The sequence below is a fragment of the Bos indicus genome, chromosome 14 (genome assembly GCF_029378745.1).
Source record: "Bos indicus isolate NIAB-ARS_2022 breed Sahiwal x Tharparkar chromosome 14, NIAB-ARS_B.indTharparkar_mat_pri_1.0, whole genome shotgun sequence".
In the NCBI taxonomy this organism is placed as follows: domain Eukaryota; kingdom Metazoa; phylum Chordata; class Mammalia; order Artiodactyla; family Bovidae; genus Bos; species Bos indicus.
The window spans coordinates 12,462,201-13,038,916 of NC_091773.1; the positions used below are offsets into that span (position 1 = coordinate 12,462,201).

At 46.4% G+C, this 576,716-nt stretch overlaps 1 protein-coding gene, 1 long non-coding RNA gene and 1 other non-coding gene across 54 annotated transcripts; 1 reads left to right on the forward strand and 2 right to left on the reverse strand.

Moving 5' to 3' along the window:
* Nucleotides 1–1,550: 1,550 nt before the first annotated feature.
* Nucleotides 1,551–253,676, reverse strand: LOC109568581 (uncharacterized). Of its 50 annotated transcripts, none has more exons than XR_011570528.1 (25): nt 253,436–253,676; nt 245,055–245,130; nt 240,046–244,396; nt 235,848–235,965; nt 228,770–228,863; nt 202,176–202,424; nt 200,839–200,954; nt 186,539–187,000; nt 110,742–110,873; nt 85,521–91,607; nt 83,353–83,435; nt 64,583–79,615; nt 61,981–62,091; nt 60,839–61,297; nt 55,613–55,760; nt 44,546–44,963; nt 33,777–33,958; nt 26,522–31,580; nt 26,100–26,246; nt 17,322–17,385; nt 15,096–15,193; nt 14,947–15,007; nt 14,310–14,433; nt 13,064–13,215; nt 1,552–10,436 (listed from the first exon to the last, which is right to left on the reverse strand). It is a non-coding gene; the product is annotated as an uncharacterized protein (transcript). The 50 variants fall into 50 exon arrangements; XR_011570512.1 differs by lacking the exons at nt 228,770–228,863; nt 240,046–244,396 and adding exons at nt 144,555–144,681; nt 147,896–148,023 and having other exon boundaries at nt 1,553–10,436; nt 202,176–206,641; XR_011570529.1 differs by lacking the exons at nt 228,770–228,863; nt 240,046–244,396 and adding an exon at nt 194,906–195,074 and having other exon boundaries at nt 1,553–10,436; nt 186,539–186,775; nt 186,902–187,000; nt 202,176–206,641.
* Nucleotides 253,677–304,812: 51,136 nt separating this feature from the next.
* Nucleotides 304,813–310,489, reverse strand: MYC (MYC proto-oncogene, bHLH transcription factor). 3 transcript variants are annotated; one of them, XM_019973985.2, is made up of 3 exons: nt 310,225–310,489; nt 307,101–307,867; nt 304,813–305,840 (listed from the first exon to the last, which is right to left on the reverse strand). In XM_019973985.2, the coding sequence occupies exons 2-3, from the start codon at nt 307,855–307,857 to the stop codon at nt 305,278–305,280; spliced, it is 1,320 nt and encodes a 439-aa protein (XP_019829544.1). In that variant the 5' UTR covers nt 307,858–307,867; nt 310,225–310,489; the 3' UTR covers nt 304,813–305,277. The 3 variants fall into 3 exon arrangements, with proteins under 3 accessions (XP_019829544.1, XP_019829543.1, XP_019829545.1); XM_019973984.2 differs by lacking the exon at nt 310,225–310,489 and adding an exon at nt 309,601–310,135; XM_019973986.2 differs by lacking the exon at nt 310,225–310,489 and adding an exon at nt 308,083–308,230.
* Nucleotides 310,490–314,228: 3,739 nt separating this feature from the next.
* On the forward strand, nt 314,229–325,672 carry LOC139186800 (uncharacterized). Its single transcript, XR_011570409.1, has 2 exons — nt 314,229–314,488; nt 325,217–325,672. It is a non-coding gene; the product is annotated as an uncharacterized lncRNA (long non-coding RNA).
* The last annotated feature ends 251,044 nt before the right edge of the window (nt 325,673–576,716 follow it).

Consider the following 576,716-nt stretch of genomic DNA (forward strand, 5'->3'; position numbering starts at 1 on the left):
TCTGAGTCCTGATTTTACGAGTGGGGACAGTGAGGCTGGAAAAGAGATGTAGCTAGCCTGATGTCCCAGAGTCAGAAATCACAGTCCCAGGAGCAGATGACTTCCAGCCAGTGTTTGCCAGGTCTGCAGAGTGTTCTGAGCTCATACCAAGGGTCCTGGGTTCATAAACCCGACATTCAAAACTGCTCCCAAGAGGCTAGTGCTTGATAACCACTGACACAGCGAAATTCTGGTAGAATAAAGCCCCTTGCTACTAAATAGGCAATTTCTAGTTAGGGTTGCTTTGATCAATTGTAAAATTTAGCTTAAAAACCCTCCACAACTTTTGAAGTCAGACAGACTAGATTTGAAAAGGGCTCTACCACTTGGTGGCTGTGTGACCTTAGGCAAATTCCTTAACCTCTCTCAGCTTCAGTGCTCACATCAGTAATATGTCTCTGAAAGGAGATCATTTTGTAGTGAACATGAATTTCTGGAGCAGATTCGATGGAAAAAACACCTACCGAGTGTGAACCTGCCTAGTGTGAAAGCTGGCACATGTTAGGTACTCAATAAAGGCCATCCCAAATCCATCAGAGGCCAAAGGTACATACCACGTGACAGACAAGTCTCAGGGGAGATGTCATTTCTAAAAGGACTAGAGAGTCTATGGGCGCCATTTTTTTTCCAACAGCATTTGCTCACTTCTTGTCTCTGTGTCACATTTTGGTATTCATAATTCTTGCAATATTTCAAACTTCATTATTATTGTATTTGTTATGGTGACCTGTGATCAATGATCTTTGATGCTTTTATTGTAGTCGTTTGGGCATTTCATTTTTTGGCAGTGAGGTTTTTTTTAAGATTTATTTACATATGTATGTATTTATTGGCTCTGATGGGTCTTCGTTATGACAAGCGGGTTTTTTCTAGTCACGGCCAGCAGGGCTACTCTTCACTGCGGTGGCCTCTCTTGTGGGGCACGGGCTCTAGGCACACAGGCTTCAGGAGCTGCGGCCCAAGGGCTCTCGAGCACTGGCTCAGTAGTTGTGGCACATGGGCTTAGATGCTCCGCAGCATGTGGGATCATCCCAGACCAGGGATCAAACCCATTTCCCCTGCATTGGCAGGAGGATTCTTAACCACTAGACCACCAGTGAAGCCCAGTGAGATGTTTTTGAATTAAGATCTGTGCATTTTGGTGGCAAAAGACACTTTTGCACACTTGGTAGACTACAATATACTGTGAGAAAAACTTTTATAAGCCCTGGGGGGAAATGAATGAATAAATAAAAGGACTTAAAAGCATCTACCAGACAGCTCCATCTGCACACCCCAGGAGGGAAAACAGCAGAATTTGGAGAAATCCACCATTCATCATGACCCAGGAGCCAAGCCTGGGAGGTCCTGGTGGATAGTAAGTGGGGAGGGGAAGTTTGAGTGGGGAGGGCAGTGCGAGAGAACCAACAGTTTTGGAGTTTCTTTTCTATTTAAGGTTTTGCTAACCCTTTGGTAAAACTCATTTCTGATTCATGCTCTTAGCAGGAAAATATATTCAGGCTAAACAGTAAGAATGGACCCTGGTTTGGAAAGTTCTCAAGGTTCTCACATCTCTCTTGTGTCTTCTGCAACTGAGGGATGACATGGGTTGAGTGACTCGATTTGAATAATTGTACACTGAGGATTTCCAGGGGAAACACTCAAGGCAACTTTCTGACTGGGGATCTTATGACACAGATGAATTTAAATAAAGATAATTTGTATCTGTAAGTGAGGAAGACTCTCCCTGGATGCAAAGACTGGGAACAGGCAGTGAACAACAGGGATGCCCCAGAGCATAGACATTATCAGAGGGAGCATCTGAAAGAGAATGGCACAGGGTCACAAGCACCAGGGAGAGAAAAAGTAAAATGCATTGCAAGTATGTAACTAGAGCTGGGGCTGGGAGTTCAGGCAAAGTCTTCCAAAAGGTAACATTTAAGGCAAGAAGCAAAGGATGAAAGGGCTGTGGGTGAGCTTCCCAGAGCTGTTGTCACAAAGTATCACACACTGAGTGGCTTAAAACAACAGAAATATACTCTCTCACAGTTTGGGAGGTGCGAAGTCTAAAATTAAGGGCACAGCAGGCCACACTCCCTCTAAAATCTGTAGGGTAAGATCCTTCCTAGGACTTCCCTGGTGGCTCAGTGGTAAAGGATCCACCTGTAATGCAGGAGACGCAGGTTTGATCCCTGGGTCAGGAAGATCCCCTGGGGGAGGAAATGGCAACCCACTGCAGTATTCTTGCCTGGAGAATTCCATGGACAGAGGAGCCTGGCGGGCTACAGTCCACGGGGTAGCAAAGAGTCGGACACGACTTAAGGACTAAACAACAGCAAGATCCTTCCTTGCCTCTTCCAGCCTCTGGTGGTCCTGCTGGCAATCCTTGGCATTCCGTGGCTTGTAGCAGCGTCACTCCAATCTCCACCTCCCTCTGCACGTGGCCTTCTCCCCTCTGTGTCTGTGCCTTTCTTATAAGGACTCCCGGTCATTGGTTAGGGGCCACCCCAATCCCTGTCCAACCTCATCTGAACCGGATCACATCTGCAAAGACTGTTTCCAAATAAGGTTGCATTTACAGGTGCTGCAGGCTAGGACCTGAACCTGCCATGTGTGTGTGTGTGTGTGTATGGAGAGGGGAGACCCATTCTGTGGAGTACAGGGAGCAACACAGCTGCATGAGCAGCTGCCCAAACCCTGAGCTAGAGCTGGAAGGGTGGGGGGTGGCACCTCTGGGGATGTGAAGAGGTCAGCATGCCTAGGGCACAGTGATGGGAGGGAAAGCGGACGGAGCCAGATTCCATGGTCTGGGGGACAGGGAGGATCTAGAGGCGGATTCGGCACTCTCTGAGAAAGGCACGCCTTTTCCAGCTCACGCCAAAGTAGGCCTGAAAGAGGCTGATGCACGGCAGGCGGGGAGGCACAGCCACTGGTGTTTTCATAGTCGGATGCACCGCACCTGCGCCCGGCCTGCTGCTCTGGAGAAGTGTATGTGAGGCAGAAGCCTCCTGGCAGGGGTGTGTTCTCTGCTCTGGAAAACCAGAGGCTAAAATTGTCCCCTTTACTGCACAGTTGCTGCCTGAGTGCATCCTGACAGGCAGCCGGGGAAACCAGAAAGTGTCTTCCTTTGCAAAAATTATGGTCCCTTAGCTATATATAACAAATATATTTTGGTCTTTCAGATATATATAAAATGTATATCTTGATAGATATGCTATATATATAGCACAATATTGAAAGTTTCAAGCATACATTAATATATAAAACACATATATCTTATCACTTTATATATATATCATGTAGACGAAAAGGTTTATGCTTGAAATAAAAGTTTATGTTCTGTGCAGGCTGTCTTTGGTATTTATTCCAAAAGTATTTACTGAGCATCTGCCACATCATAGATGCTGTTGCAGGCAGGGGCTAAGATGAAAACTCCCTGCCCTCTTGGAGCTGACTTTCTAGTGGGATTGGGAAAACTAATGGATCACCCAAAACAATAGTAAAGTACATTAAAAGGCACCAAGGGCCACAAAGGAACATCCAGCCAGGAAAGGAAAGAATGGGCAGCCTGGAGTGTGGTTGAGTTTGGGTGTTAAATACAGTGGCCATGCTGGCCTTGCTGATGGAGATGTCACAGCAAAGATGTGGAGGAGGTGAGGGACCGGGCAGTGAGGGCCAGGAGGAGACCACGGGTGTAGAATCCCAAGGCAGAGCTCCCAGGGAGTGTGCGGGATAACCGGGCAGGAGGGCAGGGTGGGATGTGTTCATTGGAAAGAACTAAAACATGATGGGGGCAGCAGAGCTGGATCTCATGGACTTTGCAGACCATTGTAAGGCTGCTCTGAACCTGTGGGGGTTGGGGGTTGAAGCAGAGAGGTTTGATGCTCTGGCTTCCATTTCAAAGAGTCACCCAGGCTGTTTTGAGGAGAGATTGTAGAGGGGCAAGGGCAGAGGCAGGAAGGACGTAAAGAGCAGTCATAATAATGCAGGCAAGAAATACAATGCGGGCCCCAAGGCAGGGGCGGTGGGGAGTGGGAGGAGGCAGTAGTCCGGGTATACCTTACTGACCACCTGGATGCGATGGGCGAGCGAGAGGAATCCAAGGTTGACCGACACCAAGGCTGCACATGGCCTGAGCAGCTGAAAGATGGCATTGCCATTATTGACGATGGAGAGGACCACACATGAGGAGCTGGGAGGAAGATAGGAAGTTTGCGATGATGGTTAGACACCCGGGTTGGGCAGGCAGCTGAAGGCCCCCAGGCTGGAGGGGGACGGAGCATTTGGAAGATGACTGAGTAGGGAGGACAAGATATCCCTGAGACCAACGGAGCTCTCCAAGGACTTGTGCATAGATACTGGTTGGCCAAAAATTTGTTTGGATTTTTCCATAGGACGTTATGGAATAGAAAGTAGAATATATTTTAGAAAACAGAGATAAAGTAGAAAAAAAGGCAACTAAGAATCAAGGCCTCAAGGCAACAGTTGTGATTCTCTAAGATGTAGGTTCGGGAAAAGAAGGAAAAATAAGCAAAGGGACCTGAGTGGAGCAGCTGGGGGAGGAGGCAATTCAGGAAGTCAAATTGGGGAGCTGTTTCAAGGAGGGTTTACTAACTGCATCGAAGACAGTTGATGATCGAGTCAAAACAAGGCTGGGCACAAACACTGGAGAGTACACTTAGATTCTGGAAATGGGGACAAGAGGTCTCCTGACGCACGGATTTTCTGTTCTTACTTCTTGCTCCAGACACAATAATAACGAGGTTATCTTAAGTCTGCGTGCAATCTTAGTTTCTGTCAATCCTTCCCACCCGAAGTCCATACACTCCCAGTGTTATAACACTCCTGGTGTTACAGGCTGCGCTGCTCCTTCGGGTTCACGTGCTAAGTCCTCACTTTCAGTATCTCTGAATATGACTTTATTTGGAAGTTGTATGTGCTCAGTCCCTAAGCCATATCCAACTCTTTGCGACCTCATGGACTGCAGCCTGCCAGGCTCCTCTGTCCATGGGATTTCCCAGGCAAGAATATTGAAAAATTGGAATATTGAATATTTCCTTCTCCAGGGGATCTTCCAGACCCAGGGATCGAACCCAAGTCTCCTGCATTGGCAGGCAGGTTCTTTACCACCGAGTCACCAGGGAAGCCCCTTTCTTTGGAAACAAGATATTTAAAGAGGTGAGTAAGTCAAAATGAAGCCACTTAGGGTGAGACCATAATCCATAAGAGAGACACTGGAGATTCACACAGAGCAAAGGCCATGTGAGGACACAAGAGTGTCTGCCTGCCAGCCAAGGAGAGAGGCCTCAGAAGAAACCAAGTCCTCTGACACCTGTCTTGGACTTCTAGGCTCCAGAACTGTGAGAAAATAAATTTCTTTTTAAGCCTCTTAATCTGGAGCCTTTTTTTTACGGCATCCTTAGCAAACTAATCCAACTAAAAAATAAGAAATTATTTTTTATCTTTGCATCTCTTACACCTAACACAAATCATGGCTCCCATGATCATAAAACAAATGATTATTGAATAATAAGGCAAGAGGGCTTTTGATTCCCAACATACAGCTATGTGATTGGCTGTATTCCTTAAAACAAGGTTTGACTATGAAACAAGATGGAATGTATTTTCTGTTCATATACATGAAGTCAAGAGGGAGGGAGTTCAGGACTAAGAAAGGACTTCCTAGTTTTGGAGATTCTTTAATACTGTTATATTACATTCTTCCTCATGGTTCAATATAGCTGCTTAAGTGCCAACAATCACTTCTACATTCTAACTAGCTGGAAAAAAAGAAGGGGTGCTCCCTCCTTCCTTCTCATTAGGAAATCTTCAAAATACACCTTCAGGATACTTGTGTTTCTATCCTGTTGATGAGAAACTAGTTATGTGACCACACTTAGCAGCAAGGGAGGCTGGGAAGTTTAGCTTTTATCCTGGGCAACCAAGTGCACAGCTAAAAGATGAGATTCTATTATTCATATGAAAGGAAAGTGTAACCCTTCTGGGTACTCTTCCATGAGTTCTCCTAGTAGAATTCTGCAACTGTGCCAGTGGTCTCTGGCACAGCAGCCCAGCCAACCTTTCCAGGGGCCTCTCTGCATAGCATCCTAGGGAACAGTCTGGAAACCACTAGTCTAGATCAACAGAGTGAGAATTTCCTCTGCAAAGGGGATGTAACACCTCCAGAGGTCCCCACTGGGATCCAGTGGCAGGAAAGAGGAAATGGCAGAATAAAAATGGTGTGATCAAGACTTAGAGAATGAACTTACGGTTGTCAGGGAGACAGAAGGATGGGGGATGGAACAGTTAGGGACTTTGGGAAGGTCATGTACACGCTGCTATATTTAAAATGGATAACCAACAAAGGCCTATTGTATAGCACATGGAACTCTGCTCAATGTTATGTGCCAGCCTGCATGGGAAGGGGTTCGTGGAAAAATGGATACATGTATAAGTATGACTGAATTCCTTTGCTGTTCACCTGAAACTATCATAACATTGTTAATCGTCCATATCCCAATACAAAATAAAAAGTTAGAAGAATGGTCAGTGCAGACTCCCTGAGGGGCTATTTGGGGCAGGAGGAACAAAAGAGTGTGTGGTGGGGGGTAAGGGGACATGGATAACCAGCCTCTCCTGTCCCAGAGATGAGATGTGATGGGACCTGTCCTGGGGTCGATGAGCCACGTCACCAGCCTGGATGCAGAAGCAGGACGAGATGATGAGAGAGGCGGAGGGAAGCCCCTCCAGTTCTGGACATCTCCCCTGGGAGATCTGCCTGCCTCCTTAAGCGCGTCTAGGTGCCAACCATCAGAAGGCTGCGCTGCTGGATCTCTGCAGGCCCAATGAGGGGTCGGCTGGAGCATCAGCCGTGGAGGGCCTGGAAGTCATGCCTCCTCGAGCTTGAACAGGAGGCTGTCGGGGCCACCGTGGAATCACTATGAAAGCACTCCTGGGGCAGCTGACAACCCCTCGCAAAAACGACAGAGCACACTCTTGACAGATGAGGTTAAACACAGCATCCTACTAGGAGATCCCAGGGTGGGAACAGGCTGGAAGGAAGACGCAAGGAGCTCTGACCTTGGGGGGCTGCCTTGTTTCATGTTCTGGCTGCCACTTGCCAGCGAGGTGACCTTGGGCAGGCCACCTCCCTTTGTTGAGGCTCAGTCTCTAAAGCTAAAAGTGAACAACACCGGATCAAATCATGTCTGGGCTTCCAGTCCACTCTGGAACTTTAACTTCGGCTCTGTGTGATTCTGCATTACAACCATGGCAATTGTTGTTCAGTTGCTAAATTGTGTCCAACTCTTTGCGACCCCATTGACTGCAGCACGCCAGGCTCCTCTGTCCTCCACAGAAGGTGGGAACAAGAGGGACACATGTGTGAGTTCTTCCTGGAATCCCCAGCCCTCCATATTATTTTTCTCTGCCCCATTTTCCAGGGTCCTTGGCTTGTAGCTCCTTCAATGCTCAAAAATAAGTTTGTCTTCTTGTATTTCCCAAGTCCCAGAGGCTTCATTTGTTCCTTCCCCGATCAAAGATCAATTTCCACACAGCAGCTAGAGTGACCTTAACATGCAAATTACCCACAGAAAATCCCTTGCTGATGGCCCACTGCTCTTAGTGTAAAGCCAGTCTCCATACTGGGACCTACAAGCCCAGCGTCGCTTGGCTCCTGCTCACCCCCCAGCCTCCCCATGGGCATCTTGCTCCCTCCTTGTTACCTGAGGCCACACAGTCTTCTTCAGTTTCTCAACAGTGCCCAAGTGTTTCCCATCTCAGGACCTTTGTCTGAACGTCTTCCCCATTCCCTATAGCTGGTCCTTCAGGTCTTGGCTTCATGCTCACCTTTACAGAGAGGGCTTCACTGGGCCCCCACCTCATCTCAAGTATGTCCCCTTTTTCAGCTTTCTCAGCCTGGTGTTTACTCCTGGTGTATTTCAACTGCTTTAGTGATCTATTTCCTTTTCCTTTATTGATTTAATTTGGGTCAGCACACTCCAGGGGAGCAGGGATCTGGTCTATAAATATGTATAATACTATATCTTAAGGGCTAAGTGCTGGAGGCAGTCACAAGATATTAAAATAAATGTGTGTTTGCATAAATATCTAAAACATTTAACAGTGCACATGTTAAAGAAAGGACAGAGAGAGGAAGAGAGGATGGGAACGAAGGGGAAAGAGAGGAAGGAAGGAAGCAAAATCTGAAGATTTTGCAGAACTGAAATGCAGGTCTGTCTACCTCAAATCCCATTTATTTCCCATGCCCTGCTTTGCCATCAGTCAATGAACAAACCATCCTGAGGCTGGCACCAAGCTGGGGAATATGGATAATTAAGAAGCTTACAATGTAATTGAGGAAGCAAAACTAGCACACATATAACAGAGCAGTGGATGCAAAAAACATGAAGAAGCCATTAGCAAAGTTTTTTGTAGAAGCATATTAATTATAGAGAATGATACTTATGACACATTTTCAACTAAAAGCAAATTAGAAAGCAGCAGTTTTCTTTGTGTGTATATATATACACATATAGACAAAAAAATGCACTGGGTGATTATACATTGAAATGTCAGCTGATTATATTCAAATGAGGTGATTACTCGTATTAATTTGGTTATTGCTGTTGATTTAAATTTTACGTAGTGATTATCTTTTTTTTTTTTTTGGAACAAGAAAAATGTAGTCAGAGTTACTTTTTTATAAAACAAGTTACTTTTAAACACACATGTAAGTCAATAGGAAGCTGCAAAGGTCCACCGTGATCCCCATAGGAAGGGTAGGCCAATGGTCAGGTGTGGCTTCTAGAAGGAGGGGGAGGAATGAACTGAAGTGGTTCAGGCAGGAAGGGAGGACATTTCCTGCTGTCATTTGCTCACAGTGACCCTGGGCAGTGGCGCCTGACCCCTCCCCAGTGCCCTGCCTCTTCAGGCCTTAAAGCAGAAGTGCGGCATGTTGGCTGGGCCCTTGAGAGGCCTCTCTATTCCAACCTTGACCTAGAGCCCTCCTACACACCCTCAAATCCAGTGTCTTGGTAACAACCTTTCCTGGAAAAGCTCATGATTTTGTATCACCCGGGAAGCAGGAGCGAGCGAACCGGGTGGCGCCCTTCACAATGACGTGGAGAGAGGGAGCTGACTGACGTGGCCTTGGTGGGTGACCAGCTTCCCTCCGATCAGCAGGCTGACCCTGGGCAAGTCACTTAATCTCAGAGCTTCTGGTACCTCATCTGTAAAATGGAACAATGGCTCTCTCACGGGACTCTTACAGGGACAAAGTGGGATATGTTTTGTGAAATGAATGAGAAAAGGGTAGAAACAGTTGCTTTCTAGGCAATAACTGTCCACGCGTGCTAGCAAGTAATTATCCTATGGAAATTCACCAGGAGGTGCAGCAGCACACTCCTGTCGGATAACCAAGAAGGAAGGTACATCAGAGTCCCTGCCCATTCTGACCTCTGACCTCTGGAGATCGAGAGGTGTGGGCAGATGGCCATAGGGGGAATACCCATAAGGATGCGCCCAAGAAGAAATTAGGTGCTGCCAGCTTGCTGGTCTGAAAGGAAACCTCTCCAGAGAAGGGGTTGGTGGATGAAGAGGAGCCTTGCAGAAAACATTTTCATACTGAGCACCTACTGTGCACCAGGAACCGGATCCTCTCTAACATAAGACCCTACCAGGGGCTGGCTTCCCAGGTGGTGCTAGTGGAGAAGAATCTGCCTGCCAATGCCGGAGACATAAGAGATACAGGTTCAATCCTTAGGTCAGGAAGATCCTCTGGAGGAGGGTATGGCAACCCACTCCAGTATTCTTGCCTGGAGAATCCCATGGACAGAGGAGTCTGGCAGGCTACAGTCCAAGGGTTGCAAAGAGTTGGACACGACTGAAGTGACTTAGTATGCACCAGGTAATCATTACCACTATTTGAAAAAAAGAGGAAAGCCAGGTGCAGAGTGTGCAGATCACACAGCCAGAAAATGGGCTTTCTGCTCTCACTCTGCTCACAGTGATCAGTCCCCAACTGGAGTGGAGGGGCCACCACCAGAAGGGCAGGTTTTGTCGAAACACTGATGGTGCAGTAAAGAGGGGATGGGGTGATTTGAGAAGCTCTCTGTTTCCCTCAGCAGCTGTTTTTCCATTCTCACCTGTGCCCTGCATCGACCCTGTTGATTGCAGAGGCACCATCCCACCATCAGCTTTGAAAGTGCACAGTTCCCCCGGTTTTCGAAGCTTCCTGCGTTCTTCTTCGTGAGGTTCTAAGCCCTGGGGCTTCTCTCTCTCTCCCCAGGATGGGAGGGTCTCAGCCACAGCTCTGGGGCTACAGAGGGGTCAAGGCTCAGGACCAGGAGTCAGTCACACCTCGCCATCTTCACCCTTGTCCTTTCTTTGGGGTTAGGAGTGTCTGTTGTCCTGACCTTCTGGAGGAAAAAGGAAGAAAAAGATCTGCTGAGTATGAAATGGTAGCAAAACAAGGGCACAGCCTGCATCGCTCAGCTGGCACAATGGGCAGGAATCCTTTCAAGTAAAGACTGCAGAGTGCTCAGTAAATGCCACGCAATCTAGAAAGATCCCCATCACCACATCACAAAATCAAGGTCCTGAGAGGTTTCTAACTATGGGTCTTGATTCTCAAGAGGAAAGACAGCATATAACACAGGTCTTTGACGATCTCTCTCTCTCCCAAACCTGCAAATACACGACTTACTGTGTTATAAAAATAGCTAGCTAGTTACAATGTTTCGGGCAACTGATACACTAGCTGATTTAATATCCACAGCCACCCAACTTGGTAAGTATCACTGTTGCCACTTTACAAATCGGAATATTGAGGCTAAGGGAGGCTAACTACAGTGCCCTAGGTCATTCCAGTTGTAACAATGGGAGAGTGAATCAGAAACCTAGGCACTTTGTGCCCTGGACAGAGTGGATCCCTCCTGCTCCCTGCCAACATCCTATCCATGGGTACCATGTAGTCAGCTGTATCTAGTGGGTCATCCCTTTTTACCTTGACTCCTCCTGTGTGGTTCCCTAAGCATGGACTTGGTGTGGGACACAAGACCAATCCCTAATGAATCTGCCAGCAACTCACAAGTGGCTTGAGTTTCTTTTTACACAGAAATGAAAGTAACAGCATCTTAAATAGGAGAGCAGGAAGGCACAGAAAAGTCAGCTCTGCCCAGGCCAGAATAATGTGGTAGAAATAGGGCGTCAAAGGAAAAATTAAGTGTCTTAGAGAGGGCATTGAGAATACATGCTAACTGCTTGTTTTCAGCTGGTAACTGCCCACACACCTGCAATCAGGGGAAAATGAAATCTGTGGTCACCTACAGACAGGGTGCCCTTGACATTCAGAGCAGGAGCCACAAAGATTTGCTATTAAGAGTCTGATAGCATTGGAGAAGGAAATGGCAACCCACTCCAGTATTCTTGCCTGGAGAATCCAAGGGACGGTGGAGCCTAGTGAGCTGCTGCCTATGGGTTTGCACAGTGTCAGACATGACTGAAATGACTTAGCAGCAGCACAGCAGCAGTATATATTTGAGGCTTTGCAGGTCATACGTTTCTCTCACAACTACTCAACTCCATCCCTGTGGCAGAAAAGCAGCCCCAGACAATATATAAAAGAATGGGCAAAGCTGTGTTCCGATAAAACTTTATTAACAAAATCAAGCAATGGGCCGTTCTTGGTGTGTGGGCCATAGTTTGCTGATTCCTGGCTTAGAACAGACACAACGGTAAGACTATTTAATGAGAATTGGTAGTATGGTAGGCAGTCCACATATTTTAAAGGTGCACTTTAAAGATATTGTGGGGGTTCAGTGCCAGACCACTGCAAAATGGCAAATATCACAATAAAGTGAGTCACGTGAAGTCTTTGTTTTTCCAGTGCACACAAAAGTTGCATTTGCCCTATGCTGTAGTGTATTAATTGTTCAATAGCTGTATGTTTAAAAAACAAAGCACAGGACTTCCCTGGGAGCAAAATGGATAAGAATCCACCTGCTAATGCAGGGGACCACGTTCGATTCCTGGTCCAGGAAGACTCCACCTGCCTCGGAACAACTGAGTCAGTGAACTGCCACTGCTGAAGCCTGTGCACCTGGAGCCTGTGAGAAGCCACCGTGGTGAGAAGCCCGCGCACCTCAACCAAGAGGAGCCCTGCTCTCTGTAACTAGAGAAAGCTCACACAGTAATGCAGATCCAGTACAGCCAAAAATAGAGAAATAAAATTATATTTAAAAATGTAGGTGACTTGATTGAAACACGCTTTACTGCTATGGATGATGAGAGTTGTACAAAAATGTGACTGTACTTAGTACTCTGAACTGCACATTTAAATATGGCTAAAATAGCAGGTTTTATATTATGTGACTTTTATCACAATTAAAAAAAAAATTAAAACTGTAGTGCTAAAAAATTGCCAAACCTGAAAATGCAAAGTTGCCACAAATCTTCAATTTGTAAAAAAACGCAGTATCTGCAAACCATAATAAAACCAGGCATGCCTGTATCGCCTTCCACTAATAGGCATTTGTTGTGTGCTTACCACAGGCCAGGCACTGTTCTAGACACAGGACTTCAGTGCGGTAAAAGACAAAACCCAGCTCCCCAAGCTTACCTGACAGGGAACCCTGTCTCCACCCCTCCCCAGGAGAAACCATCACCCTCCACTTTTCAGACACAGAAAAGAGGTTCAGAGAGGAAACATCCCAGAGCCCGTGAGGAGCAGAGCTAGGATGCCAAGCTAGACCCCATATCTCAGTTCTTGGTACCTCTTCATTACATTCCTCATGTTAGAATCAAGGCCCTCGATTCACCCTCCATGCCAGCCCAGGGTCTCACTCTTCCAAGCTGTCACCCTGCGCTGAGTTAAACTGCAGTTGCAGGAAACTTGAGTGCAGAGTAAGCCTCCCTTTCAAAACCTAAGGCACGAAAGGATGCAGGGGAAACCACCGCCCTCTAAGAAATCCAGAGCCGCAGCCTCATCTATGTCTGGGATGCAGACATTCCCACCCCACCAGCCTCTCCCACGGGTCCCACAGACCTTGGCCTCGGGGAGGGCCCGGAGCAGGAGGAGGCGGTAAGAAACACAGCCCTGCTGTCTGAAGGCCTCTGTGCCGGGCCCTGTGCCCCAGTGGGCCGGCCATCCTCTTCTTCTGGTTTTGTGTGGCTTAGATCTCCAAATAAAAGAGCTCTCTGTGGAAGGGAATTAAGACAGGAAGGGAAAGAGAGTGGAAGAATGGACTTTTCTTGAGCTTCCACTTGATGCTCATTCTTTAAGAGACATTCCATCCCCAGACAAGGGGCTGGGTACACACTGCTGCTCTCATTTCATAGCCCAGGGATCGGTAGACTTTCTTTAGAAAGGGCCAGGTAGTAAGTATTTTTGGTTTTGTGAGCTGCGCAGCCTCTCTCACAGCTACTCAACTGTGCCATTATCGTGTGAAAGCTCTTCACACATTGTCTGGTACTGTGTGGACAGTACATACATGAAGAAACATGAAGAATCAATAAAACTTTATTTATAGACACCAAAGTCTGAATTTCCTCCAATTTCCACGTGTTATGAAATAGTTTTCTTTTGATTTTTTTAATTCAAAAGATGTAGAGATGTTTACATTTCCATTTAACCTAATTTCCTTTTAAAATGTACATTCAGAGACATAACATTTTAAAGGCAAAAATCGTTTAAAATGCAGAGCCCATTCTTAGTTTGTGGGCTTCATACAAAAGTGTAATGGGTTGGATGTTGTCCAGAGGTCATAGTTCGCTGACCTCCATCCTAGATGATGTCACTGCTCTGCAGGAATGTTTGGCTCATGCCTTAATCACAGGGGTATAAGCGTCTAACCCAGAACCTAAGCCTGCAAGTTGTTGTTTTTGTTCAGTCTCTAAATTGTTCTGACTCTTTTGTGACCCCATGGACTGTAGCCTGCCAGGCTGCTCTGTCCATGTGATTTCCCAAGAAGAAGACTGGAGTGGGTTGCCATTTCCTTCTCCAGGGCATCTTCCTGACCCAGGGATGGAACCCAAGTCTCCTGCCTGGCAGATGATTCTTTACCACTGAGTCACCAGGTAAGCCCTAAGTTTGCAGGTTACTGGTGCAGAATTCCTAGGGTTTTAGCAAAAGCTTATCTTTCTTTGACAATCAGAGGTAAAACAGTAAAGGCTTTCACTCGTTCATTCATTCATTGATCCTTTAAAATGTGCAGATCCAAGAGGTGGAAAGTATTCATGTCAAGAGCCCCTTTGAAGCCTTAAAACAATCCTTAAGACAGTTGGTTATTTACCATGTTTATCTCCATTTTCCAGATGAGAGCACAGAGGTATAGAGAGAAGCCGTGTTCTTTCCATTTTCTCAGCTGCTTAGTCATTGTGGGGGTGAGATGTTTTCCTTAAGGTGCTAAAGCATAACTGAAATACGCAAAATCAGAAGAACAAAAAAGAGAGAGATTTGAAAGTTTAAAAATACATATACTGTTCCAGCTGGAGCCAATGGGAAAAGCTCAGTGGAGGACGGATTTGGACTGAGCGGCATTTCAACCATCAGAGATGAAGTGTCCTGGGCAACAAGGAGCAGAAAAAACAAGGTCCCAGAGAGGGTATGGAAGTTTGTATGGAGAGCAAGGGATAGGCTGTGCAAAAGTTACAAAAGACCCTGGGGAGGTGGGCCGTGCTAGCCAGAGGAAAACCTGAGACTCCTGCCTGGGGGAGCGGATGAGCTTCAGGGAGCTGGAAATTCTTGGGGGCCAAGTGCCTTAGTTTAAGAGTATGACTGGTTTCAGAAGGTGCTAGAAGGGGGTGTTGAAAGGGGGTAGGGGAGAAAATTCCACACAGGAGAGGGGCTGACCACCAGCTGGACATTCTCAGCCAGAGAGTTTGCAGCCCCCATGGTGCTGGGAGGGTTTGCTGAGCCCAAATTCCTACCTTAACAGGTGAAGGGGTGAAAATGGAGGTAGATGGTTCTTCCAGGTTTAAGCTCAGGCACCTGGTGCACAGAGAGGAACAGAGCTCTGTCCAATTCTTGACCCTGGGAAGGCCCAGCTTCTTCACCCCTTTTATATCCTGATACTCACACCAGGGTGGCCATGAGCAGTCCTGCTTGAGGTTGTGAAACTGAGACCCTGAGGTCACAAAGTCTTGATTGAAGATACATCCCAAGTTTTCTCTATGACTGTGAATAATGGTCACATTTGGAGATCAAACCACAAGGAAATCAGCCCTGAATATTCACCAGAAAGACTGATGCTGAAGCTCCAATACTTTGGCCACCTGATACAAAGAGCCGACTAATTGGAAAAGACCCTGATGCTGGGAAAGATTGAAGGCAACAGGAGAAGGGGGCTACAGAGGATGAGATGGCCGGATGGCATCACCGACTCAATATATATGAGTTTGAGCAAACTCCGGAGATAGTTAAGGACAGGGAAGCCTGGTGGGCTGCCATTCATGGGGTCACAAAGAATCACACAAGAGTGACCGAACAACGAATAACAAATAATGGTTAGCATTGAGTGCTGGCAATATGTTTTCACAGGCTATCCTATTTAACTATTTAATCTTTATAACCTGATGAGAAGTTATTATATATATATATATATATATATATATATGTGTGTGTAATATTACACAATATGCCACAAAAAAATCTCAAGTATAAGCAGTCGCTCTGTGCCGTGCTGAGTCCACAGCTAGGATTAGACCCAGGCTGTTGGATGCTACAACCTTTGTTCTTCAAAACCTTTTCACATCTTTATGATACTCCTCTAGTGTATGAGACACACCCCAGGGGACATTCAGTAGAAGAGAAAAAGAGATGAAGGAAGAATCTGAGTCTGGGGGACACTGGAGTCCCTGTTATCTCCCTGGATGGGAAGAAGGCCACATGCGTGCGTGCAGGGGAGGAGCGGGTGAACGAGCCTGCTGGGTGACGTGGGGGTTGGAAGGCGATTCTGAGCAAAGGTCAAGCTTTCCAGAGTGAGCGAGCAGGCTCTGAAAGGTAGTGGCTCTATCCAAGCGGCACTGGCTTAGCAGGCTGCCAAGGCTAGTGCTGAACTTGGCCTGGCACGTAGAGTTGTATAATCATCTCAGCCCTGCCGGGTCACTCCAGAACACCAGGGCAACCTTCGTACCAAAAAAACAAGTTCACGAACGCCTGCCAGTTAGGACAGTCAGAGGAGTAAACAGAGGACGAGTCACACACCAGGGGCCCGCTAACAGCTTCCCTGTCCTGCTGGGCTGGTAATAATCACATGCCAGCATTTATGGAACATGTGCATGACAGACTTGGGAGGTCTCAGAAGCTGTACATGCACTATCTCTTAGATCATCAAGAGAAGTCCTTGGGACTTCCCTGGCAGTCTAGTGGTTAGGACTCTGCACTTCTACAGCAGGGGGGCAGGGGTTCAACCTTTGGTCAGGGAATTAAAACCCCATATGCAGCTCAGCATGGCAAAAAAAAAAAAAAAAAAAGTATAAAAAGAAAAGTCCATAAAGAAAGTACTAAAATCATCCCATTTTACAGATGAGGGTCAAGAGTTTGCCATGGATCCTTGAGCTATTCCACAGTGGAGCTGGAATTTGACCCCAGGCAACCTGATCCCAGGAGGTACACCCATGGCCTCTGTGCTAAAGAGGGGCAGCTGGGCACGGGGTCATGGAAACAAAGATCTCAGATTCTGGGACTGTGTGGAATCTGATCTTAGCTCTACCGCTTCTCGCTGGAGCTGGTTGACCTTGGATTAAGTATGTTCAGTGTCTGTTAATTAATGCAGATTCCTGGGTTCTAGAGTAGTGGTGGGAATGAGGGATATAAGCAAAATGGCTGCCAATAGTTCCTTCCTAACTGGCATCTGGTTCTCATGAGGCACACAGCCTCTGCCACCTACCCGACTACAGCATGGGTCTTCTCTGAACCTCAGGCTTCTCTTCAGCTCCCATCAGGAGTCACCGCCCCCCCCCCCCCTCCAAAATGAAATAAAATAAATAATAAAGAGTCACTCCACTCTCCTGGGCTACACTCTCTTTTTAGTGCACACCCACCTAGAGTTGCATCAGGTGACAACAAAGTCTACCCCAAAAACATATTCTCTGATCACCCAGCCCCAGGCCTTCCTCCATCCCAGCACAGTCAGCCTTCAACCTCACCCATTCATTCTCTTGCCAGTTCATTACCCTCCCTCCATTCAGGGAACAACCAAGGAAATGTAATAGGTAGAAAACTCAGCTGAGGCAATCTGGCTTATTTCTAGAAGTTAAGACACTCAGTCTGGAGTGCAAAGAAATAGAAACATTGAACTCACCAAAGGCAGGTGAAGACAGTCTTCTGTAAGGCCTCCCTGATAGCTCAGTCAGCAAAGAATCCACCTGCAATGCAAGAAACCCTGGTTCGATTCCTGGGTCGGGAAGATCCACTAGAGAAGGGATAGGCTACCCACTCCAGTATTCTTGGACTTCCCTGGTGGCTCTGCCTGGAATGCAGGAGACCTGGGTTCGATCCCTGAGTTGGGAAGATCCCCTGGAGAAGGGAACAGCTACCCACTCCAGTATTCCCCAAACCTATTTGAAAGCAAAACCTCCCATCCTGCCTGCCTCAGAGGTAATCAGTTCCATAAACATAGAGTTACCAACCTGGGGAGGCACTATGTTTCTTGTCAACCAAGAATCCTGCCACCCTTTCCTAAAAGCTGGGCCCCCTCTCCCGGGGAGGGACACGGAGGTCCACGCATAGAACTGTGTTTCAACGTAATTGCTTTCCTTTGTAATCCTGAGTGTTCTATAATATGCATTTTAATATGCATTTTGAAAGCATTATTCTGAAAAGTCAAAAGGGTCCTGCTGCTGCCGCTGCTAAGTCACTTCAGTCGTGTCCGACTCTGTGGGACCCCATAGATGGCAGCCCACCAGGCTCCCCCGTCCCTGGGATTCTCCAGGCAAGAACACTGGAGTGGGTTGCCATTTCCTTCTCCAACGCGTGCAAGTGAAAAGTGAAAGTGAAGTCACTCAGTCATGTCTGACTCTTATCGACCCCATGGACTGCAGCCTACCAGGCTCTTCTGTCCATGGGATTTTCCAGGCAAGAGTACTGGAGTGGGATGCCATTGCCTTCTCCCAAAAGGGTCCAAGGCACCAAAAAAAAAAAAGAAAAGAAAAAATTCCAAAACTCTCTGAACCTGGAAGGACCAGTCCTTAGGAATGCATGAGTCCCTTGTGCTTCAAGACATAATTCCCTGAAGGTTTCTCATAGGTTTCCAGATAGCAGTATGTTGCCCCACCTTTCAGCTTCCTGATGGAAACCCTCCTGCTTTGCCTGTGGATGTGCGTAACTAAGAGGAGAGACAAACAAAGCAAGAATGACTCTATTCTGATATGTACAGCCTTTTCCCATGATGCCCCTTGCCCTGCTAGGCATCACTGCACTGCAACTAGGAAGAGCAAGTCTCTGATAAGTGTTTGCTGAATGCACAAGAGAGCAGGCAGGAAGAGCAAGCTCTCCTCAAGTCCACGGGGATATTTCCCTTCCCTCCAGCAAATCTCTAAGATCTTTTCTCTTGGCCTCAGAGGTCTATTTAGAATCATGGCCTTTTTTTCTCACTTGGGCTATGTGGATGACGAGTTGGCATAAGGTCTGCCTCCTGGGGTCAGGGGCTGGCCATGTTCTCTCACCCACATGGACAGTCGGTCCCTCATTCCCCTCCCCTGAGAGCACGCAGTGTGATGACATTTGTCCATCAGTCAGACAACCGGACCTTGCACAAGAGCCGGGAACACAGGATGTTCCCTACCATCCAGGGAACACCCCCACCCCAAACCCGGAGGGTATGCCTTCAAGTGCATGGGCAACATTCCTTCAGGTCAACCATATGCTGAGCCATAAAATAAGTCTCGATACATTTTGAAGGACTAAAATCATACAGAACATCTCTGAGGACAATGGGAAAAAAATAAAAGTTAGCAAGAGTAGATGTGGAGAAAACACCCAATTGTTTGGGAGAAGTCTCTTAGTGTTCTTAGTGGACAGAGCAGGTCCTCAAGCATTTCCGCCCCAGTGTCTTTCTCCATCATGGCTATGATCCTTCTGTGGCTGTTGCAGTGAAGGTCGACTGCCAGCCAAGGACACAGCTGCACCCATCACGCCACTCATTGCCCCGTCTGTGCAGTGAGCTGGGGCACTGTGCTTATTTGGGGCCCCCTCTGAGCCCCTCAACTTTCACCAGATCCACAATGAGACAGGATACCACTATGCTGCCAAAATGGGGTCCCTCCCCACTCTCCACTCTTAGGAACCCCAAGCTTCTCAAGGGGCTAGCCAGGTATGAGGCAAGAGCTTGACCTGTCAATGGCTTCTACTCTATTTACTCAGAATGTTCTCTGGCAAATAGAATCTAATTCATTTTGTTGAGGGAGTTTAATTAACATTTCTTGAGGAAGAAGGATGCATGCAGGTTAAGAGACATATGCAGGAAGAAGTATGTAGGTCTGAGAAATCTGTTTGCAGGTCAAGAAGCAACAGTTAGAATTGGACATGGAAAAATAGACTGGTTCCAAATCAGGGAAGGAGTACGTCAAAGGTTGTATATTGTCACCCTGCTTATTTAATTTATACGCAGAATATGTCATGAGAAATGCTGGGCTGGATGAAGCACAAGCTGGAATCAAGATTGCCGGGAGAAATATCAATAACCTCAGATACGTAGATGATACCAGTCTTATGGCAGAAAGCGAAGAACTAAAGATCCTCTTGATAAAAGTGAAAGAGGAGAATGAAAAAGTTGGCTTAAAACACAACATTCAGAAAACTAAGATCATGGCATCTGGTCCCATCATTCACGGCAAATAGATGGGGAACAGTGTAAGCAGTGACAGACTTTATTTTGGGGGCTCCAAAATCACTGTAGATGGTGACTGCGGCCATGAAATTAAAAGACACTTGCTCCTTGGAACAAAAGTTATGACAAACCTAGACAGCGTATTAAAAAGCAGAGACATTACTTTGACAACAAAAGTCCGTCTAGTCAAAGCTACGGTTTTTCCAGTAGCCATGTATGAATGTGAGAGTTGGACTATAAAGAAAGCTGAGTGCAGAAGAATTGATGTTTTAGAACTGTGGTGTTGGAGAAAACTCTTTAGAATCCCTTGGACTGCAAGGGGATCCAACCAGTCCATCCTAAAGGAGATCAGTCCTGAATATTCATTAGAAGGACTGATGCTGAAGCTGAAACTCCAATACTTTGGCCACCTGATGCAAAGAGCTGACTCATTTGAAAAGACCCTGATGCTAGGAAAGATTGAGGGCAGGAGGAGAAGGGGATGACAGAGGATGAGATGATTGGATAGCATCACCGACTGGATAGACATGAGTTTGAGTATGCTCCAGGAGTTGGTGATGAACAGGGAGGCCTGGCATGCTACAGTCCATGGGGCCACAGAGTTGGTCATGACCAAACAACTGAACTAAATTGAACTGCTGAGGTTGGTACATGATAAAACCTCCTCAGAATTCATTCCATGGAAGATTTCCAGCGAGATTCCATTGAGAGAGGAGTTCAAAAAGATAAGAATAAAGTTCTGTCTTATTCTAGCTGTGAGGCTGTGAGCAAATTACTTCACCCCAGTTTCCTGTAAAACGGGGCTGGTGGTAAAAGCACCTGCTAGGCTGGTTGTGAGAACTAAGTGAGTGGGTCCATAAGGATACTTTCCCAGTTTCTCTATATAATAACAAGCAATACCAAGCCCTTACCATGCGACCTAACCAAACACACTTCATTTTCAAGACAGTCCTGAAAAGTGGATACTCAGGCTATTCCCATTTCAAAGATTTAGCAACACTAAAGCCCAGGAAGGCTAAGAAACATGCCCAAAGACACACATCATAAATCACAGAGGTAGGATTCTAATTCAGTCTAATCCCAGAGCCTCAAGAAACTTCCAGTCTAATAAAAGCCACCGACACCAGGAGGGCTGCCAAACTTGTCCCAGGGACAATGAACCCGGATCCAAGTGCAGCCAGGAATCTCCCTGCAGGAACAAGGGTTCAGTTGCCCCATTAGAGCTGGGCCTTGAAAGATGCTTTGATTTTCATAGGAAGAGGAGGAGACAAGAAAAGCCTCATAGGTGGAAATGAATTCCCTGTTTAGGTAAGGCTGTAAAGACCGCTGTGCCCACAGACCTGGGCTTCCTGGAGTCTCCTTTGAATTTATTTCCATGTCTCTGCAAACATTCTGACCAGCACAGCACTGTGGGTAAGAGCACAGGCTCTGTGTCTGATGGACTAAGTGGATGTAATGAAGCTGTGTGACTCAGAGCAAGAGACTTAACCTCTCTTGTCCTGAAGGAGGCTCACCTTTCAAATGAGGGCCAACACACTAACTCTGGGAGCTGTACTGACTCCCTCTCGGTGCCTGCTAGCACTCTGATGCTTCTTTGCATTTCTTCTCTGGTTGACATGGCTTGAGTCTCCTCCGTCTTTCTGCTCAGACCCCTTCTGCTCCTTGGCTGACAGGTCTTAAGAAATAACTACATCAAGTTCTAAAAAAGAAGAGACTCCCAAATCAAAGAGAAATGGGACTTGGTCTATTACCATTACTAGAGAAGAGTTTCCACTGAAAAGAACTTGCCTACTCACAGCCAGATTTGGGGATCTGCCTTCATCCCTCTTGCAAAATACACTTCTGCTAAATAACTGTGATGCAATGTTACCTGAATTGAAACCATTAGACAGCTGCCCAAGGAAGGCGCTTTCTGCCTGGACCGCAGGTTGTCTCCGTTAATCTTTGTTTATAGTGTACAGAATGGCATGGCTAATTAGAGACTTTCATACAAAGGTGCATTTTCTTTAAGATCTCCTCTTGGTCCTCAAAACCTCAAATTTGGCTGAGTGGGTCTTGTTCTGTGTCCAGGCTTAACTAGGTGTTTATGTTATTCACTCTTTAAATCAAAGGTCCTAATATATACATCTTTTCAAATTTCAGCATCTCCAAAAATGGTATGTGTCCTACAATCAATGGCACTTAGAAGTCTATTTGGGCTTCCCTGGTGGCTGAGTGGTAAAAAAAATCCACCTGCCGATGCAGTAGATGCAGATTCAATCCCTGGGTTAGGTAGATCCCCTGGAGAAGGAAATGGCAGCACACGCCAGTGTTCTTGCCTGGGAAAGGACCAGAGGATCCTGGTGGGCTATAGTCCACGGGGTCACAAAGAGTCAGACATGACTGAGCATGCACACACATCTCTTCTAGCACACAAATTAGTCATGAGTTGTATAACTGATAGCATCTTAGGTTTGAGGCAATAAACTATGTGCTGGGAAGCATGTGAAGTTTAAAACAAACCTTGCTTTTCCTCTAAGCAACCACCACATAAACATATTGTCACTCCTCACTTACGTATGAGCTCTGATGCCCAGAATATTTAGGAAACACTTACGACTGCCTCGTATGAGGGAGAAGAGCGTGGACTTCTAGTTCCTATCGCTGAGTGCAAACAACTACAAAGCTTAGCCTTGTAAAACGACAATCACTTTACGTTACTCATGCCTGTTTGATGGGGATCTGGGAAGGGCTAGGCTGGGTGGTTCTCACTGGGGTTTCCCATGCCCTTGTAGTCAGATATCAGGCTGTGGTCATTTGAAAGTACAGATGATCTAAACATCCAAAATGACAGCTTGCATGGCTATCAGCCAAGCCTGGGGAGCTGGCTGGGAGCTCAGCTGAGACCACAGACCAGAGCACCTCCATGCAGCTTCTTCAGCAAGGCAGTCTCTGTGAGTCCCCAGACTGAGTGTCTAAGGAAACCTGAAGACGCTGCATGACCATCGCCGCTTGAACAATCACCGAGACTCAAGTAAATGATATAAATCCCATCTTTCATGGGGAGAATGTCAAGGAATGGGGTTGTTTTGTTTTTAAACCACCACAGATGAGAATCCTGGTCTGAGTGATGCAAAGACACCATGTGTGGGACTGTTTGTCTGGTACCCAGGTTCAAAGGAAGGGAGAAAAAGAACTAAATGTGATGTGCTGCTGCTGCTGCTAAGTCGCTTCAGTCGTGTCTGACTCTGTGTGACCCCATAGATGGAAGCCAACCAGGCTCCGCCGTCCCTGGGATTCTCCAGGCAAGAACACTGGAGTGGGTTGCCACCTCCTTCTCCAATGCATTAAAGTGAAAAGTGAAAGTGAAGTCGCTCAGTCGTGTCCGACTCTTAGCGACCTTAGGTTTGAGGCAATAAAGTATGTGCTGGGAACCATGGAGTTTCCATGGAACTCCTAAGTTCCTAAGTGGAGTGGGGTGCCACTGCTTTCTGTAGATGATTTGAAAACAAATGCAGGAGGAAGCATTCAGGCACCTATATGTTCACTTTCAAAGTATTCTCTTTGGATTTTTTAAAACACTGGTCCAGTGTTGCTTTTGTTGTTCAGAATGTATCCCGAGTTTTCTGGGAAGTAGAATCAGGGCCAACTTATCAGGATCACAAGAGACATCAGGCTTAGAACTTTGTCAGACACCATTTATCGCTAACCAGACACACATTGTGTTATCTAACTTAGTATTTACTGAGCATCAGTTACACAATGTTCTGGGTTCTGTGGACACCTGAATGGACAAAACAATGCCTCTTTCCTTTCCGGGCTGATATTCTGATGGTGATGTAAAAAGTCACCAAGGGACTTCCCCAGTGGTCCAGTGGTTAAGATTTTGTTCTTCCATTTCAAGAGTGCTGGGTTCGATCCCTGTTCAGGGAACTAAGATTTTGCATGCCACTTGGAATGGCAAAAAATAAATAGTTAATTAAAAATAAATAAATAAAAAGTCACCAAATCTGTAATAATATCAGTGAGTCCTAAGAATTATGGTTAATAACAGAAAATGAGAAGTGAAGGAAGATAAGTTCCAGGGGATGGTCAGAGAAGGCCTCTGTGAGAGTTGACATCTGAGCAGACACCTGCATGAAATGAGGAAATGAGCCAGGCAGGAAATACAAGGAACAGAGTCCCAGAGAAGGGAACCATAACGTGCAAAGGCCCTGAGGCCAACCTGCACTCAGGTATGTTTGGCCTGTGGCAAGAAGGCCAGTGTGGAGAGTAAGGTCAGCAATGGGGAAAGTGGCAGAGAGGGTGTTGTGAGTCATACTAACAACCTCAGATTTCATTCTAAGTGAGATGGGATTCCATTGGAAAGTTTGAGCAGATGAGTGCCATGATTTGGTTTACCCTTTTATTATTTTTTTTTCCCTGAATGTCTGCGGCATGTGGGATCTTAGTTCCTCCAGGGAACTAGGGATCGAAACCACGGCCGCTGGAAGGTGAAGTCTTAACCATTGGACCACCGGGGAAATCTGTTTTACCCTTTTAAAAGAGTCCCCCTGACTGCTGAGGGCAAAGGCGGGGTAGGTAGAGTAGAAACAGAAAGGCCAGGTAGGACACAGGCTTCTGCAGGAATCCAAGCAGAAGCTAGTGGTGGCTTGGTCTGGACTGTCATTGGTAGAAAGTAGAGGCCTGGGATGAGTATGTAGTCTGAAGGCAGATTCCACAGGATTTGATAATGGACACACCTTCCGATTGATTCTTAGCCCTCATGAACACGCTAGGTTTCCAAAAGCACTCAGTCATTGCCCAAATTCAAATCTAATCTCTACGGAGGGTCACTATGTGGGTTGTAGAAAGTGGAAAAGACCCAGGTGAAACCTGCTCCATTCCATGCTGGCCAGGGGGCTCATCCTTCCTGGCACGGAAGGGCCTGGACCGCTGGCATCACCCTCCCTCCACATCCTTACCCTCCCAACCACTGGCAAGAAAGATGCGAGGAGATGCAAAAAAATAAGCCACTGGCTGGAAAGACCCTTTCAAAAACAAGTTCAAAAATGTCTAGAATCTTCTAAAAGGGCCGCCAGGGGAGACCCACACCCATTTGCATGGGCAAGTCTGGGTATTTTGGTCTTTCACTTCATGACACGACTTGATAGTCACAGCCCCTCCTTCTTTACCAGTCAGTGTTCTCCGAGGAGCATTTTCTGTCAAAAAGAAACCACTACTGTTGCTGGTTTGAGGCTGACTTTAGGGGCATTTTCATGCTCCATGGGTTTCAGTGGCAACATGGTCAATATTCTTCTTAAATAGCACAAGAGGCCTGATGGTCAGATCAAGACTTTGATAGTGGTTAATTTTTCTCTCAATTTTTCTTTTCTTGACAAACAAGTGTATAGCCACTTACTATGTGTCAGGCAATGTTCTAACCATTTTATAAAACATTTAGTCATTTAATGCTCCTAATAACAGTACAAGGCATGCACTGGTATTGTCCTTTATACAAAACTCACATACTTTTAGTGAGGATTTTATAGACAAGGACATCAAGTCACAGAGAAGCTGGGTGACTTGCCGGGTCATGCAGCTTGTTAGTGGCAGAGCTTAGATCAAAACTCAGAAACTCTGGCTCTGGTATTTGGGTTTTTGAGCACCACATGAAACTCCCTAACCCTGTGCTCTGGTGGAAGTCTATATATCCATTAGAAATGCTTTCAGCTGCAAATAAAAGACAACTCTGCTTAGAGTGGCGTGTGTGTGTGTGTGCCCATGCGACGTGTGCTTAGTCGCTCAGTTGTGTCTAACTCTTTGCAAGCCCCTAGACTGTAGCTTGCCAGGCTCCTTTGTTCGTGTGATTCTCCAGGCAAGAGTACTGGGATAGGTAGCCATTCCTTTCTCCAGGGGATTTTCTTGACCTAGGGACAGAACGCAGGTCTCCTGCATTGCAGGAGGATTCTTCACTGTCTGAGCCACCAGAGAAGCCCTTAGAGTGGCATAAACCAGTAAGAATCATTTTAATATGTCTGAATGTAGTCTTCTGTCTTAGGCTGGTGGAACCACTTAACTAGGCAATAAAAGATCCAGACTCTTTCTTTTCTGCTCCCCCGTTTGTCTGTTGGCTTGTCACCTCATGGTTGCAAGATGGCTGCTGCACCTCCAGCTATTATGTCCAAGATCCACTCAGAAAAAAAGATAAGAATGACCCCTCCCAGTTGGGGGGAGGTATGTGTGTGCTTCATCTCCTTAGCATGCTTCCCCTAACAAAACTAGATAACATACCTGCTGTTACCATATATATCTGGTTTAAACCAATCTTGATTCATCTCATGAGGCTGGGATTGGGGCTTTTCTTCCTTGAGATCTGGAGCCTCCTTCTGAGGAGACCTGAGCCTATAAAGTTTCTGTGCAGTGCAGAGGCAATGGTTACTGAGGAGAAAGCAGAAAGCATTTGCCACAGGTAATTATTAATATTCCCATTTTACAGATGGAGATTCATTGCAGTTAGAAATCACAAGGTCAAGGGCACATAGCTGGCAAAATGATTAGCCCCAGAATACTAATCCAGTTCCATCTGACTCTACATCTCATGTTCTCAAGTTGCGGCTCAGTGGACTCAAGACTGGATGGACATTTGGCTTTCCACTAAGAGTTGTGGAGCCTTGAGCAAGCTATTCAACCTCCTTGAGGCTCAATTTTCTTACCTCTAAATTGTTGTTCGTTAAGGAACTCCCCAGTGGCTCAGCAGAAAGAATCCACCTGCAGTGCAAGAGCTTCAGGAGATGTGGGTTTGATCCTTGGGTTGGGAAGATCTCCTGGAGGAGGGCATGGCAACCCACTGTAGTGGTTTATTAATCACATTTCAATAGTTCACTTCAGTTCAGTCACTTAGTCGTGTCTGACTCTGCAACCCCATGGACTACAGCATTCCAATAAATTGTCACTAATTTAATTGTGTCTAACCAGAGAGTAGCTGTGATGCTGAAATGAAATAATACATGTAAACAGCCTGAAAACATGTAAGCAATCAAGAATTCTTGACTTTTTTTTTATTGTTGTCATTATTATTACTGTTATTGCTACCTTTGCTTGCTATGAGACTTTGTAGGCACAAAGTACTCTATCTACTTGAACACATCACTTCAGGTGTCTCTGGGAGACATGGTAGTGGGTGGGATTGCAAGTGAGGAGATGGTGTTTATTACGACCGTAAGTATGGATGTCTGAGTCCTGAAGCTCGATTTGCTTGAATTTAGTGATCCAGAGGGGCTTCCCAGGTGGCGCTAGTGGTAAAGAACCTGCCTGCCAATTCAGGAGACTTTAGAGATGAGGGTTCGATCCTAGGTCAGGAAGATCCCCTGGAGGAGGGCATGGCAACCCATTCCAGTATTCTTGTCTGGAGAATCCCATGGACAGAGGAACCTGGTGGGCTACAGTCCATAGTGTCGCAAGGAGTTGGACACGACTGAAGCAACTTAGCACACACAATGATCGAGAGTCTGGTCACTCAGAATGTTGGTCCAAAAATTGACAAAGCATGAGTTAACTCTTAGCATAGTTTCTGCCGTGAGTAAAATGATGTTTGGCCAGAAGCACTTTGCTTTCCTTTTTTGGATCTCCATGTTTTTATTTGCGCCGTGAGGTGGTTTTGTGATGTGTAATGAACATTAATTGAACACCTATTGCATACACTATGCCATGGAGGCCTTGGAGGTGACACCAGAGGCAGATTTTGCTCTCAGGAAGCTAAGAGGTTTAAAGACCTTCAAAACTCTTTTCAGTAATAAATCCTGATAACATTAATCAGAAGGTGAAACTAATAACTTCCAACCCAGAGGTTATTTTGATGATTAACTGTGTTAGTGGTATTATAACTAAAATCGCTTAATAAACGTTCAAAATATAAAGCTTTGACAATTTCTTACAAAGCAAAAATAGCCTTACCATGTGATCCAGCAATCTTGCTTCACGAGATTTACCCAAATGAGTTAAAAATGTATGTCCACTCAAAAACGTGCACACAAATGTTTATACTAGCTTTATTTAAAATTGTCCAAACTTGGAAACAACGAAGATGTCCTTCAGTAGGAGAACTGATAATTAAACTACACTACAGCCATACAATAGGAATTATTCAGTACTAAAAAGAAATGAGCTATCAAGCCACGAAAAGACACGAAGGAGTTTCAAACCCATATTACTAAGTGAAAGAAGTCAAACAAAAGAGGCTGCATGCTGTATAATTCTAACTAAGTGATGTTCTGGATAAAGCAAAACTATGAAGAAAGTAAAAGATCAGTGGTAGCCATGGGTTTGGGAGGATGGGGAGAGAGATTAATAGGTGAAGTACAGGGCATTTTTAGAGGAGTGAAAATATTCTATGTGAAACTGTAATGGCAGATACATAAAATTATGCATTTGTCAAAAACGCAGAACTGTGCAATATAAAGAGTGAACCCTATACGTAAACCATAGTCTTTAGTCCATCGTCATATATCAATATTGGTTCATAAATTACAACAAATGTGCCATACTAATACAAAATGTTAAGAATATGCGGAATTGCGGGAGGGCTAGTAAATGGGAGCTCTCTGTAGCTTCTTGTAAACCTAAAATTTCTCTCTAACAGTCTATGTTTTTTTAATATAGATAAAGATAGATTTTGACAACATTTGTATCTTTTGATTCAGTGATTTTACTTCTGAGAGTCTCTTGAAATGTAGGGCCTAGCAGAAGGAAAACTTCACTCACAGAGGGGAAAATGGAAGCCATCTATAGTTACCAATAACCAAGTGGACAAACGCAAATTAGAAAGTCGTAGCAGAAAAGATTCTGAAATAACATGAACAATGCTTGCAGCAAAAGGCAAGTGGAAAAAAAAAAAAAAAAGGAATGCTCCTAAAGATTACCACTATGGAAAAACTTGGCGTAAAACACCACCGATGCCTTTTAGTACACTGATAATGATAATTGCTACTGTGCTGCCAAAGATCATGATGGCACAGTTAGCTTTTCTAGTCTGTGCCCAATTTCTTAAGAGATTTTGATATCACCTTCTTTAAAAAAAGGTCTATGAATCTTTTAACTAGGAAAAGCTAAGACAAAAACAGGTGGCAATGCCAGACACCTATTAACAATAGCACCGTCTCCACCTCCATTGCCATTTCTTAGGCCTTTACTGCCTCTGGAAGCCACTGTTCTCGGTGCTCTGATACGCTGTAACTCATCTGGAGAACTCACTGAAAGTCACAGAGCTGCAAGGGCAGGTTGTGTACATGGAACCAAATCAACTGCCATCTGAAGCTCAGGCTTAGTCAAAAGACACAATTGAGAACAAGAATCAGTAGTTAGCCTAGGCATACAAAGATAGATGGGAAACAGAAATTCAGAGACCAAGAGAGGCGGTGAAGAATTTACTCACTCACCCAACTCAGCAAGCCTTTATTTACTGGGGATGTACTTATGAATAAAATGAAACCTCTGACCTTTGAGAACTCCTCATCTAGTCACCACAGAATCCTATATTCTGGGGAGTAGAAAAACAGGTTATCTGGGCAAAAAAAGGCAGGACAAGGAGGCATAAATTGGAACTCATTCTAGCAGTCCTGGGCCTGTGGTCACCTTGAGTTTCCCCGCTGTCCAACGAATTGCAGATCTTGGAAGGCAGAAAGAATCCCCACAAACCACAAGATAATAACTGCCCCCCCACTACACCCCCATGCGACTTCACTGAAGCTGAATTTGAGGGTCAGGAAATTCATTTCTGGTTCTATACCTCCCACCCAGACCCCACACAACATCAAGCATTTCAGATTGAGGATATTTGAATCATATGTCAGGCTGACTCATGTCTTCAAGTTTCCAGGTTGTGAATTTATAACACTATCGATAGATTAAAGGAGGATCAAATTAGGGAGAGACACTATAACTTGCTCTGAGTTTCTCTGCAACAAAGTAGATTCGCTCCTATTTCATCAAAACAGGGTGGTGGGGTGTGGAGGCAGTTTGGGAGTACGGCGTGGTGGGCAGCTGTTGAAAAATTTGCAGTGTGCTTTGGTAAATGGAAATAATCCATAATTCTTTTCTTCTTCTTTTTTTTTAAACTGATTTTAAGTTATGTACCAAGTTAATGATTTTCTTTCCATTCACTGTGCTCTTCCTTTTATTTTGGTTCATGTGGAAAATGTTTATAGTAGGCTTTTGGAAGCTTGGTGACAAATTCAGAGTCTATAAAGTCCACGCTCTTCCATTTAAAAAAGGGAAAAGGGAAGGAAGGTAGTGAGGGTTGAGCACCTGAGTCAAGTCTTCTCAGAGAAAACCCAGCAGGGCAGGAAGCAAAGGTGTGCAGGTAGGAGAAGAGCATCAGACTGGACTCTCTCCCGACAGACCTGCTCAATCAGGGAGTGCTTGGCCCAAGGGGTGTTCAGAAACAGAAAGCTCACAGAAGGGGTGCAAAACTATGCTGGGAACAAGAAAACCAACCTACCAGAGACCTTGTGGGCTCAGCTCCCACGCAGCTTTCACACCCATTCACCCGACCTTTCACCTGCAGAAGCCCTGTTCTCTCCAGACCAACGTGTAATGCCAACACAAGCGGCCAGAGCTCTGGCCCACGTGAGAAACCTTACTGGGACCCCCAGGGTAGCATGGCTGAGGGTGATTCAGCCCCTGTGACTGCTGTGGCATCTCCAAGTAGGGGAATACACACTATCAACCTAGCCTCAGGGCTCGGGAGGGGAAACTACTGATGAATCATGGCAGCTCAGAAGCTTCTCGGGGCCTCCCTGGGAACCCACTGAAAGATGGTGTGTGTTACCAGAGGCCTGGGCAGCTGCACGATTCTCATGTGAAATGAGACCACTGCATGAGTTTTGGTGGTCTCTTAGGATGTCTCATCAGTTCGCGAGATGATCTATCCGCAGGTGACAGGGCTCAGAAATGTCAGGTGAAACCACACATCAAGGTGTGGTTTTCGGCTTTTTGTCAAGTGGATACCTGGCTAACTGGAACTCATACTCTAAACAGATGGAAACTCAGAAAGGTGAGGGACTTGTCCAAGGACACACAGCTGTAACTCAGACAAACCTGGAGGTGGAACTCAGGGGTCCAGAGTCCCCTTCCCCAGCACCACCCTGCCTTGTTCAGAAGGAAAAGACCGCACAAAGCAAAGGGAACAAATACATACATTTTAATTGGATAATAAAGTAAAAAGAAAGAAGAGGAAGACCCAAAGGAGATACATGCCTGGACAATCATAGACTGTGACATTTAAGAGCTCTGGGACAAATCTCTATTTTAAAATTGTATAATATCTTTAAATTAAAATAAAATATATTTAGTTAATTAAAACAGACATTTAAGTATAGTTTTAAATATCCCCTTTCCTACTCTGACACAAAACAGCATGTAAGCTAATATATTCTTTATGTCAATCTGGTGGTACTATCTAAACCCTGTTATTCAGACTCTAAGAGCTGAAGGACGCTCACTGAACCCACTATACAGATGAGAAAAGTAAGGTACAGCGAGAGGAAATGACCTGCCCAAGGAAACTCAAGCAGCTCCAGGCAGAGGTGACACGGGCTCTAACATCGCCCCCTATCCAGTCCTGTGGAACTCTGAGGGCCAAATGCACTTCCCCAGCTTCTTACGGACACAGATGTTCAGTTTCCTCTGGCACTCCTTAGCATCTCACGTGATTCTGTCCAAAGGTCTGGCGTAATCTCGGAGGCAGGTGGCTGATTCTCTTGAAATGTATTGTAGCTACCAAGAGACAGGAGTGAACATGGTTAGTCCGTCAATGTGTACAGGAGAAGGGACCCTCAACAGCAATGAGCATGAAAGCAGATAATGAGTGTATTCTCTTGGTCCAAATAAAAGGTAGTATATCCACACAAATGTAATAAAACTACAGAGCAAGTGCCAAGAATAAGGTAGCTGACATGGACAGCACTCCTTGATACATGGCTGCATAGGAGAAAGCAAGCTGAGAAAAAAATCTATTTATTAAAAACAGGACTCTGTGTGTTTGTGTGTGTGTGTGTGTGTGTGTGTGTGTGTGTGCATGCGTGTGTAAATGCACTGGAAAGCTCTGCAAGGATGTGTGCCAAACTGATAACCTAAGCAGAAAGGACGCAGAAACAAGAATTGGGGGCTGTGATCAAGAAAAAACATTAGCCTTATCTGGACAGCCTTTTTTCCCCAAGCTAAAAAACATTCAGTTACTATTTATGTAATAAGTGATTGATTGGGGGAAAAAAGAGAGAGAGAGAAAAATGGAAATAGATTAGTATTCATTCATCTGTCATCTGTTCGGGCTTCCCCAGTGGCTCAGCAGTAAAGAATCTGCCTGCCAGTGTAGAAGCTGCAGGAAACCTGGGTTCCATCCCTGGATTAGTAAGATCCCCTGGAGGAGGGCATGGCAACCCACTCCAGTATTCTTGCCTGGAGAATGCCATGGACAGGGGATCCTGGCAGACTACAGTCCACAGGGTCAAAGAGTTGGACGCAACTGAAGGGAATCAGCACATCATCTGTTCACTCAGTTCTCTCAACGGCAACTTTGTGCCAGGAACAGAACAAAATGAAAAACACAGCCCCTGCCCCCGAGGCGCTTCTACTGTAACGGGTAAAGGGGGAGGTCTGCCTGTGTGGCATACATGTTCAGGAATGTTCTATGTGCTCTGGTGAAAGAAGGAAAGAGAGCAGAGTGGGAAAATAAAGTGATTTCCATGTTTCAAGGCAGATCCAGCGGCTGAAGCGAAGTCCTCAAGTGAATTTTGCCAAGACCTGCCATCTTAAAGCTAAACAATCAGGACAACACGTTGCAAATGGACAAAGTTTTGGTAATTTTAAAAGAATCTCAGCTGTCTTTTTCACTTTTTGGCCACACCCCATGGGATGTGGGATCTTAGTCCCTAACCAGGGACCGAACCTTCATCCGCTGCACTGGAAGGCAGAGTCCTAATCACTGGATCACTGGGGAAGTCCCTCAACTGAATTCACAAAGGAATATGACAGCACCAAGGAGAGTTTGCAGTTACCCCCTAATTTAACCTTCATGGAGGAAGATGGCTTGGAAGCCTTTTACAGGCACTGAGTCTTTGGCTGTCTTTATCAGTACATATGGTTTACTCTGCTCGGGTAGAGCATTGCTTCGCTCTCCCATTCGCCAGAATTGCTGTTTTGATTTGAAACTCCAAAAATAACTCATGAGAAGCCTGCTGTGTGAGAGGAAGATGGTGGCACATAGCTCCAGGGAGGAAAAGAGAAAGCGTTTGATCTGAATCACCTAAGAGCTGAAATTGAGTGCAAATATCTCCCGTAGCAACTGCTATATAATTAGTCACCCTTATCCTTTCAAAACCAAGGCGGTTCAACAAGGAAGTTTAATTGGAAAGAAAATTTCTGGACCAACTATTCTGTCCAAACTGCATTAAATGAGGATAGTTCAGCAGTGACCATGGGCTTCCCAAGTGGTTCAGATGATAAAGAATCCATCTGCCAATGCAGGAGACAGGGGTTCAATCGCTGGGTCGGGAAGATCCCCTGGAGAAGGAAATGGCAATTCACTCCAGTATTCTTGCCTGGAGAATCCCATGGACTGAGCTTTGTGGGCTATAGTCCATGGGGTCACAAAGAGTCAGACACAACTGAGTGACTAAGCAGGCATGCACAGCAAGGACCACATGACCAGTAAAAGCTATTGGGTGTTTTGGAAGAGAGGATGAGAGGGAAGGTGTCCTCTCCAATGTGAGTTAAATGTGGTAATATTCTAGGTTCCTTTTTCCAGTTTCATGTGTCTTCTAGCCACCAGGCAAAAGGACTCACTTCTCTCTGGGTCAGTGTTACTGTGGGGACCACCCACCACATGAAATGTCTGCTAGTCTCCTGGAAAGAAGCAGCCAGAATCAAAATCTCGGAGATAAAGAAGGGGAGAGAAAAGAAACTGACACTCACCATCCGAATCTGTTCATTAAGTGCAGAGTGTCCCATTCTAGGAGGACCACATTCATCTATGGGCTCATGGGGGGCTGCAATGACTGGGAACGACCTTCACCCTTGAACTTTTGTCTTTGTCACTTACTAGCTGTGTGACCTCTGCCAAGTTGTTTAACATCTCTGAGGAGCAGTTTTCTCATCTAAAAAGTTAAAAAAAGAAAAAGAAAGCAAAAAAGGATTATGCTGGTGCACCTCACTGGATGGTGAGGAAGACAGACTGTTGTCAATGTACATTAAACTGCTGACGGGTGATGGAGCCGGAATCCGTGTGTAAGTGACCTAGCGCTCCATAGATGGGGAGTGTGTGTCGAGGAGAAAGGCGAGAAGGAGCATCGGGTGTTTCCTCGCTACTCAGAATGGGTCAGCCGTGGTCCAGTAGCATCACCATCACTTGGGAGTTCATCATTGGTGCAGAATATCAGCTCCACTTGGCTTAAGTGACACAGCATCTGCATTTAACAAGGGCTCCTAGAAGTTTATGCATGGCTCACATTCGAGAAACAATAGCCCCAGCCACCTCTCAGGTGTGTGATTCTGCACTCGGTGCCCTGAGTCAAGACAAAGTGTCCTTTAAGGGGGAGAAGTGGGCTCCCCAGAGGACCACCTGTGGTGGGAACCACTTCTGGATCCTGTCCTGGATTGCCGTCCAGTCTTCCTGCTTCCTGTCAGCAGGGGGGAAATCGGGGCAGATCCCAGGCCCTCCTGAAACCAGGGCATTCTCCATCAGCCTGGCTGGGCCACTCCGGGGTCCAGAGCCATGTCATCACAAATGTCCCTGAGTCATCACACACGCCTGGAAATAGACCTTGAGCATGGAAAAGAAGATGAAAACAGCTGGTAACAAGCAAATGGGAGTGGAGGCCTTGGGAGGGTGGAATGAACCACAGATCACGGGGCCTCTGCTGTAAGACACGGCCACATCCAGTCAAGAAAGAAACACTATACATACTCGGATCGTGCTTGTATGTGCACAAACCATCTCCAGAATGACAAACGGGAATCTTCTGAGAGTGACTGCCTTCCGGGAGGAAGATTTGTTACCTGGAGAAGTGGAACCTGCGGTGGACACTTTACTTTTACTGCATGTCCTTCTGGACCATCTGAATTTTCATTGGTGTGAATGTATTCCAAGGAGGGGAGGGAAGGGAAGAGAGAAGGGAAAAAAAGGAAAGGAAAGGGAGGAAGGGACATTCAATTTAAAAGAAAATAACTGAAAATAATAGATAACTGAGTCACTTGTTGTGTAGGGTTAAGTTTAAAAGTCCTCTCAGGTTGTTTTTTTTGCTTAAAGTCACATCACTTAGCCTGTAATCCTTCGTTGAGGCTGAGCACTTGGTCCCAGCATACCTGTGTCTGAAAATGCTCAGAAATCTGGAGAAATTCAAGCAGGGAATGTCCCACGTGGCAGAGCACTACCTTGTTTATTTGTCCCCAAGCTCACAGATACACCCTCCTCTCTAGAGACACCCTCTTCTCTAAAAATGCCAGAGGGTCCTGACTCCAGCCCACTTGGCTCAGTGAGGCAAGGTAAGATCTCTCCCAGAAGATGTGTAAGTCCTGGTTTCCAGAGATCTCCAGGGACTCAAGTGGAGTCCGGGGATACAGCGCTTATACTTTGTGTGAATGTGTGAGTGTGAACTGAGCTAAGAAACAAAATGTAAGGTAACGTGGAACATCCTAATTGCAGAATAAGCAGTACTGGCCGTGCTCAGCTTAAAAGGTGCTTCGTAAATCCTTACTGGGAGGAACAATAGAAACCTGAAGCTAAAGATGAGGACTGAGGCCCAGTGAGGTCAGTGGCGAGATCGGGAATTAAATGCTGTACTTTTGCTGTCCCCGGGCACACCCTTTCTTCCATGTTCCAGTGTCCCAGCCACCTTCACAAAAGACCCACACATTGCCTGGTGCTGGACACATGACACTCTGTCTTTATGGTTGGTGGCTGGAAGTAATTTCTTCATAAAAAGTATCACTGAGTCTTCAGCTGAGCACTTATTCTGTTGATAAGAACAGCAAGGATGGCGTTGCTCCTTGAGGCACGTGGCTACTACTGATGATGTCTAGCTGATTGGATGAGAGGCCAGCTCTCACATCACGAACTCTTGGGTTGCGTCCCTGGTACTTGCAGCTGTCAACGTTTGGTAAGTGGATCTCTTGAGCCTCTGGTTTCTTCATTTTTTAAAAACGGCAACAACAACAACTATTTATCAAGTGTGAACGATGTGCGTACTCTGAGCCAGCGTTATTCTAAGCACTTTACCAGCTCACTGAGTGCTCGTAACCGTCCATTATTGTTCTTGGCGTACACAGGAGAAAGCTGAGGCCCAGAAAGGTTAAGTCATCTGCCCAAGCTCACACAGCTATTAAGCGTCAGTCCTGGAGTTCCATGGGCGGTCTGATGGGAGCCTGTGCTTCAACCGTCACACGCAAATGCTCTCACGAGGTTGTCAGAGGTTGTGTTATGAGATCATAAAAAATAACATGCTTACTGGGCTGCCTGGCCCAGAGTAAGGGCTCAGTAGGTTACAGAAGTTAATGATTAGAAGTTAATGTCTTTGGTTAGGCAAAAACACAGGATTACTACAGCAGGCACATGGTTGATGGCGGCGGGGGGTGGGAAGGGGAAGCTGCTGCCTGCTGTGGTACTATTCCTGGACAGGTGTCCTCCCCACCTGTCCCCAGCTGGCATTCTGCCTTGGAGTCTAGGCACAGGCAGGAACAGGGGCGCCGTGCCCGTGAATCTCTGTGCTGAACTCTCTCGTGGGGAGCTCACATGGAAATCTACGTAGGGGCAGCCTCAGGACGGTGGGGAGGGGACCGGGTCTGCGATTCACCTGGTGGGAAGAACCATCAGATTCCAGAACCAACAGTTCTAACCCCCAAGGCAACAGACATGTGCTTCTGAGATTCTCCACAAATGGTTCATCACACAGATTTGGGGGGGGCGGGGAAGATCCCTCAAACGGAAGAGGCAAAGTGATCTCAAAAAACTGGTGCAATTAGAGCCCTGGCGTGGCAACCTCTATGGACAGCGGGGTGATTGTCCGCTGCTCTCTCCATCCTCGGGCGGACACGCTCCGTTCTGTTCGGGTCCTGGGCAGGCAGCAACACCCACGGAAAGGGCCATCCTCTAATCTCTGTCAGAGGCTGGCTTAGGAGGACAAACTGGCCCCAGCTGGCCAATAAGACACAAGGGGAAGTAGACTAGGGATTTCTGGGGAATTCTTCTTCCTAACAGAAAACAGATAGTTTGCCCTAAGAAGACCCCCCTCATCCTGCCTGCCATGCTTCCTGCTCTGGATGCTGTCATGACCAGGTGCCGACTGCAGCAGAAAAGGGCGGCTCAGAGAAGCGAACCCAGTACCCTGATGAGCTGAGCTATCAAATGCCTCTTTTTGACACACCTGACCACACACCAGGTGCTGGGGCAGGCGGGAGCGGGAGTCAGGGGGATGAGGGAAACATGGGGAAACAGAAACCCCTGAGCACCAGCAGTGGAAGCACAAACAGGTAGTCATTCTGGAAAACAATCTGGCGGTGCTTGTGAAATGAAATGAGCAGCACAGTGACTCACCCCCACCCCACCCGCCCCCAGCCCTGGGTCCGTATCAGAGAGATTCTCCCACAGGCCATGCGGGCACAGAACTTGGCTGGGCTTCTCCCTGAAGTGTGTCAGCAGGGATGAAGGAAGTAAATAAGGCAGGGCCTGCAGTCAGGGGAGGGTGGACACTGCCCCTCACATGAGCTCAGCACGCACAGGCCAGCAGGAGTGGAGCTAAAAAAAGAAGACGGCTCTGAGTAAAAAGGAAAACAGAGGGAGACCTATAACAGAATCCTGTTTGTCAAAATGAGAAACAGATACCTGATCAGAACAGAACACGGCAAACACACTGGCAGGAGTGGGAGTCTGAGAATCTCCTAGAGAAGAGCTGCTCTATCTATATAACTTCCCCAATCACAGGAAAGACACGATGCTGTATGTGACTGCCACATCTCAGACTGCCGTTGCTGCCCTTAAGGTGGTCCCCTCTTCTCCACCGTGATCCCTCAGACTTCTGGGAAAGATCTGGTGGCCCAGAAATACCATGTATACCCCCCCAGCACCATTTTGTTTCCAGTTTTGCCCCTAAGTGTGTCTGGCTGTACAAAATCCCTTCCTGCACACCACCGCCTTCTCTCCTCCTGGAACATGTCTTTGAAATACATTCCCCAAACTGGGACACAAGGTCGAAGTGATGCTTTGATAACTCCTGGCAACTGGTTTTCCCCAAAGAACAATATAAGCTGCCACAAACCACGGAAGCACATGCCAGTTTCCCCCAAAATTCTTAGAATAAATTTCAAATCCTGTTAGTCTAACTCTTGGTGACTTGCTTTTGAACTGTGGTGTTGGAGAAGACTCTTGAGAGTCCCTTGGACTGCAAGGAGATCCAACCAGCCAATCCTAAAGGAAATCAGTCCTGAATATTCATTAGAAGGACTGATGCTGAAGCTGAAACTCCAATACTTTGGCCACTTGGTGCGAAGAACTAACTCATTTGAAAAGACCCTGATGCTGGGAAAGATTGAAGGCGGGAGGAGAAGGGGATGACAGAGGATGAGATGGCTGGATGGCATCACTGACTCAATGGACATGAGTTTGAGTAAGCTCCAGGAGTTGGTGATGGACAGGGAAGCCTGGCATGCTGCAGTCCATGGGGTCACAAAGAGTCGGACACAACTGAGCAACTGAACTAACTGACTGACTGGTGACTTACAGGTGGTGGGTCGCCACAGTCACACTGTTCTGGTGAGCCTTACTTTCCCTCCCAGCTTCACTGATGCTCTGTATTTCCTTTTATGAGATCTGTCTGCCTTAGGAGATCTGTCTCCACATAAAGGGACCGCCCTCACTCAGGTGGGTTGAGGGGATGGTGTGAAAGTTGGGGCAGAGGAGCGGCAGCCCAAGGTCACCCAGGAAAGAAGGAAAAACAGAGGGATACAAATGGAAACATTTGCATGAAAAACTGCACTTTAAAAAGCCCTACATCTGGGATTTCCATGGCAGTCCAGTGGCTGAGACTTCACCCTCCAAGGCATGGGAGGGTGTGTGGGTCACTTAACTCCCTGGTCAGGGAGTTAAGATCCCACATGCATCCTGGCTAAAAAACCACCCTCCCCAAAAAAATAAGCAATACTGTGGCAAATTCAACAAAGATTTTAAAAATGGTCCACATTTTAAAAAATCTTAAAAAGTAAAAGTCCTACAACCACTGAGAATGTGACTCCATCATAAAATGTCTGCACACACTGGAGGGGTGGAGGGAACTTGAGGAGTGACCGTAAGAGCTGGAGTGCTATGCACTCTGGCTCTGGGGTTCTGGGCATTCTTTAGAATTTTTTTAGCCTCCCTGGTGGCTCCTGCTCACCCCTGACTCCATCTCCCCAGCACGCAGGCTTCTTTGCAGACTGGGAAGTCCGTGGAGCACTCCTCTGCCCTCGAATCAGGCTAATTCCCACACTTCCTTCCTGGCCCAGCTTCATCATCAGTTCCCCTGGGAAGAATCCCCTTGCCTCTGAGAGCTGATTCGATGCCTGTTCCCACCCTGCCCAGACAGCCTGTGCTTCTCTGGTCCCAGGGTCTGTAACAGAGATGGCTTGAGCTGGACTGCTTCAACAATGACCTTTCGGTTAGAAGCTCAGCATTTCAGGGAGTGGACAGAAACATTTGGACTGTGCCAGCCACGGCAGGAGAGTCTGGTCTGGGAGAGGGGAGAGCGAGGACAGAGGGAGAGGTCCTTAGATGGTCTTGCTCTGGCTTCTCCCCTTCTACTCCCGACCCCTGCACCACCAATCCAATTCTTCAAGCACTTATTTCTCAAGTGCTTGTTACTGCCAAGACACTGGGGTGAGGAACTGCAACACCAAGGCCATTCTTTGACTGTTGAACGTAGGTAGGGAGTCAAAGCTTTGACATGAGGAATTTCAGATAACCATGGGGGAAGGGAGTGAGAGATAATAAGACAAGACAGTGGAAGATGGATGGTGTGTGGGTACCATATGGTTTGGGTGCAAGAAAGCAGGTCCCTGTGGGCTGCAAAGGGAAGTCCTCTGAGAACCCAGATGGGAAGGAGGGTCACAGGGTAGGGGAGTGGGGGAGGAGCTGGATGGGGGAGGGGCGCTGCATATTAGGGGTCGGTGAAGAGCCAGTGGAGGCTGGAACAGAAAGAAAAGGTCAGGGAGTCCTGGGAGGGTGTGTTGGGGCCAGAATTTTGAGGACCTTGAAAGCCAGGCAGAGGAACCAGTTCTGGGAAAGAGCGGGTGAGGACCATGGATCGCCGTGTAGCTGATGAGAAAAGTTTTGGGGGGACGGGCCTGGGGTAGCCCTCAGGGAGGACAAGGGAAAGAACCCAGTTATTTAGAGTAACCCCCACAGAAGTCACAGCAGGGACTGAGACACAGGGGACCCGACCTTCCCTTCCCATCTGCCAGCATGGCCGCCGTCACCCTCCCGCACACTGTCGCTGTGACCCCAGGTGGGACCACAGAATTTTCTGCCGATTGAGGCTCCTGGCAGCCCCCTACCGATCCATCCAGGGCGACAGGAGCTGCCAGGCAGAGATCTGACCTGTCACCCCCTTCTCATTAGCTTCTTTTATTATCTTCCTAAAAGAAAATGTCTTGCTGAAATGTTTGGCGCATATGTGGATCCGTCACCTTGCTAACTGCCTGTCTCTCCAACTAGGATCGAAGCCCCACATCTGCCTTGTTCAGAGTGCCGGCACCGGGCAGGGTGCTCAGCAGGTTATCTGGGGAATGAATGGATGAAAGAATGAATAGAAGTCCCCCGAGGGCTGGGGCTGAGTCAGGTTTATACAGCTGCTCCCGCTGCATAGGATACCCAGCATAGAGTCGCTCATGGGGGTTAAGGGAAGTCTGCCAGCTCTTCCTCATGCCTCAGCTTCAGGGAGTGATGAAGCCCTTCTTCCTCTGTGGGGATTATGCTGAAGACTGGCCTTACCATGTGTAATGTCTCTTGTTAGCAGTTTCAGCCTTGAGACTCTCGCTCCCTTCCTCCCCTCCCTTCAGGGCTCGGGACTGGGCATCAGACTGGCCTGAGGACAAGAACGAAGGGAAGAGAGGCCACAGTGAAAGAGACAGGAGGAAGAGACCCCCAGGAGATGTCACAAGTTCATGCACACTTGTACACACGCATGTGAGTTGTGAAGGCTGGCTCTGGTTTGGATAATTCAAGAAACTTGCTATGTGACCATGGCTGCGTCATTCTTCTCCTAGGCTTCAGTCTCCCTGGTGATAAAACCTGACCAGTGAAGACGAACATTTCTAAGGGTCCTTCAAGAATAAAAATGCTAGGAATAAGAAATCACCTAGGGTTACACTTTGGAGAGCGATGTCGATGGGGCTGGAGCTTTTTCATGGCTTTTGAGGGCCTAGCATACATTTTGTCAAATATATTAAACCTACCCAGATCCCCCCGAAAAAAAAATTCCCATATAACTGCAAAAGCTGAGTAGAACTCGATAAGTTGCTATAAAGTTACATATTAACACGTAATGTTATTTCAGTTTTGCAGTTTCGTTTTCATATTTTGAGACTAGTCATTGTACCAACATATAAGTTTTCTAACTTGCTTGTGGGGCCCCAGAATTCTGAGAGGTCCCAGGCACTCTGCTGGTAGAGCCTTCCTAGTCAAAAGGACTTATCTTAGGTGTTTGGTGAAAATGCCCGTTTCCGGGCATTAACTCCCTCCTCCCCTTACCAGCCACTGAATCAGAAAATTGGGTGGAGGAGCCTAGGAATCTGTATTTTAGCAAGATTCTCAGGTGATCATTTGCAAACTAAAGTTTGAAAACCACTGCCATAAAAAGCAGCTGAGAAAAGAACCTAGGGTAGCCAATTCTGGAGGACGAAGCAGGGTTATAAAGGGCCCAAAGAAGGAGAGGTGAAACAGAGATGACAGCTCAGTGGCTCCTGCTTTGCATGTGTGCACACTGCTTCTGCCCACGTGCATTCTGCGTGTAAACACGCTTTGCAAAACCCTGACTCACCCAGTGCCAAGCCCCTTCCTGAGGGGGATACTCACACTCACATGGCCTGGGTCTACATCCGCTTTCGTTTGCGGGAAGAGAACGTTTCAAACATATGGAGTGTGAGACTTGAAGACCGAAACCACCGCTACCGGGGACTGATACTACAAAAGGACATATATATAGTGCTGGCACCCAGATGTTTGCTGCAATTGGTGCTGCCTTTGATTGGTGACAGATACGAGCTCCAGCAGCGAGCGGTCTTAGCTCATCCATGGAGAGGGAGGTTTTGTTTAATGCCAAGCCATATGTACCAGTTTTTATATACATGCTTGCATGTGAGCATGAACATGTGGTTGTTGTTCAGTTGATAAGTCATGTCTGACTCTTTTGTGACCCCGTGGACTATGTAGCCCACCAGGCTCCTCTGACCATGGGATTTTCCAGGCAAGAATACTAGAATGAGTGCCATGTCCTTCTCCAGGGTCGATCTTTCCAACCCAAGGATCGAACTCCTGTATCCTGCATTGGCAGGTGGATTCTCTACCACTGAACCACCAGGGAAGCCCATGCATGAACATATACACACCCCAGATGTTATTTGCAGGTGTCTGCAAGTTCCTGCAGTAATTAGAGATGTAGCCCAGTTGTCAGAGGTCATCTGGATTATAATGCGGAATGCTAGTTTCCAAGGCATCAGGAAGATGCTAGGCTATCAAGGGTTGGCAAAGGAGTGAGCAGATAGGAAGGACCAAGTACTATGTTGGGATTTTCCCATGTATGTTTCACATCAATTGACCGGGGAGAGTACTATCAGTTCCATTCTCGTGATGAAGAAAACCAAGACACAGAAAAGATGTGTGACTTAGCCACCATCCTGTAAGACTGAACTCCGACCTGGCTAACCCCAGAGTTCATGTTCAATACTTTATGCAGTGCTGCCTTAAAAATCTTAAGCTGTAAGCATGGCGGAGAGGGAAAAAGAGGATCTATTTTAGAGAGAGGAAACTGATCTCTCTAGTCAGTGAGAAAACTAAAAGTAATTCCTTAACAATTTAATTCACAAATAATATGTGGTCATTGGGAAAAAATAATTAACAGATAAGCAGTACAAAAAAAAAAAAAGCAAGTAATCACATCTCTCCCCCCAAATAACGGTGGTGTTTGTTTATACTTCTAGTTTTTTCTTTCCATCAAATACATATTTTTTTCTAGCCTACAAATAAAATGATATGATTTTTGCAATTTTATCAACAATGTTACAATGCTGATTTTTTCCATGGGTAATTAGTAATGCCTATCCAATCCTAATCTTCTGTGCATTTAGGTCAATCCATATTTCTTTGCAGATTCTAAGAGGGAGAGATAAAGCCTTTCATTTCTCTGTTGCTTGCTTCCTATTGTCTGTTCATCAGCCACAAATGCATTTAGGAAGGATTAAAGAGTGTTCTGTCTAAATCCTTTGTTTTGCTGAATGATGCAGCCTTAGAGAACATACCAAAAAGAAACAAACAAACAAACAAACAAAAAAAAAACCCAGCAAATCAGTTTGGTTTCTTCCTCCCTGTGGATGGAAATGGAGCATAGGTTTTTGCAGCAACCAAGAAAATGATCCAAAAAATTAAAAGTATTTTAACGCCAGGGAATTGCAGCTGTCTTATGCAAAAGAGCTTGAGTCGGGCTCTCTGGCTGCCCCGTTCACCTACCGCAGGGAACAGCTCTCCAAACGCCACTCCCCCCCTCACTTCTTGCCATCCCCTAGTTGGGAGAGTGAAAAATAACCTCTCATCACCCCTCACCCCACCTCCCCACCCCCACCTGCTGATGTTAACGAGGCTCCCTATTGAGACATAGTTAATCACATCCATTAAGAGTCCTTTACACTTGGCCTTGCCTGCTAGGCACAGGCCCTCTGTCCAGGAGAAGGTGGGTAAGGTAAGTCAGGTCATGAGATAATTTGTGTATTTTTTTCTTTTTCCCCCTCCATCTAGTTGGTTTTTTCCCCCATTTTTACTTTAGGTTTTTTTTCAATTTAGGCATAATTAACACTCAGTGAAATGTCCAGATCTGAAAGGAACAGTTTGATGAGTTCTGACAAATGCACATACCAAACACACTAAACCACCAAGACACAAAACATCTCCCTCACCCAGAAAACACCCTCTGCCCTGTTCCCAGAGGCAACCATGGCACTGATTTCTAGCACCACCAATTAACTCTGTGTGCTCCAAAAATTCATATAAAAGAAATCATACGACGTTTAAAGTTGAGCATGAATGATGAGCAAGAAGAGGCAGGTCTGGTGGGAACGAAAAACTGTTGCATACAGGTGCTTCGGAAAACAATCTGGCAGTTCCTCAAAAGGTTACCCAGAGAGACACGGTATGACCCAGAAACTCCCCGCTTAGGTATACAAACTCAAGAAAGATGAACACCTACATCCACCAGAACCTTGTACATCAGAGCAGCATTATTCATAATAACTCAAAAATGGACAGACTCAGTGTCCATCAACTGACCAATGAGCAAAATGTTTATATATATATCCACACAATGGAACACTGGGCATCACAAGGAATTACGTACAGATAGAAGAGAAGAGATGACGTGGATGAACCTTGAGACCATCAGGCCAAGTGAAAGAACCGCTCACAAAAGACCCAATACTAAGCTACACGCCGTGTCTCATTTAAACCTCACCATCTTTGCGCAAGGTGGGTCACGCGGTAACTCAGCTGAGATTGAAGATTTTGCTGAGCAAAACAGCAGGGTCACAGTAAAACCTGGTCCTTCCGACTCGAGCCTTTGCTTCTGACCATAATAAAACATCGTGCCGGCTGCCAGGACACAACAGGGAACCAGATCCACGCAGGCTCGGCTCCAAATGCCACAAATCATGATTTCATTGGTTGGAGATGTGTGCTGCAGAAACCACGGGCTGGAGGGAGGAAGAGCATGGCGCAATCCACTGGGAGGGAGGGCCTCTGAGAAAGGGGCACGTGGGCTGAGCCAGGTGACTGGTGCTGTGCCAAGTGCCGAGAGAAGAAGGTCCTGCTGTGGATGGCTCAGGACACGGTGGTCTCACACATGGTGGCCGAAGAATAAACATCCAAATGCCCTGAAGGAGAATGTGACAAGTTAAACAACCTCAAGAGTCCTTGTTTCAGTCATTGTATTTTATGGGAATGCATCTTAATAAAATGGGAAACTGCAGTTGCAAAGATTTAGCGATGAGAATATTCACTGAAGCACTGATGTGTGTGTGTGCTAAGTCACATCAGTCATGTCCGACTCTGTGACCCTATGGACTATAGCTGGCCAGGCTCTTCCGTCCATGAGATTCTCCAGGCAAGAATACTGGAGTGGGTTGCCATGCCCTCCTCCAGGGGATCTTCCCAACCCAGGGATCGAACTCACGTCTCCTGTGGTTCCTGCATTGCAGGTGGATTCTTTACCCCTGAGCCTCCGGGGAAGCCCGAAGCCCTGTTCATAGCAGTGCAAAAGTTGAATTCACGTGTCTGCCCCAGATGCTTAAGAAACACTGGAGGGGCTTTGCCACTTATGTCTGAACAACAGTGAAGCTGGGTGTCCCAAGAGTCAAACGGTGATGAAGCAGAAGTGCACGTGTGGGAAGATATTTATCATGTGTTTAGTACAATAGCTATTTACGAGCTGATGTGTAGACTGCTGTACTATTACAAGTATACACACACACACACACACACACATGCATATGCTTTAGTTCATTTAATAGTCACCTTTGAGTGATAAGTATTCTTAGCTTCTCCCCTTTGTTTGTCTGCGTTTGTGTATTTTTCTGGAGAAGATATCTTGTGCTTTGTAATGAGAAATGAAGGACAGCTGGTGCCCAGACAGGAGTGCAATTCTCCCAAAGTGGTTTGATTGGTAGGAATCACTCTTCATGTAATTTATCTGGTGCATCCTTAGGAAGAGTCCACCATGAGCCTGGGTTACCCACTGGGAGATGGAGGGGGATGAAGCAGACAGAGCTCCTGTTTCATGAGGAAGCTAGTTAGGTAAACACATCAGTGCAGTCAGTGGTCATATGTTCTATGATATTTGCAGAGAGGCCTCCAGCTTATGAAAACAGGAATGATCTTTTCCCATACTTTGAATGCAGACTCAATTACACCTCACAAACTCAGCCCTAAAGATCTAGAAAACCGAAAGAGTCCCAATAGCTGTGATAAGACTAGCATTTGGACTTAAAACTAGCCTGATGTCTCTACCATGAGGGCCTCTGTTTTCCTCATCTGCAAAGTGGGTGACCTCTCCAGGTGGCCACAAAGATCAGCTAAGGGCTCCATAATAACATAGCTTTGTACACATGATGGAGGGGGCTTAATGCCAAGATCTGAACCCCTCCCTATGAGGACTGACAACCTAGAATTTAAATCGTGATGGATGCCAGTGTGTGGGGAAGAAAACAAGTTTACGACTGAAAGACTGAACAGAGCAAGGCAGTGAGCAGCCTGATTCCAAGTCAGCGGCCCCAGCCAGCTCACGCCTAGTGTGCCTTCCAACTTGGGCAGCGTCTGACTTTTGGAATGTGTTTGGAATCCTAAGGACAGTCTGTGAATGTTAAATTAGGGGAAAAAAATTATCTGCGAGGTTTTGTTCACATGTTAAAGGGAAATATTTAGGACCTATTGCCTTGAAAATAAATCTTCTGTAACTCACCTCTGGGATAGTGAAAAAAAAGGCCTTTCCAGATAGATGAACAGGGTTTTGAACATGGGCTCTGTGCCCTTTTGTAGATTATTTATTATCTCCTAGCTTCAGGATAATAATATCTTTCCCGCAGGGTAATTATTTAGAGCAATGCATTTAGATAGCATAGATGCTCAATAAATGGCAGTTGTTTTTTAATTTGGGGGGAGACTCAGAAAGCAATGGGGTCTTATCACCCAGAAGCTGAATCTTGAAGAAAATCAGCTCATCATGAAAGGGAAGGAGGCCCGGGGTGGTCTGGCCACCCAGAGCTAAGGCTGACCTCAGCTCAGCCTGGGAAAGGTGAGACCAGGATAGCGTGTCTCTGTCAGTGATGTGGGAAAACTAAATTAGACTGCAAATCCAAATTTGAGGCTGGCCCTGTGCTCTGCGTCCCTCTGAGAGCCCGGTTGTACATGAGCAGAGTGCACTAGGCTTTTCTTGGGGAAGAAGAAGGGACACGTCTTCACTGGAGAGTGAAGATGGCTCCATCGGAGGTGGCACGGGGCAGCTGGGAGTCCAGCCAGGAGCAGAGTGCACACGGTGGGTTTCCATCAAAGTCACCAAGGGCGACTGGTTAAATATTCCCAGTCTGGGTCTACTTCTTGGTCTCTGGAGGCCTGGGGTGGAGTCTGTGAATAATCCGTATTTTACCAGGCCTCATGGATACTTCTGACACTTTCCAAGGACAGGCTTGGGAATCGCTCCCGCAGTACAGAAGAGCCAGGCGTTGGCCTCAGAAGGCCTCGGTTCAAGACCCAGCTGGGCACCAGCTCTCAGGACCAGTTTTACAATTCTGGGACTGGACCCAGGGCAAGGCAGGCCGGGACACCTCTGCAGGCTACAAACATAAACAGGGAAATAGTCATTTGAACTCTGCACTGTTATATATATATGTGTGTGTGTGTGTGTGTGTATATATATATATGTACATGTGTATATATATGTATATGTGTATATATGGTTATACATAACCAAGAGTCTGAGGCATGGAGGCAATGTCTCCCGCCTGTGTGTACACACACACACACACACACATAACCATATATACACATACACCTACACACGATATGTTTTCATATCTACATATACATGTTGCTAAGTTGCTGTTGCTAAGTCGCTTCAGTTGTGTCCGACTCTGTGCGACCCCATAGATGGCAGCCCACCAGGCTGCCCCGTCCCTGGGATTCTCCAGGCAAGAACACTGGAGTAGGTTGCCATTTCCTTCTCCAGTGCATGAAAATGAAAAGCAAAGTCGCTCAGTCATGTCCGACTCTTCACGACCCCATGGACTGCAGCCTACCAGGCTCCTCCGCCCATGGGATTTTCCAGGCAAGAGTACTGGAGTGGGGTGCCATTGTCTTCTCCGACATATACATGTATACATGCATAAAATCACGTGATCTGTGTACATATACATGTATATGAGTTTCCCAGATGGCGCTGGTGGTAAAGAACCTTCCTGCCAATGCAGGAGACATAAGAGTTGTGACTTTAATCCCTAGGTCGGGAAGATCCACTGGAGGAGGGCATGGCAACCCATTCCAGTATTCTTGCCTAGAGAATCCCATGGACAGAGGAGGCTGGTGGGCTACAGTCCTGAAGCAACTTAGCACAGTACAGGCATGTATACATGCATAAAACCACATACGTGTGTACATATATATGTATAAAGTCATGTGTATATACACATGCATGCACACATACAAACCTGTATACACATATTCACACTTACATACATGTGCAAGTGGATACACACGTGTATACATATGCATGCATACACAGGTATAGGTACACACACATTATGTGTTTGAGGATTACTATTTCAGTTGATCCTCAAACATCTCTACTCTAGCACTAATAGCCCATTTTCCTGAGGAAGAGTCTGAGGCATGGAGAGAATATGAAACTTGCCTAAGATTACAAGACCAGTCCATGGTACAGGCAGGATTTGAAACAAGGCAGACTGATTGCAGAGTCCCTGTGCACCCTCGCTACCGTGGGACCGATAACTAAGAGGCTAAGCGGAGGAGAGGCTGAAGCGGGCGCCTTGCTCCCGGGTGGAGACTGTGACCACTGGCATCTGCCCCGAATTCCTCTCATTTCTGTACTTCTATGCTGTTTCTCCATTGAGAGCTGGAGTCAATGTCTCCCGCCTGTGTGTACACACACACACACACACACACACACACACACACACACACACGCACACTCCATAGCCTAGCCAAGCTGATACAGAAAAGTAACGCTCAAATTGCATTTTCCCCACTCTGGATCAGTTTGCCCTGCAAACCTGAACCCAACTTTCCTGGCCCACAGTCATGATTTACCATCATGAATCTCACAGTCAGCAAAAAGAACGACACTGGCAGTCAGAGCCCTTCAGAGTGAACCATGCGGTGCCTAAAGCAAGAAGGTACCAGCCCCCGCAAAGCCACTGGCTGGCAAATAAGACTAGAGTGTAAGGTCAGCAGGCATGGCTGAAATGGACCATCTGCTTCAGTCAACAGGTAAGAGGAACAAGGTGGCAGCATGAATGTCCACTTAAAAGGAGGGAGGAAACCATGGCTGGTTCCAGCGCCTGGCTGTACTCGCTACTGACTGTGTGATCTCAGACCACTCTTCACCTCTCTGGCCTCATTTCCCCAGGTAAGCTTGGTGATGTCCAAAGAACTATCAAGCTCTTCTCATGCTTCTCTTTAGCTTCGTCTTAAGCACTGGTCATTGCCATAGCATTTACTTTTGACTTGGAGGGATAAAGCCAGAGAACTCTGCTTCACCACCATAAGCAAACGAGGGACAGAGGGTGTCGGTGACCTCATAGTAACACAGAAAGTCACTGATGAAACCTCCAAACCCCAGGAACTCCCAAACCCAGGCTCTTTCCCTCCTACTGGTAATACCACTCTGCTCCCATGCTGGATTCTAACTCACCTTTGTAGGAATTCACACCCCCCCGCCCCACACTACTGGACGTGTCTTACAGTCACTCAGCAGTTCCTCAATTAATGCAGGCTGGTGAGAAGTTATCAATGTCACTGGATTTTGTTTCCTTGCCCCCACCAAAGGCAGCTGCTTCCTTCACATTGGTATCAATCGGGCCAGGAAGTTTCTTTTTGCCTGCAATCTATTGTATGCAGCAAGATCAGAGGGATCTGTCAAATGAAGGACGGAACCAGCTGGTCATGTGGAGATACTGGCTGGCCCCTCTGGATTGGCCCATCCCAGCCCTGCTGGACGGTTGGTCAGTCCCCTGTGCTAGGGGGTTCCTCTGTCTGATAGTGAGAACAAAGGAGCGTCGTTACGATAATTAATCAGAAGCACTGTCATCATGCTAAAGAATCTTTGGTCTGTTCCAAAGCCAGCTAGGAAACTGACCTCACCCCCTTCCTCACAGCCTCCGGTCCATCCAAGACTGAGGGATGAAATGTGTCTCCTGGAGGCAATGTGTCCAGGAAAACAAAGATTTTCTGAGGATCTGTGCGGACATCAGATGGGACGTCTACTCATCTCATAGCTGAGGAAGCTAAGGTTGATCAATACCAACGTGTATACAAGTATATAGTGCATGCAAGACTCTATTCTCAGACATGCTCTGATAGGCAGAATAGTGGTCCTCCAAAGATGCCCATGCCTGAATCCCTGAAGTTTGTGACTATATTGGGTTACATGGCAAAGGGGAATTCAGGATGCAGATGGAAATAAATGGCTAAAGTGCTCACCTTAAGACAGTGAGATCACCCTGGATTGTTTCTGTGAGCCCAATATAATTTGCAGTGTCCTTAAAAATGGAAGAGGGAGCCAGAAGAGAAAGATGTGAGAAAGGAAGAAAGGCATGGAAAGAGGACATGCAGCTGGCTTCATAGATGGAGGAAGGGGCCACAAGCCTAGGGATGCAGGCAGCCTTTAGAAGCTGGAGAAGCCCACAGAAGGAACCAGCACTGTGTTCCCTGGTGGTAGAACCCACCTTGGATTCTAACCTATAGAGCTGTAAGATAATTAAATCTGTTTTGTTCTAAGACACTCAATTAAAAGGCAGAGCCATCATTTTGTTCACAAAGGGCTGTAGAGTCAACACTACGGTTTTCCAGTAGTTGTGTATGGATATGAGAGTGGGACCATAAAGAACTGTGGTGTTGGAGAAGAATCTTGAGGAAATGAACCCTGAATATTCATTGGAAGGATTGATGCTGAAGCTGAAGCTCCAAAACTTTGGCCACCTGATGCGAAAAGCTGACTCATTGGAAAAGACTTTGATGCTAGGAAAGACTGAGGGCAGGAGGAGAAGGGGATGACAGAGGATGAGATGGTTGGATGGCATTATTGACTCAATGGATATGAATGTGAGCAAACTCTGTGACATAGTGAAGGACAGGGAAGCCTAGCATGCTCCAAGTTCATGGGGTCACAAAGAGTCAGACTCAACTGAGCAACTGAACAATACCACCACACCATATACCAACAATACCATATACCAGTCGAATTACATTCAAAGAGAGAACAGATGACCCTCTTCCATTCCCTTGGTGTCAAATTCTCAATCATTAAATCAATGATTCCCGTGGCCAAGCCAAACCATAACCACCAGTCAATGCCCTAAAGGAGTCCACATCATGCCAGTAAGTCAGACATGGGCAGAAAAAGAAGAGGTCTGTTCCTGCTCTCCAGACAGGAGGAGGTCAGAGACCTTCCAACAGAGGAAGATGACTCCTGGGTGGAAGAGCCCAGAGAGAAGGCTAAAGATGGGATGGAACTTGGGTTCAGGTGCATTAGGATAGAGTGGGACAGGCCGTCAGAGAGCGGGACAGGCCATCAGAGAGCGGGGAGTCCCCACTTACTGAGGACCTGCCATGAGCCAGACCCCAGCAGACACCTTCAGACAGGTTCTTCTCACGAGAGCCCTGGCACAGGAATGAGATGCCCATGTCACAGCTGAGGATGCTGAGGCTCAGGGTGGTGAAGTGACTTGCTCACAGCCCCAGAGCCAGCCACTGGTAAACCTGGGGTTGAACCTAGCCCTTCGCTGACCGGAGCCCACAAACCCCTCAGGCTTCCAAAGAAGAAAGACTGCAAACAAGTCATAAAAGTCAAAGAAAGACATTGGTAAGCTCGAAAGACAAGGATGAGACCTTGCTTACCGTGACTGATGCCCCACACAAGGGTGACCGTGATCAAAGCACAGGGGTTGGGTGACAATCAGGTGGGCTTTAAACATCACGCTGAGAGGTCAGGCTATTTTTACAAGTGGAGAGGGATGGGGTCGGAGCTGTGCTTTCAGAATTTGGACTTGGCCATGGGGAGGAGCATGGAAAACAGCACAGCTGACATGAGACCTGGGGCGGGAGGCAGGGCAGCGGTGCAGGGCGATGGAAGGAAACAGGAAGTGGCGCCAACAGGAAGGAAGCAGAGGCAGGACTGCTGGCCAGAGAGGGGTCCAGGGAGAGGGAGAAACCACTTCTCCTTCCCTTTCTGATGAGGATAAGATTATGCCTTGAGAACAGGGCTTCCCCCCGCCCCTCAAAAAAAACAGGAGAGGAAGAACCCTGGGCACGTGTCCCGTACAGAGGCTGCAGTACCCAAATCATGTGGTCGTTCGAACCGCCTTGGTCTACACTGGAGCTCCATCCATTGGGCGTTCTGGCCTCAGGCCCTGGGTGACCCAGCGGTGCCCCTGCCCCTGGTATCTCAGGGCCAAACCCAGGCACAGAGATCAATGGAACCCGAAGGCAAGTGATGAGAGATGGCAAGAAAAATGGATGAAGAGACCGAGGTGCAGCAAGGTAAACAACTCGCCCAATATACAGCGAATGCATCCCAGAATCAAGATGCTAACGCAGGCCCTTACGTATAGACCCTGCCTGTACCACTCAGGGACCCAGCAGGGGAGAAGCGAAGGAATAAACACTCTGATCTCGCTCCCTTCCTACCATCGGGCCTGCCAGTGTCTCCACAACCGAAGCCTGAGGGCACAGGAGCCTGTGCAGCACCACGCCTATTGCATCCACACCGGTAGGCCTTCAAGTGGGGTCACGGAGGTTACCCAGGACCCCATCACTCCCACAGCCAAGACTCTGCAGCAGGAGGCCGCCTGCCTCTCTGTACAAGGGCAGGACGCCACACATGCCTCCACCCCAAGCTGGTCCAGCAGCAGCATCCCTCTCCTCCTTCCTCATTCCCACTTCAGGGCCCCGCCCTGCTTCTATCACATGCAGAAACCTCATGTGGCCTTCTTTAGTCAAGGCAGGCCATTGAGAGCAGCTGTCTCAAGAAAGCAGGGCCAGCTGATGCCATTGCCAGCCAAGCTGCCCACTCCGGGCCCTGGCCTGCCCTGGGACCCTCCCTGCCAGCCCTGCACACGAAGGCCTGGCTGCCAGTAAAAAGAAAGGGCTCCTATCTCTGATTCCACAGGGCCCCTGATAAGAAATGTCATCCCTTGCTGTGTAATATTACCCGGCCGGATAAGAATCTCTATCAAGCTCAAACACATGGCTGGCCACAGAACACAGAGCCCGCTGGAGCAGGATCATTTATTTGCTTAAGCTGAAAGCCCTGGGCAGCCGGGAGAAGCACACTGAATAAGAGACTAAGAGCCAAATTAGAATCTATCTGACTGGGGGAGTCGGGATTTTCTTCCTCCGGAAGGATGAGGCCCCAGAGGACACCAGCAGGCCCGCCTCACTTCTCTCCTGACTCAGTAGGCGCCTTCATCGTCTTCTTTCCTCAAAGGGCACTTTCACTTATGTGATCACATTTAATCCTCATGACAACCTCAAGGGAAGCATTTTTAGCCTCCATTTACAGGTCAGGAAACTGAGATTCAGCAAGGTTAAGCAACATAGTCAAGGTTACAGAGGCAGCCACGCCAGCTCATGGAATAAGACCCGTCCAGTCTGGCTCACCAGCCTGCTGTCAGATCAGCTGCTGGGTCGCTCGGCTGTTACAACTAAATTAATCAATTAAGTCACATCAGCCCGATGGACAGTATCAGCTACACAATATCATCTGGAAGGTCCGTTTCAAGCTGCTCTCCCATCTCCTTCGAGTCTCTGTAACCTGGGGAATAAAGAAGCCTGGCAGAGCATAGAAACTTGAGGCAGGGGAGAGGAGGCCAGGGATGGTACCCAGGAGAAGGAGGAGGGACACCCAGCATTTCCACTCCTGCTGCTGTATTTGAGGAGTAGGAGGCAGAGAGCACTGTGGAAAGAAAACTCCCCCTGTGTTCATCATTCAGGTATTCACAGATACTAAGGGAAAGGCTACTGTGTGCCTGGATCTGGGCTTGGTCCAGGCAATAATTTAATTACCATTGCAAATGAACAGATCCTGCCCTCAAGGAGGGGTCTGTCTTGTGGGACTCAGATCAGCAGAGTTGGGAACCACAGGTTGTGAATGCAGACGCAGGAAGTCCAGGCAGCTGATTTGGGAGTGCTGGATGTGCGCTACCGGGGCCATCAGCACAGCCTGCACGCTGTGCCATGCCCTCTTTTTTCATTTTTTAAGGTCAACTTTGTTAACTGGATGTGAGGGGAGCTTGGGGCAGAGAGAATGATGCATATATATGTGTGGCTGAGCCTGCTTTGCTGTGCACCACAAACTAACACAACATTGTTAACTGGCTGTACTCCAACATAAAAACAAAAGAGTTAAAAACAAGATAAAAAGTAAATTAAAAAAAATCAACGTTGTTAAGGCCAACAGCAGTTAATACAACTTCAAGACTGTTCCATATCATGACATAAAGCCACCCCTTCCCTTTAACAGCGGTAAGAAAGCGAAAGTGAAGTTGCTCAGTCCCGGCCGACTCTGCGCCAGGCTCCTCCATCCGTGGGATTTCCCAGGCAAGAATACTGGAGCAGTATTCCACTGTATGGAAGTATTGTGATGCAATCAAGCGATACCCAACTAAGGAGCAGGTAAATTGTGTCTCATTGTGGGAGCTGAATAGGTGAAGCACAGGGGACTCTTAGGGAAGTGAAAACATGCCATATGACACTACCATGGTGGGTACATGGCCTTACACAGTTGTTAAAAAATGTTCAACCCCAAGACTGAATGCTAATACAAGCTATGAACTTGGCTGATAATGATGTTAGTGAGTGTAGATTTGTCAACGGTAACAAATATACCATTCTGGTGCAGGATGTTGCTGGTAAGGAGGCTGTATGTGGGGACAGAGGATATACGGGAACTCTATACTTTCACTCAACTTTTCTGTGAACCTAATAATAATAACAACAACAACAATAATAAAATCAATTGATCAGGCAAGCGTAAATTTAGCTCAAAAGTCTCAGTTCCATCTGCTTTCTACTGACAATTTTTTTCCCCCTAAATTTGGGTCATAGTCTTCTGTTTCTTCACATAGACAGTAATCTGATTAAAAACCAGGCATTGAAGACAGGGTTAGGAGACTAAGAGGTATAAACTACTAAGTATAAAATAATCGACAAGCCTACACGGAACATAGATAACATTTTATAATTACTATAAACGGAGTATAATCTATAAAAACTTTGAATCACTATGTTGCAAACCTGTCACTAATAGTGTTATAATCAACTATGCATTGATTTTAAAAATAAAATAAAAGCTAGGCATTGTATGCCAATAAATATAGAGAAATAAGTAAATAAAAACAGCCTCACTGTTTGCTATTTCAAGCAATGTTGAGATGAAGACGCTGTTCACGTCACCTGCACCTATGCGTGTGTTTGTGCAGAATGAGTTCTAAGAATTCAGCCAGCATCTTTAAGCCTGACTTTCCCTGCCCCCTTCACAGTAGGCATAAGAAAGTCTCGCTCTTCACCCTGACAGCGGATGGCCCCTGGTGTACCTGCCCTGTTCAGAGACTGGCAGGGACTCCCTTAACAGTGTCTTTGTACTCCGTGTTGAGCAAGTGCCATCATTCTCACAACAGCATATGAGCAAGCAAATGTGTCTCTTGGGTCGCCAAGACACCATTTCTTCTGGCTCTGCCTTAACTGGCTCGTGGGAGTCGAGTTCAGGAATCAAGCGGAACACAAAACAAGACACTACCTCTCTTCATCCAAACTGCTCCCAGAACTGGTAGGCTTTCTTCTTTTTCTTCTGGACCCTGAGATGCTCGAGAATGCAGAGAACCCAAGGCTGGAGAGAGGCAGATCTTCCACGGGACCTCAGAACACTTCTGAAATCACTGCTCAGCCTAAGAAAATACAGTAAATCAGTGTCAAGTTATGCAACGTGGAACCCGAGGTACCCTGAAAGAAAGCACCCATTACAAACAGAAAAATCTTCTAATATCCAGAGGCAAAGAGAATACGTCTTCACGGCTGAAATAAAGTGGAAGCTAAGGTAAAGGAGGTCATCTTTCATGTGGGAGGCTGGCCATTCACTGGTAGATGTTGAGGAAAGAACAACCATGAGTAAGACCAAGCCGCATCCCTCTGGGAGCTCTGAGGGCACTGAGGGAAATGCCGTGGGCCACGTGGGCCAGGAGGGAGGGACCAGGAGCTCTGGGAGCAGAGAAAGGCATCACTGACTCGTCCTGCATAGATGAGAGAAGAGGATATTTGAGCTAGGTACTGAAGAGCAGAAATTCACCAGGCAGGGAAAAGTGGGGAAACTTTCAAATGGTATTAACAGCACATGTGACGTGTAGTCTGAAAGAACTGTCTGCCAGCACTCAGGCTGTAAAGGGGATCCCTCACAGGCTGTGCTAAGAGTTTGCTGCCGCCCGCCGCCAGCCACCTCCCTCCCCACCCCTCTGCCAGATGACCAGATGCTATGGAGACTCACAGAGGCTCCTGAGCAACAGAGTGACAGATCAGATCTAGGTCTCAGCATCACCATGAAGGATCAGCTGGTGAGTACAAATTCTCAGCCACGTGGGAACCAGTAATCCAGCCTGCAGAACAACAGACAAAGTGGCTACAACAGTGGCCTCCGGAGCCAGCTCTCTGTCTTCAAATCTCAGCTCTGTCCCTGCCAGCTTGAGCAATTTGCTTATCTAGTCCATATACAGTCTTCTCATCTGTGAAATGAGGTAACACCAGCAGTGCCCTCTTAGTGCTAGCACCTGGATTGTGAGTTAGATGAGCTCATATACATAAGGTGCTTATCACAGGGCTCAGGACACAATAAGGGCACAAGACATGGCAGCTTTGGGACCACTCCATCTCCTGTGTTCCCCTACAATCCTCTTTCAGCACTGACAGTTCGTCTGAAACACAGTGGTGATGAATCTGAGCGAAACAAGCATGGTTTGCTTTAGGAGGGCTGGAACCCCAGTCTGAAATAGAGTTTGGGAATTTGCCAGCATCCTGTCAGATTTCCCTACATCGCTGTAAGAGGATGACCTGAGACAGTGGTTCTCGATGCTGCTGCACCATAGAATCACAGGGGAGATGTTAGAATGCTGATTCCCCAGGCTCTGTGCCTAAGTCAGGATCTTTGGGGGTTGGGTCCTGGCAACAAGATTTTTAAATTTCTCAGTTAATTCCAAGGGAAACCCTGTTCGAGAACAACTGACCTATGAGCTTCCCTCAAGGCTCAAACAATAAAGAATCAGTCTGCGATCCAGGAGACCCAGGTTCAATCCCTGGTTTGGGAAGATCCCCTGGAGAAAGGAACCGCAACCCACTCCAGTATTCTTTCTTGCCTGGAGAAACCCATGGATAGAGGAGCCTGGAGGGCTACAGTCCATGGAGTTGCAAAGAGTCGAACACCACTGAGTGACTAACACACACCCATGACCTGAGTCAAATTCAGCAGGAAAGGGAAACCTGACGGAAGGGAAAGTGCCACGCTTGGAGCTGTGTCACCTCCAGAAGGCACTCAGCCCTCTGGGCTTCTCCCCCAAAGGGCAGGTGTGACGATGCCTGGACCCCATATACCTCACAGGGTGGTGGGAGGCGACCTGGGGCTAACAGATTGAGAGAGCCTGGGTCCCTAACACTGTGACATACCCCTCAAAGCTCTTCTGGGAACAGAGGAGGGTACCTGATGAAACCAGGGAGGGAACCAGTGGTGAAAGCACTGTGAGATGCAGAGAGCTAGTAATGGTCTTAAGTCCTCTCACTAACCAGCTGTGTTACTAGCAGTCCCAACTTTTTGAAGCTCCGTTTCTTCAATTGTTGACTAGGGATAACCAGATAACTAGACTGACCTGATCTACCATTCAGACGAGGGGAGAGTGGGGTGCAAGACAGGAAGGTGCAGGTTGAGCCATGAAGAATCAGGCTCATGCAGAGCATTTTTAAAAATGTTTGACACTCTCACCGCACTAGGTCTTTGTCACAGCATGTGGCTCTTTGTTGAGGTGTTCAGACTTTAGTTGCAGCATGGGGGATGTGGGATCTTAGTTTTCCAACCAGGGATCGAACCTGCATTCCCCTGCATTGGAAGGCAGACTCTCAACCACTGGGCCACCAGAGAAGTTCCCGTGCAGAACATCTTGACTGAGCATTTTCCAGATCTTCCCTGGAATGTGAAAGGTTCTGGAGGAAGAAATGGCCCCTTTGACAACAGTCGTGACTGAGGGGCTGCAAGCATTTCAGGGAAGTTTTCATCTGGGCAGGCTGGGAGGGAGCCTGCCGGGGTCCAAGTGGGGTGGGTGATAGGCCAGCAGGGAAGGGTGTGGTCCAGGGCTGCCCCAGCCGAGACGTTAAGATAGGAAGTGCTATCTAGGAACAATGGAACCACAACACCGTTGTCCTAGCCTGAATCTGACAAGAGGGGATAAGACTCCAGGAAACAGTCCTCCAACAGCTGGCCAGAGCGGCTTTGACAACCCGCGGGCTGCCTTATTTGTTCATTCATCCATTTGCTCAGGTGCCCTGCAACAGTGCCCATCAACCGCATACCAAGGATCTGTGTTAGATGCTGGGGATGCCGAAGTGAATAAGGTTCGGTCTGCACACTTAGGAACCACAAAGATAAATAAGGCAGAGAAAAGAAGCAACAGCTAAGTATAACACTATGTGCTAAAACACAGCAACGATAATAATATCAATGGCCGACTTGACACCAGGAGACATGCTTGACATTTTATATTTCACATCTCAAATCCTCAGTGTCCTTTCCAAGCAAGAGTCCATGTTCCATTTTACAAATACAGAAACTGAGGCTCCGAGAGGCTGATGACTCGACACAGATCACACAGCAACTTGGAGGCTGGGCTCATATCTGAATTCAGGGCAGCGGTGCTCCGACACTTGAGCTTCTTCCCCATGGCTCACTGCTGTAATTCAGAGAGTCACATGAGAATAAGACAGAGGACCCTCCCCCCTGAACCTCCTACAAGTACTGTCCCCCTCACTTCAACAAAACAGTTTAAAAACCATAACAAGCAAACAATAGAGAAAAAAAAAATGAGGCTTGGCGCCCAGCCTGGGCTCATCACTCAATACGTGCTGACAAACCAGCATCCAACTCTCACAGCGTCTGAGCCGTGGAGCAGAGGTGGGAGGGATTTGGGAAGTAGCAGGCTTGGGGTTGAATCCCGGCTTCAGTATTTATACCTTCCTGAACCTCAGTTTCCTCATCCTAAAAATGGGAGCAATAAAACCCACCTGAGAAAACTGGGACAAGATCCAGGACACAGAGACAATTTCTTGACCTTTAAAATCCCTGCAAAACGCTCCCCAACAGATCTTGGGGGAAAGAAAACAGCAAATGGAAGTACACCCAGGGGAGACACTGGCGCGTTTTAAGAGCTCCCGCGTGGAAACAGACACCACACGGGAAGCGTGGTGTCTCCACAGAGCGCCGGTTCCCTCCCTCGGATAGGCAGCCCTTCGAGAAGGGCAAGAGCTTGCTTCAACCCTGCTGCCATACCTGCCCACCTACCTGGGCACCAGCCCCTTAACCCTCTCAGGATGGCAGCCACCGCTGCCCAAGTTCTGCTCAGAAAGCCGGGGTACAACCAAACAGGGGTGTCCTGGGGCAGCTGCTGCAGGAACGATGACCACTATTACCTTCAGTTAATGTTTACTGAATCCTGACTTTGTTGCAGTCACTATGCTTAGTTTTTCTTTTTTGTTTACCAGCAGGAAGGCAGTCATGGTTTAAATCAGAATTTAAAGCATTAGACTTGAATGTCTCCAGATTCCCCCACTTGCTCAACCTTGAGCTAGTCACTTTACTCTCTGTGCCTGAGTCCGGGCTGCAGGTCATCCCTAAAATACACACTCCTGGGGGACTTCCTTGGTGGTCCAGTGGGTAAGACTCTACTACAGGGGGCACAGGTGTGACCCCAGGTCAAGGAACTAAGATCGTGCATATTGCACAATGCAGCCAAAAATTTAAAAATAAAATTGACACTCTTCCATTTAGCCTGTATTTACTACTATTTAAATAGTAGGGACTAAAACATTAAATACAACTAAAAGGGACTTCCCTGGGGGTCCAGGGGCTAAGGCTTCCTTCGCCTTCCAATGCAGGGGGTGCAGGTTTAATCCCTGATCAGGGGACTAAGATCCCATACGTCTCACGGCCAAAAAACCAGAACATAAAAATGGAAGCAATAATGTAACAAGTTCAATAAAGACTTTTAAAAAATAAATTATAAAAAGAATTAAATACAAGTAACAGAGATCTCAGCATTTGCAGGGAGTGAGAGGGGGTAGGGTTAGGGAAGATAGTCAAGTAAGTAACTACACAGAGGGTCAGATTAAGAGAGATCAACAGAGGAAGGAAGGCAGAGAGAGATGGGGGTGAGGTGGGTACTGTTTATACAAGAGCGGCCAGAAACATCTCTCAGGTAAGGAGACGTTTGTGCACGTGTGTGTGTGTACATGTGCACGTATGTGATATTTACTGAGCATTTACCATACTCCAGGTAGCCATCCCAGGCTTCGGTTAGGTGTTTCATGCACAATAACTCATGTGCCTTGCTGACATCCCTAGAAAGAACAGTGATAGTTTCTCCACTTTACACAGGACAAAACTGAGACACAGATTGCTTAAATGACTTGCTCAGATGACCGAGGTGATGAAAAGCAGAGTAGGCTGTGGGCCTCTGAACCGCACACATTAATTCTTCCATTCCTAGAACCCCTTTTGCCAGAGAGTGAGGCGCTGTGGATCGTTACTGTGATCACTGTCAAGAGGCTCGTAAGAAAAGAAGGGAAAAGGGCAGAGGATGAAAGGAGAGGGAAGCACAGAACGACTCACGGCACAAAACACACATTTGAAACCCATTTGGAAAATACAGGGGCGGAGACTAGGCTCTTGGCCCTCTCTGTCTCTGAGATGCTCCACCTTCGCTCCCTTTTTATTCACCTTAATTTCCTCTGAAGGAAGAAGACCTGATGTTCCGCCTCTATTTCAGGCTGACTTCTGATTTGCAACTTTGTTCAAGGTCCTCTTGGCTCCCACACCAAAGGAAAAAGCCCAGGACAGCTCGTGCCCTTCTCAGGGCCATCGTTTCAGAGCCAGCACTGGCTCTTTTCTGCTAAAACTGCAGCCTCTGGCACAGGAGGAAGGGAAGGCTGGGCAGCCCGTGATGGTCCTGCGAGGTCCCAGGAAGCAGACGAGGTAACACAGTAGGCTTGAAAGTTGACTCCTCCTTTGAAAAACAGGCACCTGCCTCAGAGATGCATACTCCAAAAGGCTCCTTTGTAAAGACTGTCGGAGAACTTGCTTCCAGGAAGTCTCCACAGTGTGCTTTGTCTCTGATTTCCCAGTGGACTGGAGCTCCTGGAGGCAAGGCTTCAGGGTTCTGCCCTGCACATCTCGCATCTGTAGGGAGAGTGTGCCTGACCAGTGGATCCAGAGGTGGATGGATGCAAGGCAAGAAGAAAAGGGAAAGGGAGAGAGGAAAGGAAGGAAGGTGTGCAGGAGGGTGAGGAAAAAAAAAAACAACCTATGACCTGACATCAGCAGAGGAAGGAATAAAAGCAGAAAACAGATAAAAGCAAAGTATTACCATTAATATGTGTTCCTACTAAGTTGCTTCAGCTGTGTCTGACTCTGTGACCCTATGGACTGTAGCCTGCCAGGCTCCTCTGTCCATGGGATTCTCCAGGCAAGAATAGTGGAGTGGGTTGCCATTTCCTCCTCCAGGGGATCTTCCTGATCGAACCTGCATCTCTGGTGTCTCCTGAGTTGGCAAGTGGGTTCTTTACCACTAGTGCCATCCGGGAAGCCCATCCATTATTATGGAAGAGTTGGGGGGCGGGGAGGGGAGGGCTGGGAAACAAGGAATACTACACAGCAGTTAAAAACGAATAAGGTGTGTACACACACAGGGAAGAGCTACAAGATATACTGCTGAGTGAATACTGAAAACACTGAAATATTTGATCTCCTCCAACTCTGAATGCCACAGAGTCCATGGAATCAGGGACAAGGCTGGTGGCTGGACCTGGGATTAAGTCCTAAGGAGATCAGCTGACCGAGTTCACTGCCTTGCAAATACTCACACCCACAAGAAAAGGAAGGTCGCGCTTCCCTCTAGGCCTCCAGGCAGTATCCATCTTATGACCCGGTTTCCAGTCTGACTTTGTTTCCACAGTACCTTGAAAATACTTGTACTGGTTTCAAGACCAAAAAAAAAAAAAAAAATCAAATGAGCATTCCTCAGTTTCCAGCCCCCAGCCTATGATAACCCAGGAAGAACACTGCATGTATACAGAGTTACAAACTGAAGAACTATGGGCTCTTTCTGGCTACAAATTTCACCCATAGGATGTTTAAAATACTTCTGAATTCACTGCTTACATCTAAAAATCCAGGAAATTTCCTTACAAAGTCCAAAAATGTATTTGGCAGCAATGGTCCCACACAATGCAACACCCGGCAGGATGCTGAGGGCGGGGTGGTCCTTTATTTAAGGTATGTACCCTCCCAGAGGATAAGATGGTTAGATAGCATCACAGACTCAATGGACATGTATTTGAGCAAACTCTGGTAGATAGTGGAGGACAGAGAAGACTGGTGGACTGCAGTCTCTGGGGTCGCAAAGAGTTGGACACAACTCAAGTGACTGAACAACAGGCCTCCCAGGGGTGGTTGGAGTCCTATCCCTCAGAGACAACCAAGCCCAAACTCAACACAGAGGAAGACATCACTGCTCAGAGAGGTGAGAAAACTTGCCCGAGGTCACAGAGCAAACTAGTGGCAGGATGGGAAGCAGGACTCGGCATTCCTTACATCAAGGCCTGTGTCCCTTCTACCTGCCAGGCTGCACTTCCTCTTGTTCAGAACCAGGCACAGCCTTAGAAAGTAGATGATCCACGTGACGGCTGACTAGAACAAGGCTTCTGGGATCACCCTGAGTCCAGAGCAAAATGCAACTCAGGCAGAAGTGACGCCTCAGACGACACAGGGGCGCAAGCACACAGCACCATAATTAGCCCAGACCTGGTCATAGGAGCACCTCTTGTGCAATGTTATTCTTTGCTTCATGGTTTCCACATCCAGAAGACCAATACTTCCCTAAAAATCAATTGTCCCCAGCAACCCACCTACACAGTTCTTGGAAAATATGGGTTAAGCATTCTGCCTCACACACACTAAAAAAAAAAAAAAAAAGGAAGAACAAAGAGGGCAGGAAAAATTCATCACCACAGTCCTGTGTACTTTTCATTATTTGTTTTTTGAGTCACCAAGTTCAAATGACCCTGTTCCTTGGAGTTGCAGAACTATTTTTACCAACACTTGCTAGAAAGGAGGTTTCACAGGTTTTAATAAATGCTATTACTGGCTGTCAAGAGACACTACATGGCTTCAAGAGGCTGGAGGTTTAGGGAACGGAAGGTGGCCTGGCAGGAAGATGAGGCTGAGATAATCTGTTCCTGATGCAGGGAACGAACAGCTGATTCCATTCTGTTGCCCAGAGGAGGTGAGACACAGGAATTGCAAAACATCAGTCAGATAAATAAGTGGCTCCATTGGGATCATTTCCCAACCTTCCAGAACAAACAAGGAGATAGATGGGTCTGGCTTTAAGAAGAGGCAGCGTCCAGTGATGGGGAATGCCCAGTGCATGGTAAGGGCTCCATAAATCTCTCTCTCTCTCTCTCACACACACACACATACACGGTTTCTGAATCTCTTAACTTCAGATGGAGAGCGCAGTAGACCAATTCTCTCTGTCCGTATGTGCCCTCTTGGTGTTCATGCCCAGTCTCAAGGCTTAAATAACATGACTCCTAAATAGGCACCCAAATATATATCCCTTTACTCCATGTCCTACCCCATGTTCTCAGGGTTCTCCAGATAAACAGGCAAAGAAATAACGGGAGAGAATTGACAGATTTCAGTTCAGTCACTTGATCGTGTCCGACTCTTTGTGACTCCATGAACCATAGCATGCCAGGCCTCCCTGTCCATCACCAACCCCCAGAGCTTACTCAAACTCATGTCCATTGAGTTAGTGATGCCATCCAACCATTTCTCCCTCTGTTGTCCCCTTCTCCTCCTGCCTTCAATCTTTCCCAGCATCAGTGCCTCTTCAAATGAGTCAGTTCTTCATATCAGGTGGCCAAAGTATTAGAGTTTCAGCTTCAGCATCAGTCCTTCCAGTGAATACTCAGGACTGATCTCCTTTAGGATGGACTGGTTGGATCTCCTTTAGACATTTTAAGGAATTGGCTTAAACATTCATTGTGGAGGCTGGCAAATCCAAAATCTGCAGGGTGGGCAAGCAGGATGGAGACCCAGGGAAGAGGACATGCTGCAGCTCAAGTCTAAAGGCTGTCTGGAGGCCGAATCCCCACTTCTTTGGAGGTTTTCGGTCTTTTTCCCTTGGGGCCGTCACTGATTAGATGTGGCCTACCCACATCAGGGAGGGTAATCTGCTTCCCTCAGAGTCTATTGATATAGATGTTAATGCCATCCAAAAGACACCTTCACAGTGATATCTAAACTGATCAAACGGCTGGATACCTAGTTAAGCTGATGTGAAATTAACCTTCACACTGCAGATTCATACACCCAGCTGCTCCCTGAATATCTCCACCTTTATGTCTAATGTCCGACTAATATCTCAAGCATGAATCCATCCCTACCCACCACACTCACCCACTGATCCTCCTTATGAATAAATGGAAACTTCATTCTCTACTTGTTCAAGGGAAAATCTTGCGATCACCCTTTATCTGATACCCTGCATCCAATCCACCGGCAAATTCCATCTTCATGATACAGTCATAACTGATCCCTTCTCACAGCATCCTCTGTGACCACAGTCACCATCATCCCGCCCCTGGATTTCTGCAGTAGCCTCTTAACTGGTTCATCTGCTTCTGTCTTTGTCATTTTCAGTCCATTGCCAGCACAGAAACTAGAAGGATTTAGTTAAAACACAAGTCAGATCTGCTCTGAAGCCTCCAACGGCCCTATCTTGATAGAGCAAAAGCCAACATCCGTTCTATGACCTCCTCAGAACTATTTCATCTTTGAGTCTTTCCTGATCTTTGTGGCTGGACCACATTTCTCCCCAGGGCGGGGGTGGGGGCCTGCCCAGCTCTCGGTATCCTGCTAGGTCATTTCCTGAAGCCCAGCCAGCACCCACCAGGGCCTCAGAAGCCAAGTAATGACCATTAGGGCATTATCTTGAGGACCATACTGGGAGGCTGCCCGGGGAGCCGAAGGATATTAACTAAAATAGAGGAGGGTGCAAGCTGGGGTGTGCATCTTTGAAAGGCCTCCTAAGGCAGCTGGCGTGGATTATTCTCTGAATCATGTTGTAAAAGAAGAATTAGGTGGCATCCAGGTAAGAGGTGGGGGTGGTGGTGCCGGGTGAGAACTCATGCAGGTGCGCGGCATCTTCTAAGAGCACGCTGCCAAGGGCTACTGTTTCACACATCTGCAGCCATGGCCGGAGAAAGCCAAAGAACAAAGACAGAAAGAAGATGTGGTATCTGACCGTGGCCAGGAGGAAGAAAGCCTCCCGATGGGCCAGAGCGGGGGCGGGGCATGGTGCCAAGTGGGCGGCGGGGCCAAGGAACTCATTCTCCCTCCCCACCATCCTGAGTCCCTCTCCCTCTGAGCCCTTGTCTGAAGACTCTGGGGGAGGGACAGAGCAACTGCCATCCTTCGTCCTCTAGAACTTGGGCAGACTTCCGAGGGCCTGCCTAGATACTGCAGGTGTTTCATCAGCTAGGCCAGGTTCCAGGTCCTTGTGGGGCCTTCCGCCACTGCACCCAGGGAGACTCTCAGTGAGTGGGACATGGCCTGCTCCAGAGCTTGTTCTTCTAAACAATAAAGGAGTTTGCCCCCGACAAGGCAACTGATGGGAACTGTTCATGAATACATGGAAATGATCCTGAAAGGGGCTGAACTAGGACTGAGCAGGAAGGCAGAGCTGATGAGAGGGTGTCTTGATTACTAACAGGGTCCTGTAATTCCAGAGACTACCACCCTCGAGCCCATGAATTGGGCTGCAGCCCCTCTTAGCAGGTACCACCACTGGTAATTCTCTGATTTCTTTCCCAGGCTCCAGTTTATCACCAGCATATTCCCCATGATCACAGGCCCTCCTTGTAGCATCTTCATGCCCAGGGGAGCACAAGGTGTGTGGAAAGTGCTGAATAAGTAAGTGTTGAGCAATAATGCTGCTCAAGTCTGCATGGGGAGAAGACAGGAAGGAGACTCCTGGAGAGCCCTGGAGCTCAAAGGAAACTTCTTCCATGGTGCGTGCTATGTCATGTCTGACTCTTTGCAACCCCCTGGACTGTAGCCTGCCAGGCTTCTCTGTCCATGGGATCCTCCAGGCAAGAATACTGGAGTGGGTTGCCATGCCCTCCTCCAGGGGATCTTCCCGGCCCAGGGATCAAATCCACGTTTCCTGCGTCTCCTGCATTGGCAGATGGATTCTTTATATACCCCTGAGCTACCTGGAAAACCCCCATCAGAGATTCTAGTGCCAGAGTCTGGGTGCGTTCAGCAGTCACCGAAAGTTAATGAATATGCAATCAGTATGGAGTAAGCACTCAGTAAACACCACTGGATGACTGATGGACCCATCAATTAGCAGGATGACTGAGCACAGTGAAAACACTCCAAGTTATATAGCTGTCACCTTCCCGTTTATGGTCAACAGGGATTTTCAGACGGACACCGAAGAACCCTGACCACACTGTGCACCTCTGGGCAGCCTCTCACTCCTCCATCCAGAGGGCATGGGGGCAGTGGCAGGGTTCCTCTGAGTGCCAGGGGCTGAGATGTCATGGTGGAGGAGGATGGGGAGAAGCTACCTTGGGAACAGAGTACAGGGTGCTCTCCCCTCCATGAGCCATCCTTATTTCATCTAATTAGAAAAAGACAGAGGGCCAGGTACCATGATCACCTGTTCAGCTTGAAGGAACTAAGCTCGGAGATATTCAGGGATTGCTCAGTGTCCTGTAGTGGGTAAAGGAGAGTGTCAGCTTCAAAACCAAGTCTTCCTACTCCATGTGGATGAACCTCTTCTCCTTGACTGCACCAAGCACACGGGATGCAGGACAGCGGGTACCTCCCTGATGACAGAGAGGGCAGGACCGCCACATGGAGGTAAATAAAGCAGGAGGAACAAATCTCACCTGCCTGTCCCAACGTGCAGGCAGAAACACATGAAATTCCCAGTGCTGCCTTCTGGAAGTCATCTGTATGCACCCGCATTTTCATTTTCACATCGTGCACATACGAGATGATGTGCTTTGCTTGCATCACTCAGCATGTTATTTCAAGGATCTAAAAATGCTCAGGTGGCATCTAGTCAACCAATTTTATTTTGCATCTGATATGAACCAGGCACCCTGCCGGGCAGTCAAGAAAAAAGTGGTGAGCAAAATGGGCACTGTCCCCATGAAATGAGTTGGGGAAACAGACATTAATTTGATAATCAGGTAATTAAATGATTACAAAGCATGGCAAGTCATATAAAGGGAAAGTGTAGAGTCCTAAGACAGCCTGTAATGGGAACTTCAAGAATGATCATTTTAAAGATCTCATAATATTATGCTAGGTAGATAATCATAGTGGATTTAACCATTCTCAATTTAATCATTTGGTTTCCACTTTTTATTGCCCTAAACTGAAGTTACCTGAGGTATATGGAAGTGAGATATCATGATGTCTATAATTTATTTTAAAATATATTAGAAAAAGATGAAGTAAATAAAACAAATGTTTATAATTGTTAAATAGGTAAATGGGTGTTCATTATACTATTCTCTCTACTTTCCTGGATGTCTGAAATTTTCTATAATCCAAAGTAAAAAAAAAAAAAAAAATCATGGTTTAATGGACATTTTCACAAATGAGTGCTTTTTTTTTTTTCTTTCTTTGGATTATCCCCTTAGGATAAAACTGAGAAAAGAGGTAATAGAACGAAAATACACAGACACCGTCAAGGCCATTTGTGCACACTGCTAAGGAAACCCACTCCTGCGTTCTGCCAACTGCCACAGCAGCATAAATGTGTACCTGCTCTCCTCTGGCCTCATCACAGCAAAGGATGCTGATGTTTAAATTGTTTCCTCATTTAATTAGTGTAAATAGGCAAGGTCCCCTGTACTTCACATTCTTTGTGTTTTCCTCTAAGCATCTGAACTGCCTCTTATAGCCCCAGCAAGCTGCTCCCAGGAGGCGGCAGAGTACAGAAAGGGAGAGGATGGGGACGGGGGACCCCACTGGAATGCTGGCCCCACAGCTGTTCAGCTGGGTAAATGTTTGGACAAACGCTTCATGTTCTAGACTCTTACAGCTCTGAAGGTCAGAAATCCAGACGTCTTCAAGTGCTAGTTGAAAGTGATGTTTGCTCAGTTGTGTCCAGCTCTTTGCGACGCCATGGACTATACAGTCCATAGAATTCTTCAGGTCAGAATACTGGAGGTGGGTAGCCTTTCCCTTCTCCAGGGGATCTTCCTGACCCAGGAATCGAACCCAGGTCTCCCACATTGCAGCCGGATTCTTTTCCAGCTGAGCCACAAGGGAAGCTCAAGAATACTGGAGTGGGTAGCCTATCCCTTCTCCAGCGGATCTTCCCAACCCAGGAATCAAACCAGGGTCTCCTGCATTGCAGGCAGATTCTTTACCAACTGAGCTCCTGGAGACCCCAGGAGGCAAAACACGTTCCCTACCTCTTCCACGACTAGAGGCTGTGGGCATTCCTCAGCTCCTGGCAGAATCACTCCAATACCTGCTTCCACGATCACAATACCTTGTCCTTTTGTGTTGTCAAATCTCTCTCTCACAAAGACATTTGTGATAACAATGGGTTCACCCAGGCAATCCAAGATAGTCTTTCCATCTCAAGATCCTTCACCACACTGCCAAGTCCCCTTGGCCATGGAAAGTGACAATCATCTGGGAGGGGGCTCTAGGATGCGGATATCTTTGGGGGGCTGTTACTGAACCAACCACATGCGTGGACTTGTCTTTCTCCTGCAGCATGTGTCACGCATCATCATGTTCCCAGCACACCGCATGGTGCCTGCCATACAGTGAGTGCCCAGGAAATGCAGATGGAGGGAAGGCTGGGAAGAAAAAGGGAGGGTCCAGGGAAGGAACACAATCCTACTGACCCCACATCATCCCTGAGTCCCAAGTGCAAGCAGGATAAAGTTCCACTAGGAGATCCGCATCTATGAGGAACAGCATCTTCAAGGAACAAAGTGTAAGGTGTTGGCATCTTACTGGAAGAAGGAAGTCCCTGATGGGTAACATTTGTTCCCCTGTCTCCATGTGTTCCCACAGCAGGCCAGCAAGCAACAGGTGTCTCTTATCCTGCCCACTTCCTGGGAACCCAGGCAGGGCTGGAGTAGCCAGCAGACTTACTGCTGTATGCTCATGAAGGCACTTTTCCCACAAGAAACAAACTCAGGGGATGCGTGCATGCTCAGTCATGTCCAGCTCTTTGCGACACTATGGACTGTAGCCCACCAGGCTCCTCTGTCCATGGGATTCTCCAGGCAAGAATACTGGAGTGTGTTGTCCTGCCCTTCGCCAGGGGATCTGTCTGATCCAGGGATCAAACCTGCATTTCTTCTATCTCCTGCACTGGCAGGTGGGTTCTTTACCCCAAAACCAACCCAGAGAAGCCTCAAATATTGTCTCCTTGCCACAAATGCTTTTGTTGTCCCTCCGCTCACCCCCAAGAGATACTAAGAATGGCTCCTTTTCAGAGAAAAGACGACCACAATGATAGTTACTGCTAACACCAGGGCAATGCAAACATCATCTCTATTCTATTCAACAAATCAGGCAAAATAAACATTCCTACGTCCATCTTACAGGTGGAGAAACAGAGGCACGGGGCAGAAGTAACTTACTCCAAATCACCAGCTGAGATAAGCAGAAAGAAGAAGTCTATCAAGTTCTAAGGCTGGGCTCTTTCCACTCCGACACAAATCTGCCAAGAATGAGGGTCAAACTGCAAGCACGGAGTCACAGGCGTTGTCTGTAGATGGTGCTGGGTGTGACAGTCAGTCATTCCAGCCTCCACTCCAGAGTTGAGTGAGCTGAAGCCCCAGCCCTGGCTGAACCAGGTGAGGGCGTCCCCACTCACACAGTCCCACTTCAAACACACAAGTCTACTCCACGTGTGCTTGGCGCTGTGGCACTGGGGATGCTGAGTTAAATAAAGGAGTTGCCATTGCTCCTTTCAAAGGGCCAGGTGGACATGCACAAAGATAAACCAGAACAGTGTAGGAAGTACCACCTGGGCTAAAACAGAGCCCTAGAGGCCTGGTGGACCTAAGCAGAGAGGCAGCAACTCTAGCCAGAGGACAGGAAAGCCTCGTGGAGAAGGGGGCTCTGCAGCCGGGTATGGTAGGATAAATAGGAGTTTTTCTGGGAGGAAGAGAAGGCTCGTTCTGGCAGGGGAAAGAGCATCCTCTTTATAAACCTCTAGTTCACTTGAAAAAGTAAATAAATACCTGGGTTGATGTTTGGCACAGAGTAAGTGCAGAGAGGAGGCAGGGAGGGGAGAGAGGGGGTGTCTCTGGTTTCTATCTCCCCCATTCAAGGCTCCGCACTTTGCTTTTATCAGGCCAAAGTTGGGGCAAAAGAGGTGCAGACTCACAGCTCAGCAGAGGCACAGAGGTGGGCCTGCAAAGCAGATGGCTGCCCAGCCTTCCAAATCCAGCCACCCAGCCATCACCCTCAGCCGTGTCTTTGGCCTGGGACAGCAGCGTGGACGGGGGCCCAAGGAGAGTGAGCAGAAAACAGTGTTCTTAAGAACCAGCCTCCAGGTTGGAGGTCAGAGACTGAATTTGGCATTTTTTTATTCCTTGGGGCTCTGCCCTGGGTGAAGCAGGGCAAGGCAGGAGGAGAAAGAGCTCCAAACCTATAAGGAGGATCCACTTGCTTAGAGGCCATTTTTGAAGTCAGAGCCCCGACTGAGTTTCCATCCTCCAGGCTGGAGATATATCTGGCAAGGCCCCAGTCTGCATGCTGTGGTCAATCAATGGCTGAAGGGCCTCATTCCCCCAAGACAGGGACATTTCAGAAGCTCCTTTTCCAAAGGTCCCCAGAGTTACAAGAGGAATCTTCTGTTATGTTCTATCCTAGATATGGGGGGAGGCTGGCCTAGAGGGAAATTTGAGGGATACTGGTGTCTCTCTGCACCCCTGGGAAGAAGAGGGCTCTGCTTTTCTGCCCTGCAGCTTCTTTCCTCCCAGCCTCTAATCCTCACAAGAACACAGAGTTTGGTCTTATTAAACCCCTCTGACACATGAGAGAGCCGTAGCACAGAGCAGGGGAGGGGTCGCTAGCTTTGAGGTTAACGCCGCATCGCGCCTGTGCAAGGTGCAGGCCAGAATCGCTCCCCTGGCCTCCCCACTCCAACAACAAAACCCAGGAAACAGGTTGATAAGCTCCCTGGCAGTCTCTGAGTCATTTTAAAGTTATTTGTGCTGCTTTTTTTTGCAGCTTTTGTCTTCCACAAATGCACTCGGCCGGGCAGGCGGCCCTGGAGGGCATCAAAGGCCCCGCTGGCCGCAGACACAAGAGTACAGCGCTGCCAAGGCATCTCCCCTGCCAGCTACCCACCACCCGCCATGCAGCCTGGGAGAGTCACAAAGAGGAGGTGCCCGGTCTTACAACCGTTCCAGGTGTGACTTCACCCTCAGCCGTGAGCTCTGTTCCAAACCGGTCCAGGTCTGCCAAGCCCAGGTGGGGTGGGCAGGGGCTGAAGTCCAAGCTGCGTCTGGACCAGTGATGGTAGGAAGATCGCTGGCAACTCGATAGGCCTGGGGAACTGGACCGCTGCCCGTGATGAAAGAGGGCAAAATAGGTTAGTGGCGAGGGCACTGCCACAAATCCACAGCGAAGAGACCCTTGCTACTGCAACCCAGTGTTCATTTACTGAACACCTGCTCCAGGCCTGGCCTTGGAGCTGGGCAGAGGGAAATGTCCACTTGTTGACATTCCCCTGGAATGAATGACACGGCCCTGGCCTGAGGAGTAGACAAGCTGAGGGCGGCCACGTGGAAAGCCCTTAAACGTGAGAAATGGGACCACAGAGGAAGCGGGGTTTGTTCATTCACTCAGTGACCGCCAACAGAGGCCCACCTTGCAGCAGGTGCCGGGAGATGCTTTCAAATTTACAAAGAGCAGAGGACCCCTGATTGTCCCCTGGGTGTTTAACAGGAATAATAGGGGCGGGAGCCTGGGAGTGCAAGGGGTAGGCCGCGCTGGACTCGCCCACAGTCTCCTGCTCTTCCTGGGCTCCGACACTTGCATCCTCCCCAGTGACCATCACCACCGAGTCACAACGTGCCCCAGCAACTAGCAGGCACACCTCCACGACGGGCTAACGACAGGACGGCTTTCCTCCTCCCTGGACATCTGTGAACTAGGATGTTCTGTTCTTCCGCCTTAGAGAGGAGACTAAGGCACAAGGCAGGTGAGTCCCACGGCTGGGGACGGCAGAGAGAGGCACTCAACGCAGGTCCGGAGCCAAGGCCTGTGGTCCGCTCCCCGCCCCCGTCCTGCCTTTCCTTAGAGAGCTCGGAACCCGGCCAGGCTGCTCCTGTTCCTCTGTGGGGCCCAGGGGGCCCGGGATGGGGTTGAGAGTCTCACTACGGAGGAGGCCTGGGAACTGGACCCAGAGCCCATCCGGCCGCCCCGGATGAAGGCGCGAACATCCGGGCATTTCCTGTTCCCGAGCGCGGGGGCCTGGGCCCGGCCAGCTCCAGGGAGCCAGCTAGGCGGGAAGGGGCTGCCAGGGCCCTGGCACCAGCCCCGGGCCGTGTGCACTCGGCCAGCTCCGTTGGCTGCCCATCAAGGTTTCAAAGGGGTGGGTGAAGCGAGCCGGGGGGCCGGGCTGGCCGGGTCTGCCTGAAACCGAGACTGGAGAACAAAAGGAGGCCGTTGTGGGCTGGTTGGGCGGGAGCCCTGGCGGGAAGGAGGGCGGGAACCGGGAGGCCCCAAGGTGCGGGCGGCCGGGGCGGTAGGCAGGATCCAGTCATGGCTTCTGCGCACAGGAATCCGGGCCCAGGAAAGGCACCTTGGCAGGTGGCGGCGGCCAGCTTCAAGGCCACATGCTGCATCTGTCAGGGATCTGTAGGACTTGGGGGCTGTGCCTTGCAGAGAATTCATCCGTCTGTCCCCTAGGCCAATGTGCCCACCCAGCCACCAGGAGCCAGACACTTGTGTCGCTGAACGCCAGCCATGAGCCAGAACAACAGGAGCCCTGCTTTGGCTGGTTTGTGCAGGTGCAATCCCAGGGTCTCTCCAAGATGAGAGGGCAGAAGCCACAGAAGTCTGGGACCTGACAGACACCTGGACGCCCCTCTTGACTACATCACCAGCTGTGATCTTGGACAAGTGACTGACCCCCAAGCCTTAGTACTGGGCACACAATAAGTGCTCAATAAACGTCCCAGGGTGGGAGTACATCAGCACATTGGAAGGTGGGAGTAAGCCCTCAATGCAGGACTCCTCTCCCCAACAAAACGCTCTTCTAACTGCATTTTGCCAGCTCCCAGGAAACCACCACCATGGGGGCCTAGACAGCCTGGCACATTCTAAGAACCCAGTCATGGGAAGCTGCAGTCCTTGTTGCAGGAGAATACAATGGGGGGTGGGGGGTTGCAGTCACTACAGAGACAACAGGCAGCTTGTCCTCAGGCACACAGGCCAAGCAGGAACCTCCGACTCACAGTCCCAGTGTTTAGCCAGTTCCAAAGATACAGCCACACCTGGCCCCCACCTCTGAGGTCCTGATGTTCTTCCTGGAGCTGATGATCAAGCATAAATGGAACTGGGGGTACCACACACATCAGCGTGTGGTTAAGGGTCCCAACAGGTGACCTTCAGGAGAGCATGAGGGATCAGAGGAAGCATAGATAGAGAGACCAGGAGGAGGCAGGAGGGGAAAGGAGCTCAGAGCACACACAGGCCCAGGAGGCAGAAGGGTCTCAGATTCCATCCCAAGCTCTGCCATCCCTTCCATGGGATGTGGGCAGTCCCATCCCCCCTTCCCCCAGAGTGTCTTCTTGATTGGTAAGTGAAGGGCCTGGAGCAGGGGACCTACAAGGTCCTTCCACATCACAGATTCATGAGGCTGGACCAGAGGGCGGCAGGGATGCTATAAAGAGGAGGCTGGTGCCAGAGCTTTTCCTGCGGAAGGACCAGCAGAGCATCTGCAGCTCTGGGTGCAGACCCAGCCCCGGCAGGAGGTACACCAGTGTTCTCACCCCACTGGCCGGCCCTGGCACATCAGTCTCAGCAGACAGGCATGTGGCACGTGGAGAGGAAGGGGCAGGCACTGGAGGCTGAGACCTGCCCGATTTCTGCCCCCATGTCCACAGTAATCGGCACTTGGGGAAAGACATATCACCTCTGGGGGCCCTGGCTTCTCGGGGGTAACATGAGGGTAAATACCTGCCTCCAGAGACTATATGGGACAACACAAATTGTTGTTGAGTCGCTCAGTTGTATCTGACTCTTGCAACCCTGTGGACCATAACCAAACAGGCTTCTCGGTCTATGGGATTTTCCTGGCAAGAATACTGGAGGGGGTTGCCATTTCCTCCTCCAGGGGATCTTCCCGACCCAGGGATTGAACCTGCATCTCTGTGTCTCCGGCATTGCAGGCAGATTGTTTACTGCTGAGCCACTGGGGAAACCCTGACACCACATGTGGTAGAGCCTAAACAAAAAGCAACTCAGGGAAACGTTCATTCCTTTTCTCTCTACTTGACTTTACTGGGGTGCAACGCCCCTGGATAGAAAACCCATGTCTTCCTTAATGTCTCCTAATGCTAAACAGTGAATTAGAAGGCTGCTTTTTTAGGGCAAGACCTGGCTCCCAGTTTCTGCTGCGGTGTTGTTTTGTCTACCTGTAAGGCACTGCGTAAGTTACCTAAGCTCTTTTGGCCTCAGGTACCTCACCTGTAAAATGGGGCTATTAACAATCCTTCATTCACAGGGTGTAGAAGATTCATGGCGAGGTCAAGTATGAGAAAGTACTTATCAAGGCAGAAGCCCTCTTGTCAGAAGAAGTGGCCTCGGAACCAACCTCACTCGTGGTTCTAGAAGGAAGGAAGTCATACTGAGACTCTGGATGAACTGAAATCGCTCCTGATGTCTAATCCAAGGCCGGCAGTGTGTCAGTGCAGGTTCTTGCCAGAACTGCAGCAAACACTCGCTGACGTGGCACAAAACAGGCTGGGAATGGCACGAAGTGGGCCACTTGGAGGGGCCTGGAGTGCTGCCCTGCCAGAGGGGGACCTCTCTTCCTCTGGGGCTGAACGGGCCTAATGCCGAGCTCTCGGGCACCCTGCCAGTGCTCCTTCTGTGCACGCTACCCAGGTCTCCTGCCATCTCCCCAGGGTGACGTTAGGTGCTGGTCAGATTATCACCTGCTTGTCAGGTAGTTGAGAGAGGGAGGTACAGAGAGGGCTAGAGACAGCTCTTCAGAGAAGGTGCCAGCCCCAGCAGCTGGCCCCCGGGGCCCGGAACGCCCAGGGCCCAACGGCAAGCATCCTGCTTCCTCTCCCGACCCGCTGAGCAAACACACAAGGATGGCAGGTGCCTGGGGCAGCTGGCCAAGCAGGGCCTATGCCCGCTGTTCCCTCCGCCTCCCGCCCAGCCAGCGCCAGCCTGAGCCAAGGCCCGTGACCTCCCTGGCGCCTGCCCCGCTCTCACTCTCCGAGCTGGCAGGCAGGAGGATGGGCGAGCCAATGCCTAGATGGGGGGCTCCTCGGGGCAGCCCCTAGGTGGGGTGGAAACAGCACACAAACAGCGTTCTATACTGTTCTATGTGCTATGCTTGGGTGCTCAGTTGTGTGCAACTCTTGGTGACCCCACAGACTGTAGCCCACTAGGCTTCTCTGTCCATGGGATTCTCCAGGCAGGAATACTGGAGTGGGTTGCCATGCCCTCCTCCAGGGGATCTTTCCAACCCAGGGATCAAACCCTGCACTACAGGAGGATCCTTTACCATATGAGGCACCAGGGAAGCCCATACTGTTCTATACTATACATTTAAAGGTGCTGATGTGAAGCGCAGAAAAATGACAATGCCTTCATGGGAAACTTACCAAGGCACTTCCATGATACCCGCTGACCAATGAGATCTCAACCCTGAGGGCCCTAGAAGGGGTGTCAGGTAACCTGATCAGAATGTAGCACCTTGGGCAAGCCACGCCCCTTCTCCAGGTGAGGTTTCCTGTTCCAAGTGATGAAGGGACTGGCCTGGATGACAGCTAAGGTCCCTGCAGAGTGCGATGGCATTTAAAAGAGGCTGTCGTGAAGTCAGGCAGCCCTTGTTCAATCGCTCAATGTGTCCGACTCTGCAGACCCCATGGACTGTAGCACGCCAGGCTTGCCTGTCCTTCACTATCTCCCTGGACTTTGGTAAAAGCTCACTCTGCCACCTTCTTAGCTGTGTGCCCCTGGTCATTCATTTGATGTCTCTGAGTTTCTTCATCTTAAAATAGGAAAGGCAATTCCTCCCTGCAGAGTCTTGTGAAAAATCAAACCAGAATGGTTAAAAAGGGCCTGCTGGGAAGCAAGTGCCCAAAATATGGGGACAGCCACTTCTCTAACTCATCCATGGTAGGTTCTTAAACTAATATCTGTGTCAAATCATGTTCCCCCTGAGGAATAAAACAGGAATTCCCCGGGGTCTGGGGCCCAAAGAACCCAGCAGATCAGCTGAGGCTTACCCTTTAGCTTTTGCAAACTAAGACCATGGCTACCCTATTTCCCAACACACACACACACACACACACACACACACACACACACACACACACACACCCCCTCTTTCTCTCTCCCCTTACTCTATGCATATCCACTAATGGCACCTCTGCTCCTATAGGAAACCAAGTGAATAGGGAAATGGCAGTGATCCCAGTCTATTAGAGATGCTCTGTGTAGAGGGAACAGCAAGTGCTTGTCATGTTCACAGAGAGGATACCTGATTTATCCTCATCAGATCAGTCAATCAGTCAATCATACATCAGATGTATCAGTTAATGCATATGGTACTGGACAACCCCTGCCCTTACAGAATTCAGCTCATCTAACAGTCATTAAAGACTTCCCATTCTATCTATCACCGAAGATTACCACATAGCAATATAGCCTCAGTGGCATAAGCACTAAGTGTCCATGCTCCTGGGTGGTCAGGGCAGCAGCTCTGACGATCTTGGCTGGGCTCACTCAGGGGGTTGGGAGCTGACTGGTTGTCAGCTGGTCTAAGCTGGTCTTAATTAGGATGATGAAAGCACCTTGGTTACGTTCTATATGTGTCTCTCATCCTTCTCCTGGAACCAGAAGGCCAGTCTGGAAATGTCCTTCCCGTGGTGATGACAGAGTCCAGTAGCACAAATGGAAATGCTTTTCAAAGCTCTCCTTGCAGTGTACCTGTTAACACTTCACTGGACAAAACCAGTCACATGATGGAGTCCAGCATCAGAAATACAGGGAACGGGTTATGAGTTGGACCACTCATGAAGTCAGTTCACTGCACTGCTTATTAGAGAGAGAAGGCAGGGTGCATATAGTTAAATAAAGCTACTAAGCTAAGGGGGAGTCCCTGGTGGCTCAGTGGTAAAGAATCCACCTACCAATGTAGGAGACGTGGGTTCCATCCCTGAGTCGAGAAGATATCCTGGAGGACGAAAATAGCAACCCACTCCAGTATTCTTGCCTGGAGGATCCCATGGACAGAGGAGCCTGGCAGGCTATAGTCCATAGGGTTGCAAAAAGAGTCAGACATGACGTAGCAAGTAAACAACAGCTGAGCTAAGCAATCCGGTCAGGATTGGAACCCAGTGCTAAGTCCTACGCCACTGCCACTAGAGCACAGGCAAAGAGGAGAGGTAGTGACAGCTGGGAGCGCTGCCCAAGAAGGGACCTGCAGGCTGAGAACACACACAGGTTCTGGTCACTGAATGTTCTCCTTCCCCCAATACCTGATGAGCGCAAATAGCTGTGAGTCAAACAGTTGGAATCAACCAGCAGCCCTACTTGAGCACGTGGGTAAGAAGGAAGCAGTTCCAGAGAAAGGAATGCAGTCTTCCCTGCATTTCCAAGCTCCATAAATCTAGGCTCAAGGGCAAGCAAAGGCTCCATGTTCCTTGATCCACCTCCTCCCATCTCCACCCCACCACGCCCTGGTTTTACTGGAGATGAGAAGAGGGGCAGCGAACCCCACTTTGCAAGGGGTCTGTGGCTCTCCTGCCTCTGCTGGGTTGAGACTAGAAAGAAAAGGGCAGATGGGGATCCCAGCTGATGCCCAGCACCTGATCCGGTGGTGCTGGGTTGGGGCCCAGGAGATAGCATTTTCCATCAACTCCAGCACAGGGATTCTTCAGCTCACATTTTGACCCCCTTCTCCCCAAGACGGGTGAAGAAATGCAGCTGTCCAATCACTCCACATCTCACTGAGATGTTATGTGCTCCAAGCCCTAAAGCATTCACATTCTAGTGAGAAACAGACATAAATAAACCCATGTGCAAGCGTGTACGCAAACACACACCCTCCCAGGCGTACAAAGAAAGAGGGAAAGCTGTGATGACGGTGCTCGCAAGCACACACATTTCATACGGCAGGTGGCATTTTAAACCTGGGCTCACATTATCACATCTAAGCCTCGCGGTAACTGTGAGGTGGGGCTATTTTTAGCGCCATTTTTCAGGTGAGAAAAATAAAGACACAGAGAAGTTCAAGCGTCCAAAGGCCCCGAGCTGGTAAACGTGGAGTCAGCAGGGCCAGCCCAGGTCTGACCCCAGGGCTGCAGAGGCGGGGAAGCATTAACTCTGCCTGGTGGTGCTGCCTGCCACCAGAAACTCCAGCCTGTCCTTCAACGCCATTAAACACAGGAGAATAAAGTTCTTGAACTTGGCGTGTAGCCCCAGCGCCTTAGAGCAAAACTGTGGTCATGAACTACTTCTGTAATACTTTTTCAGTGGGAAACGGCTTCATCACATTATGTGTCATGTTCTGCCCACCTCCTCGCACCAGCTTCCTCCACCCTTTCTGGGAAGTCATCATCCAAAGAGGGGGTGCCATGAGGAAGGTGATTACACCTGGGCCCGCTGTGTGTGCACCCAGGCGAGGAACACAGCTTTATCAATAGACGTGCTGGGACCAAAATCTCCCCTCTGGCAAACACGGAACTGAAGGCGCCTCAGAGAGGCCTCAGAGAGCCAGACCAAGGCCTAGCCCCGTATTTGAACTTTAGTCTCATCTGCTCTAGATCCAGAGCTCTCGGCTGTTCTAAAATGTGATTCACGTGCTCGTGTCGAGGGGCTGGGAGATTTGATGAAAACATCCAGACGTACGCTGAAAAGTGTGATGACCATGGTTTCCTGGAGGGAGAGAAACTTCCTGCGTGGTTATTAAAAGCAATGAAGAGGGAGGGGCAGGACTGGGAATAGGAAGTCTTCAGCTTCTCAGCAGAGCGGGCGTTCTGGAGCCAAGAAGATGCTGTGCTCTGGAGGGCACATTCCAAGACAGGGTCGGGCTGCCTGTAGCTGTCGATGCGTAGGGCCCCGTGGAGTTCCCCGGGGCCAGGCGCTGGCTAAAGCTCCAGGAGCGGACGCGGCTTCTGAGGACGGGGACGGGCTTCAAGCCAGCCTCTGGCAGGACGGGCTCTTTGGCGGGCTTCCCTAGGATGGAATAGGGAAAGATATTTCGCCTCCTTACTTCGTGTTTCCTCACCTTGGGAAAAAAGGGAAGAAAGAAAAAAAATATGGACCTCCCTATCCCAACAGAGGATAAGAACTCACAAATGGAAAATCCACAGACCAGAAATGAAATTCTAAAGAGAACATCATTGTTTCCCATTCAGGCTGGTGCGGATACTTGTCGTGGGCGCTACTATGGTCGGCCTGGTGTGGGAACGGTAGTGTTTAGGAGCGGGGCCGGGTCAGGGGTTGTCCCTGTGGAAGAAGAGATTCCAGCCTGGGGGCAAGGAGTCCTGGGGCATAAGTCCTTGGTACCCAGTGGGGTTCAGTGGGATTGCGACCCTGGACTTGAGCATTTCACGTGGGACACATCTGTGAAGTGGGAATCATTTTGCTGCTTGCACCAGCCTCACATCCCTGTGAAGGGCTAAAGATAGCAACAACCAGCCAACTACAGGAGCAATGTTAATGATGTTGACCCAAGGGACACAGAATCATTTCTCCCTCTGAGTGTGTGTGTTAGTTGCTCAGTCGTGTCCGACTCTTTGCGACCCCCTGGACTGTAGCCCACGAGGCTCCTCTGTCCATGGAATTACAGGCAAGAATACTGGAATGGCCACCCCTTTCTGATGAGTGGGACAAAATGGTGGCTGTAAAGGGAGGTACACAGCAGGATGCGGCTGCAAAGTTCTCAAGACAAACTACCTAGGCGGGAAATTGTGCTCTACTGCTGTGTGACCTCGGGCAGGTCACTCAATCTCTCTGTGCCCTAGTTTCGTCATCCATAAAATGGAGATACTAATAGTCCAACCTCAGTGCACTGTGTAAAGATTTAATGACCTGAGGATTAATGATGATCGATACGTGGTCAATATGTGTCAGTGATTATTATAAAATTGATGACAGTCATACATAGTAAAATATTACTCATCAATGTTCAGGTCATCTTTGAACTCAGTAGCAGCTGCTCCTACAAGCAGAGTAGTTGTTGCCAGGAGGGGGAGATACAAATACTTCATGTTTCAAGATCTTAGAGGCATCCATTTTAAGATGATACAAAAGGAATCCATGGAATACTCATTTAAGGGGTATTTTAATGAGCAACTGCAGACCTGACAGGAGAGACAGACCTTCAGGGTTCTGTTGCTTTCCTCTGTCATTCTGGAACCCCATTGACCAGGTAGTAAGCAAGGGTGGCGGGTGTCATTATGTCTCCAGCAGTGCAGGAGGTGCTGGGGGAGGACAGGGGAGAAAGGTCCTTCGAAAGCACGTACCATCCAAGGGGGAGATGCACCTGGTGCCTCATGCATCTCAGTGGGGGTTCCTCAAGGGGAGCAAGGCTGAGAGGGCACGGGAGCAGGGCCCAGAGGGCTGGTGGATCCATGGGACGTGGGGCTGGGAATGCTTGGGCTTGCTAGGGGATAAGAGCAGGCTGCAAATGCACAGAGCAGGACCTGGGAGGCCAGGCTGCAGAGGCACGCTTCTGTCCTAAGGACTTGAATTGTAGACCTCAGGGTCAGCGAGAACAGGAAAACCACACATGCCTTCACTGGGAAGGGACAGATGCAAGCCAAGCTGGGCTTCTGGGAGATGCCATGGGCAGTGCGGAGGGTGGGTGGGAAGACAGCGGCTGGGAGGAGGCAAGGCCTGGAGTTGGGGGCTACTGCAGCCTCTCAGTGACATCAGGACCTGACCCCCATGTTGTGATGATAAAATCCACTGAGGGGTGACAAGTGGACGGTAGCGGAGACAAACTGCACATCACTTGATTCAGGAGAGCTGGAAGCTGGGCTGGGACTGGGCGCAAGGGGCACACTAGGACCTGAGGGTCTGCTGACGAGGAGCAAACATTCTGGAAGCCAGAAAAGAGCCTAAAACGTGTGTTCCCAACACTGTGACTCTGTATTAGTTTTCTACAGCTGCCTGTGTGAATCAGAACAAATCTAGCAGTTTAAAATAAGATTTGGGAGCAACCTAAGTGTCCATCAACAGATGAATGGATAAAGATGTGATACACACACACACACACACACACACACACACACACACACAGGAATATTACTCAGCCGTGAAAAAGAATGAAATTTAGCCATGTGCAACATGAACCCAGAAGGCATTATGCTTAGTGAAAGAGATCAGAAAAGAGAAATACAAATACTGTATGTTTTCACTTACGTGTGGAACCCGAAAAAATAATATAACAAAACAGAAACAGACTCACAGAAACAGAGAACAAACTACTGTTTATCAATGGGGAAACGACTGGGGGAGGAGCAAGACAGGGGAAGAAGTTTAAGAGGCACAAACTACTAGGAATAAAAAACTAAGATAGAGGATCTGATGTACAGCACAGGGAATGTAGTTTTTATTTCACAACAACTTTATATGGTGTATGATCTATAAAATACTGAATCACCATATCATGCGCCTGACACTAATATTGTACTGTAAGTCCACTATACTTCCCCAAAATAAAGTTTTTGGTCAAATTCAGTTTGTAGGGCTAAGGCCCCATTACTTTGCTGGAAGTTGACTGGAGGCCACTCCTAGCAACTAGAGGCCACCACTCTCTTTGCAGGCGGGTCCCTACTTCCAGTGCTTTCCAGGTGCCGCTAGTGGTAAAGAACACGCCTGCCAGTGCAGGACACGTAAAAGATGCAGGTTCCATCAGTGGGTTGGATAGATTCCCTGGAGCAGGAAATGGCAACCCACTCCAGTACTCTTGCCTGGAGAATCCCACTGACAGAGGAACCTGGGAGGCTACAGTCCATGGGGGTCACAAAGAGTCAGACACAACTGAAGTGACTTGGCATACATGTACCCCACTTGTAAGTCAGCAGCAGTACAGCAAAGCCTTCTCACACTTGGAGTCTCTCTGACTCTTCTTTGGACGTATCTCTGTGATTCCATTCAGAGATAGTTCTCTGCACAATACAGGATAGCCCCGCTGTACTGGCCCATTGATTACTAACATTAATTACATGTGCAAAGTCACTTGTGCCATGTGAAGTACCACACTCACAGGCATAACACCCAGGGTTAGAATAGGGAGCTCTTCTGCCTACCAGGCTTCTTTGCTTCTCAATAGGAAACTGGTAAGCATCATACAATAAACTATAAGGTATGGTAAGCATGATCACAGATGATAGTCCTCGGTTCTGAGGAATCCTGGAGAGGAGGCACTTTGCCACCTTGATGATCAGGAAGTAGGGGAATATCAGGGCATGCTGGGCTTCTCCAGTGGCTCAGTGGTAAAGAATCTACCTGCCAATGCAGGAGACTCGAGCTCGATCTCTGGTTCAGGAAGAGTTCCTGGAGAAGAAAATGGCAACCCACTCCAGTATTCCTGCCTGGGAAATCCCATGGACAGAGCAGCCTGGTGGGCTACAGTCCATGGGGTCACAAAAGAGTCAGGTGTGACTGAGCAACTAAACAACAGGAAAGGATTCCCGGAAGAAAAATGAGATTACCTAATGGAATCTATAGATGAACAGGAGCAAAGGGAAGTGTCACCCCCAGACTTAATTAGCCTGTGGATTATTAGAATACCATATTTACAAGAGGCCAGAAGCTAAACTGCAAGGAAACACCCTGGGTCGGAGATGTGGACAGTGTCGCAGGAGCCAGCCCCTCTGCAGGTTAAGAGATGCTGTCCCTCTCCCCACTCCTGGTCAGGAGACTCTGCCTTTCTAAGAACCATCCAGAAGTAACACAGTTACCTTCATGGAAACTCCACTCCATGAAGGAAAGGATTTAAGTAAGTCTGCACTGCAGGTGCTGCTCTGGACAGAGGTCTGTGATACTGGAAATACAAATGATATGCAGATCAGTGTGCAGGACAAATTTCCAATTTCCCAAAGGAAAGAAGAAAGTGATCACTTGTGAGAATGCAGGGCCTTGGGGAAGTCAATCGTCAACTATTCAAAATTTTTGCAAAATGGTTTTTAAACCTTTGGTAGCCTGAAAATGGCCATGGCAGGATTTCCCCACAGAAATCAACAAACCTACAATTCACGGCTTTTATTCCTTCCTGAGCGGTCAAACGGTGCACCACTGGGTTTGAATAAATCCCCAAACTGATAACAGGGATTATCTCAGGAAGAGGTGGGATAGGTTTCATGGTGGTGTTGGTTACTTTCCCTTCCTTATATTATTACTTTTAAAAAGTAGTGCAATTAAAGCGATTATTAATTTTTTAAATTACTTTCCCAGATATTAAAAATAATGAATGCAAAACAAACTGCAGTGTGCTAGAACCCCCTTTTCAAGGCTCTCTGCCTGGGATGCGGCTTCAGCATCCTGAACACCATATCTGCTTCCAGCTGGTCCAGGCAGATGGGAAGCACCACCCATCAATAATGGGGTGCTCCTCGCCACCAACCACACTGCTGGGAGTTGGGCAGCCCAGAAGGCTGGGGTCCTCCCCAGGTCCTCTGGGGAGGCTGGGCATGCGTCCCTGGAAAAAGTCTTCACCAACTGCAATCTCAGCCCCAGGCCTCATGCCTCATCTGCTACAATCATCGTGAATCAGACTCGGATAATCAATGAACAAGAAAGCTTCTCCAGGGCCCTCCAGCTCTGCTCCCAGATCAGCCCCTCCCCTGTGCTGCCAGATCCAGAGAATTTGAAGGCGGTGGTGAGGTCCCTGAGCCACAGAGAGCAGACCCGTCAACCCCTACAACCAGCCCAGTGGATGTGAAGCTTTCTCATTTATCACAGTCTCTCTCAGCAACACACTCACCGGAACCCCCGGATCTTGGATAGGAGAAGGCAGGCTCCTGCCTGGGGAGCTGAATGGAGACCCAGCTGAAGACTAACAGGCTCCTCCAGGCAGACACTCCCTGGTTTACCCCGATTTCATGGCTGTTGCCACCTGGACCAGAGACTTTTCCCCCAGGAACATTTCAGAGGAATCTTCCCCCTGGCATCTCTCTGATGACTTATTTCCTCTGTGACTTCTCAGTGCAGTGAGCACACAGAGTGCCATCACATGCAGTGGTGAACACACCATGACACGCAGCCACGATGGCAGCTCAGAGCCACACTGCCAGGGCCAGCCGAGTGGGGGAAACCAAGGCACAGGCAAATGGCTGCCCATTTCCTGGAGAACTTCCGCAGACCCCCCAGCCCGGATGCTTGGCACACTGCACTTGATTATGACATGACTGCTGAGCAGAGGGTGATCTTCTCTGACCTCTCACAGCATCTTTGTCTTCCCTTATCATATCACCGTGCATGGGAGCAACTTACAGCCTGTCTTTCTTCTCCATCACGGAGCCATTATTAACCATCATCATCGTGTCTAAGTGGGCCAATAATGAAATCTCTGCACATGCCACAGTTCCCTCAACCACTCCCATATTCCATGACACTGAGCGCTTATTCTCATTTTTCACGGTTACAAATACGGCTACAGCCAACATCTTTGTGCACAAGCACAACCGAATGCTGAAAAGTTACTCTGAAACAAAACTACCAATTTTTGATTGCTGCCAACTCCCAGAATACCGGCAGCTCAGTGCATGTCATGTCGAAGTTGACCCTGGGAAATGAGGGCACCAGAGACCAAGCTCCTATCTACAGGTGACAGGCGACTGGCTGAGGATGGCCGCCAATGTAAATAGGGTGTGGGTGCCCGGGAGGAGGCAGCTGACACACTTCGTACTGATCATGAACGGGACAGCAGGAGTTTTGGGGTGTCACGCACCTACCCGTTGTCAGCTATCCTATCACTGCTCTGGAACACCCTGCAGGGTCCCTTGGACATGGTCCAGGAGAGGTCCATACGCAGCGTTCAGAAGAACAGCACTCAGGGAGCATGATACAAGGTCAGGAAGCCCAACTCACCTGGACACCTGGATTTGAGGCCAGCTGGGTTTGCACTCACCTTTCTTAAGTCCTTCAACCTCTCTGAATCTCTGTCTTTCCATCTCTAGGTGGACGGTTCTGAGATGACATCTGAGATCCTTTATCTGATGCTCTATGAGCCTCTGCAACCCAAGAAAAGGCAGCTGCTGGCCCCAGAAAGGCAGGAGCCAGTGTCCTCACTTAGACCAGGATCGTGTGCACTCGCAACCTCCACAGTGCTGGAGCTCTGATTTGGAGAACCACCACTGTCTGTGCAGGGTAACTACCCCGTGTCACCTGAGTGGCTTGTGGAATTTTAAGTGTCCTGAGGGCCGAATATGTGTGTGACTCACCTCTGCCTCCCTTATGATCCTAGCTGAGTGGTCAGTGTGTATGAGAATTCATGCTGTGTATCCTTTGTAATAGCAAATTTAAAAAATAATCTAAAAGACACCAGCAAAGAACGAGTTAACATAAATCATGATCGAGCTACGGAAGAGGACAGTGAGCTATCACCCTTATGATGGAGATCTAGCCTTACTAACACAGAAAGATGCCCACAACATATTCTCTGGGCATAAATTCATTACAGGCCCAGAGGAATGGTCCTGCTCAACATGGGTGCCATGTGTGGAAATCCCTGGGTCTTGGGATTTTAGGTGAATTTTTAAACTTTATCCTTTGTCCTGTTCTGAATTATTTCACTTTTTTCATAGTTAGTAAGTTTCCCTTTCTAGCAGTGTCTAAGGCAGGAGCTGGCAAACTTTGGCCTTCAGGCCAAATCTGGCTACCACCTGTTTTTTTTTAGCCAAGAGTGGTTTTTACATTTTTAAGTGACTGGGGTTAAAAATCAGAAGAATAGAGTTTTGTGACATGAAAATTATGTGAAATTCATTTCAGTGTGCAAAAATAAAGGTTTACTTAGCACGTCCATGCCCATTTGTTCTATACTGTCCACAGTTGCTTGTGTTACACCAATGACACAGAGATGGTGTGGCCTGCCCATCCTAAAATACTTACTCCTTTACCCTCTGCACAGAAACTCTTCCACCCCTGGCTTTCTGGAAATCTTTCCAGAAAACAATTCTTGAAACCTACTCCAGAATTCCGGCTCACGGGGGTCCTAAGTCTCACATTTGATGATGATACATTTAGTCAGTCCTCGCTATTTGTAGATTCTGTATTCGTGAATTTGTGCTCAGGCACTCATTTGTGGCCAGTTTTCTGTGACCCTTTGAACTGTAGCCCCCCAGGCTCCTCTGTCCATGGGATGATCCTGGCAAGAATCCTGGAGTGGGTTGCCGTTCATCCACTCGCTAAAATTTATCTGTAGCCCCAAAGTCTCAGCACTTTTACAGCCATTCATCAACATTCCTGAGAGGCACAGAAAAAAAAAACAAAAAAAAACTAAGTCGCCTATCACCGAGGTCCCAGCTGAGGTCCGCCAAGGAGACGGCTTCTTGCAAAAAGAGTGGCCAGGTGCCACTTTCAGGACACGGTGTCTAGGCCCCTCTACCTTACCTTTTCACCTCTGCCAGCCTGGTGGATATCAGAGTCCTTGAAGGATGGCGGCCCAACAACCTGGAAGAGACCTGAATCTTCTAATCAGTGTCTGAAGAAACACCACCCACTGATGAGGAACGTCCTCCTTGGGCTATGTTTAGAGTGAGAAATAGGCATCTTTTGTGCTGAGCTACTAAGATGTTAAGGCTTATTTGCTACAGCATCTAGAGTTACTCAAACGAAACGTTTTCATCTTTTTTTTTTTCCCTTGGATGAGGAAACTGAGACTCAAAGCAGTAAATTAAACTTGACAAGATTACACAGATGGAAAAGTGTTGATTTTCTTGAGTTCCATGGAAAGCTTATAAAGATAACGCTTTTTTAATTTTTTTTTTCCTTGGCAGTACCTTGCCGCATGCAGGATCTTAGTTCCTTGACAGATCAGGGATTGAACCTATGCCCCCAGCGGTGAAAATGCAGAGTCTTAACCACTGGACCACCAGGGAAACCCCAATGTTCTTTCTGTAACACCCAGCTACTGACATGCTAAGAGCTATTTAAGTGCTCTGAGTGTCTGGATGAAAAAGAGTTCAGGGGGGAAAATACTCTAAAAAGTACAAGGCACTCTAGAAATAACCAAGTCGCATTTATCATCAGCTCTCCTGTCCACCTTCTCTTTTTTTGGTCAAGTTTACCCCATCCAAAATTTCATTTTCAATGGAAACAGAGAAAGCGAATGTGGTAGCAGGCATCACCAGCCATTCTCAAAGCCTTTTTGTTACTTTGAAATGGGCTAAAAAAGCCATATTCTCCACCTACAGGGGCCCTACCTCCCCAACCCACCCCAGCCTGTCCTCGTGAAGAGTTCACTGTGAGCACCGCCCACAGCCAGGCACGACCAGGCGGCTTCACAGAAGCCAAAGAAGTTATCAGAAATGAGGGCTGGATCTGACAGCGAGGCCAGCTGTGCAGACAGGGGCATTTCAAGGCCCTCACTTCCCCGCTCATAATTAGTCAGCTTCTAGCAATGACTAGAATCTGAGAGTGTTTCCTAGTAGTGACCTCCTCGGTCACTCCAGTGAGGAAAGATCACTTCAGCCTCCACCACAGGACCCTCAAATGTGAACGCTGATGGAGAGCTTCACAACATTAACTGACCTTCAGTTTAGAGATGAGGACGAACTCCCAGAGAAAAGATATTTAGTCTGTCCAGCGACTCTCCGTGCAGTTGATGTACACCTGGTATGTACATGTCAGGCTGCGAGCAAAACCCACGGGAGGCACGATTCCTCACCTTGAAAACCCAGGGCGCAAGGAGAGACACAGGTCCACATATTTTCAAGGACGCACTCCTTTTGGGTCCCCACTCTTCACTGGACCAACAGCAATCATAGCAGCCGCGATGGTCCAAACCTATGTCTGCTTACACGTCTGTCTTCCCCAGAAGATTAAGAGGATTTCTGTGAAGTTCTTTTCATCTGTGTGACCCCAGCATTTAACACAGATCCTCACAGTGTGTGGTGTGGGCTGAACTGAGTCGAATGAATGAATGAGTGAAACACACTGGGAGTACAAAAATGAACAAAACACATTTCTGAAGCCCAAGGTAATGAGAATAGATTAATACTGAGGATGCATAGGTAAATAATCACAGTAAACCCAAGAACATAAGACACGTAAAGAAACACGGCAGGAGAAGTTGTTAGTTCTGGACGGAGGAGTCACACCATGGAGTGTGTGTGCCACGCGCTCAGTCGCATCCAACTTTTTGCGACCCCATGGACCGTAGCCCGCCAGGCTTCTCTGTCCAAGGGATTCTCCAGGCAAGAATACTGGAGTGGGTCCCCACTTCCTACCCCGTGGGATCTTCCTGACCCAGGGACTGAACCCAGTCTCCTGTGCCTCTTATATTGCAGGTGGATTTCCTACCTGCTGAGCCTTCAGAGAAACCCCTCCCCATGGGAACTAGGCACAAGTTAGGACCATTGGTTAGCAGTTCCATGGCTTCCTGACCTGCCCCCACAGAGCACCCACTTTGCTGTTGTTCAGTGGCTAAGTCGTGTCTGACCCTTTGTGACCCCGTGGACTGCGGCACACCAGGCTTCCCTGTCCTGCACTATTTCCCAGAGTTTGCTCAAATTCATGTCCATTGAGTCGGTGATGCCATGCGACCATCTCATTCTCTGCCACCCTCTCCTCCTTTGGCCTTCAGTCTTTCCTAGCATCAGGTCAGTATTCACTGCATACTGTTAAAACCTCTTGCTCATTATCTGTCCCCTTCAAAGACAAAATTCCCATAGGAGCAGAGACAGCTCCTCTCCTGTCCATTCCCCAGCACTCAGCAGTGCTCATGAACATTTTTGGAATGGATATTCCAAGTTAGACACACAAAGGCACATTCCAATTCTATAATGGATATAAATATCTGTCTATCTACTGACAGTGTTGATATGCTTACACACGAGAAGCAGCAGCTGACTCTGCCATGAAGGAAACATAAAGGATATATAAACATACATAACATGTGGTTACCGCAATGACAACCACAACCCATCCTTATGGAGCCCTAGCTGTTCACTGGGTGTGGTCCCCGAGGTAAAGCTCACAACAGCCTCAGGAGGAAATCGGCAGTATTATTCTCATGTTTCAGAGGAGGAGATGGAGGCAGAAGCACAGAGAAGTGAAGCTGGCTTCCCAAGGTCACACAGCTAGCAAGGACAAGAGTTACAGTGTGACTTCATGGTATCCTGTGAAAGCATGACCTCAAGTCAAGAGAACTGGAGAGAAGGAGAAATGAAATCACTTGTGCACAGCAGAAAGCATCCAGCACAGAGCTAGACAGACGCTGGGAACAAAGCAGACTATGGCCTTCACACCTCATCACAACAACTTGCATGCACAGATCTGCCCACAAATACCAATTTGCTGAATCTCAACCATCTGAAGAGATTTTTTTTACAAACCCTGAGGCCCAGATTCCTCCATAGGCCAATTAAACCCCAGGTCGTGCAGTGCCAGGGCTTCCCTGGTAGCTCAGTAGGTAAAGAATCTGCCTGCAGTGCAGGAGACACAGGTTTGATCCCTGGATTGGGAAGATCCCCTGGAGAAGGGAATGGCAAACCACTCCAGTATCCTTGCCTGGAAAATCCCACGGGCAGAGGAGTGCAGTGGTAAAGAATCCGCCCGCCAATGCAGGAGATACAACAGACCCAGGTTTGATCCCTGGGTCAGGAAGATCTCTTGTAGCAGGAAATGGCAACCTGCTCCATTATTCTTGTCTGGGAACTCCCATGGAGGAGCCCAGCAGGCTACAGTCCCTTGGGGTCGCAAAGAGTCAGACATGACTGAGCATGTAACATGCATGTGCTAGGAGAGCTGGCGAAAGGAATCAGGTCCTGATGTTCTCTGCAAGCTCCCAGGTGACTATGGCATGCACCCAGGGCTGAGAAACTCCACTGCCTTCCCAGGAGCACGGAGCAGGGCTCTGGAGGAACTGCAGACAGATCGCTGAGAATCAGGCATGAGTACAACAAGAAAAAAATGACTTCAGTGCTGGACTACTGTTTCCCTAGACTAGCTACTCAATTCACCTACAGCTATAACCTGAAACAGGCCCTGCATCATCTCGGCCTGTGGCCAAGAACTCTGTGCATGCCCACCAGTGCCAAGATGATGGGCTCGCATTTGCTTGGAGACAATGCCCACAGCCCCCAAACCGAAGGCTCTGCCCCATAGGAGCTGGAGACCTGGCAAAAGTCCCCTTACTCTGTGAGCATCAATTTTCTCTTATGCAAAGTAAGAATAATTATATCTGTTTCCGAGGGCTACTAAGAGGGTTGAAGGTGATATAGATGCTGAAGAATTTACTAAGATGAAAAACAAAACCAGAAAAGTACCACTCTGAGAGAAGGTGTTATCATCGCCAACTTGGAAGAAGTTGAGGAGAGATTGGGGCTCAAGCCAGACTTAGCCTTTACTTTTGAGTCAAAAAATCACTCTGCCTCTTCTGTCATCCACAGTAAAGCAGTGGACCCCCTACTCATCCTCCCACTCAGCAAACTTGGACTGGGCATCAACCATCATGTTGTTCTATGAATCAAATTAGATAGAACATATGAACTGTTTTGAAGTTGCAACCTGTTCTACAAATGAGAGGAGATGGTTCTTGCTTGTAATGATTAATTATGGGTTCATGGAACCTTAGGGCCAATGGGGACCTTACAGAATCATATACAATGTGATGTTGGATCCCTCTCAGTCTCAGCTCTTTCCCATCTTAGTTCTGATCTTCAGGGCCGTAAAAGACAAGTCTGACCTACTGCCTTTCTCTCAGCCTTTCATTATTTGGAGACAACCATCATGGAAGTCCACTTCCATCACTCAACGTCCCTCCAGTCTTGTCTATGTGATGCTAAGTCGGCCCTAGACCCTGTATCTCAGTTGGCTTAGGCTACCATAAAAAAATATCATAGACTGGGTGGCTTAAGCAGAAATTCTTTCTCAGAAGTGTGGAAACTGCAGTCCAAGGTCAAGGTGTAGGCAGGTCCGTAGGCAGGTCCAGTATCTTCCAAGGCCTCTCTCTTTGGGATGCACCATGGCCACTTTCTCACTGTGTCCACATATACTGGGGAAAGAGAGAGAAATAAAGCTCTCTCCATTTCTTATTATTCAGGGCACTAATTCCAACACAGGAGCACCACTCTCATCACCTCACCTAACCCTAATCAGCCCCAAAGGCCCCATCTCCAAACTCTATCCCCTTGTGGGGCAGCACTTCCATGAATGAATTTGGGGGGAACTCGATTCAGCCCATAGCACATCCCCCCAGAAGGTTCTCTTGCTAAGCAAAAGCAAATCTTACTCAGACACTGACCAGGTGTACACAACGGCTACTAAGCACTGGTTGTATATGCCAAGGAAACAGATAAGTGTTACCTGCCCTTAAGACACAAAGAGGTTCACTGTTGACACGTAAGAGGTCTCTGGATCCTAAGACTGGGCCACAAATGGGGAGAGGAAGTTCACAAAGAAGTCGAAGAGGTGACAGCAGGAAGGAAGCACAGCCCTGCTCTTTGATTAGCTTTTATTATAGAGGTGATGACCACTGAGCTGAAATCAGGAAATCCTTATCCATCCATTATGGACAGAGCGCCGTCTGCACCAGACCCCAGGCTCTAAGCTACAGGCATACCTTTTGGGGGTTAGTTTTGGGTGTTCTTTGGAAGGAATGATGCTAAAGCTGAAACTCCAGTACTTTGGCCACCTCATGCGAAGAGTTGACTCATTGGAAAAGACTCTGATGCTGGGAGGGATTGGGGGCAAGAGGAGAAGGGGACGACATAGGATGAGATGGCTGGATGGCATCACTGACTCGATGGACATGAGTTTGAGTGAACTCTGGGAGTTGGTGATGGACAGGGAGGCCTGGCGTGCTGCGATTCATGGGGTCGCAAAGAGTGGGACACGACTGAGCAACTGAACTGAACTTGTCACTGATTAATTCAAAGGATGTTACCTAGTACAGTTCTCCCTTGGTATCCACGGGGGAATGGTTCCAGGCCCTCCACATATACTAGTAAGTGAAGATGCTCAAGTTCCTGGCATCAAATGGTATAGTGGCTACCACTTAACCCTGCTGATCCAGCGGTTAAGATTCTATGCTTCCACTGCAGAGGGTATGGGTTCAATCCCTGGTGGGGAACTAAGATTTCACATGCTGCACAGCATGTCCCTTCCCCTAAAAAAGGAAAAAAAATGGAAAAATCTTTTGCAGACCACCCAGTCCAGCCTCCTACTGATTGGTTCATCTAAAATACACAAAAAGGGCTCATTTCAGAATGAGTCATTCTTATTTTTTTAAAATGGTGTAGCATTTGCATGTAACCTACACACACCCCCTGTATACTTTAAATCACCTTTGGATTGCATATAATACCTGATATGATGGAAATTCTATGTAAATAGTTGCCAGCATGCAGCAAATTTAAGTTTTGCTTTTTGGAACTTTCTGGAATTTTTTTGCAAATATTTGCAATCTGTGGTTGGTTGATTCCACAGATGCAGAGCCCAGGAATACAGAGGTTGGACTGTAGAGAGGAGGTTATATCAGTCAACATTGGTAAAAGCTCACAACACATAGTAGGCTCTCAAGACATGTTATTTTTGTCATTGCTTCTCCTTTCTTGAATCAAGGAGCATCTGCTCTGAGATGGGAAAACAAACCTATCAGTTCAGTTCAGTTCAGTTCAGTCGCTCATTTGTGTCTGACTCTTTGCAACCCCATGAATCATAGCATGCCAGGCCTCCCTGTCCATCACCAACTCCCAGAGTTCACTCAGACTCAACTTCCATCGAGTCAGTGATGCCATCCAGCCATCTCATCCTCTGTTGTCCCCTTCTCCTCCTGCCCCCAATCCCTCCCAGCATCAGAGTCTTTTCCAATGAGTCAACTCTTCGCATGAGCTGGCCAAAGTACTGGAGCTTCAGCTTTAGCATCATTTCTTACAAAGAAATCCCAGGGCTGATCTCCTTCAGAACGGACTGGTTGGATCTCCTTGCAGTCCAAGGGACTCTCAAGAGTCTTTTCCAATACCACAGTTCAAAAGCATCAATTCTTGGGCGCTCAGCCTTCTTCACAGTCCAACTCTCACATCCATACATGACTACTGGAAAAACCATAGCCTTGACTAGACGGACCTTTGTTGGCAAAGTAATGTCTCTGCTTTTGAATATGCTATCTAGGTTGGACGTCTTTTAATTTCATGGCTGCAGTCACCATCTGCAGTGATTTTGGAGCCCCCAAAAATAAAGTCTGACACTGTTTCCACTGTTTCCCCATCTATTTCCCATGAAGTGATGGGACCGGATGCCATGATCTTTGTTTTCTGAATGTTGAGCTTTAAGCCAACTTTTTCAGTCTCCACTTTCACTTTCATCAAGAGGATTTTTAGTTCCTCTTCACTTTCTGCCATAAGGGTGGTATCATCTGCATATCTGAGGTTATTGATATTTCTCCCTGAAATCTTGATTCCAGCTTGTGTTTCTTCCAGTCCAGCGTTTCTCATGATGTACTCTGCATATAAGTTAAATAAGCAGGGTGACAATATACAGCCTTGACGGACTCCTTTTCCTATTTGGAACCAGTCTGTTGTTCTATGTCCAGTTCTAACTGTTGCTTCCTGACCTGCATACAGATTTCTCAAGAGGCAGGTCAGGTGGTCTGGTATTCCCATCTCTTTCAGAATTTCCCACAGTTTATTGTGATCCACACAGTCAAAGGCTTTGGCATAGTCAATAAAGCAGAAATAGATGTTTTTCTGGAACTCTCTTGCTTTTTCCATGATCCAGCGGATGTTGGCAATTTGATCTCTGGTTCCTCTGCCTTTTCTAAAACCAGCTTGAACATCAGGAACTATACATACAAATAAATCTAAGTGAAATTTTACATGAACTATAAAAGCCTAGTGATCATTAAAAATTCCTGGGAGAAACTGATGTGGTATACTAATTAATCAGCTTTATAGATATCCAGCATCACTTAACGAATCCTTGCTCCTTAGAAGAGCAAATATTAGGACTGTCACTTGGCAGATTTCTAATTTATATGCCTCTGGGGAGACCGGAAGGATATTCACTTAGGAATAAAGTTCTCTCTAAAGTGTTCCAGAGTGAACAGTTGCCAGCTCCATAGGATAAAGATGAGTTAGCTGTCATTACTATCAAGCAGCATGGTCTGCAGCCTCCCTTTGTTTCCACAACCAACAGGCTTTGCTGAGGATCAGATGTGAGAAAGCAGATCATGAGGCAAAACACGGGTGAGTATCCTTGAGCTAAGACTTGTTGCAGGGCGTTCACAGTGTGTGGAAGAAAATACAATAGAAATTGAGTTGGATGGAAGACATCAAACAAGCATTCACGTGCAAAAGCGCACCCCACTCCCCACAAACCACATGCTTATCACTTTCCCATTAGAGTATTAAAGTATGCTCTTTGCTTTTAAAAAAATTCACAAAGTAAAATTTCCCAGTTTCTCACACCTTCCAATTACATTTCCCGGAAATGTCTGTCAACAGGAAACTCATACCCTTCTCAGAATTTCTCTCATGTGCAAACATGCATGTGTACTATTTTGCTCTGTCTTGTTTTGACAAAGGTGGGCTAATTTTACACCAAAAAGACTACAGCTTTTCTTATTCAAATAACTGATTATGAATACCTTTCCATACTAGTATATATAAATGCATCTATTTAAATTGTTTTTACTTTCACTTTGAAATAATTTCACAGTGACAAGAGTTTAAAAACAGAATGAACGTCCACAGCCTTTCAGATCTTCATATTGATATCTTGTATAACCACATTATAATGATCAAGTTGTACCAGGAAATTAACACTTAACTACTCCTATCATTTAACCCAGAGACATGACTCAAATTTTACCAATAATGTCTTTTTCCGACCCAGAAGCCAACCCAGGGTCACACGCTGCCTTTAGTCATCACGCCCCTTAGTTTTCTTAAATCTGGCATCATTCCTACTGGCCAGTGATTTGCAGAATGTCCCTCAATTTGTGTTTGTCTGGTATTTCCTCATGATTAAATCCAGAGATCTATGCACTTCTGGCGAGAACAGCACAAAAGCAATGACGGACTCCAGGGCTGGGACAGAGAGAGCACAGCATCAGCCTGGAACATCTCCTGGCACTAGAAAATAAAGCAGAGCTCAAAAAATGATCCAGAGATGTCAAAAGGACATAGAACCCAACTTGAAGGGCATCCCAGTGGTCAAATCTGGGAAAACTTGAGGGAAAAAAAATGTAATCATACATTGTAACCAATTAAGAATTTATGAGTTCATGCATCTTGCATGCGTGTGTTCTCAGTCATATCCAACTCTTCGCAACCCCATGGACTGTAGCCTGCCAGGCCCCTTGGTCCATGGGATTTTCCAGGCAAGAATACAGGAGTAGGTTGCCATTTCCTCCTCCAAGGAATCTTCCCAATCCAGGAGTCAAACTCAAGTTTCTGTGGTCTCCTGCATTGCAGGCGGATTCTTTACAACACAATATTTGTAAAGAAAGGAAAATTCTTCCTTACATTAGAACTCCAACTGATAATGTGGAAGTGATGATGGAAACAGATGCTGTTTGGCAATACCAGTAATAATAGTTTCAGGCAAGAATTATCAATGGAGGCTAAGATTAGTTAAGTAAAAATATACTGAGAAACATGATATTTATATACTTATCAAAGTATCTCTTGATAAGATACTTACTGATTACAAAGGGATTAACAGTAACTTGATGGTGGAAAAGTCTACAGACATCACTTTCATCAAGAGATCAAGGCAAACATCATCAGTCCTGGGACAAGCCAGCACCAAGGACCTCCGGATCTACTCTAGAGAAGGTCACAAGACCTCATTCTTCTCTGTGACTAAGGAGTATGACACTGTTACTCAGTGAAGCTATCCTCCAGCCTCTGCTGCTTTGTCAATGCTCTGACACAAACATGTCTTGAAATGCACTTTCCTATCTCTAGAGGACAGATTCATTGGCAAGGGTGGGGGGCTTTGAGGTCAAAGGGAGCACACACTGTAAACTGTGAGTTGTTGCTGCTGTTGCTCAGTTGCTAAGTCGTGTCCGACTCTTTTCGACCCCCAGGGAAGCATGCCAGGCTTCCCTGTCCTTCACTATCTCCCAGAGTTTGCTCAAATTCACATCCATTGAGTTGGTGATGCTATCAAACCATTTCATCCTCTGCCACCCACTTCTCCTTTTGCCGTCAGCCTTTCCCAGCATCAGGGTCTTTTCCAGTGAGTCAGCTCCTCACCTTAGGTGGCCAAAGTATTGGAGCTTCAGCAACAATCCTTCCAATGAATACTCAGGGTTGATTTCCGTTAGGATTGACTGTTTTGATCTTGCAGTCCAAGGGACTCTCAAGAGTCTTCTCCAACATCACAATTTGAAAGCATCAATTTTTTGGCACCCAGCCTGCTTTAGTGTCCAACTCTCACATCTATACATGACTACTGGAAAAACCACAGCTTTGATTAAATAGACCTTTGTTGGCAAATTGATATCTCTGCTTTATAATTAAAAACAACAACTTTGAGAGGTTCTGCCAAATCCCCCTTCAGTGAGGCTGGTCCAACTCATCACCACCCACCAGTGCCTAAGAAGACCCAGTTTCCTTTGCCAACAACATTCATCACTACAAGCTGGCAGAATGCCTAACGTGGGAGCAAAGGAGGCCAGTCAGGTCTGTGTTAGCCCCTGGGCAGGTGCAGCGGGAATGGCAGGAGTCAGGAGAACTCAGAGCAGCCTCCTTTATGGAGGTGATTGAGGTTAAACCAGGTCATAAGAATGGAGCCCTTATCCACACAATTAGTGTACTTATAAGAAGAGACACCAGAAAGCTAGTGCCTCCCCTCCCCCACCCACTTCTGTGAAGATACAGCAGGAAAGTAGCTGTCTGCAAACCAGGAAGAGAGCTCTCACCAGAATCTGCTGCACCTTGATCTTGGACTTCCCAGCTTCCGGAACTGTGAGAAAATAAATTTTCTGTTGTTGAAGCCACCCAATTTACGGTTTTGTGTTATGGCAACTCAGGTTGACAAAGAGCCGAGCCCTCAATGAACCAGACCAGTGGCCTGATTGGTTTGTTTTTAAACTATGTCCTCATCACTCACTGAGCATCGCCCCCAGCATCTGTATGTGTGTGTGTGTGTGTGTGTGTGCTCAGTCATGTCCAACTTTTTGCAACCCCATGGGCTGTAGCCTGCCAGCTCCTCTGTCCATGGGATTCTCCAGGCAAGAATATTGGAGTGGATTGCCAAGCCCTCCTCCAGGGGATCTTCCCAACCCAAGAATCGAACCTACATCTCTTACATCTCCTGCATTGGCAGGTGGATTCTTTACCATTAGCACCATCTGGAAAGCCCAATATCTGCAGAAGTGTTTATAACTTACACACGAAATTGGCTCTATTATTATAAAATGTATAACATTTTATAGGAAAGAGACAAAAATACTTGTAATATTTTCTTCACATCCTGGATGCAGGGTGAACTGTGTCCACACCTCCGTCCCCAAAGTTAGGCTGACGTTCTAAGTTCCAGACTGGTAAGTGTGACCTAATTTGGAAACAGGATCTTGGCAAAAGTCATCAAGTTAAGATGAGGTCAGATTAGGGTGGACCTAACTCAGAAGAAAAGGGTGATCCAGGTCAGATGCATGGGAGAGGAATCCAGGTAAGGATGGAAGCAGAAACTGCAGTTGACGCACCACCATCTAAGGAAAGTCAAGGACTGCCAACCACCACCAGGCAAAGACTGAAGGCAGGAAGAGAAGGGGGTGACAGAGGATGAGATGGTTGGGTGGCATCACCAACTCAGTGGACATGAGTTTGAACAAACTCCAGGAGACAGCCAAGGACAGGGAAGCCTGGTGTGCTACAGTCCACGGGGTTGCAAAGAGTTGGACACAACTTGGCAACCAAACAATAAGGAGAGAAGAAAGGAAAGATTCTTCCTTAGAACCTTTGGATGGGAGGCAGTCCTGCTACGCCGTGATGTCAGGCTTTGAGCCTGGAAAACCAGGAGAGTATATATTTCTGTTGTTTTGGGCCAGCTAACGCATGCTGTTTTGTTACAGCAGCCCAAGCAAACTAATACACACCCCAGTAAGTCCTCCCAAGCTCTCAAAGGCCAACACTGGATACAGTTGAGCATCACAGTGATCGTGATCAACTGGGAGCTTGTGAGGACTAGCATGATTTATAACCAGTCACATCGTGCCCTGAAAAACATAAAGTTTCAGCATCAGGGCGACAAAAGGGCTGTCAACGTGTCAGGTCAGGATGGCGAGTTCAGAGCCCAGGGGAAGATTGTGCAGAAAAGCTGGTTTGAAGGCACACTGTTGAGTGAATGGCTCTAACGTGGGGAGGGAGCAAGGGATTTTCGGGTCTGACAGGGCCATGGGGGAGTCAGGGGTCCAGCAGGCATGGCAGAGGCAGCCTTGCACAGGGCACTGGCAGGGAGGAAAACCCCCAAGAATCACCCAGCCCACGTTTTCTCCTCAGGCCAGCCTCACTTCCCCCTGTCAGCACAGCCCAGGCTTATTTTGACAAGGCTGTTTCCATTGAGCATGTGTAGACACAGAGAAGACAAGCACACCCTGGGGACCGGTCGGTGCTCATCATGGAAAACCCAAAGCATCACCTCCAGACGCAGCAGGCTGTGGAAAGGGGGCGCCGGCAAGCCCCCCGGGAGTGGCCGTGGTTGTGGGCAAGCAGCGAGCATCAGACATAGGGCTTCCGGGCATGGGGCTGCAGGTGGGCGGTGGGCGGGGGCTGGGGGTGGTGGTGGCAGTCTGGGCCTCAAAGGGACAGGCTCGGAAATACAGAAATACTCCTTGCGTATTCATCAAGGCTCAACAAGGGAAGAGGAAACATACCTGCTGAATTTCAGGTAAAGGATGGACCATTTACTGAAAAGACAAGAGGGAGACTCCGAGGTATCTGAGAAGTAGGGGCTGCAGAGAGAGCAAGCACACCTTTTTAGGGATGGGGCATAGGGTAGACTTATCAGAACTGAGAAGCCTGGGGAGCCCGGGGGAGCCCCAGCTGGGGGTGTCATCTCTGGAGCAGTCAATGAGGCTGGTTCAGGGAGTGGGGGCCAAAAAAAAAAAAAAAAATCCCTGTAAACTGGAAACAACTATTGCTATTGGGACCGAGTGCCGCTGCCAGGGGAAGAAGTGTTGCTACCGTGAAAATCAGGAACGAACAGAAGTGAACAGAACGGGGCAAGACCCTCCCACCTGCCCCGCTTCCAGTCTCCCTGGAATAGTGAGATCTAGCCACACTGGGCCAGCGGTTGTCCAGGACCATGATCAGCAACCATGGACTAGGCACTGACCCCTTTACACTGGGCAGGCATAGGGATGATGGTCAAAAACCTTAGGAACAATTGGTCAGGCACAGACCTCAGCCCACCAGGCAGGATGATGAACTAAGGTGGGTGGCCAGGCCAGAGTGTCACAATATACATCCTGGCTCTTCATCAGCCATGCACGCCTTCCAGTTGCCCACCAATCCCTGTTGACTGCCCACCAGGCCCATATCATTATTTATATCGCCTGCCCGGCCCCTGTAGACAGCTGTTTGAGACCCTGACCCCAGCCAAAAAGTAAACGAGACAGGGGATTCTGTATTATATGAGGATTTCTTCATTCCCATTTGTGTCTATCAAGGCCACACGACTTTGGCCACCTAATGTGAACAGCAAATCACTGGAAAAGACTCTGATGCTGGGAAAGACTGAGGGCAGGAGGAGAAGGGGGCAACAGAGGATCCGATGGTTAGATAGCATCATCAACTCAATGGACATGAATTGGAGCAAACTCCGGGAGATGGAGGACAGAAGAGCCTAGCATGCAGCAGTCCATGGGGTCACAGGGAGTCGGACATGACTTAGGGACTCAACAACAACAACAACAACACTTTCCACAAGGCAAGGATGTGTGTCTCGCCCACTGCTTTGTTTGCCCCAACCAACTTCAAAACTGAACTCTGCTTTGGTTTGGGGGGATTGTGCAAGGGAATGCCTGGGGGACATGGTGCTCCCCTCAAGGATGCGGTCTACTTGGGAGGAGTGGACAGGCAGAGAGTTTTATAAAGTGGGTCCTTTTCTGATGGGGTAAGCCCAGGCTACTCTAGGCGTGTGTGGGGATGAACATATGTAGTGGGGGAAATATGGGAAGGGAGGGAGAACAGTGAAGGCTTCCCAGAAGGACAGAAAGCCCAGAGACCAGGAAGGGCACATAGCAGCCTGGTGTGTGAGCATTCTAGGCAGGAGGCGTTTCTGAGACTCTGTGAGGGTCCAACTCCAACTCTTGACTTCTGTTCACGAGACCACGCTGCCCCAAAAGGAAAAGTCCAGTGTTCTCAGGGCACCGCCCTGTGCCCGGGTGGACTTGCAGAATTCACTCTTCAGTACTGCCTCTTGCCAGCCAATGCAGGCAAAAATAAGTTTGTCCAAAAGTGTATGGAGTAGTTACGGATTCGAGTTGGAACATCAGGATGAATTCATGGTTAGCTTAACATGGATACGATGGGTATCTATGGAAATATTTACACATGTGTATACGTATACACATGGGTTAGGACATTCACACATATCTCATTGCTCTGTCGGCTACCAGGGCCTAGAAGCAGTGACACCCCAGCAGCAATGAGCACATCTCAAACCCATTTGTTGATTTCTAATACCATGCTCCAATAAAGCAAACCAGGCTGTCATTCAGTTACCCAGTCGTGTGACTCTTTGCAAAGAGTCGGACACGACTGGGCAACTGAACAACAACAATACCATGTTCCAATAACGCAAACCAGGGCTCCTTAGGGAAATGGCGGCTCCTAGGCCTGGGGCAGGAAATATACAAGATGACCCTGGAGCACCTTGTAGTGCCAGAAAGTAAGGAAATGCACACAGACAATCAGAAAGCCAAAACCAAATCCCCTTACAATGATGGGGGTATAGCAGAAGGACCAGGAGCTAGCTGAAGAAATTACCAAAGGCCAAAGCTAATAAACATTGAGCAACAACATAACGTCATATTGAATTAGAATCCAAAATCTATTAAAACAAACAAACAAACCACCAGTCCATATGGATATAAATAAACAGGGGAGAAGAGAAAAATCTCCCACGGAGAATTCCAGACAATTTTTGTAAATACTCCACCTCTGAGGTGAAGCAAAACGTCCCATTCCAAAGATGTGACATACTTCTGAGCATGATGAGGAATTGGGGCGGGGGTGCGTAATTTTACGGTGGATAAATCTAACAAACAGTACCATAGCCAGGTGATCAAGGTGACTTTACCCTTGTGGTCTTCCTCCCCAAACCCATCATCTCAGACTAATAATGAGAAAAACATCAGACAGATCCTAAGAGAGACAATCTATAAAATACCTGACCTGCACTCCCCAAAACTATCAAGGTCATCAAAAACAAGAAAAGTTTGAAAAAACCTTTTCAAAGGAGGAGCCCAAGGAACCATAATGGGTGTGTGCATGTTAAGTCGCTTCAGTCGTGTTTGACTCCGTGTGACCCTACAGATTGTAACCTGCCGGGCTCCTCTGTCCATGTGATTCTCCAAGCAAGAATACTGGAGTGGGATGCCATGCCCTCCTCCAGGGGCTCTTCCCGACCCAGGGATCGAACCTGCATGTCACGTCTCCTGCATTGGCAAGGCGGGTTCTTTACCACTTTCCCAGCACCACCTGGGAAGCCCAAGGAAACAATAACTAAATGTAATATAGGATCCTGGATGGCATGCTGGAACAGAAAAAGGACTTCAGGTAAAAATTAATGGAACCTAAACAAAGGTATGGTCTGTATAGACTGCCAGTTCAGTTCAGTTCAGTTGCTCAGTCGTGTCTGACTCTTTGCGACCCCATGGACTGTAGCATGCCAGGCCTCCCTGACCATCACCAACTCCCGGAGTTTACTCAAACTCATGTATAGACTGTAGTTAAAAATAAATTTATCAGCCTGAAAAGGGAATTGGCATGAAAATGAAATGTGTAAGCTGGGAGGGACCGACTGACCGGGGCAACCGTCCAGTCCTCTGCTTTCAATTAATGGTAAGGAGAATGAAGTTTAAAGACACAAAGCAAACAGCCAATAAATTCCTCAGCACAGTGCCTGTGGGTGGAGCATCTTCAGTGACTTAGACGAGTCACAGACGATCATGTCATTTGGTCCTCAGAACAGGGAACTGAGGCTCAGAAGCGCCTAAAGCCTTCATCCCAGCCCAGGGCTGGCAAGTGGCAAAGCAGAACCCCAGGCTCCGATCTCCTTTACTGTTTTCTGTGCAGTGTCCCTCCCCCACCTCCATGACCCACCCCCACCCCATCCCCACCATGGCCAGTCACTTTCCCAAGTCCCTCCCGCTCCAGCAGGGGTAGGGCTGATACTCAGCGAAGAAGCCAGCTCAGAGAGGGTGACGCTCAGATTGGTTTTCCTCTTTTTCCTCTTACTTCTATTTTCATGAAACTTTTCCTTAACCCAACATTTTTTTGTAAGTCCCCTTTCTGATTTCCCGGGCTTCCCTGGTGGCTCAGATGGTAAAGAATCCGCCTGCAATGTGGAAGACCTGGGTTCATTCCCTGGAGGAGGGCATGGCAACCCACTCCAGTATTCCTGCCTGGAGAATCCCATGGACAGAGGAGCCTGGTGGCCAACAGTCCATGGGGTCGCAGAGTCAGACACGACTGAGCAACTAAGCACTTTTCATTTCCCACAGGAATGAAGCCAAGTTGTCTCTGCTTTTCAACAGCAGGAAAATGCCCCTCTGAGTCCTTGCGGCCAAACACTGTACGATGCTGGGACAGGTGGATCCCTTAGTCTTATGGTTGCCACCTTTGGAGGGCAAAAAAAATATCCACTGGATGCCTTGCATCCAACAATGGTACCCACTTCATAAAGGTACCCATTACAACTAGCTGCAGAAGAGAGATAAGACTGGGGAGAAAACGGCTAGGGGCCAAAGAATGTGAATTTTCAGCAGACCAGGCAATAATACCCAGAGAAACAACAAGGGCCCAAGGCTTGGCAGTTCAGGGTTTCTGAAAGCCACCTTGCACCCCAGAACCAGTTAGGGAGCTAGAGAGTTGTGTACCTTGTGGGGTTCTGTCATTCACTCCATTACAGACCAAGGATAAAACCTGCTGGACCTCAGACTCTGTTCAGTTCCACCAGGTATCCCTAGGTCCCATGGGAGCACAAAATGATGGGTGAGTCCTGGAGAAAACCTGGAGCCCAAGCTGGGAGGTCCCATGAGGGAGCAGGTGGTGTGTGGGGACATGGTCAGAGGCACGAAGAGACATACCGTGATGGAGTTACTGGTGATGTGTGGCACTTACATCAGTTTAGCTGACAGTCTTCTCATTAGTAAAAGATTCTAAACATTAGCCTCAAGTTTAGAAAGGAAAAGAGCTTGAGACTGTGCAAAAGCACAAAGCATGAATATGCTGGTGTGTGCTTCGTATCCATTCCATGGGGAGATGCTCTCATTTGCTGTCTTCGGCATGTTAGTTAATCCCTATTTCCCTGTATGCTCTGAAGAGCAGATGAGATGATACATGTAAAGTGCTGGGAACACTGTGGATAACACATCTGAGCTATTATTATTTTTACTGTTATCACTGGTAGTATTAGTAGCAGTACCTTCATCATTCCACACACACTACTCGCACTCCTTATTGGTGGGCCTTATTGGTGGTGCCTAATAGGAGCTGTTAGAATAACTACTACTTAGCACTTCAGAGGCAAACTGATTGACCAGTAGAATATACAAACGACTAACGAAATGAACAGGTACCCTCTTCTATAATATGGGGAGAGCATCTTAAAAGGGAGGCAGCCCACTGGATCACAAAAAGCAAGACCAGGCGTCCAGAGCTGCCTCTGCTTCCAGGAACCTGGTGCTATGACCACAGGAGAGTTCAGTATATATACCTGATTCAGATCAGATCAGTTGCTCAGTCGTGTCCAACTCTTTGCAACCCCATGAATCGCAGCACACCAGGCCTCCCTGTCCATCACCAACTCCCGGAGTTCACTGAGACTCACGTCCATTGAGTCAGTGATGCCATCCAGCCATCTCATCCTCTGTCGCCCCCTTCTCCTCTTGCCCCCAATCCCTCCCAGCATATACCTGATTATGTCTTAGCAAGGAAGAAGGGAGAAAACAAAGAATTCAGCCTAGCTCAGGGAAACCTTGAACATCAGGATACAGACAGAGCAGGATGAGAACTCGGTTTGGGCTCCTAGTTTTAAACACTAGGAGCTGGGAAGGTTCAATGGCAACAGCCTCATCTCAACCCCAGAGACTGTGGAGTCAAGGCAATCAAACCAGCCTGCAGCCTGTGACCTGAGGCGTGTATCCACCATGTGGCTTGGTCAGCCCAGACTGCCGTAACAAAACACCAGAGGCTTTGTGGTTCACACAACAGTTCTGGAGAAGTCCAAGATCAAGGGTCCGGCTGATTTGGTGTCTTGTAGCACTCTCACTCTGGCATGCAAACAGTGGCCTTCCTACCCTGTCCTCCCATGACAAAGACGGAGAGGAGGTCTTTGGTGTCTCTTTTTATAAAGACACTAATCCTATCAGAACAGGGCCCCACCCTGATGACCTTATTTAACCTTAATTAGTCCCTCAATTCCAGTACAGCTGCACTCAAGGTTAGGGCTTCAGTCTATGAATCTGGGGTTTGGAGGGTACCTAAACATCCCATCCACAAGGCTGTGCAAACAGGGGTTTGAATACAGTGTTTCTCCCCAGGACATTTTTTACCTACTCTGCTGTCTCCCATAGATGAGCGCAAAGCCTGGCTCACATCAGGAAAGTGGAGGAGGGCAGAAGGACACGTGGAGGGCAGGAGGGCGGGATATATCGTGCCAGTCACCACAGTAGGTGCTGGGGAGGTGGATTCACCAAGACAGACACCACCCCAGGCAGAGCAGGAACACAGCCCCCTTATCATCAGGTCCCTTTCACCAAAAAAAAAGTAATATTTAGAGAAAGATCCTCTTCTTCAAAAGGAAAAGAGCTGGAAAAAGGGAAAAGGGAGACAGCAGAGAAAAGGAGGGGACGGGAAGAGAGGAAAGAGGATGGAAAGACAGATGGAGCAGTGAGAAGCAGCAAAGAGAAAACCCAGACATGAATGCAGATCAGCGCGGGTGGGGTAGTGGGTGGTGGGAGACGGTGGTGGGAGGGAAGCAGGTTCAGGGGCCTGGATTCAGAAGATCCATGCGCTTCTGTGAGACCCACCGTCAGCTAGCAGGGCGCTCACAGGAGCACAACTGCTCTGAGTCTCCAATTCACTCATCTGTGAAATACAGGTGGCTCGTCTGCTCAGGCTGCTATACCAAGACATCACAGTCGGGGTGGCTGAAAACAATGGAAATTGATTCCTCACAGTTCTGGAGGCTGGAAGTCCAAGACCAAGATGCAGCCCGCTCAGTTCCTGGTGCGGAAGACTGTCTTCTGGCTATGTCCGCCTAGCTCAGAGAGCAGAGAGAGACAGGACTCTCCCTTGTCCTGCCTCTTCTTATAAGAGCATTAATCTCATTGTAAGGGCTCCACCCTTAGGACCCAGCCACCTCCCCAAAGCCCCACCTCCTGACACCATCACACTGGGGATTAGAGTTTGACATCTGAATTGGACGGGATGGACATGAATGCACGGTCGAGAACAACGGGAATCCATAAAGACAGCCTCTGTCTCCAGATTTCCTTCAGAGCAAGAATGGTGATTTTCGTCCTTTATTGTGAGCACTCTGCAGGGTAGCGCACTGCAGGTTCTCAGAGAACAGTTATGGGATCGAAGAAAGAAAGAACTTCTATCAACTGTAAAGTCTTAAGCAAGCGGACCTTTGTTTCCTCTCAGATCCCAGAGCAGACTGGGGAGCCCCTGAAGGAAGAGCACTCTCTGCCTGATATCTGACATTCTAACCCCAACTCGGTGTCCAAAAACGCAGGCAATCTAAGAGGACATTCCCCAAGCATGTCACGATGCCAAAAGCTGCGGACAAAGAGGGAGCAAGACCCGGAGTTTGTTCTCAAAACACTTATGATCCAGGGAGACAAGCTGATATTCAAGGAAGTTGGATGCTGCTTCTGGAGACAGAAGGAAACCAAACCCATGGGGGAGATGATAAGACCTCCCTGACAGTCTTGGGGTTAAGACCCCATCTTCTAATGCAGGGGGTGAGGGTTTGATTACTGGTTGGGAAGCTAAGTGGGCTTCCCTGGTGGCTCAGACGGTAAAGAATCTGCCTGTAACGTGGGAGACCCAGGTTCGACCCCTTGGCTGCGAAGATCTCCTGGAGAAAGGCATGGCAACCCACTCTGGTAGTCTTGCCTGGAGAATTCCATGAACAGAGGAGCCTGGTGGGCTACAGACCACGGGGTCACAAAGAGCAACTGAGCAACTAACACTTTTTTGGTGTTAGTTGAGCTAAGATCTCACATGCCAAAAAACCCAAAATAGAAAACAGAAGCAACACTGTATAACAAATTCGATAAAGACTTTAAAAGTGGTCCACATTAAAAAAAAAAAAAAAAGTTTTCTCATAAAAAAAGAACTGAAGGTTCCAAAGGCTGGCCTTTACTCATTAATTATAATAATTATCACTCGTAATGATAACTGTGGTCAGTATTCAGCTCTGTGGCCAGCTGCTGGATAAACCGGAGTGAAAGAGACCCAGAAACGCTTTCGTTTTCGGGGGTGGCTTGGATCGCTGCCTCTGCAAAGCCCATCATAGGCAGTGCCGAGGAAGCTCAGCGTCTGCTGGTGTGACAGATGTTATCAGAAGAAACAAAATTAGGCACATTTTCCCCTAGACTTACGAATCCCTCCTCTGCATTTGCCCTCACGTTTTGACATTAATTGAACTCTGTCTTCACGACTAAAAATAAACACCAGGTCAAATGCAATGAGCCAAAAACCTCACTATGAAACCACAAGAAACAGCAATAGTAAAACAGGCCAGCAGCAGAGATGTTTTGAGAATGTTTCTGTTTCAAGGGGAGAGTTCCGAGTGGGTCAGAAGTTCTTTTGATACCGTGGACACTGAATAAAGGAAGCAATCTTGATACACGTACCCTACGGCTAAAGCCCAGGGCTGGCTGGAGTCCAAGGACAGGCAGGAAGGTGCCCTCGAATGCCCTCTCACCCATGGCCAGAGAGGGCTGGTTTGGGAGGATCCATCAGGAGCCAAGAGATGTTTCCAGAGGGAGGCGGGGGTGGGAGAGGAGTCCAAAAACGCACGGTCAGAGGGAAGAAGGCAACCCCGTGCACAGGCGCGAGGAGGGCCTGGGAGGAGACAGAATAACATGTCTGGGAGCCAAACAGGTTAGGGAGGTGGGGGAGAAGCAAACAGCAAGGACACCTAACTGACCGTTTCCTCCGGCCAGATTCAGCAGCTGAGGCAAAAGAGCATGGACAGCTGCAAAGGACTCGCCCTGGGTCACAGCGGGGCTGGAAAGCGGAACTGGGGTAGAACCCAGGTTATTGGTACTTCTCTTCCATGGCAAGAACAGTGCAAAGAGCCCCACAGATGTGGATGCCCTCGCTGGCGTGCAGCCCAGGTGAGCGGACTTCTAGGCAGGGAGGCAGGCAGACTGGCTCCCTGGAGGAGAGCAGCATCTTCAGAACACCTAGGACTGCAGGCACAAGCACAAAGCTTGGGCTCTTCTCGGAACCCTGAGAACAGAGCAGCCCTGCCTGGGGACGCCTTCAGGACCTTGCGTCTCAGATTCTCAGCAACCATTCCTGCTCTGTCTGCTCCCAGTGGCTGAATTCTAGGGAAATTCCTCTCCCATTACCCCCAGACAGACCTGCCAAGCCTTTCCTCCGTCAATAGAACAGTTCTTCCAGCTTTCAGATCATCCACCCTAGTGCCTGAACTCCCATCGGCCGGTTCCCTGGACGCGGGAACAGCGCACCCTGGCCCTGCAGGTGCTACATGGAGCGGGGAGGATGCTGGGCGAGGTGGCTGTGTGTCTGCTGACACTCCTGCTCCCTGAGCTGACGGCCTGGACCGGGAGCGTGGGCTTCTGAAACAAAGCTTTCAGGACTGGTTGTGTGCTCAAGGGCCCAGAAGAGGTGTGCAGCACTTTCACAGGAAGGCCTGTGAGCTGCACCTTCCTCAGCGGCCTTCTGACACCAGAATGAGCAATTAGATCTTGAAATAAAAGTGAACTGGGGGAGGGCATCCCTGGCAGTCCAGTGGCTAAGACTCTATGCTCCCAAACACAGGGGCCCTGGGTTCGAGCCCTGGTCAGGGAACTAGTAATAGATCCCACACGCTGCAACAGAGATCCCATGTGCCACAACCAAGACTCAGCGCACCCAAATACAGTTTTAAAAACGCGAATGGGGGAGGTGAGTGCGCCGGGCTGCGGAGCGCCTGAAGGGGGAAAGGCTCCTCTAGCGCTCAGCAGCTCAGCTCCAGGTAGCTCTTACTCACACGCACCATCCGAGAGTCTCAAGAGGCAGCAAGCCTCTGGAATGAACAAGGGCCCCTCCCCAGGCCTCCCAGACATCTGTGAATCTGCAGCGCCTGCATGCTCAGTGGCTCAATCGGGTCCAACTCTTTGAGACCCCATAGACTGTAGCCCGTCAGGCTCTTCTGTCCATGGGATTTTCCAGGCAGGAATACTGGAGTGGGTTGTGCCATTTCCTCCTCCAGGGGATCTTTCCAACCCAGGGATCGAACCCACATCTCTTGTTTCTCCTACACTGGCAGGTGGGTTCTTACCACTGAGCCAGGGCAGTGCCTTTGTTTGTCAGGGCTCCCACCTTAACCGAAGGGCAGAGCCTCGTGTTTATCCCTACTGAGGGTCACAGGCTCCTCAACACCACAGAAGGTCAGAGTTCCAAACGCACTTTGAAGAGATGTGAGACACAGGAGGCAAGATAACGAGGGGAGTCCCTCAGCGCGACCCTAACAGGTTCCTCCCCAGTCCACTCTGTCACCCAACTCTCCACCCTTGCAGAGGTTCGCCATGTGTGGTGAGACTCACTTTTCCTTTTTCTGTCATGCTATTTATTCCTTACAGCACCTCGTTGAAGAAAAAAATGACAACGGACCTCACTCTTCGCTCTAAATCTTTAAAAGCTTTCTCCTTCTGGTTCCCACGCCGGCTTTTCCTCTCTAAACCCTCCTCCTCGATAATTCATTCATTTGTTCTGTCAGCGTCCACCATGGGAGGCCCAAGCCTGGGGCGTCAGGATGTGTAAGGCAGTTCAAGCTCGCCAGTGACCACAGGGACTCCCAGGGGGACGGGGAAGGGTGGGGAAATCACATGGCATCCTAAAGGCATGCCTTCAACGGCCGGCTCCAGTCCAGTGGAGGGAGAAATCGACTTTGCTCGGGGCAAGGGGCTATGCACGCGCGACCAGCCCTTTCCCAGGCAGACTTGGTGGCAGGTGAAAGGCAGAGAGAGCCGCAGACCAAGGACTTGGAAACAGCCTGCTGCCTGGCAGGGCCTTGAAATGGTGTCATTAATGAATTGAAAACAAACCCAAGAAAGAACCTTCTTCCGTTTTGGAGCATTTCCTCCTCCATGAAAGGCAGGAGGGTAAACTTTATCTCCCCAAATCACTCAGCACCTACATCCTCCCGGGGCACTAATAGGATGCTGATTTTATAAATGAGGAAATCAAGGCTTGGGGAGGCTGAGTGAGGTGAGGAGCAAAACCAGGAAAACGAGGTTTGCCTGAAGGCATCAGTTTTAACCTCTTACCCTCGCCCCACAGGCAGCCTGAGACTTGGAAGCTGGCACAGGCAATTCAAGAAGGCAGGGAGAGAGGAAGAGATTACATCTGGATACCCACGAAGATCTGCTGACCTGATCACATAACCCCACCAAACGTATCCAGTCTCTCCCTGGTGCCGGCTCCATACACCTCAGCAGGGTGGCCTGAGCTTCTTCACCTTTCGCCAGAAGGAAAAGTGTGGGGTATCCACCAGGAGACTGTGAACCCCTTTCCCAGCTGGGGACAGAGGGATTGCCCCCAGGCAATAGGTCCAGGTGAACAAACCCTGAGAACTGGGTTTTGTGTACCAGGGTGGGCTTACAGTAAGTGGTCAGAAACGACACCCCAAGTTGTGTTGCAAGAGATCACCAATTCCAGTGGCCATCATTGGTTCCAAAAGGCTCGGGAGGAGAAAAATTTCTTACCTTGATTCTTTAAATCCCATGATACTCTAGCTTTAGTTCAGAGAAGAAGAGTTTCAAGTCCTTTTGGATTACTGAATGGATATGTACTTTTTCTCAGATTAAAGGCACCAAAATCCCAGGTGTAACAAGATTCTAGAATAAACAAGAAAAGGGAACTATCAGTGTCAGTGCTCACACAAATGAATTTGGTAATGAGATATTTCATTCACTAAAAGAAGTAAGAAGTGCATCTTTACTATGTGCTAAATGAGAAGCATCAGAAGAGCAGGCATTTACTGAGTAGCTACTACGTGCCAAGGTGTCCCTCGTGGCTCAGTGGCAAAGAATCTGCCTGCCAATGAAGGAGATGCAGTTCAGTCCCTGGGTCGGGAAGATCCCCTGGAGGAGGAAATGGCAACCCACTCCAGTATTCTTGCCTGGAGAATCTCGTGGACAGAGGAGTCTGGCAAGCTACCTGGGGTCGCAAAGAGTCAGACACCACTTAGTGAATAAAACAACAGCAATTATGTGCCAAGCACTGTGTTGGACATTTGGATGCCTTAAGCCATTTGATCCTATGAGATTGGTCTTGGTAGTGGCAGTTTCAGAAGTCACATAAACACCCAGGTCACAGTCAGGTTAGGTTTTCCTGACTCCCAAGCCTCCATCTGCCGATCGCAGTCCCATTCCTTCCCTACTTAAGCTTTTTCATTCATCTGATTCCAGGAATTCTGGGCAAAAGGGAAGGAGAAACATAACCAACAATTTCATTCTGAGAACGGCCAGTCCCTGGAAGCCCAACCCATTCCACGGATGGTGGGGAGTTTGTGAACCACGGAGCTATATCAGATTAACTTGGCTGCAGCTTTATCCGCACCCAACACTGTCATGTAGTAACATGTAATCAGTGGACATTGTGCATCACTCAGGGAACCAAAACTGCAGCCTGGCCAGAGATTCTTATCCTAACTGCTGATGGAGGTGGCTTACAAGAAGAGGCCAAAAGTGTGGGGCAGGGTGAGGGACAACTCACAATCAGGGGCTGCCCCTAGTTCACCAGCTCTGAGAGGACCTCCTAAGTTCCTTGGAATCAGGGCTGAACGCCCAGCTAGGGGGAGGCGGGCACAGACATGGACCCTGTCCTCTCCTTCAAAGGTGCGGCACCCACCATCACATTGACAACGGGGTGATCCTTTCCCCTTCCAGACCTCCTTCCTGTCCTGCCCCTGTAAAAACTCCCAACACCCTGGCAGCCAGATTATCAAGGAGATGGGGCTCAGCGAGCCCACACTCAGGAGAAAGAAGGCTGACAAATCCCGAAGGGGAATTCGCCCTGGAGTCTGGAAAGCCAGAGCAGCTCAGGACACTGCTGTCCCAGCCGAGAGAGGAGGCCAGGTGGCTTGGATGCCCCACCATCAAGTCCCTCTCTCTCCTCCATGAAACCTTGGACCCAGGTTGCCTCTCTGAGGCCCACCAGTTGTCACACACCTCCTCCGGATGTGTTAGCATCACAGACCAACATACAACAGCTCTGCAAGCCCCAGAGAGTTCCTGTCTCCCCCCATCAGGTGCCAGTTTAATCCATCTGAGTCCCAGTTCCCAGCAGGAGAGGGCTAATCGCCCCCTCCCTCAGAGAGGCTCCCTTGACTAGCCATGCACCCAGAAAGATGCCCTCCTCAGCACATCCACGCTGAGCCGTGGGCAGCCTCCCACGCTGCTCCAGCATTTTGACCAGGAAAGCACTTTTTGCCTCATTGTCAAAATGCATTCACTTCATTACCCACAAAAGGCAGCAGCCCGGCTTCCTGGTTGACTGTGGGCTCTTGTCAGCGTGCCTGGGTTGACACCCCACTTCTACGCCTGAAAAAATCCTGTGAGGAGCCTGAGCGAGTGACCAGTTCTCTGAGCCTCAGTTTCTCATCCTCGAGGTTTGTTCTTCGTGTTAGTGAGAATCTTTGCAGAACTCAGCACCTGGCCTGGCATGGTATGCACATTAGGAACCTCAGAAATGTCAGTTATCGTTAGTACTGAACTTAAGCCAATGCCTGGGCCCTAACTTCTCAGTCTCCTCCCAATAAGAGGGGAAAATAAGGTCTCCTCTCTTCCTAGCTCACCACCGTGACTTGCTCAGTGTGGGGGCTCAGGGAATAAGTGAAGCCAAGGCAAACAATGAGAAAAGCTGAGGTTTGAGTCAAAGCCACTCATCTCCAGACCTGGCTGTGACTCTCGGGTCTCAGTTTCTTCATCTGTGAAATGGAATGGATTATGACACTTATCCTATCTCCCCATTATGCTGCCAGGATTAAACAAGAGTTCATGCAAAGGGGCTCTGGAAAACCCCAATATTAAGGATGTAGTTCATGTAATTCATCATAATGGTGCCGTTTACAAGCACACTTGGTAAGGGACCCTTTGCTAAGGAATATTCCCCCAGACCTCACTGAGCACTTATCAGGACCCCAGGAGGTCTGGCCACAGGTACAACCATCATCCCCACTTTACAGATGTGGAAACTAAAGCTCAGCTAAGGAGGCTGCCTGACACCACAGCAAATCTGCGGCTGAAGTGTCATTTCTGCGTGCTCCCCCAACCCCATCCTCGAAAGGAACCTGCGGGAACAAGAATATCAGCTCCTGCAGAAAAAGAACCTCATTCTGAGGCAGCCAGACTGATTAATGTTTTTAATTAATGTTTTAAACCACACACATGGAGCAATGTTCTGTGGAAATGAAGGCACTAAAGTTTCTAACTTTCTCCCCAAGAGTCAGACCAGCCAGAGCATGGTGGGGCGGCGGCCTGGGTGGCCAGGGGCCAGAGTGGGCGGGTCACAGCCTCAGCACCCAGAGCCAGCAGGCAGGGCTGTCACAGAGAGACAAGCCGTGGGGAGAGGAGACAGGCCTGGCCTGGGGTGACAGCGCATGCAGGGCCACTTCTCCCAGGGATCCAGCAAGCTCAGCAGAAGAGGGGGTGGGGTGGGGGTGGGGGAGAGGCCAGGAGCCGGGGTCTGAAGGGTGAGGGGGCTGCTGCTCTCAGACCCTCCTGCCTGACACTCTGTCCGGACGACAGACATTCACTTGCACTGTGGCTCTTGGAGATGCTCTGTGCTTGAACCTGAGCCAGGGGACCACGGGCTTCCGTGGGGATGCCGACAATACTTCCCTGATGTCACTTGGGATGGAGGAACATCACTGCTGGGCCCAGTGCTAGGCCCTGATGAATGGGGAGCCTGAGTGCCCGTGCCAGGCAGACCCACTACCCCCCAAGGTCCCGAGGAAGTGAGAGACAGATGGGAGCCCAGACCCCAGCTCCTCAAGGGGGACCGCCCTTGCTCTGCATCACACCTCCAGAGTGTCTACTCCTATCCACCGCCTGAAAAAAGGAACCATACGATCATCCCTTCTCCAACGAGAAGGCAAGGGGCACAGAGTGTGACATACAGCGCTGGATAATTAATCACTAGCTCCGCTGTGAGCAAGGCCACCTTGTCACCGGGCAGCCGGCCCCAGCCACCTGGAAGCTGCCTGGGCAGCAAGGTCACCTGGGCACACTGATGGCAGTCAGGACCAGCCCACCCCACAGGCAGAGCCCTGGGCTTCTTGGCAGGAGACAGGAAGCCGGCCATGAAGTGAGCAACTGTGTGGGGACTCCTGACCTGGAAATCATCCTTGTAATTTTTCCTATCGTTCTGAAATCACACTCAAGTAAAAGATGACCAAGAGCTGAGGAACAAGAAGGTGGGAACAGGCCTAAAGGTCTAGTACAGACCATTCGTGCAGGCCCAAAACACAAGGTTTTTTCACCAAAACCAGACATAAAAGTGTTACAATTCACTGTATGGTGGTTTAGTTGCTCAGTCGTGTCCAATTCCTTGTGATCCCATGGGCTATAGCCTAGCAGGTTCATCTGTCCATGAGATTCTCCAGGCAAGAACACTGGAGTGGGTTGCCATTCTCTTCTCCAGGGGGTCTTCCCCACCCAAGGATCGGACCCACATCTCCTGCATTGCAGGCAGGCTCTTTACCATCTGAGCCACCAGAGTACTACAAAGGAACCACCACCACTCCCGCCAAGAAAAAGAAAGACAGATGGGTGGCTACTTTTACTGCCATGCCCCAGGACCAGGCTTGGAGGACCCACATCCTTGCCACCCAGCAGCGAGCTGGGCTGGGGCGGCGGAGGGGGAGGGTGAGGAAGAAGGCAGAGGCAGCAGGGACCAGTGCGGCCAAGGCTGACTTTTGCTATATGTCAGGCAGCGTTGCGAGAGTTGTCTGCACCTTGAGTCATCTGATCCCCATAAGAACCCTTTGGGCAAATTCTACTGTTATTCCCTTCCAGGAGTCATGTATGGATGTGAGAACTGGACCATAAAGAAAGCTGAGTGCCGAAGAAGCGATGCTTTCCAACTGTGGTGCTGGGGAAGAATCTTGAAAGTCCCCTGGACAGCACGGAGATCAAATCAGTCAATCCTAAAGAAAATCAGTCCTGAATACTCATTGGAAGGACTGATGCTGAAGCTCCAATATTGTGGCCACCTGATGTGAAGAGCCGACTCATTGGAAAAGACCCTGATACTGGGAAAGACTGAGGACAGGAGGAGAAGGGGGCAAAAAAGGATGAGACGGTTGGATGGCATTGTTGACTCAATGGACATGAGTTTGAGCAAACCCTAGGAGATAGTGAAGGACTGGGAAGCCTGGCATGCTGCCGTCCATGGGGTCGCAAAGAGTTGGACACGAGTGAGAGAGAGACTTGAACAACAACATTCTCCTTCCTCACTGTGGGAAAATGAGGCTGGAGGGAGGCTCCTGTCTGGGTTTTAATCTGGAGCATGAGTGAGCTGGGATGAGCCCAGGTTGCATCCACGGGATTTCCACAGGCAGGAGGGAGGCTGGCACTCCAGGCCAAGGAGCAGCCAGCACCGAGCCCATCTTGCCCCTGAAGCTGAGGTGCAGCCCCCCACACCATGAGGTTGCGGTCCCAATGCAGCTACAAGGGGCCTGAGATCAGGCTCCCTGCCCTATGTTCTCCCGCCAGGGCCACTCTACACTACATACACTTGATGCCCAACCCCTGTTTGGAGATGTGGTCACAGACACACCTTCCTTTTCAAGCAGCTTCAGCAACATCCAGATGATCTCTGGGGGACCCAGGCAACTGGGGACATCAGTGTCGTCAATGAGGAGAAAAAAGGGTCTGGGGACAGGATGGGTAGGGGTCCTGATTGAAAACACTTTTATCCCTTCTGTGTTTGGTCCTGTGACTGGCTTATCTCTTCAAAAAGGTTTGCTTGATGTTGTTTTTAATATACAGGGAGAAAAAGAAATCGACCCAGTTCCGGTGAGAGTCTGCTCTGAGGATCAACCTTTCTGTGATTGCTTGACAATGCCATGGCCCCATACACAGCTGTCACTCACCACACATCCTCCTGTTTTCAGAGGTGCAGGGACCAGAATGATTAAAGACCCAGAAGGAGCAGCAGCATCCATTATATTTGAGGATGCTGAGATCTGGTCGCCAAGAGACCAGCCCATAGGTCCCTGGAACTGCAGAGCTGCTGTGAGAGCAAGGTGGGAACATCACCTGAACTAATCCCATCCGGGTTCTCTAACTCCAGCGCCAGGAACTGGGCAGAGCCCTCAGCCAGGAGGTCTCTTAGGTTGCCCATTTTACAGCTCAAGAAACAAAGGAACAGGGTGCTTGAAAACCATGCTCAAGACCTCTGCAAGGGGAGAGGCTGGTAGGGAGCATAGACACAGCTCCTAAGCCCTACACTTCCCCCAGGAAGGAGAGTGAGGACCCACCCTGTCCCAGGAAGAAAGGAACTGCAGTCAGAGATGCCTGGATTTCCAGGCAAGCTCCCCCAAAATGGTGCAAAAGTGTGGGGACAGACGGAATTGGAAAGCACCACCCCGTGTGTTGATGAAAGCAGGTATCTGTGAAAATGCTTTGTAAACTGTAAAGTACCGTGCAAATCCTCCCATCAAAACAGAGGATGTGGTGGCAGCCAGGGGAGGAAGAGCCTTCTGGAGGGTTACCCTTTACTGGGCTGCTTTCCCTGGAGCCTGACAGTGTTTTACTTCCTAACCCTCCACCCCAAACTCGCTTTTTCATAGCTGCACTTGCATTCAACTTTCTCTCACCACCCCAAAGATGTAAAATTATTAAATCAACCCCAAGGTAAATAGTTTTCGATTCTCCAAACCCCTAAAACCTCCCTTCCTGCCACGGTACTTGGGTCTTGTCACCCAGAACATCAAAGCTATCGCTTTCGGTAACAGCCTCTCAGATCATTTGGTGACGACGCGTGCAGATAAAAACAACCTGCCGTGGGCCAGGCTGCAGAGTGTATCTTGGTGCCCGTGGGGCAGAGAGTGGACTGTGAAGAAACCGCCAAATGCACCAGCCAGTGCTTTACAGGGAGTCAAATGCCTTGCCCCTCTCTCCGAGTCCACTAGGTGACCCTGTAAGTGCCTTCTCCACTTGGGGCCTCTTGCAAAGGAAGGGGTTGGACCGCACAACCTCTAGGCCGCTTTCAGATCTAAAATTCACTGATCCCATCTCACCCTCCTTGCTCAGAGTCTCAACTTCCTGAACTATAATGACAGCTGAAGCTGATTTACATACAGGGAAAAAAAAAAAAAGCAACTACCCAGGGCTGTAGTTTTTGGTGACTTCACAAAAGAGGAAATACATGTTTCCACTCGGCTTACACGAGTGGTCCCTCCACTCTCCAATTACTCAAAAGTCACTGGGCCAATGGGACCCCTGGGGAAGTTCCAGGCTACTGGGAGTTCAAAGGACAGTGGACGCGAGCTGAGCAGGGAATTTCCCATGGCGGACAGGTGCCCCGACAGGTGGGCTGGATGGAGAGTCCCCTCTCTCCCTGAGAAAAACATCCCTTACCCATTTACTCTCCATCTCAAAAAGTCATCTCCTAGGGAGCCAAGGAAACACTGGGTCCAACACTGGGCCAGGGCCCACCTTCCAGGAAGTCACACCCCTAGACTGAATGTTACCTCTTCCAGGAAGCCTAGTTGAACCACCACCCACCCCAAACCCCCTAGATTATGAACTCCAAAAGCACGATAATAGTGCCTGGTATATAAGAGATGCTCAAAAATTATTGCTAAAATAGTCAATACTTGCTGGACGACTTAATCATGCTTTATATAAAGTTTGAGCAATTCCAGCCCCCAAAATACTGGTTGCCAGCTGTGTGCTGGGTTGTTGCTGTTGTTGTTGTTCTGTCCATTAGTCGTGTCTGACTGTGACCCCATGAACTGCAGCGCGCCAGCTCCCCTGTTACTATCTCCCGGAGTTCGCTCAAATTCATATCTATTGAGTCGGTGATGCTATCTAACCATCTCATCCTCTGCCATCCTCTTCTCCTTGGGCCTTCAACCTTTTCCAGCATCAGGGTCTTTTCTAATAAGTTGGCTCTTCACACCAAGTTGCCAAAGTATTGGAGCTTCAGCTTTAGCCTCAGTTGTCCTAATGAATATTCAGGACTGATCTCCTTTAGATCAGTCCTAGACTGGTTGGATCTCCCTGCAGTCCAAGGGACTCTCAAGAGTCTTCTCCAGCACCACAGTTCAAAAGCATCAGTTCTTCAGTTCTCAGCCTTCTTTATGGCCCAACTCTCACATCCATACATGACTACTGAAAAAACTATAGCTTTGATTATACGGACCTGCATCAGCAAAGTGATGTCTTTACTTTTTAATATGCTGTCTAGGTTTGTTATAGCTTTCTTTCCAAGGAGCAAGCGTCTTTTAGTTTCATGGCTGCAGTCACCATCCACAGTGATTTTGGAGCCCAGGAAAACAAATTCGGTCACTGCTGGGTACCAGGAATAAAATGGTGAACAAAGCAGACATCGATCCATCCAGCCATCACCAAAGCAACTGCTGAACATGCTGGCAGAAGATGGCCTCATTTCTTGGTCCTCTTTGGAGACCGTCTTGGCTGAAGACATTGCCTTGCTCAGGGTGGCACCCCCTCCCAAGGGAGCCCTCAAACAATGACTGACCAATCCTCATCTCGATTCTGGACAATTCTGAAAGGCCATTCTAGCACCAGGGCTCCTAGGGAGGTGGCCTGGGGTCTTGGTTAGTCATTCTACCTGCTCAGCTTCTCCCTCTGCTCCATCTTGATTTCTTCTCCATCAGTTTCATAGTTGTTGATCCCAAAGGCACCCCGTAATAAACATCCCATCTCAGAGGATGAGATGGTTAGATTGCATCACCAACTCAATGAACATGAATCTTAGCAAACTCTGGGAGATAGTGAAGGACAGGGAAGCCTGGCGTGCCGCAGTCCATGGGGTTGCAAAGAGTCAGACATGATCTAGCGAATGAACAACAATAAGAACAACATTAGCATCCGCTTCCCAGGAAACCCAACTACAGCAAGATGGTTCTCATGAATGATGATTAGGCCCTGTGCCACCAGGATGAAGGCGTCAGGACCAGGCAAGTGAACAGACCATCCCTGGTGGGGAACAGCTTCCTTAGAGTGCTTATTGACAAGGATGCCAAGGCCAAGCTCAGGGCTTCGACTGACAAAGGAAAGCTGTGAATTAGCAAACATCTGTAGTTGTTTTAATGTGTGATGAGTCCCAGATCCTTAAGGAACAGACATACTCCTCATCTATGTTCTTTAGCACCTAAAACAGGAAAAGAGCTCCACTGACTGATTCAATGATGGCGGAATGGATCAATGGATATATAAACAGATATATTGGGTTGAACAAGACAGTCACACTTAAGCAACTAGACAACAAATGAAAGATAATGACTTGGAATAAGTTAAATTATGTAATCTGTGTAAGCATTTACCATGGTCCTTGAGAAACATTCACACAACGAAAATGACAAGTAAGCCACTCACAGAGAACTCCCTAGAGAAGGTGACCTGTGATCAACACCTTTAAAGAAGTGAGAAATTTAAGAAGGCATATGAAACAAGAGAAATGAGGTGCTAACATCAGCCAGTTGGGATCTGACTGCTCATCAGATACCCAGTACATAACCATTCTCTCACCAGACTGCTGGGACAGTCCAGGACATAAGGCAGGGGAAGGCTTCCATAACCATAGCATCCACCAGCATGAATCTGAACTGTGACTTCCCTGTACCAGGGGGAGTAACACTGATGGAAGGTCCTGCACACTGCAGTTTGGAGACTTAATCCTACAGCCATAGGAAGCCATCAAGGTCATGAAACCGAGGTGTTTGCAACCAAAGCTTCAGAACTGATGCTAGATCTGTTAAGTCATCCATCGTTCAGGTTGTAGGCAGTTGCCCGGGATACCTAGTAGATGGGGATCTGGGAGAGGCTCCATTCTGAGAAAACAGCCTCTGGAGAAGAATCAACATGGGAGAACCCCAGATGCCAGACTCAGTCCTCCTAGGAAATATACAGATCTCGGGGGTCACCTTCACCCAGGCACCCGCCTCACCCAGCGAGAGTCCTCCTCTCTGAGGATGATGCTTGGGGAAACAGATCGCAGTGCCAAGGGAAATGGAATAAATGGGAGCCTGGTGTTTGTGCGAACAAGAGTAAGTGATGAAGACAATGTGGAAGGGATAAAGTTTATTTGGGAAAATTACGAAATGAGTGATGTCTCAGAAGCTATCTGTTATGCAGTACAGTATATTCTAGAAAACACAGATGACTTTGGCCCATGACTCACCCCTGAACTGGGAGCTCAAGGCTGGGGCCATCACAGGTGGAAGGCAGAGGAGACACACCTCCAGGGGAATGCTGAGTGTCAGAGTGAAGGCACAGGTCACAGGGAGGCGGTAAAGCTCAAGTTCAGGCAGACGGCCCATCCTGTTCAGTGATCTGGGGTCTCTCACTTTCTTCTTGCACAACCTGGGCTAAGAAAAACCCACTTCCCAGGTGGGAGTCCTGCTCCAGAGGAGGACAGGAGGTTTCTTTTCACCCTAGCATGCTCTAAGTCTAAACTGAAATTCAATTCCCATACAATTATTCCCCCTAAGTTGAATGCAGGCTCTCCTACCAATGTAAGCCTTGCTCTTCATTAGGGACAACAAGGCTCTTTAATAGCCATCCTGGCATCTCCCAACTGGCCTTAGCCATCCCAGGGAGGAAGGTTCCAGCTGGGGAGCCAGGCGAGGACGCCAGGCACCAATGACAGACAGGCAGAGTTAAACAGGGCTTGGAGGAGCCTCCCAGCCCCACAGGATGTGGCGAGGTGAAGAAGTAAGAAAATCAGAGAAAGCTATCTAGAAACGCAAACAGCACCACAAATAAAGCGACTTAACAGGAAACAGAGAGACTTTTCTTCATTTTTTTTTTTTTAAAGCTAGGAAGCCCAAAAATAGTTGAAAGACTATGTTGCAAAGCTTTCCGAAGACAAATCTTGCCTTGTTCCGAAGACAAATCTAGGGGAACAAGTCTGACGTCTGAAGTCATGAAGACTACAGGGGCAAGTGCAGATTGCAAGCAGAACTCCACGACACACAGGAGGAGCTGGGGGTTTCAGCCCCAGTGTCCAAACCCAGAAGCCCGTGTGCTGATCAGCAGTTCACACAAAGGCTCGATTTTGAAGCTCACTCATTTTCAGTAAAGACTGAGTTGCAACTGGCTCAGCTTGAAGGCGTTCACATGGAAAGTCATGAATTTGGCTGCAGGAGGAGCCAACATCAGCACTCCCCAAGAGAGTTGGTAAACAAGCAGATGAAAAAATAATTGGCCTCATTAAGGATAAAAAAGTATAAATGTAATGAGAGAACTGTTCTGCACCGATTGAATTATAATTTTTTTCAGCTAATAATACCCGGTGTTGATGAGGCTGTGGTGAATCGGGCAGGTCCACATATTGATGGGAAGAGCATCAAAAAACCTTATTTGAGAGTAATTTGGCAGTGTTCATCAAACTCATAAAACTGTGCCTTTTGACTCGTAATCCTTCTGCTGAGAATGTGTCCAAAGGATTTTCCAAGAAGAGAAGAGTTATACACACAAAGCATCTCAGAGCACCCTTAAGTATTACAGCAAACTCCTAGGAACCTTCATTTGTAACAACACAGCACTGGTTTAGAACATGATGATCTTTTTTTAAAAGTGATCATTAGTAAGGTGCTTGAACAAAATGCTTAGGATATAATGTCAGATTACAGAGTAGTCCCTACACCTTTGTCTATATCAAGGCACTATATAGGCACCTATCCTTATATCCCAGGTGGCTCATGGTAAAGAATCCACCTGCAATGCAGGAGATGTGGGTTCGATCCCTGGGTTGGGAAGATCCCCTGAAGAAGGAAATGGCAACCTCAGTATTCTTGCCTGGAAAATCCCATGAACAGAAGAGCCTGGCAGGCTGCAGTCCATGGGGTCCTGAAAGAGTCGGACATGACTTAGTGACCAAACAACAAGAGATTGTTAATATATGGACAGACATATCAGATGTCTGAAAACAATCTGATTGGTTAAGGGGAGAGTGGTTAGTGATTTCCTTTTCTATTTCATTTCTGTTCTTTGCAATCACAACATTATCTGTGCAACAAATGACCACAATAATGATGATTTTCACTGGTATAACTTCACTAATGTATGGAAAAGCAGTGAGCAGAACTCCAGGGCATTAGAAACAGCACTCAAGGTATGAGAAATGATCAAACCCAGATGCATCTGAAGATCAACACAAAGAAACTGTGATCTCTAAGCAGAGCATGGAAAATACAGGCAGCCATGGGGCCACGTATCAGCAACGTCACCTTCCAGTCCCCAGAGAGCATCCGGCAGTATCTGATCATCTGAGCTTTCTGAGAGTCAGTCTTCCTCCTCTCCGCCATGCCCACGGCACTCAAACAGGAATAGAAACCCCTGGATCTGTGTATATATAAATATCCACCCTCCTAAAACATAAAACGCTGCTCAGAAACCTAGACATCATTTAAATACTGAATTTCCTCAATGAGATTTCTCAAAAAGGCAACCTCGACCAATGGTGTTGGAGAAGACTCTTGAGAGTCCCTTGGACTGCAAGGAGATCCAACCAGTCCGTTCTGAAGGAGATCAGCCCTGGGATTTCTTTGTAAGAAATGATGCTAAAGCTGAAGCTCCAGTACTTTGGCCAGCTCATGCGAAGAGTTGACTCATTGGAAAAGACTCTGATGCTGGGAGGGATTGGGGGCAGGAGGAGAAGGGGACGACAGAGGATGAGACGGCTGGATGGCATCACTGACTCGATGGACGTGAGTTTGAGTGAACTCTGGGAGTTGGTGATGGACAGGGAGGCCTGGCGTGCTGCGATTCATGGGGTCGCAAAGAGTCGGACACGACTGAGCGACTGAACTGAAGTGAACTGAAGACCAGTTTCTACATGTGGTGCTCGAGGTCACATGGACCTTTCATTTTCTATAGGGTCAGATCCAGATAGGATTTCCAGAGCGCACAGCCATCTCAGTGAACAGCTGTCCCCACCGCTCCCAGTACAGGCAGGGGCAGTCAAGTCAGCACTGTGAAGCCACAGTTGGACAAGCGCAACTCCAACCCTACCAGCCCTGTACCTGTATGTATTTCACCCTTGTGACCTCAGTTTCTGCATCCATAAAATGGGGATTTTCCAGAGCCTTCTTCAGACAGGCATGATGAAGACAGAGAGCAGTACACACACTCAGCACAGTGCCTGGCGGCTGCGGGCGCTCACTCACTCCTTGCTTCCATCATCAGTGTTATTCTGGAGTCTCCTGTCTAGCAGATTTGTGGGAGGTCTTCACGAACCACATGTGCCTATGTGGTGAGGGAGGGCACACTTTTAAGTGACCCCATGCAGCTCAACCTGGGCTGACATTCAAATCACCTGGTTGCTTCAAACAGCACAGATGCCCCAGTTCCTTCCAGCACAATTATATCCGATTCCCTGTGGGCAGGGACCTTGGCACAGCTGTTTTGTAAAGCTGAATCTACCATGCCACTGGCCTGGGGCACATCTAATTTGGGTGGGAGTGACCAGTAATTTCCCCTCCAGAGCCCTGAGCCTGAGGGAGCAGGAGGCAGGAGTCTTTCTTCATTGATTCAGGCCATAGTTCAGCAGCTCCTTTCAGAGAATCAAGTACTTTCTGAGTGATGGGCAGATGGCAAAGGGTTCCCCTGCTTTTTCTGCCCTCCTGCTCAACCTGGTGATTTCCTGCAAGGCAGTGGAGTGGACCAGCTGAGTGCCCTGCCCTTCAGTGACTACTAGGAAGCACCTGACCATTGCAGACAGCGACAACGATGGGCCGGGAGTGGTTACAAATCCCCCAGCCACCCACAGCCTCTTTCCCCACGTCGGCAGACTCGCTGAGCGTCCCTGCCACAGAGACAGCAGACAAGCCTCCAGGAGGGGCACTGACTTCAGAGGGTGTGAGCCCAGCATCTCTGGAGGAGGCAGGTATCTTATGCAGGGGGACCACACCAGACCCTCATCTGAGAAATGGGCACAGCTTTCCTCGCAGAGGGCCTGTGAGAGTGCTCCGGGCCAGGCTCTTGATTAATGTGGCAGGAGCTGCGGGTGGCGTGAAATGCCACTGAAGGGAGATACGGCGACCTTTCTTCCTGTGTGAAACATGAACGTTCCTCCCCCAGCATGCAGGCTTCCAGGCCTTGCAGCCTCCACCTCGGCCCCAGCGGCGCAGTAAGAGATGCCGATGAGTCTGCAGGACGGCCCCGGGACCAGAACGCCCTCCCTTACCAGGGCGCTGGGCCTGGCCGTGCCTGAAAAAAAAGAGACATTTGTAGACCGTGTACCACACTCTGACCTGCCCAGAGGTCTCACTGCTTGGCTGTTCAAAGGCCAGGAAGCTGCTCTTCTGTCTCCATTCCTAAAGCAGCCTCAACAGACGCTGCCCGAGCTTCCATCACACTGATGACTGGCTAAGAGCCTCCTCTGCACTTTACCCCAGTAAAGCCCGGAACCCTCAGAGCAGACTTTGGGGGCTGATGCTATTCTTATCCCCATTTTACAGATGAGGAAGGTGAGGCACGAGGGGGCAGATACTCTGCCCAAGGTCATGTGACAGAGCCAGATCTTGGAGTCTCAGGGGTTCCAGGAGCCAGGCTCTGTTGTGCGACACCACAGCGCCCTGGATCCACGGCCGCTCCTTCTCTAAGTCTTCCCTTTGGTTGCCTGCATCACTGGGCTCCTGCTCTTGCATCACTGGGCTCCTGCTCTTTGCCAGCCCAGGGCAGAGGGCCAGAGACTCTCCACGAGTAAAGATACAATCCACCCCCTCAAGAGCTCACTTAATCAGATATTCCTAAATCCGTCATAAACAACCCTAGACAGATAAAGTATCCATGAAAACCTCTCTAAGCCGTGAGGACCGGGGCCACCTCCTGCAGGGGCTGGGCACAGGTTGAGGGCCATAGGAATGGGCTTCAGGGAGCAGCCTGTGGGGTCCAGACCTGGGTATGAAAGCCATCTGCTGGAATACTTGCTATGACCCGGGCTGACCCTTCTCGGGCCCTCCTCTGCAGGGCAGGGCTGATAACAGGACCCCCCTTCCAGAGCTGCCGTGAGGGGTCAATGAGAAAGCGTCTGCAGTGTGCTCACTGTCAGGCAGGAGACACGTATGCAAGACCGATGCCAGGCTGAGGACCAGAGCCACAGGTAGTCCAACTCAGAGGCCTGCTGGGCTTCAGAACGGGGGTGGGGAGCCCTTGAGAGGTCTCAGAAGGTATCTTGGGAGGGGCCTGCCCCTGAGATGGATGCGGAGGTTTCAGGTAAGTCAGGGAAGCCAAGGAGGAAGGCATGAATCAGAAGAGAGCCATAGGATGGGGCCACCACCTGGTTGAAGCAAACGATAGGCTGAGATTTGGAGAGTAGGACAAGGAAGAAGAGCTTTCAGCAGATTTCAAGACAGATCCCGTGACACTCAAACTGCCCAACGATAATGAGTGAATGAGTGAGGGAATGCCAAATCTAACAGCAGAGGCACGTAGGAAAGTGCACTTCCAAACTTAGAACTGCAGGCTCCAAATGGGGCCTGGGAAAGCCCTTGCCTGGGGACATGATGGGATTCCCTTCGGTGCTAGGCTCCTAGAGCTTCCTTAAAAAGTGACCACAAACCAGGTGGCTTAAAACAACAAACTCACTTCTCTCACGGTTCCGGAGGGCGGAAGCCCAAAATCAAGGTGTCAGCAGGGCCATGCTCTCTCAGCAGATGCTAGAGCAGCATCCTTGCCGGCCTCTTCCAGCTTCTGGTTTGCTGGCAATTCTTGGCGCTCCTTGGCTGATAGACACGAGGTCTAATATGCTTCCATCCTCACGTGGCCTTTGTCCCTCTGTGTGTGTGTGTGTGTGTGTGTGTGTCCTTTCTCTTCAAAAGCACCGTGGATTGGACTTAGGGCTCACCCTACTCCAATACCTCATTTTAACTCAGTGACATCTGCAAAGACTCTAATTCCGAATAAGGTTACATTCACAGATACTGAGGGTTAGGGTTTGAAAACGTCTTTATGGGGTACAAATCCCACCCACTTTACCCCTTTACCACTTCCTCCCCTGGTCTGCTTTCACTAAAACCATCGTCCGGGTTAGCTGTGACCTCCCAGTGTCTTCAGTTAATGGGGACACGCGGAGTCCCTAACACAGAATGAATTCTGATGAAGCAAAGGTGCACAGTATGTTTGTAAGACCACAGGGGTCGCATGTGCCGGCCTGGCGCCCAGCTCCGGAACTCTGAACTGCTGTATTCACAGCAACACACAAACGTTTCTGAAGAGCTAAGTCACTCACAAGACAAAACACAGAAGAGGGTAAGAGTCTTCAGTGAAGACCACTACTCATTCTGTGCCCAGACCCATTTTCCTCTTTTTGAAAGGGGGCCACCCCCACCCCACTCTACAGTGGGTCCAGAGTTCTGTGCTCAAGAGACACCCAGATCCAGGACCACAGAGATCCCCAGATCTCTGTACCTGTTGGAAGGAACAGCTGAGCATGGAGCCTGTTGCCCCAGAGGCCAGGCAGGCAGATATCCCTGGAAAGGTGTATGTGCTCCTGGGTGTCTGTAGGAGGCTCCGCCTGGCTCTGAAAGACCCCCAGCTTCTCCCCAGCTGCCATCTGGAGAACCGTGAAATCCACTGGTCCAATTGGCCAGGCAGTTCTTCCACAAACGCTTCTCAAGCCCCACTCTCCTGTGTGACTGCTGGCTGGGCAGACATGTGAACAAAGCAGAACACGGAGAAGGACTGGGCTCCAAGGCTGAGGGATGGCAGGCCTGCGAAGCCCCCCTCAAGGAAGCGCCCGAGCAGAACCACAGGGTCAGTAACTGTGAGCTGTGGTAAACTGAGCACACAGACTTTTCTAGTCCATAAACGAGGGCTGCGTGTGCTCACGCAGACCTCCCATCTACCCTGCTGAGCGAGTTCAGGACCCCCGTGTGTGGGCCCCTCTCCTCGCCCACATGTGTGAGCCTGAGATTGAGAGGGGCATGCTTCCTTTTTGTCATTATGGAAGGGGTGGTAGTGACCGCAGAAGCTGTCTCTTCCTTGGGAGACGTCTCAGTGGAGGCAGGGAAAAGCCAGTGTGAACCTTCCCCGAAGTGGCCTTGTTATTGGACCATGGAGCACACTCTGGACCCATCCAGATCCAGCCGCCTGGTGGGGGCTGGGCAGGGCCACATGCAGACCCTGCAGACCTGGGAGATGGGGGGAGAGGGGAGGAGAGAGAGACCTAGGCTTCATGGACTAATGCCTGGGTCCTCTCCTCCCTTAACCCCTCCTCCAAGCCCACCAGATATTAAGCACCCTGCCTCCCGATTCATGCCCAGTTCATTCCTGATCTCCCACTGGAGGCCTCAGATCTGGTTTTCCATTGGAGGAAAGGCCCTGCCCTCCTTGTGACCTCTCCCTCCGTCACGGTGGGTGGATACCCATCCTGAAAAGCACACAACCTACAATCATCCGGGGTGATGTCCCAGGAGCCTCCAGAAACAAACTCATTACCCAGGAACTGTCAGGTGGTCCACCTCCAATTAGCCTTCCAGGGCAGCATCAGCCTACTGATGGGGGGTGGGGGTGGGGGTTCCCTTCTAGGGGGTTAGGGGGTCTGGGACTCGGTTGGCTCAGGTGACTACACACCTGCCATGGCTCAGGGAACCACGTGGTGGAGGGAAAGGAGTCTGAGCACATCTGAGGGACAGGAACATCACTCTGATGTCCCCACGTGCAGGGTTCACCTGCTATGAAGGTAGAAGAAACAAGGTCAAATCCAACAGACAGGGGGTTTCCATGGAAGTCCTTCCTACACCCCACGATGGCCTAAACTTGACTTTCACATCCCACCAGAACCAGAACCCAGAGCTCAGAAAGGAGCGATGAGCAGGTACTGCCCAAGGTCCACCTGCAAGCGCTCAGAATTGCCAGCCAGCCCTTAACCAGCTGGAAGATAGAGCAGAGTGGAGTGATGATACAGCCACAGCCAAGGAATGCCTGCAGCCACTGGAAGAGACAGAGATGCTTCCCCAGAGCCTTTGGGGAGTGCACGACCTTGCCAACACCTTGATTTCAAAGTTTTGACCTCCAGAACTATGAGAATACATTTCTATGCTTTTAGACCATTGAGTTTATAGTCATTTGGGCAGCCACAGAAAATTGATATGGGATCTTTTGCCTCCAACATAGGAAGGAAGCAGGAATGACTCGGGACGGAGGTCTGAAGCCTAAAGGGGTTGAGAGCATGCTGAGAACCTCCGTCATCTAATTCCAGACCCGTCAGTGCCTTGGGTGGTCGGCGGCTGTACCCAGAGCTGAGAATGAGGCAGAAGAGGTATGAGCAGTCCTGGATGAACTAACTGCTGCCCTCTGCTCTGACCTCGAGAAGCAGGCCCACAGTGGGGACGAGGCCCCCGAGTCTGGAAGGATAACTGGAGAAAAGGGCTCCTGGCAGGAGCTGCTGTCATTGGACCTGGTGCAGGCACACCTTTCTCTGGCCCCTTCCCCACCCTGACTGCAGTCCTGTAGCCCAGCTGGTCCCGCCCCCCTGCCCCCTACACTTGTGCTCTCCCTCCCTGACTCTGACCGGGTTTCCCCTCCACTGGCCAAGAGCTCCCTGATGGTGGAGATGCCTCCACTCCCCACTGTCCCCAGCCCTCGATGAGCGTTTCTGGGTGAATCAATAATTCCAGAACTGGAAAAGACCCTGAAGATATATTTAACCACTCACTTCACATACATGCAAACCAAGGACCCGAGAAGTGGAGGGATTGGGCAGAACGGGGTCCCAGGACACCCAGACTCCAGGCCTTGCTGCCACTGCTTCTGGCCAACTGGACTTCTTACAGCATCAGCCTCCTGCTCAACAGATCACTCCCTGAAGTGTCCCGGGTACTAAGAAGGTCTGGATCATAGTAGGTGCATGGAATGTATCTGTTGAACGAGCATTCGTTAAATGAACCCAGAACTGGGCAGAAGTGGGGAAAGGGTATGAAAAACTGGTCTTAATATTAGAAATGCTGCTCAAAAACGGGGACAGATTTCTGAGTGGGAAAATAAAAATAAAAACTAAAGGCACTAATTCCCTCTGGGTTCGTACTTCTGGGAACTGCTGTGCCATGCTTTCCTCCGAGAAGGCAGGAAAGGGTGAGCGGAGGACTGAATGCTGTCCAATAACAACTAATGAAAATCACTGCTTTCGCTTATTCACCACGCAGGCGCCGTGTCTCACTGGGGCCTGAGATCGCTTATTCACCACGCAGGCACCGTGTCTCACTAGGGCCTGAGACCACTTATTCACCACGCAGGCACCGTGTCTCACTAGGGCCTGAGATCGCTTATTCACCACGCAGGCACCGTGTCTCACTGGGGCCTGAGACCAACAGAGACCCGAGGGGCCTGAAGACTGCAGATGCCCAGCTGCTGGCACAGAACGCACAGCTGAAGGAAAGAGCAGACAGTTACCAAAGGGACAGTGAATGATGGAGGGGAGTCCCGGACCCCAGAACAACAGAGAGGGGGCAGCCTGAGGCAGGGGGAGGAGAAAGCTGCCTGGGGGTGGTATCAGATATCAGAACCTGAAAGACACCTCCATGAAGAAGATGGAGCTTCTGGGCCAGGTGAGATCCCGATTTTGAAAGAGACAGAAAGGAGCTTGGACCTGGGTCAGACCTAGATTCCATAGGGTGAAGGTCCACACTCTCCCCTGACTCCCCCAGTGGGGATCTGATGCCAGTCACCCGGCTGCAAGTCTCAGCCCATTCCTCTGCAGAAGCGGGACACTAAAATAGAAAAGAACTCCCAGAACACAGGGGAAAAAAAGCCAACTGGAACAGAGGAGACGCAGGTCTGAGCCCCTGGGCTTCCCTGGTGGCTTGGTGGTAAAGAATCCGCCTGCGATGCAGGAGAAACAGTTTCTATCCCTGAGTTGGGAAGATCCCTTGGAGAAGGAAATGTCAACCCGCTCCAGTATTCTTGCCTGGGAAATACATTGGATAGAGGAGCCTGGCAGGCTACCGCCCATGGGGTTATTCAGGTTACCGCCAAGAGTTATTCAGGACTGAGGAGACTGAGCACGCATGCACAATTCCAAGCCCCTAAGAGAGGCTTTGATCCTCAGTCGTCATAGTGACAAAGAAAGGTCAGAGCAGAACTGGATGAGCTTCAGTGATGCAGCGGAAGTTTGAAAAAAAAAAATTAAAAATCAGTGAGTTACAGACACCTATCTCAAAGCACTGGGTTAAGGATGAAGAAGGAAAGTAAGTGTTAAAAGTCCATCAAGCTGGAAAGCCATGTATTGCGGTGTATGTGGGGAGGGACAACCTCCTAAAGGCATGGCAGGTGCTACACTTGGAGTCCCCCGGCCGTACAACCAAACCGTAAGACACAGAGCTACTATGATCATACCCATTTCACAGACTGGAACTGAGGTCATACTGCTGTTGCTGCTGCTAAATTGCTTCAGTCGTGTCTGACTCTGTGTGACCCCATAGACGGTAGCCCACCAGGCTCCCCCATCCCTGGGATTCTCCTGGCAAGAACACTGGAGTGGGTTATACTTCTAGTCACCACCAAAGCCAGGAGTCAGGCCCAGGCAGGGGCACCCTGGAGCCCCATCGCTCCCTCCTACAAAGACTAGACAAGAAAACTAAAGAGAAACATGACAGGCAAAGGGAAGGGGTTTTGCTTTTCTGTTTTGCAAAACACCCCTTCATGCTATTCAATGGTTGGGGGAAGAGAAATGTATGCTGGGGGAGGGGCCCAAGGCTCCCCCAAGGTGGCACTGACAAGGTGGCAGGTCTTGTCTCAGGAGCTTTCAACACAACTGCTGGGAAGAACCTAGCCTAGGCTGGTGCCCTGGGCCCTGGGCAGGGGTCTCACCAGCCCTCAGCAGCTCACCCACCACTGCATTAGGGGGCCCCCCAGATCCACCAGCTCATCTCACACCCCCTCCCCAACACACACACACCAGCATGTCCCAACTCAGTGTGTGGCATCAAATTTGTGCAGGTGCTTAAGCCAGACAGGTGACACTTAATTCTGTCTCCCGTAAACCCCCAAGCTCATCACGTACCACCTTCAGGGGATTTTGTCTCTCTTGGGCCTTTCCCATCCGTCTCAACTGATGCCCCCATCAGCACTCACTGCCAGTTTCAGCCCCTGCTCTGATCCCGTCTTACTGATCAGGCAGGGTAATGAGCTTTCTGAAATGCCAGCTTCATCCTCTTAAACCTCAGGTAGCCGTCTCCTCTCCACTGCCCTCGGCACAAAGGCAAAATGAACTTTCCTTTCCAGGATCGGGTCTCTGCTTGCCAAATCCCTCTTTTCTCCCCTCTCACCTGAAGAACTCCTGCCCGTCTCCCCTCTGGGCCCCCTTCTTCCTTTCCTGACCACTCCGAGTCCACACTGTGAGACACTCTGTGTGCTTAGGGCAACCAATATCCCCAGCATTGCCCTCGAACCTTCTGCTGTGATTATCTGATTTCTTAACTAAAGCCACCCTGCCAGGTTTAGATGAGAGTGGATACAGGTTTAGATGAGTATGGCTAAGCACCTTAGCTGTTTGCCTGAAACAACCACGAAGCTGTTAATCGGCTATATCCCAATATAAAATAAACAGTTTAAATAAATAAACAAAACTCCCCTGCCAGGAGAACCAAAGTTCCCTAGAGGAAAAGAGAGGGTCCTATATATTTCCATATTCTGAGAAGGCAGCACACCCAGGGCCTGTAGTATACGCTCAATTAAACTGTTGCCTAAAGAGAAGCATTGAACATTCTGAGGAGTCCCAGGATTTGAAACAATGACATCTCCATCAGGATTTAAAAAAAAAAAAAAACACAATAAAACAGAGAAGTATTATCTATGCCTCAGTTTTTGCATTTGCAAAGTGGAGACAGATTCCAGAAGCCGGTGGGCAGGAAGGAAGTACCTCAAAGCAAACCCTGCAGACGCCTCCCTTGATAAGTGTTCTCTCTGCCTATCGTGAGCTTGCTGATTTCCCTATCAGGGTGCATCCATCCACAAGGCTCACGGGTGACAGGCTCTGCCACACAGATCCCACCTCCTGCCAACCGAACTTCAAAAGTATCCTTATCTGGAGGACCGACCTCAAGGAAGGTCCATTCCTAACTTCTCTCGGTAATCCTTTTATTCTGGGCCTGCCAGGCACACCCACTCCGCCTTATCTGCCAAGTCCCCAAACTGTTGTCCTTCCAGGAAGGGTGTCTCTTATCTACAGACCTCCAGGAGGCGAGAGACCAGGGAGGCAAATGGTAGGGAGCCGAGGCCTGATCCTGGGTCCTGCTGCAGGCTGCCTCTCCAGCTGTGTGCCCTGGATCAGCCCATCTCTCGGGGGCTCATGATTGCCTGTTTTCTCCTTTGGATAAGGAAAGGGGTGCGACCAAGGTCCCTCCTACTTGGCAACTGCAATAATAATCATCACTTCAGGGGGCCAAGCTGGACAGGTGGAACTGACATCATGACTGCCTCTGTCAGTTCCTCCCTGCAGAAGAGAACTGTTTGGCAGAAAGAAATCAGGGATTTTTCCAGGAATTCTGTTATCCTGGGTTGCTGCAGATGACCGCATCCCTGTGTGCAGAAATGTCCAAACAAGAATCATCTGCTGCATCTGGGAAAGACCAGGGCAAGTTCGGACGCGCCAGAGAAAGCCTCCATTTAGGGACAATTACATGAATACCAACTCCCAGAACCTGAGTTCAACCCAGTAAGAATTCCACCGGGGCTTCTATATCTTCTTGGGGCAGCGAGGAAGGGCTGGTAGAGAAGCAGGAACACAGGCTCGTGAGGGGCCCGCTGACCCAGGTCCTAACCCTCTCCTGCCATTTCCCACCTGACTTGTTCTCAGATGCTGAGCAATACAAGGGAGAATGTCTGTAATGTCCTAAAGCAGCACCCGGCATAGAACCCATGTCGGCTTCCTGCCTCCTCTCCTTAAGGAGGAAGAGCTCCTTTGAGTGCAGAAACTGAGTCTTATACCTTCTGCAGCTTCAGAATCTAGCAATACTTGGAAGACTGCAGTCGCTTAATGTGTATGTGTGTGTTCAGTCCTGTCTGACTCTTTGCAGCCACATGACGGTAGCCCGCCAGGCTCCTCTGTCCATGGGATTTTCTAGGCAAGAATACTGGAGTGGGTGACCATTTCCTACTCCAGGGATCGAATCCGCATCTCCAGCATCTCCTCCACTGGCGGGTGGATTCTTTTTACCACTGCGCCACCCGTTGCTTAGTACATGCTCAGTAAAAGCATGAATAAGATGAAAACATAGACAGGAAGCCACCTGAGGATGGTGTCAAATGCACACTGGCTGAGCGCTCAGCAGACATCCCCACCCCTTCCTGCCCTTCCTTTTGTACAGACTCGGAGGTGCTGCTCTCAAGACACGGCCTTCAGAGACACTGCAGGGCGGCGGCAAGAGCTTAAGGACCCAAGCCAATGGCTGGGCTCCGTTCTTGGTACAGCCGATGACAAGCTGTGTGACCAGGGACAACTTTCTGAGCCTCAATGTCCCCATTTCGATAGGGCCAGCTTCATAGAAGGTTATGAGGGCCCTATGAGTCCATACATGTAAGGTGCTCAGAACTGGGTCTGGCACACATGGTATCCATGCCAGTGGCTACATAATTATGATGCTTACTGCTGTTATTCAGTGAGGAGGTGGGCAGTCATAGTTTAAGAGTCGCTGAGCGATAGAAGGCACACATCTCCTAAATCTAGATCTCAGAGGTCAAGACACACTTCAACTTTGTACTTGGATCCTAAATCCTTGGTTCAAATCCTGCCTTTCCCCCTAAAGCCTCTGGGATATTATTTTCCCCTTCTGGACCTCAGTTTCCTCACCTGGAAAGCAGATCTATAAACCTTCTCTGTCTTCCCCAAAAGGAGGATCAAATAAAACAGAAAGCATAAAGCTTTTAAGGTGGGTACCGAAGGTGTTAAGTAGCTATATTTACTTAAATGAATGAATTACAACCTCACCCACGCTTAGATCACTCGGCCAACCAACCACTCTGTCCGTTTCTGTTTGATTCCTTGCCCACCACCCCCCCCCCTTAGCCCAAGTCATCCCCATTTGTCCCCGCACCCTCTCTTTCAGGTGCAGTCTGCTTTGATCACTCAGTTGGGCTTTTGGTGCCAGAGAACTAGAAACCACAGCCAAGATGTGAGAACAGGCTGAGCCCACAGATCTCAACGCTGCTCCCACCACCCAGGCTTACCCGACGGGACAGCGAGCCACAGGGAACCTGGGAACCTCACCCCGTACCCTCTGTCCCCATCCTGCTGGAAACACTGTCTGCCTGTGAACCACGCTGGTCATCACAGCAGATCAGCTGCACAACACACGCCGCCACCCCTGGAACCAGATGAGCTCTGGCCCAACTGCAGGCTGCAGCACCAGCAATGAAGGCAGGCCGCCTGGGGCTGATTCCTCCCGCTGCTGCGTAAACGCTGTGTGGCCTTGAACAAATGCATCGGCCTCTCTGGGCCTCTGTCTCCTTTAGCTATAAAATGGGGATGCTAAATAGCACCTTTCTCCAAGGTCTATGGTGAAAACTGGCCCATTTCTGGACAGGGCTGGCATGCAGGAAGGTGGCCGCCCTGTGGCCATGGTTGATGAGCTACACAAACACTTAGAGGAACAGCTGGTAAAATGTGTAAGACAAAGAGCATCGGGGTTTGCTCTCCTTGGGGCATCCTCGTCCAGACTCTGAAAGGGGAGCTGTGCTGGGTTCTGGAGAGAAGCCGCTGAGACACTGGGCAGAGCAGAAGGGAGGAAGGAGGCCTGGAAGAGAATGTGGATTGCCAGGCATGCGCTGTAGGCACCGTTACCCCCGCTGTATAAATGCGACAGCACATGGTTATCCCTGTCTTATAGACGCAGCTCAGGGAGGCTGGACACCTGGCCCGAAGCACCCAGAAGACTGGGGATGGGAACTGAGCATGAGGCATGCTCTCTCCTGACAGGTCAGGAGGGGAAAGGCTGCAAATGCTCTTTGAAGAGCATTGGTGGGGAGGGAGGTGGGGAGCAGGGATTGGTTCAGGATGGAGGAGACATATATATACCTGTGGCTGACTCATTCTGATATATGGCGAAAACAACCACAATACATAAAGCAGTTATCCTTCAATTAAAATAAATAAACTAAAAAAAAACCACCATGCAAGAGAATTGCCTGGCAGTCTACATGCGCTTTCCCTGCCAGGGCCTGGGTTCAATCCCTAGTCAGGGAACTAAGATCACACAAGCCTCAAGGTGCGACCAGAAAAAAAAAAAATAAATAAAAGATACAAGCAACCAGGCCGGCATTGCTGGCTAATTTCTACAGAAAGGAAAAAAAAATAATAATGACAGTGATGATGATAACAACAGTGTCCATCATAAAAGTGAAGTCTATGAAATAAAAGTTCTTTTCTTTTAAGAAAGTCAAAACTATTTTTTTCATTGAAGTATAGTTGATTTACAAGTTGTTTTGTTCATTACAAGATTCAGCAAAGTGATTCAGTTATATACGTATATATGGGTATATATATTTCAGAGTCTTTTCCATTCTAGATTATTACAAGATGTTGAATATAGTTCCTTGTCTCTACAATAAATTCTGTTGCTTATCTATTTTATATATACGGTAGTATGGAACAGTTAATCCTAAGCTCTGTATCTTTCCCTTTCCCTGAACCTTTTCCTCTTTGATAACCATAAGTTTGTTTTCCTTGTCTGTGGGTCTGTTTCTCTCATAAATAAATTCACTTGTATTACTTTTTTAGATTCCATATATAAGTGATATCATATAATATTTATCTTTCTCTGCCAGTCTTAGTATGATAATTTCTAGGTCCATCCTTGAAGCTGCAAATGGCAATATTTCATTCCTTTTTATAGCTGAGTAGTATTTCATTGCATATATATATCACATCTTCTTAAAGTAATCATCATGGGCATTTGGACTGTTTCCATGTCTTGGCTGTTATAAACAGTGCTGCTATGAACACTGGAAGGCAAGTATCTTTTTGGATTAGAAGTCAAATGACTATTCTTTTAAAAAACCAACCAGATACACAAGGAGGAGCCTCTACAGAAAGAGGTGGGTTCTAGCTTAGGTTCAAAGCAGACTCTGTCTTCATTCTTTTGCAGAGACACATAGGACTTAATGAAAACAAATCTAAACTGAAGGGCTGTGTCTTCCCTCTCACAGAGAAGATGGCAAAGATGTGGCTGGGCTTTCCCCTGCCATAGCTCCCTGCCTGTCCCCACACAGTCTGGAAAGACAGAGCAGGCTCTGTCCAGAGCAAACGCAGTGAGCTGCTGCTCCGGCCACACCAGCCAAGAAACAGCCTTTGATGGCACTAGACAGGGGAGCAGTGGCTCATTTGCGGCCAGGCTCCCACCCCGGTCCCACCAGCCTGGCTCAGCACGGTCCTCCCTGGGGCACACGTCCTAGGGCTCAGTCTGGAGCAGCAGCTGAGTGCTGGGGCCAAAGCCGGGGCTCTCCCCACTTGAACATGAGTCCCAGACACCCTTCTCATATTCCATTTTAACTATACCGCAATTGCTGACTCACTTGTCTACACTGGAAGCTCCTCTAAGCCACTGTCCCAGGCAATCTCTGTCAAGAGGTGGTCGAGTGCTGTGTGTAAATTCACAGCTCTGGAGCCCAGCTACCTAGGTTCAAATCCAGCTCTCATATTAACTAAGGCGATGCCTTGGGCAAGTTATTAAGCCTCTGCAAGCTTGGACCTTCATCTGCAAAACAGTAATTATGACTAATACAGCCTCGTGCACAATTCCCAGATCTAAGACGCTCTCAAGATCCACATTCAATTGTTTAAGTTTTGAACACTGAACTAACATGAGGCAATTTACAGATTTTTTTTTCACTTAATATGAAAATGAATATGTTTAACTATAGCACACTTAACTTGGTTGATGGCATGGCCCCAGATACACAGTATATCAGATACCATAGACTGCGGGGACGGTGCGTTTCACAATAGAAATTAACTTCTTCATAGTCCTGGAGGTCTGAAGTCCAAGATCAAGGTGTAGGCAGGGCTGGATTCTCCCAAGGTCTCTCTCCTCGGCTTTTAGACGGCCACCTCCTCACTGCATCCTCCCACAGTCTTTCCTCTGTGTGCACGCCCTTGGTGTCTCTTTGCATGTCCACATTTTCTCATAAAGACACAGACAGATTGGATCAGGGCCTCATTTTAACTTTGCTGTTGCTATTCAGTCACTAAGTCATGTCTAACTCTTTGCGATCCCCTGGACTGCAGCACACCAGGCTCCCCTGTGCTCCACTATCTCCTATTGAGTCAGGGATACTATCTAACCATCTTAGCCCCTAATTACTTCTTTAAATTCCCTAACTTCAAATACAGTCACATTCTGGGTTATTGGGGTATAGGGCTTCAACAGATAATGGTGGTGGGACACAGTTCAGCCCACAGAACATGGTATGATACACACCCTGTGGTGCTCTTCTCAAATCTCAGACCATCACAAACTAAGACATACCGTCCATCCTGCACGATGTGAATGAGAAATGGAGAACTCTGAGAACTCCATCTGAGGGGTTGTGCTGCTGGAGGTACTCTGGCCCAGGCCATGCATGCCACACTGCCCCCTGGGGAGGGCTCTGCAGGGCCTGAGGACACAACACGCGTACAAGTGGCTGCACGCCGAGTCTAAGTCACAACGGACACACCACCACAGCTAGGTACGAGCTCATCAAAAAAGCATCTCTACAGGCACTACCAGGCCTCTCTTGCCTCTAATAGTGATTCTGAGGCCAAAAGGAAGGCTAAGAGTGACAAAAGGTCAGCCTGACCTCCCTGGCAAGCCTTCTCTTGGGTCCTTGCCAAAGTAAGGACAAAAGCCCATGATTCTGCTTCCAGATTTGCACACATTTGTGGTCTCTATGCCAGTAACTAAGAGTTATTCAAGATCATTACTCTTTGAAATTTGGTGGGTGTTTTCTCCAAAGCCCGGAAGCCAGCTCCTTTAGCCAAGTTTTGTCGTTATCTATGCATCTTCTGTAGATAAAATTCCACCAGGAAGGAGAAAGAGTGTGCCAGAAGGCTGCTGACCACCTATCTGGGCTAGTCCAAAAACAGAGAGGAAGGTAGGGAGAGAGAGAGTTCCAGCTGTCTAGGAAATCCACACAGAAAGGGTCTCACAATGTGACACTCAGGGAACGTTTCAACCCTGAAGTCAGGCAATCTTCATTTCAGCCCCAATTTTGCAGCGCTGAGCTCTGGCCTCAGCTTCCTTATCTGTAAAATGAGAGCAAATGACCTGCTAAACCTATGGTAAGATGGGAAGGGTGTGACCAGGGCTGTTCCTGGCAAACCAAACACGAGGACAGCATCTAGAAGCCTGGTTGTCTTATAGTGAACACTCGACCAACATTAGTTATTGTTAACTATTCCTCCTCTCATCTCCACAGCCAACCTCTGATAAAGATATTACAAATAGCTTGATTTTTGCCTTTGGAGACAGCAGTGGTGGGGCCAGATCAGGTTCTCAGGACAAGTCACAGTCTGGTGTCTCCAACCTCAGGTCTACCTGTCTGTCCATCTCATGCAGAGAGTCAAGCAAAGGCGTTCCTGCACCAGGGTGTGCGGGGAGGGGTGTGCAGTGGGGTGACCTCTTAACAAATCAGGGCCAAGAGTCTCTAGAACAAAAAGGACAGACATGGTCCAGCCCACCCTTAGCAGCAAAAATGACTCCCATACTGTAAGCATCATCTCAGGGCCCAATTCCAGGAGGGTCCTTCTCTCCTCCAGTTAAGGAAAGCAGCACAGGCATGACTTTGGCAAGGCAGGAGCCGGAAAATACATAACCTGGAAGGGGACCCTGTCTGTCTTTCTAGGCTGTGGGACTTTTTGACCTCCCCAGTTTGAACCTCGTTTGCCTCACCTGAAAAATGGGAATACACAGAGATTCGTAGAATGGCTGTAAGGGTCAAAGGAGTCAATGAATAAAAAAAGGTTCAGCACGAAATTAGCACCCACAATATGCTTCTAGTACAGCAGGTGAACCTGGAAATTGGCAGGTCTTCAAGATGCAAAGGAAGCATCAAAGAAAACGCATAAGGAAGCAAAGGGGCTGGAAGGAGGGAATGGGCTTTGCAGCCTGGGGACATTTTTGCTGAGTAAGCAATAAAAGCAGCGTGCGTTAATACAGCCTCTGAGCTCAAGGGCTCAAAGGGCTTTAACAGACATGATCTCACTGGGATTTTTTTTTTTTATTAGCTTCTAAGGCAGGTTAACAGGTTCTTCCATCTGCTGAAACAGTGAAACTGCCGGCTCCCCAGCCTCCCCTGACACAGGAGGGACTCGGGGGGGCGGGGTGCCTTTCTGAGCCTGTCTGAGTGGCAAAGACCCACGACCTGCCTTCTGATCTACGATCTGTCACGAGCCAGGCATCAGAGAAGGAAATTAATTTCTTAAAAACTGAATTTACTAGAATGACATGAAAGAAATTCTGTTTTTGTTTTTCTAAAGAGCAGAGCAGGGAGGGAAGAAGGGAGGTTTGGGGCCAGCCCCCTGAGGTTAATCCTGGAAGCGATTCCCAGTCTCAAAATGGGGCAAATAGCCCTCCCCTTGCGGGGGGCTGTTCAGAGGACCCTCGCAGCAAGGGAAGTCTGGGCACGTGGACCCCAGGGATGGCGCTGTTGCTATCACACGGCTCTGTTCCACGCCCCTTCATTTCTCCTTCTGGAAGTCTTCGTTCAGCTCTAGTTTCAAGACCACTCCGTGGCCTCCGGAGGTTCCTGAGACATCAGCCCCATATGGTGAGGCGATCTTCCTTCTGCTCATACTAAGACTGCATCAACTCCACCCAATGGCCTTGCCTGGGCTTCCTGCTCCACAGGCCACTGCTGGGGCTCGGGTAGAATGATGACCACAGCCCTGAACAGTGCAGTGCATAGTCATACAATCATGTCTGACTCTTTGAGACCCCATGGACTGTAGCCCGCCAGGTTCCTCTGTCCATGGGATTCTCCAGGCAAGAACACTGGAGTGGGTTGCCATTTCCTCCTCCAGATCTTCCTGACCCAGGGATTGATTCTGTGTCTCTCGCGTCTGCTGCATTGGCAGGTGGGTTCTTTACCCCTGCACCAACCAGGGACGCCTGTGCGGGGAACCCCTTGCTTTGGGATGACTGAGCAGCACCATGGGGTGGAAAAAGCAGGACTCTCTCTGCAGAAGCCGCGGGGCCCCCTTTGGTAGACGGGGGCTTGAATCCCCACGTGACTGCTGAATGGGATGAGATCACATCTATGAAACGCTTCATAAACTGGAAAAGTGCTGAGCAGGCGAGGGCTATGTCAGCCATCCTCCCACCCCACCTCCCCGCGGGAGGATGCTCCTCTTGGTCACCAGAGAAGTGAGATGGGAGGGAGAGAGTATGGGCTCCAAGGAATCCACGGACCAGACCTGGTCCCACAGCTGCAGCCCGAAGCTGGGCTGGATGCAAAAAGGACAGGAAGCGGGGGGCCCAGGCCCCTTTGAATGGAAGGTCAGTCCTCCCCTGGTCAATCTGTAGTAGTCTCTCCCCTCAGAGGCTCCCTGCCACATCCTCAACCTCTGGCCTGCTCTTCTCCCAAGAGTTCCTTGAGCAAATCCTGCTGAGTATGCTGGGCAACCACACAGCCCTCTCTCTGATGCCCATCTGGGAAAGTGGGAAACTCCGCCCAGCCCTGGGTCTATCCCCTGGAGGCAGCATGGAGCAGTAGGGAGAGTCCAAGCTCTGGAGTCAGGGTACCAGCCAGGCCTGCTCACTTGGGAAACTCTGTCTGCATCTCATTACAGCACAGCCCTGTAGCTGAGCGATCAACAGGCAGACTGCACATACGAGCCAGGGGACCCAGACACCCCCGGGTCTCAGTGTCTCTGTCTGTGAAATGGGCATAATATTAATAGCAACAGCATGCCTTTGCAGGGTTCCTGGGAGTTAAGCCAGGTATCTGGCATACAGTAGCACCTAATAAAGGTGTGACACTTTCTATTGTTAGTATTCACCTGGCTGAGCAGGTATTCCCATCAGTGAAAAGGAGATTAAAAGCACACCTGCCATGGGAGATTATTAAGAGGATTAAATGAGCAGATGCTCATAAAGGGCTTAGCAGTCTCTGACACTTAATAAGTGTTCAACAAATGAGAGCTCTGATGATTCAAGTAGGAGGAGAGGTCCACATCCCACGGACGAAGTTTTTCCAGGAACCCGGGCTGTGGGAGGAGGGGCTGTACTCAGCCTGAACAGGGAGAGTCTCTCCAGCCAGTGACTAAGGCTCGGGGGCAGGATCCAGCTGCTCGGCAGGCGGGGCGGAGTTGGGCCGATGCCTCGGCTGGCCCACGTTCAGGGTGATGCGTTTTTACCGTAAGGCCCGGGGAACTCCAGAGCCAGCGCCGGCCTCCGGGTCCCTGGGGCCTGACACTCAGCGGCCAGCAATGAGCGATGCTTCGTAAAAGAGGCTGAAACTCCACAGCCCTCAACACTGCAAACGGTGAGAAAGATGAGGATGGAGCTGGCGAGGAGAGCACAGACTCGCGGGTGTCTGTCCATTCAGACTGGCATTCAATAAATGCCACCCTCTGTTTGTTTAACCATCTGAGGTGCTACGATAGCACGGCAGGTCTGGGTGCCAGGCTGAGGTCTGGGACGGGAGCCAAAGTCAATTAAGACCAGTGATGGGGGCGGGGGAGGGCAGAATAAATAGGGAGAGGAGGTTGATGGGGGGTAACAGTGAGGGAGGAACTGGGACCCAAAAAGGGAGGGGAGAAAAGAGAGAAAGATACACACACACACACATACACACACGGCTCCAGCCCTCTCTGCACCTAAACAGTAGAGAAAACTGCTTAGCAGCGGGTCCAAAACAGAAGCTTGCTGGCAACAAAACTGAACTGGGAAGGGAGCCGTTTCAGATAAGCAATGAATAAGCCCCGCCCATCTTCCTGGGGGTCGGGGGGGGGGGTGGGCAGGTGGGCTAGAAGGATGCAGGCTGCCTTTGGAGCCCTTCCCCACAGGGTCAGTGCACAAGGACAGGCAGTCCGCCTCCTGGTCGTCCAGGAAACAACCAGAAACTGTGGCTCACGGATGAGACTGGCACAATGGCAAAAACCTCACACAGCAAAGGTGGGTGACAAAGTAGGGAAAACAGGGCTCTGGGGCACGGCGGGCGGGAATGTAAATTGGAGGGGCTGTTCTCGAAAGCAATTTGGTACCATCTGGAACACAGGGAATGCCCCAGAGGCAGCAGTGTCAGCTCTGGGTACAAACCCTAGGTGCGCTCACATGTGCCCCAGGGAACTCAAGGAGGGTCCCGGCACACACAGTGGGGGGGGAAAGAAAAGGTGTCACGTACAGCATCCCACAGCAGGAGGACAGCCAGTGCTTGAGGAGCACTCCTCAACTAGTCAGCCTTCATCCTCTTCACCCCCGACCCCCTACCTGCTCACTGGCCCACTCCAGGTTCATTTTTATCAGCCCACTGCCCTGCCCTCCAGGGGAAAGCAGAATTCACATGTGAAAACAGAGCGCCAGACTCCCCGGAAAGCTTTTCAGTGTCCTTTCCCCAGGAGACGTTCCCATTACAATGGGGCTTGGACCTCAGCCACGAGCCCAGAGAGGGGGAAAAGCCGATTTCATTCCACTTAACCCAATTTGCAGGGCCCAGAAGACAGCTAATGAGCCCGTGCCCTGAAGTCACTGATACCCTTTTCCAAATCAAGTTACCAAATTGGTCTTAAAATTGCTTCAAAGGGGCCGGGCTGACTGCTCCCAAACAGGCACCCTGCCGGCCATATGGCCACAATTCCCGTGGCTGGCATCTTCCTCCTGGGCACTGGCACTGCAGCAGACAAGTTAGCTGCCTTTGTCTCCATTTGGGGGACATGCTTCCTCCAGAAGCCTGATCCACCAGAATGGAACTCGCTCGGGTCCCCATAAAAACCACAGGACAGCTGTGGCAGAGACACCCATCAAGGAGGATGCATACGTTTCTCCGCCTCCCCCAGGAACTCAAGGTTCCCCCCTCAACACTGGCATTTGGATGTGCTTGAACCAGGAATGACAGGCATAGGTGAGAACCAGGCCTTCTGTGTGGCTCCAGGTCACTGGGACTCGGTATGACCTCAGAGCAGCCCTGGACACTCTCAGGGACCCGGTTCCACCTGCAGAATTGGGGAGCACACCCCCATGGGGGCTGTGATGGGCTGAGAAGGTGGTGTCACCAGCTTCGGGGCACAGAGCCGGAGTTCAGGCACGTTCCCTCCACTGGCCGGGGGGTCACACGTGGAAGAGGAAGCATTAACGAGAGGCAGCTACAGGAGAGTGAAAAAGAACCGCATCTGAATCCTCTCCTTGGTCACAGGCAGATAATCTGGGTGGAGACGCTGGCTTGACCCCTCTAGGCAAGTGGCACAAATTCTCAGAGATCCACTGAATCTGTAACAGGCGAGACCTCGCGACCAGTACGAACTGTCAGGTGCCAGGGTCCACCCTCAATACGTCCATGAGCCACACACAGGGCATTACAGAACTGGGGATACATATCCACACTCCCAGGCAGCCAAAAGTTTGTGGGGATGGGTGCCTGGGACTCAGGCGGCCCGTGCAAAGACAGTCACAGTGTTACTGATCCCTGAACGTGGGCCCATAACAGTGGCAGCTCCAGGCCCGGTTCAGAAAGCCAAAGGCCCAGAGGAAGGGAAGGGGTTCAGTCCCTAGAAGAACAAGAGGATGAACCTCCCACAGGAGCAGGGTCCTGGCCCATGTCCACACTCCAGAGCCAAGCCAGTGCTGGACAAGGGGCCAGGCAAGAAAAAGAGGATTCTTCCAGGTCAGCAGAAGCGGGTGCAGGGCTGTGAGCTGTGCATGGGGTGGGGAAGAAGGATGGCAAAGAGGAAACAGGCACTCCCCAGATGAGCTGTCCCTAATTTGTGAAAGACATGATAATGGAGATGTGTCAGGATGCTCACATCGACATTACCGTACCAAAATAACAACAACTCACTTGAGAAAGGAATGCATGACCATAGGAAACCAGAGCAGCAGCAAACTGGTTAAATAAAGCATGACATTTCCACCACTAGAATAATGACAGATATAATTAGATTGACTTCTTGTAGCGAGCAGTTGAATTGAAGCAATTTCATAGCATTTAACCTAATACTTTAAGCACTTTTCATGTATCAATTAACTTAATTCTCACAGCAAGTTTTATGAAGTATGGTGGGCAGAATAATAGCCCCTGCCTTCTAAAACCAGAGAGGTACACATTGTCAGGGCTGAGGACAGTGACTGCAGCCATGAAACTAAAAGACACTTGCTCCTTGGAAGAAAAGCTATGACAATGGCCTACCGTGGTTTGAAGGTTCACAGTCATCTGGATGTTAAGGCTCTGTTGGAAGAGTCTCACTGCCAGGGCTCCACTATTCCTGCCTCCTGGAATGGCGTAAACAATGATTCACACCACGGTAGGCTATTGACTGGAATTAAAAAGCAGAGGCATCACTTTGCTGACAAAGATCCATACAGTCAAAGCTATGGTTTTCCCAGTAGTCATAGCACAGATGTGAGAGTTGGACCATAAAGAAGGCTGAGTGCCGAAGAATTGATGCTTTCAAATTGTGCTGCTGGAGAAGACTCTCGAGAGTCCCTTGGACAGCAAGGAGATCAAACCTGTCAATCCAAAAGGAAATCAACCCTGAATACTCATTGGAAGGACTGATGCTGAAGCTGAAGCTCCAGTACTTTGGCCACCTGATGTGAAGAGCTGACTCACTGGAAAAGACCCTGATGCTGGCAAAGACTGAAGGCAAAAGGAGAAGGGAGCAGCAGCAGATGAGATGGTTAGATAGCATCACTGATTCAACAGACATGAATCTGATCAAACTTCAGGAGATAGTGAAGGACGGGGAATCCTAGAACAGGGAAGCCTGGAGTGCTGCAGTCCATGAGGTCCCAAAGAGTCAGACATGACTTATCAACTGAACAATAACAAAATACGGATGTTCAGTTCAGTTCAGTTCACTCAGTCATGTCCAACTCTTTGCGACCCCATAAATCGCAGCACACCAGGCCTCCCTGTCCATCACCAACTCCTGGAGTTCACTCAGACTCAGGTCCATCGAGTCAGTGATGCCATCCGCCATCTCATCTTCTGTCGTCCCCTTCTCCTCCTGCCCCCAATCCCTCCCAGCATCAGAGTCTTTTCCAGTGAGTCAACTCTTTGCATGGGGTGGCCAAAGTACTGGAGTTTCAGCTTTAGCATCATTCCTTCCAAAGAAATCCCAGGGCTAAATATGGATATTACCTCTATGATAAAGGGAACTTTACAGATGTGATTCAGGTTAAGTGCCTTGTGCCTTGAGGTAGGGATTATTCCAGATTATTAGGAGGACAGGGAGCTAATCTAATCATCAAAGATCAAAGAAACTTTCCCTGCTGGGATCAGAGAGATGAGAAAGAAGAAGAGGAATAGATTGGAAGCGGGAAAGCGACTGGACCCACCACTGCCAGATCTCATCACGGGGAAGGAAGTCACCAGCAAAGGGGCGTGGGCAGCTTCTAAAAACAGTGCTTTTTAGATGCGCTAGTGCAGCTGACAGCCAGCAAGAATACAGGGCATCTCAGTCCTGCAACCACAAGGACTGAATTCTGCCACAGTCAGCAAGAGTAAGGAAATGCATCCTCTACAGCCTCCAGAAAGGAGCACAACCTGCACACACCTTAATCTCAGCCCAGTGAGACCTGCATCAGACTTCTGAGCTATACTGAATGCATGACAATAAATCTGTGTTGCATTTGTTACGGCAGCCATAGAAAACTAATAAAATGCATTCACAGCCATGAATGCAGATGAGCAGATGAATCACGGTGCCTCAGGCCACACAGACAGCAAGTGGAGAGCCAGGACCCGAGGGTGGCAGACAGGCTCCAGAGACCTCTGGCCTCCTCGACCCTACTCTACAGTCTCATGGGAGAATGATTCCAAATCAAGTTCCCAGAGAGCAATGCATTTTGGACTTACTCTTATCTAAATTTTTTTTTTAATATATATAGTTATTATTTTAAAAGACTGAAATTGAGAAAAAGAATACTGATACAAAGCAGCACAATTGCAACTTGCCTCAGGAAAATGAAGGGGGAGATTCTGTCTTGCCTCTGCCTGGAAGATGGTAATAAAACGTGCCCAGGGAGACCAGGCCCAGTGTCCTTCAGAAAATCACCCACCGTGCAGTCAAGTTAAAATAACAGAGAAGTGTTCACAGCAGTGGATAAAAAGCAGCTTCCCAAGAGGACACCTCTTGTTCCAGCAGCTGGACCTGCCTCCTGGGCCATGTCCCCCTGCCCCTGCATGCGTGCTCAGTCGCTCAGTGCGTCTGACTCTTTGCAACCTCATGGACTATAGCCCGCCAGGCTCCTCTGTCCATAGAAATTTCCAGGCAAGAATAACGGAATGGGTTGCCACTTCCTCCTCCAGGGGATCTTTCTGGACCAGGGATTGAACTTGCATCTCCTGTATCTCCTGCATTGGCAGACAGATTCTTTACCACTGAACCACCTGGGAAGCCTCCCCACCACCCTTAGACCTCCACAAAGTGCAGGGTTCAGGCCTGGCACAGCTGGGACAGTCCTGGACCCTGGCACTGTGCATCCTGATTGCAAAGACCTGAATATTTTGAACATCACCCCCAGAGAGACTGAGAGAAAGGTAAAAAACACTGGTTCTTGCACAGAGGTGGCCTCCTTCCTGAAAGGAAGGAAAAGCTTCCGGTCTTCAGGGCCTCAGAGGGTCTGAAAAGTATAAGGAAAACCCACAGACCCTTTGATTTGGCCCTGAGCCTGACTTTGTCATCGCCTATAAGCATGTGGCCTTGGGGATGCCGTTTCACTTCTCCAAATCTCAGTGTCCCCTGTGGCAAAATGCAGACCCCAAGGAGGCTGCCTACTGTGCAGTTCAAAGTGGAGATCCTGTGGATTCAATCCCTACATGACAAGAACCACCGTGATGGATGGTATGTGCCAAGGACACACGGGCACCTCAGGACATGGCTTTGGGAAGTGGGGTAATTGCAAAAACAAAAGCAAACCAAAGGCAAGCTTCACAAAGCAGCACACCCAGAGACTCAGGGCTTTAGAAGACACCCCCCTCCCCTTACTTGGCTCAGCTGCAAGCATCCTTGTCCACCTGTGTCCCTTCTTCCATCTCCTGTCCATGAACTATGGTTCATCTCCATTCCCAACTCAGAATTCAGAGTTACAGAGCTGGAGGGCAGGGCTCCAGCCCAGCCTCTGCAGTGGGGGACTCCTAACACATGTTGGTTAAAGAGAAGGAAGGTGGGAGGGCACCTGGAACACATCCAGCTCTTTCCTTTTCAATAACCACAAAGCTCTGGCACAGACAAAGATGAAACAAGAAGACCCCCTGATCCCTAGATCCCAATCTAACCTCACCAGGAGAGGAATCACACACCAGAAAAGAGAAGGAAGGGGCTTCTAAGATATCACACAGCCCCAGATCACTCAATCCCACCTGGCCTCAGTTTGCTCATCTATCAAATGGGCACGATGTCTGCCCTGTGCACCTCACCAGCAGGGAAGGGCTGCTCCAGAGAGATTCATCTGGGAATAACGTTTGTGAACTGTCAAGTGTGTCCTGCCACTTGATGACAGCACCCCCTAACAGAGACCACATACCTGCAGAATGCAGACCCCAAGACAAAGTCACAAAAGTGCAATCAACCCAAGGTGTTGCCATTTGCACAAACAGCCTGCAATTTTCATCCGTTCCCAGGGAGGCTTCCATCTTTCTCAGTTTTGCAGCCCTGAGAACAAATGGGTTTTGGTTTTTAAAGGTGTCATTTTTTTCTTTAAACACATTTTAAGAAATATCAGGTCCCCAAAAGAATCATACATTTAACCTCTGTGTAATCTGTATCGCTGGGAGCTTTCAAATATATACTTTTTTGGAGTCACAGGATGGAACCGCAGGGTAAAACCTTTCCTTCCCATCACAAGTCTCTCAAAACTCTAGGGGCATCTCTCGTTTTCATCTTGAACAGCTGCCCTTGAGGAGCAGGCAAGGGATATGGATGTTTGAAATGAAGAAGGCTCATCTCTGGCCAAGAAGAAATATAATGCGATTCAGGCTTCTTCTCTCCAGGATGGGAACTCCTCAGGCGGGGCGGGGCTTGAAGCCACGCACAGTCACTTTTTTTCCCCCCTGGAAAGCACCAAGGTTTTCAACTTGGCTCACATCTGATCACCACCCTCTCCTCTCAGCGGCAGCTGGTAAATCAAGGCTGCTACAGTTTCTACAGTGATGTGACGACATCACTCCAAAACACCGAAGAGAACACCACCACCCCCCACCAGCCCTGTGCAGGGGCACACTCCTCCTCTGATTGGCTCTGCTCTGGTCAATGTCCCAGTGAGGTTTCTTGAGTTGGCTACAAAGCCATGGATTTCCAGGGACCTCAGCCTAGAGTGAAAGAGTGGAAGATGCAGGACAAGAACCAAGAATGGAAGAGTCAAGAGAGACTGGGGTTCTTTATCATCCATCTCCAAATGGGCTACAAACCAGACAGAACGAGGGAAAGGTCATGGTTTGGGGTGACAGAAACGCCTGGGTTCAAACCCCAGCTCCATCACTTTCCCAATGGGTAATACCAGAAGTGTCTTCTCTGGCCTTCAAGGTTGCAGCCCTAGTTAACAACAACAGCCTGGTCTGACGTTCAGAAAGATTACATGAGATGATGTGGCTGAGCGTCTCAAGACCTGCACTTGAGACGTGTCAGCTGCCTTGTCCCTGCTGTCACTGCGCTCACAGTGTCCTTGGAGAAGACAAGTGGGTGTCTGTAACAAAGCGACTGAACCGGGTACCTGAAGATTACCACCTGGCCAGTGATGCCGACGCCAGGCCCATGAGGTTCAGCGACTTCAGTCTGGACTTGAAGGCGGGGATGGGGAGGAGGACAATAGTGGTCATCTCCTGATTTTTTTGTGTGTGCAAAACCTGCCCAAGGGGCATGCATGAATGTACACAGGGCAAGGCTTAGCTGGCCCTGCTTGTCTGGATCATCCAAGCAAAGGTAACCAAGGTATTTAAGGAGGAAGAGGCTCTTTGGTGGGGCAGGTGGCCTGCAGGGGTGGGAGCTAAGCCAGGTCACAAAGAAGGGTATGTTCCCAGGCAAGGCTGTGGTGCAAAGACCCGCTCCGGCTCCCTTCAGGGTGAGGTCCTCTTGGAAAGGCGTCAAGTCACCCAGTCACCCAGAAGCTGGAGAGGAGGCAACCTTGCCCTGCAGACCGCAGGCAAGCAAACAGCGCTCACCTCACTCCCTTGTGTGGTTTTGAGGATGGATACCCATGGAGGAGGGCAGTAATGCCACCAGGACCACAGCCAGGGGACCTGGCCTGTGCCAAAGGCTGGGATGAGCCACTGAAGCAACAGCGCGCCAAATTCAGAGCGCGGCCAGCATTAGGGCAGCATAGGAAGTCAGAGGCCACACCCAGCGGCCCAGCCTTCCTCCTTTCTGAGAAAGACCATCAAAGCAGAACGAAAGCCGCTGGCAGGGTGGGGAGCTCGGAGCCACAGAGGAGAGCTCTCGCCTGGGCCAGGCAGGGCTTCGGTCCTGCTGGAGAGGGCCGTGTCCTCCCCGTGCTTATTCCAAGACTCCTCCCTCAGACCTGTACCCCTCTGCCTTCCCTTAGCCATCTGGCCTCCCCTGATAAAACCCTGCTTCCTGGGTCCAATGTTCCCACTGACACCTTTCAGAATCATCTGGTCCCAGGCAGTGGTCACAGCTCTTGTCAAATTCACCTGAACCAGCATGATCGCAAGAGCTGAGATTGTCGGAGCACGCACCGCCTGCTGGGCACTGTCCGGCGCTCCCTGTGGGCAACCTGACCTCAGTGAATGCTCACAGTGACTCTTTGGGGCAAGTACTATGCTCTCCCACTTGACAGGGAAGAACACTGAGGTTCTCTGAGGTTCAGAAACCTGCTCTGGCCATGCACCCAAAGTGCACATCACTGGGCTGTGCCCACGTGACCTTCCCCTGCTCTGAGCACCAGACCCCTCGGTTAAGGGAGACCCCGACGCCACGAGACCTCAGACAAGACCCTCCACCTCTCTCTGAAGCAGCCCTTCCTCCTCCGAAACAGGAGACCATCACAGCACCTGCGCCGCACCCTGGCTGCCTCAGTGCTGATGAATGAAGACACCCACAGCACCCAGCAGATGCTAAAAATGGCGCATCTTCAGTGAGCGTGCAGGAGAGGGGAGAGAGAGACAGACATACACACAGACAGACAGACGGACAGGCAAGCAGACTGAGCTGACCTCTCGAAAAAGGCAAACGAGTTAAACTTCAGAAAGGAATCGTGCATGCATGCTCAGTCGTGTCCGACTCTTTGCAACCCCATGGTGTGTAGCCCACCAAGCTCCTCTGGTCATGGAATTTCCCAGACAAGACTACTAGAGTCGGCTGCCATTTCTTACTCTAGGGGATCTTCCCAACCATCTATCTCCAGCATCGGCAGGCAGATGGATTCATTACCACTGCACCAGCTGAGAGGCCCCTCAGAAAGGAATAGCAGCCCACAGACACCCGAAGACACCCAACGCCTGGGGAACCAGTTGGCACGCTGATTATGCAGTTTCCTTCCTTCCCAAGAGAAGAGAGGCCAAAAAAGAAGAGAAAATTCAGGAAGACGTGGTTGGATTGCATATTCGAGCATCTGGGTGCATCAATGAAGATAAAACAAAACCCAAAACTATCCAATGTTATTTTTACCCAACCCCACCCAAAGCCAAGGCAACCAGGGTGCAGAATGCCTAAACAGTGAAAAATCCCATCCCAGAGCCAGGTTTTCTGATAAACTGCTGACAAGGAAACATCTGGAAGGAGCCTCTCAACCTCCCCGGGACCTTGAGGTGGATCTATATACTCTGAAGAATGAAGTCCTAGCCCTGTTTGAAAGCTGTGGAGGGGACCTGCAAACACACTGCAGAGATAAGGGAGGCGGGGCTGCATGAAGGAGGCAGTCAGGACCCACCCAGAGTCCAGACCTTCCTGGAGAGGAGGAAGCACACAGGCGAGGGGCCGAGTGGCCCGGGGCACCCCCATCCCGTGCCCCCACCAACCTGGTGGCTTCATGCAGATGAAGATGGAGCTGTCTTATTTACTGCCCTTTGCCAAGACGGGTCCCTGGGAAAACCATGTCTCCAATAAATTTCTGTTAAATAAATGAATAAACAAGATCCTGGCCCCTAACAACTACCCAGTTGGTAAAGAATCTGCCTGTCATGCAGGAAACCTAGGTTTGATCCCTGGGTGGAGAAGAACTCTTGAAGAAAGGAATGGCAACCCACTCTCGTACTCTTGCCTGGAGAATTCCATGGACAGAGGAACCTGGCAGGCGACGGTCCATGAGGTCACAAAGAGTTGGACAGACCAAGCAACTCACTTTCGTATTCTTCACTGCCACCCAGGAAAATGCCCCATGAGATGAAGGCTGCTCCATCCCTCGGCAAATATGAAGGACACAGTCTCCGTTGCATTCAGCAGACAGCCAAAACTGAGCAAAGGAGACCCGCTAAAATGCCATGAAATGCATGTCACGCCCCGTTGCGGAGCAATCTGAGTCTGGCGACTTCAAATGCTGACTTGAGGAAAACAAGCAGCTCCAGGGCACTGTGGCCAACAGAGCTCGAGCCTGGCCCAGACTTAGAGAGACCAGGCGAGGGTGGCTGAGTCACTCGTCTGGAGAGCGGAGGAGGCAACATTTGCTCCCGGCCCTGCCTGTCTCTTACTCGGCTCTAGGAAGCACGGTCAGATCCAGAGGAAGCAGAAAGCAAGTGAAAACAGAGCCCCAGCAGGCTCAAGGTGACCACACGCTGGGCAGGAGTCACAGGGTCTGCCGCCCGCCAAGCCCAGAAAGACCTCTTAGCCTGACAGCATCAGCTCCTCATTTGCCTCCCATGCCCCACTCACCCCCACACATAGAGCCTCCGGCCCTACTGGAGAGCTATCTGCACGAGACTGTGGTCACAGGGCTGGTGTCTCTCTTAGGAAAGCAGGGGGCTTTCCTGCTTTCCTGGGCACTCCTACGAGTGCCCAGCACACAAAAGGCACTTAAGAAAAATCAGTGACACTGAGTCACAGGATGGATCAAGTCCCATCTGTCACATGGGAAGAACAAGTATCACCTCCAAGGCTGATGAAAAGGTAAAATAATCCAGGAAAAGAACTTTTAACTGGGGTCCTGGTTGGTATCATAAATACATCCTTAATTCCTGACAACGTTTATGGTTGGTCAACACAAAGAAAAATTCAATTCAGTTTAGCTCAGTTCAGTCACTCAGTCGTGTCCAACTCTTTGTGACCCCATGGACTGCAGCACGTCAAGCCTCCCTGTCCATCACCAACTCCCGGAGCTTACTCAAACTCATGTCCATCGAGTCGGTGATGCCATCCAACCATCTCATCGTCTGTCATCCCCTTCTTCTCCTGGCTTCAATCTTGCCTAGCATCAGGATCTTTTCAGATGAGTCAGTTCTTTGCATCAGGTGGCCAAAGTACTGGAGTTTCAGCTTCAGCATCAGTCCTTCCAATGAATATTCAGGACTGATTTCCTCTAGGATGGACAAGGGACTCTCAAGAGTCTTCTCCGACACCACAGTAAAATCAAGTATGGAGATAACTTAGCACAATACCCTCGCATGCATGAGGGGTAAACAAACATATATACATGCGTTTGTGTGCACACGTGCATGTGGTATACATGTGCATGTATGCACATTCTTATCAAGACACAATTGTGTGTATGTGGTTGTTTTTAACTGATAATGGGAGAAGTGCCTAAGATGCAGCTAGCGAAGCCATACTCCGTACTCACCAGGGAAACTGACCCCAAACATCGCATCTGCACAGAGTTAATAGGAATCCACTGATCTGCCTGCAGAAGGCTAGGACTCCACCACTTCTGTGGGAGTTTGATGAAGCTGCTGCTAGGAGAGAAGTGAACAGGGCTGACTGCCTTCAGGACTCACCTTTGAAGTCGTGCAAACAGGATGGAAAGAAAACTCACACAACAAAAGTGTTTTTACCTGCCCTACACTGTTCGTGAAAGAAAGACAGAGCTAAGTCATGTCCAACTCTTGCAACCCCATGGACTCACCAGGCTCCTCTGTCCATGGGATTCTTCAGGCAAGCATACTGGAGTGGGTTGCCATTTCCTTCTCCAGGAGATCTTCCCAACCCAGGAATCAAAGCCAGGTCTCCCGCAGTGCAGGCAGATTCTTTACTGACTGAGCTACGCAGGAAGCCCCACTGTTTCATGACCACCTGAGAAAATCCATCTTGAACTGCTCCTCTGTCTTTCCTTCATGCTTTCATCCATCCCTTGGCCAGAAGAGGGGCAGAGAAGGAGGGGGATACTCAATTCAGTGCACACCTGTCAGGGATGGGAGGAGCTGACACCTGGCCTGAGCTGCTCACCTGAACCCCCACACTGCAGCCTGAAGTCTCTGCACCCGAGTGGCTGGACCCCCAATTGCTGCCAACGTTGGAATTTCGGGAGGCGGGCTGTGAGTACACATCGACCCCAGCAATAATGCAGGCTCTGCTCCTCACGCCCCCTCCCATCCACAGCGCAGGCCTTCTGTGGGGGTGTTCTCGGGAATCTGGGGCCCATTCAACAGAGGAAGCCCTGGGATGTGGCAGGAGGAGGAAATGGGGCACAGTGGCCCTGCCAAGGTTTCCAGAGGAAATGAGTAACCCGTTGTTAGGCAGTTACACATCGCCAAGCGAGGAAGTGGCATTGTCTGGGGACCAGCTGAGGGCCTTACATAACAGGCAAACCTCCCCCCTCCCTTGCATTCTGGCCATGGCCGTATTTGGGGATTGGCAAAAGCATTTGATGAGCACCTCTACCCTGTGTAAACACTGGCTTTATTAGGGTGGTGGAGAGAGGTCTGGACCGGAGTCCTGCTTGGCTCCGTGCTAGGAGTGAAACTGACTCAGTCTCAACAGCCTCGTTCCGACAGCTCACATCCGCCGAGCGCCCATGCAGACCCGGTGGGTAAGTCTGGGCTCGGGGGCCCAGGCTGCCAGACTCCTCCTCCACCAGCTACCAGTGATGTGATTTGGACAAGTTGCTCAACTGCTCTGTGTGTGCCTCACTCGCCTGGAGCAGGGAAATCCTTGCACCTGAATCCCAGGACTGCTAAGGTTGAACTGGGATCAAACGCACTCAGTGCTCAGAATGATGCATCACACAAAACAAGCTTTAGATATTGGTCCAGGGGTCCTGGGGATAAAGGTCATGCAACCCCCACCTCTGAGGACATATAATAAAATACAAAGTAAAATGAAGGGTCTTAGGGTCTGTGGCAGACTGGACAGGGTCTAGTGGTTGCACATGGAGAAAGAGAAGGGTCACTTCCCTTGGGCACCTTGGAAAAGAAATGGTCAAGGACCTTTATGAAGCAGCCAGCAGAGGAGGGAGGCAGAGAAATAAACTTTAAGTTCTTGCTGGAGACATCGCAAGACGAGAGGCGCATTTAACAAAATCTCAAAATTCACTCCAATTCAACTGGCAGTTGGTCATGATCATGATGCCATGATTGAGGTGGACAGAAAATGCCCAAAGGGAGTCAGTTATCCAGGGACTCTGTAAATCCACCCACTTCTTGGTATGTACACGATACATGTCCTGGAGAATGGAGAGACCCACGATGCCATTTGGGCACATTCACTGTGCTGTTTCCTACTCACCACCACCCCTTCAGGGAGATCCCATCTCACATACATACACAAATACACGAGCATGCACACACACACACACACACCCCCTTTACTTTGAAAGATGAGGAAATCGAGGCACATGGAGTTTAAGTTAAGCTTAAAGGTTCAGAATTCAAATCCAGGTTTGTTTTATTCTCCACTAAAGGGATTTTTTTTTTCCTCCTCTGCTGGTTGGTTAAATTATTATTATTATCGCTATTCTGTTTAGAGTTCCTTTTTTAGTGAGACATAAATGACATATATTAGTTAAAGTTATATCAGCTTCAAATAATGATTTGCTAAGTACAAATATTGTTAAATGATCAGAGTACGTCTAGTCAGAATCCGCTGGCACACATAATAACTAGTATTCTTACAAATAGTCGCAGGACTTCCCTGGTGGTCCAGTGGTGAAGAATCCATCTGCCAAGGCAGGGGACATGGGCTCAATCCCTGGTTCGGGAAGATTCCACATGCAGCAGGGCAACTAAGCCTGTGTGCCACAAACACTGAGCCTACGTGCCCAAACTGCTGAAGCCCGCGTGCCTAGAGCCCACGCTCTGAAACAAGAGAAGGCGCCGCAACGAGGAGCCTGTGCACTGCAACGAGGGTAGACCCGGCTTGCCACAGCTACAGAAAGCATGTCTGCAGCAACAAAGAACCAGCGCGGCCAAAATAAATAACCACAAACGTAGAGAAAGGTTGGGAGGAGAGTGCAGATCCTTTTTCTTTACACAGGGAGCAAGTGACTGTCTGACACCCCATCACCCCAGAACATTTCAGTGTATATTTATTTCCTGAAGCCAGGACATTCTCCCCAGAACCATGTTCCCCCAGCAAAATCGGGAAGCTGACACTGATACGTAACTAACATCCAGTTCTCATACCCGATTCAAATGTCACCAACTGTCTCCAATCAAGTGTTACATCTAGTTGTCACATCTCTTCAGTCTCCTTCAATCTGGAACTCTTCCTCTGTCTTTCCCTAACTCGCACAACCTTGATACTTGACACATAAGGCATGTCTTTAGTTTGAAGCACATCCCCCACATGCATGGCATCACCGACTCAACGGACATGAGTTTGAGCAAAGTCCAGGAGATGGTGAAGGTCAGGGAAGCCTGGCGTGCTGCAGTCCATGGGGTCGCAAAGAGTTGGACACATCTGAGCGACTGAACAACAATGTCCCTCTACTTAGGTTTATCAGATGTTTCCCCTGATTATATTCATGATCTGTATCTTCTTTTTTTTTTTTTTGCATAATTGCAAAGTAAGAGTTGGAAGGAAGATTTCCTGGATGAAAGTAAATCCTCTAAGTTGACTATGATCCTGATGACAACCTTCATCCCATCATTTTTCACTGGTTGGGGGGAAAAAAGTGGAGAGTAGTCTAAGACTCAGGAAGGAATGGATGGTCTGCAGTCTGGAGAGGGACGATGGTTTCCATACAGCCGAGGAGATGCTGGCATCATTCACTCATGCCAGCTTTGCTTACAAATAAAAAAGAAAGAAAGAAAAAAAGAGAGAGAAACTTCAGAGTTCGGCTTAAAAAGATCTTTCAGACGGTGCCAGGTTGCTCCCTTTCCGAGCCCCCGCCTCTGTTGCAAAGTACAATACGTATGTTTATCTTGCTTCTAAGAAGGGGGATATTAAAATACTTGAGGATTTTCCCCTCCTCGCCCTGGCATGCTGACTCCCAGCGGCTGCACGGCCACATATAATGAAGTGTAAGAGCAACAGTCAATTATGGCCTTCGCAAACACAGGGACCTTTCCTGAGGTTGGAAGTCGCATCACTTGAAAGGCTGACTTTCTTCAAACTTCCAGGAACTGAGTGGCCCAGAGCCCGTCTATTTAAAGGTCAACCCAGCCCTGCTGTATTTGGAGGGCTGCCGCCAACACGAGCTTATTCTCGGCCCCTCTCCGCAGCCACCGCAGCGGGCCGTGAGCAGCACTGGGTTCCTTTCGAAGGGAGGCGAGGGGCGCCCAAGACAGAGGTCAGAGAGAAGGGGGAGGTGAGAAGTGACTCGTCGCCCTCCTGTTTCATGGGGGCAACCTTGGGGGCTGGTGCTTAAGACGGTGAACTCCTCCATGGCCTACCTTTGAAAACAATGACCACATCTCAGAATCAAGCCTCGTTTCCAATTTCCAGGGACAAGGTGATCCCTTTTGTCCCCCTCTTAGCTCAGCTCTCTGGGCCTGAGTGTTGGAGCAGCAAGCGGAGCGCAGGCGGCAGGAGACAACCCCCTAAGATAAGGCAACCAGAGAGACCACCTCACCCACCAGTGACTCACAGAACCTTTAGAAAATGTTTAACCCTTAGCTTGGTGTTAAACTCACACAACACTGCATTTACTTAATCCCACTCCTTGCTAACTAAGGTGGTAAAGAATACATCTGCAATGCAGGAAACTTGGGTTCAATCCCTGGGTCTGGAAGATCCCCAGGAGAAGGGAATGGCAACCCACTGCAGTATTCTTGCCTGGAGAATCCCATGGACAAAGGAGCCTGGCTGACTACGGTCCACAGCATTGCAAAGAGTCGGACATGACTGGACGACTAACACACTGCTTGCCTGTTGTTTACTCGTCCCACTAACTGCGAGCGGACTCGGAGGTGACAGGTGTGGAGAAATCACTGCTGACACCGCATCTATAATGTGCACAGGGTCTGAGTGGGTGGTGGGGACAGCTGACCAGCCCAAAGTCACCCAGCTAGTGAGAGACAGGGTCAGAATTCCAACGCCTACCTGTCTGACTCCAGGACACACTCTCCTATTTCGTCATTACCCTCCACACACACCCCTTGTTCAGGAAGTGAAGTAGCGCTTTGCTGGAAAGTATTGATCCCACATGCCAGGTACCTGAGGGCTTCAGGGAGGAAGTGGCATTTGAACATTGCCTTCAGTGGGGCTCAGAGAAAAAAGGAAGAGGGGCCCAGGAAGAAAGTACAATGCGAACTAAAGCCTGAATAGACAGATAATAACTGGTTGCCAAGGGTGAAGCCCGGAGTATCCAGGGTATCCAGTATTAGGACATCCAACAGTCCTTTGGGACGCTTTCCTAGTCCTGCGTGCTGAACTTAGACTCTGCCAGTCACTGCACTGTGCCACCCCTCTGGGTCATCCTGATCCTCGTGACAATGCTGAGAAGTAGAGATTACCAAGGATTAGAGGAGTCTCCACTACAGACTCCCTGGTTACAGGGAGGCAGGGCTTACACCAGACCCAGGGCCATTGGGTACTAAGGCTAGTGAGCTATCCACCTGCCTTCTCAAGTTTTTTTTTTTCTTTTTCCTTTCTGCTGAGGTCATTGTGGACACAGGAGAGGATGCTCATGGGGAATGAAAGGAGGAAGAGAAAGAAAGGAAACACAGAGGGAGGGGAGGAAGGAGGGAAAACATGCCAGAACTGTGATTCAGTGCAGACCTTTCCGAGGGTCCGATTAGCCTGAAAAGACTTTGAAACCCGAACCAACAAAACCAAACACTCAGGGAGCCAAGCCAGAAAGCTCAGGCAGAGAATCTCCAAGACCAGACGTCATCAGAAGGGACTCTGGAAGGGACTTTGCTCAGAGGTCAGGTATCAGGCTGCACACTCCAGAAACAGAGATGAAGATCCCTGTGTGAGAGCTCACAGGGGAATGTGCTCAGGAGAAAGGGAGCGAGGGATGCAGGACCCACAGGCTGGGCGTGACTTGGACTCCAGCCTCAGCCTGAGCTCACCAGCAGCTCTGGTAGTTAAATGGGACCACAGGGCTTACTCCCACTTCGAAGCAGGGGGTCTGGCCTTTTGTACCCCTGAGTCAGCAGAGACTGGGGGTGGTGGGGGGTGAGCAACTTCCTGGATGAGGCAGCAGATCTCCAGAGAAGCGGACGCCAGACCGTGAACTTGAACAGCTGGGGGGTGAGTGTGCCGGTCCGGTAAAGGGGGTCCGGGTGGGACATCAACAGCATTTATTACAATTAGTCATAATTTAATGACTGGGAGATGACCAGGAAGGACAACAGGCCCCGTTTTTTTAACATTTCCTGCAGAGTCGGGCTGCCTAAGCCAGAGCCTGGGTCAGGGCTGAATCTGCCTTCCAAGTGAGTGTGGAAACATCTGGGAAGTGACAGACACCGAGGGTGAGCACAGCCCCAGGGGAAGACGGCCGGACGGAGACGCGCGTCTGCGGGGCGTGAGACACGAAGGCCGATTGAAGGTCATCTCTCTTCTCTGCTCCTCCCTCCCAGAGAGGGCCAGCATATGAAGTCAAAGGAAACAGGCCGAGAACACGGACTTAACTCTCCCACCTAAAAAAACCCAGCAGGATTGGTCTATGATAAGCGTGTAGATCTCTGCAAGAGATTATATGATCAGATATTTCCAATGAATTACCAATGGGTTTATGCCTGGCATGCAGCTAGAGCTAAATAAAAGCTGAGTGGCTTGTCAGCTGTACAGATTGTAACCTCCGCCTCGGGCTTAACGACGACCTCCTAAACTTTTCCCAGAGAGGTGGTGGAAATGAGGTGGAGAGCCTCATTCGTGCGTGAGTTTTGCCGCCGTTGGATGGTTCTCAGTCGGCCACATCCTGATTTTTTTTTTCTGTTGTCTCCACACATCCAGCAACAGATGAGAATAAACAAAAGGAGCCCTCTCCACACAATGGAATATTATTCAGCCGTGAAAAAGAATTAAGAATTGATATATGCTAGAACTTCCAGGGATGAATCTTGGAAAAGCTGTGCTAAGGGAAACAAGTTAGTATGTGTCCATGTGTATGAGGTGGCCAGAAGAGACAAATCCACAGAGCCAGAAGGCAGACAGGTGGTTCCCTAGGGTGGGGGCGGGGTGACTGCTAATGAAGACAATCTTTGAGGGTGATAAAATATTCTACAACGGACTGCAGGGATAGTAGCACAGTTCCCCTAGCATGCTGAAACCTCTTACTGTACACTTTAAATGGGTGACTTGTAGGGTATGTCATTAAAGCTGTTACTTTAAAAAAAACAAAAAAGTTCTGCTGTCATAGGAAGGAATGACAGTAACACCACCAATGATGGGTTCCATTCACTGTACAGAAATGTTAGTTGGGGGACTTCTCTGCTGGTCCAGTGGCTAAGGCTTTGTGCACCCAATGCAGGGGGCCGGGGTTCAATCCCTGGTCAGGGAACTAGATCCCACATGCAGCAAGTAAGGCCACAATTAAGAGCTGGCACAGCTGAATAAATAAATATATATTAAAAAGGAAAGAAATGTTAGCTGGTGGCCTCTGGAATACAGCGTGCTAGGCCTGAACAAGTCCCCAGACCACACCCTCCCACCCAAAACAGAGAGAAGACACCACCATTGGAAAGCCTTTGGACAAAAGGCTTTCAGAATACAGCTGCCCTTCAACCTCCAAAACACCCTGATCTTCACAATCCAAAGCCACTAAAGAGGGGCCACGCAGCAGCCCGCCAGGAACTCTTATTTTGTCTCCTGCCTCAAGCAATTCCTAAACAGTGGGAGTTAAATATTTATAAAGCAGTCACTGTTTGTTTAATGTTCGATCTGTACTTGTGAAGCACGGTGCAGGGAAATGCTGAAGTGACAGCTGATTATACAACACAGGGAAGCCCTGTGCCAGGGAGCCTGACACTTACCAGGAGTCCAGCCTCACCTTCCAGCCCAGCCCGGCCACCCTCGCCTCCTCCTCAAAGTGTGCCCGCAGGTTGGGGGTGGGGTGGGGGGGTCTCCAGTGTTTAGTCTCCTCTTTCCCAGCGCCCGTAGAATAAGACAAAATAGTCCTTTCCTCCAAAAGCCACAGGGCACGTGGCTCTTACTGGGATAAAGCAGTTTCAGTGAAAGTGGGGTGCCGCAGGGTCAAGGTCTGCCTTCCATAGACCCCACCACACACAAAGGGTGGGGGGCTCCAGGCCAGAACAGCAAGATGCATATGGAGACCAGGAACGCCTTCTGAGGCCTCCCCAAGGTCATCCCCTTCGTGCTTGTTCAGGCAGCCCCAACCTGAACACCAGACAACAAAACTGAATGTTCGCAAGCAACTCCCGGGCCTCACATTCCTTTCAACCTGATGCATCTCAGTTATCCCCACTGCAAAAGATGCCGGAAAGCCCCACCTGCTTCCCAGAGTTACTCCTGAGCTTTAATAAGATGATCCTTTATGGCAGGGGTCCCCAACTTTTGGGATCTAATGCCTGATGATCTGAGATAAAACTAATGTACTAATAACAGAAATAAAGTGCACAATAAATGTAATGCATTTGAATCATCCCCAAACCATCCCTCCCACCCTCCGCCCCAGGCCATGGAAAAAACTGTCTTCCGTGAAACCGGTCCCTGGTGCCAAAAAGGTTGGGAACTGCTGCTTTAAGGCATCATTGCTGTGCTGAGCAGGGCGACCACCACCGCCTGCTTCCGATTCCTGGCCCAGCCCTCACCTGGCTGTGACCCCTGGCGATTCCGGTCACTGTCCCTGTCTTCTGCAATGGCTAATCAGCATATAAGCACACACCAGACAGAGGGAGGAAATGTTCCTTGTGGAGTACCAAACACTGCCCAAAACACACGTCAGGCACTCTCAGAGTTGCCGGGAAATTGCAGGGTGGGAAGGCAGCCACGAACGTTCCCCAGCTCCGGGACCCCTCAGCCCTCTGGGGCCTAGACATTCGGGACAGCAGCTGATATGCGGAGATCACATTGCCTGTTACACCGGGGAACGGCTCCACCAGAGCCTTTAACCCGCCTTGGCCATTCATTCTGGGGATCCCCACCCATCCTGTTTTCCCCAGGTCTGTCCGGCCGTCAAGGCAGAGGGAGGGCCAGCCTGCCACCCTGTCCCTCTGGTGGCAGTGCTGAGCTGGGGGGACACGGGCATACAGGGCTTCTCCCCTGCACGTGAGCCAACTCACTGGGGGATCTCTGATGAAGACAGTGACGGGGGAGGAAGGAAGCTGAGAGGTGCTGATCGAGCAGGGAAGTGGGTACAGTGGAAGCAAAGACCTGGGGAGCTGAGACTTTGTGGAGAAGAGGGCCCAGAAAAAAGCCACTTGAAGTGAAGCCACTGAAAATAAGGGCCAGATATTTATAGGGCCTGTGTGGGGAGGAACTTTATCTTGAAAATGCAAACTGCCACCATCTGCTTCGGATTCCCATCTCTACCGCTGACTGCGATCCTGAGCCACTCCTGTTACTTGGCTTACAGTCTGTTTAGGAGGCTATCTTGAAAAAGGAAACAGTTATAAATACAACATATTCTATATTCATAAATTAATCATATATTTTTTACACATTGTAAGTGTATACTATATCACTATACTATATCACTGATAACTAATTCTAAATATAAATGAGTCTAATTCTCATTTAACTAATTCTAAATTTAACTAATTCTAAATATAAAATGAGTCTTATGCTTAAACCTGAAGCTGTCACTTAAAAGTTTGCTCTGAGTGTTGTCCCCCAAAACAATGAATCAAATCGCCTATACTTCCCTTTAAAAAAAAAAAAAAAGAATGAATGAATCTTACACTGAGCCCGTTGTAGCAAGTTTTCTCACAAAACATAAACTTCTTCACTCCTCATAATTAAAAGAATCATTTGCAAAAGACCTTTCGAGACTTCACTCATGTTCCTAAGACCTCTTTAAGTTTTTGGATTTTTAAGTCACTTTCTTGTAATTTACCTAGAGGGTCACCATCATTTTTTAATCTCCTTTTCATGGTAGCTGGCCTGATTCTGCCCGGGTCCCCGAGAACTTCCCCAGAGCAGGACTCAAGTCTCTTCCTGCTTCTCTTCCCCTGAGAGCAGGAGTCTGCAACCTATTTGGCACCAAGGATGGGTTTCGTGGAAGACAATTTTCTGCAGAAAAACTGGGGAGGTGGGGAGGGGGGACGTTCTGGGGATGATTCAAGTGCATTACCTTTACTGTGCCTTTATTTCTATTATTCTCACCTTAGCTCCGCTTCAGATCATCAGGCATCAGATCCCGGCGGCTGGGAACCCCTGGTGTAGAGCAAGCAGCTGGAGCAAGTGCCACATATTTGCCCTTTACTTCTGTCTACAGCCCCCCACCCCCACACACCGTGAGGTCCCAGGAGGGCAGGGACTTGTGTCCACTTTCTTGGCCACTCCCCATGGTCACCTGTGGTATTATCAGACTCTGGATCAGTGCCTGGTTCAGAGGAGGCTCGTGGCAAATGCAGCTAACTCAAGAAATCTGCCCACAGCACCTTTGTCTGCAGTCTGGGCAAGACGTGCAGTTACTGGTCGTGGCCCCCCTCCCTTGGACAGAACTAGTCCTGTCCCCCGTCTCTCCCAGTTCCATGTCACCGAGCAAGTGGGCAACGTAAAGGACCGACACGTAGGTATTCACTATAGCTGCACATTAATGAGCCAGTCAAGAAACAGCGTCTTTCTTTGGCCCATGGACCAGAGATGCAGATGGTCTTTCTTGCGAAACACATCCTCCTGATTGTACAGTTTCTGATTTCCCTTTCTTTAAAGCAGTGCAAAAGTTGAGTCATCAGCCAAACATATGGAATACAGCTTCCTTCGAGTTTTACTATTTTTTATTCCTTTTTTTTTTTTTACAGCTGTTCTGCCTCTCAATGATTTGGTGACAAGTTTTTAGCAAATCAACGTTATCCATGCCTTCCAAAGTGCTCAACCTCGTTTTTCATGAAACAGCTCCGTTCTCATCGGTTTATATAATACATAATTACCGACACAACTCGCTTTGGGCCAGTACATGAGTCAAGGGGTAGTAAAAAGCTGTGAGGACACACCAGTATCAATAGCTAACATTTAACGGGTGTTTACCCTGTGCCAAGAAACACTGTTCTAAGCCTTTACACGTATTAACTCACTTAATGCCATAGTCACTCTGGCAGGCAGGAACTAGCGTTACTCTGATTTTACAGATAAAGCATACCAGCACAGAGAGGTTATTTAACTTGCCCAGGGTCACACAGCTGGTGGGGCAGGGCAAAACTCTGAATTGGGAAAATTGGGCTTGTGAGCCTTCAGTGGGCCTGGGGCCTCACTCGGTTTGCAGTGCAGAGGGAATGGGCAGCGAGGAAGCCAAACGGAGGTCACTTAAGGGTTTCTTCTAACCTTGCCCTGGACTGACAGATGTTTACAACGTCTGGCAATCAGTAAATGACTGATTATCTTCAGATGTGGGTGGGCTGGACATGAGCAGGGAGTTTATGAGTGCATAGTTTTGTGTTATGATGACTTCTGCTTCCCAGTATAATCTGTCTGCAGGAACACAGATAGGGGGACCCCCTCAATTTCAGTGTGGCTGGAGCAGGAACTGCTAGTGGGAGGAGGGGGGCAAGAGAGGAGGCTGGGTTCAGAGTTAAGGGCAGATGTGGCAGGCCAAGGGGTTTGGATCCAACCCTGTCTAGAGAGACTGGCCAGAGAGTGCTCCCAGCCGGCGGAAGCGCCTAGTAGATGGGCTGAGAATCAGAGACGCCCCCTAACTGAGGGCATGCAGGCGGTACAGGAGGAAAGAGGCAAGAAACCTGAAAACGGGGTGGGGAGCTTACAGGTGAGGCCTTGGGGGCTTTCTCTCCACTTTCTGACCTTCTCAGGCACCCCCCCAGGGCACCCACACTGCTGGGCTCGGAAAGGCCGACCCTCCACACCTTAAACAGGTAAGGCCTTTTAGAGAATGAAAACCCTGCACAGAGACTCTTCCAGGTGGAGCAGAGACAAGGCGCCCAATCCCCAGTCTCTCATTTTCATGCCCTTTCCACTGCCCTGGGCCACAGTCCCCAACTGAGCCTGAGTGGTCAGTGGAAGGCCCCCCGCAGCAAGGTCACAAAAGGAAGGAGGAACGCTCAGTCTCCAAGGGCCACCTCCTGAAACCCAGACAGACTGACTTACTGTCACTAAATAAGTCACTTTCCAGGCCAGAGAGTTAAGAAGGGGAAGAGACTTTGCCACCTGATTCCCTTCCGTGTGGTAGAAGAAGTCACCTCTCTCTGTATTTCTTGAAATCATCCGCATCAAAGAGCAACTCAGGGACCTTCAGCTCCTCGGCCGGCTGAACAGATGTCCCCAGTACATCCTGTGAGCTGGATGTGGGTGATGTGTCACTTAGCTTTGGCCTTAAATAGTGCTCAAGGGCTGGGGAACCAGAGACACAAGGTCAAGGGGCATAAGCCACACCACATGAGCCATGCCACCCAGCTAAGTAGGCGGTCAACCCAATGGAGAAGACCTAGAAAGGACATGGCATCTGCCTTCATCAACTTGAAAGTTCTCTGTGAGAGGGGGCCTGTTGCAGTGGAGGACCCCAAGGATCAGAACCCAGAGAGCTAGGGCAGTGCATGCAAGCCTTGGGAAGGAGGACCAGTAGAACTGTCAACATCATCTTTCAGGGGCAGTGATCACCCCATCAGGGGAGGTATTCAAGGGCTGATGGGACAGGCCAGAAGCCAGGCTGCTACAACCGGGATTCAACTTATCTCAGAGGTGGTTAGATGGGCGTGCAGCAGGGGTTCTATGAATGCATCATCTTAAGCATTTGCTCCCTACATCAGGAATACACATGGTGAAGGTCATACAACCTAGCATGTTTCAGAGACTCGAGAAACACAGCCTAACTCTTGGTTGGTTCACACACACACACATACACACACACACAGACACACACTCCCTCTTTCTCTCTCTCCCTCCTTCTTTCCCCGCTCCACACCCTGCAAAGCCAGAACAGCTGTATGGGTGGCATAGCAAAGACTCCTTTCTTCATGGAGCATCTGCCATTCACTCACAGAGGCCTGACTACGTGTTAAGCAGTGTATGGACAAGGCAGTGAATAATACGAGTCCCAGATCCAGTCCTCTAATGCCTACAGCATGTGTCAAGCTTATCAATTAGGGTGGAAGCTAATGAACATTTCTGAGAGTCTCCTGGGCTTCAGATGGTACATAGGATGAGCTGTGAAGACCACTAGAGTCGGTGATCATATTATTCCTCCTGACACAGATCAGAGAGAGTAAACTTCCTACCTTCACTCTGAGAGTAAGTGGAGAATCCAGCATTCAAATCCAGCCAGCCCTACCCAACTCCAAAAGGCACGCTCTTTTTAAAGGGCCCCACCGGGGACAGTCATACACAACCTGCTCCAGAGGGGGAAATCCCCCACCTCCAACCAGGAGAGTCCGAACTTGCCCCGAGGCCACCACTAAACCATCCATCGCAAGGGTCACTTTACTATTTCCTTTATATTTTACCATTCAGTTCAGTTCAGTTCAATTCAGTCGCTCAGTCGTGTCTGACTCTTCCAACCCCATGGACTGCAGCATGCCAGGCCTCCCTGTCCATCACCAACTCCCGGAGTTTACTCTCCATTGAGTCAGTGATGCCATCCAACCATCTCATCCTCTGTCATCCCCTTCTCCTCCTACCCTCAATCTTTCCCAGCATCAGGGTCTTTTCAAATGAGTCAGCTCTTTGCATCAGAGGGCCAAAGTATTGGAGCTTCAGCTTCAGCTTCAGCATCAGTCCTTCCAGTGAACACTCAGGACTGATCTCTTTTAGGATGGGCTGGTTGGATCTCCTTGCAGTTCAAGGGACTCTCAAAAGTCTTCTCCAACACCACACTTTAAAAGCATCAATTCTCTGGCATTCAGCTTTCTTTATAGTCCACCTCTCACATCCATACATGATCACTGGAAAAACCATAGCCTTGACTAGATGGACCTTTGTTGGCAAAGTAATGTCTCTGCCCAACTCAATTCCGGTGGCACTGCCCGCCCCGGATGCAGGCCAATATGAGCTGGGCTTTGATAGCAGAGATGAAAGGCAAGGGCTGCAGCGTGCAGAGGTCCGAACAAATGTCAGCTGCTTTCATCAGGAAAACCCCAAATTACCCACTCTCACACACAGTCTTTCATCTCCTACCGGGCAAGCAGAGGCTGCTTATTAGAAAAGCTGTCTTGTCCACAACCTCCCTTGTGGGGGGTGGGGTTGAGGGGCAAATGCCAGCGTCACCCTCAGAATCGCTGCATCCTGAGCATCACTCTGCCGGGCGGCCGGGCTGTTGGAAACTCAGGCTCCACTCTGCCCTCGACCACAAGGTGCTGACACAGGGCCTAGAAAGGAGGTCTGTCTGGGCCAGTTATCACCGCTGCGTGGGGAGGGCCCTGTCCCCGGAGACAGACAGCCGTCCCCGGAGACAGACGGCCGTCCCCGGGGCCAGCCAAGCCACCACGCCTCCCACACACACAGCCTGCAGCCCCAGGAAACAGAGGTCTGGTCCCACGAACAGAAATGTGCAGGAGGGCCGGCCGGCCCCTCTTTCTCCCTTCTTTCTTTCTCTCCCTCTTCTCCAGCAAAGGCAGCAACTGAGCATTCCACATCAAAGATTCCTGTGGCCGAAAGGGGCCACTTGAGGTCATCGCCGACACCGAGCCTCCCCATCAAGACAAGCCCATCCAGGAGCTGCCGCAGGAGCAGGCCCGAGTCTCCATTCGAGGATCTTAAGGAGTGGCTGCCAGCCTCCTTTGTGGCTACCAGTCTCCCCTTTCTGGACAACAGCACTCACTCCATTTGACAGTCCTCTTTTCTTCAGACAACTCTGGCCCACTCGTGACTGTGAGCATGTCAGGCCAGGGAGCTTGTTTGAATCTCTGTATCTTCAGGACTTGGCATAAGGCCAGGTCCAGAGGGGCTGCTGGGTAAAAAGGGGTGGGTGGGAGGATAAGCAGAGGGAAGGATGGGAGTACAGGCAGCAAAGGACAAGACAGAGCAGAGGGCCATGGGACGCGCCCACTGAGGCCTGAGAGCATCACCAACTCTGGGGCCAAAAAGGACCTGAGAGATGTTCCGAGCCTCACGCCCACTCCTCATTTGGCAGACGTGAAAACTAAGACTCCGACAACACGTGTGACCTTGCCAAGGTCATGTGGCCGAGGGTGAACGAATCCACAGGAACACCCAGGGCCCCTGGGCAGCCTCGGTCAGCAAGGAGAGATGGCCAGCCATCCTGCTGGCGGAGCCAGGATGACACTCACGCTCCCCTGAGTTGTGCTTGGGGAGACACCGCCACTGCCTCCACAGAGTCAAGCTCCTGCTCCTAAAAGCCTGATAGAATCTGGGTAGAAGAAATGCAGGTCTCCCGCCGTTACAAGGTCAGCCTGAGGTGACGGGCTGACAATGGCCCACCAGGAATGCCAGTCCTGCTTCTGCCCTCTTTGGGGTGAGAGGGGATGGGAGCAGAGTCCTCCATCTTCCTCCATCCCGTCTCCCTGCAATAATTCCCGCTAAGAAAGGAAAAGCGGCTCAGATCCAGGGACCGGGAGGGAACTGTCCACCTCCAGCACATCTCAGAGATATTGCAGATTCGGTTCTAGATCACAGAAATAAAGCGGCATGGCAACAAAGCAGGTCACGTGAATTTTTTTGGTTTCTCAGTGCACATAAAAGTTACACTGTGTATTAATGCATATTTATGGGACCTAGACAAACGGCACTGATGCACCTATCTACAGGGCGGCAACAGAGATACAGATGTAGAGACTGAACTAGTGGACAGCGGTGGGGAGGAGAGGGTGGGACAAACTCGAGATCAGGATTGACATATATACAGCACCCTGTGTAAAACAGATGGGTGCTGGGAATCCGCGGTAAGGTGCGGGGAGCTCAGCTCAGTGCGCTGTGATGACCTAGAAGGTGGGATCGGGGGTGAGAGCGAGACTCAAGAGGAAGGGGATACATATACTTAGAGCTGATTCTCGTCACTGAATAGCAGAAACTAATACAACCTTGTAAAGCAATCATCCTCTAATTAAAAAATAAATTTAAAGAATTCTTTTTAAAAAGTTACGTTTACACCGTGGTATATGTAGCCTATTAAGCATGCAACCGCATTATTTCTAATATACATACCTTAATTAAAAAAAATAAAACCAAACAATTACAACAGTAACCATCAAAGATCACAGATCATCGTAACGAATACAACAGCAATGAAAAAGTCTGAAATATCTCAGGAACTGCCAAGATGTGACACAAAGACACGAAGTGAGAAAATGCTATGGAAAAACGGCACCAACAGACCTGCTAGACGCAGGCTGCCTCAAACTTTCTATTTGTAAAAGAAACAGCACCTACGAAGCGCAATGGAACGAGGCACGCCTGTGCAGACAGACCCGTTGACAACTACTTCCTGACGACCTTCGGTGTTTTCCGTCCCCGGCAGCCCACAAAGGACAAGTCACAAGTCTAACTCCTGGACCAAGCCCACAGTTGAGATCCCTGACTGCCTATGCTGCTCATTCATCGAATTGTTCGTGCAACAAACCACTGCTGAGCGCCAGCCATGCTACAGCCAACTGTGCTACAGTTTGGAGTTTAGGTCTGTTCTCTGCTGAATATGCAAGAAGCTTGAACTTGACTCAAAGTGATCATTCCCATCACTCGAGTCCATATGATGTTTTCCATGCTCAGAGCTCTTACCCTGCACGGATGACCCAGGAAGGATGAGGTGGGTGTTCTTATGATCTCCCATCGCATGTTCAAGGAAACTGAGGCCTGAGAGTTTGAGAGACACAACCATGATCACACAGCAGAACCATGACTCAAACCCCCATCTTCTGTCTCCTCCGGCTACAAATCTTTGCCTCCCTGTAAGGCATGTGAGGAGTCCATGTGAGAAAAAGACCGCTGTAGATGAGTGGCCAGAGTGGGCTGGACCTCAAAGGACCAGTGGGAAGAAAAGAGCAGGCATCTCACAAATGGACCTAGAACTGATTTCCTCAGGGTCAGCGCAGCTCATCCACAGAGCTTAGTATCTAAAACAAACAACATGAAACAAAAGTCTCTGTGTTGCAGGGAAGGTGCATAGAAGAGTGATCAGAGGCAGGTCAGAGTCAGACAAGCTCTGGTTCGCTTGTGTCTGGGCCACTATAAACGGAGTGCCCTAGACGGGCCTCTACTTTCTTATCTGGAAAACGGGAATACAAGGGCCCATCCCTTCGCTATAGAACTCAGTGAATCAGATATCAGGCACACCTGATCTGGCATGAATCGAGTGTCCCACGCCTCCTCTTTTTACTGCCTAAGAGGACCTTCAATGCTACCACGTTTGTGTGTCTGAACTGAGATGAAACCCACATAAAGTAAAACTCATTGTTTTAAAGTATATAATTCAGGAGTGTTTAGTACATTTTACAATCTCGTACAATCATCACCTTTAGTTCCAAAACATTTTCATTGCCCTAAAATATAACTTCACACCCACTAAGTCACTCCCCATTGCCTCCTACCCCCAGTCATCACCATCTGCATTCTGTCTTTATGGATTTACCTATTCTGGGTATTTCATATAAGTGGAATCACACAATATATGACCCTCTGTGTCTGGCTTCTTTTACCTAGCATTGTGTTTTCCAAGTTCATCCATGTTGCAGCACGTTAGTACCTCACTCCTGAGGTAGTACCTCACTACCTCACGGCTGAATTAGATTTAATTGTGTGTAGGTATGCATGTGTATAGATAGGTAATGGACTACATATTCCACTATATATATATATATACACATATACACATACATATATGTATTCTGTTGTGTGTGTGCATGTTTATGTATAATATGTATGTTCCATTGTGTGGACCTGTATATACAGATATATGCACACACATGATCACACTCTGTTTACACACTCATTTCATCCACTGATGGACATTTGGGTTGTTTCCACCTTCTACTGTGAACAGTGATGCTATAAACATTCGGGTGCAGTTTTTCGCGTGGGCACGTGTTCTCAACTCCCCGGGGTAATACCTAAGAATAGACTTGCTGGGCCATATGGTAATTCTATGTTTCACTTAACGGTCTTCTACAACGGCTGCACCATTTTACATCCACACCAGCAACACACAAGGGTTCCAATTTCTCCATATCCTCGCCAACACTTGTTTGTTGCTCTTGTTTATCAAAGCCATCCTAGGAGGTATTAAGAAGGCTTTGGTTTGCATTTCTCCCATTTCCTGTGCTTGCTGCTGCTGCTGCTGCTGCTAAGTCACTTCAGTCGTGTCCAACTCTGTGCGACCCCATAGACGGCAGCCCACCAGGCTCCCCCGTGCCTGGGATTCTCTAGGCAAGAACACTGGAGTGGGTTGCCATTTCCTTCTCCAATGCATGGAAGTGAAAAGTGAAAGTGAAGTTGCTCAGCCGTGTCCAACTCTTAGCAACCCCATGGACTGCAGCCTACCAGGGTCCTCCGTCCATGGGATTTTCCAGGTGAGAGTACTGGAGTGGGGTGCTCCGGAGAACTACCTATTCAAGTCCTTTGCTCATTTTTAACTTGGGTTGTTTTCTTTGTGGTTGAGTCTTCTGTTGTCTTTGCGCAAAGGAGCAGCCAACTCCAAAGCTGCCCCAGGACTAGAGATCTGGTGGGGATGGGCCCCCCAGAAAGGCAGGGGCCGGGGAAGGACACAGCTGCTGGAGGCTCTGGAGAAGGCCCCAGGAGAGCAGAGACATGGCTAAAATGGCTTGGGGAGCAGGACCTGGGAGAAAGTATTAGAGAAGGACAAGAGAAGGAAGTCTGGGAGTGGCTTATGCTGTTTCGGGGCTTATTCTACTTGGAGAGGCTGAGGAGGTGATTTCAAGGAATCGTGGCCAGCTGGTTCCCATTTCCACAGCAGAGAAGGAAATGTGCACAGCGGGGAGCGGGTTAGGCTGAGCAGAAGGGAAATGCTTCCGGGCTGCAGAGCTTTTCAAGGCCCCTAAACGGGCAGAATCTGCTAACACCTGGCACAGAGCAAAGACCACCCATGGGGGAGACAGGACCCACTCAAGCAGCAGAGCCCTGACACAGTCTCTCAAGCTACTAGGCCCTGTGGAAACAGTCACCAAAGAGGTGGAAGCAGCCACGGTCACACAGGACCCGGCATTCATCTCAACACTGTGTGGCTTCTAGGTACCAAAGCGCACACACTGCGCCCAGCTGAGTGGACCACGTTTTCTGATCACCCTATGTGCGGAGGGAGCCCTGGCTTGCCTGTGAGGTGCTGGGGGAGCAGAAGCAAAGCAGACACTGTGCTTGACCCCAAGGGACAGACATGGAGGCCACTGGGGAAACCCCCTGCTCCAAACCAGCAAAGAACAGGCACCTCACAGAAGGGCCAGCAGGACAAAGTGACATGAGATGAGCCTCCAAGTTAGCAAGAAAGGGAGGAAGCGATGTAAGAGGGACCCAAGGGATTTCCCTGGTGGTCCAGTGGATAAGACTCTGCACTCCCAATCCAGGGGGCCCAGGTTCGATCCCCAGTCAGGGAACTAGATCCCACATGCTGCAACTAAGAGGTCACATGCCACAGCTAAAGACCCGGCATGCCACAACTAACAAATAAATCCCACATGCTGCAACAAAGGTCGAAGATCCCGCTAGCTCCAACTAAGATCAAATAAATTAATTAATTAAAATTTAAAAAAAAAGAGTACCTCTATATTTGGAGTCAGTAGACCTGGGTTCAATCTTAATACTGCTATTTACAACCTGTTGAATACTGGCACATTCCTTAACTACTCGGAGCCATCTTTTTACTCATCTCTCAAAATGGGGATAAACCAGCTTCTCCAGTAATGTGAGGCAAAGGCAGCTCCAAACGGCTGGACCCTCTTGGAATGCAGTTCTATAAAACCAGGAGAGTGTTGCCTGCATGACTCTGCAGCCTCTCCCTGGGTTCAAATCCCCACTCGGCCGCTTCCTAGCTGAGGGATCTCTGGAGCAGGTTATCTAACTCTCCCGAGCCTTGGTGTTTTCATCTGTAAAATGGGAATGGTGATAATAAAGTCAGTCTTGCAGAGCAGTTCATTGTGGTGGGTTTCATGAATTGACATAGCCTTCAGTGAGACAGACAATCCTTCTTCCTAAACTGCCTATGAAAGTACAGATTTCTGAACAGCAAGCTGAGTCCCAGCTCCAAATGCTCCAACTGCAGAATCATAGAATTGAAAAATGGACTCTCCCTTAAAGGCAGTAAAGAGATGGCCCAGGGCCCAAGGCTCACCCAACCGGGGGCGCTCAAATCCAAGTCTCTGCCAAAGGCCGGTCGCACCCCTGCCCACCCCCCTTGGCCAACATCCCACACTGAGCCGCACCCATTCCTTATCCATCCTGAAACCAGCACCGCCCAGGACCTGCGGTGAGGTTCAGTTAAAACAGTTTATAAGAAGGAAAGCCGCACTTTCTGTCTTCGCCTGAGATAAGAGGAATCTGAGACCTGGAAGGAGCCAGGACGTCCCCTGCAGCCCTGACCCCCCTGTCACACCAGACACACTCGATTTCCCAGACCAGGACGAGCAGGACGAGCCACAGATACAGCTGGGCTGGCCTCGGCTCTGGGGCTATACCTTTGGGCAATTTCCTTAACCTCCCTGGGTGGGCCTCAGTCTCTTGTCTGTGAAACAGAATATGTAGGGAGTCCCAGGCAGTGCCCTGATATATATTCTTACATATTGTATTTACTTATATATACAATACTTTGGCCACCTGATGCGAAGAGCTGACTCACTGGGAAAAGACCCTGATGCTGGGAAAGACTGAGGGCAAGAGGAGAAGGGGGCAACAGAGGATGAGATGGTTGGGTGGCATCACCGACTCAATGGACATGAGCTTGAGCAAGCTCTGAGAGTTGGTGATGGACAGGGAAGACTGGTATGCTGCAGTCCCTGGGGTCGCAAAGAGTTGGACACGACTGAGCGACTGATCAATAGCAACAACAAAGTACTGCCCGGCTCACCCGATGCTGCACCCAAGTAACCATGTTCATGGTCCATGGCCCCAGGGCTGGGCTCTCCACGTTCAGGATCCATGGCCCCAGGGCTGGCCTCCGTGGAGCTGCTGCGAGGCCAGTGGGCTAGACCTGGGAGCCGGGAGCATGGCCACAGTACTCTGCTGTGGGGGTCCGGGGCCCTCCGGTAGGAGGCAGCATTCCTGGGAGAGGGGGGTGTCCCCAGTTACAGGTGCACTTGGATCCACTCAACTAACACAGATCTGAAAAAACCATGTCCAGAACAAAGGACCCCAGCTGTCAACCAGAAGACGTTCCTGAGAGGGGTTGGGCAGAAGTGGAGACCAGGGAGGGAGGTCAGGTGGTTCCAGCCTCCTCTGCGTCCCCCGTGAAGAGCAGATGCAGAAGCGGGTGGGTCCATAGGCCCAGCCTCCCCAGACTCTCCCAGCAAAGGTCCTGGGACTAACTACCGGGTAAAGCCCACATCCCCAGCCCTTGAGAACCATCTTCTGTGGTGTATTTGTCAGAGATTCTGCAAGCAAGCCTGGCCCACTAACATCTTAACACAGGAATGCCTCACAATGATGTCTAAGGCCCTCCACCACACACACACACGCACACCCCGACAGAGTTTCTCCCTCCTCCTGGCAGGCTAGTACAGTGGTTACCAGCACAAGCTCTGGAACCAGACTGCTGCGGCTGGGATACCAATGCAGCCACTTTTTAGCTGTGTGGCTTCAGACACTGTACTCAACCTCTCTGAGCCTCAGTTTTACTCATCTGTGAAGTGGGGGCCAATTATGGCACTATAATCCTAGGATGACGGCAGGAATTAAATCATATAACAGATGAGGTCTGTTTCACATTGCCCAGGACTTCATAAACACTAGATGAACATCAGCTCTGATCAGGAAGGCATTCAGTTTTGCTGATCTGACTGGTATGGGCTTCAGGGAGTGTCAGGCGACAGAGAAGAGTGAAGAAAAGAGGGAGGGATCAGCTGGTTACCTACATTCCATTCCATTTCAGGTCAGGATTTCCCACTTAGCCGTAAAACGGAGGTCCCTACCCTCAGTCTGCAGATCACGACACCAAAGCTCAGAGGGGCCCAGGCAACAGAGCAAGAATTGTGCTAAGAAACAGACCAGCTTTCCAAAGCGTCACCCTGCCAAGCACGTCCTCATCACTCCATGCCCACCCCCTGCCGGCCCCCACCACCCCAATCCTTCTCCCCCTGCCCTTGACACCCCTCCATACAGCCAGGATACCCACACCTGTTCCTCCGACCCTAATGGAGCAGAGCTGACCTGAAGCTGGACACAATGTGTGTGGAGCCCTTGGGGCTGAGCCCCCTGCACCTCCCCACCTCCCCTCAATGAGAAAGACTCCCCCCTCTTCTTGTACTGCAGAGCACAGTGAATCCCACCCGCGGGGATCACCATGGCCCCTGCAGGTCTGATGTGCCAGCAATCCTACAAGAAAGAGTGTGGAGGGCCCTGCTTCTGTCTGCTTCCAAAATCCTCTGGCCAAACAGCTCCTCAGAATCCTCCTCTCCACATGCCTGGTCACTGTGTCTCTGCAGGGGCTGCCCACTGCCTGGCTCTGCAACATGCAGGCCTCCCCACTCCTAGGCCCCTATACCTACCCGGCACGCCAGGCCCCCTAGCAGAGCCCTGGTGGTTCTGAAAGGTCCATCCCACCCGCTGAGCTCATATATGAAAAAAGTGTCCACGGGTCACTCCCCAGAGAGCTCCTTCCTTGTACTAAACATGCACGTGCCAGCTCAGGAAGCCATCCTTCAAGGGTGTGTGTGTGTTGGGGGGCAGCGGGCGGCGGGGCGCGGTTGGAGGGGAGTAGCTCTAGCACTGCTCCCATTTTGCAGGTGGGGAAACTGAGGCTCAGAGAAATGCTCAGTCGAGGGTCACCTACTCATAAGTAACAACGCAGGCCTCCTCACTCTAAGTCACATCATTTTATTAAACACCTTTTATACTATTTTCAAGGGGCTTCCCAGGTGGCTCAAGTGGTAAAGAATCTCCCTGCCAATGCAGAAGACACAGAGACCCAGGTTCTATCCCTGGATCAGGAAGATCCCCTGGAGTAGGATATGGCAACCCACTCAGGTATTCTTGCCTGGAAAATCCCACGGACAGAGGACCCTGGCAGGCTACAGTTCATGGGGTCGCAAAGAGTCAAACACAAATGAGTGTGTGCACACACACACACACACACACACACTCAGCTTTCCTGTTGTTTCCTCTGATTTAGTGAAGGTGAGGCATGTCTTTCTAGGATTGACCCTGAGAACACAGCAGATACCCACTTCTAACCAGTGATTATCTGCCCGAGGCACAGAGGGAAATGCGGCCTGCAGGATCCCATCCCCTTTAATTTGAAAAGGTCACAGCTAGGTCTGGAGAGGTCAACATTCATCAGCAAACATGGACTGGCCCGCGTGGAGGGCTTTGAATATAAGGTGAGCCAAAGCCTCGTCCTCCCACCAGGAATGCTCCTGGGCTCCCAGCAGAGAGGGACCCACGTGGCAGAAGCACCAGAGAACAGAGCACAGAGCCTCGGACCACAGAGGATGAAGCCCCCTGGCTCTGCCGGGAAAGCCAGGAGGCCTTGCAGACCCCCCGGCCGGGTGAAGAGCCAAGACCAGCGGGGGCGGGGAGAGGTGCCGACCGTCTTCAACACAAGAAGCCCAGGTCACCCGAAAGCAACTGTGTGTGGAAGACGGAAATCTGGTGGGGCTTTGTGGAATCATAGCCCACATAACCTCAGCGTATTACCCAGAAAAAGAAAGCAAAGAGGCAAATGCCAAAAAGATGAGGCAGACACAAAGCTACGATAGAGAATGGCCTAGGGACGCAGGGCCCGCGGGATAAGTGGAATGGCATTTCCTCCTTAGTCACTAGAAGGCATGGGCTCAACTCCAGGCCAGTGAGGCCACTGGAGCCACGTGAATTGGCCCCTTGTTCCTGGGAGAGAAACCGAATCCGGAAGGAGCTGGATGGGGAATGTGGCCATTCCGGCCCCATCCTCCTCTTCCCCTTCCCCCTCCCCCACTCTGCCCCATCCTCTCCATAAACCCCTGCCTTAGAAAACCCCACAGCCAGGATTCCCAGGGTGATAACGCAGAAAACAAAATCCTTTAAAAGGGCAAGAACTCCCGGAAAAAATCCACAAAGATTTCACATTATCTTTCTGCAGCCCAGGCTTCCTGAGCCCAGTCTGGTCATTGAGTCATCTCACAACAATCCAGGGGTCTGTCCACTGCACGACCTAAATTGTTTGCTTGCTGTAGGTTTTTTGTGTTGTTTTTTTTTCCCCTCCCCACCCATCCTGCCCACTCCACCCCCCTCCCTTGTGGCAGCTGGGCTGACAGGCACCCGCAGGCAGGCCAGCAGAGCTGGGTACAGCTTCCTGTGCTGTCCTCCCCAAGTGCTGGCCAGCGGGTCATGACTTCCGGAGACACGGTGGCGGGGAGAACCAGGGACTGCAAACAGAGCAGGCAAGTGTCACTTCATCAGGCACGGAGAGCCAGGCCCCCCGCAGGGCCCCCTCTGTCCACCTGGGACTCCTTCTCCCTCGATGCAATCTGACATTTCTGGGGCAGGGAGCAGGCAGCCTAGGGAACAAGATCCCAGGAAAGCTCAGAATCCCAGCTGCAGCCTTACTCGCTGGGTGTCTGAACACGAGCCTCTGCGTTCGCACCTGTAACATGAGACTCAGAAAGCATTTCTACCTGCTGGGTGGCTGGGAGGATTATTTCGATCTTGGCACATGGTAACCAAAAAGCGTAACAAACATGCAGGCACTGTTCCATCAGTGTCTACACACGGACACCCTCTATGCCCACCAAGCCAGACCTGACCACTTGACAGAATCGTTTGGGAACAAGACCCACACTCTGAACCACAGGGGCATCAGGAAAACTTCTCCAGGCAGCAAGAGAAGAGTCCTCCCCTTCATGCCTCTCTCTTCCGGACACCTGGGAGCACAGAATGCCAGACCCAGTCGTGTCCATAATCCTCTCTCACCCCCTCATCATACCAAAGTCTGAGCCTGAATCTCCCCTAATTTTCTTTTTCACCATTACTGTATTTTTTCTATCGAAGTACACGTCATATTAAAAAGCAGAGACATTCCTTTGCCAATAAAGGTCCGTCTAGTCAAGGCTATGGTTTTTCCAGTAGTCATGTATGGATGTGAGAGTTGGACTGTGAAGAAAGCTGAGCGCTGAAGAATTGATGGTTTTGAACTGTGGTGTTGGAGAAGACTCTTGAGAGTCCCTTGGACTGCAAGGAGATCCAACCAGTCCATTCTGAAGGAGATCAGCCCTGGGATTTCTTTGGAAGGAATGATGCTAAAGCTGAAACTCCAGTACTTTGGCCACCTCATGCGAAGAGTTGACTCATTGGAAAAGACCCTGATGCTGGGAGGGATTGGGGGCAGGAGGAGAAGAGGACGACAGAGGATGAGATGGCTGGATGGCATCACTGACTCGATGGACGTGAGTCTGAGTGAACGCCGGGAGTTGGTGATGGACAGGGAGGCCTGGCGTGCTGCGATTCATGGGGTCGCAAAGAGTCGGACACGACTGAGCGACTGGACTGAACTGAACTGATGTGTCACCCTCAGGAGGATGCAAAACGCCAGGGCTATCTGAGTTCAAATGCAGTGTCAACTTGAAACCTCAAAGCCATGTGGACTCAGTGCTAGGGAGCAAAGGAAGACTCAGGGGTGGCTCCATGAACCCCACAAGCATCAGCTGGGCATTCTTTTTTTTGTCTTCCTCCAGCTCTCAAGGCTCTTGCGGGAACAGCGTAACCTACCATAGAGATACAGGACATCACACAAACCGCCCCCCCGCCAAGGGGGTGCACAGGCTCCCAGGGAGACACCAGGCAAACAGTTCCGACAAAAGCAGCGTGGCAACCTCTGGCAAGACTGAAAGTGTCCCTTTGCTGTGCCCTATCCTCCTGGGGACCCCCATATGTGCACCCAGAGATGTGTGCAAGGAAGCTCACCCCAGGGCTGCCCCCTGATCCTGCAAACAACCCAAAATCCATCATGGGGGGCAGGAAGGAACATACACAGCAATGGCATCACCAACATAACACAGGGAGTGGGGTGAAGCAAACTGCAGCCATCACACCCCTACTTTTACGCCACTTCCACGAGAATTTCAAATATACAAAGCATGCCTCCAAATGCCCTCCAAATAGATTTGTAATCCAAGTATAAGAAGGTGATGGAAGCGGGCATGGCAACCCACTCCAGTATTCTTGCCTGAAGAAGCCCACAGACAGAGGAGCCTGGTGGGCCACAGTCCATGGGGTCCCAAAGCGTCAGAATCAACTAAGGCGACTGAGCATGCACACATGCATAAGAAGGTGACCTATTATAGCCCAAGTTCAGAAGAGCAGTACTTCTATGAAGGGAAGGAAACAGAATGGAAGAAGAGTCCCCACCAACATTCACTTTATCTCTAGTTTTCTCCTAATATATACAAAAGCAAGGACTCAAACCAAACATGCCTCCTCATTTACCACTGGTTAATCCTGGGGGTGGGAACAGGGCCGCGGTGGAGCGGTCCTTTGTGGCTTCTCATTCTGTGTTTCAGACCTGGATAATACACGTGACACAAAGAAACCCCCAAACTCAGCAGATTCTGAGGTCCAGCAAGTCACTGAGAAGGACGGAGGACAGCAAGAGCTGGGGACACCCACAGGACCCCCAGGGCTCCGCTACTTTAAAGGGAGGCGGGGCTGCCTGTGTCCCGAGCACGCGGTGGTCCACAGCTGCCTGGCCTTAGCCCTAAGGAATGTGCTGGACAGAGTGGCCTCCGCCCCCACCACACTCCCTCCCGGGGGGAACCGGCGTGAAAAGCACAGCCAGACACGGCCAGGCTGCCCAGCTCTCGGGCACCTTCCCAGAGGTGACTCATAGGTCCTCCCAACAAGCACGTGAGGGGCACGAGGCAAGGAACACCCCCTCATTAAAAGATGAGGAGCTGGAACCTCAGAGAAGTCCCAAGAGTGGCATGGAAAACAGGGCAGTCTCAAAAGCAATCTGCCTCTCAAAGCTGTCGTATGTCCAGGATTTTCTCTGTGTTGGGATCTGAGGTTGGGGGGTGACTAACCTCCAGCCAGATTTTACAACTCAGCTCATCTCATTTTCATGATAACCAGCTTCCCAGAGGAGGCAAGGAAGGCCCAGAGAGGCCAAGCATCCTACCCAAGGCCACACAGCCAGCAAACACCAGGCTCTCAAACATGCCCCCATCATCCTCCTGCAGCATGTCCCCATCAGGGCCATTCTCACAGTCCCTGAACGTGCAACAAGGAGCTTCCAGGGCCCCTGGCTGAACAGAGGGCTGGAAGCTTGTCCTGGCTAATGTTTATTTGTTTATGTCCTCAACTACCTGCTAAACCCAGTCTTGAAACTCAGAGTGACTCAGAGACCTCACCGAGAGCAGCTGCTCTGGGCTGGAGCCAGATAAGCCTCCACAGGGGCAGGAGGGGAGGGTCAGGGCCATTCCTGGTAATTAGGTGGAGCCGAGCCCTCTCCTTAGAAACCCCGAGCCGGTGCGGAGTCACAGAGAGTAGCAGACAGGTAGACGGGAGGGAAAGACCCATTGCCAGCAACTGCCCTACACAACCAGATATTAGTGGCTGACACTTTTACAAGAAGGGGGACCAAGTTTTCCCCTGCCACCAGAGTGCCAGCAAGGCGGCGGGCGGGAAGCGAGCTGGGGAGGACGGGAAAACAAGCGCACAGCTAAGACCCTGAAGCTCCTCATGGGCCCACCACAGTCACCCAAGTCCTCGGGCTGCAGACGCAGGCAGAGTGGGACTCTGGCCTCCGACACCTAAGCTATGGCACATCACTGCCCAGCTCTGGCCTCTGAAGCCTTTTCTCAGAAAGTTCTCAAAAGCAGAAATAGAGAACAGCTCCTAAAACTGCAACCACCCACAGAAACCTGTTCTTTTCCTCATGGGGAAGGGATAGTTGGGGGTGGGGGGTGGCGGGGGTTGGGGGAGAATGGATACATGTATATGTATGGCTGGGGCCCTTTGCTGTCCTCTTGAAACTATCACAACATTGTTAATTATACTCCAATATAAATGTTTTTTAGTAATTTTTTTTATTAAAAAAAAAAAAAAAAACAACAACCCTGTTCTCTTTATCCTACCCCAGTAGTCCTAAGTGAATAGATTGTATGGGTTCTAATGTCAGAATAATGAAAAAAAAAAAAAAAGCTCCATTTTTTATTTTAACGCCCTCCTTTGGAGAAATTGAATATCATTCCCCAACTTTTTCAAATCTGCCCCTCTTTCCCCTCACCATGGCCTTCCTTGCCCTGTTGGGTTACTCCCAAAGCCTTTCTCATTAACCAGGTTAACCAGGTTAACACGCCCTGACCCTGGCTTCCAGGGGCCATGGCCACGGTCCTGCCCCACTGCGTGAGAGTTCTTTGTGCAGCGGCTATAAACCTTCCATTGCCTCTGAATGCGCTCAGGGATTAACAGGGTGTTGGAGAAAGGGTGAGAGGTCAAACAGAACTCTCCTGGAATCTGCCCCCTTCATTAACTTCGGAATTCCGCAGGCCAGTGTTTCCTCAAGCCTTTTTACACTAAAGGCTCACCCAGGAGGAGGACACGGCCATTCTCACACCCCACGCTCCAGCTGAAAAAGCCAGGACCGGGTTTCCTGGGAGGAGAGAGGGGTAAGGCCAGCAGCCTCTGTCCTCCCACGAGGAGGAACTGACAGTGGAAGAGCAAAAACCCTGGTAAGAAGTTAAGATTCTGAGGCATGATGCTCTGACTTTGCGGATGATGAAAGAGGCTCAGGGAGGTTTAGGAACCACAGCAAGGTCACAAAGCTGTGAAACAGCAAAGCTTCACAACCTGGCTGTGTCTTGCTCCAAAACCATAGTCTCCCAAAAACTGCAGTGCTTTGCCAAAAGAGGGCAAGAATGTCCCAGCTGATCCCCACCACCCTAAGAGGCAGGATCCTGGGGTCCGGGCCTGCCACTGTAATTAGCATGGAGGCCTGTGTGGAATTCCAGGATTGGACAAGGCATCCAACACTGAACACACTCCTCTGAAATGACACCCTATTTATGATACTTGACTTTTGTACAATTTTGATGTTTTCCAGAATAAAACATTAAGGAGCTCACGAAAAACAATACCCTAAAGAGCCAGCAAGATGGCCCCTTGCTAACACAGCACTCCCTGCCAAAATGCACATGTCTGTGGGTTTTATTATGGGTCAGCCTCAGAGGCTGGGACACAGTAAGCCCTCAACAAACGTCTGCTATCCACACAGGAAGAGAACCCAGAGTGTGAATGAGAACCCTATCATCCATATGCTGCTTAACAAGCCTCATACAAAAGACTACATCTTGTAACAAGGTTTCCTCAGTGTTTATGATCCAGGAGGAGTCTCTCCTTTTCAAAAACAAACAGGTTTCTTTCATTGAGACCAAGGGGCAAACTATAGCCTGTAGGTGCATTGCTAGTTCTTATAAATAAAGTTTTATGGGAACACAGCCATGCCCCTTCATTTACATACTATGGCTGCTTTCCAGACACAAAGGCAGAACTGACTAGTAATGACAGAACCGTACGGCCCACAAAGCCTAAACTATTTACTACCCAGCCCTTGGAACAAAAGATTTGCCAAACCTTGATTCAGACTCAGTATGTTGCGCTAACCAGGAAGTCAGAACTAAATTTAATGTTCAATGTTAGTAACTCATGAATCCTCAATGGTCTTTATTTCCGTAGGTCTGTATGTTTTGATCTTCTAACTAAGAATCTCTGAGTGAGGATCATACGTCAGGCACTGAGTAATCCCTTCAATACAGTCTCTTATTTAATTCTCACAATAAACCCACAGGGTAGGTAATACTATCCCCTATTTACTGAGGAGAAATGAATGGGGGAAAAAAAAAGTGAATGAGTCGACTGATTTGCATGTAGCAATATTTACTATTTCATAATCCAATCCCAGAGAGTAATACAGGAGCTGATCTGAAAACTTTGGTGCTCAATAAATAGAATACAGTTGGCAGAGCCGAGATCAGCAGTCACTGTCGATTCAAGCAGAATTACAGGATTCTACAGCACTATCATTCACTATTCCTTTCGTTTTCAGTCTAGCTTCAGACTGAGCTGTGCAATCACTTCATCATGAATCTTCTGGATTTAGGGAGGATCACGGTGGACTGAACATCACAACTGGCATGAGGTGGGACACAGAGCCACTCGGTCAGTCTGGGGGACCCCTTATCTCCCGTGATGTGGCCGGAGCCACACAGCCCAAGTGCCAGCAGTGGAAGCAAGGATGTGCGCTCTAAACTGAGCTCCCTGCAGGAGGGCTGCGTCCAGGTGTTGCCACCTTAACTTTTTTGCCAAACTGACCTCTTCCCAACTTCCGTAACTATTAATACGTCTTAAGCAGTAATATCTGTAAAATCACAGGCATGCTCTTTCTCTAATTCAAATGAAAATAAACATAAAATGTTTTTTTTTAAAGTCCGCTCCCCGTGTAAGCTAGAGGCATCTTGTACACTTCACTGCATGCGTGAGAACCACCAGCCAAGCAGAAGCAGGGAGGCTAAAAGTGACTTATTGGCAGGTACATACCAGCTTCTCCACTCTCCTGAGACAAGTTTGGCAGTTCTCTGGATCTCTCTGAACCTCAGTTTCTTCACGTGTAGAGGTGGGGTGCCACCCACTTCCCTGGGTTGGAAGACTGATTAGGCATTGATAAACACTAAGCAACCCCTTGGCTATTCACTGGGATCAGTCTAGACTCAGCCTGGGTAGACCCCAGGGGCCCAGGCCAGCCCCGCTATGGAGGAAAGGTCCAGGTCACTAAGCCATGTACAGGAATGCCGGCTGGGGTGTCTGTGGATGTAGGGGGCAGCACTGACCCCAGACCCTCTCCCTCGACTCCAATCCTCACAGGGGCCTATCAGTTAATTAAATTTGAAAAAAAAATAAAAAAGAAGGTCAGGCCTGCTCTAGCAGCAGCCTAGGATAAGAGGGCTCAAAGAGAAACGGGTTCTTCCAAGAAGCTAAAGACAGACTTGTGCGATGAGGAGGCTGTGTATGCACAAGCTAAGTCGCTTCAGTCATGTCCGACTCTTTGCAACCCTATGGACCGTAGCCCGCCAGGCTTCTCTGTCCATGGGATTCTCCAGGCAAGAATACTGGAGTGGATTGCCATGCCCTCCTCTAGGGGATCTTGATCAGGCCAAGCAGAAATGCGAAGTGGCCACTCGATTGCAAAGGAAAAACTGGAGGAGCCGATGTGGGCCAGGAAATGGCAGCTCTGGCGGCAGCATCGGCACCACCACCGCTGGCGGGCCCGGCAGCACCTCCACCGAGCGCCTGACGGTCCAGGGCCCCACGGGAGCAGCCTCGTGGCTGACACCTGTCATCCCAGACTAAGTGCTGCTGCCTCTGCACTCAGGCTAGAAATCAGACATTTCCCTACCCACGAGGGCAGCAAGGCCCAGAGAAGAGAGGGGAACTGCCCGAGCTCACATGGTCGCCAGCGGGGGCGGGGAGCAAGAAGGGAGCAGGAGCTGTGTTGCTCAGTCCCAGGCAGACGGCCCCGAGGCTCTGCAATCAGTGACAACTGTGTTCCGGTCCCGCTTGTGGAGCCTGGGGAGACCTGCTTCGCCAGTCCGGGCCCCCAGCTACTTGGGCACCAAAAACGATCACTGCGGTGCCGACCCCGTGGGTCTGGTCTGGGGCTGGAACGGAGTAAGGTCTGCCACGTGCCTTGCACAGGACATGGCTTAACAAATGGCGATTTCTTGGACATCCGTGCCCACAGCGTGCAGCAACCCTGCAGACACGGGGCATCTGCTCAGAGCAGCCAGAGGGGAGGGGGAGCGGACACCTCACTTCTCGCTGCGACCGTTCTGTGCCTTCGGGTACCCGAGCCCCTCCACCCCCTCCTGGGAGGAGCCTGAGATAACCCCAGACCACCACAATGGGGTTGTTCTAGGGAGTCGCTGATAAAAGGAGAAAAAGGCAGGGCTGCAGGCTGTGTGATAAGCGAGGGCGCCGATCTGCAGTGAGAGGGTGGGGGGAGATGGCAGGAGAGACGAGAGGGGGTGTGATGGTGAAACCGGAAGGGCCAGGGCTGTGCCTGGGTGTCCACACTCGCCTGGCATCCCCAAGGCAGCTCTGATGGCCACTGCAAAACCAGCCAAACCTCCCAAGCCTCCAAGTCCCCCCAGGCCCTCAAGAGCCCCCTCCCAGGGTGACTCCTCCCCCTGCCCTGCTTGGCCATGGGCAGCAGTGAACAGAGCACCTGTCAGGCTGTGTTGTCAATTCCTCCCAGCAGACCTCCAGGGCTGCACTGAGTTCCCATCACACCTAGTCCCAGAGGACCAGGAGCCTCCTCCCTGGGGGGGCACAGAGTTCATACTAATAGTCTGTCTCTCCAGATGACAAAAAGGACCTAGGGACCCTAAGAGTATTCCATCGCAGCAATGCCACACACACACACACACACCCTCCTCCTCTGCCTTCTCTTGGATATATAACTTTGGGCAAAGTTCTCAGCTGTGAACTGGGCACACCACTGCCCACCCAGTGGAACTACTGGGCTGGTTAAGTTCTACAGATGCTCAAAAACCGTGCCTCCCTTCCGTCTGTCCTTTTCACAGAAGCTGAAAGAAAAGCTTCTGATCTGATCTGATCTGATCAACTCCGATGCAGTGAATAAGGGGCCCGCTGCATGTTTAGCTGTGAGCAAGGCACACATGTCTCTCGACCTCGGACGACTTCCTAGGATGGGAGGATGACAAGAAATCGAACACCTTGCATAGATGGATATAATATTTCGACACAGGGAGGAGCTGTGGGCTGGGACAGTGGGCAGTAACCAGAGGGATGTCATTTCCACGAGAAGGTCAGGGAAAGCTGAGAAGTGCCACGGGGCGTGAGCAGAACCGGGAACCCAACCAAAACGGAACCCCAGGACCCACCCCACATGCCTTCTCTGCAGGCAAGTGCCAGGCAACCCCAGGTGACCTGAGCGCACGGGACACTGGCTATTAGAGCTGCCACTCTCCTCTGGGCAGTCCAACACTAAGGCAACATCCCTCAGTCATCAGCGTCACAGCTGCCGGGTCTGGACAGCCTGTCAGCTGCAGAACCACCAGAACCCTCTGTCTCCTGGTCCGCCTCCCTCACACGGACACAAGGCTCCCTTCCCTTGCCTGCTGCCAGCCAGGCACTCAGCCCTCCCACAGGCTTTGGGACCTGGGACCTTTGATCAACTGTCCACGCCAGCCAGCAGGGCCTAGTTCAAAGGCCAGCACAGCTCCCTGCCACCAGCTCTTTTCAGAAAGATTTCCAAGGCCCAAGCAACAACCTCCCTCCAACCAGGAGTAACACTCCCATCACAGGCTGGGCGTCAGCTGTGTGCCGGGTACCATGCTGGCTGGCCGCTCGCACACAAGTGTTCTGGGATCCTCAACACCGATCCTACGAAGGATGATGACACGTCACCCCCACCGAGGAGAGGGAAGCAAGGAACCCAGCAGTCATTTTGTCCTCAAGTCACTGGGTGGATGTGGGTTACAGATTCCAGCCCAGAATCCTCTGGCTCCAAGGCACCCAGCTGACACCTGGTTCTTGGTTCCCAGCTATGAGAATAGAGCCATTTGCACGATGGTGACCTCTCCCACCAGCCAGGGTAGAAGCACCGGAAGCCCAGGTGTGTGCTAGACCGAACACGCGGGAGATACCTGCTCAAGGAGGATGTGGGTCTTACGTTTCAGAGGCAGCCCCCAGGGGAGCTGGCAGAGCTCCAACTGAACATTCCCGTCAGTGAGAAAGGCAGGAAGCGTCGGTCCTCTGTCTCCTGTCTTCATCCAGGCTGCAGGAATCCACGAGGTGCTCAGCCAGGGCCCTCCTAAAACCACCATGAGCATCCAGAAATGTGGCCGGTGTGTGTCCCTGAGAGCCTGCTTCCACCAGCATCAGTCCCCACGCAGGCGGCTGAGTATCGCTGTAAATCCACAAGACTCAGTTCAGTTCAGTTCAGTCGCTCAGTCGCATCCTACTCTTTGCGACCCCCATGGACTGCAGCACACCAGACCTCCCTGTCCATCACCAACTCCTGGAGTTTACCCACAAGACTCAGAAGATCCTTAAAGGAAGCTCCTTGCAGCTGACAGGTGCAGCCATCATGCGGGACCTTCTTTTTAATTCCTTTCTGGTCAAAAGATCAGGCCTGGGGATGAGAAGGAGAAAAACTAATCTCGTTACAATCATGGACCCAGAGCAGCAATTGTTCTTCCTTCCTTATGTTTGACCTAATGGACTGAGAGGAGGGGCTTCCTTGGTGGCTCAGACAGTAAGAATCTGCCTGCAGGGTTCAATCCTTGAGTTGGGAAGATCCCCTGGCGAAGGGAATGGCAATCCACTGTGATATTCTTGCCTGGAGAATCCCATGGACAGAGGAGCCTGACGAGCTACAGCCCACTGGGTCACAAAGAGTCAGACACGACGGAGCAACTAACACACACACATGGACAAAGAGGGAAACTCACTAAAAATAATGCCCTGCAGCTCTGACACGTAAATACAGGTGAGGCCGGGGAGTGTCACCACCCACCAGCACCAAAGCCCTCTTGCAAAGGGAACGGAGTTTCACTGCTTAGGGTTCCTCCTTAGGAATTACCCAAGGGCAGCAGGGGGGCTGAAGTACGCCCATTATAAAGAGGAGGACAGTGAGTACCAGAAGGGTTAGGTAGCCGGCTTGGGGACTTACCAGCACAGGCAGGCCTGGCACACAGCCCTGGGCTCCCCTGCAGGGCCCAGAGGTCCCAGCTGAGGGGGTGTGGGGTCAGCTGGTAGGAAGTAGTTCTCTGCTTTGTTTCTTTTTAAAGATAACCACGAAGCCCTGGCATCCTTCCAGGGCTTCTCCTGCACTGTGAGCCTCTTCAGGGCAGAGCTTGGGGCCTCTTCCTTTTTCATTCACTCATTCAACAACTACTGAGCGTCTACCAGGTACCCAGTACTGTTCTAGCTATAAGGGGGGACCAAGAGGACTTCAACCCAGCATATTCGAATTACTCTAAAGGTAACTGATAAGCAGACGGATCCACAATGCTTAGGGTTTGGGGCCAGAAAGCCAGCAGCCCACCGATGATAACAATAACTGCCCTTGTGGAAGAGCAGTTATTCACCTTGCTTCAAGCTCTGGCCCCCATCTAATACATCCCCAACCTCCCTGGGACTCCTGCCTTCATTTTCCAGATGAGGAAACAGGGTCATAAACACCTAGTAAGAGTAAAACCTGACTCTGAGGCCAGACAATCTGTCTTCCTAGTCTGCACCCTGATCCATGGGTAAAACCTATTTCCAGGCAATTCACATGCACTGCTGTTGCTCTCATTGAGTCACTAAGTCATGCCAACTCTTTTGCATCCCCACGGATTGGAGTCCGGCAGGCTCCTCTGTCTGTGGAATTCTCCAGGCAAGAATACTGGAGTGGGTTGCTATTTCCTTCTCCAGGGGATCTTGCTGACCCAGGGATCCGCCCACATCTCCTGCACTGGCAGGCAGTTCTCCACCACTGAGCCACAAGGGAAGCCCTTCACATGCATAGAATCCCCATTTAATCCTCACCTCAACAACATGTGCTATAGAACACTCTTATCTGACTTTAAAGATGAAAATGCTGAGGCCCAGACAGCTTAAGCCACTTGCCCAAGGTCACACAGCTAGAAAAATCACAGAACAAGGATCTGAAGTCAGGCAGCCTGACTCCAAAGCCCATGAGCTTGACCATTACACCAATTATAATCAACAGCAACCACTGCTGTAATGACAGACTTTCCAATACTTAGTGGTGTGAAACAACACAGCATGAGCCAGCAGCTCTGGAGGCCAGAAGCCCAACACAGGTCTCACTGAGATAAAAATGGTGTTGGCAGCCTATGTTCCTTTCTGAAGGTTCTGAGAAGAATCCATTTCCTTGTCTTCTCCAGCTTCTACAGGACACCCACATTCCTCAGCCAGTGGCCCCTTCCTCCATCTGCCTCCATCACAGCATCTCTCGGACCCTGTTTCCATCATCCCATCTCCTCTGACTCTTATGCCTCCCTCCTCTACTTTTAAGGAGATTACACTAGGCCCTTTCAGATGATCCAAGATAATCTGTCTCAGGGCCCTGAGCCTTAATCTTATCTGCAAAGTCCCTTGTGACATGTAAGTAACATTGTCACAAGTTCTGGAGACGAGGACATGGGCATCTTTGAGGGTCATTTTTCCATCTGTTGTCACGACCATGACAAAGGGCATCCATCCTCAGCCCTTAAGTAGTCCTGAGTGACCAGGGGTCACAGAGTGAGCTCCTCTTGTTCCATGTAAACCTACCTGACACAGCATTTAGACCCAAGAGAAAGATGGGTTCAAAAGGAAGCTTACATGTCTAAATATCAGCCCCTATGACAAAGCGTATGTGGCTTTCCAGGTGGCTCAGCGGTCAAGAATCCATCTGCCAATGCAAGAGATGTGGGTTCAATCCCTGGGTCAGGAAGATCCCCTGGGGGAGGAAACGGTAAGCTGCTACAGGATCCTTGCCTGGGAAATCCACGGACAGAGGAGCCTGGTGGGCTGCAGTTCACGGGGTCACACACGACTCAGCAGCTGAGCACACGCACAGCACACGACAAAAGCACAGGAGAGCGGGTTAAACATTAGAGTTTGAGGTCAAGTTGCCAAACTTACTGGCTGGGTTTCTCTGGGGACATATTTTTAACCTTTGGTTTCCTCATCTGTAAAATGGGAATTAACCACAACTACTCACTTCATGAGAATTTTGTGATGCTGACATGAAAGAATCAACACAAATCACCATGTTTGTGGGCACACACGAAGAGCTCAAGGTCAGCCCTTATATCACGCATCAAAGGGAGGTGGCCGCCGTCAAGCTGAGGCCAGTCTGTCGCAGGGCCCCTCCCACTCACCCATCTTTCCTGCTCGGTTTCCACAGCGAAACTACCAAGAGCTGCCAGCCCAGGAGGGGCATGGCACCAGAAAGTCAGGATCGGAGTCGTGTCAGCTAAGGGGCTGCTTACGGCAGGAAGGGAAGCAGGGATTCACGGCACCAGCCCCAGTGAACGGCAGGGAAGGAAAGGAGGGGACACAGTCTGCTAAATATTTACTGAGGCCCACGGGCAAATCTGAAGCCAAGTTTGTTTTGTTGGGGTCCGGTGCATTAGAGCTCTGTCACCTGGGGAAGAGTTATTCATGGTCTGTTGGGTATTACTGCACCCGAGCGGTGGTCCCTGACACGGCGCAGGGGCAGCGCTGCTGTTCTCGCGAGAAGACAGCCCCACCGCGGTCTCCAGCGGCAGGAAGGCAGGATGCGGGGCGCTGCACACCCCGGCTTCTAGAACCATCACACACAGCCGCCCTCCTCTCCCGGGGGGCATTTGCATTTCCTCTGCCAGGTGAGTCCTTTCAGGTCATTTCCTCTTTCTGTAACAGACTGGCCAAAATAAAAGAGACAGGCAATACCCAGGATTGGCCTTAATGGGGAAGTGGAATTTTCATACAAGCTGGTGCACAGACGTTCTGAAGAAAGAGAGACAACCACTTTGGGAAGCTGTCTTGCATAATCCACTAGAGCTGAGTATATGCTTTACATATTCCACGCTTAGGCATAAACTCACAGAAATGTGTACGCGTTTACCGAAAGATAAGCTGTCAGATGTTCGTGGCAGTACCGCTCGTAACAGCCACGCACACTGGGAACTACGCAAATGCCTGCCACTGGGTGAATGGATTCTAAACACACACGCACGTACACGTAACACACAAGCACACATACACACACGTGTGTGCACACACAGAGGAATATACAGAGCCATGAAAATGACCTACAACCGCACACAGCCTGTGAATCCATCTCACAAATGTAATTTTGAGTGAAAGAATCCAGACATAAGGGAATGCATTGTGATGTTATTTATATTAAAAACATAAACATGTCAACCTAATCGACGCTGCTAGAAGTCAGGACAAGGTTTATCTGAGTGAGGGGGGAAGGGACCGACAGTGACGGGAAGTGGTCAGGAGGGGGCTTCTCAGTAGTGCCCACTAGACGCTACACTGCATGTCTTCTCAAGCTGTTTTATATACTTATGATACGTGTGCTTCTTAATGCACGCAGCCTCAATAAAAGTTTACTAGCCGACTTCCCTGATGGTCCAATGGCTAAGACTCTGAACTCCCGATGCAAGGGGCCCAGGTCCCATTCCTGGTCAGGGACCTAGACCCCACATGCCACACCTAAGACCTAGCACAGCCAAATAAATACATTTTTAAAAAGTTAACTAACACCTTTGTTAATGCTTCCTGTGAAAGCACGTTTGCTCGAATACTGAAGACGTGGAACCAGCCCCTCAGGCCTGGGAACGGACCCTTCCAGGTTTCCCTGCCGTGTCTTTTCACGCCTTGCTGCCTTATAGCTGACCCTGCCCTGGGAAGGGCGCTCAGGGGAACACTTCACAAGTAAGCACCCCGGGCTGGTGACATGGAATTTGACGGGGAATTGCCCCCACAAGAAAACACAGCCCCCAGGCCAATTCTCTTGCCGCCTGAGTCTCTCTCCTCTCAGCCTCTGCCTCCATCAGGCCCAAATAGGTCATCTGGTTCTTGACAACCCCTCCCCACTAGGTATTTCCAAGAGCCAACCCCTCCCCACTAGGTATTTCCAACAGCCGACCCACCTGGCAGTGAACATGCTAAAGAAAACTGAGAAACAGCCTGCCTCTGTGTCCTGCTGCTGCTGCTGCTGCTAAGTTGCATCAGTCGTGTCCGACTCTGTGCGACCCCATAGACGGCAGCCCACCAGGCTCCCCTGTCCCTGGAATTCTCCAGGCAAGAACACTGGAGTGGGTTGCCATTTTCTTCTCCAATGCATGCAAGTGAAACGTGAAAGTGAAGTAGCTCAGTCGTGCCCGACTCGTTGTGACCCCATGGACTGTAGCCTACTAGGCTCCTCTGTCCATGGGATTTGCCAGGCAAGAGTAGTGGAGTAGGTTGCCACCTCTGTGTCCTACCCAACACCAAGAGAGCATCTTTCTAAACACTAGCCTCACATGGAACTCTGCTGAATGTTACAGGGCAGCCTGGATGGGAGGGGAGTTGGAGGAGAATGGATACAAGCATATCCCTTTGCTGTTCACCTGAAACTATCACAGCATGATTAATCGGCTAACCCCCAATATAAAAACAGGCTTCCCTGGTGGCTCAGATGGTGAAGAATCTGGCCTGCAGTGCGGGAGACCTGGGTTCAATCCCTGGGTCAGGAAGGTCCCCTGGAGAAGGGAATGGCAACCCACTCCAGTATTCTTGTCTGGAGAATCCCACGGACAGAGGAGCCTGGTGGGCAACAGCCCATGGGGTTGCAAAGAGTCAGGCATGACTGAGCAACTAACACTTTCACTTTTCATAAAAATAATTTCAAAAACATAAAAAGTTTTTAAAAATAATAATAATCAGTAAAATAAAAAAACTAAAAAAGCCATCATCCCCGAAATATGGGGTGTGCAGAGGGGTGCTCTGGGAACAGGAAGACTTCAGGGATCAGGGTTGGCAGACACAGGGATGTGCAAAGCTGGGTCAGGCAGCCCCTGGCACTAGCAACCAGAGAGAAGCATAGTCCATGGTGGGAGCCAGAGCATCTCCTGGTGCGTGTCTGGCTGGGTGTCATGCCGTCTCTCTGCTTCTGCACCTCTGTGTGTGTGGTCTCTCTCTGTCTTCCCCTCTCTTGCAGCAGCGATCAGTCACAGGCTTGATTTTAGTACTCTCCACCAACAGTCAGTGGAGGCCGAGGGGGCAGCTGTGGGGAGGAGGGACCAGGTCCCCAGGGGAGGAGCCAGTCAGTGAAGCTCCCACCCTCTTAGCTGGCCTCCAGCCCTCTCCCTCAGCGTTCCTCAACACTGATGCTACCAAGCAGGTGTCTGCCTCGTCTTTCTCTGAGGAAGGGAGAGGTGGCAATTTCTCTAGCCGTGTCCGTGTCATTTCTCAGTGATATCCCAAGAGCTGGAGCCTGCCCAAGCCTGGGCAGATAAATCAAGGAGATTTGTTCCCAGGGCAAGCGGCAGCTGTCCCACTGCTGACAGACTCTACCTTTGCTTCATTTCGGTTTCTCTCCAGTGTGTGCTGGGGTAACACAGATCAGCTGCCTTGGAATTCCCAAGCCTTCTAGCACGTGACCCCCTGCCTCCTCCACCCCCTGGCATTCATTCACCTGATTCCTCATTCAGGGGATGGGGGCTTGGGGGCCCAGATAAACCAGGGTGTGAGTCCCAGTGCGGTCAGCTGTTGGACAGCCACGGGCACAGCCCTTAGGCTCTTTGGAAGTGCTTCCTCATCTGCTGAATGAAAACGAGGAATTGAAACGCATGTCCTCTGGGCTTCATACATGGAGGAGAAACTGTATATAATATGCTTAGTGGCCAGACCTGCCTACGGAGGCTCTCTACTCAGCAGAAGGCCAGCATCATCCTCAACAGCCCTGATCAGCTAGTACGGTTGCTTGGGAGGAGCAGATCGCACCCCAACCCACTCAATACAGTGAGGGAGGGTCTTACATTTTCTGCATCACACTTTCTAAGGCCAAGTGTTAATACTTTTGGGGCTTCCCAGGTGGCACTAGTGGTAAAGAACCCGCCTGCCAAAAGAATCCACCTGCCCATACAGGAGACATAAGAGATGCAGGCTCGATCCCTGAGTTGGGAAGATCCCCTGGAGAAGGGAGTGGCAACTCACTCCAGTGTTTCTGCCTGGAGAATCCCATGGACAGAGGAGCCTGGCAGGCTACAGTCCATAGGGTCACAAAGAGTTGGACACGACTGAAGCAACTTAGCACGCATACACTAATACTTCCACCTATGTTGATTACAGGCATTCTTTAAAAATTCTGATGCTGGGTTCAGCCAGGTTTGCAGAGACCTGCACAGCCCTGGAGTACTCAGCGTTTACTGAAACATTGGCTGGAATAGTAAGTGATTAATTATAACTGTACACTGAATGCTCATGATGTCAGGCATGGCGCTAGGAGCTGGAAATCACATCAACCAAGAAAGACAGAATTCCTGCCTTCAAGGAGCTTCCAGGCTACACACCAAGGGATCCAGAGATGCGAACAGGCAGAGGCAGTGCATGGCCATAATTGGGTACGTGGGTGACGTCCAAGTTCCCTTGGGGTCTTAGTGGGTGCTAGGCAGAGAAGGAGAGGCTGAACCAGTGAATGGGAGAGGTTCCAGTATGTCAGAGCACATGAAACCTCAGGAATAATCTGGTTCCTCACTGAACAGCTGAGAACCAAGGCCCAGAGAGGTCAAGTGACTTGCCCAAGGTGCCCAGCTAAGACCTGTGGGATGCAGAGTAAGAAGCAAATCTCAACTGAAAGGGGGGTGCTGGGCACAGGAGGAGCTGCTCCTGAAGTTACCAGGTGCGAGGCCACAGTCAGAGGGCTGCGTGACTGGAGGCCCAAGGGGCAGGTAATAACCTGATCTCCTGCGTGCTCACTCCAAGGATGCTGGTTGTGTTATGTTGGGTAAAGTCAACAGTGCCGTGAGGGAGGAACTCATTTCCAAACGAGGATGCTGGCACATGGCAAGTCACTCACCCAAAGTCACGCGTGGAGTCAGAGACCCTGAGATGGGAGCCTAGGCACTCAGCCCCCACGGCCTTTTTGCCTAACCACAAGGCTGCCCTGCTGTAGAAGGCTTATATGGTGGGAAAGACTGGGGGCAGGGTGACAGGTTCTGGAAGACAAAGTAGCAGAGGGTGGGAGTTTGATCACTAGAAAAGGCAATGGAGACTTCGGAGGCATCAATATCCATTGACCAGAACGCCCCCGCCCAATGCCATGTCAGTGGGTCTCGCTCTTTTCCCGAGGTACGTGTCTCTTGTGTCATCCACAAGACGATTCTCCAGGCGGCTCCTCATCAGAGCTGGATGTCTGTCCATCACGTTGTTCCCACCAGGCTCAGGGATGACAGGGTGGGAATGGGGAGGTGGGTCTCCCCCAAAACCACTGATGCCTGACTGCTTCTCCCCACCTGCAGGTGAGAAGACAGATGATCCCAGAGAAATCGGGGGCAGCACTCACCCAGGTGGAATGTGGACACTGGTCACAGGCTGTCCTACGACACAGCCACCAGCTTTGGGGCACAGGTGTCCTGATTACACATCTCCAGGATTACTTCACAACAGCCTTCTTTTTCACTAACTAGACCAGATCAGGGGCTTCCCTGGTGGCCCAGTGGTGAAGAATCCACCTGCCAATATAGGAGACTTGGGTTCGATCCAAATTATGAAAGATCCCCTGGAGGAAGAAATGGCAACCCACTCCAGTATTCTTGCTGGGAAATGCCATGGACAGAGGAGCCTGGTGGGCTCCAGTGATTACCAAACAGCTGTGAAACCTCGAACTTCAGTTCTTTGAATCCACATGCCTCCCTGCAAAACGGGTCCTGCCTTGCACAATTAGGGGAAGAATTAGAATTAATCTACTCAAGCCCTTACACGTAATAGGTTTTCTTTCGATAAAAGAAAACCTTTCACTTAATCAGCTCACCTCCATGCTCCTTCACAGCCTGAAGGTGGTTAAAATACTGAAATGAGCTGAGAAAGTCAGGAACACTTTCCTTGTACAAATGACAAACCTTCAAAGTTCTTTTAAAAGTTCCTTTTGTTTGCTTTTGCCCACAAAGAACCTCAAGGAAAGGTCAGCAAGGACCCAACTGTTAATCAAATCCCATGAACAAAGGGGGCAAAGTGTCATGGAACCGAACCCCCAATAGTGACTAGAGAGAGAGTCTCTACCGGACAGTGGGATCCACCCTTAAAAACTACAAAGAGAAGATCTAGGGAGCATGTGTTCTCCAAGAGAGTAACTTTGAAGGAGACTCAAGATCTCACGTGGGACCGTGTCTGCAAAGAGCTTCAAATCTCATTAAAGCAACGGGGCTATGAGAAATAGTCAACGAAAGGATGGAGTCCACAAGCTGCAGGCTCCAGGACCTTGGGGAGCTCCATGCCAGACTGGAGCTGTTTTCATGGATGGATCACATGCAGCCTGAGAGGTGAGTGAGTTGGGAAGAAGCAAAAAAGATATTCAGGGTAGGGGGAGGAGTGACGCTCCAATTAAGGAGGAAGACGAGATTGGCATTTATTGATCGCCTTTCTAATTCTCCCATTTAATCCCCGCTAATGTTCACATCCCCAGAGACAGGTCTCAAATCCCCAAATTACAGAAACATCAGCATGGTATCACTGACTCAACGGACATGAACTTGGGCAAACTCCTGGAGGTGGGGAGGGACAGGGAAGCCTGGTGCACTGCAGCCCACGGGGTGGCGAAGAGTAGGACACAACTTGGCGACTGAACAACAAACAGGTAGGCGTCTCGCCTGATGTTACGCAGCTGTCGAGAAGTGGAACTGAACTCAAACCACTGCACTACAAGCCTCCTCCAGATCCATCGTCACAGCAAAACCTGGCCTCACTTTAGGACTTGGGTCCTGGCCTCTCAGGGCTGGGGACTCCCTTCCTCAAGACACAGCTTTCAACCCAGCAGCCCTGCTGCACCTGCCCTCCCCACATCCTATCATACACATCCCTCAGTCATCACCTTTGTTCCAATTCCTCTTAATACTTGGATTAGCTGGGCTTCCGGAGAGGTCACGCTTGTGACTCCGGAATGCACTTCTGACTTTCACAGAAAAGGTCTTTCCTTCAAGTCACAGGGGCACATGTCACGAAGTAAACCCAGGCAGCGAGCTGCCTGCCCAGAGGGCACTGGGAAAGTCCAAAGTGGAGGCGGTGGGGCAGGAGGAAGAGATGACAGAACAAGAATCCAGACAAGGAGGGAGGCGTGGGAAGTGATCCCCTGAATCATCAGTGCTCTGCGGAGGAGGGGAGGGGTTTACAGCATCCACAAGTGATCCGGACAGGCAGAGCAGCTTAGAGCCCTCCTCCCCTTCCCCCGAACGCTGCAGGCAAACCCCACTTACACCCCAGCATCCGGGGTCAGGAGACAGAATGCATGGGGAACATGAACGTGATTGAGGAGAAGGAAAGGAAGGCAGGCAGAAAAGGAGGGAAAATAAGCAGTAGAAATTCAAAGGTGTTAAAAACACATCAGGATCACAGTCCAGATAAAAACCCTGACTTGGGGAACTTCAGTGTCCAGAGCTCCGTGCAAACTGAATGGTATCACAGCATTCATGGCAAGCCAAGTACAACATCACACACATACTACACACACAATCACATACATACCCCACACATCACACACACACCCCACACATCACACACAACACACACATCACACACACACCACACATCACACATCACACATACCACACACACACATCACAGACAACACACACATCACACACACAATACACACACATCACACACACAATACACACATCACACATATACAACACACACATCACACACACACAATACACACATCACACATATACAACACACATACATCACACACAACACACGCATCACACACACAACACACACAATACACACACAACACGTACACATCACACACAACACACGCATCACATACCACACATCACACACACAATACACACACATCACACACAGAATACACACACAACACACACACAACACACACATCACACACAGAACAGATATACATCACACACAACACATACAACACACACATCATACACACACAACACACATCACACAGACTACACACACAACACACACAACACATACACATCATACACATCACACACACAGAACAGATACACATCACACACAACACACACATCACACAGCATCACACAACACAACATACATGTCACACACACAACACACACAACACATACACATCATACACAGCACAACACACACACACTGCTGTTGGGGATGGTGTATGTGAATCTCTCCACATTTACCAAATGCCTTCACTGTGTAAATTTCAGTACTAGGCTCACAAAAGATTTCTCTGGACCAGTGGGTCTGACACCTGAGTGGGCCTAAGAATCACCTAGGGTCTTATCACCACAATACAGACCTCCAAGGTCCACCACAGGCTGGAGTGGGGTCTACTCTACAGGTCCCTCGGGTGGCAGACATGCAAGGTGATGGTGAGGTGGGGTCATGGTGATGCAGAGTCATGCAATGATGCAGGGCTGTGGTGATAAAGGATGAGATGCAGAGTGATGCAGAGATGCAGAGTGATGCTGCGTGATGCAGAGATACAGGGTTACTGCATCTCAGTGATGCAGGGTGATGCAATGATGTGGGGCCAGGGTGATGCCAGGATGCCACAGGACTCACTGGAAAAGCCCTGTTCCTAGGGGCTGACTGCTCTCTCTTCAGTATGAGGCCTTTGAGATAAAGTGATGAGAGTATGAGTGGTTGCTGCTGGGAAGGGAGTGAGGGGGCTGCCCTTACCAAGCACCCTTCTGGGCCAGCCCCAAGCTGAGCTCCTAATGCTCAGGGTCTTGCTTCCTGCCTGCCCACCCCTCGGAAGCAGCATGGCGGCACAAGCCTTGAGGAGGGCAAGGACCTTCCTTTGGAGGATGAACAGGGTCACATGACATTTCTCATCACTTCTCGGTCTCAAATCTGCAGGATTACAGTTCACTGCTTCACAGTCAGGCTGAAGAGAATGCCCATGGCTAATATTTATGGACTGTCTTCTAGGTCAGAGGCAGCACACACCTCAGATTGGTATATTGACAAAACCACAAAATCCGTAACACAGGTAATAATAAGCTGAACTGGGATTGACGTCCCAGGGTCCAAGCTCTTAAACTTGCAGCTTCAGCTACAGCCACCCTGTGTCTGGGCACATTGGACAGGTCACTCACTGACTCACTCTGGGGCCTCTGCTCCTGCCATCCCTCCAACTGCTCAGTCTTCTCAGTGAACTTCTATTCATCCTGCAAAGCCTTTTCGGTTGCTGTGCAGCCTTTTCCAATCTTCTCATCATCCCCCTGTGACTCACAGCTAAATCCGCTGCTGCCCCCTCCCCAGTGCTCTCACAGCATAAACGCAGACACCTTTTTTGATTCAAATCCCAGGCCTGTCATCTGTGGCCCGCTCGTTCTTGGCACAGTGACCCAACATGGAGATCTGGGATGCTCTAAAAGCACACAGGCCTTATTCTCACCAAGGCCCGAGTCCCGCCTGGAGCATCTGTCACTTGTACCTGGGCTTTCTCCACGACAAAGCTGTGAGTGAGCAGCTTGAGGAAAACAACTATGTTATCCCTAAATTCCTCGTTTTCCAGAACCCATCCCCACTGCGGCCTGGCAGCTAGTAGATGCTCAGTTAACATCTACCCTGGATACTCATCCACTGGACATTTACTGTAAACCTACTGTGTTAGGCACTGTGCTCGGCCAGAATGATGGAAACTGCTTCTAGTGGAGAGAAGGCTGAAAGACTCCAAAGGAAAAGTGAACGACACTGAATCACTGATTCACAGAAGGAGTGGAGCAGAGAGATGCACAGAGATTCTGGAAGGGAATCCCCCTTGGAGACCCAGGCTCTGGAATCACACCAGCCCTCCCATATCGTGCCTCCTTGCTCACTATGTGCATCAGGCAGCACCTTTAGCAATTTGAAGCTTCCCCTTCAGAAATTAACACCTGCCCTTACTTAATAAAGCCCTGGTGGCTCAGCTAGTAAAGAATCTACCTGCAAGCAAAAGACCCAGGTTCGATCCCTGGATCAGAAAATCCCCTGAAGAGGAGAAAGGCAACCCACTCCAGTATTACTGCCTGAAGAATTCCATAGACAGAGGAGCCTGGTGGGCTACAGTCCATGGGGTCCCAAAGAGTTGGACACGACTGAGTGACTAACACTTTCTTTCTTCACTTACTTAATAAGGCTGCTGGGAGGATAAAATGTGATGATCCAAGCAAAGCCCATGGCAGGTCCCTCACGCACAGAAAGCACCCAATAAATATTAGCTATTACTACCACCCCCAGCATCTCAGTAACTGAAAGTTAACCAAAATGATTTCTTAGCAGCCAAGAACACCTGAATGACGGACATGTTGCTCACACTTTCAGAAATTCAAAGGGACTTCCCTTCCATTCATTTTCCAAATTAGCTAAGGATGAGAAAGTGTTGTCCTTCAGGTAATTCAAGGTGTACCAAGCACACACAGGTCATGGGACCCTTCGAGAGGAGTGTGCATTTGATCTGAATCTGCCTGGACCCCCTCTTAAACCTCAGGAGGACATGCCTGGAGGCAGGCCCAGGTCTTGTGCTTTGCCTAACTGGAGTGGGAAAGCCAGAGATGGCCAACCCAGCAAGCAAGCAGGCAGAGCTGGAGAGGACAGCAGATCAGGGAATGGATGCTCTCAGGTGTCTGGGTTCCTAAAAGATCAAAAGCAAGGGGCAGGGGTGGGGACAAAGAACATGCATCGAACCCACAAAGGACGAAAGACAGACTTGGACAGAATTTCATCAAACATCTCCTGTAACGCTCATGAAGGCCCTAGAGGGTGGTAGGACTTTTCCCTCACATGAGACCTTTAAAAACTGAAATGGTCATGGCAGGATTCCAAGCCAAGAATTTTTGATTCCTTACATAAACATCCTCTGCCAAAGGACAGGGGTGACATTACACGGAAAGGTCACTTCCTCTTTGTTACATCTCTGTAGTCTGTGGAGGTCATTTTTCAACAAGTGTATATTGACACAAACAGTTTTAAAAAATTATGTTTTGTTGGTTTTGTTTTGAATCCGTATCTGGCATTAGAATCTACAGATATTCTTGGGGAACCAGAACAGTTCCTGGCTGTGTAGGTCCAGGGCATCAAAGAAGTGCATCCATTTCTTTGCATGACAGATGTCCCACCCACGCTGAGAGGCAGTCACACTCCTCACCTGATCTGAGGGACTCCGCCTCAGGACAAAGAAAGCCTGGGGTCCCAGGCACCAGGAGTCTAGCACATCCTGCCCCCCTCCCAGCAACAAGGCTGAAATCAGAGTCCGCAATCAGCTTGGCAGACATCACACAAACCTACCGTGTGAAGCAGCAGGCAGCCAGGGCAGGGCTCATCTGAATCTGCAGGGCCAGGCCATCAGCTCCCTGACCTCATGAGCCAGGACTGGGAGCTCCTCCGCAGCTCTGGGAAAAGGCCTGGAAACCAAAATAATCTGAGACCACATTTCCTAATCCAGAAGACAGGATTGTTGCAAGGAATGGCAGGAGGTAACATTTCAGTACTTCCCTAAAACTCTTCCACCCCAAGGACGTGTGATGAGACACGGGGTGGGAGAATTTCCCTCTGCTCCTTAATGTTTATTTGATTATGAACATTTTCATATCCACTGCTCCCCACCCCCCTCCAGTTTAGCCCGAGGTCGCAGCCACCTGGGAGCAACTCCCGGGATCCAGGCATCAGCAGGACAGCTGCCTTTGATGACGCGGGTCACGGAGCATCTGCTGTGCACTGTCCATTTCCAACCCCCCACTTCCCTCGGGTGGGCCTGAAGGAGCCCCCGCATCTAGCAATAACCATTCCTCTTCACTGCTTACTTCTGCTCTGCTTTTTTTCTTTTTTTTTCCCTTGTGAAGGACATAGACAGGACATGGCTACTCAGGTGACGTGGAAGACAGTCTAAGAGAAGAGAAACTGTCACCCTGGGGGCTTCCTGACTTCCCTTGTCCCTGGACAGAGGAGGAAGGTGGGGGAGGTGGAGGAACAGGAGGAGAAAGTCAGGAAGCAGATGTGACTCTGGTGGTTTCAGGTTTACCAGGGAAAAACGGGCATACACAGCGACACTGCTCATTTCTTTGCCAATAATGGTAATAAATGCTAACGCTCTCAGGGTAATAACCATGCCCTCAGGCTCTACAAGCATCATCACAAATAATTATCACCATGACCCAGGACACTTTCATACATTTTACTAGTAAGGTCACCAAGATCTGAGGATGCTAAGCCACTTTTTCAAGATTCCCACAGCTACTAAGTGGGAGGATGACGTTCCTTTAGCTATCCAAAAAGAGGATACTTGTCTGGAAGGTTCAAGAGCCCCCAGAGCCATGGCCAGGGCATGAAGAATGAAATCACCAGCTTCACCGAATTCTCAGTCTTTCTTTCATTCAGCAAACATTAACTGAGTGCCTATACCTAAGAGGGGCTTCTCAAGTGGCCCAGTGGTAACGAACCCACCTGCCAAGTAGGACACACAGGCGATCCCTGGGTTCGGGAAGATGCCCTGTAGGAGGAAATGGCAACCCACTCCAGTACTCCTGCCTGGGAAATCCCATGGACAGAGGAGCCTGGCGGGCTACAGCCCATGGGATTACAAAGAATCAGACACGACTGAGCGACTGAGCACGCCGCACACTTACCTAAGAGAGGAAGAGCTGTTAGTCCTCCCAGCCATCTGTCCTTTGCGAAGGGAGGTTGGTTCTGTGTTGGTGGAGTCGTAGGAATCCTCCCTTGCCTCTTCGTTGCTTCCAGAAGCTCCATGTAACGTTGGGTCTCCCAGGGCCTGTAGCCGCCCCTCTCGCATCTCTGCCTCAGCTGTCACAAGGCCTTTCCCCGTGTCTCTCCAGAGCGTTCTGTTCCGTGTCGCTCCATCTTAGTCCTCTCCCCTCCTCCAAGGACACCAATCACTGGATTTAGGACCCATCTAATTCTGTAAGATCTCATCTGAGCTAATGACCTCTGCAAAGACCCTACACAGCAACAACACCATTCTGAGGTTCTGACAGATATAACCTGGGGAGAACGTTACTCAACTCCAGTATGGCTGTCTACGCTGACCTTCCATTAGAAACTAAAATCTGACAAACATTCCCGAAGTTTCGGGTAATGGAGTTACAAGGTAAGGTAAGATAAAACCAGGCCCTCAAGCTCTCAGGAAACCAAGAGGGAGAAAATCCTCTAATGGAAAACAGCGGCCATTGCCTCACACCGGCTTTGTTCCTCGGACTTTCCATGTTAGTCAAACACTACAAAGCGTAATACTCAGTAATGAGACTTAAATAATTAATACTTAATAGCCTTAGCAACATCCTGTTATTTAATAATAAAGAATAATAATGTCAGCTTCATGATTTACTAATGACTGCTTAAATAATTAATTACAAGATGTAATATGCAACCTGCAAGTTTATTAACTTAATCACTGGACTTCCTGGCCCGTAGACCTCTGGTCACTCTCATCGTGGCCGCCATCACTGCCCAAAGCTGCCAACCTCTGTCCACCAGAAGCAACTCCCTAATAGTGGAGGATACGCTGAGGACACTGCCTCGAGGAGTGCCTGTGGGCGTGTTTGGGGGAATTGTAAGCTATTCTTGGACTTTCCTGGTGGCTCAGATGGTAAAGCGTCTGTCTACAACGCGGGAGACCCGGGTTCAATCCCTGGGTTGGGAAGATCCCCTGGAGAAGGAAACGGCAATCCACCCCAGTACTATTGCCTGGAAAATCCCATGGACAGAGGAGCCTGGTAGGCTACAGTCCATGGGGTTGCAAAGAGTCGGACATGACTAAGCAACTTCACTTTCACTTTAGGCTATTCTTAAGGTCTAGTAAACTTTTCAAAAGTAAAGAGACGGCACTAAAACAAAAGTGAAGAAGAAAGACCAGGATACATGAATATATATGCAAGAACTAGTTTTTTAAGTGACAGATTCAAATTATAGGAAATAAATCCTCCCCAGTGGCTCAACTGTTCAAGAACCCACTTGCCAATGCAGGAGACACAAAAGACGAGGGTTTGATCCCCAGGTGGGGAAGATCCCCTGGAGAAGCAAAAGGCAACCCGTTCCAGTATTTTTGCCTGGGAAATCCAATGGACAGGGGAGTCTGGTGGGCAGCAGTCCAAGGGGTTGCAAAGAGTCAGACATGCAATATGGTTAAATAAACCAGGGTACAGCTATACTATGCCCCTAATTCTGGAAGTACTCAGAGCATTTATTTCTGGCTGGCAGAAGTAACATTTTTAGTTTTCTGCATTTCAGAGAGAAGGCCACAGACCCTGGGGCAGCATCCTGGTCTTCCCCCAGCAGCGGCCGTGCGCCCTCAGCAGCATCACGTAACCTCCGTTTCTTGCCCAGCACCACCTCCCAGGGCTGCCGTGGGGTTAAATTAAATGAGTTATATTGATATTTGCCAAGGGCTTAGAAAGGTTGCCTAGTTCATAAGAAGTGCTACACAATTCTTTGTCAAACAAAACAAAGAATTATTTTATAATAAGGAAAACACATTATCATTTTAAAAGTCAAGGAAAAAACCATTGGTTGGTGAAGACAGCATCACAGAAGCCCAAATATAATGCTGCCTGGTCTCTGTTGTTGCTCTTTGCTTATATTTTCTTTTCATGAGGGTTTCCGGGGGACTTCCCACCTCGGTGAAGGCACAGGCACAGTTCAGATCCACCGCAAAGCAGCACAAGGTCATTTTATCAGAGGGCGGAGGGTGGGTGACCTGGGACACCAACATCAAAAGGGATGCCCCCCGAGGGGTGACAGCTGGGACCATCTCAGGACCTCCCGGGCCCTGCCTGTCTGCACTCTCCCCGTGTGCCCCAATCCTCCTTCCACCCCGACACATCTGCATAAACAAATGAGACTGCACAGCCTCAAGGACGGATCTCCAGGCTCATCTCTCACCTGGAGCCAAGGCCATCACCATCCCGATGGCCTGGCCTATGTCAGAGAAGGAGAGGCGCCCCAGCTGGAGAGGCAAAGATGTGAATGCTGGCTCAGCAGAGCCCTCCTCAAGGAGCATCCTCCAGGACGGCTCTTTGTCATTCCAGCCAGGTGTCTGCCCGTCATCCGCCAACCCCAGGATGCGGGATGCAGCAGAGGAAGGTAACGCCAAGATCAGAGATAATACCCCCCATGAAATTCCTCACCTCCCACCCCCTAACTGGGGGAGGAGAGGATGGGAGCCGTCAGGGCAGAGGAGCTGATGGATCGGTTTTGCATATAAAAGAGCTGCCAGCCAGCAGTCTTGGCCCCTTCTTCTCCCTCTCCGCAAGGGAGCTTCTCCTGCTTCATCTTGCCTGACATCTTGACTTTCAGTTCAGTTCAGTTCAGTCTCTCAGTCGTGTCCAACTCTTTGTGACCCCATGGACTGCAGCACACCAGACCTCCCTGTCCATCACCAACTCTAGGAGTTTACTCAAATTCATGTCCATTGAGTCGGTGAGGCCATCCAACTGTCTCATCCTCTGTCACCCCCTTCTCCTCCCACCTTCAATCTTTCCCAGCATCAGGGTCTTTTCCAATGAGTCAGTTCTTTGCATCAGGTGGCCAAAGTACTGGAGCTTCAGCTACAGCATCAGTCCTTCCAATGAATATTCATGACTGATTTCCTTAAGGAGGGACTGGTTGGATCTCCTTGCAGTCCAAGGGCTGGATCTCCTTGCAGTCCAAGGGACTCTCAATTTGACTTTGGTGGGGGCCAAACTCAAGCCTGGTAGCATCCCCAGCCTTTCCTCCTGTTCCGGGTGGCTGAGCCCCAGGAAGCTGCAGGCAGCTCTGGAGCAGGACGAGGGCACCTAAGAGCAGCTGAGCCGGCCCTGGATGAAAGCCACTCACTTAGGAGAGCAGCCCACACTCTGCCCTGATACCTGCCAGCTTCAGGTGATGATGGCAGGGCGCTGTCCTGGTTTGGCTTTAAGGAGGCATTTAAATGTCATCCTATGTTGTTGTTCAGTGGCTAAATGGTGTTTGACTCTGCAACCCTATGGGCTATAGCCCTCCAGGCTCCTTGTCCATGGGATTTTCCAGGTAAGGATACTGGAGTGGATTGCTATTCCCTACTTCAGGGCATGTTCCCGACCCAGGGATCAAACCTGTGTCTTCTGCATCAGCAGACAGATTCTTTACTGTCAGATCCACCAGGGAAGTCCATGTCATCCTATACATGGAACCGTGACACACACACACACACACACACACACACACACACACACACACACACAGTATTAGTGCAAAAGCCCTCGCAGATATAGCATGCCTTCTTCTAAAACGACCACACTGAGACAAGGACCCAGGCCTGCATTCCAAGACTGGGACAGCGAGGTCGAGGTCACCTCCATCCAGCCCCCACTGCTGCCTGACAACCCATTCCTGCAGTAAAGTGGACAGGGGATGGGGGTAGGGGGCGGGTGCTGGCCTCCCACCCAGCACAGCAGCTCAGGAGGGCCTGTCAGTAAAGACTGAGAAAGTGCTGGGCCCTGAGGCCAGGAGCAGCCAGTGTGCAGGACAGACAGGCCATCACTTGAGGCTCGTGTGCACCTGCCAACCACTCCCAAGATGTTTGAAGAAATACCTCCAACAGACCGACAATTGAAACAGTAGGGCAAGACAGGAAGGGTGCCTCCCAGCACCTGACGCACCATTACACTGTTTTCCCCAGGCTGCCGGAGCTGAAGGCTGGGCTATCCGAGAGGTGATGGGCATGCGGCATTTACACAAGGCCTTTATCACAGGATATCAGCATACCTGCTTACCCGAGCCGCCCCCACCAGGTCACCAGGCAGGCCTCTGTGGACCCAGTCACCGAGGATCACACCCAAATACAGGGCTGTGGGCCAGTTGCTGTTTAGTCGCTCAGTCGTGTCCAACTCTGCGACCCCATGGACTGCAGCACACCTGCTTCTCAGTCCTTCACTGTCTCCCAGTCTGCTCAAACTCATGTCCATTGAGTTGGTGATGCCATCCAAGCATCTCATCTTCTGTGGCCAGTGCCAATCCCCAAAGGACATTCCCCTTTGCCGATCTCCAGCCCCCAGCCTTCACGGTGCTGGAAACGAAGTGTGGCCCTCAAATGCTTCATCCATTGCATTAGACTCCAGGGCTGTCGGAACAAAAAACCACCAGCTCTGGGCCTTAAATGCACACAAATTAACTGAAAACAGTTCCGGGGATGAAAAGTCCAAAAGGGGTCTCACGAGGTTGTCTAAAGGATTGTCAGCGGGGCAACATTCCTTTCTGGAGGCTCCAAGAGGGATTCCCCACCTGACAGCTCGTCCAGCATCTTCAAAGCAGTGATGTAACTTCTCACATCACATCACTCTGACCTCCTCTTATGCCTCCCTCTTCCATTTCTAAGGACCCTTGTGATGATACGGGACCCACGGGAAAATCCCAGATAATCTCCCTTTGTTAAGGTCATCCTTCCTTCCACCTGCAATCTTAATACCCCATTGGCCACATGGAATATTCATGGGTTCCAGGGACTAGGGTATGAACATATTGGGGGAGTAGAGGTCATTACTGAAATCTCCTGCCAACTACATCCATATCTATGCCAGGCCTAGAGCTGCTGTGTGTCTGCAAGGCCTCCAGAAGAGCTGCTCAGAAAGAAGCCCCTCAGTTTGCTGCCTACCACCCCCTCCATGAAAAAGCCTGGCCAGCCCTGATCCCAGCATCTCCCAGATGGCTTCAACCACCTCCCCATCCTGAGGGTTTCCCTCCAACAAGTGGTGCAGGGACCCTCCTCTGCCCACTTCACGATGAGGAAAGAGTAACAAGACACCCACCCAGGGTCACTCGGCTTCAAGTAGAAGGCCTGGGGTTGGAACATGGGGTTCCAGCCTGCCCGCTCTCTGCCACCCCGCACCAACCCCAAGGACTCAAACTGGTGCCAGCCTTGCGAGTTCAGCCTCCTGGCGGGGTCCCTCCCAGCACCGGGGCAGCCTCATTGGGTGCTCTGATGGCCCGGGGACCTGCAATGTGAGTTCTCACTGACTCCGCTGACAATTCCCCAAGGTGAGCAATTTTCTGCCAAAGTCAATGTGTGTCCGTTATGGAGGTGGGTGGGCAGAGCACGTGTAAAGGCAGCATCCACCAGGTGCTTGCGAACTGCCAGGAAGGCGCACCCGGTCGCTGCATCTGCCCACAAGCCTGGTTAGTTTCATTCTCCTGAGGGGAGGCTGGGGCTGCCAGGGGTGGGTACCACGCCCACAGGGGGTTGGCAGCACCAGGATTCCAGTTGGGCAGGTGCTCTCTGCGCTCCATCAGGCCTCCTCCAGCTCTGACCACCAGGAAACCCAGCATTCCAGCCCTCGAGGAAGTTACCAGACCACCCCGAAGATTTCTTCTCCCTCCTTCTGCCCCTCCCCCAGTGCCAATCCGCACCCCACCCCAGGCTCCTCCCGCCAGCAGGACAGGTCCTGAGTGGTGGAACCGGAGTTCTCAGCTGGTTTCAAGCCTCGGCTTGTGACAGAGAAGCTTCTTTCTCCTTCCACGGCAGGCCCGCAGGAGCCTCGCCAAGTGCAGGGCTTGAGTGCAGTCAAGCAGAGGGCACGGCTGGCTGTCACTGGGCACTCTCCGGGAGGCCAGTCCCAACCTTTCCCCTGGATCTCGCTCTGGCCTCACTGAGCCAAAGTAACCCGGAGTGACCAATACCAGTGGGGCACAGGGACAAAGCCCTGCCATGCCAGCAGACCTTTGCTCCGCTCACCCAGACACCAAAGCCAAGCTCTGGCTGGCCGCCGAGGCAAAGGGTTCCGGGGGACCCAGCTCAAAGGTGGGCTCACATGCCCGGTCAAGTTCTGGGTCAGCCGCATCCACGCAAGGCACTTTACTACTCTGGGCATCCACTCCAAGCCCCGCAGGAGGGGCTGAGGGAACACATACGATGCAGTAAGAGACAAGGTCCATGCCTGGAGTCTACAGAAGCAGACGTTCAGCAAATGCTCCTACAAAACAATGTAGTGAAGGAGTTGCCAGCCCAACTTCCCCACCCCCAGCAGTTAATCTGGGGGTTCCAGGTGGAGGTCTCTAAAGAGCTGACATTTACAATGATACCTGAAAGTTGGCAGGATTTTTTATTTTGCTTATGAGGAAAGGAAGGAAGAAAAAAGGGAGAAGCTCCCGGCAAATACCACTTAGGGAGGAATATTTAAAATTGACAAGAGCTCAGGTTAAGAAGACAGGCGCCCCTGCATTCATTTGTAAAGCATGATTTCGCTCCCACAATCAGATGCAGATTCCATACCCCCAGAAATGGAGGAGGTGTCATTTCCTGGAACCTCATGCCTAACAAAGAGTCCAGTGGGACTCCCCTAGGTCCCCCATCTGTAAAATCCACAAGTTGGTCCAGACAGACCCTACCTATTCATGGGCCGGGGGGTGGGGAAAATCTGCTAAACATGGCAAAGGAAATGACCAGTTGAGAACACACAAGTAGGCAAGACACATGAAAAGCTGGTCAATTACAGCAGTCGTCAAAGAAAAGCAACAGGAACACGGCTTTGTTTTGGGTGTTGGCTTTGTTTTGGGTGTTTGCGGATCACAGAGCTCCATGCCCGCTAAGGAGTTTGCTGCCTGAATTAAGATGCTCACACATCAGGAGTTGCCCCAGTAACCGCTAGCACCAGGTGCGGAGGGGTGACTGGTGAACTATATACCTGGAGAGTTAGGACAGATGCTATCCAGACCTTTTTGGGGGCTCTGCCAGGAAAGCCACCAGGGATATGGGGAAAGGTCTACGCGTTATAGCAGACAAAGCAGAAGAAGATCTGAATGCCCGGATGTGCTAACCTGGCAGCTGACCAGGACGGCAATCCTGGCAGCACGAGCTCTGTGCCATGCGAGGTGGGGCACCCGGACGGACCTTCCTCACCTCTCTCTCACATCAGCCCCATGGGGAGAGGGGCTATGATTCTCCTCGTTTTCACAGCAGAAGAAAAAGTGTGTGATGAAACATGGGAAAGGTGCTTAAAACAAGCTTTTAAAACTGAATGACACTGGCAAATGGTCAGGCTGTAATGCTAAGTGAGCAGAGTAGAGATACAAACCTATGGTAAGCAGGACAAGAGGGCCGGAAGGGAAGTGTAGCTATTCCAGAGGGTTAGGATTATAAAACATCTATATTGTCCATTTCTACAAGTAAGCAAGCTTCAGTTCAGTTCAGTCGCTCAGTCATGTCCAACTCTTTGAGATCCCATGGACTGCAGCACACCAGGCTTCCCTGCCTGTTACCAACTCCAGGAGCTTGCTCAAACTCATGTCCATCGAGTCAGTGATGCCATCCAAACATCTCATCCTCTGTCGGCCCCTTCTCCTCCTGCCCTCAATCTTTCCCAGCATCAGCATCTTTTCCAATAAGTCAGTTCGTCGCATCAGGTGGCCAAACTATTGGCCACTAAGCAAGTTTGGTGGGGGCAATAAAAAAAGAAAAAAGATTTGCTTGCCTGTGCATGCCCCCACCCCATCCCTGATTCTGTGAGTGGGGCTTAAGTGAGGGTGGGCTTGAAGGGGGAGATTCAGGGCTATTCCACCAGGACATGGCCCACCTCAGCCCACTAGGGCATGTACTTCTCACAGCAGCTGCTAACTCACCAGTCCAGCAACTAGACAAGGGCATGTATGCGAAAGGAGCTCACTTCTGGAAAGGACCACAAGGAGGTTCTTAGCAAAGGAAGTAACAAATGGCTACCAAGACCATACTGTGTATTGGGCAACAAAGATCGAACCAACATTTACAGGTGGGCCTCTGGACCGAGTCCATCCATGCCTTCAAGCAAGGTCATGTCTGACTCTTGCGACCTTATGGACTGTAGCTGGCCAGGCTCCTTTATCCATGGGATTTCCCAGGCAAGAATACTGGAGTGGGTTGCTATTTCCATCTCCAGGGAAACTTCCCAACCCAGGGATCAAATCTGGGTCGCCTGCACTGCCAGCAGATTCTTTACCATCTGAGCCACCAAGGAGGGTTGGAAGGAAAAAAGTGATGGAAGGTCAGAAGGAAGCACAGAAGAAAAGAGAGAGGGAAGTGAAACCATCAGAAAGAGATGAAGACGTTGCCATGACGCCAGCAGACAGAGGCAGCAAGGACACAGATCTCCAGGGGCATCCCAGAGTTCATGTCCTGCCTGTGATTGTCACCAGCCATCGACATGTTTCAATGGGAAGGGCGCTCTGCAAGAAACTCGCCTGCTCTTGGGAAGGTCACATAGCAGGAGAGAGAGGCACCATCACACAGCCAAGCGATGAACTCAGCAGGAGAGTAAGAACTCACGCGCTAGTACAGGGAGGTTATCAACTCCTCTTCTTTCTAAGACCACACAGCAGGCGACCAACCCAGTGAGCCTTCCCAGGTACGCCCTTTCCCACTCCTAAGCCTTCAGAAATCTGTTCCCTAAACACCCGCAGCAGGGATGCCCAGCCCTCCCTGTGCCTCCCAAAGGTGCCTTTGTGGAGCAGCCGGTTCCCGGTCGGATACCGCACCCCAGTGCCTACAGCTGGAAATCCACTGTGCCAGGAGGAGCCTGCGTCCTGCAGCACAACATCCACTGCCAAACCCTAAGCCTCCTCTCTCCATCCAGCAGCCCTGCCCAGATCCCCACACACCGATCCCCGCAGCCCCCGGGGCCCCGCTAGTTCCCGTCACCGCTGGCAGCTGCCAGCCAGTCACGGGGCCCCACGGGAAAGGAGGTGCTCCCGGGTTTTATGTCACTGATCGGCTGGCAGGGCGGCTTCAGTCCCAGGACTCACCACACCCAGATAATACAAGCTTAAGGAGAGGGAGATGACACATTGAAGGAGGGGAGAGAAAGTCCCTCAGGCACCTGTGAGTCAGATGCGTTACTTGCAGGGATGAAGAAGTGATGGCTGAGGGCCTCCCACGTACCAGATGCTTCATCCCAGAGAGGCTCATCCTAACCACCTTGACCTAGGTGCTATCACATCCACTGCACAGATAAGGAAACTGAGGCTAAGGCAGGTTCAATAAATACCAGACCCAAAGGGACTTCCCTGGTGGTCCAGTGGCTAAGACTAAGCTCCCAATACAAGGGGCGATCAAGGTTCAACCTTTGGGCAGGGAACTTGGTCATCCCACATGGAACTAAAGATCTGCAACCAAGCACTGTAACTAAGACCTCGCACAGCCAAATGAATAAGTATTAAAAAAGAAAAAAAAAAAGGCCCAAGATCAACCTCAGATGACACTCCAGCCTGGATCTGACTTTGCACCAGTGCCTCCAAGTTCAGCATCACGTGTCTAACTCCATCCGGAGAGAAAGCACAAAGATACCGAACAAGACCCAGTGAGGAATCAGAACCGTGCACAGGTGAGCTATGGACATTTCTGTCCCAGCCTCGGGGCTTCGTATGTACCACGGTCCATGCTAGATTGGCCACTTAGTTACTTAGGAGAAGAACTAGTCCAGGGTAGTGGGAAGAAAGCAAGCTCAAGAGACAGAGATGCTCAGATTTTGGCTCTGAGTCTGCCTGTCCGTGACCAACCTGTTCAACCTACAAGTCACCTCAGTAAATAACCTATATCACCATGTGTGCATGGCTTGGCCATCCAGGAAATGTTTCTTATTTCTCCTTCCACTTCCTAATAAGGTAAGAGCCCACACTTAGTTATTCTGTATTTGCTAAGAAGGCAAGAATACAGTTAAGTGGTTGGACAGCCAAGCCATCACCTGAAACTGTGCAAAATAAGACACTCAACTGCCAACAAGCATGATAACACTGGGAGGAAATAAATACTCAGTTTTCCTCTCATTTAAAAGTGCCATTAAAAACGAGTCTTCAGGTGTAGCAAGAGGAGAAAGAGGTAGGAGTGGGTTGGGGAAAGGCGTGGCGGCCCAAGTTCACAGACGTACTCTACATCAGATTTCACTCAAATTCATACATTGGCCACCTCGTACGGGCCAGCCACAGTTCTAGAAGCTCATTATCACTACCATTCCCTTACAGAAGATGGCCCTGGGGTACTTCCCTGGTAGTCTTGTGGCTAACCAATGCAGGGGACTTCAGTTTGAACCCTGATCAAGGAACTAGATCTCACATGTCACAACAATAGATTTCACAAATCACAAGGAAGATAGAAGATCCATGTGCTGCAACTAAGACCCAGCCCAGCCAAAAAAAGAAATGTTTAAAAAAAAAAAAAGACCGCCCTGACACTTTGAATCAAGACCAGAAGCCCCACGTCAACATCTGGCCTTTCTTCCAGCAGCATCTACTTCAACACGGCTCCCCATCTCACTCACACCTGCTGCAGGCGAGGACCTCAGCTTCACAGAGACCTGACAGCCACCTTGCTGGCCTGAGTCTCCTGGTGTTTTACCCTCTGAGGATAACATCTGAATTCAGAATCCCCAGGCCTGAACAGGCAGCTCCAGCAGGGGTGACCCTGGGAACACAGGACCCCACCCATCCACCCCAAGTAAAGCCAGAAATCCCAGTTTTTATATGAAATAGATGGACTGTTGTAGTGAGAGATTTCAAACACAGACTCGACAACACCCTCTCTGTGTAGCCGGTCAGCCCTGAGCATCCTTGCTGGCTGAGACCACCAAGGACAGGAAGACAGGGAGGTCCTACCTGCATCTCAGGGGCTGTCCCGAAGAGGGTTCCCTCACCTGGGAGCTTGTTACAAATGCAGATTCCAATCCCCTCACCCTCTTGCAGATGCCCCACTTTCCTTCCCGCCCCGCCCCGCCCCCAGGGTAAAAGGGGGGGGGATGCTTTAGACCCCCTCATCTAGCCCAGCTTCCTCTGTGCAAAAGATAACTGAGAACAGCAGAAAGAAAACAACCCTCCCAAAGCCTCCTGACAAACAGGGGGTACATCTAGTACCTGAACCCCAGGGGGCTTCCCCAGCCTCAACACAGAATTCCCCTCAGAGTCAAGGAGCTACCCCCATCTCCTTGCACTGGGTCGCGCCCCCTCCCCACCTCGCAGACAGACCCCTGGGGATTCTCACAGTCAAGGAGCTACCCCCATCTCCTTGCACTGAGCCACGACCCCTCCCCACCTCCCAGACACAGACCCCTGGGGGTCCTCACAGTCAAGGAGCTACCCCCATCTCCTTGCACTGAGCCACAACCCCTCCCCACCTCCCAGACACAGCCCCCTGGGGGTCCTCACTGTCAAGGCCTCTGGCTTCTCTCTCCATCCCAGTGGATGGAGTCAATGCCCAGTTTGCTCCCAGGGCTCAGCCTGCAGGCTGAACCCACACTGACAACAGGACTCCAAACACCACTTTGGTTTCTCCTTAACAGTGGCTTCCCCTTAACACAGCTGACAGCTGCCTTCCGTGGGAAGGACTCCAGCAGCCAAGTGGCAAAGGAGAGAAGAAGAAAAAGGGAAAGGAGAGGATGAAATGAGCACATCCAATGAACTTGACTCGGGGAGTCTAATTACAGAACCGAGGTCTGGGCTCAGACTCCAGACACGCCACTTTCTAGCTTGTGGACCCCAAGCAAGTGTCTTCTACTAAAGCCTCCATTCCTGCCACCAGGAAATGGGTATAAGGACAGAGACTGACGTCTTTGGACAGGACTTAGCTGCCCACAGCCCTCTTGGTTCTGATGTTACTGATGCAGTGCTCCCTCCCAGGGTGGGTTTTCAAGGTCATTTCAAGATACTCACAAAATACACAAGACACAGGCAGTTTGTGAGCTCTTCCTGTGACTCTGCCGGGACAGACGCCCCGGCGCTCCCCATCTCCAGATCCTGCCTGGTTGGCTCCCGCCCTGACTTGCTAACTTGCCCACGCTTCTTTCCCGTAACTCAGCTGCCGGCTAGAGTCAAACTCATGGGCTCTGGATCTCAAAAGGGCATAACTGAGCCTACCAGGCGGACGTGGGAAGGGCCTGTAAGGTGATGGGGGGATGGGGGGGTGGTGAGAGGGTGGGCAAGAGACCTCGGGAGGGTGGCCAGCAGCACAGAGGGTCATGTGCCCCCTCGGGCCCTGGAGACTCCCACAAAGGACTCTCACAAAGTCTGTGTAGGACAGGACATGGCCGCGCTGCAGGCCATGACTCAGCACACCAGTGCAAAGCTGGGCCGCCCCAGTGCCCTAGAGCTGCCTCCAGAAGCAGGGGGTCCCCTGCCAGGCGGGCTGGGACAGTCAGCCCCAAGGAATGCCCCCTCGTTCACCAACCCCCCCCCCCGACCTGCCCGCCTGTGCCCACAGCCGGCAACTCATGCGGCTGGCATGCCAGGGGCCCCCACGTGACCCGATTGTCCTGTCGCTGCGCCAGGGTAAACAGGCCATGGAGTGAGGTCATGCCTGCACAGGGCGACTGGAATCAGAGGAGGGTGGGCGGCCCATGGGACTGGAAATGGCCAGGATGCCCGCTCACTGGCTTCTGGGGCCTGGGAGTGAGGAGCCAGGGAGAGAAAGGACAGGCTTGCAGGACAGAGGAGGGAGGGCACGCAGCAGGCCCCAGGGGACAGTGGCCACCAGCGATGTGAGCTACTCTGTACGTGGTTCAGAGACATAACTAGCACACTGCCCCTCACTCCTTCCCTCCCTGAATCCCTCTCTTTCGCCCCCTCCCTGCCCTGGTTGTTCTCCCCCTCCTCCCCACCTCTCATCCCTTTTCAGATAGTCTGGTCACAAGCATTTCCCCTATGGAAAGCCTCTGCTGCTCACGCTGGGGCATCATCCCCTGCAGCCTATTTGTAAACCTGAGCCTCTACCAGCAGAAGCCCCCACTCTCCATTTCCCCCCGACTCAAAATCCTAGGTCAATCCCAGGTCACCTCTTCCAGGCAGCCTGCCAGAGATCCAGCCCTTCCCTTTCCTTTCCTGGCCTCCCACTGGGACGACTCACCTACCGGCTCTCACTCATGCTCTGCATTTCCACGGCTGCTAGTTCTTTAGGCGATTCCATCTGCCCTCCTCTCCTGGAGCCCAGGTTCCCCCCAAGACCCACTCTCCTCCCACTGTGTGCTTCCAGGCTCTGGCAACACAGGCTCTTGCCCACGGCGGATGCTCAATAACCATACACCCCCAACACTTTCCAAATGGAAATCGGATGGCCACTAGACCACCAGGGAAGTCCTTCTGCTTCTTTTTAAATAATCTTAAATTTTTTAGAATAGTTCTCGATTTTATAGAAAAATCTGAAAATCTGAATATAGTACAGAGAGTTCACACACGCCACAGAAAATTATATTATCATATATCTCCATCCCTGCTAACATCTTAATATTACTGTGAGTGTTAGTCGCTCAGTCGTGTCTGATCTTTTGCAACCCCATGGACTGCAGCCCACCAGGATCCTCTGCCCATGGGATTCTCCAGGCAAGAATACTGGAGTGGGTTGCCATTCCCTTCTCCAGGGGATCTTGCGGACCCAGGGATCAGACCCAGGGATCTCTTTATGTCTCCTGCATTGGCAGGTAGGTTCTTTAACACCAAGGCACCTGGGGACCCCACTCCTATCACATACTGTGAATAATCGTGTGCATTGTTCATTTTGCACAAACATCTTCAGGTATATCTCTGGGGAAAACATCCCCACAGGCGGTTGCTGGGTCAAAGGGCACCCGCACATGCAGTTTGGTTAGGAACAGCCACAGTGCCCGCCCCGTGGTTCTGTGGAATGCAATTCCCCTACACACACCCCAGCAATGGATGCTCACAGAGTTGCTTCTCAGAAGCTCTGTCAACCATCCAGGACACGACCACCTTATCCAAGACACGACCACCTTGTGCTCTGTGCGAGCTTCACAGGAAAAGGAGGCATTTTTCATTGCCATTTCCCTTTTTAGGACTGGGTAGATGATCTTACGTTTAGGTGCCAATGGAGATGCCCTTCTATGAACTGTCTTCAGATCCAGGGCGGCCCTGCGGCCACAGGCCAGGCTCCGTGGGTGTTATATGTCACGCGGGCTCAGCTATGCACACAGCCTGAGGAAGCAAGCGGCGAGACTGCAGGGCTAAGAATCAGGACCATTCTGGAAAGGAAAAGCTCAGCTGTGGCTAGAGTCTCGAGGGAAGGTTTTACATCTAGAGGGCCACCGCATCCAGGTTTCTTTCCTGGGAGAGACAGGCAGACAGGAAAGGACCTCGCTAGGATAAAGGTTCCAGGGAGATCTGAAGACACAGCAGACTCTGGGGTCTGTTTATTCTATTGGTTTTTAAATTATTTTTATTGGGGTCTAGTTGCTTTACAATGTTGTGTTAGTCTTTGCTGTACAGCAAAGTGAATCGGTTGTATGTATATGTATATATATCCCGTCTTTATTGGATTTCCTTTTCATTTAGGTAACCACAGAGCACTGAGTCCTCTGTGCTATGCAGCAGGTTCTCATCAGTTATCTATTTTATACGAAGTATCAATAGTGTGTACACGTCAACCCCAACCTCCCAATTCATCCCACCCCCATTTTCCCCCCTTGGTATCTACACATCTGTTCTCTACGTCTGCGTCTCCACTTTTTAAAATTAATTTTTATTGGACTCATTGGAAAAGACCCTGATGCTGGGACGGATTGAAGGTGGGAGGAGAAGGGGACAACAGAGGATGAGATGGTTGGATGACATCACCGACTCGATGGACATGAGTTTGAGCAAACTGAAGGAGACAGTGAAGGACAGGGAAGCTTGGCATGCTGCAGTCCATGGGGTCGCAAAGAGTCGGACATGACTTAGCGACTGAATAATGATAGTTGCTTTACAATGTTTTATTACATTTCTGGGGTCTGTTCTGAGAGAGAGAAAGACCAAAGGCAGCACAGACGCCGGCCAAGGCCTCGAAGTTACACCAATCAAGCCACAGAACTGGGTCTCATGGTGCAAGTGGAGAGGAATGCAAACATCCTTTCTTCACATTCTATCGCTGCTTTGAGGGCAGTGATTGTATTCACTTTTATGACTGGTTAGTTCAGTGGCTTTCAAAGCTTCAATTACCCAAAGGCCTTTAAAAGCGCATCTTCCAGTCCTCAGTGGGGTCTGGGGTGCATACTTTGCAAAGGCTCTCAGGTGGGTGGACACCTCTGATAAAGGACCACCTCTGGCCCCAAGGTTGACAAGCACCAGGACAGCCCGACACGGGTTCCCAGGGACAGCAGGATTTTTCAGAAGCACAAGGTACACAGGAAGGTGAAGGTCTGACAAACAGTAATGACCTTTCCTCAAGCTCTGTTCAGGAGAGACAGTCGCTGGTGCGGAGGAGATGTCCATGTCGGAAATCTCTCTCACACGCAGGAATAGGGGCCATGCCTTGAGGCTGTGGACGGGAAACAGAACATTCAGTTTCACAAATATCTCAGGTCTACTAAGAATTCTCCCCAGACCAGAGACACCCTGGGCTGTTCATCTGCATATCGGATGTATTATTTATGCTCCTGCCAGCTCCCAGCATGCGCAGGGTCGTGTCACTTTCATAACCTCCTCCTGCAGACGGAGGAATGGCAAGGTTGAGTCAGCTAGATGCGTGCTCAGGGTCAAGGGTGAGCGCTCTTCAATTTCCAGACTCAAATAATATCTCTGTCCCCTTATTCCTTCTCCCTCCTGGGACACTGGGTTGTCAAGTGCATCTAGACGGCTTCTCCTGCTTTATCTTCGCCTGCTCCTCCTCTCGGTGAGACTCAAGACCACACTCTTCACTCAGGCTGTTAATGCATCAGTAAGCCAGCCTTTTACTCTCTCCAAGCTCATCCCCACCAGCCCTACTCAGACCACAAGCTGCAGAGAGAGGAGTCATCTCAGCACCCACAAGGGAGCCTCTGCTTCTGTCCTCCAGCGTCACACCCCCTCCCCACTCCCCCTCTCCGCACTCTTTAGACCCAGGGTCCCCAACCTCTGGGTGTGGACGGTGCCTCCTGTCAGAACAGCGGCAGCGTTAGAGTAGAAATAAAGTATACAGTAAATGTAACGCACTTGAATCATCCCCAAACCATTCCTCCCTCCCAGTCCGTGAAAAAACTGTTCTACAAAACTGGTCCCTGGTGCCAAAAAGGTTGGAGACCAATGCTTAAGACCATAGTGAAAGTCGCTCAGTCGTGTGTGACTCTCTGCGACCCCATGGACTATACAGTCCATGGAATTCTCCAGGCCAGAATACTGGAGTGGGTAGCCATTCCCTTCTCCAGGGGATCTTTCCAACCCTGGGATCAAACCCAGGTCTTCCACATTGTAAATGGATTCTTTACCAGCTGAGCCAGAAGGGATGCCCAAGAATACTGGAGTGGGTAGCCTATCCCTTCTCCAGTGGATCTTCCCAACCCAGAAATCAAACTGGGGTCTCCTGCATTGCAGTGGATTCTTTACCAGCTGTGCTACGAGGGAATAATCTGCCTGCAACACAGAAGACCCAGGTTCGATCCCTAGTTCGGGAAGATCCCCTGGAGAAAGGAATGGCTACCCACTCCAGTATTCCATGGGGTCGCAAAGAGTCGGACATGACTAAGTGAATAGCATACAGCCAAATAAAATAAAGTTCACGTCTCAATTCAGCTTAAGACTATAGGAAGGGCTCAAATCCAATCCTACCTTCTTGAAGGAATCTTTCCCCACCACTGCAGTCAACACCCCATGAAGAGCGCCTACGAGGTGTCAGGTACCACTTTCAGGCAATGAGATGTACATAAAACACAGGCTCATTCCCACGAAATTCAGTCTAGAATATGAAAAACATCCTGATACAAGGGGATGAGACGGTCTCTGTTCCCAGTTTATGCAGGTAGCTATCTTAAGTCTATCCTAAGGAAGGGAGAACTTCCTAGGGGAGGTGGCATCTGAGTTGCACTTTTAAGAAGCTAAGAGGACTGCAGGTTGCAGGAGGGTTGTGTGGCTTACAGAAGCATAGAAGAGTGGAGTTCCAAGGCCCAGTGGATAAGGGAAAGGACAGAAACAAGCTGTGTATACAGCTGGAGTGGGAACACTAAAGATCCCAGACTGGTCCACACTTCCTCAGACCAGTCATGAGGCTGCAATCAGGACTGGCCTCCCCAGGCAGCTTTCTTATTCACAGGGGCTCCGAATTCAGCTAAGAAATGCAAATAGCGCCTTTTAATAATGTAGACATGCATCAATAATTCAGAAGCCCGGAGGCTTCCCCAAAGGAACCACGAAGAATATCAAGAATCCCCTGCCCGGGATTTAGCAGCTTCAGAAAGCATGGCCCTTGAGGCTGCACTCTGGAAAGAAAGAGCTTCTCTCAAGGAATTCATCCTGGGTTCCACCTGAGGACCTCTAAGTCTGCCCAAGAAGATAATTCCAACCTTGTACACAAAAGTGAGCATCCTTTACGAAGCATGTGATTGATGGACTCCTGGCCCATTATAAACCTCTTCCAACCACATCACCTGTTTCCACCCTCACAGCCACCTGAGCAGTAGCAGGGTCCTGCCTCTGGCCTGTGCAGACCAGGAAGCTGGCGCTCTCACCTGAGGACTCGCTGGATGATATGACAGAAAGTTCCAGAGACAGGACTCTGACCTGTCCCTTGAGCATTACTTGCTGTCCACTGGTGAATCCTAGGATGTCTGGAGCTGGGCAGATCCCTGGAAAGCCACTTAGTCCAACTCCCCTTGGTACCCGGCAAAGGACTGGTGACCAAGCTGGGTCAAGATGCTGATGCTGTAAGGTTGATTAATTATCTGGGGGGTGAACCAGGTCTTTTCTGAAGCACATCAGTTATGAGGGGCCCCATTGGGCCCTCTCAGGAAGGAAGAGACAGATGACCTTTCAAGGAGCTGGGTCTGGGAGCAGAACAATGTGACACAGAGACATGGCTTTTTCAAGAAGAGTCTGGAATTGCCGCCCGGAACTGGGGCATGAACAAATTCAGCGTGAAGTCCATCAAAGGACAAAACAGTTTTCCAGATTTTATCTTAAAAATCCAAAATGGATAAATGGTAATATAGGAGAGACATAAAATTCCAATGATGTAAACATAAACCATACAACTTAAAAAATAATTTAAAAATGAATAAATAGTAGGAGATAACAAAATAAATTATTTTCAGACAACACAAAAATGCATCAAATTGCCTTCGCAAATAAAAATGCAGGTGTACATCTCCTTGGTCAGATGACAGGATTACAAAAATATTGCTGTGATGAGGAGCACACAGGCTCTCAGGTCAAACCTGGATTCTACATGGATCTCACTTCAGACAGGGTACCCAGCCTCTTGCCTTCTCATCTGACTGCCTATAAAAAGGGGCCAGCAGTACCTTCTGCCCCTTCCTCCTGGCCTTTGAGAGACAAAGATCTGATTCTCATTTGAAAGGAAATTCACAGAGCACAAGTTTGTACTAGACACCTTGCCTCCCTCCCAACATCCCTAGAGCTATATCATCCCTGTTTTACAGGGGTATAGACTAAGACTCCAGACAAGGCGATGGCACCCCACTCCAGTACTCTTGCCTGGAAAACCCCATGGACGGAGGAGCCTGATGGGCTGCAGTCCATGGGGTTGGGAAGAGTCGGACACGACTGAACAACTTCACTTTCACTTTTCACTTTTCATGCACTGGAGAAGGAAATGGCAACCCACTCCAGTGTTCTTGCCTGGAGAATCCCAGGGACGGGGGAGCCTGGTGGGCTGCCGTCTATGGGCTCGCACAGAGTCGGACACGACTGAAGCGACTTAGCAGCAGCAGCAGCAGACCAAGACTTAAGGACCTTGAAGCACTTGGTCCCAAACCATCTGTCCCCAGGGCAAGCTATAGGGGATAAAGAAAGATTACAGTCAGCAAAAGGTTTCTGGTGTTCCTGGCCACAGAAGTAGAACCGGAAGTTGTTTCAATCCCAGCCCGCCCTCCTCACTTGGAATCCCACTTGCAATGGACCTGAAACCCACAAGTGTGCCCTCCCGCCCCCAGGTATCCCGTCAGAACTAGCTGACCAAGAGCTGCCATTTGGCCTGAGAAGACGCCAGGCAACGCTTAGTGCCTGGTCGGGCTGGACCCACCTCCCACGTGGGCAAGGCCGCTTTGGGGAACTTGACCAGACAAGAAAGCCTCCATGCGCCCAGCTCTGGGGGCGGGAGTAGCCGGGGCTGTCCCACCCAGGTGTGGCCAGCACAGTGAGTCCATGACCTCTCCCCTTCGGAGTCTGTCTACCAGCATCTGGTACTATTTTAAGACCTTCTGAGATCCAAACAGGATTCTGAGCTCGCCGGGGACAGTCTGTAAAAGTTTTCCACTGGCACAAAGATATTCAGCGCTGTAACTCAAAGCATGACTTTACAATGGGACTTGATTATCAAGAGTTCCAGAATATCCTCTCTCGAGCCGCTCTGCTCCTTTCTCTTTCCTGTCCTTTATGGGCTGGCGGGCAAATAGCACGTAGACCGGGCAAATGCCTCACGCAGGGGTTTGCTGGAGGACCTTTTTCTCTGGAGTCCCAGCCTTCATGCTAGGGGGCTTCTGTCCATGCCCCCCACAGAGACGTTACCCTGAGAGTCGTGTTGATATTTAAGCACATCTGCTCCAATCCACTGGCTTCGCACATCCCCCCTAAGAAAGCCCAAAGGCTGCCAATGGCACGGACCCCCATCCTCCCTGATTGCCCCCTAATCCCTCCCTCACCAGCTCAGCCTCTCTCCCACGTGAACCTTCCTCACTCTCTGGCTTATTTTCCTGTTGCCCCCTCCCCCCAACTCCAACCCAGGGCTTACTCTTCTCCATCCCACTCTGCACCTGGCAAGCCAAGGGCTCCGTGTGCCACCCCGGATGCACCGGCTGTCAGCTGAGTTCAGCCAGTGGGAAGCACCATCAGGAGGCTCGAGGGCAGGAGGAGGAAACATTCAGGGTAGAAATCCCAGGCCCCCTTCCACACGGCAGAGCCTGGGTCCCCCACACTACAGCCCTGCCGAGTGATCCCTCCTCCTCCCCTCTTGCCAGGATTGGGCCTGAATGGTGCCCCATGTTGGTTCCTAACTCTGCCCTGCTTCTGTCCACCGCCCTTCATTAAACCCTCCTCCGCTGAGCCCACTGGGACCCTGACTCATCCAAGCTCCTCGTGCCTGGTCTGGGGGTCTCCTGTGCCCTCTGCAGCCACCATCTGGAAGCCCTCCACCTGCCGCAGTGGAGAGAAAAAGCGTTAGGAGACTCTCAAAGCCTCCATCAGGAAGGCACACCTTTCTGTACACATCTGATTGGCCAGAGCATGTCACATGACCAAGCCTCACTTCTAGGAGGAGGGATGTATCCCCACCCATCTAAAGGGGAGCAGTGATACAGTGACTCTGAACCGGGAAAGTGTCTAAGCCAGGAATCTTTACTTATGTCTCTTTCTAACCTGGCTCACCTAGCACAGTGCCTGACAACCTGTCAAGCCACTCAGAAAAGTCCCTTCAACAAATGAACAAAAGCTTCTTTGTGCTTAACCTTCAGAGCGTGTTCATGAGACCCATAAGAAAGGCAGGCCCATCACTGGAATATTAACCCAGCAGTTAACCTCTCAGTCTCTGGTGCCTCCCAGCCTGCGGTGCCTGGGTTCAAATCCTAGTTCCGCCTTTTATTACCTGTTGGACCAACTTAATCAACCTCTCTGTGCCTCAGCTTCTTCATATGTAAGATGGGGGTGGTGATAACGGTACTTAGAACATAGGACTGTTACGAGGCTGAAATGAGTTACCTGATAGAAAGCACTTAGAATTGCAACTGATAGAACTTCCAGGGCAGTCCACTGGTTAAGACTTTGCCTTCCAGTGCAGGGGGATGTGGGTTTGACCCCTGGTCAGGGCTCTAAGATCCCACATGCCTGGCAGCCAAAAACCCAAAAGGTAAAACAGAAGCAATATTGTAACAAATTAAATAAAGACTTTACAAATGGTCCACATCAAAAAAGTATTTTTAACAAAAGGAGTTTGCACCTGACATGTGGTAAACATGCTATAAATAAAAGCTATTATTAGAACTATTATCATTGGAATCAGATCTTGTTTTGATCCCACATGGTTTGGACTGAGTCACTTGCTCTAATTTCTCAACAGTCCTCCAAATGACAAACCTTCAAACTACATGTTCCCAATACTTTCTGAGTATAGACCCACTGTTGACATCTGCCTATAGCCCCTCAAGACAACTGCTTTGAAAACGCTTTTGGTTTCCATGCAAACTGTGATGCAGTAAGTAATTGTACACACATGATATGCGCATTTTGTTCTTCAGTCACTCAGTCGTGTCCGACTCTTTGCAACCCCATGGACTGCAGCATGCCAGGCTCCCCTGTCCTTCACCACCTCGTGGAGTTTGCTCAAACTCATGTCCATTGAGTTGGTGATGCCATCTCATCCTCTGTCACCCCCTTCTCCTCCTCCCCTCTATCTTTCCTAGCATCAGGATCTTTTCCAATGAGTTGGCTCTTTGCATTGGTGGTAAAAGTTTTGGGGCTTCAGTTTCAAAATCCAGTCTTGTTAATATATTACATAGGGACAGATATGATACATATACATATATTATTTTATCTGATATCCACAATCCCACCGAAAACAAAGTCAAGAGAGCAATACATGAACTTATCACCGCTGGCAACCCCACACTTACAAAAGCTGGGACCCAGTGTGAATCCTGGGTATGAGCAAGGCCCTCCCCACGGGGGTCACCCTCATCTGTAAAGCAGGGATACTCATTTCTCTGCCTCCCAGGATAACTCTGCAAAAGGCAAAACCAAAGTGAAAGGACCATTGTGCCCAGCACACAAGATGGGTTCAATCAATCTTAGTTCTCTATCCCTCATAAAACTAAATATTTGACATGGAAAGCTCAGGAAATTTTTCAGGAATAATATAAAGTTATCCACAGCCTCCTAAAAGCCATCAAGGGAATTTTTCAAAAGTCCATCTTCCAAGAGCAATGGTTCATGAACTTCAGAATGTAGTTTCTAAATTTCCTCTTAATTTCTGGTATTCAGAAAAATATGTGCTTAAGTGATAAGATGTCAGCAGCAGCAGCTGAGGGGTCCACCCTCAACTCTTTTATTCTTTCCAGGTTAAAAGTATTGCTGGAAGCCCACAGTCCTTCGCCAGCAAGTCCTGGACCACATGGAAGGCGAGTCCGCAGCCTCTTCTCCCCAACCTGGTGGCCCCGGCCAGACACCATCTCCTTAGTCAGGTCATCCATGGCTTGCCTGAGGGCACCGGGTAGTAATTCCAGCTGCCCTGGGGAAGGGGGCATTTGTCAGTCATGAAATAGAACAAGACTCCAAAGAGCTCTGGCATTTGCCAGGTAAATAATAACTCAGCCTTGGGAGCCCTGGCTTCTGGTCCCATGAACGGGAGTCCATGTTCTCCAGCAAGACACAGGCTAGTGAAAGGCAATTGTAACCAGAACCAGCCATGTCCACCTGCCCTCCACCTAGAGGACTTCACTGCATCACCTGTCATGGAAGCTTTGTAAAAAGAGAGCAAGTGAGAGGACCATCTCCTCTCTCTTCACTTCCTCATCACAGCCTCCTTAACTGTGGTATGTCACCCTGCAGCCGTGGTGCTCGGATTTGAAGCTAGGCTCCCCTGCTTACTGTGTGGGAAACAAGTTTCTTAATGGAAACTTAATACACAAAAAGCGTGCCTGACACAGTGCAAGCACTCAGTTGTTGCTGTTTAGTCGCTCAGTTGTGTCCAATTCTTTTGCGACCCCATAGATTGCAGCCTGCCAGGCTCCTCTGTCCATACATAGGATTCCCAAGCAAGAATACTTGAGTAGGTTGTCATTTTCTTCTCCAGGGGATCTTCCTGACCCACGGATAGAACTTGCCTCTCTTGCATTGCAGGCAAATTCCTTCCCACTGAGCCACCAGAGAAGCCCTCAAGCACCAAATTCTTATTTTATGATTAGCAATTAGCGTTTTCCTACCACACCTAGCCTCTGGAACTGTCTAGTCCTGGTCATCTCTCCACTGGGGCATCCCATTTCCTTCCACAATGAAAAGCTTTCACTGCAGTCCCTTGAAAGTCAGACAACATGGTTTAGCCTCCACCTGATTCTCTACAGTCTGCGTTCATTCATTTTTCATTCATTCATTGAAGAATATTTATTAACCTCTTACTAAGCACTGAATGTGGAGAACAAGAAGGACCCAGTCACGGCTTCTACCCTCTCGTGGAGGAGACATATCAAAAACAAGGTTTTTTTTTGAAGCAAAATAAATCAATGAAGATTGTTTGAAGACGGTGACTGGTGTTGCGAGGAATATCAAGAGCACCTGGTAATTCAGAATAACAGAGGTTTGGGGAAGGGGTCTTTGAGACCGAGTGGTCTGAGCAGGGAGAATGGTCTAGACTCTGCTACTCAAAACGGGAGATGAGATCCTTAATTCTGGCACCACCTGTGAGCTTGCCAGAATTCTGATGTTCCGGCCTCACCCTAGAGCCCTAGGTGTGGTATCCTGCCACCTGGGTTGTAACAAGCCCTCCAGGTGGTTCTAACGTCCACTCAAGTGCTTGAGAAGCACTGGACAGGAAGACCGGTCCTGTTTGGAATGTCCCCAGCGGGGAATATTCCTTGCCCTTAGGACCAGACAAACTCCAAGCCCCAGCACCAAGATATCAAGATCCTCGAGGCTGGTTTCTGGAAAATAACTGTCCGTGGGGTCGATGTGTACCTGCCCCAGCTGGGGCCAGCTGGAGGAAGTGGGAGGGACAGGGCCAAGCAAGCAGAACCAGCAGGACCTGATCAGCGGCAGCAGAGCAGAGGGCAGGTGGACCAGGAAAGGTTCCAACTGCCCTGGAGCCACCGTTACGGTGGCCACATTCCAGTGCCCTGAGAAGAATGCGGACAATGTCTCAGAGTCCTGGGGAGCACCGTCCTGGTAGGATGCCTGCTGGTTGACCAGAAGAGGCCTATGGAATCTGGCCGAACCCCTCGGCACCCCTTGTAGCCCTTGCCCACTTCCTCCCCTTGACCACCTGCTCCCTGGGGTTTGGCAGGGCCCAGGGGACAATGAGCAACTAGCAGGTAACAGAGCCAGGACCCGGGCTCAGAGGCCATAAAAAGCAATTCCCTTCAAGGGCCCTTGGGGTCAGACTTGCTCTCATAGACTTTAAAGCATTCCATGCTCATCATCCAAGATAACACAGCAAGGCAGATTCCAGGGCCCAGAGTGGCCAAGAGAACCAATGGGGGAATCACGGAATCCAGAATGCACTATCTTCTCTATTTGCTTGGCCACCAGCCTGACCAGGCCACCATCGCTCTCACCTGGAATGAAGCAAATCTGGTTTCCCCAGCTCCAGGGCCACCCCGTCCATGGACCCAGCCAGCTGCTTCATGCCATCCTGTCTCCTCTCCAACCACCAATCCAACCTCCCTCCCTTCATCAGCCTTGCCGTCTGGCAGTCCTTCTGTTCCCCAAATAGCCAGGCTGGCTCCCATCTTATTTAAGAAATATTTATCCAAACCTCTGGGCTTCCCAGTGACTCAGCAGTAAAGAATTCGCCTGCAATGCAGGAGCCACAGAAGACACGGGTTCGATCCCTGGGTTGGGAAGATGCCCTGGAACAGGAAATGGAAACCCACTCCAGCATTCTTGCCTAGAGAAGCCCATGGACAGAAGAGCCTGGCAGGCTACAGTCCTTAGGGTTGCAAAGAGTCGGACATGACTGAAGCGACTTAGCACACACGTATCCAGATCTCTGATAAGGAATAATCCTAGGAATACCCAATGCTGTCATGTGGCAAGTTATCTGCCATAATGAGCAAGCCATTCTCTACCAGGTTGAATAATGTCCCCCTCAAAATGCATGTGTCCCCAGAACCTCAGAGGGTGACCTTATTTGGAAAGGGACTTTGCAGAGTAATTTGTTAATGTGAAGTCATATTGAATTAGTGCTTGTGTACTTGCTAAGTCACTAAGTCGTGTCCATCTCTTTGCGACCCTTATGGTCTGCAACCCACCAGGCTCCTCTGTCCATGGGATTCTCCTGGCAAGAATACTGGAGTGGGTTGCATGCCCTCCTCCAGCAGATCTTCCTGACCCAGGGATTGAACCCATGTCTCCTGCATCGGCAGGTGGGTTCTTTACCACTAGTGCCATCTGGGAAGCCCATATTGGATTAGGGTGGCCCCTAATGGTGTCCGTATAAGCAAAGGACACAGAGACACACACCGGGACAAGGCCCTATGAAGATTGGGGTGGCGGTTGGAATGATGCAGTTACAAACCAAGGAATTCCAAGCATCTCCAGCAGTCACTGGAAGCTACAAGAGGCAGGGAAGATTCTCCCCTAGAACTATCGGAGAGAGCACAGCCCTGCTCATTCCTTGATTTGGGGCCTCTGGCCTCCAGAACTGACAGAGAATAAATATCTGTTGATGTAAACCACCTAGTTTGTGGTCCAGCATTAAGGCAGCCCTGGGAAACCAATGGAACACCTTATAAATACTCTCTCCAGTCCCTGCCCTAACCCTGCACAGGCAGGGATCTCACTCTCCAGATGGGAAGCAGAGGACCTTTGGTTCAAGTTCACACAGCCAATGAGAGGCAGAGCTGAGATCCAACTGAAGTCTGACTCCAGAAAACCAGTGCTTGACACTGGACAGAGCAGGTACCCTCTTTTTTAGAGAATAAGTGCAGAAAAAAAAAAAAAAAAAAAGAGGCCTGTGAAGCAACTCCTGAAAGAATGCCTTGCTTCCTTAAAGGCCTTGTGCAGCTCTTCTGTCAGAAAGGGTTTCTGGGAACATGGAGTGAGGAACTGCTTCTGAGAACCGAGGGGGCTTCCTGGTGGCTCAGTGGTAAAGAATCCACCTGCTAATACAGGAGACACGGATGCGATGTCCAGTTTGGGAAGATCCCACATAAAATTGCACCAGGACAACTAAGCCCATGTCCCAAAACTACTGAGCCTGTGCTCTAGAGCCTGGGAGCAGTCCATGCTCTGCAGCAAGAAAAGCCACTGCAACGAGAAGCCCATGCAGCGCAACTAGAGAAAAGCCGCACAGCAGTGAAGATCCACTACAACCCAACAGAAAAAAACAGTAACAAACATTAACACAAACCAAGGCAGACAGAGGTTTAATTCTGATGTTATAACATACATCTCTCACTGGGGCCACCCCATCTTGTGTGTGTATGTGTGTGTGTGTGTGTGTGTGTGTGTGTGTGTGTGTATATATATATATATGATATGGGTATGCGTGTGTACACACATATTTAAAAGGTTTCATGATATGCAATATGCAATAATTATTTTTCTGCTCATCCCAGAGTCCTCTGTAACCCCTAATCCGAATCATTATTATTTCACTTGGCTCAGATGCTAACAAGCTTACCTTCTGAACAGGCCTTCTGGGCAAAAGATCCAAAAATCTTTAACTGGTTGAGGCACAGAACTTGGAACGGCATCTGGCGTGTAATTATTTTTAACTGGAAAAAAAATAGCCCATCCTGTCAGCCTTCCATTTCGAGTGGAGACAAACTGGCCACAAGCACATACATGAAAGGGTGGGCTGGGTGGGCTGCGCGCATCGTCCCTGTGCTAACGCTCTGAGCTTCATCCAGATGAATGCGGTCATTCACGCTCTCCATGGACCGGCTGTCCTCAATGTCCCTCTTGCCCCACGTTTCAAGGGAAACTTGGCCTATTGGCCTATCTGGGCTCCCCAAACCATGGTGAGAGGCTTCATGCGAGTTTTCTGAAGCTTCTATGAAAACAGGGCTTGTTTGTTTTATCATTTAAATTGCAAAGTACATCCCTGGCTGAGGAGAAACACAAACACCACAAGGCTTGGGCTGCCACACACAAGGGAGGAGAAGCCAGAGCCTTCACTGTCCCAGCTGAAAAGTACAAGCCTTGCGCTCTGCAGAGGCTCCTGCTACTCCTCAGTGTTATTATTGTTGTTGTTACCGGGCTTCCCAGGTGGCTCAGTGGTAAAGAACCCGCCTGCCAGTGCAGGAAGCCTGGGTTTGATCCCTGGGTCAGGGAAATGGCAACCCACTCCAATATTCTTGCCTGGAAAATCCCATGGACAAAGGAGCCTGGCGGGCTACAGTCCACGGGTGCGAAAAGGAGTCGGACATGACTGAGCGACTGAGCACACATGTTGTTGTTATCAATAATAATAATGTTTTACCGGGAATCTTACAAGAGTCTCTCCCTCGGGAATGCCACATCCACTCTGGACCTCAGTGTCCCTCATCTGCCCAGCAAGGAATTAGACCAACAGTCAGAAGCCCGTGGCCTGAAATCTACTCTGAGAAGGAAGAGCGGGAAAGGCTGGCCCCGCCCACGCTGCTGAAAAGTGTCCAGGTATGAATGGCCGATGAGCACTGGCCCTTCTTAATAAGGGTCTTCCCTTCCAGGAAGTGGATAATCCAAGTAGTGAGAAGATACACCACTGGCCTGATCCTGGATCTAACAGAGTAATTTTCAACATAGATGGAAAAACAAAAAGGGAGCCCATAAATGCCTTCATGTTTCCTGAATTGGTCATCGGGTAGGAAAAACTGGCTCACCATTAAACTAGATGACCTCCAAAGACAGTAAGGAGGCTAGTGACTCAGTTCAACAGATGTGAAAACAAGGCTGGGGGAATGAGGGAGGGGGCTTCGGGCCCAGGCCGGCGGGGGGATGGGGGGCGGTGATCAAAGGCTTTTCGGAGGGAGGAAGATAGGGGTTTTCAGCTTTCTTCCCCTGCCCCACTGATGCGGCAGAACAAGATGCTCCTTTGGGATTCAACTCAAATAACCCCTAGGATGCACGGTCCAGGGCAGGGCGGGGAATCCACTTTGTGTGCCAGAAAGAAAAGGGAAAGGAAACTTTCCCAGGGAGCTGCCAGCTCCATGCACGGGGCCTGAGGGAGCAGCTCGACCCTGCTGTGCAGCCAGAGCGGCCCCAAATTCTTGGAACAAGGCTCAGTTCAAAGGAGGCAAAGGAGGGTAGGGAACAGGCTGCACAGACTCCTTCTTCCGCCCTGGGAGGCCCGGGGGCCAGGATGGGGCTGGGAGAGGGAAGCCACGGCCTCCAACCTCAGGCCGGCTCGGTCAGGCCTGGGGCTGCCCACATAGGCCACCCCAGAGGGTGGGACAGAGGGGTGGTCAGCTGCTTGGGGGCCGAGGGTATCTAGGACTCAGGTTGGCAGATCCTGGAAAGGAGAAAGGGAGGCCAGCCAGGGGGTGGGAGACAGTCTGTGTGAGTGGAGAAAAGCCCCCTGGTCTGGGGTTCAGGGAATGTGGGTTTAGATGGACAGCTGTAAAACAGAGATTTTCAAAAACAGATTTTTTTTTTCTTAAGTGGCTCAATGGTAAAAGAAGCTGCCTGCCAATAAGGGAGACGTGGGGGACTCGAGTTCCATCCCTAGGTCGGGAAGATCCCCTGTTGGAGGAAATGGCAACCCACTCCAGTATTCTTGCCTGGAAAATCCCATGGACAGAGGAGCCTGGCGGGCTATAGTCCATGGGGTCACAAAGAGTGGGACACGACCGAGGGACTGAGCACACACACACACACAGGGCTTCTTATTAATGCATTAGCAAGCAGGATGGCATTCAAAGATCTTTCACTACCCGGTGGACTTTTTAGAACTTGTTTCTTATGGACTGAAGAACTAACATGTGCACCTGGTAAAAACTTGCAACAAGATGAGAAGAATCACAGGACCAGTGCTAAGCTTCCCTCCTGCCCGGTAAGCCTTCTGAGAAGCAGCCTCTAGTACCATTTCCAGCTGCATCCTTTCTGACCTAGTCCTTGCGTGTGTGAGAGAGAGGAGAGCTCTCCCTCTTACACATAAACGGTAACAGGGAGGAAACTCCAAGAACAACTCACCATCTAGAGCCTGAGCCTGTCACCCATCGAATGACAAATGTGGATGGTTCCCTCCTGACTTGGAAGAGTCCAAACTATGAACCCACCTGCCGTGAGTCATGGGGCACCAGCTGGAGAAGCTAACCAGCAGGCTGGTTTGACTCAAATTCTTGGGAACTTTCAGGTCTGCTGAAGTACACTAGTAACTAACTAACTAGTAAACTAACCTTTACTGAGCATTCCCCAGGGCCAGGTGCTGGGCCAAGCAAGTCACAGGCACCATCTCATCCAACCTTCACAAACACCTCAGGAGGAAAGGACTGGCATTATTATCCCCATGTTAAAGGGTTAAAAAAAAAAAAAAAAACTAAGGTCCAAGAAGCAAAGCAACTTGTCCAAAGTCACACAGCTGGTAAATGGTAGGTAGTTGTTGTTTACTCATTAGCTCGTGTCTGACTCTTTTGCAACCCTAAGGAGGGTAGGCCAGCAGGCTCCTCTAATACTGGAGTGTGTTGCCATTTCCTTCTCCAAGGGATCTTTCTGACCCAGGGATGGAACCCCAGTCTCATGTGTCTCCTGCATCAGCAGGCAGATTCTCTACCACTGAGCCACGAGGGAAGCCCAAATGGTAGGTAAGTAGGATGCAAACGCCCTTCTCTCCTTTTCATCATTTGAGGGGACACGTACGCTGGGGGGAGAGGAAGAGAGCAGGCCACGTGACATAGGTATGTATCTTCAGCAAGGCTGGCTGACTGCAAGGAACACGCAACCAGCCAAACGTGTAAAAGGCAGGACCTAAACCCTTTGGCTTTGCATCCAAGCCCCAAGCTTTTGAGCATCGCTAAAGCAGCCTGAAAACAGAATATGGTAGTGCCCTTCTCAGCAGTCAGATTTACATTAGCTAGTTTTACCCTCCAGCAAGCTTTTAATGTAGGTGTCATCATCTATCCTTTACTGATGAGAAATCAAGGCTGATGGAAGCTGAGGGACCTTCCTAAGTTCTCTTAGGTGAGACTGACAATGATTGGTCATCAGGCTCAGGCCAGAAGTCTTTCACCCAACCACAGTAAACCTCAGGGCATAACCTTCATGGCAGGCCTACAAAAGCTGCTCCCATCTTTCAAGCAACAAAGGGTGGTATTTAAGGAAAATCCAAAATTGGAATGAGAAGCAATGACCAGCACTAAAGAACCATTCCCCACCCCCACCCCTACCAAGACCCACATCTGGCTCAGAAACCCAACGAAATGAGAAAGCAACTCCTTCAAAGGGCAACCGTCTGACATCGTTTCAAAGCTGCAATTTGACATCATCTCGTAGCTGCAATTTGGCAAAACCAAATGGGAAAGCAACTTAGATTACCATCAAGAGCCTTAAAAACGCCTAGAACCTTTGACTTCATCATTCAACTTGCATAAATCTATCCTAAAGAAATCCGAAAGATGGAACTAGCTTCACTCGCACAGGTGCACACCGACATACACATACACAAACATGCATCTCAGCACTAGTTGTGAGGGAAAATTACAGGAAATATTCTTAATCCTCAAAATTACAGGTAAAATTGGGAAAATGACAAAATATCCTTGCAATGGAAATGTTACAACATTATGTTGCCTGCAAAGTGATACTTAAAAGCCTGCTTTTAACACCATGTGGAAATACTTCTATTACATTAAAGAAAAACCCAATGAAAGTGTCAACATGAAGAGCTCTCACATTTAAAAGAAAAACACACAGAAAAAAGAAAGGAAGTGCAGCTAAATGTGTTAACATTGTTTTCTTCTTTATACTCTTAATATTTCCCCAGTTTTCTTTAAGACCTAGCATTCCTATAAAAATAAGCGTTATTTAAGAAAAGAGAAAAGCATTATTTGAAAAAAAAGATGGCCCACGCTCCTGGATACAACAAACAACAGGTGTAATTTAAGATGGAGAGAAGAACTTGTTTTCCTTTTCAGAGTATGCTCCTAACGAAGGACAAGATCCTGCAAAATAAGAGAGCCAACACAGAGACTGATGGGGAAGTCCAGTCAAAGGTGTCTCAAGCCCAGAAGAGCCGTGGAGAACAGAGAAGGGTGGTCCAGAAACTGTCTACCTCAAGGCAGGGCCACAGTAACCAGAACCCTGGGGTGCAGAGGGCTGGGAAGGGCCCAAGGGAGCGGCTGGGGTGGGGGTGCGAGGAAGCCCACTGAGAGTTCAAAACACAGCTACTCTCAGGATAAAGCCAAGTGGTTCAAGAAGGAGAAGCAATCTGAAATCCCAAAACAGACAGTGGTCCAGACAGAACACATGGTCATCCACCACTTGGATGTGCAAGGAAGGCCATTTAGAGGCGTGATCGCACACTGTTTACCAGCATTGCGACTTTTAGAATGAATCCTGCAGATAAAGCACAGAAGGCTGAACTCTGGGTGTATATACAGCAGCCTGCTGTCCGTGTCATAGTTTAGTTCAGTGCTGTCCAATAGAAACGATGCAACACATGTAGGTAATTTAAAATTTTATAGTAGCCACGAATAATAAATAAATAAATCACGGAAAGAAAGAAATGAAATTACTTTTAATCAGGTATTTTTACTTAACCTCGCTGGTAAGGAATCCGCCTGCAAAACAGGAGATCCCAGTTTGATTCCTGGGTCAGGAAAATCCACTGAAGAAGGGATAGGACGCCTACTCCAGAATTCTTGGGCTTCCCTGACGCCTCAGCTGGTAAAGAATCCCCCTGCCATGCAGGAGACCTGGGTTCGATCCCTGGGTTGGGAAGATCCCCTGGAGAAGGGAACAGCAACCCACTTCAGTATTCTAGCCTGGAGAATTCCATGGACTATTCCATGGGCTCACAAAGAGTCAGACACGACTAAGCGACTTTCACACACAATATATCTAAATCCTATCATTTCAACATGTCATCAAAAGGAACACTTATGAAAGATATTGTATATTCTCTGTGTTGTACTAAGACTTAGAAATCTGGTGCACATTTGACCCTCTCAGTACATTTCAGTGCAGACTTCTCCATCTTTCAAGTGCTCAGCAACCACACACTGGCTATCATACTGGCTAGCACAGGTCTAGCCATAACTTGAACAAGCCCAAACTCTCTGGCCACTCTAGTCCTACGTTAAAAACAAGGATGGAGTTAATCTGTTTTCTTTCATCGTCAAATGCAGTTCAACAACCTTTCATTGACTGTAAGAGTTAACATATACACAGCCCCTTTCGGATGGTACCAGACAACAATGCTTCCTTTAGTTCCTAAAACATGCTTCAGAAACCAGATGCTCAGAGTGGTTGTCCGCTCAGCTAAAAAAAGTCACACAGCCAGCGTGACCCAGGAGGCAGGCCTCCTGCCTACAAATTCAGTTCACTTTATCTTCACTTACTATTACCACACTAGCAAATGGGTCCCTTCTTCCTTCCCTCCTTTGGGGAATCACAGGCAACTTGTTGAAATTTAATGAGCCATTCTGTGCAGCAACATCTTATTAATTTTTATCAGAGTATAGTTGCTTTACAATGCTGTGTTAGTTTCCACTGTAGAGCAACGTGAATCGGCTGTACATATACATATATCCCCTCTTTGTTGTATTTCCTTCCATTTAGGTCACCACAGAGCACTGAGTTCCCTGTGCTCTACAGTAGGTTCTCATTAGTTCTCTATTTTACACATAGTATCAGTGGTGTACACACGTCAATCCCAATCTCCCAATTCGTCCCCTCCCTTCCCCCGACTTCCGGCAAGGAGATCAAACCAGTCAATACTAAAGGAAATTAACTCTGATTATTCATTGAATGGTCTGTTGCTAAAGCTGAAGCTCCAACACACTGGTCACCTGATGCGAAGAGCCGACTCATTGGAAAAAACCCTGATGCTGGGCAAGATTAAGGGCAGGAGAAGTGGGCAGCAGAGGATGGGATGGTTAGATAGCATCACTGACTCAACAGAATAAATTTACGCAAACTTCAGGAGATAGTGGAGGACAGAGGAGGCTGGTGTGCTACAATCCATGAAGTCAAACACAACTCAGCAACTTAACAACAACTCCTTCCCCACTCCACCCTCATTATCCATACATTTGTTCTCTACATCTGTGTCTCTATTTCTGCTTTGCAAATAAGTTCATCTGTATCATGTTTCTAGATCCCACATATAAACGATACTACACGACACTTGTTTTTCTCTTTCTGATCTACTTCACTCTGTATGACAGTTTCTAGGTCCATCCATGTCTCTGTGTGACAGCTGTTAGAGACCCGATCATGCACCCTTCTCTGCTTCCTCGGCAGAGGAATATCTAAAAATCTAAAACAAGTAACAACTGGAGGATGCATTCATCCTTGAGAAGCATAATTCATGACCCCAGCAATGAAAACCACTATCTGCTGGGTGGGGTGTGACTTTATAGCTATCTGCTGTAAAGGCTGTAAAGGCTGTAAAGGCTGTGAGGCAGAGTGTTTGCCTGGGTCGCCTGACCTACTACAGTAAATGGAATGAGCCTGCCAGTAATCCTCTCGTGCTGATTAAGTCCCAAGCACAGAGCAAAGACAGAAGATGACCTAAGGGCCATCTGTCATCTGCTCCCATCTCTGCCACTTCAGCTTACCTTGGGGGGCTTCCCTCCACTGCTCTGTGATCCTGAGGGCCAGGCAGTAGGATCCATTAGTAAACTTCTCTCAGTGCACCCAAGCTCTTCCTCATTTCACAATCAATGTCCTGGAGCCCTGAGGGAGAGACGAATTCAACAGGCAGGAGAGCAAACCAGTTAGACCCCTCAGATCCTGAAAGCAGGTTGCCTGGCTTCAAATCCTGGTTCTGGTCCTGCAACTTAGTGGCTGTTCCCTTGGAGAGCCACATCCCTTTCTGCCTCAGTTTTCCCATCTGTAAAATGGGGAGATTAATACTGACAGCATACACTGTTGTAAGGATTAAATACACAGATTAGATATAGAGGCAGAATACTCTCTGAGGCCAGCCCATGGGCAGAGCTATTCACTTGAGAGCCAACAAGAGTGTGCAGATCAGAGAATGAAGGAAGGAAGTGATGATTGTCATGGACTAGACTCCAAAGCTGGAAATTTAAGAAGCAAAGCAACACATATCAGTGGGCTTTTCAAACTGGAAAGTATGCAACATCTTCCATCACTCAGCCCACATTTCATGAACCAACCCCTGGAGGCCAGAGACCCAGTACTCCTGTGCCTATTCGGGGCTCACAGGCCAACTGGATACTGATAATCAGATCTTCAGTTCAGTTCAGTTCAGTCGCTCAGTTGTTTCCGACTCTTTGCAACCCCATGAACCGCAGCACACCAGGCCTCCCTGTCCACCACCAACTGCCGGCATCTACCCAAACCCATGTCCATTGAGTCGGTGATGCCATCCAACCATCTCATCCTCTGCCCTTCTCCTCCCGCCCTCAATCTTTCCCAGCATCAGGGTCTTTTCAAATGAGTCAGCTCTTCACATCAGGTGGCCAAAGTACTGGAGCTTCAGCTTCAACATCAGTCCTTCCAATGAATACCCAGGACTTATCTCCTTTAGGATGGACTGGTTGGATCTCCTTGCAGTCCAAGGGACTCTCAAGAGTCTTTTCCAACACCACAGTTCAAAAGCATCAATTCCTGGGCGCTCAGCTTTCTTTATAGTCCAACTCTCACATCCATACATGACTACTGGAAAAACCATAGCCTTGACGAGACAGACCTTTGTTGACAAAGTAGTGTCTCTGCTTTTTAATATGCTGTCTAAAAAAAAAAAAGAGAGAGAGAGAGACATTACTTTGTCAACAATCAGATCTTACCAAGCACCTAATATACACGGTGCTGGAGCAAGCCGCTAATATACAAAATCTTGTTCAATGCTCACAATAAAGTATCTAGTTGGTAGTACTAACTGCTTCATTTTACAGATGAGGAACCTAAGACTCAAGATGGGGAGATCTGAGACTTCTGAAAGCAGACATATCTCAGGCCGCTGCTCTACAAAAGAGAATACTGTGCTCTTATCCATTAAGCTGTTTTTCTATGCTTCTCAGGCAGGTGAGTGATTATTTGTGGCTTTGGGTGGCCTCTGCTACGGAGTATCAGAATGATTCAAAATGCCAGGCAGAGGGCCCCAGGTGTAAAAAAGCTCAGGCTCCGGGTCTCAGCCATAAATGAATGAATAAATCTTGCTGATGAAGCGAGTCCCTCTCCTGGAAGAGGGACTTGCCCGCCCTGCTCCCATGATTTAGGCTGGGCAAGGTAGGCAGCAGCGGAGGGATGAAGTATAGTATTTTCCTCCTGGGGGCTTCCAAGCCAGGAGAAGCCTCTCCGGGGAGCCTATTCTCTTCCGCTGCTGTTGGTTTATCTGTCAGTTTATCTGTTTTGGAAAGGATTATCCTGGCTGGGTGTATCTAAACTGAGGGCTATTGTAAACACTGGAGGAGGTGCCTTACATTCCTACATTCCACGCACAAGAGCTTGGTAAGTATGGATGGAAAAGAGGGGGAAATCCCACCTGGGGAGGTCAAGATCACCTGAGGGAGAGCAGGGACCCAGCTGGACCTGGAACTTGCCTGGAGTCCTGGGTCCACCTGGATGGGACCAAGAGTTGTTTCAGGACCCTTCTGGGCAGCAGTTTCTACCCCAGCATCAGCCTGGGGCAGGTATAAGAGATCCTGAACCACCCACAAGCAACAATGCTAACAGCAGGGGGGGCTTATTCAGTGTTTGTTATCACTCCAGCCCAGATGAGTTCATCAAGTTTTGTGTACCATCTCATTTAAACTTTAAACTACTGTGGATCTTTTCAACTCAGTTCCCAGCTGAGCAATCAGGCAGAGGGAAGTTAAGTTCTCTGCACGATGAACTCAGTAACACAATGAGGCCAAGGGGAGAGTGAAGCTGCAGCCACTCCATTCCAGGAACCACGTTCCTCACCATCACACCAATAGCATTTCTTTTTAGATCATGATGAGGGTCAATAGTCCGTGGCCAAAGGCATCTCTTCCGATTTTGAAAGTCTATGATCCCAGGAAAATCCAAAAGCAACTGTCTGCACCTCACATCAAAAGCACAAGCAACAAAAGAAAAACTAAATAAACCAGAGTTCACCGAAATTTAAACCCCTCTGCATCAAAGGACATCTTCAAAAGAGTGAAAAAACAACCCATTGAACAAGAGGAAATATTTGCAAATCATCTAAAAACAGATTCATATCCAGAAAATGGGAAGAGCTCAACAACAACCAAAAAAATACATTTCTCCAAAGAAGATAATACAACAGGCCAATAAGCATATAAAGAGGCTCAACGTCACTAGTCACTAAGGAAATGCCAATCACTACCACTAGGAAATACTACTTACATACTTTCAGGATGGTTATTATAAATTTTTTTAAAAGAACGTAACAAGTCTTATCAAGGATGTGGAGATTTGGGAACCCTTGCTCACGGCTGGTGGAGATATAAAAGGATGCAGCTACTACAGAAACGGTATTCAGTTTCCTATCTATCTAACATAGCTCATAATCCCCAATTCACAGGTCAGCTGTCAGACTAAAATGCAAAGATCATTTGTATTCATTCACTCAGCCAATGATCCGTGGGCTGGACATTGGGGAAAATGGAAGACAATAAAGTGAACAAAAATCTCTTGAGGCTTATTTTCTACTGGGGGCTACGGAAAGCAGGCAAGACAGATAACTCAGACTGGACTTTACACCGTGGCAGGTAGTAAACAGGGAAACGAAACAGCTCAAAGGACCGCGCCGTGTTGGCTGGATGAGTGACAGTGAAGGTGGAGAAGCCACAGGGAAAGTGACATGGATGGTGGGGGTGGGAGGGGCAGACTGTTGTAGGTCCCAGAGCTGGACCAGGTCACAGTGCAGGCATGGGCTCATCTGAAGGGAGCCCAAGGCTTAGCGGAGGGCTCTGAACAGGACTTACATGATCTGACCTAAGTTTCACCAAGACAATTCTGCTGCGGGAAGAACTTAGGGAACCACGGAGAGCCACACCAATGATCATTTATAATGACATGATCTCCCCAGGAAAGCACAGATTGACACTGCAAGGTAAAAAAAAAAAAACAAAAAACTGGGCAAACTCAGGGGCTTTCTGTGTATTCACTCATTTAATCCTCTTAACCATCCCAGAACAGCAAGGCGGTTATTCCCATTTGACAGACAAAGAAACTGAGGCACAGAGACGTGAAGTCTATGCAGCTCTCTAGTGACTAAGCTAAGATTCCAACCAGACAGTCTGCAGTCAGAGTTTGAGAAGACAGAATCACCCATGCTGTCTGAAGCTTACATTATGATAATGAGCAGAGCAAGAGAAGAGAGTGCTGGTCTGGGTACCTAATAGTTTTCCTTCCCATCGGAGCTTCTCTGTCAATCTATTCACCCCATCCTCCCACCCCTACTCTTGCTCAACACCACCAATTTCTAGGTATAATTAAAATGGGTGTACGGCACAGAAAAAATAAAACCTGGAACCCCTTTTACTGTAACTCACATCACCTAGGACAACTGCTAGTTTCACTTTCCCCTTTTCTCTCTGAATCTCTATCCAGAGATCATCTAATGTTGCACCAGCGATGAGGAGTTATCATAGCTAAAATTTGCAGTCAAAACTGCCTACCCTGTTGAGGTATGAAGAACAGGGAATGGGAAAGTGGGGCTGGAAATAAAGACAAACTTCCTCTAGGGAAAAGAATTCATATTTATACTTCCTGGGTATAGAGTTAATAGATAAAGAGATTGGTTAATGGATTAGTTCCAAATCCAGGCTTTGCATGCTGACCTGGGTTCCAACCTACCTTTTAACAGCTGTGTGAACCTGGGCAAGTCAATTGATGTCTCTGAGCCTCAGTTTGTCCCATCTGAAAAATGGGGTTGATGATGGTTCCTATTCCATAAGGAGTTGCTGAGCATACATGGAATAATGGAAGGAAAGCCCTCAGCGTTATACCCATCACACAGTAGGCTTTCAGGATGCCAGCTGTTGTTATCAACCATATTATTATTTTTACTACCAATCTTCACAACCCACCAGAGGCAGGAGATAGTGTTCCCACTCAGAAATAAGAAACAGAGACTGCAGCCCTTCTACAATAGGCATACCCATCTCCTCCTGCCATTCACCAATCCCATTGCTGGGCTCACCTCCTCTAGAAGAGGCCTCCCAGACCAGCCGGACCTCAGTCATCCTGTCCTTGTGGGCCTATTTAAGGCATCTGCCATCTGAAGCCAAACCTGTTCCTCAGCTACTTCAACCCCCGAGCACCAGCATCACTCTGTCCACTTCTGAGAACCAGACTTCGCCCTGGTGTTGTCGCCATGCACAAAAAGCATATGTCTGTTTTCCTGCACTGGACTGGGAGGTGGGGGTTCTTAGAGGGATCCCCAAATGCAGCTGCAAGTTCAGCACAGTGCCAGCGAGTCACACGCAGTAAATCCCAGGTGACTGAATGGCCCTGTTCCACTGGGAGTTTTCTGTGTAATTAGTTCAGAGTTATTACATGGATTAACGTGGACAAGTTCTTAACAACAGCATAGAGTCAGGGCTTAATAACTCTATGAAGTCATTTTACTGCAGCTCCTAATAATGCTGAATAAGGACTGTGATGCTACACCATAACTGCACTAACACAGAATCGTCACCATTGGTGGCTTTGTTCTCGCCCTCTGCATCTCTAGAGGCAAGGATGCATCTACCCAACTATCAAAGCCATGGTTCTTTTTTATTCCCCAAGAGCCTTGGCCAGTTCCAGGTTCATATTCAGCTCCTAGAGTTTCCAGATGTGTGTGCTCAGTCACTCAGTAATGTCTGACTCTCTTAAACCCTTTGAACTGTAGCCCAGCAGGCTCCTCTGTCCATGAGATATTTCAGGCAAGAATACCGGCATGGGTTATCATTTCCTCCTCCAGGGGATCTTCCCGACTCAGGGATCGAACCTGCGTCTCCTGCATCTCCTGCACTGACAGACGGATTCTTTACTGCTGAACCACCGGGGAAGCTTAGAGCTCCCAGTCATATCCTTAATGAATTTTGCCTCCATAATGTGAAGAAAGATGACAAGACGGAAACACTGCACAAGATGGGGAGAGGGCTTTGCTTTCTTCTGGATCAGTTTGTTTCTTTAAGTAACTTGGCTGTGATGGCTCACCTAAAGGAAGAGAAATCTGAAAAGCATGTATTTTCCCCTGATGGAAATCAGCAAAGGCTCACCAACTTCGAGGGCAAACATCAGTGAGCTGGCCGGAAACCACCACTGCCTAATAGCAGCCGACCAACACTTTGGAGCCCAGCAGGATACAAAAGGTCTGGCTTCCTCCACAAAAAAAAAAAAAAAAAAAAAGGCCAACATGTGTTGAGGGGGCGGAGAGGAAAGGGAAAAAGGAAAAGAGCAGTCAACATCTAGGAAATTATTACTTTTCCAGGACATGCAGCCTATCACAAAAGCAATCAAGGGACTGAAGAAGCAACCCAGAACAGCATCGTGTGCAAACAGCTCTAAGGGGAAGAAAGTGAATCACATGTTCGCAGGAGGCGCTCTGCTGCAGTACATAAGTCAATAAGGGTTTAAGCCCACCAAGCCGAGCCTGCAGCCTGCGAGGCACTGAGGGCACAGCAAAGACCCTGTCGGGTGTGGTGGAACCTGTGCAACGGGACGGGGAGAGCCACAAACAGGGGTTGCAAACTGCTGGCTTGGGGGCCACAGCTGGCCCTCACGTGATTAGTCTGACCTGTGAGGGGTCTTCAAAAATCTAAATTGAAACATTTGAAAATTAGAACTTTCCTTAAAAAAAAAAAAATCCCTGGCTTCTCTTTCACAAGTAGAAGGTCTGGCAACACTGAATCTTCTCTGTGGCCTGGGGGAAACAGGGAGCTGGGAAGAAGGAGCTGACTCAAAAAGTAGCTGCTGGGTTTGGAGAGGGGACCAGTTGTGGGCTAGTCCGCACAGGTCCCCCTGTGCTCCTTGGAGTCCACACAGTACATTTATATCATTTGATCATCTTCCTAAGCAGCTGAGTCTGCAAGCCCTGATGGGAACCCATGGCCGCAACCCAAAACAACGGGATGTGAGCTGTCATAACTCAGGGTGCAGGGAGGGGATGGAGGCGTGCTTCCTGGAGGAGGTGACCCCTAAGCCCAGTCAGAAATTATCAGTAGGATTTTGTTTGGAGACGAAGTGGGGAAAGGAACCGAAACCTGTCCCGTTTCCCCAGCTGGATGAAACACAGATGTCAGAACTGAATCCGCACGCCCCCATCCTCTAAACGAATCACATCATTCCAAACCTTCCTCAGGCAGACCCCGCATTCCCCAGCTGCCTCTGATCAGACAAGCCTTCCTTCTGCTTCGAGCAGAGGCAACCATCTGGCAGGAAGCACTCAGCCTGAAGGGCTGGCGAGAGCGGGGTCCTTAGCCCAGATCCATGGATCTATATCCCTCAGCAATTCAATCTATAGAGGGTCTATTATACAGCAGGTACTCGAACTCATAATGGGAAGCTATTAAAAGCTTTTAAGTCGCTGAGTCTCAGGGTCTAGTCTGCCCTTTTGAAAGCCAGGAGGAAGGCAGGCAGGGAAGCAGGGAGACAGCTGGGGCTGGTGGCGGATGCTTTGGGGGTGGGGGTGAGCAGTGCATTCTGGAGCCAGTGATGTCAGATCGGGCTGCTGGACCAAAGTGGAAAGAGTGCATAGTCACAGATCAAAGGTGTCCACACCTGCTCAGGTATAGAACGCAAAGATCATAGGGTGCTGTCTAAGGCGTGGCTGCCAAGACCACCTCCACACGTTGCCAGGACTGATACAGTGATCGCCCCCGTCCTTTGGCATCCCTCAGTATGTGGGGAATGTTTGCAATCCAGAAAGCATGTATGGATTGTCCAGGCAAATGACAGGGAAGAGATACTGCCTGGGGCCACCCTTGAGGCATAGGGAGAAGACAACGGAGGCTCAAGCAAAGGCCAAGGGGAGCCCTCCTACTTCGAGAGCCCCTTCTGGGAGACCATCTCTCTCTACTGACCTCCCCATACTCCCCCGCCCCCCGTGCTCTGAGGGGAGGGCGGCCCTGCAAGGCTGATGAGCAGGACGCCATCCCCACCAGAGGTGTCCTCTGAGTGCCAACCCGGCCGGGTCAGTGTGGCCTTCACCTCACAGGCTTGTTTCTTGGACCAAATGCAATCAATTGTCTGTTTTGTAAGAAGCAACACATGACAAGGACAGGAGTGATCTCTCCTCGAAACCTCTGAGATGATTGGCTGAATGATCCCAAGGCTGCCCTAGCCCCCAATGAATGAATTATGACTTAAGTGGACTATGGGGTAATATCTAGCCCTAATGGCTCACTAGGTAAAGAAGAGCCTGCAATGCAGGACACAGAGGAGACAGGGGTTCGAACCCTGGGTGAGGAAGATCCCCTGGAGGAGGAAATGGCAACCCACTCCAGTATTCTTGCCTAGAGAATTCCATGGATAGAGGAGCCTGACAGGCTGCAGTCCATGGGGTCTCTAGAGTCGGACATGACTTAGTGACTGGACAACAAAGAAGCCTGAATTTACAACCATGAACACACGGCCATGGATGCACCCAGGCTGCTTTCCTTACTATATAGTTTCAAAATGCATACGTGATACATGTGTCTATAGTCTTCCCCTACAAAGCACACCACCCGCCTCATCCTCTTCTCCCTCCCAGGAGGATGAGAGTGATCCTTTGATCTAGATCCTTCCATTTCTTTTAGACATTCACACCCACCTCTAAGTATCCTTCAATAACACAGAACATGAGCTGTGAATTCTCAAATGTACCAAGGCATGGGGCTGCACGTGTGTTTTCGATTTCACTGCAAGCTGCCAGTTGGTCTTTCAAGTGACCTCACATTCACTAGCTGAGTCAGGGGACCCCAGGCCACACACAGCCTTCCCAAGACTCGAGTCAGACCTCCTATTTCAGGCACATTTTGAAACACGGGGAGAAATGTGCCCCAGAAACAACTCCAGTGCCCTCCCGGTGGAAGATGGGTAAAGAAACAGTGGGATATCCAGAGAACAGGACACTCATCTGCAATCTAATCCACCGAACGACTGACACAGACAACATGGAAGAGCTCACGTGCATGAGAGAAACCAGACTCAAAAACTGCATTCTGGATGACCCCGCCTATAAGCAAAAGACAAAACTGTGAGGTCAGGAAGCAAATTCGTGGTTGTTAGAAGCTAGGGACCAGGGAGGAGACTGACTACAAAGAAGCAGGAGGGATGTTTGGGGGGTGATGGAGATGTTCCTGAGGTTGATGGTGATGATTCCAAGATGATGTTACAGAGCTGTGTGCCTCTATTGAACTGCCTACCACTACCTACTAAAAAAAAGTAGATTCTACTATCAACAGATCAGACCTCAACACACGCAACTATATTAGGGAGATTCAGAATCTTTTCACATATATTGTCCATTCTGCTTTTTTCTTTTGAGAACTGTTTATTCATATCTTTTACTCACTTTGCTATGAGGCTGTTTGGTTTGTTATTGACTTTGGGGAACTCTTCTTTATCATGAAAGCTTTTTTTTTTTAACTTAGATATTCCTTTTTTCTTTACTATTTTCATCTTTATCCACCTTTACCTTTGTGCTTTTCTCCTTCTTTGGTTAACTTCCCCAAAATCCTCATACTTCACTCAAATGTAGCATTTCAGTGTGAATCCCTTCATCTCAAACTCTCATCCATATTATTCTATTTCATATTCTTTCATATTCCTTACACTTTGGTGTATGTTTGCTTGTCTCCCCGCTAAGTAATAAGCTCCTTTAGAACTGGTACCGTATCTGTTGTGATCACTGCTGAAGATCCAAAATCTTGAGCAATGTCTGGTACACAACGGCCATCCCACGGATATCTGTTAAATAAATGGAAGTTAAAAAAGCTAATATAGATGCATATGACGTATACGGACATATACACACAATGCACACCATACGTAATTGCTCATGACACAGCGCATCATGGACAGCAATAGACACCACATGTCTCAACAGATAAGAGCGAGTTTGGCTTTGGTACAAATCTCATGAGTTGCAATATTCACCTCAAAGTTTTAAAATACTGAGATGCTATGGTGCAATGTGCTTCCCTGGTGGCTCAGATGGTGAAGAACCTACCTGCAATGCAAGAGACTGGCTTTGATCCCTGGATCTCAAAGATCCCCTGGAGAAGGGAATGGCAACTCACTCCAGTATTCTTGCCTGGAGAATTCCACGGACAGAAAAGCCTAGTGAGCTTTGGTCCATGGAGTCACAAAGGGTCAGACAAGAGGACTAACACTATACTACACTATGATGCAATAGTCCTAGGACTGGGGATTTATCCCAAAAAATTAAATGAAAAATATAAATATATATATTTATAAAGATTTATATTATATTTTATAATTTATTTTATACTATTTTATCACACAATATATTGGGGTTTTCTTATAATATATTATATAAAAATGCCATGGACAAGGACTTCCCCAGCAGTCCAGTGGTTAGGACTCGGAGCTTCCACTGCAGGAGGCATAGGTCCTGTCCCTGGTCAGGGAACTAAGATCCTGAATCCCACATGCCTCATGACACCTTCATACCCCTCCCAAAAATCACATGGACAAAAGCATATGTAATAATGTTCAAGAATGCTTACAACTTAAAAGTTCAAACATAAACATACATACCATAATTATAACTGTTTTTTTAAAAAACCACGGTAAAGACAAAACAGTGATTGCATTTAACTCAAGAAATAACACTTATCTTTATAGACTTGTCCCCTCAGATGTTTAGAGATAGGCCTTTTTTTTTTTAATCTGTACAAAAGATAATTCCAATTTCCCTAATTACAGTTCTGTCCACCCAGGGCCATTTCAGGCACCTCCTTTCTAAGATCCACCCTCTATAGAATTTGTTATCTTTCTAAATGTAAATTTGGGAAGTTGGTCCTCAGCTACAATCCCAGGGTTAGCAGGACCCATTCAGATCACTTCTGCCTGGTCATTAAAGCTGCTCCCCACAAGCACTGAGAAGCCTTTGCATCACCTAGAGAAAGGAGCCCTGGCGCAGCAATGAAGACCCAACACAGCCAAAATTATTATTTTTTTTTTTAAAAGAAAAAGCTAAATCAGCCCAAATCATCTTTCTGTTTAAAACCCTTCCGTGTCTCCCCATTTTACGGTGTACAAGACAGCATCTTTTAGAAAGGCCTAGAGCCATTACAAGTAGCACCATCGAAGAGAGGTTTCCCCTCCTACCTCTGTCCGCCTCACTCACACCACTCCAATTCATTCTTCAGCTTGCTCCCCCATCTCACAGTCCAGCCCTACCCTCAGCCTCTCACCTGGCTCTTCCTTGGGCTCAAACACCATCCTCTAAGACGAACCCTTCACCTCCTTCAAGGTTGCTCCAACATCAGCTTCTCAGCGGAGCCTGCCCTGAAGCCACCTTAACACTCCAGACCCTGACCCTGCACCACTTGTTCCCACAGCACACATTCCCCTCGAATACACCGTTAATATCCTCAGTTTATTGTGTCTGCTGCTCCGATGTCTATTCTAGCTATAATGCAAGCACCGTTCATGCAACCTCTTTTTCGCTCCTTCCTGCATTCCCAACACTGAGAACTCTGCTTGGCACAGAGCAGGTATGCAATGTATTGAATTAATGAAAATGAATAGGGCCATCCCTGGCTTCAACCTTCCCGGTCCAATGGTTAAGACTCCGAGTTTTCAACGCAAGAGTCACAGGTTTGATCACTATTTGGGGAACTAAGACCCTACATGCCACGTAATACAGAGGAATTTTTTAAGAAATGAATAAATGAAGCCATGAGCCCTACCAAGTTGACAATTTCTGGAGAGAAGACAGATATACAGTATACCAGGTAATGATCAGTGCCGTCCCAGTTTGCTCAGGCTGCCATTACAAAATACTACAGACGAGGTAGCTTAATGATTGAAACGTATTTCTCACAGTTCTGGAGGCTAAGAAGTTCAAGACCAAGGTTGTGGCCAATCTGATTTTGATGAGAGCTCTCTTTCTGGGTTGTAAACAGCTATTTTCTTTTATTTTTTTTTAATTTAAATTTATTTATTTTAATTAGAGGCTAATTACTTTACAATATTGTATTGGTTTTGCCATACATCAACATGAATGCGCCACAGGTGTACATGTGTTCCCAATCCTGAACCCCCCTCCCACCTCCCTCCCCATACCATCCCTCTGGGTCATCCCAGTGCACCAGCCCCAAGCTTCCTGTATCCTCCATAGAACCTGGACTGGCAATTCATTTCTTATATGATATTATACACTGAAACATGTATAATATCATAAACAGCTACTTTCTTGCTGGGTCTTCACAGAGCCAGAGAGAGGACGAAAGCTCTTTGGTATTCTTCTGATAATGGCACTAATCACCACATAAAGACCCCACCCTAATGACCTCATCTATCCATAATCCATAAAAAGAGGAGAAGGGGACAACAGAGGACTGAGATGGTTGGATGGCATCACCGAATTGACGGACATGAGTTTGAGCAAGCTCCGGGAGTTGGTGATGGACAGGGAAGCCTGACATGCTACAGTCCATGGGGTTGCCAAGAGTCGAACACAACTGAGTGACTGAACTGAACTGATCCATAATTACCTCCCAAAGCCTCCACCTCCAAATACTATCACACTGAGAGTTCGTATTTCAACATATGTAGTTTGCAGAAAGACATTCAGTCCACAATAAGTACCACAGACAATAGTAAGACTCAGGCATGGAAATAGGAGGAGGGGAGGTTGCTATTTTATGAGGCAGCCGCCAGAGAAAAACAATAACAAATATAGCAACCGCCACTTACACAGTCTCTACCACATGTAGCTCTGTGCTAAGCACCTCACATCTATTAATACAGTGGTGTCAGGAGTTGCCGTAATATTTGCCTGTATTGCATCCATCTGTTCTCCACCGCCTTGTGGGGACCACCCTGTCCCTACTGTGTGACTTGGATAAAATGAAAACACAAGGAGAGCTCTCTGCTTCTCTGCCGGACCTCCAGGATCTAGAAGAGTGCCCGCTACACAGCAAGTGCCCAGTAAGTGAACAGTTCGGTCAGTCCACCTTAAACAGAGTAGCAAATATTAAGGCCAATGTACCAGTGCAAGGAGGACTTCCCTGGTGCTCAGGGGTAAAAGAATCTGCCTGCCAATGTAAGGAGACACAGGCCGAATCCCTGAATCAGGAAGATCCCCTGGAGAAGGAAAAGGCAAATCTACTCCAGTATTCTTGCCTGGTAAATCCCATGAACAGAGGAGCCCGGAGGGCTACTAGCAAGCAATATAGTACACGGGGTGGCAAAGAGTCAGAGATGACTTAGCAACTAAACAACAACAGCCAGGGAAAGACAGCCCTAAAGAATAACCAGTAAAAACAATCCTTTTTCTGTCTTCCTCAAGAGCTTACTTCCTCTGTGCTAAGTGCAAATTTTTTTTTCTTGCATCATGCCTAAGAGGGAGACACTATTCTCCTCCCTGCGTAGCAGCTGAGAGCTGAAATAACCTGCAAAAACAGGCTGCCAGCCAAGGGGTACCTTCTGATTTCTGTCCTTTCTGAGATGTCTCCTGATTTCTTATCTTTCTTCTATTAGCCGGTGTTGTGTTCAGAGGCTTGCAAAGAACACTAGTAAAGTCACAGGGTCACTTCATGATCTATGTAACCAGAATGTTACTTTTACACATTAAAATGTATTCAGAAACCACCAGCTCCAAGCAGCCACAGGAAGTAATAAAACCCAATAATTGTCACAGTAATAATATCAGCTACCTTTTGCTGAGGGCTAAGAAGGAGCCCAGGCACCCTGCTGAATGCCTGCCTGCTGGGCATCCTCTATCTCCTCCTCTCAGCCAGGGCAGAGGTGGTGCTTTATCGTGCCCATCTTACAGGTGAGGAGACAGGCTCCCAGAGGTGACGTGACCTGCCCCACAGTAACCCAGGTCTGCACTACCCCTCAGTGGTCCCAGCTGCCTTCCACTGCTTTCCGGCTTCCTTCCTTTCTTCAGAATCTCCTCCCTCGGGGGGCAAACCCTCCACCTCCCATCCTGATGGGCTGCTCCACATCTAAAGAAGACAATGACTTGAAGGACGGGCACAGCTTGTTTACTTAAAAATAAAGTAGTTCTTCGATAGCCACCTGCGAGCCAGTCTCAGGGCTGTGTGAACCACCGGATGAGACAGCAACCACCCCCCCAGGCCCATCCCTGCTCCTTTGTTGCTCCCAAGAAGTTCGTGGTCCAAGAGGGAAAAGAAACAGATATAACAGGGGCTCTGATTACCCACCGGGCACCAACTAAACACCACCACCCCTACTCCTTGCCTCCCCCTTCAAAAAAGAAGAGAGAAAAAAAGAGGAAGAGAAAATAAAAGAAAATTCAGAACTCTGAAATTAAACAAATAAGCGAGACTATTTGGGCCTCGTGACTGTGAATCTTGTGTTTATAGGCTGGCATTGTTTTTGTTTTTCAGGACGAGGTTGGGACAATACAATCTTTGTATTGTTAGGGTGGTTACAGGACCAAAACACACCTAGGAGAGAGGAAGGTACTCGGGATTGTGGAGGCGGGGGCAGGTCGTGGAGGTGGAGGGTCTGTGATCATTTGCAGAAACAGCTCTGTCTCCCATCTGCTGTGAATGTTGTTAGTAATAAATGCTGGTCACAGAGCCAGGCGGGACACCTGGATACAGCTTTCTGCAAAAGCCCATAGATTCTGCACCAAGACAGAGGCTGGCCCCGGGCCCTAGAGGTGCCCAGACTCTCCAGTTTAGAATTTCCTAAGCACTGAAGCCCCACTCTCGTGGCTTCTTGACCCCACCCAGGCCAGCAGTCTGGGCAGATGGTGTCTTCACATGAGGTGTGGGATTTGTGCCTGGGCAAGGAGGGACGACTGGAGAATGAGCTTGACCCTCCTGCTCCAGGCGGAGCAGCATCTTTGTCTGTCTTTAGTTTCACGGTCCTCTGACTTCTACGAGTGGGCCTGGGGAGGCAGATGGCCAGGGCAAATCCGGGTGTCTCTGACACTCCGTGGCTGTGTGACCTGAGGGTGGGGGGTGGGGGGATCCTTAATCTGACCCGTGGGCTCCCCATCTGCAAAACCGTGATGATAACAATAATTCTATCTTCCCAGGTAGCTTGCCAGGTGGCCAATGCCAGAGACCCAGGTTCAATCCCTAGGTTAGGAAGGTCCCCTGAAGAAGGAAATGGCAACCCACTCCAGTATTCTTGCCTTTGAAATCCATGGGCAGAGGAGCCTGGCAGGCTAGAGTCCACGGGATCGCAAAGAGTCAGACACGACTTGGCAATTAAACAACAACACAATAGCTGGGAGATTATATGAATAACAAATATAAAGCATTTCAAGGCCGGCCCACAATAAGAACTCCATTACTGCCGGACACTTTATTGTAACTGCCTTGGTGAGGCTATAGGAAGCATAAAATGGGAAGAACAAGCTCGGCCTCATATAAGATTTCAGTGTTATTACAAAAACTACTACTGTTATTGGGAATTCCCTGGCAGTACAGTGGTTCAGACTCCATGCTTCCACTGCAAGGGGCAAGGGTTCCATCCCTGGTGGAGGAACTAAGATCCTGCATGCCACGTGGCATGGCAAAAAAAAAAACAGGGTGGGGAGGGGAAGAAAGAAACTACACACTACCATTATGATCATTTACTATTATTGTTATTAGAGTCTTAGATTAGTTGGGACCAGAAAAATAGAAGAGACAGAGGCAGAGTCTATCAAAGGATCCATCTTGGCAGTGCCTCCTGTAAGGCTTCAAACTCCTGAAGTTTTTTAGGGAAAGGGTAGAAATAACCATCAACGGGGTTCATCCACAGGCAAAATTATTCCATTTTGGGTCAGGAGTCCCCCCCATTGACCCGGGGTAGGTGCAGGAACAATCCTGGTTTCTTAAAAAGATCACAAACCTGCATCCAGAGTTTTCTTGTTTTTTTTTTAAAGGGGGTGGGTGGGGAGAACACCATGTCCACAGCCAACAAGGACAGGAAATACAAAAGAAAAAGCTTGAGCATCCAGAGGCCATCTGACACCTAAAACACACAGAGAAGCGCAGCCATTAGCAGGCCCAAGGCTACCTCACCGAGGAACGTGGGCCAGCAACCATCCAAGGTCCTTGCTCCCACAGGAAGGCTCAACCACCTGCCATCAGTATCACCACTTTCAGGGAAACTCACACAGAGAGGAATAAATATCATCCGGGAGGCTCTTTAGTTGAGCTGAGAAAAAAATGTCCCTCCCAGGCAGGCAGAAAGCCCTGGGACACAGGCTCTGAAACCCAGCCTGCCTGCTTTCCTGCCATTCAGGAGGAAAAGAAAAAACTAAAGCACAAGAGCTCAGCTGAATGTGGCTAGTGAGAATTTATCCAGTTTTTAGATCAGTAAACTCACAAATCCGTTTCGGGGGATTAGGGTCTGTCTGATATTTCAGAATCGAGAAGAACTCCCTCTTTCCAGCCCAGAAAAGCTCTAGCCCCAGACAGAAAGGGCAAGCCCAGACAGCATGCGCCGGGGGTGGGAGGGAATCAATCAGAAAAAGAAACTGATTTCTTCTCCTTTTCAAGAGAAGCCTGGATGATGCAAAATCCTGCACTCAGAGCAGTAAAGCAACAACAACAATAAAAAGTCACCCTTCACCAGGCAAAACAAAAATGACCACAGAACAAATTCCTCCAGCCCCTTCCTCGGGAATTCACTGGGGACAGCATTATGATCCGCCCCGGACCCTCTCAGCCTCGCCATCACCAGACCTATCCATAGAATCCCAGTCGCCCGGTACCAAGGCCTCAGACCACGAGGTACTCCTCACCTCCAGGATGTAACTGCTCCCAAACAGTGGCGATCAGGCCAGGAGGCTCCTGCCCAGCCCAGCCACTCTGGGCTTGCTCTGCTGCTGCTTCCAGGAAGGTTTTTCTCCTAATAAATCTTTCAGGAAGTCCCACTGAGTGTTCAGAGGATCCATCCAACACCCTTCTCCATTGGTTCAGACAGATTCGTTGTGACCACAGGACTGTGTCAGATGAACAAGCCTGAACTTGTCACTGCCAGTATGCAAAAGAGGACTGCAACATCCTATAACAAACAGCGCAGCAGACACAGTCCCTACCTCCTCAGAGCCTCCGCCCACCCACCACACACAAACACACGTTTCTTCCCGCTTTGCTCCAACAACTAAGCAGCTCCAGGAGCCAGGACGCAAAGTGGTGGGGGAGGGGGGATGCGAGAGGGGCCGCCAGCCTCTCTTTGGAAAATAGAAGACGGAAAAGAAACACCCAGACCTCACCCTCTTCTCCCCCAAACCCCTCACTTAGGGATTTCCTCTCTTCTCTCATCTTACAGACGGGCCTGAAGTCAGGGGCTCGAGTGAACAGAATATTCCTTGCCTGCCAACTCTCGGGAAAATATCTGCACTCCGAACACATGCACCCTCCTGGTTGCCCTTCCCGAAAGTCTAGGCTTGGACCACAAACGCTGGCATAAATAAAAGCACATTAGCCTTGGGAGGGTAAACCTAAATAAACCAACAATCCATCCAAATAGAATTACCAGGATGAGGGTGTGGGGGCACCCGGAAAACCAGTAAATGCAACGCACAAGAAGAGAAAGTTTCCAAAACCAGAGTTGCTGAGTTTTCGGAAATCACCTTGTTGGGGAGTTGGGGGTTGGGAGGGTGGGGAGATGGGCAAAGGATGGAGGGTGGGGGTTGGGAGGGTGGGGAGATGGGCAAAGGATGGAGGGTGTATCATATGGTTCGCAGGCTTCTCAGTTAGCAAAAGGGGCCTCCCGACCTTGTCTGCGAATCCCAATCAGTACTGATCGGAGGGGGTCTATATTTGGAGGTTAAATGATAAATACTTTTCATCAAGACCACAAATCCGGAATTATCTCTCTGCAATGGCTATTTGATGTCACCCTCTTCCCCTCCCCCCGCCGCCCCAAAACGCCCCAAACTCGCTGCCAGCCTAGAGTCTGAAGATGAGGAAAGTGCACGGTTGACAAACACGTTGAGATCTGAAAGCTCTTTCCGTCGGTCCAGCTGCCCACCGCGCATCCCTCCCCGCAAGGCCAAGGCTGCCGACTCTCCAGAAAGGCGGAGGACAAAATTGTAACTTACTGAAAGGTGGCTCCAACCGTGTCTCCGCAGGTCACCGGGACCGCCAACATCCTTTCCGCGTGGAAATCCACTCGAGGGGGTCCGGGGCGGGGGCGTGCCGGGACTCATCCTCGCTCGCGGCCCCTCGCCGTTCCCCCGGGCCCCGCCGCCCCGAGTCCGCCCGGGCCGCGGGCCCATGTGCTCGGCGGCCGCACGCGCTCTGCCCGCTGGAGCGCGGGGCAGGCGGGCGGCCCCTGACGTCACGGCGGCTCGCGCTCCGGGCCGCGGGGGAGGGGAAAGCGCGCGCCTCCCGGCTGGCCGCGTGCGTCCTCTGCCCGGGCTCGGCCGGCGCCCGCCGCCCTGCCCGCCGCCCCGCGAGCCCCTCCGCCCGCGGCCGGACCAGCTCAGGGCATCCAGCCGCGGAGGGCCGCACGCGGAGGCTGGGAGGGCCTGGGCCGCCAGGGGCCCCGATGGCGCGGGGGAAGGCGCGCTCCGCACCGCGCTGGGGGTTCCTGGCTGCGTTCGCACCGCGGCCGGGGGAGAGTCAGCTCGAACTCGGCGATGGTGCTCATTCACTTGTGCGCGGCGCTTTCAGCTTCCCTCCTCCCCCCACTTCCACACACACACACCAACCCCCCTACCCTGGCGTTCTGGAGTCTTCCCACTTGCCACATGTGGAAGGCGAGTTTAGGGAAATAAGATGGACCGAGATGCTCTGAGATGGGAGCTCTCCGCGCAGCAGACCCTGGCTTAGCTCTATCTCTAGAGATCCGAGCGCCTTCTTGGGTACCACCAGCATCCGCAGGCCTGGTAAGAGGGGCGCACACACTTTCTCACCTCCTTCGACGTCTCCAGCTGCCCCCGAGGGCTGAGGCTGGCACATCCGTGCAGAGAGCGGCTGTCTACACAAGTGCCTCCCCTCGGGTGTATTAACCTACCACCTCCCCCCCGCCCCCCGCGAATGTCCAGTTCCCCGCCCCCTCCCCGCCCGAAGGAAAGAGAGAACACTGGCCTCCTGCAGGGAAAGCATTAATCTTGCTTTCTCTACAAAAGCCCGGGACTGGACCGAAGCGAGGAGCTGCCTCCATTCACTCTATCATCTCATGAGCCCTTACGGGAACCAGGCACCCTGCTAGGCGATTGGGAGGAGCGACTGAAAGACAAGATGGATACAAACCGTAGAAGGAGGTCACAGTCCGGTGAAAAGATGGACACGCAAGTGGGTGATTTCAGAATTCTGGAAGCAAAGACTGTCCCTCTCTGCGCGACCCAGTGTGCTACCCTTCCTCTCATTCCGGCACACCCAGCAGCCTTCGGCCCATCCTTCCCGCTCTATTCTATTCCGTTTCTCCTATTCCAAGGGCTTCTTCCTGACTTGACTGGTTCCCCTCTCTTGAAAAAAAAAAAAAAAAAAGGCAAAACTTCAGGTGATGCTCCCTGTACCATCTGAAACACAGATTCATTTATAACCACTAAACGCTTGTTTTGTGCCTGGCTTCCTGTCATGGGCTGGACAGGTCTCGGAGTTCTGATGGGCAAACCTCAGCATCTGCATAAGGCACTGTAGGAGCTGTGAGAACAGCCGGCTAGCTGCTTACAAGTTCTCCCTGGAAGCGACCTCTGTCATCCCGGGGAAGCTGGAGTACTCCTGCTGGGCGTCTGCAGGCCAGGTGAGGCCGGGTGTCCAAGGACAATTCCATTCTCTGAGACCCTAGCTTGGCTACTGTATCCTTCCTGTGGGCCTCTCTGGGCTGAAAAGACACCTTGACCCAGGACTCACTACACGTTGACCTTGACTTTGCTTGCTCTCTTTGGATCCCTCCCTGAAATATTCATCTGAAATTCACATTTTTCCATTTTTTTTAATTCCTCTTTAAAAAAATTTTTTTTCCAGAAGAATTGCAAAGAAAATATCTTACTATTCCTACCATCCAAAATTAACTAAAATGACATTTTGGTATACCTGCTTCCATTGTGTTTTTAAAATTGTTCTCTTCTTGCATAAGGGATACCGTATGAGTACATTGTAAAAAATTAAAACTGCGCAAGAAAGTATAGAAAATAAAAAGAAATAAAACTTTTATCAGCCAGAAATACCTTCCATAAATATTCTATAAATCCAAGACATCTTTTTAGGCATACTTATTTATGTATCCAGGTAGATGGATAGCTAGATGAAGGATTGACAGGAAAAATATATTGATTTTGAAATCTTAATACTGTGTAGTTGCTATTTTTAAATGTAAGGCATTTCATTTTCTTTGAGTAGAAGACAAGGAAGCCAACATGAAGCTGAAGGAATCGTTAAACTTTAAGTCTTTCCTTACCATGTGAGAGATATCACTTCCTAAATAATTTGGCAAGTGGTCAGATGAACAAAAGGAGAGTGAAGTCATGGTGTTTTCTTTGTAGGTCTCTCCATCTAATTATTTATGAGTAGTTATTTCTCCAAAGATGACATACAAATAGCCAACAGACATATTAAAAGATGTTGATTATAAATTTCTCTTAGAGAGCAGGCAATTCCTTGCGTCCACCTGCCCTTACTTCACCACTTTTATCTCTTCATTTTCTTAATGTTTTTAAATCGCCACCCTCCATTCCATAACTGAAATTCCCATGGTCATTTAATACTGGGTCTATAATCACATAATTTCATGCTCATGATCAATCTTTCCCTTGTCCTCCTTTCTATAAAATTTATTTATTTACTTATTGTTTTTTTGGCCACATTTCTCGGCATTCAGGATCTTAGGTTTCCCAACCAGGGATTGAACCAGAGCCCCCAGCATTAGAGGGATGCAATCGTAACCACTGGACTGCCAGGAAAGTCCCAATCCTTCCCTTTACTACATCTGCTTCCTTATCTGCAAAATCCACCCATTCACTTATCACATATTTTGAGCCCCCATTGAGTACCAGGCACGAATTAATACCCTAGACTCTGTGGCAATAAGACAGACAAGAACCCTTTTCTTGAGCACCTTTCATTCTAGTGAGAAAGGCCAGACAAATAAGCCAACAGGCAAGGGAATTTCAACAGCAATAAATGCTATCAAGATGGGTAAATCTGGGTGAAGAGCTGAGAGGTTGGGGGCAGGCGAGGAACTGACTCCAGACAGTCTCAGCAAGAAGGAGCCAGTTGTGCAGACTGACGGGAGGGTGTTCCAGGCCGAGGGAACCACAAGGGTCAAGCCCGGAGGCACATGAAAACAAGATCATCAATCATACCACAAAGGCATATGAAGTCAGACAGGCAAACAGTTGCAGACATCATTTTCTACTGGGGCAGGAATCACATGTCTTCAGCTCCCCAATTCACCCCCCGCACCAATGTGCTGAATACATGTAGAACCAATGAGTGAATGATTGAAGGACACCCTGGATCCTGTCGCAGCAGAATGAGAGTGGAAAAGTGCCAGGTGCAATAGAAACACAAAAGAGAGGCATCTGTTTGGCACAGGCTGAGAAGAATCCCCAGGGGAAGTAAAGACTGCAACTTGAAAAATAGCTTGGACAGAGAGGAGAGTAGGGGTGTTTGAGCAAAAGGAACGTGCATCCTTGTGGAGTCTGACAAACTCTGAGTGGTCTGGTATCGCTGGAGTATGAAATCACTGTTGGAAAAGTGAAGAAAGGGTAATCGGGTCAGAGGAAGGTAGTTCAGATTGTGAGAGACCTTGAACTTTAAGTAATCTCGCCTTTGACTTAAAGGAAGATGCCGCTTAGGACCTGGGTGAGAAACAGTGAGTGCTTGGACCAGAATAAGGCTGCCTTAGGAAGGAAGAGAAAGAGGTAAATGCTTAGGAAAACACATTCACCAAGTAAATCTGGGGGAGAGCAGGGGAAGACTCAAGGGTAAGTGCCAGATTGGGGATTTCAGAAATGGGGGGGGTGTGTCACTGTTTGGGTGGGAACTCACTGGAAGATGCAGGCCTGGGTCGGGGAAGGGATGCCTCCATTGTGGACTGGGAGGGTTTCACAAACCTTTGGTCCTTCCAGATGATGCCCCGGAGGCAGGTGGCTCCCAGTGTTCCATATCCTGGATGGTGGATACCCTGAGCAAGACTGAGCCCAGGCAGGAAGTGTATGTTAAGGGAGAGGCCAAGGGTCAAACTCAGAGGAACAAACATTTATGGGGCAGAAAGAGGAGGTGCTGGTGCTCAGTTGCTCTGTCGTGTATGACTCGTTGCTATGGACTGTAGCTCTCCAGGCTCCTCTGTCCATAGGATTTTCCAGGCAAGAATATGGGAGAGGGTTGCCATTTCCTTCTCTAGGGGATCTTCCCAACCCAGGGTTTGAATCTTAGTTTCCTGGCCTTTTGCCTTTGCAGGCAGATTCTTTACCATAGAGTCACCTGGGAAGCCCCAGAAAAAGAAGGAAGCTGCTTGCTTTCAGAATGTTCTCTGTAAACCTATGGTCCTCTGCTTTCTGCCTGAACTCACAGGCCTGAATAGCAATGAGAAGAGGCCCCATCACTTGCTGGGGTACGGAACCTCCATCTTCTCCTCTTCCCAAGGTTTATCAGGTGATTACAGCCTATAGGTTCACCCACCCATCTTTCCTGATGCTCACAGTCATGGATAGAGAAGAGGCTTCTATCTCTCCCTCCTGGATTCTGCAACCTACCTGGTCCCTCTGCCTTGCGGTTGCTCCACTCTGATAGCCTCTAAGTAGTCTCTCCAGGGAATACCGTGGCAGTCCAGTGATCAGGGCTTTATATTCTTATTGCTGAGAGCCTGGGTTCAATCCTTGGCCAAGGAACTAAGATCCTGCAAGCCTCGAGGGGCAGCCAAAAAAAAAAAGTAGTTTCTGCAGATTTACCTTAAGAAGAAGCAAGTTTCTCCTCTCCACTGTCCCCAACCTGCTCCCCCAACCTGTTACCTGTTCTGTGTCTCATCTCCTTCGCTTTGTCTTTCTCCTAGAATATCTTTCGTGAGGGGTCACCTGTGCTTTTTCGTGGATTGGTCCCAGCATCTCTTCTTCCATGAGCAATTCAGAGAATACCCTAAGGCTACACCTTCTTCTTCTGGTTGGACTCACGGTCACATTCTCACCAGTCTTGCTTGGCAGTCTCTAGGAGTTACTGAGTCAACCTCGCCTCCCTCTTCAGCCTCTGAATAGCCCCTGGGCAGAGACTTTGCCACAGCTCTCATTCATCGAGTCGGTCAGGCAAGCTGAGACCCAGAGAGCTCACTGCTCTTGACCAAGGTCAGATCACGAGCTTGTGGCTGAGCCAGGACCGGACACCAAGTCCACTGGCCTAGGTGGCCAACAGCTCATCTGCCTCCAGGTGAAATTAAACCAGGTCAGGGTATATTTGGGGTGCAAAGAAAAGAGAAAGTGGGCTCTCAATGCATGGACATTTCTGAACCAGACGGATCTGCCTGTCAACATACCACTGGGGGCACTGGAAAAACATTGATGTCAAGAAGATCTGAATTTGAATCCAAAAGCTATCAAATGACTCTTAGTGAGTTACTTCATCAAAGTCTCAGATTTGAAAAGATTGATTATTTTAATTGTGGTAAAGTAAACATAACATGCCTGCAATGCAGTAGATGGGGTTTGATCCCTGGGTTGGAAAGATCCCCTGGAGAAGGAAAAGGCAACCTACTGTAATATTCTTTCCTGGGAAATGCCGTGGACAGAGGAGCCTGGCAGGTTACAGTCCATGGGGTCTCAAGAGTCGGACAGGACTTCGTGACTAAATCACCACCAAACATGACATTAAAGTATCCTTTTACCCATTTTAAAAATGTACAAATTACATTGTTGTGACACCCTCACCAACTCTAGAATTCTTTTCCTCTTGAGAAGCTGGAACTCTGTAGCCATTAAACAATGACTTCCTGGTCCCCCACCCCCAGTTCTATCCCCTGGCAACCACCATTCTACTTTTTGTCTCTATAAATTTGACTATACTGAGCATCTCAAATAAGTGGAATCGCGCAGTATTTTGGGCTTCCCTGATAGCTCAGCTGGTCAAGAATCTGCCTGCAATGCAGGAGACCCCAGTTCAATTCCTGGGTTGGAAAGATCCCCTGGAGAAGGAATAGGCTACCCACTCCAGTATTCTTGGGCTTCCCTTGTGGCTCAGCTGGTAGAGAATCAGCCTGCAATGTGGGAGACCTGGGTTTGATCCCTGGGATGGGAAGATCCCCTGGAGAAGGGAAAGGCTACCCGCTCCAATATTCTGACCTGGAGAACCCCATGGACTGCATAGTCCATTGGGTTACAAAGAATCGGACTGAGTGACTTTCACTTATGCAGTATTTATCCCTTTGTGACTGGTTTATTTCATCTTAGCATAATGTCCCCAAGGTTCACCTATGTTGCAGCATGTTTCGGAATGTCCTTCCTTTCTTAGGCTGAATTATATTCTATTCTCTGTATATGCCGCATTTTGTCAAACCATTCATTAGTCTATGGACACTTGGCTTGCTTATATCATCTGATGATTGTGGATAGTGCTGCTATGAACATGAGTGTATAAATAGTTCTTCAAGATCCTTCCTTCAATTATTTTGGGGATATACCCAGAAGTGGATTGCTAGATCATATTGCAACTCCAGTTTTAAATGTTTTAGGACTCACCAGATGGTTCAGATGGTTTTTGTTTTTGTTTTTTGTTGTTGTTTTCAATTATTTATTTGGCTGCCCCAGGTCTTAGTTGTGGCACGCAGGCTCTTTGATCTTCGTTGCCCCGTGTGGGGTCTTTAGTTGTGGCATGAGAACTCGTAGCTGCAGCGTGTGGGATCTAGTTGCCTGACCAAGGGTTGGGCCTGGGCCCCCTGCATTGGGAGTGCTGAGTCTTTGCCTCTAGACAATCAGGGAAGTTCCTGGTTCAGATGTTTTAAATAAGCTTTTTATTTTGGAATACCTTTAGATTTTCAGAGAAGTTGAAAGATAGTATAGAACTTTCTCTTACATCTGTCACCCAAGTCTCATCTTTATTTGGCCACATTTAGTTCCCTGTCCTTGGCAGTGAAAGCACAGAGCCCTAACCACCGGACTGCCAGGGAATTCCCAAGCCCCATTATTATTAACATATCGCAGCCACGAAATTAAAAGATGCTTACTCCTTGGAGGGAAAGTTACGATCAACCTAGATAGCATATTCAAAAGCAGAGACATTACTTTGCCAACAAAGGTCCATCTAGTCAAGGCTGTGGTTTTTCCAGTGGTCATGTATGGATGTGAGAGGTGGACTGTGAAGAAAGCTGAGCGCCAAAGAATTGATGCTTTTGCACTGTGGTGTTGGAGGGACTCTTGAGAGTCCCTTGGACTGCAAGGACATCCAACCAGTCCATCCTAAAGGAGATCAGTCCTGGGTGTTCATTGGAAGGACTGATGCTGAAGCTGAAACTCCAATACTTTGGCCACCTCATGAGAAGAGTTGACTCATTGGAAAAGACCCTAATGCTTGGAGGGATTGGGGGCAGGAGGAGAAGGGGACGACAGAGGATGAGATGGCTGGATGGCATCACTGACTCTATGGATATGAGTTTGAGTGAACTTCGGGAGTTGGTGATGGACAGGGAGGCCTGGCGTGCTGCGATTCATGGGGTCACAAAGAGTCGGACATGAACTGAACTGAACTGAACATTACTATGGTACACTTGTCAAAACTAAGAAACCAACATTGGAATATTACTAAAAACTAAATGCCGGGCTTTATGTGGGTTTCACCAGTTTTTCCATTAATATCCTTTTCTCATTCAAGGATCCCATCTACAATACAACATTATATTTAGTCAGTATGTCTCCATAGTCTTTTCTGGTCTGATTCTTAGACTTTCCTTGTTATTCATGAATTTGCCAGTTTTGATTATTTGTCAGATATTGTATTCTTACCTGGGAAACATCACAGATAGAAGAGACTGACGGGGCTGTAGTCCAAGGGGTCACAAAAGAGTCAGACACAGCTTATTGCCTAAACATCAACAATATTATATGAAATATGCTTCATATGGAGTTTGTCTGATGTTTTTCTAATGCTTAAGTCTTAGCATTAATACTTTCATCAGTAAAAAAAGGGACATAACTATTTCACAGGTTATATGTAATTAAATGAGCTATTGTAGTTTAAGATTATGTCTCTCCAACATTGATTCCTGGATTGCCTGGTATGCTAAGTCCAGCTACTTTTTGAGAATATTATGAACTTTGATCAAAACTGATCATTTAGTTGCATTTAAGTCAGTAGTTTAAAACCCTTCTTATCAGGGAAATGCAAATCAAAATCACAATGAGCTATCACCTCACACTTGTCAGAATGGCTATCATAAAAAATATAAGGGAAAAAAAGTGATAACAAATGCTGGGAAGGATGTGGAGAAAACGAAACCCTTATGCACTGTAATGCTAAGACTTAATTAAGCAAGCTCCAGGAGTCGGTGATAGACAGGGAAGCCTGGCACACTGCAGTCCATGGGGTTGCAAAGAACTAGACATGACTGAGCAACTAAATTCAACTGAACGCACTGTTATCGAAAATATAAATTAGTTTGGCTATTATGAAAAATAGTATAGAGTTTCCTCCAAAAAAAATTAAAAATGGAAATTCTGTATAATCCAAAAATCCCACTTCTGAGTATACATCCAAAGGAAATGAAAACAGGATGTTGAAAAGATATCTACACTCTCATGTTCATAGCAGCATTGTTCACAATAGCCAAAATATGGAAACAACTTGTGTCCATATACCCACTGGAATATTATTCAGTCATGAGAAAGAAGGAAACTCTGCTATTTGCAACAACGTGCATGGACCCTAGAGGTATTATGCTAAGTGAGGTGAGTCAGATAGAGAAAGGCAACTGTTGTTGCATTCATAGAATCTAAAAATATGAACTTATGGAATCTGACGGTCGAATGGTACTAGGGGCTGAGAGATGGGGGAATTGGGAAGATTTTGTCAAGGGATAAACCTCAGCATTTAAAAGATGAATTAGTTCTGGAGATCTACGCACAGTATGGTAACTATAGTTAACAATACTGTATTGTGTGTTTGGAAGTTGCTAAGAGATAGCTCTTAAATATTCTAACCACGAAAAAGAGATGATAATAATGTGATGTGATACAGGTGTTAGCCAGCACTAGGGGGTAAGCATATCACAGGTTGTCACAAATCAGCGTGCTGTGCACCTTGAACTTAGAAAACATTCTGTATCAATTATATCTCAATATTTTTAAAAAGTGACTCTAGGAGAAAGAAAAAACTCTTCCTCTTTACTAAATTTTCACAGAGGACTTGTTTATATCACAACTGAATAGCTCAAAGCCCAGAAGATTCTTGACCTGTGTCATGAAATAATAGCTAATCAAGAAAGGTAAGGAGCAAAAAAAATGTGTACTTATTACTTTCCTTCTAGAGAAGCAGTGTCTTTCTAAGTTGGTTCAGAATATGGACTCTGGGGACTTCCTGGTGGTTCAGTGGCTAAGACTCTGTGCTCCCAATGCAGGGGGCCTGAGTTTGATCCCTGGTCAGGGAACTAGATCCCACGTGCTGCAACAAAGGTTGAAGATTCCATGTGCTGCAACTAAGACATTGAACAGCCAAATAAATAAATAAATATTTATTAAAAAAAAAAAAAAAAAAACAGCAGAATATGGGCTCTGAAAACAGGCAAACCTAAGCTTGAGTCCATTTGCTGAGTGACTTTGAGCAAATCTCTTCAGCTATTTGTGCCTCGATTTCCTTATCTATAAAATCGGTTCCCAGTTCCTGGCATTTTATAGGTACCTAGAAGATATTAGTGCTTATGAATTTCAACAAGGCTTGTCACATAAGGCTCATTGGATATCTTTATAGCCTTTTTGGACTTTTTTCTGGTTAGTAATGTATAGAGGAATGTTTCTTATGCAAAATTTGAGAGTACAGAATGTGAAGAACACCAGAATTCTTTATAACCTCCCTCCCTGAGATACCTATCATTAACATTTGACTCATACTATTTCCATCTTTCTTAAAGGTATACTGAATAGGAGCATATGAATATAATTTTATGTCTTTTTGAAATTAGTATATCAAACACTTCTTTATAACTTGCTTGGCTTTAGCTCATCTTCATATCCTGAAACATCTGCATTTCAATATGCTTTCAAACACTTGCTTAATAATATAGCATATGCATCCAGAATAAGAGATTTAGCCCTTTCTCTCACTGAACAAATTAGACTATTTCTGATCAGTCATTCTTTATGATATAGAAAACTGGCATGGAAATTCTGGGCATGAGCCTTACTGGGAAACTTTAATCCCTTCCATAGACTCCATGTTGTGAAATGGACTTGTGGGGTCCCTGTGAATGAAGATTTTTGAAACCTTGTCTGTTGACAAATTGTTCATAGAAAACTTTTACCTGTGAGTTTGCATGTTTCATTCCATCCCAGCCATGGCATTCTCTTTTCTTGTGGGAGAAACACTCCAGTTCAAAGGGCAGGAAAGAAAGGAAAAAAAGGAAGGGAGGAAAAGAAAAAATTGCATGTCAGTTTCATTTTCTTTGCATGTTGGATTATTACCAAAAATGAAAACTCCCATATGTGTTTTTTTGGCTCATTGTAATTTTTTCATGAACATATTTTGCTTCAGACCCACTGCCCATTTTTCTGTGGGGGTGTTCTTGTACTTCTTGGTATTTGTTCCCCAAATTAAATTCCTTTTTATCCCCTTTTATTCTTTAAAAAGAGAGAGAGAGAGAAGCATCTCATTATAAAAACAAATCAACAAATGTATCACCCACCAGAAACAGCTATTGTTAGCTTTGGGGTATATATCCTAGATACTATGTACACACAGACACCCTTACTTCTTTCCTCAGGAAAATAGAATCACAGATACACATAATCTGTACTCTATTTTTGTCACTTAATAATACATTGCAATGGTCTTTCCATGGCTGTACATATATTTCTACAGCATTACTTTTTAATAGTCCTAAAGCATTCCATTGTAAGTTTGTATCATATTTTACTTAACTGGTACCTTATTGCTAGAAGTTCATCTCACTTGCAAATTTTCATTATTAAACACAGTGCTGCTACAAACATCCTTGTGACTAAATCTTTGCATATGTCCTTAATGATTTCCTTAGGGTAAATTCTCATAAGTGATTCATGAGGTATTAACACTTCATTTGCCGTATAAATTGCAAGTATTTCTCCCTGGTCTCTCGTTTGCTTTTTCTTTTTGTTTGTAATGGGTCACTTACGAAGGCTCTTTAATTTCGATAAGCTCACGTCTACCAGTCTTTGAATGTGCCTTGTGTTCCTGTTGTTATTATGTTCAGAAAGTCCCTACCTAACCCGTGATCACATTTACCCACTTTCGAGCATGTTTGGCTGATGCCTAAATAAATGTCTATTCCACTCAACAATCAGTGTAAATCTAGAATGTCATTCTGTCTCCCTGGGTAGTGATCAGTTCAAGCATGGACTGGCTGATCCAATTCTAGGCAACAGCATGTAAAAGAAAGCTACTAGGGAATCGCTGTGAAAACTTAAGCCTAGGGAAGAGATGAAAGAAGGTATCATTTCCCTTCTTAGATTAAAAAAAATATATATATATACATTTCTTTGTTGCTTAAGACAATGGTCACCCTTAGGAGTGCTTTTGGCTGCAGGGAACAGAAAGGAGTTTAAACAAATAAGGATTTGCATTTTGCGCTAACCAGTAGTCTGGAGCCTACTTGGTATTAGTACAGTGGCTCATTTGTAGCTATCAGGTGGCTGTAGCAGCCTTGGGCATCACGTTTGTGGTTAAAGAAGAACAAAGTGAAATGAGCAGCATCAGCCAAGTCTGACCCTTTTACCAGAAAAAAGCAAGTCTTCCCAGCAGCTGTTGGTAGACATCCAGTCTCATTGGCGGGAACTGTCACATGGCCTCTGCTAGTTGCAAGTGAAGATACAATAGCAAGTACTTGGTTTTTCCAAGCTCTGCAGCAAAAAGAGCCATGTGGGAAGGGATTAAGAATAGGGTATGGAGTTTCCCTGGTGGTCCAGAGGGTAAGAATCCACCTTGCAATGCAAGGGACACTGGTACAATGCCCAGTCCAGGAAGATCCCACATGCCTCAGGGCAACTGAGCCCAGGTGCCAACAGCTAATGAAGCTGCACTCTGGAGACCAGGAGCTGCAACTGCTGAAACCCACATACCCCAGAGTTTGTGCTCTGAAACAAGAGGAGCCAGCACAATGAGAGGCCCTCACACCGCAACTGGAGTAGCCCCCACCAGCCACTTGCAGCAGCAAAGACCCACCACGGCCAAAAATTAAAATAATAAAAACAAATGAATATTTTTTAAAAAAAAAAAAAAGGACAGGGTGTCTGCCTCACCGGTTTCAGTTGAGGTTTCTGTTGTTTGGCGAGAATCTTAAGTAAGAAGACCTGAATTTTTTTTTTTCCTTCTGGTTGCTTTAATAGTTTTCTACTTAACTTCTTAACTTTTGAATCTGTCTTAAATTGATCTTTCTTAGGATATAGAATTCTGAAACTTTTTCCTTGCAGGAGAGAATAGGAACCCCACTAGTAACTTGAAATATAACATTGCACATTGTCACAGAGAATCCTGCAAAACAGTCTGAATGCTGAAGTTCAGAGGTCTTTGAAAAAGCCATGTCTTCCATCTTACCTGCAAGGTCAGGACAATGGGGAGAGCTGTTGTTGAATTTCATCCTGGACTGGGTGATTTAGCATCCTAGATTACAGTCAATGCTCCTGAGTCTTACTTAAGTTGTAGGGTCCATTCCCTAGCTTCCAAGTTAGTAATTCCAAGCACAGAGAAATTTTGTTTCTTTTTTTCTTTTTCTTTGTGGTAGCCTCTACCCACAGAGAGTGTCAGGAGCCTTCCATATTGAGTGAGATCTTTTTTTTTTTTTTTTGGTTTGGTTTCACCATATTTATTGATGTACAATTAATATACAAAACAGCTCATGTTTAAGATATACAGTCTCATAAGCTTTGACATGTGTGAGATCTTTAAAAGAGACATTGGGTTTGAGACATTGAAAATGATTCCAGTAGACAAGAACTGCAAGGGAAAAAAATCAGCTACCATTTACCAAACATCCAATCTGAATCAGCTATGACATGCACCAATGTGTATATATTGGTGTACATATTTTCATTTTTTAAAAAAACTCAATACAAGATACAGTGAAGCAAGGCATGATATTTATTTATTTTTATTTATTTGACTGCATCAGGTCTTAGGTGCAGCACTAGGGATCTTCAATCTTCATTGTAGCATATGGGATCGGCATGTGAACTCTTGCTTGATACATGTGGGATCTAGTTCCCCAATCAGGGATTGAACCCGGGTCCCCTGCCTTGGGAGAGTGGGGTCCTAGCCACTGGACCACCAGGGAAGTCTCAAGGCATGGTCTTTGGACCAGAGAGGATTTGCAATGGGATCTGCAGTGAACTTTGACCAACTATCTAAGCAGGGCCCAACTTACAAGCTTGCTAGTGTAGACCTGCGTGATTTAAATAAATGACTTTCTCTCTCTGTGCTTCTGTTCTATTCCTTTATCCGTATAGTGAAAGGGCCCAAGGAGGCAATCAATTCTAGCTCTTCTGCAGGGTACAATTTTGTGATTCTGAATGAGTTGCAGCCTCTCTATATAAGAGCACACACAAGGAGAGATCTTCCTGGTGCTCCAGTGGTTAAGACTCCACGTTCTCATTGGAGAGGACACGGGTTCAATCCCTGGTCAGGGAACTAAGATCCCTTGGGCCACGTTGTGCAGCCAACATAAATAAATACAAGAAAGACCACACATTTTATCTTACTTGTCCTGCCAGGGGAGAGAGAATGGATCTGTGCTCCCATGGAACCTGGCCTAGATGAGCAACTGCCAACGACCAGACTGGCCTGCCTTCAAGAGACCTTGGAAAGTTCCCAACCCAATCTCCTGTGTGTGCTTGAGCTCTGAGAACTGAAACTGCCCTGCCCACAGTCACAGAGCATGTTACAGGCCAACACAGGATTATAGCTAAGTGTCTCTCAACACCCCTTTCCTCTGCTGTATATGTCTTTGGGGGCACTATTTCACTGGTTGTACCTCTGCCTTTCATCTGTCCACTGGGTTTTAACCCATTTGAATGCAGAAGTATTATTTCTCTGTTTTGGGAGGAATTAGGGCCACTCCAATCCACACAAGGGAAGTCAGATGAATGAACAGTCTCCAAACCATCTGAATGTGTAGATACCATTTCTGTTTGGGGAGAAATTAGGGATACTCCAATGTACATAGTTAAAGGAAGTTAGATGAATATTCTCATGTGACACTTATGGCTTGATTCATAATTAAACATTTGGTTGTTATTCAGTCACTCAGTTGTGTTTGACTCTTTGCCATCCCATGGACTGCAGCATGCCAGGCTTCCTTGTCCTTCACTATCTCCTGGAGCTTGCTCAAACTCATGTCCATGGGGTCAATGATGCCATCCAAGCATCTCATCCTCTGTCAAACCCCTTCTCCTCCTGCCCTCCATTTAGCCAGTCCATTGTAGGCAAGTGTTGTCCCTTCCCACCATGTTCCTGTGGATACTGGTTCAGTCCTGATTCTTCAGTCGCTACCTTTCTGTCATTCTTAACTTCTCTACACTTATATCCAATATCCAGACTCAGTGGTCTTTCAGGTTCAAGGGTCCCTGAAGAAGTAGAATCTTTTCCTTTCAACATCCTAGGTCTTTGTACTTGGGTCTCAGGTCAGAATGGGTTACCTGACATCTACATGTCTTTCCACACTTGTAGAACGCAAGAAATCAATGCTGTGTGTGGTCATGATACTGAATTTGGAGCCAAAATGACCTGATTCCAGTCTGCTCCTGCCAGTCTCCAGACACATGATAAAAAATGTCATTGACCACACAGATATTCCACCTGTATGTGTATTATGTGTGTTTATATCTATATATTGAATAATAACATGTGTTTCAGAGACTCACACGATGGGGCTAAAAGAGACTTTGTGGGAATAGGTTGTGGTACAGCATTTGGCACCTAGTAAACTCTTAACAAATGTTGTTAAGAATTATCAGTACTTAAACCCTTGACCTGTACCTATGTGCGTCAGTATCTCTTGGGTTTCACTTTAAATGAATGGAACAAACTCAGCAGAGAAAATAGCAAAGATTTTGTCCTTGACTAAACTCTAGCCAGGCTGAACTGAGCTCTCTTCTCTACTAGACCTTAACCTTGGACTGCAAAGGCTTAACAAAACACAAGCATAGTCTCTACAAGCTCAACATGGCACTGCTAGAAAGACCCTAACCCTGTGAAAATATCAGTCTGAGAAAATTCAAGGCTGCCAAAGAACAGACTGCTTGTTTCAGACAATACCTGAAGATACATCCCTGTTTCCCAGCCTCTGCTGGGAGAGCAGGACCCCAATTTCAATAAGCGCCAGTTAGCAAACCCAGATGGGTTTCACATGGACTACCAACCCTTCCACTTCTTGATTTTTGTAATTTTTCATTTTCCTGGTTCTACTGAGCCCCCACTCACTTCTCTACTGCCTCCTTCTCCCTTTAAAATACTCCATCACCTGCGTATGAGTGAGAATGGAGCTCAGTTCTTCCCCTCCTGTCAGCATTTACTGAATAATACCTGTTTTCACTGCTTTAACTAACGTCTGCCTGTGTCTATCTTTGACAGCAATTGGTGTTTAGTCATGAAGTTGTGTACAGCTCTTTTGTGACTGCATGGACTTTAGCCTGCCAGGCTCCTCTGTCCATGGGGTTTCCCAGGCAAGAATATTGTAGTGGGTTGCCATTCCCTTCTCCAGGGGATCTCCCAGACCCAGGGATCAAACCTGCATCTCCTGCATTGGCAGACAGGTTCCTTACCACTGAGCCACTAGGGAAGCCCTTGATAGTAATAGTCCGCAACAGACGGCCAGGTGGAGAGGCAGCATTGCCAGGCAGTCACTGGGGCTCTAGGCTGATAATAACTCTGCATCTTTAATATGCAACTTCCAAGTTGTCCTGGGGGTCGCCATTCTGGTTTTCCTGAGGCAGGAGTGAGCCTGGGCCAGACCACAAGTGGTTCCCATCACATCCATCCACATTCCTTTTACCAGAACTCAGTGACATACTGTGTGCCCCCCAAAAGAGATGGATTTGTCTTGGAACACACTCCAATCAATTGCAGCAAACCCCCATTTCTTCAATATTTCTTCAAACAGCTCACGTGTTAGAGCCTCAATATCCTTATGCAGTTCACCGCAAGTTCTCTGTTTTGTTTTTGGTAAGCAAAAAGGGGGAGAGACTAGTTATTGAGCAGAAATTATGTGTCAGTATACTAGTCAGCTTTTGCTTAGCAACAAATATACCCCAAGTTTCAGTGGTTGACAATTCACTTTCTTGTTGATGTGCAGTTCTGTGTTCAACTTGGTTCAGGGTTGCCTACTTGATCCTGGATCTGAACTGATGGACGAGCTTATACATGGGACAAATTGTTCTCAAATCAGAGTGTAAGAGCAGGGTGAAAGTGAAGTGAAAGAGTTAGTCGCTCAGTCATGTCTGACTTTGCGACCCCATGGACTGTAGCCTGCTAGGCTCCTCTGTCCCTGGAATTCTCCAGGGAAGTGTACTGAACTGGGTAGCCATTCGCTTACTTAGGGGATCGAACCTGAGTCTCCCGCATTGCAGGTAGATTCTTTACCATCTGAGCCATCAGGAAAGCCCTTTCCAACTTGCCCCTCTCTTAACAAAGTCAGATTGCAAAAAGACCTATTCACTGTGTTGTGAGTTTGCTTTTTTTTCCAGAAACCAGAGCAAACATACGTTTGAGCATTATTACATTCTCTCTCTCATTTCTCCTACCTTCCCATGTGTGTCTCGGGTTCTTCATTTCTCAAAAAAGGCACCAATATGCCATCATGTGCTTAAGATGATGGCCTCCTACATGAAGCCAGACCAGGTACCTGAAAGGAGACTTTGGTCCTCTGGGTTCCTTTCTGTGTCATGCGGATAGCAGTTCCCATATTGCATTAGGATTGTGCATTAAGTTTTTCTGTTTTCTTTTACAAACAATGAAGATTCTTAACCAGTTTTTAAAATTCTATTTTGAAGGTTGTCATGCATCCCTTTGAGCAATAATGAAGATTATGAGTCCTCAACCTCGGAGTCATAAACCTGTGCCCCCAGTTTCATGGGTCTGTGGATTCTCAATGAATAATATCTGCCATGGGCTGCAGGCTGCAGAGGCGTAGGATCATTTTTTTGCACTTTTGTTTCCTCAGTGCCCAGAACAGAGCTTAGAACCCAAAACAGGCCCTTCATGTATGTTAATACATGGTTGAATAAATGTATGGGTGAGCCAAGGGACAAGCTATAGCAAAACTTATGTAGAGCTTACTAGGTGCCAGACACTATTCTCAGTGATTTTTGTGGGTTATCACACTGAAGTCTTACAACAACCTATGCTGTGTTGTTCTGTGCTTAGTCGCTTGGTACTGTCCAACACTTTGCGACTCCAGGGCAGTCTGCCAGGCTCCTCTGTTCATGGGGATTCTCTAGGCAAGAATATTGGAATGGGTTGCCATATCCTCATCCAGGGGATCTTCCCAACCCAGGGATTGAACCCAGGTCTCCCGCATTGCAGACAGATTCTTTACCATCTGAGCTACCAGGGAAGCCCATGACTACTGGAATGAGTAGCCTATCCCTTCTCCAAGGGATCTTCTTAACCCAAGGATCGAACCAGGGTCTCCTGCATTGCAGGTGGATTCTTTACCAACTGAGCTACCAGGGAAGCCCCAACAACCTATGAGGTCAGAAGTATTAACATTATTATTCCCATCTTATAGAAGAGGAAACCAAGGCACCCAAAGCTTCAGTGGGTTTGTTCAAGATTATTCAGCTGCATCTAGGGTCCATAATTATAAACACTAGATTTTGAAGAAAGAGGCAAAAACATTTTAGAACATTTTACTTGCTTTTTTTTTTTTTTTAATTTAGATTCAGCTAATATCTTTGGAGGGCCTACTTAGTGCCAGGCATTATGCCAGGTGTTCCACCTCTGAAACTGATGTTTCCTTTCCTCCAACATCCCAGGTAATACAAGCCAGGTAGAAGATCTTGTGAGTTTTTGCCCTACTGTGAGGTCCTGATTGAGCAATTCTTTGTCCAGAACCAGAAGCACAGGTTCTCTTAAACAGAAGCATTTCCTTATAAATGTCCCAGATTAATGGTGTTGGCTTATCACCGCTTGTAATGGATTGACATCATCCCCAAGTATCGTAGGCTGGTTGGACTGGCCCGGCAGGTGTGCTGTCTTTGATGTTTTGATCATCCCAGTTTATCTAGGGCAAACAGAACCATGTGCCCATCTGTCATTGGTCAAACACAAAGAAGCTGATTGCTTTTAAATTGTCATCAAGGAATTTCCTGGCTACTGGGAAAATTACATATAACAAAGACAGTGGTCGTGGTTAAAAGGCCAGGAAAGAGAACATTCTGCTCCTATTAATGTTATTGGATTAGACACTTGCTACCTCTGGGTCTCAGATTCTCATCAGTAACATGGAAGTACTATACAGGATGATCACTAGGGATCTTTAAAGCTTTAATAGCCTGTGAGCATTTGGATTTATTTAGCATTGAGCCTCAGCAATGTGTCAAAAACTGTAAAGAGAGAGATGAGAAATTGACTCTTCTTTCTTTCTTTGTATTCATTCAGCAGATACATATTTTTTTAACTTTTTATTTTATAATGAATTATAGTTGATTAACAATGTTTCGATAGTTTCAGGTGTACAGCAAAGTAATTCAGTTATACATATACATGTAGCCTTTTTCAAATTCTTTTTCTAGGTTGTTAGATAACAATGAGTGGCATTTTCTGTGTTACACATTATGTCCTTGTTGGTTATCCATTTGAAATATAGCAGTGTTTACATGTCAATCCCATACTCTTTAACTATCCCTTCTCCTCCTCAACCGCCTCCCTGGTAACCACAGATTCATTCTCTAAGTCTGTGAGTCTGTTTCTTTTTTGTAAATAAGTTCATTTGTATATTTCATTTTAGGTTCTGTATATTAGCCATATCATACAATACTTTTCTTTCTCTGACATTTCACTCAGTATGACAATCTCTAGGTTCAGCCATGTTGCTGCAAATGGCCTTATTTTATGATTTTCAATGGCTAAGTAATATTCCACTGTATACATATACACCACATCTTTTTATCCATTCCTCTGTTGACGGACATTTAGTCTGTTTCCAAGTCTTGGCTATTGTAAACAGTGCTGCAATGAACATTGGGGTGCATGTATCCTTTCGGACCATGTTTTTTTTCTGGATATAAGCCCAGAAATGGGATTGCAGCCTCATACAGTAGCGCTCTTTGTAGTTTTTAAGGAACCACCATCCTGCTCTCCACAGTGTCTGTACCAATTTACATTGCCACCAACAGTAGGGATGGTTCTCTCCACATCCTCTCCAGCATGTGTTGTTTGTGAGCTTTTTTTCCATGATGAACATTTTGACTGGTGTGAGGTGATATCTCATTGTTATGAGGAGTGACTATGACTTAGCTTTTAAAAGGATACCTCTGCCTGCTACATGAATGGCTGTCTGAAGTCAAAGGTGGAAGCAGTAACACAAACATCTTAGCTTGGACCAGGGAAGATGCAGGGGGAGATGATAATAAGTAGTCAGATTAAGGAGAGAAACCAATACACACAAATACTCAGGAAAATATATGCCCTTATTTTACTCTCTGATCTGCAACCTATCTATTTGCACTAAATATACACACACACACACATATATATAACACTCAGCAATATATCTTGAAAAGCCATCCATAGTAGGCATCTATTAATAAATCAACCTCATTCTTCCCTCTCCCCAGTCCCTTCCCCAATTCCAGTCAAATAAAGATGGTCTGTGCTTTCTGTTGTACTGCACAAAACTGACATTCGTAATAGTAAAAATACTAGCCACTTCAGATGGTTCAACCCCAAACCTCTTCCAGAGAAAATGGGAATGCTAAATGGCTCAAAGTGGAACTCTTACCATCTCAGTGGAATGCAAGCTTAAAATGCAAAGTATATTTTAGAAAAATAAAAGTTTCATTTCTTGCCTGGTGGGTTGTTATTGGACTGAGACCTGCATTTCCACTCTGCAGGGTCTCATCTGTAGTGCTCGGCATCATTGTGGCGGCTGCCCTTTGTTGCTGATGACCAGCTTGAGAATGAGAGTCAGTGAGTCATGAAAACTGGTGTCCCAGGAGGAGGGAAACCCCTGACAGTTGTTACAAGAGCAGAATATTTTTGCTTCTGTGAGCAGATTCAGGTTTGTGTCTTGCTCTTGGTAACTGTTGCATGGTATTCTGCATCATGTAGAATGTCACAGTTTATTGCTTAGGGAGGTTGCTTCTGATTTTTTCATATTATGCATAATGTTGCAGTGAATATCTTTGTGCCTATATGTGAGGGTTTTTTTTTTCCATAAACGTTTCCATTTTTGGCTTTTCCTTTTACCTTTGCACATACTTATTTTCCCAACACTATAAGTCAGACAAAGTTTCTAATATGCAGAAAAATAAAAAAGAGTAGAATAGCTCTATCATGTTGATTCATCAATGATTAACATTTTGACATATTTCCCTACTTTTAATGGTTGATCCATTTCAGTGTTACAGATATAACTTATTTCACTCCTAAATATTTCAGCAAGCATCTCCCCCAAACAAGGGCATTCTCTTAATCACAATACCACATCCAACTAAAAATTAGACAATAATTGAATATTCAAACTTCCCCTATTTTTCCTCAAATATCTTTCATAGCACTGTGTATGTCTTTAACCAGATCTAATCAAGGACAAGATAATGAGTCTTTTTATATCTTTAATAGTCATCTTCACCTCATTTCTTTCATGACGTTGACATTTTGAAGCAATCAGGGCAATTATTTCATAGAATGTCCTATATTGCCTTTTGGGGAGGGAGGGGGAATTTCTTTCCCCAGCAAGTTTTACTAGTTCACGAAGATTTGTTCAAAAGCCCTGAATTTAGTCTTTGTAAATCTACTTGGCATCTATGGAAATGGCATTTTACTTGGCTAGGTTTACAGGTAACCAGAAGACCCGCATTCTAGTCCAGTAGTTCATTACTGGGGACAGTAGTGTCCCCAGGAGACATTCGGTAAAGTGTAGAGGCATTTCTGGTTGTCACAAATGAGGGGGGAGGAATACATCTGATAGGTGGAAGCCAAGGATGCTTCTAAACATCCTACAAATCACAGAACAGCCCCTCATAACAAAGAATCATCTAGTTTGAAATATCAATAGTACTGAGCCTGAGAAACCCTGCTCTCATCAGTGACTCTGACATCAACTTGCTCTATGACTTTGGGCAAATGTCATCTTGTCTCCAGACCCCTTTCAATGGTTCTTTCCAGCCCCACTCAACCCAAGTGGACAAAAGAAAGTTGTGCTTGACAACTGGCATCTCTGCTGCTGAGACCAAGTAACTCAGGAACAGTCCAAGCCAAAACCTCCTGTCTGACTGACAGCAGGTCAGGTCCACATCCTGTGTTATCACTAACATCCTCTTTCACACATTGTAGACAAACTATTTTAAGGTCAAGCCATACAGGACAGTTTGGAAAGACCCAACCACGACACAAATAGGCCACACTGTTGCCTATTTCTAGTGATTTTCACGACTGACCAATAAAGCTAGTTATGAACGTGTAAATGAAAACATTTGAGTAAGCAAAACATCAGGACAGACAAGCTCTTCATTATTCTTGTGAGATGAAGAAAGGTGATCCTCATAACGGCAACATAGATAATCTACAAATCTCTCAACCCTGAAGGCCTATTGGAGCTCCACCCTGAGTCTCTGCTACCCTTGGTTCCCTGTTTACATGTCGACTATCCCCCATGAGTTGAGGGCCTGCTATGAACCAGGTACTCTTCTAGGCATTTAAACACTTATTATTCACTTAATTTAAAAAATTATGTATTTGGCTGCACCAGGTCTTAGTTGCGACGTGTAGGATCTAGTTCCAGGACCAGGGATCCAACCTGGACCCCTTGCATTAGAAGTGCAAAGTCTTAGTCACTGGACCACCAGGAAAGTCCTCATTTAATTTTTAAATCCCTGAACTTACTTTCCAAAAATAACCTCAGCAAACTATCCCATCCCATCAGCTCTCTTCTTATAGTACAGTTTGGCTTCCCTTCCATCAGGAGGTGTGGTCAGCATTCTCTCTGTTTGAATCTAGATGGGCTTGTGATTATAATGGAAGTGACATGATGTGACTTCTGAAGTATAGTCATAAAAAGGCCAGATTTTTAAGACCTGAGCTCCTGGAAGACTCACTCTTGGAAATGAGCCACTATATTGAGAGAAAATACAAGAGATCTATGATAAAACCCCTATGGAGGAGAACCAAGAACCCCAGACCACAGCCTCCATTGAGTTCTCAGCTAATAGACTGGCACCAGTCTCCTTGGCAGTCATGGGCCATCTTGAAAGGGGATCCCTCAAGCTGCCTCAACTCACACTGCATTGGGGAGAGATGAGATGTCCCTGCTGCTGGGTGCTGGCCAGTTGCAGATACAGGAACCAAGTAAATGAGGCTGCTTTAAGGCATTTGACTTTGGGTGTTTTGTAATGCACCAATACATAATGGGTACTAATACCAATGTGTAGGTATCTTTAGTTTACAACAGGGAATGCTGACTTTTGGTGAGTGGCAAAGCCAGTCTCCAGATTCTGTCTGGTTCTGAATCTTGTGGCCCTGCACACCACACGTTACTGCCCTTTGGAAATGAGATACAGATGTTCCTTCTCAAACCCTTATCAAGCGTAGTATAAAAGCTTTCATATACATAAATAATATGTATAATATAAATCTTAGAAAACCTCTTAACTTTTGCCTAACTCAAAAGTTTATGGCATTTTCACTCTACTTGTTTGATTTCGTATGAATGGAATGCTAGATTTCTACTTAAAAAAAGATAAATATGCAACAAGCAACAAAGATTTACTGTATAACACAGGGAACTATAGTCAACACCTTGTAATAACCTACAATGGAAAGTAATCTCAAAAATAATATATGTGTATTTGTATAACTGACTCGTCTTGCTGTGTACCTGAAACATTGTAAGTCATCTGTACTTCAATAAAATCTATATATTGCGTATGTGCAAAGTCGCTTCAGTTGTATCCAACTCTTTGCGACCCTATGAGCTATAACCCGCCAGGCTCCTCTGTCCATGGGATTCTGAAGGCAAGAATAATGGAGTGGGTTGCCATGACCTCCTCAATATGTGTATTAGGACCAAAAAAAAAAAAAAGGCGGGGGCGGCTTCTGGAGTAGAAGGACATGTGCTCATCTCCTCCTCTAAGAGCACCAAAATTGCAACTAGCTGTTGAACAACCATCGACAGGAAGACACTGGAATCCACCAAGTAAAGATACTCTATGTCCAAAGACAAAGAAGAAGCTGCAGCAAGATGGTAGGAGGGTCACAATCATGATAAAACCAAATTTCATACCTGCCGAGTGGGTGACCCACAAACTGGAGAACACTAATACTAAAGAAAATGAGATATAACCCCTGCTGTTGAGGGGCATAAATCCCACTTGGGGAAATGACACTTAAACTTTATACATTAATAAGTTCAAACTCAGCTTGCCTTATAGACAGAAAATATCAAAGCTGGGCAGTTATCCTATGGGGAAAAAAAAAAGATTCCAAGAGGACATTTCATAGGTAACAACAAAAATTTTGAAAGACTTTAAAAGTCTCATAACTGGAAATGATTGATGAAATTTTACACAGTAAAAAATATAACTGTGAACATCAGGTGACAACTTATAAAAATGATTGCAAAATCATATTTAGTGACACAAGTCAACCCAAAATGAAATGTGCACATTGTTAGTTCATGACAACATAAAAAGCAAGAGGGAAATCATATGTATTTAACTTCCCCTAAGTTCCTGGCACTCTATGTACTTTTCTTCAATTCCAGCTTAAAAATCACTCTTTGTGCAAGTATTATCTGTGTTTTACAGATCAGGGAATTGAGGCTTAGAGACATTAAGAAACTTGCACAAAATCAAATAGCTAATGGGTAACTGGACCAGGAATCAGACCAAGGAGATGAAGATGGGGAATTAAGGGCAGATGAGCAATAGATGGAGGCAAGATGGAAGGAAGATCAGAGAACACGAGAGCAGGCAGAACACTGGAGATGAGATTTGATGAGGTCAAACGATCATTTTGCCATCAGTCGCATTTACTTTTTTGCAGACTTGCCTTTCAGACTATGGATTCCTTATGTTGCTTTAAATCTGCAAGCAACTATTTAGCAGCTGCTGAGACAGTGGTGCACCAAACCCTTGGTGTACAGAGTAATATTAATACAACTCTGAGCTCCTAAAGGAGCTCTCTCTTTTTAAAAGAAATATCCTGAGCCCAAAACGCTCAGCTAAGCTGACCCTAAAATTTGTCCCACAAACACTTGTAGATCATGAGTGTTTATTATTGTTTAAGTTGCTAAGTTTGTGGGTAATCTGTTATACAGCAATATAGTAATATAATTACTTTAAGCTTCCTATAAGTAAAAGGGTTTAGAGCTAGTAGGTGGCTTTTGCTTTTCTAAAACAGAAAGTATTTCATTGTTTTGTTTTATTTCATTATTGTAGATTATGACTGCTTATCGCAAAGAATTTTGGAAAATCCTTTTGGAAAAATCTTTTGGAAAAGAAAAGCATACTTAAGGGGAAAAATATTCCATGTGATCTACAATGCAAGACAACCAGTAATGCACGTGTCTCTATGAGTTTTCATATACAGGCAAACTACATTAAAATTCTTAAATACTTTAATTAATTAAGCAGTTATCAGGCAGATCATGCACAAGGTATAAACTTCAAAAAATATCAAAAGATAGCCAGTGAAAGAATGTTCTCTTACAAATCCCAAGTTCTACTCTTTGAATTAACCAATATATTCAGGCTTTTGAATAGTCTACCAGGGTTGGGTTTTTTTTTTTTTTTTTTTTATACAGTTTTTAAAGATTACACACCATTTACACTTATTACAAAATATTGACTGTCTTCCCCATGTTGTACAATAAATATTTATAGCCTATCTTACACCCACTAGTTCGTACTTCTCACTCTCCCACCCTATATAACCCCAGAAGTAATCTTTGCACATATAATAGTATCACCTATAAATTCTTAATTCAGCCAATAGAGAACTACCACATCATTTTAAATGCCCACATGTGTTGCAACATATGGATATATCATAATTACTTAACACATTCCATATGGACAGGCATCAGATTGCTTAAAATCTTTCAATATTGTAAAGCGTGTCCCAGAAACATCTCTGTACATGTATCATTTTGTGTACTTGCCAGAATATTTCCTTTTTATACATTTCTATAAGTGGAATTGTTGGGCCAAAATATATACAATTTAAAATTCCTTCATCCACATTACGTTGGAGAAGGAAACAGCCACCCACTCCAGTATTCTTGCCTGGGGAAGCCCATGGACAGGGGTGACTGGCAGACTATAGTCCACGGGGTCGCAAGAGTTGGACACAGGGGAAGTGGGAGGGGGTTCAGGATGGGGAACACATGTACACCCGTGGCAGATTCATGTCAGTGTATGGCAAAACCAATGCAATATTGTAAAGTAATTAGCCTCCAATTAAAATAAATAAGTTTATATTAAAAAAAAAAGAGTCAGACACAACTTAGCAACTAAACCACCACCACCACCACAATATGTGGATCTTGTATATTAATATCTTCATTTTAAGGACCAGAAAATTGAGAACTAGAGACAGTAAGTGATTTCCCCTAGATCACGCTGTTGGTACAGGGCAGAGCTGGTCCTCCAATCCACATTTAGGACTTGGGGTCTCATTGCTTCCTCTGTTCTAGCAGAAGTCTGGGCAGGATTCAGGTTACCCACAAGAAGAGCAAATAATCCCCCCTTCCTCAAGCCAGACTCTTGCATCCTTGCTCCCTCCTCTGAGAGTGGGCAGGGAGGGACCTGGCATTTTCTCTTGTAACTTGAAAGTCAAAGAGTAGGAGCAGACAGAGCTATTAGAGTCTCAAGAATGAGAGAACAGTGTGGAATCCAGGGATTACTGAAAATGTTGGGAATGACCAGAGTTACAACACCGAAGAGCAGTGAAAAATGTCTTCTGAAATCATTCACTACCCAGATTACTATTCTTTTGGATTTCTCCATGACCATGGATTATAAGCAGCCTAACTGATTGCCCACTGCCTCTCTGGACCTGAACAAGTAGAGCAAAAGAGGACATTCAATACCAGTGAGGTAGGGCATTGGGTCTGGACTAATAACGCATAAGTCATGGGACTGTGTTGTGTGCTTTTTTTAATCCTCAAGAAAAAGAAATGACCTCTCCTCTTCTCTTCTATCACTTTTTCACCCCCTTTGAGAGATAATGTGGTTTCATGACAAGAATATGAGTTTTAAAGTCCTGGGTGGCAATCTTAAAGTGGTGCTAGAGCTGGGAGTATCACCAAAACCCTGAGTTTTTGTTTTCTCATCTGTAAAATGGGTTCTTGTGAAAGTTCCTGAAATCATGTTCATGGAAGAGCCTGACACGTGGCAGGTAAATGCTCAGGAAAGGAGATTTTCTTTCCTTCTCCTTTCCATTCCAGAAAGTTAAAGTGAAAGTTGCTCAGTTGTGTCCGACTCTTTGCAACCCCATGGACTGTACAGTCCATGGAATTCTCCAGGCCAGAACACTGGAGTGAGCAGCCATTCTCTTCTCAGGGGATCTTCCCAACCCAGGGATCGAACTCAGGTCTCCCACTTTACAGGTGGATTCTTTACCAGCTGAGCCACCAGGGAAGCCCAATAATACGGGAGAGGGTAGCCTATCCTTTCCCCAGGGGATCTTCCTGACCCAGGAATTGAACCAGAGTCTCCTGCATTGCAGACGGGTTCTTTACCAGGGAAGCCTCCATTCCAGAAGGAGATCTTAATAATCAGGTTATAATTTATATGACCTGAGAAAAGCTCATTTCTAACAGTTCTTGGATTACCAACTTTTTCCAGGCTTACAAGAGAAAAGGTAAGTATAGTCATCATTCCTTTTCATATTCCTGTATGTGCAAATCTTGAGAGAGGGCACGTGTGTGTTCATGAACACCCACTCACAGCACACACAAAGTAGTCACTGGCCCCATTACCACTCAGCCCTAAATTTAGATGGACTTGAGCAAATGACTTAGGTAACCACAACTGGAAGGAAAACACAACGGGTACATCCTAATTAAAGTTATCCCTTCAGATAACCTGCAAATTTTAGTTTTACCAAAGACCGGATCAGAGGGTGTTTATCCACAGCTCACACTGGGGGCTGATAACCAATTGTCGTGTTCTCCAGGCTCAGGGTCCAGGAAGACTTGACTAGACTCTGAATGAGCCTGGTTAAGTAGGAACTCAGTCCACTTTCCTCCTGCAGCTCCCAGGCTCGGATCCAGAGCTCCACACACTGCAGCTTTGTTCGGTTCTTGCTGAGGGTGTCTCGAGCTTTCCGCCAAGCAGCACTTTGCAGAACCTGTGTCTAGCTCCCCCAGTCCTGCGGTGTTTCTCAAAATCAACATCGAATTTGGAAGAACACACTCACCCGGACTCTGTTCTCTTCTGGGAAAGGGACTGGCTGAACATGTGTGGTGTGGTGGCTGGAGGTCGTGTTGATGACCCCGTGGGACCAGTGTGTGGACCAAGAGACAAACCTTGCAGACAATGGTGACCCAGGATGTGTATCTCCATGGACAGATGGGCTGGGCAGTCACATGGGGCCCTGTATGCCGAGGGGCCCACATTTGTTCTGAGGCTCTGTTACTATTGCTATGAAAGTCATAATAACATTTGAAAAGGGGGTCCTGCACTTTCATTTTGCACTGACTCTAACTCTAACCTTAGCCCGACAAATAATGCAGCCCAGCTTGTTGATTTCTCCATGCCTCTGCATACACTGTTCCTTGCCTGGAATGCTTTTCCCACCTCCTGTGCCCCAAGGAGTCCCAAGTTATTCTCTCCTTTTTTCTTTTCTTCCCTTCCTTCCTCCTTCATTTCCTTCCTTTCTACTGCTCTTCCTCTGTAAATAGTTGCCGAGTCCCTGTTTTGGGCTCTACCTTGTGCCAGGGGCCAGGATATCTCGAGTAGACAAGATGGAAGATCCTTATTTTCATGGAATTTATAGTCTGGGGAAGGAGGTAAACAAACGAAATCGCAAAGAAACAAAAAAATGTCAGTTACAAATTATAGTCATTGCCATGAAAGAAACATACGGAGTACTGAAAGAAAGTATCGCAAAGGTGGAAGGAGGCCAGTTAGGCGAAGGGGGTCAGTGGTTCCAGGGCAAGACCCCATTCTCAGGAAAGCTTACTCTCCACCCTCCAAAGCGCTGTAACTTTGAGCCTAGTGTGTACTGCATTCCCAGTTTATTGCTCTGCTGATGTGCTGGCCTGACTTAATGGCGATTATATGCCTGCTTGTCCACCTCCCCAACCAAGCGCGAGTTCCAAGTTGCCTGAGGACTGAAACCACATTGTAAGCATTCTTGTCTCCCCAGATGCTTCACTTAGTAGATGCTGAAGGATGTTAGATACTTTGTTACTTGACATGGGTGGCTCTCAGAGAAGTCAAGGGAGCAATTTTGTCTTCCCCCACCCCCCATCCAACCAAGGGATGTTTGGCCATCTCTAGGGGCATTTTTCAGAGAAGGCAATGGCACCCCACTCCAGTACTCTTGCCTGGAAAATCCCATGGACGGAGCAGCCTGGTGGGCTGCAGTCCATGGTGTCGAGAAGAGTCAGACACGACTGAGCGACTTCACTTTCACTTTTCACTTTCGTGCATTGGAGAAGGAAATGGCAACCCACTCCAGTGTTCTTGTGTGGAGAATCCCAAGGACGGGGGAGCCTGGTGGGCTGCCGTCTATGGGGTCGCACAGAGTCGGACACAACTGAAGTGACTTAGCATAGCATAGCATAGGGGCATTTTTGGAACTTCCCTGGTGGCTCAGATGGTAAAGTGTCTGCCTGCAATGCAGGAGACCTGGGTTCAATCCCTGGGTCGGGATGATCCCCTGGAGAAGGAAATGGCAACCCACTCCAGTACTCTTGCCCGGAAAATTTCATGGATGGAGGAGCCTGGTAGGCTACAGTCCATGGGGTCGACTGAGTGACTTCACTCAGGGGCATTTTTAATTGTCATGACTCGGGGTGAGGGAGACTTCTAGTGGGTAGAAGCCAGAGATCCTGTAAGCACTCTACAATACTCAGGACAGCCCCCCGCCCCTGAAACAGAGAATCATTCAAACCCAAAGTGTCAATAGGGCTCTATACTCTGTCATACAAAATTGCACATATGGAGAATATTTTTTATCTTTTTATTGGAGCATAATTGCTTTACAATATTGTGCTAGTTTCTGTTAAAAAATATTATATATTAACACATATATGTGGAATCTGGAAAAAGGTTATAGATGAACCTATTTCCAGAGCAGGAATGAGACACAGATGAAGAGAAAGGACATGTGGATCCAGTAGGAAGGTACAGTAGGGGAAGGGGAGAGGGGGACTAATTGGGAGATTAGGAGCAGAAAATATGTTTTAAATATTCACTGATATAACCATCCCCTGTTCTCCAACAGGGCCACACTAAAGAGGTTCTTTTTCAGGAAGCCCCTTAGAGGCAGCCCCTTAGCTGTTCTTAGGACACACTGCAGTGTCTCCCAGCTGTGAATTTCTGCTCTCTCTTTCCCACTGTGATCCTGTGAGCTCGTATATGTTAAATTCCTTAGCAAGCACTGTACAGCTGTAATTTCCTCTCAATCCAGCCCTTTCTCCCCACTTCCTTCTGACTTAAGGTTCTCCTGATGCAGCTAAAATCCATTTCCTCAGCAACGGATATTTCTGAGCTCACCAGGTCACCCAGGAACATGATTGAGCAAGTCCAAGAGCAAATAGCTGTTCAAGGGGTTTTGAGTCGAGGAAGGAAGGAACTAAAATTTGGTAAGAGCACTTATTAAGGGCCAGGCACTTTCCCCAACATAATCCTCAACACAAAGATTCAAGGGAGATATTATTAGCATTTCCTCTACCCTAGGCTTTTCTGAAAAAGAAGAAACTCAGGCACAATAATTCTTATAAGTCCATACAGCTACTAACGTGGTCAAACTGGGATGGAAACTCTGATTGTTTTTTTTTTCTAATGTCAATGTATAAGCTTGTTCTGTCACTGATGTTCCCAAGTGATGCTCTTTCTATTTTTACTTTTTCCTTCATTTCAAAATGGATGATATACCTTATGGATATATATTATACCAAGGGAAGGACTAAGTAGAGAAATTAGTGTAAGGAAAACAACGATAAGAAAAATAAAGCCAAGAACAAGGTTAATACTGAAAACAAATGCCTTAAAGTATCATATGCTTGCTACAGATGGACACTGATTTGACTCTGAGCTTCTCAGCAACCAAGGCGAAGCAGGAAATAGCATCCATCATTTTTTCCCTAATGCCTCTGGAGTTTAAAATAAAGTAAACACATGAAAAATCAATTGTAATCTCTGTCTCCAAAAAGAAGAGCTATCTTGGCCCTGAGACAGACAAGAGGTTTTACATATGGATTCAGATAAATGTGACTATAGTGACTGTATCAATCCTTACTGACATGCCTACTTTGTGATAGCGTGTGATCACAGGTAAATTTTGATTTAGATGAAAATATTGTTAACAATTCAGGTAAGCAAGCCAATAATACGGTTTGTTGATGAACTGAAGGTTGAGTTAAGTTTTAATTCTCAAGGTGATAAAGTGGTCAAAGTAGGCTAGGTAATGCCACAGTGACAAATAACTCCAAAATCTCAGAGGTCTGCCACAACAAGGGCTTTTCCTTACTCTCAGGACTTACTCCTGGGGTACTGGGTGGTTCTGCTCTGTCATCCTCAGCAGGAGACCAGATGGGGAGATCCTATCACCATATTTCTAGTACTGCCACACAGGAAAAAAGCAAGATAGTGACTTGCATGTATTGTTTCATAAAAAATTTGTCCAGAGATGGCGTGTGTCACTTCCACTCACAATTTGTTGGTCAAAGCAGATCATTTGGCCACACTCAACTCAAAGGATAGGAAAAGTAATCCTGTAACCTTCCCAGAAGGAGGAAGAACTATTTGCTGAACAGAATTAATGACTATTCTTATGGAGTAATTGTTTTTAATAGGTGTATTAGTCATCTACTTCTGTGTAACAGATGACCCCCAAAATCAATGAATGAAAACATTCATCTCATAGTTTCACAGGGGCAGGAATCCAGGCTCAGTTGGTGACTTTTGTTCAAGGTTTCTCTTGAGGCTGCTTTCAAGGGACTAGTCAGAGTTGCAGTCACTTCAAGGCTGGTCTGGGAATGAATTCCCTTCCATGGTTGCTCTTGTGGCTTTTGAAAGACCTTAGGTCCTTCTTGGTGACTGGAGATATTAGCTCCTTACCAAGTAAGCCCCTCCATCATGCAGGCTCATGGTATGGCAGCTGGCTCTCCCCAGAGTGAGTCGTCTAAAGAAGAACAACCAAGAACATAAGATGGGGCCACAGTCCCTTATGACCTAACCTCAGAAGTGACATCCCATCACCTCTACCATAGTATGTCTGTTATAGGTGAGTCACTAGGTTCAGCCCACACCTGGGGAGAGGAACTAGGCAAGGATAAGAATACCAGGAGGTGAGGAACGGGGGCCCGTTTAGAGGCTGCTTTCCACAATGGGATTGCTGGCAAATCCCAGTTCTACCATCCACTGACTGGGTGACCTTGTGCAGACAACTCAACCCATATAAGCTTTCTCATGTACAAGAAGGCACTTGTAATACGATGTACCTCCCTGGGAGATATAGTTTAATATTCTTTTATACATATGAACGCTTCCCTGGTGGCTCAATGGTAAAGAATCCACCTGCCAGTGCAGGAGATACAGGAGACATGGGTTTGATCCCAGGTCGGGAAGATCCCCTGGAGGAGGAAATGGCAACCCACTCCAGTTTTCTTACCTGAAAAATCCCATGGACAGAGGAGCCTGGCAGGCTACAGTCCATGGGGTGGCAAGAGAGTTGGACATGACTTAGCAACTAAACAACAACACATATGAACACATCTGGCTGCCGCGCCATTTTGCCGGGGTTTGAATGTGAGGCGTGGAGTGGCGGTAGGAGTGGAGAGTGCCGGCTACGGTCCGTGACTGGGCTTCCCTTCTCCGTTCCCATTAAAAAAAAAAAAAAAAAGAACACATCTGGCCTGGTGACTGTAAACACTCTCTAAGTTTGCTTGTTCTCTCTCTTTTCCTTTCCCTTCCTCTGACCCTGTGTAGGCTCTTTGATATATTAGAAGATGACGACTCTCTTTGTTGATGCAAAGGAATTCACAAGTTTTTGGGTACATGCTATTGCAGGCGCTTGTCATTCTATCAAGAATCTCAGGGTTGGAAAGAATTTAACACATCATCTAATCTTTCTGCTGATCTGATGTGTGTCCATCAGCCTTCTTTTTCTTGTTTCCCATTGGCCTGGTTTTTGCTCCATCCAATCAGGATATTATTTACAATTGTGTATTCCCTACAAAGATGGGACCCTTAATGCTTTCTTAACTCCTGTGTCTTCATGCCCTCCTCACTACTCAACTCCTGGCAGCTTCTGCCTTTATCTTTCTTTTGTGCTCTGGCCTTGGCTGCTGTGTACCAAGGAAAGTTTAATTACCATTGACTTCCTGCCTGCCTGGCTCCCTGTCATTAGCTTATGATACTCTCCTTGGCATCTTGTCCCAAGCAGAACCAATATTCTGAGTAATGAGCTGGAGCACATGAGGTCTGGTGAGGTCACTGCACCAACCCCAGAATCTGACAGTCAGGAAAATGGAGTTCAGGTACCTCGTGGGGCTTCAGATGAGGCTGGACACAGAATCTTCTCCTTGACAATCTCCAGTATCCCCCAATTTTATATTATTATTCTTCCAGCTTCTGTAAAATGTTCTTCTCAGACAACTTCAGGTCATCCTTTCCAACCCAACTGCCTCCCACAAAAGTATTTTACATGGAAATATTAGAGCCAGGAGACTGTGAAAATAGGGAAGTAAGTGGGAAGATATGTTATGCTTTTCTTGTGAGAACGTATTTAACAATTTCTCCTTTATTTATTCATCCAACCCACAATTTTTAAATTCACTTATCTTTTTAAAAAGTTGTTTATTTAGGCTGCACTGGGTCTTCATTGCAGCTTTCAGGATCTTTACTGTGGCATGCAGGCTTCTTAGTTGTGGCACATGACTCTTGGTTGCAGCATGCATGGGGTTCTAGTTCTCTGATTAGGAATCAAACCCTGGGCCCCCTGGACTGGGGGCATGGAGTCTTATCCACTGGACAACCAGGGCAGTCCGTACAGTTTTTATTGTCTTCTATCTACCAGGCACTAAGTAGGTTCTGAAGATACAATGCGGAGCAACAAGAAGGACACAATCTTTATCTACAAGGACTCTACAGACTGAGAAAGGCCACAAGCTCGAAGAAGACAGGCTCTGGGGCACCAAGGGTCAGCCAGAGCAGAGTTCACACCTCCTTATTGCAACAGATCAAATGAGGGGTTCCTTTCTTTGTTGAATCCGCCTGCAATGTGGGAGTCCTGGGTTCGATCCTTGGGTTGGGAAGATCCCCTGGAGAAGGGAAAGGCTACCCACTCCAGTATTCTGGCCTGGAGGATTCCATGGACTATACAGTCCATGGGGTGGCAAATAGTCGAACACAACTGAGCGACTTCACTTTCACTTTAGATGGTACACACTGTTTAAGTAGCAATAATTGTATATGTCAATGTGCCTCGAGTATGAATGAGAAAATGTATATATCCAACGTCTCAATCTCATGCTAAATGTTTTTGTTTTTTTGAATTTACTCATTCGTTGAACAAATATACAGGGTTGGTTACTCTGTACCTGGTCGCTATTCTAGCTACTGAGGGTCCAGAAGTGAACAAACTGCTGAAAATCTTGGCCTTCATGGATTTCACATTAAATTCAAATAACTTACTTAAATTAAAAACATGAGATGACTTAAAGAAAGAAATCCACAGATAAGCCAGTTCTGCCACTTACTCCTCGGGTAAACTCAGACCAGTTTCTCAATCTTTTCATGCCTCAGTTTCCACCAATATTCTTGCCTGGGAAATCTCATGGACAGAGGACAGGCGGGCTACAGTCTATGGGGTCATAAAAAGTAGGACATGACTGAGCACACACACATCATCATTCCTCATTTGAAAAATAGGGCTAATGGGTGTGTTCCTCACTGGGTTATTCTGGCTTTTGTGAGAATGGATCGTGTGAAATGCACACAGTCCCTGGAACACAGAGAGCCCAGTGTGAGTGTCTATTAATTTCTTTTTTTAAGTAAGGACAAAAATTTTGAACGACTATGGGAAGCTGGAGGTTCAGCCTAGGACATCTTCCCAAGAGCCTGGAAAACTAGTTAAGATACACTCTTTCCAGACTTTATCTTAGAGTCTGAAATCCCCTCCCGGCTACTACCCTGAGACCGACCCACCCGGGGGCTGCGTTGGGGTTCAGATGAGAATTCCTTAAGGTGCACTGTGTGTGTGCCAGACTCATGCTCATCCGTGTCTGACTTTTTGCAACCTCCTGGACTATAACCCACTATAACCCACCAGGCTCCTCTGTCCATGGGGTTTTCCAGGCAAGGATACTGGAGTGTTGCCATTTCCTATTCCAGGGTTAAGTTGCAGTATGGTGGGGAAATGCTTTCCTTGGTGCTGTGGTGCCTTGAAGGGCAAACTCCCCAGCAGGTTGTATTCAGTGGGAGGCGTTCAGCAGAGGGACCAACAGGTACGAACAAACAGGAGTAAACTGATTTGTTTGTGAAACTGCAAGAAATTTGCCAGGGTTGAGGTGTTGGGTATGTGAGGCTGAGTGACTCTGATTTGAGGAGACACTGGCTGGTTGTCCCCAGCATGCAGAACATGCTGAATCAAGTTCAGTGGAAACCTGCCAACAAGCTTTTTGAAAGTGTGAGAAGTTTGCATTTTAGGGCTTAAGTTATTGCAGCCAGAAGCCCAAAGTAGCTGCTCTGAGAAAAATGGATTCTAAGAGAACCTTTGATAAAGATCTGCAGGCTGTCACTTTGTCTGCAGGGTTCCCTTTTAATAGCATTTTATAGCAACTCCACCCCACAATGATTACAGAGGAGATGGCAAATGGAAAGAGTCTGTCCAACCCTTTAAAGAAAGCAACAGATCACACTCAACCGTCTCATATGTTTTCCAGAAGCTTTACTGGCAAGCAATGTGAAGGAAGACAATTTCCAAGAATTCCTTTCATAACCCCAGGGTGGGGAAGAGAAAGTGCTGGGGAATCTGATGGATGTAGGTTCAAATTCTGACTCTACCTTGAGCTCACTGCCTGACCCGGGGTGAACTACACAGTTGCTTAAGACCTCATCTCATCTGTCTGATGGCAATCATGTCAAGAATAAACGATGCTTGGGATGGGAGAAGAAGAGGTACGTGCTCTTATGTATAAAATCAGCTCCAAAGACTTACTGTATGACCTGAGAAATACAACAAATATTTTATAATAACTATGAGTGAAGCCTAACCTTTAAAAATTGTGAATCACTATTTTGTTCACCTGAAACTTATATAATGTAACATTAAACATTAACTATACTTCAATAAAATAAATAAGCTTCAAGGATATATTGCATAATACAGAGAATATAGCCAATATTTTATAAAAACTACAAGTGGACTATCACCTTTAAAAATTGTGACTCACTATGCTGTATTATACATCTGAAACATATAATATTGTATCAATATATCAGGGAATTCTCTGGTGGTCCAGTGATCAGGACTCTTCACTTTCATTGCTAAGGTCCAAGGTTCAACCTCTGATTGGGGAACTAAGATCCCGCAAACCACAAGGTGTGGACAAAAAAATAAAAAGCAATTGTACATCAACTTTATCTCTATAAAAAAATAATAAAGAAAAAAATCAACATAGGAAAACAAAACAACAGAGTGCGTGACCTAACGAGTGTGATATGTGTGGCACAGATTGGCACAGGCTAAAAGTTCACATGAGTGACAACATGTTATTCATTTTTTTTGTTATGTTATTCATTTTTAATCAGAAAAAGTGACCTGGTGTCCAGAAACCAGAGAAAGAGGAAGACACAGGCAGCACTCCCCATGAGGGAACTTTTCATTTGGGGCTTTTAGAGAAAAAAAATTTCGGAAGGGTATGTGGCTGAGAGAGGCCATCTGACTAAGGGCTGAGAATTCAGCTGGAGTTTCTGCAGGGGCAGGAATGGCCTTGTCCCCTCAGAGCGCAGAGCAAAGAAATGCTTGGATTGGTGAGGGAACTCGAATTGCCGAGGACAGAGGCACCAAACAGAGGGAGTTCTCCTCTCGCCAGCACACATACACACACAGGCACACACAGGCACACACACACACATCCCCCTGTGGGTTCAGCCACTCGTGGGGAGCCACAAGGAGGAAGGAGGCAAGGCAGGGTAGGAGGCAGAAAGAGAAAGCCACATCGAAAAAGGAAGGAAAGGGACGTGGGAGCGGTTTGCTGTGCAGAGCGTTGGTGTGGAGAGAAAGCTGGCCTCCAGTGAACTGAGCTCCTGGCTGCCCTCCCTAAGTTCTGCCCTCATCAATGGGCCCCACCAGGCTCCTGAAGGGCCTGTGACGTGCTCCCCACTTTGGGCACTGAGACTGGAGTTCATCGATGCCACAAATCCAGCCCTGGAGGGCTGACCCACCTGCACTGGGTTAAACTGTGTCTGTCCTCTCCCCCCGCCCCAGAGTTCATGTCTACCAGGAATCTCAGAATGTTTGGAAAATAGCATCTCTGCATATGTAATTAGTTAAGATGAGCTCATACTGGGCTAGAGTGGGCCCCCATCTAATGACTGGTGTCCTTATAATAAGGCGAGGGGAGATGGAGAGATAAGCACAGGTACAGGGGAGAGGCCGTGTGACAACAGAGGCAGAGACTAGAGTGATGCCGCTGAGAGCCAAGGCATGGCAAGGATTGCTGGAATCCACCAGAAGCTAGGAAGAGGTCGGAAAACGTTCTCCCCTGGAGCCTTCAGAGACCTCCCTGGTGCTCAGCAGTAAAAAAGCCGCCTGCAATGCAGAAGACTTAGGTTCCATCCCTGGGTTGGGAAGAGCCCCCCGGAGGAGGAAATGGTGACCCACTCTAACATTCTGGCCTGGAGAATCCCATGGACAGAGGAGCCTGGCGGGCTACAGTCCATGGGGTCGCAAAGAGTCTGACACAACTGCGTAACTAAACAAAGAGAGCACGGCCTCGCTGACACCTGTGAGAGTACATTTCTGTTCTGTGAGCCATCCATTTTGGGGTGATTTGCTACGGCAGCCCCCCAAATCTGATATACTGCTGTAAGAGAAAAACAGAACGCTGACACCCCTCACTTTGCAAGGTACTGTATTAACCGAAACACGAGCAAATCAGAACTGCGACGGCACCTTGCGGGCCCTGCGGTAACTGAGCCCCAGTCTCAGTTACAGTGGAACCGTACCAAGCGCGCCTGGACACACCCCCTCCCGGCATCCCCGGGGAAAGCACAGACAGCTCATAATCAAGAGAGAATTAATGAAAAGCAGGACAAGGTAAGTTATTAAAAAAAATCAACTATGTTGAATCAGGAAGGGCTTTCTGCTATAGTGAAAGTGTGTGTGTGAAAGTTGCTCAGCCGTGTCCGCCTCTTTGTGACCCCATAGACTATACAGTCCATGGAATTCTCCAGGACAGAATACTGGGGTGGGTAGCCATTCCCTTCTCCGGGGGATCTTCCTGACCCGGGAATCAAACTGGGGTCTCCTGCATTGCAGACGGATTCTTTACCAACTGTGCTATCAGGGAAGCCCCTTTCCTCTATAAGCGAGTTTTAAAAGATTAGCAGAGGCTCTCAGAAAAGTCATCCAGGGGAATGTAGGGGGCCTCCTCTACTTCTTTCAGGGTTCAGCTCTGACCCAATCACTTCTTTGCTGTGAGATCCTTCTCTACCTGAGGCTGTTTCCTCACCTGTGAAATGGTGATCACAAATCGAGGTATTCCTGGGGGAACCCAGACCTGATTGTTCACAGCAGCCCCTTTCACTCTCAGTGGTGCCCTGGTTTATATTAAAAATCAGTCAAGCCAGAAAAAAAGTGGGGGAGGGGACTACTCTGGTGGTCCAGTGGTTGAAACTGTGCTCCCAATGCGAGGGGCCCAGGTTCGATCCCTCATGCTGCAACTGAGAGTTTGCATGACTCAACTGAAGTTCCTGCATGCTGCAACTGAGACCTGAAGCAGCCAAATAAATAAAACAAAATAAATAAATATCTAGGACTTCCTTGGCAGTCTAGTGGTTTAACACTCCACTGTATGGAACATGGGTTCAACCCCTGGTCTGGGAACTAAGATCCCATTTACCATGTGGATCAGCCAGATAAATAATTAAGTAAAATAAAAAAATAAGCAAAATTTTAGGATTGCTTTGATTTTCTACTTTTCAAATATGAAATTATAATATCATATGTTTTTCAAACAACAATTTCCCAGAAAGTTCTGGTATTCAGGTTTCCTACCTCAAGGGGGTTTCCTGACTGAGAACCACTTGAATGAACTGTCTCTGATCAGTTTGCAGACAATTCAGCTTTCGGGCTTCAGAGCAAAGCCTCCAGAATTGGACTAAACTGAGTTGACATCTAAGGTCTACCACCTATTCACTTTGTGATCTTGGCAATTCATTTATTATCCCTATCCCCAATCTTGGAGTTTTTTTCTTTCATGCAATGGAGCTAATCACAGTACGTAATTCATAGAATTGTTGAGATGATTAAATGATATATGTAAAATCCTTAGTGCAATACCTGTCACAAAACAATTATTTCTTACATGGGACATGAGAAAAAGGATTGCATTTAAGCTGTGCAGGGTTCATTTGGGTTTGCATGAAGGAAGAACTCCTGGACAGGCGGAGTGGAGACACTACAGCATCCAGACGGCCTGCTGTTGTTGTATCTGTTGGCCTGGATGGCCGTGCAAACTATCCCTAATTGTAGATAAGCAGAGAACAAAATATGCAGCTAACGAGATGCGACTCAAAGGATATTAGGGCTCAGGATTTCATTGTACTTACACCTTGTTATGGCTTTCAGTCCTCTGTCACTCTTTGCCTTTTTTTTTTTTTTTTTTTTTGTGAACATTATTGTTGTCTTGTCCCCAGAACAAGAGAAGGCAATGGCACCCCACTCCAGTACTCTTGCCTGGAAAATCCCATGGACGGAGGAGCCTGGTGGGCTGCCGTCTGTGGGGTCGCACAGAGTCGGACACAACTGAAGCGACTTAGCAGCAGCAGCCCTCAGAACAAGGCAGTATCCTATTGTGGGGGCAAATTTGAAGCAAGCTTCACGTCATACTGGGCTTGTTAGCTATAAGAAATAGAAATTCCTACTGAGTCATTGAGTCCTAAATATAATTTTCTAGAAGGATGTTGGGGAGTTCCCAGAACTGATGGAGACCTGGGAAGCAATGCCAAGCACCTCCAGAGCCAGACAACTTGGTCTCCCTGGGGACAGTGAGTGACCAGAAAGAACACACTCAGACCTCTCTCTCCTGTTCTTGGTTCACTCCAGTCAAGACTCAAAGTACTGGGAGAAAAAAAAAAAATCTGCCTAGTCTCCCCTGGGCATCTACATGGCTGGAAGAGGCCAGGGCTCCCTTGAACCTGCCCAGACCACCTATACTGGGTAAAAGGACATTCCAAAAGGGGACAGGGGTACTTTATCCGAAGAGGACAGAGGATGCCTGCAGCCCCAGCACCCCGAGGGCTCCTGAAAGTGGGCGTAGGAAACTCGAGAGTTACTCTCCCAGGGTGCCCCTGAAAGTCTGAATACTCTAGACACAGCCCTTCCCCTGCCTCACTGCAACTTTTTCATCTGCAAAAAATGGTCAGTTCACCAGATATTAGGGGCTTCCCATGCAGAATGTTTCTACACCCCCTGGCCGCTTCTACTGCTCTGATCTCCTATTTCATTATGTTTAATCGGTCCACCCCCAGCTCACAGTACTGACTTCCTTTCTGATGAGCCCATTAACAGTGAGTGCCCTGCTGGCGAAATCCCCCAGGCCAGCCAGGGAGGCATTCCATGATAAGTTTCCAAATGTATTGTGGAAAAGGCAGCAGTCTCAGTGCCTGCGAGGGAGATTTGTGAGGTGAGGGAAACGACAGCTTAGTTTGATAAGAAGAGGAGAGGGGCATGCCAGCCTCCTGGAAATAACGGGCCCAGGATGCCTGTCTGGTCTGGATTCATCTGGTGGTGGTTGGGACTCCAGATTCTTCACACTGTGGGGTTGTCTGCCTTGGCTCCCAGGCCTCATGGAATGCTTCTGTAGCGTTCCATCTAGGATCTTCCAGCATCACACGGGGTACTTTGTCAAAACTTCAAAGAACCCGAAATGGCCTTAAACATGGTTGTGCACCTGTTCAGTCGCATCTGACTCTCTGTGACCCCACGGGCTGTAGCCCACCAGGCTCCTCTGTCCATGGGATTCTCCAAGCAAGAATACTGGAGTGGGATGCCTACTCCAGGGGATCTTGCTGACCCAGGGATGGAGCCCACATCTCCTGCAGCTCCTGCACTGGCAGGCAGGTTCTTTACCACTGTGCCACCTGGGAAGCCCTTGTGGTTAGACTGGCACAAATCATCTTGGTGCTTGAGGCTGCAAGTCTTTCTAAAGGATGACAACTGTATGATGTGGCTGGTAAGAAAGTCAGACAGGGAAATGGAGCAGGCCTGGGCCCGAATCCTGTCTCTTCTATTTCGTTAAAGGACTTTGTGCCATTCTCTTAAGTTTTCTTTATATCTTTCTTCTCATCTGTAAAATGGACATAATCACAGTCCTTTATTTGTGTGCTTATTGTGAAGATTCATGGAGAAAATGCATGTGACGTGCTTTGCACAGTACTAGCCCCTTAGAAAACACTTGATTTATGTTAATGTTGCTATTATTATTAGGATTTTTATTGCTATGTCCCAGTTGGAAAGAATATCATACTTATGATTACCTGGTCCGGGCTTACTGATCCTCATTACAGACAAAGGTACAGAATACAACTTGTTCGCACAACAGCCGTTTGGAAAATCTCATGTCCCAGTACTCAGCACCATGACTTTCAACTTGACCATAACCCAAGGCCCCAGGGATGGTGCCAGCATGACCAAAGGATTCAGAGAAATGTAGTGGGAATGATGTGACCTTCCCCACTGCAGAGTCTGTCCTTAGACAAAGTCCAAACCCCTTCACGTGGCCCCTGGATGATCCGGCTTGGAGCCCACACCTTAAACCCAACCCAGGGATGTTTTTTTTCTTGTGTTGTCCGTTCCTTCCAATTTTGTGGTTCCTCTAGGTTCTTCCTCTCTTCCATAGCAGAGTCTTGGAAATATTTGACTTGACAACCCATACCCATCTTCCATGTTTTAGCTGAATACCTTCCCTGGACCTCTAGGCTGTCAGGCACCCCCATAACACTCTGTTCTTCCTCACCTTACTACACTGGGTTCTTGAATTTATTTAATTACTTGTGTAAATATTTATTTAATATCCTGTGTCTTCACTAGATTGTTTAAGCTATTTCTTCCACACTGGTACCTACTTTGTATGTAGTGGTAATACAATAAATATTTGTTGATGGGGGCGGTTTGGGGGTGGGGATCAGACCTGGCATGGCCTTGGCACTGAGCCAGTTTGGAAGATCCATCCCAGTGGTAAGATGTCCCTGCTGCTAAGTTGCATCAGTCGTGTCCAACTCTGTGTGACCCCATAGACGGCAGCCCACCAGGCTCCCCCGTCCCTGGGATTCTCCAGGCAAGAACACTGGAGTGGGTTGCCATTTCCTTCTCCAATGCATGAAAGTGAAAAGTGAAAGTGAAGTTGCTCAGTCGTGTCCAACTCTTAGCAACCCCATGGACTGCAGCCTACCAGGCTTCCCCGTCCATGAGATTTTCCAGGCAAGAGTACTGGAGTGAGGTGCCCTTGCCTTCTCCAGATGTCCTTAGTTTAGAAGATTATCCTGGATTCAGATAAGGCAAGGAAACAAAGCCTTTATTTTGAAAGACTTGAACCAAATCAGCCAAAAATGAGTAGAAGGCTCTGGGAAGATTATGTCTTCTCTGGTGGGTTCTTCTAGAAAGCCAAGGCTAAGATTACATTACCTCCAGCTCTATGTCATGTGTCCCTCAAAGAGCACTGCAAGAACAAATTCCTTTAAGCATCAACCTATTGCCTTTTTCTGGCCATGAAGCTCATCGGTTGCATTTGTTTTGCAACATTAACTGAGTACCTTCTATGTGCCCAGTCAGTGCCTAGCACTGGAGATATCAAGGCACATCAGCAAGCAGCTCCAACTCCATTGAGGAGGCCAGAGGAGCACCTGGGCGATTTGAGGGGGGTCTCTTCGATAGGAAACAGCAGGAAGTAGGGAAGCCTAGTGATGCGGGATCAGGGGACCTAGGCTGAACCGCTCCTTTGACACTGCCTAGCTCTACGACCCTGAGAAAGCCATCCAATGACTCGAAACTCAGGACCCTGAAGTGTGTGATGAGGAAGTAAGTGTTTTCATCTCATGAGGATGTTGAGCCATAAGACAGGCAAACGACCTGCGGAATGAGAAGGGTGTCATGGTGCTTAGCTCTTATTAGTTGCAAAGGTGTAGAAAAGAGAACTGAGGAAGCAGCAATCTGAGGGGCTTCCCTGAAGAGGTGACATTCAAAATGAGACACGGAAGTGTGTGAGGAGCACCAGGCAGGTCAAGGAACTGAGATCCAGAGGAGGGAATGTGCCTGGCAGTTCAGAAAAAGAAAAATGTAAATTGCCTCAATAAAGTTGTAAGGGGTGATACGGCAGCAGGCTGGACAGGTAAGCTGGGGCAGGTTAGGAAGAGGTACAAAGATATTTATACTTTTATAGCCAGAGTAAGGAGGACTCCTGAATTCTCATCTGTCAGGGAGGGATCTGGTCAGTCGTCTTCTTTAAATTAATAATTTCGCTGTGTTGGGTCTTTGTTTCGGGATCTTTCCTTAGGGCACATGGGCTCTCTAGTTGTGACGCTCTAGCTCAGCAGCTGAGGCACATTGGCTGGGTTGCTCTGCGGCAAGTGAAATCTTAGCTCCCTGACCAGGGAGGGAACCCACTTCCCTTGCGTTACAAGACGAATTCTTTAACCCCAATGACCAGGGAAGTCCCAGATCGGTCACCTTTTGAAGAAGACCACTCCTGTTGCTTTGAGGAGACCATGTTAGAGTCAGGGAGCCGCTACTGTGGAGACAGGCACAAGGTGGTGGGCAGAAAGATGGGGTGGCTGTCATCAGTGAAACGTGGGATCAGAGCCGAGCGGAGGTAAGGAGGGAGCGTCTGAAGGACTTGCTAATGTGTTAGAAATGGAGGGGGAGAGGGGGCGAAGTGGGAGAGGGAACGCTCCTTTACTGAGCCCTGCTGGGCCGTTTCCCATATACAATCCCATTTAATTCTCTTGACCGTCCTGGCAGAGAGGTATGGTTCCCACATACCCCCAGCCTCCTCTTTACTTTCTTCTCCCTTCAAATTGGGAAAGGCAGACTCAGAGTAGTGATGTCCTCTGCCCTGGATCACACGGCCAGCTGGTGATACAACTGGACTGAAACTGAAGTCTGTGGGATTCCTGCCGCCAGATGCCTTTGTTCATGATGGCTGTTAGTTCTCAAACTCGTTTCTTCATCCCCATCACTTGTGGAACTTTAAAAAAAAGAAAAAATGGGGTTCCTGTCTCCACCCTCTGGACAAGGTTTAGTAGCTCTGAGGCGGACCTTTTATAAAAAGATCCTCAGATGATTTTGAGATTGAGTCAGGTTTTTAAAACATCTGGCCTCTTCCAAGCAATTCTGAGGGGCTTAGCATCACTGTTACCCAGTGAGTCAATCTTGGGAATGGCTCTTCTTTCTGTGTGTCCATCTTTGTGCTTCAGGAATTAATTGTATTTCCCTTGCTGGACGGGAGGCTGTTAGTCACACTCAGGGCCCCAACTGTACCCAAGGAGGAGGGTTGGGAGCCAAACCTCAGGGTGGGCAAGTGACCCCAGAAGAACAATCAGGGAAAGAGGGACATGCTTTCTTTGATGAGCCTATGTTAGCTTATAGTTGCTGGTACCCATTTGCCCCAGGAGGGCAGATCCTGACTGAGATGGAAGTATGGAAAGAATCCTGAGGCCACTGTCTGTTTGAGCCCCTAGATTCAGTCAGCCTTGGCCTTTTTCAGTTACAAAAACTAATTATATACATTCCCCCCACTGTCCATGTCTACAAGCTAAAGTTGAGTTTCTGTTGCTTGCAACCTAGATTCTGACTGAGACTCAGAGAAGCTGTTGCTGAGGCTTCTGCTCTTTGGAATGAATTAGGTAGACATTATAGCAGGGAATAGGTTCGGCAGGAACTGAGCACAGAGCATTGGATTGAATGGGGTAAAAAAGATGGGCAACTCCAGGGTTTAGAAACTGAAAGTATATGCAAATAGGTTCATTCATTCATTCATTTGTCGACACACTCATTCATTCCATCAGCACAATCTTATATGCTAGATACTACGTCTGCCCTATGGGATACAGTGATGGAAAAAGTCATGTATGTGTCCACAAGGAGTTTAGAGTCTAGCAAGGGACAAAGAGAATTAAACAGGTTATTTCTATATGGATGAACATGTCCTGTGAGCCTAGAAGAAGAGACTTGGCCTGGTCTTTGACGTCATGACTGGGAAGAGTCACACTGAAGGGGTGTGACTTGTGGGTGTTGTTCAAGAAGGCATGCCCCTCTCACCTAGTCCACCTAATCCTTATCTTCCCCTTTAGGGTTCCAGGCAACATGCTTGGCACCAGGCGACAAAGATGGAAGCTGCCCTCAAGATGCTTACATTTAGATACATTACCCCTTTTCTCCTGTATCTTCACTTCTGCCCTTCATCCCATCAGCCTACAAACTAATAATCTCTTTATCTTTAATAAGGAAGTTTGGTGGCTCAGATGGTAAAGCATCTGCCTACAATGCAGGAGACCCAGGTTCGATCCCTAGGTTGGAAAGATCCCCTGGAGAAGGAAATGCAACCCACTCCAGTACTCTTGCCTGGAAAACCCCATGGATGGAGAAGCCTGGTAGGCTACAGTCCATGGGGTCACAAAGAGTCGGACATGACTGAGCGACTTCACTTATCTTTAATAAGATAAAATTGAGATCCAATCAAGCAAATCAATTCAGTTCAGTCACTCAGTTGTGTCCGACTCTTTGTGACCCCATGAACCGCAGCACTCCAGGCCTCCCTTTCCGTCACCAACTCCTGGAGTCCACCCAAATCCGTGTCCATTGAGGCGGTGATACCATCCAACCATCTCATCCTCTGTCACCCCCTTCTCATCCTGCCCTCAATCTTTCCCAGCATCAGGGTCTTTTCAAATGAGTCAGCTCTTTGCATCAGGTGGCCAAAGTACTGGAGTTTCAGCTTCAACATCAGTCCTTCCAGTGAACACCCAGGACAGATCTCCTTTAGGATGGAAAATCAACCAAATGCAAATTCATCTCTTCCCTTATCTTCAGAGCTAGCTTCTTGAAAAAGTTGTGGTATTTTGTACTCTGTACTTTGCTTTCTACTCACTGTCAAAGCCCACACCACCAGGAAAATGGCACCGCATTCAGCCATTCACCGAGGAATTGTTGAGTCATTGTTCAGTGTCAGGCATTTATGTTGTCACTGATGAAGATTCACTGCTGAACAGGACTGATGTGATTCCATTCCTCAAGGCAAGACAAGAGATTTTATGAAGAGTGGAGAGTGTTTGGGCAGACAATCCTGGTCTCCTAGGGAACCTTGTCTCATGGCCTTAGAGCATTAGGAGGTAAGCCATGAAAGATGAATAAGAGCGTGCCGGGCTTGTGGGTGTTGTGTTGATGGACAGATAGAATATGGGTCAAAAGTTTTTAAGCAGAGGGGACAAAATATCTGAAAAAGCTCATAGGATATTGGAAAACCAGAGTGATGAGATTTTTGAGTCAGTGGAAGCCAGCACGTGGAGGACCTTGGACTTCATATGTGGAAGGCAAGGGAAGGGCATAATTACATTTGTGATTTAGACAGATCCTGGGAGTGGCAGTGATGGAGAAAACAGTGAGTGGTTCTCAACTTTTTCAAGCCCTGCAGCAGCTTATTAAAACCCAAGCTTGGGAGCCATTTCCTGAAATTCCAATTCAGGGGACAATGTGTTCGAATTTGTCACAAATTCACAGGCTATGTTAGTATTGATGGTCCAGGAATCAAACTTGGAGAATTCTTGGAGAAGGTATTATGGGAAGCCAGGATGCTGGAAAGATTGGAAGGCAGGAGGAGAAGGGGACAACAGAGGATAAGATGGTTGGATGGCATCACCGACTTGATGGACATGAGTTTGAGCAAGCTCTGGGAGTTGGTGATGGACACGGAAGCCTGGCATGCTGCAGTCCATGGGGTCACAAAGAGTCGGACTCAACTGAGTGAACTGAACTGAACTGAGGATGCTGGAAGAATGATTAGGCTGCTGTTTTAAGTGAAGGATTGAATGAAAGGAATGAAGAAGAGAACGGATCTTGGGTGGATGAGGTGTGGTCAAGAAGATGCCTCCATGTTGCTAAATTCCATGGAACCATTCTCTGTACATCCTGCTTCCCCTCTTGCTGTCTCTGATACTTCTGATAGAAGGCCCTCCACCTAGAGCCTTCTCCCTCCTAAGTAATAAGTGTTTTCTCCTTTGTTTCCCTTACAGCATTTCCTGGGTTCTTTCCCAGATTCCATTTACCCTGGGGGCCTGGGATGGTCTTCAGCAGCTCCCAGAGCTTGAACCCCTTCCTGCCACATAGCACACTTTGGAAGTGTGAAATAACTTAGAGTCAAATTGTCTTCAGTTCCTTCGTTCTCCACTAGTCCATAGGTGACTCAGGGCTAGGACCTAATCTGTCTCATTTATCTCAGCATCTCTTCACACCCCCAGCACACTGTGGGCCCCTAGTAGGTGCTCAGTAAATATTTATGGACAAACAACAATTCATCTTGCTCTCACCATTTTGCCAGCTCTGTGAATGCAGGCAAATTACTTAATCTCTAGAAGTTTTCAATCTCTTTATATGTAAATTAGGGATTAGCAATTTAATTTATCTTCTACGCATTGCTTGGGGGGTGGTGAACTAAGAAAACTGTATATAAAATTCACAGTAGACTGACTACTGTTGTGGTTGTTTTCTTTTTATTGTTGGCTGCTTATGTGACTTTGGGAGAACTTGTCTAAACTGCAGTGTCATCGCATTAAAAAATTACTCTCTAGGTGGGCTGCTGGGAGGGGCCGAGAGATAGAAGTAGATAGGAGGTGTGTAAAGAAGGTTAATCCTCTCTCCCTGAGTTCTCCCATTCCCTAGTCCGGAGACACCCCTGACTGCACTGGCCTGTTTTATCCCAGGATGGGCTGATGGGCTGACAAAGGAAGAAAGTGTTGGGGATTGCTGTTGAGCTGCTCCCAGGCATTGTGTAAAAACAAAGCACATTCCTTTAGCCTCAGAAGGTCTACACACCATTAACATCCCCTCCACTGTGTCTTCCTAAAGAATTTAGTGTAGACTAATATTGAAAGAAACAAGATTTAAAACAAAATGAGAAATCAACTCAGAGTCATTTTGAGTCACTTCAAACCAGTTTGGCAAAATGAGCATTCTTAGGTATTTCTTTTACATTTGGAATTAATCTCTAGAGTGATGAAAATAAAAATAAATAAATAGAATTAGTCTAGTTTCACCCTGGAAGGATCTAGACTAGAGAAACATTATTGCTACAGCTTTTGTGGTGGGTGGTAGAGTCTTTGTAGTTTTTCTTTTTTTCCAAACAGGTACCTGTTCTCATTCTGTTAGCTGTGTCTACCTCCTTCTTTGAAACTGGCATGTAATATATATTCACTGGAAGGACTGATGCTGAATAGGAAGCTCCAATACTTTGGCCACCTGATTCGAAGAGACGATTCATTGAAAAAGACCCTGATGCTGGAAAAGATTGAAGGCAGAAGGAGAAGGAGAAGGAGAAGGGGGCAACAGAGAATAAGACGGTGGGATGGCATCACCGACTCAATGGACATAAGTTGGAGCAAGCTCTGGGAGATAGTAAAGGACAGGGGAGCCTGGTGTGCTGCAGTCCGTGGGGTCACAAAGAGTTGGACATGACTGAACAACTAAAGGACAACAACAAAAGGTTTATATCTTAAAAGAGGATCCTTTTGTAAAGCTACAAATGCATTTATAGTCTCAGGGGACACCTTTCAGCCTCTTCTAACCTAAAGTTTATGCATTGTTGGGAAGAAATGTTTCAGAGGCCCTCAGCGTGTACACTAACAAATTCTCATGGGCTATTGCAACCAAGCCACACCAAACACAAAAAACAAAACAAAACAAAACAAAACCCTAACATGATTATTTTGTTCTCTTTCCCAAACTTTGTCTTAAAGACCAGCAGAGAACTCTACTTACACATCCTAGCTGTAAGTACCCAGTTCTGAGGCTGAGATTGTGAAAACTGTGCATTTAAAAGCTTGATTGATTGTTTTTATAATGTGGATCTCTATCCAAATGGCAGCATAAAATAACACTTTGTTCCTCTTTATACATTCCATCCCTAAGCAAAACCACTCCAGGAATCCCCTGGGGAAGGCATTAATTCCTGGACAGCATCCTGGGTTAAAGGTATAGTTAATATTAACTTATTCCTTCTTGTATATTCCTGACCGAATCATAAGGTCCATCCCTCCTTCTCCAGTTCTTGATCATTGTTACCTACAAAATAAGATTACACAACAGCATAAACCCTGGGGATGCTCTGGATTGGCTAGGAGGACCAATTTATTGAGGGTCAGGGTCAGCCTGATTTTCTGGAAAGAAGTTGGCATCTAGTCTGTTTTCAGAATGTTCCCTGGCTTCACAAGCCTAAGGAGGTGGGGGAGCCTGATATGTATTTGGAATGGTTCCCTTTCTTCTCCACAGCCAAGGTCTGCATCCCAAAAGTTGTTTCCTGATCATTTGGAACGGGGAGTTGTTTTTCTAGTGAGAAACACTCTCTCCTATTCCACAGGCTTGTCCAGACTCAGTGATTTAAACTAACACCTTCCGTGTTCCCCAGTGACTCACTCCAGGGCTGTACTCCAGCCACAAAGGGGCAGAGAGTGAATGCTGTAAGTTTGCCTCTGCTTCTCTAACACTTTGAACTACTCCACCTCTGTGGATAGTATCTTCCTTTGAATTTAGGATGTAGGCTGTGACAGCTTGAAGCTATTAGGGTAGGACTTAAGATCCAGAATAAAGCCTCAAGGAAAAAGACATTAAGGACTTGAACAAATTATTTTAGAGGTCAAAGCCAAAGACAGTAATTATTTGTCGATTTATGGGTCATGGTAGATTTAAATTCCCAAGTAAGTACAGGGATCTGAAGATCTACTCTGATGCTGAGACAATGATATAATTATAACAGTGATAGTAACTTCCATTCACCTATGTCGTCAATGTTCTAGTTTCTGGTTTGGACTGTGGGGTTTTCAAAGGTTCATAATTAATAACGTGTGTATATATATGTTAGTCAGTAATTGGGGCTTGCCAGGCTCCTCTGTCCGTGGAATTCTCCAGGCAAGAATATTGGAGTGGGTTGCCATTCCCTCCTCCAGGGGATCTTCCCAACTCAGGGATCGAACTCAGGTCTCTTTCATCACAGATTCTTTACCCCTACCATTCTGAGCCACTAGGGAAGCCTAAAATCTACATTCAAAAATGCCTTTCACGTTCTAGTGATGAGCATGTATCATGCGTGTCCCTGTGTGAAAGGGGTTGAAAGGAAGGGGAGTTTGTCATTTCCAAAATAATAATGACTCACATGATGAAGACCAAGTATGTTTTATGATCTGGACAGTAGCATTTCCATACTGGCTGCTTTCCAGGAGCAACTGGTGAGACTCATTTAACAAATGACTAAGGTAGGAGTGAATGGATGGCATCACTGGCTCAATGAACATGACTTTGAGCAAACTCCAGGAGATGGAGAAGGACAGGGAAGCCTGGCCTGCTGCAGTTTATAGAGTCACAAAGAGTCAGACAGGACTTAGTGACTGAACAACAACAGGCGTGAATGAGCTGTGAGTTTCTTTTTGTGAAAGGAAAAACTAAGCAAGGAACAACAAAATACAAACAAATACAAAATAAAAGGAGAAAAGAAGAACTGAGGTTCCATCAGGTCTAAGTGCTGAAACCTCAGGTCCTTGAGACCGGCCAGTTTAATGCTATTGGCTTGTTTGAGAGGTGGATTAGCACAGGTTAAGCCTGCCTTGGAATCCTGCTTCTGTTCTTCATTTATCAGTGCACCTTAGGCACATGGATGAGTTTCCTTATCATGGAGAAATCAACAGTACCTTCTTCATACAGCTGCTGGGGGTAGTTACGAGAAGGAGAATGCTTAGAAAAATGCCTGAAACCTAAATATGGTTATTTCTTGTGTCAGCCCATCAGGCCCCAACCCCAAAGCATCCTTGATCTCAGTACTGCCAACACAGGAAGAACTCAAGCATGATAGCCAAGTGTGGAGTGCTTTTCAATAAATACGGGACTTGGACTCAGCCTTTTACTGTGTAGCTGTGGAGAAGTTCTATAACCACTCTGAGCTTCTATATTCCCCTTTTTGTAAAATAGGGTTAATAACTTGTCTCCCAGAGTGCCTGCTACTGCAGGTTAGCAGCAAAAGTCAGTTCCTACTCTTTTGCCATTGACTGTTTCAATGGGCAGAACCCCAGGTTCCAATGGAGCTGGGGAATGGCATGGAACCTCCAAACTGAGTTTTTCCTTCATCTTCTTCCAAATCCCCAGTCCTCACCTTCCTTTGTATTCATAACTGTTATCTTTAACTTCTAGCATCCCTTTTACCTACCTCTAACCTTCTCAATAGCCTATTGCCCTTTCATTCTTTGAAGTATCAACTCTGGCCCTTATCACAGATCTCCAGGAAGCATCTTATAACCCTGAGAACTTAAAGACCTTAAGTCCCCAGACCCATCAGAACAAAGAAAAGCCCTCACCCTTTCTTAAATGACTTCTTTTCCTATCCTTGTAAGCTCATTTCCCTTAAGGGCCAAATACTGTTAATTTGCAATTGATGAAAAGGGAATGAGGGGGGAAAAAAGAGAAAGAAACAAAACACAACTTAAGATTTGGCTCAATTATATATTTGAAGATATTTTATTTTTTCTAAAAACAATAGAAAAAAAATCAACTTTAAAAAGGAAAATGTACTTAAATAAAAAAATTATACCTATATTATAGTAGGAATACCTACTATAAATTTTATTAAAGTTATTTACATTTAATGGCTATATTTACAAAGGAAAATTGGGTGAAATTCAGGAGTTTTTAAAAACAATTCTTAAATACAAATCTGTTAAAGGAAAAAAAAAATGGTAAGCATAAAAAAAAAAGTTCTTTTATGCCCAAAGTTGAGGCAGTTTATAGTATGGCTAAATCTTTCAGTCTTAAAGATCCAGCCAAGGTTGTGAGGTTGTTCATGCATATGAAAGACGTTCCTATGTAAAGAGTTGACAGAGGGAACCTTTTTCCTCACTTTCCCTTAGTAACAAATGAGAATTTCCTGAGGGAGTCCAGTTCCTCCCTCCAATAGGTCAATTTAGGCGCAAGAGTTCCGTATCTGTTCAAGTTTGAGTTTCAACTGTTCTCGCCTCTTCTGCAACACGTCTATTTCTGACTTGAGCTTTTGCTGCTCTGCTTGGACCGACAGGATGTACGCTGTGGCTTTTTTAAGGATAACTACCTTGGGGGCTTTTTCATTGTTCTCCAACTCTGGGATCTGGTCACGAAGAGCAAAAAAGCTGCGTTTCAGCTCGTTTCTCCTCTGGCGCTCCAAAACGTTGTGTGTCCGCCTCTTGTCATTCTCCTCCGTGTCCGAAGACCTCGGGCTGGCACATTTGCGGTTGTTGCTGATCTGTTTCAGGACCCTGCCACTGTCCAACTTAGCCCTCTTGGCGGCGGGATAGTCCTTCCTAGTGGAGGGGGGCGCTGCGTAATTGTGCTGATGGGTAGACACGTGGCATCTCTTTAGGACTAACGGGCTGTGAGGAGGTTTGCTGTGGCTGCCGGCAGAGGGTGACCCCGATTCTGACCTTTTGGCAGGGGGCTGCCTCTTTTCCACAGAAACAACATCAATTTCTTCCTCATCCTCTTGTTCTTCCTCTTTAAGAAAGAAAGAAAAAATCACCCAGTTAACAACGGTTTCCTTAAAGCAATCAGTGACCAGATGAAATTAATGCTATGCCAATACAAAGGATTATTAGGTAAGAGAGGACCCGGAGGACGTCCCTGCCAGTCCAGTGGTTAAGACTCCATGCTTCCAACACAGGGGGCAAGTTTTGATCCCTGGTTGGGGAACTAAGCATCCCACATGCCATTGGGTGTGGCTAAAAAAATAAAAAGGACCCTGGCACAAAGTTATTCCCAGACAGGTAGCCAATCATCTCTGCTTTTCTTCTCAAGAAGACAGAGTCTCAGGGAGGAAAATGACAGCTGGGTTTATGGCACAGACAAGAAAATTACAATTTACCAGGATACAGCATTGATGCCAATTCTTACCTAAGACTTAATGAGGCCCTGGACACACCCAGACAAAGCACATTCCCAAGCACCTCCTATTTGCAAGGGACTTTATCTTTACCAAGAACCCTTCAGGTGTTGCAAATGATAGCTGCGAATCTTTGGTATAACTTTAGCAACCCCCTATCTTACTGGAAGTGCAAAAAGAAAAAAAAAAAAAAAGTCTTGCAGCTTTGCCAAAAGTCCTAGAAGGTGGGGGAAGGAAAAAACGAAGTCCAATTTTGGAAAGGTCTGGCTTTTAAGTGTTCAAAAGAGGTGCAAAGATCCCAACTCAGTCCATACACTTTTAAGGCACTTTTCACTAGCTCCCGGCGCTCAGGAGGGAGGCTGCCCGGTCTCTGTACACTGACTCTCTTCATTTTTGTTGATCTGTAGTCCATTAGATCCCAACAACTCTGAAGGGAGGAGGGAGGTAATTCATTCACTTTCGGAGAGATCAATCCTCTCTTAACTCCACGACGACGACTCGCCCCGCCCCCTTCCAGGGCAATTAAAATGCTTAAGAGGGGTAAGAGGGAGCGGATTGAGTTGCTAGATAAGCTAGAAGATTTAAAAACCCAAAAGAAATTCCTAAGGGGAGGGAAGGGAAAGGAGAGGACTGGCCACTAGGGCTATCTTAGGGGAAGGAGTGGGAAGAACACTAAGGCTCAGTGTTTCAGGGATGGTGAGCTCCCAGATCCTTCCAGACTTTCCATTTCTTTTCCAAATATAAGGGGGAAAAGGCTGGGGGCGGGGGGCGGGGAATGGGGGCAACTGAAGTGTGGCCCCTTGAGTTGGCAGCCAATGAGAATAGGAAAGACAGCCAGCCGACCCCTCTGACGCGCCTGGAGGGTCCCAGCTTACCAGAGTCGCTACTGGTCGTGGGTGGGGTCTCCTCATGGAGCGCCAGGGGCTCGGGACTGGCCCGCGGGGAGGACTCAGCAGAGGAGAGCAGAGAGTCAGAGGACGGAGAAAAGGCGGTGGAGTCCGGGGAAGCGCAGGGCTTGGGCGAGCTGCTGTCGTTGAGCGGGTAGGGGAAGACCACCGAGGGGTCGATGCATTCGGAGGCGGCGGCGCTCAGGTCCTGCAGGTACAAGCTGGAGGTGGAGCAGCCGCCGTGCCCGCGGGCGGGGCTCGGGCTGCCGCCGTCTTTGCGCGCAGCCTGGTAAGAGGCCAGCTTCTCCGAGACGAGCTTGGCGGCGGCCGAGAAGCCGCTCCACATACAGTCCTGGATGATGATGTTTTTGATGAGGGTCTCATCGTCGGGGTCGCAGATGAAGCTCTGGTTCACCATGTCGCCTCCTAGCAGCTCGGTCACCATCTCCAACTGGTCCGCTGAGGAGAAGCTGCCGCCGCCGCCGTCGTCGTCTCCCCTGGGCGAGAAGGAGGCGACCGCGACGTACGACGGCGAGCAGAGCCCGGAGCGGCGGCTAGGGGACAGGGGCGGGGTGGGCAGCAGCTCGAATTTCTTCCAGATATCCTCGCTGGGCGCCGGCGGCTGCAGTTCGCTCTGCTGCTGCTGGTGGTAGAAGTTCTCCTCCTCGTCGCAGTAGAAATAAGGCTGCACCGAATCGTAGTCGAGGTCATAGTTCTTGTTGGCGAAGCTGACGTTGAGGGGCATCGCTGCAAGCCTGCCGGAGGGGGCACACAAAGACGGGGCAAGTCTTGAGTTAAAGGGGTCTTGGATGGTGCTGAAACCCCACGCAGCGCGCACCGCGCGCCACAATCCAGAACCACTCCCCTTCCAGCGCTATCCCTAAATGGGGCTGATGGGAGGTGGGGAACGGACAAAAAAGGCACCCTTTTAGCCCGCTCTTAGTGACCCTCTACTATCTCAGACACACACTTGGCGAACCAGCTCCTCAGCGCCGCGGGGCTTTTCTGCTCCCCGGCGGGGAGCCTGGAGCGCGAAGCCCGGGAGTCTGCCCCGCCACCGCCGAGCAATCGAAATCAGCTTTGGCCTCCGTCACAGGCCGGGGGAGGCGGCGGCGGCGGTGGCAGCGGCGGCGGTGGAGAATAGGATCTGCCAAACGCCGAGGCGCAAAGTTTTGCGCCACCTGAAGGAGGCGGCGAGAGGCGCCATGGCTGGAGCGGTTGCGCTCAGCCCCCTCCCGCTCCCGGGTCCCTAGCGCCGCGCCCGTTCCCACTCGCGCGCCCTCGTCTCGCTGCTTCCCCTGCCGGCGCCGCCGCCCCTCCCAGCCTCCCTTCTCCGCCTCCCGCATCCCTACCCCCAGCGCGCCCCCCTTCCTTCCTTTGCGGGCTTTCCTTCTCTCTCCGGCTGGGGTGGCTAGCTCAGCTTTGAGCCTTAGCCCTTCTCCAACCAGCCCCCCCCCCCCCCCATAAATAAAAGGAGAGTGTTAAATAATAACAGAGACGTCTCCCTTCAACACTCAATACGGCGACCCAACTGCGCCAGAAACCCTGCTACGATTCTGCGCCCGGAGCCTGGCGTCTTCCCCCTCACCCGCCGAGGGTAGCAGCTGTTCTCGAAAAGCCCGGAGCCCCGCTCCTGGCCGTCCTCCGCATCTCAGGGGGCGCAGGGACACCCGCGCGGGGACCCCGGAGGCGGCCGGGGAGCCAAGGCTGGGTGCAGAGATTTTGCCCTCATTCCCTCCGACCCCGAGTCAATAATTCCAGGAGACTCGGACACATCTTTGCCCCACCTTCCTTTTCCCCGTCCCCGCGCCTTCCCAACACCGAATCCTAACCTCTCTGTAGACCAAAATCTTTAATTTTATTATCCTTAAAAAAAAAAAAAAAAAAAAAAAGCCAAAGGCCAACTTCTAAAAGGAGCCGGGAGCGTTGAAGACGCCGAGGGGATCGGCGGTGGGACGCGCCGCAGTGTCTGTCTCCGGCTGTCAGAAATGCAGTAAGCCGAAATTTAAATGCCCTTTTCCAGACAGGGAAAAGTCAGCGGCTGCGGAGCTTTCTTCGCTCACATATGCAATGTGTAATTCTTACTCCAAGGAGTTCAGGATGTAAAGGGTTTTCTGCCAACCGCGAAGCATACCCTTCTTCTTCCCGACAAAAGGCAAAAAAGCAATTAATGCAATAAAGCATGAATGTCCACCCGGCCGGGGTCAGCGTCCATCTAAGGCGAGGAAAAACCTCTAAAGGCTACTTTCAGAAAACGCACCCCCGGTTTCCCTCTGCCTTCCTCTCTCTTCCCATCTTGACAAGTCACTGTACCCCGACCCAGTTCTGGTTCCTCTCCACTCCAACCCGACCAGCCACAACTACTCTGAGAAAAGTGTCAATAGCGCAGGAATGGGAGAAAAGACACTCGATTCGGGCGTTCTGCTCATCGCGGCGTTAAGGAGGTAGCAAAAATAAATGAAAAAGGCCAATAGGTCCGGGTGCTCACCCGTATTTCCACTATCCGAAGGAAATCTAGCGTCCAAAAAACGGCGAGGAGCGCCTTTCAGAGGCGCGGGTCGTGGGCAGCGGCGGGGGAAAGTGTCTCCCCAAAAAGGCAGAAGAGCTTCTCTGCGTCCGGGGAGGCTTGGTGTCGCTCGGATGTTGTAAGTTCCAGTGGGCAAAGTTTCGCGAATGCGGCGCGGGTGGCGGACCGCTAGCAGGGGTCCGCGGGGTGGGTGGGGTGGGGGCCGGCCGGGCTGAAGGCGCAGAAGCCCCCCTTTGACTCCGGATCTCCCTTCCCCGGGCGCCCGGAGCGCGACTCCGCTCGCTAGGCTAGCTCGGCTCTTCCACCCTGGAGGGCCCGCCCGCACGCTCCCTCTGCCTCTCGCTGGAATTACTACAGCGAGTCAGATAAAGCCCAGAAAACTGGCTTTTATACCGAGAAGGTACGGCCCCTCCCCTCTGTTCTTTTTCCCGCCAAGCCTCAGAGTAGCCCTGCCCTTCCAGGCAGTGGTGGAGCCAGGCGGCGGCCGCGGCGAGCCAGCCGCAGCGGTAGCCGCGAGATGCGCAGCCGGGGGGTCCTCCGCAGCGGAGACCCTCGCCTATAAAGGGCTGGTGGGCGGGGACTCACCAGAGAGGATCTTTTTTCTGTCTCCCCCGCTCTCTGCTTTAGGAACCCGGGAGGGGCGCTGGTGAGGAGGGGAGGAGATTCAGCTCTTTGAGCCTGGCACTCCATTGCGTCGAGCTCTCGGGTGTAAACACGGTCAGAGCGCCGCATGAATTAACTGCGCTCGCCTACCATTTTCTTTTGCTCCCGCTCAAACCGTCTCTCTGCGCTGCTTGGTTCCTCTGGAGCAGCGCTGTGTTGGACAAACCGCATACTTGTCCTGTGTTCTTAAATCATCTGGGGCAGAACCGCTGATCCCTCGACGCTGAGAATACACCGTGTACCCACGGCTGCGCCATGCACGTCCGGGTGGAAGGGCGCCTCCCTAAGGCCGGGGAAGGGGCAGCCTTTGGAAAATAACTCCTGCGAAGCGAGGAGGAAAGAAGGGGTATTGATGGGCGCGCGCTCTGAGTGTGTGTTTGCCGGGGAGTTTTTTAAGTGTCGATGGGATACCTGATCAGAGGTATACGGAAGAAAAATGGTGCCTGGAATTACTAAAATAATTCAGCAACGCGCTGCCACGTATACTTGGAGAGCGCGTTGTGAATAAACACCCATTGCATTTGTTGGGGGTGTTATGCATTCTGGGTGTGCGCAGCTTTCTCGACTGGGCACCTTCCACCCACAATGAATCCCCCGATTGCTGCCAAAGTCTCAGAGGGCCCCCACTCCTGGCCCTGCCCGCGCAGACCTACACGTATCTCCGCGGGGGCCAGCGTTCCTCTCCCCCAGCCTCCCCGCGGTACGCGCTAATCCCTGAGATCTTTCTGCGGGTTCCGGAGCTGGAGTAAGGGAGGAGCGCGCCCGCGGGTGCGCGCCGCGGGGGACCACCCCCGTCCGTCTACACCCCCATCCCACCCCCGCGCCTCTCTCTCGGAGTTCCCAATTCCGCAGCCAGGTTTCAGAAAAGAGACGAATCCTCTTTGCGCCCCGTGGCGCCGGTTTGCACCACTCTTGGGCTCCCAGGTTTGGGGAAAAATGAAAGGCGCTAGACGGGAGGATACAGCCCGGGGGAGGGGGGCGCGAGCCGCGGGACCAGACTCCCCAGAAGAGGGAAGGGGGCGAGCCGGCGGATCCTGCCTGGGGAGTCGGCAGAGTCCCCGGTAAGGAAAACCGTTAACTCTTTCCTGCTTGGACAAACCGGACGTTGACTTCCTTTCTGGGTCTGCTTTTCTCTTTATCATTGGACTCGAAATCACACACACACACACACACACACACACACACACACACACAATGCATCGATTCTCATCTAAGGAGAGGAGCCAAGTATTACTTCCGTTTCTTGGGGTGGAGGGGGACTGGCAGTGTCTTGAGCCAATTAAAAATTGGCCGAATTTCAGGCATTGATTTCCTAGCTCACTGACTCTTAAATTTTTTTCTGAATACCATAGTAAGTGTGTATGTATAATAGAATCCACGTACATCTGTATACCTTTCATGTTCACGTCGACCTAGAATTTTGCCCAACACGACACATGATTTGTTCACTCCCTCAATGAATCTATATTTAACATATAATGCATATCCCCTAGGGATTTACTATTCTGCATTATACAGAGGCTCTATCCCAGCCCCGGTCCCTCATCCAAGGGCGTTATAAGTAAACTTTTCCACGTCTCTTCCCCCTCCTTCCAAAAGTGAAAAAAAAATTCGGGACAGGGAGGGCTCGCCTATGTCATGCTTGTGTTTGAGATAAATTATTACCCGTTGAGTTTGCTGCTCGGCGTTCGATTGTTAAAAGAGTAGTAACTTCCTCCAAATCAGGCACAAGGCACAAGTCGGTTTTAAGGACTGCAAATTCCTCCAGCCTCCAGGTCTTTGCCGAAAACGCAAGTGACCAATCCCTAGCCAGGGTTTTGCTGCAAAGCGTCTTTCCCTGCCCCCTCCCAGAGCTGCACCCGCGCCCCAGGTTTGCGAAAGTTAAAGTAAGTGTGCCCTCTACTGGCAGCCTAGGTCGCTGCGTCCGGATGCCAGCTGAGGGCTGGCGGGTCGGGTGGGGGCAGGGGCGTCCCGGAGCACCGGGCTGAGGAAGGGGCGGTTCCTTAAATTGAGTTTCCAGCCGCCGTTTTATGATTCCTTCAGGCCAACTGCAGAGAGGTGGAAAGAAGAGGAATCACTGGAGAGAAGAGTGGTTCAGAGGCGGCTGTCCAACTGCGTAAGAGGTGGTGAAAATTAACCCATAGCTACACGGTCAGGCTTCCTAGGTGGCTAAGTGGTGAATCTGCTTTCCAATGCGGGAGACGCAGGAGATGCAGGTTCGATCCCTGAGTCGAGAAGATCCCCTGAAGGCGGCAATGGCAATCCATTCCAGTATTCTTGCCTGAAGAAATCCCGTGGACAGAGGAGCCTGGCAGGTTATCATCCATGGGGTCGCAGAGTCGGACATGACTGAGCAACTGAGCACGCAGGCACTTACAGACAACGAACATCACCCTATAGAGAGCTGATTCCATTTATGGGAAACGGTGAAATAATTAACAAGTATACACATGAAAAATATTCCAGCAAAATTCTAAAGCAGCAAAACACGCATTAGACTACACACCGTGGAAACCAATCATCTAGCCACCAAGTTTTAGAGAAAGACGTTAGATTTATTGGGGAAGTGGAGTCAAAGGGAAAGGTGAGGAGTTAGTTTTGCTTACTGCTTTATTTAAATGAAAAAAAAAATTGGTGAAGAGCCAGATGTTTTCATAACGATGAAGGGGGGGCATTTGGGATTCCACTGGGAAAAAAGTGTAAAGGATCATTTTAATAAAAAGCTTTCATATCAAAACAACTGAGCGATAAAGGTGGAAGTAAATGAGCAGGAAATTTACATAGCATGTTTAATGAGTGTGAATATTTCAGATAGGTCTCTGTGACCAGAAGGATGCTTGACAGTGTCTTATCACCTGATAGATCCTCAGGAAACGTGACAGCAGGAACTCCTTCCTGGAAGAGGTCTCTTGGGTTGTTTTCCTAGGAATCTGAATGACTGAATGGAGCCTGAATGACTGCTCTCTACTGTGGCAAGAAACACACACACACACACACACACAAATTCAAAACCAATAAATCAAGCAACAACAATAAAAGTAGGTCTAGTTTGACCTCAGATGGTAGTTTCTGAAAGTTGCTAAAGATGGCTGTTATACCTGTCTTAAGGTCTGACTACCAAACCATGCCAGCCATGTGTAGGTGATGTGAACCCCAAGCAGAGATGCTGTTGGTGGGTTCAGGACTCAGCCTTCTCTCCCAGGCTAGTAGTATCAACTGTGGTGTTATTTTCAAGTAGCAGCCTGGAGTTTTGTGCTTCCAAATAAGGTAGGGGCCATCCCATTTCACAGCCGAAGAAATGGAAAGCCATGTCTCAGCAAGGCTTGTCTTAAGGGACCTCTCTATCTTTCTTTTAGTAATTTTAAAGAGCCATTTGACCTAGAAGAGACATTTTCTGGGTTGAGAAATGGCAAGGGAATTTAAAACTAATAATATCTTTCGAGATGACCCAAGAGATGCACGTTACTGTAAAATAAAAGTTATAAATAGAAAAATAACAGAACTTAGAATAAAACATAAAGAGTTTCTGATCCTGATCACCCGGAAATAGCTGATGAAGTTTGTCTTTTAAGAAAGGTTTTTAAGGGACAGCCTCGGTCTTTCTACTTCCTTTTGGAAGTCGGTGCAAGGTGTCTATTAAATGAACATTTCTGGTTTGCTGGTCTAAGGACGCTCCCAAGCTGAGCATCTCCTTCCTTTCTGGGGTGCTGCTGGGTTTCTAAGAAGAGACAGATCGCCCAAACGGCAGCTCTGTTTTCACCCACAGGGTAGGGACTCCAGGTCCAGTATGATTGCCTCATGGAAGAGAACATTGTGTTACTGCAGGAAACATGTTTTTGTTTTTTTTTCCTTCAGGATGGTATAACTGGAAGTGATTCGATCTCTGCATATTCTTACAATGACAGTCATGTATCAGTTTTATAGGAAAAATGAAGTACAGAAAGAATGAGCAATTTGACCACTCTTTCTCCTTTCTTTGCAGGCACAGGATGGTGAGATTCAGAATGTGTGACTTGTATAAGGTAACACCAGTCTCCTCCCCTTCTTTGAATATCTCTCCCCCTCCAGCCCACCCTGAGAAACTTTCCTATGGATCTTCGATAGACAAGAGCAGTGGAAAGAAACTGGATGTGGCTGATCAAAAAGCTAGCTGCAACCTGGAGATGAGACAGAAAGCCCCTCAAAGGTGATTGGGATGCTATTTCAAAACCCTTTTAGGGACTTCCCTGGCAGTCCAGTGGTTAGGACTCTGTGTGTCCATTGCAGGGGGCCTGGGTTCAGTGCCTGGTTTGGGGAACTAAGATCCCACATGCTTTGTGGCCAAAATCAATAAGTAACTGACTTTAAAAAAGAAAGAAAGAAAAACCCTTCAAGTCATTGAGGACTGTCAAGGAAAGGGTCGGGGGAGAATGATAAATACATACATAGCTCCAGCAGAAAGATCATTTGGAAAGGACTGTTAGATTAAAACCAAGCTAGCCAGGGAATGTTAAAAGAAGGGAAAGTCTGACGAGCATTTTAATGCCAACCTTTTTCCCAGTGAGAGAAGTACAGGAAAGCTCTCCAACAGACAAGCAAATAAAATCCAGCATCATTAATTCATAGGAATGATATCAAAAAAAGCAGTGAAGAAAAGCTTTGTGCCTTTTTAAAAATGCATGTTTTTGAATGTTGTTTCTCTCCCCCCACTCTTGCTTCTAGCATACTGCATACATTAAAGAAGCTGAGGAAGAAAAAAAAAATTAGCAAGTGTTTTTAACATAAAGCTCTAGAGCCTGTGTTTTCTCTGTCGCGTTAAGTATGTTCAGTTGCCTGTCTTACCCACGGACCTTAGATCCTGGCAGAGGGTCTGAGTTGGACTCGGTAAACCCTGGTCTCCTCTCCAGCTTGGCATTCTTCTTTTGCTCCTTAGTCCTTCGCTGTAATCTTGCCTCGCTTTGTAGCTGCTAGAATAGACAAATGGTTCCTTTGTTTAGCCTCTTCAAAGGCTCCGTTTATTGTTCCGTAAGTGCCAAACCCAAGCCAATCTCAGAAGTTTCCACACTTTCGCTCACTTGGCCTGTCTTCGCCATGGTCCTTTTGGGCAACATCTGTCTCCAGGATGGACCCTAGCTGGGTTGGAGGTGGGGAGATGACTGAAATGGAGACTCACTGGGTAGAAACTTCTACTTTTCAATCTTTGACCTTCATTTGGAAGCCAGGGGCATGGGAGACTACTCCTTGGACAGGCTTGTGGCAATCCCAAACCAAGGCTTTTGGACTTTGTGCGAATAGCTCACCCTTGGTTGCTCATATTTTTAAATTCTGTTCCTTCTGTTACTACTTTTAAATGGATTTTGTGACAGAAGGGAATTTCTTGAAAGTACCTGGTGCCCTTGGATCACCTCGGCCCTTTCCCATTTTCTTAACTTTGCTGCTGCCAGGGAAACTGATGGCTTTAGAAGATGACTGCTTCTTTGGTAATCAGTGGTTTTTGACTGAAGGTGATTTTGCCCTCAGGGGACATTTGAAAATGCCTAGAGACGTTCAGGCTCCTCCATGGGGTCGCTAGAGTCGGACACGACTGGGCAACTTCACTTTCACTTTTCACTTTCATGCAATGGAGAAGGAAATGGCAACCCACTCCAGTGTTCTTGCCTGGAGAATCCCAGGGACGGGGGAGCCTGGTGGACTGCCGTCTATGGGGTTGCACAGAGTCAGACACGACTGAAGTGACTTAGCAGCAGCAGCAGCAGCAGAGACGTTCAGGGGTTGTTACCAAGGAGTGTTCCTACTAGCATACACTGGGTAGAGGTCAGGGATGCTGCTAAATGTCCAACAGTACCCAGGACAGCCCCCCAACAGAACAGTGTCAGCCCTGATATGTCAGAGTGAGAATCCCAGTGTGACTCCTTCTCCTGACATTAACATATCCAGCTGCTTCTTCCATTTCCACCATTGACTCTTCTTTATCCTCTACCCACTACAGGTCGCTCCTAGACTTGGCTTGCAGTGGATTCCAAATGGTTCTGAGGGTCCCCTTCCATTTAACCTTGTGCACTGATTCATTCATTGCTAAATCTGGCAAATCCCATGACTTCTCGGAATCTCACTACTTTTCTCATCTGTAAAGCAGGACTACTGTCCTCATAGTGTCTCTCTCTCTCTTTTTAATTGGAGGATAATTGCTTTGCAATATTGTGGTGGTCTCTGCTGTACATCAATGAGAATTAGTCATAATTGTATATATACCCCCTCCCTCTCGAGCCTCCTCCTCCCCATTCCACCCCTCTAGATGTCACAGAGGGCCAGGCTGGCCTCCCTGTGCCATGCAGCAACTTCCCAATAGTTATCTGTGTTACACATGGTAACGTATGTATGTCAATGCTACTTTCTCAATTTGTTCTAACCTCTCCTTCCCCTGCTGTGTCCACAAGTCAGTTCTGTATGTCTGTGTCTCCATTTCTTCTCTGTAAATAAGTTCATCAGCTATTTTTTTTTAGATTCCATATATATGCATTAGTATACAGTATTTGTTTTTCTCTTTCTGACTTCAGTCTGTAACAAGCTCTCAGTTCATCCACCTCACTACAGTTGACTCACATTCATTCCTTTTAATGGCTAAGTAATATTCCATTGTATATATGTACCATGACTTATTTATCCATTCATCTGTCGATGGATATCTAGGCTGCTTCCATGTCCTGGCTATTGTACATAGGATAGCATCTTTCTTATTGAGGACATTATAAAGATTAAATGAGATAATGCATTTGATACAGAACCTGGTACTTGGACTGGAGTAGGAAATGGCAACCCACTCTAATATCTTTTCCTGGAAATTTCTATGGACAGAGGGACCTGGCAGGCTATAGTCCATGGGGTCACAAAGAGTCAGACTCTATTGAACACACACACACATGCACACTAATTCTTGGCCTATGGTCAGTAAATGCTTGCAATTGTTAGAATTTTCAGAGAAAATTATGGATTGAGTTATTTTAAGTTTAATGTATTAGTATGTCATAGTGCTTCCCAGAGAGTTCCATGACATTTCTCGCCTCTATCACCTCATCAAGCCTGAAAAATTGTGGATGAGTACACATGTGACATTGGACAGATGAGACCTGGAGGGGGTGTCTCTTCTCCCAGAGAGATTACATAATGTTTGATGACTAATTCCTAACCCACCCCTCGCCTGTCTCCATCTGCTGTAAGACTGACTGACTATTCCAACTCTAAGCTATTTCATAGATCCCTTCATCCAGAAACAGCAAAATTCTGGAAGATCTGCAAGGTCGAATTATGCATTGTTCTTAATTAATACAAATTCAGGCATTCTGTTAGAATTACCCTCCTTTGACTGAATTCACATACTGTCTAGTAACTGACCATCAGTGTGGGCCTGCCAACCCCTGAGTGAATTCCTGGCTGAACAAAGCTTCTGCTGAAATCTACATCTATTTTCTTGCCCTGGTGAACTGACAGGGACATTGGAAAAACTATTCCTTTAGAGCATAGACTGACACCCTGATTGAAAGCTCTTTCCAACTTCGAATACACATTTCCTTCATCATGTTTTAGATCAAGGGGTGCAAACTAGAATGCTTCCAGGGCCCCAACAGGGAATGTAGATGAGGAAGCCTGAAGGGAGTGGTGAGGACTGCGACAGACGGGAGAACATTTGTCTGTATGCAGCTGGCAGTTGCTACTCGGCATCTGTGGGTTGTTGTCCTTCAATATGGGCCCATTGGTGCCAACACTTCCAATTTTTCAGGGAAGGTGGAATTTCAGGGAAGGTGGAATACCAAATGCTGGCAACTCAGTTGAAAAATTATGCTGTGCTGTGCTTAGTTGCTCCATCGCATCCGACTCTTTGCGACCCCATGGACTGTAGCCCGCCAGGCTCCTCTGTCCATGGGGATTCTCCAGGCAAGAATACTGGAGTGGGTTGTCATGCCCTTCTCTAGGGCTTCCTCCCGACACGGGAATCGAATTGGGGTCTTCTGCCTTGCAGGCAGAGTCTTTACCAGCTGAGCCACCAGGGAAGATTATATATGGAAGCGAAACCCGTTTGTGAGATAGATTCAGCACTCAGTCTGCCTGTCTGAGATCTCTGCTTTTACATGTTAATAAGCCACCTAAAGAATGTTCCTCTTCTGATAATATTTCCCCTCCCACTGAAAGTCTTTTTATTTTATTTATTTATTTTTTGGTTATGCTGGGTCTTTGTTGCGCCATAGGCTTTTCTCTAGTTGCATGGGACACTCTCTAGTTGTGGTGTGTGGGCTCCTTGGCATGTGAGATCCTCCCGGACCAGGGATCGAACTCATGTCTCCTGCATTGGCAGGCAGATTCTTTATCACTGAGCCACCAAGGAAGTTCCCCTTGAGAGTCTTAACTGTCCATGCTTTTATGGTAAGAAATCTAACAGTTTACTGCTTTTATGGATTTTTGTGATTCCAGGCCCAGAAATTTCTGGGGTTAGGAGGGACTAACCCACCAAGAAAGCCTCCGCGTTGCCATTTGCAGAGTCTGTGGTCTCCAGGGCCTAGCACACTGCCTGGTGCATTTTTTTTTTTGGCTGTTACTCATAGTGCTGTTATGAACACTCATGTACAAGTTATTGTTTTTATTTTTCTGTTTGCCTGAACCAGGTCTTAGCTGAAGCATATGGGATCTAGTTCCTCAGCCAGTAATTGAACCTGGGCCCCTTGCATTTGGGAGCATGGAGTTTTAAGCCCTGGACCATCAGGGAAGTCCTGTAAATGTTTATTGAATGAGTGCTATCAGAGGGAGCTCCCAAGAGGAAGACATATGCAGCCCAGCCCAGTTTTAATCCAAAGAGAGCCATCTGAGAATTCTTCCTTGCTTCAGTTCCACCGATGGGTGGGTCTTGTTCACATTCCTTGAGGATAGTTGAAGCCTGGAGATGGTTGAGGAGGAGGATGAAGACAGAAGCCATCCAGATAAGCAGAACTGGACTCGGTGACCAACAGACAAAAAGGGTAAAATAAAAACGAAACCAGAATTCACAATCGCTTAAAACAGCGCCCCCTGCAGGTCCTTTTCCTCACAAGTCTATAATCAAACCCAAAGGAAATTCTTACCAGAATCCAGCAGAAGAAAGGAGGTGTGCGAACACGGTTATTGGTGCTGGGCAGGGAGAAGCTTATTGTGTCTGGCTTTTCACAGGGAAAAGTTAAGATCCTTCACTGGGTATGAAGTCAACTTAACTGGTAGTAGTGTGGTAGTTCACAAAAGTGGACTAGCATAGAAAGTATCCAAGCTATCAAAGAATATTACCAAGTATGGTTTTATGAATCTCCCCTTCTCTCTGTACGAACTTGGTTATGATATGAAATGCACTGCATCTCTTTTGTTGTTGTTCAGTCACTAACGTGTCTGATGCTCTGCAACCCCATGGACTCCAGTGCGCCAGGTTCCCCTGTCCTTCACTATCTCCTGGAGCTTACTCAGATTTATGTTCATTGAGTTGGTGACGCTATCTAACTATCTCATCTTCTGCCGCCCCCTTATCCTTTTGCCTTCAATATTTCCCAGCATCAAGGTCTTTTCTAATGAGTTGGGTCTTCACATCAGATTGCAAAGTATTTGAGCTTCAGCTTCAGCATCAGTCCTTCTAATGAATATTCAGGGTTGATTTCCTTTAGGATTGACTGGTTTGATCTTCTAGCAGTCCAAGGGACTCTGAAGAGTCTTTCCAGCACCACAATTTGGAAGCATCAATTCTTTGGCACTCAGCCTTCTTTATGGTCCAACTCTCAAATCCATACATGACTACTGGAAAAACCATAGATTTGATTATATAGATGTTTGTCGGCAAAGTGATGTCTCTGCCTTTTAATACGCTGTCTAGGTATGCCATAGCTTTCCTTCCAGGGATCAAGTGTCTTTTAATTTCATGACTGCTGACTCCATCCACATCTCTAACTATGTATTAAAAATGTTAGAAAGTCACTGCATTATCCCATTATGTCTCCACAGTAATCCTATGAGGTGCAGATTAATATTCCATTTTACGGATGGGGAAAATTAACGCCTCGGAGGGACTTATTCAAACTCACACAGTGAGTGGTAGAGGTGGCGTTCAGCATCCAAACCCTTTTGATGCTACAGTCTTGGCTTCATCTGTTCCACCACAAGCCTCAGTCAGCCCTGATGCCCAGTGCTTGCCATGTCTCTGCTGCTGCTGGCCAGGGCCAGTTTTCTCTGGGAAATGCTAGTGGGATCAAATTGAGCACTTGGCTTCTCATGGCTACCCTTACATATGTACACCCTTTTATATATACCCATTATATCCTGGTGTATAATTGCCAAGGAGGCAAGAAGAGCATGAGTGTCAAGACAGTGGACACAGAGAAATGGACAATCTTTGCCCTCCAAGAGGCTTAGTTTTCTCTCTGCTGAAAAATGTCGGGAGACAGCTAATATGTATGTTTGGGAAGTAGATTTTTCTGTTGGTGAGGGGGTGAGGGCGGTGGTGGTATACAGAGGAGAGACTACACTGTGGCTGTCCTGGGAATCCCTGTAAGTCCGGGTTCAAACATCACGCTGACTGTGGGTTTGGAGGCTTTGAGAAATGACTTCAATGAACAGAGCCTCAGTGCCCCCATCTGTAGGAAATCGTAACAAGCGTAACCCCCCCCAGAGTTGTCCTGAAGGTTGGCTGAGAATACCATCTGTCTTAAAAAACCATAGGTGTTTTGGGTATCATTACTGTCTTGGGGATTTTGTTTTCATTTTAGTATTCTGGAATTAAGAACTGTTTTTTTTTTTTTTTTTTGCGTTTAATTACATGGATTAAAAGTCTTGTTCTCTTCAGAAAAATATAAGAATTAAAAAAATATATCGTTGAAAAGGTAGAGATGATTTTTATAACTCTGTACAAGCTAAAAAAAAAGGAAGACGAAAAATGCAGCTATATAGTCTTTAAAAAAAGGTGTCTTGTTATTAGGATTAGCAGAATTCTTTATCTCACAGCTTTCGGTTTCTTCATTTTTTTTTTTTTCTCCACAATGAAGTGCTCTTGCTTGCCTTGGGGGCTGATGCAAGGGTTCTATGAGGGCATGCATAGTAATTTCCAAGCTATGTTGCCTGAGCTGGCATTTTGGTGGGTGTCTATATGTAGTAGGTCTTATTATTATTATTATTGCCATGCTGCACGGCTTGGGGGATCTCGCTTTCCTGACCAGGGATTGAACCTGGGTCACAGCAGAGAAAGCACTGAATTGTAACCACTAGACCACCAGGGAATGTAGTCTCATTATTGAGGGTGAAGCAGAGGCTGGGCAACCCTGCTCGTCACTTTCTGCTTGCACGTCCAGGCAGTCACTGCACCCTGCCTCCAGCCTGCAAATTAAAGTGGACTCCTCCCTGTGACCTCAACATCAATGCCCTCAGAAACTCTTGCGGCCCACCTGCGGCCATCTTGGAATTCTCACCCTCGCTGCGTCTCTACCGGGAGGGATGTGGGGGAGGCAGTTGACGTTGGACACTGGCCAGGGGACTTCACAGGCCCAACAAAGAATTTTTTAAAGGGGTGGAATTGGTAATAGGCAGAGGGGAATTCCGCGGATAAATAATAATTTATGCAAGGAATGCCATCTGCTCCTCTGTCAAAGCATTAGTGCATAATTGCTGGCTCAATTCCCTTCCTCTTCCTTGCCCTTTACCTTTCAACTCCTTAAATAATTATATTGACACCTCCCTGGGCTGACTGGGTGGGAGGAGAGGCAGAAGGCATCCTGCTTGGATGCTTGTTGCCTCCACTGTGCCATAAAACTGAAATAATTAACTGTAATGCTCTAAAGGATTGAACACTAAATAAGACCATATTGAAGTTCTGGCCAGTATATCTGAATGTTGTGCTGGAAATTAATGCAAACCGGCTTCACTGCAGATGCAAGTGTTAGTGGCTCAGTCGTGTCCGACTCTGCGGTCCCATGGACTGTAGCCCACCAGGCTCCTCTGTCCATGGGATTTTCCAGGCAAGAATACCTGAGTGGGTTTCCTGCTCCAGGGGATGGATCTTCCCGACCCAGGGATCAAACCCTGGTCTCCTGCATTGCAGGAAGACTCTTTACCATCTGAGCCACCAGGGAAGCCCTACTGGAGATATAGGATTGTACATTAAATTTGGTCTTTGAATAAAAACTCTGTTGTAGGATTCTCTAATTGGATTAGGAATCAAAAGCTGTGTGCCCCCAATCCCTCTCCACGCTACTGTACTCTAACTTTGGCATCTACCAGGATGTTTAGAAACTATTTATGTATGAATTCTGTCTCTTTAGCCTGGATAGGTTTTGGCAGAGGAAGTGAGGAATAAACCAGAGTTTAGGAGGAGGGAAGTGGACAGGGGACAATTTTGGGAATCATGCTAAAGTACTGTCAGCAGAGACAACAAAGCAACTTGAAGACTGAAATTTTCCTGCTGCTATGTCGGCTCAAGTTTAAGTTTTGACCTTCTCAGTGTTTATAACATTTTAAGGTAGGTGCCGATACTTGGGCTTCCCAAGTGGCTCAGTGGTAAAGAATCCACCTGCCAATGCAGGAGTAGAAGGAGATGTGGGCTTGATCCCTGGGTGGAGAAGATCTCCTGGAAGAGGAAATGGCAACCCACTCCAGAATTCTTGCTTGGGAAATCCCATGGACAGAGCAGCCTGTGGGCTACAGGCCATGGGGTCATAAAGAGTTGCACATAACTGAGCACGCAGGTATGCATGCCAGTACTTAGAAGTCAATAGGTTTCACATAAAAATCTGAAAGTCTGCCTTCCCTTGAAAAGTCAGCTCTGGTAATTTTGGGCCTAGATTCCCATGTGGATGGAGGTGAGAAGCAATCAGCTTTCCATTTTGACTCAGTCTCCACCGCTCCTTTATGCTGGGCACCTTCACTTTATGACCTTTTTCTGTCTTCTGCATGTTTTTTGTAAGCCTTTGAATTTATGACCCCGATTCAGAAAATTTCCTGGTTGATTCACAGTTGTCATTATAAGGAAAAGTTTCATCCAGAGAAAAGAGATATTTATTGAATAGTGATGATATTAGCCAACATTAAGCACACACTATGTGCCCATTGGTCTGACCCTATTTTTTATAACAACTTTATTGAGATAAAAATCACATATCATACAATTCATCTGTTTAAAGTGCATGGTTCAAGGAATTCGCTGGTGGTCCAGTGGTTAAAGCCCATTCACTGCTGATGGTGCAAGTTCAGTCCCTGGTCAGGGAACTAAGATCCTGCAAGCTGTGAGATAGCAGCCAAAAAAAAAAAAAAAAAAAGCATGGTTCAGTGTTTTTTTCCTATATTCAGAGTTATGCAGCTATCACCACAGTCAACTCTAGAACATTTTTATCACCCTCAAAAGCAACCCTATACCTGTTGGCAATTACTCTCCATTTCCCATCAACACTCCAGTCTTGAGCATCAAGTACTCTTTCTATCTCCATGAGTTTGTATATTTTTGCCATTTCATGTTCATCGTATCAGACTACATGTGGTCCTCTGTGACAGCCTCTTTCATTTAGCATAATATTTTCAAGATTCATGTCGTGGCATTTATTGATATTACATTTCTATTTAATTAATTTATTTTTATTAATGAATACTATTCCATGGTATGGATATATCACATCTCTGTTATCTCTTCATCCATTGGGTTGTTGATGGACATTTGCGTTGTTTCCACTTCTTCCTATTGTGAGTAATGTTGCCATGAACATTCCTCTGCACATTTTTGTGTAGATGTAGGTTTTCATTTCTCTTGGGGGTGGGAATGCTGGATTATATGGTAACTCTATGTTTAACCATTTGAGGAAATTGCAAATTGTTTTCCCAAGTGGCTGCACCATTTTTTATTCCTACTGGCAGTGTGCTGAGCTGCAGTGGTTCAGTCAGTAAAGAATCTGCCTGCAATGCAGGAGACCAGGGTCTAATCCCTGGGTCAGGATATGGCAACCCACTCCAATATTCTTGCCTGGGAAATCCCATGGACAGAGGAGCCTGGTAGGCTACAGTCCATGAGGTCACAAAGAGTAGGACACAACTTGCCCTGCCCCCGCCCCTAGTGCCCCCACCAGCAGTGTATGAGGGTTCTGATTTCTCCATATTCTCACCAACCCTTGTTGTTATCTGTCTTTTTTTATTATAGTCATGTTAGTTGGTGTGAAATGGTGTCTCACTGTGGTTTTGATTTGCATTTCCCTGATGGCGAGTAATATTGAGCATCTTTTCATGTGCTTGTTGGCCATTTGCCAGCCCTATTTTAAGGGCTTAAGTGCAGGAATCCTCAGCCCCATGACAACTGCAGGTGACAAGTGCTGTTACTGCTCCTTTCCCCATGACATGCCAAGCTAAGACTGAGTTGCCAGTGTCTTTTCAGCAGATGGGCTTCCTGATTGCTCAGCTGGTAAAGAATCCTCCTGCAATGAGGGAGACCTGGGTTGGGAAGATCCCCTGGAGAAGGGAAAGGCTACCCACTCCAGTATTCTGGCCTGGAGAATTCCATGGACTATACAGTCCATAGGGTTGCAAAGAGTCAGACACGACTGAGTGATTTTCACTTTCAGCAGATGATATTAATCCTTATTACATACAAAGAAATTTTAGCTCCTGGTTCTGGACAGGACAGCAAATCTAAAACAAAGACTTTGATATGTTGTTAGCACCCAGTAGCCAGCGCCTCAAAAACGTTTATTTGTTATGTTTTTCCTGACTCAGAACCTCTGCACGTGCTGTTTCCTCTTCTTTGAGTAGTCCTTTTCCCTGGCTAACTTCTAGATTCTCTGAGAGGCTTCCCTGATCCTCCAGTCTAAATCTGAACACTTATCCACTCTCACAGCACTCTGAACCATTACTGTGACAGCATTCATTCATTAGTGTCTTTATATTTTCTCATCTTTCTTTTAAGCAAAAGATCACACCAGTCAATCCTAAAGGAAATCAATCCTGAATATTCATTGGAAGGACTGATGATGAAGCTGAAGCTCCAATACTTTGGCTACCTGATGCGAAGAACTGACTCATTGGAAAAGACCCTGATACTGGGAAAGATTGAAGGCAGGAGGAGAAGGGGATGACAGAAGATGAGATGGCTGGATGACATCACAGATTCAATGGACATGAGTTTGAGCAAGCTCTGGGAGATGGTGAAGGACAGGGACGCTTCCTGTGCTGCAGTCCATGGTGTCACAAAGAGTTGGACACAACTGAGCAACTGAAAAACAACAATATATGTACATTTGTATTCTGCCTTTCCCCCCATTTCATGTGATATTACAAAAATTGTCAACTTAATTGAAAGTATCATTTTAAATGGCTACAAAGTATTCTATGAGGTCATTATAAAGTAGCTCATTTAACCATTTCCTTTTTTTTTTTTTTTTTAAGTCTTTATATGGTTTCATTGCTTTTGCTATGGTAAATAACACTGACATGAACATCTTGGGGCACAAAGATTTTTTTCTGTGTTTAGGATTATTTCCTTAGCATAGAGTCTCAGAAGTGAAATTATTGAGTCAGAGGCATTGAAGGCCCTTGATGTCTATTGCTAAAGTACTAGCCCGGAGAAGATACTGCAGTGATTTAGACTGCCCTCAATATATATAACAGTGTCAGCACTGGGTGTATTATGATTCTAAGAAAAGCTTTGCCTGAATCTGCATTTCTTTGATTAACAGTGGGGACAAATCTAATAATTATACAAACAATGGTAGCATGTCTTAATTGATATGCCAATTAAAAAAAAGCAGATATTACATTATTGGTGCATTTTCCTGCAGGAGCCCAAGAAAGACAGAGTGAGGGCATTTTCTGGTGAGGATAGGATAATCAGGTGTCCTGAACAGCCTCAATAAAACAGCTGATAAGGGGATTTGCAGATAAGGCAGAAGGACATATGGCTGGACTATTACTCTGTAGCTCATATTCTACGCCTTATCAGAATAGAGAGGCCTACTCCCCTGTGAATGATGGCTACATTGGACAGTGCAAGGAAAAAATCCACACACTGCAGGTGACAGAGCTGCTGGAGGCATGTGTGATGGCACTTAAGATGGAAAATGCTGTGATTGGAGAAGCCTTAGTGAACTCTGGGAGGTTAAGAGTCTTCAAATGTTTTGTTTTAGTTTGATTTACCTGGGGAATATTTGGGGGCTTCCTAGGTGGTGCTAGTGGTAGAGAACCCACTTGCCAATGCAGGAGACAGGAGATGTGGGTTTGATCCCTGGTTCAGGAAGATCCCCTAGAGAAGGACATGGCAACCAACTCCAGTATTGTTGCATGGAGAATCCCATGGACAGGGAGAAGCCTGGTTGGCTACAGTCCATAGAATTGCAGAGTTGCACACAACTGAAGCAACTTAGCATGCACACATGGGGAATATTTTATTTCTCTGTGATATCTCAACAGGGAACCTAAGCTGGGGAGTGGGAGGAGGAAGCAGGAGGCCCATTTGGTCCACTCCCTCATTCACAAAGAGTATTTGGCCCTTGTCTCCAGATGAGGTTATAAATGCAATTCCAGAGACACACTGAAAGGGTGGAGAGCATATTTCCATCTTTAGACTTTCTTCCAAGTACTGACATGTACTCAGCACTTAGACCTCACAGCAACCCCACCAGAGGCATATCATCATTCTTGTTTCCACCTTGCAGAAGAGGTGACTGCAGCATGAGGAGGTTCAATCATCAGCCTAGGATCAAACAGTTAGTAAGCAATGAAGCAGGGATTCAAACTCAGGCAGTGTGAAGAGGGCAGAATGGAGACTTTCAAATTGGAGAGCAAAAGAGACTTCTCTGGGGATCCAGTGGCTAAGACTCTCTGTACAAGGGGACTGGGTTCCATCCCTGGTCAGGGAACTAGATCCCATAGGCTGCAACTAAGTGTTTGCATTCTGTAACTAAAGACTCTGCACACAGCAGTGAAGATCCCACATGGTGCAACAATGCAACCAGATAAATAAATACAATATACATTATAAAAAAAACTGGAGAGCAAAAATCATGATTAAGTCACTGGGAAAATGTGGTCTATTTTTTTTTCTTCTGAATTTTTTTCTTCTTTTATTTTGTATTGGGTTATAGCCAATTAACAATACTGTAATAGTTTCAGGTGAACAGCAAAGGGTCTCAGCGATACCTATATGTGTATCCATTCTTTTGTGGTAGATTTCCTGCCAAAAAAAAAAAGGCTGAATTTTCATTGAAAACAGATGAGCCAACCTTGGCTTCCTGAAAGATATCAATTAAATCAGTTGAAATAGGATAAGTAAAGTAATGCTCAAAATTCTCCAAGCCAGGCTTCAGCAATACGTGAACCGTGAACTTCCACATGTTCAAGCTGGTTTTAGACCAAATTGCCAACATCTGCTGGATCATGGAAAAAGCAAGAGAGTTCCAGAAAAACGTCTATTTCTGCTTTATTGACTATGCCAAAGCCTTTGACTGTGTGGATCACAAGAAACTGTGGAAAATTCTGAAAGGGATGGGAATACCAGACCACCTGACCTGCTTCTTGAGAAATTTGCATGCAGGTCAGAAAGCAATAGTTAGAACTGGACATGGAACAACAGACTGGTTCCAAATAGGAAAAGGAATACATCAAGGCTGTATATTGTCACCCTGATTATTTAACTTATATGCAGAGTACATCATGAGAAACGCTGGACTAGAAGAAGCACAAGCTGGAATCAAGATTTCTGGGAGAAATATCAATAACCTCAGATATGCAGATGACACCACCCTTATGGCAGAAAGTGAAGAGGAACTCAAAGCCTCTGGATGAAAGTGAAAGAGGAGAGTGAAAAAGTTGGCTTAAAGCTCAACATTCAGAAAACGAAGATCATGACATCTGGTCCCTTCACTTCATAGGAAATAGATGGGGAAACAGTGGAAACAGTGTCAGACTTTCTTGTTTGGGGCTCCAAAATCATTGCAGATGGTGACTGCAGCCATGAAATTAAAAGACGCTTATTCCTTGGAAGAAAAGTTATGACCAACCTAGATAACATATTCAAAAGCAGAGACATTACTTTGCCAACAAAGGTCCGTCTAGTCAAGGCTATGGTTTTTCCAGTGGTCATGTATGGATGTGAGAGTTGGACTGTGAAGAGAGCTGAGCACTGAAGAATTGATGCTTTTGAACTGTGGTGTTGGAGAAGACTCTTGAGAGTCCCTTGGACTGCAAGGAGATCCAACCAGTCCATTCTGAAGGAGATCAGCCCTGGATTTCTTTGGAAGGAATGATGCTAAAGCTGAAACTCCAGTACTTTGGCCACCTCATGCGAAGAGTTGACTCATTGGAAAAGACTCTTATGCTGGGAGGGATTGAGGGCAGGAGGAGAAGGGAACGCCAGAGGATGAGATGGCTGGATGGCATCACTGACTCGATGGACATTGAGTCTGAGTGAACTCCAGAAATTGGTGATGGACAGGGAGGCCTGGTGTGCTGCGATTCATGGGGTCGCAAGGAGTCGGACACGACTGAGCAACTGAACTGAACTGAACTGAAATAGGATATCAGGGAAGATCAACAGACCCACACATAGGCTTCTGAGGGCCAAGGTCTGAAGAAAGAATTGGGACATTCCTATCAATTATCCATTTCCTTGTATATTCTCATATTCATAACCCATGAAGTGGGCAGAGAGTGGTTCTAACCATGAGTGGTTAGAGAAAAGAAGCCCCTGGGTTCAAATCCTGCTGTCCCTGCTCTGTAAATCTGAACTAAAAATTTCTGAGCCTCAGCTCTCTTGTCTTTAAAATGGGGATTGTATCAGTACTTACCTTATAGTATTCTTAGAAGAAATAAGTCAGATTCTGCGTATAATGTGCTTCTACTGCCTAGCACATCATAAATACTCAATAAATGTTAGCTGTTAATATTTAGTCACTCTTTCTTTCAACAAATATTTGCTTAGCCTCACCTGTACTCTATGGGATTGGTAGAAATGTCTTGGATGACCCAGGAAGGGGATAAGATAAAATTCTGAGGTCAAAGGTTTTAACTACAAAGCCTCTTGCTGTGAAATGTGTTGACTGGTGAGAATTTTTGAGAGATAGGACTGCAGAACTTATCTAACGTGTAGAGATAGATCAGGAGAAAGGGGGACCCAGGGTCCACTGGGAACAGGCTAGGATGCACCCAGACGTAAGGCCTTTCAGCATGGATTGTGAATTGTGTTCCTGTAGGCCGTCTAAGATCAACAAAATAAAACAAGACAAGACAAAACAAAATCTAGTGCTTTTCTGCTGCTCAGGATCAAAGTAGGGATCTCTGTCTCAGAGAGCAGTGTTTAGACTTTGTCCCTGGGGAACTGGCTAGAGCTGAGTTGAATGAGATGGAAAGAGTTTGGACCATAAAACAAGGTGCCTGAGTTAGCAGATTAGCTTCTGTGAATAAATCATCTGGATATTACATCAGAGCTCAAACAAACGTTCAGTGTCTTGAAACTGACACTTTAAATTACCCTGGAAAAAGAAAGAGGAAAAGAATTGAATGGAGACCAGGGAGCCCATCAAAACCTTTTTAAAACTCCAGATAAGGCAAAATATTTTAAAATTTTATTTTTGTTGAAGTATAATTGGTTTGCAATGTTGTGTTAGTTTCAAATATAAAGCAAAGTGATTCAGTTTTACATATATCTATTTAGTGTTTTTCAGCTTTTTTCCCCCTTATAGGTTAATTACAAAATATTGAGTATGGTTCTCAGTGCAATACAATAGGTCCTTGTTGGTTATCTATTTTATATATAATAGTGCATATATGTTAATTCCCAACTCCTAATTTATCCTCCACACCCCTCCCCCCTTTGGTAACCATAAGTTTGTTTTCTGTGTCTTTGGATATGTTTCTGTTTCGTATATAAGTTTATTTATATTGCTCTCTCTCTCTTTTTTTTTTTAATTCCCCATGAAAGTGATATCATATGATATTTGTCTTTCTTCACTTAGTACGATAACCTCTAGGTCCATCCATCTTGCTGCAAATGGCATTATTTCATTCTTTTTATGGCATTCATTCATTCTTTTATGACTGAGTCATATTCCATTACTCAGTAATACTTTGTAAAAATTTGGGGTTTGGAACTAAAATGATCATATAACCAGCTGTCACTCATGTAGCATGCGTCACCTGCTACATTCTGCATCAAGAGCTCAATGCACCATTATTTCATTTTATTATTATTTTTTAATTACAGAGAGTTTTTAGAGCAGTTTTAGGCTCCCTGCCTAATTGTAAGGAAGATGCCTGCAGTTTCCGTATACTCCCTGCCCCCACTCAGACGTGGCCTCCCTCATTATCAACAACACTCCCCAGAATAGTACATCTCTACCAAGGATTAACCTACACTGATGCATACCACACTGGTGCATACATACCCAAAGTCTGTACTTTACCTTGGGACTCACTCTTGGTGTCGTGCTTTCTATGGTTTGGATGGATGTGTAATGACATATATCCATCATTGTGGTATCATGCAGAATATTTTCACAGCTCTAAAAATTCTCTGTATTCCATCTATTCATCCTCCCCCTCCCAACCCCTTACCCCACAACTCTGATATTTTTGCTATCTTCATTGTTTTGCTTGATCCAGAATGTCACATAGTTGGAGTCCTACAGTATGTAGCCCTTTCGGGTTAGTTTTCTCCACTTAGTAATAGGCATTTAAGTTTCTGCTGTATCTTTTCATGGTTTCTTAGCCCATTTCTCTTTAGTACTGAATAATACCCATTATCTGGAGGTCCCACACTCTATTTATCCATCCACCTACATAATGACATCTTGGTTGCTTCCATGTTTATACGATTATGAACAAAGCTGCTATAAACATCTGTGTGTAGGTTTCCGTGTGCACATAAGTTTTCAGCTGCTTTGAGTAAATATCAGGGAGCACCATCGCCATTCTTTTATTTATTACTTATGCCTGTGCTGGCTCTTTGTTGCTGTGAATGAGCTTTGTCTAGCTGTGGCAAGTGGGAGCTACTCTCTAGTTGCGGTGCCCCAGCTTCTCACTGTGGTGGCTTCTCCTGTTGCCAAGCACGGTCTCTAGGACTTCAGTATTTGTGCACACAGGTTTAGTTGCCTTGCAGCATGAGGAATCTTCTAGGGCCAATGATCAAACCCGTGTCCCCTGCATTGATAGGTAGATTTAACCACTGGACCACCAGGGAAGTCCCTATTCTTTCATTTTAATTCCTTCAGTGGCTCTGTGGTATGATCATATTTATCCCTGTTTCACAGATGAGAAAACTAAGGTTCAGAGAAGTCCTGATTTACCTAAAGACAAGTTACAAGTCGAAGTCAAGACAAGACATGGTCTTGTCTATTTGATGGATCAGGAGTCAGATGACAATACACAGCCTTGACGGACTCCTTTTCCAGTCCAGTCTGGTGTTCCATGTCCAGTTCTAACTGTTGCTTCCTGACCTGCATTCAGGTTTCTCAAGAGGCAGGTCAGGTGGTCTGGTATTCCCATCTCTTGCAGAATTTTCCACAGTTTCTTGTGATCCACACAGTCAAAGGCTTTGGCATAGTCAATAAAGCAGAAATAGATGTTTTTTGGGAACTCTTGCTTTTTTGATGATCCAGTGGATGTTGGCAATTTGATCTCTGGTTCCTCTGCCTTTTCTAAAACCAGCTTGAACATCTGGAAGTTCACAGTTCACATATTGCTGAAGCCTGGCTTGGAGAATTTTGAGCATTACTTTACTAGAATGTGAGATGAGTGCAATTGTGTGGTAGTTTGAGCATTATTTGGCATTGCCTTTCTTTGGGATTGGAATGAAAACTGACCTTTTCCAGTCCTGTGGCCACTGCTGAGTTTTCCAAATTTGCTGGCATATTGAGTGCAGCACTTTCACAGCATCATCTTTCAGGATTTGAAATAGCTCAACTGGAACGCCGTCACCTCCACTAGCTTTGTTCGTAGTGATGCTTTCTAAGGCCTACTTGACTTCACATTCCAGGATGTCTGGCTCTAGGTGAGTGATTACACCATTGTGATTATCTGGGTCATAAAGATCTTTTTTGTACAGTTCTTCTCTGTATTCTTGCCACCTCTTCTTAATATCTTCTGCTTCTATTAGGTCCATTCCATTTCTGTCCTTTATTGAGCCCATCTTTGCATGAAATGTTCCCTTGGTATCTCTCATTTTCTTGAAGAGATCTCTAGTCTTTCCCATTCTGTTGTTTTCCTCTATTTCTTTGCATTGATTGCTGAAGAATCACTCTTCTTGCTATTCTTTGAAACTCTGCATTCAGATGCTTATATCTTTCCTTTTCTCCTTTGCTTTTCACTTCTCTTTTTTTCACAGCTATTTGTAAGGCCTCCCCAGACAGCCATTTTGCTTTTTTGCATTTCTTTTCCATGGGGATGGTCTTGATCCCTCCTGTACAATGTCACAAACCTCCTTCCATAGTTCACTAGGCACTCTATCAGATCTAGTCCCTTAAATCTATTTCTCACTTCCACTGTATAATCATAAGGGATTTGATTTAGGTCATACTTTCTTCAATTTAAGTCTGAATTTGGCAATAAGGAGTTCATGATCTGAGCCACAGTCAGCTCCCAGTCTTGTTTTTGCTGACTGTGTAGAGCTTCTTCATCTTTGGCTGCAAAGAATATAATCAATCTCATTTCGGTGTTGACCATCTGGTGATGTCCATGTATAGAGTCTGGAATCAAGATTGCCAGGAGAAATATCAATAACCTCAGATATGCAGATGACACCACCCTTATGGCAGAAAGTGAAGAGGAACTCAAAAGCCTCTTGATGAAAGTGAAAGAGGAGAGTGAAAAAGTTGGCTTAAAGGTCAACATTCAGAAAACTAAGATCATGGCATCTGGTCCCATCACTTCATGGGAAATAGATGGGGAAACAGTGGAAACAGTGTCAGACTTTATTTTTTTGGGCTCCAAAATCATTGCGGATGGTGATTGCAGCCATGAAATTAAAAGACGTTTTCTCCTTGGAAGGAAAGTTATGACCAATCTAGATAGCATATTCAAAAGCAGAGACATTACTTTGCCAACAAAGGTCCGTCTAGTCAAGGCTATGGTTTTTCCAGTGGTCATGTATGGATGTGCGAGTTGGACTGTGAAGAAAGCTGAGCACTGAAGAATTGATGCTTTTGAACTGTGGTGTTCCAACCAGTCCATTCCGAAGGAGATCAGCCCTGGGATTTCTTTGGAAGGAATGATGCTAAAGCTGAAATTCTAGTACTTTGGCCACCTCATGCAAAGAGTTGACTCATTGGAAAAGACTCTGATGCTGGGAGGGATTGGGGGCAGGAGGAGAAGGGAATGACAGAGGATGAGATGGCTGGATGGCATTACCGACCCGATGGATGTGAGTTTGAGTGAACTCTGGGAGATGGTGATGGACAGAGAGGCCTGGTGTGCTGTGATTCATGGGGTCGCAAAGAGTTGGACACGACTGAGAGACTGAACTGAACTGAACTGAACTAAGTCAGATGAATCTATTTAATGCATCAGCAGTCTTATTCCCAGCTCTGCCCAGATCCTCTGCAAGCTCTTGATCTGCCAACCCAGCCTCTCTTTTGCAAAATAACACTTTGTGTCTTATTGCCTCATAATGTCCTTGTCACAGGCAATCCTGGGCAGAGAAACACTTTGGATTTCTCATGTTTCCAGTTAGCCTTGTGGACAAGTCCCTTGGTCTCCCTCGGCTTACTTTTTTGCATCTGTGCAATAAAAGCATTGGGCTAGCCACGCAGTGGACTAGCTCCTTTCTCAGCTCTGCAAGTGTAGGGTTTTGCATCTTTACACCTCTCCTGGTTCCTCAGTGGTGACAGAGAGACACTGACATCAGTGGGGGTGGATGGGAAGCTGCAAATGCTTCCATTTGAGCTTTGGGGTTGAATCATGTTGGTAATTTCAAAGTCTCATTATCTTACTCCCTAGTGTTTGCTTCTAAATAAATGTAGTTCTTCGGGGAAGGGGTGTTGGAATAACAGTGTTGGTAATAATTCCACTGGGGAAAGTGAAGAGTATTTGGAGTTTTTAATGTAGAACCTTGAAGTGACCAAATGCTGCTCAGAGTTTGTCCCTGGGGCACCCCAGTCTTCATCAAGGACTCTACTATGTTTGGAACAGAGCCGGTAGTTAGGTGGGGGCTGGGTGATGAAGGATCATATAGCTGGGGTGGAGACAATAACTGTAGTTGCCAGCTTGGGCTTGGGGTCCAACAGCCTGATTCTAAGCCTCCATAGCCTTCTCTCACTTCATAGCAATATGACAAGCTCTGCATTCCTCATTCTCCATAAAGCAAGAATGGTAGCACCTCTCAAATGGGTGTCTTAACCTGAGGTCTGGTGTCTAGTTAACTATTGTTCAATTCAAACTCCACAGAGGATGATCTGGTTTTTCAAGAGACCCGGCAGAACCAGAAGCTGCTCTGAGTTGCCGTTTCTGGCAGAGCTGTGATGTGTCTGTGCTTGAAAATTCTTCAATGAGAACTGCATCTGATGTTTTCCTCACCTACAGTCAAGCCCATGCTGAAAAGAGGGATGTAGGTGGGGCCAGACCCTGCATTATATAAAGTTTATCCTTATAACAACACTTTACCATTGTTACTCTTATCCCTATATTTTAAAGGAGGACACTGAGTTGCAGAGAGGTAAAATTTGGCAAAGATGACAGAGTCATAGGTGGAAGAGCTGGGATTCAGATTTATGTCTGCAATGTCTGTGTTCTTCTGCTTATGCCAGGAGTCCTAATGGGAATTGCTAAAGCTGGATCTCCCCACTCCGAGACTCTATTTACCAATGGCTGCAAACAAATGACAAGAAACTGTTTCGCTGAACTTTTCTTGACCATACATAAGTGCTTTAAGGATCAAGAAGAATGAGGTAAAATGACACCACATGTAAGACGGGTTGTAGAAATGACAGGAATTAATGCGTTTGCACTACGCTGGTGCAGCTCCTAGTCAAGAGATAATGTATATTTCTTCTCATATGGATCTAGGCTGGCCCTATTACCTGCTTTAGCCATTAAAACAAGGTGGAGTTGATGGCATGCCACTTTCATCTCTAGGTCTCAGGAAGTTTTGTTTATTCTGTCTTGGACACCTGCCAAGATGCCATGAAGACAAACTCAGGCTAACTCAGGCTATGGTGCTGGAGAATAGGAGATTAGATGGAACAGAACCAAGATGCCTCGGCCCAAAGCGAGAGAAGCCCTAGAGGCAGAGCTGCCTTCTTTAGCTACAGTGGACTGTATGCATGACTGAATCCAGCCAATACTAGAAGAACCACTAAGCTGAGCCCAGCCTAAACGGCCTACCCATGCAATTGTGCACTAAATGAATGGCTGTTGTTTGAACACATTACATTTTTGAAATAGCCTTTTTATTCTGGAACAATTACAAATTTTTGAAAGAGTTGAAAAGGTAATATGCCTGTCACCTAGCTTCAATTTCCCCTAATATTACCATCTTATATATTATTGTGGTACATTTGTGAAAACTGACACCAACATTGGCATATCACTATGAACAGAACTGTTGATATCATGTAGATCTTGCAAGTTTTTCCACTAATCTCCTTTTTCTACTCTAGGGTTCAAAACAAGACTCCAAAATTCGTTGTGTTAATGTATTTCCTTAGTCGCCTCCAATCTGTGACAGTTTCTCAGTCTTCCTAGTTTTCATGACTTGAGATTTAGAGGGGGTACTAGTTGGGAGTTTTGTAGATGGTATGTCAATTTGGATTTGTCTGATTTTTTTTTTCACGATTAGACTGGGGCTATGGATTTTTTAAAATACTGCAGAAGTGAGTTGTTCTTATCATGAGATCCGCTTGACAACACTGATGATGTTAACCTTGACACTTGGTTAAAGGAGTGTTTGCCAGGTTTCTCCACCATAAAGTTACTCTTTTTTTTCCTAAGGCACTATATTTTTGTCTGGTTTGTATTCAGCAGTAGGTAGCTGTTATATATTACTGCCTTGTCCCACTCATGGCTCTCTAAATCTGACTCTTCCAATCTATGTCCTGGACTGTTTTCCAACTTTAGTCCTTTGGTCAATAATCCATTGTAATATTGCTCACACATGGTGAGTGCTAAAACAAATTTTTTGTTTCACTTTTGAAATTCTAAGACTCACTCTTTCTCAATTCTTGTCAAATGCTCCTGCCTTTGTAAACCTTCCCTGGTTTGCTCTGTAAAGTCTTAGTGTATTCATCCACTCATTTGTTCATTTTATTGAGCACCATCTATGTGCCAGATACTCTTCTGGGTTTTGGGCCACAGCCATGAACCAGTAAAAAACCCCTACTCTCAGGAAACTTGCCGGGAGGGAAGTTTCTGTGCTTGGGTTTAGTTGTTTCACAGCTTGTGGGATTTTAGTTCCCCAACCAGGGATCAAGCATTTAAAGAGATAATTTTTGATCAAATAATTTAAAGTGAAGTATGTAACTGTGGTCTTCTCTGATATCCACGTCCTCATGCTGCAGGTATTAGGTTGTTACCTTGCCACGCACCTCAGTAATCAGTCAGTCAAGAACTAATTCAGTAAATAGTTATTGTGTATGTGCTGTCTACAGTAGAATCTCTCACATTGCTCTTGGAGCCACAGAACATCTTGTCCAGTTCATTCAGTTGTTAAACTGTGAAAGAGGGACATTGGAGGGATGGCTTATCAGAGCAGAGCTGGGATTACAATGCAGATCCATGAGTTTCTAGCTTGAGGTTCTTTCCACTATGTCCCATTGCTCTCTTGGCTAATAAGAAGGAATGACTGGGGGCTTCCCTGGTGGTCCAGTGGTTAAGAATCCACCTTGCAGTGGAGGGGACTCAGGTTTGATCCCTGGTTGGGGAACTAAAATCCCACATGCCGGGCAGCAACTAAACCCAAGTACCCCAACTACTGAGTCTGCATACTGCAGTGAAAGATCCTGCATGATGCAGCTAAGACCTGATGCTGCCACATAAATAAATGATTTTTTTATTTAAAAAATGAAAGGGATTGGGCTTATTGCAAGGTTCCACCGCTTATTGCTTATATAACATTCAGCAAGCTACTCATCTCTTTTTTAAACATTTTATTGTATTTTTAATTGGAGGATAGTTACTTTACAGTATTGTGATGGCTTCTGCCATATATGCTTCCCACATAGCTCAGTCGGCAAAGCATCTGCCTGCAATGTGGGAGACCTGGGTTCAATTCCTGGCTCGGGAAGATCCCCTGGAGAGAGAAATGGCAACCCACTCCAGTATTCTTGCTTGGAGAATCCCATGGACAGAGGAGCCTGGCGGGCTCCAGTTCATGGGATTGCAAGAGTCAGACACAACTTAGCACCATCTTTCTTTCTTTCTTTTCTGCCATATATCAACATGAATCAGTCACAGGTACACACATGTCCCCCCCCCACCTTTTAACAGTCCCTTCCACTACTCATCTTTCTGAACCTCAATTTCTGCAGCTGGGCATGTGCATGCTAAGTTGCTTCAGTCGTGTCCGACTGTTTGTAACCCCATGGACGGTAGCCCTCCAGGGTCCTCTGTCCATGAGATTCTCCAGGCAGGAATACTGGAGCGGGTTGCCATTCTCTCCTCCAGGGGATCCTCCCCACCCAGGGATCAAACCATGTCTTTTAAGTCTTCTGCATTAGTAGCCAAGTTCTTTGTTTTTTTTTTTTTTTAATTTTATTTTATTTTTAAACTTTACAATATTGTATTAGTTTTGCCAAATATCGAAATGAATCCGCCACAGGTATACATGTGTTCCCCATCCTGAACCCTCCTCCCTCCTCCCTCCCCATACCATCCCTCTGGGTCGTCCCAGGGCACCAGCCCCAAGCATCCAGTATCGTGCATTGAACCTGGACTGGCGACTCATTTCATACATGATATTATACATGTTTCAATGCCATTCTCCCAAATCTTCCCACCCTTTCCCTCTCCCACAGAGTCCATAAGACTGATCTATAAAAAGATGGTAACAATAACCCTGTGTACGAAACAGCAAAAGAGACACTGATGTATAGCAGCCAAGTTCTTTACCATTAGCACCACCTGGGAAGCCCCTGACCTCTTATAGGCACTTCATCTACTTTATTCTCTCTCTTTCTCAGCTGTTGAGAATGCCTAGTTTTTCCTATCTCTCTCTGCTTTATTAATTTCTTTTGTTTTTCTCCATTCCCAATTCATACTCAGATATAGAATATTGCTTCCTTTTTGAGAAAACAGAGCCTTTTGTGGTTGGTTTGATGTCAGTGGTAGATAATAAACTTTCCAAAATAACCCGGAGCAAATGTGTGTGTGTGTGTGTGTGTGCGTGTGTGTTCAAAGTATCTATACCCTAGTTAAGGATTGGAATGGCTGCTGGAAGTGGAGGGCAAAGTTGAGTCCACATCTGAAGAACACACTGCAACACGCTGATAAAGACTGGAGGACCTAATCATTTGTCTTGAAGAAACTGAAACAGTTGTACTGATAAATGGACCAATTGAGAACAATTAAAAATCTCAACCACTCATCTGAATCCAAACAAGACCTTCTGTGAGTTTGAAGGTAAGAAGTCATTTATGCAGAAACTCAGAAAGCAGGATTACTTGAGAAATTACATTTATAGCAAAGTTTCACCTCTACACACCCTTATGTACAGAAATGGGGACAAAGCAGAGTTTTGCGTGAGGGGTCCTCTGACTCTCTGCCAGGTATGGGCTGGGGAAGGTGTGGGGGTGGCTATAATGACACAAAACAACCCCAGATAATGACAAATTGGGTTTACATCCAGCACAGATTCTTTCTTTTCTTTCTTTTTTCACTACTTCTGCTTGAACTTTGTGGTTTTTCTTGGAGAGATTGGTGCCCCAGAAGGAAGGGTAGAAAGAACCAATTGACTGTTCTCAAAACAAAACAAAACTCAACAAAGGTCCTTTCTTCCTCAAGGACTATTCCCATGGAAAGTAAAAAGTGAGCCCACTTGGAATTACCTGACTGCAAAACAATGCCACTTTTATTAAAGAGAGTTAGTTTTTCACTCACCCAATTTAAACATGGCTCCACAGAAATTGCCGAAGTCTTCAAACGGATATGGTCCTCAGACTAGAGACCGAGACAGAGAAACTTAAGGCTGAAAGAATTTTTTTTTTTTCTTTTTTGAGTGAACCAAAAATAGGGGTTTAGACAGGAGCCACTCTTCTCAAATTATGTTCATAGTAAGATACGTTGTTCAGATATTCACTGGCCAGCAAGGAGACTTTGTGTAACAATCTTTCCCCCAGTGCTTTTGGAAGAGAGTAGTTGCTTTGGTTCTCAGAATATTTTAAACCAGCCCAGCATTTTTTTTTCTTTTTTTTAGCACACTTACATTTGGTTTGGGGTTCTGTTTAGTGTTTATTTAATAATACACATTTGTGTTGGGATGGGCACATTGGCCAACTTTCTCTCTGAAAATGGCACATCACCTTTGAACTCATAAGGAGTATAAGGAGGAAAAAATGTGACACCATGGAAGAGAATTCCCTCCCATCTGAGTGAGGGGAGCAAGGGATTTGCTTTTTCTGCAATTAAAGTTGAGTAGAAGGTAGTTGTTATAACTCATCCTTAGTTCTTTCATTCCGTATTTCAGGAATCTTCCAGAACATGATCACCCAAGAGGGGCATTGAAAGTGTATCTCATAGAGCTGTGGGAAAATACAAGATCTGAGCAGGAAACCAGAAAGCAAGGGTTAACAGTCCTCTGAGGATCCATATCATGTCTGGTTTTCACTCCAACATGTCTTTTTCACAACATCATTGTGTGATAGTTCTTGGTGTGGGTTTTGACTTAAGTGTGCAGTAAATTGTATCTTTTTTTTTTTTTTTTGGTAAACCAAAGACCAAACTAGGATTTGAAGAAATCTTGTTCATCAGTAAAAAGATTCAAATAGACAAGGGTCTCTTGGGGACAAAGGCTTTGTCTTGATTATCATTTTATCTTCTGTACTAAGAAGAATAGGGTTCACTTAATGTCTGTTGAGGGAATGGAGGTCAAATACCATTGGTCAGCACACAAACCTAAATGCTGGAGGGACAGATTCACTCAACATGATGAGCAATGCAGACTGTGGGACAGATTTTTCTTCTCTGTTGCCTCAAGACCAACAAAAAGGATATTTTTATTTCAAAAGAATTTTTGCCACTCATTCCTATGAAGAAATGGCCAGGAGAAATAAATAACCAACATGGATGTTGACACAAGTTTTGAGAAATTTTGCAGCCAAAAGATTTCTGCATTTTGTATTCGGATTCCCTTACTCAGACTGTTCTTCCCACCTGGTTTCATACATTTTAGAGGCCAAATTACTCTAGAGCCCCAGACTAAGCAACACCTATTTATTTGTTTCCTGCCTTGAATGTTGCCTCATATACTCTACCAGTGCTAATCTGTAATTTTCCCATTTAAGCAGAAAATATGTATGAGTTCCTTGCATGTATAGGAAGCAAAATTCTTGCCAGTGGTGGCACAGGGATATGTGAGACATGGTTTTTAACGCTCAAGATACTCACAGACTAAAAGAGAGAAAGATAGGTGTAGAAATTATTACAACAGGAAATGGTAAGTGCTCTGAAGGGGTGTTAGTGTGGCCTGAAGGTGCTGGCAACCAACCTGGCTCTTGGAGATTCTTTTCTGCTTGTGGTGTTTTTGTCATAGGTGGAGGGACCTTATAAAAAATCATTGGTGAGAAGATGCTGTGGAGAATGGTATTGAACACATGGACATTGTGCATCCTCTTTAGGAGAACTCTGGGAGAGCAATTGACCAACTGGCCTCAGCATCAAGAACACATCTCTTTCCTGAGAAATGATTCCGTTTTGCCTTGATTGGGATGAGATTGGATGCCCCTTTACAGATCAGTTGTTGATGAAATTTGAGCCAAAGTTTTGGCTCACCCCACTGCACCTGTCAGTAACTGAAGGCGTACATAGAGCTACAGAAGTTCATTCTAGATTCTGTTGTAATTTCCTATCTTTTCTTAAGCTGCTATCTTTCTTTCTCATTACCTTTTATGTCATTTCTGTCCTTGTTTTAAGATTTCCTGGGATATTTTTGCTCTAGGCAGAAAGAGATGATATAACAAAAACAAAAATAACAATACACGTTCCCTCCTCACCATCAGAAAGAGACCCTTGAGCTGACACATGTTAGAAAGGAGGTGAATAGGATGGTGGAGGAGAGGTTTTAGGCAGAATAAGAGCCTATGGAAAAACAGGAAGCTTTGAAAGGGACACGGGTTCTGGTTTCCACTTCAGTGGTATAAAGGAGATTTTTATAACAACACATTTCCCCTGTTAACTTCATTTTCTTGCTCTGCCCAAGTACCATCAGTACAAATATATTTTGAATATATTCTGTTAGGTTGAGCAAGCATGACTTGTTGTGGGTGATCACAAAGGAGCTTTACTCGGCCTGCCTTCCATTCTTTTAAGTCCACTCTGGGAGCCTGCTAACCCTTCTGGTCCTAGGAGAAAACTCAGGCCCCAGGATTACCCTGGTGTCTCTTCACTTTATCATCAAACAGCATTTTGAAGGCAGAATTACAATGTCTCACCCAGTATGACTTTTTTCTGTTGCTGTTGTTTTTTTCTTTTTACTTTTTTTCTTTTGAGCCTTTTATTTTGTTTTGGAGTATAGCCGATTAACGGTGTTGTGATAGCAGGTGGACAGTGAAGAGACTCAGCCATACATACACATGTATCCATTCTCTCCCAAACTCCCCTCCCATCCAGGCTGCTACATAACACTGGGTGGAGTATCCTGTGCTATACAGCAGGTCTTTGTCTGGTTATCCATTTAAAATATATCAGTGTGTACCTCACCATCCCAAACTCCCTAACTCTCTCATTCCCCTGGCAACCATAAGGTTTTTTTTTTTCCTAAGTCTGTGAGTCTCTTTCTGTTTTGTAAGTAAGTTCATTTGTATCATTTCTTTTTAGACTTCACATGTAAGGGATGTCATATGGTACTTCCCCTTCTCTGACTGACTTCACTCAGTATGACACTCTCTAGGTCCATCCATATTGCTGCAAGTGGCATTATTTCATTCTTTTTAATGGTTGAGTAATATTTCATTGTATATGTATATACCACATCTTCTGTATCCATTCCTCTGACAATGGACATTTAGGTTGCTTCCACGTTTTGGTTATTGTAAACAGTGCTGCAATGACTGTTGGGGTGAATGTATCCTTTGGATCATGTTTTCTCTGGGTATATGCCCAGGAGTGAGATTGTAGTCACATGTTAGCCCTACTTTTAGTTTGGAATACCAGACCACCTGATCTGCCTCTTGAGAAATTTGTATGCAGGTCAGGAAGCAACAGTTAGAACTGGACATGGAACAACAGACTGGTTCCAAATAGGAAAAGGAGTTCGTCAAGGCTGTATATTGTCACCCTGTTTATTTAACTTATATGCAGAGTACATCATGAGAAACGCTGGACTGGAAGAAACACAAACTGGAATCAAGATTGCCGGGAGAAATATCAATAACCTCAGATATGCAGATGACACCACCCGTATGGCAGAAAGTGAAGAGGAACTCAAAAGCCTCTTGATGAAAGTGAAAGACGAGAGTGAAAAAGTTGGCTTAAAGCTCAACATTCAGAAAACGAAGATCATGGCATCTGGTCCCATCACTTCATGGCAAATAGATGGGGAAACAGTGGAAACAGTGTCAGACTTTCTTGTTTGGGGCTCCAAAATCACTACAGATGGTGACTGCAGCCATGAAATTAAAAGATGCTTACTCCTTGGAAGGAAAGTTATGACCAACCTAGATAGCATATTCAAAAGCAGAGACATTACTTTGCCAACAAAGGTTCATCTAGTCAAGGCTATGGTTTTTCCTGTGGTCATGTATGGATGTGAGAGTTGGACTGTGAAGAAGGCTGAGCACCGAAGAATTGATGCTTTTGAACGGTGGTGTTGGAGAAGACTTTTGAGAGTCCCTTGGAGTGCAAGGAGATCCAACCAGTCCATTCTGAAGGAGATCAGCCCTGGGATTTCTTTGGAAGGAATGATGCTAAAGCTGAAACTCCAGTACTTTGGCCACCTCCTGTGAAGAGTTGACTCATTGGAAAAGACTCTGATGCTGGGAGGGATTGGGGGCAGGAGCAGAAGGGGATGACAGAGGATGAGATGGCTGGATGGCATCACTGACTCAATGGACGTGAGTCTCAGTGAACTCCGGGAGTTGGTGATGGACAGGGAGGCCTGGCGTGCTGAGATTCATGGGGTCGCAAAGAGTTGGACACGACTGAGCAACTGATCTGATCTGATCTGAAGGAACCTCTATATTGTTCTCCATAGTGGCTGCACCAATTTACATTTCCACCAACAGTGTAGGAGTCACCCAATATAATTCTAAGATGATGAGAGTTGAGACTTTACTTTTCCTCCAGCTCAAGAGGGAAGCCTGAAGTTGGGGAAGGGGTAGAGAATTGGCTTCTCCAATCCTTTGCTGGTCCTTGTCTTCCTGTCAAGGCTTCTGCGCCTTCCAGCTTTGGAATTCAGGAAGGGGTAGGAAGGTTTTCACTCTACTGACGCTGCATGGAGACCAATGAGCTGCCATGTGAACCGCTCAGCCTCACAGTTTACTCCATCTTTTGCTTCAAGAACCAGTGGCAAGTAGGAGCAACTTGGAAACACAAGCTTATTATTTGCTTCTGGTCCCAGAGTTTCTTTGCTGTTACTGTCCACGATGCCGAAGGAATCCTCTCAGCCTTTCTAATGTACGCATGAGGGATGAGAACCCAGTGGGGCAACCCTTGATGAGTGGGGGTGGCTCCTGATGGACTAGTGCTCTCCTTTCCCACGTCTCAGAAGGTTGATCCAAGGGGCACCCTACAAACCTCCGGGACGGTTCCTAGGGAGACAAAGCCCTGGTTGCCTAGAGAAGTGAGCCCAGTGAAACAACCATGGACCATAATTTCCTCCTCCCCACGCTGCGCTCCTTCTGAACTCCCAAACCTGTATTTAGTGGTCATTTCCTCAAATGGACTACCTGCCTGCAAGCCCTTGTCTTAAGCTATTCTTTTTGGAGGTGTTCAGGCTAAAACTCAATGGACATGCATTTGAGCAAATTCCAGGAGAGAGTGAAGGACAAGGAAGCCTGGCGTGCTGCAGTCCATGGGGTTGCAAAGAGTCGAACATGACTTAGTGACTGAATAACATCAGTGGGCTAAAACAGAAATCTATCCATTAGATACCTTTTCAGATTTCTCAACAGTTTAAGACTGACTCTTTTGGAGGTGCTTTCACGGGTTCTTCAGGGAACCCCATCACTGGGGATCGCTCACCTGTACTTCCTGGCCAGAGCAATGGCATCTTTATGTCCATGGATGGTTATCTTCTTCCTTAGCCTCTACCCAGGACTAGCTACATAATTTGTGGGGCCTGGTGCAAAATGAAAGCATCAGGCTGTTTGTTAAAAAAAGTATTCAGAATCTCAAAATGACAGTAGCTGAGCATTAAACCCAAGTGTGGGGCCCTTCTGAGAGTCCTGCATGAAGCCTCTCCTGACGAATATAACCCCGTTATATTTCATCACGTTTCTAATCTGACTCCTCAGCAGGGCTCTTTCGCAGAGAGGTCCACATCTGGTCCATGGGAAACCCACATCCTCTACCCCACACTTGCTGACTCTACTGCTTCATCAGCCTTTTCCCTTTTAGATTTCTCAGCAAAAGTCATGCGCCGTGTGCTGAGTGCTGGCTGCCTTCAAGATGGTGCTCAAGGATACCAGCTTCTTGTTTTTCACATTCTCTGGTGCAGAACTAGGACTGACTTGTATGACCAAGAAAACACTGTGGAAGCCATGGGTGTGGCATCCAAGGGCAGGTCTTTGGTCCCTTGGTTTTCTTTCTCCAGGGGAAGCCAGCTACCATGCTGTCGGGACACTCAAGATGCCCTATGGTGATGACATTGCAGAAAAGACCTGGCCGGAAGTTAGCACCAACTTGCCAGCCATGTGAGTGAGCACCTTGGAGTGGATCCTTTGGCCCCAGTAGAGTGGAGACTTTGGATGGTGCAGCCCTGGGTGACGTTTGACTGCAACCACAGGAGATCCCAAACCAGAGCTGACTTAAATCCTCACGTACAAAACCATGAGGGATCACCAACCATTATGGTGATTTTGAGCCCTCAGCTGTGGGATGGTATAACCTATAACAAAGGATTGCTAAGACAGCCAATCAAACTTCCCATTGGGTGGGGGAATAGCTCTCTTGAAAGAAATCTCCCGGGATCCTCTGTCAGTCTCTATACTTTCTATGGACCAGGGAGAGATTATCTGTGGGGTCATTTTAGGGCCTGAGTGACCTGGAGGGACCAGCTCATCCTGGAAGAGAAAAGCCATCATTTTCTGGGTGGTGGGCTTCCCTGGTAGCTCAGCTGGTCAAGGATCCACCTGCAGTGTGGGAGACCTGGGTCTGATCCCAGGGTTGGGAAGATCCCCTGGGGAAGGGATAGGCTACCCACTCCAGTATTCTTGGGCTTTTCGGCTTCCCTGGTAGCTCAGCTGGTCAAGAATCTGCCTGCAATGCAGGAGACCCCAGTTTGATCTGCTGGGGAAGGGATAGGCTACCCACTCCAGTATTCTTGGACTTCCCTGGTGGCTCAAATTGTGGTATTGATCCTTTTTGTACACTCAATTTTATACCAGAGATTTAAACAAGCTACTTACAGATTTTTTGCCACTTATTTTGATTATCTTTTGCATCTCGTTTAAAGACTTCATTTTAAAATATTCTGACTTCCATTTTTTTACCTCCATATATTTTCTATGTCCAATTCGAAAATCAATGTGACCAATGCCTTGGTTAGGACATCCCCTCCTCCTCCATATTCTCAATGATAGCATCTCCATGAATTCATTCTGGAAAACATTCTGCATTACAGAACTTCATGGATTTAGTGTATCGGTGTCCCTACCACAGCCAGATTGGGTAGCCATGACCTTGGAAAACCAAGGAGTCCAAAACAGTGGGCATATTCACTAGAAAACAGAAGTCTGGAAACCAGCCCATGTGCTGGGAAAGATCTTTTAGCCAAAGAACTCAAATCCGTGTTCAGATTTGCATGAGTAAAATTCCAAAGGGGGGGAGGAGAGTGAGCCCCACTTCTGCAATTCTGGACTAATTCTGCTAATCATGGATTTATTACTAAGGACTGATAATTTATGTAGCATCTAATCAATGACTTATTTCCAACCCACAGGGACCTGGGATTTGCTGGGGGTATTCGGGGAACTGAAGTACTCTTATTCTTCTTCTCACAAGCTGTGTGACCTAATGTCATGTTCATGCCTTCTCTGTGCCTCAATGGCTTCCTCTGTGTGAGGCTGAGAATACCTGACAACCGGAGATTAAAGATCACAGGGCTTTGAAGTGCTGTCAGTGCTTCACCTATTTGAGGTTTCATTATTATTTTGCCTTTTATATTTAGAATCGTTTTCTGGAAGAGGGGAGAAAAATGGCTTATCTGACATTATAAACACATTAAAAGTCAAATTAAAAAAACAAGCCCTTGCTGATGACTGTTAAGCCAGTTTCTGTTAATTGAATCATATTTCCCCATTGATTTGCATAAAGAACGATGATTGGTTTCCATGGGGGCAGGGGGCTTGCAACAATGTGAAATCACACTCAGAAGTGTAGAAAATCTTTAAGCAGTTATTTTAAATACCAAAAAAAAAAAAAAAAAGGCCAGAAATATGAGTGTAACATGCCAGTGAACATACTGGATTCTTGGAAGAACATTCCATGTGTGCGGTGGGGCTGCATGCTTTTGGAGGGAGTGGGGGGGTCCCCTTAGGTAATTAGGATAGCCTCCCAATTCTGAAGGAAGTGAAATCCTTCCACTCATCATGGGAAGATTTTTCTGAGGGAGGGAAATGTTGGATTGGCCAGAAATTTGTTCTTTTTTTCCCATACCATCTTACGGAAAGATCTGAACGAACTTATTGGCCAACCCAAGAGCTGTGAATAAATCAGGGTTTGGTTGGGAGAACAAGAGCTACTCTGTAGATTCTAGGGAAAAGGGGTTTTACTAAAAGGAATTAGGGGCAAGTAAGACTGTTGGAACAGCTAGAGGAGGAGAACTACCATGGCTAGTCTTAGCCTGAAGCAGCCAAAAGGTTCTCATGAGCACTCATTCCCAAGTGTGTCTGGGAAGCGACAACCCGAAGCTCCTGGGCTCCAGCAGGAAAGCGGGTGTTCTCAGGAGCCCTCTGGGAAGCTGCTGCGAATCTCACAGCCTGGCTGCTACTCCCTCCTCTGAAGCCAACAGTCCCTCCTCCCCTGTGCTTTCCAGGATCGGGTCTCTCACTGGCCAGCTCTCCCCAGGAACCACACAAGGAAAGGCAATCCAGGAAACGAGCCCGGCTCCCTTTATGCAGCCAGGAGGTGAACTTTGCAGGGAGAGAAATGATGCTGAATCTTTCAAGACATCTCCACACAAGGGAGAAAGCCAAGGCTCCCTGTGTTCCTATTGCCCATGTCATCTCCATGGAGCCACCAGCAAGGTTAGGAAGCAGGTCACATTCGTATTTTAACCTTTAAAAAAAATGATAAAAACAAAGCTCAGAAAAGTTAAATAGCCAGCCCAGGGCTATGCAACTGGTATGTAGCCATCAGGATTCAAACCTAGATCTACATAAGGGGAAACCCCATGCTCTTCTGGTATTTTTTTTTTTACAGGTTGGCTGGTGGTTCAAACATTTGCTGTATCAGAGTCACCTGGAGGAATCACCCCACCCCCAGAGTTTCTGAGTCAGAAGGTCTAGGGTGGGACCTGAGATTTGAGTTTCTATTAAGTTCCCAGTTGATGCAGCTGCTGTTGATCTTGTGACCACACTTGGAAGACTCCAGAGCAGAGAGGCAACCCTGTTGTTCTCCATCTCAATCTGCTGGTGCTCAGGTCAGGCAGATCCCATAAAATACCACATTGGCTTGAATACTTTTCACTGCCCTTGCCTATGGCTCCCATCAAGTGGCCTAGATGCTATGCTTGGTTATGTGTGTGTGTTTTAGCTGTACAGCCTTAGCCTGTAATCACACAGCTGAATGAAAATGAATGGGCTCATATTTCTGAGTGCTACCTTATTTGGAAGCCAATGAGGATCCTGGGTACTATGCATATGTTCCTGATTGAACCAGAATACCAAATGAAACTTTCAAGCTGATTATTTATTATTTCATTGTGAGTTTTTTTTTTTTTTTTTTTTTAAGAAATCAGCATTTGATAAGTAAATGGCCCAAATCTTGCTTTGGCATTCACAGAAGTCACATTAGTCTTGATGAATTATTTGCTTACTCATTGAATATGTAATTTAATTCAATAGAAATTGCATGGCAATTTAGCACACATTAATGAACAGATACTATCTCACAGCTTAATGAACCTGTCATCCTTTTAAGGTAGGGAAAATATTTAAGGAATTAACGATCAACTAGGAAGAAGGCTGTTCAGATATTCAATGGGTTTAACCAACTTTTATGAACTCTTTCAGGTAGAGATACACAGATTTCAAACACCCAGGTCAATACCAGTGGGTAGCTGCTAGCTGTCTTTGGAGAAAGTCAGGAAGACCCAAGTGTGGACCCAAGCAATGCCTCTGACTAGCTAGAGGATACTACCTTGTCACATAGTCTCTGGGGTCCTCACCTGTCAAATGGGGTTTCTAATTCTTATCTTCCAGGATCACTGTGAAGATTAAATGAGATAAAAAATGGATGTAAAGGTTCTGAAATGTTGATTCTCAACACATGACTATTATTATAATGTTACTGCTTATCTGAGCAATGATGTTCCCCTTCTTTTCTTTCTTTCCTTCCTTCCTTTGTTCCTCTTGTCCTCTCTCCCTTCTTTCCTCCATTCATGTGTTAAACCAACGTTTCTTTTTCTTTTGCATTTACTGGTTTATTATAAAAGATACAACTCAGCAAGAACCAAATGAAGAGACATACGGATGAGGAAGCTTGAGAGAAGAGCTCAAATTTGATCCCAGGTAAGCCAGCTCTCAGAGAAGGCAATGACACCCCACTCCAGTACTCTTGCCTGGAAAATCCCATGGACGGGGGAGCCTGGTAGGCTGCCGTCTATGGGGTCGCACAGAGTCGGACATGACTGAGGTGACTTAGCAGCAGCAGCAGCAAGCCAGCTCTAGGGCCCACACAGGTAACCATTCTGTCATACTACAAGGCCCAGGATGGATAAACATGGTTTGACCTTATGAATTTGCTGTTTATTAACCACATGGCCTTGGGCGAGCTACTTTGCCTCACCAGTTCTCAGTGCATCCATCTGTACCCTGGGACAACACACAAAATTGAGTGAGTGGTCATGGGATCAAATGAAATAGCAACACGGGATAGCGCTTTGTCAGCTGGAAGTTGCCAGAAGTCAGACTGGCTGTGATTCCTTCAGTGCCACTGGGACTCTGAGTTCCAACAGGTGTCAAGACAGAGAAGCTGGGATGATTACCTGACAGTCAACTTCCAGAAGACGAGCTGAGGTGGTAGGACTGAGATACTATTTTTAGGCTGATCCTTGCAGCACAGCTCACATTGTCCGTTATCTCAGCTTCCTGTTCCTGTGGGGATGAGCTGTGTTGGGTGAGATTCTTTGCTTTTCTGTTCTACTCGGCATGAATAACACAGTAGACAAGGGAAACTGAAAGAAAGATGGATGTTGGCTCCAGACAGAAGATCTGCTCTGTTACTGGGAAGAGATGGACCTTGGCGCTGACTCAGGTGGGCTTTTTCATTGGATCTAGAAGCAGTACAATCAGCTGCTTCTCTTAGGGACATCAGAAACACCTCTGTTACTCTTTGTTCATAACAGACAGGTCTCAAGTCAGCCCTGGACAGAGCTGGGTGTTGGCACAGCTTACGAGTATCTCTGAGTCCAGAGCCCTCAGATGGTGGGTTTTCCAGGACAAATCAGAGTGAATGAATGAGGAGCTTTAGGCTTGTGTGGCCAGGAGGTTCCTCAGCAGCCAGGGCTAAAGTGATTCTGTTTGGTGCTGTCTCTGTAAACTGGGTCAGTGGGTCAACCGGGCCTTTATATGCCAACCAGGTTGCCAATATTTATGTTTAGGGTCAGATCTGGGACAGTAAAAAAGATCTCGACAAAAGAAATCCTTTCAGAACCTTTCTGCGCTGATATTGGCTACACAAAGGGGCTGGTGATCATTCAGAGGTCACACCATGGTGTTTTGCACAATAACCTTCTTTGGCATGTAAGTAAGCAAAGGATAAGAGAGGAAAACAAAAATTCATTGATTTTCGCCCCCTCCTTTAAATGAAAGGTAGATAAAGTGATTTTGTATTTGAGGATGCCTCGCTGGCGTATTGGAGATTCCCAGGTGGTCCTAGTGGTAAAGAGTTTGCCTGCCAATATAGGAGACGCAGGAGACGTGTGTTCAATCCCTGGTTCGCAAAGATCCGCTGGAGAAGGAAATGGCAACCAACTCCAGTTTTCTTGCCTGGGGAATCTCATGGACAGAAGAGCCTGGTGGGCTGCAGTCTCTGGGGTCACAGAGAGTTGGACACAACTGAAGTGACTTAGCACACACGCACAGCTGGCATGTTAACCAGTCAGCAGGAGTTAGAATAGATTTAATCCTCTAATCCATACTAATGTGGCCATTAAAAACCTTGTTTGTTTACTAAATCTATCTTTTTGATGTTTTTAATACAGTCTTTCACATGCTGTGTCAGTGCTGAATAAAGATGATTTTTGGCATTTATTAAAGGCTTCCTTTAATTGCGCCAGGCATGGTGCTAAAGGAAACACATGATCACATGATCTCATTCAGTCCTCACCTCAAATGTGTGAGAAGGCACCTGTTTCAATTCCCATTTCACAGATGAGAAAGTCGAGGTACAGAGAGGCTCAATAATTTGCTGAAGTTCCTTTAGATCATCAGGAGGGGAGTCAGGGATTGACCCCCAGTCATCCTCGGTGAGTTCGCGCACTTGAACATCGCACTGTAGGACTGATGGGGATTCCTGCAGCTGGGTGGAGGGTCACCCCTGTTCAGGTGGTGACAGGTGACAGAAAGGAGCCTAGCCTGGGCGGATGCCCCCTGCATGCTGAGCACAGAGCTAGGTTTCTGATCCATGACCTCATTTTGTGTCCTGAACAAATGCTTATGCGTTGATCCACCTCTGAGCATCGCCAGAACGTTCTCTGGAAACTGAAGTAGAATCTTGAATTTTCTTCATCTCTGATTTAAAATAGCATGGCAGATTTTCTGACCTCTAGACTTGGGGGTAACCAGTAAATTGGTTCATCTACTTGTTCACATCAATGATAATTTTTTGAGCATCTACAGTGTTATGGGTGATAGAGCTTTATCAGGAAATAAGAGAGACAAAGACTTCTTTCCTCAGCGAGCTTATAGTTACTATTTACCAGCACAGGGAATATCAGGCTCAAAGAGAATCCTTTAATAAGTCATAGTTTTTGGGAGAGAGCTCTATAAGGCAATAATACACTTTAATACTACATGAAAAGTGCCGGGATAGAGGTAGAAAGCCAATTGGATCTCAGTGTGGTACCCAGTCTCCATGACAACCCCAAGAGCTCCTCATATCTGATACCCTTATGTAGCTGGTCCCCTCTCCTGTGAAAAGGCTGACCTGAGAGGCATAAATGATACTGTAGGGACTTCTCTGGTGGTCCAGTGGTTAAAACTCTACTCTTCCATTGCAGTGAGTGCAGCTTCACTCCCTGCTCAGGGAACTAAGATACCGCATGCTACATGGTACAACCCCCACACACAAAAAAACCATGATATTGTAGAAATGATGGCGCATGACTTCCAAGGCAAGATCAGAAAAAAAACTCTGTGGTTTTGCCCTGTTTTTGGAATCACTCTCTCTAGTAAAAACCAGCTGCCACGTCATGGTCATGAGGACACGTAAATAGTCCTATAGATAGTTCACACGGTGAGGAATCGACTTCTCCAATAAACAGCCAGTACCAATTTGCCTAACATGAATGAGTCATCTGAAAAGCAAGCCTTGTTCCAGTCAAGCCTTCAGATGATTACAGCCTGGTTCTGATCCAGAATCATCTAGTCAAGCTGCTCCCAAATTCCTGACCCGTTAAAACTGGGAGATAGTAAGTGTTTATTGTTGTTTCAAGGCATTAGTTACACAGCAGTAGATAACAGAAACACTCAGGAACCCAGGCAGGGAAGAGTGGAGGTGGCCATCAGGAAAGGCTTCCTGGAGGAGGTGATCAATGAGTTTGTCTTGAAGGGTGAGTAGGACTCCTAAGTAGGAGTCAGGGTGGCTGAGAAAGAGTGTTAGGGTGGTAAGGGCCTTCCAGGCAGAAGCAACAGTATGTTCTAAGTCTCAGATACTGTTCAGTTAGGCATAGAAAACAAATGCCTGCCAAGCCTAGGCAAGAAATATACATGATCTGGTGGTTTCTGTGCGCCATCTACAGAATTGCCTCACAGAGTCCTGGGTGCCTTCTTGGGGTAAAGGCCGTGCAGGATGCAGTTGGGGAGGTTTCGACTCCCAGCATCCCAGAGTCTCACATCCTCCTGAATTTTGCTTCTCTGCACCAAAATAGCAGGGTTATCACTTTGCCATCTTTTGGTCTTGCTGCTTGGGTGGGTGGAAGGGAGAAGACGGGGAACTTCTGAGGCTTGTGGCCCAGTGTGATGATTACTAGGGGCCTGAAATGCAACTAATCCGATGCTCTGTAAGTGTTCATTGCATGTGCTGTGTGTGCTAAGTCACTTCAGTCATGTCCGACTCTTTGCCACCCTATGGACTATAGCCTGCTAGTCTTATCTGTCCGTGGGATTCTCCAGGCAAGAACATTGGAGCGGGTTGCTGTGTCCTCCTCCAGGGGATCTTTCTTACCCAGGGATTGAACCCACATCTCTTATGTCTCCTGCATTGGCAGGCAGGTTCTTTAGCACTGGCTCAGCCCCATACACTGCATTGCATACCAGGCTTAAAAGACTTTGCATGACAAGAAGAATGCAAAACCAAAAACAAACAAACAAACAAACAAGAAATACACATGAGTGAGGCAGACGGCTTCCATTGCGGTGTCCTCTACCTGAGGTTGGAGCAGGGAGAAGTAGATAGCCGAGGTTCCTTAGCCCCCAATGAATGCTGCCATGCCAGAATATAGACCCACATTTTCCAGATATTCCCAACCTGTCAAGAGAAGCCAGAAATTGAATTTTCATTGTAAAATCTAATTTTCAAAAGGCGACCAACCCAAACTTCTTAGTGGCCACATGCCCCTCACTAGCAGCCTCTTGTTCAAGAGCTCTTTATGAATCTGGGGAAAACTTAGCTTCTCTTGCATGCTGGCCACAAAACTTTGTCCTCTGCCTCCTGGACAGCCTGTGTCCCAGGTGACTGGTGCAATGATTAACTGTCTCAATGGTTTTCTAAAAGATGGCAAGTAACACCTGAACTCCACTGAGCTCCAGTGAGAGGAAGAGAAGTCAGAATGAATCTACGTGCAGAATTCCACAGCACCTAGGCAAAGCTGTCTGTGGCCTAATACTCTTAGGGCAGAAGTGTCAGAGCAAAGTTGTACGATGCAAGGTAGTTGGACACTTTGGACAGGAAGACCTGTGTGCATTTTTGAGGACAACACCTGTAGTCAGACTCAAGGCCTGGCTCCTTTATATGACTTTTTGAGATACTTGATGTGTGGCCATGGGAGGGTGCTAAGCTCCATAATTGTGCCCATTTGACAGATGAGGAAACTGAGTCCCAAGGAATTTTACTAATCTGCCCAAGATCTTGCAGTCAGTAAGAGACAAGGCTGCTGCTGCTAAGTCACTTCAGTTGTGTCCGACTCTGTGCAACCCCATAGACAGCAGCCCACCAGGCTCCTCAGTCCATGGATTTTCCAGGCAAGAGTACTGGAGTGGGGTGCCATTGCCTTCTCTGAGAGACAAGGCAGGAATCTCTTATTGGTCTGTTCAAAGCCCACATCACTACCTACACCCCTGTATTTTCTTTCTGGCATCAAAAATGAGAGAGCATGAAGTCTCTGGAGTTTTCATTTGACAGGAACTCAGCAGTGTCAATCTGATTGGAAGCAGCATAGTCCAGCGGGATTGTGAAATGGAGCATGTAGAGTGAGCAGTTTTTTTTTTTCTTAGAATGAGGTACTTCGCTTTCCTCTGTCTCCAACCTCAAGTCACTCCCTTGGTGACATGATGGGGAGGGACCTAGATAATTATGAAAGGAATGGCAAGGACAGTCCATGTGTGAGATTTAGCCACCTGGTTTGTACTGAGCTTGCAAATTATAATTAGGTGAGCCAGAATTCATTCCCTGTTGGACCATGTACTTTAATTTGTAGTAGGAGGTGGCATAAAGTAAAAGAAATGCTATGGGATTTGGAGCCTGGGAAATGTGAGTTTCAATCCTGGTTTAGTCACTAACTCACTGTGTGATCTTGGATGGATTGTATAACCTATCTGAGCCTCAGTCTCCACTTCTGTTGTATGGGGACAGTATTCTTTAACAGGGTTCCCAGTGCCATAGTAGGCACTCAATGAAACCTTGTTGAATGAATGACTGGTTAGGGGGGATGGCAGAGCAGATGGGAATGAAGTGTTCCTGGAGAGCTGCAATATGTGCAGGGAAGGGAGGGGACTGAGGACAGGAACTGGTGGCAAGAACACCAGGTTTAGGAAATAGTGAAAAGCCCAGTACAGCTTCTTAAGGAGAAAAGTGTAGCCCAAGAGATGCCTGCACTGTGGTCCCTCACCCCAATTATATTTCCCGGGAGACCAAGTGCTCCTAGGTGCTGACGCTAACAGTTTCTTAAAAAGATCCTTTCATCTCCAATCTCAAAGTGCTTTGCAAGCGTTAATTAAATCTCCAAACTCCTAGTGGGGTTGCTGCTACTGCTAAGTCACTTCAGTCGTGTCCGACTCTGTGCAACCCCATAGACGGCAGCCCACCAGGCTCCCCAGTCCCTGGGATTCTCCAGGCAAGAACACTGGAGTGGGTTGCCATTTCCTTCTCCAAAGCTTGAAAGTGGAAAGTGAAAGTGAAGTCACTCAGTCGTATCTGACTCTTAGTGACCCCACGGACTGCAACCTACCAGGCTCCTCCGTCCATGGGATTTTCCAGGCAAGAGTACTGGAGTGGGGTGCCATTGTCTTACCCCACATACTTACCCCTAGTGGGATAAGTATTACTTATCCACCTTTTGTAGGTGTGGAAATCAGACACAAGAGAAATGATTTGCCCAGGGTGGTGCCTGGGTGACTACCTTCCCATCCTGCTTCTGGACTTTCAAGCCAGAGTCAGAACACAGTCTTAGGAGAAAGCAGGAAAACAAAACCGGATCCCTTTGCTTTCCCCCTCCTGCACCCTCATATGGATAAGAAACAAAAGTAGGACAGAAAAGTAAGACTCATCATCATAAAATATTATTTCTTAGAGTTTTTTTTTAATGTATTCTCAAATGTATGTGTCTCTTCATAGTTTTTAAGAACTTGTGGGCAATGTGGTAGAGAAAATTGTTCTGCTAAGAGTTTCTCTGATATGTCAGATATAAGAACTCTGTATCATATTTCTTATCTATAAAATAAAAATCTTTCCTCAGTGTGTTGTCTTATATATGTGTGTGTGTGTGTGTGTGTGTGTGTGTGTGTTGGGAGGATTAAATGAGTGTGTGTGTGTGTATATTTATATGGTGCTGGTGGTTTAGTCACTAAGTTGTGTCTGACTCTTGTGACCTCCTGGACTTTAGTCCATCAGGCTCCTCTGTCCATGGATTCCCCAGGCAAGAATACTGGAGTGGATTGCCATTTCCTTCTCCAGAAGATCTTCCGGACCCAGGGATCCAACCTACATTTCCTGCATTGAAGGTGGACTCTTTACCACTGAGCCATCAGTGATGGCCCCGTGTAATTGAATGTGCGTGTACTAAGTCACTTCAGTCATGGACGACTCTGTCCGACCCTATGTACTGTAGCCTACCAGGTTCCTCTGTCCATGGGATTTTCCAGGCAAGAATACTGGAGTGGGTTGCCAGGGGATTGCTCCTCTTCCAGGGGATTTTCCTGACCCAGGGATTAAACCCATGTCAGGATTGGACCCACGTTTCCTATACTGCAGGTGGAGTCTTCACTGCTGAGCCATGGGGGGAAGCCCTGATGTAACTGAGTAGTTCAGCCTTAATAATGATATCTAACTAATGATAACTAATAACACCTTTTGCTGGTTTAGCACTACAAGCTTTAGAAAATATATGCATGAACTCACTGGATAGTCACAACAGCTCTGCAAGGAGATGGGACAGCTACTATAGCGTCACTCACGTTTTGAAGATCACAAACTTGAAGCTCAAGAAAAGTAAATAAGTGAACGATTTGCTTTTTGTGAGACATAATGCCCATTGTTGATGATACATTATTAGACCTCACTCTTGGGTCCATCCATTTAGAATTTGCTTCTTGTGGGTTGTTTTTACCCAAGTCTCCATCCTTCTTAGAGTTTTTCAAAGTTCCCTGCTGGAGATTAGATTGTGGCGCGCACCCCAGTCCCTCGGCACAAGCCACCACTGGCCAACCTGTCTTTGCAGCTCACCTGTAGTAGGTAATGTTTATTTGCACCCACAGTTACTATCAAAAAAGAACAAAGCTGCATTTCTTTGCAAAGCATACTTTAAACTGGGTGACCATCTACTCGGTCATGTAACCTGGGACCCTTTTGAGAGTGAAAAGGGTGTGATTCATAATGACATTAGGATGACAGGTATGTGCTGGGACTGTCCCTGGCCGACTGGGATGTGTAGTCATCCTACCCACAAGCCATCCTTTTCCCTAATTGGATTCAGACTCTTTGTCTGTCCTCACTTTCTTCTGAATCATGTACTTATTCAGTTATTGGTCAGTCATGCACCGGACACCTCTGTTCCCAAGTGCTGGGCTGCTGGAGCCGAAGCATCCTGGCTCCTTTCCGGAAGCACTAGGTGAGTATTGACTAACTCCCCTGGATAAGCGGACATGAACCTCCTGATGGCTTTCATTGACCATCTTCATATTGGTTAATGAGTAATCAAAGGCTATGTTCCTGGAGGCAGAGGCCTTATCTCCTCTGCCTTCCACAACACGTGGATCACACGGGGGTGTTTTGTCCACATACACCACCAGGCAAGCCTTTTAAAATGATGGAAACCAGTCCCTCCCAGAACTTAGAAGCTTTTGGCTAATGATTCCCTGCCGGCTCTCCACTTTCAAATGCCTTTCCCCCTCCACTCTCCCTTTGTGTCTGGTGTCTTGCAACGCTCAAGACATAGTTGTTAACTATTTGGGAACCCTGGTTTAATGCTTGTTGGGCCAGAAATTGGGGGCTGGCCCTCAGTGTCTAGCAGAGGCCCTGGCTGGTGGGAATCTTCACTGCACACTTGCTGGCTGGCTGATTGGCTTGAGGTTCAAGGAAATGGACAGCCTCTGATGAGAACCTGGGCTTCCTGGGTGAGTAGTGGGGTGCAGGCAGAGGCTGGAGAGGGGCTCACAGATTTGGGGCTAGATGGAGAGAAGGTGCTTGAATGGGACATCCACCCGGAAGGTCTGGCTCAGGGGAAGAAATGAAATGCCACTTCTCCCAGGAGCTCCCCAGGTAGGTGTGGTGGCTGTGCCCTGGCTCCACCCTCCATCCCTCTGCCATACCCAGAGGCAGGTCTGCAACAGCTAAGTAGAGATACCAAATAAGGAATAGGAGTTTCTGTCTGGACTGAGTGTGCTCAGTCGCTAAGTCACGTCCAGCTCTTTGTGACCCAATGGACTGTAGCCTAACAAGCTCAGAGGATTCTCCTGGCAAGACACTGGAGTGGGTTGCCATGCCCTCCTCCGGGGGATCTTCCTGACCCAGGGATCAAACCTGTGTCTCTTGCATCTCCTGCATCGGAGGCAGATTCGTTACCCCTGAGCTGCCTGGGAGCCCTGGACTGAGCAGAGGCCGCATTCCCAGGATTCCAGCTGTCACAATGAAAAGTGCCGGAGCTGCCAGCGACCAGGTGTGCAGAGCTCAACCCAGCCAGCACAAAGGGTGTTCCCGCCACACTCACTTATCTGGCAACCCCAAGCTGGCTCTTTCCTCACTTCTTCCACTCTGGATGGGTTTGCTAAATTTGCTGCAGGGCTATACATGCTGAGCGGTTGGCTCTGGATGGGGCTTGTTTCAGGGAGACCTGTGATTAGGGCTCTTGACTCTGTCCCTGGAGGAGGAGGTGGCAACAGGAAGGGCTGGGTCCCCAGGAGCCAGAGAAAGAAGGAGCTAGAGTTGCAGTGAGGGGCTGCCACCCTCTCTGGGGGGTCTTGAGCAGCTTATTTCACAGGCTGTTGTGTCTTATGACGGTCAACCTGAATGGTACCCGTAGTCCAAATGCTTGGGTTCAAATCCCATCTCTGTCTCCTGCTGGCTGTGTAGTGATGGTAAATTATTCTTTCTTTCTCAGTTTCCTCATCTGCAAAACGAGGATGGTAACTGAAATCAGCTCACCAGTTTTCTGAGAGGGGGAAGTGGCTTAATACAGGTAAAGACCTTAGGCAAGTTTCTGGCACAACATGTCTGTTCAAAGTAAAACACAAAAATCTGCCTGGGGCCTTTCCCCACATGTCCTGCGTGTCTGTAAACCTTTATTCTTATCGCAGTTCTGACCTGCCATGACTCTACCTCTTCTTCTTTGCTGTTGTTTTTCAGTCGATAAGTTGCATCCGACTCTTTGTGACCCCATGGACTGTAGCTCTCCAAGCTCCTTTGTCCATGGTATTCTCCAGGCAAGAATAGTGGACTGAGTTGCCATTTCCCTCTCCAGAGGATCTTCCTGGACCAGGGATAGAACCCATGTCTCCTGCATTGGCAGGAAGACTCTTTACCACTGAACCACAAGGGAAGCCCTTCTGGCAAGCAGCAGATACCCAATAAGTTTTGCTGAATAAATGAATGAAGAAATAATTCAATGAGAGAGGTGATTAGGCTATGTCTGGAAGGAGAGATAGGGCTTCCCTGACGGCTCAGCGGTAAAGACTCCACCTGCCAATGCAGGAGACACAGATTTGATCCCTGGTCTGGGAAGATCCCCTGGAGAAGGAAATGGCAACCCATTCCAATATTCTTGTCTGTAGAACCCCATGGACAGAGGAACCTGGTGGGCTATAGTCCATCATGCGTCACAAAGAGTCAGATATGACTTAGTGATTGAAAAACATTTGCCAAAAACTGGTCAGAGTATATTGTAACAAATCAACAAAGTCTCTGCCCTCAAGAAGCCCACAGTCCTAAGAGCAGGATTTCTTGAACCATCCCCCTGAATCACTGTGTAAGTGCAGATGCCTCTAAAGCTAATGAAGTATTTTATTTTCAGGATTCTGATAAGCTTTGGAAAGAAATTGTCTTGAATAATGAAGATTGACTTTTTCCTTGCCTATTTTTTCACTGCAAATATTTATATACTACTGCCCAGATGTTGGGGGAATATATTTTTTTAAAATGTGATATCATTAATCTGCCTTTACTATGTTGCATGAGTGAAAACTTAGAAAATCAAAAACAATTATCTTAAAAAAAAAAGAAGCCCATAGTCCTGTGGGGTGGATAAAGCAGAAAGATAAAAATTTAAGTCAAATAAAAAGTCTTACATTCTCTTAGAGAGGGGTGGAGATTGACAGAAGGAATTAAAACTTTTAACAGGAGAAGGTTTGGAAGGCTGCCTGTAAGAGGTGCCATTTAAGCTGGCTTGGAAAAGATGGGTCAGATAACAATAATATAATGATAATAGCTCCTGTGTTTGAACATTTGCTCTGTGTCCTGTACTATATACTGTTCATGGATCATTTCTGTGAACATACCTCAGGAGACAGTCCTGTCATTATCCCTCCCTTTATGGATGAAGAAGCAGAAAACTAGCTCATCCAAGGTCTCAGAGCTGGTAGGTGAGGAATCAAGATGTGACCCTAGGCAGTCTGGTGCTTGTGGACAACTGAGCTTCACTGAGAAAGTGCTGGCCTCTTCATGCTGGGACTTTCTCCTGCGAAGATCCTGAGACTCCTCATCCCAGAACTGCTGCATCCCAGAAACGTGCGTGGCATTGTGCTTTGTATGGATCGTGTGCACAGCAGTCATCCCAACCCTAGCTGGTCCTCAATAGATGTTTGTAAATGGAATAGCAATGAGCGATGCCTGTGGAGTGCTTTCCAGATGGTAGGCCCTCATTTAAGAGCTTACCATGCATTAACTCATTTATTCCTCACACCCTATGAGGGAGTATGATTATTTTTTTTAGGTTTTATTTTTTTATTTACTGCTGTCTGTGCTGGGTCTTCATTGCTATGTGGGCTTTTCTCTAGTTGCGGAGAGCAGGAGCCAGTCTTTGTTGCAGAGCTTGGGCTTCTCATTGCCATGGCTTCTCTTGTTTTGTAGCACAGGCTCTAGGGGGTATGAGCTCAGTAGCTGTGGCTCCTGGGCTCCAGAGCACAGGCTCAATAGTGTGTGGCACATGGGCTCAATTGCTCCACTGCGTGTGGGATCTTCCTGATCAGGGATTGAACTCATGTCTCCTGAGGGAAACAGAAAGGGTTAGTTGCTCAGTCATGTCCGACTTTATGACCGCACGGACTGTAGCCCCCCAGACTCCTCTGTCCATCGGATTCTCCAGGTAAGAATACTGGAGTGGATTGTCATGGCCTCCTCCAGGGGATCTTCCCAACACAGGGACTGAACATAGGTCTCCAGCATTGCAGGCAGATTCTTTAGCATCTGAGCCACCAGGGAAGCCTGAGACAACCTTGAAGCAGTAGTTATTGCATCTTCAGGGTGGGAGTGGAGACCTGGATACCCTCTCCTGGGTTTGGAAAATACTGGACTGACTTGTCCTTGAAACGATTCAGGAAGCATCTGTATTTCGCTGCTGCTGACTCAGGGAATTAGGCTGGCTGACATTGGGGACTTTCTAAGCTTGCTTGTATCTATGTGTATCTATGGGAACAAATCCAGCAAAGCCTGTCAACAGAAGACCTCAGGTTCACAGAAGACGGGAGTAGAAATTGCCCCTTTCATTCCCTGTTGGCATGTTTCTGTTTCCCCTTCACTAGATTAGAAGCTGCTCTGAAGGCAGGGACCAGGTCTTACTCATCTTAATGGGCTTCCATCCCATCCAAGCACCCGCCATGGCACTCAGTATATAGGAGGTGCTGTAAACACATTAATAAAGTGAAAAGTGATGAACATCATGTGACTCTCATGTACATTCCCTTGTGGTTCATGGGCGGGATGCTCCGCGTTTTTGTTGGGAGGATGCCACTATTCAGTCTGCCTCTCTGGGCCTCAATTCCTACTGTTACGAGGATTAAGTGAGGTCATACAGAATTTAGAAGCGTACTTGGCACTTGGTAAGTCTTCTGCTAGTGTTAACTATCCTTAATATTATTAAGTTAGTATCTTCAAATCATTTGCTGCATATATTAGGAGTCAAGGAGGCCCTGATTTGAGTCCTAGCTCTTCTGCTGTGTCTTGGGTGATTTACTGCATCTCTGTAAGCCTTGATTTCTACATCTGTACAGTGGGGATAAAGTTTCTACTCCATGGGATGCTGAAGATATGCCTGTAAGGCCCTTAGTTTTGGGCAGACACATAGAAGTGCTCGGGGAACACCCTTGGTCTTGACGAGGCCCATGGGGATGATGATTAAGCTGTGAGTGTGTGGCCCAGTCCCAGTTTCATATGTGATTAAACAGGGACCAAAGAAGCCTGAGGTTAGTTTTAGGGCTACTGTCCTCTGGCTATAGTCTAATTGTACTGAGGAGCTTGACACTAAATGGTGAATAGCCCTGTGGGCTTCCCAGGTGGCACTGGTGGAAAGAACCTGCCTATCAGTGCAGGAGACATAAGAGATATGAGTTCGATCCCTGGGTCAGGAAGATCCCCTGGAGGTGGGCATGGCGACTCACTCCAGTGTTCTTGCCTGGAGAATCCCATGGACAGAGGAGCCTGGCAGGCTACAGTCCATGGGGTTGAAAAGAGTCAGACACAACTGAAGTGACTTAGCATGCATGCAGGCACAAAGACCCTGTATCAGGGTATCCACCTTGCCCTCCCAAGCTTTCCTACCTGGAACCTTCTTGGCCCGGAGGAAAAGGTGTTTCTTGTCCGCTTCCAGGTTTCCGGGCATTTGAACATTTTGATTCTACAAATGCAGTGCTCTCTGAATTGTCAAGTAGTACCTTTCTTTATCCTTTGTTGGAACTTGCAAGCTGCACCAGGCCACCGTTAGCCAGCCAGTCATTTCAGGACTGGCCTCTCTTGTACTATGGAGGGTTCCCTAGGACTCTCCCTTTTGGGAGACAAACCCGAGAGGAGGGGCAGAGCCCAGAATGGTTTCATTTTAATTCTAGCGGCAGCATTGCCTGCTGCAATAACACTCAGGCTAAGGGGATGAAAAATGCCTTCTATGCCTTCTCCGCCTTTCCCCCCATCCTTCCCCAAGCCATTGGAGCCGCATAGCCCAGCTCTGGGCCATTTGCGGGCCCAGCCGTGGTGCTTTATGAGGGTGACTGCCCTGCGCAGGGTGGAGTGGCCGGCCCTCCCCGGGTTTGAATAAAAAACCACAAGCCATAATACACATAAAACCCTAATGTGCCTTCAAAATTACCTCATCTTTTATTTAGAGGTTATTCCGCCCTTGTCTTCCTTTATCGCTCTTTATGTGACTGAAGTGGGCGAGCGGCACGGAATGAGGCCATCTTGGTGGCTGAGGGAAGGGAGGTTTACGGGTAACTCTGCGAGGCTGCCAGGCCCCCGGGGGCCCTTCATCTCAGCCGCCCCTCCCCTCCCTGCAGCCAGCTGCTGCCTCCCTCCCAGGTCCGTTTTTGTACACTGTCCTTCCAACTGCGGATTTTATTGTCTTTCTCAGGGAGAGGAAGGCGCCTTTGGAGAAGCTGTGACTCTGGAGTGGGCCCTGGCTGAGCCCGAGGCCTGGCCCTCCCAGACCAGGGCTTTGGTTTGGCCTTTTTGAGTCCTTGTTCTCTGAGCTCAGGATCCTTGACATTTAAAGGCCAAGAAGAGCCGTGATTTATTCTCCAGCTCGGTTCGGAGAAGAGGGGCGGGGAGGATGGAGAGGTTTGATTTTCCTCGGCAAACGTGGCAGTGCTCAGACTCTAGTGTGTGTAAGATCCTCTGGAGGGCTCACTGGAACAGCGAGACCAGAGCGCCTGACTCTGTAGGTCTGACATTCCACGCATCCAGTGAATTCCCAGATGATGCTGTTGCTATGGGTCCACGGACTATACTTTGAGAATTACTGGGCTACAGAGATTAGTGCAGTAAGGTGAGGGAGAGATAAGCATATAGGTGTGTCTGTGAGAGAGACAGAGACAGAGGGAAAGACAGACCAGACAGAGACTTTATTTCCTGAAGAAAATTTTCCCATCTAGGGTAATTGTTTATTTGCTAAGTCATGTCTGACTCTTTTGTGACCCCATGGACTGCAGCCTGCCAGGCTCTTCTGCTCATGGCATTTTCCAGGCAGGAACAATGGAGTGGGTAGCCACGTCCTCCTCCAGGGGATCTTTCTGACCCAGGGATCGAGCCCACATCTCTTGTGTCTCCTGCATTGGCAGGTGGATTCTTTACCACTGAGCCACCTGGGAAGCCCGAAAGATGGGCTTAAATGATAGCAAATTTTATTCCCTATTTTCAAACTGAGAGGTCCAGGAATATATAGTTAATGCAGCTGAAAGATCTCCACAGAGATTTCAGAGGGTTAGCGATTCTCAGACTTGGGAAATGCCTTTAGCCTGGTCCTGCATCCTCTCTACTTCACAAATCTTTGATATTAAAGAGAGCTCCAAGGACACACTGGTCATGCTCTTCAAGCAATGTGGCATCATGGTTGGGAGCCCAGAGTCCAGGGTCAGACCAATGGGAGGTGATCTTGGGTGAGCTAGGAAACCACTCTGAGCCTCAGTTTCTTCAGCTGTCAAGTGGAACAGCATCAGTACCAACCTCAGTGGGTGTTGTAAGGATTAAATGAACTCCTGCAGGTGAAATCTCCCACCATTGTGCCTGGGACATTGTCAGTCTCAACAAAATGTGACTGTTATTATTGTCAGCAGGTTATCTATTCTGAGCATCTCTTAGTGTTTCCTGAGATTTGATGAGCTCCTATTGAATACTATCTGCCAAACTTCTTTCTACTTGTTATTTTATGTAACCACCTAAATTTGTTGAAATAGCCCTACCATCTTCTTTTTACTGATGAAAAAACACTCAGAAACGTTAAGAAATTTGCACTGGTTATTTAGAAGTCAGAAAGCTTACAAGTAGTACGCTGAAGATTACGCCTAACCTGACTGGTTTCCTCCCCTCTCGGCTCTGCTGCTGGGGAGCTGCGTGATGTTAGATACTATGCTCCCCGTCTCTGGCCCTCATCATATAAGAAGAAAAAGGACTGGGTTATTTATGATGAAGTGAGAGGTTCCTTACCGGGGCTCTGATACTAATAGCTAGGGGCCTGCGGTATTTCCTGCAGGAAAATGAGGATTTTCACTTGACCTAAGCAGGTTACCAGTGTGTCATCATGAATTCAACAGTTTAACAAATATCTCTTGAGCATCTAGCATGTGTCCGGCACTATTTTTGTTACTGGAGATGATACAGTGAACAACACAAAGGAAGTCACTCCCCTCCTTGGGTTTTGGTTCTACTTGGAAGGTTGGTAGCCATAAACACATGCTCTCTCAAATGTACACAGTAAGCTCAGTCAAAACCCACCTTTTAAAAAATTTAATTGTAAGATAATTATTTTAAAATATTGTGATGGTTTTTGCATACATTAGCATGAAACAGGCTGTAGGTATACATATGTTCCCTCCCTCTTTTATCCCTCTCCCACCTCCCTGCCCTTCCCACCCCTCTAGATGGTCACAGAACACCAGCTTTGGATCCCTGCATCATTTGGCAAACTCCCACTGGCAATCTCTTTTACATATGGTAATGTGTATGTTTCAATGCTGTTCTCTCAAATCATCCCACCCTCTCCTTTCCCTAACATGTCCAAAAGTTTGTTTTTTATGTCTGTGTTTCCTTTGCCGCCCCACATTTAGAATCATCAGTACCGTCTTTCTAGATTCTATATATATGCACTGATATACGATACTTGGCTTTTTCTGACTGACTAACTTAACTCTGTATAATAGGCTCTAGGTTCATTCACCTGGTTAGAATTGACTCAAATGCATTACTTTTTATAGCTGAGTAATATTCTATTGTGTATATGTACCACAACTTCCTTATCCATTCATCTGTTGATGGATATCTAGGTTGCTTCCATGACCTAGCTATTGTAAGCAGTGCTGCAATGGACATTGGGGTACATGTGTCTTCTTCAATTATGAAAACCCACACTTTCTTAAAGTGTCAGTGGCTGTGTCCACCATAGCGTTGGGTGGATTCTCACTTAATTTCTTTCCATCTTCTTATGAGCTTAAAGTTACAGCCCTGCATCCAACACTAACTATATTCAAGCAGTATGTAAATTAGCTCATCTGTGCTTTGACTCCAGGAAAGTCTGTTAGCCTTCCTTCCATCAAAAGGTTCTGACAATGAGACTCCAGCAACATGGCTAAAGATGATAGAAGCTGAAGAATATTTTTAAAAAATGTCTTGAACTTTAAAAGCAGCCAATTTTTGGTTATCCAGGTAATAAGTATAGGGACCAGTTATAATGCAGTAGTTATTTGTGAATGTGTTTGGCTTAAGCAGTTATACAATAAATGCCTGTTGAACTAAATTGAATCTGCTTATAAAAAACCCACAGCATTTCAGTCTTTAGCTGTGGGGCAGTCGCCAATGATGCCTACGGTTGTTTTGTTTGTTTGTTTTCTGGTTGTGCTGGGTCTTTGCTGCGGTGCCAGGGCTCGTTAGCTGTGGTGCATGGACTTAGTTGCCTGGTGGCATGTGGAGTCTCAGTTCCCCGACCAGGAATTGAACCCATGTACCTGCATTGGGAGGCAGATGCGTTACCACTCCACCACCAGCGAAGTCCCAGTGAAGCCTACTTTGGTTGCACTGTATTTGTTTGCTTGATCTTGTTCTCCTGGAGCTCCAGGAAGGCACCCAGGACAGCATTTGTGCCTGGTCGGGGCACACTCGGAGGAGGTGTCAGCACACTTCATGGAGGTGGTCTTTGGGCTGAGGCTTGAAAGATGAATGGGTCATATTCACTAAAGACAGAGGAAAGGGTGATCCAGGCAGTGGGACCAGCTTAAGCCGAGGTGTGGAGGCTTGAGAGAGCTTGGAACCTCAGGGAACCATAGTTCTTAGGAGAACTGGAGTAAACAGCATGGAGGAGTGAATGTCAGAACTGGGGAGAGTTGCTGAGTGTGCGGACAGCTGGGCGTGGAAAGTCAGGAGCCATATCTGGAAAGTCTTGTCAGCTCCAGGAAGCCCCAGAAAGAAGCAAAGGCGGGGGTTCTTTGGGGCTGTCAAGCAGAGGAAGATGGTGACCAGATTCTGGCCCTGGCTGCCGTGTAGACACTGGTGAATCTGTGTAGTCCTTACCTTTCAAGTTGCCCCATATTCTGCCAGGAAATGGTTTGAGGAGTGTGATTTTGTGAAAGCCGGATGGTATCTGGGTTACACTCCCCCTTCCCGAGCGGGCCCGCGGGGTGAGAGAGGGCTAGCGGCAAGCTGCAGGTGGCCTCCTCCAGCCTTTCTGCTGCTCCATGATCGTGGCTTCAGAACAGGGAAGAAGGAAAGGTGGTCTCACCCACCTCAGATCCCCTAGTGTCTGCCCCCAGGGGGAGGCACTGAGGGCGTCCAGTGATTGGATGTAGCAGAGTATTGCTGCAGGAATAACCTGGGGCAAACCTCAGGCCTCCAACGGCATGGAGTGTGGGCAACAGCCAAGAGCAAGTCAATGAGCACATACAGCAAGGCTGGTGCTAGCGATGAGGATGAGATGCACTAGAAACACAGTAGTGAAGCAGAGGACAGGGTGGTGGGATGATGGAGACACGCATCATCTGATGGGATGATTCAGATACAAAGCCAGGGAAGCCCGCTGAGAACTGGGGAAAGGAAATAGCGGGGTGTGAGGGTGTCAAAGGAAATGTATCTGGGCAGTGGAGATGGCAGGGCAAAGGCAGGCAGGTGGGGCAGGTTTGGGGGGTTTCAGAAGCAGGTCAGGGTGGCTGCCACAAGGTACAGGAAGTGGGGGCAACATGAGGGGAGGTACCTGAATAACCCGGGGCCCTGTTCACATGGGGTCTTGCGGACAGTGGTGGTGACTGGGGTAAGACTAAGTGTGGGGGAGTTTGAACTGGGAACCATGTGATGGGATTTATGCTGCAAGGGGTCGAACTGGCCTCTGTATGGGGAATCTGTAGGGATCAAGACCGGAAGCAGAGACACCAGGAGGTGGTGGCTGAGGAGGTCCAGGGGGCCTTGGACACTAGCAGAAGGGGTGGAGGAAGGTAATCCGGAAGGCTACAAGATGGTGCTCTGTCAACCCACCAGTATTTTTTGGGCATGTATCATGAGAAGGCAGAAACGAGGTCATGTGGGTTCTATCACCAAGGAGGTTGCATTCTTCTTAACAGGGAGAGACACACAGCAAAGTGGACCAAGATAGGATGAGAATCTTGAAGGCAGAAGGCTAAGAATGACCTACACCGAACAGCATTTAGGCTGTCTTCCTTTCTTTTTTAATATTTATTTATTTGGCTGAGCATGCCTGAGTGTTCAGTCAGTGAAGCATGTCTGACTTTTTCGAGCCTACAGACTGACCCAGGGTTTCTGACTTTTTTGACCCCACGGACTGACCCAGGGATCAAACCCATGTGTCTTACACCCCCTGCATTGGCAGGCGGGTTCTTTACCACTGGCGCCACCCGGGAAGCCCTTATTTGGCTGCGGCTGGTCTGCAAGCATGCAGGATCTTCAGTCTTGGTTGCAGTATTCAGAATCTTTAGTTGTGCCATACGAACTCTCGGTTGTAGCTTGTGGGAATTTATTAATAGTTCCCTGACCAGGGATCGATCCCTGCATTGGGAACCCAGAACCTTAGCCTTTGGACCACCAGGGAAGTCCCTAGACTCTCCTGAAGAAGGAGTGGGAATTTGTGACCTGGCCAGGAAGCAGAGGAGAAAGGGTACCCCAGCCAGAGGGAACAGGTAGGCAAAGGTACAGCTGCTTGTTCAGCATCATCTTCCCTTCTGGGGAATCTGAGAACACCGGGTCTGCTTGTGGTTCCTGATGGTATTGCCAGTGCCTCGCTCCAGAAACACTGCTATCTGATGGCTAAAAATCAGCATGGTATGTTTGGGAAACTGTAAATTGGCTTATACTCTGGAATCTGAAGGGCTTCCCTGATGGCTCAGTGGTAAAGAATTCGCCTGCCGGTGTAGAAGACACAGGAAATGCAGGTTCGATTCCTGGGTTAGGTAGATCCCCTGGGGAAAGAAATGGCAACCCACTCCAGTATTCTTGCCTGGAGAATCCCATGGACAAAAGAGCCTGGTGGATCACAGTCTACGGGGTCACAAAGAGTCAGACATGACTGAGTGACTGTTAACTGGAGTGCATGTTAACTGGAGCCTAAAATGCAATGAGGCATTTTAGGGGTCCAAATTCTCTGTACTGAGGGGCTTTGTGGGGTAGCTGAGAGGACCATGAAGTTGTGTGGGCACAGCCTTCTACGTGAGATTGGAGAAAGACCAAACATGCATGCATAGGGCGCCACTAATGGAGGCGATGGGATCACAGCTCCCCCTCGCTCCTCGGGGCTTCCTTTGAACTTGGAGACAAATCTGGGGAGACTGAAGGCAGACAAGGCGGTGTCTGTCTTGCTAATGAGTTCTGATGAGAGCAAACAAGGAACTTTTGAAGCTGTCCTTGAAGATGAGCGAGAGGTTCTGATGAGCCTTCTAGAGAATTCACTCTGGAGCTTCGAGGAAGATGGAGTGGATGATGCAAGATGGGGGTTGAGGGCAAGGGCAGTCAAGGCTGCTGCAAGCATCTGCTGTGATCTTCCCTGGGGAAAACATTCTTTGGGACCACCTTTCCTGTTTTGAGGGCTTCCCTGATAGCCCAGCTGGTAAAGAATCGCCTGCAATGCAGGAGACCTGGGTTCGATCCCTAGATTGAGAAGATCCCCTGGGGAAGGGAAAGGCTACCCACTCCAGTATTCTGGCCTAGAGAATTCCATGGACTGTATAGTCCATGGGGTCGCAGAGTTGGATACACCTGAGCAACTTTCACTTTCCTGTTTTGAAACTTTTTATTTTGTATTAACAATGTTAACAGAGCCAATTAACAGTGTTGCGATAGTTTCAGGTAGGCAGCAAAAGGATTCAGTCATACCTATATACATATCATCACCAATTCAATGGACATGAACTTGGGCAAACTCCGGGAGATGGTGAGGGACAGGTAAGCCTGGAATGCTGCAGTCCACGAGGTCAAGAAGAGTCGGACTTGACTTGGTGCCTGAACAACAACAAAAGACACGCATCCATTCTCCTCCCATCTCCCCTCCCATCCAGGCCGCCACATAACATTACACGTATCCATTCTCCTCCCATCTCCCCTCCCATCCAGGCCGCCACATAACATTGAGCAGTTCCATGTGGGGACCTCCGTTCTTATCTCTGTTGGTTCATCCTGGGCTCTCAGTAGGGGAGACCTTAGGAAGATGTAAGAGAAATTGGTGGAGGGAGAATGGAGAAGGGATGAGCCATAAATCACCAGCCTGCAGAAGCTCTGCCAGCCAGCTCCGCCTCCCTGCGCACAGGCCAACCTGGCTGTCTTGGCAGCAGGCATAGGAACTGGCCCTGGGCGAGTTCCCCGGGTAAAAGGTGCAACCTGGGCGTGGGCTGGTTTCCTTGTGAAGGCTGTTGCTTCCCCTCAGGCTCCCCCACGCTGCTGCTGAGTAATCTGCAGGCTGCAATCTGTTGGTGGAGGAACTCTTTCAACACGGAGTGTCAGGCTCCCAGGTACACAGGCTCTGTGTGTGCCAGGAGCCGGGCTTATGTCCCTCTTCCAGGGAAGCCTCCCTCCCCGCTGGCAAGTGGTGCCCCCGCCCTGCCTCCCTGCCTCGCTCCTTTAGGCTGCCCTGTCCTCCCCTGGGAACCAGGTCAGGGGACCCGCTGGCAGGTGTCATAGGGCATGAATCAGGTCTGAGCGGGAGGGTTAATTGAATGATTTCTCTGGTCAATAGCCAATCTCTTACACTCCCCATGAGAGAATTAGGAACCTGCGTATGTGATGGATCATCTCTTTGTGGCAGAAGTTTAGGTTACTGGAAACCACATTTCGGCCAAGAATGACTCAGCGGACTTTGCCATGCTCTTAGTGAAGAGTTTGGGCTTCCCTGGTGGCGCAGTGGTAAAGAATCCACCTGCCAGTGTAGGAGATGCAAGTTTGATCCCTGGATTGGGAAGGAAATGGCAACCCATCCCAGTATTCTTGCCTGGGAAATCCCATGGACTGAAGAGCCTGGAGAGCTGCAGTCTGTGGGTCACAAAAGAGTCAGACATGATTTAGCAACTAAACAACAGCAACAAAGTGGAAAATTTAATTTCACGCAGGTAGGTGATTTCAAAGGGGTGAAGGCTGGCTGGCATTTCAGCTGGTGGCTCAGCAAGGCAACATGTCCCTCTAATTGGCCTATGTTTTCCAGGTTAATGGATTTTCCAAGGCACCTTGACTTGTGCTGAGGAAGAGGGTAAGGCATTCAAATGGTTCATATGTAAGACCTGACAACCTATGAACTGGGTTCATAGGAACTGGGTTCCTATACACATGTCAGTTTGATTCAACAGAGCATTACTAGGCCTCATGGATGCCATTAGTCAGAGTGATAAATCCTGGGGATGTGGTAAGGGCAGACAGTCCGGCCCTTGGGAAGTTAGCTCACGGTTCAAGGCTGGACTTATACACAAATAAACAAAGAGAAATGATGGCACAGCATGTTCAAAGGGTAAGGAGGAATTCATTCTGTTGAATAAAGCAGGGAATCAAGGAAGGCTTCCTGGAAGAAGTGAAATCTCACATGAGTCTGGAAGGAGAAATGGAAATGAATGCTTTCCAACTGTAGTCTTTTTGGTGATCTCTGGGTTGGCCTCTTGTCATACTGGCTTTGAGTGTGAACAATTAATTCAACTGTAACATGAACAGAAAGAAGAAAGCATTCACTAACATTGCAAGTAAGTTTATCCCAGCCCTCTTAGTAATTTTTTCTCCTATAGCTCTTGATGGGGTTCATGGTCTTTGCCCTTTATGAAGTGGTCCACAGTGTGGAAAATGTGGAAGGCCCTGGGTGAATGAACATCTGATAAGTATGTAAGCTGGAGAAAGTCTATTGGGCCTGGAGTTAGGATGTTAAGTTATGTAATTCTTCTGACTTTCCTCTTTTAAAATTACTATGAATTCCTCCAGGGAAAGGACAGTTTCTTACTTCTCTACCTTCCAAAGACAGCCCATGCCTCTCATCTCACTTTACAAATGTGGAATATACTTGTGGTTTTCTTTGTGTCTCTGTTCCCAGGTAGAATACTGAACCTATAGCTCATGTTCCATTTTTGGGAATGTCCTTCTCTGGTTCTCCAGGTTTAGAAGTCTGGATCCTTCTTGCTTGTTCCAATAACATAAAGGTCAGAATGTTCAAAGTGTTTCCAGACCAACTTTTCTAATTATTTGGCTAAGCCAATTGGAAGAACAGGCTTCCCTGGTGGCTCAGTTGGTAAAGAATCCCCCTGAAATGCAGGAGATGTGGGTTCAATCCCTGGGTAGGAAGGAACCCCTGGAGAAGGAAATGGCAGCCCACTCCAGTATTCTTGCTTGGGAAATCCCATGGACAGAGGAGCCTGGCAGGCTACAGTCTATGGGGTTGCAAAGAGTAGGACATGACTGAGAGACTAAACCACCACCACCTTGGAAGGACTCTCCAGTTTGCTTCGTTTCGACTGAAGTTCTCCAGGAGTGTATATGCAGACTGCATGTGAAATCTCAAAGGGGCCCTGGGACAAGAGGAAATCTGGGAGATGCCTGACTAAACCAGGGCCCAGCTGGAGACTTCTGGCCTCAGACAAAAAAAATTCTATTTAAGGAAGAAAAAAGAGCCCAACCATCTCCTCAGGCTCCATCAGATCCTTCCAAAGCTAGGAACTGGCTGTGAATCTCCCTGTTTCTACCACTCTGCAAGTTGGACTTTGCAGAAGGTGAACTTTTCTGGAAGAGTGGCAGATGAGGAGAAGAGATCTGCAGTTTGCTGTTGGCATCATCTTTATCAAAAGTCTGGGTGTAGAATTGTGGAGCTGAGAGAGAAGAGACATCAGAGCGAGCATGGACTGCCTGAGTTCTGTCTGTAATTGTGCATTCAGTGTAAAATCAGCATGTCAGTCTTGACGAGGCCAGCTCTGTGCTGGACACTAGGGCATACACCTGTGAGATGTGGTCCCAGCGTCCCCAGTCACTGCCCAGTGGCGGGGAGAGAGAGATGCCAACACACGGGTAGAGGGGCAGAGGGGGCGTGACACCACCGTTGGAAGCCATGGTGAGTTTTTGGGCTTCTGAGTTGAGTCCAGATGGATATGTGGAGGTTGCCCAGAGTAGGAGTGAGTGGGGAGACTCCAGGCAGAGTGATTGAAAGTGGAGGGGCTAAGAAGAGAGAAGGAAGAGATACGTGAGACTTGGCATGGTGGGCGGGGCGGGGGAGGTGAGGAGCAAGGAACCACAGGTGAAGTCAAACCATTCTGGATGGAACAGGAGAGTGAGGTGGGTTTATGACGGTACCTGCTCCACCTCCGGAGGTCACATTCCGTATTGTGACCTGTCAGTGAGGGGCGGGCAAATAGACAACTTTTGGAGGCAGCCGTTTTCACTGCGGACCCCTCTGGCCGTTGGAGTTCTGAATAGTGATCGTTGTGTTTCTACCTGTAAGGCATTAAATAAATATCAGTGATGCTGGGAAAGATTGAGGGCAGGAGGAGAAGGGAATGACAGAGGATGAGATGGTTGGATGGCATCACTGACTCAATGGACATGAGTTTGAGCAAACTCTGGGAGATAGTAAAGGACAGGGGAACCTGGCGTGCTGCAGACCGTGAGGTTACAAAAAGTCAGACATGACTTAGGGACTGAAGAAGAAGAAACACATATCAAAATGTTTTCTCACGCATCATGTGTCACAGGCAGCCGAGGAGGACACAGGGCAGGAGAGAACAGGCAACCACTCCCTAGCTAGGTGGTCTTCCAGCCACCACTTAACCTGGCTGAGTGTCAGTCTTCCTATCTATCAAGTGGGGATAAAGACATCGACCTCAGCTGGTCGCTGCAAGGTCTGAACAAAACTGCTGCATGGAGGCCCACAGGAAGCCCTCGATGCCCCTTCACTGTGCTGTTATCCAGATGGGTAAGAGTCCTTCATCTTTCTACCAGTCATATCAGGATGTTCATCCTAAGACCCAGCCTCCCAACTCCCTAGATGAAGCACCTGCTGCTCTCGCCCAGTTTGGCAAATGAATCCTTGTTCATGCCTGTGACATAGGGGCACTGTCTTTGAGAAGGCTAAAACTGGGTAAGTGTCCCAGGCCAGCAATATACATTTCTGCACGATTTACAAGTTCTCATGGAGCGCGGTGGGGGCGGGGGCGGGGCCGGGGGACACTTCCCTGGTGGTCCAGTGGTTAAGACTTTGCGTTTCAATGTAGGGGGTGCTGGTTTGATTCCCAGTCTGGGAACTAAGATCCCACATGACTTGCAGTCAAATAACCAAATCTTAAAACACAAAGCAATATTGTAATAAATTCAGTGAAGACTTAAAAAAAAAATGGTCCACATCAAAAATTCTTTACAAAACCGCAAAGTTCCCTTGGGTATCCTTGTTCACTTTGTCCCCTCCTCCCTATTCCAGAGCCTTGTGTAACATTGCTGCTCTCTGTGGCCTGATGACTTGTGTTCACCAGCTTCCACTGGCCTCCCTAATCTGCCTTTGCATTTCTAGTTAGACTTCCCTTATCTTACTGTTCTCTGAGCCTCAGACTTCATCTGCTTCTGTTGTTTTGTGGGAATGAACATATATCAAAATGGGTTACAAGTGACAATGACAGAGATTGTGTTTGGGGATGGACCCCGTGCTCTCCAGGCAACCATGTCCCTGTTCCTGGTGATGCCCCAGGCTGCTGTTCAAAGGAGTCCTGGGTGCTTTCAGCCTCCCACCCTCTCTCCTCTCCTCTGCTTCTTGTCATGAAATTCAGACCAACTAGAGATGCTTGGTCTAATCTCCTGAAAGGACTCTTCATTATGACCCTATGAGGCTGGTGTGTTGATGTTATCTGGGAGAGACTGTAGTTACTGTGACGAGGAAAGCAGAAGAGAGAAATGGAGTCTGTACTGATTGAATGTATAATCAGAAGACATCATTGAGGCCTGATGAGGCTGTTCAGGGTGTATTTCCTTTGAGATGCTTCTTGAAAGACAGCAGCTTGAAAGAATGAGCAAGATGAGATTCATGGAGATAGCATTTCAAAAGGGAGCGTAGGTACAACTAAACTAAGCTTAGAGTGACAGAAGAGGAAAGTGTATGTTAAGAAAAAAAAAAAAAGAAAAAAATCATCAAATGCCTGTGGATCTTATGAGTGGCAAACTCTCTCTGCAAAGTATGTGTTGGTGTTTTGAGTGACTAAGACTCCAGAGACAAGTTTAAACACATAAGACCAGTTTAAAGGTAAATACGATAATGTTGGAGGAAATTCACGACCCAATGTTCCTTTTTATATAACACGTTTTCTTTGAAATTCAGAACATACATTACTTAAAAATGACACAGCAGCTACCACATAGTGAGCCGAACAACCCTTTTCATAGCATCCTAGCAGTGGGAACGGCTTCAGAGGGAATTGCTTGATGGCATTCATGTGGTTAGGGAAGCAGATGGAGATGTTCAATATTTCTTTATGGACTGAAGTAGGAGATACACCTAGCACTGTCTTCAGAAGTCAGAATTAGGCATGAAAATAATAAACATTCATTTATTTAATAAATATTTATTGAGGCCCTACTAGGTACTGGCATGTTATGCCAGTACGTATTTTTTTACTTGTTAAATGTAAAGGGATTTAGAGAAGGAAGCACTAGAGTTCTAAAGATAAGTCAGATAGTACCTGGAGGTCAACTATAAAACCCCGGAGATTCTTAGGTGGAGCAAACCAGATCATTTTAACCAGTGTGGTTCCTCCCTTGATGCCAAGGGCGGTAATCCAATAATGAACTTTGAGGTAGGTCTTGTATGTGTATGATCCACCTTAATTTAAAAACAGCCTGCAGTGGACCTAGGGAGAATGAATACTTCTAGAGACAGAAAGGTCTCCATGCCTTACACAGTGGCTGGCTTCAGGAATCCTTTGCATTGTGTTTGCTGAATTCTTCAGCAACAAGTATATCAAAGCTGGATAGATAGACGGTTGGTGGTGGTTTAGTCTCTAAGTCACGTCTGACTCTTGTGATTCCATGGACTGTAGATAGGTAGATAGATTAATTGATTGAGCTGCTGCTGCTGCTAAGTCACTTCAGTTGTGTCCAACTCTGTGCGACCCCATAGACAGCAGCCTACCAGGCTCCCCCGTCCCTGGGATTCTCCAGGCAAGAACACTGGAGTGGGTTGCCATTTCCTTTTCCAATGCATGAAAGTGAAAAGTGAAAGTGAAGTTGCTCATTCGAGTCTGACTCTTAGCAACCCCATGGACTGCAGCCTACCAGGCTCCTCTGCCCATGGGATTTTCCAGGCAAGAGTACTGGAGTGGGGTGCCATTGCCTTCTCCGAAGTGATTGAGCTAACACTGGTTTATAACATTATATGAGTTTCGTGTGTAATAGCATTCTGTTTCTACTTCTGTATACACTGCAGTGTGCCCACCACAAAACTGTAGTTTCCATCCGTCACCATCCTTTGACGCCTTTTACCCATTGTGTCCACTCGCCCATCTCCTCTGGTAACCACTACTCAAGTCTCTGTCATCTGTGTTTTTATTTTTGTTTGATTCATTTATTGTTTGTTTGTTTTTATTCCACACATGAGTGAAATGAGTGAAATTACATGGCATTTGTTTTTTTCTGACTTATTTCACTTAGCATAAAATCTTCAAGGGCCATCCATGTTGTCACAGGTGGCAAGACTGTATTTTGTATGGCTGAGTAGTATTCCACTGTGTGTGTATATATATGTATATGTATAGAACACATCATCCAGTCATCCGTCGATGGACACAAGCTGTTTCCATATTGTAGCTACCGTAAAAAATGCTGCAATGAACATAGGGGTGTATCTATAATTTTTGAATTAGTGGTTTTGCATTCTTTGGATGAATACACAGAAATGGAATGGCTAGATCATATTGTAGTTTTATTGCTAATTTTCTGAAAAATCCCCTTATTGTTTTCCATAGTGACTATACATATTTACATTTCCACTAACAAAGTACAAGTGTTCTTTAGTCAAGTTCGTTTGCTTTCCATTACAGAGATAGACCACATTTCCCAGCCTTCTTTGCAGGTAGGTGGGGCGTGTGGGTGGAATGATGGATGCTGCTTCTAGGCTTGGCTTTCACGTAATCCTCTACGCCTCTCTGGCTGAATGTTGAGCATCCCACAAGGAAGAGTGAGGCCCTAGGGAATGGTGGAGCCTCAGGATGGAAGGAGACTTAGTCCTTGAAATAGGTACCCTGGAGTCTACTGGACCATACACAAGGAACTGAGGTGTGACTGAAAAGCAAACTGTGTCACTTGGTAATGTCTGGAGACGTTTTGGAGTCACGAATGGGAGATGGGACATATTACTGGCATCCAGTATGTAGAGGCTAGGGATACTGCTATACATCCCACAACCAAAATAGCATATGGACAAAAATGTCAATAGGATCACTGAGACTTTGAGAATTACTACAGTAGCTACATTGTTACATTCCTGAACTAACACAGTGGTGAACTTCCATGGTAGGATCGCTTATATATGCATTCAGCAAAGTCTTGAGGGACTTCCCTGATGGTCCAGTGGTTAAGACTTTGCCTTCCAATGCAGAGGATGTGGGTTCAGTCCTTAGTTAGCGAGTTAAGACCCCACATTTCTCAGAGCCATAAAACCAAAACATAAAACTGAAACAATATCAATAAAGACTTTAAAAATGGTCCACATAAAAAAAAATCTTTAAAAACCCCAAGTCTTGAGCATCTACTATGTGCCAGGTAACTCTCCAGATACTAGGATGTAGCAGTGAACAATTGGGCAAAAATCTTCACTCCATTGAAGGTCACATTCTATAGTGAAGTGAAGTGAAGTGAAGTCGCTCAGTCGTGTCTGACTCTTTGTGACTCCATGGACTGTAGCCTACAAGGCTCCTCTGTCCATGGAATTTTCCAGGCAAGAGTGCTGGAGTGGGTTGCCATTTCCTTCTCCAGGGGATCTTCCCGAGCCAGGGATAGAACCCAGATCGCCTGCATTGCAGGCAGACACTTCACAGTCTGAGCCATTCTATAGTGGAGGATGGCAAATAATAATATCACTCAAATAAAATATATAGTCTATCAGTGATAATAAATGATATGAAGACAATAAAATGGGATCTGGGGGAGGGATGACTGTATTAAAATATTTTATTGAAACTTAACTCATTGTTGTAAATCCCACATGGGGATGATGACACCTTCCCCCATATCCAGCCTGGTCCTCTTTCCTAAGCCTTAGGGTCATCTGTCTGTTGGACACCTTTACTTGGATGTCCTCAGGCACCTTAAACTCCACATGCCCCAAGCCGAATTAATAATCTTCATAGAAGGGGCCGACAGAGGATAAGATGGTTGAATAGCATCACCAACTCGATGGATAGGAATTTTCACAAACTCTGGGAGACAGTGGAGGACAGAGGAGCCTGATGTGCTGCAGTCCACGGGTCACAAAGACTTGGACACAACTTATTGACTGAATAACAACAAATTGTTTTTTATACCTCAGTTTGAATTTGTCTGCTGATCTTAATTAAGCACAGAGTCACATCCATCCAATCCTCCCAATTTGAAGTCTGGACTCTTCTCTCTTCTCTCACCTTCACCATAACCACCAAAATCTTGTGGAATTTACTTTGAAGTATTTTTTAAACTTTTTCCCTTTTCTCCATCACAGTCCTAGTTCTGACTCCCACTATTCCTGCCTGAAACAATCATAGTAGCCCGTGAAATGGTTTGGCTAAAAATAAAACAGACTCAGAGAGAGCATGTCAATTGCCTGGGCACGCACTGCCAGTAAAGGCAGTGCCATGATTTAATCTTGGTCCTCTCATGTTCCCAAATCCCGCCCCTCAGCTCCTCAGCCTTTGAAGATCTTGTCCAGATCTCATGGTGGCAGGTAACAGGGAATGTTGCAAAGGCCCCTGCCTGCTCCCTCTGCCCCTGGTCATGCTGAAGGCTAGAATGCCAGCTGACATCATCACCACTTTTGGAAAAGTCTACTAAATCCATGCCAGCAGGCCACATAGGAGCCGCAGCCACCCCTCAGCTAACCGATTTATGGTTGGAAGAAGAATTATGCTGGATCCACTTACAGGCACACCCCAGTTTACACTATTTGTGAGCAGAAGAGATCGTGTACTTCATAGCACTGCATTACTTGCAAATTTCTCTGTAGATGCAAATAATAACACTGGGGATCCCCATTTCCCAGGCTTCCTGTTTGCATGAGGAGGGAATTCCTGGACACGCCTCTCTCACACTCACTAAGGAGGGCAGCTTGGAAGAAGGTCTGAGCAGCATTGTCTTAGCACCTTTCTGCCTTGTTGGGGGCAGCCCGCCTAGGACACCCACCTTCTCCGTCCTCCACTCTGTAAGCTCACTGGGGCACTCTCTGCCTGCTCTAGGGACACCCCAAATTTTCCAACTCAGCCAGGACGGGTGGTAAATCTGCCTAACTCGGGGAGCTAAAGCGGCACCCTGGCTTGTAACACTATAGCTCCGAAGCTTAATTTATCTCCTACTTGATTTATCAGTAACACATCTCCATCTGGAAGATGGTTTGATCTCCATCAGGGTTTTCTATGTCTTATTTCTCCATTAGTTCTGAACTTCGGAAAGGAAATGCCTCTCTCTCCTCCTCAAGTCAATAATCATAGAAATAAATATCAAAATGGATTCTAAGAAAATGGATATTATTTCAGCAGGTACTTACTCCCAGCTAGAACCTGTGCCTGATCTCAGGTCACAAATGTGAACAAGACACAGCTGGCCCTCAGGGGGCTCACAGTCCACCAAGGGGTTGCTAGGTAAAGAACTAGTTTTTTAAAAAGAATGTTTTAAGGGTTTAAGATGAAGATAAACAGAACAATGTGGGCCTGGAGTGTGAGCACATGGCCAGTCTTGGAGGGGTTAGTGTGGAAGATTTTAAGGTAGAAGGTAGAATCTGATCCAAGACTTGAGGAGTTAATTATGCCAAGAAGGAGGGGAAGGAAAGATGCTCCAGGAAGAATCCACAGAATGGGCATAAAGTAGTGAGGATAAAATTCATGACAAGAGTGGTAAAAATGAAGCAGGAGAGAGAAAAGAGGCTCAGATTATGGAGGCTGTCGTATGCAACAGAAGGAGTTAGGATTTCTTTTTTTTTTTTTAAATAGCAGGTAGAAGGTGGTGATCTTGAGTGAATTTAAAGCCACATGATTTGATTTCCATAAATGGATGTTAGAAGGCCAAGGAAGGGAAGCCTGGGGGCAGGGAAGCCAGGGTAAGTGTGTGGATTTTTTTTTTTTAAGTGTGTGGATTGAATGAGTTAATTCTTGTCATATGCATACAATAGCACCTGTTATAGTCACAGTACATATAAACTATTTGCTACTGTTGTTGTAGGGACTTCTCTGGTGGCTCAGACTGTAAAGAATCCGCCTGCAATGCAGGAGACCTCTGTTCGATCCCAGAGTTGGGAAGATCCCCTGGAGGAGACATGGCAACCTACTCCAGTACTCTTGCCTGGACAATCCCCATGGACAGAGGAGTCTAGCAGACTACAGTCCTTGGGGTCACAAAAAGTCAGACATGACTGAGTGATTAAGCACGCATACCAATGCAGGAGAAGCAGGAAACACGGATTTGATCCCTGGGTCAGGAAGATCTGGAAGAGGAAATGGCAAACCTATCCAGTATTCTTGGCTGGAAAATTTCATAGACAGAGGAGCCTGGCGGGTTACAGTCCATGGGATCCAAGAGTCGAACATGACTGAGCACATACAAATTGTCATCAGGATGTTCTAGGTCAAAGATCAGTCAACTTTTTCTAGATAGAACCAGATAGGAAATTTGTTAGGCTTTCCATGCCATTAGGCCTACTTTGCAATTCCTCAGTTCTTTTATTATGTCATGAAGGAAGCCATGCTGCTGCTGCTGCTAAGTTGCTTCAGTTGTGTCCGACTCTGTGACCCCATAGACAGCAGCCCACCAGGTTCCGCCATCCCTGGGATTCTCCAGGCAAGAACACTGGAGTAGGTTGCCATTTCCTTCTTCAATGCATGAAAGGGAAAAGTGAAAGTGAAGTCGCTCAGTCGTGTCCAACTCTTCTCGACCCCATGGACTGCAGCCTACCAGGCTTATCTGTCCATGGGATTTTCCAGGCGAGTACCGGAGTGGGTGGCCATTGCCTTCTCCAGAAGGAAGCCATAGACAATATGTAAATAAATCAGCATGGCTGGGTTGCAATAAACTTTATTTCTAAAACTACAACCCTCAAGCTATACTTTGCTATCCCTTGGTCTAGGTTATGCTGCAGTTTCAACCCCCAAAGCTTATTGGTTTATGAGGGTTACTCTTATTTCTATAATTATCCGTCAGAATGGGCTAGGTTATGCTGCATTAACAAACAGCTCCAAAGCTTTAGTGATTTATCTGTAGAAGTGTTTTGTACTTGCTCACACTGCATATCCACTGTGAGTTGGCTGGGAGCTCCACCCCATAATTCTTTGCTTTGGAACCCAGGCTGAAAAAGCAGCCAAATATTTCTGGCCTCTGAGAGAGAGGGAGAGAGAAATTTGGAAGGTCCTGAAGTGGTGATTAAATGAGCCTGCCCAGGAGTACAAGCGGCAAATCCACTCACGACTCATCAGCACCACCAGGCACAGGGACCCACCCAATCACAAGGGGCCTAGAAAATGCAATCCTGCCTCCTGCCCCAAAATCAGGGAGCTGGAAATACTTGGCAAGCATCACTGTGACGATTTCCACATTATTATTACCTACGACGAAGCTTCCAAGTAGACATGTGACAGCTCTGGCCACACGGAGGAAAGATGTTTGCACAGTGTAACTCCAAATTATTAAGGCAGAGAATCTGATCAGCTCAGCTTGAGCCAGAAGCACATAGCTGGTTCAATTCACCAAGGCAGGGGCAAGCATCAAGTATGGTTGGTGGGAGCCCTTTGTTTGGATGGGAGGGGGTGGAAAAAATTAAAGGGATTATTTTAAGTTGGGCAATTGCTCCAGTATTCACCAACCTTAGTAAAGTGGCAAACAACTGCAGTTCAGCTTTCTGTGAAGGCAGTGGGTAGAAAGACAGGGTTGTACATAAGTGAAAGCAAGGAAGAGCTGTCCCAGGAAAATGGGGCACAAGTCCTGGGTCTGTGGCTAACCAGGCATCCGAACTGGGCTTGCTGTTGTTCAGTTGCTCAGTCGCGTCTGACACTTTGTGACCCCATGGACTGTAGCCTGCCAGGCTCCTCTGTCCATGGGATTTCCCAAACAAGAATCCTAGAGTGTGTTGCTGTTTCCTTTTCCAGTGACCTGGGTTAAGACACCTCAAAAGCTTTTTGTGCCTCTTTTTCCTTACCTGTGAATAATATACCTTAGCAAAATGGTAGAGAAAAAAAGCATAGAGTTCTGAGAAAAATGAAGCATGTTAAGATGAAGGTCATGCTTCATTTTTCCAGAACACTGTGTTTTTTTCCTCTCAGTTCAGTTCAGTCACTCAGTCATGTCCGACTCTTTGAGACTTCATGGACTATAGCACGCCAGGCTTCCCTGTCCATCATCAACTCCCAGAGCTTGCTCAAACTCATGTCCATTGAGTCGGTGATGCCATCCAACCATCTCATCCTCTGACGTCCCTTCTCCCGGCTTCAATCTTGCCCAGCATCAGGGTCTTTTCAAATGAGTCAGTTCTTCGCATCAGGTGGCCAAAGTATTGGAGTTTCAGCTTTAGCATAAGTCCTTCCAATGAATATTCAGGACTGATTTCCTTTAGGATGGACTGGTTGGATCTCCTTGCAGTCCAAGGGACTCTCAAGAGTCTTCTCCAACACCACAGTTTAAAAGCATCGATTATTCGGCACTCAGCTTTGTTTATAGTTCAACTCTCACATCCATACATGGCTACTGGAAAAACCGTAGTTTGGACTAGATGGACCTTTGTTGGCAAATTAATGTCTCTGCTTTTTAATATTCTGTCTAGGTTGGTCATAGCTTTTCTTCCAAGGAGCAAGTGTCTTTTAATTTCATGGTTGTAGTCACCATCTGCAGTGATTTTGGAGCCCAAAAAAGTAAAGTCTGTCACTGTTTCCACATCTATTTGCCATGAAGTGATGGGACCAGATGCCATGATCTTAGTTTTCTGAATGTTGAGTTTTAAGCCAACTTTTTCACTCTGCTCTTTCACTTTCATCAAGAGGCTCTTTAGTTCTTCTTTGTTTTCTACCATTTTACCAAGGGCTTTTCTGGTAGCTCAGCAGGTAAAGAATCTGTCTGCAATGCAGGAGACCCTAGTTCAATTCCTGAGTCAGGAAGATCCCCTGGAGAAGGGATAGGCTACCCACTCCAGTATTCTTGGATTTCCCTGCTGGCTCAGACGGTAAAGAATCTGCCTGCAATGTGGGAGACCTAGGTTCGATCCCTTGGTTGGGAATATCCCCTGGAGGAGGGCATGGCAACCGACTCCAGTATTCTTGCCTGGAGAAACCCCATGGATAGAGGAACCAGGTAGGCTACAGTCCATGGGGTCACAAAGAGTTGGACATGACTAAGCGCAGCAAAAGATGAAAATCAAATGACACCATGGATGTGAAAATGCTTTGCAAATTATACCCTTCTTCTGTTTCATTTGGCTGGGAGGCATGTGGAATCTTTGTTCCCTGATCAGGGATTGAACCTGCCCTACCTGCAGTGGAAGGGTGGAACCTTGACCACTGGGCCACCAGGGAAGTCCTCGGATGCTCGTCCATTGGTCGCTTCAGCAGCACCTCCGGGCAGTGAAATGAACACAGGTCTGCTCGATCTTTCCCTTGCTGTTACCCCGCACAGCCTCCTCTCCTGTCCTCTTTCTGGTCCAACCCTTTGACTTACTGAGACCTCTTTGGTTTCTCAATTCACATTTCTATCTTCCACCTGCCACTGGCTGTCATATCAGTAGGATCAGAGGCACAGAATGATTGGTTGGTTTTAAATGTATTCTCATCTTCTCACACTGATTGCTGGCACTGTTTTAAGCTTGTGTGTGTGTGTGTGTGTGTGTGTGTGTGTGTGTGTATGGTGTGTGTATGTATTTCTTCTAAATAAGTCATCCAAATTTTTTGGTCATACACATCTCTGAGGAGACCGGCTCTGCCCGGATACTTTGGATTTTACCTGAGGCTATAGCACATTGATCTGTTCTCAGCATTTTCTCAGTCTGCTTTGTTTCTGCTGAACTCTGGCAGATCAAAGTCTGATTCTGGCAATAAAGGATAAAGGGTTTGGGGAGCAGGATTCTGCACCCAAGATTCAGGTTCCCCCTACACGATCTTATGTATCTCTTTGCTTTTGTTTCTTTTCTCATCTGACACTATTTCCAGTGGGTCAGGCATCTTTTCTTTTTCAGTCAGCTCTATTGAGGTATAACTGATACACATTACATCGGCCCAGTTAGATTATACGTTTGTTACATTTTCACTTACGTCCATGAAACCATCATCACAGCTATGATAATGAACATATCCATCAGTCCCCCAGATATCCTGTCTCCTTGGAGTCTCTCCTCTCTTTGCTCTCTGCTCTACTTGGTGTTAGTTTGCATTTTCTAAAAATTTACATAAAGGGGAGTGCAGTTACTGAAATCCTTCATATTCTTGTTTGCTAATTCTAGTATGTGTGTCAGTTTGGGGTCTGCTTTTTAAAAACTCTTTATTTACTAATCATTTTTGTCTGTGCTGGGTCTTTGTTGTTGCATGCAGACTTTCTCTAGTCGTGGTAAAGGGGAACTGCTCTCTAGTCTCACTGTGGGCGGTTCTCATTGTGGTGGCTTCTCTTGCTGTGGAGCATGGGCCCTGGGGCAGTCAGGCTTCTGTGCAACTGCAGTGCACAGCTGGGTTAGTTGTTCCATGGCATGTGGGATCCTCCCCGACCAGGGATTGAACCCATTTTCCCTGCATTGGTAGGTGGACCATCAGAGAAGTCCCTGGGGTCTGCTTCGACTTAATGCTTTCTCTCCTCAGTAGAGGTCATATTTTCCCGCTTCTTTGTCTGACTGGTAATTTTTGATAATATTTGATCACATGCCAGACATAGTGAATGTAGTATTACCTTGTTCTGTGTTGGATAGCTTTGTTTTACTATAAATACTCTTGAGTGTGGTCCTGGGATGCAGTTAAGTTCCTTGGAAATAACTTGATTCTTTTAGGTCTAGCTTTTAAGAGTTTTTAGGTGGGACTAGAGCTGTATTTAGTGAAGGGCTAATGTTCCCCCAGTGAAGCAAAACCTTTCTGAGTATTCCACGCAATGTCCCATGAGTTATGGAGTTTTCTAGTCTGGCTGGTGCTAATGGGCACTTTTTCTGATTCCATAAGAGCACTGTGTGCTGTGGGTTGTTCCCACCAGTCTTTGCAAGTGGTTCTTCCCCTGGACTTGGGGAGTCTCCTTAAACAAGACCTAAATTATATTTTGCTGAATACTTACAGGGAATTCTATACAGTCCTTTGGGTTTCTTACTCTGTGTAGATCTTTCCTCCCTGGTCCTCAGTCCTGCAAAGTCTAGCCACCCTGTTCTCTCTGGATTCTCGGCTCCATCTCCTCAACTCTGGAGGGGCACCAGGTTCCACCTGGCTTGTCCCTCCATGCACTAGGACCTGGAAGCTCTCTCCAGGCAATAAGCTGGGGCAAATACAAGGCCTCACCTTGTTGATTTTCCACCTCCCAGGAATCACTGACCTTCACTGCCTGATAGCCAACATCTTGAAAATTATTGCTTTGCCTATTTTCTTTTAACTTACATTTGGAAGGTAAATCTGGTCCCTGGCCAGAAATGGAAGCCTACTGGGCATCTTTGAATTGAAATAATCATGAGTTGTGTAGACTTTTGCTTTTCAAATTTTGGCTCACAGCTCAGTATCCAAGCTCTAGAAGCTTATTAGAAATGCAAAATCTCAGGCTTTATCCCAGATGGGCTGGATGAGAACCTATATTTTATCAAGATGTCAGGTATTTGTATGGATATTGGTGTTTCAGAAATACCAGTGTAGATTTTTGAATTGCTGATGTTATTTTAGTCACTCAGTCATGTCCAACTCTTTTTGACCCCCTGGACTGTGACCCATCAGAGTCTTCCGTCCTTGAGATTTCTCAGGCAAGAATACTGGAGTAGGTGTTATTTTCTATGCTAGTGGATCTTCCCGATAATCTCTATCTTCTTTTCTTCCAAATTTTAGTCTTAACTTCTGGAGAGGAAACCTTCTGGGTGACTCCAGGTGGAGGAGAATCAGGGAGGAAATAGCTCAGAAAGGGACTCGGGAAATTCTGCCCCAGATTCTGATGTTCATGGTCACATTGACATGGGCCCCACTCAGTGTCTGAGGGTGGCAACCTTGACCTCACCAAGGGGTGCTCCTTCTACACAGGGATAAAGTGGTCTGACCTTGAGTGCAATCATATGCTCTTCCTTGCAGGGATGACGCAATGGGAAAATCTGGGATTCTGAGACTGAGAAAAAGCTATAGAAGGGGCATTAAATCCTTTTGGGAACAAGGCAGCGGATCAAGTAAGAAGTCACACAAATACCCTCTTCTAGGTGAGGGAAGAGCTAAAATCCTGATCTCAGAAGACTTGGGTTAGATTCCCTGCTTCTTCATCCAGTGGTGGAGTGTTAGGAAAGTTGCTGCATCTTCGTCTCAGTGTCTGCATCTGTACATGGGTGCCCAGTCACGTCTGGACAGTTAAAACCGTATATTAGTTTAGTTCAATTAATATATGCCATTGTTTATGAAAGTCAAATAATATTATTAGAATTTCCATTACAAAGAGCTTCCAATGACTTACATGCATGTGGTACTCTTTGCCTCAGAGTCAAAATTCGGTGAACTTCCTCCCCTTTTTCCTTCCCTCCTCCCCTTTCTTCCCTCCCTGCTTTGTCCTTTTCATTTCTTCCTTTCTTCTTCTTCTTAACTCTCTCACCCATTCTCTCTTCCATTTCCCCAAATTCCAGGCTTTTCTCAGGAAAGGGAATGGGAGTTCAGGTACCACATAAGCCCCCAGGAGTATTGTAATGTAGACAAATAAGTCAAGCTTCATGCTTTCCCATATAATACTTATGACCAGGTGAAATAAAATTAAAATCTGTGTCAAAATCAACCTTGAAGGGAAAAGGAGTCTATCCAACATACATACAATGGGAGGGAAGGATCTGGAAGAGGGTGGGGCAGTGGGTGCACCCAATGGTAAGGGTGGGTTTGTGGCCGATGATGGATTTAGAACACATAGCACCCTTGGATGCCACCAACCTGGAGTGATCCCAAAAGTATCAGGCAAGTAGTCTTTTTATAATTTGTTATTTGTTCCAGATTTGAATAATAATATAGCTGTGTAGGATGGCATGTAGGGTGGTGCCTTAAAGTAGCATATCACCTTCCCAGGTGGTGCTAGTGGTTAGCACCAATGCAGGAGACTCAGGTTTGATCCATGAGACTGGAAGATCTGCTGGAGGAGGACATGGCAACCCACTCCAGTGTTCTTCCCTGGAAAATCACATGGAAAGAGGAGCCTGGTGGGCTACAGAGTTGCAAAGAGTGGATATGACTGAAGTGACTTAGCATTAGCATTAGTCTTTTTATAATTTGCTCTTTATTCCAGATTTGAATAAGATAGCTGGCTAGGGTGGCATGTAGGGTGATGTCTTAGAGTATGTCCTTCGTCAATGTGGTCTGAATTTCTTCACTCATCAGGAAGTCCCTGAAGGGGTCACTGACATCATTCCCTCATTCTTTTTTAAAATGTTTGTTTATGTTTATTTATTGGGCTGTGCCAGCATGTAGAATCTAGTTCCCCAACTAGGGATTGAACACAGGCCCCCTGCGTTGGGAGTGAGGAGTCTTAGCCACTAGCCCACCAGGGAAATCTCCATTCCCTCATTCTTGATGGCCTTTTAGTGAGGGAAATGACAAGCTTGCGTAATTCTCCCCAATTTGGGGAAGGATTAGATTTTCAAACTCATGCCCTCTGAGAGCCTGCCAGTGATAGCCTGCTTCAGGTCTGGCTTGAGGTCTTTCAAGTGCAACTAAACTGCCCCCAAACGGGAGCCCTGTCTGTGCTCCTCGTCTGTGTCAGTGCCTGTATCGGTCATTGACCACTGAGTATTTCTACAGTCAAATCTGTTGCCAAGTGAAGCTGCTCTGGGTGTTTAGGTCTTTCCTGGTGATGCTCTGCTTATTGGCTCCAGGGAAGACTTGGATGAAAGGAGGGAAGCCAGCAGTTCCAGAGCTCCCACTGTGTGCCAAGCATCACAGTAGAACCAACACACAGGTTATCCCACATATTCTTCATCATTAATCTACGACAAAGGAATTATCATTCCCATCTCTTCCTAATGAAGAAATGAAAGCTCAAAATGGTTAAGACACTTTTCCAGTGCTACCCGGAAGAACTGAGATTTAGACTCATACTTTTCCTAATACTTAAACTCCTTCTGTAAGTATCCCAATGATGTGCCAAGATTATTGACTTAAAAACCAGACAGCTAGCATGCATTAAGCGCTTACTGTGTGGCAGGCACTGGAGACCTGGAGAGCAATGAGTGGTTGGGAAAAAAACTGCAAGGGAGGTGGGAGGAAGGAGGGAAGGAATGATAATGATGAGAGAGGGGCATTACTCAAGAGCATTATCCACTGGGCTCAGGAACATGGATGGCATCACTGACTCAATGGACATGAGCAAATTCCCAGAAATAGTAAAGGACAGGGAAGCATGGCATGCTGCAGTTCATGGGTTCTTGAAGAGTTGGACAACTATTTAGCAAATGAACCACGACAGCAGGAACATGGGCTTTATCCTGTAGGTGCTGGGCAACCACAGAAGGGCTTTATTCAACTGAAGAAGAGGATTGGACTTGTACTTAGAGAGAGCATCCAGCAGCAATGTGGAGGACAGAGGGCAGGGGGCCAGGGGCTGGGCCGGAAGTAGGAACAGCAATTATAATGCCACTGAAAGAGAGAATAGATTGATGGCGATGAGATGATTTCAGGACTGGGCACTTAGGTGCTAGATACTGTGCTGAATGTATTACATATTCTCACTCATTCAATATTCAGGTCCACTTTACGACGTGAATACTACTATTATCACTTTCCAGATGAGGATATTAAGGCATGAAGAGGTTAAATACCAACTATTCCTATCATAATGGAACAAACCCTGAAGAGATGTACCCTCTTACTCTGAATCTTACGTTTTCAGTTAGTAGATGGCAGATCTGACGCTGAGACTCTTATTAAGCTCTCCACCATTTTTCTCTGCTATATTTGTTGCCTCACCAAATCACATTGGATCATAGACCCTAAGGGAAGGGAGAAATGTTTGTGATCATTAGGGGCACCTTCCTGCTTCTCCACACCCCAAACTAGACGCTCAGATCCTTCCCCTGTCATCTGCTTAAACATCTCCAGTGACAAGGGCTTGCATCCTGCCCAGATACCCTGGGACACTAGCATTATAGGGGTTTTGTGCACTTTTGTGGAGCCCCAGTGAACATGGCCCACTGCTCCTGGTGCTTTCTCTTGAGTCTGTACTGGCCCTTCCTCCCCCAAACAGCACCTGAGAATGTAAACTCTGGTTACTCGGATAAATCTGGAGCGAAGTCCACCAGGGATTTCAAGGAGTGTTCTTTGCACGAGAATCATCACGAGATGGCCAGGCCTGTGCTAATCGGCTGTATTTGAACTATAACAACTTTCAAACCCAGCAAGACAATTAAAGCTGAAAATGGTCAGAAGGGATTAAAAGGATTCAAAGGATAATTGCTTCATAACAAGCTACATTGCTGCAAGTAGCAGGCAGGATTGACTGAACTGGAATTAATTATATTGGAATACGTGTTTATTTTTATAGAGTCTTTTAAAATCATTTGGATTTGGCCAACTTGTGCCTTTCTCCAATACTCTCGGCTTTGGTTAACTGCCGCGGATTTGTCTGCCAAGTGCAATTACTGCCATTCTTGGAAACTATGCAGGAACGAAAACATGCTCACCATTTATCAGATCAATCCTTTTATTGCCTTTGTAATAATGACGCCTAAATTTGTATAGTGCTTGTAATGTTTACAAAATGCTTTGCATATGTTATCTCAGTTTGTCTTCACAACAACCCTATGAGATGGTTAAGGGCTGGAGTTCCCGTTTGGAGATGATTCCTGATGAAACTAAGGCAGAACGAAATGAGCCATCCAGCAGATTAATAAGGGAACTCTGACTGGAGTCTACAGTACCTGCCTCCTAACTGGTGTGTTTGTGCTATTGATCTGGAGAAAGAAGCATCTTGCTTGCTAGCTGGGGCTAGGCTGAACACTGCTGTCAAGAAGGAGAAAAGTCATTGCTTGGGTTCGGGGAAAAGTTGAAACTTACTAGTGAATCAACTGTTTGAACTATAAAAAGTGGAAGATATCATTGATCAGATAGGAGAGGTGCTTTTGGAAATGAAGTTGCTGTAATATGGCTTAAGAAATGACTCTTGTTTTGGAGTCAGTAGCCTTGAGTTTATGTTCCACCTCTTCCCTTTCATGGGTCTGTATCTTGTCATGTGACTGTTCCTCTGGCTATCTTACCTTTTTTCCTTCTGTACAGTGGGTCTAACGATGACCTTCACTGGTTATGGTTACAGTCAAGGTCAAATGAAACATGGCATATGTTTGAGCCCGACAATTGTGGGATGCTTTTGCCCCTGGCATTTTTCTGTCTGATATCCCTATGTTATTTGACTGTGAAGTGAAGTGAAAACAGCTCAGTCACGTCTGACTCTTTGTGACCCCATAGACTATACAGTCCATGGAATTCTCCGGGCCAGAATACTGAGTAGGATAGCCTTTCCCTTCTCCAGGGGATCTTCCCAACCCAGGGATCGAGCCGGGATCTCCTGCATTGCAGGCGGATTCTTTACCAACTGAGCTATCAGGGAAGTGGCATAATAACCAAAAAACTAGAGGGAAATTACCACTGGAGGGAAGGATGGAGGGAGGCATGAGATAGGATTAGGGAATTAAGAGTTATAAGCTACTCTGTATAAAATAAATAAGTTAAAATGATATATTATATAGCACAGGGAAATACAGCCTTTGTTTTATAATAACTTTAGATGGAATATAATCTATAAAAATATTGAATCATTATATTCTACACCTGAAATTGATATAATATTGTAAATCAACTATAGTGGAATAAAAAAAATCATATTTCACAGATTGTTAGTCAGGGTGAACGTTTTATTTGTGTTTATTGACCAATTGTGTTTCCACTGACTTTTCTTATTCTTTGCTCAGTTTTGATTGGGTTGTTTATTATTTTCCTGTTGGTTACCTAGGAGTATCTCATATATTCTGGATATACACATGTCTTCTATATATGATTATACATTCTGGATTATTCATTCTGTTTATATGTATTGCAACTTTTTCTTCTACTGTATGCATTATCTTTTCATGTAGGTTATGGTGTCTGTGTAAAAAAATATATTTTATGGAGTCAAATTTACCATCTTTGCGTTTATAGATTAAATTTCTTGTGATTCTTACTGCTGATCTATGTACCGATAAGAAGAGGGAAGCAAAGGCAGTAGTGGGGACAGGAATAAGTGGAGGCTGACGCAAAGGAAAACTTGACATTTATTTCTCACAGTTCTGGAAGCCCAAGATCAAGTGGCTGAGAAATTTGGTTCCTGGCTTATAGGTGGCTGCCTTCTCACTGTGTCTTCACATAGTGGGAGGTGTGGGGAGCAGGGAGAGAAAGAACGAAGTGGGGAGGGAGAAAGAAAGAGAGAGGAAGCTCTGGTGTGCCTTCCTCTTTTAATAAAGACACCAATCACATCACAAGGGCCCCACCCTCCTGACCTAATCAAAACACAATCAAGTCTCGGTGGTCTCACCTCCAGGTGCTATTGAATTGGGGCTGAAGGCTTCAGCATATGAATTTTGAGGAATACAAACATTCAGTCTGTAACAAATGAGATTTCCTATACCCAACACCCAGTTTCCCCCGACGATAACATTTTGCACAGCTAAAATACCATATCAAAGCCAGGAAGTTGACATTGGTTCAACCTGCAGTTTATTTGGACTTCACCCATTTTTCTTGCCTTCCTGAGTGTACATGTGCGTCTGCAGTTCTGAGCAATTGTATCACATATGTAGATTCCATTCATTCATTACCACAGTCAAGATAGAGAACTGCCCCTCACCACACTGGTCCCTTTTGCTGCTCTTAGCTACTCTGTGATTTTCCTTTTGAAGCATTTTAAAGATGCTGATCATTAAATACATTTTCTGTTTCTCTTGTTCTTGATCAGTTTTTAAGCCATATCCAACTCTTTGTGACTCCATGAACTGCAGCACACGAGGCTCCTCTGTCCTCCATTATCTCCCAGAGCTTGCTCAAACTTACGTCCATTGAGTCAGTGATGCCATCCACCCATCTCACCCTCTGTCGCCCACTTCTCCTTTTGCCCTCAATCTTTCCCAGCATGAGGGTCTTTTCCAATGAGTCGGCTCTTCATGGTGGCCAAAGTACTGGAGGTTCACCTTCAGCATCAGTCCTTCCAATGAATATTTAGGGTAGATTCCCTTTCGGATTGACTGGCTTGATCTCCTTGCTGTCGAAGGGACTTTCAAGAATCTTCTCCAGCACCACAAGTCAAAAGCATCAATTCTTCGGTGCTCAACCTTTTTTATGGTCCATCTCTCACATCTGTAATATGTATATGATACACAAAACAGAATGAGCATAAACTCTGGACTCCAGCATCCCTGAGTTTGAGGAACAGCAGAGCTCCTCACAGCCGGGCAACCTTGTATCACCCTGCAATCCCTATGATATAAGCAGGGGTGACGCACTTGCAGCGACATGCAGCCTTGTGGTATAGCAGCCAAGCAGTGCCTAGTGAGTGGCAGTTACTATCAATATAATTGAGATTTTCTCCTTTGGCTTCAGTTTCATCCCTCTCACTTCTGCATGGATAGAATTCACGGCTGTTGTGGTCCCCTCTTGCCATCCCAGCTGACGGAGCATCTCTCTGGGGAGGCTTTCTTTCATTTCTGTCTTCCTCCTCCACTCTGCTCCCCAGCAAAACTGGCAGAGGTTTTCTAAGCTCATTAGCTGGTTTCTCACATCTTTCTCCCCTTCGTGTTTCCAATGTTCCCATTTCATCTGCAGTTTGCCAGGGAAGCTGTTGGCTTTTGTTGTCTGGCTGGGTAAACCCTTCCCATGCCAGCGCCGACGTGCTGGGTGCCCTTTTAAGAACACCATGGCGCCGGCTCCTGATGGAAGCAGGGAGGCTTGAGTTGGGGAACGCCGAGAGCATCCTTCCCCCAGGGGAGCAGCTATTCTCGGAAACAAACACTCCAGGCATCTCATTAGCATAATCTCAGGAATTAATGGCTTGATTGATGTTCCACAGTTCCCCACAGTTTTCTATAAGTGATAATGTATTAAAACGAGATGGGGGAAAGAAACATGACGCAACATATATTATTTAGGTGTTTGCAGAGAGGCTGACACACAAACACACACGATTTATCAACAGTCACAGTTTTTTGCACAGTGTTCTGAGCCCCAAGCCTCCAAGACGTGGAATTAATTTCATAGCAGGTGATTCTAGACGATTTCACACAGGCCATCTGTCGCTTCTTCAACTACCTTTCTGCTGTTACAATAATTAATCATTTCAGAGACTGGCTTGGCCTCGGAAAGTCCATTCTGGCTGAGAACTCTACAAGAGTGGATAGCATTGGTATAAGTGCTTTGAATCAGTTTGTTCCTAAGAAGCAGGGGTGTTCAAATATTCTTCTTATTTACTTTTATCTGCCCACACCAGTGGCTCCACAGCTCAAGGATGCTTCAGAGAGTATTCAACTGTTGTTGCTAAAACTGTCCATGGTTTTCCTTCGGAGTAGAAGAAGCAGAGCTCAGAGAGGTAACTTGAATTGTCCAAGGTCACGCAACTAATTGGAGAGAGCTGGTAGCAGAACCTAGGGCTCTCCACTTTTCATGCCTTGATCCTTCTGGTCCTTGAATCTCACCAGAAATAAATAAGTAGATAGCCCTAGGAACACTAGAGGTAACTCAGCATGGGATGTTGAGGGCACACTCAAATTAAATGCTGCAGTCAGTAATTTAATCATTCCAGAAATCTAAAAAAAAAGCCATGCAATAAGGTAGAATCAATATTAAAGGAGATAAAGTTTTTTAAGAAACATAAGTTGTGGTCTACCACGCTTGATGTCACAGTGGGAAAGGGAAAACACCAGGCCACTTCCTTGACAGAGATGCATTTACCCACTGATGTTTATTGATTTATTTATTAGTGACACAAATATTTATTTGATTGGTGATTCATGGTATTCCCTGGGTTAGATGCTGGAGACACAATGGTGAAGCCTCTGTGCTCAAAGTACTGACACTTTAGTGGACGGACATAAAATGAAGAATTAAGCAAACACAAGTTGTGTTAAGTGCTCCAAAAGAGAGAAATGAGGGGCAGAGACAGCAGACGACTGGTGGCATATTTTCCTGTGTGCATGAGGGACTTTTAGATGGGATGGCATAGCAGGCCCCTTAGAGGAAACTGGAAATTGGACTCTGGTGGGTGGGAGCTGAGCATGTGCTAAGTAGGGAGGAGAGAATCCTGGGCATTGGGGACCACATCAGGATGGCCCTGGGCTCAGAAAGCAGATCAGCATGGTAGAAACAGAGTCAGGGACGGAAGACTGGTTATGAACAGGTTAAGAGACACAGGTGAAAGACATTGTTCAAGGCCCTTGCGATGGATTGTTTCATTATTCCCATTTCACAGATGAGAACACTGAGATGCAGAGAAACAGAGCAGCTTGTAGAAGGTCACACAGTGGTGGGCAGCATGGTTGGACTTCTAATCCAGCTCTCTCTGACTCAAGAGTCCAGGCTTTAAGGCAGAGGCTAGCAAACTGTGTCCTCAAGGCCAAGGCCAGCATCCTACCTGTTGTCTGCAATTAAAGATTCACTGGAATACAGCCGCAGTCATTCATTTATGTATTGTCAGTGGCCACTTTCTCACCGCAACAGCGTAACTGAGTAGTTGGGGTAGACCCTGTATGGCCTTGCAGAGGCTGCAATATTCACTACCTAGTTCTTTAGAGAGAAATTTCACTGAACCTGTAGCCCGTGGGTGGGGAGAGGGCTCATGTCTACTTCGTTTCTGGTGTTTCCCCAAAGTCACCCAGTGACTGGTATTAGCCAAGATCCAATAAACATCTGTTGAATGAATGAAGAATGGGAGAGGAGGTGCATGGAGCCAAAAAATCAAAGGGTTAGAGATGGCATGAACTGGGTTAGCATGAGATAAGGAACTGGCTGGTGAGCACAGACTCTGTTTGGTTGTAGCAGGTGGACCTGTTTGGCCAGAGGGAGGAACAGGATGTTATAGACATCAGGTTGGAGACAGTCCCTGGGGGTCAATTGAGAAGTGCCCTGAACACCACCATCATTAAGCTCTGAGACCTTTAAGTGGCTGACTTAGCAGTCACAGAGGCTCTGGAAGAGACCTACTTTGCCAAGATGGAGATTGTAATTGGTTATTGATGTCCTATTTGTATGCTAATGTTGCTCGATAAAGTAGCTAAACCATAATTAACGCTCCAGCTTCCTCTAAAAAAAAAGCCCACTGAAAGGTCAATGGATTCCATACAATAAATTATTAAATAATAGGAAACACAGGAGGTTAAGTTTCTGAGCTATAATCTTTTCAGGTTTTATGAACTATCATTTATTAAAAGCACTGACAATGTTTACATTTTGTTTTGCCATTTTCCTGCCAGCTTCAGAAATTTTTGGAGTTGGCGTCAGTGTTGAGTGGAAAAATATATTGTTTGCCAGACTTCATCTGTCTGGAAATCAAGACAGTGTTACCTCTGTGATCTGACTTCTCATCTCTCTGTGTCAATGTTAAGTCAAATAGTATGGCAGCCCGTTGGCAGATTTCATGCTGTATGGAAACCAGGATGAAATATACTAGAATGCCAGTTAAATTTATCTGGTAATCACAGAAACATACCAGGATCTTTTGTGGATAAAATTTTTACTCCTGTCCTGAAAATTCTACAAGAGGGAAGATCTTGGTGTGGTTATTCAATCGCTAGACACTTTAAGACCTCCTGGACCATAGCACACCAGGCTCCTCTTTCCTCCTCTATCTCCCAGGGTTTGCTCAAATTCATGTCCATTGAGTCAGTGACTCCATCTAACCATCGCATCTTCTGCTGCCCTCTTCTCCTTGTGCCTTCAATCTTTTCTAGCATCAGGGTGTCTCCCAAGGTCTTACTTGTAAGGAGCAGGTATGACTAAAGGGATGTCTATGAACTTGGACTCTGGGGTCTGTGTTTGAATTGCTTTTTTACACTTTAGCTCCTGTGAACTTTGGATTTAGCTCTTTTGTGCCTCATTTTACTCAACTAGGAAATAGAGGCATGAGTGATACTTACTGCATGGAACTGTGATGATTAAGAAATTGTACATAAAATGCCCCAGTCTGGAGCATAGTAGTGTGAAGCATTATTATAATTCTGTAGGGTTTAAAATGTTCAAGGGCAGCGATTGACAATGAGGCCAAATGAATTGGTAAGTTGGTCAGCTTTAAAAGTTCTCTTCAAACACCAATCAATTTATTGACAGTTTACTTGGCTTGTATTGTGTTTTTTGGGAAGATGCTAAAAAATATGAGGTGAGATCATTCCAGATGTCAAAGTTTCGGCAGTTCTTGATGAGGAATCAACTCAAAGACAAGACAGGGGTATTACTGAATAGAAATCATTTGTTCATTTACTGGGCAACTGTTATATGTCAGGGACCATGTTAAGTACCGTGACATAGAAATGAATCAGAAGAACGTGACTAACGATCTAGTAGGGTCTGTAGACAAGTGTTTCAACGAGGACTGGTGCAGTACGTGTGAAAAATGTTTTCCCAAGAATAGAATTAAGAACTGAGCTTTACAGTTTAGTACCGGTTCTGCAAACAACAGGACTTCAGCAAACTTCTGGGCTTAATTTCCTCATGGTACATTTGAGCCTGAAACATAGAAGATGCTTGCCATACAAAGGATTCAATTCTTAAGAATGCATAGTGCCTATATAGAATCATTGTTTAACAATCAAATGACTGATGATCAACTTCCCCCCAAAATACACTTAAATAGTCCAAGTTGTATGAAAGTGAAAATGAAGGTCGCTCAGTTGTGTCCAACTCTGCGACCCTATGGACTATACAGTCCTTGGAATTCTCCAGGCCAGAACACTGGAGTGGGTAGGCTTTTCCCTTCTCCAGGGGATCTTCCCAACCCAGGGATCGAAACCAGGTCTTGACATGCTGTCATCACACACAGCCCAGCATCTTGACATCACAACTCTCAGTTTGAATTTTTCTTCCTGTCCTCTTTTTCTCCCCTGTTACATTTTCAAGTGCAGTTTTAACTGTAATTGCCATTAAATTGCACACATAATGATTTTTTTTAGGACCACAGGTGTCCTGAATAAGATATTAACACTCAATTCAGAACACACTCTCATCATTTTTTCATGCCCAGAAGATTTTCTGTCCTTGTGTTTCCCTTTATGAATTCAGTACTACGTAAGCAGTTTGATGTCGCTGCTTATTCTTACTAGGTAATATTGGTATCATCAATTAGATGTTTTTGTTGAATATCTGAGTTGTCTGGTTTTACATCTTTCGAATGCTTTGCACTGTGACTTATTCCCAAATGTGTACGTTTTCCCCAGAGTTCAAGGAACTGGAGGAGGTGGCAGAATCCAAGGAGGCAAAATCTCAGATGTCACTGAGGACTTCTTTTGGCCTTGGCCATGAAAGGAATGTATCAGAGAAGCAATGCTCTGATAGTCACGCTGGTTGACTCCATCATCCTCTTAACTACTTGATGTCACCTCTCTGTGTTTTGTTGCAGAGTTGATATCACAGCCATCATGGTAGAATTATCACTTAAAAAAATTACTAAACCGTTTTCAAGTACATTTTTAGGTCTATGGAACTGAGCAGAAAGTAGAGAGTTCCTTATTTCTCCCCACTCCCACTCATAGTGTATTATTAACTTCTTGCTTTAGTATGGTATATTTGTTACAGATGATGAACGGATGTTGGCATATTATTATAAACTGAAGTTCACAGTCTACATTAGCGTTCACTCTTTGTGTTGTACATTTTAGGTTTTGACAAACAGATGACACGTACCCACTATTACAGTATTAAACAGGATAATTTCACAGCCTGAAAACTCCTGTGTGGTCCTGTAATCATCCCTTCCTCCCTCCCTCTGAGGCCCTGGCCACACCACTGATTTTTCACTTCTCCACAGTTTTGCCTTTTCCAGGATGTCATATAGTTGGAATAATATGATACATAGCCTTTTCAGATTGGCTTTTTTCACTTAGCAATATATATTTAAGGTTAATCTATGTCTTTTCATAGGTAGGTAGCTCAGTTATTTTTATCACTGAATAATAGTCCACTGTCTGAATGTATCACAGTGTATTTATCCACTCATCTATTGAAGGACATCTTATTTGCTTCCATGCTGGAATACAGCTTATAAATACTTGCAAGCAAGCTTTTGTGAGCATTAAATTGTCAACTAACTTGGGTAGATAACAAGGAACACAACTGTTAAATTGTGTGTAAGCTTTTGCTTTTATATTTGTTAACTTAAATTGAGATACACATTATTTTTAAGGGTTCTCTACAAACTTCTAGAAGGACAATTACACCTGAAACATTTCAATGGGGGCAGGATGGGAGGTGCCTGGAGGTGAAGGTATCAATTCCTACTTCCTTGAAACAGTAAATAAAGTGAACACGTTGGCACGTACACTCCATAGCACTCTCCACGTCTGAATGGTTCAGTACACACTGTTTTGAACTAAATCACATCAGTGAACTTTGCCCATTCTGTCCTACTACAAGTTATAAAACTTTCTCTGCAGGTAAAGAACACCACTTATTACTGTATATAAAAAATGAACCAAAATTCATTTCAAAATAGATATTCAAATAGTTTTCATAGAAGTTAAATGAGTATGATGCTTGTCTCATTTGTATACTGATTATTTTTAGAAGGGAGTAGGATAGCACTAACATTTTCATCGCGTGGCTTTAACAATTACTGATGTTTTGCCAGTATTGTTTTATCCATCCTTCCACTTTTTGCTTTATTATTTTAAAGCAAATTGTAAACATTGTGTTGACATTATTTCCAATGGCTGCTTAACATTGTGCATTACCTGGAGTGGATCATGCTCCTACAGTTTTTCCGTTGTTAGTTAATAAACAACTCCACAGTGGATGTCTGCATTTAATGCTTGTTGGTGTTTGACGAAGACTAATATATGAAACTTTTCTCTTCCTTTCATAAGATTCAACACAAGAAGAGAGAGATGCTAGAGTTAGATGAATAGAGAAGAAGAAACATCAGCTCTGTGGATTTCCTAAGACATTCCCCACTGAGTTGAACTTCACATCTCTTCTTGCTCAGCATAGAATGAATCAAACCTCCTGAAAGGCAGCCTGGAGAAAGGGAGTGTGACTTGCGAGAAGGGTCTCATTGGACCCGCCCTCCCAAATGCACCCATCAGCTGAGTCTTCTCCTTCCATGAAGAAGAGCACGAGAAAGGACAAGAAGCAGATTCTTCTAGGGTAAGAATTTCTTTCCATAAAAAGAACCCAGAGGACTGGGAGGTAAGTGGACCCCATTAGAAATACTTTGATTTAATCCCATGGGGGATTCCTGAGTCAAAGGGTGAATGTAATTTTATGGCATGGTGACCAAATTTCTTTCCAAGAGAGCTGTACATCTGTATATTCCTGCTGCTGCTGCGGCTAAGTCGCTTCAGTCATATCCGACTCTGTGCGACCCCATAGATGGCAGCCCACCAGGCTCCCCTGTCCCTGGGATTCTCCAGGAGTGGGTTGCCATTTCCTTCTCCAATGCGTGACAGTGAAAAGCGAAAGCGAAAGCAAAGTCACTCAGTCATGTCCGACTCTTAGCGACCCCATGGACTGCAGCCCACCAGGCTCCTCCATCCATGGGATTTTCCAGGCAAGAATACTGGAGTGGGGTGCCATTGCCTTCCAACCATAAATGAAAACTGCCCAAATTTTAGACTAGCCAGATTGCATAAATACATGGACAGGTGTACTTAACATAATTGTATTTCAATAATAAGACCACTGAGAAGAAATTGTTGACCATTCCCTGGAGAGCTTGCCAGAATCCAACAGATCAAATTGGGTGTTAGCATCATTATACAACACGTTGGGGGCTGCCTGAACTGAATCAGGTACCAGTTGGAAAGCATGAAATTACTGACTTTGTTTAAATCTAACTGCAATTTATCTGTAAGAACAGTACTGAAAGGTGACATTTGTCTTAGTGAGTTTCCCATTCATTTCCGGAGCTGGAGTTCATCAGTCATGCAGCTTAAGTGCATGATACATGCAGATGAATATTTATTATAGATGATGGAGTATCCTTCTGGCAACATAATACACTTCATTCACTTGGAAAGGGAATTCAAACAGATCCATGATAGACTGCTGGAACTGGAGGGGGCTTTCACCTCCCTTCAGGAGAAATCGGTGGAGAATCTGCTATTTTGGTGAATAGAGAGTCTACTTGGTTAGTGTTCACATGTGAACTGGTTTTAAAGCATTCTGACTGGTTAAATTTAGTTAAATACATCCTATTGAAAGATAGTTACTATCTCAAAAATAATTCATTGAGTGGATGGAAAATCCAGCTATATGCCTGAATTCAGTCAATAGATTGGAGCATATTGGTTGTTTGAATGCCACCCACTGTTTGAATTTGTTTAAGCTCATAGGTGAAGATATAGATGTGGCCTAATTCACAGAGTCTCTAGGTACTAGAAGAGGATCTTAAAATAAAGCATGCATTTCCGACATTGATCTGACACTTGAGGTTAAGTGCCTCTTTCTTAGGAAATGCAAGATCAAAGACAATGAAATGGCAGAAAAAAAATATATTCTTTTTTCTTTTTAGTTTAGAAGCCACTCCTCATCCCAGGAGAGCTGAGCAGCAAAATTACGAGAAAAATAGCTTCCTTGTGCCCATTAAGCTGTCTTTTGTTTTCTTTTGATGACCAATGAGAATCTTGTTCATTAAAATTGTATGGATGCCTCTCCTTTCCTCCCACTCTTTATTTACACATAAAAAATAGATGATTCCAAAGATTCCCAACATCATGCTTGTCAAGGCTGCTGAAAACCTCCATGCAAACAGCCATCTCCTTTTGCAGAACCATTAGGAGTTTCCTAAAATATACAGCGGTAGATTCAAGTGGGTATATCTATGGAGGTGTGGACAAGGCTGGGTATCTGAGGAAAACCAGTGTTACAAACAAACCTTCCTTGTCTTTTTTTTTTTTTTTTTTAAAGAATCATTCTACCTTCCTAGACTCTGGACACATGCCTTTCCCATTATGTGCTGGAATGGAAGTTACAGGAGGTTCTGTGACTATGGGGAGACGGAAACCGAAAGTACGGCCATCGAGGAAGATTAAACTCAACTTGACCTCCAAGGCTGATGGATAAATGATGATTAGAAAGAGGATATGCATATCTAAATTGCATTCTATCTCTACTGCAGTCTAACAACATTACTAAAATTGCCGTTTGATAATCCATCAAAGTGAAAATGTGTCCACTTATCTCCGGCTATAAAAACAATCATTGATTCAGTCTCTCAACATGGATATTGCCAGATTATCATGGGCAGATGGTCAGACTATTGCACTGGAGTTGGATCCAAATCACCCCTGTGTTTCCTCTTTCTGTTGATTTTTCCTCTTCTCTTCCTTATCTCCCCAATAAGTATTTATTATGTTCCTGCTGTGTGTTTAACAAGACCTGGTTTTCAGCTGTACACCTTGCTGACTGGTGATCTTGGCCAAGTCACTTGACATCTTGAAGGCTTGATTTCTTCTCTGAAAAAGTGGAATACAACCTGCCTTGCTTGACTTGCAGAGTTATTGAGAAGCACAAAGATGCATTTTGCATCAGGAAAGTGCTGTAGAAATATGAAGTTCCAGGACTCTGTTGAACAATAGTATTCATTTGTATAATTACAGAGCACTCACTAGGTACTACAATGGGTTGGGTTCAAGGCACCTGAAGATGAATAAAACATACTCCCTGTAATACACACTTTTTCCGTCCAATGGGGGAGATAGAGGTATAGTGTAATAAAGGGGAGGTGAAAAGAACATCTCATACAGATGAAAGTTCACATGTTAAGTACAGAGATTGGGATGAATGGCAACTAGAGGGTTATCTTTTGTCTTGTGAGCATCTCTGTGTTTGTTTGTCTAGATCCCACCCCTCTTGCCCCTTCTAGAACCTGAGACTCTGTATTTCTTATGATCTGTGTCAGTCCTGGTGGGGCCTGCCTAAGTGATCTTGGTGGATGCTATTATGGCTATGGTATCAACTGTAGCTGCTGGCGAGGGACAGAGGTGATACTGCAGAAGATGGCAAATAGAGCAGGGATGAGGACGACTTGGGAGGATGCTGCTTCTTATCCATCTGTTCCTCTTGCTGGTGATTTGGGTCTCTTCATATGAGCCACGTGACTTGATGGGCTACCTTCAGATCGCGGACTTATCTGGTCCCAGGGAAAGAGATGCATTTCCTACAGTTTCTCAGGTTTCACAGCTGGTGCTCTCCTTGGCTCCACAACACAAGTCCTTATAGTGCAACAAGTATGTGTGTTAGTTGCTCAGTCATGTCTAACTCTTTGCAACCCCAGGGACTGTACCCCCCAGGCGCCTATGTCCATGGGATTCTCCAGGCAAGAATACTGGAGTGAGTTGCATTTCCTTCTCCAGGGGATCTTCCTGACCCGGGGATTGAACCGGGGTCTCCCACACTGCAGGCAGATTCTTTACAGTCTGAGTCACCAGGCAAGAGTCAAATGGACTGGCTTTGAATCATAGCTTTGATACTCACTACACATACATTCTAGAGCAAATTATTTCAACTCTTGAAACCTCAATTCCTCATTTGGAAAATGGGAGCAATAGCAGCAGCCACCTCATGGGGTTGCAGGTAGACAGTAGACTCTAAGGATTTAGCCCAGGGCTCTGCACACAGTAAGCATTTAGGCAATGCCTCTGTTGCAGAGATTCCTTGTCTTCTGGATTTGGACAGAATTAGAAGCAGGCCTGGAAAATCCCATGGACGGAGGAGCCTGGAAAGCTGCGGTCCGTGGGGTTGCTGAGGGTCGGACACAACTGAGTGACTTCACTTTCACTTTTCACTTGCATGCATTGAAGAAGGAAATGGCAACCCACTCCAGTGTTCTTGCCTGGAGAATCCCAGGGGTGGGGGAGCCTGGCGGGCTGCTGTCTCTGGGGTTGCACAGAGTCGGACACGACTGAAGAGACTTAGCAGCAGCAGCAGCAGCAGAAGCAGGATAGGGGGCTTCCTTGATGGCTCAGTGAATAAAGAATCCACCTGCAATGTAGGAGACACAGGAGGCAAGGGTTCAATTCCTGGGTCAGGAGGATCCCCTGAAGAAGGGAATGGCTACCCACTCCAGTATTCTTGCCTGAAAAATCCCCTGGACAGAAGAGCCTGGTGGGCTACAGTCTATGGGGTCTCAAAGAGTCAGCCATGACTGAGCACACGCATAGCAGCAGGGCACAGAAAGATAAATAGCTCTGCAGAGGCTTCAGTGACTCCTGACACGCAGAACCTCATGCAGACACTCTCAAGAGAAGCAGAGCCCCTCCTCTGAACCTCCTGCTCTTTCTCTCTGAGTCCCAGGGCTCCCTAAGATGCTTCTTACATGGTTTCTTACCCCAAAGATTCAATGGGTCATCACTGAACATGGTGAGACAACCTCTCCATTGCTAATGACCTTGATGTGGTTTGCAAGTGCATGAGTTCATGTTGCTGAAACCAGCCCCCTTCATCAAAGAGGAAGGAGAAGCACACAGCCAGGGCCCCTAACAATTAGAACTTGTGATAACAAGGCTGCTTTTCCTCCTTGAGTAGAGAGGGTGAGAATGGCCTGTCCTCCCCATAACCTAGGCTGGTAGCAGAGAATATGGAGGCTTCCATACTAACCTTCCCCTTGCAAGCCTCCACGTCCTCATTTTTTTTTTTTTTTTTTTTTTGAATTCTGAAAGAATTTTTTTCTCCTTCCAAAGCCAGATTTGGATACCAGGAGGCCAAGGTATATTTACTTGTCCTGGGCATGCCATTTGCATATGTCACTAGGGTTGACCTGTCTATGATTAAGCAGCTCCCAAAGAAACAGCTTGTCACACCTGTCGCTTGTTATCTTTTCCTTTGTTTTTCTTCCTTCACTTCACCGAGGACCCAGTAGTCTCTTTTAGGCCAGGAGATGCAGACTTGCCAAAGAAGGTCAGAATGGTGTGAGGAGGGGTAAGAATCAGAAGCGCTCATGAGATTTAGTTTGCAAAGTAAACTCTGGCGTGATTATATGTGCCATTCACTGTGGATTTGACTATATTAAGTATTGTCCTAAGAATCTAAGAGTTATCTCATTAAATCTTTGCCAGAACCTGATGAGGTAGACACCATTATTCCCATTTTACAGATAAAAGGACTGAGGATTAGAGTTTATCTAACACCCCCAAGATCACCCTGCTAATCACTGGCAGAGCTGAACTCAAATTCAGGTTGATCTGGCTTCCAAGCCCATTCTTATAACCCTACACACTGCTGTTATTCTCTTCTCCAAGTCATCCACAATTACTCCCTGCCCCTAAGAATACTAGAGTGGGTTGCCATTTCCTTCTCCACTGCCTATCTCATAATTTGGAGGGAAAATCAAATGAGACTGAGCAATAGACAGAGCTACTTGAGGACAAGTCTGTGACTTTATTTCCTGAGTCCCCAATACCTTGTTCATGAGCAAGGATGGAACTCAACACAGTTCTGCTTAACAAACAAATAAGTTCACAGCACAAATCCAGAGCAAGCCATAGGACCTAGATGGAGTTGGGCCTGCATAGAGGAGGCTAACTAGAAGGGACTGGGTAGCTTTCTCCAATAAACCAGCCAGTTCTTACCTAAGTCTACTATAGGCAAATGGACTTCCCTGATGGCTCAGAATCTTCCTGCCAGTGCAGTAGATGCAGGCTCCATCCCTGGGCAGGAAGATCCCCTGGAGAAGGAAATGGCAACCCACTCCAATATTCTTGCCTGGGAAATCCCATGGACAGAGGAGCCTGGTGGGCTGCAGTCCATGGGGTTGCAAAGAGTCAGACATGACTTCACGACTAAATGAATGCCACCATAAGCAAGAGTTTCATTGTAGCCAGCATACCTGAGTTATTTAAAAGAATAGTGAATCTGTATAGTAAAGAGTCATAAAGGGTGTTTCAGACACGTACTGGTGTGCCAACTTAATCCATTCCCATCCCTTCTTCCCTATTAGCAGAGCCCTAATCTTGTTCACTCACCTTTCAGAAGGAGAGAAAAAAATTATTTCAGCCATCAGAGTGGTCTTGTTCTGGCCAGAGACTGGTTTCGATATGCATATGTGACATATTTATGGCCTATAAATAAGGGGAAATCTGCTTGGATAACTGAGAAAGTTATCAGTCTTAGAGACATCCATGTGTGGGGGTGGTATTTCCCCTTCTCCACATTTTCCCTTGCAGGCATTGCTGTGTTCTCGTGTGATGCCAAAGCTCTGACCACCATCCTGTAATGATAAGGAGATCTATTTCTGATAGGGAAGACAGAGAGGGTCTTTGGAGAAGATCCTAAAGGGTTCATTGAGAGTTTGAATTAAGCTGTCTCTTATTGCAAGGCTTCTTATTTTGTGAAATGTCTTCATTGTTCCACCACTTAGTTGCACTGGCTATTATAATTGGAAGCTCTCTAATACATCCAGGGTTTCCATGGGCTCAGACGGTAAGCAATCTGCCTGCAATGCAGGAGACCTGTGTTTAATCCTTGGGTTGGGAAGATTCTCTGGAGAAGGGCAAGGCTACCCACTCCAGTATTCTGGCCTGGAGAATTCCATGGACAGAGGAGCCCGTCAGGCTACAGTCCATGGGTTGCAAAGTCGGACACAACTGAACCACTATCTCTAATACATGCAAGATGATGCAAAAGTGAGGAACATGTGGAGCCCTTCTATCCACCAAGAACTCACAGCCTGGTTGCAAAAGTAGCAAAGCAGTAATTGATGCCAGCACAGTGTGATACACACCTGAATGCAGCTGCAAACCAGGCGCTTCAGGAGGGCATAGGGGAGTAAGCTTGGTCTGCAACATAGGGTCAGGGAAAGCTTCGGAGAGGAGGTGGCTTTAGGTGGACTTTTGATCAGATGGGTTTTGCAGTCCATGCAGAGGGAATGGCATGGTCAAAGGCAGAGAGATGTGAGAGAGACTTGTTTGATTAAGGTTTGTTTGCTTTGGCACTACTGGGCTGTAAAAGGTGAGAATGAAGCAGGAGGAAGTAGTCAGATCACAAAAGACTGCGAAGGACACACCAAGAGGCACGTTGGTGAAGGTGTGTGCACATGAGGACTCAAGCAGGGAACCTGACTTCCAGGCATTTATGAATTGAAGGGTATTTACTGAAAGCCTACAGTGCGCCAGGTTCTGGTCTGGGAGCTGGGGCTGTAGCATTCAGTGCTGGACTGCAATGTCTCGAGGACACAACCCCACCATGGTCACCACTGACCCCCCAGCAATGAGACCAGAGTTTGGTGTCCAGGGGGCTCACATAGTTGTTGACCAAATGAGCAAAACAAACACCGTCCTTACCCATGTAGATTGCTGACTAGGAGAAAAACGGGCATTTAACAAGAGACGAAATGGATTGTTGAACACAATTTCAATGAGTTTAATCATATGAACATAGTTGGGAGGGCTAGACCCAAATTCTTTGGGGACCCAAAAGAGTCAAGAAACGCCATCTCTTTCTTGACTCGTTCCAGGAAGTGAGCTGGTAAGCGTTTTTTTCTTTTTTGGTCTCAACCTCTCTGGACCTCAATTTCCTTGTTTGTAAGCTGAAAATAATCATTCTTATTCCCAAGGGTTGTGGAGAGCTTACAGATAATGTACGGAAAGTTTCTAGAACATAGTGCACTCAGTATCTTCTAATGCAGAACTGGCAAGTCCTCAGGAAAAGTGACTGAAGTGGGATGACGCTGCTGTTGGAATTTTCTCCCATGTTGGCGGACCTAGATGCAAACCTAAAGTCGCAGCTTGTAAGTAACAGGTGTTAATTTCTCACAACTTATTTCCTGACAATGTTGGGAAAATAAGGTATCATTTATTTCATAAGGGAAAAACAAAAACAAAATCTTTTGTGAACTTGATGGCTATCAGATTCATTCTCTCTTTAGCCCCTGGCGAAAAATGAGTCAGCAACTAAACGTTTCTGTGGCAAACAGGTAAGAAGTGGATTCACAGATTAAAATAACCATTTAAGAAGGGTGAAGAGAACTCAAGTTTCAGAGGAACAAAAGCAGATGGGGAAGGGGGAGAGCCATGGCTTCTGTTGCTTCTTTCTTTTCATTTGTTTTTTCTGTCTCTCTCTCTTTTTTAAAAGAAGTCCCACACTTGATTTAATGTTCTGCTGTCACCATCGTGAAATTCTTTCCTTCTTTCTTTTTTTTTTCTTTGTGGCTGTGCTGTGTGGAATGCGGGATCTTAGTTCCCTGACCAGGGATGGAACCTGCACCCCCTTGCAGTGGAAGCGCAGAGGTCCAACCACCGGGGAAGTCCCTCTGTTTCTTTGTTTCCCGTCCAAGCCACTGGTTGATTTTCATCACATCCAGAACACTGTAGGCTCTTCCGGGGTCCAGCTGGGGAGGCTGAAGAGTGGGAAGGCTATCTCAGGCCATGATGTTTTGGCCAATTGCTTTTCCTAAATGTAACCTGAGGCTACTTCCTTGTTCTGAATCCCAATCCACAAGAAACAGTGCTGGGTTGAGGCTCCCAGTCTAAGGGAAGCCCTCCTTCATGATGAACATTCAGAAAATGCGGCTTGGAGGCCGCTGTGCTAATTGTCTGCTACCCTAAAGGATGAGGGCCAACTGTGTTGAAAGAGGAGGAAAACTAATATGTTTGCAATGTCATCTAATATGGTGCTGGATGCTTTGCACCTGCGTGCTTAGTCGCTCACTCATGTCCGACTCTGCGATTCCATGGAGTCCACCAGGTTCCTCTGTCCATGGGATTCTCCAGGCAAGAATACTGGAGTGGGCTGCCATTCCCTTCTCTAGGGAATCTTCCCAGGGATCGAACCTGGCTCTCCTGCATTGCAAGTGGATTCCCCACCAGGGAAGCCCTGCAGGATGCTTCGTATACCATATACTTTGTAATTCAAACAGCAGCACTTCACTATAGGCTCATCTCACAGATGAGAAAACAGAGGCTTAGATGGAATAACCCAAATATTTATTCAAGGTAATACATCTGAAAAACTACAAATCTGACAGTTAAAACTTGCAATTTTTTGCCCTAGAAATCTGAGTGAAGAGAAGAGTTGTGGGCATCCTTCCTACAGTGTAAATTGAAAACATGCCTAACATATGTAGACTGTGCTGAATTATTCCTATGAGCTCCTTAGACTGTATGCTGCAGGTGGGTAGACAGTGTCAGCTGTGCTGCTTGAGCTCCATTCCCAGGACCCTGCATGGAGCCTGGCATGAAGGAGGCTCTCAATCAAATGTATTGACTGATGAACAGACGATCTTCTTAGCTTTTGATTTCAAGAGGTTACTTATTCCAACAGAGCCATACAGAAGGGTAGCCGGTAGACATAAACACTGAGAATTACAGGTCCTGGGCGGGTTTCTGGAGCAGACCCTGGTCCCCCGCATGAATCTTCCAGTGGCTCACTTTGGGTCTTCATTTCACAGAGAACACAGGGCAGGAAGTGACAGATGTTTCAGACATCTGGGCAACAAGTAATCATGCAGATTTTATGGAAAGTATTTGACAGATTTGCAATAAGGTCTTGCAACAAATTGATCAAGTTGATCTTTCAAGTTCTGAATCACAGAGGAAGGCATAGATTAGGAAGACATTTCTCAGGCCTGAACAAGAGAGAGCCGCCAGGCTATGGACTTGCCTGACCTGTCTGTTGGGTGAGTGGCAGCCAAGGGGCTGGCTCAGCGAGGCCTCTGATTAGGGCTCCTTGGTCAGAGAGCTCCAAAACTGGAGACTGAGCAATGGAAGAGCCCACGACATCCAAATTATCATTCATCATTGATCATTCAAGTGCTTGACCATCAATAAGGGGAAGTGCCACGACAGCTGGCAAGGGCGCTTTTTAACAATCCTGGATGTACTTCATGTTATTATTAGTAATACCAGCAGCTGTCATTTACTGAGTACCTACAATGTGAAGACAATAATAGCATCCATCTCATTGAGTTAGTGGAAATGGAAAGCATGCAAATTGCTTAGTACAGCCAGCTTTGTTGTAACACGACATACGCATTCCTAAAAATCACTGTGCTATGCAAAAAATCACACAATGAAAACCACAGGGCCTGTGGGAAAATAGGATTAAGGGAAAACACTCAAAAATACATAGATAGATATACAAACCTAATAAAACGGTTAATACAGTTTTACACGTTAAATGGCTAAGAACTGCTTAGATACTGTAAAAAAATAAAAATAAATAGGGTGTGTGTGCGCAGTCATGTCTGACTCTCTGAGACCCAATGGACTGTAGCCTGCCAGACTCCACTGTCCATGGAATTATCCCAGCAAGAATACAGAACAAGTTGTCATTTATTTCTCCAGGGGATCTTCCTGACTCAGGTTTCGAACTTGTGTCTCCTGCATGTCTCCTGCATTCGCAGGCAGATTCCCTACCACTGGGCAACCTGGGAAGCCCCAATAAGTAGGATACTTTATCTTAAGAGAGACCTAGAGTTTACTTGGTTAAGTGGGTGTCAGAAGCCCTGCCGTTTGTGAGTTACCATGGAGCAGTGATAGGAGGCTTATTTGAAGTCAAGAGGAAAGTTGTTATACCAGATGTGCACAGGTGTAGCTCATCACACACACCCTGCATTTGCAACTGAGATCACTGGCAGATGTTTGTCGCACTCCAACATAGCCTGGTTCAGCTGGGTGTATCCAGCTGCTTATGTTAAATCTCACATAAGAAAACAGACTCTGCCCCACGCTCCGGTGGTTCTCTGATACATCAGTTGTGCTGAGACAAATTCATGTTTCCAAAAAAGTGCTGTAGCAGAACTGACTATACAGAATTCACAGTAAGTGCTCAATGAAGAACCCTAGTAATTGTTCCATCGGGTATCTTTCATCCATTCATTAAACCCGGTGACATTTGAATGAAGAATCTCATCTACAGAAGAGTAAAACTGAGATTCAAAGAGGTTAACTCATGTGCTCAAGAGCACAGAGATGGGAAGGGGCAGGAGCTCTGTCTACACTTCTATGAATCTAACCCTGGGGTAAATCACCACTTACATCCCATTATGGGATCATGAGCCAGTGGCAGAGGAAGCTGCATGGTGAAGGCAAGGTTCTAGATCACCATCTTTGCCATTTCAAGATTGAATAGAATGCAAATCCACATGGTTTTTAAAGACCAGACACATTTCTGAGACATTTCTAGTCTGTGCTGCTACCTCCAGGGATATATTTATTCTCCTTTGTTCTTAGGGATGATAGAGTGGAAAATGTCAAGCAGCACTGTGATGTCCCAGATTACTTCCTGATGTGGAAAAAAAAATCCCTTTACGTAGCCCAAAGCTGCCTCCTTCTGCCACTATGTCCTTACGTGTCCTTAACCAAGTCTTCTTTTCTCCAGGCTGAACTTGGCAGTAAGTAGCTTTGAGTTTGACAATGTCCCCTGTAAGTTCTGGGTCCAGAATTGAGCATACTACCCCAAACATGCTTTAGCAAACCTAGACCCAGAGGATCCTGTTGGGATCTTGGCCAAAAGGGGGATTGACTTTTGTAACAGATGCCTCACTTTACTGACCCTTTGATTTGGGGCCAAATAATTTCCAGACCATAGTCATGGGAATTCTTGAAACCTGGTTTCCCTCTCCCACTCTGAGCTCAAACATAGAATTTATGTATGCCCATTAAAATATCTTCCTGTTGGTCTTATCCCATCAAAATCCATTTTCCACCAACTTTTTATTATGGAAGACTTCCAATGAATTAAAAAACAGAGAGACTAATCGCATAGTAATCCTGCATGAACCCATCACCCAGTGGGGGGGGGGGGGCGGTTCATAGCGGTGGGCCAGCTCCCTCGTTGCTCCCCATTGTTACTTTCAGACTTCTGCTGCTCCTTCCCCTATCATGCTGCCTTCTCCTTGGAGGCTCACACCAGCCTCTAACTGCTGTTGCCCCTTCCCCGCCATTCACTGGTGACTGGTCCTGGCTCAGAGTCTTTCCTTTCATCTCACTTTTCCCATCATCACAACTGACCTCAGTGGCAATGAAACAGTGCCTTCAGCATCACTGCTTCCTCATTCCTTGACCTTGTTGACCTCAGTGGCCTTCACACCTGCTCCATCCCGACCCCATAGTCATACCTCATCTCACGTTAGCGCCAAAGGGCTCCAGCTCTGAAACCTTCACCGTCAGCCTCTCTTCCTCTGACTCTGGCTTCCAAATGTCTGGCCCCTTTCGGGTTTCTCCTCCATTTTCCTCTCGGTCAGTCAGTGGCTCCCACCTTGGCTGCTTGCCCACTCAACCTGGACCACTTGGTTGATTATCAGAAGGATTCTCTGCATAACACCTTTGCTTCCTTGGTTTTCTGCCACTACTGTTGAGTGAAACTCCCAGCCTGACCATCTGTGATCAGGGTACAGCCTCCTGTACCCTGACTTCTGAGCACTATTGAGCAAAATACACGACTAGGCTGATTGGTGCCACCACACTTCCCCAGCATCGTGACTCAGCTGGTGCCAGGTGCCCTCTAACAGTCCTCGTGGTGACCTCGGCCCACTCTCACTCTTTATTCTCCTCTGTAGCTCTTATTCAGCTTCCTCATCCTGTATTGTTACTTTGTGAGAAAATAGAATCACTGCCCCGTGTGGTTTCTCTCTGGTTCTTTCATCCCCTGCACAGTTAAACAGTTTTTTTAAAAAATAATTTTTATTGGAGCAGAGTTGCTTTACAATGTTGTGTCCTTTTCTACTCTTCAGCAAGTAGATCAGCTATACTTAAACTTATATCCCCTCTTTTTAAAATTTTCTTCTCTTTAGGTTAAGGCATTGAATAGAGTTCCTTGAGCTATACAATAGGTTCTCATCAGTTACCTATTTTATACATAGTGTCAAGAGTGTTTATATGTCTTATTCACACCCACCTTTGCCTCATTATTTTAAGTTTCAGGGACCAAATCACCTTTGTCATATCAGAAACTACTACTCCTAGTTCCTGGGACTACACAGAGCAGCCAGATGACATGAGCACAGGATCCTAAGAGAAGGAAAGGGAGGAGGAGGAGAGAGAAGAGATGGAGCAAAAGAGAAAACCTGTTGGAAGGCTAGAGACGTGGTGACAAAAGCAAGAAGAGTGAGAGAGGTGCTTAGTCCCCTCCACCCCCCAAGCCCTTGGCTAAAATGTTCTAAGGTTTTTTTGAGGGGTTTACTTCTGAGGGTTCTTTCAGTGGCCTTATCTTCACCTGCTTCCCTCCAAACGTTGGGTTGCCTCACCGGCTTGTCTGATGACGAAGCTAGGAAGATAAGGTTTACAGAGGCAACATGCTCTCTCCCCCAGATGCCTGCAGAGCCCCAGCCCGTGAACCCTGGTGGGGAGGGTGCACCAGGGCTCCCAGGAGTGGTGGGATCTGGGATTCCCCTCTGGAGTTCATGGGACACTGGAGATGCACAGTCTTCCATGTCTAAGCTCTTGATACTTTTCAGTCATAGTACAGGTCCAGAGATTCCCCAACAGAGGGGACAATCCTATGGTTGCTGTTCAGTTGCCAAGTTGTGTCCAACTCTTTGTGACCCCATGGGCTGCAGACACCAGGCCTCCCTGTCCCTCACCATCTCCCAGAGTTTGCCCAAGTTCATGTCCATTGAATTGGTGATGTCATCCAACCATCTCTGCTATGACAACCACAAGGAAGCCTGCTAATACCTTTTATCTCTTTCCTGGCATCGTTAGCCTCAGCCAGAAACTTCTGTGGTACATGCTTTTCGCAAACAGATTTGGGCAAATATTCTATTGCTCATCAATAGAGGTCATTTATTTGCATTTATGGATCTTGAAGTTTTCATTCATTGCAAGAAACCTCTGGCTTTCCAGTTATACTTGAGAGTCACTTATTTAACAACCTTAAAATGGAGAGAAATCACCACCACCTCTTACCCTGTAGACATGGGACGCTTCTCTTTGTGGCAAAGGGTCCACTGCCTGAGGAGAGAGAGTCTATTTCACTACAGGGTGATAGTTATCATTGTTAGAAAGTTCTTCTGAGGTTATCTAATTGTGTGATCTCGGACAAGCCGTTTCCCCTATCTGCACTGCAGATTCCCATATGACAACAAGGCAGTTGAGCGAGTTGACCTGACCTTCTGATTCTAGGCTTCTGTGTCCTTTGAGTCCGTGCCAGTGTTTCTCCTGGTTTCTTTCTTGTTTTTCCTTGTTAATCTCACACTCCTAGTTTATCCTTCTACCCTTTCCCCTTTGGTAATCATAAGTTTGTTTTCTATGTCTGTGAGTCTGCTTCTGTTTTGGTAATGAGTTCATTTGTATTTTTTTATTTCATAAATAAGTAATATCGTCTAACATTTGTTTTTCTGACTTACTTCACTTGGTACGATATTTCTAGGTCCATCCTTATTGTGGCAAATGGCAATATTCCCCTTTTTTATGACTAATATTCCATTGTATACACATGCCACATCTTCTTTACCCATTCGTCTGTTGATGGACATTTAGGCTGCTTCCATGTCTCGGCAATTGTAAACAGTGCTGCTACTATGACCATTGGGGTGCATGAATCTTTTTGAATTACAGTTCTGTCTTTTGCAGATAGATGCCCAAGGGTGAGATTGCTGGATCATTTGGTAACTCTATTGTTAATTTTTTAAAAGGAATTTCCAGATCCTCTTTCATAGCGGCTATACCAGTTGACATTCCCACCAACAGTACAGGAGGGTTCCCTTTTCTCCACATCCTCTCCAGTATTTATTTGTAGGCTTTTTGATGATGGCTGTTCTTACTGGCCCTGGTTTCTGAAGCATCCCAGACCCTCTTGGTTTTCCTGCTTGGTGATTAATTGCTTCTTATTTTCCTTCTCCCACTCCTCCCAGACTCTACCTGTTACGGTTCCCCAGGATTTGAAAGTGAAAGTGTTGCTCAGTCGAGTTCAACTCTTTGTGAGCCCATGGACTGTAGCCTGCCAGGCTTCTCTGTCCATGAAATTCTCCAGGTGAGAATACTGGAGTGGGTGGCCATTTCCTTCTCCATGGTACCTTCCCAACCCAGTGATTGAACCTGGGTCTCCTGCATTGTGGGCAGGTTCTTTACCATCTAAGCCACCAGGAAAGCTCCCCAGGGTTTGGTCCACTTCTTATGCTATATTGAACTCCCCTGTCCTCCACTCCAAACCCAGGTGGTTTCATGGATTGCCACAGCTTTAAATATCATCCCTATGTGAAGAACTTTCTAAGGCACGTCTCCAGCTAATGCTTAGGTTTCATCACATCACCTCCACTTGGGTGTCTCACAAGCCTTTCAACCTAACATGCCCCAATGAGGCTTTTAATCTTCCCTCCATCTGCGTTTCATTTAGACTTTAGAGTCTCACAAAATGGCTTAGGCCAGAGGATTGTGTTTCCTTTTTCACTTTCCCATAACCATTCACACCAACCATCAGCATGATCTGCTGGGTACACTATCCAAGGCTTCCTCCCGATTGTCCACTTTATCTCTACTCCTTCAACCTGGGACCAGCCACAGCAGTGCTTGGCTGGGCTTCTGCTCTGACAACCTGCTGGAGTCTATTCCTGGCTCTCATCCTGGCCATTCTCTAATCAACACCAAGATGAGATTTGAATCATGTCTCTTCTCTGCTTTAAAGACAAGGCTTCCCTTTGTGCCTAGAATGAAATCCAAAAGTCTTGACCGAAGCTCATAATCTCCTACTTGCTCTGAGCTCCACCTTGCTCCCCCAAATCATCTTACTATTTTTTATTTTTGGCTATGCTGGGTCTTTGTAGTGGCTCACGGGCTCTACATTGCGGTGTGTGGCTTTCTCTAGTCATGGTGAGCAGGGGCTATTCTCTTGTTGCGGAGCCTGGGCTCTAGGGTGCTTGGGCCACAGTAACTGCAGCACAAGGACTCAGTAGTTGTGGTTCATGGGCTTAGTTGCCCCGTGGCCTGTGGGATCTTAGTCCCCCACCAGGGATCGAACCTGTGTCCCCTACATTGCAAGGCAGATTTTTAACCACTGGACCATGAGAGAAGTCCTCCAAACTCATCTTAGACCACAGTCCTTGTGCTCGGGATGCACTGGCATTTTCTTTGCTCCTCCAACATGCTGGTCTCCAGCTTACCTCACAGCCTTCACGTGGGCTGTTTCCTCTACCTACAATTCTTTCCTTGTACTCTTGCCTTAGCTATATCCATCTCACCTTCTGAAGGTGAAAGTCAATCAGTTGTATCCAACTGTGCGATCCCATGGATGATAGACTGTCAGGATCCTCTGTCCATGGAATTGTCCAGGCAAGAATTTGGGAATGGATAGCCATTCCCTTCTCCAGGGGATCTTCCTGACCCAGGGATCAAACCTGGGTCTCTCACATTGCACACAGATTGTTTACTGTCTGAGCCACCAGAGGTTTTAGTTAAAAACACTTTTGAAAGAGGCCTTACCTGGCCAATTCCTCTGCTTACTATCTGACTTTGGAGAAGTGGGTTCTCTGCTCCAGGCTTCTGTTCTTTAAATGTTTAAGGTGCAAATGATAATATTTATTTAGTAGATCTGTGAGGATTATATGAATGAATGGTTCATTCAATTCATACCTTCAACTTATGCAATAAGTAACAAATATTTATTGACTGCTTCCTAGGCACGGTACCTGGGGAGGAGGTTACAAATGTGAAGGCACACTTGTAGGGTTCTAGAACAGTTCCTGGCACATAGCTGGTGCTCCACAAATATTTACTTCCTGGACGTACTAACTCCCTAACACTAACACTCATCAGTCTTTTCAAGCACTTTCCACCTCCTTCTAAAGAGTTTACATTTACAGGTGTCCTAACACCCCCAATCACAGCAATAGTAGCTATTTTTAGAGCCCCTATTATGTGTCAAGGGTTCTAGATATATCATCCAAGATTCTACTGACAACCCCATAAGGGAGGCATTACCGTTACTGCCATCCTACAGATGAAGATGAAGCTCTAAGAGCATGCAGGATGGGCCCAAATCCATCCATCCAGTGCCAGGCAGTGTGGGGACTGAGGCAGAGCTCTGTCTAATGATAACTCTTCCCTATTTCCTCTGAGCCCACACTGCTTTCCGAGTTGCTTCCTCGCCTATTCTCATTACAAGGCTTTTCTGGAATGAAAGCAAATGTTCAATAAAGAACAACCCAGAATGTTCCCTTACTGCTCTGGTTCTCATAACCTCATGTTTATCTCCTCACATTCGTTTCCCACAAGAACATTATTTGTGACCCAAACAACTTCCTCGTCTTGAGATTGTCAACTGATAGGTGGAGGAGGTTCTCTAGGAACTGGCCCTCCTGGCTGACTGTGTGACCTTTTGCTGGTCACCTTACCATGACTCAGTTTCTTCATTTAGAAATTGGGGCTCTGAGTCCTTGCTCCACACCTGTTTCTCAAGGAAGTTGTGGCGGTGAAGTTCGCAGGGTGTTTTGTTTTGTCTTGGGCCCGTCAGTTAGGTAAACAGAGCCCTCTGGCTTCTACCCTGAGTGACAGTGATGTTGACCTACTGTGGTTAAAAGTGAGTTGGAGCAAATGATCCCTGAGGTTCCTTCCAAGCCCAGGCTTCTATGACTCACACATCGAATCACTGATGGTCTTTAAAACTATTCTGTGGGTGTCTGGAAAGCAAAAGAAAGAGGTGACTTTACTTATATTTTTAGATGAAGCCAAAGTATAATAGCCAGAGTGGTAAATATTTCTAGTTACTTACTATGTGTCAGGCACCATGTTCAATGATTACCAAGAGTCACTTCATTGAAGGTTTGCAACAATTCAGATTGTATGGATCAGGGAACAGAGGCCCAGAAAGATTAGGTCACGCAACTAACTACTAAGTCATGGTCCTAGGATTTAAAGACAGGTAGTCTGTGGTTTTAGCCTGGGATCCTAGGTTCTATGCAATAGAACCGAGACCCTAGGTTCTATGTAGTGTGCGTACTGGAAAGAGGGTGGAACAGAGAAGGAAAGAAGAGCTCAGTTATGGGGATCATTGGAGTAATATAGGGGAATCAGGAAAGGCTTCAGAGAGGAGGTGACGGTTTAGTTGAGCCCTGCAAAGTGAATACGAATCCTACAGATGAATGGACGAGGGCTAGGGAAGGAGGAGGGCATCGGAGGTAGAGGGGAGAGAAGGCAGAAAGGCACGGGGGGTTGAAATTGTAGCAGGTTGTTTAGAAGTTGCAAATGTTTCAAGGAAGAAGGCAGAATGAGATGAGTTGGGGGAAGTGGTTTGAAGGGGTCGCATGGGCTACTGTGTGCTATGCTCAGACAGACGACTTGAAGCAAAAGACTGACAGAGTCAAGATGTTCTTCTTTTACCCTTAAGAACATATACTGAGGGTTGAGAAGATCCCCTGGAGGAGGGCATGCCAACCCACTCCAGTACCCTCGCCTGGAGACTCTCCATGGACAGAGGAGTCTGGCAGGCTACAGTTCCTGAGGTCGCAAAGAGTTGGAGCGACTAAGCACAGCAACATATACCAAAGACTTATAGTAGTCTTAGAAGATATAAAAAAAGAGAGAGATTTGAATCATCACTATATTCATCCTCTTTCTTGGAGAATGTGATACAAATTTAATCAGTTAAATGGGATCAGATTAGAACTTTCAGTGAATGACTCATGATGGCGAATGGTGGATTTGAACGGAGGGGACCACTCAGGAGGCTCACCTGGTATTAAATATGGGCGACCTCAGACTATTTGCTTAGTGGGGGAAGGGTCATCATCGCCACCCCCATCATGGCTAACAATATCTGGAGTTTATTAAACACCTGCACTAGGAATTTGCATGCATGATTTATGCAAGCACAACCCTTCGATGGGCCATCCTGGCTATCTCTATTTTACAGAGGAGTAAACTGACCCTTAGACTTTTATTTTTTAAGATTTTTTTTTTTTTTTTTGGTTGTTGTAGGCCATTTTTAAAGTCTTTGTTGAGTTTGTTACAATATTGCTTCCGTTTTAAGTTTTATTTTTCCGGCCATGAGGTAGGTGGGATCTTAACTCATCAACCAGGGATTGAACCTGGACTCCCTGTGTTGGAAGCATGGAGTCTTAACCACTGGGCCACCAGAGAAGTCCCTGAGAGCCTAAGCTTTTATGGATAGTGATGAGCAGGGCTAGAAATCAGCCCCAGGCTATCTGACTGAAGGCCATGATAGCTCCTTCCCATGTTCCTGCTGCTGCTAAGTTGCTTCAGTCGTGTCTGACTCTGTGAGACCCCATAGGTGGCAGCCTACCAGGCTCCCCCGTCCCTGGGATTCTCCAGGCAAGAACACTGGAGTGGGTTGCCATTTCCTTCTCCAATGCATGAAAGTGAAAAGTGAAAGTGAAGCCGCTCAGTTGTGTCCGACTCTTAGCGATCCCATGGGCTGCAGCCGACCAGGCTGCTCCATCCATGGGATTTTCCAGGCAAGAGTACTGGAGTGGGTTGCCACTGCCTTCTCTGCCTTCCCATGTTAGTGTTTTTCAAATTTTAGTGAGCATAGCAGGTACTTAGGGAGCTTATTCAAACTACTGATTCTCAATCCCCTCTCTTATCCTACCCACCTCTGGCAGTTGACTCACTAAGTCTAGGATAGGGTCTGAGGTTCAGCATTTCTAGGACCTGTTCCAGGCAGTTCTGATGAGCGTGGTTTGGGGACCACTTTTCTAGGACGTCTCCTGTGTTATATGACTCACCACCTCCAGGAGCTTCTCACTAGGAGAGAAAATATAATACTGAACAACAATGCATGATTTGAGTAATTCCTCCCAGAACGGATGTGATTTCACAAGGCATTACTGATTAATGACCAGATGGGTGACTTCAGGGAGGAGTCTCCTTGAGCTAGGGTGGCCAGACAGATGACCAATGGATTACAAAGTGCCCACAAGATGCAACACTCAAAGGAATCCATAGTGAGGCCATGACCATTCTGCTATGTTCTGTATTAGTATTCTAAAAAGATGTTGTAAAGATGACCACAAACAGTGACTTAAAACAACAGAAATTTATTCTCTCACAGCTCGGGAGCCCAGAAGTTTGAAATCAGGGTATCGGCAGGGTTGTGATCCTTCCAGAACCTCCAGGGAGAGGTTTCATTCCTTGTCTCTTCTAGTTTCCGGTGGTCTCTCTCTTTCCTTGGCTTGTGGCTGCATGTTTTATCTCTGTCTTCATTTTCATGTGGGCTTTTCCTGTGCGCATGTATGTTTCCCTTTGTGTCTCTCATAAGGACACTTCTCATTAGATTTAGGGCCTGGTTGATCTCTGCAAAATCTTTTCTCCAAGCAAGGTCACATTTACTGATTCTGGGGATTAGGACACGTCTTTTTGGGATCCACCATGCACCCATTAAAAGTACTTAGCACATCATCCATTACAAATTGCTTCTTTATACACACATGCTTGTTTATAACTAACCTCACAGCAGCCCACGAAGCAGTGAAGGTCGGTACTTGTGCCCCCACTTGTCCGTTAAGGGAAGAGAAGGGAAGCCCTAGGTTGCGTTGCTGGTTAGGTCTCCTGACGTCATCCAGGGCTTGGAGGTCAAGTCCCTGGTTAACCTCATCTTCAGGCTGTAAAGTGGGAGGGACATGAAGATAAATATTCGTGAGCTTACAAATCTCTGGGGGAATGACAGGTAGTACTTAATTACAGTTTGCTGCTGCTGCTAAGTTGCTTCAGTCGTGTCCAACTCTGTGCGACCCCATAGTCGGAAGTCCACCAGGCTCCCCTGTCCCTGGGATTCTCCAGGCAAGAACACTGGAGTGGATTGTCATTTCCTTTAAGAGTTCGCAAACCGGTGACTCATGGGCCAATTGGGAAGTGCAGATGGAATTTCTCTGGCTTCCACTGAATTTTAGAAAAAGTTTTGGCTAGTCACTAAAATTTAAAAATCAGAAGAAACGCTCTGGATTTTTTACAGTAGAATATTTAGCTAATCTAGGCACTCATGTCACTGGGGGGAAACAGAGGGCATTGAGTAGTAGTAGCAGCATGTTCTCGTGACTTATAAACTGAGTTACAGATTGTCTCTGGACCTAGGGGGATAAAGCAACCATCTCACTAGGCTCAGAGATTTTGCAGGTCAGGAATCTGAGCAGGAACACAGAAGGGATGGCTTGTCTTTACTTCTCAGTGTCTGGAGTCTGAGCCGAAGGTAACTAACCGCTGGGGGCTGGCAGAGCTGTGATTGGAGGTCCACAGTTTGGGAAGCCAGAGGTTGGAAATCAAGTGCTCCGAGCTGAAATCAAGGTGTCGTCAGCCAGGCTCCTTTCAGAGGTCCTGGGGGTGGATCCCTCCTTGCCTCTTCTAGCTTCTAGTGGCTGCTATTTTGTTTGTTTGTTTGTTTTACTGTTAACACATGACTCCGATTTGCTCCTCTGGGCTCATGTGGCCACTTCCTCTTCTTTATGTATCTGTTCTCCCTTTGTCTCTCTCTTCTAAGCATACTCATCATGGCATTGAAGAGCCCACGTGAATAAATCAGGCTAATCCTTTCTTCTCCAAATCTTCCCTTTAATCCCCATCTGCAATTTTTTTTTTTTTAATCAGACAAGGTAACAGTCACAGGTTGCAGGGATTAGGAACTAACATTTTTGGGGGGCACCATTCAGCCCACTGTGGAAGACTATGCTTCATTTGAGCCAGGAAAGCAAGGAAGAGTGGAGGGAAACACATTCTGGTAAAGGTGAAACATGATATCTCTGGGGGACTATAAGGACTTGGGGATGACTGGGTCTGAGTTGGACAGATGAGAGACTGATGCTGGATGCAGGGAAGGGATGAGAGGGTCTCAGGGTCACAGGGTCTCAGCAAATGATCTAGCAGGTAGAAGAGAACCACAGGCTCTTAGAAAGGCTAACTAAACTGGTCTCTGTTTTGGTGGCTTCTATGAAGAAGCACAGGCTGGAATCAAGATTGCCGGGAGAAATATCAATAACCTCAGATACGCAGATGACACCACCCTTATGGCAGAAAGTGAAGAGGAACTCAAAAGCCTCTTGATGACAGTGAAATAGGAGAGTGAAAAGGTTGGCTTAAAGCTCAACATTCAGAAAATGAAGATCATGGCATCTGGTCCCATCACTTCATGGTAAATAGATGGGGAAACAGTGGAAACAGTGTCAGACTTTATTTTTTTGGGCTCCAAAATCACTGCAGATGGTGACTGCAGCCATGAAATTAAAAGATGCTTACTCCTTGGAAGGAAAGTTATGACCAACCTAGATAGCATATTCAAAAGCAGAGACATTACTTTGCCAACAAAGGTCCGTCTAGTCAAGGCTATGGTTTTTCCAGTGGTCATGTATGGACGTAAGAGTTGGACTGTGAAGAAGGCTGAGCGCCGAAGAATTGATGGTTTTGAACTGTGGTGTTGGAGAAGACTCTTGAGAGTCCCTTGGACTACAAGGAGATCCAACCAGTCCATTCTAAAGGAGATCAGCCCTGGGATTTCTTTGGAAGGAATGATGCTAAAGCTGAAACTCCAGTACTTTGGCCACCTCATGTGAAGAGTTGACTCATTGGAAAAGACTCTGATGCTGGGAGGGATTGGGGGCAGGAGGAGAAGGGGATGACAGAGGATGAGATGGCTGGATGGCATCACTGACTCGACGGACGTGAGTTTGAGTGAACTCCAGGAGTTGGTGATGGACAGGGAGGCCTGGCATGCTGCAATTCATGGGGTCGCAAAGAGTCAGACACGACTGAGCGACTGAACTAATTAACTATGTTTCTTTATTAGTAGTAAAAAGTATGTCCCATAAATATGCAGCCTTCCGGTATTATGAGTCCAGGAGTCTATAGAGATAAAGCTGAGAGTGTTTGAAGGGCTTATAATCTTTATCTTTAAGGCTTGTGGTTGAGCAAAAGTTAATTTTGAAAGATTGACCTCTTGGGAATTTTAGAGTTTCCTTAAATATTTGGTATTGGTAAAATATAAAGATTTTTTTTCTCTCTCTCTTTTTTTTAAAGCATCATTTTTAAAAGACATGCCAGACACTGTCTTGGTAGACAGGAATGTAAGAGTAAATGAGACAAAGTCCCCGTGATCATAGGTCATGTCTGGGGTGATTAGTGCTATGGAGAAAAAAAAAAGTGATGCAACCAGGGTAAATCTTGGGGAGAGGGCTGGGATTGCTGCTTTGTACGAGGAGATCAGGAAGGAGTACGGTGCGTAGTTCAGATAGACTTAACCCAGATCTATGACCTTGGGCAAGTTACTTAAGCACCTGGTGTTAATTCTCCTCCCTCTGCAAAAATAGTGTGTGGTCATTTCAAAACATGGCTGCAAGTTCTTTGAGAGGTCTGTGTCTCCTCCCTTTGAATTTGGGCAGAGTTTAATTGAATTGGGGGAATTGAATTTGGATGAATTGGATAACGGCTTTGACCAACACAGTGCATCAGAAGTGAGGCTGTGACGGCTCATTCTGTTGATGTTTGACAGAAAACAGCATAATTCTGGAAAGCAATTATCCCTCAGTTAAAAAGTAAATAACTTAAAAAAAAAAGGAGTGAGGCTATAATTTCCGAGATGGGATTTAAAAGGTCAAGCAGTTTCAGTCTCATTTGGTGGAACTTTTGTTTGTGGAGCTCTGAGATGCATATAAGAAAACCAAGAACGATGAGAATGCCTGTTTGAAGAGGCCTCCGGTCCACAACCTTTGAGTCCTCCCAGCCCAGCAGCCAGACCTGCGAATGAATAAGCGTCAGATGAGTACAGTCCCCAGCTCCTTGAGTTGCCCCTACGCATCTTCCCACCTGAGGCTACAGACAATAAAGAGCAGAGACAAGCCATATCCCACCCTACGCTCTGTGTGTCCTGACCCACAGATTCTGTTTGTATAGTAAAATAGCTGTGATCTTATCCCTGCACTGGGGCTTGCTTGTTACACAGCAGATGCAGGGCAACAGTTAATCTACATCACCAGGCTGTTGTGTGGCTTTAATGTGTTAGCAGATGTAAATGTAAAAGACATTTATTTATCTGTTTAATTTGTATTGGCGTATGGTTGCTTTACAATGTTGCATTCGTTTCTGGTGTACAGAAAAGTGAGTCAGCTATACTCAAACATGTATCCCCTCTTTTTTGGATTTCCTTCCCATTTAGGTCACCACAGATCACTGAGTAGACGTCTATACAGGAAGTTCTCAATAGTTATCTATTTTATACATAATGGTGCATATATGTTAAATGATGCTTTTAGACTCAATGAGTCCACCCTTTGTCTAGTTTTAGGCCTGGAGATTGGTGAGGAGAATGTTTCTTTTTAAACAATGATTTGATAAAATTTTCAGAATTTTGATCTTAATAGTTTCCTAGTCCTATATATTCGCTCCATTCAAAAAACAAAGGAAAACTGGGCTCCTGCCTTCCGCTTTAGGAATATTGTAGATAATTGGTGTTGTGCCCACCTCAGCATGCGACACTTTCAACATGACCTCTTTGGTCTTTATAAATATGGTCAGTCCAGTGTGTCTCATCCAGGGAACTGTCTCATTAGTCTAGACCCCTAGATAATTAAATAGTCAGCATGGATCAATCGGTAGAGCATTTCTAGCCCTTAGAAATTAATGTTTTGTTTTTTTTTCTCCAATTATTGTCTTTGGAAAATGGAATGAAAAGACACTGAAGTTTGTCCTTGACTTTGGATGCCCACCAGCAACCACCACATTTCTCTATAAACCTTTGTGGAAAAATTCTCAAAAGAGTTGTCTAGACTTACTGTCACTATTTCCTCTCTTCTTAGTCCCTCTGAACTTATTCCAAGCAGAACTTGGTTACATGATTCCACTAAATCCAGCTTCTATCAACATCACCAGTGGCCTCCGCATTGTTCAATCCAGTTATTGATTCAGCACCCTCAGCCTCAGCTTTATCTTCCATCTTTAAAGTGGCCTCGCTTGCCATCAGTGACAGTTGACTCTTCTCTCTTTGTGGAATCCTCTCTTCACTTGGAACCCCCATCTCCTTTGGTCCTCCTCCACCTCAGAGGCTGCTCTCAGTCTCACTTTGTAAGTTCCCCCTTGCCTTCCAGAGCTTTAAGTGTTAGAGGGCCTCAGCAGAGCTCTGGCCTCGTCTGTGTTCTCTTCTCTTTGTTGCACATTTTAAAATGTCATCCGTATGTTTATGACCCCTGAATTGTTATCTCAAACCTGAATCTCTCCTCTGGATTGCTGACTTTTATACATCCAACTACTGGCCTAATGGGCATCTCAAACATAGTATGTTCAACACTGAACTCCCCATCTTTCCCAAGACCATACCTGCTCCAGTCTTCCTTTCTTAGCCAATGACTATCTCCTTCTTCCAAGTGATCACTTTGGTGATCTAGAGTCATCCTTGACTTTTCTTCTCTTTACATTGGATCCATTAGTAAATTTCAGAGGTTCTGTCTTTAAAATACATAAAGAATCTGACCAATTATCACACCTTGATGTTACCACCCTGTCTAAGCCTTCCTCTCTTGCCTCATCTATTACAGTGACCTCTTTACTCCTCCCCCTGCTTCCATTTGTCTCCCTTTGTGGCCTATTCTCTGGATGACATTTTAAAAACAAATGTTCAATTATCATACCCCTTAGCTCAAAATCCTCCAAGAACATCTTGTCTCACTCAGAGAAAAATCCAAAGTTTTTTGGTGGTTTACAGGGTTGATGGACACCCCTTGCAGCTGCACCTCTGATCTCATCACTCATGGTTCTTTCCTGCTCTCACTCTGCACACAGTCTCCTTGCTTTTCCTCAGGGCCTTGCATTTACAGTTCCTTCTGCTTCGAGTACTTTTCCCTTGGATTTCCATGTGGGTGGCTTATTTCTTTTTTTTTTAAATTAATTTATTTATTTTAATTGGAGGCTAATTACTTTATAATATTGTAATGGTTTTTGCCATACATTGACATGAATCAGCCATGGGTGTACATGTGTTTCCCATCCTGAATCCGCCTCCCACCTCCCTCCCTATCCCATCCCTCACGATCATCCCAGTGCACCAGCCCTGAGCACCCTGTCTCACGCATCTCTGTTCAAATGTCACTCTGTCAGGCAGGTCTCCCATGAACACCCACCTGAAAAGAAAGAACTTCCTATTTTCTTTGTCATGCTCAGTCTCTTTTCCAGCTCTATCTACCTACCTATCTATCCACCCACCTATCTATTATCTATCTATCCGTTCACCCATCTATTTTATAGCAGTTTTAGACTCATGGTAAAAGTAAGAAGAAGGTATAGAGATTTCCCATCACACACAGCCTCTCCCATTATCAACATTCCTCACCAGAGTGGTACATTTATTACATCTAAATATATTGGTATATCATTATATATTGGTATATCATCTATATTGGTATATCATTATAACCCAAAGTCCAAGTTTACATTAGAGTTCCCTGTACATGTTATACATTCTGTGAATGTAGAGAAATATATAATGCCATGTATCCACCATCATAGGATCATACAGGGTAGTTTCACTGTCCTAAGAATCCTCTGTGCTCCATCTATTCATCTCTTCCTTTACCCCCATCCCCTGGCAACTAGTAATCTCTTTATGGTCTGCATAGTTTTACTTTTTCCAGAATGGCATATAGTTGGAATCATATGGTGTAATCTTTACAGACTGGCTTCTTTCACTCAGTAATATACATTTAAGTTTCCTCTGTGTCTTTTCATCACTTTTTTTCCCCCCGCAGAGGTTAACAGAACCTGATGTGTATTTATTACCTATCTACCTATCTGCACCCACTATATTATAAATCCCCTGAGGCAGAGATTGCTTTTTTAATGATAGCTGTATTCTCTACAGCTAGAACAGTGACTGGGGCATAGCAGGCATGGAAAGGGAATCTCACAATATTCTCCCCTCTCCTGGCCTTTCATTTTCTCCTTAGTGTTAACTTCTACTTTCAATGGGAGAAACATCTTGATGGGAGAGTTGGACTCAAGCCTGCAGGAGAGTCACCTCGCTCTCCCAAATCTTCTGGAAAGCTTCTGCCTCCCTCTTTAAAAGCACTTCACAGATTTCCAAGTATTTTAACCCATTTTTCTCACCTGACCCTCTCCAGGGGCCACTATCCACAGGGTGTGGTTCAATCACACTATTATTGTCCCTTGTCTTTAGAGAGTTTCAACACGTGTTTTGGTCCTAACATCACTGCTACTGCTAAGGCACTTCAGTCGTGTCCGACTCTGTGCGACCCCATAGACGGCAGCGCACCAGGCTCCCCTGTCCCTGGGATTCTCCAGGCAAGAACACTGGAGTGGGTTGCCATTTCCTTCTCCAATGCATGAAAGTGAAAAGTGAAAGGGAAGTCGCTCAGTCGTGTCCGACTCTTTGCGACCCCATGGACCACAGCCTACCAGGCTCCTCCGTCCATGGGATTTTCCAGGCAAGAGTACTGGAGTGGGGTGCCATTTCCTTCTCAACATCACTGATCTGTTCTTAATTAAAAGAAGAGAATTCATAATTGCTTTTAGGGTAGGGGCTGAAGCATGTCTGCGCCTTAAGATGTGGCTCCGTTTCTCACGTGTTTCCTCGAGTCTCTAAATGGGAGACATGCAGTGATCCTTAGTTAAAGATGCATGAGGAAGTCAGGCTGACAGACAGCCAGCTCTGCAGAAGGAGACATGTGCCTCTGAATCCCAAGTCTGCTTCTCACTAGCTTGGTGACTTTGAGCAAGGTGCTGAACTTCAATTCCTCATACTAGAATCAGGCTAACATGCTCCCTGTCTTGTGGGTATTGTATAAGGATTAAATAAATACTGCCTGAAAAGCATTTGACACAGTCTCTGACCCATAGCAAGCACTCAAAGATGGCTTTTAAATTGTTATTATGACCATATGTCAATCATTTATTGTGATAAGCCCCACAGCAGGTGCTTTGTACCCACTGTTTCCATGAAACTTCGTATCAACCTTACCAGATAGGAACAGTAGTATTTATTTTGCAGTGAGAATACTGAGAGTCACAGAAGTTAGGTAACTTGCCTTCGGTATACAGTTAACCTCAGCAACAGAGCTGTGTCCAGTTGCATTCATTTGTTCCTGAAGTTCATGCTTTTCCTGCTCTGCTTTCCAGTCTCCAATCTATAGTTTTCTATGCTCCAAATATTTTTGAATCTTTCCAACGTAGCTCCTGATCCTTCCTAAGCAAACTCTCTCCTTCAGCCAGGTTGCTGTCTTAATGTTTGAGGAACATGCTTTGTAGAAGTCTCCAATATCCATCAGTTCATTCATTCAACTAATGACTCTTGAATTGTGTGTCTGGGGCTGGGCTACAAAGATGAAAAGATGGGGACTTTGCTTGTGGGGAATTTACAGAAGAGTGAAGAGTTATAGGAGGACATTAACATGGATGTTTTGGTTGAGACCCTAAGGTGATAGATTCTGATACATCATGATGTGCTGAAATGCACCATCCAAAGAATTTATAAAAAGTGTGCAGTGAAGAGTCAGTTAGCTATCTCTTAAGCCCCTGACCCACATCAAGGTATGAAGGTGTTGTGAGAAGAGATGATTTAATGGGAAGGAAGCAGGAACAGCTTGCTTGCTGAGCTCTGTGATGCTCTGAAATGATAGGGGCAAGATGCTTTGCCTCACCTTATATCGTTGGAGGGGGTCTATGGCAGGACCACCAGAAGAGTGATTAGAAGTTAGAGGTTGCATTGGACCCAAGACTGACTCTCTGGGAGTTGTCAGCAATAAGGGAGCATGACTGTTTTCATGGACCAGACTGGGGTACATGTGCAAGAGAGCTGCTGTGAGATCGTAGCTGATTCTGTTCCCGAAGGCTACCTAGGATCTCAGTTGACACTATGGCCATATTCCTGGGACATGTGGAAGGAATAATCCATTAGCTGGAACTAAAGCACTCCATCTCCAGCATCAAGGGGGAGGTATGAGCCAGGGTTCCTCAGCAATTGGGACCAAAGGACTCACAAAAGCATCCCTTAAGAAAACAAGTCAGAGTTAAATATCTGCTAGGCTCAGATAGCATGAAGCCAGTTTACAGCAACACCAGACAAGCAAGAATTTTCACACATTTCTTACCTCCCTTCCTCCCCTTCCTCTGATTCTGGATGGGTGGTGGGGGTTGGAGGGAAAGAAACCTCTTAGCAGGTTGATGGAAGAAAATGAGAACCCCAGGTCTAAGCTTCTCATCTAGCACAAACCTTACCTCGGGAAGGAGACATGATTTAACTTGGAATCAATTTGGAGTAAAAATCCTTGTATGACAAGACATTCCAATATCTGAATACAGACTCTGGTGGTGTAAAGGGACATCAATTTTTATAAACTAAGAGTGACCAGAGAACTCATTGGGTTGTATACGTTTTTCTTCTAGAGCATGATTGCCTTCCCCAGCTGAATACATTTTAAGTTTGTTTTTTTATATATTTATCTGCCTGGGCTGGGTCTTAGTTGCGGCCTGTGGGATCTAGGTCCCTGACCAAGGATTGAACCTGGGTCACCTATTGCACTGGGAGTGTGGAGTCTTAGCACTGGACCACCAGAAAGTCCCTGAATATACTTTAAAGGGACAGTGAGAGCATGATGACGTTACTTTCAGCTTGCACCCCATGAAGCCGGCTTGTTCAGCATCCTCTGTTGTTATAGTTACAACAGAGATGGAGGAGGAAGTGGTACCATGTGTGGCAGGAGTACTACAGAGAGGTCCACAGCACTGGAATTTTCTCTCTCTATTCTCTGTTTTCCTGATGAACTCAACCTTCAAGGCTCAGGTCAGTCCCCATTTCCTCCAGCCTTGGGCACAGCCAGTTCCCTCTCCTCTGATCTCCCTTCCACTCACTCAGCCCCTCTTTATATTTGGTACTTGTCCTCCTGCTCACCACTGCTGACTCAGACGCTCAGATGACAACTTTTATGAAGACGCCAGCTTTCCTTCAGTGGGGATGCGCCTGGCAAGATGATGTCACAGCACCAACTGTGTTCTTTCCTTAGATCCTTGGAGCCAGGCACATCCGGGGAGCACAGTCTATTCTGAAAGTGAATTGATAGAAAAGAGAGTGTAACAGTCAGTGGCAATAGGTGGCCCTGCTTTGGTTCTGCCCCAGCATTCTTTTGTCCTATACTGTCCCAGGATGGCTAGAGATGGTGTCCACTCTGGGCAGAGTTCAACTCCTCTGCACTCCGGTGGGGCTTCCCAGGTGGCGCTAGTGGTAAAGAACCCACATGCCAATGCAGGAGACTTAATAAACGTGGGTTCAATCCCTGGGTCAGGAAGATCCCCAGGAGAAGGAAATGGCAACCCACTCCAGTATTGTTGCCTGGAAAATCCCAGGGACAGTGGCGCCTGGCAGGCTACAGTCCATGGGGTCGCAAGAGTGGAACACGACTGAAGTGACTTAGTGCATACACGGCACTCCCTGGACACTCCCTCTGCAACATCGTAGGCATTTGTTTGCCGGGATTGGTGGAACAAAGTTCTGCAAGCTGGGTGGCTGAAAACAAAAAAATTATATTCTTACAGGTCTGGAGGCTAAAAGTACAAGGTCAAGGTGTTGTCAGGTTTGGCTCCTCCTAAGTGTTGTGAGGAAGACTGTTCCATGCCTCGCAACCTAGCTTTTGGTGATTTGTGATTTGCTGGCCATCATTAGCATTCCTTGCCTTATAGAAGTCTCACCCTGATCTCTGCCTTCATCTTGACATGACGTTCCTGCCACATGTGTGTCTGAGTTTCAATTTCCCCTTTGTATAAGGATACCAGTCAGATTGCACTAGCAGTCCAACCAACTCCACTATGACCTCATTTTAAATTAACTAATGCATATAGCATGACCCTACATCCAAATAAGGTCACAGTCTGAGGGACAGGGGGTCTGGACCTCAATATATGAATTTGGAGAAAGATACAATTCAGACCATGATAGTCAACTATGTTCTCCTCTCCTCACTCTTCCAGAAAGTTCTTCATCCTAGATTTTTGAGCCAATCCAACCTGTGTCCCCACTATACAGCCACTGGCCTCTAAATATGGCCCAGGAACCTCCATTAGAGTTGGGGCTCATTGTGCTTGCATCCTTCCCCCCTTTTCCCTTAGGAATGGCTCTCATTTCTTCTCCCAATTTCTACCCTTTTTCTTCTCCACCTCCCCTTCCTCTCCCTGTTCTTCTTCCTCTTCTTCTTCCTGTCTTTTGATTTTCTGGCTTTGCCACTCAACTTTAATTCCTCCCTCTGGACTCTGGTCTTTGCAAGATTCAAATTCAGTTTTCCCCCACCCAGTAGCCTTTGGCTTGCTTGCTCCTCTGGATCCCAGCTCCAGTCTTATGGAATCTGACCTTGACCTCTATCTACTGGCTGGAATCCTGACTGGGCCAGCCAGATCTCCTCTTGAGGCCACAGGAGTGTTTGGCAGACTCTCACCGAGTCACTCTGAAAGTCAAGGACCCCATACAGAGCACCAAACCCTTGTGACAGAACCTGCCATGGCCTCATGCCAATGCATTTGCTCCTTCTTTGGAGCACACAGCTAGGTTCCCTGTCCTAGGCTTTGGGCAGTTGGGTGTGGCCAGGTGCCTAATTTTGACCAATGGAGTGTAAGCACAGAGATCTTTCTACTAATATAAAGGCAAGTTACCCTGGCATTTTTGTTCTCTTGTTTTAATCTTCAAGTATCTGCATTCTTAAGAGGTCCAAAATCCCACTCTAATTTTAAAAAGGGAGCAGTGAAAGTGAGATCTCTGTGTTTCCTTTCTCTCTTTCCTTTTCTTTTTCCTCCAATCTCTAAAGCAGGGTTTCTGAACCTCCACACTATTCCATTCTGAGCCTGAGAAGTATTTGATGAGGGATGCTCTTCCATACTTTGTGGAATGTTTAGAAGAATTCCCTGCTTCTACCCACCAGATGCTAGTGACATGCATCCCCCAAGCTGTAATGATATGTCTCAGACTTTGCCAAATTTCCCTAGGAGAGTGCAGTCATCCTGATTGAAAACCGCTGCTCTGATGTCAATTGAGTATTTGCTACCTGCCTCTCTTCCACTCTCCAAACCCTCATAGGCCCCTACTCCCTGCCAGGTAGTGGTGGTGGCTTAGTCACTGAGTCATGTCCAACCCTTGTGACCCTGTGAACTGCAGCCTGATGATTTCCTCTGTCCACGGGATTTCCCAGGCAAGAATACTGGAGTAGGTAGCCATTTCCTTCACCAGGGGATCTTCCAGACCCAGGGACAGAACCTGGGTCTCCTACATTACAGGCGGTCTCCAGTATTGCAGGCAGATTCTTTACTGACTGAGCCACCAGGTAAGCCCTAGTCCAGGCCAGCCAGTACTCTAATTGCTAAGAAGCTGCTGGTCTTCCCTCCCCAATCCTCAGCCCCCAGTTCCTTTCCCTCCCATTATAAGAAATCATGGCTCCGGGGAAGACTGCTTACGGGAAGCCATAAAGTCATTCTGGCTCCCTTACCTTGGCTTCCAAGATAACACAATCAGGTTACAGGGGCAGTGTTTGGGGAACTTCAAAGCTGAGCCAAGGGAGTGGAGGCTGCTGGGGAGCTGAAGTCTTATCTGTGGCTCGACCGTTCTCAGCCTTATCAACTCAGAAGGAGCGGTGCCTTGGGGAGAGCAAGAGGGAGTCAAAAGATCTGATTGCTTTCTTTTTCCCACTGGTCTTTAGAACGAAAAGGACCAAGGAAAAAGAAAGGGCTGAAGGAAGAAAAGCAAAGTAGGAAGAATGCTTATAGGAGAGTGGATTTAAGTGGGGGCATTGGGGGAAAGCAGAGGGGGCTTTTCTGACTCGACACTGACCCATGCTTACCTGGATTGGACATCAGGCTCTAGAACCAGAGAACCTGAGAGTTAGAAGGTCTTGACAATAGCTTCGTGAGATGACACCTGGACCTCAAGCCCTAAGGCCCATCACTGGGTAGGTGTGGGATGAGTTGCAGCTACTTTGACAACTCCTGCAGTAGGTAAAGTGGGGCTTCCCAGGCGGCACTAGTGGTAAAGAGCCCACCTGCCAATGCAGGAGACTTAAGAGATGTGGGTTCGATCCCTGGGTTGAGAAGATCCCTGGAGTAGGAAATGCAAGCCACTCCAGTATTCTTGCTTGAAGAATTCCAGGGACAGGGGAGCCTGGTGGGCTACAGTCCACAAGGTTGCAAAGAGTTGGACACTACTGAGTTGACTTAGCATACACACACGCAGTAGATAAAGAAGACCTGAACACAGACGGCAGCACTTTGACTGCAGAAGTGAGAATCTGAACAGGATGCATTTGCTGGAGGTGAGAGTCAATCACTTGTAGAGGTTTGAAGGAGTAGGGGGAATCTAAGATGATGTTGAGGACAGTAATAATAATTGTAAATCTTGATATTTCACTCCCTGTGTACCAGTTTGTAATGCACTTTATATAGATGTTAACTCATTTTGTCCTCTCAACAATTCTACCAGATAGGTTCTACTACAGTGTTCATTTAAAGGTGACAAAATTGAGACAGAGATGTTTACTAACTTACAGATCACAGAGCAAATCAGGAAAGGAGAGCTGGGAACTAAACCCAGATAACCTAGTCCTAGTACTTGTGTTTTAACCAAATTAAACACAAGTTTGTGCTCTCTACCACTTGGTCAAGAAAACTTGGGCAGCTAAGTGGACAGTAAAGTCATGAAGCCAGGAGGCCTGAAGGAGGAACAGGTTTGAGGGAAAAACAACGGGTCAGCCTTGGAAATATTGTGTCTGGCATATGTGTAGGGTGCCCAAGTATCATCACCTAGAAGGTGGGGTAGTAGTTCCATTCTAACCTCAGTACGGAGGTCCAGGTAGCTGCCCATGGACGTGTAGCTGTGAATAGGGTAGGAAGCTGCGTGCAGTGAGAAGAAAAGAAGACCGAAGGACCCCAGAGAATACCAACCATTAAAAGCAGATGGAAGAAGAACTAGGAAAAGAGGACGGAAAAAAAAATGCATCAGCATTAAGAGTGGTTCCCTGGAAATTAAGGGTGAAGTAAGTTTCAGGAAGGAGGGCAAGGTCACGAGGGACAAAGGCTATAAAGAAGTCCACGATAAGAACTGAAAAGAGACGTTGTTCTTCAGTGGTTTCATGGGTTTCTGATTCATCTCCCCAAACAGACCAGAAACTTCTTGAGGTCAAGAGCTGCACCCAACACCTTGTTGTGCTCTTTGGGTCTCCGTTGTTTCTGGCCCCAGGCTAGGCAGGCAGAATGTCTATGGGCTGTCGGTGGCTCAGGTCCCTTATTAAGTCAGTGCCTTTATTTATAAATTGCCCACACCTCATAAGGACAGATGATGTTCCAAGACTCACACAACGTTGGGTAGCCCATAACCCCTGCACTTGGCATCGCCAAAGTAGATGATTAACAATGCAGCATTGTGGTCTTCTATTCCTCAACAGTTGGGATAAACATAAAAGCTAGTGCATGTCAAGGACCTCCTGTGTGCCTGACTGTTCTGGACATTTGGCACTTGCAGTTCAGATCTTCAGAATCTGGCAAGATGGGTATTATCATCTTCTTTTTCCAGATAAAATGACTGGGTTGAAAGCTAGTTGCCTCACTCAGAGCCATACCAGTGGGCAAAGCACTGCCAGGATAAGGATCCCAGTCCATCTGACTCTGAAGATGCTCTTAGCTCAGCTCTTCCCCTTCCCTCAGCAGCCACTGCCTAATTGTAATTGTCACCATCATTCAGGTGTTTTTTTTTTTTTTTTTTTAATTACAGCTCCTTCCTTTTTCCCACTCTTCCATCAAACCTCCTTCCTCAGAATCCATCCTCCAAACTACAGCTGGATAATTTGTCTAAATGCAGCACGGGTCAATTTTAAATTCCTTCAGTGACTTCCTTTATAGGATCCAGGGGACACACCACTTTGGTTTATGACATAAGCCCAAACCTCTCAGCATACCTTTCTAAGCTTTTCTCGTCTGATCCTAGTGGCTTTTCCCAGCCCCTCTTGGCTGTCACCTCATACTTAGCCTTCTCTCAGCCAAACCAGCCTCATTCACTTCCCTGAAGACGTCCTGCTCTCATTTTGCACATTCTATTCCCTGGGGCTGCAGCGCCCTTCTTCCCATTTGTCCTGGGTTGGTGCACATTTGGAGCTTCCCAGGTGATGCTAATGGTAAAGAGCCTGTTTCCCAAAGCAGGAGACACAGGAGACATGGGTTTGATCCCTGGGTCAGGAAGATCCCCTGGAGGAGGACATGGCAACCCACTCCAGTATTCTTGCCTGGAGGATCCCATGGACAGAGGAGCCTGTTGGGCTACAGTCCATGGGATTGCAAAGAGTCGAACACAACTGAAGTGACTTAGCACAGCACACATTGTTCTTTAAGACTCAGTTCATCCCTCTTGTCATAAGCATCCTTGAACTTTCTGAGACCCTCCTGCCTCACCCTCCTCAGTTTTCATCCTCTGAACATCTCTGCCCCAGGAATAGCTGCATTGCCCTGCTTTCCGCCTGCCATTTTCTTCCGTTCCTCTTGCTTGACTCTGAGGTCTTGGAGAACACCATCCCGGCACTTCCAGATCAGAGCAGGAGCTGGACCCTTGCTTGTTAAAGTGACTGGCCTTGGATGCTTGGATCACAAAGAGGTCGGAAGGCGGGAGAAGGCAGGATGGCTATGGGAAGGGCAGGCAGCTGGGTGGACTGGGATGTGGGCGTCCCCCTGGGGAGTTGATTTAATGCTTCTTCCACATTTTCCTCTTCCCGCCACCGTTGAAAGCACGGGGTATACCCCGCCTCTGCTTCCAGACGGTGATAATCCTGCCTGACCCGTCTGGGCCGGAGCTCTGCCTGCAGTCCCATCTTTGGAGTCCGGTTTTCTTTTGGCAGGACTGCAGCAGGAAACACTTGCATGGTGAGGTTCCTCTCGCATGGAATGTGTGTTGCGAGGGGACTGAGAGCCAGATGGAAAAAAGCCTCCCAAGTAAGCCAGGCTGGAAAGATAGGTGGATGATAGTCAGGGCGATTCCTCCATTTAAAGAACAGTTGGCAGTGAAAGGAATCCAGGCTCCCGACTTTGAAGTGCTGCAAAAATTAGCAAGACTTGGGAGCTGAAAGGTAGAAGCAGAGATGAAGAGAAAGAAAGCTATGTCCTCCTGCATTATCTCTACCCTCCCGTCTTCAAACTGAGGGAAGAATTTCTGTTTCAGTGGAAACACGCTGCCTTTACCGAAAAGAATGCTAATGGTGGGGTTTTCAGACAGTCAAACTAGAAAAGCAAACTTTTCTGGGCAATCGGGCTCTTCAAATCACATTCAAAGATCAACCACTGATTTTCTGTGCTAGAGGACCAGCCCTGTGTGAGCAATACAGCACAACAAACATGAGCATTGATGAAGTTATTAGCTGGTGATGGATTTCCAGACATCGTCTGAGTTGATCCTGACAAAAGCTTGATGAGGAGGGAATTACTGTCCCTTCTCTCCATTCTACAGAAGAGGACACTGAGGCTCAGAGAACGTAGGTGACGTGTCTAAGGTCTCACCACCCCTTATGCATTCTTCCGTTCCTTCTTTCTTTGCTTATGAAGCACTGATGTTGCACCAGGCACCACTCCAGGCCTGGTGATACCTTGCTCCATCAGACAGGTGAGGTCCCTATGCTCATAGAGCTTCTGTTCTAGTTAAGGGAACAGACAGCAAACAAGAGACCAAATAGGTAAACAGAGCCATATGCTGTAAAGGAAATAAAGCTTTGGAGCTGAATGGAAAGTGCTGATAGATGATCGGCAGTGGTGGGGTGTGTGTGCTTTTTGGGAAGGAAGATGGGAAGGCTGGTGGAGAAGATCAAGATAAAGGGTGAAGGAAAGCATATCCTACTCTCCTTTCACTACACCCACAATGCTGGGGCTTCCTGCAGGGGCTTCTCTGCTCCACACCCTTCTCTTTGTTTTTCTGTTAGAAGTCCCCAAAACCTCTCATAAAAATTGACACAGCCAGAGGCATATTTCTCAGGGACCTCTGAAGAGGACACCTGGACCCTTACCAGTGACAGTTCTGAGATGGGAAAATGCAAGTGTCGGCCCCATCCTGGCATGTATCGGCAGCTGTTCTGAAAAATAAAAACTCAGGCCATTGACCGATGAAGGAAACTGAAGTGTTTTATAGGCGCAGTCATCGAGGGCAAACACGGCTGCATTTCTTGACAACATCTCCCAGAGGACGTTTACCTGGACAATAGAAGGCTGGGAGGACAGTTAACAGTCTTCAAATATTTGAGGGACTGTTATGTGGTGGGGGAACCAGCTATAGGGAGTTAAGTTCCAGCAGTGGCTGGAGGTGAGAGGGAGGCACGTGTCAGCTTGGTGTTGGGAAAACTTTTCTAACAATTTCAACTGGTCCACAAGGAAGCGAGATTACCTTGGGTGGGAGAGAAAAGCTTCTGTCTAGAATGTGCAAGAAAGTGTGCAAGGAGCAGCCCAGGGAGCCCCCTCTTCCAGCTCAAGGAATGATTTGTTGATCGATCCATTCATTTAACTGGTACTTCTTAAGCATCTTCTATGTGGTTGATACATGGATGCAATGCCGAAAAAGACATAAGATCCTTGCTTTCATGCAGTTTCTCGTGGTGTTCCTCATGCAGTTTTTCATGCAGTTTCCCTTCTCACGGTGGAGACCGTCAAGAAGGAATTGAATAAATAGATATGAAGATAGTTGCAGCTGGAGATGGGTGTTACAAGAGAGGGTGTAAAGAGTAAAAGAAGAGGGTGTATGAGGATGACTGTGTGTGTGTTTCTGTGTGCCTGTATGTTGTATGTGCTTGTGTGTGTGTGGAATGAATCATACTTTACAGCACATGGTCAGAGAAAGTATCTCTGAGGAGATAAACTGTGAGCTAAGTCCTGGATGATCAGAAGGACCAGCAAGGGCAAAGGTCCAGACTGATGGGCTCAAGTAGGAAGAGAGGCCAGTGTGGTTGACTTAGTGAGCAGAGGGACGGGGCCGTTGGAGATGAAACCAGGCAGCGGCAAGATCGTGTAGGACACATGTACACCATGGTGAGGCAGTTGGGTTCTCTATAAAAAGGGCCATGGGAAGCCCCATCAGGGACATGCGTTATGGATGAGAGGTTGGATTAGATGAATAATTTTTAACCCTGGTAGTACTTGGGAATCACCAGGAGATCCAGAGATGTAATCCAATGAACTAAGTGAACGCTACGATTCCTTTCATGATGAAGATGGAAAGTACCAATATCAGCTTTCCTATTGGATCACACATTTTACTCAGGACATATGAGAAGGCCATGGCCCGCTGGCGTTTTGCTAACATTTTATCTGTCAACTACTTCACTTGTGTAACTGCATTCTAAATAAGTTTGGTCTCTACAATGATCACTTGGTGGATCACCATCTGTGTGTCCGTTTCTAAGCCTGCACAGGGGGAAAAGGGCTGTGTCTGGCATACAACAGGTGTTTCATCAATACTTACTGAGTAAATGAATGTTTGAATGTGTCTGATATTCAACTGGGTACTAGGGAAAGGAGGTGGGGGAGAAAGAAATGGGGAAAAGATAAAGATGTCTTTATTATCTCATGTGCATATGTGCTAAGTTGCTTCAGTCGTGTCCAACTCTTTGTGACCCCATGGACTGTAGCCTGCCAGTCTCCTCTGTCCATGGGATTCTCCAGGCAAGAATTCTGGAATGGGTTGCCATACCCTCTTCCAGGGGATCTTCCCAACTCAGGGATCGAACCCGTGTCTCTTATGTCTCTTGCTTTTGCAGGCAGGTTCTTTACCACTGGAGCCACGTGAGAAGCCCTTATTGTCTCATAGGGGGACTGTAATAAGATTATTTGCAAACTGCCTATTAGAAGAATGAACAGGTGGAAAGTGCAAAGGAAGGGGAATTTGGTTTGAGTGTTGTTTTTTATTTTTTTTGGCAGCAGCATTCCAAAGGGTGCTCACGGGGAAGGCAAAATGCAACATCATCACTGAGACCATTTGAAGAGTCTGACTTTTTCACTTCCTAGCGGATTCTGGCTTCAGATTTCACAGGGGAGTTTGCCTCCCAATTCACAGGGACAACAGAAAAAAACACTGTGTGGTCAGGAGCAGGGACTCTGGGCTCCTTCGGAAGACCAAGCAGCTGAGAACCAGAGCCTCTTGTTTCTCTGCTTTGGCAGGAAAACAAGGGTTTTGGCAAGGAGTTTGAGACTCAGAACGTCTGCAGCTTGTGGAGCCTGTCATGGGGCCAGATCTCTGTGCTGCAGCCTGTGTTAACCTAGTCAAATCACCACCAAGTGGCTGGAAGCCATAGCCAAATCAGTTCCACTCTTCCCCCACCCTGTTTTAATCACTGAGGAGTCAATTTCTGGAATTAACTAATCTAGTGAACACGTGTTAAAGAATCTAGGCTAAACAATTAACCCCTTTCCAGGGCCACGGAGCCATTCATAGAAGATACAGCTTTGGCATCTGCAACTGGATTTAAACTGTAAATTCCAGGAGGAAGGGAAGGAGAAAGACTTTTGATCCCTCCTATTGTGATCCAGAAATTCTGCTAGATTTTAATATCCTTCACTTAGGCACACCAGTTCTAAGATAAGTATTATTATCTCCATTTTAAACACAAGAATCCAGAGCTCCAGAGAAGTTAAGGGTCATGGCCAAGACTATACAACTGAGTAGGTGGCAAGATTTGATCCCAAGACTGTCACCAAAACCCAAGTTTTTCTCATGGTATCTCTTTCTGTTCCAGTATTATCCAGTGATCACAGCCTTTCTGTATAATATCTACTCAATGGGTTGAGCCCCATGGAAGTTTTTGGGGATTTCAAGTGCTTGGCAATGGGGCAATGCCATTTTGAGTACTTATGCCCTAGAGTAGAATATCTATGTTTTATCCTAAAATGTTCTGATGCACTTGGTTTGGGCATACAGCCTAGAACTTAGATTTTTTTAATTTGAACATTTTCATTTGTGTTGGGGTATAGCTGACTAACAATGTTGTGACAGTTTCAGGTGAACAGCAAAGGGACTCAGCTATGCATATACATGTGTCCATTCTGGACCTTAGATTTTTATGAGCTCCCTTGTTAAGGACTGGAGGCATGCTGGTCCCTTAACTGCAACCAAGATAAAAGCAAGAGTCCAGGTGGAAGGAATGGGGCTGAGAAAGCTGTGGGGCTGCAGAAGGTCAGCTCTGTAAGGCCATCAGGGTGGTCTAGGATGTGGGGTCCAAGGGATGAACCAGGATCAGGATGTGAGGTCTAATATCTCAGTAGTGGGTGTGTGCCTGTGTGCATGCTAAGTCACTTCAGTCGTGTCTGACTCTTTGGGACCTCATGGACGGCAACCCATAAGACTCCTCTGTCCGTGGGATTCTCCAGGCAAGAATACTGGAGTTGATTGCCATTTCCTTCTCCAGGGGATCTTGCTGACCCAGGGATCAAACCTGAGTCTCTTATGTCTCCTGCATTGACAGGCTGATTCTTTACCCAGTAGCACTGTCTGGGATGGCTCCATCAATAGTGGGTGGGACCCAGAAATGGAAGGCTTCAGTTGGTTGTTGATAATGATGGAGAAAAGTTGCAAAGATCCAGTGAGAATCTAGTTAGGAATGGGAGTGGATTGGGCAGGGCACACCAGGAGAGCTGTAGCCGCCTCACAAAGAAGGTGGAAGGCTTGAGGCCTGAAAGGAGCTCTGGTGAGTTGAAGATGTCAACCGGCTGCTGTCCTACTCTCCTAGAGAGAGACTGAGACAGGGCCTAGCTGATAATAATAATGACAACGATGAAATATCTGACATATACCAAGTGCCCCAAAAGAACTTTACCTGAGTATCCCCTATACTGGGTTGAATGGTGACCCCTCAAAAGTTGGTTCATGTTGTCATTCCAAGAACCTGTGAATGCGACCTAATTTGGAAAGAGTCTTTGTAGAAATAATTAATGGAAGGTCATCCTGGATTGTCTTCCTGGTGGCTCAGTAATAAAGAATCTACCTGCAATGCAGGAGACACAGGTTCTGTCCCTGGGTCAGGAATATGCCCTGGATAAGGCCATGGCAACCCACTCCAGTATTCTTGCCTGGAGAATCCCTGTGGATAGAGCCTGGTGGGCTACAGTCCATGGAGTCACAAAGAGTTGGACATGGTTCAGCGACTAAGCACATAGCAGAACACATCCAGAGAAGCTAGCTCTATAATTTGGGAGCATTAAGACTGTCTATGAACTTCACAGGGTTGGAGTGGTCTTCTGTATTTCTGCTGGAAACTGTAGGCTGTACAGGTGCCCAGGGCTCTGGCCTGGCACTGTGGTTTCTAGTGCTAATTTCAAGCCAACCAGGGCCAGGAAAAAGTGAAGCTTGATTTAAGAAAAACTGAGGTAAAATTATTTAACTCGTATTTAACTTATATGTGGAGTACATCATGAGAAACGCTGGGCTGGATGAAGCAGAAGCTGAAATCAAGATAGCTGGGAGAAATGTCAATAACCTCAGATATGCAGATGACACCACCCGTATGGCAGAAAGTGAAGAAGAACTAAAGAGCCTCTTGATGAAAGTGAAAGAGGAGAGTGAAAAAGTTGGCTTAAAGCTCAACATTCAGAAAACGAAGATCATGGCATCCAGTCCCATCACTTCATGGCAAAGAGATGGGGGAAACAGTGGAAACAGCCACAGATGTTATTTTTGGGGGCTCCAAAATCACTGCAGATGGTGATTGCAACCATGAAATTAAAAGATGTTTACTCCTTGGAAGGAAAGTTATGACCAACCTAGACAGCATATTAAAAAGCAGAGACATTACTTTGCCAACAAAAGTCCATCTAGTCAAAGCTATGGTTTTTCCTGTGGTCATGTATGGATGTGAGAGTTGGACTATAAAGAAAGCTGAGCGCTGAAGAATTGATGCTTTTGAACTGTGGTGTTGGAGAAGACTCTTGAGAGTCTCTTGGACTACAAGGAGATCCAACCAGTCCATCCTAAAGGAGATCAGTCCTGAATATTCATTGGAAGGACTGATGTTGAAACTGAAACTTGAATACTTTGGCCACCTGATGCAAAGAGCCAACTCATTGGAAAAGACCAGGCTCTGCTGTCCATGGGACTCTTCAGGCAAGGATGCTGGAGTAGGTTGCCATTCCCTATTCCACAGGATCTTCCAGACCCAGTAAGCCATACTTACTATGGCTGAACAATATTCCATTGTATGAATAGACCATCCGTTCATCCGTTCATCCGTTCATTGTTGATGAACAGTTGGGCCATCTTTGTTCATAGTGAGCTGGGCAGTGAGAAGAACCTCCACACATTACCTCGTCAACGGCCCACAGTAATACTGTGAGGAAGGCATCACTCATAATCCCATTTTGCAGATGAGGAAACTGAAGCTCAGAGAGAAGTTGAGTAATCTGAACCCAACTCTGGCACTCACTCCCCAGCCAGGGCTTCCTCACATGCTCTGTGGTGAGGGTCACCACTTGGCTGTTGCATTTCGGGTTCAGAAGCATCAGATCTTAGCTCCCCTTTTTAGCCATGGCCATCAAACTTGACTTATAAGACTCAAGCCCTAAATTGTGGTTTCTTAACAAAATTTTAATCTTTAAAGTCTTAAACCTTCTCTCTCTCTTGTGTGTGTGTGTGTGTGTGTGTGTGTGTTTCTCTCTTAGTAGCTGAGCTGAAATGCCCAATATAGTCCCACAACCCCTCCTGTTCCAGTCTCCCTGTGTTTGGAGAGGGGAGCTTCTCCCTGCTGGTTTATGGGGAAAGGGAAATGATCCTTCCTGGCTGTGAACCAAAAGTATGGGTAGAAAGGGCTTGGGGAATAGGGAAGAAGAAACAAGTTCATGGAAAGAAGGTTGGACTGTTGGACTTGCTGGCTGGGAGCCACAGATATTTAGGTAAAAGGGACTCAGCGCATATCTTACTTGTACCCAGGCACATCCCTGTTGCTGTTGAAAATACCTGGCAACCAAGGACCTCGGGAGAGTCACACAAGAGGCTGGAGGACTGCTAAAAGAGAGACAGGCCACCAGAGGACTGGAACCCACTTTGTATCAGATACACAATACTTCCTCAAACTTCTCTAAGGGATGGAGCAGGTCAGGGGGAAAGGGGAGGAGCAGAGGGATTTCTAGTAGGAGCCTGTGGAGGAATAGTCACAGAGCTGATGGGAGTGCCTGGCCCATAGCAAGTGGCTCAGGCTCTGGTTTGGATGGAATCAGTGCATTTAAGAAGGCTGGGAGATGAGAACTTTTGGTACCAGCCAAGAAGCTTCTGAAGGCTTCCCAGGTGTCTCAATGGTAAAGAATCCACCTGCTAATGCAGGAGACACAAGAGACATGGGTTTGATCCCTGGGTCAGGAAGATCTCCTGGAGGAGGAAAGGCAACCTGCTCCAGTATTCTTGCCTGGAGAATCCCATGGACAGAGGAGCCTGGTGGGCTACAGTCCATGGGGTGGCAAAGAGTAGGACAGGACTGAAGCGACTGAGCACACACACTCACAAGGAGCTCTTGAAGCTGATTCTCTGGAAGGGAAGCCCTGGGGTAGGATGGAGAGAGGATGGAAGGAAGGAGGAAGGGCTAACAGGAATCCAGCATTGACCCTGACCAGGTATTGTGCCGCCCAGTCCTGAAATCAAACTCTCACCCCAAGATGCCATCATTCCCGCCCAACCACTGCAGACCCCGACGTTTGAGAGGTCTCATGGCTTGTCTCGGGCCATGCAGCCAGGTGGCAGATGGGACTCTAAACTCTGGAGGTCACCGATACAACAGGTAATGTGAATCCTTATGTAAATACCTACAGGGACCACTGGAGCCCAGAGAAGAGTTGCCCTACTTTATTGTAAATGCTCAACCCCACTGCTGGGAATGCTTCTCTCCCCTTTGTCTGCCTAGGAGCACCTGCTCATCCTTCAAAAGTCAACTCAAGCCTCACTCCCACCTTGAAGCATTTTATTCCATCCCCAGGTGGATTCAGGTGTGAGCTCCCCAGCACAGGTTTGAGACGCAGCCCTTCTTGTGCTTCTGTCATCATCTGTTTCCATCTGTCTTCCGCTCAAGACTGTGAAGCCCTGCAGAGCCAGACAGAGAAGCCATTTCTCCATCTCTAGCACCTGCCACAAGTGATAATCACTAACAACGGCTAACAGTCTTCAGGCACATGTGCGCTAAACAGTTTGAATGCAGCATCTCTTCTTTTTGGGGTGGGGGTACTCAAATTATTTTCTTTTTCTTTTTGGAAAACAGTAGATCTATGAGAACATGTTACTATCTTGGCTGTCTTGGGTATATTTTCCCAGGCACGTGGTGTCTCTTTCAATAACTGGTTTAACAAAAATTTTTTTAGATGAAAATTTTAATGAATTGTAATTTTATTCTGATCACTTACTCTCCAGAAGATTTATTTTTGTGACTTTATTGCCCATATAATTGATAGCTGAAAAAGCTGCACATATTTTTAAATTTAATTTTTAGTTTATAGTGGAGTGTAGTTGTTTACAATGTTGTGTTAGTTTCAAGTGTGCAGCAAAGTGGTTCAGTTATACATATATATCCGTTCTTTTTCAGATCCTTTTCCCATATAGGTTATTACAGAATAAGCTGTACATATTTATGTATTGATATATAATTGGAACAGTGGACATGTTCATATATCAGTGATACCATTACCACCATCAAATAACATTTCATTCAGTCACCACACAACTCCAAAAGGGAGATATAGTTTCTCGTGTTCATTACGGTGATGCACAGAAACCCAGGAATCAGTGGCTTAACAAAGAAAAGTTAATTTATTGCTCACATGGACTTCATGTCATGGTTGTAGAGACACTAGTCTGTGTTTATATTTTGGATATTTTGTTCTGCATGGATGTTTCTCTATCAATTTTGATTTAAAAATATTGCATTAAAGCAACTTATTTTTTTTTTTCTTGACAACTCCTTAATATTGCACCCCAAGCAAATGTGCCTCTAGTTTCTCTTTCATCATGGCCTGGCTCTTACATGAATCACATCTCCAATGAAGGAAGTAGCTGTGCTGTGGTTTGCCTGCACAGAAGCACCCCGAGGGCAGGGGCCAGGTCTGCTGTGCCCACAATTGTGTTCTGGTGCTGTCTCTCTGCATACCCCTCAAGGGTGCAAAAAACATTTGCTGAATGAATGAATGAGATGATTTCTAAAAGGGACCACGCTGGATTTGGTCTGTAATTTCATTTCTTCACATTGTTTCATTAAGGAAGCATTTATTGAACATCTCCTGTGGCCAAGTGCCCATGTGCAGCTATGGGAATGATAAACACAAGGCCTATACTCTCAGCAAGCTTGTCTGGTGGTGAAGACTGGTCTAAAAGCAGAGGAGAAGTACTGAGAGACAGAGGTCATGGTGAGAGCACAGAGAGGGGCCACCAGCTCATCCTGGAGGAACAGGAGAAGGTCAGCTTAGAGAAGATGTATGAGCCAAGTTATGGGGAAGGAGGAGAGGATGGGCAAGTGGACTAGTAGGGAGACAGAGTTTTGGACAGAGAGCACAGCATGTGCAAAGGCCCTGGGGCATGCTGTGTAAGTGTACGAACTCCTAGAAATTTTGTGCTCTTGAAGCACAGAACCAAACCCAGGAGATCAGCTATGACAGCCTTGGAGAAATGGGCTGGGCAGGTTTCCATGATCTGCAATGCCAGGGTCTTCAGCATTTCTCTGTAGTTGGTGTCCAGTGTAACTCCTCTCCCAAAGGGGGCAAAACAGGATTCCACAAGCTTTTGGGCAAATGCACGCCCATACGTTTTCTGAGAAGGTTAGACACACACCACATATTGGGAGTAGTAGGAAGTCATTTGTTACATAGAATAGGAAAGCCTGGTTCTAGACCTCAAAGTGCAGGCACCACTCCCCAGTCCAGAACCCAATCGCAGTCAGTTCAGTGGGTGTCCCCTCACTCCTCTGACACGTATCCAGGGCTGTCACCTGCCACTAGCTTGTCACTCACAGCAAGCAGGGATTTAACATCATCGATTTCCCTCTTGGAGCAATCTCAGCCAGGCCCTAAGCCCAGATAGGGCATTGTTAACCAGCCTGAGAGAGGCACGCATGTCTGTTAAAACTCTCTGGTCCAAAGTCACAGTTGAAGCAGTGTTAACACCACCCCTTTGTCAAACAAATGTCAGTCACCGGTCATGGGCTTGGAGCACTTATCACAAGGGCCCCGTGGGGCTTCCTGTCGTAACTTTGCACAGGGCGAGAGCTTATCTTTCGGAACCTTTGGAGTTGTGAGTTGAGTTGCAAAGCCTTTCCCGCGGCCCATTTCATCCTGGGATGTGTCCTTGCTTGCAGGGAGATGAAAAGTGCCCTGCCCTGCTTATTAAGGTTTATACTATCAGCTCCTTGAGCTTGTATCAGAAAGACATTTGTGGTGGCATTTGACCTTGATGAGGAATCTGGATCATCTGATGGTGATTATAGAGCTTTTATCTGCCTTTGTTGAGCATAAACTCTACAGGGCTGCAACCTCTCCCCCCAGTAATCTGGTTTCAGTCATCAGCTCTTGACAGAAGACATCCTGAGGACATCCTGCCAAGGAGGCAAGATTTGGCCATGTCCTCCAGGTGAAGAGGACTCCAGCTGACAGGGGAGAAAGGAGTCTTTTTTTTTTTTTTTTTGCCTTTCCATAATGCCCATGGAGTTCTGGAGTGGGTTGCCATTTCCTTCTCCAGTGGACCACATACTGTCAGAACCCTTCACTGTGACCCATCCATCTTGGGTGGCACTGCACAGAATGGCCCAGAGCTTCACTGACCTATGCAAGCCCCTTTGCCACAAGGCAGGGATCCATGCATGGTCTATGGGGTCGCAAAGAGTCAGACATGACTTAGCAACTGAATAATAACAACAACCCTCCCTCAGTATGGAGGCTTCCGGCGCTGGTTCCTTCTCGCTGCGTGACTTTAGTGGCGGTACAGCCACTCAGCCTCAGTTCCTCTGTCAGTAAAATGGAAACTGGGGCTTCCCTGGTGGTTCACATGGTAAAGAATTCACCTGCAATGCAGGAGTTTGACCCCTGGGTTGGGAAGATCCCCTGGAGAGGGGAATGTCTGCTCACACCGCTATTCTTGCCTGAAGAATTCCATGGACAAAGGAGCCTGGCGGGCTATTGTCAACGGCCTTGCCATTGCCACATGAATCAAATTCGCACATGAATTTGGACATGACTCAGCAACTAAAGCTTTTAAAATGAAGATCACTTGCCCGTCAGGATCCTAATCAGGATGAGCGATGACACTGCACCACAGGGTACCCAGTGTACAACTGATGCCTGCTTTCGGGGTTGGTGACCTTTGCACACAGCTTTCTTCTCTGTGTTCTAGCCTCTGATTCTCTGGTCTGTCCAAGCTGGAAAAGGAGATACAATTCACACACATGGAAGGAGTTGGTCAATGGTGCTCACTTTCTAAGTGTAAATAGCGGGCTCCGAAGTGGGGTCCTTCTCGTGACATTTCCTTTTCAAATAGATCACAGTTTCCCATACGCAATTTATTTCACATGTATTATTCCAAATAGTAATTTATTTTATCTTCTGGAAATTTGGAAAAATAAGGGTAGTGGATTCTGTTTCAGTTCGGCCTCTGACTCACATATTATCTCTTACCTTGCCCGGGGTCACCTGTGGAAATGAAATCAGCCCGCCAGAGCACTTGCCTGCTGGTAGATTGTCATCTGACTCCGTTTCTGCAGCAGCTTTCCAATTCCCACCTCTTAGAGTTGATGATAAGGTGGTTTCTGCATCTTGTTCTGACTGCCTGGATGCTTTAGGGCAAATTCTCTCATGTTTTCTTTCTCTGTCTATAAAATGAAGGGCTTGTGTGGAGTATTTTTCAGTGTCTCTTTCTGTGTCTGTTGGGTTTTCTTCTGTTTGAGCATTCCACTTTAGATGGCCATTAAAGCTGAATTGTATCTCAGGCCTGTGTTCTTGTCCGTCATTCTCCACCCATTCACTCACTTGAGAGCCAGCTTCTTTGACTCTTTCAAGAAGAAGACTTGTCAGAGTTACAGTGTGTCTGTTGACAAATAGTTCTGGGCTCAAATTATCTAGGAATAATTTATTTATTTTGTTTCCCTGAACCTCAGTTTCTTCATCTGTAAAATGGGAAAACAGACACAGATGAAATAAAAACAAATGGACTTGGCTGTGTTCCAATAACATTTTACTGATGGGGATTAAATTTAAATTTCCTATAATTTTTACATTTCACAAAATATTCTTCCTTGAATTTTTTTGAACTTAAAAGTGTAAAAAATATCCTTAGCTCTTGGGCTGTACCAAAACAGATGGCAGGCAAGATGTGGCCTGCAGTCTGTAGTTCTAGGCTTTTCTCCCTGTTCTAGGCTTTTCTCCCTTCTCGGGCTCTGTCCCTGGGACTGCAGAAGCTGAGCCCATCCTTTGAGAGTGACACCCTTGCTTAGCACTTGAGGCACGAGGCACTGTTCTTGATCCTAGTGGCACTGTTCTTGATCCTAGTCACACAGTCCTGACTCCCTCTGTTAACAGTACAGGCAGGGCTACTTCAATCTCAGGTGCCCCCAGCTAGTCAGTGCCACGTCCTGACAATTACACTAACCAGTGGCTTGTCCATACAACTTCATTTATATCTATCCCTACATATTAAGAACCAAATCTCAAGGTAAGCAGTCCCCGAGGCTTTCAGCTTACAAAATTTGTGCTTCTGAAAACAAATTTGCATAGACAACACATCTACACGTCTCTCAGACTCACAGCCACCTATTCTGATCCTATCAAACACACTCCAATAACCTGAAAGTCACGTGGTTAAGGGATTTCCCTGACAGTCCAGTGGTTAAAACTTCACCATGCAATACGGGGAGTGCGGGTTCAGTTCCACATGCTTCATGGCCAAAACCAAAGCATAAAGCAGAAGCAATATTGTAACAAATTCAATAAAGACTTTAAAAATGGCCCACATTAAAATAAAAAAAAAATCTTAAAAAAGATAGTTCTATAGTTAAAAAACAAGGAAAACCCCAAACTTTATTTTAGTATTAAGTTAAATTTAAGTGATCCAGTTATACATACATATATATATTTCAGATTATTTTCCATTATAGGCTTTTATAAGATATTGAATATAGCTCCCTATGCTATACAGTAGGTCCTTGTTGTTTATTCAGATGCAACTTCTTAAGAAGTTTGCATCAGTGACAATCACTCCTATTGTCCCGGGCTACTGGAAGGCTCCAGGTGGGGAGGGAAGGAGAAGAAGGGCTCAGGCAGCGTGTCATCGTTGCTTCCTCCAGGAATTTTTCTTGGCTCTTGAAGGCAAAGCGTTGACAGGGACAATGAGCTCATGGCCCGGCTGGCACAATCTAATTAAGTTCATTAACAATGCAGCTTTGCCTTGGGTCACCTCTGGGGCAGGACTTGGGGAGAAGAGGAAATGCCTTCCTGGGCTCAGGGCGTTGATTTCCCATCAGCATGTAGGGAAGCAGGGGGTAGGGCATTTCCAGCTGGGGCAGGGTTGTGCCCTTGCCTGGAGTCTGTGCTGCATGATGTAGAATGGGCGTGGCCAGCTGTCCTGGTTTGCCCGGGACAGGGCTGGAGGTGGGGGTTCCCCAAGAAAAACAAGGAAGTCCCAGGCAAACGAGGACAAGGTGATCGCTAGATGTACTACATGATGCGCTGGACTTGCCCGGTGGTGCAGTGGGTAAGAATCTGCCTGCCAGTGCGTGGTTCCCTGGTCTGGGAAGATTCCATGTGCCGCAGGGGAGCCACATCTACTGAGCCCATGCACCTCAGCTACTGAAGCCCACGAGCCCACGAGCCTGTGCTCTGCCACAGGAGAAGCCACTGCAGTGAGAAGTCTCCTCACCGAAACCAAGAGTAGCCCCCGAGAAAGCCGGTGTGAAGCAACAATGACCAGTGTAGCCAAATAAATAAAAATTAAAAACAAATCACACACAAGGTGAACTTTGGTGAACAAGGCCTGTCGTACCCTCGAGTCTGGGATGTCAGTGATGCTTTTCCCTGGTCCTTGAGAACAGGCAGCAGCAAATCTTCAGTAAAGGATCAGATAGTGAACACTTTGGACTTTGTGAACACATGGTCTCTGTTGCAACCACTCAGCTTGACTGTGGCCGTGTGAAAATAGCCACAGACAGTATCTAAAGAAATGAGCTTGACTGCATCTCAATCAAATGTTATCTATAAACACGGGCTGGATGTGACCCAGAGGCTGTCCTTTGTCAACGCTTGCTGTAGGAGGTGTTTGTCTTTTTCTGTACTTCCCTTAATGTCACATGGTCATGCACTCTCAGCACCTTTGTTTAGGAGGAGAGATGCCCGAGTGGTTACAGAGGACTTGAACTTTGGAGTTAGACAGACTTGGCTCAAATCCTGTCTCTACCACCTGTTAGCTGAGTGGCCCTGAGTAAGATGCTTCACATCTCTGCACCCCAGATTCCTGCCTATAGACCAGGAATAATAAGATTGACATCTGCCTGCCCAGACTGAAGGGAAGAGGATGTAGACCCCACCTCATGATGGGAGAAGTCTCAGACACGGGGCCATCTTTCATCCACAAGGAGTGTGGGCCCAGAGAGGTGATGGGGGTGTCTATAGTGGCCTAGATGGTAAAGAATCTGCAATACAGGAGACCCAGGTCCAATCCCTGGGTCAGGAAGATCCCCTGGATAAGGGTATGGCTAACCACTCCAGTATTCTTGCCTAGAGAATTCCATGGACAGAGAAGACTGACAGGCTACAGTTCATGGGGTCGCAAAGAGTTGGACATGACGGACAGCCACTAACACTCTCTGGAGAGGTAATGACAACACCCAGCACGCACTCCTCTACCCCCAGCTCAAGCCAGTTACTGGAGCCAAAACACTCAATAAAATGACACACAGCTCTTCCTTATGGGTTTCACAGTCTGGTGAAACATATAAGTAGGTAAACAGGCAATTAAAATAAATAGGGTGAAATTCCAGATAAGGAGGAGGCAGAGAGTAGAGGGGGCTTCAACCCTCTTCTTATGGGAAGGAAGTTTCAGGCAGGAGAATATGTCTCTTCTACCTGGAAGAACTGAGAGGAACAACCTCTTGGGAGCGCTAGGGTCAATTGCTGATGCTGGTGGTTTCTCCTGGTGGGTGAACCTGGGTGGGGCTGCTGGCTGCAAGGGTGTGGTTTGGCGTGTGTGTGTGAAGGTGTGTTTGTGTGTCTCCTGGGGGGTAATTTGTGGGTGTGTAGCTGTCGGATGACAGATGAAGGGCGTCTATGATGTAACAAGAGACAGGTTTGTATCTGTGACTTGAAGAAGCACAGACACTTAGGATTGGAAGGGTCTTGAAGACACCTGGTCCTGTTCCTCAGCCTTTTCTCCTCGTGTTACAGTGTCTAAGCGGAGGCTGGTCCCCGGACTCCTCACCCCAATACACTGTGCAACCAAGGTCAACTAGATTCTGGGTGAATGTGGCCACTGAATTCAGACAACGCTGTCTGGCCCCGCCTGGTTTTGAGTTGACAGAGGAAGGCAGGGTGACTACTGGGAAGACAGAAATACACATTTATGGCAAGCAACCAGGCACAGTGCCAGACACTGTTCTCAATAAGGCTTAGTTGGATTTGAACCTATGTTTTATGTTTCCTTGAAAGCAAATTCAAGACCTGCTATTTAAAAATTTCAACTTGCATTATAATGATGACATTTTCCTTTCCACAAATAAAACCCTAATTTAAATCTTTATAGGCTAGGGCTGTGATCTCAGGGGAGAGGCTACTGTGGTTCTAAGATGCACTTACTGTCTTTAAAGTATGAGTTGGTAACATCTTAGAGGAGTTTCAAAAGATAGAAAGGACCTTCAACCAGCATCAAGTTTGTTATGTCAAGAAAGGCAGGCAAGATTTTTGACCTGGGGCATTTGGCCACAGTCCGGTGCACTCAATGCTGAGGCGTGATGCTCAGTGACACTTTGGGTCTCCTCACCCCCGCTGCGATGTGGCATCTTCATGACCTTCTAAGCCCATGTCAGTTCCTCTGCTTGGCGTGAGGTCTGATTCAACCCCACGGTGTGGGAATCTCATCTCTCAGACAAGGTTGTGCCAAGTATGCAACCCTTGGTACGTGCCTGGCAGATGTTTAGTTTCTGTTTCCACCCAGCTGATGCCGCCCCTGGACTTGTCCTGAAAAAGGTCAAGTCCAAGGGCTGATTAAACTCCTTTGAGAATGGCTTCATTAAAAAATGCTTCTAATAAATCATCATTATATAAGATGCAAACAAAATATACAGATAAGTAATAGAAGCTAAAAATCACACTATTCAAAGACGGCAACTTCGGAGACTTTGAAATGTATTCCTTTTGGTTGCTTCATGTCATGTGAGATCTTCCCAGACCAGGGATTGAACCCATGTCCCCTGCATTGGCAGGCAGATTCTTCACCACTGAGCCACCAAGGAAGCCCTAATCAACCCCTTTCTTGAATAGACTTTCTCTCCTTCCCACCTTGACCTGGTGCAGCCTGGTTTATGCTCTCTGTCAAGCTCATCACAAGACTCCCGCCAAAAACCACTCTGTTCCATGTCACACTCTCAGATCACCAAAATTCCCCTTCCTCTTGGCTTCCAAGCTTCTCATGTTTGTCCTGCTACTTCTCTTCTCTTTGGGGCAGTTTCTTAGTCTTCTCTGTTTGTACATTGTACCTGGATGGTTTTCTCTTCCCATTGTTGTGGAGATAACTCCTGAATCCACATTTCCAATGAGGAGTTTCCTCTCCAACTCCAGGTTCAAAATTTAACCTGCTCCTCTGATGTCTCCAGTTGTCTCTGGGATGCCTCAAACCTTTTCCAGTGACTTTCAGGTTCTTCGTACAGCAGCACTGGGTATTCTGTCGGACCTCAACTTCTGGAGTCAAACAGATGATGGACTCAAATCATGACTTGGCCACTTAAGAGGTATATGTGGTCAGGAAGGTTACTTCACTTCTCTGAGTCTCAGCTTTTCCTCTGTAAAAATGGGGATAATGTCCTTAGCTCATAAAAATGTGAGGATGTAGAAGATACTAAAAAACATAGTTATTATTATGGGTAGAAATTAAAAAATAATGTTACCTTTTCTGATTATGCTGCTGCTGCTGCTAAGTTGCTTCAGTCCTGTCCGACTCTGTGCGACCCCATAGACGGCAGCCCACCAGGCTCCCCCATCCCTGGAATTCTCCAAGCAAGAATAGCACATGTTAATTTTAGAACACTTGGATATTTCTGGAAAGTACTTGTTGTTCAAGACTAAGTATAGCTGACATGCAGATGTATTTCCATTTGTCTTTTATTTATGTATTGTGTGCTTGTGTGCATTTTTTTTGAGGAAATGGATCTTCTCAGAGACTCTGCTGCTTGTCCAGCCTCTCAAGGAAGGCTTGGTGTCACTTCTCTCTCATAACCTTAGCCAATAGGTCACTAAGTTTTGTTCAGTGTGGTCCCAGATTTCTCTTAGGTACAATATCCTTTCTGCACTGCCCCTTCATCATTTACCTGAGTTTTTAGTTTCTAGGCTCTTTCCTGACCACTTATTCCAAATTCCACACTGCCTATTTCCTCAAATCACAAAGCTGAATGTGGTACCACTTGCTGAAAACACTTCCATGGCTTCCTTTGCTTGTGATATCAAATCCGGCTCCCTCCTTTCCGGCTTCTTAGCTCATCAGTCTCCTGTCCCCAATCTTAGCCACGTTCCCTAAATCGTCATCAAGCCTCCCCACAACTGTGCCCTAGTTCCTTCTGCCTCAAATATTTGCCCTGCTGGGTTGGCCTGGACAGCTCCTCCCCTCCTCTATCATGTCTCAGCCCCAGTGCCTGCTCGTTTAGGGGCCCTCCCCGTTTCCCTGTGCCCTCATCACTCAGGCTTTGTTGCTCCTTGGATACCCCAACCCTCAGCACTTAGCTGCCACCCTGATTCAGGAATGGGTCAGGTTGTCTGCTACTGTGAATTCCTTAAAAGAATTGCATCTCCAGTGCCTGGAACAGTGATTGGCACAAAGGAGCTTTTCAATGAGTGTTTGTGGGATAAATGGACCGAGGGACAGTGTGATGGGATGGATCAGAGAGAGCAAAGTGTTCTCTGGAAGCGCCTGAATCCACGATTTGTCTCTCCATTGCTTTACCATGGGCTTTCCTGGTGACTCAGATGGTAAAGAATCTGCCTGCCTTGAAGGAGACCCAGGTTCTGTCCCTGGGTTGGGAAGATCCCCTGGATGAGGAAATGGCAACCTGCTCCAGCGTTCCTGCCTAGAGAATTCCACAGACAGAGGACGCTGATGGGTTTCAGTCCATGGGATTGCAAAGGGTCGGACATGACGGAGTGACTTTCACTTTCTTTTCCCTTTTGTTTTACTTGAGTGGCTTTGGGCAAATTACATGTCTGAACCTTGTGGGGTTTTGTTGTTGTTTTTTAGCCTTTATAACAGAATTGTTGAGAATGCTTCAGTGAGAAATGGAAAGGAGAGTGCCTAAGAAAATAAAAGTGAAATAGGAAGCAAATGTTGTTTATGTGGTTATTATTAACAGAAAACAAAAGTAGCATGTGGGTTTGAGTAGCAGGTTGATGACCAAGGTCTGCGCTTGGGGTTTTGGTTGAGGGTGGAAAGGGCCGTGTCTAATCCCAGGAGTGTGGTGCCTCCAGGCAGCTCTCCTGTCTGGGCTCTCCAGGGTCAGGTAAGGACACTTCTGGTCACTCCCACCTCCTTTCGTCTGCCATGAGGCTCAGATGAGATAATTCGTGTTAAACATCCAGAGGGAAAGTGTCTGGAAAAGGTCCTGGAGCTACTCAAATGCACGGTGCTTCTTCCATGAGCCTGGCACCCTCCTGGGAGGCCTGTGTTCTTGGCCCTGGTCTGAGATTTGCAGTCCCAATCCTGCTTCGAGTCTCACTTGATTGATGCCACATCTTCTGGCTGCAGACGAAGCTGCAGGCTAGTTCCTGCTTCCCATTTCACCCCAGTGCTGGCATGGCCAGATTCCAAGACTTAGCTCCCTCAGGAGCCTCTTGCTAAATTAATGTTTACCCCATAGCCAGGAGGGGAAAGCCCTATTTTCATACTTACTGTCATTTCAATGAAGCTTTCCCTAACTTCCCAGACAAGGTGAACCCCTTACCTCTCCACCATCTTGTGTTCTTACTCATTAACTTTGTAACTTTATCACAGTTATGGTGATTTCAAAGTGTTTGCTATCAATCGCCCTCCTGGACCATATCTGATTCTTTGCCCTTTCTCATTCTGCCTGATACATAGACAATGTCAGTAAATATTTAAGCAAATAAGTGAAAGAATGTTCTGAACTTATTCAGTCCTCTTTACATGCACTGCACGTTCCTACCTTGGAACCTCTGCTCCTCCTATTTACCCAGCAGGAATGTCCTCTCCCTCTCTTTTTCTTGAACAGGCACGCACATGTGCACACATACACACAAACACACGCACACCCCTATTAAATGAGATAAAGCATGCAAGCTGACCCATTGAAAAAGACCCTGATACTGGGAAAGATTGAAGGCAAAGGGAGAAGGCAGAGTAGAGACGGTTAGATAGCATCACTGACTCAATGAACGCAAATTTGAGCAAACTCCAGGAGACGGTGGAGGACAGAGGAGTCTGGCGTGCTGTAGTCCATGGGGTCACAAAGAGACTGGACTTAGCGACTGAAAAACACGCAGCAGTGCAAGGCGATTGGCACAGCAACGAGCAGAGTGGAAGCACAGGCAGGGCTTAGCAGCAGTGCTGCACGTCTTCCTGCTGAGCCTTCGTTATGGCCATCTCCCTAACTCTGTGCACCACTCCCAGCCCGGCACCCACAGCTGTGCTTGCTCAGTGCTTGTTGCAGAGATATGCGGGCCTTGGCATCTTTCATGAAGATGGACTGGAATCTACGGCATCCCCTGGTGGGTGTTCTCACCTCCATTTTTCAGATGGAGAACTCCTGGCTCAGAGTGCTCATCATGCCTGGCCCTCTGCTTGCCTGGTGGGTGGGTGGGTGGGGAGCAAGTCAGGTAAAATGACAAGTGAGACAGGACAGAGATCTTGTGCTTAAGGACTTTTATTTTTGGGGGGGATATAATTGTTTCATAACGTTGTGTTTTTGCTGTACAATGAAGTGAATCTGCCATTTGTTGTTGTTCAGTTGCCAAGTCGTGTCCGACTCTTTGCCACCCCATAGACTGCAGCATGCCAGGCTTCCCTGCCCTTCACTATCTCCAGGAGTTCTCGCAGACTCATGTCCATTGAGTCGGTGATGCCATCCAACCATCTCATCCACTGTCGTCCCCTTCTCCTCCTGCCTTTAATCTTCCCTAGTCATCAGAGTCTTTTCCAATGAGTTGGCTCTTCACATCAGGTGGCCAGCTATACGTATACATATATCCCCTCACTCTTGAACCTCCTTCCCATGCTCCATCCTCAAAGTCTGGCCCTACAAGGATCAGTGCACTGTGGTGTATACTCACATCAACCCTGGAATCAGATAGAGAAAGCTTGAGCCTTGAACGTTGATGCTGTGACTCATCATATTTGGGAACTCAGAGACTTGCCTAACCTATCTAAGCCTGAATTTCCACCTACCTAACAATGGGATAAAACTAGTCCAGCATCTCTGGGATGGGTGTGTCATGGGATGCTGTGTAGTAAGGACAAGAACAATGCCAGTTGTCTATTGTTATGATCCTTCTCACCTTCCTAAAGCGAGAGGTGTTGTTGCATTCCTTTCTTCCGCCCAAGTGGAGGTGGAGGAAAGATTTCCCCTGTAATCTCATCAGACTTGCTTCTCTCTCCATCACTCAGTGGGTGTCTTGAGCTCTTTCTCGGCATTCTGAACAGGTCAGTGAGGACAGCAGGGAGAAATTGCTTTGCGTGAACCTAATCGAGACCAGTTTGTTGGCTGCGACCTCTGCATCCAGGTGCCTCCACAGGACTGCCAAATGGCTTCTGAGATTTAATGGTCTTCCCTGGGGATAATCTAGACCTCCATCAATTGGTATCTTTGCAAAATGTCCCTTGCTGCTAATCAGCCATCTGTTGCTCAGAACCTAAACTGAAGTCTGTGCCACAGTCCCAGCGTGGAGAGGAGAAGCTGTCGCTTTTGGGGTCTGATAAGCGGAGTTTTGACTTTAGAAAGACTTGAGCCAGGGGACTGAAGGCACAGCAGGGAAAAGAACCCCTCCACGATGAAATATGCATTGAACAGTCATGCCATTTTTTCTCAGAAGATGACAGCGATGCCATGTAAAATAAAACGATGGCTGCAGAGGCTCCAGGAGGTACGGAGGGAATCTTGCTTCCCTCCCGTCCCTGGCCCCCACCCCTTTCATCAGATGAATATATTTCTCCCTAAGCTAAAACATTCTTGCTGTCTGAAGCAACTTTTCCAAAGGTTAACTCCTGACTTTTCAAATTACATCTGGGTGACAGCTGCAGGCTTCCCCGATGGCTCAGCGGTAAAGAATCTGCCTGCAATGCAAGAGTTTCAGGAGACGTGGGTTCGATCCCCTGGTTGGGAAGAGCCCTAGAGGAGGAAATGGCAGCCCATTCCAGTATTCTTGCTTGAAAAATCCCAATAGACAGAGAAGCCTGGCAGACTACAGTCCATGGGGTCTCCAAGAATGGACACAAATGAGTGACTGAGCACACAGGCACACACAACAGCTGCCTGCTTTGTGTCCCAGTAAGCTTCGTGCACAGTCTGGAGGGATGGTCCAGGGTAAGAGGCAGTGGTGGGGGGCTTCTCTTGAGCAGAGGGTTTGGGCTGAGCCCGACCAAGCAGTGTGGTTTCCATTTTGCCACCACCCCCTGCCCAAACCTCCCTTTTGCTAAGGTCACTGGTGGGTGTCCACATGACATTGTAGCTCTCTGTGCATGCTAAGTCACTTCAGTCATGTTTGACTCTTTGGCATCCTGTGGACTGTAGCCCGCCAGGCTCCTCTGTCCATGGGAGGCTCCAGGTAAGAACACTGGAGTGGGTTGCCATGCCCTCCTCCAGGGCATCTTCCCGACCCAAGGATTGGACCTGTGTCTCATGTCTCCTGCATGGGCAGGCAGATTCTTTACCACTAGTGCCACGTGGGAAGCCCTCTGCCCTCTCCTTTTTCTGAGAACTTGACTCTGTGCCTCAAGAATTTGGAAATTCCCTCTTTGAAGGAAATATACCCACCTGCTCTTCTCCCAGCTTTCCTCAACATCTCCTTCCTTTGCTGACCCTTCATTTAAATGTTCCCTTAAGTGCTATTCTCCTCTCACTTCTCTTTCAGAGGCAAACATCCCCTCTAAATGATCTCATTTATCTCCTGGATTGTCATCAATCACTGTAGCGGGCAGAGAAATGCTCCAGCAAAGATGTCCACATCTTACTCCCTGTGACCTGTGGATATGTAACCTTACATGGAAAAGGGGAGTTTGCAGATAGGATTAAAGATCTTGAGGTGGGGAGATTACTCTGGACTGAACTCAAAGCATGAGGGTCCCCCAGGGTCAGGCTGGAGGCTTTTGAGTTGTTTTCACTGTTGACTTGGTGAACCCATTTGTATCTTCTACAGTGCTAGCTTCCATTGTGTCTAGCACTTTCCTAATTAGGTAATACAATCAGCCTCCCAAGCCTACCGCAGGTTTCTTCTTTGGTGTGAGCCCCTTCTTATGACACAGCCCCTTCTTTGCCAGCCTCCTTCATCTGGAAAGTGGGCTTGGCTAATCAGAGGTCAGGTACTCAGCGATGGAGCGTCCTCAGGAAAGAGGCTGGAATGAGACAGGGATGAGCAAATAGGACCTCTCCCTCCTTCTAGCATACACATTTGGAAGTTCAGAGAGAGCTGGGAGTGACTTTCTTCTTCCACATCCTTTGAGTGGGGGAAGTTCAAGCAAGAGAAGCCAAGATACTGGCTCGCCTGGGCTTTAATCACGTAGCCTGGTGACCTGTGACATTCAAAAGCAGCAGAAATTGTATCAAGGACTTCTCCTGCTAGACCATTGCCCTGGGCTCTAGCACACAATGCCTCAAATACTTTGGTTCATTGTCTCTACTGACATCCATGAAAGACGTGCTGACCTTATCAGAGCTTCATTCATCAGCTAAAAATGAGAGTATAGCTGATATGAATTTTTTGCTCACTATTTGTCAGACAGCGTGCCCATCACTTAACACCTCCCGAAGTCCTCATGACAACTGGGTGAGCACCACCTTAGGGATGAGGAAACTCAGAGAGAGAAACTTCCCCAGGGTGACAGAGATGAGATGATGGAGCTGGGATCCAGGCCTCAGAGTTGGTTTTAAATCCCATGATCTCAACCATGATTGCTTTTTTTTGTTTAGCTGCAGCTCTTGGAGAAGGAAAGAACAAACATAGATTCAAGGTGCAGATCTGATCCTCAAATTTCATATCAAGAGTCAGTGCTTTAAGCGTCATTTCACACATGATGAAACTGGACGTTTTGCGGTCACTCTGTGATGAGGGGTGGTAATGGCGTTTCACTGAAGAAAGTCCTATTTGTCCGCTGAACACTAATCACACAGAAAAGGCATACACCTACTTGGAGGGAGCAGTCATGAAAGAGTGATTTCCTTGTTGTTCACTCCCCTGTTTATCTTTCTCTCCAGTGTTAAAAACAAGTGAGATGTAATATAAAATTACTTTATATGAAAATAGCTGTTCAACGCAAACATCGCTTGTGAAATAGCTACAGATTAGGGTCCAAACACCATCAATCTGAAAATTGTTGTCCAGCTCTGCAATTACTCAGAGCTTTGTGTCTGAGCTCTTTCTGACGAATCAGGGGAAGAGAAATAGCTCCAGATACAGTGGTTCCTGACATTCTATTTCAGCCTGCTGTTCGTGATGGGTTTAATCGGCTTCAGATTCTTAAAGAATCCACCGGACATTTTGTCCAGTTCATGATACCACACTATTCTTCCAAGAGAATTCTATCAACTCAAGAGAACTTAGTGCTTTCAGTCTTTTCAGGACTTCTTTTGGGCAGTCAGTTCCACCTCTAAATAATACATAGTATTTTTAGCTTTGCAATTATTACTCAATAAGGATCCATCATTTCAAAACATGGTGTATAGGGGGGAAATAACCAAAAGAGGCATGGAGATGGGGAAAGATTGTGATCACACTGACCTAGAAAGTTTAAGAGCCCATCTTCCGTAAAGTTTACATTCTTTTAAAAACATTTACATTCTTAATAATTTCTTCCTTTTGTTTCTAAGTCCTTTATGTTTTCATCAGTCTTTCTCATAGTTAACCAATGTTTTCTACTTCTTTCCTTGCTAAGTGTAGATATAAGAAGAACATATCACCATTTCCATCCGTCATTGGGAAGAGCGTGTTTTTGAACAGTGTGATGCTGGTTTTATCTGTCTCTGTTGAAGATGCTGGAGCTATCAGCTAGGAGAACCCACTAAAAATGATGATAAGGAGAACAGCTACCACTTACGCTATTGAAAGTACAATATATACATGGATTTAAATCTTACAGTAACTGCATGAGACAGAGATTATTGTTGCTCACATTTTATAGATGAGGAAATGAGGTATACAGAGCTTGATTTATTCAAAGTCAACTGGATGGCAAGCAGCAAAGCTGGGATTTGAACCCCACCAACCAGTACCCTTGGCTTCCCTGATGGCGCAGACGGTAAAGAATCTGCCTGCGATGCGGGAGACCAGAGTTTGATCTCTGGGTAAGGAAAATCCCCTGGGGAAGGGAATGGCAACCCACTCCAGTACTCTTGCCTGGGAAATCCTAAGGACAGAGGAGCTTGGTGGGCTACAGTCCATGGGGTTGCAAAGAGTTGGACACAACTGAGTGACTAACACTTTTGTGTTTAACCAATACCCCACATCACATTTTTTTAATTGGAGCATAATTGTTTTAAATGTGGTGGTGATCTCTGCCGTACACCAGTGTGAATCTGTCATATCAATGTCTATATCTATATATCCCCTTCCTCTTGAGCCTCCTTCATTCCCTACCCATTCCACCCCTCTAGGTCACTACAGAGTGGCTCTCCACCTTTCGTTAGATGGGATTATTGTACTAACCAGGCCACCAATGAACCAGCCCGTATCCAGTTACCCAGTCTGTCTCTGTCACTGGTTTTTCTTTTTTTTTTTTTTTGACACCTAGCATGCATTGTCAAGCACACAGTGTAAAATGTTTCCAAATTAGAGTCCTCCCCTGTTCTCTCTCTGACAGCCTGGTGTCAACACTCCCCAGCTCCAGGAATAGCTCTTGGAAAGTTCTTGTAGCAATTATGAAAAGATTCTTTTCCTCCCTCCTCCCACTGGCTGGTATCCAAGTCCTGGGCTATGGGTTTGGGAGTCTAAACACATAGACTCCCAAACCCTCTGAACCTGTGGGATAAAGCATGGTTTGGAGTCACAAAGGAAGGCTACTCTTTGGCAGTTGGACCCAGCAGAGAACAGAGTCACTCCACCTATATCCCTCTGCATTTTCCTCCTATAGAGAGGACGTGGGTGCTTATACACCTTTCCCCAAATACTCAGATGAATTGCTTGTACAATAGTCAGCAGTATTATCTCAAGCAGAAGCTGACATCCTGGTGTCGGGAGCCCAATAAGAGAAAATTTCTGAGCTTTGAAGTCAGGTAGACTCGATCTCTTCCCAGCACTGCCCTCTTATTAACTGTTCTTAAGGCAGTTGTGTGACCTCTGAGGCCTCCGTTTTCTCATCTGTAAAATAGGATAAGATTAGCTTTTTTACAGGGTCTATTTTAAAGCTCATGTCAGCTATTATACACTAAGCACCCAGCTAAGAGCCTGATGTGTAACAAGCAGCAAAGGCCCCTGCTCCTCTCTTTGATAAACTCCTGGTCTCTATTCTGTCTACATTCAGTCAATAGTCTTTTTCTACTACATGTCCTGCTACATTGTCTGCATAGAAACTGGCTCATGTGAAATAAGATCTAGATAAACATGCCTTGGCTTCATCCACTTCTACATGCATTTCTTATGTGCCTTGGATTGTAGTAGCTTCTGGGTGGTGGATGACTAAAAAATGAAGACAATACCATCTTGTGCAGAGTTTTTTCCTCTGATCTAACCATGTGCGTATATGCTAAGTTGCATCAGTTGCGTCTGACTCTTTGCGACCCTATGGACTGTAGCCCTCCAGTCTCCTCTGTCTATGGAATTCTCCAGGCAAGAGTACTAATCTAACCATACATAACGGAAATGATCAGAAAAGGGTTAAAGAAAACTTGGCAGGAAATAGTTGTGAAGATGATGTGAATTATGTAAATAAGTGAACACTGTGCTTTTCCTCACTTGGATTGCCGGCCCTCTCCCCATGATAGAGAATTGTGTCTGGTTAAATATGTGTCCTCATTTGACTAGTTTTGTGTGTCGACCCCATGCCAACCTTGCTGAGTCGATCAGTGTTGTTCAACAGGAATATAGTGTGGGCCACGCATGCAATTTCAGATTTTCTTTTTGTTTTAATTTTAGATTTTCAAATAGCCTCATATTAAAAAAAACAGTAAAAAGAAACAGAGGAAATTAATTTTAATAATGTATTTAACCCAATATATTAAAAATATGAATCAGTTCAACTGGTAATCAGTGTAAAGGTTATTACTGCAGTATTTCACATACCTTTTTCATCTTAAGTCTTCAAACTCGAGGGCACACATCACAGTACATCTCAGTTTCAACCAGCCTCATTCTAGGTCCTGCTAACCAACTTGGCAAGTGACTTGCGTGCTGGCCAGTGGAGAGCTGGACAGTGAGTTCCTTCAGAGAAGGGAAAGGTGTTTTATTTTTCTTTGTATCTCAATTCTCCTCATCTTTGTACCCCGGACATGCCTTCTGCTTACTTAGCATTCAGTGCTTTTGTTGCATGGGTTTGACTTCCATGTTCACACCTGTGAACAACCGGGTTGCTTCTATCTACGTTTCTTTGCTGTTGTTTAGTCGCTCAGTGGTATTCTACTCTTTTGTGACCCCATGGACTATAGCCCACCAGGCTCCTCTGTCCGTGGGATTTTCCAGGCCAGAATACTAGAGTGGGTAGCCATCCCCTTCTCCAGAGGATCTTTCTGACCAGGGATCAAACCAGCATCCCCTGCGTTGGCAGGCGGGTTCTTTATCGCTGAGCCACCATCACCTTTCTTGCCAACACTTTTCAAGGTTTTCACCTTGAGCCGTGGTTGGCATCCTCTAGTTGCTGGAATCAGTTAGACTTGTTTTCACAACCCACCAGGTAACCACTCTGCTCAGTGTTGGTGTGGCTTCTGGACCTTCTGGCAGACTGCCATCAGTCCTGGACATCCTGGCAGACGCTGAGGGATTGGAACCAGTTAAAAGGAGAGCAGTAGAGAGTGATAAAAGGTTTGGGGAGTTGGATTTATGTGCAGAGGTTGAGAAAGATGAGTCTTGCTGAGCCAGGTGAGGTGTTCAGACCATAGCAGACACATGAAAGGATGTGCTGAAGGGGGTGAGGACCAACTGTTCTCATTAGCCTGGAAGCAGGGGCCTGATCTCTGACCCAATAATGGAGACTGTGAAGGAGACAAAATCCAGCTGTTCCGTGGTAGAGAAGGAAGAAGAGGGCTGTCGCATCAAACACACGGGACAAGGAAGATGCTTGTCTTCCTCTGTCTGGCCTACTTCACTTGGTATGATCATCTCTAGGTCCATCCACGTTCCTACAAATCTGCCTATTTTTTTTTTTTAATTTTGTCTTGGGTTATAGCCAATTAGCAAACAATGTTGTGATAGTTTTGGGGACTCAGCCATATATACACACGTATCCATTGTCCCTCAAATCCTCCTCCCATTCAGGCTGCCATATGATGTTGAGCAGAGTTCCATGTGGCATACAGTAGGTCCTCATTGTTTATCCATTTTAAGTATAGCGGTGTATACATTGGGCTTCTCTGGTGGCTCAGATGGTGAAGAATCGGTCTGCAATGCAAGAGACCTGGGTTCAGTCCCTGGTTTAGGAAGATCCCCTGGAGAAGGGAATAGCAACCCACTCCAGTATTCTTGCCTGGGAAATCCCCTGGACAGAGGAGCTTGGTGGGCTATGGTCCATGGGGTTGCAAAGAGTTGGACACAATTGAGAGAGACTAACACTTCCCTGGTAGTGTATACACATCCATGCCAAACTCCTTAATATCCCTTCCCCCATCATTCCCCTCCAAATCTGCCTATTCTTTTTTAGTAAGGGAGAACACAGACTCAGAGAGGATACATAGCCTGTGAAAAGTCATGAAGTCAAAAAATGGTAATCAGGATCTGAAGTTAGGTCTGACCCTGATGACCAAACTCCATCTAGTACACAATGTCATTTCCATTGGGGTTAACAAGTATTGATCATGTGTCTGCTATGCGTGAGACTCCAACAAGGAAGCTAGAGGGATTTAATCCATTTTAGGAAGGGAATCTTTCTTGTTTTCTACTCCCTCTTCCCAACTCTTTGGCTGGCTTTGTAATTCTCACGAAATCAGACTGTCTGGTTTCAGCGTTTCCCAAATGTCTGGGGAGACGACTACTAATGGTATGAGATTGTGAGAAAGTTATACTTTAACAAATTCTCTTTCTATACTTCTGGGGAGAGTCTCAGTTTGGTGTCATTCCCAAAACCTTTCCAAACATTTGCTCCATTCTTTCTAAAGAAGGAACGAAAAGGTCTGAGGAACAGAGCGAGTCACATTGTCCACCTGGAACTGAATAGCTTTGCTGTATTCACATAGTATTTTCTATTTAGTATGACTATTACTGATTTCACATTTATGGCAATGGTATTTGTTTTTTTTATAGTAAATTAAGACCAAAGTGACTCAAATATATGAAATCAGTGCTAGTATGTGCAGGTCACAGACCTGTTAAAATTGTAAAGGTGTTTCAGAAATGTCTGAAGGTTGGGAACAACTGACCCAGGCCCATACTGTGCTTTTAGGGCAGAGAGCAGGTGCCACTGAGAAGTTTCTTGTTTGCCTCTGAGCATCTCTGCTCAGACTTGGAGTCAGATCTGCACTGGGCTTTGGGAATGTGGATGACAGCTTTTGCCCCATCATGGCCATGTGCCTTCGGGCCAGTTGCTTGCCTTCTCAAAGCTTTTGTTTCTGCTGTAAGATGTTGATCTTTGGAGACCTTCTGTGGTTTCAACCTCTGATATTCCCGCTTCCCTTGCACTTTGATCTCAAGAATTCTGCTGGAGGGCTTTGTGCTCTGGGCTCGCAGGCTAGCGGTGGGAAGGCGGACGGCTGGGCATTGGGACACTTGCCACTGATTCAGCCTCATCAGCATTTTTTCTTGCCCTCGTGAGTAGTTCAATCACCCCACAGAATGGGTTAGGGCGGTAGCTCTTTTAAATTAAAATGCCACTGACTCCTTCAGCTCACAATGTGAGACAACCCCTAGGACGGCAACTTCACTCGGCATGGCTACTGCTGCTGCTGCTAAGTCACTTCAGTCATGTCCGACTCTGTGCGACCCCATAGACGGCAGTAACAGGCTTCCCCGTCCCTGGGATTCTCCAGGCAAGAGCACTGGAGTGGGTTGCCATTTCCTTTTCCAATGCATGAAAGTGAAAAGTGAAAGTGAAAGGGAATTCGTGTCCGACTCTTCGCGACCCCATGGACTGCAGCCTACCAGGCTCCTCCGTCCATGGGATTTTCCAAGCAAGAGTACTGGAGTGGGCTGCCATTGCCTTCTCCACTCAGCATGGCGGTATTCCAGTAAAACTTGATAAACTCAAGTGGCCTGCTGGATCGGCCCACGGGCCATGGTTTGCCAACCCCTGGTGGACTGCCGTCTATGGGGTCGCACAGAGTTGGACACGACTGAAGCGACTTAGCAGCAGCAGCAGCAGCAGCTCTAGAATGTGTCTATTTTTCTACCCTTTCCTCAATGCCGTATGTACACACATACACTTGCACTCACATCCATAGTGACTCTGTTTAGGAAGCAAGATAGCCTAAAGGTGAAGGAGGACGTGAACTGTGACAAGACCATTCTGGGTACTCAACCCACTATTCTGTGAATCCCAAAATGAATAAAAATATATATACCTCTCGGGACTCTTAGAAGAACTAAATGAGATACAAATGTAATGGACCTGACATGAGGCAAGTACTCAGCCAAAATTATGCCCCCAACTCCAGTCCCCACTGTCCTCTCCCAACACGAGGGGAAATGGTGGCTCTGCTTCCCTGGGTGACACTCGCCAGATCTTTGCAGAGCCTCCCCTCCACTCCCAGGCAAGCCAGGCTGCGCAGGCGCCCTTTCATCAGGTGCGGTTCTTGGCTCTCCGGTCAGCTGGGCTCCTCTGAGCCTTGGGTGTGGAGAAAATTGGGCAGCTTCTTCCAGGAATTTGGTGCAGAAGAATTTCTAGGCAGACTGCCTAAAAGCTACACTGTGTTCTTAGAAAGCAGCTGTTGTTTCTGCTAAGAGCTGACTGTGTGAGACCATTGGCAGGAGCCGTTCTGAGGATTGACCCCAAGACTTAGGGCACCAAAGTCTGTCTGTGGATGACTACACGGCCACCACCTCCTCGACCCAAGGCCACCAGCACCACCGACGCAAGCCTGGGAGGCTGGCACGCTCCAGAGATCTGACAATTGTCCTGACAGTGTCTGTCTGCTTCCTACAGACCGGGGACCTATCAGTTCTGCCCAGTCCAAGACTGAAATGCAGGCCCAGACAGCATTTTAGCAGGTGACATAGTCTCCTTTCCATACTTCTGTCCTTCTATCACAAAAGGACCCTGTGTAAGTCAAGCTGAGTTCCACTCCCCCCCTTGCTCTGGCTCTGTTTGTACCCAACCTCCACCAAGCTGGCATCATAGGATATTAGAGCTGACAAGACCTTTGAAGATACGTTTGTCTGACTCCTTCATTTCTATCTCAGGGGGCTGAACCAAGGGAGGGTATGATACTTGCCTGGAACCATGCAGCTCTGATGCCAAAATGAGGGCTCCCAGATTTCCTAGTTTGGGGCCATTGTCACAGTGAGATATTCGAATTCTTTCTTGAGAGTCTTATAAGGATTTAAGTATTGAATAACTTAGAAGGAATGTTTCTCCTCTCTTACTTCATAATCCAAATTATCTGTCAGCCACTACATCTGTATACACTTGTGTATGTGTTTAGCTGCTAAGTCATGTCCAACTCTTTTGCGACCCCACAGACTGTAGCCCACCAGGCTCCTCTGTCCATGGGATTTCCCAGGCAAGAATACAGGAGTGGGTTGCCATTTCCTCTTCTGATGGTCTTGCTGACCCAGAGATCAAACCCATGCCTCCTGCTTAGCCAGCAGATTCTTTATCACTGAGCTACCTGGGAAGCCCATATATTTGTGTGTGTGTATATATGTATAGGCTTCCCTGATAGATCAGTTGGTAAAGAATCCTCCTGCAATTCAGGAAACCCCAGTTCGATTCCTGGGTCAGGAAGATCCTCTGGAGTAGGAAAACGCTACCCACTCCAGTATTCTTGGGCTTCCCTTGTGGCTCAATTGGTAAAGAATCCACCTGCAATGCGGGAGACCTGGGTTTGATTCCTGGGTTTGAAAGACCCCCTGGAGAAGGGAAAGGCTATCCTCTCCAGTATTCTGGCCTGGAGAATTCCATGGACTGTATAGTCCATGGGGTCACAAAGAGCTGGACACAACTGAGTAACTAAGCACAGAGCATGTGTGTGTGTATATATATATATATATATATATACATATATATATATATAGAGAGAGAGAGAGAGAGAGAGAGAGAAAGATCTTGCCTGGAGAATCCCAGGGATGGGGGAGCCTGGTGGGCTGCCATCTATGGGGTTGCACAGAGTCAGACATGACTGAAGCGAGTTAGCAGAGAGAGAGAGAGACTTTGTTTTGTTCATTGGTTGCTACTTATCCATTTTACAATGTTGAGTGCCTTCTGTGTGCTGTAATTGGGATCCCTGTATTGTGTTTGTGCTCGCCCTATGCAAGTGTGTTGTGGAGTGTCTGTGTGTGTGCGCTCAGTCTCTCAGTAGTGTCCAACTCTTTGCAGTCCCATGGGCTGTAGCCCTCCAGGCTCTACCATCCTTGGGATTTCCCAGGCAAAAATGCTGGAGTGGGTTGCCACATCCTACTCCAGGGGATCTTTCCAACCCAGGGATTGAACTCTTGAGTCTCCTGCACCGGCAGGCAGGTTCTTTACTGCTAGCGCCACCTGGGTGTCGGGGAGAGTGTAGTGCAATGGCAAGCAATTAGGTTTTCAGGAATTTATAATCTCATGGTTTCTGCAGGTTAGAAATTTGGGGAAGGCTCAGCTGGACAGACCTTTCAGTTGTCTCCTACCGGATTGTAGTCAGATGTTGCCTGGAGCTTCATTCTTCTGGCGTCTATACTAGGGGATCCCTGTCCGAGTTGGCTCTCTCACAGGACTGGTACGTGGGTGCTGCTTGTTGGCCAGGGGCTTTGGTGCATCTTCACAAGGTTGCCTGAGTGTCCTCATAGCACGGTGACTGACCTTCACTGGAAGGAGCAACTCAAGAACCTAAGGCAGAAGCCTCAGTGCCTTTTATGACCTAACCTTGGAGTCACATATCTTCACTTCTGCCACAGTTTATCGGGTCAACCATGATTCATTATGAGAGGTGCCACAGAAGGTTGTGGAGACCAGGAGCTGAGGAACACTGGGGGCCATAATGTAGAATGGTCTCCATGCATTCTAAGTGTGAAAGAGTTCAATAATACTTACTCTCCGTGTTAAATACTGTAAAAGAGGAAGGATTAAGTTTAAGAGAACAAATGAGTATAAATAACCATCTCCTGGGATTTGGAGGGTGGTGGTTCTGTTAAAGACTTTCTGGAGAAAAATAATATTTAAGATGAGGCATGATGGCTGAGTAGTTATTGGACAGGCTTGGGAGTGAGCATGTGGGGAGAGTGTTCCAGGAAGAGGGAAGAACATTCTTTAGGTTGCAGCTTGAATGACCTTGCCTCCAAAGCTCTAGTCCCAGGAGACACAGGACCAAAAAGAGCCCTGTACTCAAATACATTGGGAAAATGTAGTATATTCCAGTTCTTGGGACAGATTTATGGTTCTCATGAATACACTAAGGTTTGAGAAATTTTGCCTTCTACATACTGTTTAACAGTTTTACCCTAAACTTGTTTGAACATGGGAAAATTTAATATTCTGGGGAGCATACTTTGGGAAAAGTTTTTTCAACAACAAGATGACTGCTTTCAGTTGTCACCACATCCTTATTAATTTTGAAGGCAAGTGGAGAAGGCATGCTTGTTTCCTTTCAGTTTTCTTACTTGAAGAGTAGGGCTTCCCAGGTGGCTCAGTGGTCAAGAATCTACCTGCAACGCAGGGGACATGGGTTTGATCCCTAGGTCAGGGAGACCCGCTGGAGAAGGAAATGGTAACACACTCCAGTATTGAATTCTTGCCTGGACAAGAATTCTTGCCTGGACAAGAATGGGATGTGAAATTGTCCCATGGACAGAGGAGCCTAGCGGGCTACAGTCCACGGGGTCACAAGAGTTGGACACGAATTAGCGACCAAACAACAACAACTTGAAGAGTAAGGGAGTAGATAATTCATTCACTTATATACTATGTTAGAGAACACTCTTTTGATTATAAGAGATGAAATCGAGTTCAGATAAGCTATACCAAAAATGGAAAATTGTCATCTCAAAAGAAAAGATCAAGAGTAGATGTTTAAGCCCACCTGGATCGAGGTGTTCAAATCAGATCATCAGGAGCCTAGTTTGACCTTATTCTCACCCAGAATCTCCCCAGTTGATGGCTAAGTCCACTAGAACCAGCAACTCTATTACCACATGCCAGCTGAGTAACCAGGGACAGACATGATGTCTGATTGTTCTAGAGAAAGGTTACGATGGACAATAACTGGCCTGGCATAGGTCATAGGCAGAGTGTATATACAGTGTCACGCATTAGCTTGACCTGGGGCTGGTTATATCTTTTGGAGCTAAGAGGCTGAGGGTAACCCTATCAAAAACCACATGAATATATATATAGAGAGAGGAGGAGGAATTCTTCAAATGGTAGAGAAGAATCCTTGCAAGAAAGGATCCAGGTAAATCAAAGCAAAACATGGCCATCCCACCCCTATGTATTAATTGATCTCTTATGTACAGAGCATGTGAAGATTGATGCGAATCCCTTCTTCACAGAGTCATGGGTGCCCAAGAGTTGTCCAGGCTGGGTCACTAGGTTCTGACTTCGTTTCTACACTCAGCCTTCCAACTCAAGAATTCCAACTCATGGCTCAAGAAGCTACAAATATCCACTTGACTCTTATTTAGACAAAATGACAAGGGGGTCTTTCTTGCAGATGCCAAGGGTCTCCTACAATTGTAATCAAGTATTCAAACAAAAGCTCTGCCCGGGGCAGAGAGAAAGGATGATTCATTCATTCTAGATCAGTGGTTCTCAAGCCTTTTTAGGGAACACACTCATTTAGGAAGATTGAAAAATACAAATGCCAGAGTCCTAACTTCATAGATCTGATTTAATTGGCCTAAGGCGAGGTCACTGGGCACGGAATTTTTAAAAAGACTATTGCAATGTGGAACCAGGACAAAGAACCACTGCTCTGAGTAACCAGTCAGCTGCTTCAGGGCTGTTTGAAGATGGGATTTGCTCACCAGTGTCTCCTTAGCACCTGGGACAGTATCTGGTAGATAATAAGAGTGCAAGAATTATTATTATTATTTTTATAAATAAATGAGAGGTTTATGTTAGCAAGAATCAGTGACAAACCTTGGCTTTCCCTTTCTCCTACACCCCAAGCAGCCTGATAATCAAGGGGCAAGTTTTCTTTGAAGGGAATAATACACCTTCAAAGCACAGTATGTAAGCATCCTGTGAATTCTCACAGCATTGTGGTGAGGAAGGTTTTTCCCTTTTCTGCACTTAACTAGCAGGGCACTCAATCAGAGAGCACACAAATGATTTGCCTCAGGGCCTCAGAGAGGAATAATGATAGGTTTGTGGGGTCTCTGATGCAATTATAAGTGAGCTGATGGAAAGAGATTAAGGCTACAATTTGGAGACATAAAAGGTTAATATAGGCTAGTTGTTTTGGACCTGAATTTGATTTCTGGGACAGTTGACCAAAGCTAGATGCACATTAACTCCAATTCAGAATTGTTATTTGTGTTGATGCTGCCTGAGGCCCCTGTCAAGACCGGTCAGCTACCCCCACCCCAGCCGCTTCTCAGAAGCATCCAGTGAGATGTAGGTTATTCCAGGGCTTTCTAGATTGACAGAAGCCATGGTATCAGCAGTCCTTTTTCATGAACCGTTGGGCTCCGAATTAGGTTTCTGTCACATTATTCCTGAGAGGATGGCTATACACCCCAGGACCCATAAGCACAGCAAAAGGTGCTGATCCCCAAAGTGAGAGGAGGGACACTTCTGTTAACCCTTCTCTGCTGTACCGTTTAGGTCCTTGGTGATTAACTATCTCTCCCTTCCCGAGGCCCTTGTTCTCATGGGCTCTGGAACTAAACTGCCTGGTTTGTGCCCAGCCCCATTCCTAGCTATCTGACCTTTGGCAGCTATCTGACCTCTCTGAGTCTCAGTTTTCTCATCTGTCAAATGGCAATAATATAGTACCTGTCTTATAGGTTTGCTATGAAGATTAAATGAATGTTCCTAAACACACACACACGCAAATGAATATCTGTTCTAAGATACATGTTGAATATGTTCTATTTTAGGTATATGTGTATTTTAAGATAGTGCTGAGGACATGTAGATGTCCAGGAAATCTTAGTTAGGTTATTGTTGATTCTCCTACATGACTGCCTACCATATAGGCCAGCATAACCTTCGTGGAGCTCAATTCTCTTCTCCCCTCCATGCCTTATCCTAGAAAAATCCCATTGGTTAACTTGGCTGCCCTAATTGATGCCCAAACTGAAAGGAGGGACACTTCTGCTAACCCTTCTCTGCTGGACCGCTTAGGTCCTTGGTTAACATCTGCTGCCCTGTCTTCTTGGTTGCAAGGCCGTGAATTGAGGTCGGTGGAGCTGAGCACACTGATGTGACCATTTACGGTAGCTTTGCTCTGCTTCACCCTTTATAAGGGGCTTCCTAGGAAGGCAATGGCACCCCACTCCAGTACTCTTGCCTGGAAAATCCCATGGATGGAGGAGCCTGGTGGGCTGCCAGTGCATGGGGTCGCTAGGAGTCGGCCACAACTGAGTGACTTCACTTTCAATTTTCACTTTCATGCACTGGAGAAGGAAATGGCAACCCACTCCAGCGTTCTTGCCTGGAGAATCCCAGGGACGGGGGAGCCTGGTGGGCTGCCGTCTATGGGGTCGCACAGAATCAGACACGACTGAAGTGACTTAGCAGCGGCAGCAGCAGGTGACTCATATGGTAAAGAAACTGCTTGCAGTGCAGTAGCTGCAGGTTTGATCCCGGGGTCGGGAAGATCCCCTGGAAGAGGAAATGGCAACCCGCTCCAGTATTCCTGCCTGGAAAACTCCATGGACAGATGAGACTGGTGGGCTATAGTTCATAGGGTCACAAGAGTCTGACACAACGCTGAGTGACTGAGCATGCGCACATGCACTCTTTAGAAGCTGAAGTCTCATGCTCATCCCCAGTGACAATCTTTCTTAGGTCAAATGACTGGACTGAACTTGACTGCACTTGCCACGCTTCTGAGGGCTGGGGCCTCTAACCAGGCACTTCCTCCAGCTGCTGCATCTGTGTCCATCAATCCCATCCCAGCGAATTGTCTCCGCTTTGTGTCCACCCCATTCCACGCTCAGTGGTTTACCAACAGTAGGAAAGGATTACTTTAAAGAATTGCTTCTAAGTGCCTGTCTCCACGGTCAGCCATGAATTCTGTGAGAGAGGAGCCATGCCTGTCTTTTCAGTTTCATATTTTGCTTGCTAAGCTCAGTACATGGCACGTGAGAGATCTAAATTTATAGTTATTAATCTTTTGCTGGGGGCTGTGCTCCACCCTGACTATGCATTGAGTACCAGTATTAGAGTCAGAAAGAGGGAAGAGCAAGAAAAGCAGTTAGAGAAATTTGAAGTCATCTGTAATTATGTGATTAAAAGTTCATGCAGTCATTCAAATTGAGTCTCCTGGATCTTTTCTGAGCTAGAGGTGTGCAGAAGGTAGTAATGAGAACTTGTTCTGATTCACCTAGGGGCCTTCAATATCCAAAAGTTTAATAATCCAAATAGGTTCTAAAACATTACCAAGTCTTGAGAATCTTCCTCTCATCTAGATCGCTGGTGTCTCTTGCCTCATGATCCCTGGTTCTAACCCACTCCCAGCTCCTGGATATCACCTTCGTACTCTGTATTGAGCATATGTCCATTCCTCCATCTTGACCTGATTTCCATCACTAGCTCCTGTGTGTTCCACTTCTGAACTTTATTCATACCTGCTAATACCTTCCTACCCAAGACTCTAAGGCTGGGTTCCAGTCTTGGCCATACTATTTCATACTGCATGCTCAAATCCTTTCTGCTATAGCAGCTTGACACTGGTTTAAGTATATGGATACCAAGAGGGGGAAGGGAGGGGTGGGAGGAATTGGGATACTGGGACTGATGCACATACACTATTGATATTATGCATAAAATAGATAACTAATAACAACATACTATATAGCATAGGGAACTCTACTGAATACACTGTGGAGACCTGAATGGGAGAGAAGTCTGAAAGGGAAGCGATATAAGTATTTTTATGGCCCATTCACTTTGCTGTACAGGAGAAATTAACATAACATTGTAAAGCAACTATGCTCCAATAAAAATTAATTTAAAAATAAATAAATAAAGCCCATAGGAAATAAAAGAAACTATAAGAGGAAGAGTCCTTAAGATCCCTTCAAACTCTTAGGGCTATATTAGAAGAGTGAAAAGTAGATGACACTGTGACTTCAATGTATTACTTGTAGCCAGCCCTTGATAAAAAACTCATTTTAAAGTGGTATAATAGTGTACGGTTTGAGAAGAACGCTTACATGTTTTTTTTTTTTTCCCCCATTGGGTGCACATGTGTAGAAGGCATTTACAGTCCCATATAATGGATGAAGAAAACTGAGTCTCAGAACATTGACTGGCTGACTCAAGGTCAACAGAAGTAGAAAGCGATGAAACTCCAACCCATGAGCACAGACCTTTTGCTCCCCAAGTTCATTTTCTATCAGTGTTTACATGGCAATGTTTGATGAGAAGGAAGGAAGGAGAGCATCTGGGAGCGGAGAGAGAGACCTGCTTCATGACTGTGCTAAAATGTAAGAGAATCCCTAAAATACTGTGTAGTTTCCCAAGAATTGATACCACAGAAATTCCACATTTAAATGGGAAAAGTCAGCATAACTTGAGGCCAAGAAGGTTTGCTTACAGAAAAAAATTTCTTCTTTAATTATGCTGTTACAAAAAAAAAAAAAAAAAAGGATAAACGTACATTATTACACTTTTACCTATACTGGCAATTAAGATTGTAATCTGGGTGACTACTAGAGCTTGTAATGAGATTATATCCTCTATTAAAAGAATGATCCAGTGGTGTAATAAAGAAGGTTTCGGTTCTACTTAGTATGCTATTGGTCTTAGGAGGAGGTGCTTAAGACGCTGAGAGGCATCCTTAATGAGGAAGATTCACACCAGGACGTTATGATGCTTGCAAGGTCCAAAGTATTTAGAATTAAAACATGCTTTTTGCTCCATATATATGGAATATATATAGTTGTTCCAATTCCGTTGTTTTAGGTTTGGAAGCTTTTTCTGCTTTTACTGTTTTCTTTCTTTCTTTTTTTCCTGTTAGTAAATTCCTGAAAGGAAGTACTATAATTTTAAAAATAATCACCGGAACCAGTAGAGAAATCAAAGTCATACCCTTTGATGCCCCGAGAGGTGCTTGGTAAATTCTCTAAGTACCATTGTGATGAAAGGTTTCTTTGTTACTATTATTGTCCAGGTTTATTTTCATCTTTTTAGCATGTCAAATATTATTTTTTATTTTTTTTTAACCTGAAGATGCCCAGTTGTTATAAAAATAGACTAGTCTCAAAGCTTCATTGACATTGCTCTCTTGTCTGGAAGCCGCTTCTCATTTTATGCTTGGATTTCCTATACAACATCCACAATAAGGATTCTTTTAGGGGTCAAATAATAATAAACCTATCAAACTGGCTGGCTAAAGATCCTGATGCTGGGAAAGATTGAAGGTGGGAAAAGGGGACGACAAAGGATGAGATGGTTGGATGGCATCACCAACTCAATGGACATGAGTCTGAGTGAACTCCCGGAGTTGGTGATGGACAGGGAGGCCTGGCATGCTGCGATTCATGGAGTCACAAAGCGCTGGACACGACTGAGTGGCTGAGCTGAACTGAACTGTGTTGGGTCTTCATTGCTGCCCTCGGCCTGTCTCTAGTTCAGTGAGCAGGGGCTGCTCTCCAGTTGCGTTGCACAGGCTTCTCAGTGTGGTGGCTTCTCTTGATTTGGGGCAGGGGCTCTAGAGCTCAGGGTTTTCAGTAGCTGTGGCTCCCAGGCTCTAAAGGAAAGACTCAGTAGTTGTGATGCACTGGCTTAGTTGCTCTGGGGCATGTGGAATCCTCCTGGACCAGGGATCAAACCTGTGTCTCCAGCACTGGACTTCAGCATGGGTGAATTTAACTCAGATGATCATAATATCTACTACTGTGGGCCAGAATCCCTTAGAAGAAATGGAGTAGCCATCATACTCAACAAAGGAGTCCAAAATGGAGTACTTGGATGCAATCTCAAAAAGAACAGAATTATCCCTGTTTGTTTCCAAGGCAAACATTTCAATATCACGGTAACCCAAGTCTATGCCCTGACCAGTAATGCTGAAGAAGCTGAAATTGAATGGTTCTACGAAGATCTACAAGACCATCTAGAACTAACACCCCAAAAAGATGTCCTTTTCATTATAGGGGACTGGAATGAAAAAGTAGGAAGTCAAGAAACACCTGGAGTAACAGGCAAATTTGGCCTTGGCATACAGAATTAAGCAGGGCAAAGGCTAATAGAATTTTGCCAAGAGAACACACAGGTCATAGCAAACACCCTCTTCCAACAACATAAGAGAAGACTCTACACATGGATATCACCAGATGGTCAACACTGAAATCAGACCCAATACAGCCAAAAGTAATAAATAAATTAAACAAAAAAAAAAATGTTTTTTTTAAAGACAGTCTTTCTCTCTCTGCTCCCTCTATTTCTTTCTCTCCCTCTCTCTCAACCTCTCTCTTGCTCTCTGAATCTTTAAGCTCTCTTTCCCTTTGTCTCAATCCCTCTCTCCTCATCTACAATTGGCTTTTCTCTGTGTCACGTTTATTTCCAGACCACTGTTACTAGGTTGTGGCTGGGTGACCCCCAGGGTAACCCCACACTCATTTTCTATCTGCCATCATAGCTGTTCTCCATAAAGAGTGTAAATCTTCCTTATGATTCCTGTCCAGAATCTGATGAGGGGGCTGATGTGCCTGGTTAGGAGTACATGCTCACTTCATGGCCTTTTCTGAGACTCTTGAGTGTGCAGACTTGGATCACAGGACCACCCTTGGAGCAAGAGTGTGGAGCATCTTATCTGAATCACATGGACTGAGAGGGAGAAGGAGTGGTTCTCCAAAGACAGGCAGGATGCTACCAGAAGAGGCGGGATAAGGGGCAGGCTCACCCTCTATATATGTCCTCCAGGATAGCTGTCCAATGGCTTCCTGGTTTCTGTCTCAATAAACTCACCATCTTCTGCAGAACACTTGTGTTAATTTTTGGATAGCAATAAATTGATGCCTTCAAACTGTGGGGCTGGAGAAGATTCTTGAGAGTCCCTTGGACAGGCAGAAGATCCAACCAGTTGATCCTAAAGGAAATCAACCCTGACACTCATTGGAAGTACTGATGCTGAAGCTGAAGCTCCAATACTTTGGCCACCTGATGTGAAGAACTGACCCATTGGAAAGACCTGGACACTGGGTAAGATTGAAGGCAAGAGAAGAAGGTGACAGAGGATGAGATGATTGGATAGCATCACTGATGCAATAGACATGAACTTGGGTAAACTCTGGGAGATGGTGGAGAACAGGGAAGACTGGCATGCTGCAGTTACGGAGCTGTGAAGAGTCAGACACGACTCGACGACTGCAAAACAAGCAATAAATCTCAGAAAATTCCTCCTGTCATGCAAGAAAAGTTTTTCTTAATTTCCATCCCTGGTTCTAGATTTAACCTTTGGTACCACACAAAAGAAACCCAGCACCTTTTTTTTTCATGAGATAAAGTCTTTTTACATAGAAATAACAGGCTGCCTCCCAGAAGTCTTCTTTCTGAAGCTAAACTTTCAATGTTATCTCATCCTTTTCTCATATTTTAAGCTAGATTTATCCTGGATATCTTTCTTTCCCTTTTCTCCCATGTTTGTAATTTCTGACTGTTTCTTAATACATCCCTCCTCTCCATTTCTGTTACCAGAAGGGTCTCACCACTTCTGCCATGAGGGTCATCTTTCTAAAACATAACTTTGATCCCTGCGTCAGGAAGATCCCCTGGAGAAAGAAATGGCAGCCCAACCCACTCCACTATTTTTGCCTGGGAAATCCCACAGACAGAGGAGCCTGGTGGGCTACCGTCCATGGGGTCCCCAAAGAGTCGGACACAACTTAGCAACTGAACAATACAGAGATTCAGAACAGCACTCCTAACACAGGAGTCACCTCTTTATACTTTATTTTGTGACTCCATAAACCTCAAAAACACAGGTCTGCTATTCAAGACAACCCTGTATGTTTTGTGATACTGTATGTTAACACATTGGCTTCTTCATTAGAACGTCAATTTCTAAAAGAAGCATCAGTGTCTCAGCCAGCTCTGTGTGTACATGTGTGGACCATAGCAGGCGTCCAGCCACATTTCCTGGTTCACTGAAGAAGGGAGCAGGCCTGTTTTATTTGCCCCACCCTATTCTGGCTGCTCTCCTTTGCCCCTGAAATGAGATTGCTGGGACTGAATCCAATATTCCCTGCTGTGTTCTGATGAGGATAGCACATAGAATAATGACTACCTCCCTCTTTCAGAGTTCTTTGCTTTTACTAAAGCAACTCAAGATCAAATTTAGTGTTTACATCAGATTCATATGCACTCACCTTATATTGAAATGATTCTGCGTACGGCTACTCACTCTAGTATTCTGGCCTGGAGAATCCCCTGGACAGAGGAGCCTGGTGGGGTGAAAAAGGAGCAAGAGAAGATTTTGGAAAGAGAAAACCATACAATCAGAGATGAGGAGGAATTGGTTGCAGAAGACAATGAGCACTTCCTGGTCCCCTGAAGAGAAGCTTGCTTCACAGACAGGCCATTCCCTGGCTCACCAGTGCCCCTGGGGAATCTAGATCCCATTGCATGTGTGGGTTCTAAGGGACCCACTTCCATTACTCCTTAGAGGGTTCAACATGTTCAGGAACTTTCTCTTTTTGTCTGTCAGCTTCAGCCAGCAGTTATTGAACATATGAGCCAGACACTTTGCTAGCTATGTCATATCCATTACTTCACTGGCCTTTCATAACAACCCTTTGAGCTATGTCTTGGGTTAGAGACAGTTAGGTATCCTCCAATTTCCACTCCCTATTTTTCATACATTGGTAAAACCTCCCATCCTGTCCAGAACAACACTAAATTTTCCAGTCTTCCCTGCAGACAGATGTGGCCACATGTCTAAGTTCTGGTCAATGGGATTTAGGCTGGAGTGTTGTCTGGAGGCTTCTAACAGTCTTCCCTTAGTAGTCATCTGGTGTAGATGTTTTGGTGCCTTTTCATGATGCATTTATTTCCATTGGCTGGAATGTGGTCATAAAGGCTGGTGCTGGAGCAGTCTTTTTAGACTATGAGGCAATCTTGGCACTGGAAGCAAAACGAGATAGAGTGAATCTAGGCTTGGAAACCTCTGTGGAGCAGAGCCGCCATTCGTTCTCGACTGTCTGCCTCTGGATCAATTTTATAAGTTAGAGACATAAACTTCTATCTTGTTTTGACTGCTCTTATTTTGTGTCTCTTTCAGCTGAACTTGTCATCTCCATTTTGCCGAGGAGAAAAGTGAAGCTCAGAGAAATCAAAGTATCTGTCAATAATATCTGTAATAGTAAATGTATGAGACGCAGGCATTATGATTTTAAGACTAAGGCTCTTGTCATTATTGCAGGCTGTTTCACTTGCTGTGAATTTTTTTTTTTTCCTCTTCTAATTAAATTATGATTGCCTGGGGCTGGCCCTCAACACAGTTTGACCCAGAAGTCCTTTAATGTTGATCTGATTTAACTCTAATTTTCAGAAAATGGCTCTTGGGTTTCTTTACTTCAGAAATCAAGACACTGAAAGATTAATAGGGCATAGGATAAAGAACGTTCATTAGGCACCATGACAGTAAATTTCACTATCTTCATTATGTAGTACAATCTATTGTTTATCCAATCATCTCTTAATTAATTGGCAATTAAGGTTACTAAGAATATGAAGATGCCCATTAATAAAGCTTGGCAAATTACTCTCGTGGTCTGAGGAAAGATGAATTTCAGTCATCTCTTTTATTTTCAGTCAAAATCAGCTACCTTTCCAATTATAATGTGCTGTTCAGTTTTGCTAGTAGTATTCAATATGGCAAATAACCAGACAAAGAGCTTGACTCATGTCCTTGTCCTAGATTATGTCATAAACTTTCCTTTTGACCTTAAGTGAAAGTGAAATCGCTCAGTCGAGTCTGACTCTTTGAGACCCCGTGGACTGTAGCCCACCAGGCTCCTCCGTCCATGGGATTCTCCAGGCAAGAATACTGGAGTGGGTTGCCATTCCCTTCTCCAGTCATATACTAATCTGAATTTCTGGTTAAGATGATACACAAAATACTGGGTTGTCAAATGAGACAAATTATTTTACCTTGCCTTAGGACAAATTTATTTTTGCATAGAATAATAAGGACCTAAGATTTTATTCCCTCCAATGTCCTTGTTTTGGAGAGACACAAACTAAAATAAACAAAAAACACAAAGAAAGAAAACCAGAGTGTCAAATATTTGGACTGAATGGCCACCCAAATTGGCCTCTATTTTAGTTAAGCTGCATAGACATAGCTCTGTTTTCCATTTTATTTAAATAAGTTTTAAAATGCTGTCACCACAGGCTAATGGAAGCAATGTGCCATAGCAAATGAGATGGAAGTGTGTTCCATGAGATCTCAGCAGGTGTCCCTATGCAAACTGTATTGATCAAAGCACAGACCTTTCCTCTAAACTATCTTTGATCAGCACTGAGGATCCTAATCCAGTTAGATGGTGCTAGACATGATCCAGTTCCAGTCTAGACAGGTTAGAGTCTTTGCCATTCTTGTCCTCATCTTCCTGTCCCAAGAGCAAGCCTTTCTCAATCTCTTGGCTTATGTGACTTTCTCTGAGTGGAAATACTTCGACCCTTGCCCAATCTGAATCTGACTCTTACTCTGAGGATGTCTCAGATGAAATAAATGGAAAGGAGGTGGCTGTGTAATTCTAAACTTTTGCTCACATTTTTCCCCACTCTGGGCTTGATCAGAGTGTATCTGCTGATACTTGACAGGGAGTCTGTGGCTAAAGAGGAACTGCAATGCCATCGAGACAGGAAGTGAAATAAATATCAATTGTTATTTGCTCTGTAAAATTTAGAGGTTGGGAGTATATTAATATTGGGGGGTACTTCCCCTCTGTGTCTCTTGGCTTATATGTCAGACTGTTTGAGATTCTCAGGTTGATCTCATAATATTTGTGATTCCTAAAAACAGGATGTACACACTCATCGTGCTTAGTCTCTCAGTCATCTCTTTGAGACCCTATGGACTGTAACCAGCAAGACTCCTCTGTCCGTAGGGATTCTTCAGCAAGAATACTGGAGTGGGTTGCTATGCACTCTTGCAGAGAATGTTCCCAACCCAGGGGTTGAACCCAGGTCTTCTGCATTGTAGGCGGACTCTTTACTGACTGAGCCACCAGGGAAGCCCACACACCCATTAGAATACTGAAATCTAAAACCCTGACAATACCAAAGGCTGGTGAAGATGTAGAGCAATATGAACTCTCATTCATCACTGTTGGGAGTGCAAGATGGTACAGCCACATTGAGAGGCAGTTGGGCAGTTTCTTATATTGCTCAACATACTCTTACAATGCAGTCTAGAAATTTCATTCCTTGGTATTTACACAAAGGAATTGAAAGTATATGTCCATATAGAAGCTGCACACCGATGTTTATAGCAGCTTTATTCATTATTGCTGAGACTTGGAAGCAACTAAGATGTTCTTCTAAATGGAAACTTAGGCTGTGGTGCCTCTAACCAATAGAATGTTATTCAGTACTCTCAAGAAATGAGCTAATCAAGGCGCAAAATGACATGCGAGGTGGTGGTGGGGGGACTTTAAATGCATATTGCTAAGTGAAAGAAGCCAATCTGAAAAGGCTACATACAGAATGATTCTATCTATATGACGTTCCAGAAAAAGCAGAGCTATGAAGACAGTAATGGCAACCCACTCCAGTATTCTTGCCTGGAGAATCCCAGGGATGGGGGAGCCCGGTGAGCTACCGTCTATGGGGTCGCACAGAGTCAGACACGACTGAAGCGACTTAGCAGCAGGAGGAAGGGAAGGATGAATAAGTGGAGCACAGAGGAAATTCAGGGCCCTGTCTAATCAAGGCTGTGGTTTTTCCAGTGGTCATGTATGGATGTGAGAGTTGGACTGTGAAGAAAGCTGAGTGCCGAAGAATTGATGCTTTTGAACTGTGGTGTTGGAGAAGACTCTTGAGAGTCCCTTGGACTGCAAGGAGATCCAACCAGTCTATTCTAAAGGAGATAAAAAAAAAACAAAAACAAAAACAAAACAAAACAAAATAAAAAACAAACAAACAAACAAAAAAACAAAAACCAAAAAAAATCAACAACAACAACAACAACAACAAAAAATAAAGGAGATCAGCCCTGGGTGTTCTTTGGAAAGAATGATGCTAAAGCTGAAACTCCAGTACTTTGGCCACCTTATGCAAAGAGTTGACTCATTGGAAAAGACTCTAATGCTGGGAGGGATTGGGGGCAGGAGGAGAAGGGGATGACAGAGGATGAGATGGCTGGATGGCATCATGGACTTGATGGACGTGAGTTTGAGCGAACTCCAGGAGTTGGTGATGGACAGGGAGGCTTGGCATGCTGCAATTCATGGGGTTGCAAAGAGTTGGAGATGACTGAGTGACTGAACTGAACTGAACTGAACTGATACTAATTTGTATGATACTCTAATGATGGATACTTGTCATTATATTGATACATTTTCCAAAATTATTCAAAGTATGATACTAAGAGAGAACCTTAACTTTGGGTGAGAATGATACATCAGTGTTCATTATCATTGTTCAATATTCATTATCAAGGTTCATAGATTGTAACAATGTACCATTCTGGTGTGGAAGTCGATAGTGGGGGAAGCTGTGGGTGGTATATAGGGGAGCTCTCTGTACTTTTTATCCTATATTGTTATGAACCTAAAACTACTTGAAGACTATCTTTTTTTTTTTTTTTTTTAAAGAGAAGAAATCAACATTTTAGTATCCAGAATGTTTCAGGTTTTATGGTGGGCACTGTGCATACACTACTTCATTGATCCTTTCATCAGCCTCCAGTAGCAGGTTAAAGAACTTAGGCTCAGAAAATATAAGCACTTGTTCAAGGTCACAGAAAAGTAAGCAGAGGAACAGAAATATGTCAGGTTATGAAGATCATGTTTGCCTTCACTCAGTCATCGTGTGTGTGCTCAGTCGTGCCCGACTCTTTTCGACCCCACAGACTGCAGCCTGCCAGACTCTCCTGTCCATGGGATTTTTTTAGGCAAGAATACTAGAGTGGGTTGCCGTTTCCTCCTCCAGGGGATCTTCTCGACCCAGGGATGGAACTTGTGTCTCATGCATTTGCAGGTGAATTTTTTATTGCTGAGCCATTGGGGAAGCTCATTCAATCATCATAGCTCTTCAAATCTAGGAAGCTTGAAAAATGCATCCATCAGCTTTTGAAAAAAGCATCCACTGCTCCTCACCAGTGGGAGTCTGCTACAGTAGATGACAGGTTGGACCCACTGTCCAGTGTGACTCACGAACAGCAGCCGGAAACTGGTACCTGAGAAGTCTTATAAAAATCAGTCTGGCTTCTCGCCTTCCTCATTACTGCACCCAGGATAATTATAGCAGCTCTTTGTCCATGGAAACTGACATCAAAGTTCCTAACAAAGAGTATCTCCGGTGGGAACTATGATTATCCTTGTTTTATAAGTGGAGAAACTGAGGAATGGATTTTCTAAGTGGATTGCCCAAGGTCAGCTGATGAGTCAGGGAACTGAGTCTACATCTGTTGGACTCCCAGGCTACAAGCAAGCCCTAATCCTGCTCTTGGCGCAGACACCTGCCATGTTCATTAGACTAATATTACCATTCCCTGGGTAAAAATTAAGGGATTAAATATAGCCAAAGACAACATCTGTATCACTGTGAGGTCCAGAGGAAAGAAAGCTCTGTCTCTCTGGGAAATAGGTCACCAGACCTACTGTTTTGCTGAAGCTTCTGGAGTAGGGATGGTGGGAATAAAACCACAACAATTTAAGAAATCCTCAACCACAAACATCAGTGACCATTTTTATCCTCCAGAGAGGGTCAGCTTTCTGGACATTTAGGAGCCCAAGACCACCTTGATCTTGACTAATACTTTGTTTTTGATGCACACTGAGCTGCACACCACTCTGTAGAGAGGGAGAGGAATAAACTTCAATGTGTTGGAAGATTGAGCTGGTTTCGTAGTCTTGATTCCCTCTGGAGTTGTGTTTAAGAGGGGACAGTGTCACTTACCCTGGGTGGAATTTATGTATCTGAACATTAATGAAGCATGTATATGTTGAGTGGTTTTATGTGTTAATTAATGCAGAATTCTAGAATTCTGGTCCCAAGACAGGTTATATGACAGAAGATTGTCTTTAAGACTGCCAGGAAAATAAGTCTCGCTGTGCAGAGAACCTGGGCTTCCTAGGTGGCACTAGTGGTAAAGAACCCACCTGCCAATGCAGGAGACCTAAGAGACACGGGTTTGATTCCTGGGTTGGGAAGATCTCCTGGAGGAAGAAATGGCAACTCCCTCCCATATTCTTGCTGGAAAATCCCATGGACAGAGGAACCTGGTGGGCTTCAGTCTGTAGGGTCACAACGAGTCGGACACGACTGAAGTGACTTAGCACTCATGTGCAGAGAAACTAGCTTCCTCTAGTCCTGGGCTAAGGGCTGAGAACAAGGCTGTCAGAGTTAACCCGGGGTCTGGAGACTTAAATGTCCCCTTGAGAAAAGCTGGGCAAGGGTAGTCTGAATCTACTTGGATACGAGAATCTAGGGGGCAATCGGCCCTTGTTGCCACCTACTAATTAGATGTACTTTCACTCTTTCTGCCTGCAAAGTTCTACTCATCCTTCAAATGTCATTTCCTCCTTGAAGCCTTTGCTTTAAGGCAGAGTTAATATTCCCTTTCCCATCCACTCTCAGGACTTTGTTCTTACCATGGTGTGGTACCTGTCACCGTCCTGCTCTGCTTGTTTATGACATCCATGTCTCTATCATAACACCCCATTTGGACCAGAGCATGTATGTGTGCGTGTTCTTGCTCAGTTGTGTCCGACTCTTTGCCACCCAAGGATGGTAGCCTGCCAGGCCCTTCTGTCTATGGAATTTTCCAGGCAAGAATACTGGAGAAGGTTGCCATTGCCTACTCCAGGGGATCTTCTTGACTAGAGCATACAGAATCAGTAAATCTGTGTGGTATTGACTTAGCTGAATGGGAACCACATGGGAGATCCCTGGTGCTGTCCTAAGTCCTCACTCAGCTTTGGCTCTACTCTGATCTCTGTCCATCTTCTATTCGGATTTTCTTGTCACCAGTATCATCAGGGTCTGTACAAGGAACCAATGGCACAGGCTAATTCTATAACCAAGGGGAGTTCCAGAAAGGGACTATTTATATAAATGTGTGACACTGAGGTTTACCTGTGCAGAATCCTGAGCTATCACAGTGGGACTGTGTTATCCCATGGCCTCAACAGGTGAAATATAGTTCCAGGACCTGGAGAGAGAGCATCACTTGACAGGAGCTGTCACCTTGGTGTGAGGGATGTGGCCAGCACTTAACCCAATACCCTGACTTCACTGTCTCCTCCTTCTGATCTCTTGCCCCGTGGTAGCCAGAGGGATGGAGAGAGTCCAATGATGAAGCCCCCACAGGTAGAGAAGGAGGCTGAGTGGAGGTGAAAGGGCACAGAGAAGATACCTGGCACATCACCTAACTATAGGTAGTCTCACCTATGACCCCTCTTCAGAGTCTACACTCTGGGGAATAAGGGCAAGAATTCACATAGACCTAGTCTAGGCGTGCATCCTTAGACGTGTTACTTGAGAGTTACTGTCTCAGAGCCTCAGTTTCCTCCTCCATCAAGTGTCTCATAGGGTAAGTGTGAGGACTATATGAGAATATATGCTTAAAATGCCCAGGACAGTGGCTGGCACACAATGGGTGGCTGGCACACAATGGGTATTCATAATTCATTGATTATTTCATATATGGCTTATTCCCCTCTTTCCTTTTTTCATTATAAATCATTCTGCAATGAGTATTTCTGTGCAGATTTTTTCCCTCTCTATTTTGGACTTTATTGTACTGTATAGTGGATTTTATTCTAAAGAGACAGTTGTACAATTGGACTTATTAGGAAAGCACACAAGCATCTATAACCCTGCATCCCCTCTTCTTTTCTCCACTCCCCATTTTATAAGATCAGGATATGGATATGACCGCATTGGAATTAACATGTTGGTAAGTCCAGGGACTTCCCTGGTGGTCCAGTGTTTAAGACTTCTTCCAGTGCACGCAGGTTCTATTCTTGGTGAGGGAGCCAAGATCCTACCTGCTTTGGGGCTGAAAAGCCAAACGTAAAACAGCAATATTGTAGAAAATTCAATGAAGACTTTAAAAAGTGTCCACTTCAAAAAAAAAATTTTTTTAAAGATAACATGTTGGTCAGTCTAAGTGGGAATCTGGGTTTTTTTAAAATTAATTATTTTAATTGGAGGCTAATTACTTTACAATATTGTAGTGGTTTTTGCCATACATTCACATGAATCAGCCATGGGTGTACATGTGTCCCCCATCTTGAACCCCCCTCCAACTCCCCCCGACCCCTTCACAGTGCCCTGGCCCTGAGCTCCCTGTCTCATGCATCGAACCTGGACTGGCAATCTATTTCACATATGGTAATATACATGTTTCAGTGCTATTCTCTCAAATCATCCCACCCTCGCCTTCTCCCACAGAGTCCAAAATTCTATTCTTTACATCTGTGTCTCTTTTGCTGTCTTGCATACAGTGGTCTTGCTTTGGAAGGTCACAGCAATTTTATTCCTTGCTCCTTAGATATCATCAGCTGTTTTTTTTTTTTTTTTTCCCCCAAAGATGAAGGGAACCCACCCTAAAATTTTGAGATCCCAGAATTTCAGTGTACATGATTGTCCATTTTAATTGGTCTAAGCTTTTTTGCTATCAAACCATTTGAGGCACATAAAACTCCATAGACTACAAAGAAAGCTGAGCGCTTAAGAATTGATGCTTTTGAACTGTGGTGTTGGAGAAGACCCTTGAGAGTCCCTTGGACTGCAAGGAGATCCAACCAGTCCATCCTAAAGGAAATCAGTCCTGAATATTCACTGGAAGGACTGATGTTGACGCTGAAGCTCCAATACTTTGGCCACCTGATGTGAAAAGCACACTCATTGGAAAAGACCCTGATGCTGGGAAAGATTGGAGGCAGGAGGAGAAGGAGATGACAGAGGATGAGATGGTTGGATGGCATCACTAACTCAGTGGACATGAGTTTGAGTAAACTCCGGGAGTTGGTGATGGACAGGGAAGCCTGGCGTGCTGCAGTCCATGGGGATGCAAAGAGTTGGACATGACTGAGTGGCTAAACTGAACTGAACTGAAACTCCATAGATCAGTGGGGCAGGCTTTATGTGTGATTATATTAACACACAGGAGCAGTTCAGTTCAATGGTTCAACCAAAGTATCACAGTTGCTGAATTACAGTGTTTGGCCTAGCACTCACTTCTACTTTCCCTGCTCTGCACTAGGGCCAGCATTAAAATGGTCAGAAATTATTCACCTATGCCTAATCAATATAGAATTAAGTGAGTTTACCCAGCACTGAAAATCTGGCCTCTACCTAACTTCAGGGAGCACATAAATCGTCTGTAAACGGGCTATTCTTCCCTCCGAGGGCCCTTTTGTATATGGAAAGTACATTTCATTAGGTTCTCTAAAGCCCTATTTATTTCATGGCTTTCTACCAATCTTAATATCTCCTGGCTAATGGCCTTGGTGCTGTAGTGATAGACATCACAAAATGCAGAGTGATAGAAAGAGGTAGACAAGGACACCGGTTTATGGGGAGTGAGTTACACATTAGAACTGCCCTTTCTCTACTTATTGGAAGTTCATTTCTTCTCTTGATTCATCTCTTAAGTGTTTTTTCCCATTTTAAGGCCAGTGTGTTTGGATGGTTTGGAGCAGAATGGATTTTGATAACAGGCTTATTTCTCTAAAATAGCATTTTCCCTTTAGAACCGTGTGCTTTGAAGGGTCATTATCAACATGTAAGTTGAAATTTCCAGTGAAGTAAAGAATGAAAGTCGCTCACTCATGTCCAGCTCTTTGTGACCCCAGACTATACAGTACATGGAATTCTCCAGGCCAGAATACTGGAGTGGGTAGCCTTTCCCTTCTCCAGGGGATCTTCCCAACCCAGGGATCGAACCCAAGGGAGTCTTGTGTGTTGCCGGCAGATTCTTTACCAGCTGAGCCACAAGGGAAGCCCAAGAATACTGGAGTGGGTAGCCTTTCCTTTCTCCAGGGGATCTTCCCAACCCAGGGATCGAACCCAAGGGAGTCTTGTGTGTTGCCGGCAGATTCTTTACCAGCTGAGCCACAAGGGAAGCCCAGGAATACTGGAGTGGGTAGCCTATCCCTTCTCCAGGGGATCTTCCTGACCCAGGAATCGAACCAGGGTTTCCTGATTGCAGGCAGATTCTTTACCAACTGAGCTATCAGGGAAGCCCTGGCAACAACCTACAGCAAAGGTGGTTACAGCTTATGTAGAACTCAGTAAAGGAAACACTGGGGAATTTACTCTTAAATAATGAACTTCAGTGTACTTATCTGTTTTATTCTCTCTTGTTCTCCCTTGCTTCCCTGCCAGTCACTCCTCCCTTACACCCCTCCATCCTCTGCTTCAATTTTATTTGACTATTAAAAAAGTTAAAAAAAATTTTTTTATATTAGATCCTTATTGGTTATCTATTTTAAACATTATTGGTCCAAATTGCAGGTAAACGCAACAGCCTCTATTTTTCTTTGATTATTTAACTATTTAATTAATTAACACACATTTTTGAATTAATAAAGAACATTTGTGTATCAACCGTCAAGCTTAAGGAACATATCATGATTTCTTGAGAGGGCAGCCGCCACTTGCCTCTCCTTCGCCTTGTGTTAATCACTCCATTGAGTTTCTTGATAACATGGCCACCTACATAAAATTCCCAAAGATTTAATGCTTAGCTTTTTCTGTTTGAGGCTTTTAGTGATCAGAATTATACTTCATACATTCTTCTGCAATATGTTTCTCTCCTTCGTCATTCTGTCCACAATCACGCACATGTGGTTTATTCCTTGTCACTGCTGTGTAGATTGCAGAGTATGGATTAGGCCACCGTATACTGTGCTGGTTGATGGACAGGTGGCAGAGTTTGCATTTTTTGCTATGATGACAATACTGTAAAGGACACACTCGAATGTATGCCCTGGTGCATAGGTGTGATTTCTGCCCGGGGCGGGGGGTTCCTAATATTTTTTACTTCATGAAAATGATAATACTATCAGTAGAGCATAGGGGATAAACTACAGGAAACTGATACTGCATTCATGAATTTTATGTATGTTACACAAATATGATAGGAAAAAATAAAATCAAAAGAAGTATTTTCAAAATTTTAATGAGGAACGTGAGCCTGTTTCCTCATGATAAAATGAGGTATGATAAAAATAAATACCATTTCTTTTTATCAGGCTTTACACCTGAAGTGGTTATATAACTTTTCTCATGGAATTTTCTAAGGGCAGTCTCTTCAAATTCTTGATGGGCACTCTATACAAGAAACTGCACACGTAGATGATATAAAATTAACATTACATTGTTCAGCTCTAAAATTTTACAGCAATGACAGGATCTAGTAACTCTCTTTTTAGTTCAATTGTTTGTCTTGATGCAAATATTTTAAATCTTATTAGCAGTTTCTTATCAAGTACTTCAAAACAGCAGCAAACTCTAGTTTTAATGTATGTGGAGGTTCAGGATGAGTGCACCAGCTAGGGTTCATGTGCAGATCTTCTGGGCTAGCTTGGGTGCTACTGAGAAGGCACAGTGAATGGAAATAGACCTGAATATGTGATGGCTACAAGGAAAGGTCGCAGATATGGAACCACCATTGGAAGCTGTGCACAGTAGGACTTCACCCCACCCGGCCTTCCTTACTCCAGTCTTTGACAGCCAGTGGTCATGTGTTGCTGGATGGTGGCCTTGAGGCACAGACCCAGTGGCCTTGGTGGCATCTTTGTCCTTTCTAAGCACTTCTTAGTGGAGGAGCGATCACAGATATCACTCATCTGCTCTTGTGTTGCATCTAGAAGAATCTTTCAGAAGGAAACTGAAGCATGATGCTGGTGGGGGCTGGGTTGGAATGGGAAAGTTTATGGCTACCTAGGCCTTACCTGGTCACCCCAGGATCTCAGGGTATCAGAATCTTACAGTGCATCCACTAGGAAACTCTTTTCAACCACAAGCAACTGGTAATAGAGTTACTAAGGAGGGAAGAATGTGCATGCTCGACTTTACCATTCAGTGCCCAAAACAATTCCCAAGTGGCCATACCAAAACGCTTTTTCACCAGTAATGGGATAGACGTTCCATTGTTCCATAATTTTACCAACACTTGATGTTGTCCACTTTTTAATTTTTTGCTTCTTTGTTATGTGTGAAATGGTAACTTGTGGGTTTTATTTGTACTTCCTTGATGAAAATTTGCCTCAACCAAAGAGATTAAGCATCTTATATTTTTGGACTATTTTTTGGTTCTCTTCTGTGAAATACATTTTTTGAACTTTTTTTTGTTTGGTCATTCATCTTTAAAAATTTTTTGATTTGTAGGAAATATTTATATTCAGCAGATACAAAGCCTTTATTGGTTTTAAAAATCTTTACCTAGATTAAAGTTATAATAATTTTATTTTAAAATATTATTATTTATTTATTAGCTTTTCCTTTCTTTATTGAGTCTTTTGATGAACAAAATTAGAAACTTCTAGATAAGGAAATTTATCAATATTTTCTTTTAAGGTTTGTGATTTTTGTGTTTTGTTAAAAAATACTTCTTTACCCCCAAACTGTATATATATTCTTTCATATTGCTTCTAAAAGCTTTATAGTTTTATTCTTTACATTTAAATCTTCATTTTGCTAGAACTGAATTTTGGCAAGGGATCAAATATTATATTAGAGTTTATGAATAAGCCATCATCACGATAGAATTTATTAAATAGTTTATCATTTCCCCAGTCATCTGCAATGACTATTCTGTGACAATGAAATTTCTGTTTGTGTGTGTGTATGTCTGTTCATAGGCTATTTTCTTCCTCTTTATTAGTTTTCTTGTTTTTTTTTTTTTGTTGTTGTTGTTGTTGTTGTTAGTTTCTGCACTAACATGCTTGCTTAATTTCTGTATTTTTATAACAGTTCTTGATGTCCAACACTTGAAGTCCCATAACCTTGTGCTATACCCTCATCAAATTTAGAATCAGTTAATCAAGTAAAAGAAAAAAAATGCTATTAGGACTTTTAGTGAAATAACATTAAAACAATAGATCAAATTTGGGGAGAATTAACATCTGCAAGATATTGAGTCTTAGAATATTTTATGGTTCACATTTATTTAGACTTTCTTTAATGTCTTTCCATTAAGTTTTATAATACCAGTAAATGGCATACACATTTTTGTTAATTATTGTGTACATTACATTTTATAATGCTACTGTAAATATCTCATTAGAACTATATTTTCTCTCTTGTTTTTACTGGAAAAAATTGATTTGCTCATTCTCTTTGTCTTTCAGACTCTTTTTGTTTATGATTCTGACTGAGTTCTTAACCGTTCCACAATCAGGAATGGTTTAATTTTAGTATATCACATGTGAATAACAAATCTGTGTCCTATTTTTTGGAGGATAAAGAATAAGATGCTTTTTCTTTGGTACGTAACTGCATTAAGTCCCTTCCCAGTTATTATGGTGAAGCCATAGCACCTCCCTCCATGGGACTGTACTGGGGATAATTAAGGTTAAACGGGTCTTTCCAGATGCTGCAGTGGTAAAGAATCTGCCTGCAATGCAGGAGATGTGGGTTCGATCTCTGGGTTGGGAAGATGCCCTGGAGGAGAAAAGGGCAACGCATTCCGGTATATCTTGCCTGGAAAATTCGATGGATGGAGGAGCCTGGCTGGCTAGGCCTCTAGCCCCTTGTAGTCCATATAGTCACAAAGACTCAGACATGACTGAGCACACACACACACACATAAGGTTAAACTAGGTCAGAAGGGTGAGATCCAAATTCCAATAGGATTGGCGACCTTATAAGAAGAGGAAGATCAACCTCTCTGCCTCTCTGTCTCTGAACGCATGTACCAAGGAAAGGCCACGTGAACACACAGCGAGAAGGTGGCCATCTTCCAGCCAGCAAGAGTGTTGTCACCAGAACTTGACCATGCTAGCACCCAGATCTCAGACTTCCAGCCTCCAGAATTTTAAGAAGTCAATTTCTACTGCTTAAGCCACTTAGACAATGGCAGAGGTTCCCACATTTTTGGGACCAGGCACTGGTTTGGTGCAAGACAGTTTTTCCACGGACTGGGATTGGGAAGTGTGGGGATGGTTTGGGGGCAACGGGAGTGGTGGGGAGCAGCAGGTGAAGCCTGGCTTGCTCTCCTGCACCGCTCACCTCCTGCTTTGCGCTGGTTCCTTAGAGGTGGCCAAGTGGCCTGGGGGCTGGGAACCCCTGGTCTACGGTATTTTATTATGGCACCCAGAGTCCACTAAGACACTGATATATTTGGATTTATTTTATAATTTGATTATGCACTTGCAAATTGTCCTTTTATGTTTCATTTTTTTTTCAATCTTAAGTTTATTATGATTATGATTGTTAAAATTATTTTTTTATCTTTCCATTTTTTCCTCTACTCATTAGGCAGTTGTATGCTCTATGACTGTAATTTTAGGAGTCAACTAGCTCTTTTAACACAAATGTTAACAAAGTCAAAATTTTGTATCTTTACTATACCTTCTGCTACTGCTAAGTCGCTTCATTCGTGTCCGACTCTGTGTGACCCCATAGATGGCAGACCACCAGGCTCCCCTGTCCCTGGGATTCTCCAGGCAAGAACACTGGAGTGGGTTGCCATTTCCTTCTCCAATGCATGAAAGAGAAAAGTGAAAGTGAAGTCGCTCAGCTGTGTCTGACTCTTCGCGACCCCATGGACTGCAGCCCACCAGGCTGCTCTGTCCATGGGATTTTCCAGGCAAGAGTACTGGAGTGGGGTGCCATTACCTTCTCTATACTATACCTTAGAACAACATAAAAATATGTAACACTTTAATTCTGATTATTTCTCATCTAACTCCTTGCCAGAGCTGCCTTGTCTTAATTCTATCTCACCAACCTCCACTCTGCTTCTCTGCGTTCCTCTTCCTCCTCCTTCCCTTTCTTTTTCTTCTTTTCATTCTCCTCTCCTTCTTGATCTTCCTCCTCTTTGTTTGCTATTATATAAATCATAGTATGATGAACATTTCTATAGAGACATTCTTTGTCTACGACTCTAATGTTTCTCTACTATAGATTTCTAGGAGTAGAATTATTGGGTAAAAAAGTAGAGACACTTTCAGGGATTTTAATTGTACTGATAAATGGCCTTTCAGAAAGTTTAACACATGTACATTCTGATTAACTGTGAATGAATTGTCTCATTTCTCCAGACCCAGACCATCACTGAATGCTATTGGTTTAAAAATCATTTCTACTTTATTGTATCTTTGTTTATAGAACTGTGGGTTTATTGAACATTGTTTTGCAGGATTTCAGATTTCTCTTTTCTGAGTTGTTCTTTCAATCCTTTGGCAATTTTACCTTTGTGATCTTACCAGTATATATAAACTTCCTGTACATTCAAACTTGTTTTCTGTAGGCTTATATTCTTAACATATACTTGTATGGTGTAGTAAATTGCTTAAGTAAACAATTTGCTTATCTAACCATTCAACAAAATTTCCTGAGTACCTCCTATATGCCAGTCAAGGATTCTGTGAAAAAATCTTGAATAGTAATAGGATAGCTACCTCCTCAAACATCTTTTAGTACAATAAGATTTCCATGTTACAGGGTTTTTTTTTTTTTAAGTATATCCTACCTGACTAAATTGGAACCTGGGAATTCATCTTGGATGTGATGTTTTCAACTGGGAACCCTATTCTAATAATAAATATAATGTGTTGGGTGCATTCTAAATACCATGCTGCTCACTTAAAATATGTAACTTAGTTTAACTATAACATTACAGAAACATAAGAATTATCCTCATTTTATAGATGAGAAAAACAAAACTTAGAAAAGCTTAGCAAGTGGGCTGAGGTCACATAGGAAGTAGGGTTTGAGATCTAGGTTTGGAACTGTGTCTGTCCACCCAGAAAACCCACACTTTCCTATGAGAAGAGGCTGCCTCTGAGAGGCAATGAGTCCTTTCTGGATTTCTGTGCATGTCAAGCTGCAGTCTGGTTCTGTTCTCTCTTTCATGACATTTGGAAGTTTCAGGAACAAAAATAGGAAACTGCCCTGCTTGGTCAAGTGGTCCCATTAGCAGAGGGGCTCATCAGGAGGAGTTTTGGCACAGTCTCCCCGGGCAACCTTCTCACACAGCCATTCCTTCTATATGAATCACTTCCTAATTCCTTTTTTTCTTAGGGTGAAGAAGATATCATGGAGGTTTGGGGAAGTGAGAAAACAACATAAACCCTGATCCACTATGTAAGCCCACATTGGAAAATTATCTTTCTCTTTCCATCCTCTCCTGAATAACTTGATTATCTCTTCTTCTGCTTGACACTGGCTGTACATATCATGCTTGGAAGGGGTCCAGGCTCAGGGAATGTGAGACATGACACAGATGTAGGCACAGTTTCTCTCATAGGCAGGTGTCCCAGGGCCAGAGGTCACACTAGGGGGATTATTCCAGGGTCTTTCATCTGCTATTATTCTTGTCTCTGGTCCAGTTGCTTTTTTCCAGTGGCTGCAAGGACTTCGACTGTGAGTGGTGATTTCTTGCCTGGAATGAGGAGGCCGCTGGAAGCCTATCCACGGGCCACTGTTGCACTGCAGTCTCTCATTCCTCCGTGGAAGGAAGGGCTGGAAACTCACCTAACAGCCTTATCAATTGAGGCATGCAAGCTCCAACTTTGACCAAGTTCTTCCCGGATGCTAAATCCTTCAATGGCTTCCCACTTGCTACAGATCAAGTCCAAGTTTCTTATCTCAGCATGTTAAAACCTTTTGACTTCCCTGCTGGCTCAGATGGCAAAGAATCTGCCTGCAATGTAGGAGACCTGGGTTCAATTCCTGGGTTGGGAAGATCTCCTGGGGAAGGGAATGGCAGCCCACTCCAGTATTCTTGCCTGGTGAATTCAATGGACAGAGGAGTCTGGTGGGCTACAGTCCATGGGGTCAGAAAGAGTTGGACACAACTCAGCAATTAACACACACACACACACACACACACACAACCTTTAACATCCAACCTCATTTTTCTACCTCATTTCTGTTTGTGTGTCAGCTCCTACGTGCCACTCAACTTTCCGGACCAGTGAGGGAGCCAGGCAAGAACACACATTTTCTCAGTGGAATGTGATGTATGCTGTAGCAGTGAGACATATAAAGTGCTGTGGTTGCAAAGTGAAGGGAGTGGCTTCCTAATGGCTGAAAGGACAAGTTGCAGAAATTGTCACAGATGAACTGTGATTGAATGCTGAGTATGGAAGATGGATAGGAGTTTGTCAGCTGGAGAAAGTGGGAAGGGCATACCAAATAGTGAAAACTGGAATTGGGAGCAAGCCCAGGTATGTGGTAAGTGATGTGTTGAGAGGCTTCTATTGGTGGAAAACAGGGAAGGAGGATATGAGTGTAGAAAGATTGCTCAGCTTGACAGGGACCAGGACACGGATAGCCTATAGTCATGCTAGGGGTGTGGACTTCATCCCTTAGGATGAAGGCAAACTGCATTTCATTTCACTTCCCATTTCCATTGGTAGCCTCACCCAAACAGAAATCTTGCCCAACTGGTCCTTGTGATTGCTCTAGCTCATCCTAAGGGAATGCTTGGCTCAAATGTACCATAACAGGTCTTTCTTCCACCATGACATGGCATTTCTCTGTTCCACCGGCCTCCTGGGAGAGCCTGCTGCTGGCTCGGGCTGTGTGTGTGTATGTCACACACTCAGACCTCTTCTGCTGTTCAGGAGTTTAATGTCTTAGTTGCCTGTGAGTCAAGATGACAAATGGAAGGGGCCTGGGCGTCAGGGAACATGACAGCAGGTAGGAGCCAGAGTTCCTCCGAGCCATCCACAAAGGGCTGCTCTATTCTCGGTCAATTATTCTGTGCCCAATTCATTATCTGAACCTGACAAAACTGACAGCCATTGGAGTTTCACTTCCTTTACCTGTCTGGATGGTTGCGTCTTAACTTCAAAGCTGCCTTCAGCCTGAGAACTGGATGGAGCAATCCTCGGGGAGTGATTGCAGCCTGCGGCTTCGTTTCTCTCGCCCCTGGCTGGGGCATCTTCGAGCCAATAGAAATTTCACTGTCTTTGTGTGGAAAGCTTTCTCCGGACTGCTGTTTGCTTTGGAGCACACCATGAGTTCTTCATGGTTACCTCGATGCAAGTCTTTCAAAGGACACCTTTTTTTTTTTTTTAATGACAATGTGACAAAGTTGAAAGAGCCCAGGATGAGAAATCAGGAAAAGAAAAAAAGATAAAGGAAAAAGATAAATCTAACCCTCGTTTCAGGCCTACTGTTTTCCTGACAAGCGGCGTTTCACAGAGCAGGTCTCAGCCCCTTACTGGTTCTCAGTGAAAGTGAGTTAGTCTTGAGGATACTGAATTCATGGGATTTTGATGAATATGAAAGGATATTACATAGTGATAATGACTTCTAAATTGCAAAGCATTTTTCAAGTTTTATCACCATTCACTCTTATTTTAATTTTTATGGAAATCACAAAAATCATAATGGCTTTTATTTTTCTTCTCCAGGAAGTGTATCTCAACCACCCTACTCCTCATGGTATATTCTTTCTTTAGACTGATGAAAAGATAAACCTGTACCCTTTTGGAATAGAAATAATGCTTCTTTTGTTTTTTCTATATTTGTATATTTCATGCCTAAAATGAGACCCCAGCAGGTACCCAGTATGTCTTTATTTTCCTTTCTGCTTGGCACAGTGCTGAGCATGAAGTAGATATTCATATTATGGAGTTACATTGAATTTTCATTTATGCCCTTATTTGAACTAATAAAGAACATATATTGAGTTGGCCAAAAATTTTGCTCGGGATTTTCCTCAGAAAAAAGTTTCTTGAGAAAATTCATTAATTGGGGTCATGTTTATTCTACTATTATCAACTCACATAATACATTTGTTTAAACTTAGGGTTCAGTAGTTTATGTTGGTCATTAATGCGTCTCAGTGAGATATGGTTGTTTACAGCACTTTGCAAGAATATGTGGGTTTTTTCCATTCTAAGGAAACCACAGGATGATAATCAAGCAAAAAGAATTTTGTCTAGAGCCATGGATCAATGGGACTGGTAGTTCCCAGCCTTAGCCATGGAGTCCTCCACATCGTCCAGCCTTCCTTGCCAGGGAGGGCAGCCCTGTGACAAGTTCTGGCCAAAAGATCTATGGCCCCAGAAATGTTCTACGCCATGTCCAGACCTGGCTTAAAACCTCTTGGGGGATCTTTCTTACTTTCTTTTATTAGTCATTGCTTGATTGAAGGGTATTCAGTAGAAGATGCCAAGAAGTCGTTTTTTCTGTAAGAAACCAGAAAGTAAATATTATAGGCTTTGCTGGCTATATGGTGTCTGTAGCAGTTACTCAGCGCTACCACTGTAGTGTGAAATCAGACACGAGTGCTATGTAAACAAGTGAATTTGACTGTGTTCCAATAAAACTTTATTTATAAAACAGGGAGGGGCCGGATTGGGTCCATAGACTATAGTTCGCTGAACTCTGACTTGGAGGATGATGGCATTACAGGAAGCAGGGGTTTGGAATCCCCAAGTTACAGCATCTAAGTCTTCTGGCCAGATACCTAATTGGACTATGATGTGAATGAGAAATAACCTTGACTTTGTTAAGTTGCTGAGATATTTGAAATGTTTGTAAAATCAACTAATGTTGATTTTGATGTTGATCTGACTAATGCCAGATCCTTCTAGAATTCTGGAATCTGTGTTCTTTTTTTTTTTTTTTTTAGTGTCCTAATTTAACCAATCACCAGCCCTGACAATTTTTTCTTCATAATATTTTCTGTATCTTCTATATCCCTACGCCAGTGGTTAAGTGCAGATCCTTGTTGCTTATCATCAGCATGACCGCAGCAGCCTCTGGACTGCTCTATTGTCTCTTCAGCTCATCTTCAATAGCAGAGAGAGAAAGGGCAGGAGAGATGTTTCAAACACAGAAGGTAAGACCAGTCCTCTCTCTGAGTCTCCGCTCAATGATGCTATCCTTTGAAACATCCTCTGCTTGAGGCACGATGTCAGATGGGTTAAAACACAGCTTTAGGTCAAAAGAAGCTTGATTTAAATAGTGACGCTGCCATATCTAGCTGTAACTTGACTCTGCATCTGCTTCTCTATTTGTTCATTGAGGATAATAGGTTTTTCCTGACCCAGCTGCTGGGGGATGAAAGGTGATTGCAAAACCATTGGATGGGGGTGGGGCTGTCCTCTTGTGTTGTTCTTCACTATTGTGACATTTAGCACTTCTTTCTCAGGTGGCATTTGGTGCATAAAGGTCGAGGATACTTCTCAACATCCTACAAGGAACAGTCTCTTGTAACAGGAAATTATCTGGCCCCAGATGTCAGTAGGGCCCAGGTTGAGAAACTCTGTTCTAAGGGGATCTGTGTGAGGTTAAGAAAATTCAGCACCCAAAGGGTATTATTTGCCAATCATGAAATGTAAACTATTTCTGACTTTGAGGACCTTTAAAAAGGGTGTGAATGCTCTGCTTTTTCACAGGCATTCCCACGTCTTTGTTACAATTCATCTTGTTGCAACTGGAAGCCCTGAAGGCATTTGAATTTGTTACTCCTGGTGTACTTTCGTTCTTCCAGTAGAAGGGTAACCTACTCAAGGGCAGAGGCTTTTTTTTTTTTTTTGCCAAATTAGTATTAGTTTAACTGAAGCAACTGTGATTCCTTAAGAGGTCATTTCCTACTCAATCCTCTCAAGGTGTTAGCTCAGAGTTCACCTCCTTCCCAGTGTTCTCAGTGGAACTCATTCTTCTTTGCCATTCTTTGGGTTTAATATTTTTTTCTCTCTAAAGCTTTGTAATTAACACCACACAGCAATAGTGCACACAATTTTTTTTTTTTAAACAGAAATGAAAATTAAATGCCTTCACAATTATTTCTGGGATCCAGATGACAACTAAAATAAACTACTTAGGACAGGACCAAAGTCTCTAGACCAAATCTGGGTAATGAGAAGAAAGAGTTGAAAACTCAATCAGAAGTGTCAGAACAATACGCTTTCTTTGCTTGGATCATATCTGATTCACTTTGTTGTACAGAAGGAACTAACACAGTGTTGTAAAGCAAATATACCCCAATTAAAAAAAATGTGTCCCAGATGGGAGCCTCTTTATCAAGTAATACACATTTATAACTCTCTTCTGAATCCAGCCCCAGTGGCACTCACTGGTGAAATGAGCATTTTTGCATTCTGTGATTGTGCTCCAACCCCCCAACTCAGAATTTTTCTTTCCAGATAAATGAAAGGGTTTAACTTCTGGATATCTCAACTTTGTCCAGTTACATACAGGATAACTCAGAGTTTCAAACCCTTGGCGTAAAAGCATCCTCAGTAAGGACGGTGTTGAGCTGCACTGGGGATCTTGGAGAGGGAAACACAGTTTTTAAGGTATCTGGTTTCATTCTTGTTGCATCTTAGACCTTTGCTGATTTTAATGGTCTGTGGCTGTCATTCTTTTGGGTTCCTAGGATCTCTGCGTTTCCAGATCAATTGCCTGATGCTTGGTTGGCTTATGTGAGGATGATTAGGAGGACAAAATGTTCCCCTAGACACCATCCAGTCCTTCTAACACTGAAATCTAAAATTTCCCCAAAGATCTGGAATTAACTTGTTCTTCTAAGTCTTCACCCCATGAGCTGCCTTCAATAGCAATCCTCACCCCGTCATGGACCTCCTGGAACTTAATTAGATTTCAATCAGCCAGCATCTTGACCAAGAAGGCCAAGAGAGGCAGAGAATACAGGAAAAAGCCCTATTTATTCAGTTCAGTTGAGTTCAGTCATATCTGACTCTTTGTGACCCCATGGACTGCAGCACACCAGGCTTCCCTGTCCATCACCAACTCCCGGCGCTTATTCAAACTCATGTTCATCAAGTCAGTGGTGACATTCAACCATCTCATTCTCTGTTGTCCCCTTCTCCTCCTGCCTTCAATCTTTCCCAGCATCAGGGTCTTTTCCAATGAGTCAGTTCTTTGCATCAGGTGGCCAAAGTACTGGAGCTTCAGCTTCAGCATCAGTCTGTCCAATGAACATTCAGGACTGGTCTCCTTTAGGATGGACTGGTTGGATCTCCTTGCAGTCCAAGGGACTCTCAAGAGTCTTCTCCAACACCACAGTTCAAAAAAGCCCTATTAGGTTGGCATTATTATTTTATTTTTTCAAATTAGGAAATTGAAGCTTAAAGAAGAAATGTCATTGCCCCAGGTCTTAAATTCGGCAAAGTTGCTATACCTAGAGCCTCTATCTGTCTGACTCCTCTATCTGTCTGACTCTGTCCACTGTCCTCAGTGTCCTGAAAGGGACAATCTGAAAGCTCAAGGTCATGGAGCTAAGTCTGGGATAAGTCAGGGATACTTCAGATATTACAGGCTGGCTACCAGGTTCTGGTGAACAGCTTTTGTATAGGTGGGATTATGTTTTAATGGTCCTGAGTCATGTCTTTCAAGAAGAGTTAAAAGACTGAGCAAGGCCCCAGTCAAGGCAGAAAGAACAAGAGGATGAAGAATAGGAAATGCATCAGAAGAAAGAGGAAATGTGTCAAAGTAAACTCTTTTGGGTGAGAATAATAGACAAGTCAATGGATTTATTTCGGAAGTTTGGGTTAATGTAGGCTAGTTTCAAACAAGTATCTGGCACATGGAATTTTATCTCCCAGCCTGCTGTTAGTTGAAGGCTTACTATTGTATATACACCTACTTGTGTTTGCTGTGTTAAAAATTACTATCAAAACGAAAGTGAAAGTGTTAGTTGCTTAGTCGTGTCGGACTCTTTGCGACCCCATGGACTGTAGCCCACCAGCCTCCTCTGTCCATGGGATTCTCCAGGCAGGAAGACTGGAGTGGGTTCTTTAGGGGATCTTCCTGACCCAGGGACTGAACTAGAATCTCTTGCATCTCCTGTTCTGCAGGCAGATTCTTTGCCTTCTGAGCCACCAAAGAAGCCCCAAAATTACTATGGATAATCTTATTTCTAACCAATACTTAGTTCTTTTACAACCTGACCATTCCCAGCCTTACTGAAAAACTGAAAAAAGATCCCAGGAAACAAAATCGATTGTCACCACTTTATGAACTTGGGAAACTTACTTCTCACCTCTATTCTTCTCTTGTTTCCCAGCTTTTATAAATAAATAGGATAATTATATATATATTTTACTGTACAAACCTAGACACTTTTGTCAGTGAAATAGGGAAGTCTTAATGATTATTCCAGGACACTTGGTCTCCCTTTGATAAACAATTCTTGTGAACATGCTTGTCTAGTATCTAAGTGCTATCTGATTAGAAGCAGCACAATAGAATTAAGGGAACAGTTTTTAGGAGCAGATATATGAAGTATTGGGAAAAGTGACAGTGGACAGACTAGCAGTGTGAACATGACAGAAGCACTAAAATAACAGACATAAGCACACAGCTGATGGGAGCCTTAAGAAAATATAGCTGTACACTATTTAAATAGAGCAAAAAATTAATGTTTTTAACAATGCATCACTAAGATAAGGTAAAATTGTGGCTATATCTTCTCCTTAAAGCAGCAAGGAAGTGCTTCGTACAATTGAGAAGGATGTTAAAATGTTTACAAATGCAATTAACTGTAACACCTTAGAGATTTCAGAAAAGAACAAAATTCAAGCCAGGGAAGTTACTTACTCCAAGGGTATAACTTGCTTTCAGTGTAATGCAGGGAACTTACTTAATTAATGCTTGTTGACTAATGTTAATATAGTTATATGACCAGGGCTATAATTGATGATTTAGTCTTTCCAGTTGCCAGTTTTATCCAGGTTCGTTCTGTCTTCCACCCTGATGAGTTTAGTCTTTTAGCATTGTAAACTAGCTTTGGCCAACAGACAGACACTGTAGGAGGCTAAGCTAGATCTGAGATGGATGGGGCTTAGAACAGAGGTAGACTTGTGCTATTTGCCTAAGTGGAATTGTCCTTTTAGCTCCTGATTCTCCTCTTGATGGTTTTGGCATACTTTTGGTACCCCCACCAGCATTCTGGGACACACTGTAAGGGATTCAATTCAAAGGCTGAGGCTGTCGCTCTTTCTGCTATGTCTATGCAAACCTTGTATGACTGGAAGGGATCAAATCCCATTCTGTGAATTATAGCCTTTTGTTCATACCTCCAAGATAACACTCATCACTTCTTAGTGTTAGTCTCTGTTGATTTTTCCTGTTTGAACTCGAGTTCCTCAAGAAAGGGTACACAGGTTGGGTGAATTTTTTGTACCCTGAGCATCTGCCATGTTGACATGTGGTTGTGTGTGAATCCTTTCTTCAGTTGACCAGATTTGAATTCTCAACCTCTTATCTTTGACTCCTCCAATAACTGAAACAGCCAGATCCTATGAATTCTACTTCTGCGTTGATCACCTGGACCAGGTACTGTTCAGAGCACCCAACCTGTACTTACTTACCTCATCAGCATCATCTCCATAAGGCAGGTATTTCTGTTTCTTCTATTTCCTCCATTTTAGAAGTGACAATCAACACAGAGAATTCCAGAGACTTGTCCAGAATCATAGAGTCAGTGGTAAGACTGGGATTCAGAATCACTTCTTTAAGAAATTTCTCGTCACTCTTTGATGATTTGAGATTGCATTAGTAATCTGTAATCTACTGCTGCTGCTGCTGCTGCTGCTAAGTCACTTCAGTCATGTCCGACTCTGTGCAACCCCATAGACAGCAGCCCACCAGGCTCCCCTGTCCCTGGGATTCTCAAGGCAAGAACACTGGAGTGGGTTACCATTTCCTCCTCCAAAGCATGAAAGTGAAAAGTGAAAGTGAAGTCGCTCAGTCGTGTCTGACTCTTAGCAACCCCATCGACTGCAGCCTACCGGGCTCCTGCATCCATGGGATTTTCCAGGCAAGAGTACTGGAGTGGAGTGCCATTGCCCTAGTACTTAGTAATAGATTAAAGAACAGTAGTTATGAAATGCTGGCATTCATTTAAGATTGAGTTTTGTCCATTCACTCAGAAATGCATTAAAGGAATACTGATTGACATTGCCAAGCAATGTAGTAGCTTCTGGGGGATATACTTTAAATGAAGGTGTTAAAGCTTTTGATCTCTTATAAATTTTGTTTTCTTATGGAAGGAGACAGACAATTCATAAACATGTGAGACAATGGATTTAAGAGCTAGTAATATATATTATTACTACCCCACGTGGAGTACCCCACGTCCAAGGAGCAGCGGCTGCGTGGGTGCAGGCGGGCTGAGAGGAGCTACTCCATGTTCAAGGTCAGGAGGGGCAACCATGAGGAGAAACCCCTCGTCCAAGGTAAGGATCAGTGGCTGCACTTTGCTGGAGCAGCTGTGAAGAGAAACCCCACGTCCAAGGTAAGAGAAACCCAAGTAAGATGGTAGGTGTTGTGAGGGGGTGTCAGAGGACAGACACACTGAAACCATAAACACAGAAAACTAGCCAGTCTGATCACACGGACCACAGCCTTGTCTAACTCAATGAAACTAAGACATGCTGTGTGGAGCCACCCAAGATGGACGGGTCATGGTGGAGAGGTCTGACAGAATGTGGTCCACTGGAAAAAGGAATGGCAAACCACTTCAGTATTCTTGCCTTGAGAACACCACAAAGAGTATGAAAAAGAAAAATGATAGGATACTGAAAGGAACTCCACAGGTCAGTTGGTGCCCAATATGCTACTGGAGATCAGTGGAGAAATAACTCCAAAAAGAATGACGGGATGGAGCCAAAGCAAAAACAATACCCAGCTGTGGATGTGACTGGTGATAGAAGCAAAATCCAATGCTATAAAGAGCAATATTGCATAGGAACCTGGAATGTTAGGTCCATGAATCAAGGCAAATTGGAAGTGGTGAAAAAGGAGATGGCAAGAGTGAACGTCGACATTCTAGGAATCAGAGAACTAAAATGGACTAGAATGGATGAATTTAACTCAGATGACCATTATATCTACTACAGTGGACAGGAATCCCTTAGAAGAAATGGAGTAGCCATTGTGGTCAACAAAAGAGTCCAAAATGCAGTGCTTGGATGCAATCTCATAAATGACAGAATGATCTCTGTTCATTTCCAAGGCAAACCATTCAATATCACGGTATACAAGCCTATGCCCCAACCAGTAATGCTGAAGAAGCTGAAGTTGAACAGTTCTATGAAGACCTACAAGACCTTTTAGAACTAACACCCCAAAAAGATGTCCCTTTCATTATAGGGGACTAGAATGCAAAAGTAGGAAGTCAGGAGACACCTGGAGTAACAGGCAAATTTGGCCTTGGAATACAGAATGAAGCAGGGCAAAGGCTAATAGAGTTTTGCCAAGAGAATGCACTAGTCATAGCAAACAGCCTCTTCCAACAACACAGGAGAAGACTCTACACATGGACATCACGAGGTGGTCAACACCGAAATCAGATTGATTATAATCTTTGCAGCCAAAGATGGAGAAGCTCTAAACAGTCAGCAAAAACAAGACTGGGAGCTAACTGTGGCTTAGATCATGAACTCCTTATGGCCAAATTCAGACTTAAATTGAAGAAAGTAGGGAAAACCACTAGACCATTCAGGTATGACCTAAATTAAATCCCTTATGATTATACAGTGGGAGGGAAAAATAGATTTAAGGGACTAGATCTGATAGATAGAGTGCCTGATGAACTATGGATGGAGGTTCCTGACATTGAACAGGAGACAGGGATCAAGACCATCCCCATGGAAAAGAAATGCAAAAAAGCAAAATGGCTGTCTGGGGAGGCCTTACAAATAGCTGTGAAAAGAAAAGAAGCGAAAAGCAAAGGAGAAAAGGAAAGATATAAGCTTCTGAATGCAGAGTTCCAAAGAATAGCAAGGAGAGATAAGAAAACCTTCCTCAGTGATCAATGCAAAGAAATAGAGGAAAACAATAGAATGGGAAAGACTAGAGATCTCTTCAAGAAAATGAGAGATACCAAGGGAACATTTCATGAAAAGATGGGCTTGATAAAGGACAGAAATGGTATGGACCTAACAGAAGCAGAAGATATTAAGAAGAGGTGGCAAGAATACACACAAGAACTATACAAAAAAGATCTTCATGACCCAGATAATCACAGTGGTGTGATCACTCACCTAGAGCCAGATATCCTGGAATGTGGAGTCAAGTGGGCCTTAGAAAGCATCACTATGAATAAAGCTAGTGGAGGTGATGGAATTCCAGTTGAGCTATTTCAAATCCTGAAAGATGATGCTGTGAAAATGTTGCACTCACTATGCCAGCAAATTTGGAAAACTCAGCAGTGGCCACAGGACTGGAAAAGGTCATTTTTCATTCCAATCCCAAAGAAAGGCAATGCCCAAGAATGCTCAAACTACCGCACAATTGCACTCATCTCACATGCTAGTACAGTAATGCTCAAAATTCTCCAAGCCAGACTTCAGCAATACGTGAACTGTGAACTTCCAGATGTTCAAGCTTGTTTTAGAAAAGGCAGAGGAACCAGAGATCAAATTGCCAACATCCGCTGGATCATCAAAAAAGCAAGAGAGTTCCAGAAAAACATCTATTTCTGCTTTATTGACTATGCCAAAGCCTTTGACTGTGTGAATCACAATAAACTGTGGAAAATTCTGCAAGAGATCAGGATACGAGACCACCTGACCTGCCTCTTGAGAAACCTGTATGCAGGTCAGGAAGCAACAGTTAGAACTGGACATGGAACAATAGACTGGTTCCAAATAGGAAAAGGAGTACGTCAAGGCTGTATATTGTCACCCTGTTTATCTAACTTCTATGCAGAGTACATCATGAGAAACGCTGGGCTGGAAGAAGCACAAGCTGGAATCAAGATTGCTGGGTAAAATATCAATAACCTCAGATATGCAGATGACACCACCCTTATGGCAGAAAGTGAAGAGGAACTAAAGAGCCTCTTGATGAAAGTGAAAGAGGAGAGTGAAAAAGTTGGCTTAAAGCTCAACATTCAGAAAACGAAGATCATGGCATCTGGTCCCATCACTTCATGGCAAATAGATGGGGAAACAGTGTCAGACTTTATTTTTTTGGGCTCCAACATCACTGCAGATGGTGATTGCAGCCGTGAAATTAAAAGATGCTTACTCCTTGGAAGGAAAGCTATGACCAACCTAGACAGCATATTGAAAAGCAGAGACATTACTTTGCCAACAAAGGTCCGTCTAGTCAAGGGTATGGTTTTTCCAGTGGTCATGTATGGATGTGAGAGTTGGACTGTGAAGAAAGCTGAGAGCCGAAGAATTGATGCTTTTGAACTGTGGTGTTGGAGAAGACTCTTGAGAGTCCCTTGGACTGCAAGGAGATCTAACCAGTCCACCCTAAAGGAGATCAGTCCTGAGTGTTCATTGGAAGGACTGATGTTGAGGCTGAAGCTCCAATACTTTGGCCACTTCATGTGAAGGGTTGACTCATTGGGAAAGACCCTGATGCTGGGAAGGATTGGGGACAGGAGGAGAAGGGGATGACAGAGGATGAGATGGCTGGATGGCATCACCGACTCGATGGACATGAGTTTGGGTTAACTCCAGGAGTTGGTGATGGACAGGGAGGCTTGGCGTGTTGCGATTCATGGGGTCCCAAAGAGTTGAACACAACTGAGTGACTGAACTGTACTGAACTGAACTGAAGATATATTATGTGTGGCTTCTCTGGTGGCTCAGTGGTAAAGAATCTGCCTGCAGGGCAAGAGACGTAAGTTTGATCCCTAGTACAGGATGATCCCTTGTAGGAGGAAATGGCAACCCACTCCAGTATTTTTGCCTGGGGAATCCCATGGACAGAGGAGCCTGGCAGGCTACAGTCCATGGGGTTGCAAAGAGTCAGACATGACTGAGCGACTGAACACAAGAACAGGCACGGGCAATAAATATTATTTAAAGAATTAAACTAGATGATGTGTTTGTGGCAGAAAGTAGAAAGCTTAGTGAGAGTCAAATAAGAGAAGACAGTCCCAAGAACTGGGACATAGGGTGGGGAAGATTTTAGGCAGGAGGAGTCAGCAGTGCAAAGTTCCTGAAGTAGGAACAAAATGAGTATGTTTGCAAACAACAGAGCTGAAGCACAGCAAAGGAAGTGAATGGCTCAAGAGGATGTTGGGGAGGCTGGACAAGTCATGTGGTCCTTGGTAGACAGTTTTGATTTTGTTCTCAGAGTGATGGAAGCCATTGAGCTATTTTAACATAAAGGACTGACATGATTATCTCATTCCTGTTTCTGCAAGTGCACTCTGGCTGCTGGTGCACGATGGAATACAGGGGCCAAGGGTGGAAGCTGAAGTGCAGGAGAAAGGTAGAGAACACTGGTGCCTTAGACCCAAATGCTAAGAATGGATATGGAGAAAAGTAGGACTATACCATTGAGGCGTGAGGGCCAGCATTTACTGAAAAGAAATCAAAGAAGATTCATAGTTTTTCATCAGGGCAGAAGGGGATGGTCCAGAGAATGTGCTCCTTTTCTGTGCATTGTCATTTCTGTGGATGCTAACCCAGTCCTGAGAATGGCTGTTTTCTGTTGCAGAGATTCAGACTGTAAAGTGCTGGCTCTAACTGATGTTAATAGGGGACCAGAGACAGAGCCAGAAACCAGAGCAGGACACGCAGATGATATGGGAGCAGCAGGGTCCAGACCATCACCTTGAAGGTGAGCACTATTCTGTGCACTGATGAGTCCTACAGCATTCCACCAAGTCACCATGAAATAACCGCCCTGAGTGGATCTATATGTCTCCATCTACTCATTCATCCACACTCAGTCCCATCTTCTTATCCTCTTTGGCCTCATGGGAAATGTGTTAGAGATTTCAGAAATGTGCTTATGTATAGAATAGTGTGACACATTGAAGAAGCTGGCGATGGAGACACCAAGTGACTGCTCAAAGAGCTTCTAGGTCTGTTCTTTCCATGAGACTCTGGTTACTAATGATACATGATCATGGCTGTGGAATTCACTGGGCATGCACCCGCAACTCTTGTGATATTCCTGACAGACAGTACCTTCCCTCCTGGCATGGGCCACTGCACTGAAGAAGCACATGGGGCTCTCAGCAAGTGTGTTGTGCAGCTCTGGGGGGAACGTAGTTGGAGAAGGCAAGCACATATTCATTGCATGGCTGGAAAGTGGGTCCCATGGCTAAGCATCTATTCTAATGGCAGGAAGTGGGGCAGCTCACAGCTAAGATACATCTCTGCTACATGTCTGTTTTGAACTTTGATTCTTCGGTGGTTTGATGAAGACTCTGAAACATTCAAATGAAGACTCACAACCTGGCAGGGGAGACAAGCATTGAAAACAATCATACATTGGGACCTTTCGGACATTTTGAGAATTATGGGACTGGGAGCAGAGAATGACTGGGTTTACCTGGTAATATCACACAGAGAAGATTTTGTTGGAAAGAAAAGATCCCATGAAATAAAAGGAGGAGTTCTGGAAGGGGTACTGGGGTGGTTATGGTAGTCCTGCTGGGTCCACTCCTCCTACTGTCCCATGGGTCTAGAACGCATGCTTGCAGGATTGTGCTGGGAGCAGTAGAGCTGATGTTGACCTCATTTCTTACTCCTCTTTATCTAGGAGAGCCCACTGTACAGGCAGGGACCTGGGGCTGGGGAAGGGGAAATGCACAGTAGGGGCAGAGCTGCCTGTAAGTTTTTGATTTTGTGCTCCTGCCCTCAAAGGTAGCTGCCTCTTGCTGCCTGTGTTCTCTTGCCAGATGTCGTCTTGGGAGTTTCCTGCAGGCGTGGAGAGGATTTCCTTTTGGATGATGTTCCAGTGGGTCAGACATGTTGCTTCCTTATCTACTGCTGTTGTTGAAGAGAAGTCAGCTGGGCCTTTGGGTTTCCAAGACACATCTGAGCAGAAAGAGAAGACCTAGAAGAGCTTGTCTCTCCTAAGAATAAGATCTCTCTGTCTCTCTCTCTCTCACTCACGTTTACTAAGATTAGAGAGTTCTACACTGAGACCAGGACCTTAGCATTTGGTCAAAGAGATTGGAAATGAGGAGGTTCAGGATGGTTGTAATCAGAAATTGTACCTCCTAGCCACCTGTTTATCAGGATTATGTCTGCCCTCTCCCTAAATACACACTTTACATTACACACACACACACAAACACACACACACAAGCATATTATGCTACATCTGGGATTGGTCCAGGGTTGTTCTGGGGAAGTGAATCAATATGAAAATTAACATGCAAATTGAACTATGCAAACAGATATGAAAATAAGGCAGTAAGAAATCATTTAGCCTAGCATGCCCCTCCTCCCTTTCTTTGCAGAGGTGTAATATTACACAGAGTAGCATGAGCAAAGTCCTTTGCTTCTTATAAGGCTCCAAATAAGAATTTCATTTTTGAGTCTTTCCTTATAATATCACTGCCCTGGTCTCTCCTCTAGGAGCCGGGCGATGAGGAAAGCCTTCAATAGCTGTGCGTGCATGTGGGCCAAGTCACTTTGGTTATGTCCAACTCTTTGCAACCCTGTATACTGTAGCCCGCCAGGCTCCTCTGTCCATGGAATTCTCCAGGCAAGAATACTGGAATGGGTTGCCCTTTCCTCTTCCAGGGGACCCTCCATTCCCAGGGATCAGGCCTGTCTCTCATATTTCCTGCATTGGCAGGTGAGTTCTTTACCAGTAGCGCCAGAGCACTCACTCATTGTCAGGTCCTGTTCTAGGCATTTGACAATTCTCGTCTAATTGAACACTCACCACAACATACCGAGAACTATATAACTATCTCTCTCTTATGGAGGAGGAAACAAAAACTCAGATAAATAATGGCCATTTCCAAGGTTACTTGGCCATTAAGAGGCAGACATGGAATTTGTACTTGATTTGACTTTAGGCTAAACTGATACAATCAATATTCCGTTTCCCTTTCCAGTTTGGGGTTTTGCTGCCATGGTATGTGGGGTCTTCTGTCCTTCATTCGGTATTTCCAAGACCTCTGTTAGTTTTAGAGGTTCAAGCTGTCCTTAATATCCAATAGGAAAGAGAAAAATTTGCCAGGGAAGGTGAAGGGAACTTCAGTTTCTCAGACGCTCTAACGTATGTCTCAATGATTCTGATTGACTCATGCTCTTGTTGGATAAAGCCTAATTAGAAATCAGAAAGGGTGCTGGTCCCATTTGGAAAGCAGGATCCTGTTAAAATGAGGAAGGGACAGAATGCCTGCTGTGTAGGCGACCACACGTGTCTGGTGCAGAATTTTTGGAAGATGCCAACAGTGGGGATACATTTTGGGAAATAAAAAATAGAGGCAGATAGAGTATTTAGCTTTCTATAGTACACCATATTTAAACTTCAGTGAACAAGTTAACCTCTTTTTACTAATGTTTTTCTGGTTACAAAGTGTTTTTTATAACACTTAACTTTGAGTCTCACTACGTTGATACAGGTTTTATTAGCCCCACTTTGTATGATAAGGAGAGAAGACTTTAAGAGGTAAAGTCAGGAAGCAAGGCGGTAGAAACTCAAACTGAGATTTTGACCCCTTCTTATCTGTCTTTTCACTAACACACTTGAGTTTAAATACTACAGTTGCTTCCGACTCGTCCAGGACCATGATGACTGGCTGATCGTAAAACAATCTGGTTTAAAAGCAGTCCACTCTTCTCTTCCTGAGAATGTTCAAGACATATTGGGAGTCAGTGATCTGTGCCGGTAAAAACACAGACTCTAGATTCAAAACACCCTGGGTACTGGCTCCAAAGCATGTTGGCTGTGTGACATGAGACATATGATTTTGATCACCCTGAACCGGGGTTCCTCATCTTGTGAAGTGGAAATAATTGTACCTGCCCCACATAATTTTTGGAATGAATAAGAAGAATATAAGTACTAAGCAAAGTGTCTGTCACAACATAGACATTCAGCGAAAAGTGGAAACTGAGGGTATCTAACTGTCTCAGTCTGCTCATGGCTGAAAAGGTTCCTGGGAACTTTCAGTGTTAAAAGATGGAAAGTCTTAGACAAATTGGAACTAGTCGTTCACTTGTATCAGCAACTGTAATTCTGAGAATGAGGTGGCTGGGGAAAAGAAATGCTCCAGTTCTTTGATTAAATGGTTTGGTTTACAGTAAAAAAAAAAAAGTATAAGCCTGGACACTCTGAGGTTAGCCATCTAAATGTTGACTGCTGGGTTCGAGGAGACTGGCTCCCCACGCTTGAATTTGACATCATAGATGAACATAGCTCCACTGGCAGAAATTTGCATAATTGGAAGGTTCTTTGTACACTTTTGTGTGGAAGTTTCCTGACCTGGGAGCAGACCTCTAGTTGGTAGTCAGGCTGCTGACCTTGAAAAGTCCTTTCCCCTCTCTAGGTCCTTGTTTCCTTTTTGGGAAAAAGGGGGTGAAACTGGGTAGCAATAACAAAGTCCATTTCTCTAATTCTTTACAGTTCACAGATACCTGTTTCACAACTCACGAAATCTTCCATCCAATTTGGTGGGGAGAGCAGCATGTTACCCTTAATATTTGCTGTCCCCTATTTACAGATGTGGAAAATGAGCCTCCAAGGACACAGAGCATCTTGCCCAAAGCCACATAGCTAGGAAATGATCGCGATGGAACTCAAGTCTAGAAATCCTGACTCCAGAGCCCGTCTCTTTTTCATGATACCTCTCTGCCTAGCTGAACACAAAGTTCCCTTCCTGCTTCACAACATTGAAACTCAAATGCTGTACTTTTAGTCAAAGGAATGAAGAACAACAACGTCAATGTCTTTAGCTTAAGTTCCTTGGCTGAATATCTTCTTTTGAATGCTCTCTGTCTTCTGTCTGTTCTTTACAGGCAGAGAAGAAAATTGGCAAAGTTTCCTTTCCCTACCAGGAGACAAAAATCTTCTCTAGCCTCTGGGGAATAAGAAAGCAAGATGGTTTTATGGTCAGCGGCTGCTTTGAGCAGAAGTTAGCAGAATGGAAACAGATTGTCTCAGTGCAAACTGTAACTTCAGCAAACTTTTAATTTAGCAGAAATCTAATTACTCGTGTGTGCATGGTACACTTTCTCTTTCTTCAACAGCACGTGCATTTCTCTCTCTCTCTGTGTGTGTGTGTGTGTGTGTGTGTACTCTGTAAAAGATATTTAATTCCTTCTAAAAATATCTCCAACAGCAGTGACACACTTGTTCAAGGTTCTCAGAAGTCAGCAGGAAGCCTTGCCCATGAATTCTCAGCTGCAAAGTAAACCTTTATTTCAGTACAACATGTTTTATGGTGCCATAAAAAAGAGTCAATAGCTCTATCTAGTATCAACGGAACCGAGAGAAAATACTGATCCTATATTGTTTGAAGGGCAAGAGAATATGAATACTTACCCTTGATAAAGTACTTGAAAATCTTAGAAGTATGACTTCTGCTTTTGCTCAAGAAAATTGAGGTGGCTATATTGAAGCATATAATGTCTGATTACTTCCTCCAGTAATACCTGATTACTACCCTGAAAACCAAGACTAATTTTTTTTGTTGTAGTTGATGAGTTTTAAAACACCTTATTTCTCCAGTTCGTCTCAGCTACCAAATCTTTGAGGTTCGTTAATTAAACAAGTACATATTTGTCCCAAAATGTATTCCAAACTCTAGTGATTTTGTGTGGACAAGGAAAGGAAAGAAGGCTCAGACAGTAATCAAAACTACAAAGAGGTATCGCCTCACACAGGTCAGAATGGCCATCATCAAAAAATCTACAAGCAATAAATTCTGGGAAGAGTGTGGAAAAAAGGAAACCCTCTTGAACTGTTCGTGGGAATGTAAATGGATACAGCCACTATGGAGAAGAGTATGGAGAGTCCTTAAAAAACTAGAACTAAAACTACCATATCACCCAGAAATAGCACTACCAGGCATATACCCTGAGAAAAATATAACTGAAAAAGGCATGGGCACCCCAATATTCATTGCAACACTATTAACAATAGCTAGGACATGGAAGCAACCTAGATGTCCATCAAGAGAGGAATGGATAAAGAAGTGTTATATATACACAATGGAAAATTACTCAGCCATAAAAGGAATGCATTTGAGTCTGTTCTAATGAGGTAGATGAACCTAGAGCCTATTATACAGAGTAAGTCAGAGAAAAACAAATATTGTATATTAGCACATATATATGGAATCTAGAAAGATGGTACTGATGAATCTATTTGCAGGCAGCAGTGGAGATGCAGACATAAAGAACAGACTTGTAGACCCAGTGGGGGAAGGAGAAGGAGGGACAATCAGAGTAGCGTTGAAACATACACATTACCATATGCAAAATAGGTAGCCCGTGGGAATTTGCTGCATGATGCAGGAAGCTCAAATCTAGTAATCTGTGACAACCTAGAGGGGTGGGACGGAGTGGGAGTTGGGAGGGAGGTTCAAGACGGAGGGGACATATGTATACCTGTGACTGATTCGTGATGATGTATGGCAGAAACCAACACAATATTATAAAGCGATTATCCTACAATTAAAATCAAACAAATAAAAAAAGAAGAAAGGCTTTCTTTGTATTCTGTACTTCTGCGCTTTTCAGAAAAGGCAAGGTAGACATTTGGTACTTAATTCTGTGCTTGGTTGTGTTTGTAAATAAATTTGTTTATGACAGCTGTATTATTTATTGTTATCATGTTAGTTAATTATTAATGTAAACTAATGAAATATGAGTACAGAAAGAGAGTTGATGTGTCTGTGAAACTTAGGCTGAATGTTCTGGGAAGTCTTAATAAAGACTTCCTGATAATTGAATTAGGTATAATTGAGGAAACTGTAAACAATTAATTTAAAAATTCATACAAAGCTATAAATAAATCTATAAGAAATCTGTATTCAAATTTCTTCCCCAGTATTTTAAATTACCACTCCAATTCAGGGAAAGATTAGGACTAGAAGACAAAGCAAAATGGGTGTATTTTACGGAAACATGATTAAGTCTTCAATCACAGACCTATAAAGGAAAAACTTGGCCCCTAAGTTAAATGATGAGTCACCAATTGAACATTTATATATTTTCAACTATAATAAAACATATATTAATACAATATATTTATATATTTTAACAAAAATTTTAATTAACCAACTGACTTTCGGATCCATTCATATTAAATAAAAGAGTCCTATTGTGTGGGTAAACTGCAATAAATAAGAGCAAGTTAGCTGTGGAATTCTTTCCAGCTTGCACAACCTCTTCTAGATGTGGTTCTCTGAAAGCAGTTAACTTAAGGATCAGTGTGTTGTTCTTGATGGCATCAAGCAGAAATTTAAAAAGCTGTAGAAATTGTTGGTTTGTAGGCAATAAATGTCCACAGATGCTTATTCTTTTTTATTCTTATTATCTGGAAAGTGTATTGCTTTTCCCTAATGAGTTCACTGAAATGAGAAATATAGATTGTCTGAGCTGATATATATGATACGTGTGCGTGTTCAGTTGCTCAGTCGTGTCCGACTCTTTGTGACCCCATAGACTGTAGCCCGCTAGGCTCCTCTGTCCTTGGGATTCTCCAAACAAGAATACTGGAGTGGGTTGCCATATCCTCCTTTAGGGGATATTCCTGACCTGGGAATCAAACCCACGGCTCCTGCGTCTCCTGCATTGCAAGGTGGGTTCTTTACCATTGAGCCATCGGATGTGGAAATTCACAAAATCACACTGCTTTTATATTTTTAGGAGCTTCCTGCCATTGACTTGGTTCTGAACTGGAGCCATCTCATCCAACATTTGTTTCATGTCTCTTTCACTCTGCACATGACCCATTATGGATTCCTCTATGCTACCCTCTCACCTTTCCAATTAATTATTGTGCTGACTCTCTCACTCTCTCTCTTTTGCCACCAATGAGAGGTCCTTAGGTAACACATACCTCTTTGAAGATAGGTCTGGATTTCCTGCTGTTGAAAAAGGAACACATTACCAAGACTATTTCCTACGTGCATAATGTTTGTTTGGTTTACAAGGGTTTGCACACATATTATCTCATTTGAGTCACATAACAAACTTCTTTACTTCCCTTTTACACTCGAGAAAACTGAAATTCAAAGACTGGAAGTAATTTGTTTGAAATTCCTTAATTAGCTATCAGTAGACCCAGTGTTTGGATTAGGAACTTCTGATTTCAAATGCAAAGTTCCTCCCGAAATACCAACACACAAAGTATTTCAAGTTTATTTGTTCCTTTTGGATTACTCACAAGTCTTTTATTACCTTTTATTAGTTCATTTAACAAAGAGTTTATTGGGCATTAATTGCGTGCTAGGCAATTGGTTAAAAATAGATGGACATTATTAAAAAGCAGAAGCTGCCTTCTGGAAACATTTGGAGGCTGAGGTGTGAGCACAAAAAATGCTCCCACACTTGAGTTTCACCCTTGAAACTCCCCATATGTGCTTTTCACATGCATCCTGCATAGCATGTAAAGCTCAAAGAAGAATAAATATCCATTTTAGCATGCTGGCTGCCATTGGTTAATTGCACAATTATCAGTAAGCAATATGATGGTGTGAACATGTGTTCTTGATAATTGCCATCATTTCCCCTGGAGTGAGCGTGTATTTATTTACCACATTATTATTGCAAAAAAATGTGTGTGATTTTGCTGGTAACTATGTAATTAACTTGTACCTCGCTGTGTTATTTTAGCTTGAACTGCATCTGGTAACTTCTGAAGAGCTATGAGGAACAATGCAGAGCAAGCCTTGTGACTCTGTCAGGGAAAATGCTTGTACATTGAGCATACTTGCAGTTGATTATTTTTGAGCCAACTGTTGGTATCCATTTCAATTTATTGCACGTTTGTGCCAGAGAATACTTGCTTATTTCTCTGATGATTCAGTTCAAGTGCTTTCCACTGACCATATTACTCTCCTCATTCAAATAGCTGCTGATTTGTTCAACATAAAGCAACAACCATGCTCGCGACGTTGCTTCAGTCGTGTCTGACTCTGTATGACCCCATGGTCCGTAGTCTGCCAGGCTCCTCTGTCCATGGAGATTCTCCAGGCAAGAATACTGGAGTGGGTTGCCATGGCCTCCTCCAGAGGATCTTCCTGACCAAGGGGTCGAACCTGCGTCTCTTACGTCTCTGGCATTTGGCAGGCAGATTCCTTACCACTAGTGCCATCGTACTTCATAAAGGATGAAGGTTACAATGGAGTTTCATAGATGTGTAACACAGTCATTCTGGAAGGGAATCCTCTGCAGGTCTCGTTTTGTTTATTTATTAGTTATTTATTAGTAATTTTTGTTTCCTTTACTTCCTTGCTTTGTTTTTGTTTTATTTAGAATGGCAGTCTCTTGCAGTTGAAAAGTATGCTTCCATTTTCAAAAAAGCTTCTGCTTTACATGTCTGGTTGACTGATTCACTTTTGTTATTCTTTGAATTTATATTTTTAACCTCAAGTTGTTATTCTATAAAACATTGGAAGACAGAGGAGAAAGACTTCATCATTCTCTTTCACTAACTCAGTATCTGTTGACATTGGGCTTATTTCCTTTCAGTCCTTTTCTTTGAATATGTAATATAAAAATTATTAACCACAGTTGACAGAAAATCTTGGTAGAAAGAACTTGAAGTGAAAATATTCTAAGGTGAAGGCCAACTAAGGAAATTCATTACCAGCAAAAGAAATTCTCTAAAGGAATTCCCCTAAAAGGAAAATAAAAGACAAAAAAGGAATCTTGGAAGATTAAAAAAGGAAGAAAAGATAACAAAAGAATAAAAATATGTCTAAATACGACAGACTTTCCTTTTTCTCCTGAGATTACTAAATTATGTTTGGTGGTTGAAACAAAAATTATAACACTGTCTGATGTGGTTATCAAGGATGGCAAAGCAGGAAATATTTAAAACTATTATTTTATCGATAAGAGAGGGCAGACGGAAGTAAAGCTGGCACTGTGTGACTATGCAGGGGAAACAGGAGAGGGCATTGTGACGGGATAGTTCTGCAGCTTGACTACAGCGGTGTTTATCGGGGTCAACACGTGACCACGTGGCACACTCGTCGTGGGCACGCTGTACACATGTTTTGTACTGTGGTTCTTTCCTGGTTTTGATGTTGTTTGATATAATTACGTAAGGTATACCCATGGGAGAAATCTCAGAGAAGGGTACAGGAACCTTTCCAGACCTTACTACAGATAATGAATCCTTATAGATCATGAATTTGTAATTATTTCAAAATTTTAAAAAAGTTTTTTTTAAATGAAATGGATAGTGAATGAACAAACACATTTTGGCACGTTCATGTAATGAATCGCTACTTAGCAACGACTTGGATGAATCTCAAATGCATGATGCTAAGTGAGAGGAAGCATACATAGCAGTTTATGTGCCCTATGGTTCTGTTCATATAATGATCTGGGAAAAGCAAAATTATAGGGAAAGAATCATATCAGTGGATCCCAGGGGTTGGGATTGGCTGCTCCAGGGACATTTTAAGATAATGAAGATGTTCTATATCTGAACAGTGGTGGTGATTACACAACTGTACACATTTTTCAAAACGTATAAAACAGTACGTAAATTCTACCTCCATAAATTCAGTTTAATAAAAACGAAAAGGAAACATCCTACTCTACTTAACCATACCCAAAATAATTGAATGTTTACGTTGTTTTTCATTTTTCATTATGCAAAACCCTGCAGTCACAGATACCTGCGAGCAAATCACTTTTGTTTCTCCAGGGACTTGTATCATTTCTGTAGACTGTATTCCCAGAAGTTATATTGCAAGAGTGGAGAGAGAGGAGTCAAGGGATAAATGTTATGAACATTTTTACAGTCTTTGAGAAATAATTGCAAAATGACTTCCCAGAAGTGTGCTTCCTTTCAACCAGTTTATAATGCCACTCGGAGAGTATGAAAGTACTCCTGCCCTTAAGGGTAACAGGAGTTTGACTGTTCGGATCCATTTAGTTCAGATATCTCTTTCTGATAAATCAAAGGCTGGTATTTACTTGAGTAATACAATTAGTAATACAATATGTAGTTAAGGCATATATGATTAGCTAGGCAGAACAGAACCTACGCTGTTTGCATTTCATGAAATATCCTTTACGCATTCAAGCCCATGTATGACAAGCTATAAATAATATTCATTTATAACTAGTGTATGTGCTTTCTGTGATTATCACCAATTTTCTTCACTAGGACACTGGTGACATTCATATACAGGAGAGTTAGGGAGGCTATCTTCTCTACGCTGATTCTGGGATAGCCCCTCCTTGTTATTAAGGTATTTTTTTTTTTTTTTTTTTGATGTGGACCATTTTTAAAGTCTTTATTGAATCTGTGGCAAAATTGCTTCTTTTTTTTGTTTTGTTTTTTTGGCTGCCAGGCATGTGGTATCTTAGCTCCCCAATCAGGGATCAAACCTGCAACCCCCTGCATTGGAAGGCAAAGTCTTAACCACTGGACAGACAAGGAAGTCCCAGCTGCCTCCTTTCAACCTTTGTTCTTTGTTCTCTCTCTGTTATTCTCACACTGTGTTCCCGTCCCATTCAATTGCATACAGTTTCTCTCCACGTTTTAATGATGCCTTCATTTTAGTTTGGGTTTGAGGTACTATGTTCATTCTCACTCTGTCATAAATATGATGCAGTCTGTCACAAACTGCTGAAAATACACATGTTAGGATCTACCATCTTCATCTACTCTTTTTCTATAGTTGCGGTGATAATCTTTCTTATTTGCTGTTATTGGGTATGTGCAACACTTGACCCCAAGGAGATGGTGGTCTCTACCTGACCTCAGAGGAGATTTCTACTGCTGTTCTGTTCTGGCCTTGTCTCTTTCCCATGCTGGATTTGAACCCATGTCTCTTGACTTTCCTTCCTTCTTTCACTGGAGCACTTAGGAAGTATCAGCTTTTGGGGTCCTTCAGCGCAGGAGTCACCAGTATTTGGGCTGTGGACCGGTACCTCCTGTCAGATCAGCAGCAGCATTAGATTGGAAATAAAGTGCACCCTAAATGTAAAGTATTTGAATCATCCTGACGCCACCTCACTGCCCCTTACTCAGCCCGTGGAAAAAGTGTCTTCCACGAAACCAATCCTTGGTGCCAAAAACGTTAGGGACTGATGCTTTAGTGAACAAAACAGATTTCTGCTCTCATGGTATTTACCTTGCACTGCAGAAAGATAGAGACAGACTCTAACTCATGAACATTTAAAATTAATAAATAATATTGTGGGTGAGAAGTGAGGGCTGTGGGAAAAGTGAAAATAGAGGCGCATAAGAGGCCATCAGGTGTCCTCAGGCTGTGGTGCCTACAGTTTAAATGGGTTGGTAAGGATAAGCCTCATGGAGAAAGTGATGTGAGAGCAAAGTCTTGATGTCCATGCAGAGAGCATGCTGGGCCTGGGGTCCCCTGTGGAGAGGACTTCGGGTGGAATGTGGGTTGTTTATGGCTGAGTGATGAGGGGCAGAGTGGAAGGAGCTGCAAAGAGGTAACAGAGAAGCCAAATTACCAGGGGCTCGCTAGGCAACTGGGAAATGTAAACCCAGTGCCGTTTCTCTAAGCCAGAGTCAGCAAGCCAATTTTCACCAGCAGCTTTGTTCAATATACTTTATAAGAAAACCATCATTACACTAGTCAGCGTGGATGCTGCTGGCCAAGTCCTGCTGCACAGTGTGCTAGAGACATTCAATCTCGTTTCTAGCAAGACTTGGCATAATTTGGAAACTGTTCAATCAACCCAGTAAATATGAATTAAACATTTATAGTTGTATTAAATATTCGAAAGATAGGAACCAAAACAGTCTATCAAGTAATTGTACATATTTGTGCATTTACAAAATGCATATTCATGAGAGATATGTAAATATATATTTAGTCATTTCCTCTTCCATGTGAAGAGCCATGGCTCAACTACAGATGGTAACTTTCTTGCATATCATTACGAGAATGGCATCGTAAAACATTTTGAAATCGCTGTTAGGAAAAGATCCTTGTCTCTTTGGTCATTCCATGAGCTCAGTACTCTTAGAACAAGGGAGAAAAAAGTTCTAGAACATGCCTGTCCTTACGGCTGGCATCTGAAAAGAAAGTGTCATTCTGCAAATAAGTACCTTCTTGCACCGTCTGGTTTCCCATGGAAATCATTCTCTTGTTATTTTCCACCAAGAGACATAAGGGTGAGGGGCATTTTTATTGTATGTAAGGCACACCTGAGGTTAAGTGCAGTTTGGAGAGTCCAGCCGTACCCCAACTGTTTTTCTTCCACTCATGAAAGGATATTAGAATGCTGGGGAGTGAGAATAATGATATTTGGGGGTTAATACTGAATTCATTCTAATTTATGGAAAAACATGTCCAATTTCAGCATGGCGTCTATTCATAGTAACGCGACTGGCACCCCTCACTGCTGCTCATGGCAACTCTCACAGATCCTTCTGCCACATCTGAGGACTTTCTGGCTGAGAAGATTGCTGAGAATAAACATATTCTAATTTTGTTTTTGTGTGAGATGTGATGTGAAAATCTTTCTAGAAAATCAGAATGTTCAAAAGGGATCTCTACTTCTTGAGGTCCTAGTATGCTCATTGCACTCATACTCAGTCCTGTTCAACTCTTTGTGACCCCACAGACTGCAGCCTGCCAGGCTCCTCTGTCCCTGAGACTGTCCTGGGAAGTATACTGGAGTCTTTCCTCCAGTGGATCTTCCTAACTCAGGGACTGAACCCACATCTCCCACATCTCCTGCATTGCAGGTGGATTCTTTCATCACTGAGCTACTGGAAAAGCCCTGATATGCTTATTCAGTTCAGTTCAGTCGCTCAGTAGTGTCTGGCTCTTTGTGACCCCATGAATCGCAGCACAGCAGGCCTCCCTGTCCATCACCATCTCCCGGAGTTCACTCAAACTCACATCCATCAAGTCGGTGATGCCATCCAGCCATCTCATCCTCTGTCATCCCCTTCTCCTCCTGCCCCCAATCCCTCCCAGCATCAGAGTCTTTTCCAATGAGTCAACTCTTCACATGAGGTGGCCAAAGTATTGGGGTTTCAGCTTTAGCATCATTCCTCCCAAAGAACACCCAGGGCTGATCTCCTTCAGAATGGACTGGTTGGATCTCCTTGCAGTCCAAGGGACTCTCAAGAGTCTTCTTCAACACCACAGTTCAAAAGCATCAATTCTTCGGCACTCAGCTTTCTTCACAGTCCAACTCTCAGATCCATACGTGACTATTGGAAAAACCATAGCCTTGACTAGACGGACCTTTGTTGGCAAAGTAATGTTTCTGCTTTTCAATATGCTATCTAGGTTGGTTATAACTTTTCTTCCAAGGAGTAAGAGTCTTTTAATTTCATGGCTGCAGTCACCATCTGCAGTGATTTTGAAGCCCAAAAAAATAAAGTCTGACACTGTTTCTACTGTTTCCCCATCTATTTCCCATGAAGTGATGGGGCCAGATGCCATGATCTTCGTTTTCTGAATGTTGAGCTTTAAGCCAACTTTTTCACTCTCCTCTTGCACTTTCATCAAGAGGCTTTTTAGTTCCTCTTCACGGACTGGAAAAGGTCAGTTTTCATTCCAATCCCAAAGAAAGGCAATGCCAAAGAATGCTCAAACTACTGCACAATTGCACTTATCTCACACGCTAGTAAAGTAATACTCAAAATTCTCCAAGCCAGGCTTCAGCAATACATGAACCGTGAACTTCCTGATGTTCAAACTGGTTTTAGAAAAGGCAGAGGAACCAGAGATCAAATTGCCAACATCTGCTGGATCATCGAAAAAGCAAGAGAGTTCCAGAAAAACATCTATTTCTGCTTTATTGACTATGCCAAAGCCTTTGACTGTGTGAATCACAATAAACTGTGGAAAATTCTGAAAGAGATGGGAATAGCAGACCACCTGACCTACCTCTTGAGAAACCTGTATGCAGGTCAGGAAGCAACAGTTCGAACTGGACATAGAACAACAGATTGGTTCCAAATTGGAAAAGGAGTACGTAAAGGCTGTATATTGTCACCCTGCTTATTTAACTTCTATGCAGAGTAGATCATGAGAAACACTGGACTGGAAGAAGCACAAGCTGGAATCAAGATTGCCAGGAGAAATATCAATAACTTCAGATATGCAGATATGCTTATTGGCACCTGCCAATTCATTCCCTCAGCAAGGATTCTGTGAGGCCCCGTGTTTGCCAGGCTGGGCATTTTCTCTCAGAAACTAAGTCTTTTCCTATACCCTCTACTCTTTCTCAAGTATTCTGACAAGGTGGAAGAGAAAAGAAAGATAAGTAGGATGAGAGAGAAAAAGAGAAACAGGGAGATTGAGAGCTGTAGCTGGATCTCCACCCCTGAACTCTGACTAGCTGAATGCACTGTTCTTCATTCTGAGGAGAAACAGAAAGAAATGACACACTCCTATACAGACACTGATTATCCCAGGTGGGACTTTAGCCTAGTTAGCAGTACAGATACTTGGGTAATTCTTGAGAACTCAGGATGACTGTATATGCAGACATTGTCTCTTCGATTCTCTCTTTTGAAGACAAAGAGTTTGATTGTGTAAGTGATCAGTAACAAACAATCCCCGGATCGGGTGGACCACTGGGTGATGCAAGTTGAGTTGGCCTTTCTGGATCTTCCCATCTCACTCAGGGTAAAAGCCAAAGTCCTCACAATGACTTACAAGACCTATGACTATGATTTCATCTCTCACTAGTCCTCCTCTTCTCATTCATACCCCCTCCACTGGCCTTCTTGCTTCTCTGTGAACCACCCCAGGCCTCTTGCACCTGCTGTTTCTTCTGCCCAGTGCACTCTGCCTGTCATCTGTGGGGCTACTTCCCTTCCTCCCTTCACATCTTTATTAAAAATAACCTTGTCGGTGAATTTTCCCCATGGCCATCCTATACAAGCCTTCAACTGCCTTCCCAGTGTTTCATTTCTCATTTTGATCTAAGCACTCACTGCTTTCTAACACAACTGGAGTTATTTATCTTGTTTGGTGTCTGGCTCCCCACTGCAATGTACATTTCACAAGGGCAGGGATTTTTGCCCAATTTTTTCATTGCTACATCACCAGCCTCCTGAACAGTGCCAGCCACATGGAAGGATTCCATACTTACTGAGTGAATCCATGATTGCATGCTTAAAAGCAAGGAGACTTCATGGAGAAGCATTGCATGGACAAGGGATCACATATTGAGAGAGACAGACAGACACAGAGAGAGGAGATGCTGATGGTTTTCTGTAAGCTTTACTGTTCCCACTCTAATCTCTAATGAACCTGGGTTTTATTTCCTGTCCATGGTGTATCCATGTAAAATCCCCCTTTTCTTAAGTGATCTTAAGTGGACTTGTCTTTAATACTACCAGAAAATTTCTAAGCGAAATGCATAGAGTCAAACTAAGAAGCTCTAATTGTTTTCTCAGCACGCAAGGTGCCTTGAAGGATGGGGTTCCCGTGCAGTGAACAGTTTTGTGAGTTCCCTGCTTCCTCTCCCAGATAACTAGGTCACAGACAACTGGTGTTTCCCCATGTGGCCAAAGAGAGCGTGCACAGAAATCCCCGCCTCCTCTCCCCTTGCTTTTCAAGCACTGCCGAATGCCTCCTAATGATTTCATCTGCTTGGAGGTCTGCTGGCTTCCCCTTCTCCTAGAAGGTGGTGGTGCCGGGGGCTGATGCACGCTCTGACTACCGACTGGAAACATGCTTTGATGAATGAGTCCATCCCGGCCAGCCATTTACTTTAAATTTTACTCTTGATTCTTCCTCTAGCAAACAATTAAGGAGCAGCAGTGGCTTCCTGCAGGGGAGACCCATGCCTTCTGTCCTCTGTGGAAACAGCTTGGCATTTTTCCAAATGATGAATGGCGTGGCCCAGGAGTGCCAGTTTTTCTCAGCGTTCAAGCATCCGAATAAGTAAACATAGAACTGCATCCCATACAGCACAGTGAATTCAAATCACGAACGGTGAAACCCACCGAGGTTGCTGGCAAGTCCTGCGGCTCAACTTGGGGGCTGGGAAATGCATCCTTGAACTTAGCAATGCAGTGAGCCGGAGGGCAGGGAGAGGCCACAAGAATAACTGGGCTCAGGGACCAGGCATCACTGCCTCCTCCTCCCAGGGTGAGTCGCCCAGTCCAACCTCAAAAGCTCCTGAGTAAGAGGAAAACGTCTCTTTAACAGCATTAAGGGACAATTTATTATGTGGATCATTCCAGGGCAGCACAATGTCAGTGCAGGCCAATTGCATTTACATTATTTCCAGACAACAGCAGCAGCAGAAATGGACACTGATTTATTTCAGAGCAAGCACAGGTGAATTTAATGTCTGTTGGGACCGAGCCAGGGAAGACTTAACCCACTCTGGGCTTGAGAGTGTTTGGGGAGGATCTGCAGGCTTTCAGAGTGGTTCTACCTGCTTCTTTGGTTAAATTCAGCCTCCCTGAGCTTACGCTTTTCAGTCTCTTAGTCAAAAAATGCTCTTGCAGGGTGGAGGGGATGGAAAAATTTATGTTTAGAAATAGAAAATCTGGTTTCATGCTCTGGTCCAGCTGATTTCTTTCTCACTGACCTGGGCAAATAATTTAGCTGCCTGTAAGACTCAATTAATTTCCTCTGTCAGTAGCTTGAAGGATACTACCTTGCAGGGTGGTGGTGAGGGTCCAGTTAACAAATGCATTAGAGTGTGCTTTGTGAATTGCCTAAATGCCATTGTTTGGGGTTGTCATCAGTTTGGGGTTCCTAGTAGAGAGCTTTACCTCAGAAGAATCATCTAGAAAGAGGTAATTACAGTTACCCTTTGAACTCTGGCACTGGAGAATTACATGCAAAAGGTCGTGGTAGAAAGTATTTAGGGAGTTTCTTGGGGACTGTTCTATCAAATCTCTTATTTGGCATACCAAGAAACCAGGCATAGGGGAGGAAGCAGGCTGAGCATCACGGGACATGATATGCATCTTTTTAAAAAATTAATTTCTATTGGAGTATAGTTGCTTTACAATGTTGTTTTTTCCTACTGTACTGCAAAATGAATTAACTATACTATACACACATATGTATACTTACATGTACATATGTGTGTATATGTACATATGTAATATGTAAGTTACTTGTCATATGTAAGTTACTTGTCATATGTAAGTTACTTCAGTCGTATCCAACTCTTTGTGACCCCATGGACTGTAGCCTGCCAGGCTCCTCTGTCCATGGGATTCCCCAGGGAAGAATACTGGAAAGGGTTGCCATGTCCTCCACCAGGGGATCTTCCCCAGCCACGTCTCTTAGGTCTCCTGCATTGACAGACAGGTTCTTTAACACTGATGCCACCTGGGAAGCCCCACGTATACATATATCCTCTTATTTTGGATTTCCTTCCCATTTAGGTCACCACAGAGCACTTAGAGTTTCCTGTGTTATACGGTAGGTTCTCACTACTTATCTATTCTATACATAGTACCAATAGTGTATATATGTCAATCCTAATCTCACAATTCATCCTCCTCCACCAACATGTATCTTAATTATTTTGCTCTCTGGTCCTTATCAGTAGGCTTCTGAAAATCCCATAGATAGTAAATGCTCCACGCTGGTGGAAGTGACCGGATTCACTCACTGTCAAACACAGCCTGTGTTGCTCTGGACAGCAGTATGCTGGAGCTTTTCTCTTTGATCCACACTCCAAACATCTCTTATTTAAATATCACACCTTTCAGGCTATGAGTTTACTGGTCACCTAGGGTGTTTAGAAAAGAAACATGGCCCATCTAAGCCAGAAAACATCCTGGTAAAAGACTCTGGTTTCAAATTCTGACGGTACATTTCTTTCTTATCAGACCATTTATCAATAACAATTTTAACATATACAATTGGACAGTTTTACAAAGCATTATCCAAACCACTGTCATTTCATTCTCCAAATGACCTGATAAAACAGGCACTATTATTTCCACCTTGCCAGATAAGACACTGAGGCTCTCAGAGTCTGAGTGACCGGCTCAGGTGTACAGACAACTACCAAAACTTGAATTTGAACCCAGAACCCTTGAGTGTGTTCTATTAATACTACCTTGTAAAGTATCAAATAGATGTCCTTGGTTTCCATTTCTCCTTCCCTCCTTTTCTTCTCTCCCCCGTCCCTTGCTTCCTACAAACTCTTATCAGTGTGGTGCTAGGTGCCGTGCTGGGCACTGAGGCAGGTGAAAGATGAACAGAGCAGTTTCTGTTGCTGCTTGCATCTGCCAAGGAAGAGAGGTGATCTCTGTTAAGCTCTAACCCCGACTGAGTATAGCCTGAAAGGGTTAATTGACAGGCTCCTAACTGCCTGGAAGATGAGAGAGGGAAAGAAACCCCTGCCCAGGGCACGGCTGCTTCCTGGACAAAACAAAGTCCTGGGAAAAAACCTCCACTGGCATCTCAAGTCGCCCCTCTCACAGTCTCCAGGCTTTCAAAGTCTCTGCCTTCACATTTCCCTGCTCTCTTTGGGTGATGAACGAAAGATGGGTGTGACACATCCAAAAGGAATCTGCAAATCGCTGATCCTTTAAAACCTACTTTTGTAAATACCAATAAAACAAGTCTCGACACTCGTTCCTCAGTTCAGGGAATTCATTCAACCAGGAGCCCCCGAGGAGGGAAGCTACTCCCTAAGAACTCTCCTCTTTTCAAAGATCTCACCTGAAACTTGCCTCCCCCTTCATCCTCTTTTCCTGTGGGGGTCAATTAGTCTGTAATCCCTTCTGGTTTCTTTCCTTTGTCTGCCTTTGTTTTGTCTAAACAGCAGAATTGGTTATGTTTGCCAGACGAATGATTCCCCCCCAAAGTGTCAAAGTCTGAAAGAAATACCTCCTAGGCACTCAGTAAATACTTGTTCTATAAATGAATGCGTGAATGAACCATGGCTAGGTTCAAACACTGCCTCTATCATTTATCACTTGCTTGTCTTTGAGAAAAGTATTTAACCCGTTTGTGCCTCAGTTGCTTGTCTTTCCAAATTGTGTGGGAGATTACAGAAATGAGTACATTTATGTTCTCTATAAAGTACCTGTGATTCATTCTGGAACTCAAAACTTGTTGCCATGATGCTTAGCATGACTGTTGCCAAAGAGGCCTGTATGTGACCCGGGCAAGGTGTTTCTGAAGGGTGAAGAGGGTCACGGGATGGTGTCTGCTAGCAGTGAACAGTGTAGGGTTTGAATGAGCAGAGGAAAGGGTTTGGGGAAGACATTTAAGCCTGTAATCCTAGAGTAAGAGAGTAAGGTCTAGAACCTTCTCAAGGTAAGAAAAATAGGATGAAAGGCAGGGACTTAGGCAAAGCTGTAGGAAGAGGCGATGAATATAAGAAAAGTAGGTCAAATGGGTGCCTACAATTAAGTAGTTAGTGATTATGGATTAGGTGGTTGTTATGTGCTACTGATATAGAAATAAGGCACAGAATGCCCTCAAGAAGGGAAGCTAGTGTCCAATGTGATGTGGGTTGATAAGGTGACAGCTGAGGGTTTTTGATGTGCTGTGGAAGCACAGAGGAACAATTGTGGCATTGTCCCTCCGGACCTGGAGAAGCCTGCTAAGAGAAGGTATTGGCTCTTCAAGGATTCCTTCATTCTCTCTCGTTCCCTCACATGCCACTCACTCATTCAACACATAACCTTGAACACCTGTTTACTTGCTAGACACAGAGGTGCTTCCTGAGGACACAGGCAGAACAAGACAGACGTAGTCATGGATCGACATCAGTAGATGTCCTGGTATCGATGCTGAGGATGTCATTCCAGGCAGAGAGAATGGCAAGGATAAATGCCTGGAGAGGTTAAAAGTAAGCATGAGCTTGCCACCAGTAGCCCCCTAGGAATGGTATGGATGGCGCACTGGCCAAGTGCCACTGGGGGCCAAGGCTGTGCAACGTGCCACACCAGGGAATGGATGAAGATGGTAGACGGGGTATTTACAATGTAGAATGAGGTGTCTGGTGGCAAATGAGTTGGAGGGGAGTGACACAGCCCTCTTAGAGAAATAACGATGGAGGGGGGCGTGGAGGGCTTCTGCAGGGAGGCAAGGAGCATGGCAGAGTCGGATGGAGAGAGGAAGGATGTTTCTGGATGCAGAGTTCTCTCCATAGGCAGGGGCTGAGAGAAAGCACCAGCAATTACTGCAGACTGCAGAGGGCTAATGGTCCCTGAGTGGAGAAGGAGGGGACCTGGGGATGGGGAGGAGCCAAACTCTTCCTTCACAATATTTGGGGTCAACACCGTGAGTGGTAGGAATGATGGTCCATTTCTTCGAGGCGCCAACCTTAATACTTCCCTTCCATGGCCTCACCCTGGCCTTCTGGAATAAGGAGTGGGTTTATTGGTATCAGTTCCATTCCTTTGCAGTGGGATAACTTCAGGATGTTTGAGGATGCGTCAACCAGTCTATCCAGGGCTGACTTTGACATTGGAAATAACTTTGGGTGGGAAACGGTGGGGACAAACAGTCCATCATTCCAAATTCCATGCATAAAACAAACATATCTCTATTTATCGCCAGCTTTGTGAAATCTCTTCTATCCAGTTCAGGTCTTCCTGTGTCAGGGAAGCAGCATGAGAAAAAGAGAAGGCAAAGAATTCTGCAAAGTCTTTGCCCTTCACTTTAATTTCTCTTTCATTCAGATTCTCTTCTGGTGCCCCCAGGCCCCATTCTGAATACAGAGAAATTATCCAAAGATTTCTTTCTATCAGGCTCTTCCTCCTTCCCATAGTGCATTTTACATATCTTCACTTTGCAATGCCGTCATCATTCTTTTTTTTTTCCCCCTTGGGGGTGGGCAGTACTGCACGCTGCTCATGCCACTGCCCAGGCTATGTGCTTGAAATGAAGAATTTGCTTCAGACGAAACTGCACGTAGTGTCCTGCGGTGGCTCGTAAATTCCAGTTTGCAGAAACAGCTGGGATAGCTGTCTAAGACTCTAGAAGTTCTGATTCAGTAGTTTCAGGGTGAGCCTCTAGAATAAAAAAAAAAAATTCTCTCTCTATTTCTATCTATCCATCTATCTATCTTATTCATCCATCCATCTAACAATCCATCCTTCCATCCATCCATCCATCCAGAAGTCCGGACAATGCCATTGGGAAAGGAGCCCTGGAGTTTGGAGACTTGAACTGGAATTATGGAAGCTCTGCCACTGATTAGTAACAGAGATAGTAGCTTTCTTTCAGTCACTGGGGACCTGTCTGTACGATAACAATAATCTGCCTCCTGGGGCTATCCAGGGACACAATTAAATATTATTTATAAACATGAGAGATATATAGTCAGTTCTCAATAAATATTAGTTGAATATGAACATACACGATGGCAGAAAATGTAGGCAGAGTGAGGTTTGGGGGCCAATTTGTAACCAGGAAGAAAAAAAAAAAGGATTTAGATGTAGATAGAATGTGATGATTCATTTGTTGTGTTTTCAATTGCTCTGGCTATGGCAACATAGAAAGAAGCCCTAGCCAGAGAGAGGATTTATTTCCCAGGGGCATGAGGAAATCCTTTTTTTCGGCAGCTGTCAGTCCAACCCAGAAGGTAATAGGATTAAGAACCAGAGAAATCATGAGCAGAGAAATCCATAAAATCACCACGTGAGGAAAGTTCTTTGCTTCGGCAGCAGGAAGGAGATTGCTCCTGAAGGTGCTGCCAAAGGGCATGTCCACGAGGTGGGGTAAGGGACGGATGGATGGTGGACTGGGCTGCCTTGCAGAGAAACATTTAGTCAGACACCTGGGTCCAGAAAGCAGACCTCCCATGTCTGCGTCTTAATAGCAAGCTGCAAGCCTAGCTGTAAGCATGTCCTTTGCAAGAGACAAAGAGTCACATGCTTAGGGCAAAACTGAAGTGAACCTATCAGTGAAAAAGTTTTATTGTGTGATTATAATGTGCAAATATGAAAGGACCCCAGAACTTATTAGCCTAGGCTGTGTATCCCCTCTTTTACTCCCCTGATCCCCTGTGGCGATTTTGGGCATGACTCTGGCCTCAGTGGATAGAAATCCTTTGAGTTTGTCTTCTCCAGGATACAAGGTTTTGTTTTTGTTTCTCCCCTGCTTAGCACATAAGAGATACTGAGCACATTCAACCAAAGCAGCCTGGATGGAATTGAACTGTTGACTGTGGATCAGACATTTTAAATTGGGCTTATGTCCTGTGATACAGTTCAGTGTGCTAAGAGTTATTCATCCCAAAGTCTCAACTCTTCCTGAGAAATTGTGAAAAAATAGGCAAGGGACCTAATTGTTGAATTATAAGGAAATATATAGCAACCTTAAAATGAATCTTGATACAAAGTAGGATGACAATTTGGCATGACTTTGAGATAAAACACAAAGTTCTCCCCCTTCCCCTGTGACTGCCCTGAGTTGGCGGATATGCAGTGTTTCTAGGATTATCTTGGCAATCATGTGGCCAGCTATGTGAGGCCAAGGGCTGTGTTTTTCCTCCTGATGGATCTCTAGCCTCTAGCCCAGTGCCTGGCACATAGGAAACACTCAGGAACAAGTCACTGAATAAATGAAAGAGCATTTTCTGAACTGTTTTTCACATGCTTCTCTTCTCTCTTTAAGTAGAGTGTTAGCTTCTGAAGGGTGTCCTAATTCTCTCTGGGCCTCTGGTGCCTGGCAGATAACACGTTCTTGCATGGGTTCATCCTGTGCTTCATTGTCTATCTCCTGTGCCTAGAACAGTGCTCTGCACATATGAGACACTGCATTTTCATAAACAATGAACCTTGAGGTCATGGAGAGCTATGATGAAATCATGCAACTTACCACTTTGAGCAACTTCTTCCTTAATCTTCCTTCAACTTCACTTTCCCTGTCTGCAGAATGAAAATAACAATTTTTATTTCACAGGATGGATGTCAAGTATCAGTGATACTTTCTATGTAAGGTACTTGGCACCTAGCAAGCCTTTGACAAACACTAGTCGTGCTGCTTCTGTCTCATTTCTAGACAGCTGTTTATGAGCATTAGGCTGGGATTGGAAGGGGCTGAGCTTTGGTGCTAGTGAAGATTTGTCTGCTTCTGCAGAATGAGTTCTTGTTTTGCCTAGTTCTGAGAAAATCCCTTACTGTCTTCAAGGTTTAGTTTTTCTAAAATTCAATAAAGTGGGTATGATACTTGCAACCATCATCTGCTTGTATTCTGGGAAGAAGAATGAGATAATGTCTGGAAGGAGCCTTGAGATTCAGAGATGAAAGGTGCTGTAAAAATTCAAAACCTAGAAGCTCTAAGCTATTACTCTTCAGTGGCTGGTTGGACTCTTTGAGAGCAGGAGGTTGCCTGACCCGCAGACATAGTTGTCAGCTCTGTCTCCTTCCTAAGAGCCCTTTGAAATGATGTGAAGTCACCTTTGAGTGGCGTTGCTTTCCTTTCTCATGCTTCCTGCCCCTCCTCTGCTTCATTTGATTGCTCTGAGGTTGAAAGTAATTGCTTCTGGGGACAGAGGAAGAGTGAAACAATCCTAGGGGTAAATTCCTGATGATCAGTAGATCTGGGTTCAAGTTTTGACTCTCTCAATGTTGTTGTTTTAGTTGCGAAGTTGTGTCCAACTCTTTTTGACCCCATGGACTGTAGCCCCCCAAGCTCCTCTGTCCATGGGGTTTTCCAGGAAGGAATACTGCAGTGGGTTGCCATTTTCTTCTCTAGGGGGATCTTCCTGACCCAGGAATTGAACCCCTGTCTCCTGAATTAGCCAGTGGATTCTTTACCACTGAGCCACCAGGGAAGCCCTCTAACTCGCATTAACACTGGGCAAATCAATGACAGTCTCTGGGTCTGATCTGAAAACAATCAGGTTGAACTAGATAATCCCCAAGTTCCTAATTAGCTTTAAAAATGTGAACAAGATACCTTTCAGAAGAGTATATTAGGTGTGGAAGAAGAACTAGCAATAAAGGTAGGTCATAAATAGGAGAGAAACTCTTCACTAGGAAGAAATTGGTTGGTGAAGACTGGAGGGATGGAGAGTGAGAAAGGCCACAAGGAACAAGCAATCAGGGTCTTGAAATTCAGGTGGAGGAATCGAGAGCTGGCCTCACAGGTAGGTCTTTCATCTTCTGGGAAGCGATATGGTGACTCAAAAGGAATAGCACTGTGGCTTGGATACAGGCCGATGACCTGAGTTTAGACCATGCTTTTTACCACTAATTAGGTATGTCTTCGGGAAAGTTATTTCATCTTCAGAATCTCAACTTTTATTTTTTGCAAAATAATAATGTGATAAAAATTCCCACATTGTGGAGTTGTTCTGAGAATTAGGTGAAGTAGCACATGTGAGTACAGAGGATCTTCATTATTAGTGGATTTCGTTTTTGTGAACTCGCCTGCTTGCTTAAGTTGACTTGTAACCACCAAGTCAATACTGGCTGTGCTTCCATGGACATTTGTGGACAGGTACAGAGCAGTGAGAATTTGCGAGTTTGAACTGAGTTTGAACAAGAAGATTCTGTGCCTTCTTGTTTTAACTCTCCCATAATGAACAAATGTCTCTTTGGCGGTCTATTTAGTGCCATGTTTTTTGCATTTTTATGCTTGTTGGTGAGCTGGCTGTTTAACATGTCACAGGGCTGAAATGTTGTTTAGGGTTCCTATGTGTGAGAAGGCAGTAAGGTGCCTTATGAAGAAAGTACATGTTAGATAAACTTCATTCAGGTGTGAGTTACACCACAGTTGTCTTTGACTTCACTGTTAATGAATCAACAACGTATGTTTAATAAGGTGTCTGTAAATAGAAGCAAACATAAAGCAAGCTTATATATTACTTTGTTGATGTAAATGTTTTGACCAGAGCTTGAAGGATTTAAGCTAAGAGCAATGAGCCAGTATTTGCTAATTCAGTGTTTGTGGCAACTTGATAGAACACAGCTATGGTGAATGATAAGGCTTGACTGTATCTGAATATATTGCTTTATCAGTCAGACTTTGACAGGTTATGCTGCTATAACAACTCCAAAATTTCAATGGCTTACCATCTAAAATTTTATTTCTATTCATGCTATATGTCAACTGCTGGTCAGCTATAGCTTTGCCTCAGATATCTTCTCACTATGGGGTCAAGGCTGATTTCAGTCTCTATCTAGAACATGCTGGTTCCATGTTAGAGGTAGTCGTGAACCAGGCAATTATTTTATGGCTTCTGCTCAGACACGCACACAAAATTGTGTTCACTTACATTCTTTCGGCTGAAGTAAGACATGTGACCAATCCATTATTAATGCGACAAAGAGGTATATTTCTTCCATGGAGGCAAGTCAAGCACATGCCAATGGGCAGAGATGAATAGTCTTCTTATACATACAAAGGAAAAGGAGAATAAATCTTGGGGAAAAAATGCAAATGCAATTTGCTGCAGTTTCACTTTTTTTTTTTTTTGTCTCTCTTAGCTTCTCCCCACTGCCTTATGATTAGGCCAAGGAAATGGTGAATATTTTTCTATAGAGATGGTGAATATTTTTCTATAGACAGAATATTTGTGTCTATGTTTCAGGGGGAGAAAGTTTTTATACATTGAACTAATGGATAAAACCATTAGGTAAAGCTTGTGTATATGCACATGTGTGTTTCTTTAAGTGTGTGTTTGGGGAGTATATCAACACAATTAGTAAAAAGCATTTTATCAGACAAATAAACTATTTGAAGTGATCCTTCAAGACTTTTGATCCAATACCCTTGTTTTATAAATGAGGACGTTAAAGCCTAGGAAACTGAAGGGAGTGTACAACGCACATAGGTATTTGGTTGTGTTTGGTGCCAGGGACCAAGACAAGAAACTGGATCTCAGTGGACAAGCCTGTACAATGATCTTCCATTGTAGTCAAAACATTGTCATCACTGCTGGGGTGATAGAGAGATGACTGTCCAGATTCTTTGACTGAAAGTGTAATGTTGTCATTTAGTGAGTGAGGAGAGGATTTGAAGACGCAGTTGGAGGGGAATGGAGATGATTCATGATACAGCAAAAAAAAAAAAAAAAATTGGCTGTGAATTCAGAAGACTCTCCTAAGATATTGCTGTGGGATCTTAGGCAAATCACATATTCTCTTAGAAGCCCAGTTTCCTCACCTATAAAATGGTGCTAATATGCCTTATCAGGTAGCCATTGGAGATTAGAGATAATGCAAGGAGTGTATCAGGGGCACCACTTATGAGACATAAGTGGCAGCCATTGCTTTGTGTATACTTGTGATTTTAGACCCTGTTTCCTGGGTGATTGGACTGTTGCTATGAAACTAACTGCTTAGATCACGACCTCTGTGCTTATCCTACTACTGCAAGGACAATGAGCACAATTCTACTCCCATTCTTTCTTCTAGCAAAAGATGAGCTGGTGAGCAGAAGATGGGCTGGTGATTGATATATCAGCCCTTCTCCAAAGTAGCAAAGACAAATTGGGTGCATCTTCCATGGAATGACTTTCCTCCTTGCCTGCCATAGGGCAGATCCTCAGTAAGCTGAGGGTTATAAGCCACTTGAACTAAACTTCAAGATTGTTCAAAGACAGTCTGGCTTTAAAATCTTTATTGAGGTTTTCTTTCCCACTCACTCTTTCATTATCTTACTCTCTCTTCTTTTTAAGTTTGATATGAAAGGTTGCATAGGTGGCTTACGACTCCTACTTCTTCTGCTTGCAAAAAAGGGATACAAGCACGTAGGTAGTATTTACAGCCAGGGCTGATTCCTGGCTGGATGGAGATACCGGCTACTTCATAGGGCGAGAGCAAGGTTTCTTCTTTTACTGTTGATTAAGTTATTAAATCTCGGCAGTGTTTTTTTTTTTCCCCCATGCAATGCACACTAGGATATTTTACTATGTTAGCAGTCAAGGTGATTCTCACTTCAAAATAAAGTGACTGGGTGAGCGAGTGATTGAGATCCAAGTGAATATAAACATATCTCCTTTGGATCATAGATTGACCATGAACATGTTTCTGCTCACTATTATCAGACAGTGAAAATAGTTAACAGAATCATTTTAGTGGGCTTAAAAAGCATATTAGATATTTTTCTGGACTTCTGAGAGGCTGAAGTCACACTTGGAGGCTCTATCTATGAACAAGGGCCACTTCCCAACCATATCATAAGAATGTGCCGGCCGAGGCCCCATCATTGCTGTTGAGTGCAAAGACCACAGCTCATATCAGGCTCAGGATGTCAGAAATCTCACTTCTGTTGCTCCTAAAAGCCAGTCACTCAATTCTTGTCAAAAAATGATTTTCACCCGCTATCTGATTTCTTATCTCTTTGTTCTCCGTGAAGCCCTAGGATTGGTGGGCTGAAGTTGTATGTTGCAAGGGAGGGTGGGAAATATGTGGAAAATTCTCAAGCATGGGAAACTCCAAATGTTTACTAGAGATTTTTAATGCTGGATAACATTAAAAAAAAAAAAAAAAAAAAACTGAGACAGTAGAAATGCTGCCTTCAGTTCAGTTCAGTCGCTCAGTCATGACCAGCTCTTTGGGACCTCATGGACTGCAGCATGCCAGGCCTCCCTGTCCATCACCAACTCCTGGAGTTTACACAAATTCATGTCCATTGAGTTGGTGATGCCATCCAACCATCTCATCCTTTATCGTCCCCTTCTCCTCCGGCCTTCAATCTTTCCCAGCATCAAGGTCTTTTCCAATGAGTCAGCTCTTTGTATCAGGTGGCCAAAGTAGTGGAGTTTCAGCTTCAACATCAGTCCTTCCAATGAATATTCAGGACTGATTTCCTTCAGGATGGACTGGTTGGATCTCCTTGCAGTCCAAGGGACTCTCAAGAGTTTTCTCCAACACCACAGTTCAAAAGCATCAATTCTTCAGTGCTTAGCTTTCTTTATAGTCCAACTGTCACATCCATACATGACTACTGGAAAAACCATAGCCTTGACTAGACGGACCTTTGTTGGCAAAGTAATGTCTCTGCTTTTTAATATGTTGTCTAAGTTGGTCATAAGTTTCCTTCCAAGGAGTAAGCATCTTTTAATTTCATGGCTGCATGTATTTTAATTTCTTGAAATGCTGCCTGGGTCTACTAATAGACCTAGACTGTAGGACTTCTTAGTCTCATCACTCTTGAGATTTGAGACCAGATAATTTGTTGTGAAGAGCTGTCCTGTGGGCTGTAGACTGTTAGCCACTTCTCTGGTCTCTATCCAACAGTACTGACCCCTGTTGTGATCACGCATATATCTCTGGGTACTACTAAATATCCCCTGGAGGGAAAAATCAATCACTGGTTGAGAACCACAGCTGTAGGCCCTAAGATGTTTGGTGTACCATGGGTACTCAGTTCACGTCAGTTTGGTTGCTCAGTCATGTCTGACTCTTTGCAACCCCATGGACTGCAGCACACCAGGCTTCCCTGTCCATCATCAACTCCTGGAGCTTACTCAAACTCATGTCCACTGAGTCGGTGATGCGTGGGTATACGTACTTTATTTATGGCTGTATGGGGTCTTCATTGCTCCCTGTGGGCTTTCTCTAGCTGTGGCTAGTGGGGGGCTACCCTCTGGTTGTGGTGCTGGGCTTCTCACGGCTGTGGCATCTCTTCCTGTGGAGCATGGGCTCAGGTGCTCGGGCTTCAGTAGTTGTGGTGCCCGAGCTTAGTTGCTCCACAGCGTGTGGAATCTTCCCGGACCAGGGATCAACCCCGTGTTGCATATATTGGTAGGTGATTGTTAACTGCTGGACCACCAGGGATGTCTGTGTGTATACTTTTTATGCTAAAAGTGTTGAGGGGAGGAGTTGATTAACCAACCAGATATGAGGGGCTGTTCTACTAAATCTTCATCTTGAATAAAACATTACAAGTGTAAAGATTTATCTCTCTTGTTCACATCTGAGTCCCCAGTGCCTGGGGCAAAGTAGTGCTCAATAAATATTTGTTGAATGAACAAAAATGAAAAGAAATTCAAGAATTTTTAAAAAGACAGTCTCAACTAGGATATCTGTCCTCTCATTAAACTAGGATTTTACTTTTGAAAGTATAGCTGCTCTACCCTGGAGGGTAGTAGAGGAGAGTAGCAGCAGTCAAATGAAATAAGACCAGGTGTCAGAACAACCTGGATGTTATACACTCAGGACCCTCAAGTGTAACAAAGGGTGTGCCCTCACTTTTCCTGTTTCCCCATAAAATATGCGTAATATGTCAGGATATCCTGACATATCCTTTAGCTGATGTTTGGCAACTTTGGTCAAGGAGAATGTTTGGCTGCCCTAGTATAGTCAAGAGCCCCAGGTTGCCTTTTAAGGTTTATATTCAAGCTGAATCGAAATTTCCTGTGGACCACTGGGTCTCTTTACTAGTTGATTACATATTTATCATAATAAATATGTCTGCACAAGACAGACCAAATCCTCATCATCTTGAAACCTATGTGGTAGACAGAGATAGTGTGTAAGTAAATGCATAAATAGGGTGATTTCAGGTATCCATGGAAAAGGGGTCTGGAATAAATTTACGAGCAATGGTGATGATGAGTGGGTGTCAAGGAGGAAAGGCTGGGAGAGATGGCCTCTCTGAGGAGAATTCCAGAGAACACTATGCATTGTGTGTGTGCTCCATTGCTCAGTTGTGTCTGACTCTCTGCGACCCCATGGACTGTAGGCTTCTCAGTCCATGAGGATTCTCCAAGCAAGAATACTGGAGGGGGTTGTCATTTCCTCCCCCAGAGAATCTTCCCAACCCAGGGATTGAACTCATGTCTCTTGTGTCTCCTGAATTGTCAGATGGATTCTTTACCATGAGCACGACCTGGGAAACCCCTTCCAGAGAGCAGAGACCTCAGAGGTGCAGCCTTGGCTTTTGCCTCTTTCTCTTTGCCTGAATCGTTGAGCCTAGGAAGAGGATGTATGTGTTGAGGGTGAAGAGGACAGAGAAGAAGCAGCTGACATGCTCCCATGGTACCCTCAGACTGGGCATCCCTAGGGGTGCACATGTCTTTCTACTAAGAATCTTCTGGAACTTGCCACAGCTGGTATCACTTTGAACCCCAGTGTTTCTTAACATTTTTTGAGTCCCAGGTCCTGTAGAGAATCTGAAGTTAGGTAGCCTCTCTCCAGAAAGATGCATATTAGGTTTAAAATTTACATGTAGTTTTGGGTGTCTGTGAACCTGCTGATGCCCATATGCAGGGGCATGCGTTTGCCACAAAGTTAAGATATGCTGGGCTAAAAATAATAGCAATATTGCCATTTATTGGGCTTCCCAGGTGGCTCAACGGTAAAAATCCACCTGTACTCTGAGGGATGGGATGGGGAGGGAGAGGGAGGGGGGTTCAGGATGGGGGACACATGTACATCCATGGTTGGTTTGTGTCGATGTATGGCGAAAGTGACTACAATATTGTAAAGTAATTAGCCTCCAATTAAAATAAATAAATAAATTAAAAAAAAAAAGAATCCACCTGCAATGCAGGTTCAACCCCTGGGTTGGGAAGATCCCCTGGAGGAGGAAATGGCAACCCACTGCCGTATTCCTGCCTGGAAAATCCCATGGACAGGAGTCTGGTGGGCTATAGTCCATGGGGCCACAAAGAGTCAGACATGACTTAGAGACAAACAGCAGCACAGGAGCAGCCATTTATTGGAACAGAGTGTGTGCCAAATAAGGTGCTAACTTACTTAAGTACTTTACGTATACAATCCCAATCAAATCCCACAGTGTATCTATGATGTTATGCCATAGTCAGCCCCATTGTACAGATAAGAAAATGGAGGCACAGAGCAGGTAAAAAAATTTCTCAAAGTCACACAGAGGTTAAGTGTCTGCCTGATTTATCTTCTTTAGTTGGCTTTATAATCTACCAGAAAATGGTTTTCTTGAGTCTTAATGCTCTATTTCAGGAAACTTCAGTGGTGAATCTCCAGGGTGAAGATGGTGTCTTCTACCACTGCATTTGCTTCAGTACCTATGCTGGTTGTTGGCACGCTCAGGGTATTCATGGCCCTGACTGACAGGCGATCCTGTGTACAATGCCACATACCTCACCCCACACATTACCCATAATCAGGTGTAGCAGTGGATGAGTTTGACAACATCACTGTTCTGTTGATAGTAAATTATTTTAGTGCTGTAGGTTGCAGATTATGCTTGTGGCCACATGTAATGATTTCAAAGTTAGAGAGGAACTGTTTCACAGTGGTTGAGACACTCAAGAGTAGGGGAGCACAAATTCCTTCTGATAAAAGACCAAATAATACATTTCTTAGGTTTTGAGGGCTAAGAATCAACACTGAGAACTTTTTATAAAGACTTACTTGTCTATTTAATATACATTCATTTAAAGCTATTTTATTTATTTATTTATTTTTGTTTGTTTGTTTGTTTTATTTTATTTTATTTTTAAACTTTACAATATTGTATTAGTTTTGCCAAATATCGAAATGAATTCGCCACAGGTATACCTGTGTTCCCCATCCTGACCCCTCCTCCCTCCCCATACCCTCCCTCTGGATCATCCCAGTGCACCAGCCCCAAGCATCCAGTATCCTGCATCAAACCTGGACTGGCGACTTGTTTCATACATAATATTATACATGTTCAAGCTATTTTAAACTCATAAAGTACACAAAATCGGGGAGGCCAGATTTGGCTCATAGATCGATTTGTAGTTGCCTGACTCTGCTCTAGAGCTGGGTTGAAAAGTGAAAGTGAAAGTGTTAGTCACTCAGACATGTCCTGCTCTTTGTGACACCATAGACTGCAGGCTCCTCTGTCCATGGAATTCTCCAGGCAAGAATACTGGTGTGGGTAGCCATTCCCTTCTCCAGGGGATCTTCCCAACCCAGAGTTTGAATTCAGGTCTCCTGCATTGCAGGCAAATTCTTTACCATCTAAGGCAAAGTTCTCACTTATAATTTGCATTCAAGAATAAACAAAAATTCCCCATTTTTCTCCAAGGTACTCTTGATCTTTTATTCTCTGTTCTCTGTGAGGATAGGGGGATTTAGTTCTCCTTATTGCCTTAAGCTACGGACTAAATACAAGTAGGAAGAAAACAGCCTTTCTGAAGGTGCATAACAAGGTTTTACAACTTGGCTATTTATTCTGAGCCTAGAACTTTCTCCCTAATTTGTAAAACCACATGAATTTCAGGACAGACTAATCTGTTTTTGAGTCATTGGCACTTAACGAGCATAAATGTTGTGTGGTGAGAGTTCAATAAGCTTTACAATCTTTTAAATATTCTTTGCTTAAAAGAGGAGATGTGTTGAAACTGGTCGGTGAGTTATGGAGGAGGAAAAGAGAGAGGGGAAGCCAGAAGGAAGAGGATGTGGGTTTTTGCCACCCTAAAATTCAGCTGAAATCTGCAGGAAACTCAAGTAGGGAAATTGAGATGGTGGGTGATTTTTTGAAAGAAACAAACAACTCTGGGATCCTTCAAAATTTAAATGTTTCAAGGAGACAGATGGGTTGAATTATGAGAACAAATGCTGGCTGGTGGGCCAAGAGCTTTTAAAAAATCATGTTTTAGTGCTTCTTCATTCTCTCCATCTCTCTTTCACAACTCTCTTTCCTTCATCACTCATTGATTCATTTACTGAGCACATACTTACTGAGAGGATATTAAGTGTCATGTTCTGTTTTAGGAGCTGGGATTCAGCTGTGGACATGTCAGAGAAGGTCTCTCTTCTCATGGTGCTTTTATTTTGATGGGGGAGACAGATATACCAGTAAATACTTGCAATTGTTGTTGTTCAATTGCTAAGCCATGTCCAACTCTTTGCAGCTCCATGAACTGCAGCACATCAGGCTTCCCTGTCCTTCATTATCTCCCAAAATTTGCTCAAGTTCATGTCCATTGAGTCAGTGATGTTATCTATATCTAAAATACAATTGTACAGCTAGTTAAAAGTGGATAAATATAATAAAATAGAGTAATGGGCTAAGTATTGGGTTGGCCAGGGAAAGAATTCTGGAAACTGGTCATCTGAGCTAAAAGGCTGAATGATGAAGCTTGGATTGGAGGATCTGGATGTAAAGAGAATTTCCAGCTGAAGGAACAGCAGGATCACATGCTCTGAACTGATGTCTTACTTATCTGTTGTCATGAACACATTATTCCATAACTTCATGGTTAAAGCAATAAACATTTATTATCTCACAGTTTCTATGGGCCTGGAATCTGGGCCTGGCTTATCTGTATCCTCTGGCTCAGGGCCCCTTACCAAGCTACAATTAAGGTATTGGCCAAGGCTGTAGTCATTGTATGGTTGCACTGGGAACTGATCTGCTTCCAAGCTCACTTGCATGGTTGTTGGCACAACCCAATTTCTCCTGGGCTATTGGACTGACAGCCTGGGTTCCTTGTTGGCTGTTGGCTGGAGGCCACCCTTCACCCACAGCCATAAGGACTCTCCTTTGGACAGCTCACAGCACGGTAGCTTGCTTCTTCTGAGTCAGTAAGTGAGGAGAGAGAGAGCGCACAAGATGGAAGTTACAGTCTTTTGTAACCTAATCTTGGCTGTGGCATCCCATCCCCTTTGCCTTGTTCTGTTCTTTAGAAGAAAGTCACCAGGTCCATACTACATACAATTCAGTTCAGTTCAGTCGCTCAGCCATGTCCGACTCTTTGCAACACGCCAGGCCTCCCTGTCCATCACCAGCTCCAGGAGTTCACTCAGACTCCTGTCCATTGAGTCAGTGATGCCATCCAGCCATCTCATCCTCTGTCGTCCCCTTCTCCTCCTGCCCCCAATCCCTCCCAGCATCAGAGTCTTTTCCAGTGAGTCAACTCTTTGCATGAGGTGGCCAAAGTATTGGAGTTTCAGCTTTAGCATCATTCCTTCCAAAGAAATCCCAGGGCTGATCTCCTTCAGAATGGACTGGTTGGATCTCCTTGCAGTCCAAGGGACTCTCAAGAGTCTTCTCCAACACCACAGTTCAAAAGCATCAATTCTTCAGCGCTCAGCCTTCTTCACAGTCCAACTCTCACATCCATACATGACCACTGGAAAAACCATAGCCTTGACTAGACGAACCTTTGTTGGCAAAGTAATGTCTCTGCTTTTCAATATGCTGTCTAGGTTGGTCATAGCTTTCCTTCCAAGGAGTAAGCGTCTTTTAATTTCATGGCTGCAGTCACCATCTTCAGTGATTTTGGAGCCCCAAAAAATAAAGTCTGACACTGTTTCTACTGTTTCCCCATCTATTTCCCATGAAGTGATGGGACCCGATGCCATGATCTTCGTTTTCTGAATGTTGAGCTTTAAGCCAACTTTTTCACTCTCCACTTTCACTTTCATCAAGAGGCTTTTGAGTTCCTCTTCACTTTCTGCCATAAGGGTGGTGTCATCTGCATATCTGAGGTTATTGATATTTCTCCTGGCAATCTTGATTCCAGCTTGTGCTTCTTCCAGCCCAGCGTTTCTCATGATGTACTCTGCATATAAGTTAAATAAGCAGGGTGACAGTATACAGCCTTGATGTACTCCTTTTCCTATTTGGAACCAGTCTGTTGTTCCATGTCCAGTTCTAACTGTTGCTTCCTGACCTGCATACAGATTTCTCAAGAGGCAGGTCAGGTGGTCTGGTATTCCTATCTCTTTCAGAATTTTCCACAGTTTATTGTGATCCACACAGTCAAAGGCTTTGGCATAGTCAATAAAGCAGAAATAGATGTTTTTCTGGAACTCTCTTGTTTCTTCCATGATCCAGTGGATGTTGGCAATTTGATCTCTGGTTCCTCTGCCTTTTCTAAAACCAGGTTGAACATCAGGAAGTTCACAGTTCACATATTGCTGAAGCCTGGCTTGGAGAATTTTGAGCATTACTTTACTAGTGTGTGAGATGAGTGCCATTGTGCGGTAGTTTGAGCATTCTTTGGCATTGCCTTTCTTTGAGATTGGAATGAAAACTGACCTTTTCCAGTGAGGGAGAGGATTACACAAGGGCATGAATACAAGGGTTGGGGCACATCATAGAAGCCTGACTACAACAGGGAGGAGGAACCCTGACATATTGATGGCATGGATAAGAGGCCAGACAGGCTCGAGCTTAGTGAGTGAGGGGACCAGCCGTGCAAGGACTGGTCAAAGAGGGAGGCAGAGGTCAGTTCAGGTAGGGCTTGAGAGGACCAGGTAAGGCATAGTGTGAAGTCATTGGTGGGAAGTAAGTGTATCTGGTTCAAACTGTAAATAAATCATTCAAGCTGTCACATACTGATGGGTAGGAGAAGGGCTAGAAATCTGAGTGGAGAAACCAGTCAGAGATTTATGTAGCTGTTCATTGAGAGATGGTGATGACTCATCCTGGCAAGAGCAGGACAGAAAGGCACATGTTTCTTTGTTAAGGTCAGCAAACTTTGCTGGTGGTTTAGATGTGAAAGAGTCCCTTGGACTGCAAGGAGATCCAAACAGTTCATTCTGAAGGAGATCAGCCCTGGGATTTCTTTGGAAGGAATGATGCTAAAGCTGAAACTCCAATACTTTGGCCACCTCATGAGAAGAGTTAACCCATTGGAAAAGACTGATGCTGGGAGGGATTGGGGGCAGGAGGAGAAGGGGATGACAGAGGATGAGATGGCTGGATGGCATCACTGACTCAATGGACGTGAGACTGAGTGAACTCCGGGAGATGGTGATGGACAGGGATGCCTGGCATGCTGTGATTCATGCGGTCGCAAAGAGTTGGACACGACTGAGCAACTGAACTGAACTGAACTGAACTGATGAGGAAAAGAAGAATCAGTGTGACTCCTGGGTGTTTGGTCGTTATTATAGTTGCCTTCCATTTGCCAGGGCACTCAAAGTTGGGAGGAGCTTTAGAAATTATTTCACTCAATTCTCTAATCTTATAGACGATGAGTTGCAACCTTTCTAGTCCTCAGTTTTCTCTTTTGTAATGTGGGGAGGCTGAGCGAGATTTTCTTTGAGCACTAAGGGATGTCCTCTGAGCAAAACCAAAGCCTGAGTCTGCACTGACTTCCAGCTCTTGCTTTTGTTCACATCCCATCTCCTAGCCTTGATGCAGAAGCTGGGAGGAAAGTGGGTGGGCGTGGAGAGAGCAGTGCACATGCGCACTATTGTGCCTGGTACTTAGCGCGCACCTGATTGGTCAAAGGGACTTTGGGTCGCCAATGGGCTTTGTTTTTTGTTTTGCCCCTCCCCGCTTTTTTTAATGAATGAAGTATATTTTATTTATTTTTTACATTCTTTTCATTAAAAAATTGAAGTATAATTTACCATGTTGTTACTACTTTATTTCTCAGTTCAGTTCAGTTCAGTCCACTCAGTTGTGTCCAATTCTTTGTGACTCCATGGACTGCAGCACGCCAGGCTTCCCTGTCCATCACCAATTCCTGGAGCTTGCTCAAACTCAAGTCCGAGTCAGTGATGTCATCCAACCATCTCATCCTCTGTCATCCCCTTCTCCTCCTGCCTTCAACTTTATGTCTTACATGCATTTTATTTTTAAACTTTTTTTATTGAGTGAAAGATTCTTTAAATTCTATACTCTGCAATTTTCAAAAGCATCATACATGGTTTCATATAATCCTATAATAACCTTTTAAAAAATTCTCTTCCCCTATCTTTCCCTGCCCTCTTCTCTCTGACTATACTCCAATAAATTAAAAAAAAAAAAAAGAAAAATGTACAAATAAACTGACAGTAAACTATTGAATTTAACAAGAAAGAAGCAGGCTCACAGATACAGAGAACAAACCAATGGTTACCAGTAGGCCAGTGGGCTTTGAAAACCACTGCAGTACCAAGATTCTGTGGTTCACTGGTTGAAAATAGCCTAGCCATGTGTTTTCTGAGAATGCTTAGATGTAGGGCAAATGTCGCCAGAAATATTTAACCAGTTGGGGCAGAATCAAGATTGTTAATAGTATCTAACTGCTATGGAACACATGTTCTGTGCCAGGTACCATGCCTGGAGAAAATGTCCATTCATTTCTCAATTCATCCTTAGTTGCTAGAGCTGCTCTTCCCTTCTCAGTGAAAGGCAACTGTTTCCTTCTAGTGACTCAGACCAGAAAACAGTGAAGTTCCAGTCTTGACTCTTTCTTTCATATGTCACATACAATCATGAGCAAATCCTGTTGGCTATTTCAAAATAAACATGGATTCTCACTATTTTCTCCCCATAGCCATCATCATCTCCCTGGTCCAAGCCACCAACCTTTCTTATTGGATAAAACAAGCCTCCTCCTTGACTGTCCTGTTTCTACTCCTGACATCTCCAGTCTAGTTTCAGCATCCTGATCAGCTGAAGTCAGATTGTAGCACTCCTCTGTCAAAAGCTCCTGGTGGCTCCCAATCTAAGTCCATGTAACCATCCTGTAAAGCACAACATAATTTATGCCCCACCCTCTGGACCTCCAGTTACATCTCTGATCATCTCTCCTACTTTTTTCTCTCTCGTTCATCCCAGCGCAGCCACATGGACTCCTTGTTCCTGGATCACACCCTTCCATCCTCATGCCTCAGGTCCTCTGCACCTGCTGTCCCCTCTTCCTGGAGAGCTCTTCCTCCAGTCATCTGTAAGGTTTGTGACATTGTCCTTTTGAGACCTTCAGTTCTGTTCAGTTCAGTTCAGTCGCTCAGTCATGTCTGACTCTTTGCAACCCCATGAATCACAGCACGCCAGGCTTCCCTGTCCATCACCATCTCCTGGAGTTCATTCAAATCCATGTCCATCGAGTCGGTGATGCCATCCAGCCATCTCATCCTCTGTCGTCCCCTTCTCCTCCTGCCCCCAATCCCTCCCAGCATCAGAGTCTTTTCCAGTGAGTCAACTCTTCTCATGAGGTGGCCAGAGTACTGGAGTTTCAGCTTTAGCATCATTCCTTCCAAAGAACACACAGGGCTGATCTCCTTCAGAATGGACTGGTTGGATCTCCTTGCAGTCCAAGGGACTCTCAAGAGTCTTTTCCAACACCACAGTTCAAAAGCATCAAATCTTTGGCTCTCAGCTTTCTTCACAGTCCAACTCTCACATCCATACATGACCACTGGAAAAACCATAGCCTTGACTAGACGGACCCTTGTTGGCAAAGTAATGTCTCTGCTTTTCAATATGCTGTCTAGGTTGGTCATAACTTTCCTTCCAAGGAGTAAGCGTCTTTTAATTTCATGGCTGCAGTCACCATCTGCAGTGATTTTGGAGCCCCCCAAAATAAAGTCTGACACTGTTCCTACTGTTTCCCCATCTATTTCCCATGAAGTGATGGGAACCGATGCCATGATCTTCTTTTTCTTTTTTTTTTGTCTGTGACAATGATTTATTGGGGTGACTTAGTTTATTTTTTTTTATAATAAATTTAATAAATTTTCCGCCATAGGTATACATGTGTTCCCCATCCTGGACCCTCCTCCCTCCTCCCTCCCCATACCATCCCTCTGGGCCGTCCCAGTGCACTAGCCCCAAGCATCCAGTATCGTGCATCGAACCTGGACTGGCATCTCATGATCTTCTTTTTCTGAATGTTGAGCTTTAAGCCAACTTTTTCACTCTCCTTTGTCACTTTCATCAAGAGGCTTTTGAGTTCCTCTTCACTTTCTGCCATAAGGGTGGTGTCATCTGCATATCTGAGGTTATTGATATTTCTCCTGGCAATCTTGATTCCAGCTTGTGCTTCTTCCAGCCCAGCGTTTCTCATGATGTACTCTGCATATAAGTTAAGTAAGCAGGGTGACAGTATACAGCCTTGATGTACTCCTTTTCCTATTTGGAACCCGTCTGTTGTTCCATGTCCAGTTCTGATTGTTGCCTCCTGACCTGCATATAGGTTTCTCAAGAGGCAGGTCAGGTGATCTGGTATTCCCACCTCCTTCACTAAATGACTTTTTCTCAGGGATGTGCATTCCATGGTGATCTTACTGGAACTGAACCCCTTAACCCAAAACTCCCTACACTCTTTCCCTATTTTATTCTCCTTAGCTCTTATTACCTTGATATATATTTTATGCAACCCCCCAACTAGTACATAACCCCTCAAGAATAGGGATATTTGTTTCATAACTGTGTCCCCAGAGCTTGGGACATGGTACAACTGCATAAATATTTATAGAATGAATTAACTTCCCTGAGGGTGGTACTTTTTTCTTCCAATTATCAAGTATAAAAATTGAGATGCTGAGAAAATATGCTTCTTTTCCAAAGTCACAAGGTTGGGAAATGACAAAGTCAGGACTTGAAATGAAGTTTGCTCTATTCTGGGCCATCTGACAAGGTACACGGAATGTCAGCCTTGATCTCTTTATCAAGAAGGAGGGGATGGCTATTTACCCCACAAGTTTAGTGTGAGAATCAAGTGAGAAGATAAGTGTGGAAGTGTTTGTAGGGTATCTAACAGTTTTTTCAAATGAAAAATATTATCATTTCTGTTATGAATACTGTTGGTACATTCCCAATCAGAAAGCAGTCCTGCATTGTAGAGAGAGAAGGATTGGGTGGAAAAAATAAAATCTCACTCTTGTCAGTTTCAGATTGGGTGACTTGGACTGGTACTCAGTATATTTCCCCAACTCTAAAATGAGTCTGTCTATCCTTTCCTGGACTGCAAGGAGATCAAACCAGTCAATCCTACAGGAGATCAACCTTGACTATTCACTGGAGCACTGATGCTGAAGCTCCAATACTTTGGCCACCTGAAGTGAAGAGCCGACTCATTGGAAAAGATCCTGATGCTGGGGAAGATTGAAGGCAGCAGGAGAAGAGGACAACAGAGGATGAGATGGTTAGGTAGCATCACTGATGCAATGGACGAGATTTTGAGGAAACTCTGGGAAATAGTGAAGGATAGTGGAGCCTGGAGTGCTGCAGTCCACGGGGTCTCAAAGAGTCTGACACAACTTAGAGACTGAACAACACCCTGCCCTGGAGGACAATTGTAAGGCCACTTGGGACAATGCATGGGAAGTGTGCAAAAGGCTTTTTGTCTCTGTTGTTGCAATCTACAATGCCCTGTTGTTCCCAGGCACATTCAGAAGTGATTTCATGATTTTCCTCAATCTTCATTGGAAAGCTTATGTGTCGTAAAGAACAAGGCTGGTGGCCCTGGAGCAGTCTGCTCTGCGCCTGTGTCCATCCTGGGGCCCAATCTGAAAGACCAAGGTGATATTATTTCTTGTCTCTTCCTTCTGAGGGGGTTTTCTCATTTATAATCGTTTCTCCATCTAGTCTTTCTAGGGACACACTCTATTTTTTCTAGAATATAAGCCCATCTTGGCATATCTCCCTCCCCATCTTAAACAATCTTTGAAATTTTTATTTTTCTGCCATTCTCTATCTACTGTCTTAATGAGAAAATTCCCCTGATTCCAGCTACATAAATAAAGGTGTTTTTTTTTTTTTTAATCCTACCTAAAGAATACAATAAAAAATTGCAGCAATAATAAAAATCAAGGCCTGGCAAATTCTCAAGTGTAAAGCAGAGTTGTTTCTCCTGAAAATGGAAATGATATTTTCCTAAACACAGGGAGAAATGAGGAACTCATGGTAATGAGTGAAGCAGAAAGTCAGTAATGGGATTTGGGTCATTGACATTCAGGCTGGGCCCTGGGAATCAGGACACTGGTGCAAAGCAGGCTGCCCTGGGCCACCCGCGTGACTGCTTCTTAAGATGCATGAGGTCCCCCTGAAGGTTGAGGGGACACTTGAGATTACTTCTGAGTGTGCCTGCCAAGCAGGCAGGCAGAAACAGCTTAGGAGACAAATCCTTTCCGTGGGGCCCAGAGCCTAGAATTATGCTCAGATTAACCTGGAAAAGAATAGGCAGCTGGCTTCTGACTCTGACTTTTTAGGGAGCATCTTTGCTGTCTTTTTAGAGTTATGAATGGAGATCAGAAGTGAGGCGGGTGAAAGATCCTGCTCTGAGCATAGTCCTCGCCTGTGGGTGTACATGTTCCTATTGTTTCATTTAGCCAGTTTCTAAAGTCTTAGACAATAGTGTTTATTGTGGTGAGAAATTTTCATCTTGGCCTCATAAAATAAATTTCTGATTCTACCTCCTCCTCTTCTTCTTCCTCCTTCTCCTTATATTTTTATCCTATGGGCTTCCCTGGTGGCTCAGAGGTTAAAGCGTCTGCCTGCAATGCGGGAGAGCTGGGTTCGATCCCTGGGTAGGGAAGATCCCCTGGAGAAGGAAATGGCAACCCACTCCAGTATTCTTGCCTGGAGAATCCCATGGATGGAGGAGCCTGGTGGGCTACAGTCCACGGGGTCTCAAAGAGTTGGATGCGACTGAGCGACTTAACTTTCATAAACAACTATAAAATATTAGATTGACAGAGACACCAAAGTCTATCATATGCAATCTTTCATTTTCCACAGGAGAAACAAATCAAGAGGGAGGGAAAGTGACTTGGCTCTTCTAATTTTTGTCTGACCCTGGCTCTGATGATGGATTCAGCAAGGAGGGAATTTTATCCTGATGGAAAGAACTGGGAAGCCCCAGAGGGTGAGTACATCTTATTCCTTAGAGAGAACAGAGTGGAGATCTATTGTGAGGGTACAGAGGATACCTGAGGATGTAGGCTGACTCAGGATCTTATCTGGACTGAGGTCAAAGGAGTGAGAGCCAAGACAAAGGAAAGCAAGCAACTCATATTTCTCATCCCAAATGCAATAAATGTCCCATCGTTTCAAATGCCACCACCCTGAACTTTGTCACCATCATTTTGCTGTTTTTCTGGACCACTGCAAGTAGCCTAACTTGTCACCTTGATTCTCCTCTGAAATCTAAAAATTTATTTTTCACATAATGACCAAAGTAGTCCATTGCAAATTAGCAGATCTTCAGGTGAGATTTGATGGAGATTCTGGCATCCTTCCTATGATTCTTTGACATTTGCCCTTCCATATGTGACAGCTTCATTCTTATGCTGGCTTTCCTCATCATAATAAAATGGTTGCAGCAGTTCCAGACTTTTCATTTGTTTTCCACATCCCCTGGAAGAATCTTTTTCTTTATCCGTGAGTCAAAATGCATGGGCTTTACTCTGGCCATGTGCAGACTCTGGAGCTAACCATGGTGGCCAGGGTCAGACCATCTGTTGACTGACTTAGGTCTGTAATCACTGAGGCTAGAGATATGCAACTATACTAATTTGCTTTAATCAAGTTGGGACAGGGCATAATCCTGGAACTGGAAGTGAAGTAAAAAGCTCAACCTTTTGGCTATAACCCAGAGGGGGATGGGTACAAAAGATGCTGGGTAACAGCACAGTCACTCAGATAATTAGATCTTGGCTTGTCTATAACTTTCTGGAATTTGGTTTCTTCTAGGGAGAAGGCAATGGCACCCCACTCCAGTACTCTTGCCTGGAAAATCCCATGGACGGAGGAGCCTGGTAGGCTGCAGTCCGTGGGGTCTCGAAGAGTTGGACACGACTGAGCGACTTGACTTTCACTTTTGACTTTCATGCATTGGAGAAGGAAATGGCAACCCACTCCAGTGTTCTTGCCTGAAGAATCTCAGGGTCGGGGGAGCCTGGTTGGCTGCCATCTATGGGGTCGCACAGAGTGGGACATGGCTGAAGCGACTTAGCAGTAGCAGCAGGCCAGGTTAAAAGGCCAGATGAGCTCTGCTTTTTTGTTAGTTGTCTTGACATGAGATTTCTAGCAGAGCTAGGACTAGAGAGAGGCAAGTGAGGCTACCAGGATGCCAAATTTAAGGAAGCACTCACTCACTGGGTCATGCAAGCACAGTGTCAGCACCTAAAAGTGAGAGCGTCCTTAAATCTGGTGCCCTAGGTATCACATTTGCCTCACCTTAATTTTGGCCCTGTTTCTTAAGAAATGAATTAATCAGAAAAGGAGAATTTTATCCTTTTCTTTGAATTCAAAGAAGAGTTTCCTCTTATCTAAAATAGCAATAATTTTTAGATTCAAAAATGCATACAGCTTGTTTTTAAAAAAGGCATTGGTGTTTGCACCAGGCCAATCCATCTCCACAATGCTTGTTGTGATGAGTTGGCTGATATTACGGCGCAATAGAAAAACATATTACCCATTACAAATGGAGTTGCATTACAAACTATAAATAATTGATAGGCAATGATATAGAATAATAACTTTCCCCCAGAGCCATTTGTCTGAGGTCTTAACAATTTCAGTCTATTGAGTCATAGACTAACCCTGGAGTGACAGGTATAATGATACTGTTAGAGCATATGGGGGAAAATAGGATTGGTGGGGACTCAGGGGCTAGATGGGGAAGGATTTGGTTGGTCAGGTAGGCCAGATTTAGCAAATGAAAATACAAGACACATGAATATTGTGTAGAATATATTTAGACTAAAAAAATTATTCACTGTTTTTCTGAAATTCAAATCTAACTAGTTGCCCTGTATTTTTGGTGGCAACATTAGTATATTAGTTTCCTGTTACTGTGAGAAAGTTAGTAGCTTAAAACAACGCAAATTTAATGTTTTTAAAGTTCTAGTAGTCTGATATCCAAAATCAGTTTCACTGAACTAAGAGTAAAGTGTCTGCAGGATTGTGTTCCTTCTGGAGGAACTAATAAAGAATCTGTTTCTTTGCCTTTGGCAGCTTCCAGAGGCCACTTGTATCCCTTGGCTCCTGGCCAGTTAAATGGGAATGGGTGGAGGGGGCATCTACCAGTCATCTAGACTAGGTTATGCTGTGTAACAAACATCTCCTAGATCTTAGAAGATTTAAGTTTTATTAAAGATAAATTAAGATCAGCCCTGGGATTTCTTTGGAAGGAATGATGCTAAAGCTGAAACTCCAATACTTTGGCCACCTCATGCGAAGAGTTGACTCATTGGAAAAGACTCTGATGCTGGGAGGGATTGGGGGCAGGAGGAGAAGGGAACGACAGAGGATGAGATGGCTGGATGGCATCACTGACTCGATGGACGTGAGTTTGAGTGAACTCCGGGAGTTGGTGATGGACAGGGAGGCCTGGCGTGCTGTGATTCATGGGGTCACAAAGAGTCGGACACGAGTGAGCAACTGAACTGAACTGAACTGAAGGCTTCTTTCTTTCTTATAGTAGGCCCATAATTGGTCAGCTGAAAATTTTGCTTTCTGTCTCTTTACTCCAGAACCCAGGCTGATGGAGAATTTACCATCTGGAAAGTGGCAAAAGAAGAGAGAGAGTGAGATAAAAATAAACATTCATTCTCATGGCTTCTGCATTGTTTTCACTTATGTATTATTAATCTAGTCAAATTTCACAGCCATAGCTCAGTTCAAGTGAATGGGAGGTGCAATATTACCATAATCCTGAAAGAAAAGCAGTCAGAAAACTTTCAGGGATGATGACCATGCCTAAAAGAGGGTATTCAAGAAAACAGGGTATTCAAGGGGGGTATTCTGGACCAGAGATCAACACATGGAAAAACTGGAGGCCAAGAAGGAACTGCAGTGGCTCAGAAAGGCTGAAGCCCAAATGCACTTACTATTTTAATTTTTCTTAGCATCCTGATATACTGCCCGTCATCTCCATCTCATCAATACCTGGCACCAGGCTTTGGCACAAAATCACTGAAAGAGAATTGAGTGCCTAAGTCAGAGTGGGTTCCATCTGAGTCCAAGAATGGAGGTCCTGCCTTTGGCAGTGAGGCCCACATTTCTTATACAGGCCTCTTTCCTATCTCCACACTGAACTAAGTCAGGGCAAAAGACATTGACTTTTTGGCCAGACAGGATTGTGGAATATAATTATTATTTATTTAAAACTCATTACCTGCAGGCCTTTTGCATGGAACCAATTAAGAAAGCTCTTAAAGAAAATAAAAATATTATACTTGGTGTGGCTCAGTTTTGGGAGGCCCTTCTAATGTGTTAGAAATCCCCATAGGTACTGATAATTTTTTTCATCTCTCCCTTTTAAAACCAAAGCTGCTGCCAGGGAATTTGGCTCCTGGTGATAAGCACTGGTTGTGGTTTCTCTCTCTTTCAAATAAGATTATGGACACCCTGAAGGTGGGGTGAGGCAGGCAGTGGGAACTGTGAGGGAGTGTTGGGCACTTATGCCGGTTCAGGTGTCAAATTTTACTTGTCTGGGTTCTGTTTCCACAGAGCCCCACTCTCTGCCATCACGGATCTGTTATATATGCTTACTGGAAGGGCCGGCTCTGTTTCCAAGAAATCTCTCTGACTTGGGAACATCAGGATGTAAAAGCAGACGGCGGGAGGGAAGGCCAGTTTTAGATGGAGCCAGCAAAGGTGCTAGGATTTCAATCTCCCCGAGATTCAGAGGCCCACAGCTGGAGGCCCCAAGACAAGGCTGAGTGTCTGGTTGACTGCCCCACCACCATGTCATATAGAGCTCTCTCTCTGAGCTTCATTTTCCTAGTAATGGGTTGGACTCTATAACCTGTGGGCTTCGCTGGTGCCTCGGATGGTAAAGAATCTGCCTGTAGTGTGGGAGACCCAAGTTTGATCCCTGATCAGAAAGATTTCCTGAAGAAGGGCATGGGAATGCACTCCAGTATTCTTGCCTGGAAAATCCCCCCAGACAGAGGAGCCTGGCAGGCTATAGTCCATGGGGTTGCAAAGAGTAGAACACGACTGAGCAACTAACACTAGAACCTGTAGCGCTGAAAGGTCTCTTCTGCCTATAACATGTTCTAAGACTAAGAAAACACTTGATGTAGCAAAGTATGAGCATTCCTTCACAGGAGACTCATTTTTCTGGATAAAGACCTCACTTCCATAAAGAGTCACATCAGTAGACTTTAGCGGCAGTTTTTGGGATGTTATTGAGCTTCCCTAGATAGCTCAGTTGGTAAAGAATCTGCCTGAAATGTGAGAGACCCCGGTTTGATTTCTGGGTTGGGAAGATCTGCTGGAGAAGGGATAGGCTACCCACTCCAGTATTCTTGGGCTTCCCTGGTGGCTCAGCTGGTAAAGAATCCAGCTGCAATGCAGAACACCTGGGTTCAATCCCTGGGTTGGGAAGATCCCCTGGAGAAGGAAAAGGCTACCCACTCCAGTATTCTGACCTGGAGAATTCCATGGATTGTGTAGTCCACGGGGCAAAAAGAGTCAGCCATGACTGGGTGACTTTCACTTTCACTTTAGCAGCAGAGTGTAAAACACAGCACACTATTCCTTAGCAGAGCTCTGTGGAAGCATATTAAGCTCTGACTGGAGAAGAAAAGTTGTCAAGGAAATGTGCACACACGGGCCCCTAACTGGGCTAGTGCTCCTCTGGGTTTCCAGAATTGTTTAAATGTGTGCCACTATACAGGCAAATACTACTCCTGTTTTTCATCTTTCTAGCTGTTTCAAGGCTTAATCTTCTCACATGAGCCAGCCTCTATCAAATGGCAGGAGGTACAATGGGACTTGGGGGCTAGAGGTAAAGAATCCACTTGCCAATGCGGAAGATACAAGAGATGCGGGTTCAGTCCCTGGGTTGAGAAGATCCCCTGGAGAAGGGAATGGCTACGCACTCCAGGATTCTTGCCTGGGGAATCCTATGGACAGAGGAGTTTGGCAGGCCACAGTCTATGAGGTCACAAAGAGTCGGACATGACTGAGGGACTGAGCGCATACAGGGTGACTTGTGTTTACCCTTTCAGAAACCTACAGCCAGAGGGAGAGGTGATCTCTGCATTATGAACGAGTTTCTGTCACAAATGTTTGGGCTGTATTGGGAGGCAATATTGCATCATGCTTCCAAGTTCTGGAACCTGCCTGAGTTTAGAATCCAGTTCCACCATTTGCTAGCTGTGAGGTCTGGGTCAACATAGAATGTAAATTCAGGAAAATTAATGGTAATTATATCAAAAGTGTTCAGTTCAGTTCAGTCGCTCAATCATGTCCAACTCTTTGTGACCCCATGAATCACAGCATGCCAGGCCTCCTTGTCCATCACCAACTCCCAGAGTTCACTCAGACTCACATCCATGGAGTCGGTGATGCCATCCAGCCTTCTCATCCTCTGTCGTCCCCTTCTCCTCCTGCCCCCAATCCCTCCCAGCATCAGAGTCTTTTCCAATGAGTCAACTCTTTGCATGAGGTGGCCAAAAGTGTTGGTGAATATTAAATGAGAATGTATATGCCCTGCAAACATACTTGATAACATTTCTTAACTTCTCATTAACATTAAGCCAAGGTCTGAATTAAACACTTTTTATGTTAGTTCACTTGGTTCTTCCAACAATCTCTGAGTCGGTACTAGGACTATCATTCCCCATTTTACAGATAATGGCATGAAAGCACAGAGAAGTGACTCCTCTGAGTTGACATAGTCATTGAGAGGAAGTTTGGGAATGAATCCAGGCAGTCTGGCTAGAGAATCTGCCCTTAACCTCTAGCTCTGATAAATGTTGGCTATTAATGCTAATGTAAGTGTTATCTTATTTGAACCTCTGGTACTGCTGTTTTGTTACTCAGTCTTGTCTGCCTCTTCGTGACCCCTATAGCCCACCAGGCTCCTCTGTCCATGGGATTCTCCTAGGCAAGAATACTGGAGTGGATTGCCATTTCCTTTCCCAGGGGATGTTCCCAACCCAGGGATCAAACCGGCATCTCCTGCTTGGCCAGCAGATTCTTTACCACCGAGCCACCTAAATAAGAGTGGTTACTGTAAGCCATTTGCATTAAAGGAGGCACTGAAGCTTGGAGAGGTTAGGTGTCTAGGTCCAAGTACATGGCAAGGTGTCTAGGTCTCTCTGTACATGGCAAGATCAGTGAACTTTCCATTGACCTCAATTTCATGGACTGTCTGTCAAATGAAGCAGAGTACACTAACCACCCAAAGGGCTACTCTTGAATTGGGCCAGATATGCACCCTGGGGGCACGAACCAGACTGTTTCTTACCTGTTATATCATGGTGCTTCCTATGAATGCAGGCACCTGGAGTAGCCACAGCTTCTTGTTTAGTTGCTCAGTCGTGTCTGATGTTTTGTGACCACATGGACTATAGCCCACCAGGCTCCTCTGTTCATGAGATTTCCCAGGCAAGAATTGAGTGGGTTGCCATTTCTTTCTCCAAGGCACCTTTCTAACCCAGGGATGGAATTCACGTCACCTGCATTGGCAGCGCATTCTTTACCACTGAGCTACCAGGGAAGCCCATATCCATAGCTTCCCAGGGCTGACCCCTGGGCCTGATCTGGGCTGGAAGCGAAAATCCCAACCCTGGGGCCCACACCACACCCAGAACCTCTGAGGTGAGGCTTAGCAATCTGGGTCTGACAAGCTTCTCAAGTGATTTTGTGTGCAACCAGTTTGGAAACCACAGCCCCAGCAGAGCTGAACCCAGATCTGAGTGACGCTATCTGCTAGGTGGTGAAGAAGTAGGCTATGAGAGAAGCTCAGTCATAGGGGCCCCAACTCTGATGTCAATTGTTCACTCTGTCCCTTTGGACTTATTGACAAGAGGTAACTCAGCCAACGTCACTGTGGGTTTCTTCTAACAGGAAGCCCGTAGTGCAACAGGGTCATAGCAAGGAGCATATGCTCCAACACCTTAAAAGCCTGAACATGAAATCTGGCTCCTGAGTGTGAGTTTTCTTTTCCTTGCCAAAGTTTTGTGAAATCACCTTCTCAATTGTGATGGACGATGCAGAAAAGAGAGATTGACTCTAAAGAGTCCTAGATGCTCAATAGAGACTTTTTGGGTTGAATCTTAGCTTTCTTGTGGCCTATCTGAAATCATCATGGTTTCTAAATGCTTCTAATGTTTCTTGATGTTGCTGATGATAAGGTATTTCCACTAGTTTCAGAAACTAGGTATCTGAAACATCGTTATCTAAAGATTATTTTTAAAACACACAAGTCCTCGGCTTCTCCTTCTTGAGTCAGAAATCTGTATCGTGGTAGATTTTCTCCCTAAACCTGCGTAAAAGGAAAGGGGAACCTGAATTAGCCCATTTTAAGGTTCTATCCAGTGTAGGGGGAGGCCCCTTATCTGTTCCCCGTTGTTTACTGGTCATCTTTTACAACTTAAAGATGTTAATCTGAGAAGCTCTAGGGGGTCCTATACCAATTCCAGTTAGCAGAAATCTGGATTTCATAAAATACATGGGAAATGTCTTACATGGGATTCCATAAAATACATGGGAAAGATTATCCAGGTTGGAGAAATAAGTCCATTAGTTATAAATGGTAATTTATGTCGCCATGATTCCCCTCAGAGAAACTATACTACATTGTAAGGAGCTCAGTTATTTTCTGGTTTCTGTGTAAACGACTTCTCATAAAAACAAAATAACATAGAATAGAATGAAATAAAATGATTTCTAATTGTGACTTAGCTCTCCTATGGTTTGGCTCCAAGGAAGGAATTATACCAACTCAGACTGGCCAACCTGAACATTTAGGTCTATTTATGTTTCCCAATGGAAATGAATAAACTGATTTTCTGTGTGCTTCTCGCGCTCATAGGCATACTGATTAGCCTGAGTCAGGTTGAACTCTAGGTACTGACAAGATGACTTTTTTCCCCCAAAGCATCTTCCTTTAGATGATGTCAAGCAAGGTCTTCAGTTCACAGTCTCTTGAGTGATCTCAGCTCTGAGCACTTGGCATTGTGCTATGTTCTGCTGAGGATACAAAAGCAGAACAAGGAATTGTCTTTGTCTCGAAGGAGTTTGCAGTCTTGCTGGGAAATAAGCGCTAATATACTAATGAGTTAAATCAGTGCTAATAAGCACTAATATACTAACTAAATACTAATAAGATGCATTTCAGAATTGTATAAGTTGAGACATGATCAGATGCTGGATGGAATATATCCAAGTGGGGTTGGAGAGGTGAATTGGAGACTGGGGAACAAGGTTTTTGAAGAAGTGCGGTGGTCAGAGGAAGACGTCATTACAGTCTGGAATTAAGATGTTTCCAACTGGATTGGCCCCCATTGGGATAGGGAGGCAGGGAGGAGAGAGGGTGGCTGGTCATGCTGGGAGATGGCTCCCAGCAGAGTTGTGAGAGTGGGTCTGAGAATGAAATGATTATATTCAGGCTTCTCTCCCAGGGACCATTGGGTAGGCCATATGCCTGTCACATGATCGGTGGCCTCAAATCTGAGTGTGATGTAAAATCTTTCCAGGATGGTCAGTCCTTAAAAATAGCTATCTTCTGCTCCAGCCCAGTATAACCTTCCCTAAAACGCCTTGGGAGCAGTTCTTCCAGATTTTATCTAGGGATATGTCCTGTACTTTTCCACTCATAATTAAGTAGTTAAGTAATTATTTGTTTAATGGCTGTCTCTCCCACCAGACAGTAAGCTTCATTAAAGGAAAAATACTTAGCACAGTGCCTGACTCTTGGTAAGGACTCAATAAATGTTGTCTATTTTTGCACCTTGAGCTTCATGAGTATGAAACCTGTTTTTGTCCAGTCGTCACTATATTGCCAGGCATGATGCCTGGAATGAGAGAGGGCCACCATAACAGTGCTACTGGATGAGCGAACTCTTAATTGCTCCCCCCAACCCCAAACTACTTCTGTAGTCTTTCCAATTTCAGTAAATGATTGTTTCATTCTAGGAGTTCCTCAGTTCAAAATCCTTACTAATTTTTTTTACAAAATCCTTACTAATCCTAACCTAATTTTTTTTCTAAAATTAGGTTTTAGTTCCTTTATAATGTTGTGTTAATTCCTGCTAGGCAACGAAGTGAATCAGCTGTATGTTACACATACCCCCTCCCTCTTGAGCCTCCCTCCCACCCAGCTTACTCCCATCCCACCCTTCTAGGTCATCACTGAGCTCTGAGCTGAGCTCCCTGAACTGTACAGCTGCTTTCTGCTAGTTATCTGTTTTACACATGATGGTACCCATACCCCAATCCCAATCTTCCAGTTCATCCCACTACCATCCATCCCCATGTCCACCACGTATCTGTTCCCTACTTCTGTGTCTCTAATTGTGTCCTGCAAATGGTTTCATCTGTACCATTTTTATAGATGTACCATTTTCCACATACATGTGTTAATTTATGATATTTGTTTTTCTCTTTCTGACATACTTCACACTGTGTGACACTCTCTAGGTTCATCCACATTATTACAAATGATCCAACTTCATTCCTTTTTATGGCTGAGTAATATTCCATTGTATATATGTACCATCTCTTCTTTATCCATTCATCTGTTGATGGGCATTTAGATTGCTTCCATGACTTGGCTATTGTAAATAGTGCTGCCATCCTTGACTGCTTTGTTTCCCAGTAATGCCTGTTGCAATAGCAACATCTCTCAGCTCTGACTTCAATAGTTATCATTATTTAAATATCTACCTCCTTTATTATATAATTCATGCATACATGCTCAGTCATGTCCAACTCTTTGTCACGCCATGGGCTATAGCCTGCCAGGTTCCTCTATCCATGGGATTTTCCAGGTAAGAATACTGGAGTGGGTGACCATTTCTTACTCTAGGGAATCTTCCTGATCTAGGGACTGAACCTTCATCTCCTGCATTGGTAGGAAGATTCTTTACCACTGAGCCACCTGAGAAGCTCAATAATTACTATTAATCACTGCCTTCTGAGGACTTCTTTTATGATCACTCTACTGCAGACAGCCACCATTTCCCAGTTGTGCTGTGGCTGGAGGCCTGCTAACTCTTCCCCTCATTCCTGTACTTTAATCTCCCTTTAATCTCCCCTCTACAGAGCAACCAGAGTAGGTCCTTTAAAACATAATTCAGAACATAACAAACCTCTGTCCACTCACCTTCACCTGGCTTACAAAATCCTATGTGAGCAACCCTCACTGCCTTTCTGAGCTTCTGTCATGACCCCCTTGCTCTCTCTTGCCCACACTGTTCTTACTCTCTAGGCCATGGGGTTCCCTTCCCCTCAGCTTTTGCCCCTGCTCTTCCCGCTGTCTGGAATTCTCCTCTCAGCCACATGGCTCCCTCCCTCCTTTCTCTCACGTCTCCATCCAGTGAGACTGCCTCTGACCACTCTGTTTAAATTAACAGCTTGTCCCCTCCAGTACTGTTACTCCTCTACCACACTTTATTTTTCTTCACAGCTCATATCAACACCTGTCAACTGCATATTTATTTGTTTATTGTCTGTCTCCACTCTGTAACACCCAAGATGAACATCTATCTATTTTGTTCAGTGTTTATATATCCAGCACCTTAATTAAGTCTGGGCATTTAGTGGGCATAAGATCTTTGTTGAATATATATGAATGAATGAGTCAATATACGTCTGTATGTCCATGCACAAACACATGCTCATAGCCTACATGCACTTCTGTGTAAGGGTTTTTGAAGTTTACTTGCCATGTCCCAGGAACTATTATAAGCCCTTTACTTAGATGTTTTTTATTTTTATTTATTTATTTTGTTTTTTAAAATGATTTTACTGGAGTACAAATGCTTTATAACATTGTGTTAGTTTCTGCCGTACGGTCAGGTGAACCAGTTATATGTACACATATGTCCCCTCCCTCTCGAGTCTCCCTCCCCTGCCACCCCCATCCCTCCCCTCTAGGTCATCACAGAGCACCGGGCTGAGTTCCCTGTGCTATATAGCAGCTTCCCACTAGGTACCTATTTTATGCTTGGGAGTGTATATATGTCCATCCTACTCTTCCAGATCATCTCATCCTCCACCCTCCCCCCACCCCCGCCCCCACTATGTCGACAGGTCTCTCTCTCTCTCTTTTTTTCTTTACTGGGAATCCTTTACTCAGTTCTCCAAAGGTTTGTATGCGCTCAGTCATGTCCATGGACTGTAGCCCGCCAGACTACAGTTCCTCTGCCCATGGGATTTTCCAGACAAGAATACTGGAGTGGGGTGCCATTTCCTCCTCCCCACAAGTCCATTTCCTACGTCTGTATCTCTCTCTGTTCCTGCCCTACAAACTGGCTCATCTGTACCATCTTTGTAGATTTCATACCTATGTGTTAATATATGATATTCGCTTTTCTTTTTCTGGCTGACTTCACTCTGTAGGACAGATCCATCCCTAGATCCATCTGTATCACTACAAATGACCGAATTTTGTTTCTTTTTCTGGCCTTGTACTATTCCATTCTAGATACGTACCACGTCTTTTTTATTAATTCATCTGTTGATGGGCATTTATATTGCTTCCCTTACATGTTTTAAAAATCCTTACAGCAATCTAATAATGTGAGTGTTGTCATTGCTGTTTTGCAGGGGTGAATGAGAAGCTCATTGAGTAACTTGGCCAATAACTCAGAGCTGGAAAATGGGGAATCTGGCTTGTTTTGAATGACTCCAGCCATCAACTTTCACTGCCCCAGAGTGTTTTGTCCAACCTAATTGGAACACGGTAAACACGGATGGCTGCCTTAAGGTTTCAGCAGGTTTAAGCGTGATGTTGAAACAACATGCTTGTCTGTCAGTCAGAGTGAGGTTGGAGCAGTCCTTACTTTCGACAAGTCAAAACGACTCCCCTGGGTGACTAAGCTGAACACCTACCTTAGATTTTCCCTTTAGGAGGAAAAGGGAAGCAGAGGCATGTGAGAGGGAAAAAGGGAAAAGTTCCTCTGGCAGGGGGCCACACTTTCCCGTCAGGACACTCTTGACTCGCCCCTCACAGGAGTCATTACTCATTCGGGGAAGCTGCGTCGCAGGGCACAGACTCTTGACATAGTCCAAGTGAGATGCTGAGGGAGGAGGAGACAGAGTCACAAAGGGGTGGACCCAGAGTTGGCTTTGAGAATTTAGTTTTTTCATTAACGCCATCGTGAGAGGTTGCTCGGCAACTGACAATTTACTTGGAATCTACTACGTTGATGTACTGAGTCGGCTGTTCTTAATTTGGGGTCTGAACATTCTTCCTGTTCTCTTCCTGTTCTCAAGTTCTCAGAAACAGAAGGGGCGTGGACTGCGGTTCTGGGATGACCAGACTCTGAGGCTTGACTGATGGCTGGACTAGAGAGCATTTGGGGATAGGATTGAAGATCAAGTGTTGATAGAACTTCTGAGACCTAGTGCGTGGCAGAACTCCAGGGTCTGGTGAGTCACAGAGCTCCGTTATAGGCCTCTGAGGACCCAGGCATGGTGGGTAAAATCTGACCAAATGTGATGTTCAGAAGGCGTCACAGAGGGACTGAGTCAGTCCTGGTAACCTCACCTCCAGACATCTTGCTAAATACATCATATCTTTCTGTCAGGTTTAAATGATTGGTTTGATTTTTTACTTTTAGCAGTTTTGCCTCAGAAACAACCTAGTCTTCCATGTGAGGCTTATGCAAAACAGCTGCGAATGTGCCAGTTTCTGCTGGGAACTGGCACAGGTTGAGGGCTAGAAGATTTCCAGGTTGTAGATACTGAGTTGCTGGGTGTCAGCTCTCCAGAGCCTGAAGCCCAAGCTGGGAAATCACTGGGCTCTTACTTTCCCTCTCAAACTCACACTCAAAAAAGGTTAGGTAGCATTGCAACTGGTCACCTGATGGGTTCCATAAAGTCTGCCAGACTGTGGAACATTTGTGGGCAGGGACTGTGCTTTAATCATCTCTGTATCCACCAGCCCTGGGTCATTAATATGCACTCAGCAAATATTTGCTAAGAGGCACTGAATTGGGTACTGGAAGTTTTAATTTTTTGTCTCAGCTTTATCATTGACTTGCTCTGTGACTTTGGGCAAAGCACCTGACTCTTCTGGGATTCAGTTAGCCTCTCCAAAGTAAAAAGAGAAACTTGGGTTAGCTTATCTCTATAATTTCATGACTAAAGCTAATAGGGATTGGAGATAGAACAGGTAGTCATCTATTCTAGACTCTTATTTCCAAACCACATAAAATAAGTCGATTAGAAGTCAAATTGAGCAAAAAAGAGCCAATGCATTATAAAGTTCAGTATGAAGACCTAAGAGTATCACGAATCTTCTCAGAGGGTGACTCTTGCTTGAGATACTTACAGGTTAAAGTGAGACAGATACCCTTTTGGCAAATAAGGAAACTGAGGCATGGTTAATCAGCTTGCCCACAATCACACCACCAGCAAGCAAAAGAGCCAAGATTCTACTGTTTGGCCCTAGTGCCCACACACTTTGCTGTAATTAGTATTACACGGTTTGGTTTATTTCTATTTTCTTTGGCTCAGAAGTTGCTGAAAATTGCTTCTTTTATTGTTTGTTTTGGCTAAACTCGTGTGTGTGCTTGTGTGTGTGGTGTGTGCATGTATGGTGTATGCATGCTGGGTGTGCATATCCATGTGTGGTGGAATTAATCTTTGTATAGACAGCAAAAGAAAAAAGGTTTCTACAGATCTTCTAAAATATTAATAATTAAAACAAACCTGTTTTCGATTTTTGACAAGTTCTAGCTTTTATGACAGTAAGCATGATGGAATTACCCATATAGATGGCAACAGAATGTACATGCCATCTCTGCTTTTGCCTTTAGAGTCTGTCCTGGTGAAATGCATGCACTTTGTGGTCATGCCGTTCCACCCTCTGCTTTTGCTCACGTGTTTGCTCTGTCTGATTGCCCTTCCTAATCTCTTTGGCTTTTATTTATCTTTCACGTCTTATCTATTAATAGGTGTCATCTCCTCCACAAAGCCCTTTGGAGTCTACACTCTGGGTTCATTGTCTCTCCCTTTATTCCTAGAATGTCTGTGGGCTTTCTCTCTCAGCATGATGATCTGTTTGTATATCCATTTCTCCTTTCAGCCTAGGACTCTTTGATAATAGGGCCCATGTTTGCTTTGAATAGATACACATCAAATGCCTGGTGACTAGTACCGGAGAAGCCCTTTGAAAGCCATGAGGCAGGCAGTGGTGGATTTTCCACCACTAGTGTGGAACACCCCTTCCATGGATCTCCATGTCAGCTACAGCCAACACTTCTGCTAGATACCAAAGCCCCAAACCTAAGAGTTACCCCTGAAAGTCCTCCTTTCCTTCTCAGCCCATGTCATATCCATCAGCAGATCCTGAACTGCGTCTTCAGTCTGACCATGGCCACCACCTCCAAATCTACCTCTGCAGTTCAAGGCATTATTTCTCATCTCCTAGTTGGCCTCTCTGCTTCTACCCTTGTCAATCCCCTAAAGCTTATTCTGCATAGAATGGATGGTGAGATTCCTGCTGCTGCTGCTGCAAAGTCACTTCAGTTGTGTCCGACTCTGTGTGACCCTATAGACAGCAGCCCACCAGGCTTTCCTGTCCCTGGGATTCTCCAGGCAAGAACAAAGCAAAACAAAAAGCCCTAAACAGATCATAATTCTGCATCACTCACTTTCCTCCCCTTGTAGTTTTCTATGACACACAGAGAACAATTGAACCCTCGATGCCCTGACTTACAGGCTCTAAAGGCCAAGGAAACACTCCAGTCACCTTCCCACCTCATGTTCAATGTCTCTGTTGCAGTCCCACAGGCTCAGGTTATTCCCCAAGTTTCCACAAATCACCTGAGCTCAAGGCCATTGCAAAATAGTTGATCTTCATGCCTGGAATACCGTTCCCTCACTCTTCACCTGACCCACTCCTGCTCCTTCCGAGGAGTCTTGTCCTTTCTTTGTTTTAAAGTGAGGTATAGTTGATTTACCATATTATATTAGCTTCAGATGTACAACATAGTCCGTCAATATTTTTATAGATTATACTCCATTTGAAGTTATTGTCAAATAGGGCTATATTTCCCTGTGCTGTAAAATATATCCTTGTTGCTTATTTATTTTATACACAGTAGCTTGCAGCTCTTGATCTCTTACTCCTGTCTTGCCCCCACCCTCTCTTCCTTCTTCCCACTGGTCACAGTTGGGGCCTTTTCTGACCATTATCTAAAGTGTCATGTCCTCCGTATCAGGACACTTTTCAACATGCCACCTGGATTCAATGTTCTTTACATCTGACTGCCTTCAGTATTTATCTTATTTTTTGTTGGATAAAAATTGTTTGTTGATCCCAGGTATGAGCCTTGGGGGGCTTCCCAGGTGGCTCAGTGGTAAGGAATCAGCCTGCCAATGCAGGAGATGCAAGAGACACGGGTTCAATCCCTGGGTGGGGAAGGTACCCTGGAAGAGGGCATAGCAACCCACTCTCATATTCTTGCCTGGAGAATCCTGTGGACAGAGGAGCCTGGTGGGCTATGGTCCATGAAGATGCAAAGAGTCGGACACAACTGGCGCAACTGAGCACACACAGCCGATTGACTATGTTGTAATAGTTTCACGTGTACAGCAGAGTGACTTAGTCATTCATTTTCCTATTTAGACTGTTACACAATATTGAACAGAGTTTTCTGTGCTATACAGTGGGTCTTTGGAACTTTTTACTTACTGAGGAAGGATTCAAATACATTGTTTGTTTAATCTTGAAATAACATTGCTTTTTTATATGAGTCCTTCAGGTTATTTGGGTAGGAAAAGTTAACTTCATAAAACATGGTCTTTCTCTAAATTCCTGGATAACTGGAAATGCCTTCAAGGTGGGGAAAAGGTGATGTCAACAGGTCAATACTTATTGAGTAGTGAATCTTCAGATTTACAGAGTACTGCAAAAAGTTGCACCGTCTGTATTCTCAGAGGGTGTGTACTGACACTATAAAACCCACACACAGGAGAGAGAAATCCACAGAGGTGCAAGTGGGGAGAAGGATCTACAGTCTGTGTGGAGCAGAGATTCGGGATACATGGGGCAAGTTCCAAATTCAGTGGATAGGTTATCAAAATTACCCTTGACATTTCTAAAAGGGACTGTGGATCATAGAATGCAAATTTTTGTTCATACCATCTTATGACAGTAGCATTTCTGATTGTGTCTATGCAATCAATAGGGACTGAATGGTAGAAAAATATGTATCCTTAAATGCTAGAAGGACTTCCCAGGTGGCACTAGTGGCAAAGAACCTACCTGCCAATGTAGGAGATGTAAGAGACGTGGGTTCCATCTCTGGGTTGGGAAGATCCCCTGGAGGAGGGCACAGCAACCCACTACTGTATTCTTGCCTGGAGAATCCCGTGGACAAAGGAGACTGATGGGCTACAGGGTCTACAGGGTGGCAAAGAGTCAGACACCACTGAAGGGACTTAGCACATATGCACACAAATGCTGGAATCATACTCATGGGCAGTGAGACACTGAAATTATGAAGGCGAGTGCTCACTGAGACAGGCTGAGGCCGCTTGCTCCCCGTCTTGTTCTTTCTAGAGCAGATATTTCCTTGACAGAATCTACAAAGGTATTCAATTTGTTCTCACTCTCTCTCTCTGTCCTCTGAACTCACAGAGGAGTATGTGCATGGTATATGCTGTACATTTAATATGATGCACATATTCAATACACAGCATATACCATCAACTAGAAGCCTTAAATTTTGAATGGGAAAGCTTTGGATTTGAGCCTGCAAAGTAAACACTGACCAGCTCTTCCCAAAACCCTTTCCTTTATCCTCCTGGAATGCTTCTCTGAGCCTCCCGTAATTGGACAGTCACATGATGGAGCTCTGGTTGATGGAATAGAGGTGGTGGAGTTGCCTGCCACTTTCAGGCCTGGCACACCACTTCCATATTCAACGTTCCATATCTTTCAGTCTGATGCCAATGACCAGGGGCACCTTGGAAAATCATATGTTAATATGTTGTTTTTCAGTCGCTAAGCCCTGTCTGACTCTTTTTGACCCCATGGACTACAGCCTGCCAGGCTTCCTTGTCCTTCACTATCTCCCAGAGTTTGCTCAAACTTATGTCCATTGAGTCAGTGATGCCATCCAACCATCCCATCCTCTGTTGTCCCCTTCTCCTCCTGCCCTCAATCTTTCCCAGGATCAAGTTCTTTTCCAATGAGTCAGGTTTTGGCATCATGTGGCCAGAGTATTGGAGCTTCAGCTTCAGCATCAGTCCTTCCAGTGAATATTCAGGGTTGATTCCTTAAAGAATGATGAATATGGTGGAGCTAGAAAATCAGAGTTAAATTCCCTAAGTGACCACTTGGAGAAGAGCCACCTACCACTCAGGAACCCCCATCTTGGACTCAGGTGAGTCAGAAACCAGTGTATATTGATTGAAGCCACTGAGATTTAGGGGTTTGTATGTTGCAGCATTGCCTTTTGTAGCTCAGTTGGTAAAGAATAGGCCTGCAATACAGGAGACCCTGGTTCAATCCCTGGGTGGGGAAGATCCCCTGCAGAAGAAAATGGCAACCCACTCCAGTTTTCTTGCCTGGAGAATCCCATGGACAGAGGAGCCTTGTGGGCTACAGTCCATGGGATCGTGAGAGTCGGACACAACTTAGCTACTTAAGACTATTTATATGACTTGGTGCCAGTTACTTAACTTTTCTGTGTCTTGGATTCAGCATCAGTCAGGATTTCTCCCAGAGGAACCAGCGTGAACCCTTAAAAGCTGTGATTGAGGAAGTTCAAAGAGAAGACTGTTTGCAAAGATGCAGGCAGAGCTAAAGGACCCTCATAAGGAATGGTGAAGCATCTCAGAGCTAGTGACAGTACAAGCATTATCACTCTGAGCCTGGGATGGAGGACAAGCAGAAGAGTCATTTCACAGAGCTTGGAGAGCTGTTATTGCTGTAGGGAAGAGCTGCCTGGAGGGAGCTGTAACTTTCAATGGAAGATTGCAGCCAATCCAAGTTCTGGCAGGAAAAGAGTTGGAGCAATAAAAAGCCAGATGTCATCCTCCTATCTTCCAATCTCCCTGCTGGCTCCCATGGACTAAAAGCCTACTGGAATCCAGAAGGCAAGGAGCTCATTGATGTAGTCCATAAAAGTCAGTTTCCTAGGGTAAGGGTCAGATGGAGATGGGTGGAGAAAAGATCTGAAGGGGCAAATGAAGACTTTGAAGATAAGTTTCCTTATCTACAAATTGGGAATTCTAACCACCTATCTTATAGAGATTGTACTGGAGGTTAGGGGGTATAGGTAATAAGTTATGAATAAGATACAAGTCTTATTTCTCCTTGTCATCTGCTGCTGAACCTTAATCCACTGATGTCTCTTTTTAAAGTAAGTTTTTTCATTGATTTTCTTTTGGATGTCATTGTTATTTGGTTTGTCTTAATCTCCCAGAAATGTCGACATGACATGTTTCCCTAATGCCAGATTTTTCAACACGAGTTTAACTCTGGTGTTTCCTTGAGGTTGGCGTCTTTCCTGCTTTATGATTTATTTTTGATCATAGGTGAGGCTTGAGAAAATATCCAATTTCAGGATCCTTGGAAGATTCTTCCTTCTTAGTTTCAGCCGCTTGTTGTTATTTTCAGGGTTATGTTGCCAGGACTTCCCTGCTCCTGACTCCAGGCAAGAGCCATGCTTGCTGCCACCTGGGTTTCATCATTTCATGCTTCATATCTGCTTCTGGGTTTGTTAGATAAAGTTACCTTTTCATGAATGGGAGAGGAGCGGACCTTTCCAAATAAAGTAATGGGAGATCCGCGTCCATGTGAGGCAGGCTTGGTGTAATGAAGAGAAACTGTCAGCCTTAGGTTCTAATCCCTTTCCAGCCTCTTACTTGCAGTATAACCTTGAAAAATCCCTTTTCTTGCTCTGAGCCCTATTTTCTTCATTTGAAAAATGAAATTTCATTGCACTTCTCTCACTGGTTAGATGTGGAGAGATAAAATGAAATATGTATGTATAGAAGACTAGACACATTGCTTGGTACATAGCAGGCATTCAGCAATTCCTGTAGGCAAATCAAAATCTCTGAAGTCCAGTGGGGATCCTCAACTTCTGATTATACTGGAGCTTAAAAGGAGCTGACAGGTACTCTGGGCGTACAAATATTGAGTCCCCCCAGGTGAAAAGCGTGCTCTTTATTCTAATTGACAGTCTTTTTGTCTTTGTTGTAAGCATTACTAAAATTTTTCTCGTGGGTGAATTGAGTCCACAGATATCAAATCTACTTCCTAAGATTCTATGATGGTAAGATGGGAGCTGGAAAAAACGACATTAAAAATTACGTAAAAATCCTAATAAATCATGCAAAAATCCCTATTAAAATATTTTTGGCTGAATTATTTTTCATTTTTATATCCTTCTTGTGTGATATAGGACATGACGCTTGCCCTGAGTATTTCTGGAATATCTTGTCATTCGGTAAGTCTGAGCTCCAGAATCACTTAGGTTAAAACAGCAGGGACCTGTGTCCAAACTACAGTCCTGCCCCTGACTTTGAGGAGGTCGTTCACACAACCTTTTGTGCCTAAAAAATGAACATCACTATGCCCTTTATCTCAAGATTTGTTTACAGATTAGGATAACAATGTAAATAAAGTTCAAAGCAGTGGGTAAGGAAGAGTGCTCAGCAGTGGTAGCAGTTATTGTTGAAATACGTGCAACGTATTTCTGTGCAACGCTACGGACTGTAGCCCGCCAGGCTCCTCTGTCCATGGGACTCTCCAGGCAAGAATACTGGGGTGGGTTGCCATTTCCTCCTCCAGGGGATCTTTCAGATCCAGGGATTGAACCTGCGTCTCTTACATCTCCTACCTTGGCAGTTGGGTTCTTTACCACTAGCGCCATCTGAGAAGCTTATTGTTGACAAGGGACTATTATCAAATCAATGTAGATCTGGGAAAAAGGCTTATGGAGTCCGCTACCTTTACTTTATGTCTGGGGAAACTGGTGCTGAGAAAGGAGAAATGTAACACACCGAAGACCAACCCATTATTTCATAGAACCGGGTTTCCTGAGGTCCACTGTAATTTCTCGGCACTACCATTTCATACAGAAGCGCCACCAGTGGACAGACAGCAGTAAGCCACGTCATCAGGAGATGCAGGACAGTCTTCAGACTTAGATGCCATCTGTTAAGCACTGCAAATTTGTACAAGTGCCCTGACTGCCACCAATGCTCCTGCTCACTACTCCCCATCAAGTTCCAAATAGCCTGAGGATTTTGTTGCCATCCGTTGAAAAATGTCAGCTTTTCATGATGCAGTTTCAGACCAAATTCTGCAAGAAATGTTTTCACCCTCCCTTCCATGGCCTCTGAGACGTAGGTCTGGCACACAGTTGAAAGATAAATTCTATGTTCCCATAAAAATAAAGGATTTGCATCATGGGGAATGGTTAATGCTCAGTTTTTTGTAGAATATGCTAGAAATTGGAGGGACACTGTGACTATGCTTTCAGTGGTCAAATAAGATGTCTTGAAGAAAAAACACCACCACCAAGAAGGACTCTGCTGCTGCTGCTAAGTCACGTCAGTTGTGTCTGACTCTGTGCGACCCCATAGACGGCAGCCCACCAGGCTCCCCCGTCCCTGGGATTCTCCAGGCCAGAACACTGGAGTGGGTTGCCATTTCCTTCTCCAAGAAGGACTCTAGGAGAAGGTAAAAGGGAGGGTAAATCAAGAATTTCGTGAGGACCTACAGTGGATCACACATTTTACCATGCTTTTAAAAAAAATTATTACTTCATTATGTTTATTTTCCACTGAAAGTTCTATGAGGATATGGCTCTATCTTATATTCTCATCCATAATTAACACAGTGCCTAAAACTTTGGTCACCTAATGTGAAGAGTCGACTCATTGGAAAAGATCCTGATGCTGGGAAAGATTGAAGGCAAAAGGAGAAAAGAGATTCAGAGGATGGGATGGTTAGGCAGCATCACCAACTCAATGGACGTGAATTTGAGCAAACTCTGGGAGACAGTGGAGGACAGAGGAGCCTGGCATGCTGCAGTCCATGGGGTCGCAAACAGTTGGACACAACTTAGCCACTGAACGATAACAACAAAGCATGATTAAATGTTTGTTGGGGAGTAAATGTGCTAGAAGCTCTTTACAAGTGATCTTTCCAAATCATTTCAGTCACTTCGTGAATTAGAAATTATCCCCACATTGTGAATGAAAACACCAAGATTTAGAGAAGCTAACGGATGTGTGCATTGCGTCAGCGACAGATCTGGAATCCCAATCCAGGGGCCATGATTCCTGAGTCCGTTCTGTTTCCACGGTGACCTGCTGCCTGACTCTTTATGGGAGACGTCTCTACTTGTGGTGCACATTACTGGCAGGTGTTCTTTTCTGTAGTGATTTCCTGTAGATTGAAGGGAAATGGCTCTACCTCAGAGAACCACAAGGCTGAATGTGTTGAGACAAAAGGAACTTACCGGACTGATTCTTTTTTTGTTTTGTTTTGTTTTAACTTTTATCTCATGTTAGAGTATAGCTGATTAACAATGTAGAGATAGTTTCAGGTGGACAGCAAAAGGACTCAGTCGTACATAGACATGTACTCATTCTCTCCCAAACTTCTCTCTCACCCGGGCTGCCACATAACATTGAGCAGAGTTCCCTGTGCTATTCAGTAGGTCCTTGTTGGTAGTCCATTTAAAATATAACAGCATGTACAGGAAACCAGAAGTTCATTCTAAGTCTGTGAATCTCTTTTTGTTTTGTAAGGAAGTTCATTCGTATCATTTCATTCTAGACTCCACATATGAGGGGTGTCATATGCTATTTCTCTTCTCTGTCTGACTTACTTCACTCAGTATGACAGTCTCTAGGGTCCATCCATGTTGCTGCAAATGGCACTATTTCCTTCTTTTTAATTCTGGTCTGATTCTTTACTGTTGAGGACTGGAGTACTCTGCATGAAGATATAAGGGGGCTTAGTCCACCTCTTCCCCGACTGCTTTCTTGGTTGCTGGGTAGTATATTGGTTATCTATCATGCATAATAGACCACTCCAGACTTAGTGGCTTAAAAACAACACACATTTATTATCTCACTATTTTTGTGAATCAGGAATTATGGAGCAGCTTCCTTGGGTGGTTCTGGCTCAAGGTTTCTCATGAAGCTGTGGTCAAGATGACCTCTGGAGGTGTGGTCATCTGACCACAGGGGCTTGACAGGGGCAGGAGGAGCCACTTACCACAATGGTCACTCACACTTCTGTTGGAAATGGCCTCAGTTCCTTGCTGGTGGTTGATGAGAGACCTCAGTTTGTCACCAGGTAGACCTTTCTGTGAGGCTGCTTGGGTGTCCTCACAATATGTCAGCTGTTTGCCCCCACAGTGAACCAAAGAAGAGCAGGAAGGGAGCCACAGTGCCTTTTATTACCTAGTCTCAGGGTCAGACACTCTCACTTTTGACATATTCTGTTCATCAGAAGCAATTCACTGATTCAGCCTACACTCAAAAGGAGGGGAATTAGTCTTCAATGTTTGAAGGGAAGAATCTCACCGGATTGGTGGACATGTCTTAAAGCCACTACCATGGGTTTGGCAGGTCATCTATTGTATCTGACACTCAAATACTCTATTTCCATTCCTCATGGGTGTTGCCAAGACACGGGGCTTTGAATAAGGGGCTGTGTTGGAATCCTGAGTAAATATTCCAAGTCTGCAAGCTTTGTTTCTCAACCATAAAATGAATTTCATATCAAACCAATTTGCCAGGCTTTCTGGGTGGATCAGAGGTCATAGAGATAAAGCTGTTTGTAACGTGTCTGGCACAAGGTAAGTATTCAAGCAATGGGCTCCTCGGTGTTCTTTCACAAGGCAACCCCCCTCTTCCCAGTCCTGAGATATGTCTTTGTCAGGATACTGAAATCACACACACACACCTCGGAGTCCCTTCTGTCTCCACCACACCATCCTGCCAGCTTTCACATGACAGTCATTTTTGCTTCTGCACTTTGGATTACAGTTACTTGTCACAAAAATTAGATTCCAGAATCAGGATACAAGTTGGAAAGGGAACTCAGATGTTCTACAATCTTGCCCACATTCTCATGGTTAGTTGCCATTCTTGAGTGTTTCTGATAAGAGAGACATCGGATTAAATCCAGACTCCTGAACTTGCTATGCAGACAGCCTTCCCCCCCTTTCCTCAGGGTCGTTAGCTTCCTCTCAAGTGTATGGTGAGGCTTAAGTTAGATAAAGTCCGTAACTTTCTCAGTGAACAGTAGCTTTTACTCTCACCATAAGTGTGGTTAGCTTCAGTTCCTTTAAGGTCTAAAATATTTAAAATATCACCTGGAAAAAGTCCATATATTAGGGAGCAGGGGTTGGGTGGGCAGGTGTACCACTTTTTCTTAAGAATCCCCAAATGTGCTTGGGTGAGATATTGGGATACAGAGAGATAAAGGGGTTTCTGTAGGGATACAGAGCGGCAGAACGCTCACTGTAATCTTCTATTTTTGTCTCCAGATAATGGCAGACAGCCCACCCTGGTGAACTAGCTGATGAATGGAAAGCCAGCTTGTGTTATTCAGGTACATACTGATAGTAAACACAGAAGACTGGCAGCCCAGAGGCCTTGACATTGATGAAATTACTGATGAAACTGCGTTGGATGATTATAAAGTCAATCTGCTTGAAATCAAGACATCACAGCAGAACAATTTCCTCGGTTCTGTTGTGTCATTTATCACCATTGTTTGTCTCCTTGTTGGCGTTAACATCAATAATTTATCATAATGCACATTTCCCTTCCAAGCTCTTTCCTGTCTGATGTGTGGAATCTCTTGCTATTAACTTGAGGGGCGGGTGGAAATGTTAGTTCTTCTTACATCACTGCTCCTTCTGAACTGAGAGCTTTTTCAGCGGGGACAGGCAAATTGGTAAAAGCTATTCCATGTCGGACAAAGACTGTTTTCCTTGCTCTGTACATCTGTATACACTGTCAGTTGTCATTTAAGGTGCTCTTCTTCTGGGGTTGGTGGTGTAGGGAAGCGGGCAGATATGTTAAATCTAAAGCAGGTAGAAGCAACAATTCTTGGGATGGCAGAAACCACTAGTTGCATTCCAAGATCTGTTCTCCCTTTCTGCCTTAGTACCTCTGCCTTACATAATCTCCTTTTTAATGGGGTAGCAGCGGGCACATAGCTGAAGACTATATTTACTAGTTTGCCATGGCACTAAGTTATGGCCAATGAGAATTAGCAAGAGTATGATGTCAAATTTGGGAGGAAGGCTCATTAAAGGAAACTGAATTTGCTGGCAGCCTTTCACCTCTTACCCCATTACCATTTTCCTTCTAGCCTACAACACAGATGTGATGGCAAGAGCTCGAGGGCCACCCAGGACTGTGAGATGACACTAGGATAGAAAGTGCAAGTTATGAGGCCAAGCAAAGTGAAGCAACCTGGGTCCTGATGGTCATCATGCCACTGTAGCAAGCCCAGACTTCCTACCTTGGGAAAATATTTAAATAGCTGAATTACTTAAATCATGGGGTTAAACAAATGCTTAGGTTTTCTGTTATATGCAGGTGATGTTAATTTTAAGAGAAACATTTGGGAGCATCCCTCGGTCAGGAAGATCTTCTGGAAAAGGAAATGGCAACCCGCTCCAGTAGTCTTGCTTGGGAAATCCCATGGACAGAGGAGCCTAGCAGGCTGCAGTCTATGGAGTTGCAAAAAGTCAGATACAACTAAGCATGCACACACGCATGCACACACACACACACACACAGATGGGAGGGAGAACTGGAGATGGGGAGGGAGAGGGAAGATCAAAGAGGACTCTCTGGTTCTTGGTTCGTGTGACCATGTGGGTGCTGTGCTCAATCATTCAGTCAAGTCCGACTCTGTGCGGCCCCATGGACTGTAGCCTGCCAGGATCCTCTGTCCTTGGGGATTCTCCAGGCAAGAACACTGGAGTGGGTTGCCCAGTTGCCCCTCCTTCAGGGGATCTTCCCAACCCAGGGATTGAAACCAGATCTCCTGCATTGCAGGCAGATTCTTTACCATCTGAGCTATCAGGGAAGCCCAAGAATACTGGAGAGGGTAGCCCCCGACCATGTGGGTGCTGATCACATTCACTGAGAAACAACGCACAGAGGAAAGACATGGTTGTAAGAGGAGGGGATACACTTGGTTAAGCAAGAAGGGGCTGTGGGACTTTAAGGCATAGGATTCTCATAGGCAGCTATATATGAATGTTAGGGGCTATGAAGAGATCATAAGGGAAGAGACATGGACTTGGCCATAACTGTAAAGGAGCTAGATGTATTGAGAATTAGCAGAGAGCTTGATGGAGCTTCTGGTGGTTCCAGAAGTTGGAAGTTGAGGATAGTAAACAGATACACACATGCGTAATTAGGATTCCAGACAGGATGTCACCTGCACTCTTCCCCACAGGTACTCATATTTTGATAAGGCACCAAACACACAGAAATGTTAAAGCCAGTCATTTCTGCTTCTAATGAATCTAGGGCAAATACTGCTGCCACATAGAGGTTCTAATCAGCACGAGAGAACTAGCGTTGCCATAGTACTTTGACATTACGTCAGTCATATCAAAGCCTTGTGATGTCTTGAACCTATGCGATCTAATCACAGGGAAATAAGTGATTTCCAGTAGGGTTGTAAAATATTGAAATAGACTAAGGGATTCCCCTGTACACCTTGAAGGAATCATCAAGTAGTGGATATAAGACTATCAAAACTGGGGAGTATGTTAGCTCTAACCATTTCTATCTAGAAACACAGAAAACATTTAGAAAATTATCTTTAAAACATTGAAATTAAAAATTAAAAATTATATCCCACTCTCACTTTTGAATATTAATGTAAAAATCCTAAATAAAGCATTAGAAAACAGAATCAAGCCCCAATTTAAAAAAATTGGGTTATTCAATTGCACTAGTCACATTTCAAGGGCTCGATAGTTGTACGAGCTAGCGGCTGCTGTACCATATTGGACAGCATGGATAGAGGAACCTTCCTCCATAGCAGAAAGTTCTATGGGACAGTACTGCTATAGACTGCAAATGTTTGGCGGGAAAAGTATCTTAGAATTTTGTTCCCCCAAATATTTCCCCAAAAGTAGCAACAACTGTATTGCCTGGTTGCTTGTTAAAAATGCAGCATCTCAGACATATTATGTCAGAGCTACTGACATAGAATCTGCATTGTAACGCGATTCCGGGTGACCTGCAACAGAAGGTTGAGAACCACTGCCACAAAAATCAGTGATTTCAGCCACCTCACTGTGGATGTTCTCAGGGTAGTCAACTGTGCCTTGAAACCTGAGGAGTCTTAAAAACTGAATATCTGGGTTCCAATCCCAGAGTTTAGATGCAATGGTTCTGGAGGGTAGCCTTGGTACTGGGAGTTTTAAAAGATCCCCAAGTGATTATAAGGTGCACCCAGGGTTGAGCACCACTGCTTTAGAAACAAGGCAAGAAGGCTCAGAGAAGGTGATGGACCTAGATCTCTAGTTATGGGCTCACGATGTTCCTGACTCCAGGGCTGCTGCTCACTGGCCTTGTCCTCATCAGATGGGATTCTACAGGAGCATTCTGGGCAGATCGAGTTTTTCTTGTCATTGTTGCTTTGGTATTTTTCTCTTTTTCCTCTTAAAACAGTCACCCTGATATTCTCAAAATGAAGATAACACAAGCACTGCCTTATTTTTTTTTTCTTTGTAGTATTAAAAAAACTTTTTTTAAATGGCATAATTTACAATGTTGTGTTAGTTTCATATAGACAGCAAAGTGAATCTATTAAATGTATATCCAGTCTTTCTTAGCTTCTTTTCCCATACAGGCTGGCACGACATTATAATTGCTTGTTAATATCAAACTGATGGCTGGTGGATTTGTCATCTGCAGAGGCTTTGCCTTTAAGGGCTAGTGCCTGGCATGTAAGTCTTGCAACACTCCTGATGGAGATCGATACTCTCTCATGGAAGCCACTGGATGGCAGACACTGTGGGAGTTTCACCTCCTGCCTTTAGGCACATTGGCTCTGCAATGAACTCAGGTCAGATTCGGGAGGGCTGTGGGTGAGGGAGCCACTAATGAGCCCACAGGAGCCCCACATCTCCGTGCACAGGGGCACAGCTGTGCAGCCATTACCTTGCTCAGTGAGAGGGCCTGCAGGCCTTCCCGTCCTGTCCATGGACACACCCGCCACAGGGGGCAGCCTTGAACTTTCCTACAAGAGACTGCTGGGAGGCAAAAAAGAAAACAAGAGAGAATTCGCAGACACTGCCCGTTCCCTCTGAAAATCTTCCTCGTCTTCCCTCTCTCTCCGAACTTATTCCATGTGAAGAATGGAGGGAAGATTAGCAGAATATTGATAATGATAATAACCTAAATTTAGAGCACTTTGTGCCAGAGAGTCTGCTGAATTCCTTTATTCACTTTCCCGTTTAATTCTCACAGCGATGCTCTAAGTTGGAGCTTGATTTTACAGATGAGGAAGCTCGATACCAGAGAGGTTATGTGACTTGTTCAAAATCACATCAGCAAGTGGATTTGAACCAAGGTCTGTCACTCAGCAACGCCCATGCTCTTCACAGCCATGCAGTTTCCTCTCCCAAAACATGTATGTGCAGGTTCCCAGGATTTTCCTGTAGCAGAGAAATCTCCTGGGAGGCTAGCCTTATAATGAGTATGCACATTTCACTGTAACATTCCTATTTAACTTTTTAAAAAATTGGGCACAATATATAAACATACATTGCATCAGTCTTAAGAATACTATTGATTTTTTTTTTGCAAATGTATATTCCAGTGTAACCATAAATCAGTTTAAGATACAGATCATTTCCATCATCCCAGAAACTTTTTCCACAAATTAGTTAGTGTTCATGCTAGTCGCTCAGTCATGCCCAACTCTTTGTGACCCCGTGGACTGTAGCCTGTCAGGCTCTGCTGTCCATGGA

What these genes read in the sequence shown, in the direction of transcription:
- MYC (XM_019973985.2), bottom strand. Translation starts at nt 307,857, where the DNA reads ATGCCCCTCAACGTCAGCTTCGCCAACAAGAACTATGACCTCGACTAC. An exon ending in CACGACCAGTAGCGACTCTG is followed by an intron (nt 305,841 to 307,100) that starts GTAAGCTGGGAC and finishes TCTTTCTTAAAG; the next exon opens with AGGAAGAACAAGAGGATGAG.